This window comes from Canis lupus, chromosome 1 (assembly GCF_048164855.1).
Source record: "Canis lupus baileyi chromosome 1, mCanLup2.hap1, whole genome shotgun sequence".
NCBI lineage: Eukaryota > Metazoa > Chordata > Mammalia > Carnivora > Canidae > Canis > Canis lupus.
The window spans coordinates 78,251,023-78,827,738 of record NC_132838.1 but is presented as its reverse complement, the minus strand read 5'-3'; the positions used below and the strand labels follow the sequence as shown (position 1 = coordinate 78,827,738).

General features: G+C 39.8%; 3 protein-coding genes and 6 long non-coding RNA genes across 26 annotated transcripts; 5 read left to right on the top strand and 4 right to left on the bottom strand.

Moving 5' to 3' along the window:
• The first annotated feature begins 59,803 nt into the window (after positions 1 to 59,803).
• LOC140638987 (uncharacterized) lies at positions 59,804 to 61,936 on the top strand. The gene is made up of 2 exons (XR_012035894.1): positions 59,804 to 59,920; positions 61,717 to 61,936. It is a non-coding gene; the product is annotated as an uncharacterized lncRNA (long non-coding RNA).
• A 128,498-nt stretch (positions 61,937 to 190,434) lies between these two features.
• Positions 190,435 to 194,801, top strand: LOC140620341 (uncharacterized). The gene is made up of 3 exons (XR_012020161.1): positions 190,435 to 190,629; positions 191,075 to 191,188; positions 194,554 to 194,801. It is a non-coding gene; the product is annotated as an uncharacterized lncRNA (long non-coding RNA).
• A 36,754-nt stretch (positions 194,802 to 231,555) lies between these two features.
• Positions 231,556 to 317,435, bottom strand: TLE1 (TLE family member 1, transcriptional corepressor). 5 transcript variants are annotated; one of them, XM_072837219.1, is made up of 20 exons: positions 317,268 to 317,435; positions 316,369 to 316,469; positions 314,853 to 314,916; positions 314,693 to 314,737; positions 290,813 to 290,875; positions 289,131 to 289,235; positions 276,104 to 276,308; positions 275,352 to 275,368; positions 262,258 to 262,374; positions 258,668 to 258,721; positions 257,982 to 258,134; positions 256,732 to 256,876; positions 255,535 to 255,725; positions 253,814 to 253,890; positions 240,270 to 240,519; positions 238,096 to 238,343; positions 234,850 to 234,997; positions 233,280 to 233,430; positions 232,272 to 232,348; positions 231,556 to 232,130 (listed from the first exon to the last, which is right to left on the bottom strand). In XM_072837219.1, the coding sequence occupies exons 1-20, from the start codon at positions 317,289 to 317,291 to the stop codon at positions 232,023 to 232,025; spliced, it is 2,343 nt and encodes a 780-aa protein (XP_072693320.1). In that variant the 5' UTR covers positions 317,292 to 317,435; the 3' UTR covers positions 231,556 to 232,022. The 5 variants fall into 5 exon arrangements, with proteins under 5 accessions (XP_072693320.1, XP_072693328.1, XP_072693336.1 ...); XM_072837227.1 differs by having other exon boundaries at positions 276,104 to 276,305; XM_072837235.1 differs by having other exon boundaries at positions 289,161 to 289,235.
• A 1,394-nt stretch (positions 317,436 to 318,829) lies between these two features.
• On the top strand, positions 318,830 to 508,729 carry LOC140638926 (spermatogenesis-associated protein 31D3-like). Of its 9 annotated transcripts, none has more exons than XM_072837059.1 (10): positions 318,842 to 318,954; positions 420,079 to 420,217; positions 420,746 to 421,383; positions 477,019 to 477,193; positions 485,865 to 485,969; positions 488,596 to 488,641; positions 489,193 to 489,253; positions 503,437 to 503,482; positions 504,068 to 504,128; positions 504,352 to 508,729. In XM_072837059.1, exons 7-10 carry the CDS (start codon positions 489,200 to 489,202, stop codon positions 508,601 to 508,603), a joined length of 4,413 nt encoding a protein of 1,470 aa, XP_072693160.1. In that variant the 5' UTR covers positions 318,842 to 318,954; positions 420,079 to 420,217; positions 420,746 to 421,383; positions 477,019 to 477,193; positions 485,865 to 485,969; positions 488,596 to 488,641; positions 489,193 to 489,199; the 3' UTR covers positions 508,604 to 508,729. The 9 variants fall into 9 exon arrangements, with proteins under 9 accessions (XP_072693193.1, XP_072693182.1, XP_072693160.1 ...); XM_072837071.1 differs by having other exon boundaries at positions 420,299 to 421,383; XM_072837081.1 differs by lacking the exons at positions 420,079 to 420,217; positions 420,746 to 421,383 and adding an exon at positions 474,337 to 474,515 and having other exon boundaries at positions 318,834 to 318,954.
• Positions 352,550 to 374,136, top strand: LOC140620323 (uncharacterized). The gene is made up of 3 exons (XR_012020109.1): positions 352,550 to 352,733; positions 354,629 to 354,740; positions 373,984 to 374,136. It is a non-coding gene; the product is annotated as an uncharacterized lncRNA (long non-coding RNA).
• Positions 480,874 to 509,484, bottom strand: LOC140638965 (uncharacterized). Its single transcript, XR_012035884.1, has 3 exons — positions 509,331 to 509,484; positions 496,649 to 496,721; positions 480,874 to 481,195 (listed from the first exon to the last, which is right to left on the bottom strand). It is a non-coding gene; the product is annotated as an uncharacterized lncRNA (long non-coding RNA).
• LOC140638969 (uncharacterized) lies at positions 486,794 to 488,952 on the bottom strand. Its single transcript, XR_012035885.1, has 3 exons — positions 488,069 to 488,952; positions 487,133 to 487,224; positions 486,794 to 487,065 (listed from the first exon to the last, which is right to left on the bottom strand). It is a non-coding gene; the product is annotated as an uncharacterized lncRNA (long non-coding RNA).
• Positions 509,485 to 509,690: 206 nt separating the features above from the next.
• On the bottom strand, positions 509,691 to 515,025 carry LOC140638962 (uncharacterized). Its single transcript, XR_012035883.1, has 4 exons — positions 514,513 to 515,025; positions 513,458 to 513,661; positions 512,447 to 512,999; positions 509,691 to 509,793 (listed from the first exon to the last, which is right to left on the bottom strand). It is a non-coding gene; the product is annotated as an uncharacterized lncRNA (long non-coding RNA).
• LOC140638943 (spermatogenesis-associated protein 31D4-like) lies at positions 514,563 to 540,097 on the top strand. Of its 6 annotated transcripts, none has more exons than XM_072837136.1 (4): positions 514,563 to 514,782; positions 534,956 to 535,001; positions 535,553 to 535,610; positions 535,888 to 540,097. In XM_072837136.1, the coding sequence occupies exons 1-4, from the start codon at positions 514,585 to 514,587 to the stop codon at positions 540,068 to 540,070; spliced, it is 4,485 nt and encodes a 1,494-aa protein (XP_072693237.1). In that variant the 5' UTR covers positions 514,563 to 514,584; the 3' UTR covers positions 540,071 to 540,097. The 6 variants fall into 6 exon arrangements, with proteins under 6 accessions (XP_072693237.1, XP_072693257.1, XP_072693247.1 ...); XM_072837156.1 differs by lacking the exon at positions 514,563 to 514,782 and adding an exon at positions 515,213 to 515,380 and having other exon boundaries at positions 535,912 to 540,097; XM_072837146.1 differs by lacking the exon at positions 514,563 to 514,782 and adding an exon at positions 515,213 to 515,380.
• The last annotated feature ends 36,619 nt before the right edge of the window (positions 540,098 to 576,716 follow it).

The following is a 576,716-nucleotide window of genomic DNA, read 5'->3' as shown; positions in this document are numbered from 1 at the left end:
ATGGAATTTAACACGCTTCCTTGGTTTCCTCATTTGGTAAAAGTGGATAAACATACTCAAGAGAGTAACTTCCTCAGAGGAGAATTCATTCTAAATCCCTATCTAAAGTTAAAGAAATTAGAGTGGACATTTGCTTAGTGTATTCCTGACAGTCATATTTTCTGTTTTAGATCCATCTCTCCCTCATTTTCCATCCATAGTCCTCAGGTGAAGCTCCTAGCCAAGCTCAGGAATGTTTCATGTGACCAAGACCAATTTGCACCTCACATTCTTTCACCAAAGTGATTGGCTCACAGGACTGTCGTGTGATCCAATGACAAATGTGAAAAATACTGTCACATAACGAGACATGTGTTACTAGGGACTTGAACCAAAGAGAATATAAGATCTAGAGCTACTGGCATCTCTACCTTGCCACCACATGGAACCTGTGAATAATGCAAATCCTACAGAAAACTAAATGATAAAAATGTTTGAGCTTTGAGGTCAGAAATGCAAAATCTGCAAAGTTTCAGCCTTAGACCTTATATTTAGGTAAGCCAATAACTTTCCTTTTTCCTTAAACTAACCTGTGTTGGATTTTCTCTGACATACAACAAAAAAATTCCAAACTTATACAGAAACATACCCTAATTAAATAAGCTTTCTATGTTTTTTTTTAACACATTGGGAAATATTAGCAAAAATTCATAGCATGATAATACTTTTTTATAAAGCATCATTTTGGCAGTTTCTTACAAATTTTATGGTACATTTATCAGATGTTCTGATTGTGGCAGGCAGAATAATGTCCAAAATCTGTGAGTATGTTACCTCTTCTGGCCAAAAGGGCTTTGAAGAGGACTTAAAGCCGTGATTAAGTTAAAAATCTTGAATTATCCAGATGGACTCAATATAATCATAAGGGTCCTTAAGAGAGAGGGAAGGAAGAGTCACAGAAGGAGATGTGACCATAAAAGTAGAGGTCAGAATGACACAAAGCCACTAGCCAAGTAATATGGGTAGCCTCTAGAAGCTGGAACAGGTAAGAAGTGAATTCTTCCCTGAGTCTCCTTCCCTAGAGCCTTGCCAATACTGTTTAGACTTTTGACATCCTCTTCTTTGAGAGAATAAGCTTATGTTCTGTTTTTATTTAAATAACTAAATGTGTAGTGATTCATTACAGCAGCAATAGAAATCAAATAACCTAACAATCCCACTTCTGGTCGTTTTATCCAAGAGAAATGAAAACTGATTCTTACCCCCCACCCCAAAAAAGTGCAAATGTTTATGGCAGGTTTAGTCATAATTGCAAACACTGAAAACAACCTAAATGTTCTTCAACTGATGAATGAATAAATAAACTGGGTAGCATTCGACTCAATGGAATACTACTCATCAAAAAAATAAGAATGAACTATTAGTGTGTGTGTGACAAATGGGTGAACTACAAATGTATTGTGTCAGGTGAAAGAAGCTAAATTCAAAATGTTACATACTTTACAACTGCATTTATACAACATTCTGGAAAAGACAAAACTATAGGAACAGAGAATAGATCAATGACTGCCAGTGGTATAAAGTGAGGGAAATGGCTGATTACCAAAGGACAGCACAAAGGACTATTAGGAGTGAAGGAACAGTTCTGTATCTAGAATATGGTGGTACTTTCACAACTCTGTGCCTATATCAAAACTCATAGATCTGTACATCAAAAAAAGTAAACTTTCTTGAATCTAAGTTAAAAACTACAACTGGTTACAAGTTGAAGAAGAAAGAGGAGGAAGATGAGAAGGAGGAGGAGGAAGAAGAAAGGAGAAAGAAGAAAGAGAAAGAAAGAAAGAGAAAGAAAGAAAGAAAGAAAGAAAGAAAGAAAGAAAGAAAGAAAGAAAGAAAGAAAGAAAAAAGAAGAAATAAGAAAGAAAGAAAGAAAGAAAGCATCTAGATATTTGAGAACAAGTTAGAGATGCTGGCATGAAATTATCTATAGGAGTTGTTTTCCTATGTTTATCTCACTCATTGTCAGGCTTTCACATCGAATCCCCTTTCTTGCCCTTCAACCACTATTTCTCAAATAACTAAATAATGGTATAAAAAATGTGCTAAACTAAAAATCCAGAGTGTCAAGAGGCAAGTCCCTGAAGGACCCACCATCTCTAGAAGCTCAGCCAGCAGCTCACTAGCCCTTTAAAAATGCAGTGCTTAACCAAACTCTGACCCTAAGATGTTGCTTGGGTTTTTGTCCCTATTATTCCCTTATTAATTTTTAAAAGGCAAGCAGCTCCACAGTTACACTGGGTTTAAAGCCCAAAAAATAATGACTTTTCTGGTTTTAAGATTTCACAACTTTGACCTTAAGTGCATCACCAGAGAAAAACACTGGCACTATCTTTTGGAAAGAGAAACAGAAAAGAAGAGCAGTCTGATAAAAATGAATACAGTGAGGGGTGGGGCACAGAGGGTGGCATATTTCCAGGAAAAGTAGATAGATGCATGGAGGGTTAGTGGGTGACCTCAGGCAGGACAAGGGCAGAGTCATCCTTCTTCACGACCCAACTGCATCTCCTATTATTCTGTAACAGCACAGTGTCTCATTTTCTTCATACTGCAGGGGCACAACTAGACAACAGCAGAGGAAGAAAAAAAAAACAAGGGGAAAAGGGTCATTTTTCCAGGATCTCAGAAGTGGAGCTCAGTATTTCTATAACATCTTAGTGGGAATAGACACAGAAGCCTAATGTTTTTTTCATGAGTTCCCAGTTTCTACTGCATGGAAATGTTTCCATAGTACTCATGCCACAAGCCTAAATAAATAAATAAATAAATAAATAAATAAATAAAGGTGCTGTCTTTATCCTAATACCACATGACAAAGTCTCAAGTTCATCAGAGCCTTAGGGAATTCCACGGTGCTCTATGAGCGATGCAAATTTGGGCCATCTCAAGGTAAAGGATAGTTAAAGTTAAACCTCTCCCATTTCACTAATTCTTGGCTCAAAAATCCAAAACGGATTTATAGCAATCCCTGCTATAAACAAATATCTTAAAATTTCCAAATAGAACTTATTTCCCACTAATTTTACAAACAAGATATTACTTCTTCCTCCTCCCTAGACTATCAGTCTCTGTTTTCTTCCCCTCTAGGAAAACAAACTAATGAATAAATAAAAATTCATTCCCCAAGATTTCTTTTTTTTTTTTTTAATTTCTTTGCTAGTTACCACCTACCATGTAGGTACTCTTCTCAACATCTACACAGTTTTACAAACAACACCAACTCATTTGTAAGAGGACTATCTGGGAGACTGTAGGTTATGTCACTAACATTTCTAAATTATTTCATTAAACAATTAGTAAAATAGTTTCTATTAGCAAGAAAATTAACAAGAGAAAAGGCACAGGATTTTTAATAATGTCTTGAGTGCACAGAAGTTCACAGAAAAGAAATGAAACTCAAAGTAGTGAGACTTGGGAGCTTATATACCATTCTAACAAAGGAAAAGGGTTTTGGGCTTCCAAGATAATAAATTGTAAGGAGGTATCTATGGGGGAAACCAATGAAGATAGGATTATTTTGGTAAGGTTGTTTATACAGACTCATCTTAGTGCAACTGTCTATTTCTGGTAATGAGTCTCTCTCCTCTTCCTGTTACAGGAAAGGAACACCTTCACAAAGGAAATTTATGCCTTGCTTTTAGGCAGAAAAGGGGAAAGTGGAGAACCTACATCTGTGGATGCTCAATTGCCTGCAGCTCAAGATAATACTTATTTGAAAGTGGCAGGTTTTGGGGTAGTATATCCAGATGTCCCTTAAAAATTTCTCCAAAACATACTATACCCAGACAAACCATATTTTAATCTTTTCCAAAAAAAAAATCATCAATAGGAACTCCACTTAATGTATTATATGATAATATAGATTAGTTCTGATTACTTCCTTCTTCCTTTCCATAGAAATCATGTTAGAAAACAGAATGTAGGGGCACCTGGGTGGCTCAATCTGTTAAGCATCTGCCTTCAGCTCAGGTCATGATCCCTGGGGTCCTGGGATCAGGGCACCATGTTGGCCTCTCTGAGCAGTGGGGAATCTGCTTTTCTCTCTCCCTCTGCCCACCCCCTTGCTAATGCTAACATACAAATGTACTCTCTCTCTCTCTTGCTCTCAAATAAATAAAATCTTAAAAATAAAAAAAAATATAAAACAATTCAGAGTCTTACACACATAAGTGGCATTCTGGAACTTCATGTAGCTCTGTGACCCTAATCATGTCTCTTACCTCCGCTGAGGTTAGTGTTTTAATCTGAAAAGCACAGCATTATGTTTTCCTCCCAAAAATGCTAATTAAGAGTATACGGATGATGCCTGTATCATAAAAAGTGGTAACTTGAGAACATGATGTATTGACTGATTAGGTCTTAATCACATGATCCACTCCTGTGCTGACCCTATTAAAAATATTTAATAGCTATCAAGAAGAACAGAAAGTATTATCGTAAGGTTTCAGATACCTCTGAGGTGTTAGAACTGTTTTTGTTTATAGCAAATGGTCCTAGAATTTTCTCTCAGTTTGCGTTGGCATCCATTTTGTAATGATTTTGTATTTTCTCTTTCATTGTCCATGTATTAGCTGCTTGTTTGTGTGTGGCTTTGAAGGTGCTTGTGGCAGATTATTTTGACTGAGGTCTTCATTACAGCATATACATACATGTCCTTGCCATGGCCTCATGTTGGAGAAAGTACTTCCCCATACCTTGATTTTTAGTGTGATCACTGCTTTACATTAGCCAATAGGATATTAGCAGATATTTTGCAAGAAGTGATTTGAAATGTACTTGTGCAGTTGACTTGCTCACTTGCAGTCCAGCCTTTATCATCAAAACAAAGACTCGGGTAGCCATTTAGTGCAATGAGATAAGAGAAACAGGAGTAAACTTAATTCAACCTACAGCTGAGAGACAAAGCCACCTGAGGTCAGATGAACCCAAACTAACAAATGCATGAATAACAAATAAATGGTTTTTAGAAGTCACTGATTTGGGGTTGTCAGGCATTTTTGTTGTGGCAGTAGCTAACTACATGGAGCCCTCCATCTTTAGGTTTTATCTCACTGGATGATCACACATTTCCCAACAACAATAAATTTTCATCATTGCTAACATGGTAGCCTCTCCCACACTCCCCACACCATACTAATCCCAATTCTACCTTCTTTTATGATGATTCTAATTGCTGGAGGACTTTCAAATACATACAATCATGTTAGAATTGTATGATTAAGGATTAAATGGGTCATAAGAGAGAGTATGAAGTAACACTGTCCATTAGCAATAAGATGTGAGCCAAATACAGAATTTTAAATTTTCTATTAGCCACTTTAAAAAAGTAAAAGGAAAGAGCTGAAATTCATTTTAATAATATATTTTATTTAACCCAATATATCCAAGATGTTTTCATTTCAATATGCAATAAAGTTTCTAATGAGGTATTTTACATTCATCTTTCCATACTCAGTCTTCAGAATGGGATGAATGTTACTCTATTGCTCATTCAGAGTAGCCACATTTCAAGTATTCAATAGCTACATGTGGCAAGTTGCTATCATATTCTACAGCACATGACTGGAGGTTTTCATAAGAAAAGAAATGGAGAGACTTCTGTGCAAAGCTTTACTGACAACCACTAGAATCACTCAAAGCCTCTTTCTTCCCCCTCCCCTTCCCTCTCCTTTTCTTTCTTTCCTTCCTTTCTTAGTTATTTCTGGACAGTTGGCTGATTTTCCTATGAATAGAGGGAGGCTTGAACTTGGTAGCATTCTGTATTCTGACCTCAAACTTGCATTCATCTATTATTTTATTTACATTTTAATTTTCACTAATTTCTTAGTTTTTCCAAAAAACAATTACCATATTATGGTTTATTCTATGAGTTTTGTTCAACATTATGTGAAGTGAAATGGGATATAAATAATGCACAATTACTTCCTCTGCTTTGCTAATATTATTCCTAAAATATTTTCCCTCCTCTTCCCTACCTACCCCACTAAGCTACTTCCTCTAATCCTTCAGGCTAGCTGCCTCATTTTTAGGGTTTTTGGCTTTTCCTTATCTTACCAACCTCCCTAGACTTTTTCATTTGTTTCTAAGTCCTCGGGGAGATTATGAACCCTCAAGAAAGTAACTGCTTCAATTCCTTTTGGACTCAAACAGCCTGAAGTAGCCCATCAAGCACGAGATTCTTCAGGCAAATGGGGGTGCTCAATAATATTCATGAACTGACTGATGATGAATGGCCATTGCTATAAGATTCCTAGTAAGGAAGTCCACTAGCATCATCTGTTTTTATTTCCAGCCCTGGTAAACAGAATTCAGCTGAAAACATCATCAGTAAAAGATCACATGCCCCCACTTTCCAGGGCCCCAAATCCTTCTGTGACACCTGAGTTTTCTTACTGCTATCCATGCACACTGCTTGCTGTCCAGGAAGAACAAATGGAAGTCAGGCTCAAAAAGTTACATAATAGAAGGGATTTTTAATATTCCATTTTAGTTTAATTTCAGAAGGTTCAGAACCTCATTTATTTCCTATTATTTTTAATATTTTGGCTTAGAGATTAATATTATGTTTTTATCCCCCTTTCTCTTCTTGATATTGCTTTCTGTAACCAGCCTGAACTGGTTAAAACTCTAATTAGAGAATAAAAGCATGGGCAAATTATTTTTAATATGACTAAGACCAGACTATCTTCATAATAAAATTTCTTTTGTTAATGAATTTAAAATAATCTCAATAATGATTTTCTATTGAAACTGATAACACCATTGGAATTCTAATGATTTCATATTTTCTCATACAAAGGAGAAAATTAATTTTTGATAATGATTTACACTCCTCTCAGATTTAGCATAGATCTACAAATAATTTTTAATAACCAGGTTGTCCACTGAACATAATCTTATAGTAGAAAATATCTGTGCCATGGTAAGGATGAAATGAGATATTCACTGAGATGAATATCTACAGTGTAAGAAAGCTATTCCAAAAGCTCATGAAATATAAAATATTTGAGTTTGACAAAAAAAAAAAAAAAGATGAGTCTATCAGAAATCATCCTACAGAACCACAAAGAATCAGAGTAGAAAAGATAGTAAGTAAATGAGGATGTTAGGATTTCTTTCTTTCTTTCTTTCTTTCTTTCTTTCTTTCTTTCTTTCTTTTTTTTTAACCTTTTACTCTTTGGCCTAATTTTCACTAATATATTTAAAATGTTTCTTACTCTATTCCTTGCAAGGTGATTTTCAGATCCTATTTGGAATTATAGTACTAGGAAAGGAGAAGTTTTGTGTAAACAGGAAAAAAAAATGTTATTAAAAGGCCCACAAATTTGTAGCCAATTTTCAAGATTCTGTTTTGCATTTAGTAATTTATGTCTTCATTTATTCCAGTTTTAACACACACACCCCACACAGAAAGACCATTAAATGTAAGGTGGTATGTTGATTTTGTAAAAATTAAAGATATTCAGATAAAACTTTTAACTTTCATGTCATTATTATAGTAAGAGAAATAAGAGTTGTCCGTACATAATTTTAATAAAGACTTTTTAAGATGGGATATAAATGAAATTTTTCCATGATTTCAGAGAAGAAAAATATTATTTATTAGTGGCAGAGGGGTAAGAAGGAAAGGATTATTGGAATTAAGAACTAAGGTAGACTTCAAGGAAGAGGTGGCATTTACTCTAGTGATAAGCATTTAGATGTCCAGAAACAGAGGTAATGGGAAGACAAGGGAAAATACTCCCAGCTTCTTGAAGTGTCTGCAATTAAGAAGAGATATTTAATAGATGAAAGTTGTCTATTTATTTATTATTCATATGTCAACTCATTCTCTAAACTACTAGAGGCAATTTGAATAAATACATATGAAATTAATAAAACGCGAATTACAAGAGTCATTTTTAAAAAAAAGAAAAAGTTTATTGAACACCTCACATGAACCAGGCTAGCAGAAAAAAATTTCTGCCTTCATGTTTACAATTTAGTATGAAAAACTCATAACAGATAGAAAAATAAATACATAAACAAATCTATAATGCTACAAAAAAGATATAAAGCAGGAAAAAAGAGATAAAGGATAAGCAACGAAGGGGATCAGAATAAGCCACCCCCCAAAAATGCTACTTTTGCTTATGGATTATTTTGAGCTGAAGGCAACAATGATCAAAGATGCAGAAAGAAGCCTTTCTGAAGATTTCCTTATTGAACTAAAAGCAGAAACTTCTGAGAAATAAAGATTGCCATAAATTCCCTCTCCTGAGAAAGCTTCGTTTTTTTTTTTTTTAAGATATTTATTTGTTTATTTATTTATTTTTTTTACTTATATTTGAGAGGGAGAGAGAGAAAAGCGTGGGGGCATTGTGCAGAGGGGCAAGAAAACTCCTGACTAAGCAAGGAGCCTGAGGTGCGTCTTGATGAGGTGCTCCATCCCAGGACCCTGTGATCATGATCTGAGCTAAGGTCAGATGCTTATTAAACTAAAGCACCCAGGTGCCGCAATCCCCTCTCCTGGAAGAGTTTTATAGCCAAGAAGAACATGAAATTTTTCACCAAGATGGACATGCACAAACCTTACTAAAATGGCTCTTACCTTCTATTAATTTGTCCCATATATTTACCTTCCTATAGTCTGTCACACTTGGAAGCCTAAAATTTGTCCCATATATTTACCTTCCTATAGTCTGTCACACTTGGAAGCTTAAAATCCTTTTCCTTTGTCATTTCACATCTCCACAATCTACTACTCTTTGTTAGACATGGTATATAACCTCTCAGGCCCAGCTGCTCCTTTGGGTCTTCATTTCTTTTCTAGGAAGACCCTCTTCCCAAGTAAAAAAAAAAAAAAAAAAAAAACATCAAATAAAGTTTGCATACCTTTCTCCTATTAATCTATTAATCTACCTTTTCTCAGTCTAATTTGCATGGCTTCAGCTGGAGAACTGAGGAGAGTAGACAGTTTTTTTCTTCCCCTCCCCTACACTAGAGTAGAGAAAGACATGCTATTTTAGATATAAATTGGTCAAAGATGTCTTTCTTCAGAGGCCATTTTTGAGCAGAGACTTGAACAAAATGAGGAAATGACCTTTGAATATATCATGAAGTTACCATGGTTAGGCTTATTACATGGTGGCTTGGGGCTCAGAGATTGTTCCCAGAAGACCAGGGAGAAGCTGCAAAGCTTCTTAAGCACTAGCTTCAGAAGAGACAAAATTTTGCTTCCAATTCATTGTAGTGCACAAGTAAGACATCAAAGCTAGTCTAGATTCAAGTATAAAAGAGAAGTGCCTATCTCTCAAGGGCAGAAGAAGTAAGAATTTGTAGCTATCCTTAATCCTCCAGGATTGTGGAAATGTTTCAAATCAGATTGATGTATCTTTCCCTAAAGAAATTGTCTACCTCAAGGATCAGCAAACTATGCCTAAGCAAAATAGAACCAACCCCAACCAGTGGACCCACCCCACTGGCTGTTTTTGTAAATAAAGTTACATTAGAACACAGAAATATCCATTTATTTACTTATTATCTGCCTATGGCTATCTCTCCTTTAAGGGCAAACTTAAATAGGTGCAACTGACTTAAGAGCCTGCAAAAATTAAAGTATTTACTATGTGACCCATGACAGAAAAAGTTTGCTGACCCTTCAAGTGCAAAATAGCAATCATGACATTTCTCAATCATTCCATATAGATCTCCAGCGATTTCATTTTCAATCTTGGCTATAGATCCCTAGAAATAATTAACTTTGCTTTGAGTAAATTGAAGTTAAAGAAGATTTTGAAAATGTAAACTGATATCCAAGCTGAAAGTAGGTGCCTCAATAAGAAAGATAAATATGTTGAAGCAAATCACACCAAACCTGACGCTAATAGAAGCAGAACTGAGAGAAATAGATCCTCTTCACACCACCCAAAAAACCTGGCAGTCAATCCACTACAACCTCCTCAAGGTTCTTTGTCTGTTGCTTAAAATTAAGGAGTAGAATAACATCTCAAATCTTAAATAAAATGCATTTTTCTTCTACAGAATAGATATTAAACCTATGAGAAAAGCTTGGGCTTTTAATACTCCTAACAACATTTCAAGAGAGGAAACTTAGGCCCATTTCAAGATATTTGCCAGCTGTAAAACAATTTAACCATTGGCTAAACTAAAACCTTAATCATTGGACATGTTTGGCATCATGCCTCTTTGACTCACCTCCCTGAGACCTGACAAATCACCCCCACCCAGAGTCAAGAGTATAGCATATATTAAACCAATCCTGAATAGTAAAGTCATCTACTACAATAGGACTCATGATTTAATCAACCAAATGAGCAGTCTCAAGACTATCTCAAAGTAAAGTGAAATGACTAGTACAACCCCAACTGTTAGCACAGATTTTACAACGGACATATTAAGACTGAATGGTGCACAATGTCAAAAGAAAGCAATAATATTCTCATGGAACAATTATGCCATTTCTCCAGATAAAATCATTATTTATATTGGAAGGCTTCTCACATATATCTTCTCATAATGTGAAATTAAATGTGTGTATGGGGCTGGGGGTGTGCCTTAAGAATGTCTCAACATGGTGGATGAATCCCAAAGTGACAATCACAGAGCATCTGTTCTCACCTGTTGTGATGAGCTTCCCTCTACTTTCCATTCTTTCCAGCCATTATACAAAAATCAAGGACTAAATCCAAAAACAATAACAAAAATCTAATACAAGTTGTTATTAGAAGTATGCAATAGGTAAAAATATTTTGTAACAGATGAAGACATAAGTTTAAAAGCAATCAACATTAACAAAAAAACACATAATAAAGCCTTTAAAACAATGAATATTTTAAAATGTAAAAGAAATGTAAATAAAGCAAGGAAGCCTCTAGAAACAATAAATATTTTTAAATGTAAAGCATGAATAATAAAAATGACCTTAATAAAAATTATGCATGTTTTAACATCGATAATAAAATTCAAAGTAACTTCAAAGTTAGGACAATATAAATTCATAAAAATAAACCTAGCAGAGGGGGTATAGCTCAGTGGTAAAGCATTTGACTGCAGCATAAAAATAAACCTACATTTCAAAGTTTGAAGTTAGGAATAAAAGAAGTTTTGAATTATAAATAATAAAATGAGCTACTAATTCAAGTTATAAAAGGTAAAACTGGCAAAATAAAAAAGAAAAAGGACCTAATACAAGTTAACAGGATAAAGTCTTAGGGACAAAAATAAGAAGAGAGCATAAACACAATTTTCAGAAAATACAGGGAAAGATAGTGCATATAGAAAACTTTAAAAGTTAGCAAAATTCTGAAATGGGCTAAGAATAGTAGATAAAGAACAATTAAAATGGCATGCATCAATTTGTTAATCGTACTCAAATCTAGGACTATAAAATAAAATTCTTCATTAAAAATAAAAATAAACACCCTATAAACAACACCCACCTGGAAACACACAGGCAGTGGGATTCCTATTAAAGTAGAAATTTCAGCTTGCCCTGTGAAGAACTCTGTGGAGCCTGAGAGGCTGAGAGGAAGACCAAATGAGATGCCCTTCCCTCTTACCTGTCATGTATCCCAAGCCCCAGCTCAGGCTCCAAAGGATCTGTGTGGGGAGCAGCTTGGCTTGCTAGCCACAATAATGCACAAAGGTGGGAAATCAGGGCAGAAATATGGGATCAGAAAGACTATTCAAGGCTTTAAATGCCACAACATGAACATTCAGTAAACATAGAGGTTCAACTTGGAGATTTTGATTCAGTAAATCTGGGGAAGGGAAGGGCGAGGAGGAGAGGGAAAGGGAAGGAAGAGGAGGGAAGGGGAAGTGGGGCAAGGAGATGCTCTGTGATTGTCACTTATGATCTTCAAACAGGTTCTAATCCTTTTAAAAAGTCTTTCCCCACTCCCAAGTAATTTTGGTATTTACCCAAATTTGCTTTGAATGGTAGCAGGTCAGAGTTACACAAACTCAGTAAAAGGTGCAGCCAAGTAAGAGTGACACTGGGAACCTGTCGCTTTCATATGAAATTCAACTGTTTTTAATGCTTTTTGCTACTGCCAAGAACTACCAAAATTAAGAGGAAGTCATGAATATACGTGTCACTAGTGGCTTTTAAGTATCAGAACATTGCCAAAATAAACAGCAAGGGTCCTTTGATATTCTTATTTCTCAGCGATCAAATGTATGCACTCCAAGCCATATCTACCTCCTTCGAGACACTGAAAGGATAAAAATTAAGATGATTCAAGGCCTTTTCTTCTCAACTTCAGAAGAGCACAGTGATCACTGGCACACCTAGGAGATGATTATGTTTGAACAACACACTGAATAAACTGTAGGGGATTTGGGAGCCTCTGCATGGATACAGTGAAAAAAAAAATCATTACATTTTCTTTAAATCAAATAATTTGAAAATAAAAATAAAATACAGATTTTTGACTGCAGTATTTGTGGCTGGCAGGGAATGCACCATTGCAACCCCTCTTCATGGAAAGGTTTGGCTCAGGGATTGTTCCACCTTGTCCAAGGACACATCTGTTTGGGGGCAGCTCATATCTAATGGGCAATCAAGGCAGGAGTATAAGGACCCAACCATATGGGCCCAGCAGGGAACAAGTCTGAGGGTGGTTCAAGGAAGTCTCCAGAGCTGTCTGGGGATAGGAGTAAGGCAGGGAGGGGGTTGGCCCAGTCTTTGAATGCATCACTATGCAGTGTCCTCTGCCAAATCCTCCTCCTGTACTCTTCTCTTCAGAGGTGTGGATCCCTAATAAACCATTTAAGCCCTACAAACTCCATTTCAGCCTCTGTTCCTGAGGAACTATAAAATGACAAGGACAAAAACTAATACAATTTAGTTACAAGTTTGATGTCCTTTATTCAAGGGAAAACAATCCATGGATTGGAGGACTACAGTCCCTCACAAGCAGTGAAACGGTCTTCCCAAGGGATTTGGGGCAAGAGCAAGATTTACAGCACTTTCCTTCAGATAAACACCTAGAAGTAGAATTGCTGAATCATATGGCAGTGCTATCTTAAATTTTTTGAGGAACCTCAACAGTTATCAACAGTGGCTGCGCCAACTTACATTCCCACCAGCAGTGCACAAAGGGGTCCCTTTTTTCCACATCCTCACCAGCATTTGTTGTATTTTCTTTTTCATACTAGCCATTCTAACAGGTGTGAGTTGATATCTCATTGTGGTTTTTTTTTTTTTTTTTTTTTTTTTGGTTTACTGCAGCACTTTTTTTTCCTCACATAAGACACATTGCTGGGGCCTAATGTTCTCACTGACAGTAGAAAACCAAAATTTGAGAATTGAGAACTGAGCACAAAACAAACAAACAAAAAAACCCTACCTTCTATAAATTAAAAGGATGAATAAATTTACATATATAAATGCAAACTACTGCCAAGAAGGGGATTATCACTGAGCTGCTAATAAATTGCTAGATCCAGAGTTACTGAAGGCAAGCACTATCCCAAGGTGTTCAGGTGGGAAAACACTCAGCTAAGAAAGAAAAGTGGAATTAAAGGCTTGGACCTTCCCAACCCTACCAGACCAGCAGGGCAGAAATAAGAACTAGTTAAGGACTCTTGCCAGCCTCTAGAGAAACCCTGGAAAAGGCAGCTTTTACACATGAATACCCTGTACGGATCAAGAAACTCATGTTCTAGTAGACTCTCATCAAGCCAATGGATTTGTCTTCCATAAACATGTTCTTACCTCTGCCATGATGTGACTGAGCAACATGTCCTAAGATATTAAGACAAAGATATATACAGCATATTTAAACATGTAAGTGGGACAGTTCATTTGAACACAAGTTAAGCAACAAGCCTACAATTCAGTGATAGTATCAAATATGCATTTCAAGGACATATTTCCTTTCAAAGGTTTATTCCAGTTTCTTGTGGCTACCATGAGGTTTTGCAGGGCAAATTCACACTCCTAAATTAATCTATACAGCAAATGCTATACACCTGCTCAAAGTCCATTTAGAAGCATTTGTGGAGGATGATGGAGTGGCCCACCTCCTTGTATTCCTGCTACTGATCCACATATGCTGGAGGGTGGACAGCGAGGCCAGGATGGAGCCCCCATCCATACTGAGTACTTATGCTCTTGATCTTCATTGTGCTGGGGTCACGGCCGTGACCTCCTTCTGTTTTCAACTTTTTTTGCTATTGAATTATAGAAGTTATTTACGTACTTTAAAAATCAACCCTTTCTCTGGTTGGGATATAAAATTTGCAAATATTTTTCTCCCATTTACTAAGTCAGCTTTTCATTTTGTTGATGGTTCCCCTTACAGAAGCTTTCCAGTGTGATGTGGTCTCACTCATTTATTTTTGCAAAGAATTCTTACTAAATAATTGAAAATAAAGATGAAGCTCTTATTTGTAGACTGTACACATATTGCTAGAGCTGTCATCATGTGGCTCAATTCAATATTACTATGGCAGGGACAAAGCTATTAGATATGAAATCAAAGATTTAAGGCTGCCCCTCCTGTTGCTAGTCAGAAGACCCTACCCCTGACCTACTGTGCCCTCTTCAGGCTCATGAAACACAAATGACTTCAGTAACTCTGGATCTAGCAATTTATTAGCAGCTCAGTGATAATCCCCTTCTTGGCAGTAGTCAGAGTATCCCAGTGGAATAGCAAATGTCCAATTCTGCCCATCACTCTTGCTATCTGTATATACTACTAGATTTATCATCAGATCTCCTGAGGCAGTCCCTTGCAAGCCCTGGACAAGGCTGCTTATGGCTGAATTTTCCAGAAGAGGTACAGAACACTTAGGTAAATTTGGATTTCATAAAAAGAAATATTTTTTTTTTAGAAAAGCCATGTCTCAAGCATTACATGGAACTTACTTGTATTATTTCTTTTAATCTGAAATTCAAATTTGACTGGGTGTCATGTATTATTATTTGCTAAATCTGGCAACCCTACTTGAGGTCCTGAAGGTTCTGGTCATGCCAGGCCCACCCCAGTCTGGGATGGACTAAGGAGATCAATATCTCTCGGATTACTCATATTCTCTGCGTATCTTTTGGGAAATGCTATTGCTGGATTTTATATTATTGATTCCTTCAGTGTTTTTCGAATTCTTCTTTGCCTTCCTTGACTCATCTTTCTTTTCTTTCTTAAATCTGACCAGTCTTTCTCTGGATTCTAATTCTTCCCCCACTGTCTAAATCAAAGGCTTAGTCAGTATTTGTTTAGACAGTAAATATTTTATGTTTTGAGGACCACATAGTACCTGTCATAATTACTGGACTCTTTGTAGTGCAAAAACAGCCACTGGCAATATGCAAATGAATGAACATGGTTGTGTTCCAATAAAACTTTATTTACACAAATAGGCAATAGGTCAGATATAGCCCATGTTATAGGCCATAATTTGTCAATCTGTGCTCTCAATGCAGGTGTAGCTGGATCATTTCTTGTCTTTCTTCTGTTTGTTCTTTTGTCAATCTCATCTAATTACTTGATAGACCTACCACTTGTGTTTATTTCAGTGACATGCAAATGTGCACCTCAAAACCTGACTTTCCTCACAGTCTAGAGTCTTGTATTCCAAAAGCCTGTAAGATGACACTTCCTGAATGTCTTATAGACACTTTAAGTTCAACAGTCCCAACTTCCCTCTGAAAGTATCGCATCACCTGTTCCTCCTCTACAACTCTATTTCTGCCAATGTAACTACTATCTCTATGGCTAAACCCAGCTCAAAATTTCCACAGGTGTTTGGTTTCCTCCTTTCCCCAGCTGCTTATATTCACCTAGTGAATAATTTCTTTTTTTTTTTTTTTTTTTTTTTTTTTTAAATTTTTATTTATTTATGGTAGTCACACAGAGAGAGAGAGAGAGAGGCAGAGACATAGGCAGAGGGAGAAGCAGGCTCCATGCACCGGGAGCCCGATGTGGGATTCGATCCCGGGTCTCCAGGATCGCGCCCTGGGCCAAAGGCAGGCGCTAAACCGCTGCGCCACCCAGGGATCCCTTATGTCATATCTCTGTCTCCTGTCCCTTCCTACCACCAAGGGAGAAGCTTTCTGTACCTCTTGCCCTGCTCATTGCAGTACCATCGAAATAGCTCTAGATACCAGAAAACAACCAAATTTCTCCAGTGCTGTTAGACTGCCTTTCCTTAGAATAGTTCTAATTTTTCTCTTTCTTCCTAAAAACCTTTTGAAGTCCTCCTAATGCTTCTGTACTAAAGTCTAGTTTCTTTAGCCTGACATCAAAGACCCTCTCTGAGCCAGCCCCACACTAATGATCCAACTCCTTAACTGTGTGCACCATTAGCAGTAGTCAAAAGGAACTATGTGCAGTTGCCTGGCCACTCAAACACTTTCTTAGCTACTTCATTCTCCCATGCTTTGGTTCTCCCCTGCCTTCCCAACCTTGGTTACCTAATTCCTATCTATATTGAAGGACCAGCTGAAATGGTCTCTCCTCCACAAAGCCATCCCTAACCTTCTATCTAGAAGAAATGTTTCCATATTCAAATTCTTAATTACAGTTAGATTATACCTCTCTCACAGCCATTATAGTTTTCTACTTTGTATCATATTTGGCTTCTGCCCTGTCTCACCTGATACAGCTTGAAATCTGGAAACAGATTTTCTGAATCTCCTTTTTCCCCCAAAGGATTCAGTAAAAAAATCTTCCAACCTTCCTCATTTTAGATGTTCAATACATACTTGATGAATGAGTAAAAATAGATTAGTAGTCTGTTTATAAAAAAACAAACACAAAACAAAACAAAAAAAACACAAAACCTGTGTGTGTGTGTATGTGTATGTGTGTGTGAAGAGAGAGGAATTGTGGATATGTGGTTAATTTTAACTCATTCTTCATTTTTCCACCTTCCCTTTTTTTCTACTGTGGAGGAGGAAAAAGGGGCATTTAACACAGATCTACCTAGTTCAACAGCCTCCATTCTTATCTACAAAGATATACTGTCTCTCATATTAAACATAATAACCTGAAATCAAGAACTGTAGACTATTAATAAACATGTGGTTTTTATTTCATGTGTATTAAGAAATGGATAGCAGAGGCAGAATAGCAGTCAGGTGCAGATCTAATATGGAATTAGAAGCCATGCCAGATATTTTAACAGAGAGAATGTAATATAAAGAATTTGACTAAGTAGCAGGTTGCAACCAGAGAACTAAAAAACTAAGAAGAGAATTCGAAGGTATTGAAGATGTGATTGAAGGAGGTAGCTACCGTCCCTGTGGCCCAGGAGAAACAAAGGGAAGAGATTAAAAGTATAAAAACTTACAAATTCAAAGAAGAACTTATCAGGCTGAAACTCAGAATCGGAAAACAGGGCCCCTGTTTAGTTGGTATTAAAAACACTAGAAACGAATTCAGCTGCATCTACAGGAAGGAATCGATAACTGCCAGGGAGAAGCAGCACTGCTGGGGAGATGCTGTTAAGAACAGGAAGTAGAGAGGGAGGAGCAAATTCCTTCTTCCTCATCCAGACCTTCTAATGTCCCTACTGACGGAGCCTAATATAGAAGCAGCTGGCAAAGCAGAAATAGGGTTTGTAGAGTCCCAGCCCCTGCAACACAGAAATACAGAGTTATAAAAGGATGGGTTTGGAACTGAGAGGCAATAACTTAAGAAGTGGCCCAGGAAGGACATCTATGAAAACTATCTTTCGAAATGTGGCACTTGTGAGCTTGAGAATGAACTCAAATAGGCCAGCATAAGTAATATGAGATAGATATCTCACCTATAAAAATAAAATTGTAAAGACCTCTAAGTGAGGACCCGAAACAAGTAAAAGGAAAAAAAAAAGATACAGATAGATTACTTGACTTCAAAAATCAAAAAGCTACTCAAGAAAACACCACCAAGACAAATTACCTGTGATCTTGAAAACAGTAGGGGGAAGGGGGTGTAGCAAACTTATCATAATTGGCAAAGCATTGTTAATTCAAACCCTAAGGAATGCTAAAATGCCATAGTTTCACACTAGAGGTCACCCCCGGTAAGAAAATATAATTGTACTATCCTTTATCATCCCCCTGTAGCTGTTACAATATTGGAGAGCTGCTCCTTATTGCAAAGAGATTGGATTTTTATGAGACTGACATGCTAAGCAGCTTTCTAGTCAAGTAAAATACTGCATTAAACAGAATTCACTTTCGTACTTTGGTTGAGAAGCAGATATATTGACTATATAGTACAGAAGACAGTATTCATTACATGCAATCACTGACCTATTTCTAAGGTATCAACTTTAATCAGAGGTAGGTCAACACTGTTATCAAGAAACAATATATTGTATATTATGAGACTGATATTGAAGAAATACTGTCTTGTGTCAGTATTTAAATTGGGGAAAAATACTGCCTCATATCAACAGAAAGCAGGTGTAACTACATGAAATAATTACACTACATATTTTAACAAACTCATTAATTTTGGAGTTTACTGCATTAAAGTCATTTACAGCTTAGGAAATTAGGGTGTCTTTATCATTTCATGGCAAATTATGATGATTCAAGGACATCTTCCAGAAATGACATTTGTTAAAATTCTTAATGGCAAGAGTACAGAATTCCAATTTTCAATATTATCTGAATGCACTAAAAACAAGCTAATCATTCTTTAACAAGATTATGCATTGATATGATGTGGATTGCTTTTACTGTATCTCCATGTCAACACTCTTGATATTTGTGCTCCCATCTTTTACTACCCACTAACTCTCATTGCTGTTGTGGTTTTGTTGCTGTTCCTGTCTGTTCTTATTTGTTGCTGTTCTCTACCAAGATTCTTGGTCTTTCTAGATTGTTCATGGAAAATACCAACTGAGTTTTTTCTTTATACTTTACTCCAGTCGCCATTCTTGGAGCCACCAATGACCATGCTGTTTAAAGTGTCCAAGAGCCTGACCCCTCAAATCTGTGATCCCCTCACTCACTGTGGTCTTTTCTTATACCCCACTTCAGTCAGCAGCTTACCTGGTCACATCTTTTCCCTTTTCATCAAATAAATACACCACCTTCAAAATTTCTATTAGCGAGAAAGATCATATTGTATTGTATTATTATATATCCTTTCATTCTACTATGCATCCCTAAGTACAACAAATCCACGGACACTTCACTCTTGTCCAATCTACCATTTCTCGAGTAGGTATTGCCCTCTGTATACTGATTATCATTACAAGCACTCACTAGTTGCCCACACAACTTTCTTGCCCCACTTTCCCTCTTTCATGCTCCTTTGGATAAAGCCCCACCTTGGTTAGACCCAACTATCTCACCATTCTATACTTTTCTCCAAAAAGCTGAATGTTACTAAGGAAAGACACAGAAGCATGCTGCCAGGTCTAAATTTGAAAATCAAAACAAGAATTATTTGAAAATAATGGCCAGAGAGTCAAAGGGTCTCTCAATAATTCACATATACTTCCAGAATACATGTGCTCCCCTAGTTACCAAAATGGACTTTTAATATCTCCTCTCACTTCAAACCTCCAGGACAACTATTCCCCAGGAACTCACATACACACACATAATATGAGCTAATGATATTGCCCTATATTTGAAAAAAAGTAAGCACCTAAAGAAAAACTGCCTTATCTTACCACCACCAAGTCCACCACTTTCCCTGGATCTGTCACCACAGTTTCTGGCTGCCCCTCCCTTATAATGGATGCAGTATGCCTTCCCTATATACCTCTAAACAAGTGCTCTAGACCTCATTCTTTTTCTACTTTTCAGGGTATCCATTTAGTTCCTGGTAATCAATTTCTCCCTCTACTGAATCTTTCCCATCAACACATACACATTCTTCATGATGTCATATTATCATCATTTCTATTGACCCCATATAACCTCCACTGACCCCATGGTCCACCCCCAGTTTCTGGAGTACTTTTCTGCTCCTTTTCATAGCAAAAGTTCTTGAATGGCTTATTTATGGTCCGGTCTTTACTTTCTGCCATGCCATCTCTCCATAGCCCATTATTTTTCCCACAAAATTGATTCTTCTTGTCAGGGTTATTAGAAATTATTACCAAAGTCCACCATGTTTTCAAATTTATTTGACAGCTATAATTCTTCATCTTACTCAAATTCTTGGCAAGATTAGACACTGTTAGCCCCTCAACTCTCTTTAAAACACATCCTTAATTTCTATGACTCCACACTTTTACTGTTTTTCTTCCTTAGACCTGAATCATTTCTGCTCAGCCTCTTTTTTTCTGGCCCTCTCCTTTAATTTAAAACTGAAAATCTGGAGTGCCCCACGGCTCCTCCAAGGCCCCACTCTTCTCCATCTCCAGTGGTTTCCTTGGTGAGCTTTTATAGATCCCCACTATTTTAATACCATATGTGGAGAGACTATTGAATTTGTATCTCCATAACTGACCTCTCCACTGAGCTCTAAACTCTAGGCTGTAATTAACTGTAATTCCATGATTGACATTTCCACTTGAATATCTAATCATCTTATTAATCCCAATATGGCCAAACATAACCTTGATTCCCTTGATTTTATCCCCAACTGCACTTTTGAACTCCTTCCCTGCCAATATCTCTACCAACCACCTGGTGCTCAGGTACAACATTTAGTATCATTTCAATTCCTCTCTTCCCCTCATTCTCCTCCTTCACATGAAATTCCTAAACAAGTTACTTCAGATTCAAGTCCAAAATAGATTTTAAATCTACCCACTCCTTTTTATCTCTCCTGCACCAGCCACTTCCAGTTGCAATCATTATCACCTGCATGATTGTTTTAATCTACAAGAGAGGTAATTTCCATTGCTATGGAACCTTTGCTTCCACAAAAAAATCTGAACTTTCTTTTCAAAACACAATTCTTTTCATATAACACAACAAAGCCCAACACACACACACACACACACACACACACACACACACATAAAAGAATACATAATTTATTTCCCTTTGTACTTAGAATAAAATCTAAAGTCCTTCCTGTTGCCTATAAGAGACAATATGACATGACCCAGTTCCACCTTTCTAGCCTCAAGACCTCCTGCTCTCTCCCTATCTTACTATACTTCAGCTCTAATAGATTTGCTTTTAGTCCTCAAACTCCCCAAATTCTCTCTGCCTCAAGGCCTTTGCACTTGTTCTTGACTCTGCAGATCTCTATGTGGCTGGCTCTTATTACAGCTCAAAGTCCATCTTCACAGAGGCACCACCAGTCTGCAACATATCACTCTGCTTTAGTTTCTTCATAGCATTGATCACTTTGTGAAATTCTCTTGCCCATTTTTTTTATTGTTTACTTTCATTTTTCATGTCAGCTCTAAGTTGAGAACCTGTGTGTGTTTTTTACCACTATATCTAGAGCTTAGACTATCTAGAGCATAGTAGACACTAAATAAATATGTATGGAAGGAGGAAAAATGTGAAGGAAATAAATGGGATTTCATGATTTTCTCACAAAGTAATGATGCAACTACTTGTACAGCTTCTCTAACATCTTTCCAACTTCCTCAACTAAACTTCATCTCTGTAAGTTTATGCATAACAAAGTACAGAGCACAGCTTAGCTCAGAGGCACAGCTCTGTTAAATAAAACTAATCTGACAGGATCAGACCACTGGGGTTTAGCCATTCACATTCTGGATGGCTGGAAATGACAGTGTGCCAAACCTCCTTGGGTACTCAGTGAACCACACTCTCTACCATCTCCCTACACACTCCAGGCAATTACCCATCTGGTTTGCCTGGCTTGCATAGTCTTATTTGAATGAGGTTTTCAGCTGAAAGTGAATGGTGTGTGTCGGACCTGAAAGGCAGCCTCCGGCAATCGTATCCCAAGCCTACTCTCAACTATAGTCACTCTCTCCAGATGGGGGTCAGGATCCTCCCCAAAAGCAGCAGGACAGGTACAGAGGAGGGAAAGGGGACCCTAGGCAAAAGTCAAAAGACCTGGGTTCAAATCCTTGTCTATCTCAAGTTCACTATGACCTGATGAAATCCCTGCACTCCTCTAGATTTGTTCCCCAGCTGCAAACTATGGGGTTCATACTAGGTAACTCTAGGAATTTCTTCCAGCTCTAACATTCCAAATTTGCAAACCACCAAGTGGCAAGCATTTGCTGTGTTGCAAATTCTCCAACCCAAAAACCAATCTCTGACCTGGGATGAGTGGTGACATTACCACCATGTGGGTTTTTTATATTTGCCCAGAACCTCATAATTATGAGGTTACCCTCACCACACCCCTTTGATATACATGGGTGACAAACACTAATTATCCTGCTTTTCTGGAGGAGGAAAGATGGCACAGAATGATTAAATGACTCATCCTCTGTTTACCAAAAGTAGTGGTCTGGCAGAGACGAGAAATCCATGAGCTTCTGAGTTGTAGACCTGAGCTCAGGACATTAGCCCACAGGGCTCTGCTAGAGCATACCAGTGCTTGGCTTCGTTTGTTTTTTATCCTGGAATAAATGAAAAACACTCATGACTGCATTCTCTTTTCTGAACAATTCACTGCTGTTAGTGCTATTGCAATAGGGCAAAAGAGAGAAAGTTCTATTCACTTCAACCAAAAAACCTAAAAAAATTCTATGTGGGCAGGCAATGGGGTACACAGGGAGAGTGTGGACTTTGAAGTAAGTGACACTCATATTTAGTTTGTGAGCAAACATTTTTCCAGGTATTAAGAAAGCACAAAAAGCATAAAGATGTGTAAGACTCGATTCCACTCAGAGTTCCACAAGACACCTAATTCTCTGAGTTTTGCTTTTCTTATCTGTAAAATATAACTGATGGAACTTGCCCATAATATCCTTGCAAGGAAGAAAAGTGATGAGAAAAGGCAGTGACTCCCATTGTGGTTCCTCAACTAATTAGCACTTTTTCCTTTTTCTCCTCTTCCTTATCTAGAGAATGCAAAATTGGGTGTTCCCTACTCAAACATCCAAAGTCCTCTGCCACTTACCATCATCCAATGAAGAAGGACCAAACTACAGGCCACTGAAGGAGGTGGCCAATCATCCATGGGGTGAAGGAATCCCTTGGGATCTCCTATTCCAGACTTGCTAATGACATAGGGTATCTTAAGAAATGAATAACTGCCCCTGTGTCTCCACCTGTAACAGTGGAACTAACCAAATTGTCCTAGGGAATATTGTGGAAGAAAGAGTCTCTGAAAGGTTTATAGACTCTTGGGACATAAAATGTAGACTAAGTGCTATGATATTTTTACAATCTTTAATGTTATACTCAAATATCTCTATTCCTCTGAATAGCTACTTCAGCCTCCTTGTCCATCAGCTGGTCCCTATCACGCCACCAGCAGAGACATCTGCAGAAGCCAGAGGATAAGAACAAAGAGACACAAAGTAGAGAAGAAAGGCAGTTTGCCAACAGGGCAAATGTCTCAGCTTGTTTCCTTTTCTTAATCTCAGAGATTTGGACAATCACATTTTTCACCAACAGGCTTCTGTTTTTAACCTACATTGTTAAAAACAGGGAACTCAGAATGGCAAACAAGAGACAAATTTACACTGAGGTGGTCTGTGTCCTTCTGGTGATGAGCTCTGGACACTGAGCTGGGAGACATGCTTTCAGGCCTGCACCCACCACCAGTGGGTTGTGTGGTGATTTGTAGGACTATGAACTCCTATAATGAACTGAGACTCAGTTCCTCCACCTCTGTATAAGTAGGATAAGAATAAACTGTTTCCAAAATGCTTACTAGCACTAAAGTCCTATGAATCCTGGAATAGCATACATAGAAGCTGACACACAGTATCCACACATACCTTACATTCACAGTGTTGGGGGTCTGTAGGTCCTATATCTTCATGCACTCTATTACAGCATTGTTCATTTTTTCTTTGAAGTAGGAACAAATTTTATATCGCTGAGAGAAATATAAATGTATATAAGAACTATGTATTCCAATACATCTGTATAATTAACAAGTTTCCTAGGCATTTTAGGCTAAAACGAAACAAAACAAAACAAAAAAATCCATGGATTTGAGAAACTCTAGTCTAGACACACATATCCCAAACTATTAACCAGATAAGAAAGCAAAACATAGGAAAGGACACTTTTAATATTTGAAAGAAATTAATAATGAACATGCTATCAAAAATGATTATTCACAAACTGTGTAAGAAAATGTTTAAAAAATTAGATTCCTGAGCCCTACTCCTTACCTACTAGGTCAGAACTGTGGGAAGGGAGTATAAATGGCTCAGGTGCAGGTATATTTGCAAAGCTCCTAAGGCCATGCTGCTGACGGCCCAGGTCTGGAAATCACTGTTAGAAAGCAAAACCTCAGCAGCCAAGTCTGGCAAGTATGTCGGTCCCTCTCCTCAGTGCCCAGCAGAAGCAATTTCTCCTCTCACTTGTGAACATCTGTGATAATCATCACGGAGAGCCAGCTTGTTTGTTAATGGGGGGAAGAAAAGCTATTTACCTAGTTTGCAAGCCAAGGGAGAGCTTAATTAATGTCAGAGCAGATACGATTTCCTCCTCTCTCCTTGCCCTAGGAACTCACAGGGATAACAAGAGGATTTTTAATTAATGTTTGAAAAGCATTCTGAGATCCCTGGATGAGAGGTGCTGGGGAAAGGCACAACATGGTTATTATTGTTATTAATAGTAGTTGTATTAATAGAAATAATGAAGTTCTCTAAAGATTTTTTAAGAAAATTCATGACACCAATCACCAGTATGTTTTGTGGCAAGAATTTTTGGAGAAAATGAAGCAGAAAGGGGGGTAAAAAAAGAAGGAAAATAAAAATGTTTTTTTTACCCCGTAGAACTGAATAATATTTTGAGGTTCTAGCATTAGGACTCCATGAAACATTCTTCTTATACTTTCCGAAAGTAAACTAAAATACAACTATTAATTTCTATGTTACCAGTGAAAGATTATGAAGGAACATAGTTATGAAGGAAGGAACTCAAGTTTGGGAAATAGAAGTTCTAAATTTTGGGCTTATAATTATCTGGTTTAACATTTACTAATTATTTAACCTTGGGCAAGTCACATTCTCTGTTATTTTTTTAATGATAAAATGGGGAGATATTGAAATATGTTCTACTCAACTCAGGTTAATGAAGATGAATGAAAATGATAAATGTGGACATTTTTTATATGTCTCTAAGTTGTTAAACAGATGTTTGATGATGATGATGATGATTACATAAAAAATTCACATTGTAAGATGGTAGAAATAAATGTACATTATTTATAATAGATTTTTAAAAATATATATTTTCTTAATTTGTGAAGTAAAATTGTTCTACAAAGCTTATAATAAAAAGGAATGTCAGGAAGTCTAGAAAGTTAAAGAGTTGTTCAAGTCTTATAGGGAAAAGTACCTGGCCTCTGCCCATCCCTTCCACCATAGTCCTTATTCCCAGGGATGCTCCTTTTTAATTCTTCAGCTGTTTCTTTTTATGTTTATTTCTGTATTTCCAATTAATATGATTGAACTGCTATAGCTCTGTGCAAACATTACATTTATTTGTTTCCTATAATAGATGTATTAATTCTCTTATACTACTACCCCCAATTACCCCCCCTCCTTTCTACAGATATAGTTACATTTACTTTTGCTAAAATTAATATTTACTATTTATATCATTATTACTGCATAAATATTGTTAATTATTAACCAATTAGAATACTACTCTTCTATTTCCTCTCTTGTAACAATTCTGTTTTTCCTGGAGTAAATGCCTAACATTTAAAAAATTTGCTTACATTTCTATCTACTTCACACTGGGTTCATTCCATGTATTCTTGCAGAGCTATTAACCTTCTCTTAATACTACTGTATTTTCCACATTGTCAAATGCATTAGATAATATAATATTTCTTTATTTTTCCCTAGACACTCACTTCCCCTGTATTCTTACTGTAATTGAACAAAACTATGTCAGAGGCCATGAAAATAGTAGTGAATCCTTGAATCTATAGGCTTCCACACTCTGACTATAAGGCATGTTAGAAATCTGTGCATCAGCCTCGATATATGTTGTTCTAGGATTCATAAGACTTTAGATCTAGTAAGCATCTTGTGGACAATTTACTCCTAACATTCTTACTATACAGAGGTAGGGAAACTGAGACTCAGAGAGTTCACTCTTTAGTAGTAGAGGCAGATCTGAAAGTACATCTCTCTGCTTCAATTTTGCCAAAAATGAATGATCACTGATATTTCTGTTATTTATATTGTGACAAGTATATAAACAACTGCCACCAAGAATACTATTCCCAGCAAAAATGTCCTTCATAAATGAGAGATAAAGACATTCCCAGACAAAAGTAAAAAAGAAAGAAAGAAAAAAAAAAGAAATAAGAAAAAAAAGAAAAAAGCTATGAGAGTTTATCACCACTAAACCTGCCTTACAAGAAATACTAAAGGGGGTTCTTCAAGTTGAAGTGAAAGAACACTAAGAACAATATGAAAATATATGAAAGTATAAAGCTCACTAGTAACAGGAAATATACAGTGAAATTCAGTATACTCTAATACTGTAATAGTATATGTAAAGCACTTTCATCTCTAGTATAAAAGTTTAAAAAGCAGTTATTAAAAATAACTATAGCTACAATAATTTATTAATGGATGTATAACATAAAAAGATGTAAAGTGTGACATCAATAACACAGTATATGGAAGGAAATTAAAAGGGTAGAGTTTTTGTATGAGATTGAAGGTAAGGTATTAAGCTTAACATATGCTGTTGTAGCTATAAGATGTTTAGGTAAGCCTCATGGAAACCACAAAGAATAAACCTATAGTAGATACACAAAAGATAAAATGAAAGGAATTAAAGCATACCACTACAGAAGAATAAGTCACAGAGGAAGACAGCAAGAAAAGAAGAACAAAGAAATTAAATAGTCAGAAAACAATTAACAAAATAACAATAGTAATTTTCTACCTATAAAAAGTTAGTAATATACCTATCAAAAATTAAATGTAAATGCATTAAATTCTACAATCAGAAGACACAGAGTGACTGGATGGACAAAACAAAACAAAAAACAAAAATAACAATAAAAGTCAAGATACAACAACACATTGCTTACAAGAGATTCACTTTAGTTTTAAGGACACATGTATGCTGAAACTAAAGGACTGAGAAAAGATAACCCAGGCAAATGGTAATCAACAGAGAGTGAATATGCATAACAATGGCTATACACGTTTCAGATAAAGAAACCTTCAGTCAAAATTAATCACAAGAAACTAAAAATGTGGCCATATTATGATAAAAGAGTCAATTCATCAAAAGGGTATAACAATTGTAAATATATATGCAACCAACATTGGAACATGTAAATATTTAAGGCAAATATTAACAAAACAGAAGGCAACAAAAATTAACAAATTTAAGATTGAAATCACATCAAATATCTTTTTCAGCTACAATGGGTATGAAACTAGAAATAAATAGCAGGAAGAAAACTAGAAAATTTGCAAATACACAGAAATTAAACATCATATTCCTGAACAACCAGTGGGTCAAAGAAGAAATCAAAAAGGAAATCAGAGAGAATCTTGAAACAAATGAAAATGAAAACATAAATACCAAAACTTACAAGACATAGCAAAAGCAGTTCTAAGGGAAAGCTGATAGTAAAAAATGCCTAAATTAAGAAAAACAAAAAATCTCAAATAAACAACCAAACTTAACAGCTCAAGGAACAAACTAAGTCCAAAGTTAGCATAAGGAAGAAAATAATAAACATTAGAGTAGAAATAAATAAAATGGAGACTAGAAAGACCATAGAAAAAAATCAACAAAACTGGTAAGTTAGTTTATTTAAAAGGCAAGCCAAGTTCACACATTGTTAGCTAGACTAATCCAGAATAAAAAGAAAGGATTCAAATAAAACTATAAGTGAAACAGGCAACATTAGAAACTGACATCACAGAAATTTAAAGAATTATAAAAAGCTACTATGATTGCTAACAAATAGGGCAATCTAGAAGAAAATTAATAAATTCCGTGAAACATGTAACCTACCAAGACTAAATTTGGAAGAAACAAAATCTGTACAAAATAACAATTAATGAGATTTAGTCAATAATCAAAAGCCTCCCAACAAAGAAAAGCCCAAAACCAGATGACTAACTTAAAGAAGAATTAATGCCAATCTTTATCAAATTCTTTCAGAAACTAAAGAGAAGGGAATACTTTTCAAACTCATTTTACAAAAGAGAAGATAACTAGAGTCAACAGGCCCAATGAACATAGATGCAAAAATTCTCAACAAAATACTAGAAAATTAAATTTGGCAGCACATGAAAAGTATCAAACACCATGAACAAGTTGAGATTTATTCCTGGGATGTAAGGACAATTCAACATACATGGATCAATATGATATGCCACATTATTAGAATAAAAGATGAAATTCATATGATTCTCTCACAATACATGCATCAGAAACATTTGTGAAAATTCAGATTCTTTCGCAATAAAAGTTCTCAACAGAATGGGTATAAAAGGAACATATCTCAACATAATAAAGCTATATATGACAAATCACAGCTAAGATAATATTTAGCAATGAAAGGCTGAAAGCTTGTCCTCTAAAACCAGTAAAAGACAAGAGTGCCCAGTCTCACAATTCCTATTCCATATAGTCATAAAAGTCCTAGCCAGAGTAATTAGGCAACAAAAAAAGGGGAGTGAGGAGCATCCAAATCGCAAAGGAAAAAGTAAAAATTGTCTCTTTTTGATGATGGAATGATTGTATAGACAGAAAACCCTAAATTATTCAACCAAAAAAAATTTTAGAACTAACAAATTAATTCTGTAAAGATGCAGAATTCAAAGTAAGAATACAAAATTCAGTTGCATTTCATACACTAGGAGCAAACTATCTGAAAGAAAAATAAAGAAAACAATCCCATTTACAATAGGATCAAAATCAATAAAATACTTAGAAATAAATTTAACCAAAGAGATGAAAGATATGTACACTGAAAAATGTAAGACACTAATGAAAGAAATTGAAGAAGAGAGAAACAAATGGAATGATATCCTGTGTTCATGGACTAGAAAAATTGATACTGTTAAAATGTTGATGTTACCCATAGACATCTATAGATTCAAAGCAATCCCTAACAAATTCCCAATTTTTCACATAAATAGAAAAAACAATCCTGAAGTTTGTACAGAAAAATAAAAGATTCCAAATAGGGAAACCTTGAGAAAGAACGAAGTTAGAGGCATCACCTTCCTGATTTCAAACTATAATCCAAACTACAGTAATAAAACAGTATGGTACACATATACACATAGACCGATGGAACAAAATTGAGATCCCAAGAATAAAACCATGCATATAAAGTCAACAAGTATTCAACAAAGGAGCCAAGAATACTCAATGGGGAGAGGGGAGTCTTTTCAATGAGTCATTCTGGGAAAACTGGGTATCAACATGCAAAAGAATAGAACTGGACCCTTGTCTTACAGCACTTACAAAGATTAACATAAAATGGAGTCAAAGCTTAAGACCTGAATGTAAAACTCCTGGAAGAAAACACAGGGAAAAAACTCCTTGACATTGGTCTTGGTAATGATTTTTTGTACATGACACCAAAAAGCACAAGCAACAAAAGCAAAATAAACAAGTGGGATGGTATCAAATGAAATAATGTTTTCAGAGCAAAGCAAAAATAAACAAAATAAAAATGTAACCTAAAGAATGGCATAATTTGTAAGCCATATATAAGAGGTTAATATCCAAAATATATAAGGAATTCATAACACTCGATAGCACAAAAAAAATATAATCCAACTTTAAAATGGGCAAAGATCTGAAGACACGCAAGTATCTGACAAGTATCTGGAAAGATATTCAACATTACTAATCATCAGGGCAGTGAAAGTCAAAACCTTAAGTTATCACCTTGCACCTGTTAGAATGGCTATTATCAAAAAGACAAGTGATAACAAACGCTGGCCAGAAGGTGGAGAAAAGGAAACCCTGGTGTATTGCTAAAGGGAATGTGAATTGGTGCAGCCACTATGGAAATCAGTAAGGAGGTTTCTCAAAAAATTAAAAATAAAACTACCAGTGATCCAGTAATCCCACTTTTGGGTATTTTCTGATAGAAATGAAATCACCATTTGAAAGAGATATCTGGACTCCACATTATTTGCAATAGCCGAGACACAGAAACAACTTAAGTGTCCACCAACAGATGAATGAATAAAGAAAATGTAGTATATGTTTTTACAGTAGCATATTATTCGGCTACAAAAAAGAAACCCTGCCATTCACAACAACACAGATGGAATTTGAGGGCATTACACTACATGATCAGAGAAAGACAAATACTACACAAATCTTAAAAAAGCCAAACTCATAGATACAGAGAGTAGAAGAGTAGTTGCCAGGGCCTAGGGGTTAGGGAAAATGAAGAGATATTGGTCAAAGGGTATAAACTTTCAGTTATAGACAAATAAGATCTGGCGGATCTAATGTAATGCATGGTGACTGTAATTAGCAATACTGTATTACATACCAGAATGTTGCTAAGACAGCACATCTTAGATGTTCTCACAACAAAAGAAAAATGGTAATTATGTGAAGTGATGGTGTGTTAACTAACCTTATTGTGTTAATTATTTCACAATATATACAGTATCAAATTACCACATTGTATACTTTAAACTTACATAATGTTATATGCTATTGTATCTCAATAAAGTTGGGGAAATTTTTATTATGCAGCTACAGTAATCAAGGCAATATGGTACTCACACAAGGATAGACATATATATTAATGAAATAGAATAGAGAATCCAGAAATTATTCCTTACATTTATGATCAATTGATTTTTAGCAAGGGTGCTAGGTCAGTAAAGAAGTGGAGAAGGGAGGAAATGATGCTGAAATAACTAAATATCCACATGCAAAAGAATGAAGTTACACTACTTCACAAAATATGCAAATACTAACTTAACATTGTTCATAGTCTTAAATGGAATTGCTAAAACTATAAAACTCTAGGCTGATATCTTCAGAATAAATCCTTTTAACTTGGATTTGGCAATTTTTTTTTCTTTTTGGAAATGACACCAAAAGCACAAACAGCGAAAGAAAAAATACACAAATCATACTTTATTAAATGTCTTGTGCATCAAAATACCCTATCAATAGACTAATTGTAATGGTCTTTTTCACCATATATATAAATATTGAATCATTATGTTATGTGACTGAGACTAATATATGGCTATATGTCAATTATACTTCAAGTTCTAAAAACCCTACTGTCAAAGGAGTGAAGAGACAATCCTCAGAAAGACAGAAAATATTTACAAATCTATACCTAATAAATGTCTTGTATGCAGAATATATAAAGCACTCACAAATCAACCGTTAAAAGACAACCCAAGCAAAGGATCTGAATAAGCATTTCCCCAAAGAAAATATTCCCCCAAGGAACATGCTCAATATCATTTGCTATCATGAAAATGCAAATCAAAAACCAGGATACCACTTCACATCCACTAGGATTGCTAAAATAAAAAAGACAAACAAGAACAAGTGCAGGCAAGGATGTAGAAAAATTGGAACCCTTATATATTGTTCCTGGAATTGTAAAATTATGTAGCCACTCTGGAAAACAGTTTGGCAGTCCCTTAAAAAGTTAAATAGTGTTTCCATATGACTCAGACATCCTACCCCTAGATACTTACCCAAGAGAATTGAAGACATATGTCCACACAAAAACCTGTACACAAATGTTCATAACACCACTACTGATAATAAATCATATCCACACAATGGAATATTATTCACCCATAAAAAGGACTGCAATATTAATAAATGCTATCAGTATTTCAATAAAGAACACTGAACACATAGTGCTAAGTGAAAGAAGCCAATTGCAAAAGGCTATATATTGTATGATTTCAATTTTTATTAAATGGTGATAATAGGCAAATTCACCAGGAAAGAAAGCATATTAGTAGTTGTCTGAAGCTGGGGAAAATAGGGAGTTATTATTAATGAGGTTTCTTATCAAGGGGATAAAAATATTCTGTAATTAGATGGCAGTGACAGTCGCACAATCTACAAACACAATAATAAACCACTGAATTGTACGTTAAAAAAGAACACTTCCATATAGTTTATCATATGTCATGACATATGTTAAAATTTATTTGGAGATTATGGGAAGATAGCAATATGTTGTGTCAGTAAAGACAAAATAATTACTATGTGTAATAAGTTTCTTAATAACATAAATTTCCGGGCAGCCCCCGTGGCGCAGCGGTTTAGCGCCGCCTGCAGCCCGGGGCGTGATCCTGGAGACCCTGGATCGAGTCCCACGTCGGGCTCTCTGCATGGAGCCCGCTTCTCCCTCTGCCTGTGTCTCTGCCTCTCTCTCTCTCTCTCTGTGTGTCTCTATGAATAAATAAATAAAATCTTAAAAAAAAAATAACATAAATTTCCTTTATCAAAATTATCATAAAATCGTTTTAACCTAAAACACTACTGATGCTGAATTTGCCTTATTGAATGATTTGTTTCATTTTTACCATCTAGACCTCTTCAGAGAACATTTTGGAAAGAATAATTTTCATCTTGAGTTTATCCTTGTTAATTATCTAAGTGCATGTTTGTGTCTATAAGTGTGTATGCTGGCACAGAACTAAAAGAGAGAGAGAGAGAGAAATTCACTCTATTAATATCATCTTTCTATCTTAAAACTTGTCATGTTCACCATTTTTCAGGTATTTATTGAAGTAACTAGCTTGACTTTTTAAAGAAATGCAATCCTTAGACACAGGGTTCCAGGGTTTCCTTTTTCTCAAATAGTTCTACATCACAGAAGAACAATGCTGAGGGTACAGTCTACATCTGGATAGTTTCCTACGTTTAATGCATTCTAACATTTTCATTGATACCCCCTTTTAATCTTGATTATTGTCTGAATTTGAAAACCAAATCTAAGCATATCAGCGCTTTCCCAAAACTCTTGGCAATGAGTTTAGATTCAATATACACTGCCTGAAAGAAGAAAAGAATAGAAAGGAAATGCAGCAATCAGCATTCTTACAGTTAAATGATAAAGAGGAGACAAAATTTATGATTGAGAGGAATAAAGAGAAAGGTACTACTGATGGTCATCAAGTGGTTGTCATTCTCAAATGCTGGCCCACTGAATGACGTTCAATCTACATTGAAAATCTTGAGGGTTTGGGTTCCTCTTCAAAACAATGACATCATCCCACAAGAAGCAAAACGGAAATATCTCCCATGGAATTACAGCCTTTATTGAATAGCCTTAAACAACTCAATATTACTGTGATTATTTTGTTGTAGTTACTAGTATTGCATTTTGACCATGGTGTGTCCAAAACACTTATACATTTATTTAATTTTATGATCACAGTCATCATCTAAAGTCAGAAGAGATTAGGTATTATTAGTATCACTGTCCACATAAATAAATTGAAATACAGACCTAACTTCTTCGTTTTGCAACCTTTCATAGGTTCCCATACCTTTCTTTTCTACAGCCATTTCTTTGTAAAACACCACAGAAACATAAACCAGTGACATGATCTAACCTAGTCCTTAATAAACATTTACCTAATTTCAGACTAACTCCTAAGAACATTTTATACCTATTTGAAATAACAAGAAGAATGCAACAAAACTTTAAGTCCAAATATATTCTGTCACATGCAGTGCCTTGAACATTCAATACCTAATGCTTAAGAAAGTTCAAAAGAAAAGAGTCAGTATTCAGCTCCAGATATGAAAAGTATTTTCTTCAGTTTGTGTGTACACCCACCTCAGAGAATACTGACTGTGTCAGCCATTCTGTACCAGAGATTCCTTGTGCATTTCCTCATGAAAGGGGTCTAAGAAGTGACTAAATGTTGTTGATGCATTTAATAAATTTATAAAGAAATTATTCTAAGGGATCCCTGGGTGGCTCAGTGGTTTGGCGCCTACCTTCAGCCCAGGGTGTGATCCTGGAGTCCCAGGATCGAGTCCCACGTCAGGCTCCCTGCATGGAGCCTGCTTGTCCCTCTGCCTGTGTCTCTGACTCTCTCTCTCTCTCTCTCTCTCTCTCTCTGTCTCTCATGAATAAATAAATAAAATCTTTTTTTTAAAAAAAGAAATTATTCTAAAAATTTTGGAGGATGAGAATAAGAGGGTAATGTTTCAAGTCTCCTTTTAGGATGAATTTTATTAAGGGAACAAATAAACTGTGAATGCATATCATTTTTTTGCAGTTATTATTGTTCACTAAATATTTAATATTGATCTCTATGTATGTATCAAGTTTATCCTTGGCACTGAAGATACAGCTTTAAACAAGAACTTGAAGGTCTTTTCCCTAAAGGAGCTTACATTACAGTAGATGGAAATGGATAATAAGCAAATACAAAAAGTAAAAGACTAATGGAGAATGGACACTTATAGAGAAAGAGAACTATTACAGGACAATGCAAGGAAATATTTAAGTAGATATTTTTGATTGGATAGTCAGGGAAGGCTTCTGCTGAAGGTGTTATTTAAGCTAATATTTAAATGTTCAGAAGAAACAAACTGAACAAAGATGTGGAAAGAAAACCAAAGTGTCCTAAAATGAAATGAGCTTGTAGCTTTTCTAGAATTAGTCTTTGAGTTACTTTTTTAAGTTAATCTCCTCCCTATCATCTTTTTATGTTTCAACTTTTGTTGAAAGCAATCTATGGCAAAGTTGTACAATTTAAAGATAAATAGGTAAGTTTTTTTTTAAATGGAATAAGCCTGACTTGGTGAAAAACAAAAAGAAGTCCATTGTGGCTAGATAATAGGGGTTACCAGATGGTGTTGGAGAGTAGGTAGGAGCCAGATTACATGGATATTTAAGGATTTATTCATGTACTGAAAGGAAAGGTCTAGCATAGAGGCAGAAATTGATGATGGGCAGAGGAGCATCATAACCTAAAAATATAATACTACTTTTTACTTGCTCCTCTTTTGCTTTATGTGCTGTTTGGGGGTGACTTAAGGGGAGTACGAGTATAATAACCCTATAAAAAAAAAGTGGTGAAGTCTCCCAGTAAAGATAGCTCCATTAGTTTTGACTTTGATGCAACCTCTCTGCTCTGGACAAAGAGAAATTATACATAAAGATGAAAATAGAAAACAGAAATACACAAACATTTTATCTCAAAATCAAGATGAATATCTCTTGGATGACAAGGGAGAAAAATATAAAGTGGTCAGCTCAGCTGAAGCCATGAGATGTAGACCTCTAGGTTTGAAAAAGACAGTTATAGTCAGCTAGAAAAAAAGAGCCCAGAACTAAGTTATTACTTGGAGCAAGAGGCTTTGATGAAGCTCTCTCCCTTTTTGGACAAAGGACTGAAATAGATTTCCATCAATTGTCTAGAGTAGTGGTTCTACACTGGCGGTACTTTTGTCCCCCAGGGGACATTTAGTAATGTCAGGAAACATTTTGATTGTCAGAATTGGAGATTTAAAGATGCTACTAATGGAGGACTTGAGTGGCTCAGCCAGTTGAGCAGCTGACTCTTGGTTTTGGTGCAGGCCATGATCTTGTGGTCACGAAATCAAGGCCCACATAGGGCTCTGTACTTAGTATGGAGTCTGCTTCAGATTCTCTCTCCCTCTCCCTCCAGCTCATGGTCTCTCTCAAATAAATAGTTAAATTTTTAAAAGAGAAAAAAAAAAAGATGTTACTCATATGTAATATACAGAGACCAGGGATTTTGTAAAACACTTTACAATTAATACACACACACACACACACACACACACAAAGCCCCCCCCCCAAAAAAAAAACAAAGAATTGTTTGGTGCAAAATTTCAATAGTTCCAGTATATAAATGTACTACTGAGTACAGTGAGAAACGTTGGTCTAAAGACCCACTTTTAGTCACTTAAAGTGTGGAGGCAGCAGAAAACACAGGCAAAGTCTTTCAAACAAAAACTAAGCCAAGCTGTCTACTGGCTCAGGGATTGGATCTGTCAGTTGCCCAATATCACTTAGAAGCAGGAGCCACACAATAAATAATGAGGCCTGATTACAAACTGCAGTCCTGAAAAGCAAGCACTAAGCCCACAGTAACAGAAGAGTGGGAACAGAGGAGTGAAGAAACACCAAATCAAAATGACCTTTCCCATGAAAACACCAAAACATGTGAAGAAATACTAAGAAAGACAGAAAACAAAACAACTAGAACATAAATACACTTAGGGTGCCCAGGTGGCTCAGTGGTTGAACATTTGCTTTTGGCTCAGGTCGTGGTCCTGGGGTCTTGGGACTGAGTCCTGCATTGAGCTCCCCACAGGGAGCCTGCTTCTCCCTCTGCTTATGTCCCTGTCTCTCTGTGTCTTCCATGAATAAATAAATAAAATCTTAAAAAAAAGAATATAAATACACTTAAGATATAATTAGTTTTTAGGAAAACTGATAAAGATTTTTAAAGAGTACTTACAATCATTAACAGGAAATACAAGTATAAATATCAAAAAAGAAACAAAGACAAAATAAAACAAGAAGTTGAAATACAACAAAAATTCCTGAAGTAGATTTTATATGAAACTAGACATAGTCAAAGAGAATTGGGCTAAAAAGGTTGTGGAATTCATTTAGAGCACAGAGAAAGGGAGATAAAAAGAATAAAAAAAATATGAGAAATCACTAAGGAACATAAAGAATAATCTTCAACTTCCAATGTGCATTGTAAAGAATTTCAGAAAAAGATAAAAAGGAAATAGCTGAAAACCAGTATTTATAAAAAAGAGCTAAGAATTTTCCAAGATTGGAGAAAGACACAAATCCTCTAATCAAAACATATTTAAAAATTTCAAGTGAGATAGATAAATATAAACCTATCCATAGCTATACAATAGCATATCAAACCTAGAAGGGACATAAAATCTTAAAACCAACAAGATAGTGTACAAAGTAGGTAAATTCATCTATAGCCAATAAAGATAAAATGATGTCTTTCAAATATTTGAGGAAAATGCCTGATAATTTAGAATTTTATACCCACCTGCACTATCTTTTAAGAGCAGAAGTGAAATAAGAGTTTTTTATACATACAAAGACTCTAAGAGTTTATCTCCTGTAGATCCTCCCTAAAATAAATACTAAAGGATAGTTTTCTGGAAGAAGAACAAGGAGGAAGATCCTTGAGATCCAGAATGAATGTGGAGTAAAAGTAGAAAGTGCATAATTTTTAAAATAAAAAATGTGGCATTTGTACACATTCATCCCTGCATGATAAATAGGATAGCAGTAAATTGGTACAAGACTGTAGTCTTGTAAACAAATCTAATAACGTAATCAGGGTGAATAATAAGTAGAAAAGTACCATCACAATATCTACCAAAGAATATTATAAGGCAATAAACAAACAAATTCAGGGAAAACATTGAGGGAGGGGAAGAGATGGAAAATGCTCACCGAAGTCTTAAGATCATGTATTTTATGAGTTTTAAATTTATCAATGAGTTCTTCAAATCTACAGCACAAAAGAGATCTATGAGAGTATGAAGAAACTATGACAAGACAACAAAAAGTGAAAATTTGAATTTGCAAAGATCCAAAAATAAGTGGAAGAATAATCATCATACAGTGGCAGTCACATAAAACCACTTGGAAGTAGCTCAAGAATAATATCCATTGCTTAAAACATAGAGAGAGAGAGACATAGAAACATAGAAAACATAGAGTACAGAGAGAACATGACTGAGAGCCAAGTAGAGAGAATGAAAATAAAACAGAGATAGGCAAATAATATCCAGGATATGGTTAATTGACACTGGGAAGAGGAAGACAAGGAAGATAAGGACACCCAAGATAGAGGAACAAAATACTAGAAGAAAAAATTTTAAAGAAAAAGTTTCACAAATAAAAGACTTCAGTCATAAATTAATGCCTTAGGAAATATTAATCTATAGCAATCAACAGAAAGATATAATCTAGTAAACTGTTGGATTTCAAAAATGAATAATTTTTTCCTTGACCAACAAAAAGTCAAGTCATAAAAAGAGAGATGACAATTTAGATAGGCCTCAGACTTTTTTCCCATAGCAAGTCTTAATATGAGGAGACTACAAAGCAATACCTAAAAGTCTGAAGAAAGTGTGACATAAGACATAACCACACCCACTGTGGCCCAAATATAAAGGCAAGAAACAATTTTTAAAATGAAAAATTAAAATATAGTTCCCAAGAGTAATTTCTATAGAAATTATCAGAGAATGAACAGGAAACCTATGGCACAAGAATGAATGCTGAGTATTGGATCCATTTTATCATAAAAGTAAGACTAACATAATGTGAAGACTATAGTTACAAAAGAGAGTATAATTGTATAACCTTCACTAATAAAGCTCATAGGAGAAGAGGAGAGGCAGTGAATGTGGGTGGATTTCTTCAACTGTTATCACCAAGTATCAAAAGACATTTAGATAAAATAATTCAGCTAACAATGGTATAAATATATTTAAAGATATCAGATAACATTAATAAAAATGAAATATTCAACAAAAATGAGTGGCAAAATAGAGATAAAAATGGAAAATTTAAAATTGTACTAATTCCATCATTGCTTATAGGAAGGAATCAATAAATATAGTTGTTGGTTCACTAACTGGACACAGAGGGTCAGGAGAGATGGAACATAGAGGCAGGCCACTGCAGATTGGCAGGTGGAGGTTTCAGCAAGCAAGGGAACTTATGAGGCTTGTCTACCTTGGGCATCAAGCAATGAGTAGATATGCACATCCACTGCCAGAATCTTCAGAGTTTATACTGAGAGGCCTTAACAGGGTTCAGATGTTCTCAAGGACACATGATTTCCCAAGGCTGTGACCTTGAAAGCGGCTCCCTGCTATAGGAATGGTGGGCAGAGCATGCATCCAAGGAATGGGAGGATTGAAGAGCCTCCAACTGCCAGATTGCCCAGATCTAGTTTGAGGGTCAACCATTGGTCAGGATTTCCTCTATAGCTCATAAATATAAAAAAGAATTATTAAAACAAAAATATAATCCCTGGAAATATATAGACACAGAAACACAAATCTTATCATGAAAGAAAGACTATGGGAACAATAAAATATAACCAAATTAAGGACAAATATATTTCATATCAATAAATATACCACATGTTTTTACACATAGTAAAACATAAGAGTATGTTAAAAGATGGGTACAAAGCAAGATTTAATTCACTGCAAATTGAAAAGACACACTGTCTTAATCTAGGTTTCCCCAAAAACGGAGCTGATATAGGTAGCTAATTTGGGGAAATAATCCCAAGGATCAGGATGGAGGGTTGGGAGAGGTGAATCAGGGAAAGGGTGTGTCATGGAATCCATTACCACGAGGACCTTCATACATCCCTGTGAATATACCAACCGTCCCTCCAAAACACAGAAAAGGTGAATATTTATTCGTAGTCTCCTGTCTTCCATTAGTCATGCATTTTTGCTGGTATGCAGATGCTTAGCTTCAAGTCACAGAGGAGGCCAGAGGCTTTCAGAACACCCACACACAGAGCCAGCTGCAGCAACAGCTGGGGTAAAAAGTGGGCTCAGGGAATATGACACAGGGCACAACCCATACATGACACACACCTAGAGGCAGTGGCTCAGATAGGTTGAAAATAAAACAACTCAGCAAAGGCTTATGGAGTATTTACATGGAGGGAAAATTCAGGTAAGATTGAATTTAAGGTAAATATTATTAAAAGGGTACAATTTACAGGGAACACCTAAAAATTACAAATATCTTTGAATCAAACGACACACAGCCATTATCATAAAGCAAAAACTACAGAAAACACAGAAGAAAGAGACTAAAAACAAAATCAAAATAAAATTTCAGGAACAATAGGGAGTCCAAGAAATCAAAGTAAAATAGGAAGAAATTATAGAACATAAAAATTAAATTGAACAAAAGGGAAAAAAAGTGAAGAGTTACTTCAAAAAAATAAGTGGCCCAGGTGCTTTCATCAAGATATTCTACCAAACTTTTTCTTGAGATATAATTGATATATAACATTTTATTACTTTCAGCTGTATAACATAATGATTTGATATGTGTAATTATTGCAAAATGATCACCACAGTAAGTTTATTTAACATCCACAAAACACACATAGTTACAAATTTTTTCTTGTGATAAGAACTTTAAAGATCTACTCCTGGGCAGCCCAGGTGGCTCAGCAGTTTAGCGCTTCCTTCAGCCCAGGGCCTGATCCTGGAGACCCAGGATTGAGTCTCACATCGGGCTCCCTGCAGGGAGCCTGCTTCTCCCTCTGCCTGTGTCTGCCTCTCTCTCTCTCTCTCTCTCCCTCTCTCTCTCTCTCCTCTCTGTGTCTCTCATGAATAAATAAAATCTTTAAAAAAAATTTACTCCCTTAGCAACTTTCAAATACAGAATTACTATAACTAAAACTAGTACAATACAGTATTATTAACTATAATCACCATGATATACCTTACATTCCCATGACTTATTTATTAAGAAACAGATAGTCCTAGTACTATTTCAACTCTTCCAAGAAAAAAAGATTTCAAATAATTTTTATGAAAAAAATATAACCACCCTACCAAACCCTAATAAAAACTGAACCCACAAAAAAGGAAACTATAAGCCAATTACCATTACAATTATTGATGTAAATGTCACAAAAATATTGACAAACAGGATACAGGAGAATTTTCTAAAATAATTTATTCAAAGACTATAAAAATAGTTTAAAATTAGGAATCTCTTCATATAATTCACCATATTTATCTTCTACTTCATGAATAGAAAAATCATACAAAACTACACAATTGTTGAAAAGGCATTCCAAATTTTAACAACTATTCTTCAGAAAAAAATTAAAATAAAATACATGGATACTTCTGTGTATGTGGGTCTATATGCATATGTATATTTGACAGGGAAATACAACTAGAAAATCTCTCATTAAAGTCTTAGAGCAGGGCAGCCCCGGTGGCCCAGCGGTTTAGCACTGCCTTCAGCTCAGGGAGTGATCCTGGAGACCCGGGATCAAGTCCCACGTCGGGCTCCCTGCATGGAGCCTGCTTGTCTGTCTGTCTGTCTGTCTCTCTCTCTCTCTCTCTCTCTCTCTCTCTCTTTCTCTCTGTCATGAATAAATAAATAAATAAATAAATAAATAAATAAATAAATAAATAATCTAAAAAAAAGAGTCTTAGAGCAAAACAAGATGCCTTCTTGCATTTATGTTTAATATTGTTCTATAAGAAATAGCAAAAAAAAAGAAAAGAAAAGAGGTATAAAAACAGAAAAAATGAAGGTAAGATTTATCCGTATTTGAATGAATTGTTTATTCATGACTGTTATTATTAACTGGAAACTCCAAAAAGAATCAAGTGAAGAGATTTTCAAATAGCAATATAAATTACTAATTTCACTACATAAAAAATAATATATAGAAATCAAGTTTTCATATATAAAAATAAGTTAGCAGACATAATGAAAGAAAAATCAATAGCATCAAAAAAGATAAAATACATAGGAAATGAATTTAACAAGAATTATAGGAAATCCATAGGAAGAAATCTTTAAACTAGTACTAAGGAATCACAAAAAGACAAATATATAAAATTATGTTCTTGAATACATATCAAGATGTCAGTTTTCCCTGTGTTGATCTATATTTAATGGAACTCCCCCTGAAGAATACCAACCATTTATTTTTCACAAGACAAGCTGAATCTGATATTCATATGAAAACATTAACAAACAAGAAAATCCAGAAAAAGTCTGAAAGAGTGATAAAAGGAAAATTGCTCTAGCCTACACTAAACCTCATTATAAAATTACAGTCCTTAGCAATACTGACACTGAGTAGACAGAAAGTTCAAATAGAATTGAAAGTCCAGAAATGAACCCAAAAATAGCCTAATATAAGATAAATGTGATATTTTATTTCAATGAAAAAAAAAGATTATTCAATAAATTATTTTGAGATACATGGTTTGATTCCTGGATTCCTACCTCAACCTTACATTAAAAAAAATAAATTTCAGATAGATCAAAGACTCAAATATCAACCTTGTAAGAAAGTACTATCTGAAATTATGGGAGAACTATTTTTCTATATAATTTTGGAAGAATATCTTTCTAGGTAAGACACAAAGCTCAGAAACCCTAGATGTAGAAATCAATAAATTCGACTAATCAAAAGTTTTTTTTTAAATTATCTGCTTGGCAAAAATATCATGAATTATTATCAAAAAGATAACTACAGGTTCAGAGAAATATTTGAGTCTCATCTCATTTTACAAAGGCCTAATTTCTAATTTCTTTAATATAACTTGCATGCCTACAATTCCAAAAGAAAATAATTAATAGGGGCACCTGGATGGTTCAGTCAATTAAGCATCTGCCTTGGACTCAAGTCATGATACCAGGGTCTTGGGATCCAACCCTATATCAGGCTCCCTGCTCAGTAGAGTCTGCTTCTCCCTCTCCCTCAGCCCCTCCCCCTGCTCCTGCTATTTCTTTCTTTCTCTCAAATAAATAAATAGAATCTTTTTTTTTTTTAAAGAAAATCGGTAATGAAAAGGGGAATATATAAAAAATTAAATAGACAAAACATAAAAACAGCTCTTAAATATAAGAAAAATTTCTCAACTCCACTGAAGGGGATCAGAATATGCCATCCTCAAACATGCCACTTTGGCATACTGATTATTTTGGGCTGAAGACAAGTTAGAAATAGCAGGCACAGGAAGAACTTTATGCCCTCTACCTAAAAAGCAGGGTATGAATTTCCTGTATGAAAGGTACCCTCCTTGTTACCAGGAAGAGGACAGTTCTTTTATCACCAGAGACGAGGAGTGGATGATGCTGAGATGAGTTCGCGCAAACAGTCCTCACCAGAATAATCCTGATCTGTGTATTTTCTCCTCATATTTTCCTCATTTATTTCCTGGTCTCCCTCATAGATTTCCCAGTCTTTCCTACAATTCATAGGCCGTAGAAGTACAAACCCTCTTTCTTTCTTTTTTATTTTTAAAAAGATTTTATTTATTTATTCATGAGAGATATAGATCTGTCTCTCATGACACAGGCAGAAGGAGAAGCAGGCTCCACGCAGAGAGCCCGACATGGGACTCAATCCCAGGACCCCAGGATCATGCCCTGGGCCAAAAGCAGGCGCTAAACCGCTGAGCCACCCAGGGATCGCCAACAAAGCTTCTTTCTTTTGTCTACTCACTTCTCCACAGTTTATTGTCCTTTGTTAAAATGGTACATCAGCTCCCAAATCTAACTGTTTTTTGGGGGTTTTCATCTCTTTCCTGTAAACCCTCAAACATGTAAAAATATTAACATCAATAAAAAGTGTATGATTTTTCTTCTGTTAATCTGTTGTCAGTTTAGTTTGCAGCACCTAGCAACTTAACCTAAGAAAGTAGATGAAAAGGTTTTTTTCCCCTATACCACTCATAAGAAAAAAAATTAATTACAAGGTGCCATTTTTACTTATCATATTGACCAAGATTAAAAATAAAATAAGTTGATAACACAGTGAATTAGTGAAAAAGTAGTAAGTGGGCAGGTCCACATATTGTTGTTGGTAGGGGTGAATAACTTCAACAAAAATAATTTGGCCATCTCTCTTGAAATTAAAAATGAGAATACCAATTTTCCCAGAAACAATACTCCTAGAAACTGCCCCTATATATGAACATGTACATAATGTAATTAATCATTTGCAAGAAGATTTGCTGAAGTATTTTTTTGCAACAGAATGTTCACTAAGACAGCAAACTAAGTAATTGGAAATCTTCTCATACAATGGAATAAGATAGTCATTTAAAGTTAGCTCAAAATGGACTGATAAGGAGAGATTCTTAGGATAGATTTTAAATGAAAAAAAAAACATCAAAGTTCTGAGTAAGCAAAGAAAGGGATGTAGATATGCGTGCTCGTATATGCACAGGCACAGAGTATCACTGGAAGAGTCCACCAGAACTAGTACAAGTGGTTGCTGCCAATGAGGAAATTGAGATCCTGGGGATATAGGTGAGATATTTTAAAATTTGAATCATATTTATGCATTTCCTATTTAGAATATATCACATATGCTAATGTGTATTATAAATCTTTATGTGGTGGTTTTGAAATATACTCAGCCATGGAGCCATTTTTTAGTGAATATATAGTGGAAACAGTCACTTTTTCTCCATGTCTTCCCCAGTAAGAAATGATGTCTCTTTTTCTTTGCATTCATCATATAGTATGTGCTCTGGCAGCATTAGAAAGTAGGACTTGTAATTATACTCACCTGTATTCATGTCTGCTTGACCCCCTTTAAATCATAAGTTCCTTGAGTCCATTCCTAGTGCCTTACTCATCTCTGTATTACCAGCATTTATCACAGTGACAACATAGAGGAATTTGTTGAAGCGACACATCCCTCGCCCTTACACTTTGCATTAGAAGAAACACTTCTGTGAGGGAGGGGAAGGGTGCCACAGACAGGGACATATGGTGCAGCCCAGTTAGGCATGAGCTGCCCATCCATCCAGAAGGGATCTAACTGCCCTGTCCCCTTGGTTACCCTGACTGGTCACTTGACTATTCAGCTGCCCTTGTTATTGTAATCCCTCAGATGGCCATCTGCTCTGCTCACGTGGGAGAGCTGGCCCCAGGGAGAAGTGCTCAGCTGCCCTGCATCCTCAAATCAGGTCAATTACACCAGTGCTCCTTAATTGCTCATGACGGCTTGGCTATTGTGTATGAACCATCAGTAATTTCCAGTTCATTGTGGCTAACAATTCTGGACTAATGAAGGTTCCAACCTGTCCCCCAGGGTCCCTGGCACCAGTCCGCTTGTACATGTTGCACAGCATGCTGGATTCCATTTCACACCCTATCAGCCACTGAATTTCAAGCCCAAGTGTCAGTTAAAATAAAACCATACCACAAAGGACAAGGCAAGAAGTGTCATTTAAAGACAATGATTCCTTCCCAGTGGAAAAAAACAGGGAGAGCATAATCCTGACCAGAGCCCTGATCAGTCCTTTGAGCAGCAGCTGCAGCCCTGAGGACAGGCTGTTAAGTGAGTGTGCTGCTGTTTCATCTGAGGAGTGACCAGTCCCACAGGTGAGTGATGCGAATGACTTCCTGGTCCAAATTTAGGTGCTTTTGAAAAATTTCAGAAAAGTTAAATTATCTTCCCTAGACTTCTCATTTGAGAAACTCTGCTGTTCATTTTTCATCTTGTCCTGCTATAAATGAATAATCTTCCTGAAAACTCACTACACTTTGAACAGTTGAGTTCCTTTTGTCTGATGGTGAACAAAGAAAAAGTTGATGGAAATGTCCCAGGTGGCATATTTGAAAAGGCCGGATCTGTAACAAAAAACCAACCTCTTCCAGCTGTGTGATACTAAGAAATTCAAACCTTAAAGCTCCTCAATTTTTCTCTCTGGCCCCCTCCTCTCTATATGATTATACATGTGAACATATAAATATTACTCATAATTATTCAGAATTAGTTGCTCATTAGAAATATATTCTCAAGGTCAATGATTTCATTGATACTATATTTGATAAAGTTGGTAACATAGAGTGGATGTCCTGTCAACTTCACTTCCTCCATTTTCAGAAAACTATACTTGGAGTTCATGTTCAAATAGATGCTGCTTCCAACATGGTATCACACTAAGCTAAAAGCCAGCCTTTTGTGTCAACTCACAATATAACAGCTGATTGTTTTAGATCCAACATTCTTTCCTAGAGTCAAGGAATTATCCAACTAAAAGGGAACTTCAAGACTACCTTACCAAAAACCATCTCTTTTAGAAACTAAAGAATCCAAATAAGTTAGATGTGTTTCCAAGTCACATGGCTGAATAGTGGTGAACACAGATCTACAACCCAGGTCTCCTAAATCTTAGGGAAGCAATGTAAGCCTCATGGACCTTCCGCTTACCTAAGAGACCCTCCTCCCTCCCTCCTACCCTACTTCCCTTTCTCTGTTTTTTTTTTTTCTATCTTTCCCCCACCCACCCACCCCAGGATTTTCTAGCATTTCTATTACCAAATGAAGTTGTACCAATTGAATTAAAATAATCATAATTAGTTCCTTCATTTCTTCATTCAAAAGAATTGTGAAAATCCTATTCCCAGGTCTTAACATGCTAAATGCAGTCAAGAGTTAAAACATGCTTTGCAGAAAATTCAGATGAGTATATTCAAATTCAGTTAGAATCACTGGCTTAGAAAAACTAAATGTCCTTTACAGGTGAGATTACATTTAAATTATCCTCTACAGAAAGGAAGTAAGTATATCCTGATGGATATTCAGAAAGAACTGCCCGCAACCTTCCAGATGACCCATCTCTATAATATTAAGGTGGAGAGAACTCGGAACAAGAAGTTCAGGAGATAGTTTTAGTCCTAGCAATGGTTGCTCCTCACTCAAGGAAAGACTCTGAACAAAGAACTTCCTCACCTGTAAATGAGGGCAGGTCCTTCTAACCCTGCCTTGCTGATTGCTATGGCTGCATGCACTTTACACCTTTATCTTATTTTTTGATGATGCTTTTAGCACTCTCATACATATAGTAGATACATGTCTAAAAAAGTAGATTAATAAAGGCTATAGGTTGTGATACTAAAGTAATGAATTCAAAGTCATGTGTTGTTTTATAAAAAAAAATCATTCTAGCAGTTGTCTTTAGGTAAGCATTGAGTTTTACACAATTATCTTAAGAAGCAGTATGGCCTCAAATCAGTCGATACAGCACATGCAAAACTTCACTACATTATCTTAGAGCATCCTTCATTTTTTAACATTAACTGTTTTGCCTACATCATTCAGTTTATTTGTCAGATAGGCCATAATTTGTTATTGTTCCTCCAAAGCAGAATATCACTGAAAAATGAAGGTGTGTCATCACTGGGAATACATCAAATTAGTGGCCTCAGGCTTCAAATATACAATTGACCCTGAACAACATGGCTTTGAACTCCATGGGTCCACTTATACATGGATTTTTTTTGATGCAGGGATTTCACATTTGGATATTGGGTGTTCAGAAATTCCAGTTAGAACAAAGATTCAGACTTTCTCACCTAATAATTGTGTTACTGGTTCACCTAGTGGTAAGTGTCAATATTTTTTTCTTAATATTACTCCTCTATGGAACAGGAAAAAAATGTCCCTAGTGGGCAATCCAAGAAATCAGATTGTGCTTCCATTTAAAAATGGCACCTAGCAGATCCTCCAATAACTTCCTCTAAGTCAAATGCTAAAAATATTGATGTAAAAAAGGGGGAACTACTTAAAAGAAAATGTTAAGGTAGATAAACTGCTGCCAGAATTTGGAAGAAAATTCAAAGAACATTATCACCAGGCTTCAGCTCAGAAAACCAACTAACTTGACAAAAAAAAAAAAGAAAAAAGAAAAAGAAAAGAAAAAAATACAGACTTTTTAAATATCCCATATCCTATGACTCTTTGATTTAAAGACTAAGGAAGGGGCACCTGGGTGGCTCAGAGGTTGAGCATCTGCCTTGGCTCATGTCATGATCCCAGGGTTCTGGGATTGAGTCCTGCATTGGGCTCCCTAGAAGGAGCCTGCTTCTCCCTCTGCCTATGTCTGTGCCTCTCTCTGTGTCTCTCAAGAATAAATAAATAAAATCTTAAAAAAAAAAAAGACAAAGGGAACAAAATGATAAACTGAGCAGCCACCCATATACTCAGTAGATGCTGCTTTCATTATAAATATATTTTTTAAATATTTTATTTATTCATTCATGATAGACAGAGAGAGGGTGGGGAGGGAGAGGCAGAGACACAGGCAGAGGGAGAAGCAGGCTCCATGCTGGGAGCCCGATGCGGGACTCCAGGATGGCGCCTTGGACCAAAGGCAGGTGCCAAACCCCTGAGCCACCCAGGGATCCCCTATAAATATTTTTCTTAAGGAAACTTTCACATTCCTTTTTGAGGTGATTAAGAAATTCTGAAATTAGAGAGTAGTAATGGTGAATGACATCATGAATGAACTTAATGCAACTGAACTGTGCACCTTAAAATGGTTAAAATGGTAAGTGCTGTGCTATTGTGTCACAAAAATAAATTAATAATTTCACACACAAAAAAAGAAAAGTAAAATAAAGCTCCATAGACCCAACACTGATCTTCAACAATGATTAACCTATAGCCAGTGTTTCATTTAAATTCATATCCCTTCCATTCCACACTGAATTATTTTGAAATGAATCTCAGGCAGCATGTCATTTCATCCATAATTATTTCCATGTGGTTCTCAAAAAGACAATAATACTTTCTTAAAACATAACTGTTATCATGCCTGAAACTAAAAATAATTCATCATCAAATATTCAATCAGAGTTAAAATTTCCCTCACTGGTTCACAATGTTTCTTGATTTGAAACAAGAGTCAAGCAAGATCACATTATATTTAGTCGCTATGTCTCTTTTGTCACTCTCAATGTGTAGATTCCCCATTCCTTTGCAAATTTCTTCACAATTTAATCATTGAATGAACAGGCTTGTTTGTCCCGAAAAGCTCCTTACATTCTCAGTTTTGCCAAATACATCCTCATAGTGTTGTTTTATATGTTCCTACATCCCTCGAGTGCCTTGAGAGCTAATAATTAGATCTAGGGACTTGAGCAGATTCCAGTTGGATATTTTTTGTTCAAACTCTTCAAAGCTGTGTTATAGAATCCCATCAGGAGGCATGTGTGTTTGGCTGTCTCTTTTTTCCATTAAGATGGATCCATGGGTTTAGATGTTATCAGTCATAGCCACTTTAAAAGTTTTCCACGAGCTTTTTTACCTAATAGTCTTAGAAGCCAATGAGAACACTGACTATAACCATTACTTCCTTACAGGTAGCAAAATGACATACTTTAATTCTATCATTCTTTCTTCTTTGATTAGCTGTAATGCATATATAAAGAATTACTTCATCAACTACTAGGATCCATTTAGATGGAGTAATTGGAAAGGGAGGATTACATACTTCATTTCAAGGCAAAAGCAATGTCTCGAAAATCTCCAATCAGACTTGTCAGAGAGTATAAATGAGCCAGCCCCTAAGAATTCCCAGAAATACTCAAGAGGGGATGGGTCTTGGGGTGAAGGGTGGAGGTGGAGGGTGTCACATGAGCAACTGGAATTCCTGCTCAAACAGGAACACATCCCACTGAAATTTAAGTAAGTACTGTTAAAATGACCCAGTTAATATCCATAGGCTCATGAGGCACAGGAATATTCAAGTTACATTAGATTTTAGTACAACAAATTAATGGGAAGAGAAAACTTAACGTATTAGACTGGGACAATTAAAATTATTATTAAAATTATGCATTAAATTAGACTGGGGCAATTACAAAAAATATTTGCAGTTTAAAAAATATACCATCCTTAATTAATGTGTTATACCAAATAGCACCAGGTGAATGAATTAAAAGGCTAAATATAAGAAATTAAACCAAAGAAACATGAACTTCTTGGTTTGACTTTGTACTAAAACTTCTAAGCCTAAGAACAAAGGAAAAAACTAGTGTAAAAGAAAAAAAGAAAGATTATATTTTATTTCCCATAAATTTTAATATGTTTGTCAACTCTAACATAAAAGGTAAATGACAGTGTGAAAAAAACTACAATATTAATATATAAGAAGCTCTTATTGGTGACTCAATAAGAAAATGGTAAACATTATAGTAAAATAGAAGATACTCATACATCATTCAAGATGAAGAAACACATGCAAATTAAAGCGCAATAAAATTCTATTTTTTTCCTTTAAAATTGAAACCAAATTTTTCTCTAATGTTAAAAACTTGCATTGGAATCAGTACAGGAAAAAGAAAAACCATGCTTTGTGGAGGAAATCGTGTATCAGTAAAATTTTTATGAAGTACAACTTGGTAACATGGATAAAGGGTCTTAAAAATATTCTCACCCTTTGAGCCAAAACAAATTTAGAATTTCTTTTAACAATATAAATACATTCAATATTTGTCACAAAGGAGCTCCTGGTAAATTTGGAAGACAGACACAATTTAGGTAAATAATGCCAAGTTACGAGATGGAAAACTATATAGCTAATAAAAATGTTTTCAAAAATATTTTAAACATGTGAAAATTCTTCAATAGATAAAGTGGAAAAAATAAGGTTCAAAATTATTTACATAATGTAAATCCAATTTCATGCACACACATATATACATACTTAAATATATATACATTATATTTATAAACACAAGTATGTATAAATGTATTTTAAGTCTAAGTATACATATCTATATATAAATACATATTTATGTACTGTGTGTATGTGTGTGTATGTATGAAAGCGAGTGAATAAAGTGCTCACAGTGTTGACTTTATGGGTTTGTTTTGCTTCCGTATAAATTTGGTTATGGTTACATATTTCCTAATGAAGCATTATTTTATAACCAAAATTAATATTATTTTAAAAGAAATATTTTGTTTGACTCAGGTATTCCATCTATGTATATTCATTTCATCACCATCAATTTTGCAAACATTTTCTATTATGTGCCAGGCATTGTCACTCCTGGGATCCATGGCAAAAAGGGCCTGGCAGTTATGAAATGTTGAATAAGCTAGTGACCATTCCCCTATGGGAGTTGTACTCTAGTGAAAAAGACAGATCTTTACAAAACTGAGCATGGTTTTGTCTGAGTCGGTGCTCTAACAGAAGTATAAACTAAGAGCAGACAGCTATTACATAACCCAAACTCTTTTTTTGCCTCAGTAGAAGAAAGGTTGGATTCGAGCAAATATATGATTTCCAAGAACAACTATCTGTGTAACTTAGGCTGCCTAGCAGAATGAAAGTGAAGACTCGGTGTTGTTATTTAACCTGAATAGTGTCATTCACTACTAAGAGACAGAACTATCAATCCCTTCCTTGATACTATATGGTCCTGGTTTTCTCTTGAGTCATCCCTACCTTCTTAGTGCAAAGGGTTGCCACAGTTCAAGATTTTCCCATTAAACATGAGAAACAGTCACCAGCCAGCCATGCTTGTCTTTCTCAGCCTCTCTGCCCTGTTCCACATCAGCTAGCATCAGGTCCTAATCCAAACCAACCTTGGAGGTTTTGCTCCACGGGTTACGCAGGCAGAGTTAATGGAGCTATCACCTGCTCTTGTCTGCAAACAAAGAATGATGGATGGCTGTCTGCTAAATGTATTAAACGTCAGTCCAAGAGAGCTGCTCCTTAGTATGCAAGAGCAGGAGAAAAATAAGAATTCTCATTTCTTCATTCACCTCCTACATTCCAGGAAGACTTTGTCCTCTCTTCCCTTCTCATGCTAGTCACCTGTATGACTAACAAGTTCCTCAGCATCAACTCACATACACAGTTTATTTAACACAGCACACTCATTCTTTCATTCTACAAACATTTATTGAGAGCCCATTAAGTGGCAAAGCTCTGTGCTAAAAGCTGGAGATACAAAATGAATAAAACATAGGGCTGGTACTTGGGTCCTTGTGATATAGTGAGAGAGAAAGAGACATTAAAACAAATCATTGAAATAAAGTACTATAGGTGTTCTAATATGCAAAATATGTAGAGTAGTAATTATAAACTCTTTTTATTGAGAACCTGCTATATAGGTTTTATGGTAAATACTTCATATGCATTAAAAGCACTCAATCCTTGAACTATCCCTATGAGATAGCAAGAAGTTAAACTACCAGTTCTTCCCTGACCCTGGCTAGACAATCCCAGGACAGTATTTTCCTGCTTCTGTGCTAAAAATACTGAACCAGGAAAAAAAAAAAAAAAGTACTCTTATTCCATGAAATCTTTGCTCCAGTAAGACTGAACTAGTTAAAAACAACTTACTTAATTATTAAGACCAAAGGTGTTCATCAAGGGTTACTTTAAGATCTTTGCCTCACCATGTCCACCAGTTCCAAGTTATTTTATCATATAACCTGCCCAATCCCATCCAATTTTCTGCCTTGAAAGCCCCACCTTAAAATCACACAGCCCAGGCCCTAAAACATCCTCCCCTCGCCCACCCATTGTTCAGAAGCTACTAAAAGTCATACTGGCCTTCCCCCTTACTCAGAAGGCCAATAAGCTTAGCTTTGCTCAACCAGCAGGTTTTCTCTGGGGAGATTCTGAAATATCAATAATCAGCAATTGATATGATGGTCATCATTTCACATTTGTATAAGGATTTATGTGACTCTAAACCTTATAATTCTGTCCATTCTGCCATTTATGTTGGTTTAAAAGAAGTGATATTTTAGTGGGAACTGTATGAAGGAAGGGCACAGTAGACATGCCATTTAAGTTTTAAAAGCCAGATAGGGGCACCTGGGTGGCTCAGTGGGTTAAGCATCTGCCTTCAGCTCAGGTCACTATCCCAGGGTATTGGGCTCAAACCCTGCATCAGGCTCCCTGCTCAGGGGAGAGCCTGCTTCTTTCTCTCCCTCTACCCCTCCCAACTGCTCATGTTCTCTCTCTCTTGCTTGCTCTCACTCTCTATCTCAAATAAACAAAATTAAAAAAAAAAAAAAAGCCAGATAAAGTTAGGCGACTGGGTGGCTCAGTAGGTTAAGTGTCCAATGCTTGACTTCAACTCAGGTCATGATCTCAGGATTGTGAGATCAGCCCCTCAATGAACCCCGCAACAAGCCCTGGGTGTGAAGGCTATTTGGGATTCTCTCTCTCCCTCTCCCTCTGCCCCTCCTGCCTCCACCCCACAAGTACATGTGCATGCTCTCACTCTCTCTCTTCCAATTTCTTAAAAAGAAATTTAAAAATAAGAGCCAGATAAAGTATTCATCTGACTTTCAAGAGAGGAAATGATATTTGTGTGCAAAGAAACAGAGGCATGAATTTGTAAGGTACTTATGAGAATTTAACTACAGAAAGACTACATGGTAGAGTGGAGTGCTAGGAGATGAGGCTGGAAGCATAGGTAGGGCCTGATCACAAAAAGTCCTATTTCCATCCTACAGGTTTTGATTTTACCTTGTAGACAATGGGAAAACATAGAATGATTTTTTATTTTCTAACCACAGTGACATAATCAGTTTTGTGTTTTTATAAAGATTATTCTGGTACTGATTTCAAGGCATAAGTCAGGAAATAGTGAGACTCATTAGGAAGCTATTTCAGTAATCTAGAAGGGATTCTGGTGACTTAGATGATGTTAGAGGTAGAAGAACAAAGAGGATGGGACACATGAAAGAAACCACTGCCATAAGATTTGATCCATTAATGAGATGTCCTTAGGGAAAAAGAGCTTGGGGATTACTCCAGGTTTCTAATTTAGGCTAATGAGCATACTTTTAAAAACAGAAAAATCTAAGGGGCATCTGGGTGCTCAGTCAGTCAAGTGTCCAATGGGTTATGATCTCAGGGTCCTGGAATGGAGCCCCAAGTCAAGCTCTGCACTCAGCCAGAAGTCTGCTTGATGATTCTTTCTCTCTCTCCCTCTTCTTCTGCCTATCCCCTGCCTCAGCTCTCATGCTCACTCTCTCTCAAATAAATATATTCTTTTAAAAAAAAGAATATTATCTCTAGTGCCTCTACCTTGAGGGTAGGTCAGTCTGATACTTCTCAAAGCACTGAACATGGTGCCTTGAACACTGCAGGATGTGATGAGCATGTCCTGAAGGACTCAGAGGCAGGAAAACAGGTAAATAAAGCATGAATTGGTCAGTAAGTGGCAAGAATTTGTTAGTAGCTCTCAGCATTCCAAATTTGGGATGCTTGGCCAAAGTAAACACAGATTCTAAAATCTTTGTAGAGCCCTCACAGCATTAGCTTTTTATAGGACTTCTGCGATGGAAGCACAGTCTGCTTTTTATTTTGCTCCCTGGGATTTGAAACGGCTGAGCAGGAATCATGTGACAGAGGAATAAGAATGAACATTTCGGAGCTTGAGACTCACAAGTGAGCGGAAGAGTCCAGGGAGATATGAAATATGCCAGATTCTCATGGGTCATGAATTTAAAAACCAAACCACATTACCTTTGGTTTAGAGTACACAATGCCTAAAAATAAAAATGAAGACCTGAGGTTTTTATAAATTTTTATTTTCTAATTATAAAGTACACAGAGGTTAACATTTACTTTTTAAAGCATTTGTAAGTGTGCAATTCAGTGGCGTTAAATACATTAACATTGTTGTGCCGTCATCACCACCATCCATCTCTAGAACTTTTTCATTTTCCCAAACTGAAAAACTTAAGTTCAACACTAGATCAAGACATCTGGAGTCTGGATTTTCTCAGATATTATCACAGGGATAGTCTGTGGCCTTATCAGTTCATTAACTCAAGTCACTTGCTGACTCTTCCCAAGTATAACTCAAACATAGCTGACTGCTTAGAAATCATCCAAAAAATGAAATTTTAGAAGACATAATTATTCAATGTGCTAGAACATAAAGGAGACTCAAAGAGTTAAAAGCATTTATCCTGATGGGTAGGTTTTGGGTTGTTTGTTTTCGTGAGTATTGAACAGAATTATCAAGAAATATATTTTATGCAAGCATCTGTTCCTTTTCCATACAAAAAGAAAGAAAAAAAAGCTACTCCTCAAATCATTCCCAGTGCCCAGCTATACTCATTTCCTGTTAACAGATGCTCCCATGTGTCCAAAACACAGTCCCAAGAGGGGATTCTGTATCTTCCATCTGAGCATTTCCAGTAACACAATCTTCTTGGCTAACATGGCAATCGCTACAGGGTGTTCCACAAGGGAGCCACTCCTCACCTTGTAATGTCTAACCGCTGGAGTGTCTGTATGGCAAAGATTGATTTACAACCCAAGGTGTCTGGTCCCTGAGGGCCACTCACTTCACTCCAGCCTTCAAGAATCATATTTCACAGTCCCGGATAACCCGCTTGGGTAAACAATCAAACTGAGCACCAGAATTGCTGAGGGAACAGCGGATTTGGCAGCCAGAGAGCCAGGATGGCCGGCTTGAGGCTGAATGGATGTCTCCAGAGGTGGCACCGACACTGAGCCAGGCTTCTTGATTGGCAAGCTCTTGGTTTCTGGCTCCTTGTTTTCCTCAGACAAATCCAGGGGCTGACCACACTCCAGGCTCTGGTCCTCAATCCAGAAAGCCATGTCTATGACACAGAGGGCCAAATTCTGGAAGGAGCGATTTGGAGAACTGTTCAATGGTTTCCAAGTGCAAGGGGTCTGGGGGCAGGTCATGGGCAATTTGCACAGACCCACGGAAGAGAAGAGGTTTCCACGTAGCCCTTGCCCCACGTGCCAACACCTGTAGAAGCTGCACAGACCAGAGTGCCACACCTTTTAAAAATTCACCCCAACCTCAGGGCTGATGGAAGCCAAGCCAAGAAGTGCCTCAGAGCACTCTATAGGCTGCCAAACGAAAGACAGAACTGGTACTAGTCTGCCAGTCAGCCAGTCAGGGTCATAAGCCCTCTTCAATCGAAACAGCTTTATATGTGTGTCACAATGATTAAAGAAGACAATTCAGCTGACACAAATGATCTGTATTTAACACCTCATAAAGTGGGCAGTCTCCATTCCTAAGGGTCCAGAAAACTGCAACATGTAGCAGAAGGCAGGACACTTTTTTAGGGTAAAGAATAAGGGGCAAGGAAGTAAGTATAAAGCCCAGAGTTGGCTTGGCATTTGGGAATTGGATGACTGGAGATACTGCATTTCTGGACAGTCAGAGCTTTTAGAGGAACAGGAAAGTTATCTAAGTTTTGATCTGCTGGTATATATATGTATACACACATACACATATATATACCATATTTTTTTATATTGGAAGAAATCTATATAAGATTTCTTCCTTTTAAAAGGATTCCACTGTTTTAAGAAAAAACAGCAACAACAAAAAAAGCAAACAAAAGCCTCTGAGGACAAAAATAGAGATTTCTAGAGCAAAAAGACTGGGTCAGTATATCCAGACTGAGTGTGGGCCAGTGTTTGGAACAGTGTCCTCACTCCTGGATCACTGCCTTCTCTCCACCCCGCTGCCCGCCTCACTGTGTGCCTTTAACCTCAAAACGCAGAGTGGGTAAGCCATTTACAATATTCTGGTCTCAATTCTCATTCAGTGTGAACAGCAGGAGAAAATGAAACCTTTGAAAGAAGCGAAAAGGATCTGCCTGTGGGCATCCTAAAAATCAATGGCAGACCCAGAACAACTGCAAACATGCTTGTCCCAGGATCCGGTGCTCTGCACCAAACTCATTTTCACCCGCCCATGAGCCCCTCACCTTCTTTCATATTTCTGACTCCTGCTTGCTCAAGAGATACAAGGTGACTGGGGAAATCCTAACACCAGAATCTCTCCCAAATTATCCCTACACCTGGATCTCAAAGAGCTCTGAGATTTCAGTGCCTTCCCAGCTGCTGTTATCTTCAAATGCAGGCTTGTTTTCTCCATATAACTGAGAGGCTAGGCCCCTGAGACAGAGAATGCCTCCCCTCTTAGGTGCTCCCCCGAAAGCCCCAAGTAAACACTCTGCATGATTAGTACTCAATACCATGGTCAATAACTTGGAACAAGGAGACGCTTCATAAGAGTATTGCCCTGTTCTTTCAGAAAAGGAAAAATCCTCACATATTCCCAGGTTTTTGCACCACATTATTCTCACACGTCCCAGTATCTTTTCCCCCCAGATATCTGAGCAGATGCATTGATTAAACCAACCCAGAGGAAACAAAATATGTCACCCAAAATATTTTTTCTCCCATTTACATGTAAACAATAGAAGGATTCAAAGCACCAGCACACAAAAGCACTCTGAAGATAGTCCAATTCTTTTATTTTTACAGTTGGGTAAGCTCAGAGTCACCCAGAGATTCTAAGTAGCTTGTAATAGAACCCACTTCCCAGTCCTAGATCTTGCCACCAAACTCCCATGACAAGAGAAGGGAGTCCCAGTTTGCCTGGGACCATCTTGGATGATGATACATGTTGACTCAGTATAGTTATTAGCAGTGTCTCTCACTCTTAAAGGTGTTCCAATGAAGACAATAAATTACATGGTCACATCTCCTAACTATATGTATCCATTGGGTTTATAACTAAAATAGATCAAGCCAGTGAAAGGAAGTCAGAGTGTATGGAGCAGTAGCCTGTAGACTGAGTACTCAGAAAAGCCAAACTGTGAACCCAAACCTGGTGTTATGTGTGCTCCTCAAATTCTCAGAGACATCCATGATCTAAAGTAGGTGAACAATCACTGACCCAGTCATGGCCCCACTCCCTGGGCAACCATCCCAGTAGACAACCAACTGGGCAGCTTCCCTGCTTCTCTCCTTCTCACTGCACCAAACCATTCCCATGAAACCCAAACCTTTCCAAATGAGTTTGGCTCTTGTTTTAGTTTTTGTACTAACTCCCTAGGGCCACTAGCTTTGGCAGGATTCTGTTAGGTTTGTCGTGTTTCAGAAGGATAATGATGAAGAATTATAGAGGGCGAGGAGTGGGTGGGGTAGAGAAAGCAGAGGAGGAGGAGGAGGGAAGGGGGGGAGGAGGAGGAGGAAGTATTGTTAACAACAAGACCACTGGGACAATCAGCCATGGGAATGATTTCAGTTTAAGCAACAAAGACTGTTTTGTTTCCTGAGCTCTCAACTGAGCAGCATTTGGCTGCAACAGAAGAAAGGGATCCCTGGGGAAAGGCAGGGGCTGGGCATTCAACTGCCTCTCTTGTCACCACAGGCTGTCATCTTGTCAGGAGAGTAAGCCAGGCAAAACTGGGTTCAGTCCACACGAGGGGGAGGGCCACTGAAGAAGACCTGAGATCCTGCAGGTGTTTGGGGTGATGTTGCTGGGGTCTCTTTCTTCCCTCTGAACCTCCCCTTGGGAGATCTACCCTCTTAGAAATCCCCCTCTTGTCTCCTGCAGACATGAAATGAGGTTTTATACTACTTGGGATACTAAATATCCCCAGGCAACTCACAGAGGGTGAGAAAGTAGTAAGAAGAGATGAGCTTTTAACTATGAACCCAGGATTTCCCATCTTCTTTCCAAGGCAAAGACCATCCACATTCTTCTTCACCCAGCTTCCTTCAAAATGAAAAACAGTGCCCACTTGAGAAATGGGGGCACAGTTTCCCACTGGAAGGGTTGCTCTGAACGTCAGGGACAAGATAACAGAGCTCTCTCATCAAGTGTGACACCGTGCCACTAAATGGCAGCTCTCCTCAGTATTATTAAAGGACCCTGCATTTGGTTCATAAAGAGGTCTGATTTTTTATTTTATTTTTTTTTTCAGAAAGAAGTAAATGGCTTCCTAGAAGGAAGCATTACCACTCAGTCACAGGAAGCCTGTTTTTTAAATTATGTGCATTCAGGCAGGTGTCTAAAGGAAGGGTAAGCCTTGGTCTTGCTGAGAGTCCTTCCCAGCATACCCCATTCTGAAAATTTAGCATGTCTGAACTCACAGAATAACCTCTATAATGGAAGTTGGGAAATGGTTGCATGGTGTTGGCCTTGTGTCCACAAACCAGTGTTGTCAGGATGGGCCCATGTACGAACCCCCAGGTGAAAGGGGGATTCTACCTAAAGAAACTCTGACCATGGAGGTGACAGGAGAAATCTAGGGCTGATGAGGCAAACAGCTCCTCTTTGAAATCAGGGTAAGCATGGAACAACTTTTTCTTCCCCTCCCTCTGGCCCATCATTCCTCTCTCTTGTTTTTGAGACCAAGTGCATTCAAACCCCAAAACCAAGAGCTGACATCACACACTGCGTTTCTGGAACACCCTGCTCTCCTTTGCTCTTGGCTAGCAGAACAGATTCGGAGCCACCCTCTCTGGAGCACAATTCATTACTGCTCTGAACAGGCTGGGACTTGCTTTCAAAAGGCAGCTGGGCTTGGGGACCATGTTTCACTTCTTGACACCATTAATTGGGTTATGAGTCAGAGCCATAATGAAGACAAGTTTTGGTGTCTCCTGCAACTGTCCTGGGAAATGCAAACGCACAGGCCCAAAAGCCACAGAGGGAGGGAGAACCGGACAGATTTGCTTTGTTTATCGGGCCCACATGGTCACCAGATAAATGGTCAGTGTCATGGGACTCCTCTGTGGACAGGCCTACACTTTTTTCTGCTACTCCCAAGGCCCTGAGATGTCACAGTCCCTCACCCAGAGCGCCTCATTAGTAACAGGAGGAAGTGGGAGGAGGCACAAGTAGATTCAAAACAAGATACAGAAGGAGACTTAGGGGAGGGCACATTCTGAGAGCCCTACATGGTAAATGAGAGGCAAGATCCAGTGTCCCAGGCAAACCCAGGCCACTGCACTTTAGGAACCAGACCTGCTTCCTCCCTCCATGAGGGCAGCAAAAGGAGAGCAAGAAGTGAGGAACAAACCTCAGAAGGTCTGAATCAAAATCAAGGGCCTGGGCTGACCAATCTGACACTCACAGAGGGCCAACAGGCATGAAATCCTGAATGTAGCCAGCTAGGCTGCATAAAACATGCAGGCTGACAAGTCCATTGCCACAACTAATTCAAAAGTCCAATTGCATTTATAGGATTGTTGGCCTCTTTCATATATCCATGCATCTCTATCAGACTTCATTTTGTCTCTCTGCCTTTCATGTTATACTTTTGCAGCTCCAGCTGCAATCTCACTAGGATTTTAAAATCCCCTGGTCTGTTGTACTGTTTACAACTAGCAGGAGGCTCATGCACAGTTCTTTAGAGAGGATGCATTATGACATCATCCACGGAAGTTACAACAGACACCATCAACATATTCTCCCCGAAGTCCTGTGCTTCAGAGCAATTTCATAAATCCCAGCATTGTACAAACCAAACAACACAAAGGCACAAGGTCAGATAAAGACTAACTTTCTGAAACACAGACTTGGGAGCCTCCTGCAGGGGCCAGTGTGGGGAAACTGGTGCACTGCTGTTTGTACATGTGCTGGGTCCTGGGGACCCTTGGGGACTGAGAAAGCTGGGGAGGAAGTAGGCAGGTGGGTGAACCAGGCCTAAATGCTGTCCCAGGGGGTGTGAGCAGCAGAGAGAGAGGGGAGGTTTTGTGTCTCTGAAGCTGTATATTTAGCAGTCCCTTCTGAGTATTCTGGGGTCCGATCACCTGGTCCCAATTCAGCTCCATTATCTGTGTTGTTGGGCAAGTTCACCAACCACTCCTGCCTCCTCCTCTTCATTAAAATGGAGAGAATGAAAGCACTTGCCTCACAGGATACTTGTCAAGGCTAGAGGAAGTAAGACATGTGAGGTATGTAGAATGATGCCTGGCACAAAGTAATTGCTCAATACATGTTAGCTCTTATCACTAATATGACTTCTTCAAGCATGTAATCATGTTGACTTTGTTATCTCCAAGGAAATGGAAAGTCGCAGGCTCTGCCCCTTAACAGAACAGAACATTAACCCAAATAGACCAGGCAATCTAACAATCTGGCAGCACCAAAATTGCCTTTTGCCTCCATTTTCTCACTCAACACACTAAATAGAGGCTTTCTTGTTGGAACTTTCAAAGACAACAATGACAGATGAGGCACACTGAGCAGCCTCCCCTTCTGCTGCCAACCTTAGGATCAGATTGGGTGCTTAGGCCTGGACCGTGGGCTCTGACCGGTATTGCCTCTGCTAAGTCCCAGTTAAGCCCTTGCTCAACTTTCCCAAGCAGCAAGCTGCAAAATCTTAACGCATCTTCAGGCAACAAAAAGCTAAGGATTTCCTGTTAACCTTAGTTGCTTATTAACCCTCCCATCTTGAGCACTGCAATCTAGCCTAATAACAGGCTTATTTATCTTCAGCCTGTGGGCCCCTCCTTATTCAGTAACTGGCATCTTTCCACATGAAGTCACCATCCTGGGAACTTCCAGTGCTGAGGCTGAGCCCATGAGATTGCTCAGTCAAGTAACACTCGTGTGAAATCAGCAGATGAAACTCTGAACCCGCCCCACCTTACCCCAGGTGGAGCTGTGACTTAGAAGCTCTTGTCACCAAGTGTCATGTTCGAGTGTTGCTTGTGTTTTCATCTAAGTTGGTCTGAGCTGAGAATATTTCTGGGCTCACTTACTCTTAAAGACAACCCCAGCATTTCACACTGAGATTAACACTCTTTGACACAGCACACAGCGCCAGAGTGTAACATTTACAAGGAGAAAATAACTTGAAAGTGAAGGAGACCAAAAAGGCATAATTACTCAAGGCAAACTGTTTTGTTCATTCAGTGATTACAGTGGTTTTAAAGCCTTATAATTTATCATAGCTCAGAACAATTTAAATCTCAGTTGTGCTCCTTTGAGAAACCGAGACACTTCCCTTTCTTTATTCCTTCTGACAGGCTATTCTTTTAATATCATCTTAGTTCTAAGATGGCATAGACTGTACCTTCCCTACATCACACACAGAAAAAAAAAAAAAAAAGAAAAAAGCCTGATAGCGACAGACTGCACCTTTGCATTGCATTAGGCTGCAGTGCACAAATAACCAAAGAGTATAACAATTCCAAATGGGTGTAATTTCTTTCAGGTTCAAGTATCAGTTTGCTTGTTTTGCTGCTGCTAATCACCTCTTAAACAAACAATTGCTTTATCTATGTACTGTGCCTCATTTCACTTTCAAATTATGTGTGTGTTTTGCTCCTAACAGCTTATTATGATCTATAATTAACAATTTTGCTGAAAGCAGAGCCGTGTATTGAGGAGAGCCCACATGCTATCTGAGAAGTACTTGAAACAGGAGGCCTTTGTTTTCTTCACAAATTTGGCAAACAGAAGGTACCTCCCTTCTCTGCTGTGCATTGTCTTCTCCAGAAATCCAGAAGTATGCAGGCAGAAAATTAAAAGAAATATTTTGAACTCTGGCAAAATCTCAGTTTGCTGTCTTTGAATCTAAATAGACCAGGGGTTCTTGAAGTTGTCCATAACTGAGAATCACCTGGGGAGCTTTCACCAGAGTGCTCAGACCTAACCTCAGACCTATTATGTCTGAATCTCTGGGGGCCGACCCAAGCCTGAGTACTAGTTCAAGTTCCCAGAGGATTATAGAGTACAGTCAAGAATGAGAAAGACTGTGGCAAATTATATAGTCTACCTACGTAAGCTACCAGGAGCCCAGAGAAAAAGGTAACGCTGGTAAGAATTAAATGGTTAAAAGTTGAATTTACTAGACTGCACTGAAACTTAGATTATTTTCCAAGTACATGAACATCTCCAATCTAAATGACTTGCAGAAGATTCTTTTGACTCACCTCTCAGCTTATTCAAACTCACCAAGCAAGCAGCAAAGTTGCTTAAAAATTCACCCCTGAAAGCAGGTCTTTGAGATAATGGAATGGAAAATCATTTGGGAACAGATTTCCTGGATGTATTCTTGAATAGGCAACCTGCATTTCCCTTGTGGGTCAACCACTTTAGAACTTTCTCTGTGAGGCTTGACGAAGTTATTAAAGACACAGCTCCTAAATTCTTGTGTTGAAAGGTCTGGGTATATGGTTCTCCACTTTCACACAATCTGTTAGATGGGAGGGAAACTAGTTTCTTTTATGCACATCAGAGAAGCTGGGTGCAGGCTTTAGCATGACTGAGCCGTCAGAACTTTTAGACAGAGGTATCTTTTCTCCTTTGTGACGTAGGCATGAAACCCTGCCCGGAGAGTTTCTTCTGGACGCAACACTGAAGTGTGCCAGATCTCTTCCCTGTACTCTTCTCTACCCCCAGTACAACTCTCTCTGGAAACGGCTCCAACCTTTATGTCTTATTCTCTTGGGCTTAGTGTCAGCTAACTTCCTCTATCAACCAGTTCTTGTACAAGCACACTCAAATTCAAAGTGCTAATAAGGAATTCTAAAGGGATGAATTATATATTGCACTGTTTTTTTTTGGCAACTTTCTCCTCTCATGCTTCTAAAAACTCTCTCTTTACCAAACATATGCACATACACACATGCACACATACACCCCTCTGTTATCTAATCCAGTGGTTCCCAAACATGGCTGGTCAAAGGACTCAACTAGGGGAGCTTTTTAGTTATAAATTCCTAGACTCCACTCTCTGATTCTGCTTCAACAGGTCTGGAATCAGGTTCAAGAATCTGGATATTTCGAAGCTCCCAAAGGATGCCAATGATCAACCAAATCTGGAAACTAGTAATCTATTCCCTGAGAGCACGCCAGGTCAGATTGAGGGAGAAGGCACAGAGTCACCCAGTAGAGATGCATGGGGAGAGGTATTTAGAAGTAGGTAAGGATTTCTGGCACATCTTCAAGTCCATGGTGCAGTTCTGGCTGACACAGCAACTGTCCAAGCATGTGCTGCAGATGTGACACTGTTCAGAGAGTGAATGGCTCCAGGGTTTGCAATCCATCATCATCACTGTCCAAATAGTTTTGGATATGTCAAGGGACAGAGCTACTTTGGGCCATAATAAAGATTCTCATTTTCCAAAACCTACTCTCCATCCAATAAATGAGGAAGCATATGCTGTATCTGGGGGCCTGCTCCTCCAACAAAAACCTCCATTTAGAAGGTGAAGGGGAGCTGAGGGCCTGGGAGGAAGGGAAAATTGGTTAAGACGGTTTAAGAGAGGGTAAAAAGCATCAAGCACAAAGGAGACCTTACATTCAAAAACAAGTTTAACACGGAAACAGTTTCCCTTTCTTGATGGAGCAAGCAAGGGGTGGGAAGCTTTGCAACTCTGCTCAGTGTCTCTCATTGGCTGGCTTACCTCACAGTTTCTTCATGAAGAAAACACTCTGCAAGGCAAGAAATATGGTGACTTAAATTGCATTCATGAGATTCTCTGATAAAAAAAAAATCAATGTGTCAGATCAATTTTTCTTAAACAAGTTCATCATACTCTAGAGTGATCAATAGGGAATGTTTTTCAGCCGCTTCCCAGCCTTCCCCCTTCAGTAATTGCTAGAATTTCATATCGACAGGCCATAGGATGCTTTGAAGGCTGAATTGATCCATTAGCCTGTGGTGCTACAAAGCTGGGCCACAACAATAACGCGGTGTCCCCCCAGGGACCAGGGCTGAAATCAAACAGGAGGTAAGCCATTACATTATGTGTTTGACCCTGGAGGAGCCAGGCCCCAGCTTCTATTTGCAAGCTGGGAAGAAGCAAGAGGAAAAAGAATGGAGGACACAAAAAGAGAAGGGGACCAAGAAGATAAAGCAGCAGAGGTTGGGAAGGAAGTAAATGTGGAGAGATCCACAGTTTGATTATAAATGGTCCCCATCGAAGAGGAAATGCTGTGTGGCCGGGTGAACCACATATGCTGGGCAGCTGTAGTCAAGAGAAAAATAAACTTGAAAGGACTCCAAATGGGAAGCTAAATGATGTTCATCGGTATCATTTTGGTCTTGAACTTTAGCTCATAGCTCTTCTTTAATGGTGATGTGAATAATTACCCTTGCCTGGGGCAAAGGAGAAAAGAAGCCTCTGAGTGCACAGCAAAGGAGAGAGGGGGGCAAGGAGGACAGGGAAAAATGGAGAAAACTCTTCTCTTTTGCCAAGAGGTAAAATTATTCATCTTGTAATCATTCCTGGACAGCTGTATGGAGCATTCATACAACCCACTGGCTCAGCAGGTTATCATAATAGGGATTATAATATAAAAAGCATCTCCGAGAAATCAAGGCTTGATTCACCAAAAAGAAGCCTTACCATAGGGGGCCAGGTCACAGTGCCTTTGCAGTACAAAGTCTAACTCTGGCAACAGAAAAATAAAACCCGACAGTCAGAAGGTATGCTAGTAAGAGGTGCTGATTTATCTGTTACAAAGCCGCAGTTAATCTATTAATCACGGAATTGTTCATTAGCTATCCTACACACTACAGTTACGTGGGCTTCCCAGAAACCTGTTGGAAAGCAAGGTCTGTGGAAAGCAAATTTGCACATGAGATGGAAATCACCCACCACATGCTAGCATGGTTAACCTGTAATTTTTATGTGGAAATTAGGTATGCCTTATTAAAACTCAAAGCCAGGGTTTTGCTGCTCTCAAATACAAGCATATGTAGATACCAGTAGCACGAGCATAGTTCTGAGTGACAGGCTGGCATATATTAGTTGCTGGGTCAGACCTCACTAGAGGATAAACTGACGTGTTCCATGCTGTCACACATTGCTTTCTGCATGCACCAGACATCCCAAAGGACGGTGACCTCCTTGGCAACTCACTCATTTTTCAGTTTCCATGCAAACCTTACCTAGTGAGCTCATGTGGGTATTTGCTCAGTATATATCATAATCGGAGTCCAGCCTGTATCTCATGCAAATATAATTAATCTGTCCACTCTGAAGAGACAGCTGTAGCATCACCTATGAGATTTTTTTTCTTATCTAAGAAGTTAAATGTGGGGGAGATGAAATTACAAAAATGATGATTCTGTTTCAAGAATAGGTTTGTTGAATATGTTAGTAGATAAACTCATTGACAGAGTTAGATAATATTATGCAATTGGCAATATATTTATTTGAGCAAATCTACAGTGAATTATGGAAAATTAATATCTTGCTTCTAGAAACAATCACGGTGGCCCACAGTGGGCAGAGATAGGGTGACGATACTAACCTGGCTTCTCACTTAGAGTGCTATGAACAAGCCTGCCACCCAAATGTCTGCTATCAAGGCATGGGGCTAATTTCTACACAGGACCAGAGAGTCAGGCCATACTCCAGGCAGGCTTCTGTGCTGTTCCTATCAAAATTTCCACTGGACTGAGTGACAGATAAGACTGTCTCAGGAAATGAACCTCATACACACACTGTCTAGGATCCAACTTTATCCAAATAACTGAGGAGGCTTTATAAAATACGTATCTCCAAGGTCCACTTCCAAAACTTGCAATTTGCTAGCTCTGAGGTGGGTTCTGGAATCTGTACTTTTTAAAGTTCTGTAAGTGACTCTGATGAACAGCCTGGAGCAGAAATCAGTAAGTTCCATGGCCAGCCCTAGTGGCTCAGTGGTTTAGCGCCACCTTTGGCCCAGGGTGAGATCCTGGAGACCCGTGATAGAGTCCCACGTCGGGTTCCCTGCATGGAGCCTGCTTCTCCCTCTGCCTGTGTCTCTACCTCTCTCTCTCTGTCTCTCATGAATAAATAAATAAATTAAAAAAAAAAAAAGAAATCAGTAAGTTCCATCTGATTCCTTAGGTGCTCTAGGCCTTACCCTGCAAAGCATATATGGACCATTAGCATGTTAAAAATGCCAAATCTCAGGCCCCACTACAGACCTACTGAATCAGAATCTGCATTTAAGCAGGATCTCCAGGTATTTTGTGTGGGCAGTAAGGTTCAAGGAGCACTTCTCTTTAATTTGCATATCTATTAAGTCACTTTGAAATTATCTACCTAGTGCTCACGGATTGCTACCACCTTGCTTCATGATACAAAGAAATGCCTTCACCAAATTATGCCATCAGATGTCAATAAGTCTCATGAAGAATGTTCTGGTTTTTTGGTAAAACCATTGTTTAAGGCATCATATATTGCTTAAGGCTGTCAAGTGCCTCTTGCTTGAAAGACTTATGGAGGAAAACAATTTTTTTAATGAAAAAGAGAAAGCCCTAAAGTAAGAAATGTTTGCATGAGAAAGTATAAATAAACAAACAAACAAAGGCAAGCAAATAAAGATGATCTATTATTCCACTATCCAAATAAAGATATTGTTGATATTTTGTTATAGTGTATACATATTCCAGGTGTATCATCATAAACATTTTCACAGAATGAAAGATAATCATTTTCAACATGGTTTCTTTTGCCGTCATAAGATTATATGAATGCATACTACTTTATGAAACAGTGGCATGGAATATTATTATATCTCTATTCCCTCAGTGCTTACTTCTAGTTACTTTTTTGCTGCTATAAACAATATTACAGCATTTGGATTTGTATATCCCTGAAAATATCTTTAAAAGGTAAATTGCACACCAATAAAAAATAAATTTATTAAAAAAAAGACTGCAAAAAAAAAATAGTATCTAAAATATTTACTAGCTCTCCTAAGGAACTGCTAAGCTAACATTTTTCCAGATGACTATTACAGTAAATCGAGTTGCCCTTTTTGCTTTCATTGTCAGAAAAGTCAGAACTAAATGTAATGCTCAATTACACTAATTATACTAACCTGGATTCATAGATATACATATTATATAATTACATATAATATATACATATTATATATGTATCACATATTTTTATAGATTTGAAAATACGTATCTTCAGTAAAACACATTAAATCTTTTAGGGCAGTAAGGTACTTATCAATTTAAATCAAGGTAATTAGTGGTTTCAAAAGAAAAGATTCCAAAATTGGCAGGGTTCCTTTTAATGCGTGTTAACAAAATTGCAGTTAAGTTAGCAAACACACTGTTACTTAAATACCAACAGAAATTTTCCTCCTGATTCTGTTTTTAGGGACTTACTTTTTTAGACCTTCAAGCACTCCCCAATAAAATGCCTAAATCCATGTTAAATGAAGGACACATTAAATTCAGAGCAAATTGCAGCAAAGGGGAAAGAAGTGAGTATAGGAAGATGAAAAGGAGCTAAAAGAAGAAACAAAAATGGCCCCAGGGAGGTTTTGCCCAGACTGAGCATCTACTTTGGCAGTCTCATAGAGTGGGTTATAATACCATGACTTCAGACTGAAATCAAGCTTTAATTCACTATAAATATAGATTACCACACAGCTGGGTGGATTTCTACTGCAAAGGGAAGTTTAGGTTCACTCATATTTAAATGCAAATAAGAGATGAGGTGAAGGGAGGGAAAGGAAGAAAGTAAGAATTACTTTATTCATTGCAAGAATCTAAGATATGCATGTGAGACACCATCGGACAGATACTTGTCTGCCCAGATTCAAAATGATGAAGAGGAAGGAAGCAGGAAAACAGTAGACAAGCAAGCAGTTCCCATATCAACTCTGGACAGTTCCTAAGAGATTTGACCAAAAACCTTGTCTCACCAATAACTGACTTAAGACCAGAGTATAGAAACTGAAGCCTTCTGTAGCATTCTCTGCATTCTCAGGCTCTTCTCGCAGTTTATTAATGCTAGAAAAATTTCTAACTCAAGAATGGAAACCATAAAACCGTAAAATAAACATGAGACAGACTATTTGATGTAAATGAGAATATGGACCTTCTAAGCCTCAAAGCTCATGTTACTTCACTACTGAGCTAGATCTGGCCTCATGGACAGAAAATAGCTTTAGATGCAGGCTTTCATTGAGTCCATCCAGTTTAGAAGAGAGAAAATGGCTTTTATTTGGGGAACAACTTAACTCCCGAGCAAATTATTTTTGTAGTAGAGTTCAACCAATGGAAGGAATTAATGTAAAAATGTGTAAGCCTTAGTCCATTTTCAAAGAAGTAAGAACAATGCTGCTGCATAGCTATCTCAGAACTGCAATTTCATAGCTGAGTAAAATGGAATAATAGCTGGTTCTCAGTGAGGGAACCCTGATGTGGTAGGCAGACTAATGCTCCCCCAAAAGATGTCAATGTCCTAATTCCCAGAACCTGTGAATAAGCTATTTCATGGCAAGGGGATATTAGAATTGCAGATGAAACTAAGGTTGCTAATCAGATGACCTTAAAACAGAGAGATTACCCTTCATTATCTGGGTAGGACCAATGTAATTACAAGTGTCCTTTACCCTAGAAGAGGGAAGCAGTAGAGAGGTCAGTCAGAGAGAGATTTAAAGGAGCTACATTGTTGACTTTGAAGATGAAGGGGCCACATGCCAAGGAATTCAAGGAGCTTCTAGAAGCTAGAAAAGGCAAAGAAATACATTCTTCTCTAGAACTTCCAGAAAGAACAAAGTTCTGCCAACACCTTAATTTTGGCTCACTGAAACCCACTTCAAACTTCAGGTCTCCAGAACTATAAAACAATAAACTTGTGTGGGTTTAAGCCACTAGGTTTATTACAGTAGCAATTGGAAACTAACTGATCTGGGAACTTATTAGATATGCAAATTCTCTCGCTCCATCCCAAACTTCCTGAATCAGAAATTCTTGAGGGTGGAGTTCAACAATGACCATTTCATAAACAATGTTAACGATCACATTAAAGTTTGAGAACTACTGAACTTGTTCAATTCCACTTGAGGCCCAAAATAGTGAAGCGATTTGATAATATTGAGAGCCTCATTAGTGGCAGAACTAGAACTAGACCTAGATCCCCTAGGTTCTTAAAAATACTTCAGTTATTATTATGCCCTTTTATGCATGTACTATTTAGTCTAGACTCAGGTTTTTCATCAGGAAAGAGAGACTAAGTCTGTTTAACCCCTCATAGCACCATTGTCAGCAAAAATTTAGGTAATATTCAAGTCAAAATGCTTTGAACAGAATAAATTGTTGTTCAGAAAAAGGTATTCTTACTGCATGTAATATTATAATGGAATTTACAGTCCTCTGTAAATTTTGTGTACCCAGCAAGGTATTCTATGCCTTCTTGTGCTGATATAACCACTCATACAAATATGGGCACATGACCCATGCCTAGCCAAATAATACCCTATTCCCCTGCGCTGTGTTATGGGAGGATCAGATGACCTAACAGGGCCAGACAGTGTCCCTCCACTGAACCGTATATGCATGATTGGCCGAAGAAGCCTTTCTCACTGTGTTTGCTAAACCATGCCACTTAGAAAAATACTATCTGCAGAACAAAGTCAAGTATAGAGATGAGAGATGGATGGATGGATGGATGGATGGATAAACAGATGCATATGTGGACAGATGAGTAGACAGATGAAGATGATGGAAAGAGGTAGAGAAAGAAACCTGAAGTCAACTGCTTGGTGCTAGTTCTTGAGGCCCTGGATCCTATGCTACAACTTCAGTTTTATAAGCTGTACTCCATTTCCTTCCAAGTTTTGTGAGCCTTTTTGCATAAACTATCAAATTTGAGTTTCTGTCACTTGTGGCCCAAAGAGCTGTGAATAAATGTAGCATTCTTCTTAAATACAATAATATTCTTCAACAACACAATATTGTCTTTCACACTGACAATTCTCTTCATCAGCACTTAGCAGAAGTTTCAAATATGAACTTCCACCACCCTTGGAAGGCAATTCTCTGAGGAACAATTTCCAAGCTTCTGGGCATCTTGTAGGAGACTTGTACTTACCACTCCCACTCCCCATGTTCTCACTAATCTTCCCTTTACTAAAACTGCATCATGAATTTCCCTATCCAGCAGCCCAATGGTATGGGACCAAGCCTTGCAAAACATTTTTCCCTATCTCTTTATGACTTTCACATATGAACAATTCTATAATCCCCAGCAATATCTATAAGTGTATCTATAAATACTCCTTGAAAACTCACTTAGCATCCTATCCTCATAAAGTTACCTCGGGCCTCCTAGATTAAGAGAAGTATTAGTAAGAATCACAGCTTTCCTCTATCATTCATTAGTTGACTCAAGCCAGAGGATACCCAAAACAAGCCATGATAATGCTTGGATGAGCTTCTCTAGTGTGTATGAAATGAAATTACAGTTTAGGGGATGATGCCCAGTTGGGCAAGTGCTCATGCCATAAAGGTCAATAGGAAGCTTCTTGACTGATAGGGAGCAAGCTGAGTTTAGAAATAATTTTCCTATTGACTCAAAGGATGTATCTAGTGGAAAGAAAAAAGGAATGTAGGGAGCAAAGGAGGGAGGGAGGGAGGCAAGGAGGAAGGAAGAAGGGATGGAAGGAAGGGAGGAAGGCAGGAAGGAAGGAAGCCAAACAAAGGGAATGAAGAAGGTTGATTTTTTATTGTAGATCCTGAATAAAAGAAAACAGCCTTATAGACATGAACATTTTCGAGGATAATAAGGAGTTTCACATTTTAAGGTAGATACTAGTGAAGGTTAAATCCACCAAGAATTTAAAAATATGCCATATATAATGGTGTAGGATGATGATACACTTACCTTCCAAACTGAAACAAGCATTTGTCTTAATTAGCCAAGATCATGCCATAGAGAAAGAAATTCCTATTGATCTATCTCCCTTTATAACCCATGTTCTAGAAGGCAATAATAGCTTTCCCAAATCTAAGGAAAACACAGGGCTTTTTTTATACAATATACATTTCCCCAACATGCTCCTTGGACCTAATGAAAAACTGTGCCTGCCACATGTCTGGGTTCACCTCAGCAGGCTGCATCATCAAGAAGGCTTCTTCCATTACAAGCCTGTCTTTAAAATATGGTTTCTAAGGCCTGTGGGCTAATTAAGCACAGCTGGGTCTACATCAGCCCCACTCAAGTGTGACGATTAAGCTGGCAAGAAAAAATCAATCATCATTAATCACTAAATCCATGTAGTGACTTTTAAAGGTGCTAAATGGGTTGAGCAGGGCGATGGTGATGCTTTTCACTGAGCGACCAAATGGTTAAAGTGAGAAAGAGCATGCATTCCTCCCAGAATGGGTGGGAATGTCAGAGACTCATGTGTTTACAGAACAGGAAAATCTAGTTAAATGGGAATAAAGTGCTTATAATTTCCTGTACATTGCACTCCCTCCAATTTTGGCTCTCTGTTAGGGCCAGGGGAAATGCATATAGCTATTGCCACCACTTGTTATCACCTGAATGGTACCTCTGTTAGAGTTTAAGATATCTCTTTTAGTGTGAATATATATATTCACTTGTAAAGTGTTTTCATTGAGCAGACTTTTTTCCTTTTATTGGACTATTCCCTACAGCCCTTTGCCTTATGATGCATTGAGAGTTTATGTCTTCTCTGAATATACTCTTTACTGAAGCATTCAGTGTATAAGGAGTCTGGTTTATGCCAAGCCCATTTAATTTAGCAAAACCATCCTCCTCTTTAAGGAAGGTGGCATGGAGGTTTCAGATCTCCACATGGAGAACAATTAGCGTTAACATTATTATTGCTTCGTATAATATTTTGTTTTAGGTTTGTTTTCCTGTGTTTAATTCCCTTCTATTTCACTGGCCAAGTAGGCTGACTTTGGAAGCTGTGGAAATATTTTATTGCACTCACAACAAGAATCACTTATCAAAGAAAGGAGCCTAGTCTTTTGTTTCATCACTAGACATTAGTTTAGAAACCATCTGTCCTGTGTCCTGTGAAAAAGAACACAAGTCAGGGTATGCCTATTTCCCAATAGCAAAGCAAGTCCTCAATTATTTCTGGTGCAAAATGAGTACAGGGATTACTTTAGGCAACAACAAATTGCACACTGCCTCTCCCATATGCCAGCTAATGACAAGTATCTGTGTTGGGAACTCATTTGCAGGCCAGTTTGAAAAGCAAGAGGTACTATAACAGAAAACAGCCATAAGCAGATGAGGCAATTTTCACATCTGCCTCCTAAAACTCAAGGGTCTGTGTCTACTGTAAACTCACCATGTGCTTTGTTCTGACCTTGGGTTGCTCTTTGAGGATTGTTGGAGAACTAGCCTGGGAGGAGGTAGGCTATAAATTCCACTTCCTGTCACAAACCCTCTGTACCTACCTTCTTTTCTTTCTCTTAAAGATTTATTTATTCTAGAGAGAGAGCACACATAAGCGGGGGGGGGGGGGGGGACAAAGGGAGAGAGAATCTCAAGCAGACCCTGCACTGAGTATGGAGCTCCATGTGGGGCTCAATCTCAGGGCCCTGAGATCATGACCAAGCCAAAACCAAGAATCAGATGCTTTACCAACTAAGCTACCCAGGTGCCCCTGCACCCTCTTTATTTCAATCCTAGTGCATAATCACTCTCCTCAATGGAGAGTAAAAATTGGAATTTGGAACTGCTTGCAGGGTGAAAAAAAGCCTAACATCTAAAATCAAATTTCCTTCTCTTCTTTTGAAGTTGGAATAGCATATGGAGAAAATGAATGGTGTGATTCTTTTAGGTCTCCATTCCCCTTTACCCTTCTGGAAGTTTAGAGACACGAAGCATAATGGGAAAGGGGGTGGTGAAGAACCAGACTGAGAAGGAAGAAGAGCAGTGCCAAGAAGAGATGGAGACGAGGAGGGGAGGAAAGGAGCCAGGAGGCTGGAGGCTGGAAAACAGACATAAGGGGGAAAGGCCTGGACTAAATCATGAAGGAAGCCAAGGTGGTCTACAGTTCCTCCATTCTCTATATGTACCTCTCATTGCTCTCAGCAATGCTTAGGTGCCCAGCAATCTCCTCCTACCCATCCATTCCTACTGTGTGGGACACCACGGCCCCTTGCTCTCAGAGACCCCATGCACATCACCAGACTGAATTCTTATGGTCTATCTGACCTCTCTGTGAGCTCCAGAGCCTCTAGCACAGTGAAGACATAGCAAGTATTTAAAAATACTTACTGGAAAAAAAAAAACAAACACAACTAGACAATGAGAACTGGTATGGATTATTACTATGTCCCTTTAGAAGATATAATATGAGAATTTTTATACCCTCCTGACCCAAATTGACTGATTTCCTGTTAGAAATTCATAGGTATTTGACAAGCCCTACAATAGACATGATAGTTGTCAGTCTTTAGGAAAACCTGCCATTTCTACCAAGGCAATGATCTACTCACCAGCTCTAGAGGAGAGAAGGCAAGGGAATAAAAGTTCAACTTACATAATAGGTGGCTAATTCTGGGCTGGGACGAACAGACACACACACACCATCCAGTTCTCACCTATCACACTGTATTAATGTCATAAATTTGAAAGCCCTTGTTACTAAATGTTTTGAACACCCTGGGACTACTAACATCTAAACTGTCAGTCATATAGTGTGAATGGTTTTGATAAAGAGGAGGGAAAAGGAAGGCAGGTACTGCCAATCTAATTGGGAGTTAAAGAGTAAGAGGTTAGGACTCGGATAGGAAAAGAATAATGTTCAGATGCCCTTTCAGACAAGCTACGCAGGCATGATCTTCTAGGCCAGGAAACCACTGGCTGGTTAAAGCAGATACTCACCCAAAACCTGTGAGGCTGACACTCAGTCAATCACTTGGAACGGCTGTTTTAAGTCTCGTGAACAAGATGCCTCTGTGTTTCTGGCAATGCAGGTGACTCACATGAAGAGGGCCAGCTGTGTCAAAAAGCCACTTCACCATCTGAACCCATGTTCTCCAAGAGCAGGTTTTGCCAACAAGCTCATCTCCCAGGGCCTAAGCCTGGCACAACGTAAGCAGACACTGAGAAGAAAGAAGTGTAGGCAATGGGTAAGCAAAAACAAGAAAGAAGGATCATGGATATTGGCCAGACTGGGTTTCTTGAATGAAATACCACCACACCAAGCTCCCAACATCCAAAAGAGGGAAACAGATGAAAAAAAGATACACACACAGAATAAGAAATGCTCAGGAATAAAAATGAGCACAGGTGGCCAAAAGGAAAGTCGACTGAGGAGCCCTCCAGAGATGTGCAATAAGCCACCAGATCTGACCACTAAAAACTCCAGCTCTGGGCAGCCCGGGTGGCTCAGTGATTTAGCGCCACCTTCAGCCCAGGGTGTGATCCTGGAGACCTGGGATCCAGTCCCATGTCAGGCTCCCTGCATGGAGCCTGCTTCTCCACAGCCTGGTTCTACCATACCACCTGTCCCTTAGGGGAAGAGGTGATGAATGCTGCCTCTTCTCCACATTCTAAGGAGAGAATTTGCAAGGCCTTGCTTCAGAGAGCTTTGAAATGGATTGCTTGTCACTGAAACTCATAAAGAATTGATGTCTGATTCATTCACCAGAAAGACAAAGCAGACTGGACTGTGGCCTGACCCCAGCCCACAATACCAATACCAAATAAAACGGTAAGGGAAGAGGGAACTGTTTTGATGGCAAGGCCAGAAATAGACAGCAACACATATCCATATACAACTTGTGCTCATTGTCATGGGTGCAGGGGGAGGGAGTGGTGAGCAACACATGTTTCTTGTGAGCCATTCAGGAGAGCAAGCTCACACAGGAACTCAGAATAAGAAAGCATCCGTCTAGGCCAAAAGGGCTATGGAAGAAAAGGACAGCAAAAAACCTCCAAAGTCCCTGCAAAATGCCCCTAACAGAGCCCACTTGGACCCTCTGCAGGCCCAGAAGGCAGAAGACACCAGCCAAGTAAGAACCATCCTACTTTTTACATCTTCTTCCTTCTACCCTCCTACCTTCTATCCCTCAGCAAACCTTCTATCCCTTCTCCCCCTCACCCCCAGCAAAACCACAGCTAGCTAGCACGAAAAGGTGAACCTGGAGAGAAGAAAAGGATAAGCTAAGAGGCTCCCCTTCATCCTTGAAGGCCTGGCAGGGGAAAGAGAGATTTAAAACTGTATTTGTTTGCTACTGCTGTGTAACAAATTACTACAATCTTAGCAGCTTAAAACAATATCCACTTATTACCTCACGGTTCTATAGGTCAAAAGTCTAGCATGGCTCAGCTAGTTTCTCTACTTAGGGTCTGACAAGGCTGAAATCAAGTGTTGGCTGGCTACGTTCTTATCTTGAGGCTCTGAAAAGGAATCCACTTCTAAACTCATTAGGTGACTGGCAGAAATTAGTTCTATGTGGCTATAAGTCAGAGGTCTTTATTTCTAGGGTGCCTGGGTGGCTCAGTCAGCTAAGCACCTGCCTTGGGTTCGGGTCATGATCCCAGGGTCCTGGGACTGAGCCTTACAATGGGGCTCTTGCTTGGCAGGGAGCCAGCTTCTCCCTCTCCTCCTGCCTCTCCCCCTGCTCCTGCTCTCTCTCTCTCTCTCTGTCAAAAAAAAAAAAACAAAAAAACCCTAAGGTCTCCATTTCCTAGCTACTGGCTGGTAAGTACTCTCAGCTCCTTATGGCTCTGTGAGAGTCCTAGTATGTGGCCCCAAAAGTCAACAGAAGCACATGTTATCCCTCTCAAGTTTAGAATCTCTCTGGCTTCCCCTTCTACTACCAGCAAGAGAAAACTTTGCTTTTAAAGGTAGCATGTGATTAGATTTGACCCACCAGGATAATCTCCCTTTTGACCCACAAAATAACACAATCATAAGAGTGATATTTCATCAATTCCCAGACCTCACCTGCCCTCAAAAGGAAAAGTATTCTATAATACTCAAGGTCACTGGAGGTCATTCTGAGAATCTGTCTACCACAAACAAGTCAGATTGGAAGTTATGATTGCTCCTTAGGTCTGAACACTCAAATTACTAAGTCAAGGGTCTGTTTGCAACACCAAGGAACTGTCAATTAATGAAGAATAAACAGAAAGGTCAATGGTTTGTGTAGTTTTCATCAGGGGGAAAGAGATAAGACAGACACATCATCACCAATGAATAAATGTTAAGGACAGTCGGATAAAGTATTGTTTTGTTTTCATCCTAAGTTGTAAGTGCTGGACATACAGTTTACCCAAGGATCATAATCCCAATCCTGGAGAAACGCTGGGATGAATCAAACCAAAAATAACATGTACCAATGATGTTAAGACCAGAGAGGTACAGAAAAAGTAGAAGTAAAGTGAAGTTCTCTGCTACAAAGAGAAGATCCCAATTACTAGAAAAAGAATTTTGGGTGAATCTTTGTATACCACAGGGGAAACCATAGTTATGTCAAAGGAGCCCTGGAGCACATGCCACCAGACTGAATCTCGATCCCAGTTCTACCCTATCATTTAGATTATAAGCTTGGACAAGACTCTATCTCCCCAGACCTCAGGGTCCTACCAGGAGAATATCGTAAGAATGTATGGAATAGGGTGGCATAAACTTGAAAACAGTGTGCAAACCAGAGGCCCATATGTTCTGACAGCCCCACAGATGTGTTTTGTTTGGCCCATGCAGTGTTTTAAAAAAATATAATATTATTTAATGCCAACATTTTTTTAAAAAACAACAGTAGACTTCCCATTAAAAAAAAAGAAAATTCCAGGTTTCAGCTTCTCTTGAAAAACCAAAAGATCTGGAAACACTGGGCCTACATTCTGTGTGATGGTAATTGTGAATTCTCTGTAGCTCTGTATCAGCTCCCTCCTCAGACTCAGGGATGGGTGCTGTAGTTCCCCACAGTCCCCACCAGGCAAGCTTCACTTCAGTCCTCTGAGAGGCCTCCCTGGGCCCTGTTGGCATTACACAAGTGTTAGCTGTTATTACCTATAAAATGAGGTCACTGGAATGGATGATCTACTTCCGCTCTGAGAAGCTGTAATTCTAATCCATAAGATGGGTTCATCCGTCACTTTTTCCGAAAAGGGGTAAAATGATTACCCCAAACCAAGGGTGGTCCATGTCCCCTGTGTGTGGTAAAGGCCATAAAATGCTCTGAAAATCAGGCATTTGTAGTGGGAGTTGCAGAAAGACTTCAATAAACTGCATATGTAGCTTTCCACTGGGCAATATCTAGGCACTGACTTCTTTAAAAGCAAATAGAAAGTGGAGATGAGGCAAGGACAAAGTTACCACGGACTCTGAGAGACAGAGGCAGGCCTCTAGGAGAGGAGGGGATTTAGGAAAAATAAACATTCACCATAAGAGAGTTAATACCAAATGGTTTGTCCAGAGAAACGAGCCAAGAATTTATAGTACTTTGGGGTTTGTTTTATTTATCCCCCACCCCCCATCCAACAAGATATAAATCAATCTATTTAGATAGGGACGGTTGAGAGAACACATTTTATTGCAATGGATAATTTCCCAAGAGAGAGGATCATTGTGTTTCATTTCTTTTTTTTTTTTTTTTTTTCTCTTTGGGTTGTGTGAAAGCCCACAAGTTTACAAAAAGTTGTCCAGATGAGGACACAGAACTTAGCAAACCATTCCCATTTTTAATTCTCATAAAAGTGGAAACACATACCCATGCTCAGGCACACACACAGCACTAGAAACCCGGAAAACTAATTGAGTGCCAAGCACTTCTGGTACCCTAAGGATATATATATATTTTGGTAGCCTGAGGCTGCCAGAAACTTTGCCTGCTGAATGAATTATAGAACAGGAAGCAGATGGGCTGTGTATATGAAACAACCACTATCTGGCATGATGTGCTGTGCAATTTGGCTGCAAAGATTAAATTGAGCTATTGAATGTTTAATACACTATGCATAACAAATACAGCCAGAGCCACAAAACAGCATAAATTACAGAATTGGTATTCACACGGCCTTTCCCAGGAATCAATACACTGCCACCGCTCATAAGAGTCTGTTGTTTAATACACATAAAGAAGAGAAGAATTCTTCTATTAAAATGAGTTATCTGGGCTATTTACCAAAGGCAGTGATTTAGCAGTGGTAAAGTCTATGTAGTGCTGTTGAATGCAGATGATAATACTTCTTGTCCTTGTCTGCCTGTTTCATTGCGCCTATCAGTTGCTGGGGCTTGGAGTCCCTTGGGTACATTAGCAGTCAGCCCAGGAAGTGTGTTTAAGTAATGGACATAATGTTCACATTTGCTAGACCAGCCTTCTCCCTAATCATGAATTATTCTTCCCCAAGGCTCAATTGGAACATTACTTTAGAAGCAGAAGATTTAATCCTTTTCAGCTGATTGGAGGGAATGATTACAGTATTATTTTCTTGTACAGGCTGTCTCCAGTGAAGGTGCCTTTTTCTGTCCCCATCTTTAATAGGCAGCAATCTTTATTTCCCTGGAGGGAAATGGCAATGAATTCGAAATGGGATAAATCTTCAGGAATGCAAGGTGCTGAAGCTGTAGATCACTGCTGGTTAGTTAATTAGCTTAGCCCTCACTTGCTTCATCTCCAAGATAGAACACCTTGTAACAAGGGGAAACAGTAGGTGGGTGGGTGGGTGGGTAGGTGGGTGGAGTGGGAGAGTGGAGGAACCAGCTGTAGGTGGATAAATAATCAGATGCCTTAAAGCAACAACGCCCCTGTAGATTTCCTTCTGTGTAAATGTTCAGTTCTGGATCTTTGATTCTCACTTGCTACAATCACTAAAATAAGCAATACTTGCCCATTCTGACTTTTAAGGGCAATTTAAGTCACTGAAAGGGATTGCATCTTTATCTAGTAGAGACATTTAAAGCAGAGTAAGGCAGAACAGTGCAGAAGATGGGGCTGAAGAAAATTGGAGTTGTCGCCCTATATTGTTATTTATATACAGGGCTGGCCCCAGACTAAGTCCTGGGAGGAAAAAAAAAAAATGTGTTTGAGCATTCCTGGTGAGTGCTCTTTAAACACCGCTGCACAGAGAAGCGATAAATAACAATTGACTCAGGGTGTTTTTTGTTTTTTGTTTTTAATTTTCATGATCAATGTTTCCAGAGAAAGGAAAAAATGTGGCTTAGAAATTAATTACCTTGGGTTGAAAGATCTAAGCCTTGGACATGATGTTGTCTTCCTGCCCCAGCCCCTTCTAATGGAAAGGCCACACTGATCAACTTTCCATTCCCTTGAAGTTTGGTGTCATGGGGAGCCCCTACCACATTTCCTTCACCCACCACCAATTTTCTGTTTTCTTCTTATACAAATAACAAAGAAAGAAACAGATCAAACCTAAAGAGATCAACTGAATCATAACGAAGTCCTTGACGGCTAACATGTCTTGCATCTGATTTAAAGCAGGAAGCCCCCATGTCTAGCTGCCTCTGATCCATTTAGAATAAAACAAGGTCATGCTGCCTTGGCCCTGATTATAAATATATTACGTTTACGTGATGAATGCCACATTCACGAGGAGCAGGAGATCAAAAGTGCCTGAGGCTGGCGCATTTCAATCTCTCCTCAGTGCCGAGTCAGAGACTTAAAATAAACATGCTGTTAAATGAATGTTACAAGACCCATGTACAGAGGCACAGGGATGACTTTGTTTCTAAGGCAGAACATAATGGGAGAGGAGAGGCCATGCTAGAGCTTCTCAGAGAATAGGAAGAAAATCTCCCTCTTTTGGCTTTACCCAGGCCCCCTCTGTCCCCCTCAGTTTATTATTCTAAGCCATCAAGAGAGGCAGGAAAGGTCACATTTCTTCATATCAAAGGGAAAGATGGCATGATGTGCCTGTTTTCTATAGACGTGCTCAATCCTTGAATTCTTCCATTTTCCATGAACAGTGACACTAGCTCCCCACCGCTCCACAGATCCTAGAATAACAGGGCTGGTGCAGGAACTCCAGAAACAGTCACTGCGATCAGCCCTCTTGTTTAAAGAGGACAAGAAGCTATTTTAAGGGCACACAGCTGGGAAACAGCCTATCTGGGAGTGTGACCCACCAATGCCAGTGCCACATCTATCTATAGGAGACAAGTTGCCCGCCTACCCTCATAATCACCTTATTTGAGGCACCCTTAAGATCTACTCTTAGGACCCCTAACTCTTCTGAATTCAAAAAGCCCCAAGCCTTGATAAAGGACCACTAGCGATTCCTCTCCTTCCTATATTATCACTTTCAATTTATTGATCAAGTCAATGTTGATTGAGTACCCATTTACCTTTTTCAATAGCTGAGTTCCACGTGGAATTGTACTTCTTGTCCCAGATTCCTTCCATTGTCTGACCCACTTTTTTTTCCCACTTTTCTTCCATCAGTTTCTGGCTCAGGAAATTAGTATTTTCCCCAAACCAACATTTACATATAATATCATATGTTTCTATTCTGCTATGGCAGGGATAGGAGCAATTATACGCTATATAACAATGGAAGTAGCTAATGCTGACAGCTTTCGGCTTTTCTTCCTCTCCCTCTCCTTCCAGAAGACAACACGGTTCAGAGAAATGGCCAGTCGCAGAAAGCAAGGGGTGCCAGGAAAACACGGGCAGCTGCGTTAAGAGGAATGACCTCAAAGTAAAGGAGTCAGTAGAAATGGATCCTAATTCAGTTGTAGCCAAGATCAGTTGCTTGACCTTGGGTGAGCTTCTCAAACCGCTCTAGGCCTTGAGTTCTTTTAATGTGAAATACTAGGGGTTGAACTTAGGTTCCTGACTGCTCTATATCTCTATGGTCCTTGTTGCTCCCAAAACATTAATTGGATTTTACATCATTTGATTTCATTTCTGGACATTTACAATTCTCTGAGTAATGGGTAACATTCACAGCCCAATTACTTTCCCAAGCTCATCGAAATTTAATTTGCAGCGTGCAGTGACACACAGCCTGAGTTTGACTAGGAAATCAGCAAAGCCACACCAGTGATTTATGCAAGGATCCTTGCCTACAAAATTTACCATCAGGGATGTCTAATGAAATTTTTTTCTCATGTAAACATACAGCTTTCACATCTACTGGAGTTGGAGTAGATGAGCTTCCCAAGACAGAATGTACTAGACAATACGCTCCTTTTCACATAATGAGCTCAGGAAATTCTGCTGTGAAATGAAGGGTCTTGGAGTTATTGTAATGCTTCATAAATGAAAACTCTATCTCTTTCAGGACTTCACAATGCTATTTGCATGTTAAAAACACCTGACCCTGGGAGGCTGCATTTATTCCACTACACCTTTAAGAATACTGTGACCTCTACATTTACATTTAAATGCTGATACCTATGCATTTTTCACCTCAATCTACTGTGCAGTTTTGGGGAGGAGGGCATTTTGACATAAAATTAATGTGATTTTTAGAAGGCAGGAAATATTATTGGAACTTAGAAGTCACCAATGCGACCATCATTAAATCGCTGGATCAAAACCATTGTCTCTTTCCTGGCATCGTTTTTAAAATTATACTCTATATCTACACTGTCCAATGTGGTAGCCACTAGTCACATGTGATTATGGAGCACCTGAAATGGTGCTAGTCCAAAATGAGATGTGCCATCAATGCAAAATGCACAAAGACTTCTAGAAAATTTTAAATTACATAGGCTGCTCACATATCTCCATTGAACAACCCTACTCTAAATGTCTAGAAGTTCTATATCATGCTTCATAGACCAAGCAAGTGCAATGTTCATTTCATCTCCAAACCATTATTCTGGGTTTACTAAGTGCCATGCTCTGGGCTTGATGGAAAGAACTGCAAGATGAACAAGCTCTTGTTTTTAAGGATCTAGCATTTTAGAAATAGACTTTATACAATATTCACTACTTCCCAGTCAGAGGCTTGACTTTACCATCAGGGATACATTGTGGATGCACATGCAGTCTCTTGTGCAGCTCTGTTACCCTTATGATGAAATCTCAGGCCTGATTTATATGTCCTGGAGTAGATCCAGATTTTTGTGGAGCTTAAAGAGTATGGAAGCAGATTCGGTATAAAAGGATGTGAATGACAATGACAAAATTAGGTAAACACTCTGCATACTACTATAGACACTATAACTGAAGTGTGAATACTGAAGTCAAATGAAGGTGAGAATGATTAATTCTCTGAGTGGTTCAGAGGTGTCTCCAGAAGATACTGACTTAGGTCTTGCCAGGTGAGTAAGAATTTGGTTAGGAGGTTGGGACATCAGGAAAGAGCCTCAGTAAGGGTACAGAGTGCTTTTGGCAGGAATGTAGAAGGAGCCAGTAAGGACAATGAGGATGGACAAAAGGTGGGTACAGGACAGATTATGCCAGAGCTTACATGCCAGGCAAGAGTATGACAATTCTCTTCTAGAATACCAGAACTGGGAACCATTGAAAGATCTGGCGCAACCACTCCACTGTGGTTATATTTTTGAAAGACCACTGAAAGAAGTGGGGAAACTGGGCCAGACACTTCTGACTCAATGTGTGGATCTATCTCTCTCCACGGAAGGTGGCATTTTGGATTTGAGTAATCATATCAGAGTGTCCCAGCACAATCCCATGTGCCTAAATTACAGAATGCCCTTTCCCTGAAAACACCCAAGTAGTTCCCTTAGTTGACGAGTATTCATTGAGTCCGTCTTACCTCCTACCTTTTCCACTGACTCCAGAACTCAGGCACTGCCCTCTACCATCCATCAGAAGCTGCTGCTTCTGAATAAGTTCCACATTGCCAACTTAGAGACCTGGTGTGACAGCCAACTCTGGGAAAAGGCCTTTACACACAGCAAAAGCTTGCATCTGAATAAATATAGCTGCCACACGGGCCTGCAAAATGAAGGGATAATGGCACTCCTCTCCATCTACATCATCCAGTGGTGCCCCAGACCAACCCAGGCCTGCCACCTAGAGACACAACTCCTCAGTTCCTCACACAGCCAGTCTCTACATCCCAACCTGCCATCTGAGGGACTTGCTCAAATGAGTCCTGGCCCCACTGCCTCACAGACTCAAAATCATCATTTTTTCTTGATGATGCTACTTGGAATAGGGTCCAGGCCATCATTCTCTCCTCTTTATATTCTCTGGTGACCTCATCTCAGGGACTAATGGGCCTTGGTCAGGATCATCTTAGTTTACACTTAACTGGCAAACCATAACTATGCATTTTGGGAACTCATGGGCTACTTATGCCAATCAGCTTACCCATTTCCATGCAAACTTCTAGCTCTACCTATCCATAGCTTCTCTGGCAAAAGTAAATAAATTGAACTTCCAGCTTGCTAAACATGCAGCCACTAGTTGTAGTCATAGAAAGGACCCAGAACTTAATGAATGTCCACTCAAATTGCTTACTTTATCTTATTCCTAAAGTGAATCCCTATCATAGACCTATATATCACAGGACAGTAAATACCTATGATTCCTTCAGATGGGGTCTGATTATCAGTCTAGCACCCGAACAGCAATATCTACCTTTCACCTCATAACAAAAAAAAAAAAAAAAAAAGAAGAAGAAAAAAAAAGAAAAAAAGAAAGAAAAGAAAAAGGATAGAAACTCCTTTCAACACAGAAGTATTCAGAACCAGACATAATAGGGTTGACTGCACAGAGCTAAATCCCAACTTTTAGAATATTGTGTCTACCATCATTGAGGCTAAAAGCTAACCTGCAAACATCTTCAAGAATGTTCAAGTCCATGCTTGGTACTGTAGCCAAAGTCCTCACCTAAATGCAAGCCTTAAAAATATCTTAAAGGGTATTAAGGACTGAATTGTGTCCCCTAAAAATTATATGTTAAACCCTAGTCCCCAGTGTATTTGAAATACGGCCCTTAAAGAGGTAATTAAGATTAAATGAGGTCATATGCATGGGGCCCTATTCCAATAGGACCAGTATCCTTATAAGAGAAAAACGACATGCCAGAGATGAGTGCACAAAGAGAAAAGGCCATGTGAGGACATAGCAATAAGGTGACCACCTGCATGCCAAGGAGAGAGGCTTTAGGAGAACTCAAACCTGCCAACACCTTGATCTTGGACTTCCAGCTACCAGAACTGTTAGAAAATTAATTTCCATTGTTTAAACTACCTAGTCTGTGGTACTTTGCTATGGCATCTTCTCACAAACTAATATGACAGGTATGTGAACAGAAGAAGTCAACTCATGCTGTTTCCCAGACATTAGGAAGAAACCAGGTTTCCTTTTTTCCCAAAGGAACTGTGATTTGATGACAAGGTGATGTGATGGGGTTGTAGAGAAATTTTTTTTTAATTTTTATTTATTTATGATAGTCACACAGAGAGAGAGAGAGAGGCAGAGACACAGGCAGAGGGAGAAGCAGGCTCCATGCACCGGGAGCCCGACATGGGACTCGATCCTGGGTCTCCAGGATCACGCCCTGGGCCAAAGGCAGGCGCCAAACCTCTGCGCCACCCAGGGATCCCATAGAGGAATTTTTTAATGCTTTCTATATACCAGGAGCTACTCTAAATGTCTTGGATATATTGACCCACTTGAACGTCAAGAGCTTGGAAGTAAATGTTATTACCCTCATGTTGCTGAGGAGGAAAGGAAAGCTAAGATAGCCAACACCACTGTGAGGTATAGAAACATGAAATCACTCATCTGTGTGATCAGGCAGGAAGTACAAGATGGAAGGCCAAAAATAGGCATTAGAATTCATATCTTATAACTTACTTCTTCTTGATCTTTGGCTCTTCATGGTAGAGATCTCTGTCACTGTGGTGGTATAATTGTTTTTCATTATTGGTATCATGTGAGTTTACCCTCCAATGCAATGGGGGTGAAAAGTTTCCCTCTAGAAATTACCACACCCCAGGGGAAAAAGAGAAAGAGTTCCTGAGCAAACCCAATGTAACCCATTTCCTTATGAACTCAAATCATTACCACGTTGTCTGATTTCTATGTTCCCTGATCCCTAGATCTGTCTACTTTGTGTGATAATGTAGACTTGAAGACAAATATTTTTCAGTCATAATCATCACCTCAAAGTACACCTCACAGGAAAGTCAATATTTCATTTTTCATATTCTGTGTTTCTCGATTATTTTTACATCATGCTCTTTTAAAAATAAATGCTAAACGATTCTGCTACATTATTTTTCTAATCCATTAATTAGTCAGTTCCAAATGACTGGTGGTTGAGCAACAGAAAGCTTACAGTTTCACATACTTTAACCCAAAGATTAGATCACAATTTTTTTATAACTGAGGATTCTAAAAGAGATACCTTCAAAAATCAAACTTTAAAGTAAGCACACAACTTCTAGCACTCTGAAAGCAAAAGCAACACATATATGCCACATGAGGATTAAAAATCTGTAATGTCACACACATTTCAACTGTAGAGTTTAGGTCCATGCTATATAGGTTAAATGACTTTTGTTTTGTTTTAGGTTTGCCACGTAAGTTTTTCTTTGTTTCTGGTGTACATCACACTCTTTAATTTACCCACAAGGCTTGCTTCCAGAAATCTCCCAACAATTGGAGAAAGTAAGGATAAAAATAACAATGTCAATACTGGAGAAATGTGAACACACAGAGAGAACAAATGGAATAACAACAATAAAACACAGATGAGCCAGAGGAACTGTGTACATTAAAGGGGTGTGGGCAAAGAATGGTCATCACTAGGGAGAGCCAAAATGGCTGGCTGCCAAGAGATCTCAGAAGGGGGTATCTCAACCCAGAAATGGGGCTTCAGTTTTAAAGGCTCATAGAAATTGGAATCTGTGATTATCCCAAACAGAAATTCATTTCTCAAAAGCAGAACATAATTCAAATTCATAAGAGACTAATATAACAGCCGGAATGTTGCTCAGTATATTCTTCCCTGTGGTGAAATCTACATGGGAAGCCAAATTCTGAGGAAGAGATTGTACAATTCACATGTGTTCTGGCATCAGAATATAGCTGATGCTTCTAGGAAGCCCAAAGGCCTCTCTTAGGTAGCAACAGATTCACATGGACAAAGTTTTCTCCCAGTTTTGTATGGTTTTCTCAAGAGCAGCTTGAGGAACATGAAGATAGCCAAACAATTTCATCCATCTCTATGTTGGTTAGAGCTCAGAGGCAAAACACACAAGCAAAAAGCATCTCCAAACCTTCAGCACTCATAGATAGGCAGATGCCACTTAACATTACCCTCTTATACAGAGGGAAATTTCCTTTAGACTTTAATGAGCCTATTTAAAATTTGGTTTGCCATATCATGATTTTTGTATGTTTTTAAAGTGTGTTTTAAAGTGATTTAAAATCACTTTAGTTCTATCTGCCCTCCTCGAGAAATCACTAATCAGCACCACCATCCGCCAACAACAAAAAAATAAAATAAAATAAAATAATGCATACATTTATCAAGCAGCAATATAGAATGCTTTTTCTTTTTAAATCCACTAATATTCCTAACAGAATTAAGATTTAGCCCATGCTGGACAAGCCTTATTTTACATTCTTTTCATTCTACATGTCACACAATAGGTGCATCAGAGACTGAAAATGAAACACACACAAAAGAAAAACAAAACACTATCCAAGAATATAAAACTGTGTCCTACTATATAACACTGATTTCTCCCTCAGTGTCCAAAGATCAAGATACAGCCAGCATTAGGACAAGATACTTACATGTGAGAAAATTATAGAAGATACAGCATAATGAATAGAGAGAATGAAGAAGTAGAATCATTGAAGAGGTACCTGGGCTCAAATTCAGGGTTGCCATTTATAAGCTATTACATCATCCCATCTTCAAAATGGGGTTGATAATAACTAAAGTGCATGGTCGTTTTTTGAGTTAAATAAGCTAATGTAATGTGTTTGGCATGTAGATAATAAATAGTAACTATCCTCATTGCTGTCATTTTAGAGACACTTCATTTTTTTGAGCACTTCCTTTCTCTTCTCCAAAGCAACCACACATCCCTTCAGTCAAATGGAGTTTAAAAAAATATCTTCCTAACCCTCAGCATGTGTCTACAGAAAATTGACAAGAGTGTCTACATTCTTAACTTTTCCTGAAGCTCCTTTTGCATGGAAGTAAAGAACCAATCAGGTGAGCTTGTTTTAATGAGGGAACTAGAGTCACACCAGCCTCTATATGGAGGTCACAATGAAAAAGTATATCCTAAAACTAGAGATTATCACATAGTTCAGAGGTTGGTTTGGCTCCACTTCCTAGTTCTATTTTCTTTCTGTGATTGCCCTTACATTTTTAACTTGTGTTTTTATTTATTTCTTATTTTTTTTAAGATTTTATTTATTTATTCATGAGAGGCAGAGACACAAGCAGAGGGAGAAGCAGGCTCCATGCAGGGAGCCCGACGTGGGACTCCATCCTGGGTGTCCAGGGTCTAGTCCTGGACTGAAGGCGGCGCTAAACCGCTGAGCCACTGGGACTGCCCTTAACTTGTGTTTTTAGCAAATCCTGTTTTTAATCAAAATCTTGATTTGTCCAAACAGAAAAGAACCTTTGCATGGCTCTGACTCAAACAGCCCCCTCCTTCATTTTGTTGTTGAAGGGTTCCAGGAGCAGAGTCAGTCCTCCTTTGCATTTACCAGCATGTTTTCTCCTTTTATTTGCCTCCCACTTTTTCCTTTGATTCAATCTGCTTCTTAGTGAAGTAAAATATATCAGCAGTTCTTTCAGCAGAGAGAATAATAAATGAATAATACACTCAATAAATAAACTCTCAGTCATTGTATATCTATGTTTGCCTATATTTTACACTCTTTCTTGACCAACATTTTGGCCGAGAATAGAATCCCAGCTCGTGCTTCCACAGGACCTTGAAAAAATTATTTAATTAATCTCTGGCAGTCTACTTTTTGCCGTGAGAAGTCTGTCATCAGTAAAATTATCTGGAAAAGAATAACAATCTGGGTTCTTTTTTTAGGTCATTTTAAGATTTTCTAGGTATGGACTTGTTTGTCAAATCCTGCTTGCAACTTAATGTTGCTTGCTATATTTGAAAAACCTTGTCTTTCAATTCTCAAAAAATGTTCAGTGATAATCTCTTCAAATATTAACCCTTTCCTATTCTCTTTCTCTTCTAGAACTCATTAGATCAATGTGGGAGCTTATCATTCTTTCCTCTATGCCTCTTAATTTCTCTTCCACTTCTCCCACCTCTTTGTCTCTCTGAACAATTTTTGCAATTCAGGAAAATCTTGTCTTGTGAGGTCTAATTACTAATTAACCTATTTATTGAATTTCACTGAATTCTGAATCTAAGCATTATACACAAAAACTAATTCCTTGAATATACCAAGGAGAGGAAGATGCATATTCTTATGCAAATGTTCTTTTTGTGTGAGATGTTTCTGGAGATGCTCCTGATTCATATTCTGTATAAATAGAATCTCACCATTTGAGTCTTATCATAGTGACATATTGGACACTCGTGGTAAAATGAAGCCAGGAAACATTTCTAATATATAATGCAGACATATATTTTTCCAGTTAATTATCTATCCTATTTTAAAGCATGCTTATTTTTAAAGTGTCAAAATGTACTAATCCATACTGCAATTGTTTAGAAAACTTCATGAACAAGTGTATTTCAGCTAGGAAAGACATTTGATGCCAGCCAAATTCTCTTTTTTTCTGTCACTATAAATGGCTTTCCTATTTTCAACAGTTTTCAAAATCAAAGTCATATCTAAGCTGACAACTTCTCTGGCAAGTTTCAGCTAGATGTAATTTGAAACAGTCAAGGAAGCAAAGCCTAAACAATAAGGTTTTTAATGGGAACGGTGACAGATCCTTAACTACTGTCATGCTGTGTCTGACACAAGAAGACTTGAGAGGAAATTCGTTAAATAAATACTTGCAGTTAAAAGAATACACCTGCATTCAGAGTATGTGTCCTGTGTCATGAAAATATGTAAGATCTGAGAACTCAGTGATGTTGAACACTTCACAGAAACATACCCAAAAAATTCCCCCAAGGAATTTCTCACTTTAACCTCCAGAATATTCTTTAGCTGTAATTGGCATCCAAAGGTCATTAAAAGGTCACAAGGGATAAAAAAAATCAGAGCTCTTCTCCTTTTGTCCTCAGATTAGTTCTATACAAAGCAAGGTTGTTTACTTTCTAAGGGAGAAGGAAGTTCTAATGCGACCTTTTAGTCACTAGTACTTATACACATACACACATATGGCTGGCTTTTACTAGAATGAGATATTTTTACTATTAATACTACATTAATATTCATGCATCCAGAATACATGTATATTCTGTTTTAGGAACTTTACAAATAAGCTAAATCACAAGGAAAACCAAATGAGTCCATAATTGGTAGTTGGTTTAATTATAACAATTTTCTCAACTAAAATCTCCTAAATTTGGTTTCAGATAACAATTAGTATCTTTGTTCAGGCTTTTTAATATCTTAACAGGTCAAATATCATTTCTGATGTTTAAAACTGTTTAAATGAAAATAATAGGCAACATGAATGAAAATCATGTTTTTGTCTATTTTTTAGTACACAATTAAACCCCCAAACCCCACAGATGTTTACACAGCTATCATAGACAAAAGGAACCCAGAAGGTGACTCCAGGAAGATGAGGCTTGATTCTAACTCTCTCCTCCCCCGCACCAACTTCAATCTATATTTCTGCATCAAATAGCTGTTCAGCCGTAGGAGCCACCAGGAGCAAATAAACACTTGGGTTTTGTGGACTTCCTAACAGAGGACTAGATGCAGGATGTCTCCCTCTTATACTAGTTAAGCACCTGACACTAGACCCAAGGGTGAATGTCATAAAGTGGTGGACTCTAAAGAGACAGTTGGACTGCAGAGATATGTGTATTCCTAGGAAAGGTCAAGATCAACCCTCAGGAAAGAGCTTGACTTCTTCAGTCCTAAGAGGCCAAGAAGGAGCACATGGATGGACCCAGTCTTTCCTTTCCTCCACCCTGGCAAAACATAAAGAATCTTAGTACTCAGAGGCTTCTTCCCTTCAGGTGCCTCAACAGTGAACTCATATCTGCTTGCCTCAATGCCAATAATGCTCAAGAGAGACTGCTTCTTCCTAAACATATATGAGGCCTGTCACAACACCCAGCATACCTCAATCATACCTCTGTCCCAGGAATCCAAAAAACAGAGGCCAGCTGGAAGACAGGCAAAGACCAGTTTAAACAGAAAGTATTCAGGCACAGAAAACAGAGCTGCTGGGAGAGACAAATGATAAATTCAACATAAATAAAAAAGACAATTCAAGTACAGCATTAAAAAAGATGATTGGGGGAGAAAATAGATATTCCTACTAAACAACCCAGACATCACTGAGACTAAAGTTAGGCCATGAGAGATCAAATGAAAGAAACATCTTAAAATATAAAGGGGTAAAAATAATGAAATCATGAAAATTCTGAGGAAAACGATAAGGAGACATAAGGTGCTAACAGTAGATTCAGAAAGTGAAGACACAAATTGAAACAAGGACATAATTTAACAGATGACAGACCTCTTCCCTAAGGTAAAAAAAGGATCAATCTAGAGTTCATGAATTCCAAGTCAGCTTGTCAAGAAAAAACACACTTGGGATAGGCTAGATTAATTCTGGACCTCTGAGGAATGTCTCATACTCCCTTACTAAGCAAATAAACAAAGAGTATTTTTTCTATATGTTAGTAATGGACAATTGGAAACTTAACATTTTAAAAATATCATTTATAATAGCTACAAAAGATGAAATACATAGGCATAAATCTTTAAAAAATGCACAGGATTTGTATGATGAAACTACATAATTCTGATGAAAGAAATAAAAGAAGACCTAAACATAGAGGCATAGTATACGCATAAATTGGAAGGTTCAAAACACTAAAGATGTCAATTCTCCCCAAACTGATATATAGATTTAACACAATTCCATTCAAACTCTTAGTCAGTTTTTTTTTGTAGCTACAGATAAGCTAATTTTAAGTTTTACATAAAGGCAAGAAGGGGCTCCCCGGGTGGCTCAGTGGTTTGAGTGTCTGCCTTTCACTCAGGTCGTGATCCTGGGGTCCTGGGATTGAGTCCTGCCTCCCCACTGGGAGCCTGCTTCTCCTTCTGCTTAGGTCTCTGCCTTTCTCTCTGTCTTTCTCATGAATAAATAAATAAAATATTTTTTTAAAAAGAGGCAAAGGAATCAGAAAAGCCAAACATTTTTAAAAAAAGGACTAACCCACCCCAATTTTAAGGCATGCTATAAAACAACATTAACCAAAACACTGTGTTCTCACAATGGGACAGACACATAGATCAATGGACTAGAACAGAGTATCAATAGACCCATATGAGTATGGTCAATTGATTTTTGACCGCAGTGCAAAACCAATGTAGTTGAGAAAGGAAAGTCTTTTTATCAAACGGTATTGAAACAACTGGACATATATATGCAAAAAAGTAAACCTCAGCCCAATTCAAAATTTAATTATATTTTATATAACATATACTCATAGATCTTTTAAATCATGGACCTGAATGTCAAGAAGAAATAAAAAAAAAAAAAACTGTGCAGAAAAGGCATTTGACAAAGTACAACATCCATTCATGATAAAAAACCCACTGTAAAGTAGGTCTAGAGGTAACACATCTCAACATAATATAGTACTTATATGAAAAAGCCAGAGCCAGCATCATCCTCAATGGTGAAAAACCGAGAGCTTTTCCTCAAAGGTCAGAATAAAGACAAGGATGTCCAGTGTCACCACTTTTATTCAACATAGTTTTAAAAAAAGGCACCCGGGGATCCCTGGGTGGCGCAGCGGTTTGGCGCCTGCCTTTGGCCCAGGGCACGATCCTGGAGACCCGGGATCGAATCCCATGTCGGGCTTCTGGTACATGGAGCCTGCTTCTCCCTCTGCCTGTGTCTCTGCCTCTCTCTCTCTCTCTCTCTGTGACTATCATAAATAAATAAAAAAATAAATTAAAAAAAATTTTAAAAAGGCACCCAAATTGATAAGGAAGAAGTAAAACTCTCACTATATCTACTAATATAGAAAACCCTGAAGACTCCACCAAAAACTACTACATGAATTCAGTAGAGTTGAATCATTCAGATACATAAATTCAGAAAAGTTGCAGGAACACAAAATCAAGGTACAGAAATCTGTTGCATTGCTATACACTAATAATGAAGCAGCAGAAAGTGAAATTAAGAATCCCATTTACAATTACACCAAAAATAATAAGATATCTAGGATAAACTTAAAGAGGTAAAAGACCTATACTCTGAAAACTATAAAACACTGATGAAATAAATTCAGGATGACACAAAGAAATGGAAATACATTCCATGCTCATGAGTTAGAAAAACAAATATTGTTAAAATGTCTATACTACCCAAAGCAGTCAACAGATTTAATGCAATCCCTATCAAAATACTAATAGCATTTTTCACAGAACTAGAACAAACAATCCTAAAATATGTATGGAACCACCAAAGACCTCGACTAGCCAAAGCAAATCTTGAAAATGAAAACCAAAACTGGAGGTATCACAGTTCCAGATTTCAGGTTATATTACAAAGTGGTAGTATTTAAAACTGTATGGTATTGATACACAGATCAATGGAATAGAACAGAAAACCCAGAAACAAATCCACAACTATATGGTCAATTGAACTTCTACAAAGGAGGAATGAATATACAACGGGAAAAAGTCTCTTCAACAAAAGGTGTTGGGAAAACTAGATAATCACATGCAAAAAAAAAAAAAAAGAAAAGAAAAGAAAAAGAAACCGGACTCCTTTTAGCATACACAAAAATAAACTCAAAATGGATTAAAGATCTAAATATGAGACCTGAAATTAAAAAAAAAAAAATCTTTCAAGAGAGTACAGGCAATAACGTCTCTGACATTGTCCATAGCAACATTTTCTAGATATATCTCAGAAGGCAAGGAAAATAAAAGCAAAAATAAACTATTGGGACTACATTGAAATAAAAAGTTTCTGCACAGCAGACAAAACAGTCAACAAAGCTAAAAGGCAAATTACTGAATGGGAGGACATATTTGCAAATGACAGATCCAATGAAGGGTTATTATCCCAAATATATAAGGAACTGATACAATTCAACACCCCAAAACCAAATAATCCAATGAAAAATGGGCAGAAGACATGAACAGACATTTAAAAAAAAAAAAACATACAGATCAAAAGATACTCAATATCATTGATTATCCGGGAAATGCAAATGAAAGCTACAATGAGGTATTTACCTCACACCTGTCAGGGAAGAAAGAAAGGAGGGGGAGAAAGAGGAACCCTTTTACACTGTTAGTGGGAGTGCAAATTGGTGCAGCCACTGTGGAAAACAGTACGGAAGTTCCTCAAAAAGTTAAAAATAAAACTATCCTATGATCTAGGAATCTCACTACTGGCTATTTACCCCCAAAATATAAAAATGCTAATTTAGAGGGGTATAAGCACTCCTATTAACTGCAGCATTATTTACAACAGCCAAACTATGGAAGCAGCCAAGTGTCTGTTGATTGATGAAAGGATAATGAATGGATAAAGAAGATGTGACAGGGTACCTGGCTGCTCATTCAGTAAGACATGTGACTTTGGATCTCAGGGCCATGAGTTCAAGCCCCATGTTGGGCATGGAGCCTACTTTTTTAAAAATGTGGTGTATGTATATACAATGGGGTATTATTTATTGGTATAAAAGAATGAAATCTTGCCATTTGCAATGACATCGATAGAACTAGAGAGTATTATGCTAATCAAAACAAGTCACTCAGATACTACATGATATCACTCACATGTGGAATTTAAGAAACAAAGCCAATGAGCAAAGGGGAAAAAAAAAAAGAGAGAGAGACAAATCAAGAAACAGACTCAACAGACTCAACTATAGAGAGCAAATGATAGTTACCAGAGGGGAGGCAGGTTGGGGGACAGGGGAACTGAGGATGTGAGTAAGTGAGGATACACTTACCATGACAAAAGAAAAGAGTAACATCTTCCTATACACAGCTTCATATACTGTGGGAGACAGGGTACAATAGCAGTAAGGGAAATACTTGAGACTAAAATTAGGACAGAATCACTAAGAAAATCTTCAGAGATGTTCTTAAAAAAGAGGGAGAACTCAGGAAGGCCACATGGATTTAGGAGTAGGGAGAATGTGGGACACCTGGCTGGCTCAGCAGTTGAGTGTCTGCTTTTGGCTCAGGTCCTGATCCCATCAGGCTCCCTGCAGGGAGCCAGCTTCTCCCTCTGCTGGTGTCTCTGCCTCTCTCTCTGTCTCTCATGAATAAATAAATGAAATCCTAAAAAAAAAAAAAAAAAAAAAAAAAGGGAATAGGGAGAATGTAACAGCACAGGCTTTTCAAAAGTTTTATGTGCAGGGAAATCACATGAAAGTCCTGAATAAAAAGCAAATTCTTATCTAGTAGTTTGGGGTGGAGTCTGAGAGTCAAATTATGAAAAAAAAACTATAAAACTTTTAGGATAGAACAAAACAGAAAATAAATATGATGTGGAGTTAAGAGTTCATGAATACGACACCAAAAGTACATCCAAAAAATTAAAAGCTGATAAATCAGACTTTGTCAAAATCAAAACTTTTGCTTTTAGAACAATATTATGTTAGGAGACTAAAAAGACAAGTCATAGGGATAAAATGTTGGCAAATTACTCATCCAAAAAGTACTTTTAACCAAAATGTATAAAGAACTCTAAAAACTCAACAGAAGAAAACAACCCAATTCTAAAATGGGCAAAAGACTTAAACAGACACAACTAAAGAGGATATATGGATGACAAGTCCATGAAAAGATATTAAAGTCATTAGCCATTAGGGAAATACAAATTAAAATTATGATGAGATTCTACTGCATACTGTGAGAATAACTAAAATTAAAAATACCAAGAATATCAAGTCCTGGCAAGGATGCTGAAAAACAGGAGCGCTCATACATAGCTATGGGAATGCAAACTGACATAGCCCATCTAGAAGACAGTTTCTCAGTGTTTAACTTTATAGTTACACATACACTTCCCTTACAACCCTGCTGTCTCAGACTTAGGTATTTCTCCAAGAGAAATTAAAACTTAAATTCACACAAAAAACCTGTATAGGAATGTTTACAGCAGCTCTATTCATAATCACCAACAACTGGAAACAACCCAAAAGTCCTTCAATAGCTGAATGAATAAACAAGCAAACTATTGATTCACACAACAACATGGATGAATTTCAAAGGCATTATGCTGAGTTAAAGAAGCCAGTCTCAGAGAAGCCAGTCTCAAAAGATTATATATTCTGATTCCATTTATATGACATCCTTGAAAACACTCCACTTATAGTGACAGAGAACAATCATTGTTTACCAGGGGCTAGCAGTTGGGCTAGCAGATGGAGAACAATCAGTGTTTACTAAGGGCTAGCAGGGGTTAGCAGAAGGATTTGCAAGAGAGTTTTTCGAGTGATGAAATTGTTCCATGTCCTAATTGTAGTTGTGGTTACATGAATTACATGTGCTACAATTCATAGAACTCTACACCAAAACTTAAGTTCACTACATGTTAAGTTTTTTAAACAAAATAATGTTAATTCAACTAATCCAGGTCACAGAAAAATAAAGTTCTTCCAGTTTGTTTTACAAATCCTGTGTAACTTTTACTTCAAAATAAGGTAAAGATAGCACAAAAAAAGAAAACATTCTTCTCAATATAAATGCATAATTTCCAAATGAAATATTATCAAAAAGAATCCAGATTTTTAGAAAATGAATAATCCACTATGTCCAAAAAAGGTTTATTTCAAAAATGCATGGGCAGATCATTGTCAGGGAATGCAGATCAACATAATTAATTGCACTAATTATTAAAGGAGGAAAAGCAAAGAGTCATATCAAGTATGCTGAAAATTGATTTCCTAAAATTCGAATGCCATTCCTATTAAGAATTTCAAGCAAAATGGGAATTAAAGGACACCACTTAAAAGTAACAAAGACTACTATCAAAAATCAACAGAGAGCATTATCATAGATTAAATATATAAAATATACAACATACATAATATTATAGATTATATATACAAATACATGCATGCACACAAACCACACATATATACACATGTACACACATATATAAACACATAATTTAAGGGGTTTTTTGGAATTGGATTAAAATTATCTTAAAATTTCCATAGAAGAAATAAATCCCAGAAAATAAGCAAGTTTTTAAAATGGAAGAATGGCTAGGGAAGACCTGCTTTACATGATATTACATGATTCTACAATTGGATTCTATGAAGCCAATTGTAATTGAGTCTATATGATATTGGCCTAGGAATAGACAAAAGATCATTGGTATGGAGTAAAGAACCAAAATTGGTGCCAACATATTTGATACTTTAATGGCACAGATATATATTTTAATTCAATGAAAAAGGAGACTGTTTTTAAAATATTAGTTTTATTGGAGCACCTGGGTGGCTCAGTGGTTGAGCATCTACCCCAGGGTGCTGGGATCAAGTCTCACACCAGGCTCCCTGTGGGGAGCCTGCTCTCCATCTGCTTGTGTCTCTGCCTCTTTCTGTGTCTCTCATGAATAAATAAAATCTTAAAGAATAACACTAGTTTTATTAAGAATTTAAGGGCAAAAAAATAAAACAAGTAGAGATTTATAAGAAAATATAGCTACTGGGGTGCCAGGGTGGCTCAGTAGTTTAAGTAAGCATCTGCTTTTGGCTCAGGTCATGATCTCAGGGTCCTGGGATCGAGTCCTGAGTGCCCATTTTGATTTCCTGGCTCAGTGAGGAGTCTTCTTCTCCCTATCCCTCTTCCCCAGCTTGGGTGTGCATTCTCTCTAAATAAATAAATAAATAAATAAAATCTTTAAAAAAGGAAAAAATATAGCTATTTACAGGCTATACAATCTAGGTGGAGGAAACCCTTTTAGTTGAGATTAGACATTAAGAAACTATAAAAAACAGAGAACCCTATTTGGCTCCATGTTTTTCAAGTGTGTAAGAAAACAGCAAAACATCTATTAAATAAAAAACCAATGTGAAAAAACCACAAACAATGGAGGAAACAGAGCATTTATATCTATAATATACTTATTGCCTTCCAAATTTACAACATAAGAAAAATAACCCAATAGAAATATAGGCAAGATGGGAAGCACAGGCAATTCAGAGAAAAAGCAAAACCAAGAAATATATTACAATAAACTAGCAGTCTGGAAAATTAAAATTAAAATAACAAGAAGATACTAGACAGGCAAAAATGAAAAAGTCTGATAAAACATATTGCTGCTAGGGATATGGGGGGAAAGTACTTCCCCCATATGGCTGCTGAGAATATGAATGAAATATTAAAGAATTTGAGGAAAACAACCTGGCAATATCTATATTTAAATTAAGAATCATCAGCGCATCTGGGTGACTGTCAGTTAAGCATTAGCCTTCAGCTTAGGTTATGATCTTAGAGGCCTGGGATCGAGTTCTGCATTGGGCTCCCTGTTCAGCAGAGTCTGCTTCTCCTTCTCCCTCTGCCCCTCCCCCTGCTTGTGTGCATGTGCGCTCTCTCTCTCTCTCAAATAAATTAAATCTTCTATAAAAAGAAAGAATCCTTACTTATTTTTTTTAAGATTTTATTTATTCATGACAGACACAGAGAGAGAGGCAGAGACATAGGCAGAGGAAGAAGCAGGCTCCTTGCAGGGAGCCTGATGTGGGACCCCGGGGATCATGACCTGAGCCAAAGGCAGATGCTCAACATTAAGCCACCCAGGCATCCCTCCTTACATATTTCAACAGAGCCAAGTTACTCCTAGGGATCCACCCTATGTGAATGAAAGTATCAATACCTGAGTATCAGGAAATATGAGGAAAAGAGGAGCAAGATTGTTGCAACACTGTCAAAACAGGAAACAAAGTGAATGTCCATCCACAGGGTAGCTTTCATTTATCCATACAACAAAACTATTATATAGCCATTAAGAAGAAATACATGGTAACTTACAAAGCAAAATGCATAAAAGTGTATATAATACAATATTTTTAAAAGAAAGTGAAATATTAACCAAAAACTCTATTATATTTATATATGGTTATATGAGCATATGTAATGAGTATGTGTGCAGCATATATTTCTCTGTAATCATACAGCATAAAGACACACAAGACATACAAGGCTGTTGGCCTGGGCTCTCAAGGGATATAGGGAGTGATATGAGTAAATTACTTAGGGTAGGGGCAGAATAGAGGGAGACAGAAGCCAAGTCAAAGGAGAGAGAAAGGAAGGAAGGTGGGGAGGGAGAGACAGAGAGAGAGAGAGAGAGAGGGAAGGAGGAAGAGGGAGGAAGAGAGGGAGGGAGGAAGGTGGGGGGGAGACAGAGAGAGAGAGAGGGAAGGAGGAAGAGGGAGGAAGAGAGGGAGGGAGGAAGGGAGGGAGAGAAGGAAGGAGAAAAGTGAAAGAAAGAAAATGTTCCCCAAAACCATAACACAGCAGTATATATGATAATGTCACATTTACGCATTTCTATAAAATATTATACATAAGAGTAGTAATAAAAATTCAATTAAAGGGAAAAAAGAAAGTGCACAGAAGAGGAACCAGATGCATTTAACACAGGAAACAACCACATTACCAGGGAGGGATTTTCCAAAATTTCCATCCTAAATTTGTTGCTTGAAACTTGGATCCCATCTGCCCAAACACAAATACATACAGATTCTCACATAATTTCTTTTTTACTCCAGGATATCCCCAGACCATAGAGTACAATGAATTCTGTAGAACCTCTTCAACAGGATATCTAAGTTCCATCTAGGAATGCCAGGCCACGTCCTCAAGTTGTAGCAGGGACACTGGTCACAGATAGGCCCTTTCAATACCTCCCTGCCACCAAGGAAACCAGAAGTGAGAACAGGGCCAGGTGTTTTGTACACTCTAGGAAAATTGTATTTTCACACTGTATTCTATATGAGGGCTGCCTCCTGCAATTGTGCAATTGTGCAGTGCAGTGGTCCTGGTCAGGACTTCTAGTTCCAACCTACTGACAGGAAGGAATTCCTGTAACTAGAAGCAGGGATTCCCACACCTGATGGGGGAGGGGGCTGAAGAATGAGAGGTTAGAACTGGGACAGAGGACTTGGACAGCAGAGTGAGAGGAGATGGAGCTGCGTAGGGAAGAAGGTTGGACAAGCATGTAATAGTCATGACCAACAGGTTTCATAAATGCACAGTATCCCTTTACATAGCACCTGATGAGAACATGAAATTTAAATATCATCATATGGCAATAATACAAGCCTATATCTTCCCCCAACATTTAGTTCTCGTATTCCAAATAGTGACCTTTAATTGAGCAGGTAAATAATGAGGATGCAAGAACATGCAAAAAAAATTTTTTTTTATTTTTTAATAATAAATTTATTTTTTATTGGTGTTCAATTTGCCAACATACAGAATAACACCCAGTGCTCATCCCGTCAAGTGCCCCCCTCAGTGCCCATCACCCATTCACCCCCACCCCTCGCCCTCCTCCCCTTCCACCACCCCTAGTTCATTTCCCAGAGTTAGGAGTCTTTATGTTCTGTCTCCCTTTCTGATATTTCCTACCTATTTCTTCTCCTTTCCCTTCTATTCCCTTTCACTATTATTTATATTCCCCAAATGAATGAGAACATAGAATGTTTGTCCTTCTCCGATTGACTTATTTCACTCAGCATAATACCCTCCAGTTCCATCCACATTGAAGCAAATGGTGACTATTTGTCATTCTAATGGCTGAGTAATATTCCATTGTATACATAAACCACATCATCTTTATCCATTCATCTTTCGATGGACACTGAGGCTCCTTCCACAGTTTGGCTATTGTGGACATTGCTGCTAGAAATATCGGGGTGCAGGTGTCCCGGCGTTTCATTGCATCTGTATCTTTGTGGTAAATCCCCAGTAGTGTAATTGCTGGGTCGTAGGGCAGGTCTATTTTTAACTCTTTGAGGAACCTCCACACAGTTTTCCAGAGTGGCTGCACCAGTTCACATTCCCACCAACAGTGCAAGAGGGTTCCCTTTTCTCCGCATCCTCTCCAACATTTGTGGTTTCCTGCCTTGTTAATTTGCCCCATTCTCACTGGTGTGAGGTGGTATCTCATTGTGGTTTTGATTTGTATTTCCCTGATGGCAAGTGATGCGGAGCATTTTCTCATGTGCTTGTTGGCCATGTCTATGTCTTCCTCTGTGAGATTTCTGTTCATGTCTTTTGCCCATTTCATGATTGGATTGTTTGTTTCTTTGGTGTTGAGTTTAATAAGTTCTTTATAGATCCTGGAAACTAGCCCTTTATCTGATATGTCATTTGCAAATACCTTCTCCCATTCTGTAGGTTGTCTTTGAGTTTTGTTGACTGTATCCTTTGCTGTGCAAAAGCTTCTTATCTTGATGAAGTCCCAATAGTTCATTTTTGCTTTTGTTTCTTTTGCCTTCGTGGATGTATCTTGCAAGAAGTTACTGTGGCCGAGTTCAAAAAGGGTGTTGCCTGTGTTCTCCTCTAGGATTTTGATGGAATCTTGTCTCTCATTTAGATCTTTCATCCATTTTGAGTTTATCTTTGTGTATGGTGAAAGAGAGTGGTCTAGTTTCATTCTTCTGCATGTGGATGTCCAATTTTCCCAGCACCATTTATTGAAGAGACTGTCTTTCTTCCAAAGGATAGTCTTTCCTCCTTTATCGAATATTAGTTGACCATAAAGTTCAGGGTCCACTTCTGGATTCTCTGTTCTGTTCCATTGATCTATGTGTCTGTTTTTGTGCCAGTACCACACTGTCTTGATGACCACAGCTTTGTAGTACAACCTGAAATCTGGCATTGTGATGCCCCCAGCTATGTTTTTCTTTTTTAAAATTCCCCTGGCTATTTGGGGTCTTTTCTGATTCCACACAAATTTTAAAATAATTTGTTCTAACTCTCTGAAGAAAGCCTATGGTATTTTGATAGGGATTGCATTAAACGTGTAAATACATGCAAAAAATTTTAAAAGTTAGCTGTTGATTTTTATTCTCTATTGTGACCTGGATTAAAGTCTTAATAGTCATTTTTTGAAGTCACGTCTATATTTTAGCAACATATTGGATGCTTCAGGCATCTAATCAGGTCCAAATATTTTCCTCTTGCAAATGGAACCATAGTCTATAATTACAGCTTACCACAAGCCACCCAATTATTCAGTGCTTATTCAATTGTGTTGTAAAAAAGAAAGATACAATGTCTGCGGTCTGATATCTACCCTCATCCACAAAGCCTGAAAGCCTCCAAAAATAGTTGGGAATCAGGACTACACCAGAACTTTTTTTTTTCTTTTAAAAACACATACATACCACATTTCACTGTACATCTCTTCTTGCTCTTCCTTCTCTAACATGAACTCCTTTACACAGACGGAGTGTCATATAATAAAACCCTGACTTAAGGGGCTTTCGAGAGTATTCATACTCAACATAGTTTCCACAGTGAATCCTCTCCTGGAATTTAATTGCTAAGCTCTATCTAAGCCCACAGCTGACACACATAACAAGCCTAGACTCTCATCAGTGCAGAACATCCTGTGGCCTAAACAGGCGGTCATGTCACCTTCAGTGAAACTTGAGACCATCAAGCAGAACTCCTCTTGTATCAAGGGGTTTAGAGGTAGGCTCATGATTCTATGTTGACAGCAAGGCTTGCACATCAGCCAAGAGTCTGACCTAAAAGAAGGACTCAAGTATGAGCCAAGGGTTATTTACAGCCTTCTAGCACTCTTCAGGCAGCCTGGCAAAGACCACTAGTAGAGTAATAGACATTTTCACTTGTTTCTGATTCTGTCCAACCAGCAGATGAGTCACAGAGCTACAGCCAAGATTACCTGATCATATTTCCCCCTTGACATAAGTTAATCAGGACAGTGACAGCAGAAAGGGCCAGGAGAAGGAACAACCCAAATATCCAATTGCCAAACATGGTAAGGAGCATAATTAGTGGACAGAGTTGAAAGTAGAATCAGCCCCCCTCCTGCAGGAGTAGAGAAAAACAAGTAGTTTATAGTTACAACTTCCTTTTAAAGCTAGTTAGGATTGTCTGCTTCAACAGTTAACAAGAAGAATTGGCTAACTTCCATCTAAAAAGAAACTCTATCAGCACAGCCAATTGATTTGGCTGTCAAAATGGACATGTCTTAGCCAGTATATTGGTTGAAAGTTTATTATTGTGGATCTTAAGGAGGCAGAAATAAACAAAGTTCAAAATGTTAGCCTGGTATATCCACCCTGTCAAAGATCATCAGCTTCAATCCCTCTAAGAAGCTTCGTCCACCCTATATCCTGCTTCTTCCTAACCAATTGCTATAAAGCCTTCTTGAAAAACTGCTTTTCTTGAAAATTGACATTTCTCTAACTTAAGTTGATATTATTTAGACTTTAAATTCTAAAAGGTAGCACCAGCAATTAGCCCTAACCAAGAAAACAATTCAAAATTTAAGATGCCCTGATCCCTAGAGAAGAGTAAGTTACACATTTCAAGCAACTGTAATACTGTCTTATTTGGGAAATTATCAACTGTTGCTTCATAAACGTATTTAGGAACCACAGGGGTTTTTCAGTTGGTCAGGACATTTTCCTATTTAAACATTGACTTAGAAACTTTGCCAAGTGTACCAGGAAATCAAGAGAGCAAAATTATGCAGTACATAAAGAAAGCAGCTGCATTTCTCCAATCCTAGTAATTTAACCAGTCATTTCTTTAAACAAAAATGAAGGGGCGGGGGGAAGAAAATCTGGCAGCACTAATCTCATTTCATTATCCTGGCAAACCAAAATATCAGTCATCAAACATATTTGATGGAAAACACTTGTCCATTGTGTTGGTGTTCTTAAAAAGTGAAACGTACAATATAGTATAGGAATTTAATATCAAATTACATTTGAAGGGCCATTTCAGTAATTAAGTGAGAAAATGATTTCTAGCAAATACCATTCAGCTTAAAAGCATACCCCAGGCAAAATTCCCCAGCATCAAGAAAGATCAAGACTGCCAAGAGATTCAGAAACCTCATCTATATACACACACAAAGGCCAGGATAGAAAATGTGCTCCTTGAACAATGAAATACAATATATATGAAGATGCACATTATAAGATACAGATAAGCAAGCAGGTTAAGTCTTCCTCTAGCTTGTCATACAATAAGAAAAAATGAGAGAGAGAGAGATCCTTGCCCAAAAATTTATTATATGACTTTCATGATGCTACAGGGTAGGTACTGGCCCCATGCTTAAGATTTCAAATTACACAGATGAAATTTTGTGGATATTTACTTAGTCTCCTATTTAAGCCCAAATGGTAACTAGCCAAAACCTGGGGAGAAAATGTGCTTAGAATCATTATACTCCTTCCAATTAATATTATTCCTTCACCCAAATTTTTGCAGATGACAGAGAAATGCACACAAATAATGGTCAAACAGGTTTGGCTCTTTAATAAACTGAACATCAGTGAACAGGAAAGAGAAGAAATTATGATATTATTGCTGTGGAAAGAGTTACCCATTCCATCCACAATCTGACCAGGTTACATAGAAGGGATACTCAAATCTTGAGAAAGAAAGAGAAGATAAATACAATACTTATGGCCCTATAATTTAACTTAAATGATCTTTCAAAATGTTACAAGAAATAGAATATTCTGGATTCTTTTGGTTCCAGGGATGTGCCGCAATGGTAAAATTTCATTTTAGAAACTATTTTAAAGAAAGGCAAAAAAAAAGACAATCATTTCAGATACATGGAGCAATCCTGGTCTTAGTTTTCTATGGCTACTACAACAAAGTACGACTTGGGTGGCTTGATGAACAAAAAATTGTTTAAGCCTCTTCACGGCTCTGGAGGCAAAAAGTCTAAAATCAAGGTGTCAATAAAATTAGTTTCTTCTGAAGGCCCCTCTTGGCTTATGGATGGTCACTTTCTTCTGATCATGGTGTCTTCACATGATATTCCCTCTGTGTGTCTGTGTCCTGACCTCCTCCTCTCATAAAGACAGCAGTCATACTGGATTAGGGGCCACATATAGGACTTCACTAATTACCTCTTTAAAGGCCTTATCACCAGGTAACTGTCACATACTAGGGCACTGAGGGTTAGGATTTACAAATTTAAAGAGAGATATAAATTTCAAGAGACACAATTTATCCAGTAACAATCTTCTTACTGAAAACAGCTGAAAAAATGAAAGAAGAAATTTTTTGTAAAATGTTTTAATCTACTAATGATCTGGAAAGAAAGAAATACTCAGAGTCAAAAACTAAGTGAAGAAGAATCCACAAATATAAGCCTATCACTGAAGCTAGCTTCTACCCTGAGAGTAAACTGGTAATTTTGTCCTTGGTTTTCAAGGCCTTCAGTTACTGCAAATAGAAGACATATCTAAGGGTATATCCAAGGTGAGTGATTTGATGGGAGACATTAACTTCTAGCCCCTTCTTAAACTGAAACTCCAAAGGGAATGAGATCACTTGCCAAAGGACTACAAAAAAAGTGCCTGTACAAGCCAAATGGTATAAGAGTTTATTGTAAACATGTTCAATATATCTAAATACATTTAAAAAGGTAATTAAAATAAGAATAAGAAACTTTTAAATTACCATTTAAAAAAAACAAAAAGAATTTCTCAAAGTGAAAACTTTAACAATAGAAATTAAAACACTGGATAAATTTAATAGAAGATAAGATGCAACTGGAGAGAGAATTACAGAATTGGAAAATATTTCTGAAAAGATTATCCAGAATAAAATAAGAGAAACAAAGAAATAGGAAATGTGAAAAATATTTAAGAGAGTAATAAAAATTATAATTTCTAACATAATTGGCACTTTTGCATTTCTAGATGGAGAGGGAAGTAAAAGCAGGGTTGAGGCAATAGTTAAATGCTGAGAATACTCTGGAACTGACTATAGAATATCAATCTACAGATTTTGAAAATCCAATAAAACTCAACCAAGGTAAATAAAAATAAATCCACACCTTAACCTGTCTTACTGAATGTGAAGACTACTACTATCAACAAAAGCAAAACCAAAAAAAAGAATTTTTAAGTTATCAGGAATAAGAAAGATTATCTTCAAAGAAATGACAATTAGATTGATTTCTCAACAGCAACATTGAAGCCAGAGGAGAAATGGGAAAATATATTCAAGGCATTGAGAGAAAATGGCTGTCACCTAGAATTTTATAGCACCAAGAGTGGAAACAGTGGCTTATTTTGACACAAGAACTCTTACTCAATCTGGACATAAATAGGACTGAGAAATTGAATGTCTTCTAAGTATGAGATTAAAATAAAGACTTTTTCAGAAAAACAAAAACATTAAAAAAAAAATTAAGAGTACACCGAGTATACTTATCTTGATGAGTACTGAGGAATGTATGGAACTGTTGAATCATTACACTGTATACCTGAAATTAATATGACACTGTAAAAACATTCTGAATGATATTTGTAGACAGAATTAAAGATATTAGAGACTGAAAGTCTGAGATGAAAGAAAGAATGAAGAGCATAGAAAACATGGAAATAATATACAAAAAAACAAATACATGGATAAATTCTAATCAAGTGTTAACTACTTGACACAATAATAACAGTATTTTGGTATAAGTTAAGAAGTAACAATTTTTTTTCTATTCCCCTTTGAAGAAACTGAGCATGGACATGCCTACTACCCCTGTTTTGTCCCTACAGATAGATAACACCATAGGAGTAATGGACAAACAAATGAAAAGAAACCTAGGTCTTGATTTAGTGACTATTTAGTTTCTATTTAATAACTATTTAGTGGCCATACTATTTAGTGACTTTTCCAACTGGCCCACTAACCACAGGACTAAAATGTAAGACAAACTGATTTCCAGTATTTTCAAATCATTTTATTTATTTATCATTTTAGACTGTATCCATATCCAAATTTAATATATATGTCCTAATCATTTAATTTTGCTCACTCACTTCTGACACACTTGTTTAGCATTTCCTTATCTCTTTCTCTCTCCTTCCTTCCTTCCTTCCTTTCTTCCTTCCTTCCTTTCTTTCTTTCTTTCTTTCTTTTTTCTTTCTTTCTTTTCTTTCTTTCTTTGTGTTAAGGACTATTCACAGGAGATCTAACTACTTTAAGTGCACAATATGGTATTGTTAACTATAGTCCCAATGTTGTAAAGCAGATCTCTAGAACTTACTCATCTTGCACAACTACAATTTTATTCCCATTGAATAACAACTCTTCATTTCCCTTCCCTCTAGCCCCTGGTAACCACTATCCCACTTTCTACTTGGATGAATTAAATTATTTTAGATATCTCACATTAAGTGGAGTCAGTTAGTATTGTCCTTCGGTGACTGGTATTTCACATAGCATAATGATCTCCTGGTTCATCTTGAATGGCAGAGAAATTAAAAAACAGCAGAGCCAGGCAGTAGGTTCGAGAGTGCTTTAATGGGGAGTGCTCCTGGGCAAGGTTCCGTGACTTGGAGGAGCTTGAGTCAGGGAATTCGGGCCCTGGCAAACTGCAGGGGGCGGTCTATAAAGAGTTTTTTGGTGGGAAGATGGGGGCAGGGTGGCATTACGATTAGGGCAGGAGTTACAGGTCTTTGTGTGCTAAGTTAGGGTAGGGAGGCAAGGCAGCCTTATTGGGAGGTTGCTGGCCTGGGGTCAGCCATTTTGAGGTCCCCAGTCTCGCCAGCCCAACACATCTCTGCTAGTATACATGGCAGGATTTCTTTCTGTTTTAAGGCTGAACAATATTCCATTATACATACACACTATAATGTAATACAATTGTGAAATATTTCACAGGATGTCAGGAAAATATATATAAAAAGATAGCAGAACTACAAAGAGAAACAAATATTCTACTATGGTAGGAGATTTTCATCTAATTCTCTTAAACATGCAAATAAATAAATAAGAATTCAGATAATTTTATCAACAATTAGTAAGATTAAACTAATGGACATACTTAGAACACCAGTGCCCCAAATGGTGAAATATACCTACTGTCGAAGCATAAGTGGAATATTCATGAGAAATGAATATACGATTATAAAGTAGTACTGATAAATTTCAAAGGATTGTTACTTTTACAGATTACATTCTATTCATACAATCCAATTACATTAGAATTAGTAACACAAATATGATTAAAAAACAATCATACATTTCGAAGTTTAAAAATATACTTCTAAGTTACACACCATGTGGCAGAAACTGATCAGACATTCACCATATCTTTTCTAGGTGGGGCCATATGCTTAGTTCTTATCAACAGACTGAATAAAAGCAACATGACATTTCTAGGACAAAGCCGTTAAGACCACTCACTTTTCTCCTTTCTCTAGTGACTTTGGACAAAATGGGCTGAAAATGGTAAAAGTACAAGATGAAAGAATCCTGGATTCTTGAGTCACCTATTGCAAGATAGCTACCTTAGACAGTCACAACTATGACTAAATATCTGCTTTGGGCCCACGGAGTGAAAAAAAGAAAAGAAAAGAAAAAAAAAGAAAAGAAAAGAAAAAAGAAAAGAAAAGAAAAGAAAAAAAGAAAAGAAAAGAAAAGAAAAGAAAAGAAAAGAAAAGAAAAGAAAGAAAAAGAGAAAGAAAGAAAGAAAAAGAGAAAGGGAGAAAGGGAGAAAGGGAGAAAGAGAGAAAGAGAGAAAGAAAGAGCCTCTAAGGTTCTAGAGTTGTCTGTTATAGCAGCTAATACAACTTATCCTGTTATCCTGATTATTCCAACACTGTCAGGTCAGATTCCAAAAGACTAATTGGAGACTCCTATATTACTCTTCCTTCCTCTCTTTGGGTAAATAGGAAAAATTCCCTCTTTAAAATTTAAACAATACATTTTAATTAAGATGAGTTCACTATATTGCATAGGGGTGATAGGGGTTAGGAAATTTAGTTTTTAGAGTCAAAGACACATGAATTTGAATCCTGGATCCACCATTTATTGTAATGTGACTTTGGGTCAATCACTGGCCTTTTCTGAGTTCCAATTTCTTCATCTTTAAAACAGGTATAGACCTTTCAACTTTAAATACAGTGTTTCAGGATTAAGTTAAATAAGAGAAAAATGGGTAGAATTTTAAGCATTATGCCTCATAGGTAGATGTCAGCATTATTATAAAACTCTTTTACTCAAAAGCAATATGCCTCAGAACCAATCTCAAGCTCTTTCCTGGACTCTCTGTATTTAATCCTCCCCAGTCACTGGCCACAGCTTTTTTCTCCCGCATACTTTCAACCTTATATGTGATTTCACTAGGCCTGAGAAACAAAAAGGACACAAATAGAGAGGGGATGCAAAGTCATATTAAGAACCAAACACCAGGATGAAATCTCATGACCTGCAGCAACTGGACTCTATAGTCTCCATGAATACAATGCAGCTCCAGGCTAGTGAGTCCCAACCAGATATGGGTCCCAATCTTTGATGTAAGAGTTTCCTTTACCCTTCTAAATAAACTGCTATTTCACTTGGGGGAATTTAGGTAGCAAATTTCTGTTCCTTGGAACCAAAAATTTTGTCTATGATATTCCCATGTGTGAAGCTGGGTTCATTCCACCACTTATTTTTCTCAGAGACTTTCAATTCCTTTGGAATCATATGAATATAAACCAAAACAGTAGCCTCTTGGCAGCAACATTTAGTCCACGTTCCAAAATAATCCAAGTATCTTCATAGGGCAAAACTCCAGAGATATCCCTTTAAATAAAAATTAGAAATTATAAGCCTAAATAAATACTGAGCTCTAAGAAACTAAGAGACTTTAAAATAAAATCTCCGAATACATTGAAAATGAATTTTTCTGGTTCCAGCCTTACTTAACCATTTGCTAACATTTTCATGAGAGCAAATATATTTAAAATTCCCCCAAGGCTTCTTACAAAATCAGATGTCTGGGCCAAAGGCAGCCACTGGATTAATGTGGGTCTCTGGGACCTAGAACTGATGGCTACTGCTGACAGATTAGGCTTTCCTTTTCTCCTCTTAGGATACTTACACTGGGAACACACAAACCTGTATATTGCATTCCAATGTCTCCTGTTTGAGGCAATTTGGAGTTGCTGCATTTAATTACCTCAGATGAAATATTTCGATACCTTGGAAAGCTCCTTAGGAAAGTCAATTTGACTGTCAAAGACATTGGGGGAATCCATCTCCTCAGCATTGCCATCTATGCTTAAGGAGAGAAGCAGTGAGACAGCTCAGAAACAGTCCTTTATTATGATGGATATATGAGAAAAAAGGTGTCACTGCCTTTCTACAGTTTGGTCATAGGAGTAGGGTAGATATCAACTGCTGGGTGGAGTTTCCACACAACTGGATAAGATCCAGCTAAAAAGTACAAAAGCTCCCAACTTATTGAGAACACTAGACATGAAGAAAGGAAGGGAAGGATAGAAGAAAACAAATTATTAGAGACTTCTCTTTCAGTTCCCATCTCCAGTTAACACCCAAGTCTTATAGAATCTCCCTATAAAATCTCTCAAATGTGGTCCCTCCTCTCATTCCTATAATCAATGTCTTTACTTGGGCCACCATCATTTCGCTACTCATATCCTGCTAACTTGTCCCTTTATCCAAATATCAGCTCCCTCCAAAACTGCTATGTGATCTTTCTAGTACATAAACATGATTTGTTTAAACTCTCTGAAGATCAGAAAGCAAGACAAAAAGAAAAAGGACTGATGCTTCAAACAAAAAAACAAAGAGTAAGATGGAAAATGGAAAATGAACCACACTACTAACTTAAATGTAAATAGACCAAATACTCCAATTAAAAGACAGTGATTATTCGACTAGATTTTTAAAAACAAACTTAACTATATTCTACTTACTTTATAAAAAAGGACCAAGATGGGTGAAAGTAAAAGGAAAGAAAAGGTTGTGCTTTGTAAACACTGCATAAGAAAGCTGGTATGCCTATATTAGCATTAGGTTAAGTAGACTTTAAGGTAAATAGTATCACCAAAAATGAAAAAAATAATAATGATTTAAGGTTAATTCAACAGTGAAGTATAGAAATACTAAACATGTGTACTTAATAACATAATTTCAGGGGAGCCTGGGTGGCTCAGTCAGTTAAGCATCTGCCTTCCACTCAGATCATGAACCCAAGGTCTTGGGATAAGCCCTAAGTCGGGCTTCCTGCTTAGCAGGGAGGGAGCCAGCTTCTCCCACTCTCTCTGTAGCTCCTCCTGCTTGTGCTTTCTCTCTCAAATAAATAAATAAAATCTTTAAAAACAATTTTCAAAACATATGAAGTTAACATTGACAGAATAAAGAAAAAATTAAAATAAATTTAAAAATCAACAATTACTATGGAAAATTTTAAGATATTTAGTTTCCTTCATAGGTCTATTTATCCAAAATACAATGAAACAGAAAAATGGGGGGATCCCTGGATGGCTCAGCAGTTTAGTGCCTGCCTTTGGCCCAGGGTGTGGTCCTGGAGTCCCGGGATCAAGTCCCACATCAGGCTCCCTGCATGGAGCCTGCTTCTCTCTCTGCCTCCTCTCTCTCTCTGTGTCTCTCATGAATAAGTAAATAAAATCTTAAAAAAAGAAAAAGAAAAGAAAAAGAAATGGGGAAATGGCAGGCAGGAATGGGAATCTTTGCCTCTTTTTTTAATCTGACTCTTAGCAAGGAAAAGAAAGGGAACATGAGCAGTTCTCTAGAAATCAAGTTGGGACGATCCACACAGAAACTCTAAGGGGGTTTGGAAGTGGTTTGTGAAACTTCTGTATTTGGGGGAGAGACTATTTGTTTGAGGTTGTGTAGACCTCCAATTTAATCCAAAGCTTAAAGCAAAATGCAGGAGCTAAGCTATTGGCCCTTTATTTAGAAATAGCACCAAATCATATTCAAATGTATTTATCATTTTGGCAAATGCCAAACACTTTTGTTTTTAAACATTTTCATATGTGAATTTAATACTAGGTTGGTAATATGAAATTGCTGTAGGTCAAAACTGGTTGAATATGAGAAATTTCATACCGTCAATCACATATATTCATATACGTGCATACTTTAAATTACAAAACTAAATTCCTCCTTTAGAGATGTCACATGTCAGGATATGCTTAAATAATGTTTCCACAGGACTTCTGAGGAATGCAAAGCATTAGGAGAAGAACGAGATCTCTAGTGAATAAAACTTTCCCCCTAATACCTTCTTTCCCACTAGACAGACATACTGACAGAGATAGGTAATAGATATAAAACTGTAAAAGTGGGGGCACCTGGGTGGCTCAGTCAGTTAAGCAACCAATTCTTGATTTCAGCTCAGGTCATGAGTTCAAGCCATGCATTGGGTTCCATGCCCAACATGGAACCTAATTAAAAAAACAAAAACAAAAACTGCAAAAGTGGTAATATATAATGTTATCATATTATAAACATTAGTTTCACAAGTGATATCCAACAGAGTATTCTCCAGATGTTCACCCTGTGAAATACATTGTCTCAATAGTCATTTCAGGTCAGCTGAGGCTTGAAGTGAATTAAATTAGATTGAAGTGGGTTTCTGTCATTCCTCTTGGTTCTTAACTCTTCATGACCATTCCATGATCTGTTCTCTACCTATACTGTATCCTGTTTTCCCCACTTCTTTCAATGTTCCTCCCCTGCAGCAATAATATAGCAGCTATAAGATTTATAACCTCACATTGGTGTCCAATCTCAGACTTCAGTATCTTTATTGAACTGTTAGTCTCCAATTCATTGATCCATTTCATCTGCAGCATCCCTTTCATAGGAGGGATCATCCTTTTCAGTTGGCTAAGACATAGGCCTTAAACTGACAAGCCTCCATCAATCAACAAAATAGAAATTTGTTTTTTATTATGTATCTCATCATTTTTTTCTCCTTCAAAATGCCATGGAGAAAATAAATCAGGATGGCTGAAACAATGACCAAACATTTTTTATCTAGAGAACATGTTAATTTATGCTTAAAACACTTCATTAAAACAATGAATGTTATGTTAAAAGGTCTTTTAAGATACATTAAAGGTCACAGTATTACTACAGAATTATGCTTCTAACTACTAATGATATAAAAAGGTATATGAGAAGATATTCTGGAAATTTTTGACAAATTGGCAAGAGAAGTACATGCTACACTTGCCAAAGTTCTCACACTTGCTTCCAGGGTCAAAATTGAACTATGAAAGCAAACTAAGAAAGACATAAAACTCCAAAAATAATTCATCCATTATGATAACCAGAATCGATCTGAAAGTTAAAGGTGAGTCACTCAGGAAAATACAGATTTGCTGATGAGATTTTAAAGAGAGTCACTGATAAAAAGAAATCACTAAAACATCTACATTCACCAGAGACTCAAGAACTGTTATGAAACACCCAGAAACCCAGCTAGTTTTACAAGAATAGTTCCTTCTACAATCATAGAAAGAATTTTTTTCGCTTGATAAATCATTCAAGCTGAGGAACAGTTTGAATTAATAGTGAATGTATTCCTCCTCCAGATCATGAATAAATATGAAAAGGAAAATGAGGAACAAATTGTACATGTAAAATTTCTTATTGACTTGGTTAAAAGGTTTATAATTTTTTTAATTTATAATTTAAATTTTATATTAATATTTTAACTAAATAAACACTTAAAAATACATGGTCCTCTTTTAAACTAAATTGTTATTTAAGATATTTTAAGCCATTTAAATATGAGTTATTTTACTTTAATTTCTGCCCACGAAGTATTAACTTATGAGAACTGATACCCCACTATAAACATTTAGAAACACATACAAAACTTTTGAAATAACTGTTTTCAGACATTACCAACACATTAGCAGTACAGGAAATTGATTCCTCAGTGAAGGGAAACAAACAAACTCCATGAATGCTCCCAGCTTTCTGTCTGGAGGCATTTCTCAGTCTGCAATGCAGAGATGGGGCAACTTAGAGCCCAGCAGGTAGGTCTTCCGAAGTTATGGAAACAGAGATCAGAGTAGAAAAACTGAAGCAGATAGAATTTGAGGACACAGTGCTGGAGGGGAAGACACTACTCAAAAAGCTCTGGAGACCTAAAGAGAGTTCCTTTCTAATATCTGCCTGAGTAGAGATCCATGCATATGCTGATGAAAAATTCAAAAGGCCTCAGGAAAAATCACTGGAAATTTGTAGGCCAAACAATTCCCAGAACCAAAACAGAGTAAAGAATAGTTGGCCTCTCACCAGCCAGAGTGGAGAGAATTCATAATACGTAGGGCCTAAGGTAGAGTTCTCAGAAGCATCTTACCTTACTAGTGGGGCTAAACTGGCCCTTGAACAGACTACCTGAACTGACATTATAAAGCTTAAGAGTAAGCATCAAAAAGATAGAATTAACTCCAAGTTAAATGCCAAGACAAAGCCCAACACTCTTTAAAGGAATCTAACAAAATCAAGCATTAAAAACAGTAAGTCACAATGGTCAAAACCAAATGAAAAATTACTAGGCTTACAAAAAAGCAGGAAAATACAACCCATGGTGAAAAAATCAACAAATATAAAGAGACTCACAAATGATGGAGATGATAGAATTATCAAAGTGCTCAAAATGATTTTCAAAATCTTATACACATGGGGCACCTGGCTGCCTCAGTTGCTAGAATATGCAATTCTTGATCTCAGGTTTGAGCTGCACATTGGATGTTAGAGATTACTTAAAAGTAAAATATTTATAAAAAATCTTACACATACGCTCAAGGATATCAAGATATGAAAAAAGCAATGTCTGAAATATCAGTTTTTTGGAGTCTTGATTATTGTGTTCTAGTAAAATATACCAAAACTTTCCATGATAGCACCTTGTGGAATAGATGTAATTATTCAACCATTCACAATTTCCTATAAAAACATTTCTTTGGTTCCCCATTACCTTCAAAAGAAAACTCATGTTACAGGACTTTGTTTCCTTTCCCCCTAGACCAGGAGATAGAAAACCCTTTTCTGTAAAGAACCAGATAAATAGTAAATATTTTTGGCCTTGCAAGCCATATGGTATCTGTTACAACTACTCAATTCGGCTCTTATACAGTGAAAGTAACCATAAATGATATGTAAATAAATGGACATTATTTACTGACCCCTACTGTAAAGCTGTCCAATACAATAGCTACTAGCCACATGTGGTTATTACAATTGAAATTCAAATTACTTAAAATTAAATTTAGTAAAATTAAAACTTTGGTTCCTCAATTGAACATGTGTTAAATGTAGAAGGCACAGATATAGAACATTTCATTTCCATCACCACAGAGAGTTTTCTTGGACAGTGCTGCTCCAGAAACTACATGCATCAGAATTGCCTGATGTGATTTGTGAATACATATTTCTTCACCTATCTCGACGTGTTGAACTAGACTCTCTCTAAAAGTGAAATCCAGATTTCTACTGGGTGATCATATGTGTACTAAAAAATAGAGAACTATAGGGTTAAAGAATGAGGTCCCTAACATAGTCTCATCATCAGTTTAAAGTTTTAATCCTAACCGCTTTATACCTTTTCATTATTCTTCTCGTATTCCTATTATTCCTATCCAATCTGCTCTATCACACATTACAAATGAAGTATATAAAGTATCATATCTAACTACAGCAATGAGAAAAACAGAAAAGAAGTATTACCCTGAAGAAACCTGATCAGTGACCTCTTAACCAAATGCATGTAAAATGGTCTCATTTTCTAAGTTAAATTACTTAGAAGAAGAAAAAAAGCCAGCCCTATATTGAGCAAATATAATAGATACTACTTTCCTTCACTTGTGCTCTCTCCTCACTTGGGTATTCCTTTTAGTAAACGAAAAGATACCCTTGCCTAATATAAATTTGAAAGGCAATATGTTCAAGTGTGGGATCTACATCCAGACTACTTGGATTCAAGTCCCAGTTTTACCAATTATTATCCTATGTGAATTTGAGAAGTCATTTAACCACTCTGTGCCTCAGTTTTCTCATCTATCAATGGCAAAAGTCACTGTAGCTACTACAGTGGATTCCTATGAGGATGACGTGTATTAATATATGTAAAAAAATTAAACTAGTACCTGCAAATAGTTAATGCCACATGTGTTAATTATTGTGTTCACTGTATCAGCATTAAGGTAAAATTTTATAACATCAATAACAATAATTACCAAACAATCTTACTACAGATTGAACACACTGAACTTATTATAAGCTGGACTCCTGTAGTATACACGTATGTCACATATGATAGGCATAGCTCTATTGGGAGAGTTCCCCATATAGGAAGTGTGTATCAACACAAATGTAAGCAAATGTGGAAGCCTAAAATACATTGAAAATAGGTACCTCTTTTATGTATGCATTTAAGACACTTTCCTACTTCCATCATGCTTTCTATTATTCTTTATTTTTACACATTAAAAAAAAAAGATCTAATGGAATTATACTCAGTCTGAATCCATGTGCCTGCACTTATGTGTGTGTGTCTGTGTATGATTTTTGAACACAAAATAAAGCAAGAGTATAATATCTTGCAAGTAAACTGTAGGATACTAATCCTTTCTTTGTATCAGCTGTCTGTCGCCATGACAGTACTGCATAACAAACAACCACAAAATGTCAGGAGCATATAAAAATAAATATTTACTTTTGCTCATAATTCTTTTAATTGGTTAGATATTCTGCTCATCTGAGCTGTGCATGGCAGAGCTCACCTATGGTCAGTGGCCAGCTTTGGGTTAAGTAGGCAGCAATGATAAATTTGGCCGAGATCTCTTACATGTCTGGGCCTCAGGTGGGACAACTGGGCTGACTCAACTTTAGTCCATGTTATCATCCATCAGGCTATCCCAGACACTTTGTCATGGTGAATACAGAAGATTGAGAGAAAGTAAGCCTAATCATGCACAGGTCTATGTGTTGTGTGGCATAGCATCCCACTGACCAAAGCAAGTCATTTAGTCAAGCCTAGAGTCAGAGTAGGAGGGACCACAAAAATGCAGGACAAATAGAATGACAGGAGGAAGCTATTAATTGGGGCCATTGATGCAATCTATCATATTCTGTTTCATAAATTTTAGCACTTCCTTTTCTTGGATTAAACTTACTATCTTTCATTGTCTCCTAATCACTAGGATTTTTAATTTGACAAATGTTTCTTTTTTGAAAAGGAGGAGCACACTTGTGTCATTGAGTCACATGTATTGATTTTTAAATAATTTAAATTCTAATACCTGTAAGTAACTGAGAGATTTCCATTTTTCTACACTCTTACTCAATTTTATATCAAATGGATTAGCCTCTGATTAAATTTGCCACCTTCCAAGTCTTAAATCATCTTGCTGTTAGAAAACCTGAGAGTATCATTCATAATCCAAAATAATCAAAGATTATATGATTTTCAGTAATTGTCCAAGTAATTAAAAGTCAATCTGGCATTTTCCTAAGGTCTAAAAGTATTTCCTAATACAGTAGTGGGTTTGTCTGTTATCTTCATCTTAAGATCTTCACTGTAATACCTCATCAGTAATTCCTTACAAAGAAATCAGAATTATTTCATTTTTATTATCAGATTATATATAAAGATTTTAAGGTATGTTTTTGGCACAGATAGAAAAGCTTTACACAATTTCTTTTTTTCTGTTCTTATAAGCAAATATCCATCAAGTATCCATAATGGATACTTGATAAATACTGTATTAGATACCCTAAAAACAGAAGCTAATCTAAGGCAAATCCTTATTCTGTTCTCTGCACTCAGACTCTTCCTAAAATAAGTCTAAATGATGAATTAAGTAGAGAGGAAAAGCAACATAATATTTATCATAATATTTTCAAGCCTTTAATTATTGTCACAGCTACGTATAAGCAGTTTTCTTTATCTTGGACATTCCTGTTCAATCCCAGCACACTCATTCAAATCACAAAGCAAGTGAGCAGTGTTATACCTGGGAGAGATGTCCATACAAATGACAACTATCTATGAATCAATGGTTTCCTTGGAGTGGAAACCTATGTTCAAGTCAACTCACTGTAATGGGCTTCTATTATGCCTTTGTTTGTGCCGCACATATTGACTTCATGCACACAAAGATTTACTTGCAAGTTTCTTAAGAGTGAACATGTATTCCCATATTCTCCCTAAAATTTCATCCTCTAAAATTCTAATTCTTAGTAGGTCATTCATCTTAGTTGAAAGAGCTAATTGTCCTCTAAAACAGTGCCTCCCAAACTTTTATGTGCATATCCATCACTGGGGGGATACATTTTACGAATGCAGCTTCTGGTTCAATCAGTCTGAGAAAAGATATAAAATTCTATATTTCTAATACTCTCCTAGGTGACACTGACTTCGCAGTTCCATGAACCCCACTTTGAGTAGCAAGTACAGGTTATAAGGGCTTTTATTCCCATAGGCATAAACTATCCAATATGATCCAATCATCCTTCCCTCCCTCTCAAGCCCTTTCACTGAGTCTTAATGTGAGATCTACAAATCCCTTCCAATCTAAACCCTCACTGAGCATGCCTTTAATCTTCTTATAAAACACTGAGAACAAAGCTTAGCACATCTTAACTACTCAATAAATTTGAATTATTGTTGTTTTGTTAACTGAAACCTGGCAGTTCCCTAAGAATATTGCTCTTGAGTAGAAATACTTTGCTTTCATAACTGATACACCGTGGCCACAAGAAATTTAGTAGTTCTTCTTGCTCCCCATTGCTACTTCCAAACTATTTCTCTTTTTTCCTTCATCAGAAACAAATAAGCAAAAATAAAAACAAAACAAAACAAAAAACATATCTTTAAAGCCTGTACCATCTGGTTCTACCGCTCTTTTCCTCATCTTGCAGCTGTCATCAACCAACATCTTGTTGTTCCCAAGGCTCTCAACCACACCTGCTATCACTTCTCAGTCACTTCAATAACCATATGGATGAACAAAGTGACACCCTGACCTCAGTTTCTTGATTTTCTCACCTAAAACAATATTATCCTCCATTCCTCTTCAGCTACCCATCCCATGACGAAACCCTAGATATTTTCACCACCACCAAAATATCCATGTCAAACAACTCCATTATGTCCACCATAATCTATACTTCCACTTCACCTGCTCAAGGACCTCTCCCCATAATTCAGTGAGCTCACTGAAATCTCCAGTGCACTAAAATTATAATAAGAGTTTATATATAGTGAAATTTTATGTATAATTAAATTACACACATGTATATCATAAAATTGAAGTTTTTTGTACTTTTGTTGAAATAATTCCATTTAGAACCACTTGTGCCTTCTAAGTAATACAAATAATGATACAGTATCTGCAAGGATCAAGAACAAATGTGATCTACCTGAAGTTGAAATTTGAGATCTACAAATGTTAACCACATTATCATTTATAAACAATCATATCTTTAATTACATATGCTTTGGTTAGGGAAAGTGACCACAGATTTCAGCTGCTTCTCAAGATAGAAATGCTTACATCAAGACTCGGTGACCCACTCTCCTTTTTCAGGCATGAAGGAAGAGTAATGTCCCTAGGGAAAAAAACAGGGTGAACATGCCAGCCAGAAAAAGCCATAAGTTTAGGACAGTGAAGGGATGAGATTCTCTTGAAAGCAGATGCCTTCTTAAATTCATTTCCAATCCTAAATTTCACAGTACACAGGCCTATTGAATTCAATTCTTGCTGCTATACAAAGCCCTTTACCTGGGTAACTACACGGGGCCTGAAGGAAATAAGAAATCTGTAGCTTTATCTGTTTTTTTTTTTCATTTGTTATCACCTTCTTTATTACAAACATAAATGGATGCATATGAACTCTCTACCAAGATAGGGTATCCATGGCTTCTTTTTGAAACTTTGACTTCTTTTGAAAATGAAATGTAGGTTATGGACACTGAGAATACATTAAGTACATAGAGGGTGCAACATAATTTTGTAACAATGCAGATACATGTATAATTTATGATTCATCAATTTTGTGTCATGATTCAAAATTTTAATCATCTTATGAACTTATGTCTTAAAAAGATTTCCAATGATACAAACTAGAGGAATTATAGCCCTATTTTTGGTTGGTCTTGATATAAAAACTCTATGAAATGAAATGCTATGAAAATTTAAGATCCATGTCCATAAAATGTTTGACAGCCACTGACAGCCATCCCTTGAAATTGCTTTCAAATGCATATACTTCTCTGTAACAGGTAAAACAATGTCCAGTATTGGTTTGTCTTCATGGACCTTTGTTTCCTCTTGTTAAAAGTATATGCTATTGATTTAAAAGCAAAAAATTATTTCATTATCATAAAATTACTGAATTAAAAGCAAAAATTATTGTATTAAATAATTCTAGCCAAACCATTTAGGACTTCATTTCATATCTAAGGGGTCTTGAACCTTAGATATTAGCAAGAAAATGTTTCTTTAAACAGAGTTTTGTGCTTTGTTTTGTTTGTTTTTCAAAAGCCAGATGTGATTGTAGAATCTGATAGGGGTGGTTCCTCTTTATATGTGATTGGTCAATCATTTGTATTTAGCGCCTCAGAAATTACTTTTTCCCTTCAGAAGAAATAAGATAAACATGCTTTGCTCAATTTCTTAATCTTAAGATTAAGAAAGAAAATACACACGCTGTCATATATGGCATCACTACCAAACCAAAACTTACCACAAAACAAAGCTAACTGTTGGCTAGCTGGTATTGTGATATTATTATTTTAGTTAAAGTAAGTATGCATTTAGATTAATTATAGAATAATATAAATGATATTTTTATTACATCTAAGATTTAGGAAAATTTTTCTTAGTTTTTTCAAACAGTTATAAAGGTGGTTAAGAGTCTAGGCTTTTGAACTTAAAGGATTTATATTCAAATTATAAAGATTAGTGATGTTAATAATATGATTAATGATGCCAATATGAGTTCTTCATAGGACATTCTGCTAATTAACAGGATATATTAGCACCACACCCAAAAGCGTGTTTAAGATAATACCGTACTAAAGTTAAAACTTAACTAAGCCGTAAAAAGCTACAGTTACCATAAAATATACTATGAAAGTGACTTTAAAACTTCTGACTACACGATAGCTAAGATCCAAACTGGGATTAGATACCCCACTATGCTTAGCCCTAAACATAAGCTATTCCATAACAAAATAATTCGCCAGAGAACTACTAGCAACAGATTAAACCTCAAAGGACTTGGCAGTGCTTTATACCCCTCTAGAGGAGCCTGTTCTATAATCGATAAAACCCGATAAACCTCACCATCCCTTGCTAATGCAGTCTATTTACCACCATCTTCAGCAAATCCTTAAGAGTAGTAAGCACAATCATGTCACGTAAAAAAGTTAGGTCAACGTGTAACTCATGAGATGGGAAGAAATGGGCTACATTTTCTACTTTAAGAACATCTTATGAAAGTTTTTATTAAATTAAAAACCGAAGGAGGATTTAGTAGTAAATTAAGAATAGAGAGCTTAATTGAATAGGGCCATGAAGCACGCACACACCACCTGTCACCCTCCTCAAGTAAAAACTTCACACATAATCATATTAACTATACCAAAACACGAGAAGAGATAAGTCGTAACAAAGTAAGCATACCGGAAGGTATGCTTGGATTAACCAAAGTGTAGCTTAACCAAAGCATCTGGCTTACACCCGGAAGATTTCATACACTATGACCACTTTGAACAAAAGCTAGCCCAACTAAACCTCAAACTAAAGTACTATAATATTATAAAACAAAACATTTAGTTAAACCATAAGAGTATAGGAGATAGAAATTTTAACTGGAGCTATAGAGATAGTACCGAAAGGGAATGATGAAAGACATTTTAAAAGTATAAAACAGCAAAGATTACCCCTTTTACCTTTTGCATAATGAATTAGCCAGAAATAACTTAACAAAGAGAACTTAAGCTAAGCCCCCCAAAACCAGACAAGCTACCTATGGACAATCTACAAGGATCAACTCATCTATGTTGCAAAATAGTGAGAAGATTTATAGGTAGTGGTGAAAAGCCTAACGAGCCTGGTGATAGCTGGTTACCCAAAAACAGAATTTTGGTTCAATTTTAAATTTACCTTAAAAAATTAGAATTTTAATGTAAATTTAAAGTATAATCTAAAAAGGTATAGCTTTTTAGAATAAGGATACATCCCTTCTTAGAGAGTATATATTAATACTACCATAGTTGGCCTAAAAGCAGTCATCAATTGAGTAAGCAAGTGTTCAAGCTCAACAATTAATATAACTTAATTCCAACAATATTAAATTAACTCCTAATGTTACACTGGGTTAATCTATTTAAATATAGAAGCAACAATGCTAGTATGAGTAACAAGAATTATTTCTCCCTGCATAAGCTTATATCAGAAATGGATAAACTGCTGATAGTTAACAATATGATAAAATTAATCCAAAAATAAAATACTTATCAATCTCATTGTTAACCCAACACAGGTAACCCAACACAGAATTTACCAATTCTGATTACCTCCACCTTTACCAATGCTGGTCCCTAGGATCATCATCTTATGCCCAGGTTACTGCAATCAGCTCTGAACTTCTCTCTCTCTGCTTCCACCCTTAAGCTCCTTCTGTCATTCTCCATGTAACATAGCAGCCAGAATGATCCTGTTTACGCACATAAGTTAAAATCACCCAGGGCTGCTAATCACAATTACTCTTTATAATGGCCTTCAAAGATCCTACTCTCTACCTTTGTATGGCAAAGAAAACAAGGATTACCAAAAAGTCTCACTGCTCCACCACATCTCAGACTCCTTGAAATTAGGTGGAGCCAAGATATAGAAGAGGTTATGGTCTAGTATTTATCTACTTCTCTTCTGCAACCATCAAGGAGTCCACATGTTCCAAACAGTTCCACTACAACATGTCAATGGTCTATCAGCTTAGGTCCTTAAGAAACTATGTAGAACAGATTCACTGCAAACCTAAAATGGCAACAAGCATGAAATAAACTGTTGTTTTGTTAATCTACTAGGCTATGAAGTTAAAGATGTTATAGAAACTTTACCTCACCTATACTTTACCTCATTATCTTTCTGGCTGTGTCCCCCAGTATGATTCCATTCATTCACTCTGTGTAGCTAAGGCAGCCTCCCTGTCATTCTCTGAACACACCTAGTATTCTCCCTATTTAGGGATTTACTGGTCCCTCTAATTGCAATGCTCTCTCCCTGAGTCTCAGTCTCTTTACTTGCTATACTCTTCTTCACATTTTCTAATCTTCTTGAGTCAGTTTCAGTAGTTCATGTCTTTTATTATTCTATCCATTTCATCCAGGTTATCAAATTTGTTAACATAAAATTGTTCATTGTAATTCCTTATAATCCTTAGTATACTGCTGAATTATACACTTTAAAATAGCTAAATGTAAATATTATTTTATGTAAATTTTATCACAATAAAAAAAATCTGGATGGAGCTATTCTTAGTCTCATGAGTAAGGAGTAGTTTTAAGTTCTTGAGGAGGAAGAGCACAGAGCTAAGAGCTAAGGATTTAGGCCATAGGAGTTCAAGGGTATCTGATAGTTTAGGTAACTTCAGGTTTAATATTCTATTTGTTCTTTCTACGTTTTAAAAATTTTAAGATAATTAGAACTAATACAAGTAATAATTAGTCCTTTCTCTATTAAGCTACTCACAAATGGCCTACATCCTTCCTTGGCTTCAGTTCTAAGGGGATACTGAAAAGTTTTAGGTACTGGGTCATAAGAATTGATCTGAAACCCTATGAGTTGTGCTCCAATTACTTTGCTTATGTCCACAGAGTCATGTTTCCATAGATATTCTAGAACCAACCATAGTTAATTCTGCTGCTCTCTTTTGAATCACATATAATATGTGTATTATTTGTAAACTCAGATCAGCTATAGTTTAATTGTGTGGGGAGGAACTGTCTGGAACTTTTACAAAAATCCTTTTGGAGTACAATCTATATGGCAGTTCTATTTGCAAAGTAAATCTGTACTACATGTGCATAGGGAGGGTCACAAAGAAGAAAAGAGTGTTCCTCTAATAATGGTCCCAAAACAATACTTGAAAGTTTAGTCAGGGGAAAGGCTGAGGATTGCTCTAAGTCCCCATTACTTGAGTTGTTTCAGTACTCCAAGGGGACTGATAATCTATGGTAGTGAGAATAACGATAACTAGAGTGAACCAAATCAATAAGAAACTATAATGCTGATCATCTATATTTCTAGTTCATACTTCTTGTGAGGTCAGAAGAAGGACAAGAAATTGCTAGACACTAATGATTCTCCCTTGAAGTAGCATCACTGGACATATTTTAGAGAGCTGACCTTTTGTTTCTTGAATAATATGGGACATTGGCTCCTCCAAAGACTACTCTCCTTGCAAGATCTCATAGGTGTCCTTATTTATGAGCTCTTCAGTTTTATTTATTTTTTATTTTTTTAAAGATCCTATTTATTTATTCATGAGAAACACAGAGAGAGACACACAGAGAGAGGCAGAGACACAGGCAGAAGGAGAAGCAGGCTCCGTGCAGGGAGCCCGACATGGGACTCCATCCCAGGTCTCCAGGATCACGCACCAGGCTGAAGGAGGTGCTAAACCGCTGAGCCACCTGGGCTGCCCAGCTCTTCAGTTTTAGACAATAGAAGACTTCCTGTTTTTGTTTTTGTGGTTTTAACTAAAAAACTCAAACTTTGTTTTTATTTCTAGCTTGCTTTTTTGATATTCTTTGAAAATGTTTCCCACATAATAAAGATCTTCTAAACTGGCAATTTCCAATTCTAATTTACTTTTTCTGACTAGTACAGCCTGAGACCATTTATGAAAAGAAAGGACAAGGCTTCGTTTACGTCACTTGTATGACCCAACACAGAATCCCATTTGAAAATTTCCTTATGTCTAATTTTAAACTCACTTATTGATTTGTCCTATTTTATTTACCTATAATTTTACATTTTTTACTAATCATTGCTTAAGGAAAAGTCTTCTAACATGGACTTATATAATGTGTTTTCTATTTTTCTTACTTCAGTTATGTACAATTTGGTTACTTAAATCCTCGCCTGGCCTTTCCCTTCTTGCTTCTTTTATCCATTTTCTCCTTGATTGAGAGGATAACGATGAATTAACCAATTGAAACAAATCTGTTATTCAAAATATGATATTTAGAAGTATATTTAAAAATGCCAAATTCTGGGGATCCCTGGGTGGCTCAGCAGTTTGGCGCCTGCCTTCGGCCCAGGGCGTGATCCTGGAATCCTGGGATCGAGTCCCACATCAGGCTCCCTGCATGGAGCCTGCTTCTCCCTCTGCCTGTGTGTCTGCCTCTCTCTCTGTGTGTCTCTCATGAATAAATAAATAAAATCATTTAAAAAAAAGCCAAATTCTGCAAGAAACACTTACTTGTCTGTATTGTTGATGTTTAGAAAAAAATCTTTCTTTTTTTTTTAGAAAAAAATCTTTCATTATAGCTTTAATGCAACTCTAAACCAGTATTTTAAGTTCAATTTCTATATATTTGCCTTCATGTTCAACAACGCAATTATTCCTTTCCTGAAAACAAGACAGCCATACTGCCGTGCCCAATCTCCCCCAGCCCAATCTCCCCAAAAATCAGATTTTTGAGACGTGTGGAGTTCAGGGATTGGCACTTTATCAGATGTTTTAAAAAGTTGACATCAGGGCACCTGGGTGGCTCAGTCAGTTAAGCAGTCTGCCTTTGGCTCAAGTCATGATCTCAGGGTCCTGGGACTGAGCCTCACATCATCATTGTCAGGAGTCTCTTTCTCCCTCTCCCTCTGCTCCTACCCCTGCTCGCTCTCTCTCTCTCTCTCTCTTTCAAATAAATAAATAAAATATTTTAAAAAATAAAGCTGACATAATCTATAAAAGCATGGAGCTCAAGTGATTAGTGCTTAATTGGCACTCAGAGTGTGTTTAATAGAGTGAGTCTGTTTATAACTGGCTAATTTTCAAAACCAAGAAGCTGTAACAGGTTGGCTTGCAAATTAAACTGGTTTAAAACTGGTCTGATGTTAGGAAAAATCAATCACAGTTTCCAAGTGCTATGAAAACTCTTTTTTATCTCACCCACCAGAATATAAGCTCCATGATGGTATACATTTTGCTTGCTGTTGTAACCCAAAGCCAGAAAAGTACCTGTCATGTAATATTACAAACTATTTGCTGAATGAATAAATAAATGAATGAATCAAACCTAAGCTTGTTATTTATCTGTTCCATGAACTTCAGCCAATTACTTAATCACTTAATCTTTAGTTTCTTCTGAAGGAAGTTAATTTTATTTATTTTACATAGTTGTTGTAAAGATTAAATTAGGTTGTGCACATAATACACAAGGTATTATAAGGTGCCTGGCAAAGATTTCAATAAGCGGCAGTTTCTATTTTTCTTGTTATTATTAGATGGCAGGGTAAAAATATACAAAATAATGTACTTCTCTCATTGTGTTTCCCAAGTGACCTTCCTTGGTACTGACATCCACTTCCAGAAACATGCTCCAGTCATTGCAATACCCTTTTATCCTTATTTATCCAAAATGTATCTTCTCTATTTCCTATTCTCTTGGGGTCATAACTTAGCTCTTTGAAGTGCTAATAATAGTTGATATTGCCATAAATGGGTTTCCTTTAGAGAGCATATATCCTTGCCAGAACCCAAATTAATGACTAATGAGGAACTTAAGACACTAGGCAGCCTAGAGAAGATTTTTAGTGTTGTCTATCATTCTTGAACTCATCTTAGGATGTAGAAGCCCAGATTCCACTCCACACTGTCTACTCCATTTCTCTGCAGTGCCTCATGCTGATGCATACATTAGACTCTCAGATATACCAGTCTGAAGTGAGGTAAGAAGTTGTCTATTCAGAAATATACATTTGGAAATCAAATAAAAGAAGTACTAAAAAGTATCCCCTGACCACCAAATTAGCTCTCACCATCCTGAGAGCAGCTTAAATGATGCAGTGATATCTAAGGAAGCTAAACTAAGGTGTTTAAGGAATCACTGAGAATTGAGAGAAAAAAAAAGCAGTGAAGGTAAATTATTCTTTCAAAGGGTCTTTTCATCATGAGGTATGATACCTTGAAAAATAGGATGAAGCAATGGTGGGGGTGGTGATTGTCACCTTTGTTTAAAAAGGGGGGGTAGTTCAAGGTGAATTCCATTGCACATGGCTGATGACTGATTAATAATAATATTGTTAACATAATTTGAATGCTTGTCTTGTCTCACTCAGTCACTAGTCTAGTATAATAATACTATTATTATTCCCATTTTAGAGGTGAGGTTTAGAGGAGCTTCATGAGTTGTGCATGGCTGCTCTAATGGTTAAGTAGAAGAGCCAAGATTCCAATCTAGGCCACCCATTTGGCTTAAAAGACATTTCTCTAAACCACAATAGTACACTGAACTCAGGTTATCTGTGTTAGTGCTGGATGGTGCTGAATTGTAGGACTTTAATATTTGTAGCCTGTGGAGAACTTCTCTTCTATGACATCATCTAGCCACTGTTGATGCAAATGAGACACTTGAAAAATGCCCTGAATCCATGAAGTTTGTTCTCCATTTGGTCAAAACAGATTCCTTTCACCATAGATGTTTTGAGAGAATTCTGTGATGTGTTTCTTCTCATGTTATTTTTTTGGTTACTGAAGCCATGAGAAGGAAAACTTTGATGCATTACATTTTTAAAGATTTATTTATTTGAGAGAGAGAGTGTGCAAGAGTGAGCAGGGGCAAGTGGCAGAGGGAAAGGGAGAGTGAATCTTAAGCAAGCCCATGCCCTCCTTGCACAGGGCCCAATACGGGGCTCAATCTCATGACCCTGAGATTATGACTTGAGGCAAAATCAAGAGTCTGACGCCTAACTGACTAAACCACCCAGGCGCCCTTGCTGCATTACATTTTTATGGTCTATGTGGAATTCCTGGCTTAATATATTATGTCTTTTTAATAATGGTATTGACCACGCCACATAATTTATTGTTAATCACACTGTTATAATAAAAATGATCAAAATGGTCAGTAACCTAAGGAGTTTAGAATACAATTAGATCAGCCATTCGAATATGGATTCACACACTTGATCCTCTGACAAGGTCGTGATATAGTAGGTGTAATCCAGTCACTTCAGTGGGGAAGCTTTGCAAGTGCTATTCAGATATGGTCACCAAAAACTGAAAGTGGAAAGACCATCCTAAACTATGGAAAGACCAAAGCAAGGAACCAAAAATTTAATATCCAAAGGCCCTGTCTTGTCCTCAAGGGCTTCCCTCTCTACTTTTCCCTTTTATTTCACTTTTTAATGCTTTTTTCCTCCCATCAAGTTATTCTTCCTTTCCCATTGTAGAGTGCCTTATAAAAAAAAAAAAAAAGCATCATAAGGCTAGATTGCCAATGCACTGAATTTTTAAACCCTCTAAATAGGACATTAGTTCATAGCTTGAATGTTTTGAAATCTGATCAACATGCCGTTTCTCAATACATTAAGCAAAGCAAGCAAAATTAGTCTGCTTTATGTCAGGTGCTTAGCACAAATCCCTTAATAATGTGCTTGAGTGCAGAAACCATTAATAAATGCATAATTCCCTAAGACAGGCTTGATTAATTAAGTCATTTGTGTATCCTTCTAATTAAAAAAAAGAACATTAAGCAGATGAGTGGAAATTCTGAGTACAAAATCCAAAGGCTTCCTTTGAATGCCTTTTGCCTTTCTTTTCAAGATGAAAGGAACGCTGCTGGTTATTGTAGCTGCCAGCAAACAGTTATAGCATGGGCACAAAGCACCCAGAACTCTGTGTCTTATTAAAAACAATTTGGTATTCATCTGCCAATTTGTAACTCAGTTCTCAATCAGGGGCCTGTCTGATTAAGTCAGGCAATTCAAATTTGAGGGGGCAGCTGGTGCTGCTATGCAAATAAACAGATGAGGAAGAAATGGGACCAATGAATCAACAAGCAGATGGTAAAAAGCCAAAGCCTGCAAAGAGTACTTGAATTTCTTTTCCTCTCCACTTCCCACCACCCTATGTCTCACAGAATTTATATTTCAAGGGATTAGAAAGATTATCACTCAGTTTAGTGATCAACATAGAACAATTTCTAATGTTGATCCCTTTAGCATTAAAGATTTACAGAAAGGAAACATTGTTCACATGATGCTATATTAAATGGGTCATCTTGTTTCAGTAATTCATTTATTTTTCCTTAATCAATTAACTATAAGACAGAATTAAGACACTCATATGAGACCATCTTTATTCTTGCCAAGTGTTTCCATGAAAAGCTGCATGCTCTTCAAAAGGTAGGAAAGTCTTCATTTCATGTTTTGGGAAGCAAAGCCCAAAGAAAGGCAGCGGGCCCTGAATCTCTTCATTACCTAATTTATACATTTCCTCACAACTGGGTCATTGTCACATGGTTATGATCTTTTTTCTGCAACTGGTTCAGGCATTACTCATTTGTCCTTGTCTGAACTATTTGGAAAATGCTCACAGAGTCTATCTTTATTTCAGGGCATCTCAAATTTCAAATACAACTTTTGGCAGCCTGTTGCCTTAAGTCTCAACATAAATACCTTCATTAATTATGGCCTTTCATCTGCCAAATCTTTTCCATACCTTGCTTTCTTTATCTTAATATCAAACAGACAGGGCCAGATCAAGTAAATTGTATAGGCAATATGATAAGATTATATGTAGTTGAGAGGTTTTGGGGGTATTTTAAAGATTTTATTTATTTATTCATGAGAGACAGAGAGAGAGGCAGAGACACAGGCAGAGGGAGAAGCAGGCTCCCTCCTGGGGGCACGATGTGGGACTCGATCATAGGACCCTGAGATCATGACCTGAGCCAAAGGCAGCCACTCAACTACTGAGCTAGCCAGGCGCCCCGAGAATTGTTGAAAGATTTGAAGCAAGCGTTATATTGAAATACATTTTAAAATATAACACACTTATGCTTACAAGGATTGTTGTAAATAGTGAGAAACTGCCTTTAGTACCTTGACATCTGAGAAAACTTTTTTAGAATACAGTTACAAGTCATTGGTTTGATTAAGAGGAGAGGGGAACATTTCCATTTTTAGAGCAAAATATTGACACAGGACCAATTCTTGACTTGAAGAATTATTGAACTCAGATTATGTTTCTCAGTAGTAATACAAATCACAGTATTTTAAAAATATTTGTTCGTGCTGAATATTTTTGACTCTGGTCTTTGGAATGAGTTTCCTTTCTGCTTTCTCAAATAAAGAGTACTTATTCACAGTCATATAGTATAGTGTTAGCACACACTTTTTAGACTGCTTTGGACCACCTTGTATCAGACAGTGCTGAGCCATGTTCTTTTCTCTTTTTTTTTAATTTTCTTTTTCTTTTCTTTTTTTTTTTTTTTAGTAAACTCTGTGCCCACAATGGGGCTTGAACTCATGACCCCAAGACCAAGAGCAAGAGCTGCATGCTCTACAGACTGATCTGGCTAAGTGACCCCCAGTCATGTTCTTTTGCATCAAGTAAACCAAGGCCTGGATTTATACTACTTTCTCCATTATTAAATATTAGAAGAGGCATGTAAGCCAATATAACCTGTGAAAGGGTCAGGAATAATGCTGTATCACATCTCTTCCAATCTTGAATATCAAAAAGCAATGAAGGCCAGGATAAAAAGCCAATTTCCAGAAACTGTTGAAGACGCTAGGAAGAGTCTACACAGTCACTTACACATATGTAATCCCACCATTTGTACCACTGTTATTTCACTTTGAGGTGTCTATCATTTTCCATGTCCTTATTCTGTTCTCATCTATTACTTTAGCTATCCCTACTGTTTTCAGATCCATGAACATTAAATCTAATCTTATATCCTGATTTGATTCCTTATTTATTTTCCAATTTCAAATCTGATTTGGCTGAGAAGTCAGCTATCAGCTTAATTATTGCATCTTTGACCTTACTCTCTTATTCTCTGTTTCTAAGATTTTTTCTCTTTGTGCCTAGAGATGGATTATTTTTATTTAGGCTGCTAAATTGGCACTTCTTGAATATGCAACTCAAAGTCTTTAGTTAGACTGGGAAATTTGTCAATGATTATCTTCTCAAATATTGCTTTTTCCAGTTTTCCTTGTCCTTTCAAGATTTCAATTATGAATATATTACATCTTCACTATATCATCTATGCCATTTATCTGCTTTCTGCATTTTTCAGGTTTTTTTCACTCGGTACTTTGGTCTGAATATTTCCTTCTAATCTACTTTCCAATTTATGAATTCTCTCTTCATCTAGATCTAATATTTCAGTGCCCCATCAATTGGATCCATAAATTTGGCTTTATAATTTTAAGTTCTAGAATTTCCACTTAGTTATTTTTTTAGTAGTTTCCTGCTTTCTGCAAAAAATCTCCATCTCAAATATAACAAGAATTTTTATCTCTCTTATTTTAATAAGATTATTTTTAAATCTCTATCTGATAACTCCAAAATATGAAGCCACAGTGGGTATGTTCTTATTGTCTGTTTCTTCCTGCTGTTTTTGCTAATGTTTCCTTTAGTTGTGTGGTTACTTTTTATTGTTTTCCATGCACTGTATTTACAAAACTGTTTTAGAAATAATTTGAAGTATACAATGATGATACTTTTTAACTAGAGATGACTTAAATTCAACTTTAACAAGCAGCTAGAGGAACTACCAATATGGGTTCATTGCGTTCCAATTTCAGAAACTGAAATGATTTACAGCAGAGCAGCAGTCCCCAAAAGGCATCCCTTCTCCAAGTTTCCCCCACTCAGGGCTTAGCACTTTGGTTGGATTCCTGAACCCAAGTGTTGAGAGCTCACCAGTGCCCTAACTCACCCTTTGGTGACACTAGACTCCAGTTCCTCTCTCCATGTGACACTGTCAAAACACCATCAAGTCTCTCAGCCACACCCTTCAGAATAAAATGGTCCCAGAAGTAAAGCAGCCAAAAGCTTCCCTGCGTCTTTGAACTCTCTCATATTCCACTGCAATTGTTCTTTACTGTTTTGTTTTTTTCCTTCGCCAACAAACAGATTTTTAAAAATATTCAGTTCCATTTTTCCAGTAATCCTAATTAGAAGAATTGGTCTAGTAATTTAGCTCTGCCCTAACTCTTGAATTTGTGAATGCCTTCCAAATCACTCTTAGTGTTGCTGATCCTGCCACAAACTTGTGACACCACCTAACAAATTCAGCCAAGATCTAATGAATATTATAGGTTCTTTTTTCCACAAGCTCAGAAAGTGTGCATGCACACACACACACCCCCCCATAGGACACATTACAAGCATAGCACCTCACCATCTAAAGAAAGTGTTAGTATCAATAAAAACTAGAAATTTTAAGTTTTGGATAAAATAAAGAGAGCCTAGCTCATATTAAGGGCTGAAATGAATCTCACTCACTTGTGTGCAAATACACACTGACACATTAAAAAAAAAAAGCAATAAGCTTTGGCCCATATCTCCAAAATTCACCCAATCAATATTTACCTATTCCCAATGTTCCTTTTTTGCATGCTGCCCCTCCCTCAGCTTCACCCATTTGTGTACACCTCTTCACTCCAGTTTCTAACCAACCCCCTTAATTCACATCTCCCCCTGGATCCACTTTATCATCAGCACCTTTCCCACTACACCCCTGGCACATTCCCTCTGATTCAACTCCATAATCTTGGGTAAGAATCACCTTACAAGTACAATTCTACTTGGCTCCATTCATCAGATAGGCTTACTAAATCCATGACCCCTATACAATGCCTCCCAAGGGATAGGAGATAAAACATTTATATAAAATTTCCACATTATTTAGGGTTCACATGATTCAATGTTCATCTCAAAATTACTATTTGCCACTAATTATCTAAATTGTATTAAATAGAAACATTATTCTATTCCCATGATATTAAAGAATTAAAAAAAGGATCTAAAAATACAAATAACAGAGGGAATTGGAGGATTTAAGTCAAATAGAATTAACAAAGACTTCAGATCTTGTCAGAGAGAGGCAGAAACTTGGTTGATCCTAAGGATAAGGGTTCAGAAAATATTCCCATGTCCAGCACAGACTGGATAATAGTATTTAATTTTTATCCTTCAATTATGTAATTAAAGCTCAAGCTACTGGTTAAAAACAAAAAACAAAAAACTGCTGCCCTAAACTTATTTCAGGCTTTTGTTTGCTTTCCCATAGTTTGGTTTGGAGATAAAGCATTGAAGAAGAAGAGGAAGAGGAAGGAGAAGGAGGAGAAGGAAAATAATAATAAATTATTAAGGAGTAATGCCCAACTGTCATATTCTAATTTGAATGCCACAGTTCCTCCCTCAAGGAAATGTGAGTTACAAATTTCTAAAAATAGTTTCTAATGGAGAAAGAGACAGGACAAAAGGCACCACTATAATTTGATAAAGACTTACTTAGTCAAGTCTATCATTTAAAGTAGGGTAAAAGGTTTTAAACATATTTGTTTAAAAATGATTTATTTAGACCACAATTGATGCCAGGAGGATTAAAGACAGCATTTGCTAGTTATTTAGATAAAGTATCTCTTGAAAAAGGAGGTGATAAATTTCTGATATATGTCTTACAATTGCTGCTGAAAGAAGAATTAGACCCATGTTATAACTCAATTGCTTTATCAGCCCACCACTAACTTCCCACTTGCCCTCATAGTGACTTCATACTTGCCAAAGATTCAACAATTCTACAGATACATTCTAGGACCATCCCACTGAGAATTTCCCCCTTTCCCTGCTTTTTTGAAAGTTCTGGTAATTTATAACTTCATGCTAATCTCCAAGGCTTTCTGAAGAACAATTACATAAATATTTTTAATTGCATTGTCCTCTTAAGCACACAAAGTACAATTCATCTTAAGGATGTCAAGGTCATTGGTTATCTCCATTAAAGTTTTAACATGAGACAGCAATCTTAAAGTTCTTCAGTTAACGCATCTCAGCAATTTTACAATTTCACAAGGTCTCCTGCTGTTCCTGTGAACTATATAGAGTGTACTAATCTTCCACAGGAATTTTACTTCTCCATGTTGCCTATGTTGGCTAACTCCATAGACCAATTTGCAAATAATATCAAAACTATGGATTTAATTATATAAAAGAAACTACAGCCCAAATGCTAACCCTCAGCTTTCTGTATTTATACTTTCCCATACAAGGAAATCCAGGGATGATAGTATAAAATAAGTTCAATAATCCTTTACCACTATGCAAATAAGTAACTTCTTTCCCTTCCTCCAAAAAAAGAAAATCTGTATCAATGCATAGCCCATGTAAAGGAAGGCATGAAATAGACAAAGGGCAAACTAAAAGATGCCACACCTAGGACAACATTATGTTTAAGTTTATAATGAGTGTAAAAAAGAATATCGGGAGATGTATACAAGGAAGTACAGAGTCAAGTGCTTCAGCAAAGAAATTTTTTCATGTAGTACTTTGCTTAGGATAATTTTAATACCTTTCCTTCCAAAAGTGCTAGGATGCATATAATATCTCTTCTGTTGCCACTACAGAAAATAGAGGTCATGGGAAGGAATAACTTCAGCTAACTAAAAATTTCAAGCCTTATGTTGAAGAGCAAATTTCATTGAATATAAGCACTGCACTGATCAGTACAGTAACACATTAAAAACAAAGATAGCCAGGGCTATAAAAATATTTATGAAAACTTTGTGTTTGATCTATGAATTTTGAGAAATCACAGAAATAGGGACTGTGAATTTTTCTTAATTAATATAAAAATTCTGATATAAGGTCAAATTCACTCGAACACAGGCTATTATGGAATATGTCCCACCACATCACATCAGATGAGCAGATAATACAGAATTCAGCCTAAGGAAATGAGAATCTGAATGCATTTATGACAGAAATATTCCCTTACCACCATCTGGCTATAATCTTATAAATTCTCTAAGGTAACAGGAGTGATATTTCACTGTATATGCAATTCTATATATACACATACACATACACATACATTCACAATAATAATGTAAATTCATACAGCACATGTCATTATTTAAATTCTGTTATTCTCTGAGAATAATGGCAAAATAGGTGAAGAGAATTAAGAGGTGCAAACTTCGCATTATAAAATGAGTAAGTTATAGAGATGTAAAGTAAAACAGGGAATGTAGTCAATAAAACTGTAATAACTTTGTATAGTGACAGATGGTAACTACACATATTGTGGTGATCATTTTGTAATGTGTGTGTGTATGTATATGCATATGTATACACACACACACATATGTTGGGTCATTACATTGTACGCCTGAAACTAATATAATATTGCATGTCAAGTGTACTTCAATTAAAATTAATTTATTAGATTCTATCATTCTCACAAATGCTTTCATTGTCTACATAAAGCCTCATATAAGAAGAATTCTGCCAAATCTTTATAAACATGACTATGCTGAATATTCCCATTTGTCACTCTGATCCATTCTCCACCCTGCTTTGTGGCCTGGGAACCTGACATCCATGGAAAGCAACAACAGGCTCTCCTGTCCTCTGGCTTCCAATTAGGTTCAGTCAATGGGAAGTAACAGCATGGAAGGCAATAGGAAAGAGGTTTGGGGGTATTTATTCCACTAGCTACTTCCCTGCCAAGCTTTGGGTTGGCAGCAGCTAAGGTCCACTGTTGACAGTGATAATTCATGTTAATTCTTGTTGGGCACTGCTCTTCTACAGCTGGAGGAGACAGATAACCACTTCCTCCCCTCTCGCCTACAGGCCTGCATGTGGAAGGACTCTCCACTCTTGCTACCTTGGGATGAGTCACTGTTGCTTGTGGCTCCCTTAACTCTCTCTGCCTATGTGTCTACAAACAGTCCCTTCATCTTCTCCTCAACTTACCCATCTGAGTATACTGTAACCTGACATTTTATCTTAAGTAAATGGAACGTAATTCAGAAAGCAGTACCTTTACTGAATGAGAAGCGCTCTACTTTAGAAACCCGTCATGTCAGCAGCACATCCCACAGCAACCAAACAGACTCTATCTACTCTCTATTAAACTATGGTTACCATGTTTTTTGTACCAACCACTCAGACACATGGCCTCACAACAGTATTTTAGGTTTCTGATCTATGAATTTTGTTTACCAGAGAGGTCTTACAAAAATATAAAACTTGAAATAATAGGCTTATATTTCCAGGCTGGTCTTTTTTTCTAATAGCTAAATAACATGTAAATGAGAGGAACAGAACACACAAAGCTGAAAAACCTTGGCTTTCAAATATTTTAGGGACAGAGTAATGAGATGGTCTTCCCATAGAATTCTAGCATCTGCCATATACTAAGATACTACTTGATTCATTGTTGCTTGCACCCCTGGTATGAATTTCCTTTTTATATGAAAAAGACAAATCTTCTATAAAAATATTTTGAATGTTTCTCATGCAAAATCCAAAGAATACTTCCAGAGGAACTGAAACAATATACAGATGAAAAGGTGGGGGGAATACACAATAATAAAGGCATCAAAGCATCTCCAACAATGAAAGAGACTTCCCGAAAGGGAAAAGAAGGGCTGAGGCAGTTGAACTCCCTTTATCTATATCCTAACAAATAATACCTCCTGTGCCTTAAATATTTAATGTGAAATCTGTGGATTTATATAGCTTACAAAATGCCAGGGGCTTATTATCTTTACACTTTGCATGACAGGAATATTCATATCGTTCGATTCCACAAAGTCTAAGACAACAGGAATTCCTCCAGGTGCTAATGGCAGATAGCTTTCATGTGGCTTCAATAATCCACTAATTATGGAACCCCTCAGGTAGAACAATGTCATTAATCTGATTAAATTATTTATATTGCTGGAAAGCTAAATCTTATTAGGTCTTCACTATTTTATTTGGTTCTCCACATGGATATGCAAAAGGACAAGACCATCTTTTCTCCAGCTGCATTTTCCAGCTGATACAAGATTACCGACAAGGGCACACAGAAGTCCAGATTTTTCCAGGTGCTTTTGAAACTCCATTCTTGGGGTTGAGGGCTTCCCACCATGTTTCAGTAGTAGGGCTGTAAGCCAGTATAAGATTAAAGTTCTATCAGAGTCACTGGCTATTAAAGGTACTAAGTTAAAAAGAAGAGGCTTTGTTTCTCCCAAACAGATTACTGAGAAGACTGTGAACACCCTAATGCTAAATGTGCTATCCAATTACACTGAACACACACCCCTTTCAAGTTTTTGGCAACATACTGACCCTTTTTCATATTTGTGCTCATCTATAAGGCATTTAGATAGAGGATTTAAAAAGCCTGGAGATTAGATTAAATCCCACTGAATTTGATGGGCAACTCAAAATGTGACCATTTATCCAAGCACTGTATGCAAGAGTACTAATCTATAAAATGCTTTACAACCCCTAATTTTAAAATGTCCTAACTGATTCATCTATCATTTCTATTTTACAGAAAGAGGTACCAACTCTAGACATACTTTCATCAGAAAAAATACAAGGCCTAGAAGGAAAAATGCATGTTTTTAAAAATGAAAATAAAAACACAAAGTATTTTGAGTCTTACATTTGATCATATCAGTTGATATTTTTAACCTTACTCAAACTTTCCTGAATCTAGTTGTCCCATGTCTACTCAAATTTCTATCAAGTTTCTCACTTCCCAAATATTCTTCCTTCTTTCAAGGTCTCCAAAACATTGGGAGAAGCTGTGATAAGCCTTTCTCTTGTAGCCCAAGGCTTTCTTTTAATAGATATGTGGTCAAGACATACAGCCAATCCAGTTCCCAGCTAAATTTAAATCATATGATCCTAGGAACAGAATTTATGATCTTATGTTACAAAAACACCATCCTCTAATAGATCTTGCAGGACTTTAAACAACTCTATTTTCTTCTTGGACCAGCTGCTAGAAGGCACCAGAGAAACAAGCCTATGCTCAAATCTGGCCCCAACTAACCACAATAATTTAGGAGCAGTAAGAGCCAGCATCTATCCCACCTGCATGTACATTCCAATTACATTCTTGGAGATAGGCTTTGGGGCAAGGGTGTCCTGAGAGGCTACAGGCCACCCACACAATAAAGCCTAGAGTAGTAGACCATGTGTCTATCTTCCTAGGATTCCCCCCATGCAAAAGTGAATGTACGTGTACCTTTACCATGTAGATTCTTCTCTAGAAATGAGGCAGTCTTCCAATACTGGTAATGTTGAAGGCAGACAGCCCTTAACTGTCAGCCCTATACAAGGACTGCCTTTGCTGAAGAGCACCTCCATGCTCAAGATCACCTCCCCTTTTTAGGTGGCCCATATTGATGAACAATTACTGTGGTGGTTGTGAAGGCTCTGCTTCTTGCCCAAGCCAGAATGATTCTGAAGGATCACTCCAGCTTCAGAGCTCCCCAGGGGCTGGCCAAGGCTTCCACTGAGAATGACGGCTGTTCAACTTCTCTGCCGGATCCTGCTTCCTCTTCTTCCCTTTCTCAGCTTCTGATGCCCAAAGCACTCTCAAATCAACCTTATGCATGTTCATTTCCACTGAGTCTGCTTCCTGGACAGTTCAACTTGGGACAAGGCTTCATCACTATACCTCCTCAGAAGTCTCTGGGTCAAAGAGCATCCTCTGCCTCTTTGAGTTCTTCTGGGTTAAATCAGGATTTCTAGGACTAAGTTTTCTCAGACTCATATGATAAAAGATGAAAAGAAATGAGTCTGATCCCAGAAGAAGGTAGGAAGAGAAAAAGAACTGAAGAGACAGCATGCAAATAGGCACTGAAGTATTATGTTCTTATAAGATGGACATCTTTAGGGGAAAATAAAATAGGAATGTTGAGATTAACAGGCACCAGGGATGACTTAGTCCTCAAAAGACTACTCTGCTTCCACTTCAGCCATGGGGATTGGCATGTTGTCAAACATATAGTATCAATCCCTTTGACAGCTGGGATGAGCCAGGCTAAAACCTAAAACAAGAATTTTGTGGCGCATCCCATTCCTGAGGACTGTCATTAGTACCCACAGCATGGTAATGGAGAGGTTTGTATTCTAAGCCTCCGAGAGAATTCCTCAATCATCTCATTCATGACTGCTCCCAAATACTACCTGCTCTAGGCCAGGTTCCCGAGAAGCAGTCTGAGACAGGATATACTGGGCAAGTGATTATATATCAATATGGAAGGCATGCTCAAAGGTAAAATCTTTAAGGGAGGGATGAAGAATGGCACAGGATAAGCTAAGATATGGGTTTTGTTGAAGTCTACCCTTTGTCAGCTCCCACAGGGAACTATGGAACTTGAACAGCACCACAGAGTTGTCCCACCTTAAGCAAGGACCTATCCTTTTTCACCTCATATCTGTCAGTTACTGGCTATGAGCTGCCCTCAGTTGGGATGGGGGTGACACAGGAAGCATAGCTCCCAAGCATTCTTAAATGAGATAGCTTCCTAGGCCAAGAACAGGTATAGCTGTGAGTTGTTTGTAGTCCACCCTCACAGCAGTGGCAGACAGACATGCTAGCCCCATAAAGGAAATTTTCAGTAGGGCCAACAGCATTGACTACATGGAGCAAATACCATGGGCAAGGTACCATGCAGGCAATAAATATAAGTATAAAGATTTTTTTAAAGATTGTATTTATTTATGAGAGACACAGAGAGAGAGATACAGAGAGAGAGAGGCAGAGACGCAGGCAGAGGGAGAAGCAGGCTCCGTGCAGGGAGCCCGACGTAGGACTCGATCCTGGGTCTCCAGAATCAGGCCCTGGGCTGAAGGCAGCGCTAAACTGCTGAGCCACCCAGGCTTCCCAAGAAATATAAGTACAAAACTGGATTACAACAAACATTGCTTCAGTGCCCTCCATTAACCCCATATCTATTCTAGGCTAGCTATTATGGGTTTGGCCCTGTCATGGGATATCCCCTTGAGAATAAGCTCTGTTCCTGTCAGAAGGACCCTGCAGGGATTCCTACAGGCTCTACAGAAGGATTCAGATGGGAAAATATGAAAGAAAGGGCAGTGTCTACTCAGCCATTTTTCAAGAATCATGCCTTTACAAATTGATCATATAGAGTGATCCTTTAAAAAAACTGACTTCTATTTATAAACTTCCCTCATAGTTTGTATTTTTCTCATTAGTCAAGTCATCAGGAATGTGTAATGGTAGGTAAATAAGTCCTAATATTCAGAAATAAACTAAAAGATCTTGATTAAATTCCAGCTGCAGAGTCATAATATTTTACTAATCTAAATCAAATGTTTGGCTTAAAATGGAGCTAGCCTCACCCAATACCTGAATGAAACGCCCAAGAAACTATTTCCAACACCTTTATATCACTGTTCAATTGATTCCAATGCCAGGTATAGGTAGGTATGGATCCAATCATTAAATCCTAATGTTGTGTTGGGCTCAAAACTCACCTCAAAGCACCTTAATTTCCCATTGTTAACATGAGAGATTTGAACAAAACGGCTCATTAATTCAAGGACTTGCATGCTTGAGTACCTGAGTACCTACTATGTGTCAGACAGTGTGCTGAGAGTTTGGGATAGAATGATAAAGACAGAATATGCCTTGATGGAGCTCAGGATCCAGGAAACTTATTTTTCATTTTTTTTCCTTATCTTCAAAGAAGATAACACAAATAAGTTCAAAAATGTAAAATGTATTAAATATTATGAAGGAAACAAAAGTTGAGGAAATATAAAATATTGGAAAGGAGCTATTTTAGATTAAATTTTTATGGAAAACATCTACAAAAAGGTAATACTCATGCTGAGCCCTAAAGATAGAGGAGTCAACCATGTAAAAAACATTCCAGGCAGAAGCAGTAGACTGTGCAAAGGTTCTGGAGTAAACTTAGAATATTTAAGAAACTTTAAGATCACAGAGGACAAAATATATTGAGCAAGCTGTACAGAGGCACAAAATGAAGTTGGAAAGATAGAGATCATGTAAATCAGAATAAAAAATACAAACTTTAAAACCCAAGAACAATGGGAAGCCATGCAAGTTTTTAAACAGGAGTTCATCCACTTTACATATGGGCTCACACTAGTTATTGCATGGAGAACTATAAAAGGTAAGAGCTGAAGGCAGATGCTCAACCACTGAGCCACGCAGGTCCCCCTCAGTATTTTAATTAAAAACCAATTCTTTATACTTCAGTCCCTATCAGCAATATTCATACATGGCTCTCCTAGATCATAGTGATTAAACTAGTCCCTAAAAGTTAAACCACTGAGAAATTCCTCCTTTGAAAGTCTACAATGTGAACTAGCTCTAGATTATGATTTCTACATATCTGTTCCCAATAGATACCTGGCATTTCCAAGGAGATTTAAAAGTTGTATATAAAAAGTAGTGTTGAGCATTGAGGGTGGGGGGTTAATCAAATTAATTGCCAAATAAAGGTCACCACCAGTTCACATCAAATACCAGTAAATATTAAGTATTCAAGGGAAAGGACTCACTTCAATAGATAAGAAAAATCTATAGAAAGATACTCTTCCTAATTTTTCACTTTCCTTATCATATTAACCCAAGGAATAGTTTTCTCCAAGTAGAAACTAAAAGTATTTTCCTGTTAGAAGTTCCTGTAGACATAAAGAACACTCTGCTGGCCTCTGAAGAACAGACTTCCAGTAAGATGCAAAGTGAATGTTGAAGTTCCAGTAACTTCTGAGGGGTTACCAGTATTTATACAAGGCTCTGTCTCTTTGAACAGACCTTCTGGAGTCATAACCAGGCTAATTAATCCTCTCCATGGAATCACTCTGGCAGACAGAGTCTGGTGCCAATACTAAAAAAAATACAGACATAGACAAGAAAGGTACTGTAGTTTTATCACCAAATACCCTAAAGTGACAACCAGATAAAATGATCAATGATAATAAAGCAAAACTTCTGGAAATCTGTCATGGCAGCAGGAAATGTCTATTTCAATGACCAATTTCTATAACAGACTTGGTTAATTGGGCTCCTTTTAAGAACAAGCTTAAAGATAAAATGTATTATTGAGCTACTGTTGGTAATTATAGTGACATTTTCAGAAACTTGCTCTTCTTTGTCTTTGCCATTAACTTTAAGGATATCTTCCAGAAACATAAACTCAAAATATTATACAGAAAATTCTTATATTTATTAAGCTTTTAAAATTCTTTTCATATATAATTAATTTAATTGCTTACTTAAAGATGGTTAAGATTAAGATCTCACCTAAATACCAAATGCTAGAATTCATTATTGCAAAGAATTTCTAGAGTATCTTTGCAAATGTTAAGTTTATGTTTGAGATAGACAAGTAAAAGGCTTTGTGAACTCAGGGTGATGCGGTAGTATAGGGAGTAGGAAAGATGAATCTCTTGGGGGAGGGGAGCATTTCCCCACAATTTTTTTTAGATGTATTAAGTGGTTTTAGGGCAAGGAAGAGCCCACGTTGATCATCTTTCTTACATTAGTGATCTCCAAAGTTAAGTTCAAAAAAATCTTGTATTTATTTTCATGTCTTTCATTTTGTTACATTTAATAATTAACATAGAATATTGGAACATCTAATTTAGATAAATAAAATGTATTTTATGTATTATAAATATATGTGTATGATACATTTACATATTTATGGTATTTTCCTGACAATACTTATAATTTTTCCTGGTAGTGATAAATGATCCACATATTTGGAGACTCCTGCTCAGAATCATAGGGTATGACCTGTGATGTTTTAAAAACATATATAAACTGAGTTGCCCTAAAATACTTTTCATAAGTATTATAACCTCTGATTCAGAACCAAACTGTTACTTTCTGCAAATTCAAAAAATAAGACCTTTTTCCAGGTGGACCTGCTCAGGGAGTAAAACTTTGAGAACTGAGCAGGGGCCAGATTGCCACTCACTCCTCAACAGATACCCTCAAGCAGTGAACAAAGTGCACAAACATCCAAATGCGTGGGCTCTGCTTGTTCCACTTTCAAAGAACAAGCTCAGAGCAATCACGCCCCCTGCCTCCATCTGGCTAAACTTCTGGGCAGTGCCCCCCAACAGCCTCAAGTTCCTTGGTGAATTTGTTTGCACAGTGCAGAGTCTGATTCTCAGCCTTACAGCCTCAGAAAGTAGATCTCATCAGCACCAAGGACAGATTGATTTACTTTAACCCAAGTTCACAAAGTTATCAAATATACTATTTTGACTCAAGAAAGTGTCACAGAGGGACACCCGAGTGGCTCAGAGATTGAGTGTCTGCCTTTGGCTCAGGGTGTGATCCCAGATTCCTGGGATCGAGTCCCACATCAGGCTCATTGCATGGAGCCTGCTACTCCTCCCTCTGCCTGTGTCTCTGCCTCTCTTTCTATCTCTCATGAATAAATAAACAAAATTTTTTAAAGAAAAAAGTGTCACAGAAACCAGAATTCTCTGTACAAGCAACAATGAGCACATCTCCTTGTCATAAACAAAATTATATGGAAAGGCAAGTTATAATCAGAAAGAAAACACCCATCACATGAATCAAAAGCAGATGGCATCAGGTTAAGATGGCCAGATGTCTACAGCTGACGGAAGTGGTTTTACCAATGAGGACCTGAAGTACTCTAGCTACAACTATTTGGATCCATCTCTGCATTAGATAAATTCTCACCAAGAGCTGTACCAATGTAACCAGCAAACTGAACTAAGAGGCTCTCTTCCTATACAGTGCTTGCTTGGAAAGGTACAGCCTACGTGTATGTCTCACTGATTCTCCTTGATACATCCCTGGATGATAAAGCATCTCCTATTTCTCTTTTTTTTGTTTTCTCTTTACATATGATATGATGCTGGATTAGGTCTCAATATCAGTCCTAGAGGGAAGGCTTTCTCTCTCAGGATCCTGTGGCCTAACATTTAACTCTCCAAAGGAAGTCTAATTTTTTTTTTTTACAACTTCTTCAGGGTACAACACTGTACTTCCTCCCTGCCAAGTGCCAGAAACAATGCATTGCTCGTACTGCCTCCAGAACTATAATAATCTTTGACTGACAATGGTCAGATTCTCAGGAGTCAGGCAGCCATCTACTATGTATAGAGTCCTTGGTCAACTACTGCTAGTCATGTGACCTTCTTTATTACAAAGGCATCTCAAGAGGTGGCTCTCCTCATTACTAAGACACTTCTACCATGCAGTCCTCCTTATAACCAAGAACATCAGCATGGTAGACACCTCTTTCTGATAAATGTATTATTATAACTTTTGCAACCAACAGTGATGTAATAAGGAGAAAGCAATGTGTCTGGACTTGACCAAAAATAAACTCAACCGGGGAAAAATGTGCCCATTCATAAAACTGTTTATACTAGTAGGGCTCAACAGAAGAAAATTATTTATTTAAAATCCAAAACATTTCTCTGAATGATAAGTTTGACCTCAGTTTCATGTCAGAGTTTAGTAGAAGAATGTATCTCTATGTATTTTCATTTTCCCATTAACATATGCTACACTTAGAGAAAATAAATAAGTAAAAACTAAGTCAAGTCAGTGAAGTCAATGAATTGATGTGAATTAGTTATTCATGTTTCAAAGTTGGCAGCAAAAAATGATTGCCAGAAAGTCAGGGGTTCATAGATACCCAAAGTCAGCTGTTTTCTGTAAACATAGCTTCTAGATGGTTTATAATATGTCCTTGGACCAGAGTTTTGGCCATTGCTGTTTTCCCATTAGATCTCCTGCATGTGCATAAAATGTCTCTTCTCATTTTAGTGAGTGTAAATTGGCTGCCTAATTCTTCATAGTGATCATTTTTTATCTTTGAACAAATTGTTAAATTTGTTATTGATCATGCATGAAAATAAGTATCTGGTCTGAAACCTGGAAAAATGTATCAGACTTCAATAGTTGGTGCTATTTTTGAAGGTGAAATAACATCTATTACTTAGAGCTGTATTAAACTATTCAGACCTCTTCAAGAATTGTGATTTTCAGATTCCTCTTTATACAGAAAATAGCATTTAGTTTCTTTCATGCCAAAAGCACTGGGCTAGCCAGTGGGGAAAATAGGAAAGTGAATTAGGCCTGGTTCCTTCCTCCAGGAATCTGACACTCTACAAGGAGCAACTGGTGTGACATGCATATACATGGCTCTACTATGAGGCAGCATGAAATTGGGGTCATGGAAAGAAGGACCAAGTACCCTGTGAATTCAGAGGAAGCCTCGCTTCCAGCAGCTATGGTCAGGGAATGCTCTCACCACAGAGGAGGAGGCATCCGAGTTGGGCATTAAGCCACGAGTCAGATTTCAGAAGGCACAGATGGGGGGGATGAGGCATTGCAAGCAGACAGAATGGCATGAGCAAGGACAGAAGTAGAAAAGTACAGGGAACAAACAGTGATCCAATTTGGCTGGACTGTGGTGTACTACAGGGGGTGGTGGTGCTCAGGAGTAAAGGTAAGTTGAGGTTAAACCGTGAAGGGTTTTGAATGCATGGTAAAAGAGAATAAACTCTTTGGAGAGCACCCTAGGAAAAAGTGAACATCCTTATTTTAGAATATATTTTAGAGCAATTGATTCAGCAGTGCAATGTGGAACAGAGGGGGAAAGAGCAAGGCAGGGAGGAGAGGTTGATATACTCCATTGATGAGATGGCTAGTGGGCTTCCCAACAGACTGCAAAGAACAGAGAAGTCTCGAAAGCAGCAGGGCTTTCTCGGTGTGCCATCTTCACTCAGCCTGTTTTCCCCCGCTTCTGGCTCCAGGAGTCAGAAAAGCCAAAATCTATGGAATGGCTCATCAGTCCAAAATAGCAGATGTGAATTCTAGGGAACTATAGTATCTGCAAGTCAGAGGTGAATACTAAAGTCAAACTGCGGAGCTAAACTTCTAGAACCAGAGAAATAAGGACAAGCACAAACCAAGGCAGTCTGGAGCAATTTGAGGGTAGGAAGAGTTCTGCCGGATTGCCTAGAAAGGAATTTTCTGATTTTGTGTTTTCTTTTTGATGATTAAAGAATTTGTTAAAGCATATTTTGAGCCACATGAGTAACCACCTTATTAATGAGTGCTTCTACTCTATTTTAGTGCCTGTGGTTGCATTTTCCTATTGCATTGACAGCAAGTAACTGACACTATTGTAATTTGCATGGGCTAATGCAGAGAAAGCAGAGGAGGAACACAGGAATGATATATGTGCCAGTTGAAGGCCAAATAAAATCCTGGTTAGCTAAGTGAACAATGAGTTCTAAATTGTTAAACTAAAGAAATGGGAAAATGTAGTTCATGATACCAAAACTAGACAAAACTAAGCAAAGGCTCAAAGTCGACTGTAAACAGCAACTGAGTTTTCCTTTTCTTTTTCAGCATCTAAGTTTTCTTAAATCGGTGTCAAATTTGATTTCATTGGTTTGGTAATTTTCTTTTTTCTTTTTTTTTTTTGGTTTGGTAATTTTCTTGATACTTAATCTGTAAATGCATTTTGATTTTATGATTGTTTATCATCTGTGACCATAACGATCTTATACCTAATTACATTTGCATGGATGTGAGTACCATTTTCCTAAAACAATATCAGTTAATTTGGTGTGGGCAGAATAAGTGAATTCTTTTTCATTAAAGTGGGCCTTTATATTACTATTGTAGGGAAAACACATTTGGACTTGTGGTTTGTTTTTATGGTTGAGGTGTGGTTTCTATTTGCTTATACTGTCCCAGCAAAAAGGACACTCATATTAATATTCTAAGAGTGAAGCCTGCCCATTTCTCATGCTGTAAACTTCCAAATTACTGTACACAATTTAAAAAGTAGTCCTTAGTACCTATTTGTGGCATTGAACTAGTTTATTTACTATGTGATTTAACCAGATAACCCCTCCTCTCCAGACAATTAAGTAAAGCAACTGAACTTAGATTTTTAAAATGTTTATTATAGAAGAAATTCTCCAATATTTTTTTATTTTGTTTTCATTCCATCTTGATTCTAGCAGCAGACAGAAAATATAAAATAACATATATCATTATGGTAGCGGAACAGGCAAATAAAATCAGCATACCAGTCAGCACTAGGATTATGTTATTTTTAGCATGGCCTCTATGAAGTTGGGGTTAGTGGGATTCTCTGTTACGCGAATTGGCTACCAGTTCTGCTAAGTGTAATTAGCACCACTATTCATATCTCAGCCCATGTGTGAGACTGGCAGCACTGTCAGCATAACACACCTGTTGTCCTAGCCCAGGGTATCAACTAAGCAACAACTGACTGATATCATGAGTTATGTTAAATATATTTAGTCGTATTTCTGACATATTTTCAAAACATTGAGATTTTTTTTTCTCATTGCTAGTATCATATAAAGAAATACTTAATTTCCCATGAGCTTCACAAAAATGTTAGCTAGGTCGACCTTAAAATACCTCCATGAGCCAGTAATCCCATTATCTCTTTTGTATAGATTTGGGAACAAGGGTCAGGATGTCCAAAGCTTTAAGACTCTTTGGTTCATCACCTTCTTACAGTCTCCTCCACAAATAAAACCCTCATAGGAAATGCTTCCAGCAAATGGCAGAATATGCATGACAATTTAAGACTGAACAATTTTAGGGTTGGAAAAACTAATGGGAAGTATTAGATTAGTGTTTATATGAAGATAAGTATCTTAAATAAAACATGTTATTAAATGTACTTATCTAGCATAAATACAGAATTCAAGTCATAACAAATAATCATAGATTGCTGAATTAAAAAAAGTAGGTTTCTTTTGACTGCTAACAGTGCCCTCTCAATCTCTCAGCCAATTCCCATGTCCAGATGCCTCGTCAACTGGTCTATAAGTAAAAGAGGCATCACACATTCAAGCCTTGATACCACATTTCCTCGTTTCTTGGAGCACTCCATTTCCACTCAGTTCTGTTCTCCCTTCTAGAGCACACTCAAATAACTATTCTTTTCAAATCTCTAATTTGTTTTATACTTAACAAATCCCAGCAGTTCCCCCATCAATTCATGCATTCCTTTTATGCCAACTCTGACAGATTCAGGAATCTGCTTTTCTAATGAGGGCAGCTTATTTTCAGCCACAAGCAATAATATGCACGTAGAATCATGATGAATTGTCCTATAATCCACTAGCTCCCCATTCAATGTAAATTAAGGCACCTAAAGCCTCCCTACTGCTCCAAAATCTCCAAATATCTTTTCCATCTACCTGCTTTAGTGCCAGAAACATCATTAGTCCTAACTTTGGGATGAAGTATTATACCCTGAACACTCCTATTAAATTTAAAATTATGAAGGCAACACATTAATCTATTGATTACTAAGTAAACATGTGCAACAGAATCCTCTGGTAGGATTTTTCAAAATGCACATGCTGAGCCTCACCTTCCAGAATAATGGCTCAGTAGTGAGGCCAGGGGTAATGGCATGTTGTATCCTAGGCCACTCTGATACTCATCTCAGCCTTAGGTACACTGAAATAATCCCTCAGTAATAATTCAAACACAACGGAATAAATTTGTCTTTTTTAAGGGCCATGAAAGAAGAAGAAAAAGAACAGGTAAGTTTGAGGATGAGATGGCAGTTAGGAAGGAAAAAGGTAGGCCAGAACAGTTTGCTTCAGAAGGAAAAAAAAGCCCTAGGAATCCAGGGACAGCAAAAAGAAACTGTACCCTGGAAGTGAAAGGGATTGGGATGAGTAAATGGAACAGAAACTATTTCCTAATTTAGCACAGTTTAAAGGACTCCAGTACTGAAATTTCCAGATTAATGTCTTTATAACTGTGATAAACAGTTGGTGGTTCCTCAAAAAGTTAATCATAAAATTATCAAATGACACAGAAATTCCAGTCTTAGACACCCAAAAGAACTGAGAATGGGTATTTAAATATTTGTACACAAATGCTGCACACAAATGCAGCACAATCCATAGTAACCAAAGGGTAGAAACAACCAAAACATCCATACCAACTAATGAATAAATTATACCCATACAACAGAATATCATTCAGTCCTAAAAAAGCATGATGACACAAGCAAAACATGGATGAACATTTTAAACATTTTGCTGAGTGAAATAAGCCAGATGCAAAAGGCCATATATTATATGATTCCATTTATGTGAAATATATATTTTAGCTAAATAAAGACAGAAATCAGGTATAGCAAATGCAAAGGGCTGGAGAGGGAGGTAGGGATACATGGGAATGGAAACTGATGCTATTGTGTATGGGGTTTCCTTCTGGTGTGATAAAACAGTTCTAGAACTAGACAGTGGTCATGGCTGCGCAACAGTGTAAATGCCCGAATGCCACTGAAATTATACTATGTATTTTATCACAATGTTTATTGAAGAATAACAGACATACAATGTTGTATTAGTTTGAGGTGTATAACATAGTGATTGGATATTTGTATGCATTACAAAATGGTCTCCACGATCCATCTAGTTACTGTCTGTCACCAATTTTGTACTTCTTAATTCCTTTTATCTATTTTCACTCCTCCTCCTACCCCTGACCCTTCTGGCAACCATCAATTTGTTTTCTGTATTTATGAATCTGTTTCTGTTTTGTTTTGTTCGTTTGTTTTCTAGATACCACATATAAGTGAAATCATATGGTTATTTGTCTTTCTCCGACTTATTTCACTTAGCATAACAACACCCCACAGGTCCATTCACCACAATTCTTTTTAAGTGCTTTATAATTATGTTATCTTTTATTCAAACTCTGCTCCCTCTTATAAAAACTCTGAAAAAATGCACTCACCAGTGAGCTTCCCATGGGCCCATGGTGCTTCTTCTGTAGCCCATGTCCTTCATTCTATGTGGAATTCACAGATAGTGCTGAACAGGTGTGAACAGGAAACACTGGTCAAATGCAGCATCTCAAGTTACCCTGTGCCCTGGAAAAGGAGATGAATAAAGGAAAGTGGTAAGAACATTTGAACAGGGTGGGTCCCTAAATGCCACTGGGGTTTACACGACTAAACCTTGCTTACTGTCTGGAAACATCATGGATTGGTAGGTAATGACTGCAATATACCCCCTACAATTCAAACCCAACCCAACAGAAAGGAGGATTCTCAAGCAGATGAAATGCCACAGAAAATTTCCCTCTAAGCAGGTACCACCTCTACGCTTACCACCATGTCCCAGCAAAGACACATAAGTGCCTGTTACTCCATTATGCCACCTGTCTTATTCCACATCTACAATGCAGAAAGGTGAAGAAGAAGAAGAAGAAGAAGAAGAAGAAGAAGAAGAAGAAGAAGAAGAAGAAGAAGAAGAAGAAGCAGCAGCTATATTCTGGGGAATTCAGAAAATTCCCTAACTACCTAATTACTGGCCTCCAAAGTATTCGCTATGAGACTTGAAGAGTAGAGAAAAAATATGTTTCTCTAAGGGGAATTCATTTTCTGAATATAGAAACAGTCCTTCAATTAATTTCTCTGTGGCTGCTCTCTATGGGTTTAATAGTAGCCAGGTCTTCTTCCATTCATAGTTCAGCATAGCTGATTATCTTTGTTCTCTGTCTAGACAACTTAGATAAGCAGAATGCCTCACCTAAGTACATATGTGAGTGGACTTAAAAGGAAACGAGAATATCCGCAGGTAGAACTCAAGTTCTGTAAATATATTTTAAGACAGTGCTGAATGGAAGATCATTCAACAACATGTTTACAAAGGATTGTTTTAAGCAAGATTATTGGTGATATGTAGCTATTTTTCCTTTCCTTTTTTAATGTATTCCAGTATTTCTGAATTTACTGCAGTACTTGCATATTTGTTATTTTTTGTTATAAGAGAAAAAATATATTTCTGGTCTTATGTTAAACAAAATACATAAAGAAAAAGTACATGTATATGGACGCTCAAGAAAACTGCTATCATGACTGTTCTATTTTTCCATCTCTTTACCTGTCTCCAGCTGGTTTACATCTTTCTGGCTACTGCTTTCTCAACAGTAGCTTCTTAACTCGAAGATGTTAAGTCAAGAAAGTAGCATGTAAGTCTAAAAGATAATAATTAGGAAATGAAACAGAGTCCGATGAAAGAAATCAACAAAAGATTCTTTTACATAACTTTGTGTTGAAGTATAATATACATAGAAAAGAATGCATAAATCAAAAGTGTACATATTATTCACAAAATGAACATAAGTGTAACTGCCACCCAAGTAATCAAAGAGACCATGACTAGCACCCAGAAGACCCCCACATACTTTCTCTAAGTCTTCTCTCCACCCTCCTCTCCAACGATAACCACCATCTTGATCTCTAGTACCACAGACCAGCTCTGCCTATTTTTAGACATTATATAAATGAATCACACAGTATATACACTTGTATCTCTGGCTTCTTCCACATAACTTGATGTTTGTCAAGTCTACTTGGTTGTATGTGATAGTGGTTTCATTTTTGTTATTTTATAAAATCCTATTGTATAAATATACCACAATTTATTTATTTATTCTACTGTTGGTGGATATCTGGGTCGTTTACAGCTTGGGGATATTACAAAAAAAATGCCACTATGAAAATATTTATTTATGTTTTTTAGAAGACGATATTATGCACTTCTGTTAGATGTATACTTGGGAGTGAATTATTGGGTCATAAGGTAATTGTATGTTCAGCCATAGGAGATATTGCCAAACAGTAAGTCGTTTGGCAATATCTAAGTCGTTATACCAATTTTCATTACCACCAACTCTGTAAGAAAAAGTTGTACTTGCTCCACATGCCTGCCAACTCTTTGTATTTTCTAACTTTATAATTTTAGCCATTTTATCAGGTATCAGCACTACAAGTTATATCATTATGATTTTAAATTGTATTTCTGTGATGAAATAAAATGAAGTTATGGATCTTTTATATGCGTCCAAGCCATTTAACTATCATCTTTTGTGAAATGCCTGTTCAAGTATTTTGCCCACTCTTCTATTGGTTGTCTGTATCTTTTCCTTATTGATTTGTAGTGGTGGTTTTGTTTTTTTGTTTGTTTTTCATGTATTTCAGATACAAGCTTTTTAACAGGGATATTTACTACAAATGTATTCTCTCTTCCAAGTGTGTGCTTCTGTCAGGTGGAGAGCAGATCATCTTAATGTATCACAGAAAGAGGGCATTAGAGCTGAAATACAGTCCTTGTAGTAGATGGTCTATTTACAGGTATTTATTTTTACAATTTGGACCTTCAAGATCTCAAATGAAAGCCTGAAGTAACTACTAAGATCCTTTTTCTTTGACAGACCCTTACTCCTAATTATTTCATCCCAGCCTCAGAAAAGTGCTAAAATCTCTGTTTATCTTCTCAGCCTCTCCATTGTTCCTTACAAATTAGCAAATACTTCTAGCGGAAAAGTCATGTGGGACCATGTCCTCTCTGTAAGCCAAGTGGATACAGGGAAAGATATCAGAAAACAGAACAGCAGTAAGAGCAATTTCTTGGAGCTTCCATATACATGTACTTTTATTTAACACTAGGTCAAAAATAGTATGCTGTTTAAAATTTTATAATACTATAATTTTATAAATTATAATCCATTAAAAAGGCTTAGAAATAATCACCATTCCAGTAACAAGGAGCACTGTGTTGCTCAATTATGATTTCCAAATACCTATTCCCACCAAAAGGAACCAGGGTCATTCTAAGCCTCTGGTATGAAATATGTCGGATAAGCCTGGAGCATTCTGTGAATCTAGAAAGCAAGGAACCCACTGAAGACTATCACAATTGTCAAAAGGGCCCAGATGCCAATGTGAAAAGGATTATACAGCCAAAGCTGAAATCATCTGAATATCAATATTCATAACAACTGCAATGGATTAAAACATATATATTTAAATGCATTAAATTGTTATGATGCTAAAATACTCATTGGCTACCTTTGGAGAATGCTGGGGAATGAATTCAACATTTTGAAAACTGGCAAATAACAAATAATCAAGAATATATTTCATATGCTAACTGTACAAAAATATTTCAACTTATAAATTAGGGAGGAATTATAGTGTTAAATTTTCCTCAATATGCAAGCCCTGATAAACTAACAAATGGAGAAAATGATCACTAATGGCTCCTTGTATCACCAAGAGAATGATCAACAGATATGTGCCTGCTACTGGAAGTAGATATCACTACCTATAAAGAGAAGACTCCAGATCTAACTTTAAGTTGCTAATAGATATGGGAGAAAACTATCTCATTATATTATAGTTTGAGGATACAATCTATAAAATCAAGAATATGGGCAACTATACAGAAAAAATGACCCAGCTTCTCCAATGAATGGGAGGAAGAAGAAAGCCTATAAATTACAAGAAAATCAAAAGACATAGCAACCAATTACAATATATAAATCTTACTTGGATTCTATTTTGAATAATTGTTTAAAAAAAAGAAATTTTTAGACAATCTGTGAAATGTGACCACTGACAGGTATTTAATGATAGCAAAGGTATTATTATTATTCTTTCAGGTATGATAATGGTTATATGATTATGTTATCTTAAAAGAGTCCTTACCTTTTAGAGATACATACTAAAATATTATGAATAGAATGATTCAAGGTCTTGGATTTACTTCAAAATGATCCATCTGTGAATAGAGGTAGATGAAATAGAATTTGCCATAAGTTAAAAACTGATCAAGACAGGCAATAGGAATATGAGTCTTCTTTGTACTATTTCTTCATCCATTTACATAAAGATAATAAAAAGTTTAAAATTCTAGAAAATTTACTATTACCCCTTAAGTAACCACTTAACATTTGAAAGTATCTTCTTTCTCCCGGTTAATATTAAGGTGTGGCAAAAAAAAAAAAAAAAAACTATTGGGACTACATCAAAATAAAAAGGTTCTGTACAGCAAGGGAAATAACCAACAAAACTAAAAGGCAGCCTATGGAATGGGAAATGATATTTGCAAATGACATATCTGATAAAGGGTTAGCATCCAAAATATAGAGAGAACTTCTAAAACTCAACACCCAAAAACCAAAAATCCAATTTAAAAATGGGCAGAAGACATGAACCAACATTTTTCCAAAGAAGACATACAGAAAGCCAACAGACACATGAAAGTGCTCATCATTGCTTATCATCAGGGAAATACAAATCAAAACTACAATGAGATATCACCTCACATGTGTCAGAATGGCTAAAGTCAACAACACAAGAAACAGCAGGTGTTGGCAACAATGTGGGAAAAAAGTCTCTTGCACTGTTGGTGGGAATGCAAACTGATGCAGCCACTCTGGAAAACAGAATGGAGGTTCATCATAATGTTAAAAACAGAAATAACCATATTATCCAGGAATTGCACCACTGGGTATTTACCCAAAGAGTGCAAGAACACTAATTCAAAGAGATACATGCACCCCCATATCTATAGCAGCATTATTTATAACAGAGTAGATATGGAAACAGCCCAACTGTCCATCAATTGATGAATGGGTAAAGAAAATGTGGTAGAAATATACAATGAAATATTATTCAGCCAAAAGAAAAAAAAGAATGAAGTATTGTCATTTGCAATGATATATAGATGGAGGGAGCTTCGGAGTATTATGCTAAGCAAAATAAGTCAATCAGAGAAAGACAAATACCATCTGATTTTACTGTTATGTGAAATTTAGAAACAAAACAAACAAGCAAAGGGAAAAAAAATAAAAGAGGCAAATCAAGAAACAGACTCCAAATTATAGAGAACAAACTGATGGTTACCAGAGAGGAGCAGGTGGGGGATGGGTTAAATAGGTGATGGGGACTAAGTACACTCCGTACTTGTCGGGATGAGAACAGCGTGATGTACAGAAGTGTTGAATCACTATATTGTACACCTGAAACTAATATAACATTGTATGTTATCTAACAGGAATTAAAATAAAAACTTAAAAAATATATATTGGAAAAAACCACCTATTTCAGAGCTAAATAGAAACCACAGGGCTGGAAGAAAGGCTGGCCAAGCTGAGTTTGGCAACGCTGGGCAGCCCATCAGAACTTACTTTTCAGTTCATGGCTTTAAAAGGCTGGTTTTTCAGAGTGAGTCCAATATTAATTTTCTGACCAACCCAGGGATAGTTATGTAAAACTTCTGCCTGTTTCATCTTTCTATCTCTTAATACAAGTACTTCGTGGAATTTCAAGGCAAGAGTTGGAAAGCAGAGGAATGTTATTTTAAAGGACCTTGGCAGAATTTCTCCTAGGAACAGAACTGTCCTTTGTTAAGGAAAATATCCTGATGAGCCATTTAGGTAGAACAATGGTGGTAGTCTAGAAGAGAATAAAAGAAAGAAAGAAATGCCTTTTTACGTTTTTCATAAATGAGAAGACTCGGATGTGCACAGAGAGGTGAGTGGCCTCAAAAGAAAGTGGAGATTGGAGCTGGAGAACATATGGACAGTGAAGGAACCCAGCATCCTGGAGAGTAAAGTCTTTCCAAGGCAAAAAGATCATCCATAAAATTTTCAGTGCTAACATGCCCTTGGAGCTATTTAGAGCAGGTATGGCTAAATTTCTATTTTGAAGTATCTGTTGTGCTATAAGGTGATATGACCCCCACAACCCTCCATTGTTGTCAAACCATAAGTAAAAGTAATTGCCCACACAGCCATATGTGAGTAATTTTTGGAGGAGAACCAAATGGAAGGCAGCTGTTCTTCATGTTGAGTGAATGTGGGCAGAAGAAGAGAATCACAAAAGAGATGTGTGTTCATCAGAACTGGAGCAACATTAAAATTGGGGGATGTGGATCTTCAGATATGAGGTAGAGGAAAAGCAAGGGAAGAGGCTTGAGCCAGTTCATTTGACTATTAAAAGAATATCTAAGAAGCCAACATGGGAGGACAGTAGCATGTTCTGTAATTCTATATTATGGATTCTGGGGGAAAAAACCTAGAGATCTCCCAGAACAGCAGTTTTGAACTTGATCCACAAAATGCTTGGTTTCTCAAAGGTGGCTCCAGGGGCTTTTTCAGAAAGAACAGGGATTTGGGTCCCTAATATCCTTGCTTCGTTCAAAAAAGCTGAATCTATATTATATATTATGATTCCATATATTATATACATATGATTCCATATAATGTTACTCTTAAAAAATATTTTTGCTGCTAAAGAGAAGGCGGCATTGATATCATCTAACCCCTTCATGTTACAGAAAGGCAGAGGCATTGAAAAAGGGTAAGAAACTTGCCCACAATCACATACCAGAGCAGATGTTAGAACCCAGTTCTTATAATCCCATCTATTAAAGATGCCAGTGGAAAACAGATGTACACTCAAGGCTAGAAGGTTTCTACAGTTTTACGGATTCTCAGCAATTACACAAAAGTCACTGTAGGCCAGATATCAGGAGTCCTTTGGCAGCATAAACCAGGTGGCAGAGAGAAGCTTACATGCTAAGGAAACTTTGCCTTCTCTCTGCCTGCTGCAAATATCCATCCTAATTCAGTTTCTTTCTTCCCTGCAGAAAGTCTGAGGTTTAGAAAGAAGTCCCAAATTCATCTATCCATCTCTCTTGTTCCCACTCCATGAGACAGTCTGAACTGCCTTCTCTTTTTTTCTTCCGATTTTGTTGAGATCTAATTGACAAACAACACTGTATAAGTTTAAGGTGTGTAGCATAATTACTTGACCTAATGTGCTTCTTTTTTTAAGATTTACTTATTTACTTGAGAAAGGGGAAGGGGCCAAGGGAGAGGGAAAGAAGCAGGCTCCTCACTAAGCATGAAGCCCTATGTGGGACAGGATCCTAGGACCTTGAGATCATGACCTGGGCCAAAAATCAAGAGTCAGATCCCTAACTGACTGAGCCATCCAGGTGCCCCAAAGCTAATGCAGTTTTAACAGAGTCAGCCACCATCTCTCCACTAAATTCTATCTTCAAAGCCAAAACTTAACTTTTGGAAAGTCTCAGGCTTAATGGAAAAAAGACTAGGTTAAAAACCAAACTAGAGCATCAGGGTGGTTCAGTGGTTGAATGTCTGCCTTCAGCTCAAGTCATGATCCTGGGGTCCTGGGATCGAGTCCCTCATCAGGCTCCCCAGAGGGAGCCTGCTTCTCCCTCTGCCTATATCCTGTCTATCTCTGTGTGTCTTTCATGAATAAATAAATAAAATCTTAAAAAAAAAAAACCTCTAGGCCAACAAGACAATTCTATGTGACTAGAAGTAACTTAATTAACTCTTCATCTGTAAAATGGTTCTAATAATATTTACCTCATAGGGATATTGCATAAGGAATAAATGAAGTAAGGCACTTAAAACATCCATCCTAGGACATGTTAGTCATTTAAAAAATATTAGTTGTTGTTGTTTCTTCACATTGTAATTCAATCTCACAAAGAACCCCTACATATTTGCTTGGCATTCTACTATTGGTACTCAGCAAAGGCAAGGAAGCCAGCAGCAACCAGAAAGGCCATGAATATTCAGTTTTCTTTTTTTTTTAGAGGGGAAGGGGCAGAGAGAATCTTAACAGGGCCCCCTGCTGAGCATGGAGCTCCACTCAGGGCTGCATCTCACTACCTTAACATCATAACTTGAGCCAAAATCAAGAGTCAGATGCTCAACCCCCTGAGGCACCCATGTGAAGATGTATTTCTTATCTGTGACTGAATTCTGAATATTTTTCCTGAGATGCTATTATGTCCAGAGTAAAAGGCAAAGTTGTTCCCCTCCAAAACATGTGATCTGAAAAACACAGCAGAGTTGTTTTGTGGTTATAGTTGACTACCGCCCAGGCCAGCCTTCCTCTGATGGCCAGGGAAAATATTAGCATCTCAGAAAATATGTCATTCTGTTGGTTGAAGCTTGTAAAGAGGGCCTACCACATGCCCTGTCCTCAAGCAGGTGAATACAGCCTACAGAATACAACTCTATGAAAACTCAGCTCTCTCTCTTCACCCAAGATACGTTGGAATAGTAGGTTTTTAGCTTCTTGTAGCAGCAGCAACTCCATCTTCTCATCCTTCCCCTTCACCAGTCCCTCTATTATAGCATTCTTCCTCAATTGCACACACTCAACTAGTTTACTTACATAATTCAAATAGCAGCTATAAATCTGTCACAGTGGAAAAACTGTCCCATCTTCTTTGTGATGAATTTCCAGTTGCCCAACTGCTACTCTATAGCTATTCTGTAACCTTACACATAGTCCCCTGACCTGTCCTCAGATGACAACCATCCTTTCTAATCACAAACTCGCTCCTCTAAAAAAAACTAAAGGTATGATTTTAATAGTTCCTCTAGAGTTTCACCTAATTTGCAACCTCAAAGAAGCCTCAATTCATAAGCACAAGCCCAGGGGGAAAAAAGTGCACAAAAGTTGATAGACACTTGTATCAATCAGCAATTGCCACAATAATGCTAAGTAACAAATTAACCTAGACCTTAAAACCATACCATAATGCTCTGCTTCAGGCTGTAAGTCAAATAGGACAATTCTATTTCACAAGAGTCCATCCTGACTAAAGAGGAAGCAGCTGTTACCATGGGAAGAGGTCAGAGGCTCCCAGAGATACATGTGGACACACACAAAGAATCTAAAGGCCTAGGATTAGAGCCCACACACTGTGATTTCCTACTACATTCCATTAACCAAACTCACAATGCCAAGTCCACATCAGTATACTCTTCTTACAGAGGTAGTGAAAGAAAGTGAACATTTGCTTAAAAATTATCTAATCTACAATATCAGTGTACCTGCCAGCTATTTGTTCCCTATGCACTAAACATTCCCCTGCATCTCAATATTGATATCTTCTTTGCCCAGTATGGGAATTTAGATAATACGATATTTCCGTGAATAGAGAAGTTGTCTATCACAACTTTAACACCATTGTCTATTTAGCAGTAGTTAAGAGATATGGACTAGGCCTTTCTGCTAGTTGTGTAAAGCAGGCACTAGAAATAGATGCATGATTAAATGATGTGTCATTTAAACACACACACATACTCACTCACAAACCACAGACATTTTTGCAAATTCGCCAGTGCCATGAGGAAACCTCTAGCTTGTGGTCTGGGCTTTTATGTGGAGTTTCGCTTGAGTATTTGCTTTGGAATTTGATAAACACAGCTATTCACAGGGCTATCACCACATGGTACATTTGCTACCACAGAAACACAGAACCTCTTCTACAGGAACATCCCATACTCACCCTGTAAGCTGATTTCCTGCCATTTCCTAAAGTTCCCACAAAATAGCTATATGCACTCTTACTTCATGGCAATTTGGAAATAGGGTAATGTATTTATCTTGTATGCTCTTCTTTTGCCTCCTTCCTCTGGCAGAATTACCTGTTTTATTTTTAAACTTAAAAAAAATCAAGAGGTAGAGAAAACATCAGGAATGAGCAGGGATGAGGGTATGGATAGGGTTGGTCTTCTAGAACTTCTACTTTTTCTATCTACTAAGTTACATCTTAAAGTGTAGGAAGAAGAATTAGCACCAGGCTGAGAATTAACCTTAGAACTTATTTGGCTATTATGTAATTTTTGTTGTAATACTATAGAAAAACAAACCTTTCCCTTCCCTACATGCTCAGGATTTAAGCTAAAAGAAATTTAGCAAAAGACCCATTAGGAAGTTAAACACCACTCTGGAAGCCCCAAAGACAAGAACACATAAAATAAGCCCAAGCAGAAAGTGTCCTAGCTCTATAGTAGATACATGAGGGTTTCTATCTAGACTCTGTTCCTTCCTCTGTCATCAGGCAAAATTGCTTAATGCAGTGCTGTCTTAGTTCTTTGTTGCTGTATAGCAAACCACGTTCTTAGTGGTTTAAAACAACAACCACCTTACCACAGTCATGATTTTGTGGGTCTACAAAGTATATAGTAGGGACAGATTGTCTCTGTTCCACAATGTCTGTGGCCTCACACTAGGTGGCACGGGTGACTGGGAATGACTGGGAATGACCCAACTCGGGACATATGTTGGGGCCTAGATTCTGGTCAGTTAATCTTTTTGGCTCTTTTCCAAAAAGCATTTAATAGAGCTGGAATGTCCAACATAATTCCTGGGTTAAGATGGCCTAAGGAGCTGGGTGTTGCTGACCAAACCTCCCTCCCTCTCTCTCTCTCTCTCTCTCTCTCTCTAAATCTCTCTTTCTCTATCTCTGTGTGTCTCTCTCTCCCTCACTTACCCCTCCCTCTCTCTCTTCCCACATGGCTACCTTGGGCTTATTCAAAGCAAGACAGTCTCAGGATTCTTGAATTTCTTACATGGCAGCCAGAGCAAAAGCATAAGCTATCAAGTGTCTTCAAGATCAGACCCAGAGCATGCGATGCCACTTCTGCTACATGCTATTGATCAAGTCAGTCTCAAGGACCAACTTAGACTGAAATAAAGGGAGAAAAGTACCCAGCCTCTCACCGGAAGGGTGGCAAAGAATTTGTAGCCATTTTTAATTCACCACAGAATCAGTTTCCTCATCTGTAAATTAGGGCAACAAATCCTATTTCATATGACTGTTCTGAAGATTAGATAAAATGCTTGCAAAATATTTGACACTTACATAGCATTTTAAATGGTAGCCTTCACTACTGAGACAGTTTGAAAGAGAGGACATGTAAAATTCCCATGATCATATCTTGGTCTTATTGATATGAAAGTAATAACAGAATAAAATTTTCCAGAGATGTCAATATATAATTGACAAGATACGATATAATTCAAAATAGAATATAATGTAAATAAATGTCCCTATTCTATGGTTCCCTGTTGATTTGTTCCTATTATTATTAGCCTTGCTTTGTTTTCACGGCATGGATAAAACTAGTATCTATTCCTTATGGTAGAATAGGCCACCATTATGGTGGAACTGTTCTATAATCTGTGGGGAGATGAAGAATACCCTAGCGGTAGGAGAAGATGCTTAGAAAGAAAGTCCTATTATTGGTAATGGCCTGTATATGTCACACTTTCTTCTATAGATGTACAAAGGACAAAGAGGAGAAGTGACTTTCTGCAGAGACAGACTCTTCCCTGGATGGTAGACAAGGCACTGTAGACCACGGAACAGTCTTAGGGAAGAGAACTTGGGTTGAAATCCCAGCTCTGAAACTTGCTACATAAGACAAGTTCCTTACCTCTCTGCAATTCTGTTTAACATAGGGGTTTATGGTACATAGTATGGCACACGGAGATCCTCAAAGGCCCCACTTTCAGGACCTAGCTGGGTCACAAGTACTTAGTGTCCCAGATTTTGCATCCATTCTTCACTTTAAACTTCCTGTTCCCTTAAGTACATTCATAACAATAGCACACATGACCTTAATTTTGGATTAGAGAATTAACTAACCTATCCTGGAAAAAACTTAAGAAATCTGAGCCTCCAAAGTGAAGGAACATCCAGGGACCCAAGGACTCTGTGAGGAAGCAAGGAGCTTTCTTGTTGTTACAAAAAGTAGGAAGCTCTTCTGTCCAGAACTGCCTCTCCTGGACTGTACATTTGGTTTCCTACCTCTCCCAGGTGACAGGATGATCTCATAAGTTGGTCTACTTCTCCCTCTACGTTGTTCTAAATTATTTCCACCTGGCCTTTATCCCCAATAATCCATCAGAACAGCACTCTCTAATGCCACCAATGACACATATGTCCCTAAAAACAACAGATATTTTGATCCTCATCCCACTTCACCCTGTGAGCAGCATTTGACACTGTTGATTTCTCCTTCCTTTTTGAAACATTCTTTCCTTGGCTTTAAGTGACACAAAATACATATTTTTTCTTCAGACCAACTGCTCCATCTAAATCTCTTCATAGGTTTATCCTCCTCTACCTGAAAATTAAATTCTAGAGTTCCTCAAATCTTGGTCCTGGATCTTCTCCTGTTTCACTCCATTCTCAATGCCTGCTGGTAGTCTCACACCCATGGCTCTCCCGCAATAGCCTATTAATTACACAAAAACATATATCTCTAATCCAGACCCCTCCAACGGACATTTCATGTAAGGTGTCTCAAAGGCACTATAAACCCAAAATGTCCAAGTCAAATCTATGATCTTCTACCACAAGGTATGTTCTCTAAGGTCATTTCATAAATGTTATCATTTCCCCATTTATGAAACCACCATCTGTACAGTTTCTCAAACCAGAAAACAAAGTCACCTTTGACAGACCTCGTTTCCTCTTTAGTCTTATCAATTTTATCTATTTTTTTAGTCTGTCAACTTCTTTTTGAAAAAGATTTTGTTTGTTCATGAGAGACACAGAGAGAGAGGCAGAGACATAGGCAGAGGGAGAAGCAGGCTCCCTCTGTGAAGCCTGATGCAGGACTCCATCCCAGGACCCTGGGATCATGACCTGAGCCAAAGGCAGACACTCAACCACAGAGCCACCCAGGCATCCCTAGTCTGTCAACTTCTATCTCTATCAACCTCTTACTGAGCCTAATGTAATAAACTGGTACCTATTATACCTCAAACAGTATTTCTTAAACTGATCATAACAAATAAATAAATAATAAATGTAGTAGATGGCAACCAGTACTCTTTTTAATGAAATACACTATTCTAGCTAAAATAGAAAAGAAAATATGAGAGTATACCACTCATAAAGAGGGTAAGTCTTCTCCTGACACTAACGGTGTGTGTGTGTGTGTGTGTGTGTGTGTGTGTGTGTGTGTGGTGTATACTAGGTCATGAAATAACTTGTATTAAGAAATGCATTAAGAAATTAACAAAAAATTACCTGCAAAAAATGTCTGACAGCCCTGACACAATCCATGCTGGTCTTCGTATAAAATATTCTCTAAAAGGCAACCAACCCAAGTGATTCAATACATGATCTAATGTCATTTCCCACAGTGTCTCCTATCAGCGACCACCAAGGAAGGTCACCTCTCTAGCCACAACCCAATCTGGAACACAGTCACCCTCTTTTTTTGTGTTCCTTCTGATTTCCAAATTCCCTCCTATCATAGGAAAATTTCATAGGCTATTCCCTTTGCCTAGTTAGCACGTACTGTGCATCTTGCTTTATACACTAAAACACATTTGTGCTTTTACTTGCTTTATGAAATTTGATTAACGTCTGTCTTCTCTACTAAACTTAAAGGTCAGTGAGGTCAAGGACTATATTTTTATTCGTCATTATATCACCAGCACCTATCTCATTCCTTGGCACTAGCAGTGGTTTTGTTAATATTAGTTAGATAAATCTGAATGTGAATCCCTGGTCTGACACTTACTAGTTATGGAAGCTCAAGGTATTATCCTCACTGAGCTTCAGTTTCCCAATCTGTAAAATAAGAATGATAACACTTCTCTGGGTTACTGGGACCAATATGCCTAAAGTACCCTGCATGTAATAATAACACTTAAATTATTTTTTGATGAATGAATATATGATGTAATTTCCCAAAGGATCCAGTTTCCCTGGTACTAAGATAACAGTCTCAATGTTCTTCAGCTTCTACCTCTGTTTTTAACCTAATTCCTCAACTTTTACTGGTTAGGGTGAGTTTTTTCAGTATTTCTTTTAAATAGAGTAGCCAAATCCAAGAAGACCAATTTGCTTGGCTAGCCTAATGGCCTAAACTTTTACTGACTTCATAACCAACACCACAGAGTTTAACATGATTTGGTCTCTACTTATATATCATTTTTCTTCCTCGAACCATGTGTCCTGGAGAGCAAAGTCCATATTTTGTACATATTTTACAATTTTCCCAGCAGGAGGATGAAAGACAGCCTGGTATTTTAGAAAAAGCACAAGACATGGACTGAAACAACTCCTTCTTTTTACTACTTGTTAGCTGGTGACCCTCAGCCAATCTCTTAAATCTCTCTAAGCCAGTGATTCACAAACATGACTGAACAATGGAATCTTCTGTCATTTTTATGAATATTTTTTTAAAATACTAATGCCAGCTTCTGCCCCCAGGCATTCTGTAATATGTATGGGTTGCTGCCTTAGCACTGGGATCTTTGAAAGCCCTCCAAGGAATTTAACAGCTAAGTTTGGAAGCCATTGCCCCAAACAGCAAATTTCCTCATCTATAAAGCAGCGGTGAAAATAGTTCTACTTATAAAGAGTTAATGAAATACTTGAAAAAAAAAAGGAATACTTGAACAAGATCACAAATGGTACAGGGTTTGGCACACTGTACATGATCAGGCAATAGCAGTTAGCACTGTTGGTGGTGGGGGAAATAGTGATACACAGTTGTGAGGGATGAAATGATGAAGATGCATGAGGACTCTCACCAGCCTAGCTAGCTAGCTATGTAGCAAGTTGAGATTCCTTTAAATGTCAGCCCGATTTCTATTTCTATACATCTGGAACTTTTCTGGACTTGTAGAAAGCACCTTAGTGCAGAATCATCTTTAATTTGGATTTAGCTGCAAGTGATTTGGACATTTACCTTTTTCACATCATGTAGCAAAGGTATAACACATCCTATGAGACTAATAAGTAACCAAGAAAACTTTTGCAGAGGCTTCAAATTTTACAGGGCTAACTTAAACACGTGAGGATAAAATTTTGATATCAAGTTGCATCTGAGCCTTGGAAACTATTTTGGGTCAGCTAAACAGCAGAAGTTTGGGCCTGGCAGAAAGCCGTAAAACTGAACCAAAAATAAACCAAGGACCATTATAAAAATGTTGTGAGTGCCAAATGCATGAGATGTTAAAATTACAACATAATGGAGTAAAAATTTATAAAAGAGGCTTTCCAATGGTGGCACTAAGTGTTCCAACCCAGAGGAAGAAAGTTCAGGAGGAGAAGTCTGGACACTGAACCTATCCCTAGAAATCAGCCTTTCAGACAGCTATGAATGCCCCATCCAAGGCTATTTACAATGTATTACCCACCAGGAATCAAGAGCATTGATTTTTTCCCCCTGTTGGAGAGCACAGGCTAGATAGTCAGAATACAGGGAAGAGTTTTAATAAAAATTAACTGGGCCACTCCGCTTTTCACTGTATTCAGCAAATGCTACTCCATTTGCCCTTCCCCCCGGCCTGGACATGCTCTTCCTGCTCTTCTCTTAATATCCAGCCATTCCACAATGCACTCGGGTGCATCTATTCATTATTTATGGTCTTATTTTCCTGAGCTCCAGAAAAGGTGGTGATTTGTTCTCAGTGCAGTCCCATGGTAGAGGCTTTCAGAAGGAAGGGTGGCAGCAAGCTCTGGGCTTCTCCCTCCTGGCTCTGCCCCGCCTGCCAGTCTCTGCCCAGTCCATTCCCACCCTCCTTTTCCTCAATTAGGAACTGCTACCAATTGCACATGGACAGATTTATGCATGGCTGGGGACCAGCTAGTCTCCCACTGATTGTCTAAAAGAAGAGTATGTTCTGTGTCAAAAATCCTTTGCACGGAGTCCAACTGTTTTCTTGGAAATAGATTCTTTGACCCAGGCCCATAATTTTTTTAGGTTTGAATTTTATGGGCCTGATGCACAGTCTTTCAACATTTTCTTTGTTGAGACTTATTCAGGGTACAGCATATTTCTGAAGTGTGCAAAGGTTTTGGGATATTTCTATCATCCAGTGCCAAGAGAATGTCCTGGAAAAGAAGAGAGTAGGAAAGGCAGAAAAGTAGGCTTAATGACCACTTACTAAGGGATTTTTGAACATCAAGGCAGAAAGGATATTCTATCAACATTTTTGAAGTAGCTTGATATTAAAACAGCAGATTCAATTATGCTAACCTCCACAGTGAGGCCACTAGGACTACTAAGATCCAGAGAATGGCATAGTTGGCCCAGACTTGTTCCATTTCTTACCATATGACCCCTGACTGAGAAGATCAAATGGAGAAAGGGTCCGCAATACCTCTGTGCATCAGGCCACTACCTCGACTTTTCCTAAAGATTTGTCCTTCTCATATATGTTATGATGTACCTTTGGGTAAGCTAACAATAGGACAGAGAGTAGGCTTCAGACAGATACGGGCTATTTTAATCTAGTCATACAAGTGAGAATGCAGAGTCTTGATGCTCATGTGATACCCCCTTATGCAAAAATTCACATAAAGTGATTTGCTCTCTGAAAATGGCAAGTTGATGATCATGGATAGGAAACAAAAGATGAAAAATATAAGATATGCTCAAATTTTCCTCCCACAAACCACACACTGGGTGTTTCATAAATGCCCAATATTTAAGAAAAGCTCAAGTATATCACCCACGTCCCAAACTCCTTGATGTTACTAACAGAGACCCAAGAAATGATGAGGGAGAGGAGTTTTGTCTTCCATGTTCTACTCCCTCCCCACTTTCCTTTTTCCCACTGTCCCCACTTCCTGGTGTCGCTGTAAAATTTAAATGGAGATATGGAGATGAAGTGCTCAGGAAAGGATAATATCCTCTGCAAATGGTAGGAATTATATATTTTATTATTACTTTTGGTGTTCCATTCTTGTTCTTCTTTTCACATCACCTACCCCACTATGCCCTAACTGGGTATTGAGATTGGTTCCTGGCTTTCTGTGACTTTCCTGAGATGCCTGAATACTCCCCACTCCCGGTCCTTCCTGACCTCTTGCCACTTCATCCAAGCATACCACTCCTAACTGCTGGTTTTACACTGTTGCAATCAGAGTAACTTCATTAAGATCAGAGGTGTATGTGTGTGCGTTGTGTATACGTGTGTGTTTATGCATGTAGGAGAATATAATATTCTCTTGTTTGAATATTAAATAGTACTTAAGTTTCAAGTCCCACATGTAAGGTGTTGGGCTTGCCACTTCACTCTAACAGAAAATAAAAATCTGAAAAGGAAGAAAATTCAGTAACTCTTCTTGGATCCATAAGAGAGGGGAGGACACAGGGCAAACCACTGCCTCCAAGACCAGAGAAAGAGGTGAAAACAGAGCCAGAACCTAAACTACATGCTTTTTATTTGGCAACTCGCTTACTCTCTCAGATCTAATGAAGCAAGTGTTATTAACCCCAACTTGGAGATGGGGAAACTGAGACATAGAGGGATCCCAGTAATTTGCCTATAGTAGCACAGCTAGTTAAGTCAGGTTTGCAAATCATGCAGTCCAGCCCCAGAGCCTATATCTTAACTATTATATATCTGACTACCTTTCTGGAGTCTATGACAATTTCTAAATCGTTGCATAGAGTGATGAGGATATACTATAGACATTTTGAACCACACCATTTAACAGATGCACATTATGCAATACTGACTTTGGTATGCTTCAAGTTGAGTAAACAGGTAGTTCTTTTTGGTCACTTTTGGTACTTTTAACTAGAGAACCCATTGTCAAATAGAGAGCATAAACCTCTTAAAATGGTATTTCAAACTAAGGGATTGCTTACGTCATGTGGTTAAATGATTCACATTAATTCTGAGAGTAGTAGTACCACCATAAATACAAATACTACCACTAATAATAATAATAGTAATGAGTCATAATAGCACCATGTTGACTAATTATTATTTACCAAGCATCATGCTTAGCACTTTCATATTCATTATATTCTTCAATCTTCACCAACTCCTCTACAGCAAGTATTATTATCCTCATTTAACAGGTCAACTAAGAGGCTTAATAAATTATTGAAGGTCACAGACTAGTAAGAAGATGAAATCTGAACCCAGGTCTTAGTCCAAGGCTGCAAGACACTCTGTTGCCAAGTCAACTTTCTGACAAGTTTGCCTATAAGTAAAATGAAGGGAATTGAATTCCAACATGTCTTCTAGCTCCACAGAGAAAGGACTGAATGCCATTGAAGAGAGAAAAGTATCTCAATAGAAAAGTAGAAAAGGGATGATTTATTAGACAAAGAAAAAAATTAAAGATAATCCAGTTTCACAGAGAGGCTTTAAAGCATTTTTGCCCACAAAAACCTCATCTCTGGATACAAAAGAACTAAGAAGTCAAGGTGACCAAAGGCTAGAATAGTCAGACTCTAAATCAGAGAATAAAATCTCAGAGAGCTGGATACAAAGGAAACAGCATGGGGTTGGAAGTTAATAGTTACCAAATACTTGGAATCTGTACCAATATTTACATAAAATGTCTTCTTTAAGTGAGCTTATTTTGATAAAACAGATTGACTAAAATTAAAGAAAGATATTGTGTAAAAATATTTAAAATAACATGCAGTATAGCAAAAACATAAAGCCATTACATGCAACTGAATTTAGGAACACTGCTCATCTAAAACTCTGATTGCTAATATGAATGAGATGTGAAGCTCTCCAAGCTTCAATTCCTTCATCTATAAAATATGAGATCTAAGTTGGACATTCTTTTTTTTTTTTTTTTTTTTTTAAGCTGGACATTCTTAAATACGTCTCACAACTCTAGTGTAGCTTCTCTTTAAAAAGCTGTTCTGGAACAAATTTTAAAAGTACCAGCACCATAACCAGCAGTCTCTTAGGTATCATAGTATGATACAGTTTTTAAAAATTAAAATCTCTTGGAAAACTTTTAAATTTAACTTGATTATAAATGTAACTAATCTACATGACTTACCCACCAAATGAGCTAATTCTGAAAGGAAAAAAAAAAACTAATATTTCCTTACACCCTTCATTAATTCAAGTGTGCTAGGCTAGGCTATCCAAGAATTTGCCAACAGGTCATATTTAGGTTAAAAATTATATGACCTACCTTATTGAGTATCTCTAATTCTGAATGGTTACCTCTGTCTGAAGTAGTTTAGGAGAATGATTCTGAATTTCCTTTCACTTCCATTTTAAATTCACATAACAAATTTCAAAAATGAATGATGCAGGGACTAACAATTTTAAAATGGCAAAATTAAGATGTCTCCACCCTATATCCCTCTTTGAAATTACCTAAAAACAACAAGGCATTTGACAGGCAGAAAGGCAAACCTCAACTTGGATGAAATCTGGATATATCTATAATTGAGAACCAAAATATACAAGAAAGAGTTCCCAAATTTTGTGAATATCAGACAAGATTGCACAGAACAATGCTAACAACTGCATCTAGATGTCACAGATCCAAAGCACGTGGTGCCCTTAAGGGTAGAAACTACAAGATAAAGCACACAGTGATGGTAGGAGTTTCCTTGGACCCCTTCTAGCCTCCAGGAATAACAAGAGAGGCCAGGATAGAAAAAGAAACACATAGACTTGCCATAATTCCTCAATTAGTATGTTGCTGATTAAGGAGAGAAGAGATTCTGAAGTTTGAGGAGATGTTAAACTGTCATTCTCAGAGATAGAAGAGTCGACTAGCTAACACTCAAAATCTTAAATCATAAGGAACCTCAGTGTACACCAGCAAGGCCTCTGTTACTCCAGAACACTCAGCATAAAATACATTTAAATATCTGGTTCTTCATTTAAACACTGGGATAATATAAAGTAGCAGCAAAAAGATTAGTCAGAGATATTACAGTAAAAGCCAAAAGAAAAGAAGCAGAAAAAAAGCAATGTCCAAAAAAAGTACATCATAAAAAAAATACTACAGTGATGCAGATGGAAATAGCAAACACATAACTAGGATCTAAGAGAATTAAATAAATGTCATTTTAAAACAAGAGCACAATGAAAAGATACAAATATTCAAGAGAGGAAAAAAAGGTGAAATTTAAACAAAATTAAATTGGAAGCATCCAGTGCTTAGGGAATAACTGAAAGAGGAAAATGAAACAATCACAGAAATTAAGGCTAGTATGGAAACACCAAAAAGGAAAACAGAAACTGCAGAAAACATAAGACTGAGAAAAGAGGAATAAAATAAAATTAGTATGAACAAAGAAGTTTGCAGGATTAAAAAGGAAATAGAAGATTCAGGTATAAAACAAACAAAAAGATCCTAAGTTCAAATCATTCTTGATCCTGAAAAAAGAGAATCAGTTTAAGAAAAGAAAAAAAAAATCAAAATATGATTCAAGATAGCTATCCTAAATAAAAGCAGATTTAAAACTACAGACTAAAAGTTTATACCACATCCTATGAAGTAATGAATCAGAGATAAACATCAAGACATATTTCAGGTAAGGAATTAAATTTAAAGCTAAAGAAATAGTTTTGTTTTTTTGTTTTTTTTTTAAATAACACTTGTTGGTAAGGATGTGGAGAAAAGAACCCCCTTGCAGTGTTGGTGGGAATACAAATTGGTGCAGCCACTGTGGAAAACAGTATGGGGTTTCCTCAAAAACTTGAAAATAGCATAACCCTATGATCCGGCAATCACATTCCTGATATTTACAGTACAGAGTAAAACAAAAATACTTATTTGAAAATATATATGCACCCCTGTTTATTGCAGAATTATTTACAACAGCCAAGATATGGAAGCAACTCAAGTATCCATCAATAGATGAATGAATATAAAAAATATGGTGTGTGTGAAATTACCTAAAAACAACAAGGCACACACATATATACATACACACATACATACATATACACACACACATATATACGTATACATACATATACATATATACACACATACATACATATACACAATGGTATAATATAATGAAATCTTGTCATTTGTAAAAACATGGATGGACCTAGTGTGCATTATGTTAAATGAAATAAGTCAGACAAAGACAAACACTCTATGATTTCACTCATATATAGAATCTAAATAAACAGACTCTTAAATACAGAAAATAACATCATTGTTACCAGAGGGGAGGTGGGCAGGGAAATGAATGAAATAGATAAAGGAGTACAAACTTCCAGTCATAAAATAAATAAATCACAGAGGTTAAAACTATAGCACAGGGAGTAGTCAATAATATTATGATTATATTGTATGGTGACAGATGGTAACTACACTTACTGTGGCAAGTACTGAATCATATATGGAATTCTCAGATCACTATGCTGTACATCCGAAACCAATATAACATTGTATGTCAACTATATTTCAATAATAAATAAAAATAAATAATATTTAAAAAATAAAATCTGTCTTTTTGGTCAAACAAAAAAAGAGAAATAGTTCTTTGAGTAGTCATTCAATAATATCAACCATGAAACAGCCAATATTCAGTCATTTTAACCTATAAAATATATCAATTTCTTCTGATTCCATTTACTAACTAAAGTTTAGAGATAATGGTTAGAAAAAGTGAGAATGGAGTGCAATTACATTGGCAGAAATTAAAATACATCATTTAATTCTGATGAATCCAGTAACAGAATTATAAGCATATTAAAAAGTTTAAATACTTCCTGAGAAAAGATAATACAATCAGCAAAAACCAGAGGAGGCAAGAAGAAGAAAGGTCTAGACAAAAATCTCAGGAAAAGTTATTTGTCACTGCTCACACTAGTGAGAACCAAAAATATTACATAAGACTATAAACTCTAAGGGTAATCATGATATACAGAAATATATAAAACTTCATACACCAAGCAAAGAGCAAACAGACCAGAATGTAAATGAGAAGCAAAGCAATAAAGAAAACTATAATATTTCATAACATATAATATGATGCCAGAGTAAGTCCAAAAGAATTATCATTAATAATTATACACAGAATAATCACATAAACTCAAAATATACTCAGTTACTCATAACAAGACAAAACCCAATTGCAAGCATTATTCAAGACCTACCTCTAAAACACGGTGATTCTAAGCTGACAAAAACAAAGCTGGAAAATAAAAAAGATAGAGACAGGTGGCAGAAGGAAGAAAAGAAAAAGAAAAGGAGGGAGAGGAAGGGAGGGAGCAAGGTAGGAAAAGGAAGAGGTTATGATCTCAATATTTTAAAAAAATGGATTCACAACATTAAAATGTTTCTCATGTAAAGGTTAATAATCCATAAAGATAGGCTATCTACACAAAGTAACACAGCATCATCCAAAACCCTAAGTAAAGGACCTCAGAAGACTGAAGCACAGGGAAGCAGCAGCATGGGGCCTGGATCTCTCAGAAGCTTCACATGAAAACACACCAAGTATTTGAGGACAACAATTACAACAAATCATGAATACCAAAATATAAATGACACATGACCAACAGCCACAAAATCTCTCTAAGCAAAACAGCATCTAAAGACCTGAGAACAGGAGAACTCCAAAACAGCCAACAAGTATACACTGGAAAGTGAGCTGCCCCAATCTGAGAAGAGCAGCTAAAACTGCGAGGAGTTTTGCTTAAGCACTTGAAGGGCTGTGTGAGGTCTCAAAATGCTGGGAAATAGATCTTACTTCCCACTACTATCCTCCCTTATGGGCCCGTGGACCTAGACTGAGTGACTCATTTCCAGAGCACAGAATAGGGAGACACCCGGTAGATACCTTAACCAACCCATGACTGTTCACATTCCAAGTAGATGTTATGGGAGAATAGTCAATGTCCCTATAAAATATGACAAGAAAAGCTTTTCTCCTCTGCTCTTCTCTCCAAAATCTCTAATCATGGGGAAAACGTCAGACAAAACCAGATGGGGGAAGTTTCTACAGGATATCTGGCTAGTACTCTCTCATGACTGAGAAGATCATGAGAAATAAGACAAGACTGAGAAGCTGTCATAGACCAGAGGAGACTAGGGAAACTAGGGAGACACTGTAGCATCTGGATTGGGTCCTGGAACAGAAAAGGATATTAATGAAAAAACTGGTAAAATCCAAATAAAGTCTGCCATTCAATTAGTAATAATGTGCCAGCATGGGTTTCTTCGTTTTGACCAATATACCACAGGATCGTAAGATTATATAACAGGGACGCCTGGGTGGCTCAGGGGTTGATTGTCTGCCTTTGGCTCAGGTCCTGATCCCAGGGTCCTGGGATCAAGTCCTACATTAGGCTCCCTCCCACATCTTCCTTCCCTTCCAGGGAACCTGCTTCTCCCTCTACCTTTGTCTCTGCCTCTCTCTATGTGTCTCATGAATAAACAATTAAAAACTATTTTTAAAGATGTAAGATTATAACAACAGGAGCTAGTAAGTAAAGGGTATACAAGGTCTCTTACCATCTTTGCAACTTCTCTATAAATGTAAATTTTTAAATTAAAAGCTTATTTTTTAAACACAGAAACTTAAAAAAAAGACAGTAAGAAGAAAGCAACAGTTTTTTGTTAATTTATATTTTTTTCAAGAAAACCATTTACTTTGTTAGGTTTTTAAATTAATTTCCACAGAACTTAATCTACGTATTCATTTATTTTACAATGTTTTTAACAAACACAAGTGTATAAAAATGTGTTTTTATATGTATATTCCTCCACCATAACCAGCTCTTTCCATCATTTTTACCAGTCTTGCTTCATTTAATATTTTTTAAAAATCAACATGAAACAAATAATGCAGCTAAAAATAGCAATCAATTTCTTGGAAATCAGAAAAAGAATGGTACTACTAATAACTACATTCAAGATCTGGTTCTTTGAACAAACAAATAAAATAGATAAACCATTAACTGATCTATTTCTTAAAAGATAAAACACAAATTGACAAAAGACATAAAAAGATAGTTCGAGAAAAAGGAAATTTAAAAAAGACTTAAATGTTTGAAAAAGATACTAAATATCACCACTAATAAGAGAAATACAAACTATAACAAGATGCCATGGTTTAGCTATCCTACTGGTAAAGATCAAAGCACTCAGGCATCCTTGTGTACAGTAGACAAAGTGTAAACTGGCACATTCTTAATAAAAGATGATTTAGCAATATTTTTTCAAATTAAAATATTCACATACCCTTGACCAAGCAATTCCACTTCCAAGAAATTATGCTACAAATACACTTACAAATGTATACAAAGAAGCATGCACAAAAAAATTATTTACAGCATTCCTCCTAAAAGGCCATACTTGCATATTAGAAGTAATTCAAATGTTCAATAATAGACGATTATGTTTTAAATTATTATAGTACATCAAAATAACAAAGTATTATAGCACCACTGAAAAGACCAAAGCAGCTCTATATAGAAAATTTTGAAACAGCCTCCAAAATATACTAATAAGTTTAAAAGCAAGGTTTGGAAGAATTTGTTTAGCATGGTAAATCTTGTGTGTAAAATAAGAAAGGAAGGAATCCCATGTCCTATCATGGAACTTGTAGAGTTGGACATGTCTGCTCTTGTTAGCAGCTGGGTAGATTTTACTGTCCACAGACATCACTTTGTTCCTGAGCACGAATTTCTTCATGCTTTACTAAATCCCTCCTCTCTTCTGCCTTCCTTTTTGAAGGAATCTAGTACCTAATGTAATAATCCTCTTCATTCAACATGACTGGATATGTTCCTCACCCTATAAGCACTAACTGCCTGGTTGGTCGTAGGCATGTTGTAAGTGTATGATAAGAGAAGAGGTTTTCTGTAGTGTCACTAGGAAGGCGCTAGACACTATAATTATAACAAAGTTCAGGAGATATCCTAGTGGTACATAAATCTTCAGAGTGCAGGATGTTAAACTGCTCTTATCAGGTGTTCACTGCCAAGTCAGACCCCATAAAGGCCTTTTCCACACCTCTACTCTCTACTTTGCTGACTCTCACAGCAAAACCAGAGAAATGGTGGGGGGGTGGGGGTGGTTTGCAGGCAGGGAGGAAAAAACAAAACAAAACAGTAACAACACTGGAGACAATGACCAGAGAAAAACAAATTTCAAAGTGGGTGGGCCGGGGTGGAGAAAGAAGCTTCTCTGGATATGCTCCAAAGTAGATTGTTTAACAATTTTTAAGTTACTGTGTGAACAGGAGAGTTGCTGGACTTACGAAAATTTATGAAAGCAAGACTCTTCCTGTTCCACACATAATCAAAAGATCAATTGTCAGACCATAATGCATTTTTTCATGGGTTCTCCTACCAATCAAAAGCACCAGCCCTTGGGCCCGTGGGTGGCTCAGTTGGTTAAGCATCCAACTCTTGGTTTCAGCTGTAATAATCTCAGGGTTGTGGAATCGAGCCCTACATCAGACTCTGCAACTCAGCGCAGAGTTGGCTGGAGATTGTCTCCCTCTTTCTCTCTCTGCTCCTCTCTCCGCTCATGTACTCACACACACTCTCTCTCTTTCAAATAAATAAATAAAATCTTAAAAAAATAAAAAGGCACCAGCCCTCCACCTCCATTGCCAGGCCCTACCCACAGGCTCCAACCTTAGTAAGTAGAGGCCTAGACTCTGGAGGCCAGTTCAGAAGACAAATATGGCACTATTTGGATATGCAAGCTCTTCCGATGTCACCCTGGCTGATCTTGTTGGGAGAAGGCTGAAGACACTGCAGTGTTGTTGAGAAGAAAGAGGCTCCAGGGAAAACATCCACGGGAGATAACCTCAGCCAGAATCAGAGGTATCCCAAAGCTACTTACCCATCCCCACCAGCGGTCATGCAAAGAAACTACTGTCCTAGTCTCCTGGAGCACTCTTGCAATATGTACCATCAGAGTGCATCTGATTTGATACACGACTAATATTTTTCTTGCATAATTGTGGTATTTAACATTTTACCATTCTTCCTTTGCCCCTAGGGAGTAATTTAGGTAAGCCAGGGGATCTCAATCAGAAAGGGATGTCTTTTTCAACTTCAAAGTAGCCCAACCATCTCTCCCACAGGTTCTAGAGCCAATGAGGATAAGCAAGGAAATGGGTTACTCTGGAATTCCCTTTAGTACCAAATGTAAGTAATCTTTCGAATTTAGAAAATTACACTGGCTTCTGTGGCTTCTTTGAGGAAACTAAAATCCTTTCAAGGGTCAAGATGAAGTCACCTAAAGAGTTTCTCACATCTGAACCAAGAAAATCAGAGTCTTCGTTCCTCCTTTTAACTGTTCAAATTACAAGAACTCCTTCTCAATTTGGAAAATTTTAATTCAACATCCATAACGATTTAAATACACAAGACTAATGTTTGCCCCCTTTATTACATACCAAGTAGAAGAAAAATAAAGTATCACTTATAAAAGAAATTCATCTGTTTTCAATGATTTTTAAAATCATTTTTATGCTAATCTGCATAGAGATAATATTCTAATTATAAATGTTACATATATAATCACTAAAACAGATCCAAGAGAACCCTTACTTGGTAAACTTTAGTATGTACAAAGGTGGGAAAAAGAGCCAGGAATGGCCCTTTAAGGTTTGTGGAGTGAGCAATTAGGTAAGCAGAAGTACCACTTACTGAAATGGGAATACTGGAGTCAAAAAAGATTGGGGTATGGAACGCAAGATTTAAGTTTTACACTTTTGAAGGAACCGTTGCAATTCACTGTCCAAGAGAAGTTGCCACAGAAACAGACATTCATGAGTTGGAAAGTCAAGGAGGAAATCTGGACTACAGATATAAATTTGAGAATGGTTACCTTATAAATGGTACTTGCAGGAATGGACTTGATGTAATCATAGCAAATTGTATAGAGAGAAGAGGAATGGAAACACTGAACCCTTGGACACACTGACATGTAGAAGGTCTGGAAGGTGAAGGTATCTCACATGAGATACTGGAAAATAGGGAATCATCAAGAGAAAGGAAAGTGCTGTCCCTGAAAATCAAATGAACAAATTGCTTCAGGGAGGAAGGGAACTGTATCAAATACTCTAAGAGGAGAGTGAGATGAAGATTGAGAATTAACTACTGAACTTGGCAAAACAGTTTGCAGGTGACTTAACCTGAAGGGTGACAGTAAAACAATGGGGAGGAAAACCTGATCTGAACCCACAGGCACACACACACTGACACACACTCCTGTCCTGCCTACATCCCTCTGATGTTAGAACCTAATCCAACACCTAGGGTCATTAACTGCTTTGTACTATATCTCACTTCAGTGGACAACTTTATACAGCTACATTTTTTATTTGACAATTTTGAATATATTCTTAATAAAGGGTGTCAGAAGAAAAAGAGACCTGAGGCAACTAGGAAGTAATAGTTTATATGGAAGATAATGTTCCCATTAAAATAACTGCTCCATTCAGGGTGGCACGAAGATGCCCTCAAAGACCTTAGTGTCATTACTCTGTTGACTTTGCTAATAAGAATAAACAAAAATTTTTTGGACAAGCAGAAGCCACAGAAACTCCCTTCTCTAGCCCCCAAAGAGAGAAACGAGCTGTGAAGGCTGGAGTCAGCTTGGACCCGCCTCACACAGAAGTTATCTATTCATTGGTCTGTGTCTAACAAGAGCCAGCAACATCGAAGAGGATGCAGAGTGAGACTCTCCTGTTCTTACCAAATGGCCTATTTAATGTGCTGTCCTTTATTTAGGGTTTCTGAGCTCCCCAAAGGGTGCATACATTGCCTTTCAGCCTTGAGGAAAAAGAATAAAACATACAATTCATCACTTTACCAAAAGGGATAAGTACTCTTTCAATTAATGTGCTAATCTCTAATGAAGACAGCAGCCATTAGTTAAACAAGCAAACCATTAGGGTTGGAACAGAAATGCCAGTACACTCACAGATCTACAGATGGCTGCTAGATATTAGCCACGACCTACAAATCCTGAAAAGAGATTAGCAAAATGTAGTCTATTTCTAAGACTGAAAGCTCGACTACTGTTAAGTGAAACTGAGGAGTGGACTAGGCCCATGAGCACGGCTGGATCTCAGAAGCATAAATGCCAAAGAGAGAGGAGCAATGCTCTGAAACACTGACATAATTTGATGCCATTTATGTCCATTTTAAAAAAACACTCACAAAATAATATTCCATATTGGAGATACACAGAGAGAGAAAGAGAGAGAGAGAGAGAGAGTTTTCATAGAGTCATATAATGCTCCATGTTACACTACTGACGGTGTTTGCCTCTGGAGGGGCTGGAAAGGGAAATGGGACAGGAAACGATGGTTAAATGGGATATTAACAGTTAATTCTAGGTGATTCTAGGAATATGGGTATTTGTTATGCTCTTTTATATTTTACTATATTTGTTTTAATTTTATTTATCTTTTAGAAGATTTTATTTATTTGAGAGAGAGAGAGAGACCATGGGTGCACAAGCAGTGAGGAGGGGTAGAAGGAAAGGGAGAGGCAGACCCCCAATGAGCAGGGAGCCCAACTTGGGACTCAATCCCAGAACCCTGAGATCATAACCTGAGCCAAAGATAGATGCTTAACCTCCTGAGCCACCCAGGTGCCCCATTTGGTTTAATTTTTAAAAACATTTTTAAATAAAATGATAACATACTGAAGAAGCTACATCATGAAGTTCTCTGGGTAGGAAGGAATTGTGGAGACCTGCAGCCCATATAAGGAGTGTCCATGAGTGGCCACCGCCACATCATCTGTCACATGGATTTGCCTGTGCATTGACCCTAAGTCTCTCTGCACCTTGACTACTGCCATGCAGTCTGGCAATCATTTCACAATTCACTTATCCTGGGATGATGTGGTCAGGGAGTTCACAACAGAGTAAGAGTTTAACTGTAAAGAACTACTGGTGGTCCAAGGATTTTACAGCTCTTGGGCCAAGCTGCCTCAGGAGCAGCTTCTCAGCCTCAACAATTCATCAGAACCCATCCAGCCACACTTCTGAACACCAGGGAATGGACCACTCTGACTCTTCATTAGACAAGCATTTCAGGGAAGACAAGGAAACTTAGCAAGATGAAAACTTGTTAGCAGACCCCAGAAGCAGTCACTAAGTAAAAGCTAAGTAGCAGAAAAACAGCAAAGCTTGTTGATAAATCAGACTCAGGAAGAAGAGTAAAGTATCAATTATGTTAAAATCCAAATTATCATTTTGGCAAGTGCAATTTGGCATCCAGATGGGCCACACTAAACAGTTCAATTCCATTTAATTATTTAAATATCATTTTGCAAATCACTTACTCTGCAAGTAGAACTGTTTAAAATCTAATGTTTTATAGGAACCACATTACAGTTTTGCTACACAGAGGAAGACTCAGTAGTCTTTCCATCATTTACAATAGATAACTCTAAGGTTTCACTGGACTGCGTGTTCCAGCAAGGAAGAAGGGAACTAATACTCAGTAAGTTCCTTACCTCTACTGGGCCTAGGGCTACAGTGTTTTAGCCACCTTAACTCAGTTCACCCTCACAATAGTATAAGATCACTAGCATCTAGAGATGCTGTCTTTCTTGAAGATTTATTCTAGAATCTCAAGTTTCTAGAGATGAAAAATTTAGGATTCGACTGTTGAAGTAATCTGCTTAAGTTCAGATGTTTGGGAAGCAGCAGATCCAAACTTCAAAGACTTTCTTCTAGAGACAGCTCATTTGAAATAATAATGAGGGGATCCCTGGGTGGCACAGCGGTTTGGCGCCTGCCTTTGGCCCAGGGCGCGATCCTGGAGACCCGGGATCGAATCCCACGTCGGGCTCCCGGTGCATGGAGCCTGCTTCTCCCTCTGCCTATGTCTCTGCCTCTCTCTCTCTCTCTGTGTGACTATCATAAATAAATAAATAATAAAATAAAATAAAATAATAAGATAAAGTAATATGGATTTTAGTAGGAAACATTATATGTAGCCACCACTGTAAATGAAAATGAAAATTCTGTGATATACCTGAAGAGATTTCACAAGAGAATCTGGTAAGAAACATGAATTCTTTGGCTGATGAGCCCCTGCCCCCCGTATTCTGTGGACTTCGGAAATCTCCCTGAGATTGAGTAATCAACAATCAAAATTTAATGAACCCGTGAATCCCTGGGGACCTTGTTAAAAGGCAGATTCAGATTCACCAGGTCAAGGATGGAGATGAGATTGTGTAGCTCTAATAAGCTCCCCATGATAATGATCTTGGTGGTCCATGGACCAGAGTTTGAGTAACAAGGTATTATAGAATATTTAACTATTTTCAGGTAAAGATGGCCTCCAGGGACAATCTTCTGCTAAGAGAAATCATTAAATTATATTTTGAATCATAGGATCTCCTATTACAAAATTATCTTTTTACGTCCTTAGATTTATATCTTTTAGAACAAACATTAAAGGATGATTTATCTACAAAAAGGCTTCTCTTAACTTTCTAAAACTACAGACCTATTGTTTTACAAAATATCTACCAAAATTCTGTGGTCTCTTTTTCAACACATTGATTACTCAATTAAATATAAAGTAAGCATATGGAATAAGCTATTTTCAAGACGAACTTTCTGCCAGTGACCATTAATATATTTTGCCTCACATAACAAAGAAACTGGTTAAAAACAGCAGAAAATACTGGACAATTCTAAGCATTTTTAATAAGATACGTCTCTACGATCTCAATAAAATGATCCAAGACATGTTAAGTATCCTTTGAGAGATTTTTTTTGTAATATCATCTTAAAAATTACACTAAAGTTTAAGTATTACAAATAACTATTTAAGCAGCACCAAAAAAGGAGGATAGCCACTTGCTTTTTAATTTACACCTGAGCAATTTGTTGCAATTTTTAATACATGCCATCCTGCGATTAAAAAAAAAAAAATTGGTTGTCATTCTTATCCAGAGAGTATAAGCCTCCTCTAATATTTTAAAGAATGTAAACATATTGGTCAGTTATAATCAGGTAGAAGTGTTAACCTTGATTATAATTAAACCAAAATCATGGTTTATGGCCAACATATATCTGCTGTAAGATGGGTAATGATAAACAATTTCTGCTCCTCGGGTTCACTTGTTTGGTTAATTGGAGTGTATTCTGTTGGTAAGGTAATCCTGACAGTGCTACCAGAATGCCTGTCTAATCAAAATTTAAACTTTTACTTTCAGAATTCAATATTCTTACCTTCAAAATCTTTCAAGAATAGTGAATATTATGTTTGCCTACACAATAATCCACTCTCTCATTTTTTGTTGACTACTCAGCTCTCTAAATACAGAGATATAGATAGATATAGATATAGATATAGATGATATAGACATAGGTATATATACAGATATAGACATAAATATAGATACATAACCAATTCCCTTCCTGCCCCATGAAGCCATTGTGCTTGAAGGAAGCCAACTCCACCCCTAAGCCAATCAGCCCTAAGCCAAGTAGAGTATCTTTTTCCGTGGAGAGAATAATTGGTTCAGGGATGGACTCCTGATTCAACTGGAGTCAATAAAACATGAGAAAGGTCTGTTGTCACAATCCAGTAAAGAAGCTTCCTGACTCAGAGGAAGGATTCTGAAGGAACGCTCTCCCTGTTCTGGCAAGTATTAATGAAGTCATCTTTTAACCACAAGGGGGAGCCAACCCTTATGATGAAGCTGGCACCAAGGTGGGGAGCAAAAATAGAAACAACTTGCAGGTTATCCCATAGGAACTACCCTCATACACTCTTTCCATCTTCTATGCAACCAATATTCCTCTAATTGATCTATGAAGACATTCTGAAAGCCCCTTCAAATGCCTTGCTTTAGTTCAAAAGTACACTTTGCCACATTTCCCCTGGCACCATAGTCCAATATATCTGTCAAAGAAGGAAATGAGGTTACTATAATGATGACCCAACCACTTCCTCTTCTTGGAACTTCAGGAAATAAAACAAAGCTCATGATTCAATAGTTTGTAGATCTCTCTTCCTCATTTTGAAAACTAGAATGGCAAAATGGCATTCTCCCATATCTGATTTTCCAGCATACCTCATGGTTGCCAGGATTACTCAATGATCTCATTTACAGGTTTTTCTTAAATGTCTTGAAATAGAATTTAAAGAAAAACATGCATTTATAGCAAGGGGGTGCTCCACTCTCTTTACAATCTTTTTTTCCCATTTTGGCTCTCTCTTCCCCTTTGGCCACAATTTTAATTAAGGAAGGATTTTATCATTTTCTCTTCTGTGTTAAATTTGATACAAGTCTCTTTATTCCAAAAAGGAAGTCCAGAGGTAGTCAGCCCATGGTAGGTGTAGCAGCTTAAAAGTCATCAAGGACTTGGGTTTCTTTTTCTTACAGCCCAGCAATCTTTAGCATATACCTCACAGTCCAAACTAACTAAGAGTGTCAACTCTCTTATCCATATTCCAAGTAGCACAGAAGAGAAAGGGAAACAGAAGAATGTGCCCTTTTCTTTAAAGGACTGCATTGATTAATTTATGCTAGATTGTGCTATGCCTACAAACTCCAAAATATCAGGGGCTCACAATATTTTTTTCACACTCTCTCTATTCCCAATTCATCTCTTACCACTCAGATTCAGTCCCCATGTACACTTGAACCTCCTCTATTCTGACTCAATCTCTGACCCCTCCATGACTCCTTAGCACCTTGCACCGTGCCCTCTGGAACGCAAAGTACCCTATGCTGGTAACCTCCTTTCTGGAAGCTGCCTTCATCTTCTTGCTGCAGTTGAAGTTTTCAGGCACCACTTAAAGAGTAGCCTTTTCAAGCAGTGGCTGTTCTTATTCTGATACCCAATATTCAAAGAGGCTTAAAGATAGGCCAGGTTCCACCCCTCTCCTGCCTTTACTTCTTATCTCGATTTCCAAACAATTGCTTTCCTCCAATCTCTAAAATTCCCCTAGTGACATGGAAACATGTGTTAACAGATTAGATTACCAAGTTAACCTGCCTTTGTGGCAGTTATCTATCTTTCACTACCTCCCATATTGATGTCCTAGACCTTGTCATTACCAACCATACTGCCTCCAAAAATCTCAATTTCAAGAATCTCTTTTATATCACCATCTCCTATTGTTCTTGCTCATTCCTCCAATGATCCTGATCCAATAATTCTTCAACCATATTGGGCCCCCCCCCTCATTGAGTGCCCCTACACTTCAGTGTCTGCTACACACTCTTATTTGCCTCCTCACTCCGGTTTCCACAATCTGTTATTTATAATGTTTCCCTCGCATATGCCTGCTATGTCTCTGTATCTCTCTCCTCTGTCTTACACACTCAGCAAGATCCCAATCTGACCAGATGCCGGTATCTAAGCAAACTGAACATGGCAGGAGAAAGCCCCACAACAACTCTAATGGCTCACCACTCAATGTGTGTACAAATCTGTACAAGTGGGGCTTCGACACTGCCAGTTGAGCCTTATTCAACATTTTCTGACACAATTAATGCACCCACTCTTCAGGAGGTCCATCTCATAATTTCTCCTTTCTCTGCAAACCTTCAACAATTTGTTGTTGTTGTTGTTTTTACTAAGAAAATAGAAACAAAGCAAAAGGTTAACTGCTATGACAGACCACCATAAAATTTCACTGAAAAGACCATGAGAGCCCTGGAGTCTTAGCAAAAAAGTAGAGAAACAGGTGGGAAAATTATAGAAAATAAGAGAGCATCAGCAACAGAATTTTTCTTCTTTATATCTGCCAGCTCTGGTTTGCTGTGTAGGATACTCTCACTGCCATTTGTTCTCCACCAGAACCAGAAACCCTGGTATACAGTGATTAATACTCTCCCAAAGTCATGGAGTCTAGACTGCAGTCTTGGTGCCACTTACCTTCCAAATATGGAGAATTTCCAACTAAATCAAAGACATGAAACTGCAGAGACGTAATTTTCCTTATAAAATGGTACAATTAGCTTCTATGCTTTCTTTTAATATATGCAAATGAATGGAGAAGTGGGAGTGGTTTAACTTCTGTAAATCTACTTGAACTCCTCTGGGAAAAGATGTAAATAAGTAGAACTACACATTCATTGTAAAGACACAAACATGCTATTATCATCATTAGTAATAATTTAATTTTATAGCTAATTGTTATTACATTTTGATGCATTCACATGAAGGCAAATTTTGTCATCCTGCTATCTCTGCCATTAAAACAAAAGAATAATGCTATCCTAGATGATAAGAATAATGACTACACCTGTCAAAATAGATTTATATCTTGAGTCTAACGCAGCCTCTGCAGCATGTTTTGCCAGGAATATTCATTTGTTCTTTTTCCTTTTCTGTTCTTTTCTTAGGGAAGAAGACAGAAAGCAAATTTCTACCTCTACTCTTGAGCCTCCCTCTTAAATGATGCTCGGGGCAACAACCCTTCAAAATTAGGTACCAATCAGTACCAATTCCTTTGGTAACCACTATAATAACATTAACATGATGAACTAATGAGATATTAATGTGGTTGTAATAGACATTTCCATAGGAGTTCCATTGTAATTGAGTAGGTTAATAATCTGCCTTAATCTGTGTTTGGCAAATGTAATGTGTGATGAATAGGGAAAGGCAGAATTTTGATGACTTTCAGCTTGCAAGGTGTTTACTCTTTCAAAACAGAAAAAAAAAAAAACTGTTTTTAAAAGCAGGTGTGTTAGTGAACACTGGAGAGAACAGCCCAGAGTGTCATAACCCTTATTCCTCGAGGCATCTAAATGCATTTTATACACTTTACTTTCCAAACAGCAATAGATGTGGGGAATTGATATTTAAGATCTTTATTTGTACTCGATATGCATCTAGTAGTTCATTCATTCATTTGACTTTTAGTCTATCAATACTTAGCAATTATAATTACGGATGGCAGAGCCTTGGGAATTTAACAATGGTACAATCGGTGTCACTTTTAAAGAAAAGAAACACCACATACCCACTCCCCACACGCATGCACACAGACACAGATACACACATCTACATACATACACATAAATACTGTGGAAAAATATTTAAAAGTAAAGTAAGAAATGCTAAGGGAGTCAATCAAAACAGGCTCTGAAGGATATTGAGGAAGAAAGTCCTGTGCACATATTCTGTTTCAATTTCTGGAGTATCACAGACTTTGACTTTTGTCCATTGCACCCAGCCACACCTTCTGGAAGATATCATTCTATTCTGTGCTGAAATAGAGATAATGTAACACCTGTTAGCTAAATAGACAATCTTATATTAGTCAATTTAACTTTGTCAGCACCAATCATAATTCCTTCAGAACAAGTTATGTAACCCTGTGGTTTTTGCCTTTATAAATCTGAACTTCCTGCTTGTAATCTGGGGCACAATTTCAATTTCTAATTTCAGTCCACACTATGTCTTCTGGATTGCAATCCCTAAGACCCCAAATAAAGGTTGTAGTTGCTTTACAGCCTCTTCTTCTTGGTTGACAACACACACACACACACACACACACACACACACAATAGAGCTCCTATTATTTGAAAGAAATAAAGAAATAAGGTCAAGAACCTAGAAAGAAATAAAAAGGAATGTGGTGATGGAAAAGAAAAAGAAGAAAGCAAGATTGAAAAGCCAAGATATTCAGAGTCTTTCAACTGGATTCAAGAAGATACCTGCAAATAACCCTGGTTTGAACTCTGCTGAAAGAGAAAAGAGCGAAAAGAGCAAGGCCTTTATATGATTATTTATTCCAGCAAACAACAGCACATGGCAACTCAGAGCCTTTCTATTCCCTGAGCTAATATTTGGAAGACATTGTATCTCCAGGGCAAATTCTAAATGTTCCTCTTTTCTCTAAAGAGGAAAAGGGAAAAAATCAGAGGTTTCCATCATTCAAGGATAAAAAGAAAATACAATGAAATTCAACATTGAACATTGTACAAGGAAGATAAAAAATTAAGAGGAAATGTCCTGATAAGCTTTGCTTAGCAAATACAAATGAAGGCTAAGTAAACCCATGTGATTATTTTTTAAGGCAGACTGTTGTTAAATTAACTGGCAGCATTTCAAAATCTCCTTAACGGTGAATGTTGAAACCACTTCTACTCAAATATTAACCCCCTCTACATGACATCTACTTTCTTGGACTGCTCCAAGTGGTATGGTTATGCCCAGCCTGAATACAAAGAGAAGATAGCCTGTGGATTTGCTAGCTTCCCATTATCTTCCCCAATTCCATTTTCAGCTGATAATTACAATGGCCCCATTTCTCTACTTCCTTTGGAAGTACCTTAATATGACAACACCATGACTCCACCTCATGGACTGCAGCACGGACTTCAAGGTGTTGCCTTAGCTCCCTCATCACAGCCAGGCAATGGTCAGGGTCTGCCTCTACCTTCACTCAGCATTTCATTATGTCCAAACTTTCTGACCCACCTGTAAATTTGACACCAGTAAGAGTTTTCAACTCTAAGTCTTCGAGGGACTTAAATAGGCAGAACAAGTAGGAGAAAGACCATTATTACACATTCAGGAGTGGCTGCTTTCAAATTCTATTTTCAAATTAAAAATTCAGTTTAAAATTTTGTTTTCAGATTCAAATTTTCTCCACTTAATACTTTATGTTACTTCATCTCTCCACATTTCAGCTTCCTCATATATAAAAATATCTGTATTAGACTGCTCAGACTGCCATTAGCAGAATAACACAGACTGGGCGGCCTAAACAACAAAAATTTATCTCCTCACAATTCTTTAGACTGGAATTGCCAGAGCAAGGTGCTGGCAGGGTGGATTTCTATTGAAAGCTCTCTTCCTGGCTTGTAGATGGCCTTTCCTCTGTGTGTACACAGAGTCCCCTAGTGACTCTTCTCTTTTTTTAAGGATATCAGTCCTGGGGTACCTGAGTAGTTCAGTCAGTTAAGTGTCCAACTCTTGATTTTGGCTCATGTTATGATCTCAGAGTCATGGGATTGAGCCCTGAGTCAGGCTCCATGTACAGCAAGGAGTCTGCTTCTCTCCCTCTTCTCCTTCCTCTGTATTCCTCCCACTCAGGCACATTCATTCTCTCTCTCTTTCTCTCTCTCTCAAAATAAATAAATGAATAAATCTTTAATAAGGACATTAGTCCTATTAGGTTAAGGCCCTATGTTTATGATATCACATAACCTTAATTACCTCTGTAGAGGTCCCATCTCCAAAAATACTTACCTTGAGAGTTAGTGATTCCACATATGGATTTGGGGGAAATACAATTCTGTCCCCCATAACACCTGACCTCAAAAGATCTCAAGGATTCCCAAAGTTTTCATCCTAAGTGATAGAAACTCCTGTCCTGAAATGTACACAGAGGGTGAGAGAGGATAGAGAAGGCCAAATCAAAGCAGCATTCTTTCAGCAACATGTCCATGAGGAAGAAGGATGAAACTTAGCTCACATATTTTCTCTGGCCCTTATTAGCAAAGAGTCTATATTTATCAGCTATACCTAAATAATTAATTATTTTTTCCCTCCTCTCTATTAGGAAACATTGGCATAACCAAAACCCCGGTGGCCAGAATATACAGAATTCTAATTTCTGTTCCTGTCATTGACTGATACAGTCATTTTGAATATTACAATTTCCCTCTGTTTTTAGAGGAAATCAAATATTGCATAATAAACTGCAGTGCAAACAAAATGTTGTTATGCTTCTCAACAATTATAAATAACCAGATCAACCCTAATCGAATTGGGGGAAACATTTAGAGTCTACTAAGTCCATTAGCTGTGGGGCAAGATAAACAGAATAAATACAATACTCTTAACGAAAGACATAGACCCTTGCTAGCTCTGCCCATAGCCTCAGACATAATGACATGCAACATCCTGAGTCTCTCAGGTGACTGGACCCAGAACAGTTCCCTAACCCAAAGTTTGCCTAACCCTACATGGTTTCCATGTCTTCCAAGCAACAGGGCTTGTAAGGCTCCTCACCTAGCTCTATTTCCTGACAGACCCCATGAAATCTCATAAGAACCTGTTTTCCTTCTTGGACTGCCTTCAGTGAGTTTCTCTTTCTGCAATCAAGGAAACCATCACTATCAATTTTGAGTCTAGGACTACAGCTTCTCCGTGACTTTCAATGCCATCAAACCTGGGAAAACACTCCAAAGCCTGAATGTCTCCTGATCCAGGTTTCCTAAAGGACTTTTTATTGGCATTTTGTTTATTGGATATTATGTATCTGATTCTATTACTGCTACTCAACATTCAATGTGTGTAGTGACAGTCAGTACTGAATCACCATAACAGGTCATTTCCATTGGCAAAGAATTTGTCTTGGTATCTGCAGATGAATTCACCTACAAATACTAAAATATATCTTGAGCTAAAGAAAAGCACTGGTTAATGTTTCCCAGCAGAAAAAGAGAATCAACAGATGAGTTTTCAAATAGAGGTTGTTACCCTTCATTGTGAAACTTAAGGGATGCTGAATGTAAAGAGAATAAAGCCCAGAGCTAGGAATCAAGAAGCCTAGACAACTGGTATCAAATCTTCCTCTAGGGACGCCTGGGTGGCTTAGCGGTTGAGCATCTGCCTTTGACTCAGGGTGTGATCCTGGAGTCCCGGGATCGAGTCCCACATAGGGCTCCTGCGGAGAGCCTGCTTCTCTCTCTGCCTGTGTCTCTGCCTCTTTCTCTCTCTGTTTCTCATGAATAAATAAATAAGATCTTTAAAAAAGAAAAAAATCTTCCTCTAACTAGGCTCCATGACCTTGGGTACTTGCCCACCAGAACTTGAAGGTTCCTTCCCTTTCTGATGACAATAACACTTTTACAAGCTGACAGAATTGTTATAGGAAGTCAGTAAGGCAATAGAAGCACAGGGGTAACTGAATAGTTAAAATGTAACATCAATAGTAGATTTTAAAAAAAATAATATATCATTTACTCATATAAGTAAAATCCTGCCTTGATTATTTCAAAGTATGATTTATGCTTCCATTTTGAAATATAAGAATACAAGATTTAAAATATATGGAAATGTCCCCTTATCTATCTAACAAGTTTCCACTATGACATTCAAAATCTACTTATGAGAACCAGCAGATATTCTTGTAGCTCCCCAACGCAGGCCTGACTTGGACATGAATTGGACATGACATGGGTGTGATGGGCTGACATCAATTTTCCTTCCTCATCCACACCTCTACTTTCATTCTTCCTATTTTAATCTTAAGCACATAATGAAGACAGCAAGTAAATCTTACTTTGCATTATGCACTCAGTGCCCAAAAAATACTGCGTTTAGTAAATACTGCTGAACAGTTTACAAATAAATAAAATGTCCCTGCAAACTATTCCTTCTTATAAAGAAACTAAATTACTACAACACAGATTTTCTCATCTCTTCATTTTTATTTAGGAATCCTCATAATACATTTTATTTTTTTAAAGATTTTATTTATTTATTCATGAGAGACACAGAGAGACAGAGAGGCAGAGATACAGGCAGAGGGAGAAGCAGGCTCCACGCAGGGAGCCCAATGTGGGACTCAATCCTGGGACTCCAGGATCATGCCCTGGGCCAAAGGCAGGCGCTAAACCACTGAGTCACCCAGGGATACCCCTCATAATACATTTTTAAAAACACATATTATTACTCCTCCAACTTGATTTAAATTGTTGAGGTCAGAAATCTGTCTTTGTCTTTTTCTATTTTTTTCCACTGCCTTTAATACAGTAGGAACACAGTAAGTACTTGTTGATTGGTTGAATAATAACTTGAAAATTTAATGAAACTGACAATTCATTTTTTTTAAAAAAGGTCAAATCAGTTGTGTGATGAGTTCACTGATCAATGCCTCAATCTTTTAACACACAAACTCTTTTTGTTTTTAAGGAGTGATTCAAACCAATATGTCCAGAGTCACAGGTTTTTAATTCTTAACTTTCTTATTAATATGTTACACTATTTTACTAATTACTCTGTGCCTTCAAAGCCTACTTAATTTTAATGGGGCAAGGACAGCAGAATAATATATAAGAGACACCTTTGGGAAAAGAGGAAAAAAGTTAAAATTGAGGTTTTCTAGTTTGAAAATATTAAAAAGCATTCCAAAATAAAACAAGTCAGCATTCTCAATACTGGAAAATGACAGTGACTAAAAGTCTTTCCGCCTGTATGAGCACTGTCCTCTGTCCCCATTCCTAGTGCTGGGTAACTCGGAGATATAATTTATGATGGATTCACAAACAAAATGGTCAATGGTTCAGTACAAACCAAACATGAGCAGACACATTTCTAAACCCAACCGTCATGCTGCTTACACAATCTGTTGATCCATTGAACAAATATATGTTGAAAGATTAAGCGGGAGTTGACTGCCATTCAGGAAGATAAATGTAGAGTAGACTCATTTTCCGCCTGACTTAATGCTTAAGGATTTGTATTAGAAGGTTGTTGGGGAGGGGGATGTCTGCGGGGGATGGGAGGAAAGGAAATTCCAGTCACCCAGATCTTTAGAATGAGATTATCTCACCAAGGACCTCACACAGAGGCCTTTACCAGCCATCTTTCACATCCGGGACCTTCCTTTCCCCTTATTCTTTTATTATGGGGGTAAAAAATCCAAAGAAATAAACAAGTGCTTCAGGAGCACTTGCCTTGGCTATTCAGGCCTTGTTGATGGAATGATAGGAGACAGAATGTCTTATACAGTACAGTTTGAGATTTAAAAGGGGAAAAAGAATCAGGCTGTCATAAAAGCACATTGTTATACAGCTGTCTCATAAAAGGGCTGTGAGCATTAAGATATAGAGAGAACTGAAAGCCTGAAGCTAGAAACTCAGCGTTCCCGCTGTTGGAACCAATGCCATCCCCAAGCAGAGATCTCGGCCAGCCTTGATTCAGCTCATACTTGTTGACACCATCCTCAATTGAGGTATGAGGCCAGGCTTCTAGAGTTGTATTTGTCCAGCTGTGCCAGGCTGAAAAATGCAGTCCTTCATGGCTGTTGATCCTGTTATAAATGTCTCAGTTTCGTAAGAGAGCTTTGTTTAAAAAGAAAGTAAAAGATAGAGAGAGGAAGGGGAAGGGAGAGAGGAAGAAGGAAGGAAAGAAAGAGGAGGGAAGGAGGGCACGCTGGTGGCGCAGCGGTTTAGCACCGCCTGCAGCCCAGGGCGTGATCCTGGAGACCCTGGATGGAGTCCCATGTCAGGCTTTCTGCATGGAGCCCGCTTCTCCCTCTGGCTGTGTCTCTGCCTCTCTCTCTCTCTCCGTGTCTCTATGAATAAATAAAATCTTTAAAAGAATTTTAAAAAAGAAAGAAAGAGGGAAGGAATAGAAGGAGGGCAGAAGAAGAAACAAGAACAAAAGAGAAAGGACACCATTTGAAAGGACACCATTTGTAAAAAACATAAGTAGAATATCCTTGATGTTAAAACCTGGGACATGTCTACAGTACAGTAATATAATCATACTGCTTCCTTGTTTAGCAAGCCATGAACAACTTTCAGAGACATCTAACAACTCCGACCTGGTCAGAAAATCATTCAAAAAGAAAACCACTAGGGATGCCTGGGTGGCTCAGTGGTTGAGCATCTGTCTTCCGCCCAAGGCGTGATCCCGAATTCCGGGGATCGGGTCCCACATCAGGCTTCCTGCATGGAGCCTGCTTTTCCCTCTGCCTATGTTTCTGCCTCTGACCCTAATCGAATATGTGTGTGTCTTTCATGAATAAATAAATAAAATCTTAAAAAAAAAAAAAGAAAAAGAAAATCACTAAGTGTTGCAAAAAAACAGATGTATCCTGACCTACTGAAGTACATGTGCCAATAAATGCACTGGAAAGCAATTCACTTCATTTCAATGTTTACTGAGTACCCATATGGGTTGTGGCATTGGAGGAGGAACCATACAAGCTTACAAAACACCTGACTCCTGTCCTTACAAAGTACATATACCAACAAAGACCATGAGGACGTGTGGAGAATGGTACCTAGATGTCCAGAGAGAGAGGTATGTTTCCTTTTGTATTGAAGAATAAGTTGAATCTTCTAAATTGGGAAAATCAGGCAGGTGCTAGATTTAAGAAGTGCTGTGAAGAAGTAAAGGGAGATGACCATGGACAATTTCAAATATACAGGGCAAACATAAAGGCCAAAGAAGAAATAGTATTCAAAGTAGGCTAAGAACAGCTTTATCTGCCAAGCAAAGTGATAAGTTTGGAAAGCAAAAGGGTATTGGGTAAAAATGACTGGTGAGAGGTCTTGAAGTTATTTTTAGCCAGTCATGAGCCCTTATTTTTCACTTTCAAATGCATTTAGTAAGGGATGAAGAATTGCTAAAATATAAATGTATGCACATAATTCTCTAAGTCAGACTTTTTTGGGTTCTTGTTCTAACTTTTAATTTTGTTCCTTCCCGTATGATTTCCTACCCTGAATCATCACAACCCGCCAAGCTGAAGATGTTAATGACCAACATATTCTTACCCACTGTTTTAGTTTCTCATTGTTCCAGTTGTTTTATTTCATTTTGAAATTTTGCTGGGATTTAAAATGATGCCACACAACAGGTAAGTTTGGACCATTCCTTCAACATAACAGTCCCATTTTATCTTTGGTGCCATTATTACTGGCTTTATTGTTCATGAACTCTTCACTTCTGAGTAATAGCACTAAGTCTCAGTCAACGAGTTTTAACTTTTGGACCTATGAGTCTGCAGTCCATTTTATTCCATTTGTTTATTTTAACTAAATGTCACTGACTTTGAACTGTTTAATCTGAAGCATCTGATCTCTCCTGTTCTTGGATGCCTAGAATTTGGCAAGCCAAATGTTAACTATAAGAATTGAAAAGAAGAAACACTGAAACTAATGAATTCACTGGAAATGGTTAGCAGTCTAAAGAAAATATGACCATCTGGGTTAAGTTATTGTAGGTTATGGATTGGGCTTTCTGTTTAGTTTGGCTTGGAGAGGAGGGAAGTTTTCCCTCCTATCACCCGTCTACACTTATGTCTAGAGGCACAGTGTCAGTATTATTCTGTGAGGAGCTTTAGGTCTTCTGCAAGGCTATCCCATTAGACAAGCAAATCTATGTGATCTTGCACATGATGGGAATTGGAAAGCTTTCCCACATATACTCACACAGCTTCCTAAACTTTGCCCTGGAGTGCACAGGGAACATAGTGTATGGTCTACTTTCACTAGATCCAGGCACCTCAGGTTCAGGTGTGCAACTCTGTCTTAAATTACCTCCCCAGGGTAGTATGAGCTAGCTGAAGGCAAAGTGCAATCTGAGAATCTTTTCATCTAACATGGACAAGGACTAGTGCAGGCTCTCCTGATTGATTTGTGGCTATCCTCGGGAAGGGAGCAGGATGACTGTGAGCCCAACTCTGCTCTAGCAAGAGGTAACACTGGCCTGGATGCCTCTCAATAAAGGAGTACAGAAAAGAAAAAAAAAATGTCATTGGGAGATTTCAAGGAGAGTAAAAGTTAATGATTCTGCCACAAAATTCTATCTGGATTGAAAAAAAAATTCTGCTTTTATCCTCTAAACCTAGAAGAAATTCTTATAGAATAGTAAAGCTAATGGTAGCAGCCAAAGCTAAAGGAGTATTGTAAAAAGTATTTTATTCTTCCCCAATGAAGCTCCCTGTGTATGATTACATTTTCAGAAGGGGCTGAAAGTTATTTTGCGAAAATTAAAAGCATAGTTAGAAAATTCTGCTCCAAATACAATGGTCTGCTGGATTTGAAATATTGCTCCAGAAACAAGCCACATGGTGCTAGAGAATACCTGAGTCAGCAGAAGGTGGGGAGTACCGTGAAGACGGTATTTATTATGTCTTGAGAAGACTCCATAGGTCACTGCTGATTTCTGTTTACACTGTGCTGACCTTTCACACTCTGGAGCAGTTTGTTCAGCTGTGATCTACAACCAGGAGCACATGCAGTTTGTCATCTGTGGGGCCCTGGACGAGCCAACCAAGAAAGAGGCATTATGGATCCAGAAATGTCTATCAGCCTGCAGTTCTTGGAGTTCTCTGCTTTCTCATTTTGTACTTTTGTACTAACAAAAATTTACGGGTCTTGGGATACTAGCATAAAGCATGATCCAAACAGATTGGATTTTAAGAAAGTGATTATTTCCACTATACATTAGGTTAACTGCAAAATAAGCCTCCAAAAACAATCCTATCTCTAGGTCATTATTTCACCCATCTCAATTAGGATACGTTCAGTACTGGAGTGCAACATAATACTTTTTGTAATGGCCTACGCCAACTCTTTTGCAAAGGATTATGTGAGGTCACCAAGCTGTGATTATAAAGAACCTATGGGCAGTTCTTTTATCCTTTGATAGATGTCTGTGTGCTGACTCGCTGGGGGTCTGTTTCTTGAATTCAGAGCTCCCTGACCATTTTATCCAGCCATTCTGAAGCAGAAGATTCCTCCTGTTCTTCCTGGATGTGATTGCTTAACTCTGCTGCTACAGGAAAAATGTTCTGTGATTATTTCCAGACTAAAAAAAGGCCCATACATATGTTAACACAGCGATAATAATATAGTGCTTGTTTTCCACATAGAACTCCAATTTCAGGGACTGGACTACTTTGGTCACTCACTCCTGACCTACTATATTAGCTCGTGGGGCAGGTGGGTCGTCTCTCAAAGAGGAACTCTCATATACAGATTACCCTTAATGATGGCCTCCTCTTGAAAACCTTCCACATACTCTGTGATCACTTAGCATGGTGTACTTCCCCCACAATAGCCCCCACACTGTACCATCACCCCACATAACTGCCTATTTGAGGGAAGAACTTTATTCATTCATATGTATCAGTTCCAAGCACAGTACCTGACACACAGGAGGCACTCAATAAATGTGTAAGTAAACAGTGATTCTTTTACTTCTTCCTTAAAAGCATTGCTACCTTGGGCTTTAGATTCATGGATTCTTTTTAAAAAGGAGAAGGATTAAGAAAGAAAAAAAGAGAAAGAGGGAGAGGGAAGGAGGAAAGAATGAGAGAGGAGGAAAGAAAACAAAATAAAAGAGTAAAAGGAAGGAATAAAAGAAAGAAGGAAATGAAGGGAAATCCCACCTTGGTGTCTAACTTAAGGAATGAGGGGATAATAAAAGAAGTAATGTAGATGAATATAAAGAAATTAAGTAAGCATTATTTTTTGAAAATGAAACAAATAGAATTTAGAATTCTTTTTCAGCAACATGGCAGACTCATCCCTCCCAGCAGAGCTAAAATGTTAAGTAAAATATTTAAAATGTCATTTGAATGCATGGCTTGGCTAGCAGGAAAATATAAGGGTGGATTAGAGGCCAGAGATGAAAAGTGTGAATCTAGAAAAGTAGGCAAGCAGTAAAGAAAGAACTTATCTTAGGACTATCTAAAAATCCTCATGAGGCCTACAACTCAGGGGCACCTTGGTAGTGCAGTCAATTAAGCATCCAGCTCTTGATTGTGGCTCAGGTTATCATTTCAGGGCCATGAAATCAAGCCCTACATCAGGCTCCATGCTCAGCACGGAGTCTGCTTAGGATTCTCTCCCTCTCCCTCTGCCCTTCCCCACCACTCATGTGTTCTCTCTCTCCAAAATAAGTAAATCCTAAAAAAAAAAAAAAAAAAAAAAAAAAAAAGGAAGCCAGGCTTATAATTCATATTTCCCTGGGCTGTATCCAGCTCTCGCATGAGAACAGTTATATTGAAAAGCTTTGTCATAAAGTACCCCTCCACACACACCCTCCCTTGCCTGCCCAAATACACACTCTGACGGCAGAGGAAAAAAACATCCATATACATTATAGAGGGATATGCTGGGCATACATGTTTCACTGAGCTTTGGCTTTGGATTTAAATGACGTAGAAAAAAATTATACCATGAGAATTTCTAACCACAAACCCCATTTATTTAGGTATGAGAGAAGTATTCCTTCTGACTCCTAAGACAATACACATGGAAAAAAAATTCCTTTAAGTGGTCCAGTCATCACATTCACAAACCATGAATGAAAGAGAAGAAAAGGAGAAAGACTTCCACTTCCCAGAAGTTGTACACACCAATTCTGGCCACAATTTACTCATGTGACTTCACCTAGCTACATATGGCATCCTTATTCTGGATTCCAGAATTCTACTGATAAAGAGAAATGGAAGAATGAATACTGTGTGGGGGGGGGGGGGGGCGCGGTTGGGGGGGTAGTAAGCTCTGTCTTTATTTCCAAATACTGAGAAGACCTCCAAGACAGAATTAAGGTAATACTTGTTCCTCAGACCGTTTCAGTTAATGACAGAATGTTTGAGTTTTATTGTGGAATAAATCAATTTTGTCTTCACATTTTCATTAAAAACAAATGTAAGGAGATAAAAAATATATTTGAAATTAGGAATCAGTTTCTTAAATAATAAAAGGGGAAGAAAAATCCAAAAACAACAAGTCATATAAACTACAATTAGAATTCTTTCTCGGGGCGGGGGATCTTGGAATTTTCTAGGATAGATAAAACTGATCAGAATTGGAGCAGCCTTATTCTTTACCTCTTTCATTTTTCTCCTCATAATACAAATTTCCTCAAAAGAACATAGTGGCAAAGCACTCCTGCAGAGGTTTAAAAAAAAAGAACTGGGAAGTAACTGATTTTTTTTTTTTTTTTTTTTTTTATGAATGAATGAAGCATAGGAAACTGCCACCTTAAATTTTAAAAAGGTTTGGGATGCCTGGGTGGCTTAGCGGTTGGGCTGAGCGTCTGCTCAGGGAGTTATCTCCAAGTCCTGGGATCATCAGGCTCCCTGCATGGAGCCTACTTCTCCCTCTGCCTGTGTCTCTGCCTCTTTCTCTGTGTCTCTCATGAATAAATAATAGAATCTTTAAAAAAAATTTTTTTGAAAAGGTTTTAAAAAGAGAGGTTTTTTATATTAAGATAGGATCTTTTTTTAAAAAGCCACAAATCTACAGCTAATATAACTAAATGTTTTTTGCAGAATGGAAGTATAAGTTTCTCTCTATAGGATTGCCTTTATATCCAAAATAAACCAACAAAAACCACAGCACCAAATCTGGAAACCTACAATAGAGGCACACACAATTTCCCAGATATAAGGGGAATATTTTACTTTTTGTGTGGTGCCTCCAACTAATCAACCAAAATTAAATAAATAAATAAATAAATAAATAAATAAATAACACTTAACTGTTGTGCAAATATCAAAATAGCAGTGACTACTGGGAATGATTATTCTGGCTAAGTTAAAGAGAAAACTTACAGGCTAGTTTCAGGATACAAAGAGGACAGTCTCACACACTCTTACACATTCAAACATATACCTATATCATATACTTCTGTTGAGTTGAAACAACCACTTGTATCAGCACAAAAGATCTTCAAATGATTCAGTTCTACAATCTGATTTTTTAGTACCTCTACATAGTCCCTGCACATGGATAGCAATAAATCTACGGACAGGAGGAAAACAAACAAAATGCCTCTGCAAAAAAGTGACTACTGCTAAGAGCAGATATTTTGTCATCTAGCTTTTTAATGAATTTAGATCTATTAAGTGTTTTTCTTATAACAGGGCTTACAACAATCCTTTTCACTTGTCTTCTTCCTTCTTCCTCTATTTCTGGAACCCCCGGGGTCCAGGATAGGAAGACACCAAAACGTAGAATTTACCCAATGGCCTTAACTCTCTGGAAGACTGGGATCATGAATAATATTAAAGATATTTAGTTAAGTTGCAATTTGATATGAGTGCATTTTGTAGGATTGTTCTGGGGTTCAACATAAGGTAGATCCACATAAAAAAAGCTTAACCAAATCGGGCTTTATTTTTCTCTTGTGGCAAGTGGAAGAGTAGACAATCCTGCTCTATTTCTATCTTTTCACTTGGCCATCTTTAGCACTTTGCTTTCATCTTCATGGTCCCAATATGGCAGCTATACCTGCAGTCACAATTCAGACACACAGAAGAAATCAGTGACAAAGGAAAATGAAATGTCTATCTCAAGACAGCAAAACTTTCCTACATATCCCTTATAGAATTCAACTCAGGTCTTGCTGGCCAGAATTGAAGGAAAAGCTGCAAGAAAGGCTAGACTAATGGGCTGGCTATTTTCACCAAACATATTGCCACCTCAAACAAATCAAGGTTCTAAATAGGAAAGATATGAAAAAATAGTATAAATATTAAATGCCAAAATTCTGGAATTTCAATCCGTGGAAAAAGTAATAAAGCTTCTCAGAGGAAAGTGCAATATTATATTTACTTTTTTGCTCTCCAAGTGCTGAAACATGGTACATAGTCATTCAGTAACTATTTCTTGAGTTCCTATTATATGCCAGGTGCTACCTTAGGTGCTTGGGATACCCTCAGATAAAAATTCTTGTCCCCTTAGATCTTACATTCTAGCAGGCAGAGACAAATAATAAACCATAGTCTCAATAAATAAATACATTCTATAGTTTATTCATAGGTGATAAATTCTATGGAAAAAAGGTATAGCTGAGTAAGGAGAATTTGGAGTGGAAGGTTGAATGGATGGGTTATAACAAAAATAAACAATAATCGTGTATTAATTTGCTCTTCTTTTTACCTCAGACCCTTCTAATTTCTGAACATATAGTGTGTTTTATCTCAGAAAAAAAAATTCATTATTTTTTCAACTCATTCTTCAAAGTGCTGAATCTAGCTGCTGTTATTTACACAAGAAATGTCAATGACTGTGTCAGGTAGTGTGTTAGGCTAGACATTGCTTCACACAGGGGGAACTGTTTGCAATTTACTTAAAGGGTCTAATTCCATAAGGAAAAAGGAAAATTCTGAGGAAAAAAAGAGCAATCAACAAAGAGAAAATGCTCTCCTGACCTGGTGCCTTTTCAGTATCAGAAGCATGGTCTTTCTGGGGAATGTGGCTTTTCAGTGGGCATAGTACAAATGAACTAACTCTCTTTTGCTCTAAATCATAAAAATAAGAACTGCGCGCGCACGCACGCACACACAACACACACACACACACACACACACACACACACCACGAAGTTACATTTCAGAGTCAAAAAAAATTCCAAAATCAACATCTCCCAAGGGACTGGGGTTTGATTGATTTTATTTAAAGTCTGGGTGGGTTTCTGACCACTAAATATTTGCTTAATTATCCCAGCAATGAAGAGTGATGCTCTCATTAGCAGGGGTTAGAAGCCCATCTGTGTTCTCTGTCAGTTTTTTGTACAGGATTATAAACCTGCAAATTGCACGTACAGTTGGGGAGTTGGAAAATTGTAATTGCAGCTCTGATACTCATTATGCTGTGAACTTGGGCAAAGCAATTTTTTCCCTGGGCCTTGGCCTATTTGTGCATAAATTGTAGCTAGTAGTACTCCACTACAATACACAATTTCAATATTTTAATGTTAAGCCAAAAAGTCTTGTCTTGTGTACTACTCATTGGCAAAACAAACAAACAAACAAAACAAACACAAAAACAAAAAAAACTTTCCCAGATTCCGAGGCTGTTATTACACAGAATCCAAAGAAATTACTGCATAGTTAGAAAGCAAGAGGAATCTTATCACCTTGGAATTTGTAAGCACAGAAATCACAAACATGTCATGTCCCTGTCCTGAAGAAAATTGGAAGGTAATACTTCTCCAGAAGGATGTGATATACTGTGAGATGAATTTCACAAGTGTTTAGGGAAATGACCAAACCAAAGTCATTTGATAGTTACTCTCAGCAGGGGCAAATCCAGACTTTGCAGGCTTGGAGCATTTATATTTTTGTCAGAGAGAGGGAGGAGCTCTTTAGGAAAAGGAATACTTACTGAATATTTCTTTAGAATGAAAAAAAAATCACAACACATAATAATTTTAATGGAAAATATCACAAAAATCACAAGATGTCTGAAAAAACTGACATTTGTAACTTCCTGATGCACTGCCCTAATATTTTTCCCTAGAATTTTTTGTCTGCATCCTTGACCATCTCTTCACACAACAACAATTTTGAAAAGCATTTTCAGAGGCAGATTTACCATGAAGCAGTTGAAGCTTCAGGGCCCCTCACTCCCATGGGTACCTTGCAAGGCCCTATACCAATTTTGTATTTTCTTCAATTCCCATCACAAAGGAAAAAAATTATGGTGTTTTTATAACTGTGTATGTTACATTATCAGACTATATTCCTGAGAGGAAAGAACTTTCATTTACTAGGCTTCGATGAAAACCAAATTTTCTACTAAGAACCAAGGATTGGACAAATTTTCCCTATTAGTTCCTGACTCTAGTTTCAAATTTTGTTTTTCCTCCACTACTCACACTCTTCTACTGCTAAGCTATGAGACACATTCATAGTGCAAGACCACTCATTCCTCACACCCTCCATGCCATAACACCAGGTCAGCTAGCACAATGGGCACTAGGAACCTTCCAGGAGCCATTCCCATAGCAGGACACCTAGCATAATTCTCATTCTAAGTAAATATTCTCTATGTACTTCTGAAAATGACTATGAAGCATGTAAATACATCTCACCAAACCCAAACTACCTGTATCCCTAACCCAATTTCCTCTTAGCTAGATTCTCATCACACATGGCCATTCCAATACCACCCTATGCAAGAGATAGCATAGTGGAAGGAAATTTGGAATGGAAAGAGATCATGGTCTTAAACTAGATGTTTCAAATGTTTTACTTTTTTACTTTTACAAATTTTATACATATGACCTTGCAAGTGAGTTGCGCTGAAGGGAAAACATCATTCATTTAATGGTAAGTCTTTACTGATTCTGAATCCTGAGGGCTCCACACACACATGCTCCCATGACAGGGGTGATGCCTCAGAGGAAGTAAATGACTATACAGGTGTATAATACTCTGAGTTTCAGAAATAGCATTTTGGCATCTCTAGCTCATTTGAACCTGGAGATGTGAATTCTTGTTTGGATTCCAAGGACACAAATGATTCCCTCAACTGTGGTTCACTCACCTATCAAGTCACACACACACACACACAAACAAAAACAAAAACAAAAAAAACCTTATTAAATTCTATCATCAAGAGACTATGCTAAAGGTTGTTGTTGATGGAAAAATAAATAAGCCATAGTTCCTGCCCTTAAGGGATCTAGAATCTAGTGGAGAAGACAAAAAATACATAACGCAAGGCAGACTGCAGTGGAAGAACAAAGTAAGTAGATGTTCAAATTAGAGTCCAAATGGTCAAACTGTGAGATCATTCATCTGAATAATTTTATAACCTCTGATCCTCTCTGATCCTCAGTTTCCCCATATGTAAAATGCAGGTAGTAATAGTCATCTCACAAGACTAATGTAAGGATTAAAGGAGATAAATAAAATTATACAAAATTGCCTAAATGTAAGGTTTTCTGTAAATATCACTCCCTCGAAACAAAGGCAGTCTCATTCTTTTATATATCTGCTTTTGTTCTAATGCTCAATAAATCTCTGTTGAAAGTAGAATAGTAAATAACAGAGCGAATGAAATAAAAATATAAGAAGAGATGTGAGGACTTCCCAGGGAATATCTGATCTTACCCAAGCCTGGAAGGATGTTTTGAACAAAGAGAAGAGATAACAAGAATGCATCACAGGAATCTTTCAATGACAAATGTCAAACTCAAACTGGCCTCATCAAAAAAGAAGTAATAGTTGGCTCATGAAACTGAGACCAGGGGCAAATCTGGCCCCAGACTGGAACAACATTGGTATCCAAACAATATGCTCCGAACCAGACTCTCTCCTCTGCTCAGCTTTGCTTTTCGTCATGTTGACTTTACTCCCAGGCAAGCTCTTCCCATGCCATGGCCAGTGGTCATCTTCAGCTCCAGGTTTGTTTACATAGGCCCAAATCTGGAATCTCTGTGGCAAGAGTCTAAAATGTGGAACAGGCTGAAGATGGTTGGAGGGTTGGCATACCTGCAGGGAGGCATTCCACCCAACCTGAATTTTGGACACTGAGAATAGGGAATGGGTAGATCCCTAAAGAAATCCAGCATCTTCAATAGAAAGAGGAAAAGAACTGCTGTGGAATTCTCCTAGAAAGGACATTTCAGGTAGAGAAGAAAATAAGAGCAAAAGCTCCAATGTTTACTGAGTACACACTTCCCTAGTGTCTGTGAGAACAGAGGGGTGAGAAGGATGTGATTCTGGCCTCAAGTACAGGAGGTAAGGCATGTCTGAAAAATAAACAACCATAATCCAAGATAGGAAGTGAGTAAAGCCCTAAAAAGGTAGATAAATATCATTCAGAGAAGGAAGAGATCTCTTTCTTCTGGAAAGACTAGAAACCTTTCAGAAAAGACTTGGCACCTGAATTTGATTTTGCAGGAGCCAGTAGGAAAAATGGTATTCATAAATCATCTCAGAATCAGCACTAGCATTAGCTTTTGGAACTGTGGACATCAGAACTTCCAGTCATTTCTCAAATCAACATCATGGTCAAAGATTAGAATGGAAACAAAGGCACATAAGAAAGGTACAGGGTGGTTTGTATTGTGGCCAGAGTTATACTGCCTGGGCTAAAATCTCCATTTTAAATTTTAAGTAATTATATGTTCTTGCATTTGTCCTTTTATTCATCAATTTAACTAGATGTCTTTCTTTTATTGAGGTAAAGTTCACACAACATAAAATTAAGCATTTTAAAGTGAACACTTCAGTGGCATTTAGTATATTCACAAGGTTATCCAATCATTACCTATATCTAGTTCCAAAATATTCTCATCTCTTTAAAAGGAAAACCCATTGAACAGTCACTCCCCATCACCCCATCCCCCACATCCCCTAGCTTCTGGCAACCACTCATCTGTTCTCCGTCTCTATGGAGTTCCCTGTTTCTGAATACTTCATGTAAATGGAATCATATAATATGTGACTTTTCATGTCTGGCTTTTTTACGTAATATAATATTTTCAAATTTAGGGACGACTGCGTGGCTCAGTGGTTGAGCATCTGCCTTTGGCTCAAGGCATGATCCTAGGGTCCTGGGATCAAGTCCTACATTGGGCTCCCCTCAGGGAGCCTACTTCTCTCTCTGCCTGTGTCTCTGGCTCTCTCTGCATGTCTCTCATGAATAAATAAATAAAATTGGACCTCTTTTGATACTCCTTCCCTTAGTCTATAATATGGGGCTATATATATCAACCAAATTCTACTGCCTAGCAGCACTCCTGAAAGGAACTTTCTACCACATAATGTCCCTCACTGCAGTAATCAGTATGTCCCCAGGGGTCATGTCTTAAGAAGTTCTTTGGGCTCTTCTGTAGACATAAGCAAGTCTTGATGAATAATGATTGGTAAATTGCTGGTTGCATATTGGGTACTGGCAGACTCCAAAACGGATTCTTTGGCCAAACAGAACTTCTTCTCCAATGACAGTCAGTCAAGGAAAGCCCAAGAAGTAGGCAGAAAGCAGGGTGGCAGCTCAGTCTTGAATCCTATCCCCCCCCAACCTTTTTACCCTTTATCACAAAATTTAACACCTCAGAGCATTCTTAGAGAACATCCTTTTTTTTTTTTTTTACATAATGAAACTGAGATACTACAAGCTTAAAAAATATCACATAGGCAAATTAACAGAGCTTATATAAAAAGCTCAGAAATTCATGGGCTAAACTCAGTGTTCTCAGATATGACATGGTGTCCAGTACTTTTCTCTCTAGAAAGAAGCACCAAATATAAGAAAGCAGCAAATCTAAAGAAAATCTTTCATCTCTGGGAAAGCTGAAAGGAGTCTCATCTAGCTATTTTTTAATTTGTGCAATAATAAATGAGGTAACACTGTCCTTCACAAAGAAGCTCGTCTATCTGCATCCCACTACCTCATTTTAGATTTGCTTCCCAGGGCACTGAAAGTGAATGACCCAGTACTGTGGGAAGGAAGGGAGGATTAGGGGACAGTGTTTAGGAATCGAAGGCAATGAAGGCATCTTATTCAGGAGCAGCTAAAATGCTATTCTCTCTCTCCAAAAAAATCACTTGTAAATGGGAGCTGAGATCCTTCTAGGTAGAAATGCAAGCCTGTAAATACCATGTCAGGATCTTGATTTTTTTTGTAACATAAAGTTAATGATGCTTAAAATATGCACAATATGTACCCCTGTGGAACACTGAATTATCTTGATGTCTGAACTTCGGGGATGGTCTATAAAGAAAATAATTCAGAAGTGAGTAGACACAGGCGGTATTGTAAAATGCAATTAGGGAGGGGGCGGGGAAGCCCCAGATGTACATGTAGCAGAACTGACGGGGAAACAAAACAATGCTCTGATGTGCTCATCTTTGTTTTTTAATCTCCTCTTTGAAAGATTTACTTCCGGAATTTTTGCCTGAGAAATTTGTGAACATTTCCTTGGGACAATTTACTTTTTTCTTTTTACCTTCGGGAAAGACTGCTTTCAAAAACAAGTCAACTGGACCGTTTTCTCCCTGCAGAGCCACAACACTCAACCCTCTGCACCTAAAACAAACAAATAAACCAAAAAAAAAAAAAATCTAACTAATATTTAGGCTTTCAAAAGCAGGTTGGCTTTGAGCCTCGCTAGGATAATCATTTGCACCTTCCTTCAGCCACATATAATACAGTCTTTATTCAGCAAATAGCAAAGTCGTTTCCCAGCAAGTCAAAGGTCACTTTTTGCTGTATTAATAGCTGCTCTGGGAGGGTCAGTGTTGTGCTATCCTACATTTTTTCCAGGGCCTGGAGATGCAATTTCCTACAATCTGCAGGCAATTTCCTACCAATTTTCTTGGGGAGCTAATAGGCTGTGACAGGAGATGGAGCTAGCAAGCAGCAGGCGGCTTCAGAAAAGACAAATTGCATCTCTGCCACCTAACTGGGCAATCTAGATCGACAGAGTTTATAGCTTTGTAGTGTTATTGGGCCCCATGCTAACAGCAAATCATTCACGCTGCTCGCTGAATTTCATATTCCCTTCCTTCCGACTTTGTTATTGCCACATATCACTTTGTAGCACTTTCCCTGGAAATTGCAGTAAAAAGGGGGATCACATATATATTAGTGACTTAAATGTCTTCTAAATTGCTTACCAGAAATGATTAGCATTCAATAATTTCTGTTTATGGAGTTAGGGCTAAGCTGCTGATTTTTTAAGTGATGGGATAGGAAGGTTGGAAAGATGACTCAAAAAGGAATGAAGACAATGATATGCAACAGGTTGTAGCCCTTTGGCCAACACAGGAGAAATTATTTCTTCTACACAGGTCCATGTGCTTGTGAACGGTCAAATGCATTTCAAAAAATAGTATAAACATTTGCAAAACATGCTCACGCACTGATTTATGCTTTGCCTAGATTTTTTTTTTTTTAAAGTTAACAGTTTAGGGCACCTGGGTGGCTCAGTGGTTGAGCACCTGCTTTTGGCTCAGGTCGTGATCCCAAGGTCCTGGGATAGAGTTCCCACATCAGATTCCCCACAGGGAGCCTGCCTATGTCTCTGCCTCTCTCTGCCTATGTGTCTGCTTAAGTCTCTGCCTCTCTCTCTCTCTCTCTCTCTCATGAATGAATAAAATATTTTTTAAAAGTTAATAGTTTAATACAACAGTGGAAATGCTTGCACAGGATTAAAAAGAAACACCCTTATTTTACTGAAATATTTTGCCTTATTATATAATACACATTCAACATGAAAGGTTTAGAAAAGAGAAGGAAAAATCTGATTAAGTAAACACCTAGCCAGGGATACCTGGGTGGCTCAGCGGTTGAGCATCTGCTTTTGGCTCAGGGCATGATCCCACTGTCCAGGGGTCGAGTCCCACTTCGGGCTCCCTGCATGGAGCCTGCTTCTCCCTCTGCCTCTGTCTCTGCATCTCTCTCTGTGTGTCTCTCATGAATAAATAAATAAAATCTTTTAAAAAAGAAAAAGGGGAGCACCTAGCCATTGTATCAACTCAAGCATTATTTAAAATTAATTTATAAGAACACTACTCTGTGCCAGGTACTGCACAAAATTGAATATGACAGGCTCCTGCTGCTAGGGACTGCAGTCTAGTGGAGGAGACAGGCATGCAAACAAATAAGTCATAAGACATTGTGCCTCAGTATCTGAATGCCAATTGTGAAGAAAGGAGAAACAGACTGTCTGCAAAAGTAAATTGAGGGAAGAAGCAGAACAGCTCAGATGGAGTTAAACAGTGCAGGTAAATAAACAGCAGAGATTCAGAGTCTGCTCTGCTTTCCTTAAAGTGGTTCTATTTGAGAGGATCGATGTGGAAATAGTAACCAAACACTCTCATTATTTGCTTCTAGAGACCATGACTTGAAAAGCATATAAACAGTACTGTTTCGGACAACATAATCTATGCTGTAATGACTGCACTAATATTAGGGTAATATTACAGTAATTCTACCCTCACCCTGCCATAAGAAGGCTGGAAGGAGCCTCAGGATTACAAGGGTCTGCGCAGGAAAGAGTGCTTCGCAGAGTATGTGTCAGAGAGAAATGCAGAATTCCTACCTAATCTTATGAACTTCATTTCTAAATAATATCTAACTCCAGAACTCAGAGAAGCCTTGAATGTTTAAAAGAGACCAAAAAAGACTCCAGGAAGGTGAATCGTTTCCTAAGGATTAAGAAGTACCTGATCTTTACAGATGAGTAAAACAGCAGCAGAAACACCTCTCATTTCTCTGGGTTACATTAGGCTGCCACTGGCAGAACCATTTAGTCTCTGCTATATTTGTTGATACCTCCATAAAAAGTAGTGTTATGATGCTGTCTTTTTCAGCTATCACACCAGGTACGTGTAGAGGTAAACATAAAGGATCACCTCAAAGGGGGAAAAAGAAAAGTTTTGGTGTGGAAATTTTTAAACCTTAGGATTTGCGGCATTGATTTCAGCAGATCATCCCAGCTCACTGGTTTTGAAGGCAGGCAGGACAGGTCTACCCAAGTGGTAGAAATGTGAAGAATTCCAGCAAGATTTTTTGTTCTATATGATCTGTTCCACTTGCTACTTCTGAAATCTGAAACTCCATCATCCATATTTGTTCCTAACCTGAAGGCTTTTTTTAGATGAGTCAGCCTTAAAGACAGAATGTGTTTTAATCTCAAGGTGTCCAGAGCCAGGCCCATAATAATCCTTAGTATACAATGGCTGGCTGAACTGAATAGAATCAAGAGTCCCTCAATTAAAATGCAAATACCCTCTGATATAAACCACTTATTATCCAAGTATCCCTACAGGAAGAGACTCTAGTTGACCAGACCTGGGCAAAGGCCTGGCACCTGCCTGTCTGACCCTCCTGTCTTGCTGATTTAGAAAACCACTGAGACAGGTATGGGTTACCAGGGGTGGAACAGACACCAAAGTATACCCAGAAAGAATATCTAAGGACATAATAACACACCATGGAAAAAGTATGTGAATGGGTCCTCCATTCAAAGTCGTACTTTAAATCCTACAAACTATGGGAACGCAGCCAAATGACCTAGTCAGAATATTTTATTTCCTTATCTATTATAGTATGGGTGGTCATAAGGGTCACAGGAGGTGATGCTTGTGAAGCTCATCCCATTATGGCCAGGACTGGTAAAGCACACCTTGCACAGGGGAGGCTTAGAAAAAATGGCAGCTCTTCTCTCTTCCTATCCTTTCTTCATCATCCTCCCCCTCTTCTTCCTTCTCCTCCTCATCATCCTTCTCCTTCCCCCAGGTTGACAGTGGATGTTCTAGCCTCTCCTGCCCAAGCCATCCCTGACAAATGAAGTACAGAGCCCCTCCACAGTTTCTCAAGGATCCACATGGATCCAATCCAAACACGGGTACAGTGTTCTCTCTCCACCCTCCCTCTTTCACCTTCTCTGTCACTGCATTCTCTTGGGCATAACTTCCAAATGGGTGAGCCACTATAGAATATTATTACACCCGAATGGATGTAATAATTCAGTTCCTTCTTGCCATTTCCAGACATAATGGTTTTTAATCAGATTCTGTACCACTTCTTGTATGCTACGTTCCTTTCTCTCTTTCTATAAGTATCAGAAAAGTGAACCCTAAACTTAATACTACTGAAACCATATGACACAAAATGGCACCCTGTGGCTTGAAAGAGGCAAAGGGCTTCATTAAGCGTTTTACTTGCTACTTGAAAAATTAGGTAGAGGGAGAGAATTTAGCTCATTATATTTCCTCCATAGATAAAGATAAGTTAAGGACCTATCCCAAATCACACAGTATCTCATATAATCCTCAATGTCAAAATTAAAAGAAAAACTGACAGGCATATTTTCATGACCTTCGTGGACTTAGATATAAAGGTTCAGACTCTATGACTTTCATGGGGGCATCTAGGAATTAGGAATGAACTAGGAAAGGTCACGGCTGAGACAAAAAAAAAAAATCACATCTTTCATATATGCTTAACCTTTAAGACTAAATGCCCACCAGTTACTGAATCTAAGAACACTTATAATGTTGAATGAAATTAGTAAAGCTTGCAATTTTTCATAATATGAATAAATGAGACAGAATTAAAAATATTTCCTACTTAAATTAACACTGTCCAGTGGGAAAGAAAATTAGTTTATGCTTAGTAGAAAGATACATAAAATTTTTGCTATAATTCAGCCCTAAGGAATTCTTTAATTACCTCAGTAATGAAAAATGTAAAATTACTATTAGTGCATGTCCTGGGATCTTTCAACACCCATTCCTCAGCTTTAAATCACTTGTCATTTGAATATCTAATTTCATAAATATTATATTTTCAAAATGTTTGGCCCTTCAAAAGACAGGAGTGAATATAACATCTAGCAATAACGTGTACTCAACAAGGGGAAAAAATGGTAATATCCAGAGATTGTATGGATCCAACTGAGTTAAATTCCAGCCACTCATTTCTTAATCAAGCACAGTGACAAAAATCACAAATTCCACTGCTGCTCTGTCTTCAGAATTAGGTCCAACGAATCAAAAATGACAACCTTTACTCGTTTGTGTGATCTGGCAAAGGATAAGCCAAGAAAATAAAATATTTTCCCAATCAGCAAATGTTCCTATGAATGGACTGGCCAACAACCCCACATGCATTTCTCTGAATTATATCTCGTATGCAATTCCATTTTTCCAATGATCCATTAGTTAACCAGAAATACTGTACATATTTTAATGGGTTAGAGACCTTAAGGGAATTGATGCATCTCAAATGAATGCCTCAGGGGACTCTGGTTCACTGCATAGAAGATAATTCTTTCCTGAAAAGGAGGCAAGCTTCATTTGAAATTAAGATTTGGAGATCATAAACAGAATCAATTGAGCCAAGCCGTCTTTTGTAATGTATGGTGCATGGGAGGGAAATGAGCATTTGCAGGTTGTGCAGGGAGTCAAAGGAAGGCCTAGTGGGATGAGAGAAACCTTTTCCCCTACCTGTGTCACTTCAGAGCCTGCAAACAGTATGTTTTGTGAAGGAGACTGAAAGGATTTTCCCTGTCAATGTGCTGCACCAAAAAATTCATTCTTGAGAGAGAGGGAAAGAGAGGGAGAGAGGAGGGAGAATAAATGTTGGTCATGTTCCAGAATATCTTGACACCGTTAACCACAAAATAAGTTATTAGCTTATTGTAAGTGCAGCCAGTTTCTAAAGTAATGGAGTAATCCACTGTGGATTGCAGCAAGGAAGTGGAACAAAGGGTGTGAAATGAGCAGGAGGATTTGATTTTAAACAAATTAGACCCATGACAAGGGATGTAACAAGTCATTTTTCAGTTTTCCATGCTATGGGTTAACTTCCCTTCCTGACCTTTCCAGCCTGCTAGCTCGTACTTCCCCTCCCCAGATCTCAGTCCTTTCTGGGAGAGCAGTTTTGTGCTCTGTGATTGTAAACTACTGTCTCTAGCTTCTACTAAACTGATCAAACAAGGCACCATGGGGATTGCCACAGCTGAATGCTTGATTACTTAATCTCCAAACTATTTGTCCTCTTAATGTTGGACTCATTCCTGAACATATTGATAAATATGACAACAAATGTTCAGGAGCTGTCACACCTTTGCAACGCCAGATTCTCAGAGCACTCAACAATCCCATACTTGTATACCCATCAACGCGGCTTATAACAACCGCAGGCCGACTCCTGATACGGTTCATCTTTGTCCCTTCCACTCCCTTTAATTCCATGCTTGCCTCCATGTTCCAACTTCATGTGTTCAACGGCCAAAAGCTACCGGAGGCCAACCCGGTGCAGTTGAGGTGTACCCCTCCACCAAGCCTGAACTCCCTAGCGGTATCCGCGGCCTCAAAAGGTCATCTTACTGCCTCAGTAAACCGGCCATGTCGTTACTGCTAATGTCAGCGAGGGTTCTGGAGGAAAACAATGGCTAAATGTAAATTCATAAAAGAGGTGAATGACTGAGCACGCTGGCCTAAATTGCAAGTCTCCTAACTGACCCTTCCCTCTAGTCCCACCTTTACAGAGCTGAGTGATGTGTCCAAAGTGAAAAACTGACCAGGTTCTGAGGTGGGCTCCCTGTGACCCACGGAAAATATTTAAGGCCCCACATCGCTCCCTCTGCGTCCCTGCCCTACCCAAACACGCACCATTCTGCCCCGGACTCCAACCTTGCTCCTCCCTCTCCCCATCCCAGAACCATACTGAAATACCCACCTTTCCTCCCAACTTTCACATCTCGATTCAGAACACACGTCCTCAGGCACGACCGTGAGCAAAACCGAGTCCAAAACCTCAGGGCCGGTCTCCCCCTCTCTGGAGGCTTCCCTGCCCCGCATCCACCCGGCGAAGGTCGCGCGCCTCACTCACCCGCGGGTCAAAAGTCCTGGCTCCCCGTGACCGCCACTCCCGCAACATCCCCTCAACTCCTGCAAGCTCCAGGGGTACCCAGGGCGGGAAAGCCACTGGCCTGGGGTCTAGGGGAGTCTTCGAGCGAGCACGCGGCCCTGAGAGGCTTTCAGAGCCCCGGGGGGCGCAGTCCTTGCGACGAGGGCCGCTGCTGCAGGTCTGCGAGAGCTGGAGACCCCTCGGCCCCGCGCGAGGTCCGCCCTGCGGTTCCTGACCCACCGGGCGCAGAGGCGCTTCCCGTGCTTCCAGAACCTTCTCTGTAGGGTCATCTGGGTGGCCTAGGCTTGCCGAATACAGTCAAGGACACTTTTTTTTTTTATTACGGTTTATCTGAAATCCAAATTTAACTGGGTTTCTTGTATTTGCTAAATCTGGCAAACGGAGGATGCTTCTCAATTCGGGGTGATTTTGCCCCAGTGGACGTTCGCCAACATCTGGAGGCATCTTTGGTTGTCATAACTGGCGGGAACCTGCTACTGACACCTAGAGAGGAGAGGCTGAGGATGCTGCTGAATATCCTATGTTGCACAGAGCAGCTGCCACAACAAAATTTTCAACCCAAATGTCGGTAGTGTTCATCTACGTACAAGTTCAGCAGCTGACATTCGATAGGTCCTTTTTACTGTTTGTATAAGACAAAGAGTGATCGATGACCAAAAAAAATTTTGAGCCAACAAAATTAATTAGTCTGCAATATTAGAGGCTTTAAAATGTGTAAACATTTGAATTATTTGGAATAAAGCATCTCAAGAACACATTCGGGAAAAAAAATGAACTCTTATTTTTAATTATATTTGTTAACTGGAATGTGCTTCCTTAAATTAGAGTGCATGACGAGAGTGGGCAATATGAAGCTCCAGGATTTTGTGAGCTGCAGATTTCTTCAACATTTCAGTAAGACTTCATAGCCATGGCCCCCTGGGGCACCCCAACAAACTCACAGGGACATCATGAGATACCTCAGGGCTTGAACTCATGACGCTGAGATCAAGATCTGAGCAGAAATCAAGAGTCCAACACTTAGCCAATTGGGCCACCCAAGTGCCCTAATATTTTACGTTTCCAAGGGAAACACAGATGTACTTAACAATTGCCAGACGAACAAATTGTATGAATGATTAGCTTGACTAGTTTATGGTTTTAACATTATATCACAAAAAATTAATATGGGTCAGGAAATGAGGGGTAGTGGTTCAATCTGCCTCTAAAGTTGTTTAGTTCCCAACCAGTGTACATATCCAGAGTTAAGTGTGGTCATCTAAAAAAAAAAACAAAAACAGAGTTTTCTCATCCAATTTATGTGTATTTAAACAGCTACTAAGTTTATAGGACACAAGTATTATTAAGTTGTTTGGACATAACTACTTAATGAGCAGAACAGTTAGATATTTCTTATGGCCTGGAGTGCCATGAAAACATTACAGGATGTCACGAACAAAGAAAGTTTGGGAACATCTGCCTAAGACAACTGAGTAATTATATAAATTCAACAGTATTTATATAACATACCACACTATTTTGCAGTTTTTGAAAATAAATGTCTTTTTCCTTAAGGAAAGGGATTGTCTTATCTTGGCCCAAAGACAAGGAATGTTTGCTAAATGACTTTTGAAAGAAGGGTGGGGGGCAGAATGCCTTTTCATTTACTTATTTTTAAAACCACTTTTATCAAGGTATGATTGACATATCAAAAAATATAGGTATTTAATGTGCACAACTTGATGAGTTTAGAGATAAGTATATATCTGTGAAACCATCACCACCAATAACATGTTTTTTGGAAAAGGGAGCTTATTACCCCCAGAAGAAATTAGCTAAGGCATGATTTCAGTCAATGGGATAAAATATGAAAACCCACAAAAAAGAGAAGACAGGAAATAAGGAAAATTTGAGACCAGCAGATCTGAGTGGCAGGCTTTTGTTTCCCTGTGTCTTGACATGACAACACAGACACAACAGCCCCTTCTGTTCATGGGAGTGGTTTGGCCTCCATGTGAGCACAAAAGGCTCAAGATAAGATTTCCTGGGCTGAACATTAGAGAAGCTGATGTCACCACATCCATCTCATAATCACCAGTGGAAAATAGCCCATTCCTCCTCGAGTTAGCATAGAATTTTTCCATTGTCTTCAAAGCTCTGCCACAGAAATGTTCATTTTGTCGCCTACTTCTCACTTAGCAAACAGCATGAACATCACTGGGCCCCCAAAGCCTGGCCCTGGTTCAAATTCTCTGGCTTTCTAGAAGCCCTCCAGGCCTCTCTGCTTTTGCACAGGGCAGTATCCCCTTGACCTTTTGCAGTTTTCCACGATTGTGTCATATTTAGACACTCACAGGAAAGCACAATTAGTTGCATCATCTAGTGCCAGGGCAGAAATGCCAAGCTGGTGAGGAAATGAATCAAAATGAATTGAAATAACCTGCAGAAAGCTGATGAGGGAGCAAGCTGTAGCAAACATCAATGAGTAAAAAAAAATGATCTGCCTGAGAAAATCAATGAAACCAAAATGAGCTGACCATAGAGAAGAATTCTCTCATATACACAGGCCATGCCTGACCTCAGACATGCTCAGCAAATCCAGCACTTGCCCAGCTTACTAAAGAGAGCATGACCTCTCTCCTCTGTAGCAGTTCTTCTCGAACTTTATCGTGCCCACAAGTTACCTGGGGATCTTGTTAACATGTGGATTCTGAATCAGTAGGTTTGGAGTGGGGCCTAAGAATCTACACTTTTAACATACTTCCAGGACGTACTGACTCTGCAGGTATATAGATCACACTTGAGTTGCTGTTTAGTGGTGTGTTCTCCTTGGAGAGCATCATCTGGGAACTTGTTAGAAATGCAAATTCTTGGACCACACTCCAGACAGACTGAATCAGAAACTCTGGATATAGGGTACAGAAATCTGAGTTTTAACAAGCTCTCCAGGTGATTCCAATGCACTCTAAAGTTTGATAACCACGAATATTCTAGATCTGGACCACTTTTTCATGTACATTCATACCCATCTCTACCATGAAAACTTCTATTGGTACGCAAACTCTAAGATCTCTTCCTGTCCTCTGAAATCATCATCCCTTACACTTCTATTTTATGTCATTAACTTTTTACATGCCCTTATTTGTCTCCTAAATTATATCAATAGCTATTGTCTTGTCTTCCAAGCTATATCAGGAGCCACGTGAGAACAGGGACCATACCTTGTTCAGCTCTGTATCTCCAGCTCAGCAGTGTTTCCCACACACCATCTGATCAATAAATACTTGCTGACAGGCTGATGATATAATGTGGGATTCACATTGAAGTCAAATATGACTCAGGGGCAGGAAGTCAGTTGTTAGTTTGAGCATTCTCTTCAAATGGATAAAGTAAGGTATTTGTATTAATTACCTAACATTACATAGTAAACAAAAAAGAACCATATGGTTTAACATAATAATACTGATTTACTATCTCTTACGGTTTCTGTGAATCAGGAATTTAGGGTAGGCTTGGCTGGGCAGTTCTAGCTTGCTTGGGGTCTCTAATGAGGTTGCAGTCAGATATAGGTGGGCTGAAGTCAACCAAAGTCTTAACTGGGCCTTAAGAATTTCCTCCAAAAAGCTCACTCACATTCCAATGGTTCGCAAATTGTGCTGGTTGTTAGCAGAGCCTTCAGTTCCTCTCCACGGGGATGCTTGATGACGTCACAACATGGCAGCTGGTTTCCTTAAAGGTAGTCACCCAAAAGACCAAGTATTCTCTCAGTCATACATTTCCAATTCAATGTAGGAAGGGATTACACAAAGCCTGAATAGGATAACTGGGGGCCATCTTGGAGGCTAGCTATTATAGTGTATATCTTCTGGTTGCTACAGATAATAAGTTTGCTCTCAAGAGTTCACAGTCTTAGGGAGGAAGAAAAACAGTAAGTTCGCAAATAAGGATTTAAAGCAAATATGTGCATTAAAAAAAATAACAGAAAGAGGTGAGAGAGTGACTGTAGGTAATGAAGTCAGGGGACACCCTGAGGTAATGATAGTTGGGCTGAATGACGAGAAGGAACCTCCGTGTGGCAACAAGACAGAAGGAACAGTTTGTACGAAGACACTGGACAAACCTGAACAAGCTTGGCATGTTTCAGAAACAGAAAGAAAGGCAAATGCATCTAGAGGGTAGTAAAGAAACAGGGAGTGCCAATGAAAAGAGGCTAGTATCCAGAAGGCAGGAGGGAACCTGGAAGACTTTGGTGTCTCCAAAGCCAAGAAAAGTTTCTAAAAGGACTGTGTCATCAATTGTTTTAAAAGCTTGGTGAGAATTTAAACAAGAAAAACATAAAACATTGGTCAATGGGTTTGGCAGTAAGAGCATTGGAGACCTTGTCAAAAGCAGTTTCCATGGTGTGATTGGGATTAGAAACCTGAGTGTGTTAAACCAGGGTTGGACGTGAAGAAAGGGAGGGAACTGGTATGGGATTACTCCGAGAAGAAGTGATGTGACACAGAGAGGACAAGTATGGCAGTCCCTCAAGGGCATGGAGTTCAGCGAGCTTTTTTGATTTCAGGCTTTGAGTTTGGTTTTTGGTTTCAAGATGGGAGATAGAACCCCTATATGAGCTGAAGGTAAGATATAGAAGCCTCTGGAACATAGCAGTCACTCAGTATATGCACTTTCCATCCTTACCCTTGTGACTGGATTTTATTTAGACACAACTAATTTGAGACAGCTAATTTGGCAACTCGGGACATTTTTGTTCCTAATTTAATTGAGAATGGTTGTTCTTCTGGTAGCTCTTCTCATTTAACCCATGAGTAGCTATTGAGATTTCAGTGTCTAATTTGCTGAGTTTAGGGAAATAATAAAAGAATCTTTTTTCTACAGTATGCAGTTTTAAATTTAGACTAGTCTCTTTTCTTACACTCTTTGGCTTATTCTTACTGAGTTCTCGTGACTAAATGTGACTGGGTGCAGACTCACCGCCCCAGGCGTGCTCAGCCTAGGGAATCTTCAGTGATCTCAAGGGGTAGTGAGATATTTTCCTACTGATTGTTGAAATAGTCAACTTTTGTTACTTTATTTACATACACATGCCATAAAGGAGGGGTGTTTTTTGGTTTTTAACAAATAGCCAGATCTTCCTATTGGTTGCTCTGAGGCACACTGGGGGAACCACAGTCCCCAGTGTTGTGATACTCAGCACAAGCAGATTCTATGTTCCTCCACTGTATCTTATTAATATTTTCTTGTTCTGTATGTGCCATAACCTGAAGAAGGTTAGGAAATACTTAAAACACTGAGTGGGAGTCCAAAGTCAGACCAGGCCTTCTTGCTTTTTTCCTAACTCCTCTTGGATGGGTTGCTGGGTGTCCCCTTGCCCCTGGAAACTTTCATTGTCTACCTTGCCCTTCTCCCTTGGAGAGTTCTATCCTCTTTCAGTCAGCAGCCTTGTATAGGACAGTATACTCAAGTTTGGGGTTGCTACCTGGAGAAAGAGGTGAGGGAAGAGACTGATAAAATCAGTGATCCATACATGCAAGCAGGTTAATGACAATCTCCCTGGTTGCTGTGAGTTAGCATGAACCCTACTTAGGAATCCCTACTCCAGGGGCAGTTAACCCAGAAATGAAGAACCCTAATCAAGAGTCCATACTCCAGGGCATCTGGGTGGCTTAATCAGTGAAGCATCTCCCTTTAGCTCAGGTCATGATCCCAGGGTCCTGGTATCAAGTCCTGCATTGGGCTCCCTGCTCCCTTCTCTGCTTCTCCCGCGACCCCTTCTCCCTGCTCATGTTCTCTCCCTCTCTCTCTGTCTCTCTCTAATAAGAAAAAAATCTTTAAAAAGAAAAAAAAAAAAGAGTCCATATTCCAGATTCTGCAAATGCTTCAGATACTATCTAAAATAGCACCAAGTTTCCTTAATTAGTATGGGGATGTTAGGTTTAAGTTTTTCATTGGGAAAATAAATGTGTTCAACCCTATAATTACTCACATGTACCACCATCCTGCAGGAACAAGGCAATAAACCCTCAGAACAGCAATTTAGAACCTTCCTCACTTCCAGAATGCCCTGTGGTCCTGAAAGGCCTCATTGTCTGATCCAACTAGAAGAATTGCTGACCCTTTCACGCAAGGTGCTGTTCAGAACACCTATAAGGACAGAGAACAGGGACTGCACAAGCCTAAAAGAAAGGTTGTGTGATGTTTTTGAACCTGTTTTCCTACAAAAGTTGGAACATTCTATTAGAGACCAGCTTCCATTTTTAACAGACCACCAGCTTCAGTTACTTGTTGCTGTTCAGTTACCACCCCAAGCTTATTGATTGGCAGCTATGATTTATTAACTTTCCAGATTCTATTGGTTGGCAGTCTGGGTCATTGTTCTGCTGGTCCCATGCAGGTATAGTCATCCGGTGGTTTGCCTGAGGCTATAGGTGCTGGCTGTCAGCAGGGCCCCTCGTCCACTGCTTGAACAGTCAGGTCCCAGGAGCCTAGACTAGAATTCTTCATAGATGATGCTTTCAGCCTTCTCAGAGTGTGAGTGGAAGCTCAAAGGCCTTTAGAGAAACTCAATATCACTTCCCGTCATGTGCTATTGGTCAAAGAGTCTCAAGATGACCTCAAATTCAAGGAGGCAGAAAAATAGACCCTGACACTTGATGGGACTAGCAGCGACATTACAGTGCAAAGAGGTGTGGCCACAGGGAGGAATAATGTGTGGGGCCATTATCACCATGATCTACTTCCCCATCAGTAGTGAGGTCAGGGAGAGATTGAGGGGGCTGCAGATTACAAAGAACTCCCATGTACTCCCTGCCTCCCATCATTTAACACAAGAACTCAGCACATGAGGTTAAAGTGCATTCTCAACCAGGGTAGATGTAAGCTTCGTTTTTCAAATAGTCTTCTTGATCATTTTGAATTTTTCTTCTCAACAGACTACTTGTTAGATCTAATGAAGCCCTCTTCATCCCTCTTTTTTATCTCATCATTTATCTGATGAAGAGTTCCAAATATTCTAAGTAGAAAAAGGGTCAGCCCCAGCACTTTGGGCTGTGTATGTTTGTATCCTTCGCATTAATTTCAACCTCCAGTTCCACTGCTGGAAGGCTTTTAAGTCACCTTTCCAAGTGTCAAGTTAGTTAGTTAAAATTAGATAGATACAGAAATCTACTTCCTCTGCACATGGAATCTGCAATGTATCACAACTTGGTATGAGGACAGCACTGTCAACCTCCACTCCACTGTCCCTGCCATTCCTTGAGGCACCTCATGAACTGAATGGGACATGGGGCCTGCTGACATATGGACTCAGTAGGGATTATAACGTTAAACCTGCTTTTAAATATTACTAAGCCTTATTTTATTATCTTATAAATACTGTATCAATTTATATCTATATATAAATCTATAAAGATTATCTATGGAAGTCATAATATTTATATATACACACATGTAAGCATATAAATAGTAAATCTATGTTAATCAATTAAAGTTATATTTTCTTCCCATGCCTCTAGTGGAACATCTTTCACACCTCTCTTTGGCAGCTCTCACAATTACCTTAATGGAACGTATCATTTGATACCTTATTTTATAATTAGCTGTGTGTACAACATCTGTCATACTCAAGGCTGAAACTAGGGTGAGAGGCGCTCACTGTGGGCACAAAATTTAATTTAAAGGGGTGCCAGAAAACACTGTAATCAAATACTTTTAAAAACCAAAACTGAAGCAAAAAATTCATGATGAACACAGCGTCAAAATTTTACATAAAGCTAGGATCAAAGAGGATCAAAATTAGGGTAAAGTGAGTGAGTCAACAATGGGCAAAGGCACAAAGATTAAAGGTTAGGCCTTTATTTAGAATATTCATATTGTGTTCATTATAGATTTAAGTAGACTTTATTTTGGGAAGTGTGGGTGGCTCAGTGGTTGAGCATCTGCCCTCAACTCGGGGCATGATCATGGGGTCCTGGGATCAAGTCCCACATCAGACTTCTTCTCCCTCTTCTTATGTCTCTTACTCTCTCTCTGTGTCTCCCATGGATAAATAAATAAAATATTTAAAAAATAAATAGTTTTTATTTTTTTAGAGTTCACAGTGAGATTCAACTGAAGTACATGGTTCCCATATACTCATTGCCCCCATGCAAACATAGCCTCCCCACTATCACTATCCCACCCCAATTAGTACATTTCTTACAACTGATATGCTGGCACATCATTATCACTCAAAGTTTACATTAGGGTTCACTCTTAGTGGCATACATTCTACGAGTTTTGAGAAACCTATAATGATGTGTATCTACCATATTAGTTCCTGGCAGAATTTTCACTGCCTTAAAAATCCCTCCCTCCCCACTACCACTCCAGGCTGTCTTCATAGTTTTGTCTTTTCCAAAATGTCATAGAATTGGAATCATACAGTAGGCAGCCTTTTCAGATTGGCTTCTTTTACTTAGTGATATGCATTCAAGCTTCTTCCATGACTTTTCATGGCTTGACAGTTCATCTCTTTTGAGTGCTGAGTAATATTCCTTTGCCTAGATATGCCACAGTTTATGTATCCACTATATTGGCCTAGGTTTTTCAAGTAAACAAAAGCAGACAATATATATATCTATGTATATATGTACAGAGAGAGAAAGAAATTTATTTTATAGAATTGGTTCACGTGATTATGGAGACTGAGAAGTCCCAGGATCTGCAGTCAGTAAGCTGGAGAACCCAGGGAGCCAAGGGTATAGTGCCAATCCAGGTCAGAGGCTGAAAGCAGACAAAGACTATCTCAGTTTGAAGACAGACAAAAAGTAAATTTCTTCTTATTCAATCTTTTTGTTCATTCGACTATTGAATGAGGCCTACACATATAGGCGAGGACAATCTGCTTTATTCAGTCTACTGATTCACATCCAAAAAGACCCTCACACACACCAGAATAATGTTCTAGCAAATATCTGGTCACACTGGGGACCTGTCAAGTTGACACATAAAATTAACCACCATATCCACTCACCTACTGAAGGACATCACCATTGCTTCCAAGTTTTGATAATTCTGAAGGAAGCTGCTATAAACTTCTATGTGGGAGTTTTTGTGTGGACATACGTTTTTAACTTCTTTGAATAAATACCGAGGAGATTGACTGCTGGATTGCATGGAGAGAGTATATTTAGTTTTCTAAGAAACTGCCAAACTGTCTTCTGAAGTGACTGTACTATTTTGTATTCCCACCAGCAATGAATGAGACTTCTTGCTGCTTCATATCATCACAGATATTTGCACTAATTTTGATACTTTAAGAATTTCAGGGGCAGCCCAGGTGGCTCAGCGATTTAGTGCCACCTTCGGCCCAGGGTGTGGTCCTGGAGACCTGGGATCGAGTCTTATGTCAGGCTCCCTGCATGAAGCTTGCTTATCCCTCTGCCTGTGCCTGTGCCTCTCTCTGTGTGTCTCTCATGAGTAAATAAATAAAATCGTAAAAAGTAAAAAATTATTTATCTTGATCACTGAGTTTTTTTGGTGGCATCTTAAACATGGAGCCCAAGAATGGTCCCTCCTTTTCCACCCTAGTCCTCGTCCTGGACTTGGCTCCTTTAGGGCAGAAACCTTTAGGGCAGAAACCATGTTTTACTATTATTATTTTTATTTTCTTTTAATTTTTTATTTATTCATGAGAGACACAGAGAGAGAAAGAGGCAGAGACATAGGCAGAGAGAGAAGCAGGCTCCCTAGGAGCCCGATGCGGGACTCAATCCCATGACCCCAGGATCAGGACGTGAGCCAAAGGCAGAGGCTCAACCACTCAGCCACCAGGCGTCCCTTATTATTATTATTATTATTATTATTATTATTATTATTATTATTATATTTAAGTGAAATTTGGCAAATAGAGTAGTTAGTAAAGTACCTGACATACTCAATAAATATTAATCATAGTATTATTATGTCCCTCAAATAGCACCTTCCAGAGTTATCTGAACATAGTGAATGTTTGTTGAATGAAGTATAGCCTTTTATACAATTGAAGTATCCTCTAAACTTTAGTGTATTCTAAAAGCATGCTATTATCTGTTTTGTTAGGCTGAGCAGACTTGGTGTTGGGGCCTGTCCATATTTTTACATTTACCTCTAACATTTCAAAAGTTGGAAATCAAATCTACTGCTTGTATGGAGTAAATGCTTCCATTGAATCCTGGATGAAAAAAAGAAAATATTTTCTATTCAGGCTGGAAAAAACCTGGTTTCCTTTACCTTCATTGTTATGGAGTGCAGTACGGATATGCATTTGCTCTGGGATTCTGTTGGTGATTAAAATAACATTATGATTCAATAAAGAGTGCACCAGGCAGTGTCACTTACACATGGCTACATGTCCCTGTAGTTATTTTCTATTTGAAGTTCAAAAACTAAAGTATAATTCAGTATTGACTAAAGGGTTTGCTCTAATATTTTTATCAACTCTAGTTTTACTTAATCAGCATTTATTTCTTCTATAATTTTCCTCACATTCTAGAATCATTGAAATGCTGATCTGAATGACTTGGAAGATTTCAATTACTGGCAAATTACAGGATTACAATTCCTAACATCAAAATACCCATAAACCAAAGTAGCTCAGAGTATAAATAATGATGACGAGAGAACCTTGTGAAATAGTCTATGGAAATGCCAGAAAAAAACACTGTCCATTTGAACAGGATAGTCACTGATATTTTTGTGACTATGACAAGAAGTAACTTCAAAAGTTCTCACAATTGCACAAGACACGCTATTTAACAACTTGCTTTAAACAGCTGTCAATTGCCAACCTAAGGAATCACACATTACATACAATGAAATTTCTGTTCAAATCAAACACACATTTTCGTTTGTTTATACATTTATATATCTCTCAAGCTAACTCAAAGAAATCATGTGTGCATCAAGGGCTTTTAGCCCAGTTGGGATGCCAGCCTCCCCAACTGTACCGTCAATGTGAAGAAAGAGAAGGAGGAACAGAGGAAAGTGGCAAGTTTAATGTCTTTTAGCTTGTGGAAAAATCAGCTTACTGGTGTCTTATCTTAACGTTTTTCTGCCCCCAGGAGAGGGAAAAGGCCAGTACCAAAATCCATGTCAGCACTTTTTCAGTATGACTCATTGAACCAACTCAACTAACTCTCCATCACCTCGCCCCCAGAATACATGTTGAGTTGTGACTAATGGGAAAGTTTCCCTCAGCTATGAATGCTAAGAGGAATGTAGCTAACAAGGGCAGCATGGACTGGGGGCTGAGCTTGTCATACTTGAGTACTGCTCTATAGATGTGTTTCATCAGACAGGCAGGTATGTGCTAAAAAATCAGAGTTTATATATATAATACCACCATTAACAGGTAGCAATTGATATTTACTAAGTACAAATAATCCATTGATTTAAAACTTGGTGAACATCTAGTCGATTTAATCTGAATAAGTCTAATATTAGTAGAGGAGTCCAGAGAAATATCCATTGTATTTTTATTTTAACAAAAGCCAGCTGAAAAGGCTAAAATTCATAATGTAAGTGATCCAGCATCTCTACACAATGGTAAGGGTTGAAACTCTTTTGAAGCCCTCTGTTCCTTTTGAAGAGTCCCTTCTGCTACTAATTTGCCCACATTAGTAAGAAATAGCCATTCTGTGTTGAAGTGTTCAGTTGGATTATGGCCACAACAATGCAGTCTTTAACAGCATATAGCTTACCTGTGAGGGATTCAGCTCCTCACATGCCAGGGACTTCCTAGAGCTTTTTAACTACTAAGACATATACATTGAGATTTCCAAGTATTTCATCCTGGGAGTCTACATCTTCTAGAAGGCCAAACATCTAAAATGGATACAAATTAGTAAGACGATGCGACCAAATGTTTAGGCACTACTGCAGAGATTAAAATCAACACTAACATTTACATTCTGTATACTGAAAGTTCAGAAAATCCAACTATTTCAGTGTCAAAATATATGATATATTAAATTACAGCCCAGAGGAGATGGTTGTCATGCTGTGAAGTATCAGTCCAGAAATCAGAAAGACAAACATGGTAGACAAGGAGGTTTGCACATTGACAAAGTGGCTATTATGGGAAGCAATAGTAATCAACTGAACCATATTTCTGAATTATTTGTTTGATAGAAGTTAGAAGGACAGATGTTGTGCCTTGGTAGATTCCATTTTATTCACTCTTCAAATAAGAGTCTTTCCAGCCCAATGATATGTCTTGGGATTGAACAAATTGGCATTTGCGGTTATCAAAAAGATGCCTGCCACCTAGAGAGACATGTGAGTTTACTGTCAGTTGCTGGCTGTCAGCGGCCTTTCTGATCTTGTTGCCATGGAAATTGACATTAGACAGGTGGGAAGAAGGGGAGTTATAGGTTGCATTCTTATTTCATTATTTCAAATAAGATGTTTGAACCTTTTGCCTTCTTTGCACCCATCTGAAATTGGTTTCCCTGGTAACAGAATCAGGGATGCCACCCCTTAAGAGCTGAGAGCAGGAACTCTTTCTTTGCTGATCTCTGAAGGCAGCACTGAAGGCGAGAGCCAGTAAGGCTGTGATTCCCAGGATCAGCCGAGGGGATGTAAGGAAGAAAAGGAATTGGAAGTCACCTGAAACTTCTAAGGTTAAAAAAAAAAAAAAAATACAAGGTTTTCTTTAATTCAGGCTCTAGTCATTCAAGTAAACAAATATACAAGTGGGAGTCTGCCACCAACTTTAAAATCTGCCACCACTCGAGGTAACTACTTAAACCCCACTGGTCTACACAACTCCTCTCTCCATAGCTCAGAGAGCCTGCTCATGCATTTTCATATAGATTATGCTCAGTTTTCCTAAAGGGGAAAAAAATGGAAAATTTCAGACAAGGGCTCATTGGGTCATCTTTCCCCATAGATCAATGTTTTCTCATCCTAAATGGTTTGCTTTCCAAGGGACTATAAGTTGTTTTTAAAAGGATTTTCACTGCAGAGGGGTATGTTCAGTGGAGAATGTGGTAGCACTAAAATGGTTGGTCTGCTTTAAAAAAATAATAATACACAAGAAACCATAGGGGAAAGGAAAGAGTGGCCATTAAACTGAACTATTAAGAATGGTTGCACTTTACATTCCAAATGTGAAGTTATGTATCGGGGCTATTACAACTGCAGAGTGCTGTGCAGTGGATTCAGTAGAATGGCCATGTAAATTGAAAAGCAAACTAATGTCTCTTCAAGCTCTGGAAACCACAGAAGGAATTTGCTCCCAAGTGGAAAACTCTAGGCAATCAACCAATGAATCACTCACCCAAAGAACAAGAGCTTTGTCTTTCTCATTAACTGTCTTTGATGCATAAGTAGGATATGGGTCACTTCATACAATATCAGAAAGAAAACCAGAAGGGCATAGGTTTCAGCACATACACCTTATTCGTGTGCTGATGGTTTGCATAATGGAAAGGGAAACTGTGTTTCTTTCTTTAATTCTGCCATATAAAACATGCCCATGAAATAATAAACCCAAAATGTTTGGTAAAAATAAAACTCTTGATTGAGATGCTTGTGTTGGGTGGAAGTGACAGATTTTACTTTTGTGCAAACAAGAAAGCCAACTACAGAAATGAAAAATAAGCTCATAAGACATTCACAACCTATGATCTAGCAATATTCCTGAGATTATTCCAAGAAAATAATTCAAAGGAAGAAGAAAGCAGTACTATATGTGAAGATGCTTAATACTGCAGTAGTTATTAGAATTAAGACGTGGTTAAAATAGTCATGCAATATTGTAGAAGTAGTCTGGTACAGGGTGGTGTATCATTTGATGGAGCCAATAAAAAGAACTGAAGATTATCCAGATATATGGGGAAGGAAAGGACTTGTGATAGCTTAATGAGAAGAGCAGAATGCAAAATGGAGTGCTGTGCATTCGCATATGAATGGTATGGGAAATACATCAAAAACAGAAATATTATGATGGAGAGGTTTTGAGGTCTTTTAAAAAATGCTTTGTAGACCCTTTCTTCAATTATATATATATATATATATATAAATAACTATATATATAAATATATAGAAGTAATGATTTGATTTTTGGAATCTTCCCACCTCACTTTTACAAGTGGCTTTTGCACGTTGGCTGTTGCTTATTGCAGAGTATACAGTAAAGCTGGGTTGTTACACTGGTTACTTCACTAACTAGACAGAGTGACAGAAACAGAGAAATAACAGCATGCCCTGCTCACAGCAAGGGCAATGGCCACATGCATCAAAAATTGCTGACACCCTAGGGCCCCTGGGTGGCACAGATGTTAAGTGTCTGACTCTTGGTTTTGGCTCAGTCATGATCCCAGGGTCCTGAGATCAAGCCCTGTGTTGAGCTCTGTGCTTAGCATGGAATCTGCTTAAGGTTCTCTGTACTTCTCCCTGCCCCTCCCACTTGTGCTCTCTCTCAAATAAATAAATCTTTTAAAAATATTGCTGACACCCTGACAATTAGTGGACTAGGTAGAAATTGTACAAGCCTTATTTAGCTCACTCCTCTTGGGTGAAATGCATCATTATAGCCTTTTAAATGGCAAGAGTATGCACACCACCCAAACCCTAAAGGATACTGAAACACGTATTTTCCTCTTGGAGAGAATGGTCTGAATGATTAGTGTTGTACAAAATGAAGGGGAACCCTCCCAAACTAACCTATTAAGTTCAAGTCCATTCACTGGCACCATGTGCATTTTTCCAGAGCACAGAGTGAACAGACACCAGTTTTCAGCAGAGGGTGCCAGGAATGCAGCACCCCTCCCATCCGAACATGCTGCAAAACAATTCCGTGTTTCTTTACTAACTGCCTTTTCAGAAGGTGATGCTTGAGTTTGGTTATTTCTAGGAAAGGATGCCAGTTCAGAGGGTCCTGGACACAGAAGCTTGACACTTTACAAGATAACGGATGTGCCTGAGCAGACTGAACTGGAGTCACCAGGTCAGGTACCAGTTATTAATGCACCAGCTTTTGTTTAAGTCTGCTCTGAGACCATTAACTCATTGCGCAAGGCACTCACAATATTATAAAAGCTAGCTGATGAGTTCAATGGTTACCTAAACTGGACCTAAAATAGGAAATAAAGGCATGACAAGTGCCATGTTAAATTCTTAAAGTCTCAAAAAAAAAATTCTTTAAGACTGTAGAAACTCTCATATGTGTTAAAATTGTTATATTCTCAGAAAATAGCATCTTGTTTTTTTTTTAAGATTTTTATTATTTATTCATGAGAGACACAGAGAGAGAGGCAGTGACATAGGCAGAGGGAGAAGCAGGTTCCATGCTGGGAGCCTGATGCGGACTTGATCCTGGGACTCCAGGATCATGCCCTGGGCAGAAGGCAGGCGCTAAACCGCTGAGCCACCCAGAGATTCCCCATGGCGTCTTGTTTAATTCCTTCAATAGCCCTGTAAGGTAGACATTTTTATTTCAATTTGTAGTTGGAGAAAAATCCTGAGAGGCACTAAGGAAGTTGCCCAAGGCCATACCCAAATGATAATAAACCCATATCACACCTGGGATCTGTGCCTAATTCCAAACTTGGTGTCCTTCCAACACATCACAGTGCCCAGTGGGCTATTTCCGGCTCACATTCTCATTACAAGTAGGATATCACACCTGCAGCTACAGAAGAACCTTTTGTTTTAAACAACAAAAACAATACAGAAGTAGGTTATCATTCCTTGCTTTTAACTCATTACTAGGGTTTACCATCATTGGGGTTTGTAAATTACCTCTTTGAAGCAAGCGGCAGATAACTGTAGAAAATAATGAACATATTGAAAAGAGATCATACAAGTTTATATAGCAGAAACCCATCTTGAGAAAATTAGACACTCACTTTAGGTGTTTAAAAGAAGCTATCAAGGCTCTATGAAAGATTTCCTAGGACTGCTAATGGGACAGAGATCTTAAGTATAGGGATCACATGGTCAACGAGCTGACCTCGTCTGGATCCTTTCAAAGGATAAATTTAAGCTTGAGCAAAACTAAATGGGAAAATGGGATATCACTTATTGCCTACCATTAGCAAATATGTCTTAGGGTAAGAACCATGTGGTTGACCTGAGGCAAGCTAGCATTACCATGCTCTGCTGGGAGTAGTATAAATAGTCCCAAGACTATTTGAAAGTCTTCTAGAAAGCAATTTGGCAGTGTATATCAAAGATCTGCAGTAACATTTTATCTTTTGATACAGTAATTCCATTTCTTGGGATTAATTCTAAGGAAAGGAAGAGAAATAAGGAGAGAAAATTATATATGAACATTTTCTTTACAAGGATATAACAATATCTCAATATTTGAAATAGCCCACTTACCTAACAAATGAGAAATGAGCAAATTATAGTAAATCCAACATTGTGAGTTGTGTGCAAATTTTAATAAAGAAAAATAAAGTCGACTAGCAAAAAATCCTCCAAATAACCCAATTAAAAAATGGGCAAGGATGTGAATACATGTTTTTCCAGAGAAGACATACAAATGGCCAACAGATACATGAAAAGGTGCTTAGCATCACTAATCACTAAGAGAAATAGAAATCAAATACAAGGTGATATCACCTCATACCTGTTCGGATACCTATCATCAAAAAGACAAGCGATAACAAATGCTAGCAAGTGAGTGGAGAAAAGAGAACCCTTGGTGCATTGTTGGTAGGAATGTTCACTGCTGCAGCCACAATGGAAAACAGCATGGAGGTTCCTCAAAAAATTAAAAATAGAATTATCATGTGATCTATCCAGCCATCCCAATTCTGGATTTATATCCAAAGGAAATGAAATGATTATCTCAAAGAGATATCTGCACTCCCATGATCAATGCAGCATTGTTCACAATAGCCAAGGTATAGAAACAACCTATGAGTCCATCAGTGGATGACTGGATAAAGGAAATGTGACACACACACACACACACACACACACACACACACACACACACACACAATTATTGAGCCTTTAAAAAGAAGGAAATGTTGCCATTTGCAACAACATGGATGAACCTAGAATGAAACAAATCAGAGAAAGACAAACACTGTATGGTATCACCTACATGTGCAGTTAAAAAAAAAAAAAAAAAAGAAGAATGAACTCATAGAAACAGAATGATGATTGCCAGGGGCTGGAAAGTAAGGAAAATAAGGAGAGGTTGGTAAAAGGGTACAAACTTTCCATTTTAAGATGAACAAGGTCCAAGGATAAAAACACTGTAGTGTATTAACTGAAATTTGCTGGGAGAGTAGAACTGAAGTGTTCTCACTATTCCCCCAAAATAAATATTCAAGGCGATAGATATGTTAATTAGCTTGATGGGGGAATCATTTCATAATATATGCTTCTATCAAATTATTGCGTTGCACACTTTAAATATCTAATAATTATTTTTGTCAATTATACTTCAAGCTGAAAACAAGAAAAGCAAAAGAAGGCAAGAAACACATTATAAAACCGTATGGACAAGGAGGTAGAACAGAATTAAGGTGTTAGGTTTTGGAGTCTGACCACTTGGGTTAAAAACTGACTCCACCAATAATTAGCTGTGTGATCTCCAGCTAGTTAGTTACTGCCTCTCTGTGCTTATTTCTTTATCTGTTAAATGAGCATGAACCCAATAAACCACCTCATTGGGCTTCTTGGAACATTAAGTGAGATAATACAGTGTACAAATGTCCTTGAGTATTTGGTATTTGGTACTCAACAAAAGTTCATTATTATTAATTATATATATTATATTGAACATATTTGATATGAGAATACAACATTGTTTCTTAGAGGCATCATTATGGAGTTTATTTTCTTCATACCTTGTTATATTTTCCAAGTTAAAATCAGAGGTATATGATAGTTTTATGAGTAAAAAAATACTATCATGTGGGAACATCTGGAAGCCCTTGGCCCAGTGCCTGGCACACAACAGTTCTTCCAAACTGTTGCTAAAATGGCAACAGACAGCTAATGACCTAGATAGCTAATGTCAAATGAATAATTTACATCCAAGACTGTTGACAGCTGCCTGTCCAGTCCTTTACTGTTGGGTTTCCTTAGGGCTGTGGCTCACCCATATTGCCCTCTGTTATTATCAGCAGATCTTCCCCAGACCTCTCTCAGTGGAATAATTTCACCAAGGGCCGAGGTCACATCCTCGATAAATACTGGTGGATTGACTGAATCTAATATGATAATCTGAAGAATAAAAACATTCTATAAAGACAGCAGCTTGTTATTTTACACACAGTAAATATTCCAATTTTCTTTTTTTTTTTTTTTAAAGATTTTATTTACTTATTCATGAAACACACACACAGAGAAGCAGGGACATAGGCAGAGGGAGAAACAGGCTCCTTGTAGTGAGCCCAATATGGGACTCGATCTCGGGACCAGGATCATGCCCTGAGCTGAAGGCAGATGTTCAACCACTAAGCCACCCAGGCATCCCGTAAGTATTCCAATTTTCAAAGAACAAGTTCTAACTTTTAATTATACATCACTACTCCAATTAAGCATTCACAAGTCTTCCACTACTTTAGGTCCTTGTGGCAGGTTTTCTAATCCTGATAGAAGACTCCTATAACTCAGATTAAATTAGGACTAAGTGAGGCACCTGGGTGGCTCAGTGGTTGAGCGTCTGATGCCTTTGGTTCTGGTCGTGATCCTGGAGTCCTAGGATCTAGTCCCACATTGGGCTCCCCACAGGGAGCCTGCTTCTCCCTCTGCCTATGTCTCTCATGAATAAATAAAATCTTAAAAAAAAAAAAAGATTAAGTGCAAAAGCAACTGTTTAAAGTACTCAATTTGCATTTGTATTATAATATTCAGCTTCAAAAGTTAGTTTGGGGACCAAAAACTAATGCAACAGCCACCTCCAAAGAGTAGGTCTTATGTTTTATTGTCATTTTAGTTCTACTCCTTACCCCTGAAGATTAAAAGATGGGAGAGATCCAGGCAAGAGACTACGAATCCACTCTAAAAGGTTTTTAAAACACCGATAGCTCCATTATAAAGACTATTGCTCTAGATGAACAATGAACAAAGTGTAGTCTCCAGACCAGAAGCCTCAAGACCAACTGGAAACGTGGACAGTTACAAATTCTCAGGTCCTACCCCGATCTACTGACTCAAAAACTCAAGAGTTGGGGACCCCAAAATCTGAATCTGTTCCTCCTGGTGATTCTGATGCCCATTAAAGTTTGAGAACAACTTTTCTAGAAATATGAACCCAACTCATAAGCATTTAACTGTTTAAGTGCCAGGACAAAATATGAAGCCAAACAAAGCTTTGGGTGTCTGGAGAGTAAATTCCCCAGAGCAGAAAATAACCCTCACTCAAACTACAGTTTGCTCAGGGAAGCCCGAAACTGTGGTAATCTGACACTTTCATTGCTGAGCGAGGAGTGAAGAGATGTCCGAGAAGAAAAAAATCCATGGATCTACAGCAGAATGGAGTTTGAAATGTCATCACTCAATTTCAAGCTGATGACAGAGGCAGCAGTCTCCTGATGGCATGAAACAGCATGCTGAAGTTAAGAATTTGATCTCTCTCTGATTTGTTGGAAAACTCATTGGGGAAAGTCACAACCTCTGTGTGCCAACAGCAAAAGTGCCATTTTAAAAAAATCTCTGTATGAATGCTCGATGGCTTTAAAGCCAGAAGCTACTTACCAGTCATGAAATCTTAAAAAAAAAAAAAAAATTAGGCCATCAAAAAATCCCATCTCTCAAATGCTGTGAAGATTATAATTTATGTCAAACACTTCCCTATCACCTGGCAAATAGCACAACCTTAAAAAAATGCTAATTATCATATTGATGAAATATTTTATCCTTATTAGGAGTGCTAGAAGCATCTAGTTTTACAAAAAGACATTCCAAATCTAATCTCACTAGGATTTCAATTTTTACCCAGTAAACTTCAATTCCATGGAAGAGCCAGATGGCAGAAACCTACATTCAAGGTGCAAAGACTGCAAGTGCTTAAAAAAAAAAACAGAATTAAATACATTTAGGGATAATGACAATCATCTCCGAATGTGTTTATGGGTGAAACTGCCTAGTACCATTTTTGGCACATAGAGGTGACCAATATCTAGTTGAATTTGAATTTATTAAACCTGAATTTGTAATCCATATTCAAAGCATGGAGTATACTAACTTTTGGCTTACCAGGGTTTCAACAATCCCATGATTCCAGACTCCTTGGGGACAGCAGCATGACTCCTAATTTCAGTTTAGGAAAAAATTGCTTTCCCACTCACATCCTCCAATTGTGAGAGAGCTGCCACTCAGTCCTGCTTTTGATCCCCTAGACTCAGAGGGGCAGGCACAACTATTGTATCATTCCCATTTTACAAGGAGGGAAACAATTGTCTTGGCAATTCCCCAAGATTCCAAACACCCTGAGCAGAGGAGCAGGACTTGCGCTAAGATGCCTCTTTCAGCACCACACTAGCAAATGGAGACGGTTTCATTAGATTCACGGTAATTGAGGAGTTGTAAGGTCTACACCCTCAGAAAATATAACTAGAGAAAGAATATCCGAAGCTTGAGAAACAAGAAAGCATGGAAGGAAAAAAATGCACCAAGAGAAAACAGGGCTATTTCTTTAACCTAGAGTCCTTTCAAAACCCCATCTTCTTAATGGGCACACAGCTAGCTGCACAGCAAGCAAGACATCCCTTTTCCCAGTCTCCCACGTGACTGAGTTCTAGCCAATTAGGAATAATGAACAGACTCTTAAGTCATCTGCTTGAAAGGTTATCTGTCCCCTGGACTTTAACTTTCCCCACTGCTGGCTGGGAGTGGGGGCAACAGAAGCCAGCATGAAAGCACAGCGCTGCACCACTGGCTCAGGTCTCTAGGGGAAGTCACAAACTCCCGTGGTCTCTAAGCCACTGCATTGGGGGTCTCTGTTCTAGCAACTTAAGTGCTTCCTTCCTATTATAGAAAATAGGGAAGTCAGGTAAGAAGAGACAACAGAAAAGATAAATACTACATTAATAAGCCATCAGCATATGTAGTACAGAAACATGCTTCATTATACAGGGGAGGGATGAGAGAAATCAGCTTCCGTAATTAGGGCTTTGCCATTCTCTTAATGAGAAGAGAAAATATTTAACAAACTCTCAGCATACACAAATATTATTTTGGCAAAAGGCAAACAAAATAACGTTGTTAAATGTATAAAAACAAGAAGGTCTGGATAACAAATGAAAAATATTAAGACAAACTGCCAACAACTTGCTGGATCCTAAGAAAACAAGAACATTAAAAATTCCTTAGGTGCTATTTTTAAATAGCCAGGAAACTTGGCTTAAAAATATTAACCGTTCTTTTCTAAAATATAACAGCAAATAATAGGTATACGAAGAAGTGAGCCACGTAGCCTTTTCAGGAGGAAACATGCATGGCCAACGTTAAGGTTTCATCTAATCAAATTAATAAAAGCTTGTCCACCAAGAGCAAGACCAGACTAATGAGAGATCACAATGGCTAGAAGCTGAGGGGAAAGCCTTAATGAGAAGAATGGGGCTGAGTGCTGGGTGTGACTGGCTTAAGTCAATCCATATAATAGATTAAATAAATATTAAAGAGACAAAACCAGTTGGCATCCCATCTTTCTTTTACAGGTTAACGAATTCCACAGCTTTGTGAACATCATTGATCATAACACTAGACACAAGTCACCCCACAAGCCTCGAGATGTGCCAAGAAAGATTTGAAGATGGCCTTTCCTAGAGAATATTCTGTCTCCCTATGAATCACCAGGAAAAAGCAGAGTTTTAATTTGTGACCTCCAATCACAAGCGTATCTTAAAAAAGGAAACATGAATCCTGATGAAGTTATTTTAGCTTCCCAAATAAAAGTGTCACTAGCAAACCTTCAAGGACTGACTATTCCTAGTCTTGAGTTCCCAGGAACTCAGAAGTGTTGATCAGGTGCCATGGCAAATATATTGGCAAATTCAAAAGTGCATTTTTAAACATCCTCTGCAAATGTGTGGACTTTGCTGATAAAATCTACATTAATGATCCCAAAGCTTTGATAGAAACAGAAAAGAAGGAAAGGGAAAACCACTTATTGGTACTAAAGCCTTTACTGTAATAAACCAAATATATTTACAATTTATACAAATGTTTAACCTTCAACAAAAATACAAAAAAACATTTCACAAGATGCAAAACCAGGAAACAAGTTCATTGGAGACACCACTGCTCTACCAAGCACAGAACGTGAGGGGAACTGCAAGGAACAGAAAGGTAATCTAGGCAGATCACACAGAAAGGAAAGTACAGGCTCTGCCTACAGCCCTTGGCCCCTCTGTCCACTCTGCCTCGGTGTCCGTTTGGTCTAGGTAGATCGGTGACCTTCAGTTGATGGGACTCGTTGCCTCCTCTTTGTAGACTCAAAATAGTTTTGTGTCAAGGTTTGGAAACAGGTTTTCATGGTGGTTTTTTTTTTTCCTTTTAAAGTTACAACTTTTCTATTTCTACAAATTCAAAACATTTTGGCCCGATTCAACTATAAACGTTAAACCCATGTTTTCAGTAGATGACTTCGTAGACTGTAGCCTTCTTGTCTCCTGAGCCAGTGACTATGTACTTATCATCCACTGAGATGTCACAGCTAAGCACAGATGAGGACTCTTTGGACTGGAAGAGAAAACAAGGGGCAAAGATTTTCTGTGAATGGCGATGCTCAGAGACCCTGCTCCTCCCCCAGGCACCTTCACTTCTGGAGTCATGGAGAATGCCCTCATCAAACTGCCATTCCTGGAAGGGGCACTGACCCACCTGGAATATACTAGCTCCGTAGGGGGTCCGCCAAGCATTGAGAAGGTTGTCCTTGCCAGTACTCACAAACCATTTACCTAGAGTCAGCAAAGGAATATGGGGTTTAGCAAGATTAAAATACCTACTATACTATTAGCAACCCAGACTAAAACAAACTCAGAGCATTTCTAATCATGAACTATCATGTGCAATGGCTTTGGCTGGGACGTGAGGGGAGAGATCAGGTTTTAAATCTGGGCTCCACCGTGAACCACCTGTGGTCTTGGGTTTTATCAAAGCGGCAGGGACTGTGTCAGCCCCATGAGCCACCAGATACACTTCGGAACACTCAGCACACAGTGGGTCCTCAAATAGTGAGATGATGAAGCTACTGTCCTTTTCATCACTTCCCTCATGATGAAATGGGTCTAGGAAGGATTAAATGATGAACTTGAGTAAAATGCCAGACACGAATATATGGCACATGGAATGTGCTCAGTGATAATGGCCACTCATCCCTCAGTCCGCTCCAAGAACAAATAATCCGACTCCACATGAACTTCTTCCCTCTTCTTCATTGCAGCATATAACCGTGTGGGGGAAGCTAAATAATCCCTTCTCTGATCCTCATTCCCTATCCTGCTCAATCCAAAGTGACTTCCAGTGTGCCTGCCCCAGGCTTCTGTAAGTTCCTCCCCGCGTTAGAGTGGTAACTAACTGCCCTCCACCTCGGCCCCAGACTCCCCCGCTAAATAATAATGATAATGATGATAATAATAATAATGATAACAATAATAATAAAAAAATCTGTCAAAACCTTGCAAGCATTACCTACTGACTTTTCTCATATTAGGAAAATGGGTTGAAACGGACATCACTATGCTCTGAGGGACATATTAAGACAATAGAATTATTGCATCCAGCTGCTCAGAGAACATTTTTTCCAGACATGATCTCCACTGTATTTTTTTAGAAGTATTTTCTATTGAGGCCACTGGCATCCTCCAGTTTCCTTTCAGCTCCACTCACCACAATAAGCAAATTTTAGGGACAGCACGCAGCTCTCATGGAGATGCAGCTGGTACTTGTCAGGCTTATTTACATGAAGAACTTCCACATTGCTACTCTCCATGCCCACGGCCAGCCACTCCCCAGTTGGGCAGTATCCAAGGGAGAAGATCTGTAGGAAGCAGAACAGGCTCACTAGTGATTTTGCCCAATAAACTGAGAAGTAAAATGGCAACAAGAAATGGGGGTAAATTAGCAAAGAAGAGGAGATGCAATTCAGCAAACTCCAGTCTGTAGTACAGTCCATGGGACAAGAGACCCAACACAGACACACTATGTGTTAAAAACCTTTATGAAAACAATCAGAAAACTTGGAATACATACATCACACGGAATGAAATTATTTTTTAAAAAGTATTTTTTTAAGTTTACATATTTAAATAATCTCTACCCCCAATGTGGGGCTCAAACTCACGACCCCGAGATCAAGAGCCACATGCTCTTCTGGCCAGGTGCCCCAAGAAATGAGTCTTACTAATAATGACATCTGTGTGTATGTTTTCACGTGGTGCTTATCCTTTGCAGATACTCCCTGAAATGCTTATGGATGAAATGACACGAGGTCTGGGATTTACATTAAAACAATCCAGTGTTTGGGGGGCAGGGATGATACATGAGACCAGTTATGGGTTTGCAGCTGTAAAGCTGAGTAATGAGCAAATGGGGTTTATCGGATACTTCTCTTACTTCCATATGCTAGGACATTCTCTCCACTTGTATATATCTGAAATTTTCCATAAGAAGTTATTTTTTTTAAAAAGGCAGACCAAAAACAGTAGCCTAACTCATGCCGAGAAAAGGGCTGGAATGAGAAGACTCTAAGAGACTCCCCACAAGATTAACAGGGACACAAAATTTAGAATTATGCACAGCTATACACGAGTAATGATCAAAAGATCAATCCCACCGTCAGAAGACACCTAGAATGGCACCGTTGTTCCCAGAACAAGTCTAGATTCAGATACTCGATATCTAACTCATCTCCATGACCCACAAAGTTGCCATTTCCTGTAATTTCAAACCTCCATAAATCTAGCCAGCCACGAGTCCAGTTTCCGAGGGATGAATAAGAAAATGGGCAACCACTGAGATGCTGCTGCATTTTTTAAGCTCCCCTATGCAAGGGAAATGAATTAACTTTCAGAGTGTTGTGATTTTTCTTGACTCCTCATGATAACCCGGCACATTTTTCAAGCTCTGTTTATATGTGGATCCAATAATGACCTCTCACCCCCCACACTAGATGATGGGAATATGTACAGCAGGTCAAACTGTATGTCCTTTGCTGAACAAGTTCCTGCGGTGAACTCACATATAAGTAAAACTCACAGGTCTTACTGACAAAGTTTTAGAAACCACGCTAAGCATTTCAGAGGCTTTGTTTGTGGGGTTTTTTTATTGTTTGTTTTAAATGGGTATCTCAAATTTAAGGCTAGTCTGTCTGCCTCATAATTACTGCCACGGGGTATGAAGGGAGGAAGACATCACACACAGGCCACTTCAGAGATTCCTGTGGGGAAAAGCACATCACCTGTGAGGTGAAGTCGTGCTGCTGCAGCTGGCGCCCCTCGCGTAGGTCCCAGGACCTGACCGTGTTGTCCAGGCCACCCGTCCAGAGCTTGGTGCCATCGTTAGAAATGTCAATACAGCTGGCCCCATCTGTGTGGCCCTGGAATTGCCTGATAAAACAAACGAGATTGAATAATGATTTCCTGCCAGAGCTCAAGGTAAACACTGTTGTGTTGTTAGTTTTGGACGCGGGGTGTGTGTGTCATCTCTTCAGTGTCTGCTGATGTGCAAGATCAAACTAACCTTCCCCCGAGGAGGAAACAGCACCTGCAGATTTTTTTCCCTTTTCTTTTTTCACGATCCAAGTGCTAAAGAAATGGAATGCCATTTTAGGTCATCACACAGGAGAAGTTAAATGCGCTCTTGTAGCTCTTCTTACAAATCCGTCTGGAAGGTAAAATTCCTCCCGGGTCTGGAAAAGTGTTTGAGTGTTAAAAGAAAAAAAAAAGAAGGACAAACACACAGAATCCCAAGCGTATTCTGTAAAGAAAGACGTCGGCCTGCATCAGTACATTACCAGCTCAGGGTCCCAGAAACACTCCCTTTTCCATGAGGGAGTCCACAAGGCAATGCCCTCCATGCCAACACAGCATGAGCTCACATATTTACTCAACCTCGCTTTCTGTGTTAGAAAGAGCCCTGCGTTAGGAAATCTGGACTCCCAGAGATGAAGGATCATACCATCCTCCTGATTCGGGGGCACTGAGCAGAGACCACTAACTTCTGAGGCTGACCCATGGGCACTCCGCAGGACCCTGCCTTGAAGGTCAGCTCAAGGTTCTCTCTTAGAGAGAACTCCTGTGGTTCAGTCAAAAAAACAAGACCAGAAACAATCAAGTGACAGGGGTTTGTGGCACAAAGAGGCTCTGCTAGGCCCGAGGTGGGGTCTGCTGAGGGAGAGGCCACACTGAGCCACCGCAGGGTTGGTGGTTTGTGGATTCTGGACCTGGTTCTGCAGGGCAGGAGGGAGCCAGCAAGGAAGTGACCAGAACAGACCCCATTGCTACGGGGAACCAGGCGGGATACGTTAGAGGGGCTGGGGAGTTTCAACACCCAGAGAGGAGTCTCTATGTCTGTCCTTCCTCTAGGTCCCCTCACCTTATTATTCTCACAGAGCTCCAAACTTTGAAACTGAGCTTAGAATTTAATGAGTGGAGTGTGGGGATGCCTGGGTAGCTCAGTTGAGCGTCTGCCCTTGGCTCAGGGCATGAGCCTGGGGTCCTGGGATTGAGTCCCACATTGGGCTCCCCGCAGGGAGCCTGCTTCTCCCTCTGTCTGTGTCTCTGCCTCTCTCTCGACTAAATAAATAAAATCATTTAAAAAAAAAAGAGTTTAAGGAGTGTGGAAGACAAGACAAAGCACCACTTGATGTGAATTCTAAGATGAGAGCTTCAAAAATCGTTCCTCTAAAAGCTATTCTGAATATCCATCTTCGTCCTCTTCCCCGCATGCACGCAACCCTCCCCACCATGTCCCATGCACACGTACCCCAGCCAGCTGCCCTTTCCTCCAAGACTTCCCCACAGGTCACCCAGGACGACTGCAGTCTCAGACTCATCTTGTGAAAGTTCTGCTATTCCATCCTGGTTTCTACTCGAGAAACCCAGTGACCTCTCTGCATTCTCTAGGAGTCATGAATGCCTTTCTCTGCTGACGTCAGGTGCCTGGTGGGTGTTCCTCCACCCCTCCCACCCACAAATCTCGGTACTAATCTCAGGCTCCTGGAAGACAGGCTCAGACCGTGCTGGGTCTCGGGAGATACTGAGATGCTCAGCAGATTCCATGTCACCTTCTCATACAGAGAAGCCACCAGCCACCTGCAGCCAACCCAAACTGAGCAAGACATTTGTAAAACATTACCCTGTTATATTCAGCAGGGCGCCAGCACAGAGCAGGAGTTCAGAGCACAGACATAAGAACAGCATGCCTGTGCCCCATCACATCTCCCCCACACCCAATTGTGTGAGCCAGGCAAACAGACTTAACCTCTCTGTGTACCTCAGGTTCCTTACCTATAAAATCAAAATAATAGCAGTGCAGATGTTCTGAGGATTAAACGGATTAGTATTTGAAAAGGCCTTAGAATTAAAATGTTGAAAGTGCTATTTATTGAGATTAAAAAAAAAAAAAAGAAAAGAAAAAAAACAACAAACACCTGTTGGGCTAAAAGTTTGAAGGGGGTGTCAGCTCCAGCTGCATGTGTCCATTCTGCACATTCTGAGCTGCTCAGCAGGTGACAAGAGAAAAATAATGGCCATGGTGTCACCCACACACAGGGACAGAGCCTGGCTCTGTGACACTGACTGGATTTCTACAGAGGACATCTGGACAGAGACTAAGCTGCTATAATGACATCTAAAGTCCATCCCTTTGCTCTGGCACATGGACCCAAAGCATTAGGGGACCTGTTAAGTAATTCATGAGCCTAAAACACACCATAAATGAAGAGCACTTCTGAGCAAAGTTGAAATAGGGAATAAACCAGAACACACACCAGTTTTACCTGGGATGTTTAACTGGTGCTTCCCTTTGGAAACTTTTCTGTAACATCTCTGGTGTGGACTCTGACTCCAGCAGAGGGAAGGAGCTGGCCAGGGCTGAGAAGAGACACTGGGCTGGCAGGACTGCAGCTGTCACCACAGTTAAGAGGACAGATTCCAGGAAGTTGGGCTCATTCCTGGGGAGAATGACCCTTGGACAGTGCTGATTTAGTTTTTGAGAAACAAGGATACTTTAAAACTGTTTTGTGTGTGTCTTCCTCTAATGTCCTTCTGTTGATTTTCTGTTATCCTCTGTCACTTGGCTTCTACTTGCACAAACAAGGTTCTAGTCAAAGCCAAAAACATCTAGTATTAACAACCCTCCGTACTGCCATGTAATCCCATGGTATGTATGCCTCCACTTGGCGGAAGTCAGGAATATTTTTTGAATAAGCCTGGCATCTCTAAGTGGCTGAAGAATGGGGATGTTGGGAAGGTAAAGTGTGGGGGACAGCAAGCACAGCAGCAAGGCTGTAAGCCCCCCAGACGACAGTGTCCAAGTTTTGTCTTCACACTCCCAATACCTAGAGGTCTACGCCTGGCAAAAAGGAGGCTCCTAACATGGGCTGAGAGCCTGGGTGCAGCCAGAGAGGCAGAGGGGACAGGAGGCTTGAAGGCCCAGGGACCCAAAGAGGGAACCCCCACCCTAGAAAACCACATCTGCTCACCTCACCAGTGTCTGGTTGTGCAGGTCCCAGACCGCGATGTTACCGTCACTGCAGCATGAGAAGCAGACCTTGGAGTCGGGGCTGATGGCCAGGGCGTAGCAGGCAGGGGCTGAGGACGTCAGCTCTGCCTTGATGCGCGGGGTGGGAGCTGCCAGGTCCCAGATGGACAGAGTACTGGCTTCCCCTCCCACTATGAGGGTACAACCATCAGGGAGCAATTTGCAGGAACGGATGTAGTTATCCCTGTTCTGTGAAATAAACATAATTCAATTGCTATGATGCATGACCAAGCAGTAACAATACCATGCTCTCCAACCGCTATCTTGGTTTTTGACTTGAAAAGTGGTATTTTGTGGACACTAATAAAGCAAGAGTTCAGTAGCAAAGATCAGGATCCAGGTGTAACTGTCCCCTTTGAAACAGTAAATAAAAAAACTCCGAGGCTTGCTCAGGCACGTGCAAACTCTTAGATGGAACTATTCCTGACACCCAGTTTCCTGCTGAGTAAAAAGAACTGAAATGATCAGTGGTTGCAAGGTAGGTGTGTACGTACTTCTCTGTGAAGAAACCACTTTTCAAAGCTGGGTTATAAATCTCTGACCTCATCACCTTCCCTTATTTACTACTTGGAAACTACAGACCTACTGCCTATGTTCTGGTTTTCATTACTCTTAAATCTTTACTTAAGACGTCTTCATTAGCACTGTGCCTTCATTAGCCATGTGGATCCTTATTAAGACTTTAACAGACCTGCTTTCTCAAGAGGTAACACAGCTGCTGCCATATTCAAGCCTCTCAGCTCAAAGAAATTGATAAAAGAGGGCATCTCTCTATCAAAACCAACACATATTAAGGAAGGTGAGAGGGGTGCTGAGTGGCTCGGTTGGTTAAGCGTCGGACCCTTGATTTCAGCTGAGGTCATGATCTCAGGGTCATAGGATCCATGATGGGTGTGGAGCCTGCAGAAAGTTCTCCCTCTGCCTCAGTCCCTACCTCTTGAAAAAAAAAAAAAAAAAAAAAAGGAAGGTGGAACCTAAAAATGTCCCTCCCTTCCCTGAAAGAAATAACTGCTAACCTTCAAACCAAACAGAACTGAAGTTTTCCCTGTGCTTTGACCATGGCCTATTATTCAAAGATGAGAAAGGCTCTAAGCACGTAAATTTAAAAAAAAAAAAAAAAAAAAAAAAAAAAAAAAAAAAAAAATGGTGATGAGTATCACAAAACATCCCTACTTTATAGAATGTGGGCCTATGTGTAAGCATGTTGAAATCTCATTAATTGAGATCTTTTAAAGCTGTTTGATTAAAAAGTAAATCAATCACAACTCCAAAAAAAGGCTTTTGCATCTCTAAAACACTGCTGTTCTTCTTCTGGAAACCTCTGTCTCCAGAATCCTCAGCAGTCGCTGGGCAGGCGGTGTGGGTAAACCGCACCACCGACCATGGGAAAGCGCAGGCAGGCACCCTATCGGGGCCAGGGGGGCCGTGATATGTGGTCTGTAAAGTCTGGGGTCACGGTTTAGAGATCGAGACCTGTCCCGACAGGTTCTTCGATCCCGAGAAATGCAAAAACGGTATTCCCTCACTCAGGGGAGAAGGCGGATTCAGGTGCTCTGGGAAAGCATTCTCCCCATTCCCCTTTTGCCTGCGGCCACCCCATTTTCTCGGCAGTGTGATCCATTAACCTTTCCTGAAGTTAAAGTAATAAAACCCGGCCAGCCCTTCCAGGTCTCCCTGAAAACACAGACCCCGTTCAGAATACTTTTTTATGCCACGTTATCAAATGTTTACTATTCAATATTTATCCGAAGGCTGCAGGGAAATTAAAAGTTGAGTGGATTGCAGGGCTCAGAGTCCAGGCCTTGCTGTGCTTTCATCCATTAAATGGGAAACCCCCTTTTGAATACACATTGAAACAAGGACAGCTTCTGTAAACTCCTGGAAAATATCTTTTAAAAGAAATCCATCAGTGCGGAGACTGAACCACTGAAACAGCAGCAAATGAAACCTTCAAGGTTTCATTGCAGGGTGAGGGGTGGGGGAGCTAAACAAACGGCAGGAAACAGAAAGGGTTTCCATTTCCTCATAATGGGAATAAAACCCAGGCCCAAACAGCCATTTCCTTATTGAGTCTCCAGGGAGACATTACCCGGAGGCCAGTTCCTGTTCACTCACCAGACAGTCGAGCTGAGAGACGGGGCTCTTGTTGCCGGGGTGGCTGATGTCCCAGACCTTGACGCAGCCCTTCCCGCCCGTGTACACGTGCCTCGTGGGGTTGCTGATGGTCACGGCGCACACCACCTCCCCGTGGTTCAGGGTGTTGATCTGGCGTGCGTGGCGGGGGATGCCGGGTCCGATGAGGGCGTCGGGGGGGAAGGGAACAGGCTGCATCTGACCGTCTGCGGTCACGTGGAAGGAGTACGCGCTTTTGGAGAGGGGGAGGCCAGGGAGAGAGGGGAGAGGAGACAGAACGTTTAGCACAGAGCAGCTAGTCGTTACCTCAGCAGGTCTACAGGGACGACAGGGAAGGACCGGTGCTCCTCAGGAGTCTCTTGAAATCAGTAGGAGCTGAAGTATTTACTGAAGGAACAAACTGAAAGCACAGGCCAACGGAAGTCTAGGGTGCACCAAAGGACAGGTGTGTTGAACTATGTATTTTTTTCAGTATTTACCGGTCTTTCGATTGTTGCCTAGCCATTCCATAGAGCGTTCCTTCCGATCCCATATCAAATGCTAACTATGCTTCCAAATTAACATAAAATACCTCCTTCCATGTACTTTGTATAATTGTAGGATTTCTTAGCGTAATTTTAAATGACTATTTCTTATGCTTCAGATGAAGTCCGTAAGAACTCATAATAATTTTGCACAACAAACGGTGTATTTCAACATTAACACCACAAAAAGTTTTCTAAAGGCACCGGTTTCAGGCTTGAATTTACTCTCTTTTGCATAATCCAGAGAAAACAGTAAAAGACTTTTGCATCAAGTAGCTTTATGACGATTTCAAGTGTTCTCAACATCTCCCCATCTACCTTGGCCATGACCCCCAGTTTTATCTAAGGCAGCAAAGCTGCTCTCTACTATTTTCCAAGCTTCCCCGTGGCCAGGTTTGCCCCATTCTCACCATGGAGATGTACACGGCTCAACATACATGCAGGGGAGGGTGGCAGTCAGCTCATCACTTCAAAGAAGGGAACCCTGGGGTTTACAGAAGCTCTCTGTACCTTTGGCTCAATTTTGCTATGAACCTAAAACTGCTCTAAAAAATAAAGTTTGTTAATTAAAAGAAAAATAATTTTAAAGGTGGGGGTAAGATCGGGGTTCCTGCTCTTTTCTTACTCCTTCCTACTGTCTAGACTATGAGTCAAGGAGACCAGACCTCCACCAGCCCCTCAGAGCCACAAGGGGACTCTGAAGATGGAAATCAATTGTGGAAGGGCGTAGAACACATGGATAGGATGCAGAGGCCTTGGTGACACTAAGAGGATGTGACCTGCCCTGGGCTGCTGACAGCCAGTATCTCTTATGAGAGAGAGAAATAAACTTTTATGTTACTTTAAGCTGTTTCCCATCCCCCTTGTTACAAACAAACAAACTTAATTCTAGTACATTCTTGTTTCCACCCCAAAATCTTAAAGCATATTTTATGCATTATGATCTAATGATTTAAGCACTAGTATATTACAGACATTATAACATGCACACAAAAAAGATAGAGGGCGGAGGATACACCCCCAACATCCAAACTGATGGAATGATGCACATGGCACTTTGAAGACCACTGCTCTCACTTCTTTTTTTTTTTTTTTTTTTTTAAGATTTTATTTATTTATTCATGAGAGACACAGAAAGAGGGGCATAGGCAGAGGGAGAAGGACTTGATCCCAGGACCCAAGGATCTTGAGCTAAAGGCAATCACTTGACCACTGAGCCACCCAGGCGTCCCTGCTTTCATTTACTTCTTATCTGAAGCATCACTAGGCGTTTTAGAGGTTCAACATTAAGCCTTTTCTATAGGTCTGCATACATAACAAATGAGGTACGTAGAGTTTTCTCCTTTCCGTGACCCTCTGGGATAAGTCTGGGCCCTTTCTGGAACTTGTCATTGGCACCTTGCAGTCTCTTTACAGATCTAACAGACCATGGGTATTAACAGAGAACTCAAATTTTCATTTTAATGCTAACTCAAATTTTGTGAAATAAGCTAGCATGCACAAAATTGAAAACTGATATAGGATATTAGGTTTCCAACCTGCTTACACATAAAACCGACATACTTCCTAAGCTTGAGAAGAAAATATACGTATTGTTTTCTCTCTATGAGAGCAAAATATCAAATACATGAAGGTTAGAAAAAGAACTTACCCTTCCCCCAAGCAAACGATACGATCTTAGATATATGTGATTTCCTGACAGACTGGTTCCATAACTAATATTACATGGCTAGCTGGACCAAATCCTTAACATTACTCTTAATTTGAATAATCAAGCATTCAGAATGGGAACCCCACAGAATGTCCTAGAAAATAAATATGCATACAAAACTACTATAGCTTCAAGCCTTTACATCAAAACAAGCCATTAAATCCCCTCTGTTTTATGCAACAGTATCCTTTGGTGTCCGTGGTAACACATCAAGCCCACACGATGATACTCTAATACATGAGCCAATGCCAATGTTAACGGACTCTACGCCATTTATTATGGGATATTTGGAGTTGGAATCAAATAGCATTGGATTGCCTTTGAAGATGGAACCACAAGAACTGGAGTTTAACTCCATCATGTTCTAGAAGAATTCTTTAAGGTCCAGTAGCAAGTTATGTGACCCAGCTATCGGGCACTATGAATTGGGACTCTCTTTTGCATAATCCAGAGAAATGAATTGGGACTGAAAATGACAAACAAATGACGAGGTAGAGAGAGGACCGGGGTGTTTCCATGAAACGATCAAACGCAATGTATCTGGTTAGAACAGTGGTTGACATGGGGAGAGAACTTGCCCTTGACAGCTTTCTGTGCTGGTGATGGCACAAGTGAAGGTTCATTTCACTGATGTAAATCACGGTGGGCGCCTCCAGGTTGGCAAACTTTCCATTAGGCACCCTTTTAGCAATTCTGGAGTTTTAGGGGAAGAAAATTCTATTTTGCTTCAATTGGAACCCCACTTGTTAAGGGAGTTGAATGTTCCAGACTAAAACAGATGCACAAAGTGTAGACAGAGAGCTGTACACTGAGTTTTGGAAGACACCCACCTCTCTCCCAGGTGTCTTCTTCTTTAAACCACACATGAGGTCTGTGATCATCATACTGAGGCAATTTAAAATTGATTCACAATGCAGTGAACTGTTGCCAGAAGCTGTGAATATTTCTGGGTCCCAAGGGAAACCCACATGGATGTTAATACATCAGTCACAGGGGGCCTGGCAGGAAGCTGGTGCTGCCCGCTGTGCTGGAGAGCCTAATCAAATGAACAAACCAGAATGACACAAAGGGCTGACGGGTCTCAAAGAGGGATCAACTGGAAGGAAAAACCAGGGGAGCATACGAGAGTCTGGAATTAGTTACTCACCCACAGGAAGAACAAGCATATCATTGAGCAAAGGCCACATAGATGGCCTATCATGTCAACATTAAGACGTCCCAGAAGGAAACTGAGATCTCTACTTATTGAAGGGGAAACTAGGGAAAGGAAAGTAAAAATCAACCAGGAAGGGGAATTTATAAACAGATAGTGAGGATTTATAAATATCTCCCAAGCCTGAATTCAGAAAGAGGCCAGCCACCAAAGAATGCATATGGAATGATTGGATTTATGCAATTTCAAACACAGGCAGAATTTATCTGTGATGTTGAGCCAGAGTGGTGGCTCCCCTCGGCTACTGGAGAAGACACAAGAGGGGCTTCTTCAGTGTTCTTGGTGAGAAGTCACTTAGTTATATGCACTTTTCTGTATGTGTATCTCAGTGTTAAATACTGAAATTTATTTGTTGGTTCAAGAAAAAGTCAAGAGGGCTTCTGACTGATGATGAAGTAGACTAGGTCTACAGCCAAGTCAAGAGCCCAACTGTTGGTGTTGGGCTGGAGTTAAATGTATAGGAGATGCCCAACTCGCTGGCCTAACTGTGGCCATCCTTACTGGCCTAACTACCTGTAGCCTATAACATGTCCATTCCGGATACACAAGGCAGAAATATAACAAGGTATAGAGCTTGCAGGGGTTGCTGTAGGCTGAAAAGAGCGGCAAAACCATAAAACACTGAACGCCGTCCCACACCTGCATCAGTATTAAAACACCCATGAGGAAAAGTGAAGGCATGCTCAATCAAGGGCTCTTTCATCAACCAGCGGACAAGTGTGAGGGCCAGAATTGCAGAAACGGAGGAAGGTGTGGGATGGGGGGTCAGAAAAACACATGGCAATGACTAGGCAAAGAAAATCAGGAAATCCAAAGATCCTGAAGGACAAAAGTGGAGAGACAGCCCTTGGCAAAGAGGAGAGGAGGACGTTTAGGTAGGAATGTGGGGCAGAAAGAATGAGTTCTCAGCGCCACCCACCTACACCCAAGAAAGCCTCAGGGAACTGAGACCCTGCCCCAACCCAGCGTTCTGAACAAGCACTTGGTGATTAGGATCTAATTCCGAAATCTGGTTGGAGAACTGAAAAGAATAAAGCCCTCTGGACAGCACAGATGTAAAAACTGGATGAAATCAAACTCCTTCCATGCTGAAGACACATCCTGTATTAGGCACAGAACAGAGGTAAAGGGACTTGAAGGAAAGAGTCCCCACTGAGAAGCCTCCTGGGGACACAGCGGGAAGCTGGAAAACAAGAATGCGTTTTGGAGATGCAGGTTGTTTTGTCCTAGCACACTGACGGCTGCTAATAAAACGATGCTGTTTTCTGTGGCCAAAGGAAAACAGGTGTTGACATAGTCACTGGTTTGCTGTTAACAGGCAGGACCAGCAGTGGTGGATCTGGTAAACGGGGATGAAGAACCTGGGCCTCTGGAGACTGGGTGCAGCCACCTTGGCCTTGGCACCCTCCATGGGTAATCTCTTGCTGCCTTAACAGGTATCAAAAAATCCAATCACGTCAGAAGCCCTCAAGTGCTCTTCGGGGCTCAACAAGCCCCTCACGATTTACAGCGGCTGGGCCTCAGTTCATGTGAGCATCCTGGAGCTGAAACTCCTTGCCACGCAGAACAACGGGCCAGTCCCCTAAAATATCGCATGCTGTCACGTCTCCAAGTTGTGCACAAACTGTTCCCTCTGGCCTAGAATAGCACCGCCTCCCTCCTCAGTGCACGTCACTTGCTCTGCTCTTCAGTCTGCCACAACCCCCCCCAGGCAGGAGGATTCTTTTCTGGGGTCCTGGCTCTGCTTGTAAATCTTGACCATAGCACATCTCACACTGTGTACCATTGCATGTGTTTACATTTCTCATTTGTTGTTTCCCCACTCCAGAGTTCTTCGGGGACAGGTGGGCTGACCACATAGCTGGCACTCAGTATGTGAATCTCAATACCCCAGGTCACTCACTCATCGCTACCGTAATTACTTATAGATTGAGGCAGGAACGGTCTCTTTGGCAAGGAGGAGAGGCTAAAGAGAGTGGAGGGTCCTCTAACCACCTGGCTTAAGCCAGCCAACTTTCCCCAAGGGATTTCCAGCAGTCCTACCACATGTCGCTAAGAGAGAGTATCAACATTCTTGAGGGGGAAAAGCGGTCCCTAGAGAGCCAATGTGGACTGAAGCAAAAGGCAGTGAAAGCAACCACAGTAACAGAAGTGAAATTCACAGCCCTCTCCCAAGTCAGCAGAGCCCAGGGACGCAGGACCTGTTCGAAGCAAGCTGCAGCAGAAGCCACCACAGGCCACACACAAAAAGCGCGATCCTGTGTCTGGCGGCTGAAAAGCATACCATAAAGTAAAAAAAAAAAAACAAAAAACAAAAAAACAACAACAACAACAAAAAAAACAGGAAGGAGTCAGGATGCCTGGGTGGCTCAGTGGTTGAGCACCTGCCTTCGGTTCAGGGTGTGGCCCCTGGGTCCTGGGATCGAGTCCCACATTGGGATCCTTGTAGGGAGCCTGCTTCTCTCTCTGCCTGTGGCTCTGCCTCTCTTTCTCTGTCTCAGGAATAAATTTTAAAAATCTTAAAAAAAAAAAATTTGAAGAGACACGATTAGAATTTCAGCTAGTCACTTATAAAAGATGCGGGGGCCATATGTAACTTATTTGTGCCTCATTTCCCTATATTTACAATATGCCCTGACAAAACATCCAATAAACATGACTGATGAGGTGTGGTAGAAATGGAAGTTGCATGAGAAGATACTTCCAGAAAAGCATGAAGCATAATATAGATTCAACCTCTGTTTCTAGTGTCACAGGATGTAGCTCACTGTCCCTTATTATTTGGAGAGAAGCAGCAGTACAGGAGAGGGTCACTGGCCCATTCGGCTAGTAAGTGGACGGGCCATGACTCACGTTCAGGGCAGCTAGGGCAGGCCCACCCCAAAGGTAGAGCTCTAACTCTTCAGCTTAGCTTCACACTGGCACTACCTTGGACATTATCCCCTAAAGAGGGATAACATGTGCCCATTAGGATGGAGACATGTAATATACACAAAAGAAACCTTCTTGTCAATGTCATCGGAGCACTTCATTACCGAGTCCTGGCCCAGGAGGCTATGAAGGCAGGGGCACCTGGGTCACTCTAAGGTAGATGAGAATAATGTAATTTATGACTGTGGAGGACACTCTTAGCCTCAAGAACTAGTATAATGAAGGTGGTGGCTGCAGGATTGTGATGTGAGGTCATAAGAAAATCAGAGCCATATTATTCTAAGATTTCAGGAAAAGAAAATAGGTCCTTGGGAATACAATTCATCTATTTATGGTAAAATCTCCTTCACTGCCAATATAACAAGCTTTACCTTTCACAATTCTTAAGGTCTACATATCTAACCCGTAACGGTTATAAAACACAGGATTTTTCCAGTTTGGCATCCCAGCACCCTCCCAAACAGCAAATATACAGATCAGGGTACAATTCCTACCTTATTTTGAAGATAGCATATCTACATGAATGTAGTAACTTATACTACAAGGTAAGAAATTAAAGCATTAAGATGGGAGACTCCATGTTTGCTTCCTTATTTATTTTAACATACGACTACTCTCATGTTGTGTAAAGGCAAATGTAGAACTTCTTAAAATGGACATGAAGAAAGAAAATTACTCCAGAAAAAAACAGGTGATGGTCTAGCTGACAATCTCAGAGGTTCTCTAGCGAAGTTAGCATTTATGATTCTGGATTCCAGGTCCTACCTCCTCCACCAACTAAAAGTTTCAAAACTTATAAATGTGCTGGGCAGTGGCAGGACTCCCATGCAGGACAAAGATTCAAACCGAGAGATTCCTGGATGAAAAGTAAGGCAAGGGACACCTGGGTGGCTCAGTGGTTGAGCGTCTGCTTTCAGTCCTGGGATCGAACTCCATGTCGGGCTCCCAGCATGGAGCCTGCTTCTCTCTCAGCCTATGTCTCTGCCTCTCTGTGTGTGTCTCTCATGAATAAATAAATATTTTTTTTTTAAAGAAAAGTAATATGAAGAAATGTTTAAGATACAGCCCTTTCAAAGCTCACTTACAAAATTCTAGCGAAGGAACCAATACAAGCATTATATGAACAAGAAACAAACAGACTATACTTATATCTGATAAACTGAAAGGAATTTCTGAGGAGGTGCAGAGAGGACAGGTACCTGGTAGCTAAACATAACTCACATCAAAAGAAAGGGCCTCACATTTCAATATAATCTCAAGAAATTAGCTACACATTCTCAAAAGATCAAAGAGTAGAAAAACAGAAATTAAACCAACCCCAAATGTGATAATGAGGCACAGAACAAGCATGTTACTTTGAGCATTTCATAGATCAAAAAACACCCAAATATCATAACATGTGAAAAGAGGGCTGAATTAATTTTCAAATCTACTACATACACCAGCTATGGATTCTAGACATGGTCAACAGATAAACCAGAAGCAAGATCAGGACTGGGACATAAGGTGGGAGGCGGGAGGGGGACTGGCCACAGAAACGTGTCCTTGGCTGAGGCTGGGATGGCCTCTGGTCACTGCTGCAAAGCATGGTTTCCTGAGAGGCAATTTTACCCCATATGTGGTTAAGATTTTCTTTTCTCTTTAGGCTCCAACTCCTAAAAGGTACTTTCAAGATTTATTTAAACATGAAATGAGTGGGTGTAAGATTTCTCAATGACATGTCTAGCATTAAAACACAGGGTGAAGGAACCTGGAACTAAGCTGGAATCTTCAGCCAAACCATTATTATTCTGAGCTGTTACTGACCTCTAGGTGCTACTACACGAGGCAGGGAGAACAAGTTGTGTATGGGGAGGAAAGCAGTATTTCTGGGCCAAAATGATGTCCTGGATGGGGAGGGCAGATCAACAAAGAGATGTTGATCTAACTCAACTTCAGAATTTCTCTTATCAGGGATTTCCACAAAGCTCAGGGGAACACATTTCCTCAACCTAAAAGCGAGTTCAAGTTAAGCTGATCAAACAATACCAATTAAATCTTGCTTTGAGGGTTTGAAAACACAGTCGGGTTACCTCTGGTAACTTAGCAATGCTTAAGTCTACAATGCAAAATGTGAATCTCCTCTGGAAGGGATGAATCACAGGGTCTTACACAATCCTGGCCTCATCTCCCACCTACTCAATGCACCAAATATTTGCTTACTGGGTAGTGGTGCTCAAGGGGACAGAGGGACTTTGGAAGCTTCCATTTTAGTAGGGAAGAAGCAGGCAGAAATAGGACATGTGCTCATCATGGTACTTAAGCTCCAAGTGTGCACGGTGTCACAGACATTACAAGGTACTCCTGGAGAGGGATCACATTTGGCAAGCCATCAGTGAAGGCTTCGTGCTATGAAGGCAGCAGCAGAAGCAGTCTTTGAAGGACAGGGAGTATTCCCACAGAAAGAAGACTGGTGAGAATGGACATTGTTCCAGAGAGGAGGAAAGGCTGTCAGGGAGTGGAAGGTTACTTCTTTCAGCCCAGGTGCAAGAGACAAAGAACAAACGACACGAGGCTAGAAAAGCAGGTGGGGGTCATAGCACCAGAGGGGCCTGGAATGCCCTGTCACCAGTTTATGTGCAACTTCTGAAGATCTCTGGGTAAGAAAAGAGCCTAATCAGGTAAGCACTTTATAAGGGAGAAAACAGACCTAGGATCTTAATGACAAAAGCAAGTAGGAATCAAGTGAGGATCTTAACAATTAAGATTGGTGGGGCACCTGGATGGTTCGGTCAGTTAAGTGTCTGTTTTTGGCTCAGGTCATGATCTCAGGTCCTGGAATTGAGCCCCACATGGGACTCTGGGCTCAGCAGGGAGTCTGCTTCTCCCTCTTCCTCTGCCCCTCCTCCTGTTCATGCTTACACACACACTCTCTCTCTCAAATAAATAAGTAAAATCTGAAGAAGAAGAAGAAGAAGAAGATGACGACGAGGAGGAGAAGGAGGAGGAGGAGGAGGAGGAAGAAGAGGAGGGGGAGGAGGAAGAGGAAGAAGAGGAAGAGGAAGAAGAGCAAAATGTGATTTACACAAGGAAGAATCACAGGCTAATGTTTGTGCCCAGATGCCAGAGAATGAGGACTGTGCTGTTAACAAAGATAGAGAAGTTAGAAGAGGCTGGTATAGGGGTGAAGGGAGACAGGGAAACTGACCAGGTTGGTTAGAAAACCCTACTGAGATCTTATATCACTTTAACACCAACACTAAGTACAAAATAGTGGCAATAGGAGTCATCTTGCTCTATTCCACTTTGATTAAAAAAAAAAAAAAAAAAAAAGGTAAGGCCATGGGGCCTTTGCATATGCTCTTTTATACCTCCCCTATGAGGTTAAAGCAGCTCAGAAAACACTTCTTCCTTGACCCTCTCAGACAGAATCAGCCTGCCACAAACTTTAATAGAATAATGTCCTTCTGAGTCATAGCTCTTCTCTCAATTATAATCATGGATTCATTTCTGTGATTATTTGATTAATATTATCTCTCCATCCCTGGGCTGTGAGCTTCTAATAGGGTCCCTTATACCTATGCAGCAGGTTTCCATGAAATCTGTGGGAAAGGACAAGAGGGAAGTGACTGTTAGATTTTAGTGAGCAGATGGTGTAGGAACCTGAAATCACATCCCACAAGATAGGGCTGAAGCAATGGACACATTCTGCCAGGAGAGAAGCCTTTGGCCAGACGGTGGTCTCCAAATATCTGAAGAGCTGTCACAGGGATGACAGATTAATGGTGCACCATGTGGTCTCAAGGCGTAGGAAAGAACCAGGTTCGATGGATAAAGGTTCCAGAGAGACAGATCTCAGCTCGAGGGCTGCAATGGTTTTCACACAGCCAGGGAAAATGGCTTGCTCCAGGTACCAGAAGTCACCACACTAGACCTGCTAGGTCAGAGGCACACAGCCACGTGGTGAGGCAGTCATAGGAGATGTGAGCCAAATGAGCATTTACCCTAGAAGCACTTTCAAAGTCCCACTGGGAAGTCCCCCAGCTGTGCTAACCCAGAGGAACTCACCCATTTGCAGAGGAATCCCTCAAGCTCTGTCTGCACTGGGAGCATGTTGCGGGCTGCCCCTTGTCCCTGCAAGGGTCCACATTTTCTGCCCCCTTTGCTCTGCGGGCTTGTTTTTCCTGCTCACGCTCAGTTTTTAGTATCTCCTCCTTACCCCAAGAAGTCCTTCCCATCCTCACCACGGTCACTCTTGACTTGTTTGCCTAGCACCCACTGCTCTGCCTTCGCAGGGCCACACAAACATACTGCAGCCTTTGTCTCTTTAGTGTTTCCCCATCAGAGGGGCCCCAAGGGCGGGGAAGATGAACATTCTCCTTCCTGGAGCCTGCCCAGCACGGAGCACAAAGCCTGGCACACAGTTCTCTCTCAAATGTCCATGAGTAACCATCTGTCGCCCTACCCAAATATTATTTCTTGGTATTTGTCAGAGGATGACATTCACAAACTGATGACAGTCACAGAGAGAGAGAGAGAGAAAGATAGAGAGAGAGAGAGAGGCAGAGACATAGGCAGAGGGAGAAGCAGGCTCCATGCACCGGGAGTCCGACGTGGGATTCGATCCCGGGTCTCCAGGATCTTGTCCTGGGCCAAAGGCAGGCGCTAAACTGCTGCGCCACCCAGGGATCCCCCCTTTCTTACCCTAACCCTGGCCATGCTGGTTTGTCACCGTTTCTCTTAAGTGCCTCAGACCAAAGCTGTTCAGAGTGTGGTCTGCAAATGTTTGCTACTGTCCGCACATAGACCTGCTCACTCGGGGACAGGAAGTGTTGAAAATGGTTATACAGCAACTTGACAGAATCGGTTCACGACAGCTGACTCTTGTAACTAAAAAACCAGGACTTGTGTATTTTTCTTCCTTTATTCATCCCTATTTGTCTGTTCCTCATGTTGGGAAAAGACTGGTCATCATAGATGTTTTGAGAAGCACTGCCTGGGGGAGTGCACCTTTACTCAACAATGAGGACAGGAACCCTCTCATAGTAGCTAATGGATTAAAACAAAGAGAGTAAGATGTAATATAGCCCAGATCCCAGAGATAATGGTGAGCTCCATATTCCCCTCTGATATTCACTTGATCTTCCTCACAGAATACAGCTTCCCTCAAACTTTAAAGAAAAGCCAAAAAAATATATTTTCACTGTTTTGGAGAGCAAAAACCACTCTGATGCAGTCACTCTCACCTGTGACTCTCAGGACTTTGCTGTCACATCCACTGTCACTGTCCCTGAGCATGTCATATCCTAGCTTAATACAGCTGGGAACACAAAGAAGCCCAAGGTGCTTACAAGCCAAGGACATGAATATTTTGGCTCTAAGAAGCATGACACCAGTATTATCATAGAAGGTTTAAAGTTTGTGTCTAATTGCATTATTAACACACACACACCCCAACTATAAGGAGCTAGGTCTGAATTAATGGTCCTCTACATGCTAACCTCCAAGACCATCACCATAGCCTAGAGCTCTTCCCAGCCCACCCCATGTGCCTCATACCTCACACCCCACTCAGGGTGGGGTCTTGGCAGCCAGATACACCCTCACACCTCTGACTCTTGAAACTGGCTTTCCCTAATTGTCAGCTGAACTTGCCATTATTTTCCCCTGAAGATTCATCAGTTACTATTAATTATTGCTTCTTATCACATTACTCATGTGCCCTTTATTCACTCGCCAGTCTGCAGGACACACCACAGCTACACTGCCACCAACAACAGACAAGAAATACCCATTACATGCCCAGGGGCATCCCAGGCTGGAAGCAGAGGGGCATACCCAAGATAATACACTACCTAGCAGTTCATGAATTTTCAAGAATGATTTGCAACACTGTCCCTAATCCTGCTCTTCCCTGGGTCTAGCGTGTCACCATAAATTCTTAACATCTCTTCCGGTTCTTAGTGTAGACAAAGTCTCATTTCATCATGAATCAAATTACCATGAAATAGATATTATAATACATGTAAAATCGAGCCATGGGAATCTGTTTTCCAAAATGCAGGTGATGGAGGTAAGGAATTCCGTTTTTCCTCATGCCGCTGGTTTATTTGAAGAAAAGGCTCCAGTCAAAATCACACAAAGATGACCAGGTAGTTGAATGGACCACTCAAATTAATGTAATACACAACATGCATCAAACGCATAAATAAAAGCAGAAAGCAACCACACAAAGGTAGAACAGTATAAGAAAAATAAACCGAAGGTCTGTAACATGTACCCCAATTTGGAAAAAATCCAAATTGTAAGGGCCCTACAGAAAAGCAGAGTATGTGCTGGGAGGTAAGACAGATATTCCACCCCCCTCAATATTTCAATTTTGCTTTGTTATGAAAACTAAGAACTTTAGGAATTCTTCAAAATCACATTTCTAATGACTAACATATGGAAAGCCAAGTGATTTGAAAGGACACCGAAAAAATAGCCAATGGGGTTTTTCAAATTCTGAATGCTGTTTTGCCCCTTCAATTTATTTATCTTGCTTTCCCACAAAGCCACTCTGCATTTTATAGTCTAGGACCTCTCAGAGTGAAGCACGCACCAAACTTTATGGGGTGCAGGGCGGGGGCGCAGGTGGGCAGGGAGGTTCCAACTTCAAATGCTGGCATCCAATAGATGTCACAACTACCCTTCATACACCCCTAGTTTCCACTCAAATAAGAAAAAGTATAGCACTGAGCCAGGGACAGGGACAACATGTTTCAAATTTCTGAGATTTCAGGAGTTCATGACAGCTTATTACTGCCCACAACACAGTCCTGTTGAAAATCTCCAGCAGCTGACCAAAGTTAAAGCAGAGCAGCTTTCCGAAGAAGGGTCAAGCAAGGAGGGCCAACCACCCCCAGTTCTTGCCTCCCTCTAGGTCCCAGCGACAACAGCTTCTCTCCAGAAATAACTAAATGCATGAGATCACCCATAGTGAGAAAACAGAGGCATGACACCTACAAGATGCCTATTTATAGAAAGTGTTAACACTCCTCAGGAAAAGACACTAGAAATCTCCTTGGAAACGTCCAAGCCTGTGCTCCCTTTGGAATTCTAGTCTGCTAATAGCCATGACTAAGTAATTGCCTTTAAAACAAAACTGAGGAGAGTTGGAGGTACTTACGGTTTCCCCCCAGGGATTCCTGCCAGGTTGGGAGGGATTGTAGGTACTCGCATGTGAGGGGGAGGATCAAACCCAACCTGGAAACAAGAAAGAAGACATTAAAGACTCAGTTCATACAGAGTAGGCACTTTGTGAACATCTATAGACTTCTCACTAGAAACTCATAGACCTCCAAAGCCACATAAACAGGAACGGTAACATGTGCTAATGCTTTTCAAAAGAAAAATTAGTAATAGAACCACCTGTAAATACAACAGGCCATACTTCTTTTTGGGTTGGTTGGAGTGTGGTCTATCTGTACATCGAGAACCAGCTTCCCATAGTAAAGACTTCCTGTGGACCTGGGATATCCTGCCTTCCCCAAAAGGTACAGAGAACAGTATGTTTGTCTGAGTCAGGATTTCTTGGCCTTGGCACTATCAATGTTTTGAGCCAGATGGTTGTTTGGGGCTGTCCTGGGCATGGCAGATGTTTTAGCACCACCCTTGGCTTCTAGACTCTGCGTACCAATAGCATTCCCCACTTCTGATCCATGGTGGTGGTTGGGGGGAGGGGCAAAATCACCCCCAGTTTCATACCACTGGTCTAATTTACTGCATAAACATTCATGGATTCTCTAGTTTTTTTTTTGTTTTTTTTTTTTTTTTTAAGATTTTATTTGACAGAGAGAGCACAAGCAGGGGGAGTGGCAGACAGAGGAAGAGGGAGCAGCAGACTCCTCCAGGAGCAGGGAGCCTGGGATCATGGCCTGAGGGGAAGGCAGACGCTTCACCAATTGAGCCACCCATGTGCCCCTGAACATGACATATCCTAAACAGCCAAAAGAAAATATATAGGGACTTCTATTTGCTACAGGTTATAATCTATTCACTTTCCCTGATCCAATTGAGGATTATAATCACTTTGGCCCTTTGCGGTAAAAAATGAGGCTATTCACATAGTGGTTAAAGACTGGACAAGAAGATGGGCAAGCTGGCCCAGAGTTCAGCCACTTCTGCTTTCTCTCTGCTGCCCTGAGATCACTGCTTACACCTGAGTCACACTGTTGGGTTTAAAGAATAATATAGGCACGGAAAGAAAAAGTTACACCTTCTCAAATATTTTTTCCTAAGAATTAAAGAAGGTAAAAAAAACTTCAAGAAAATGAATGAAAAGGCTTCTTTCTGTGAGCTACTTGAGTCATTTCATTGCCTTCCAAAAAAAAAAAAAAATCTACTTGGGGGGAGAAAACCAGATGTCCCCTGAATCGCAAAAGTAGCTCCTAAACACTGCCTTGTTTCATCCACAAAAACAGTAAACCAAGAAGCGCCGAGCCCTAACTTAATGAAGCAGCATAGTGATGGTGGCAGGCGGGGCGCAGTGGGGACACTGGGGCTCTGTTTGGTGGGCAGGCGCAGGTGAAGGTCCAGATCCTGGATCACCTGCCTGCCAGTGCACCCACCTGCCCTCCCACCTGCCCGCCCACCCGTGGCATCTACGATTGAGGAGTGCCCGTAGGCCACCACAGCAACGGCGGCAGGGGTCCTGGCCCTGGCTCACCTGCCCACTATGCACCCACCTGCCTACCCACCTGAGTGCCCATCTGTGGCACCTACCATCAGGGAGCGCCCGTAGGCCACCACGGTGGTGGCGGCGGGGGCCCTGGCCCTAGCTCACCTGCCCTCCTGCCCACCTGTGCACCCACCTGCCTGCCCACCTGCATGCCTGTCCGTGGCACCTACCATTGGGGAGCGCCCGTAGGCTACTACGGCGGCGGCAGCGGCGGCAGCGCTCATCTGCGGGGACATGTTATGCAGGCTGGCGTAGGCGGCGCCGGGGCTGGTCAGCTCGCCGTTCATGCCGGCGTGGGGTACCATCCCGAACGGGGCGGGGTATGGGCCAGGCACCGCCAGCGGCGTCCTCAGGCCGGCCGCTGCAAGGAAGCACAAGATGTGCAGGATGTCACTCAGCCAGCGCTGTGGTCCAGCCTGACCGTCAACTCCAGAGTCACCTCTAGTGCCATTCACAAGGGGTGAGGACAAGGATGGCCTGGGTGACATAGGGGGCGGTCATCACCACCCACTCAGCTGAATTCATCTCCAGGGAAGAATGAACCCCAGGGGAAGCACTGTCCATGCACTTTGTCCTTGGCTCCCCAGCACTGGGAAACCAGGCAATTAAAATTAATAAACTGCACTATTGTGCCCGATTCACAGAAGGTAAACCAAGGCACAGGGCACTACCTGTTTATCTGACTTAATCTCAAAATAAGGTTTTGGTAAAATCCAAGATTCCTCCTAGAGTCTAAATTTTCATTCCCTGTTACCTATTCCAAATGAAGACCTGACTCTGGATTCATGACTGAAACCAAAGCATGGGTTTAGAAGGAATCTTCTAGGGCCTATTTTCGTCTGGGGCCAAGGTGTTAAAGAAGATTAAGTTAAAAGTTACTAATTTATTCATGGGCTGGAGACTCCGTGAAACCCCCCCAATTTCTAATGACAGACCACTGATTCCTGAGGGATATACCAGGAAAAAAAAATGGCCAACTAAAAAGTAAGCAAGAAGCACACTTGGGAGGGCAGTTTTGGTTAGTATTAGTGAACTCATTAATGCAAGTGATAGTTTGGTCAGGAGCTTATGTGCAAATAATTATCGGAAACTTTATTGAAGTCCCTGGAATTTGGATTATTTGTGGGGAGGGGGTGGTGGTAGTGGTGGAGCCAAATATAAACAGTCGGAGACCGAACAGGGTGCAGCTGCTGAAACCTAAGGACAAACATCTGTTTCTTATCATGGCTTTTCAGGGATGGGAAGGAGGCGGGCATTGAGTGTGTTTCATATTCATGGGGAAATGGCGTCAGGAGTGCACACACAACGACCCAAGCCAGGAAGGGGAAACGCAAAACAAAGCACAACAAGAGGCAATGTTGCTCTACCCGCTTGGTTAACGAGGGGGTCCATGGCTGGAGGCTTGCCGAGGCCTGGACGGAGTCCTGGAGTGGCACTGGTGCCCGGCGTTGGCATATCGCTCCGAGGCGTCGGTGTGCTGGATTTCAGAACAGGCGTGCTGGCTTTTTCATGCTGGTATCATTAAACAAATTAAATGAGTATTATTTTTAATCCAAGCCATATTACACAATTTATCACAACAGCAGCTGGGACACTTGGGCACCTTCTAGCTACTCCCTCAGCCAATTTTCATAAATCCACACAATGTTGACAGCATTAACTTGTGAGCGAGAAATGTTGACCTTTCCTCTTCCTGCCAGAATTAAAACTCTAGCTAGAGACACAGAACATGATCACACTTCTTCCTCCGCAGATTTTATTTTAAAAAGTATTTTTCCATCAGGCATGTGGACTTTGGATGTGGGCCAAGTCAGAACGATGACCACCCAGAGAAAAATCCCCAGGCACTTCAGAAACAAATGGCTGGGTCACTGAGAATGTCAGAGGGAGGATCCCTCTTCTAATCTTGCCTGTCAGTGGCAGTAGGATTGAGACTATTAGTGAGAGGCAGCAGGGCCATGGATTTGATGAGAAACAAACCAGCATCTCAAAGGCAAAAGCCCGAGGAGTCCTGTCCCTTTGAGAGCTGTGTGAGGTGTTAAGCACCACTGCCCATTTGCCTACATGACAGATGTTGACCTCTAGCGCAGAGGCCATCAGGGGTGTGGCAGTAACAGGGTCATGGGGCATCATCCTCTGCATCTCATCCATTCCTTTAAATCCCAGTCTGAGGAACACTGTGGAGAAGCCAAGAGCATGCATGGGATAGGGAGAGAGACCCTAGCTCCCTCTGGCCTTGGATCTGATGGGCTGTATAAACTTGGCAGGCTCCTCAGACTTTCTTCCCCATAGGTGACAGGGATAATGTCCAGGAAGACTGTATAAGCATCACACGTAGAGCTGTTATGTCTCAGCTTTTGTGGGTTAAGAGATGACATGCTCCACGTTATTTGTTGAATGGTTGAAAGTAGGAACAGACAAGGAGGCTCTGCCCTCCCTGAATCAGTTTCAGGCCTCTTGGGGCGTGACCACTTGAGTACATTCCCATTCTGACCCCCAACCCAATGCCAACATGCCCCAACACAATGGGTCAGTTGAAAATAAGGTACTAAGGGTCCTCTGAACCACAAAGGAAAATAAACTGCTAAACAGGCAGAGGACAGCTCATGGGACCTACCAAGCTCATTTCTTTGGATTTCAAAGAAGTGGAGCTTCCTGAAGAGGCTGTGGACGCCGGGCTGCTGGAAGCATCTTTCTTCAGCAGGCGGTTTTTGTCGATCCCGTTTTCCCTGGGTGAATGGGCAGGGCTTGCTCGTGGAGAAGAAGGGTCCTCAACAAGCATAAGCAAAGCTTGTGTGATTTCACTTATAATGGATGGACCTTGCGCTTCACAGATTCTATTTCCACACTAATTCTCTATATTAAAGGAGGACCCTTTAAGTCCTTTAGATCTGGAGCACTTGGGAGTGTGCACCCTGACTAGCAATGTTGTTATAATTAACGGAATTAACAGGATGGCATTTGCAAACACATCCATGAAGACAGCACAGAGGGAGAAAACATCCAAGAACAATTCTACCCTTCCTCATGTTCAGATACTTTTCTCAGGAATGAAAAAGGCACCAAGCCTTTTTCCCAGGGCACAGGAATGAAAGGGGCACTAAGCACCCAACTTACGAATCCTAAATGACTGGGAAAACAGATTTTTTTAACAAAAGTTCGTGTCAGATCACTATTGCTCCATCTGTGAACCACCATGAAGTTTCTAAGGTGTAAAGTTGTGAGAAACTAAAATACCATGGCTCTACTTTCTGTTTCTCATAAGTCACTCTGAAAATAAAGTTTGAGAAAATGAGTGGCTACCTCATTAGACACATCCACAACTAAGTTGTCATCGCTTTTGTCACCATCGCTGTCCTGGAAAAAGAAATTGTAATGCCATTTATTAAAGGGTTAGAGGCCCAGTTAAATTTCTATAGTTCTTGGTAGCAGACAGACTGAAAAATGGCCCAGGACATGCCTATAGGTTCCCTTCCAGACTGCGAGGCAGAGTCACTAATATTTCCTTCCCCTGTCATCTGATGTGGTCTACCCAAAGCCCCAAGCAGAAATTATTGCAGTGGCATGCCTGCTATAGATCATACTGGTGAGGGCAAGTTGCAAACATGGGGTGCATAGTAAGAGCTCAATAAATGTTTGCAACAGCTGAATCTCTCTTATAATCTGAAATCCATGCATGTCCTTCCATCAGGGCTCTTTTCCCATGGGATGTCAAATTAAGAACATAATTTCATGTCATTGCTTTAGGTATATTATCCTGAAGATAGCCAACAAATCTTGTGTTCACAGACAATTTGTAATTATAAGGACAAACTTCAACCATGTTCCCATGAGGTTGCTAACTACTTAAGAAAAAAAAGCAAAAAACCTATAAACAATGAAGCTATCTACTTGGCTGGGATAACATACCAAGATCTAACCTCATGTTAAGAATAAACCTCTTTAGCAATCAGCATGGAATATTTTTGGAGAGATGGAAGGAAGAGAGGATGGCAAAGTCTGGAGGGCACTAATACCTTGCAGTAGGGCTTTGATTCTCCATAAAACTGTAAAATTTGCTAATCAAGGAAACTCCAAGGTTGTACTAAGTTTGAGAAAGCTTCAGAAAAGCTATTAAATTGATTATTTTTTAAAGATTTTATTTATTTATTTGAGAGAGAGATAGAGAGCACAAGCAGGGGGGTGGGAGAAGCAGGCTCTCCCGTTGAGCAAGGAGCCTAACATGGGACTTAATCCCAGGACCTTGGGATCATCACTTGAGCTAAAGGCAGACGCTTAACCCACTGAGCCACCCAGGTGCCCCAAAGCTATTCAATTTAATTATGTGATCACTAAATCAATCAACCTAAGGGCAAGACTGAAAAAGTCTTTCTTAGCCAAAAGACCTCCTGTCCTTTAGTACAGAATAATACAATGAGTTTATGAAAGAAGTAGGATCTCATAATGGGACATAACTCTCAAAAAGGAGTAGGTCATTAATTTTTAACCCAAACAATCCTTTTACTGATGTCACTATCAATTACAAATACATGAATGTTTGAAAATTTGTAATAATAAGTACAAGTGCAACTAGCCATGTTGGCTTTTGGTGGGGCCTTCAACTCTAGTGAGAAAGTTACACTCAACTTTAAATTCATATCTTTTACATGTTTTTTTTTTCTAACTGTATCTAGGGTTTTACATGTGGAAGACCCAATTTACTTTCTTCAACAGTATGTTACTAGATTTATTTTGATCATTGTTGTTAAGGAACCATGCAATTCACTAGAACACATAAAATTATAACCGATGAGGAAGACTGAGTAACTCAGTTTCTTGAAAGAACTATTTTCATCTAAGAAAAAAAATAAAACTAAAGAAAATTTGCTTTTTCTGTTAGTAAAGACCACAGAAAAGTACAAATATTTTCAGGTGTTAAGAACACAAAAATGGGGATGCCTCGGTGGCTCAGCTGGTTAAGCATCTGCCTTCTGCTCAGGTCATGATCCCAGGGTCCTGGGATCCAGCTCTGTGTTGGGCTCCCTGCCCAGTGCAGAGCCTGCTTCTCCCTCTTCTCCCCACTTGTGTTGTCTTGCTATCTCTGTCTCTCTCTCAAGAAATAAATAAAATCTTAAAAAAAAAAAAAAAGAACCCAAAGATGGTGGTAAAAAAAAATAAACAAAATGTTTTCCCTTTTAGAAAAAAACTTACAAAAATATTTCACATACTGTACAAATTGGCAAAAAGTAGCAAAGAACTCATTTATTATAATGGGACTATGAAATTGAGTCCTTAAGTAGCCTATAATTTCAATCTTAGCTGTGTTTCAAATCCTGCAAATGTGAACCTTCACAATACAGTGTACACTGGTCAATACATCACCCTCAACTACCTATACATTTGGACATACTTTATATGAGCAGGTTATAAAACAATAATGTAGAGCTATGGATTCTAGATCACTTACTACTAAATATCTACCTGGGCCTCATGCACAACAACTCAAAATTATATTACTGGCAACTTCCAAATTTCTACATGTCATGGACCTTCTGAATAGCTTATTAACAGTTGATGCCATATATAAAAGTACCTGCTAGGACACTGGCTGTAGGCAAAGGTGAGGGGCAAACGTGTGCCACAAAAAAAGTTTGGACTGGGATGGGGATAACCTACACTCAAAGTTCTTGTAATGTTATCATAGTGCAAAGGATGGACCAATATAAGGGCCTCTGGCAAAATATCCACTCCTAGGCCCTCAGTATGGGGATCCTAGCCACAGTGATGAAGAGCATGGATTCTGAGTTAGACTGCCCCCAGGCTCCACCACTAACTCTGACCTTGGGCAAATCACTTCTAAGTTCTGTGCTTCAATTCCTTTATCTAAAATAGAGGTGATGGTACTGAACTCCCTGAGTCATTTTAAGAGTCAGATGAAACAATCCATGTAAAAACCACAGAGTACCCAACATTAACAAGCTGTTGCTCAGAAACTACTTCCCACTGTTAGCTATTGGCCTGAACCAGCCAGCAGGAGGCAGAGAGGCCCAATATGTAAACCCCCATCTAGCCCCATCTCCACCAGAGATGGACACATCTTCTATAAGCAATGGGAAGTGGACTAGTCCAGCATTCTACTCTCATAGCATTCCTGAGAATGTGTCCATCTTGGAATAGACACACTCAGAGATACACAAGAAAACCCCCAAGTCATCTACCAGCTGCAATGTTTATGACCCTCAGACTTGAGCCAATTGCCATTTGGCTTGGTTTGCTCTCCTCAAGAAATGTGGTTCCAGCTAGATATGAGTCAAGAGCCCTTCCTCCACAGTCACGCGTTCTCAATCTGCCGGGTCTGACTCTCCAAGGTTTTTTCCATTGTTATCATGGACTTAACATGACCAAAGTGCTAGCTGTTCAAGAGGACGAACTCTACTTCAAGATTGAATATGAGTCTGAAGAAGTCAACAGAATAGCATCCAAAGAAGTATTTTTGTGACACTAATTGTTTTTACCCTGATTATTTTAGCAGGACAGGCTACCAAAATTGCAGGGCCCAGGACAGATGAAAATGCAGGATTTGAAGATGGTGAAAGCAGAGCATTAAACCAAGGGCAAAGACTCTTTAAGAGCAGACCCTGTGCAAATGCATTGGCTGTATGTCCACGAAACAGGCCCCGAACACTAGTATCCCCTCTTGTGAGGAACTTAGACAGAAAGCCTAAAATGTACCAGTGAGTCTGGCGGAACATAGTTTATAGCTCTAGAGGAAAACAGTACCCTTTTAAGAATCTATCCTCTTTACAGTCTTACTTTAAAGGGTGTGGGATTATCACTAAGATCTTAGAGCTTGTAGGCTCCCTTAGAAGGTGAGTAAGCAAACAAATACTGTTTCAAGTTCTTTATTTACTTACATAGTGGCTGGAGTCCTTATCATCCACCTTTCTTTTTTTGATGTCATTGGGAAATTCAGGCCCATTTCTGCGTTTATCTGTGCCCCTTAGACTGTCTGGGACCAAGAGAGAATTACTCTGCAAGAAAAAAAAAATTAATCAAAGATTCCTTGCCAGGTCTCTTTGTACACATAAAAACCCAAACTGGATGTGACCGCGGTTTTAGAAAGGTGATACCTACACAGCCTTTCATTCCATGTAATTCATCTCGGCTGAGGACTTTGATGGCAAACATTTATAGAGGTTCAAGCACTTAAAAGGGAGACCCTGTCTATGCAATTAAACCATCCAGAGCCTGGTGGATCCTTCAGGCCCTACTCACTTTAAATGCTCTTGCATCCTTTTTTCTGTTAGAGAATCGGGAGCTTGCTGTTTACATGTGGATGTGTTTTTATTCTCTCCTATTGTGATTTCCTGGTCAGGAATATACATGGCCCGTGAGCAGAACCTGAGATTATTCTATCAGATGCACTCTGTGACTAACAGTCAATGTGTGCCCCTCGAAAAAGACACACAGAGAGCAGGTGGGATTAACAGCAGGGCTTCCTAAAAGGCAAATCACATTTTCCACAGCAACAATGAAGGAACTCCTTTGAATTCTTTTAATTTACTGTTGAAAATAAGATTTGGTGTTCCTCACCAACAGCACTGAAATTTAAGACCCAAAGCGAGTATTTCAGCCAGTGAATCTTCAACAGCAAGGCCAGCTCCGCTGCACAAAAGCAGAAACAAGCACTAATCTTTTCTACCAGCCACACATGATACTTTCATTCCCATGTGCTAAGTAAGAACTGTTGACCCAAAGAAAACAGGCATTTTTAGATATTTGGGGGGGGGGGTCACATGATCTGACATCCCTTCAATTCCCATCTCCCCTCAGGCTAAGGCATCAGAACATGTTACAATGAGTCCTTTTAAGTACAAGATTAGCATATGCAAGGGGGCAATTTGTTCAGTGATGTGTTAGTGCCTTGAAGGATGCTGAAGGAGCCATGCAAAAATCTCCCACACAAAGCAGATAACTTCAATTTCTTGAAGATGTTGGAAAACTACCAGGGTGATGTCCAGGGTCAACAGACAATTGTTACCTTTCTCTGCCACAATTTAAAAGAGAAGGGGCTGGGGGAAACTTTTAAGTTAGACCACCTCTAATGCAATGGCATATACAGGAAGCAAAAATTTAAAAGCCAGTGGGGGAAAAGGGTAGGGGGAAGGAGTATCTTTGCTCTTAACCAGCCCAAGGTAATCAGCCAGGTGGCTAGGTGTCAGAGCTCCCTCATGGAAACTGTGGACCCCACCATGGGAGCATTCCCAGCTCAACTACACACAGGAAGAAACCAAAACTGGGAGCCAGGAGGCAATCTGAATCAGCCTCTTTGCCCACTGCAGGGGCTGACACTGAAGTGAGCTGAGCTTTGATTCATGACCATTCAAGCTACACAAATGCAGGAGGTTTACATAAAAGCAGAGGGAGGGACTCATGCAATTCAATACGGGGTGGCTTAGAGTAATGTCTTTAGCACAGTGTGTGGGGCTGAAAGGTGAGCTGGCTGGATCCCTCTACTAATTACCGTGGTAAATGTCTGCTAAAAACTAACCCCTCCGACCCAGACCCACTGGCTGATAGGACACAGGAGACTTCACAAAACTCCTCAAAGTGCTAATGTGCACTCCAAAAAGGTCAGTCACAGAGTGGAATAGCAGCTTGTGCTCGTCTGTAAACAGTGTCCAAATACACCTGCCTGGGTCCTAGATTTTATCAGCATTCAAAATCTCCTTGTCCAGACTGATCAGATGCGCTGAGGGCAGCACCAGAGAACACTCAACTTTACATTTAAACCAGTGCCCAGAAGAATGTGGCACAGCCTTGGTGTCCATTGGCAACTCTAAAGTTAAGGATCTCTCTGCAGGGTCACCTTCAGAGCCTTCCTGCTGTAACCAGCACCCGGCATCCAAACCACTCAGTTATTCAAAGACAGCTTTTTAACGATTTTATTTATTTATTTATTTATTTATTTATTTATTTATTTATTTATTTATTTATTTATTTATTATGTCAAGTGGTACTGTAAACATAAAGGTAAACTAAGCTTCTGTTAGCAACAATGCAATTTCTGTTAGAAACAGTAACATTTCTATAGTTGGACCTGTAAGTCTGACAAGCTTTGAGGCCTCTGCTTCTGCATGTTAGAAGTTACGGCTGTAATTCTCGCTTGAACGGCTTAAATGAGGCCTATCATCTGAATAGGTTTTGAAAAGCTCTGGAAGTTCCTATAAATTCGGATAGGGCTAGTAATTAGCACTGCTACTTATGTGAAAATTGGCTTCATTCAAAATGGCAGACTCAGACAAGTTACAAAACACAAGTCTCATCATACCTTTGATGCAGTAAAATGGATTCAAAACAAGGCAGCAAAGACTGCAGGCAGGGAAGGCACAGAGGAGCGACAGTCAGGAGCCAGGGGTAGCTGGTGCATGGGATAGCACTGCCAAAAGTGGACCACTTCCTTTTACCCTTGTTCCCATGAACCCAGTCTTCGTGGAATGTCCCCAACATCTTCCAGCCCTGACGCTGCTTTCATTGTTGTTCCTGATTTAAGCAAATAGTTCCAGCCTAATGAACTTCACTGTTGGCAATAACAGCTGCTTTGGTTAACTACTGCCTAGGTGACCCTAATCTTTATGATTCTCTCATGCACTCCCCAGAAACCCAAAAGTGACTTCACAGGTATTATTACTGGATATCTCATGATACCAGAAGTTTGTTTTTCCCTCATGTTCTGTGTTTTCCCTCACACACCAGTTTGTGTTCCCCATGACCCATCAGTCATACTGATGGCCATTATGAGCCATTTTATATGCATTTTAAGAATAAAGAGATTATACCTGGGTACTGATTATCATTTGGATCTTTCAGAATTTATCTGGATTCTATCTTGATTTGTTAGATCTGGACTAGAATAAGATAGCTTCACATTGAATGTTACATTTAATCAACATCTTCCTAAATGGAGGAAGCCATTTGCACAAGAATGAAACTGGGGTTGCTTCAAGTATTTTTTTTTTTTTTAACTTGTACATCAGAAACACAGAAGGTAATTAGGGTCACACGTCTGAAGAGGCCAAAGCAGCCCTAAAAGACTTCCCTGTTCATCCTCTTCACTCCCCTCCTTTTATCTGGAGGCTGCCCAGAGAGGGGAGGCGATTTACCTAAAGTCACCAAGCTCTTCACATTAAGTCAAGGCATCTCTACTCCCAGAGGAGCGATTCTTAAACTCAATTTATAAACATAAAATACTGGCCCCCCACATATTTATCACTTAAAAGTCACACTGGCTCTTTAACCATTTAACATTCTCATTGGACATAATAATGCCTAATGCATGCTGCAGGCTTTTTCTCTGACTGCCTTCCAAGCTCCCCAAAAACCACAGTCTCTCTCTCTCTCTCTCTCTCTCTCTCTCACACACACACACACACACACACACACACACACACACACACACTTGGTTTTATGACACCAAACGAAGACACACATACCCTTGGTTTTATGACACCAAACAAAGACCATAAACCTAGAACAAAGAAATTACATTCTACATTAAAATGACCTGAAAAGTCCCAAATGCCTGCCTTTCCATTCCTGAAGCCTGCCATTTATAATCCAAGATGCACAGCAGAACAGGCCTCAGTAGTGAGGAACAAGTCATCCAGAGACCCACGGCACCAGTCCACGTGATGGCAGTCATGGCCGATGGCTGTTCTGCAGACATAGCTGCCACCAGACTTCTCCCAGAGTCCGTATTTTGAAAGATTTTAATCTACCAAACAGCATTCATCAAATAAAGTTCATTTTCAAACATTTAATCTGCCAAATAAATATTTAATTGTGAATCAGAGGGGTTTTTTTTTGATCAGCATGAGATCTCATGTTACCACACTGACTGATACACTCTAATTCTAGCCAAGAAACTCAATGTTTTATTCACCTTGCAGCTGGTGAAATTTTAGTGTCTGCCAGAATTTTTCAAAAACGATAATTACTGGGCAGATTTCTATTACAAATGTCCCGAGGTCTGGGATTTTTGAGACTGTGTATGTAAGTCTCCCTTTGTTTTAAAATTGTTTTAACTAAACAAAATCATTTTATTTACTTTGTGTCTTCCACAAGAGCTCAAAATTGGACATTTATACCGCCCTCAGGGGAGATTACAACTCTGAGCAAATCAAGGTCTGAAAACACATTGACTTCAAAACAAACGAAAATTCTACAACCATAATGGTTTTCCATACCTTATGTGTTGCACACTTAGGGGAACAGAGCCAAGTAAAATGATAAAGGGAGAGGTATATCTGACAAGTCTCTGGAGAAAAAGGATCCCTGTGGAACGCTGAATACCAGAGTCAGAAAGAGGGTCCATAAGACCTGTTAGCCTCACTGGTATGACTGTCTCTCCATTTGTAGGTTAACTACACATGAAATGAATAGATGAGGCACAAGGACAGAAAACATGTACCCCAAGGGAACACTCTCTCTTCAAAAAAACCTGGAGAACTTACTTTTAAAAAAGATTTTATTTATATGAGAGAGAAAAAGAACAGAGGAAGAGGGAGAAGCAGACTCCCCACAGAGTAGGGAGCCCAATGTGGGGCTTGATCTCAGGACCCCAGGATCATGATCCGAGCCAAAGGCAAATGCTTAACAGACTGAGCCACCCAGGTGCCCCAAATCTGGAGAACATAAAATCTCAGTGTGCACCCTCACTGACAAGAAGCAAACTGTTGGCTACGATTAACATATACTTCCTGAGGGTCATATTTTCTCCCACTCACAGTGGCGTGATGGTTAAGGCAAGTTCCAAGACTGAAAGAGTTATTCAAAGAAAAGAGAGTAGCAGATCTTCTCCTATTACGACTGGTGTCCACTACCTCGAGCTGCCAAATCCAGATCACAGTATTCTAAATGGGTGAACCATGTTTTATAAAAACACATACCAGCACTATCCTCTGCTGCAGTTTTCTGGGTACAAGGTAACTAGAGACCTGGCAGAGGGTTTGAACCTCGTGGGTAGAGACGCACGGTCATTCTCTTAATGCCAAAATAAACATCCAAACGCAATAATTAAACCATACCTTCATATAAGAATGTCCGATCGTAAGCGTTAAGAGCCTGTTGAACTTCAGAGAAGATTCGTTGAATCAAATGAAATCATGACGATCTGGACTTCATATTACCTTTATTCTCACCATCTGGATAATGATGTTTCTAGTTCATGCTCTGAACACCCACTCAAGACTGAGGCAGTGAGACTCAGATACTTCAATATGGATAAAACCCCGTCTTAATGCCCTTGCTCCAAGACTTTCACTTTTTTTTAGCAATTTAACAGTAATGGCTGTTCATGTAAACGGAGGTATTCTGGAAGGTAAACTCCAGAAAATATGAAAGAGAGCAAGTTTAATGGAATGTTACACTGTCAGTGTTACCACAACACTCATTACAGAGCCTTCATGTAGCTTTCATTGATTCTGAGACCTCAAAGCAACTCTTCTGCCAACTGTGTCTAAACCCTGAAGCCACCAGCAGCAAATCTGAAAGGAAACCCCACTCATGGAGACAGCAAAAGCTAGACAGGTTTCCCTAATGTGAAAATAATGCACATTATTCAAATGGATTTCTTTAGCTGCCATGCTGATTCCCCTTGGGAACTTTCTCCTCCCGCAGGAAAAGTGTTTGTGTCAGAGGTACAGATTGGAAACTCATGACACCTCATTTATCCTCAGTTACACTAAGGCAGTGGGAACCTAATTTGCTAGCACACTCTACACTGACAATTAACTTCTCGGTGAACATTAAAACAATTAGGTAGTGACGCACCCCCATAACATCTGTGTGCCTTCTCCATCTACACCTGGTACCAATTAAGCCATCACCCTGCGCTGTACTCTTTGCTGCAGTCCGATGGGTCATTCACAGATTCTGCCTGACATTTCAACAAATGCATTTTTAACCCCTAAAACCAAAGGGATCCCCATGCATCGACTGTGAGAAGTGTACGAAAGTAAAGATGGGTGGAAATGCGTCCACTTGGCAACTGCATCACATCTCAGGAGCCCTGGCTGTGAAGCAGGTCTGAAGGGTACACAATGATTTTTCATACAGTTTGAATGCAAAATATGGGAAAGAACCCGTGAGTTCTCGTACCTCAATCTAGGAACTCAGCACTGTCAGATTGCAGCTGAGTGGTTTAGTCCAGACACCGCTCAGGAAGGAAGGTGGCCATGCAGAAGGTACAGACCCAGTAAATACATGGGCTGGAAGAGGCACTCGAGCACGAGATAGATAACCCTGGTGTCACCTGTTAAGCTCCCAGTTGACAAACAAAAATGTTCCTAGGACATTCCACCTACTCTAGGTTAAGGAAAATAGCACACACACACACACACACACACACACACACACACACACTTTAGAGCTGACAATAAATATTATTTCAATATAACTTTTAAATGCCCTCATGACAACTTCATTCCCCTAATCAGGACCTTGGTGACAGCAAAAATCAAATCTGTATTTCACAGTTTTCAAGAGCCATTTTCATAGAGCTATTTAGCTGTCATGGTCCCTCTTCGTTCTCCAATCCCTGATGAGATACTTTCTAATACAAGAAACCGGAAAGCTCCAGGTCAGGACTTGCCTGCAAGGTAACCTGGATGTCTCATGGTACTCACATCTACCTCTCCTCATCTGAAAGACAGACCTCATTTCTTGTTTACTGCGTTTCAGAGGGAATGATAAAAATGATCATGGGGCCAAAAGGAAAATAAAATTTTTAAAAACCTGCTTTCGGGACGCTGGGGTGGCTCAGTTGATAAAATGTCCGACTCTTGGTTTTAGCTCAGATCATGATCTCAGGGCCCTGAGATCAAGCCCCACATTGAGCTCCACATTCACTGAGGAATATGCTTCTCCCTCTCCCTTGGCTCCTCCCCCTGCTCTCTCTCTTACTCTCTGTAGAATAAATAAAATCTTAAAAAAACAAAACAAAAACAAAACAAAAAAACAACCCTGCTCTAAATGGTGGACGTTGTTTTCTAGTTACGGAGCACAAACAAATCTGAAAAATGTTTAGGAAGGAGGAAATATTGTCTATCTGACTTTCTGGTTTTTTAGAGTAAAGATGCCCAATGTCTCTTCTTCGGAGTGAGCAGGAGATACAACCTGGAGCCTTTCTCCAGTTACACGCAGGTCCACGCAGGTCCCGATAGCCACCGGGTGAGTTAGGGCATCCACAGTAAACCACACCCCCGCTGGTACAAGGACAGACCACGCCCAACCATCTAGAAACCACTGTCACTTTCCTGTCTTCCCTTCTCACAGCAGGGATGCAGTGAGCAGTTCTCCCAGAGATCTCTTTTTTTTTAAGCACAGAGTTTTAAATTTTGCCAAAAATGAAATCTGCTGCGACAACTGCTTAAGAAAACTTAGTGTTTTCCACTGTACCTAAATATTGAAATTTTAGGTGACTCATCTCAGTTTTATCCTTCACTTCCACGCAATTCCTTGAAATGTCAGGAGATCAATTCACAAACATTTAGGCAGAAATATTTCGTCCCTTCATGAACTTGAGTATCATGAGCCTAATCAAGTTCGTAATGGGCTAGGGTCAGTATCATGCCCCCTCCACACTGAGAAACATCAGTAATTGCCCACATCTCCATAACTGCCTCACACATTTAAAAACAGGCAAAGAAACCATCAGTAACTACATTGAGCATGACTAATAATGCATTTATTGCTGTCTTGCTACTTTGTAGGTTGAGAGAATGGGGAGGACAATCCCTAAAGGCTTGATGTGCTATGTCTGAGAACTTTCTGCTTGTGGTCCCTAAAACCCCTCACCCGGTAAGGCAGCCTCCATCACCAATTTATAGATGACGCTAGGGGAAAGTTCAAAAGGCTGACACACCTGGTCACACACATTTCGTCTGTGCCCAAATGCCACAGAAGTCTCTGTCCAAAACCAGTGTTCTTTTTATCACCCATGGCTCCATGGTGCCATGGTCCTAACGAGCTACTACTGGGAGCTGATGTGATATTTTAAAAAAAATTTTTTTCAGAAAAAGGCCAAAATTTCAGTAAAGTATTTTCTGAAGAAAAACTCACGTCTCACATTTTCCTTGCATTCTATGGTGCTGAGTGAGATTTGAGAAAAAAATCATGGGTGGTCCTTACTAGGATCTGGTCCTACCAATTAACTAGTTAAGCAGAACAGCCACAGAAGAAACACAAAGACACCACCTCACATTAAATAAAGTGATGGCTGTCATCACTATTTTAAAATAAGCTCTAAAGATGAAGTTGAGAAGTCTACAAAGTCAGTTACAGAAGTGATAACATGGTCCCTCAGAAAGACATAATCTAAATCTCTACCTCCATTAATTAATTGTAGGATTAGAGGTATCTAGCTTCCTTGAGCACGGTGTCTTATTGGTTAAGATGATGGTTTTGCATCATTATGACCTCTGAATACATTAACAGTGCTTACACTTTTCTGGGCCAGGAACCCCTTTTGAGAATTTGATGAAAGTTATAATCTCTCCTCACAATTATAGAAAAGAGCACCAACCCAGAACACTATGCACACAATTTTAGAGGGGGTTCAAGGACCTTCTGATGCCCACCCATGTATCCTGCCTAAGTCCACAGACCCTCTGCTCTGGAATCTCTCCCTGACACCTATCCCCATTATCTCCCTCTTCCAAATGTCCTGACATGGATAGTGCTGACATGTGTTAGGCATTCCAGTGGTTTTCATTTAACAAATATGTGGCTGTGATATTAAAAGATAATTATTGTAAAATGGTGGCAAGTACAACTGACCCTTGAACAGCTCGGGGGTTAGGGGTGCACCCCCGTCTCATTCAAAAGTCTATGGCTAATTTTTGACTCCTCAAAACTTAAGTACTAATAGCCTACTATTGACCAGAAGCCTTACCAATAACACAGTTGATAACATATAACATGTATTTGGTACATATATTATATGCTATATTTTCAAAGGTAAGCTAGAGAAAAGAGAATGTTAAGATCATAAGGAAGAGAAAATATAATACTGTACTTTGTTTATCACAAAAATCCATACATAAGTGCACCGGCACAGTTTAAACCCATGTTGTGTTGTTCAAGGGTCATCTCTACATGTAGTGCCTTACAGTGCTTGGCACATAGTGAGTGCTCATGAAATATGTGTTAAATGAATGAGTATCAAAACACACGTTCTAGCATATTCTTTAAAAGCCATACAATGCCTTGTCAATTCTCTGATTCAAGGTCTTTCAAGCAGACTTATTAAAGACCGACTTCAGCCAAAATTGAATACAATTCATCTCTAAATTAATTGAGATAGCCAAACTTTTTATTACTACGTAAGAAATAAAGTCCTTTTTGCTAGGTCATGTCATAATTCTTCACTCAACTATAGCACTCACAAAAGTAGCTTTATGTTAAAAAAAGAAAAGCAAACACGTTTTGCAAATTAGTAAAAAACAGTAGTCAAATCTTAATTTAAAACCAACAGCCAAATAGCAAAATAAACCCTCCTAAAAGTTATTACTTTTATCATTCATCTTTCTCAAAATGAAGAAAGTTAAAAAATAGTGTCCATTAGTACCTTCATTTTTTCCTTGGGTTTTATAGTAAAATAGGCTACAGTAAGGCTCATTTGTCTTTCTACCTTAAACTAGCAAATGTAATTTTGTCACTAAAAATAAACAAACACAAACTATCTACAAACCAGTTTTAGACTCATAGATGAAAATCCATACACACTCACATTCCCCCTGGGTTGACAAAAGTCCCTGACTGCTGAGCTTGATATATTTAATCATCATGTTTGTTCAATACAAAGAGAACAGGAAAAAAAATAACACTATGTACCAACGTAGAATGCTTCAAAACTCCTTGGTCTTATTTATGACAGAGGTTCTCCATTTGGTCCAAGGACCCGTGAGGTTCCCAGAGACCATTAAAAATCTCTTTGGGGACACATCTTCTTCCTATATCTCAATCAAAACAACATATTGCAACAGACAGGACGCAGAAGCTGATGAGACTACGTCTATCCTCTACTCAGTCATGCACTGAAGAGATCTGGAAACATGCCACACAAAGCCACTCATTCCACCATTTTTTGTTTCGGAAAATAGTTCATTTTCATTAATAATGTTATTGATGGTAGCACAAATTAAGAAGCTCTTTACCTGTTCTAGTTATTGCCACTTTTTTTAAAAATTTCTTAATCCAGAGAAATTTCAAAATATATAATCCACATAGAGAAAAACTGTCTGGGGTCATCAATAATTTTAAGATGTAGAGATCCTGAGACCAAGGTTTGGAAACCACTGCCCTGTAGCAACTCATTAGTTTGAAAAAACAAACAAAACAAACCCAAACACGAAGAGTATAATCAACTTTCTCTGCCAAGTAAAATTCGACTTCATAATTCAAACCACTTTATGAAATACAGAAGTATTACAATATTTTATGTACTACGAACATACATCATTTCATTACCCACTGCATCTCATATTCAATTTTACACAAAGTTTGAAGAGCTATTTCATTTTATATAACTGTAGCGAAATCCCACTTATGTGGACAGTGAACAGCTTTGTTTCTCTCTACAGACCGAATTAAATGTTTAGGTTACAAATCAGTATAGTTTTCCCATTTTATACCAACACCACCAAGAGAGGTCTATAAAAGTTAGGCAGGAAACACAGTATATATACTTATTCTGAAAATACCCATTAAAATTATCATTAAAACTTGTGGAAAATTTGATGCAAAAGAGACATGCAAATAACGCATTAAGTAACCATTTATTTTGTTTTTGTACCGATTGGGTTTCTGCAATGTAGCTGCCATATTTTGACTTGAAAGTTCAGATTGTGAAAACATGAGGACCTAAGAACAATGGAAAGTGAAGGATGGTTTTGCACTTGGAGGGTACAACTCCTCACCTTCCTCCACTCTACCTCCTCACTTCCCCAGTGAATTAAGTTCTTGCTAAATTTGTCAGCCAAAAATACAAATTAGTATTTGATACACTGAGACACACACAGAGGTGTGGAGAACGCCTCTACTGGGTTCTGGTTCATCACTCCTGCCACAGAGCCTCAGCGAAATCCATACTACAGAACCCCTCCCACAACTATCTAGAACTCTTGCTGGAACTTTCTATAATCTTAGATCTAATATTTCTGTCACCTTCCCTCAGTGCTTTGAGAAAGGGCTTGTAATAGGTGTACCTACCTATCCCTGACCAGAGCTACATTTCCTGTGTTGCTTTACACACAGTAAGCACTCAATAAATACAGTGATTTTGGATGAAACAGTACCGAGAACAGGAAGCTAAAGTTAGAAATACAGTTCCAAACCTAGAATAAGTTCAATAAATTAAAACTTGCAGCCGACTATAGGTCTGAGGGACAGGAGCTTTCTCAATATCTCCCACCATCTCTGTTCTTCGGGATTAGGGTTTTATAATTAACACTCTATTGAATGAACATGGCATAAAAGAAGACAATCTACAGTGACACTGAGTCAGCAAAAAACATAAAGGTCACCTCCATCAGTCAGTTTATTTAGGTTTGTACTTTGGGAGTAGGATATTTTATTCCATAGCTGGCATTCTTTTTCTCCCTTCTTTCTTCTGCTCCCAACATTGTCCAGAGAAAACTTACAGTATGAGAATTGCAGAACAGCTAGCCCATCCTTTCACCCTTATCCACTGCCCCCAAGGCATCCTGAAATATAAAGTACACCAACCGACTTTTGATTTTGGCTCGGGTCACGATCTCAGGGTTGTGAGATCGAGCCCATGTCAGCCTCTGTATTGAGTGTTGAGCCTGCTATAGATTCTCTCCCTCCCTCTCCCTTTGGCCCTCTGGCCCCACCACCATCTCACTCCCTCAAAAGAAACAAAACAAAGAAAACGCAAAACAAAATAAAGTATACCAAGTTCAGGCTCAAAGAGAATTTTAAAAGCAGCCACTGTTCTACACAGAAGAGGGAAAAAGAACTTTCCACACTCAAATGATTTAACTATCTTCCCCCAAACTCAAAAAAAAAAAAAAAAAAAAATCAGAATGATTTAAGAGTTCAGTATCTCAGTTTTGTTACCATATTCATATTTAACCTGCCATGTTCAGAAAGAAAGGAAAGGAGGAAAGGAGGCAAAAATTGAAGGTTATCCTCGCTGACAATGGGCCATTTTCTTACTCCATTTGTTTGCTCCACAACATTTCAGAGATGCATTTTAGATCCAATCTCCCCACAGCTTACTGACAGATACATGTACAGACTGAACGTGCAGTATGTAAAATGGGTGAGATTTAGGCTGGTAAGAAAAATGAACCCCATAAACCTAGAGCCTCTGTTCACTGAATTTCCCTGTTTTTAAGAGCTTACTCAGACGCTCAGTTCTTTGGTCAAAAATAAATCTGAAGTTCAAGTTCACCCTCCAAGGGCAATTATGAAAAGAAAAGTAGATATGGAAACCTAGCAACTAAGATGCATTTGTAGAGGATAATGAATGGTTTAGTAGAAATAACACATTACTAACCAATTTCACATATGGATTGTGACCTCTTGCCTGTAAAACTGATTTAAGATAAACATGAATATTCTTTTAAACTACAAGCAACCTATAGTTGGAATGCAACGATAAACATATTTTTAAAGTAGGCCTGGGGCATGTACAGATCAAAGTGTATTTCCAAGTGAGTAATCATAGCAGACAGCGTGGCCTCCAAATCATGTCCCTCTTATCTAACAAAAGTTTTATAAAAAAAAAAAAAAAAAAAAAAGGCCGGGGGAGGGGGAGTGGATAGTCATATTAAAAAAAAAAAAAAAGAAAAGAAAGAAAGAAACCAGGTCACTGAGAGAGACAGCATATGCATGTCTGTGGCTGTGTTTAAAGAAAGGCAGCTTGGGGTACGTTGCAGGAAGGGGAATGTGTTTTATGTGCAGCAGGCGTTTGAGTACTTACTGTGCCCGGTTCTCTCTCTGCTCCCGAGGTTACCAAGAAACGCACAGACATGCCCGTTCAGACACAGAGGCAAGAACAGAAATAAAAAAAAGGGGGGAATAATTAGAACACAAGCCCCAAACAGGTTTAAAAATGGCTTTTATTTATATAAGTCATTGCACATTCCTAATACAGTGATTTCCTGAAAATTACAGTATTTTTTGTAAACATAAGATTTACAGTTTAACCATACACAAAGCCTATTTTTTTATTTCTTGACAGAATAAATTACTTTTCTTCAAAAAATTAGTCAAGTGCAATTTTGCCCAATATTTAATGCATACTAGAATTAAAGCCTATGAAACTAAGTAGTAACAGATGCAATTATCAAACCTTTCATTTGAACACATTCACTTTCAAATTTAACTTCTTATTTCGCCCCATTTAACAACATTACTTTCTTTGAAAATTACCCAATTAAGCAGTTAACAGTTTTCCATAATATGGTACAGGCCACTGGCATTAACTAGGCAGTTGCCAAGATGTCAAGATGCCTGCAATCTAAAGAGATCGAGAAATCTACAGATGCCCACGTTAAACCCTGGAAACTTCCAGGGAGAACTGTGTTTCAGTGGCCAAGCTTTGCGACAGTTCCTCTTAGCTCATTGTTTGCTCTCTGTATGGGGTGGGGCTTGCTTTAGCGGTGCACACAACTTTGCAGCACTGTATGAGTATTAGGACCAAGTCCTAATCTGGCTTGCCCGGCCTCTCACCTCTGTGGTGCTCTGCATCGTGGTGCTTCTTGTCATCTTTTATTGCCAAGTGAGACTGCCCACTCAGAGCACTGGACAGCGCCAGGAGGCCAGCGCTGCCCCCAAGGGGTGGGATTCCAGGAGGCTGAAGTCCCGAAGGGTGAGGTGTTAGGGGCACTGGGGGGCCATGGCCATGAGAAAGATGCTGAGCTTGCAACTGCTGCTGCTGTTGATGGTGGTGGGAGGGGAAGGGGAAGAGGAGGGCAGGAAGAGGAGGAAGTGAAGAGAGGATGTTGGTAAGAGGGAGAGAGGGAGAGAATAAAGTGAGAGAGAAAGTGAGAGTGAGGGAAGACATGAGAGAAAGGGGGAGAGGAAGAGGTAAGGGAGGAGGAGGGATGAGAGTGAGAGGAAGAGGAAGAGGAAGAGGTGAGGGAGAAGGAAGAGATGAGAGAGGAAGAGGAGGAGGAAAAAGGAGGGATAAGGGGGAGGAAGAGATGAGAGGAAGGGGTGGAGGAGGAAAGGGAAGAGGAGGAGATGAAAGAGGAAGGGGGAGGAGGAACAGATGAGAGGATGAGAGGAAGACGAGGAGGGAAAAGAGGAAGGAGCAGAGGAAAGTGGAAGTAGCAGTAGCATCCAGGGGGAAGTATCCCCAAGGTGCCCAAGAGGACAGAGGAAACACAATAAGAAGTTCCACAAGCACACGAAGGGGACACAGAGACAAAGGGAGGAAAGGGGGGAAAATGTGATTAGCATTTTCAGTTCATCAAAAGCTTCCATCTGCACAGCTGTCTCTCCCCATCTTTCCACAGTCTAGCCCGAGACCTAGGGCCACTGCCTCCTCCTGGCATGGCTGCCCACACTGTGGCGGCTGGGGGCAGGGAGCCAGGCCAGTCTGTGAACCTCCCATGTTAGATCCACCTCTAAGCACCTCCAGGGATGTAATCCAGTCTGTCCCCGAATGTGAGACTCCTCCTGATGTCAGGAAGGTTAAAGTAGGGGGGAGGGCGTAGACATGTAACCTATAAACCAGTAACTCTACTCTCTGCTGGTCACCAGTTATGAGGTGACTCTGTCTCCCCAATATTCTTGTGCTAACGTACCAGCATGGTACAATGAGGCGCAACCAAAATACTACCTTAAATTAACAGAAGTCTGAAAAAAGACCCAGCATCTCTTAGGCACCCCTGCTCCACCCCCTCAAGGACCCCTGTGTCCTTACTTCACTGAGCCCTCACAGAACCAGGAGGAGGCCCTGACATCCACCTTTCACAGAAGGAACCATGGCACAGGATGTTAACGAAACTGCCGAGGTTCTCCTGCCAGGAGGGAGGGGTGTGGGATCCCAATATGATGACTCTCATGGCTGCACTCTGGTCACCCCGGGGGTGAACTCTGGTGGCCACGCTGTGGCAGCTAGAAGAAACCACAGCTGGAAGAAACTACAGCCTAAGATTGTTTATGGCTTCCTTTCTCTTGTGCACCCCGCCCCCCAAATCTACCCTTTCAGTGTCAGAGGAAAATACTGAGACCCAGGAGGCCTTGACTGGGAACCCCGCTGTATGGGTCTCTCCCCACAGTGACCCAAGTCCCCACTCCCAAATGCCTTGTCCCCTCTCTCTTATATGCCAGAAGTCAGAAATCTGTTCACACTAAAAAGTACCGTTGTTCTCATATATTATATTTAAGAGCATGTTGTAGTAAATGAAAAAGTATCCAAGAAATGGCCCCTGAGCCATAAATCTGGCCACATTTCAGCTGTCCAACATAAAACTCGTTTTTGATGAGACAGTAAAAACGATTAAAGCTCAATTTCTAAGGTGTAATGTTAGAAAATTCTTAAGATTCTGATTTGTGCTCACTTCCCTGGGACTCAATTACTCGTTTATTTATTACCCCCTCGCGTGTACTGCATATATTAAATCTTCATGCCAGATCTTCAGTAATTTCTACCCAGACCACTGATCTTTAATTGAATCCTAAACATGCTTCCCGCCCTGAGAGTAAGAGAAAACTGCACCTGAAAGCCAGAGATCGGTGTCTATAGTCAGTTTACAGTTTGCAACCACTCCTAGCATCTTCTAAAAAAAATCTTTAGGAGTCCACCTGGTCTTGAAACTCCTCTACTTCCCAGAGGGAAGCACAGTGCTCATCAGGGGACAGGTGGAAAGGGGGAGAGAAAAAGGTCAGAGCAGCCAGCATTAATAGTATTCTTGGAAAGTATTTATAAACTCCTCATTCACCATTTGAGATCATAATAACAATTTCTCTACACATAAAATCACCTTCCTGTCATCCCAAAGACACTAATTCTTGCTCTGTCACCTTTTAAGAGCTTGGCAATAGCAAGACATAAAACTGGAGAAGCTGGCAGCAGCGCCATGGTCCACTAGGCATGCTCATTAGCACTTAATTAGGAACTAGACACCTGCCATAAGAAATGTGCTCGGAGAAGGATGAGGAACAGGTCTGCCCTCCCAGCAATTGCTATCATTACTTAGAGAAATAAGAGCTATGTCCGGCTTCTGGAGGGGAGTGCAATGATGCATACACAAGCAAGTGCAACGGGGTAATTAAGCATGGCATGGATTACAAGATGAGAGAAGCCAAGAAGAGGGGAAGAGATTTAACTACCGGGTGGGGGGCACCATCCTCTCATCCCTCCCTGCACACCCTGTTCCCCCGAGAATCCAGAACAGAGCCACCAAAAATCTTTTGCAGAGGTGTGATGATTTTATGTCACCACAAACGCATACTCAGGCAAATGTATGGATGCACAAGAAGGAAGTAGAGCTTTGCTGCCAAACCCAAGTTGGTTTTTAGAAAGATAAACTAGAAAGCGTTCTATGATATATGATTAAAAAGAAAAACCAGCTCGCGTAATAACGGGACTTCACCACAGCTGTGAAGTAGACCCACGTGATTAAACCCCACATTTAGGCTAATAACTATCAACAGGGATGTCCAACAGCCTTAACTGCCCCAGGGAATTCCCAACTCTACCCAGCTCTAGTTCTCCAGGATCCTTGAAGAAGGCTCACTGTTCCTTATTAGAGGCAACCAAGTTCCTCCTTCCCTTTATTGGCCATTTCGAAAGCTTCTTCCTCTTTTTATTTTTATATTTTATTTTATTTAGTTTTTTAGAGAGAGAGCATAGGGTGGGAGAGGGAGAATCGTAAGCAGGATCCATGCCCAGCAGGGATCCCTACACGGGGCTCAATCTCACAACCCTGAGATCATGACCTGAGCCAAAATCAAGGGTCAGATGCTTAATTAACTGAGCCACCCAGGTGCCCCACGGTGCTGCTCTTTTTTTTTAAAAAAAAAAAAAAAAGCAAAACACCTACCAAATTGGAAAGAGTACTAAGTAGAGACAGGATGGATCACAACTACTGAAAATACTGTAGGTCTAGGAACATGGACATTGCAGCCTCACGTTCTACTTCTGCTGCCATGCTGGGCTCCTAGATCTCCCCCTGCCCACAGCTCAGAACATACCCAAGGCAGGAAGGGTGGGTATCGTAGATCCTATTTCACAGAGGAGACAGTGGCTTGCCATGGGGCTCACAGCCAGAATGAGGATTGCAAACTTTTCAGGATTTCTCCTGAGATCCCACAGCAGCCCAGTCACATTCACAAGGAATTAGACGGAGTGGTCCCAAGAATGGGGAAGGGAGAGGGCAATCTCCTTCTCCAATGAAGACCTCAAGTCTTTCCCTTCCCAGGTAAGGAGAGGCTCTTGAGGGCATATAATGCCACACATCTTGAGACAATCCACCCTCACCAGAAATGAATCCACCTTCCCATGCAGCCTTAACAGCAGTGACAGATGAAAATTTGTTCCTAGATCTGTGCCTCATGAGTCCTACTTCTGCAGTCCCCACTTCCCAATACCCCATGCCCCTACATCCAAAAAAGGATCTCTTTAGCTCCAAGGAAGCTTGTGAAGAACCACCAAGCCAAAACAGTTACAGCCATGGCTTCTCTCAGAAGATGATTAAATAAAAAGTGTCGTGTCTCAGACAACATACACAGGAACAGATAGAGGGCCCACATCCAGGAGAGTAAACTACTCTAAAAAGACAGCCCACCTGTCCCATATGTGTTTGGAAGGATATTTTTCTGTCGGCAAGGCTTACCTGAGACAATCCAGTGCCTGGCACCTTCCCCAAAGGGGGAAAAAAACATGAATGCTATCTTAAAAATGTATTTTAGAACAAGCGAGATACTGACATCACTACACAGCCAGTGAGACCTCAAACAAACCCAAAGGCTCTACTAACTGGGGAATCTACACGCATTGGTCCCCCATAGACCCAAACTTGCACAGACCAATGAGGAAATGGAAATGTTTTTCAACAGGACAGCAGGTGTGAGAAAATCCAACCTTCTATCTCATTACCTTACACTCATTAGTAAATTTTTTTTAAGTTAATGCTTGCAGACTTATATAGCAAAGGACATGCAAGCAAACTGTAAAGCTATCAGAAAAGGCATTCTGGATGAGCAATGGTGGCTTTAAGCAATGCAGGTGGTTTCTCAGATGACCAGTGGTTATCACCCTCCTTTCCCCACCCTGGGGATATCTGGCAATGTCTAGAGACATTTATGGTTATCACACCCTGGGGGGGGGGGGGGGTGAGGGGGGATGGGATAGGGATGAAGTGCTCTTAAACATCCTACAATGCCTAGGACAGCACCCCCACCCCCATTCACAGAGACTTAACAAGCTCGAAATGTCAACAGTGCTAAGGCTGAACATTTTTAGTCTAGATCTAAGCTGGAATTCTGTCCCATTACATTAGAATTCCTGTTCTTATACAGCAAGTGACCTGACAAATTGCTGACTTAAAAAAATAAAAATGCTTGTCAACAATTGTTCACTGTCCTTTCATCACCATCAAATACCTTGTCACAACTCAAAAAGTAAGCATCTGCTTCCCAGAGCCGACTCCACTGACAATTTTAAAATAAAACAAACAATAAAAAAGTTCATATTTCATCAAACAGCTTTAAAATACACTGGAAACTTCCATGTATTGGGGGTTTTGTGCCTCAAAGGTGGCTGCATAAAGGTTTCTCACTGTTGACAGAAGGAGAGACATGCACTTGCTCTTACCCAAACAATGTGGACAGGCTGGGAGTCAGACAAGGAAAACAAACACCAAACCCTGAGTTAATGATAATGAAAACCCACAACGAATAAAGTCACCTCATCCATGTCAAACAACAGCCGCACATTCAGAATTTTAATTTGCATTTTACCTACTGCGTCCAGGGTCAATTATGTTACTATAATGAAATTGACTTTGCTGTTTACATTTGAAGCTTTAATGTAATGGTGTAGTGGTTTCTCCAGTTGTGTTTCTAAAACAGCTGTAGCACGTGCTTTATCACCATAGAACTGCCTATACAACTGGAAAGGACACTGGAATGAAAACGAAGGCCGACACCCACCTTCACCTCACTAGACGCTAAGCTATTTATCACCAACCACAGAATCAACTTGAATTTTTGAAATTTACCCTGCTTTATAAACCTGAGGGAAAACCATGCCACAGAGATCACAAACTGAACCCAACCAGAGCTAAAACCATGCCCCAAAATAGCATCTCTAATGCTAAAAGCATGACAGTAAGTGGCATTTATAGCATTTGGTATTTAAACACTTTGAAAAGAAAAAAAAATGTGAAAAAGCAGCATTTGTTGACAGTTTTCTCCAAATCACTCTTCCTCGATTTCTGCTATTTCCCTGTTCTTTAAAAACACGCAGTTATCTTGGGAGACTGCAGAAGAAGAAAATTGGCATGCCGCAGGAAACAAGCAGGAAAGGGGGAAAGAGCGTGTAGGAAAAGAAACATCATGGATACTACTCTAGGAGTTATCTGAAAACCTTCCATTATGTGAATGGCCTATCTTATGAAGAGGGGCAGGAGTGATAAACCGGCAGAAACTGCCTCCTGGGGGTCAAGAATTCTCAAGCCACTTGAAAACAGTTTTAAAAAACAAAACAAAACCAACAACCACCACCCCGAGACGCCATGTCCACGTAGGAGCCCACAGAAAATGACACACACAGGCAAAACTGATGGTGTGTATGTAGGCAGGCACCAGGATGGAGGCCTACAATTCTGAAAAGGATCTGAACTCATCTTTATTCTTTCTGCTTTTTAGCAAATCCACAAAGGCCAACTCATCCTGCAACATCGCCGACTTACCTGCCCCTTCCACCTGCCCTGGATGATGGTAACACTTGTGACAATGATCAGAGCAGTGGAGTGAATGGCTTAAATTAGATTAAGTTTTTAAAAGCCATGTTTATTTAGGTAGATCCACTTCTAAAACCACGTAAGGATTTGATGAAAAGATGCTCAACATCATTAGCCATCAAGGAAATATGAAAATCTAAACCACGGATGAGATTCCAACATCACACCCACTGGAATGGCTAGAATCAGAAAGATGGGCAAAAACAAATGTTGGAGAAGATGCTGAGAAACTGAACTCTCATCCATTACTTTGGAAAATGGTCTGGCAGCTGCTCAAAGAGTTAAACAGTTATCACATGACCCAGTGATAACACTCATAGGTTCAGTCCAGAGAAAAGAAAGGAGATCCACATGACATGTACACAATGTTCATTGCAACGTTATTCATAAACAGCCAAAAGGTGGAAACAACCTAAATGTCCATCAGCCAGTGACTGGATTAATAAAGGTGGTATACTGATATATTATTCATCAATAAGGCTGAAGTACACACGACATGAATAAACCTTGAGAATTATATGCAAAGTGAAAGAACCCAGACACAAAAGGCCACGTTATCAGATTCCTTTTATACAAAACGTTTGGAATAGGCAAACCACAGAGACAGAAAGATCAGTGGTTGCAGGGACTGGGGGATGGGGAGTGGAGGGGGTAACTACTAATGGATACAAGGCTTCTTTCTAGAGTGATAAAAATATTCTAGAATTAGTGGTGATGATTGTACACGTTTGTACACGTTTGTGAATATACTAAAACCCACTGATTCGTATGCCTTGAACATTTTATGGTATGTAAATGTTATATCAATTTTTTAAAAATGCATAGGTCTAACTCTTAAAATGGGGTGCTCTACTTTCTACTCTGGAAAAGAGAAAATGTGATAATGCCTTCTTCCAAGGAATCAAGTACAAATCATATGAATATACGCAGGAGAATTAAAAAATGAACAACGCCTCAACAAGTTTTCTAGTAACTAAAATCACACTGACTATTCAGAAGAACCCAGACACTGAAGACAAGCCTTGCATTTGTACTCTCAGTAAAAAACTTAACTTGAACCCAAGAAGTAGGATACATAACGGACTTTGCAATACTGCTCCTTCTCCTTGGAAAATTAACAAAAGGGCTGGACTACCGGAATTTAGGTAGAGGGCAGATCACTAAATATGTTAGTAGAGCCAGAATATCTAGGCTAGTTGTAGCCCTGTCATTTTCTGCTCTTGGTAGCAGCTAGGCATTATTCTCCTAGGGCGAATTTGTTTTATAAAGAAACTTACAGCTGGGTTATTGTTGGGCTTTCCAGGGATTAACTGCATACTCATAAGAATAAGAGGCTAACCTCATCCTCTTAAACTCCACACACTGCAATCCTATAGATAGCTGACAGCTACAGCCGGAGGAGAAAAATAATCCAACATTTTGCTAATCCTTAAACCAATCATCTCATGCAACAATGGGGAGCCTTTAGGTCTACAACTCAATCTCTTAAGGACAGGAAGCCTCCTTAGAGGACACAACAGGAGTTTGTATTCATAGCCATCCCCTAACACAAACATAGACATCACAAAGCCCCTAGACTTCTTTTGTTTCATACTAAGTTGTTTTAAAGTGTAGAGAATTCTAAGTTCGCCTATGAAGCAGGAATATATACATGTGACCAATAACTGGAGCCCCAAAGGCCTTGACAGAAGTTCTGTTCATGGAAAATTAAGTCAGAATAGGTCCAAATAAATGAGAAAGGACAAACAAGATGGCCTACACTAAGCCAAATGTTTTGAGCTCCTGAAGTTCACACACACTGCTATGAGAAACTGCTCAAATTGTCTTAACATCCATCAGTGGGGCAGCTGTCAAAAATCAGGCATTTTGTAGTATAGGAAGAACAACTCCTACTCATCATCTGGCCATCTCCTCACTCTCTCCTTTCAATTCTATCACAATGACCTGTGCAACCCCTCAGGGCCAGCACAAACCTTGTTTCCCTTTCTCTTAGGTAAGGAAGCCAATGATGTCTTATCCTTATTTCTGCTTCTTGATTTTCTCTCCAGGAGCTCCCAAAATTTAACTTTTCCCCATCTGTTTTGTTTTTTTAAGATTTTATTTTTATTTATTCATGAGACAGAGAGGCAGAGACACAGGCAGAGGGAGAAGCACGCTCCTTGCAGGGAGCCCTATGTGGGACTCAATCCCAGGACCCCGGGATCACAACCTGAGCCAAAGGCGCGGACACTCAACCACAGAGCCACCCAGGTGCTCCTTCTCCCTTCTGTTTTGAATCCTAAGTTTGTTCATCAAAAATTAAATAGTCAATGCTTCTTCCCTGCTGCAACCTTACTAAAAACCATTCACGTACGGCACCTGAATGGCAGGAACAGAGCATCTGGATGGGTCTAAACTCAAACACAGACATCCATAGAACCAGGGGAAAAGATTAAAGGGGAAGTAACCAGCCACTAGGAGCCACCACCCCTCACAGAGACTTGGTCAAGTGGACCCACAGATAGGCTACAGATACAGAAACAACGTAGACAGAACTGCAGTTAGAGGAGTCAGGATCGTGCTGGGTAAAGGCTGCCAACCATGGTCTTATCCCTACAAAAGCTAGGCAGGGTAGATGGTATTATCCATTACAGATGAGGATACTCAAGGAGGTTAACTGATTGGACGAGGTCACAAAGCTAAAAATGTGGCAGCACCAAGCATCCCACTCAAGTTCATCTGATCCGGGACCCATGCTTTGTCCAAGGTAACACAGGGCAAATGCTCTTAGAAAGATGAGGACAAAACACCATCAGGTTGGACAGCTGGTCCTTGGATGCCAGTGGACATACAATGACACAATTTTTTTTCAAATTACACTCAGCTAATCATTTTGTCCTCTTTAACCAAAAAGCAATCATCTTCCTTTGAGGATGGAGAAATACTGGCTGCGAAAATGTACAACGGAACTTCCTGGGGTGGAGAGAATCTGCACCCCAAAAGTAGTATGAGTTACAGGGTGTGCACACATGCCCAAGTGATCATACTGTATATTTAAGATTGGTGTGATTCACAATTACACCTCAATTAAAAAAAAAGCCTGTGTATACAAATTTATACATATGTATAACCATAAGATCTGTTAAATTTAAAAATATTTTATTTATTTATTCATGAGAGACACAGAGAGAGAGGCAGAGACATAGGCAGAGGGAGAAGCAGGCTTCCTGTGGGAAGCCCAATGTGGGACTCGATCCCAGGACCCCGGGATCATGACCTGAGCCAAAGGCAGACATTCAACCACTGAGCCACCCAGGTGCTCCCATACAATCTATATTAATTACATGTGATATATACCCACTAAAAGATAACACTACTTATCTGGAATCCCAACCTCAACTAAAATCATTATCATAGCAAGTAGAAGAAAGTTTTTAGTTCCAAACTCCCCACAAATAATACCAGGGAAAGTGGCCTTGAAGAGTCCTTCAATCCTTTTCCCTGCCTTTAGGAAGGCATTAACTATTCCACAAAGTTTGTCATCTAAAGAGTTATTTTGTTTTGACCATTTTTAATAGAATTCCAAATTGGAAAAGAAATCTTTGAGGATTTCACGGAGACTGTCCTGACATAAAGAATTAAAAAAAAAAAAAAGATCAAGGTCTATAGTAAGTTCCCTTCCTACAACACACCTGTTTTCTAAAGCACAAGTGAGCCATGTGTCAAACCAAACCAACCCCACATCTTTTAAGATCGCTGCATTATTAAATACTCTTTCTATTGCTATAAGAACATAACACGTTTAATAGTAAAAGAGCTAATAAAAAGCAAAATTCAAAAAGTAGGGTTGCAGTGATTATTCTGCCAATTATCAAATTTGCTACCCGTCACAACTGTTTAAAAAAGTATCACATTAAAAGTAACTATTTTAATAGTTTCTCCAAATATCAAGTATCTAAGAAGCTTATCTTTCTTAAATACCAGTAATCTATGAGATTAAAGCAGGTGTCATCTGTAGTGAAAAGGCTTTAAAATCCAGTATTTTCTGTCAGGTAGGAGAACTAAGTTCTCCATGCTGGTGAGAAATGGGCATCGCTAATTCACTCAACGTGAACGGAAAAAATAGAACCAATCTCTTCCTCCTCCAAGACCATCTGCAGTCCCAGGACACAAGCTGAGCCTACCTTAGAAGCTCTGGTGTCCTTGAGAAGATTTCACTTTTTCCAGGTTTGCTAAAGAGAAATGTCTTTAGCCCTGCCAAGCAAGCAGTAAACTCCTTGATTGTACCTTAAAGGGAATGAGAATGTTTCGGCTCATTTGCATTTTAAAGGCTACTCTTTCATGATCTTTCACACTTGTAATAGATGTCTAAACCGTTAAATTACTATTTCTTTTCTTAGCCTGAAAGTCGATGCAGACGAAGAGCGTGGCCTCTCCCATTGTTCTTCATCCTGAGCCGGTCCCTGAACAATACTGACAGCTGCTATCAAACCGGGCTGCATTTACTCTGTGCGCAGCTGCTGCTTGTAGGAGCAGACAGCCTCCCGGAGCCTCCTCCCCTCTGGGGAGACAGGTTGACATACTGCATGTTCAATGAAGGGGTGCAAAGGTCCACTGAATTGTCAACCCAATTTTATGCTACTTCAATTTTCCAGGACGCGCACAATTCCTTTCAAGCAAAAATCAAGCATATGCCAGAGCATGAAACTTACGGTGCAGGATAATTATTGATCACTACAAACTTTAAAAGAGCCTTCTGACATAAATTAATAGACTGAGCCAAAAATTACAATTAGAAAAACCGCACATGCTAGTCGCTGAAGACATGCACTTGGCGTTAAGTCTTGTGCGAGGCCCAATTCACTGATTTGGGTTATTGTTGCTAGCTATCAGAGCTAATCTGCCTTTATAATCTCAACAACATGTTTCCTGGATGAAAGCCATTCATAAAATTAGCGATTCATCTGCCCTTCTAAAGCGACCTGCCATTTTCAGTTTCTGATTCAATTCAAAAGGAGTATTACCTATAAACATCTGGTTAATACAATTTCCTCCTTCCTAATGTGTGGGACTGGGCAGGGCCTTTGAGAATTTACAGGTAGGAGGTTCGCCGCCATCAAGAAATGGTATGTAAAAATTTAGAGACTCTCAGAAAACAAACATGTTCCACAAAGTGTAACTGGGTACTTGAGCATTGCTTTGCATATGTTTCTCTTTAATCAAAACAGGCTTTTCCATCCTCATTCATTTGGGTTAAAAAATTTCTGTGCTCAAGCTACAAGTACAATTTGCTATTAGTCTTTGCTAATCAAACACGGTACATGCAAAAGTACCAGTGAATATTTGATTTGATCTCTGAAATAAAGCAATTCATTACACAAGAAAAGGGTACAGAAGGCAGCCGACAAATGCAGATGTAATTGTGTTTTTTGTTGAATGTGATTAGAGAGCCCACTAAGTAACAGTCAAAAATGTGATCTAAAGAGCGGGGGGAGAAAGGCAGAGCCTGGGTCTGGGGGGGAAAGAGGAGGAGGGGAGAATTGTTTATGCAGAGCTAAGCTGTCAAGTGTAATAAAGCAGCTTGAATAAAATTTAAGCTGAAAATCCACTGAAGCTCCCCATTTCAGGGAGGAAAAAGCTATTAAAAGGAAATGAAGGTCACCCTCCCACTTTATTTCACCTAATTGACTGCCAATAGCTTACCACAGGCAACCCGACTGCAGATCGGCAATTGAGAAACTGATGAAAGGAGAGTTTTCAAGCTGAGGCTCATTCTTTAATCCTCCTTGGCTCTTATGTTTTTTCTCCATCTCCAGTTGGGATGTAATTTTAAACCCTGATGGATTAACTGGTTCCATTGTCTGTGGCCGTCATTGGACTATGGCACTCTTAATCCGTACAGCAGCATGTCTAATTATCATTACAAAGTGTCTGAGGGAACTATAAAGACCAGCAGGGCATCTTCTCACAAGCAATTAACATAAATTGATAAATGAGTGATTTGAATCCGCTCAAGGCACTAACATATGAATAAAATCAGAAAGGATGGTCCCTTGTTTCAGCTACTTCTTTGGCTTAGTCTGGAAGGGCAGAAAACATGAAAACCGTCTCTGGGTCTCAGGGCCTGCAGTGGTGAGGACGAGCTCAGGGGGGGCGGGGAAGGGAGGGATGGACCCCACGGTTCACTGGGCTCATTAATGCAGAGCAAATGACCTGTGATTGACAACCAGTTGCCAGCGTGGAGCGCTAACTGAACTCAACACAGGAGAGCAGAAACCTGGTGAAAGGCTAGAGAGCACTGGGGCAGACAATTATCACTTCTTCAACGGCAAGAGAGAGCTTTTTTCATTGGGGTGCCACTTAAAAATTCATGCAAGAGGCACAAGAAAGAGAAGGAGCAAACAGTTATACCAGGGTCTAACACCCCAGAAAGCAAAAGGCAAAAAAGCAAAAATGGCTAAATAAAAGGATCATCCTGAGACCTGTCCTGACCTCACTGTGATCCAAAGTTAGATGCCAGAAGTCAGGAAAGTATTTAAAACTCTAACTAGAAGCTTTTACAAGGATGGTTTAAGTGTCAGGGTATAAACTGCATCTATATCCCCATTTCTTCCCCTCCTAACAATGCTTCTATCACCTTATGCTCACCTGTCTTCCTCAACACACCTTGGCATACCTGAGCCCTCCTCCCCCACCCTGACCGACAGGCCAACGATAAGCCTACACGACATTATATACACGTAGATATATACAGACAGATTAAGCCATCAAATTAATAAGAAATGAAAGCTGGTTATACACACTGTAGGAGGTAGACCTGGTAGGCCACGTACCCCGATGATGGCATTCAACTCTGCCATGGTCACCTGTTTGGCACGCTCGACAGCCTGGGCCACCTGTTGCTGATGCTTTGAAAACAAGAAGAAGAAAAAGTGTTAGCAAGGCAGCCAAAGAACTTCACTGTACCTTCCAACAACAACAACAAAAATATAAAAGCATATGCAATGCAGATCCAAGTAGAATATGGATTTAAATGCGAAGTTTCTCAAGTACTGATTATTTCACAGAACACATGTACAGCAGGAAAAGGAAAACAGAGAACGGGTGCTTTCCTTATTTCTAACCAACACTAGTCTCCACTTAACTTCTGATGGGAATTTTGGGGTTGAAATGATAAAAAAAAAAGTCAACGAAGACATCAAAACTGATAACCTGAAGCCTTAGAAAATCGATGGTATGAGGATTTGGAGGATTACCCAGGTTTGTGAAAGGTGTTCACCGTAAGTTTGAGTGGGTAAAGTTTACAGCCGGTTTAAAACCCCCATTTCTATACTTAAAATTTAAACATTAAATCTTCCATTATTTCTCAAGTCAACAAATCTCAACCCGCCAGTAGTTTGTGGAAACTCTGGGGATTCTTCTCCTTTATTTAGCCTTTAGATTTTTCATCCTCCTGAGGGGGAAAAAAAAGGATACCCTCCCCCCCTCTTAGTTCACAGGTTGGAAACACCCTGCATACCTCCCAACTCCACTCACAAATAAGAACAAAGCCACATCTTTGCTTAGAGAGGCATGAGGCTGTGGCAGAATCTGGGATTACTAAAGTCTAAGGACACCATCCCAAAGGCCAACAAATCTGAATTTTATCATCAAATAGATGTTACACCAGGAAAGGCAGAGATGAAGCCTATGCTATCCACTATGGAGCAGCAGATGCCAACAAGAACAGACACAGTATTCTAGCTGTGAGTTCAGGAAGCTTTTCACTGTCTCAAGATACATGCATCCTGTCCAGGCTGAAAACACAGTTATCATTTATTAGCTTGTATCTGAAAGTAAAGTAAAGTAAACTTGCAGGCAAAACTATAATATATTGGTTTTGAATCAGTTTCATAGATTACTCATATGAAGAGCTTTTCCCTCTCAAAGTACAAAAGTTCAACCTCTGTGACTTTGTAACTTCATAAAATGGCTTACATATGTAAGTGACTCTGTACATCACGGTAACGCAAACTCTTATTTTATCCTTAGGAGTATTAGCATTCTCGTCCTCCGTGGACATCATTACATCAACCTGACTTGATGTACAAGTACAAATGGAATACCTGCTTCCATGGTCAAGTCAATTGTGATGGAACCATTTTCAAAATGCAGGAAAGGAAAAGCTCTCTAGAAGGACACTTGAATCACCAGGGGCTTACCAAGCTTAGTCTACTCCTCAAAGCAAAGGAAAGCTTTACATTTGATTGTCATTTTGCAGCCTTTCACAGAAAAAAAAAATTAATTTGAGGTTGAGCTATCGTCACCACTTTTACAGTGTGCCCTCAGATCTGTTAGATGGAATAGCAGGGGGTTTACACACTTCAGCTGTAACAGATGTTCTTCACACTTGTTCCTTGTGATAAAATTAACATCTTAAAACTAGCTAATTTGCAAACAGAGAAGCAACATAATTGCACTTTAACAGCTGAACAGTTTTACTTACTTCCTGAGACAGAAATGGGATGACTTGTGCACAAATTGTATTCAATCTCTTGGCGATTTCAGTCTATAAAGACAAAGCCATATAAATGTTTAGTATACTTGATAATCAGTTCAGAAAGATAAAACTTCATACCCAACACTTTAGCCTTCCACTACCTCACTCTGGAGGGCATAAAATTGCTTTCCCAAGCTATGTTGCTAATATTTATCTTGAGATAAACAGTAGATATTAATCCCACTTGCAAAGTAAGACATAATCGCACACTTTATTGGTCACTTAAAGAAAAGATAATGGGCAGCTTAATTGAGTCGGAAAATCTACGTGGTTTAAGGCTATACGGTCCTTTAACCTGGTGAGTGCAAACCCCCTCATATGCTTATTCAATTATGGTGTACTATTGAACTGTTTTTTTTGTTGTTGTTGTTTTTTTGAAGATTTCATCCGTGGGCAGCCCCAGTGGCGCAGCGGTTTAGCGCTGCCTGCAGCCCCGGGTGTGATCCTGGAGACCCGGGATCAAGTACCACGTCGGGCTCCTTGCATGGAGCCTGCTTCTCCCTCTGCCTGTGTCTCTGCCTCTCTCTCTCTCTCTCTGTCTCTCATGAATAAATAAATAAAATCTTTAAAACAAAAAATAAAGATTTCATCCATTCATTCATGAGATGTACACAGAGAGAGGCAGAGACATAGGCAGAGGGAGAATCAGGCTCCCTATGGGGAGCCTGATGCGGGACTCTATCCCAGGACCCCAGGATCACGCCCTGAGCCAAAGGCAGATGCTCAACTACTGAGCCACCCAGGTGCTCCATACTACATGTTTTTATGTCATTATAGCAAGTTCATTCCAACTGGTGTAGTAAGCCAGTGGGGCAGGGGCACCATCAAACTGGGTCTAGCCTTCAAGATAAGGTCAAGAGTGAGAGCAAGAGGAGCCCACAGACCTTCCTGCTTGTCCCAACTCTTATACAACCTAACTTTTATACAACTCAAACAGGACTTCAACATTAGTAGCCCTCAATGAGTCTATTGCAAACAGGCCAAAGAAACATAGCTGAAACAGCACCCAAGGCCAGTATGAGGGTCAGGTCGAGGTGCTCTGGGTATTTATCTGTCAAGTATCACCACAGTGAGGTATCAAATGTACACCTTGCTGGGAGAGCCCCATGGGTCAGCTGGATGTCACAAAATGTGTCCTGAGGGTCTGTGGCACAGGCTTTTATAAAGAAAGTAAGAGAAGTCCCCGCTCAGTTCCAAATCCACAGCAGTCCCTCTGCTGCAAGGGATAAACTGGCCAAGGGAGGCAATAAATAGTACTCTGCCCACCCAGCCTCTAACATCCTCCAGCAATGCAAAGCAGCTCTGCTTTCCTCTAATTCTGAAGAACCAGTTCTGCCTTAAAAACAAAACAAACAAAACAAAACAAAAAAAGGTCATCTACAAAGGCCCAGCCTTGACCTTATTTATTTCATCATTTTCTGTCAATGCTTACTAATGCCACCTCTATTACCGAATTAGGTGATGAAAAGGAGCATGAGAAGAAAATTATGAAGCATATAGACTATGCCCAGAGAATGGAGTAAGCAAGATAAAGTAGAAAGCCCAGAAGCTGTATAATCAAGCATATTAAAAAGAGCTGCCTTTCTCCTCCAGGATAATTCCAGTTAACTAAGCAACAAGGACTTTGGTTTTATGGGATGGGACTTAGGCCAAACCAACTCAATTCTCCCTGACCACCAATGAGATAGGGTTACAGACCTCTCCTTGGAAGAGAGGGGGAAATAAATGCTCAGGGTAGAGAGCAAACCCATGACCTTGCTTTAACCAGCGGGGCAAACAGATCTATGCAAAAAAGATGCAGCTGTACCAGGTGCAAAAACAGAACTGGGTCAGCCCCACCCAGCTCATTTGATCAGAGCCACGGACTCTAACTCAAGGTCATGGCTCTCCTTGAAAGTATGGGTAGACTTCCCTTCCTTTACAACAGGGTTCTGCACCATATATTAGGGTACCCATGTAGGAGTAGAGCTGCCCTTTGCGGACTTGTAGGTCCTTATTCCCTATTCCATACCTACCGTACAGTCCAACAGCAGTCCGTACTTTCCCGTTCTCCAAAATGCACACTTAAGGTCCACTTTTAAAGAGGACATAGGCTCATTTTGAGCATACACAGGCACACATTGAGATATATATACAGAAATATAAAATAAAGTTAAAATAACCTTAAGTCTATCATCCCGGAATATCCATGACTAACAACATTTTGGTGATTCTGGAAAGGATCATTCCAGGCTCTCATTACATACATGTGCACAAGCCCAGGGTGGAAAGATACACTTCCTATACCACGGGGTCCCATTATATTATTCACTGCTTTTCAATAATACATTATTTCCACCCAAAAATGTATAAATGGGTGCCCTCCCACTCAATAAATACAAACATGAATAAAGACATCATTCCACCATACAAGCATACTGGTGCACTCCCGGTATCAGTGGGTATTTATATTTCATCTAATTTTCCAAAATTACAAACTCTGTGTCGAATAACCCTCTACATAGATCTCTAAAAGGAAGAAGTGAAACTGCTAGGTCAAAGTGTATACATATTTTACATTGTAATGCATGCTGATAAACTGCCCTGCAGAAAAGGTTACCAATTTACAGTATCACTAGTCTATGAGGGGGCTTGCTCTCCTACCCAATGTCAATATTGGGTTTTGTTGACCTTTTTAAAATCTCTATCCATCTAATAGATTAAAACAATGACTTCGTTTTTATTTGCATTACTTAGATTCTTCCTGTACCTAAACATCTTCTCACATATTTTTTGGTCCACTTTCTATTTTCTTTCCATTATTTTTCCTTGGGTATTTACTACTCATCACTGTCTTTTTGTAATAGTTCTTGCCATATAATAAATATTGACCCTTTTTCCATAGTTTTTCCAGCTTGCCACTAGTCTTTCAACCTTGCTTACCACGGATTTTTTTGGCCATGAGTAACTTTAAATTTTTATGTGATCACTTACTAAGGGATATTTTTCCTGTGTTCTTGACTTTAGGGTCAGGGTTAGAACACCCAAAAATCATAGAGGCCATTCTTAATTTTCTTCTAGCACTGCTAATGGAATTTATTTTGGTTTAAGAAAAGATGGATCTCTTTAATTAGTAATGATAATTATATGTGTTATTACATAGAATGGCTTCAAGGTAGAACTGAACTTAACTGTCAGGGGACAGTTTAGACCCTAAATGGAATGAACTCATAAACCTTCAATAATTATCAAAGTCACTAAAAACACAAGAAGTACAGGTTAAGGCATAAACAATATAAATTAGGTAAGAGTACATAAGATTGAAACAGAAGAAGAAGGTGAAAGATCAAAACTCAAACCGATGAAGAGACGTCAAAAGCCATGCCATCTGTCCTGGGAATTCTCAATCAATGGTCCGGAGAAAGAATGGAAATCAGAGCAACAGAGGAGGCTATTAGCCCAGCTGTCTTCCCCCCTCTGCCAGGTCTCTAAACCCTCATCTTAACGGAGCCTCTGACAAATGAGCTTGATTTGGGCCTACAAAGCTAAATTCAGATCTCACCTCTGGTTTACCCTGAAATTCTTCAAGCTGCCCTGGTTCTCCCTAACAAGAGTACCTACCCTTCTGGCAGAGTGAGGATGCAACCTGTTTCCCAGACAGGGCTTTGTGAGCTCCGAAATATCACTGCCACCCGAGGATGGTTTCACAAACGTTTTCCCCAACTCTTAAAAGAGCGTGGACAGCAGCATAAAAGCAGACAGTAATTCCTTAGTATTATCTCTTGCTTCAATGCAAGGATATTCTGATAAGACCTTTAATTTAGCACAATATAACAAGTACCAGTTTGCCACCTGTGCTTCTACTCCTGACTACAGAGTTTGTAAGCAGGTTAAACTGGACATTTCACCCGGCTTCAGCAGGTATTAAGAAAGTTCTATGACTCTTTTAAGACTGCCTTCTATGTGCTCTGAAGGCTGGACAGCTCCAGGGGGAAAAAATGCAAAGGAGAACCGTATTTTCCCTCTAGAAATCATTCTTCTGCCCAAAGCTGAAGATATATTCGGTAAGTCATAATGCTTATATATAAATTTTCCTGTTCCTGTATTTATGACACCACGTAAGGCAACAACATTTAGGCTGTCAAGAGCTTTCCCCAAACCAGATCTGCAAGGAAACTTCATGCCCAGAAACTTAACGAGCAGGTCAAAGGCCCCAGCACCAAGCCTTCCTTCATGGATAGCTGCCACATACTGAGGTAGCAGGAAGCAGGAATCCAAATTACCTGTCCAGAACTATCTGTTATTCTCCTTGTCAGTGCCAACTTCCCTCACTGATTTGCTTATGGTAATAGCGTGGGCCCTGATAATCCAAAAACTTGGGTTTCCATCTCAGCAAATGAGTGAGTACTCGGTGTCCTCAGGGAAGTCACTCCCACTGCTGGGCCCCAGATCTCTGCCAAATGACCCCAGTGTTTCGTCAGAATCAAGTGACCAACTATGTCAGCTATAGCTACACTAGTGCCAAGTGCTCTACTACTACTACCCTGACCCTTGGAGGCCTTCCTTAAATCCACTTCGAAGCTGCCCCGTAACACCAATAAGTACTTGTCCAGGCCATGCATAATCCTCCACAGCATTTACTGTCATTTAGCAACCTAGGCCTCTGTGTTTGTTTATTAGTTTTAAAACATTTTATTTAAATTTAATTTGCCAACATATAACACTCAGTGCTCGTCTCATCAAGTGCCCTCCTTAGTAAGCTTCTATGTTTAAAATCTTGTTTACCTAAAGGTTCCATAGAGTTTCATAACAGCTTCTGGCATTAAAGTCTTCTCCATGCAAGACGGGAAGCATGAGAGCAAGACTCCTAGTGAACCCTGACACAGCTCCTTGCCAGACCTGCCCCACAAAAAGAATGCTTCATAGAATCCCCGCACACCTTCAACTCAATGGCCAAGATGCAACCAGATAAACTGTTTATAAATGGTGTTTGAATAAGGCTTTGTTTACAGGACAAAATCCTGTCTTGAAGTATGAGATTGGTGTACATGCGTATTTTAACTTCAATATGGACAAACCCCTCCAGGGCCTGCAATGAACCAAAACCTAGTGTATTCTGCAAGGCTCTTAATGGAACATGGAATGTTCTTCCTAAACTTAAAGTTTTAGGATTTTATGATTCCTGAGAGCTCAGCTCTCCACCTTTTCATATTCCTTACACCTTGTCTACTAGACTGAAGACCCCACTACCCAACGTCTGTCCCCTTCTCTGCTATGCAGAGAGTAATATATATTGAGTGTTGTCTGAAGCTCAAAACAGGGCGAAGACTGCTCAAGAGTAATTGCCCGTGGGTCTCAAAGCAATCCAATGGCACCTTGCCCAAAGTCAGCTTAGGGAGGGGAAACTCCACCACCATTAAATTGCAAATTGATGGATCATAAAAAATGCTGCTTGTGCTGAGGGCTGGCAAACCGATCTTCTGGTTTCCTTGAACCAAGCGGGAAGCCAAGAGAAAAACACAGTGGAGTGTTGGTAAGAAGTGTCTGGCAACAGATAAATGGGCAAGAACATGAAAACAAAGCATACAAAAAAAGGAAATAAATAATCTCTAAATCCCTTCTGACTGGATTTCTGAGTCTGTGAAATGACAGCCTGAAACACAGGGGGGTGGGGGTGGGGGTGGGGGGAGTCCAACCTCACCAGTAACCAAATAAAATGCAGATTTTGTTGTGTGTAAGGAGGGTCATTCCACACCAGTTAAGTTATTTTATTTAAAAAAATTAAAAAAATCCCACAATGATGAGTCCTCTGGGAAGCTGGAACAATCGTATATTACTGATGACAGAGTAAATTGGTACAGTCATCTTGGAAAGAGGTGGGCAATGTGTTTCAAGAGCATGAAATTATTCAAACCCTTTGGTAAGGCTTCCCACAGCTAAGAATGTATCCTAAGGAAATAGTTCAGATGAAAAGCATTCCATGCATGAAGCTGTTCACTGCAGCACTCGTTTCAAAGCAAAAGAGAAAAAGCCAGGTAAAGATAGAACAGCAGTTCCACACATCACAACCATCTGCAGAGTTTTTGAAAAAGTTAACATTTGCCCTCCTGATAAGTCAGTTGTCTAATACTAGGAGAATGGTTAACTACACTACATCAACCCAAAGGCATGGCCAGTAACCATTAAAGTGATTTTGATGGATAATGATGCTTAAATGGCCAACACGTTCACTAGATGAAGCAGGAAGAGAACAAAGATGTGGTGTTAATGTGTCTATTTTTTTTTTAACTTATGCATGTGGCCAAGTGCTATAACTTGATACCCAAAATAAAAACAGTGATTATGCTGGGGTGGCAGGGTTATCTGTAACTTTTCCCCCCTCCAGTGACCTTGAAAACACCACCCATGATTGACTGTTTTAACGTGTGATTACCCAGGGAAGGGAGAGAAGGGCAGTCAGGCCCACTACTCCTGTGATTGACGGTGGCGCTGACTCACAACAATGCTGGCAAACCCTAAAACCCTTTGGGTGCCCAGCTCTCTTACAATCCTCTTATCACAGTGCAGAAACCAATGCCTACAGTAAATGATTTGCCTGGGATCATAAAGCAATATTAGAAGTCACTTCCTCTGCCTACTCCTTTCTCTAGGAAGTGGAAGTGGGAAACTGGGACACACTCAAAACCAGAAACAAAGCTGATGAACTCAGCCTTGTCTGCAAAGCAAGACGCCCAAGTAGGACCACAGCAGCGCAAAGTCAAGAGCATGTCATCCCTCAGCCAACAACAGCACCACAAGAAGCAGCCCCCGTCTGCCGGTGGTGGCATGGCAGAAATGCTCAGCAAGGCAGGGGAGGAATCTTATAAGGGACCTGGGTTATAAATGGCAAACAAAGAGCAGCCAGCCAAATAACCTCACTTTCATCCTTTCATTAGTGCGTCAGCCCTAACATCAGGCAATCTAGCACCCCAGTAAAGCAAAATCCACAAAAACCCATCCAAAAATACATCTCTAGATCCTAAAGATGACATCAGGATATACCTAAGAAAAATTTAAGATGTTTGAACAAAAATTGCATACCTAAAATGATATATGAGGAACACTGTAAATAATCTCCCGATAGTCTCCCAGCTGCCCTTCACAGGAGGAGAAAGGTTCCCTGCCTACAGACTGTCTTCAGAAGGTTGGCATTTCACCAGCCTGTCTCCCATAATGGCACCTTGCTTCACCAGCACATGCATGCAAAGGTAATTTTATCTTAGATTCTAATGCATCAGTGTAGCCTTCTGTTTAAAATAGAATTATGTTCATAAAGGACTAACCACATTTTGGGGAAATCCAAATGAAAAGGGCTTGGCCTCTCTCTGTGGTTTTAATGGTTTAACGAGGTTGTCAGTGGTTTTCAGACTTAAGGGGGCAGTGAGATCACATGAAAGGCTTGTTAAAACACAGATGGCTGGGCCCCACTCCCAGAGTTTGAGTCAGGAGGTCTGCAGCACAAGCATCTGCATTTCTAACAAGTTCCCAGGTGATCTGCAGTTCTTGAACCGGGAACCCCACTTTGAGAACCACAGACAACGGTCCGCCAAGACAGTGATGGCATCTACTACTTAGTACACATACCAGGTCCTCTTACACCCCGTCAATCAGCACAAGTGCCCAGTGAGAAAGGGCTGAAAGGTGAGCAAATCCTGCCTGGGGTCAGAAACAAGCAGGCAAGGAGATCCGACCCGCCTCTCCTCCAAGGCCTAGCCATGAGCAATGGTGCCCTTCTCTGCCCATTTTTTATAAACCAAGCCCATGGCAGGAACACAACCCAGGGGTGAAGGAGCACATTTGCCTACTGTGGGAAACCTCAAACAATATTCATTTAAATGATACCATCCCTGGCAACATAGTCTCGCCCCTTCTTAAACCCTATGATTAAAACAAAACAAAGAGTACCAGATGACAGAAACCCTTTAGTGGCTCAATTAATCAGAACAGAAGTCACCAATTACTGGCAGATAATAACTTTTATGTCCTAACTCCCCCTCATTTGGCAGCTCCTACCGTGTTCTAAACCTGAGCCCTTTCCAACTGGGCGCATACTCCATCCTTTCCCTGCTCATCTTTCACACTCGCAGCTTCTCCGAAAACAGGGAGGGGTTAAAAGGAAGAAGTAGGGGAGGAAAAAAAAAAACAGCCCTGCTAAAGGCTGCCGGGGCGGAGATAGCAACACTAATTGCTCCCATTCTCTGGCTCCTCACGAGGCAGATTGCAGGGGCCTGCATCTCCGGAGAAAGCTCTCCTATCTTCGCGGCAGCTCTCAGCAGAGCAACTCAAGTGCCCTTAATTGTTTATGTTCTTAATGCAGAGCCTCTTGAATGCATTCATTTTTAATAGCAGGCTTGAGTGTGGGGCCCATCAAAGAATGACAAAGCAACTCTATTCATTGGTTCTCTGTCCTGCAATGATGGTCTTTTGATTTATTTGCAAATGACAAGCTTGGCAGGCCCCACTTGAGGGGAGCCCTCATTTTTTTTTTTTTTTTTAAGAATTCAGTTGCATTTTCCAAGATGAAGTTGAGTCTGCAACGCTGTGTTATTTGTGTAAAATTTTCCCCCTTCAGTTCCTTCTAATTAATGACTTAAATGTTTTGACCCAACTGTTGCCAAGCAGAGCATTTGGGCTTTAATTTGTCATTTTGGTAAAGATGCATCCTTGACAAAAGCATCGCAGCTGTTTCAGGGCCCAAACAGCACATTTCCATTATTCAGAAACCCTTGTTATGGAGTTCAGCAAGTGCTGTTCACATGAAATCGTACCAACTTGTCCCATGATGGAAAAAGACAGCTTTTGGTAGCCTTAAAGGAAAATGCACTGCGACGCCACAGAAGGTTTTCAAGACACACTCTGTGGGGTGAATCACAGAACAGAACCATGAAGTCACCACCTATTGTTCTCAGAATGGAAAGAGAACAAGTCTCCTGGAACACACCCAGAGCAAGCCTACACCTTTCACCCTCTTCACAGGTCTTAGTCATTAGGGAGCTCATGAGAAATTAGATAATATCATACAATAGCAGGATTAGTGGGAGGAAAAGCAGACTACATCATCCTGGCACGAAGGCTAAAATTACAATCACGAAAATAAAATATGCCTATGTAAAGACAAAGACTGCATGGGGATATGCAAAACTCCAGTTACCTCTGAAAACCAGGTTTTGTGAGACTCTTGCTTTTCAGAATTTGTTTTTTTTTTTTTTTAAGATTTTATTTATTTATTCATAGAGGCACAGAGAGAGAGAGAGAGAGAGAGAGAGAGAGAGAGAGGCAGAGACACAGGCAGAGGGAGAAGCGGGCTCCACACAGGGAGCCCAACATGGGACTCGATGGCGGGACTCCAGGATCACACCCCGGGCTGCAGGCGGCGCTAAACTACTGCGACACCAGGGCTGCCCGCTTTTCAGAATTTGTAATGTTATTTTCCTCTCAATAAAATTTATAACATTTCTTTTTCAATGCAGCTACCTTTTGGGCCTGTATAACCTGTCTTTGGTTGGCACTGACTTCCAACCATCTACAATCAGTATCTCCACATCTTCCATCATGACAAAGCAAATAAGCAGTGCATACTATCTATAAAGCACTAGTTCTCATTAGCTTTAACATTAATCATTGCATAGCTCCCCACATTTTGTTTGGAGATCACTGGACAGTGGGGTGTATTTCCCTAAAAGATTGGAGCCTTTAGCCAATCCATACAGTGGGAGAGGAAATTCCTGCCTGGAGCGACTATGAGCCAGCAGTTCCCTAATTTTTAAATTTAATTTAATTTTACTTTATTTTTGAGAGAGAGCAAGCACATGTGCGCACATGCACACACACACAGACACACACAGACATGGGGGTTGGGGGAGAGAGAATCTTAAGCAGGTTCCATGCTGACAGGTATGAAGCCTGTCATGGGGGCTTGATCTCCCCGAGATTATGACCTGAGCTGAAATCAAGAGTTGGGACACTTAACCAACCGAGCCACCAGGCACCCCAAGGATTCCCTAATTTTGAAAGCATTCTGCAGTGTAATCACCCACACACATACATGACATCTGCTACTCTTCTTCTAAAGCAACTTCTTAGGCAAAGCAGCTGCTCTATCAGGAGGCCTATGCCATTAGTGCCACATGGCATGGTGGCCACAAGTTAGATATGTGGTTGTGATGGTGAGGGCCCAAGGCAAAGCCTTCAGAGCCCTAAACTCAGTCTCAACTGGGAAGTCTCACTTCTGGGCTTTACTGCTCCCAGGCTGAGCTACTGGAGAGATGATCCTTTGGAAAGGAAGACAAAGTTTCTGGCCTTCCCCATTGGAACCTGGGATTCTCTTTTCTTTCTTTCTTTTTTAAAGATTTTATTTATTTATTCATGAGAGACCCAGAGAGAGAGGCAGAGACATAGGCAGAGGGAGAAGCAGGCTCCATGCAGGGAGCCTGATGTGGGACTTGATCCCGGGACTCCAGGATCATGCCCTGAACCGACGGCAGTTGCCCAACCGCTGAGCCACCTAGACGTTCCAAGTATTCTCTTTTCAATTCACATTGTGTGCCAACAAGCCTGCAAAACTCTAGAATGCAGCAAGCATGGGGCATCACAGGTTGGGAGCCACTGAGGTAGAAAAAGAGCTTGTGCACACTGAAATCAACAGTCAAGAAAAAAAATTATTTTCTTGAAAGCATCTTAGATCATGATTAAAATGAAATGTGGGATGCTGGCGAAAATTTTCAACGCATCCTCCTTTTGCAAAAGCTTTTAAATATTTAGAAGACGGTAAGTACAAGGATTCTAGATGACAGACTTCACTGGTGTATTAAAGATTCACAGACTATTTACTCAGCTATGCAGGTGGAGGCAAACAGGAATATCATTTTAAATACAAATTAAATTACTAAAAAACTCAAAAAAAAAAAAATCCCTGATCATTGCATCACAATACAATCCACAGAGAAATTGAAGTGACAGAAAAATAATTACCTATTTTCAAGATAACAACTAAGCTCCTTTCAGGGGATAAAGAAAAAAAAAAGTGTCTTGCATAAGAGATCATTTATTCAGGGTTCCATGGATTGACCTAAGATATATATAATTAAAAGCATGTCAAAGAAAAGCCCGAAGTCTCCTTCTACCCAGACATGCCAACTTAGAACTTGAAAGTGATCCAATGTTACAAGGTCACTGTGCTAAGCTACACTGGGGGAAACATTATATAAAGGGGGAACAAATAGGGCCATGAATGTGAGGGCAAGTCATAAGCCATGGGTCCCCAGAAGTTACTGCTCCTGTAACTCGCCAGTTCTTTTACAAGTGGGCAAATCAATTCATGTGCTCCTGTGTGTTTTCAGAAAGCATCCCAGATACCCTTTCATTAATTATGTGGGTTTGGGACATGTCAATTCTCATTTCCCAGAGCAGCAGAAACCAAACTGAACCCCATATTCTGTTATACTGGTTCCCACAGGGCTGGGCTGGCTCGATAATGCTGAGCTCCTTCTGGAAGAAGAGAATAGACTTCCTGCCATTTGGACTGTGAAACACAGTAATCCACCAGGGAATAAAGGTCAATGTTGCACTTTTGGTCATTACTGAATCATTTGAGATGATCTGTGGTGAGGATGAGAGGAAAATCGAAGGCTTCGAGAACGCTGCAAATGGCCTGACCTCAGACCAATTTTCATCTCCATCTGTCTAATAGGCATGTGGATAAAAGGCCCTCCCCTCCCTCCTTCTGGGCCACTCGGCTGTTTCCAAATCCGCGGCACAAGCCAGGAACCAGTTAAACAATACATTAATAAGGGGAAATAACCTTCTAAGCCCCAGACCGACACTTACTCGGGTTTTAGGCCATGGGCTCAAGTTTGGAACGCAATTTTCCAGTCTGCAAGCAGTACTGCAAAGCAGAAATTTTAACGAATACAGAGAATTATCTGCAGTGCAGGGGCATGTGCCAAAATCTCCGTGTTTGTACATGCAAATATATGCATACTTACACCTCCACCCCCCACCAAAAGACAGCCACACGATTTCTATTACATCTGCTAGCGCGCGTGCACACACACACACACACACACACACACACACAGGGGAACAGCGGCGGTTCCAGAAACTGCATGCTGCTACGAAATAATTTTTTTTCCAAGTGTCCAATTAATGCTGCTTAATCATTATTAAGGCATTTCAATCCTTAGATACAAAATATTCCTGGGAACCCAGAGCCTAATTATCAATTAAGCCATGGAATAAATGTTAATATCCTGACTTTATACTAATACTCCCCTTCACTGGTTTGGCCGAGCTACCTTTTTAAGGTAATGCTGCACCATATATAAGTTTAGGCCCCCACAGTATATCAATGTCAAACAACATCGTGTCAAGCTAAGATTCAATTCAGGTAAGTGCCACTGCCAAATTTTCTTGTTCCCAGACGGGCTTTAAGATTATTTTATTGCTTAAAATTTAATTTGTTCCAACTCGTGTCTCCATGACAACGTTGGCTAACCCTGCAAATCATTTGGGTAATTGGATATCTTATCTTTCTATTGCTCTCAAATCGAATGATTCTGCTAGAATTGTAACAGCCAATCAAATTTACAGTCCTCCTGAGTAATAGACTTGGAAAAGTAGCCACATTCATCTCCTCTTTACAGCCATATTAACCAGTATGCGACAAACAGTAGAATCTGGTCTTCAAACTGTACTCCAAATTATAAATGGTGTCAATACCAATATTCTCACAGTGCAAAGTCTACTCAAAAGCTCCTTCCCTTTTATACTGTTTTAATTTGAGAAGGAACAATTGGTAATCATTCCATACAAACCCTGAGCAATTTAAATACTTTGAGGAAAATCAACAAGAGTGATGCTACAAACTAATCAGGAAAAGAAAATTAAAAATCACAGCTTTTGAGGGTATTCAAACATATGATAAAATAACGACCAAAGCAGTGGCTACACAAGATGATACTAGAGCACTGACATTGATCTGTCTGGGCTCTTTAGGTGGGGAAGCCATACCTGACGCATTAGTCAAGAAATAAGAATGGATGCAGATTCAACAACTAGTTTAAAAATCTCTGTACCCTTAGAGAAAGCCACATAGCCAAAATGTGTGACACCTCTTTGTACTTTATTTAATGCACGAATAGCACATCTAGGGTAAGTCAGTTATGGAATACAGATTTCTCATGAGATCCAAAAGTCAGCAATTTCCCTCTAGAGTTAGTGGTATGCTTCTGGCCTTTGGTCAGCTAAAAAGTACAGAAGTTGGATACATTTCAGTGGTCCAATTCCAGTTGTCTTGGTAGCTGTGCAAGGAGACTGGCTTTGCAAGTGGGAGCTCACAGCCCAGGCACTGTAGAAGAGCCAGCGGCTCACAAATGTAAAAGGCTCCAGAACCTGGGCCAACTGGCAGGCTAAGTGGGTTGTCGAGAACCTCGTGCTTCCCCTGCAGATAGATACTCAGGACTTCAGGACCCCTTCTCAAGCTCAACACAGAGAGATAGCAACGTAGGGCTTCTCAGCACACAGATGTCAGCAGGCTGCCGAGCCTTTAAAGCAAGTGTGAGGGCAGGTACTGGCACAATCTGAACTGTGCTCTCTTCTACCCCAAACACTTACAATGACATCCAAGAAGTTTCTACGGCATCTATGCCATCGTGCATGGCAGTAAGAGCCGAAAACCTAGACTTCCACTGTATCTAATCCCAATGCCCCTGCCTTTCTCCCCTTGCATTTTTTTTCCTGCTTCCCCATGTACTAGCACATAAGTGGCAGCTGTGGACTGTGCCAGTCTACAATGATCTCAAGCCCGTGGAGAACGTAACACAAGTATCTACTCAAACTTCTGCCTAACATCTTACAAGTTTCCACAGCTAAAAGAAAACGGTCTGTACGTCTACCTTACCAAGGCTGGGGACTTTTTCCTTCTCTAACCAAACAACAACTTCACTTGATAATTCTCACCTCCTTTTTTTCAGGATGACAAAGCCTGTCTTCCAACTAAGAGTTGGATTTTCTACATTGCATAAATAAATAAATAAGCAAGCACGCACCTATCATCCTTTATTCTCCCAAACTCACTTCCACAAAACGAATCAAATCCTCTTTGTTGCTTCTCCATCCCCTTAAATGAAAGAACTCAACGGAACTCTGTTCCCACTGGTAGTCGTATTAACTACTTAAGGCTGTTGCCTTCCAAGGGCACATTGTGCTGTTTGGCCTAAATAAAGCATTTTTAATTCTTCTAGATTCCTTGGACAACAGAGGCTGCCAATAGGTGATTTAAAAAAAAAAAAAAGTTTCCTCTGAAGCCTAAAGACAAATGCTTCAGAGCTTAGAAGGAAACAAATACAAACCTTTGTAATTGAAGGGAAATAACGAGAAGTGAATAATGCAAGGAGGAAGGAAGCTGCTGGGCTTGGAAAAACAAGATGGCAGCATGGCCTAGAATTCCAAGAGCAGGGGACAGTTTTAAAGGGACCGATAATATATCTAGGTAATCAATTTCAAGAACAAAGTATCCTTCCCTCAGGGTGCCCAAGTGCCAGGCACCAATGTAAACACTCCTGCGTAAGAAACTCACTTACTCTAGATAACTACCCTCTATTGCCATCCTAACCTACCAGGCTGTTTTCGCTTTAGCAAGGAGAAATAATTAGTATCTACACAAAAGGAGGCTGGAAGGATTTATAGACAGGTTCTATAGGGCACAGGGGCACTCAATGGATGGGAGCCATGACTGCTCACTCAGATGCCCCATATCAGCTTACGCTACAATAATCAGCCCAAGAAGCTGACTTTTGAAAAAGACAACAGGGACACTGGGGAACCAGTGGAGACTTGTAGCTGCAGGCTGCTCGGAGACAGGGTACCCTTCCTCCATCCCAGTGGTCCATCCTTTATTCTCTCCATTCCAGACCAAGATGCAGATCAATGTTAAGACCTCCTTTCCTAAACCGAATGCGACCTTTTTATTTTCACTCACTAATCCATAGAAGCCTTTCAAATGGCACAAATAAAGGCGGCTGCATTTTGTTCTCTAAATCAATTTTCTCCCCAGCCATCAACTAGATGTTCCCGCACAGAGAAAGAACAGCCCTTCCCTTCTAATTCAAAAATCCATACTGCCATTGCCCTTGCAAACTGCTAAACAAGCAGTATCGGCAAGTCACTTGTGTTCTGTAATATATTTACTGCAAATCCCAACGGCTCACCTCCTAATGCAGTTTTCTATTGTGTCTCTGTGTGTCAATACACTGGCTGGTCACCTTACTTGTAAGAGGCTCTGACCGGCTGTTTGCTCAAGGCATCAAGAGGGCGCCCAGGAGAGACAAAGGCTGTTGCTTCTGGAGGGCCTGGCCTCGAGAGCCTCCTCCTCACACTGGGGTCCTCAAAGAGGTTTTGTTTTCTGGCACTTCACATCCTTGCACCATCCATGGGCTCTGAGGCCAATGCAAACTCCCTAAAAGGACAGTTTCCATCCATCCAAAGTTCAAAATCGGAGTCCTTTAGCACCATTTCTTCCCAGTTTCCTACCTAACAACATGGAAACTATTCCCTCCCCAGAGAATATGCTGATGGCATCTTAAAGGTCCTTTCTGAAGGACCAAAAAATAGGAAAGGCTGGGGGGTGAGGGGAGGATAGTCTGGCTTTTTTGTTTAAGTACAAATCTCTGCTTCCAGGTGACAGCTGAAAAAGAAAGCGCCCTAACACCACATAATACAACCATGTCGCAACACAAAGGGCAAGTCTAAGAGGAAAGTGCGCTAAAATGTTGTAAACACCTGTTGAGATGGAATTCTTAAAATGTACTTGGAGAAAAGCCCTCCTTCACCTCTCAGTCTAAAATGGGGTTGGTAGCTAAGAAAAGGTCCGGCCCTCCAACAAACCCAAGTTTTCCAGAATTACTCTTTCACTTATTTACTGGGGGGAGGTCAGCAAAAGCTCTTTGTAAGGTATGTGACAGGCAAATCCTGGGATCACACAGGTGAGAACAGTGTGGGCGTTCACTGTTTATTTCCTTCTCCTTTTCCGTGTATTTGAAATTCTTCACGATAAAATGTTTGGTGGGGCAAAGAGGTATGTAAAGACCAAAAGTAAATAATCAAGAGGGATGATATTAGTCATTAAGAAATCTGGCAACTAAGTCAAGTTAAATGTCTTTATACTTAACACATTATGAGCTACTTATCCATAATTCTGTTTAGGGGCTGCAGTGGTCCTAAGGAGACCAACAGGGACCCTAGGGCCAATGATGCATGCACACACGCTGCTTGCACAGAAATCCAGGCCTTGGCAACACACCACTTCTGTTTTCGCTCTCTCTTCAGTACAAACCCAAATATACCACTGTAATTAAACTCCCCATGAAGAAGCCTCCATGGATATTGTCTATAAATCACTGGTCCCAAAGAAAAACCAAGCAGAAGTGGTTATATGAGACCTGAAGTCCTGTAAAACATCTAGCAAAATCAAACATTTCATTCTTCACGTCAGCCTCAGAATCCAGCCTGGTACTCTGAGCTCAAGTTTTTAATCTGGATTCCATGGATTTACTGAAGGATCTTATGATAAATGGCCAAAACTGTTGGGTAAGGCTATCTTGCGTGTAAAGACGTGTGGAATTTATTTGCCAAGCAACTTCCACCTGATTTTCAGATGGGTCCAGGATCCAAAATGATTAACAAATACCACCCTCTCTCTCTTTTATTTTTTTTTAAGATTTTATTTATTTATTCATGAGAGACACACGGAGGGAAGCAGAGACATGAGGAGAGGGAGAAGCAGGCTCCCCACAGGGTGCCCCATGAGGGACTCGATCCCGGACCCCAGAATCACGCCCTGAGCCAAAGGCAGACACTCAACCGCTGAGCCACCCAGGCATCCCCAACCACCACTCTCTTAAGCAGCACATGAAATGCTATCTAACAAGTGCCCACTTTGGCTAACTCATTGGGAAGCAGTTGGAGTAAGTCTCAAATGCAAGCTTTGAGCAGACCATAGCCTAGTGAGAGTAACAAGACACATGCGAAAAAACATGATTACAGAAATCGGAACAAAACTCAGTGACGTGACAGGCTCCTGGTGCAGAGGACACAGAAGACCTAAGGTAAACAGGGAGTGTTGTTATTTGAACTTGACCTTGAAGTATACTGAGGAAGGCCTGTGAAGCTTGACAAGACGACCTGGACTTTTTCTAAACAAAACAGAAAAATACATAACATATTTTAGGCAGGAAGAGGAGACCCACTGGCTGGATTAAAGGGCCTGGTGGAAGGAGGACAGAAGTGACCAAGACTAGTAGGGACAGTAATTGGGGGCAGACACACGAGGCTGTGAGTGATGGACACAGACGCCCTGACAAAAGCGGGAAGTCAAAATTAGAAAGAACAGACACACCAACATACCTGAAGACCCAGCCCTGAAAGTTTGCATTCACCACTTTAAAGATGCTCCCATTCTGGGGCTGGAGTTTGGAGCGTCTGGATGGAGGCTGCTGGTCTCTACAGTAGAGCACATGGACCCAAGTGACCGCAGAGGACACACCAATTTTTATTTTGATCCCTCTGCTTATGATTTCCATTTATGACAAACATATACAATGTGTTAATACTTTTATACGCTTTTATAACTCATAAATTTGTAAGCGAACGCGTCTGGTGGTATATTTTCAAGTTTTTCAAGGACAGGATGCACAAAATACCAGGGGCTAACTAACAATCTAGTTAGACCAGGAATGGCACCCGCAGTATCAAACCCAGTACAGTACTGCAGTTAACTGAGCAGTTCCACAAACAGCATGATTTGGACGTGCAAGTTCAAATACAGATTCATTCTCAAAAACTGGTTCTACTTAGTCAAGTGAAAATCCAGTACGTATCTACCAATACACTGGAAATAATATATGTGACTATACCTCTTCAACGTACATAGGGCTATAAACACACCACACCCTACAGCTTTTCTCCATCTGGCAGATAGAAAAATAAGTTCAATGGATGGAATTCTCGGAGTTTGGTTTTTCCTCTTAGTTTTCATCTTATACCCAAAATGACCTTCACCTTGCCCTCTATCTGCCACACCTTAGTGCCCATGCCTTCTCTCTCTCTCTCTCATACATACATACACACACACACACACACACACACACACGTGCTCTAATTTAAAACACCAAATCACAGTCAAAGACACATTTCTATGGCACATTTCATAATACAAAACTCACCAATCCCATTGGTGAGGACTGTTCTCAATCTATAAATGCCTACTCTTGTCAAATAAGCCTACTTATGAAAACAGCTGCCTAAAATTTAATTTAAAACTATCAGACCAAATATTCGACATTGAAAGTACTAGTTCTGAAAATCTGTTTTTCAAATTCTGAACTAACAGTAAGTCAACAGGGATGGGGGGGCAGGGAGCTGACAATTGAGCCAATCAAAGCCTTTGAGAAGCCCAGTTTCTTAGTTTCCTCCAATGTAATCCACTCCTGAAGACCACAAATATTTAATAATAGAAGAGCAAACACTCACATCTATGGAAACCTAAAATGGTTCCATGAGCCAGTAACTGAATATATCGTTAGTTTAACTACCACACAAGATGATTTACTTAAATATTTGCTAAAGGAACAGATTCTTTCTGCATTTCTTAATAAACACTATTTGAAGGAGTATCTTAAGCTCTCTGGCCAAAGACTCTCCTCAACTGACACAGGGCACCAGGTTTTCAACTCTGGCAGGGGTGCGGTCTGGAGGGACAACTCTCCTCTCCTAAGAGGAGTCATTCTGAGAACTTGCCTAGTCTAATCACTTATTTTGCAGAGAAGGAAACTGAGGCCCAGACAACTAGTCAATGACTCATCCAGTCCCCAAAGTCCCCTAAATCGGGACCCATCCCGATGGAACTGTATTTTATACCAAGGCCCATCCTTAAGATCACATATTTCATTCCTCAGAGTTTTTTGGCATGAATTTTGAATTTAAAAATATTTTTAAAAATCTTAATGACTATGTTTTTTGACCCCTTCCTTAAATTCTGTGCCCCAGGGCAAGTGCATCCCTTACCTCATCCTAGTCTAGGCTCTGGATAGAAACCATGAACTAGCCAACTGTTGAAGGGGTCAGGCAGAGTGACACAAAGTTGGGAGGATTCGCCCTGCTGGCTGATAAAAACCAAAGGCTAATCTTGTGCCTCAGAATCTGTGTTCCAAATACACAGGGAGCTTTCTCTCTCTTCACTGAAGCTTGTGAAGGGCAGGCCTCACTAAGGACATGAAGTTGGGGACCACTCCACTCTTGATGACAGTGACTCCCTTTGTATTACAAGGTAATTAACACCTGGTAGAGCTTAGCTGTAACTGCAAGTACTACAGCGAGTCTTTTCCCATTCTGAGACGTAGACTCAGGAAAAAAAAAATCTCAAAGTGAGAAATGGTAGACAGAAAACACACATGGTTATAAAGCAGGAAGAAAGGTAACACTTGCAGACAAATAGCAAGAGTCACATCTAAGGGATTAACCTGCAGGTGAACTCCTAACAGTTCCACCTAAGCACTTTTAAAACACTACCAGAGGACAATTTATTTTTTAAGAGAAACTTTAAAGCACACATCAAAAGCGTGAAAGCGGTTTCACTCCGAAATTTACGTGGTCTGAGACACGGCGCTGGCAGAAACATCACATGGTGCTTGGTTATGTTAAGCTCTCATCTGTTTCTCTTTCTCCTCTCCTTCCCCGCCCCACAACCACACTGCAGAATCCCTCTTTCCTTCCAGAGCCAGTCCTTTCATTTATTTTTAAATTCTTGGCCGCCCTGGAGAGCCCCGAGTGCTCACTCTGCCTGCTCTTCAGAAGAATAGAGGCACAGAGAGACAAAGTGATCACACTCACTGTGCACTGGGCCTCAACCAGGAGTCCTGACAACAGTTTCGAATTTTCTTTTGTTCTTAGACATATTTTAACCTGCAGACAGTAGTGCTCGGTTGGCTACAACTTTCTACCTTACCCATGGCTGTGACCTCTGCAGACCAGTCACTACTGCTGATTTTCAGGAACTCTTAGAATGCACCAGGTCCTGATGTGACTGTGTATCATGACATGAAGTTTTCAGCACAAAGAGCAAGAACAGGAGAGACATGCAGCCAGGGGCACTGGGTCACCACACGCAGGCCACAGGTGTGGCCTCATCCTCCAATGCAACGGGGGGAAGGGGTCGATCAAGGAAAGCAGGACTGAATTCTAGGGAACCAGGTGACCAGCTTCAACAGAAACTTGACCCTGACAAATACCAGACTCCGAACACATGCCCACAGCTGCAGGCAGGGCAAAACACCTACCCAATCAACCACACAGGATGAGGCAAATCACTTCTGAAAACTGTTAAGTGCTGTACAAATTCACGCCACTAAGACAACTTATGGCATGGCCTCATCAGCATCCTGTAAAAAGATCCACAAGTGGAATAAATAAGGCTTATGTATGTATTTACAGTGCATCTTGTTCCAAAAACACCAAATGAGGTCATACCACACCACAGGACAGAAAACAAAACCTGAAAGATCGCACTGCCAAACACACCAGGCACAGCCCTCAAAACAACTAGACTCACGTTCACCCGCTGTTTTGTAATGTACCCTAATGCTTTGGGGGCATAGAACTGCCTTAACGTTTTATGAGATGTCTCCACCTCTTCTGGATAAATACCCAGAGTTTACAATCTACCTGGAGAGAGATGGGTAGGCAGAGATCTATAAAAGACTCAAAAAACAAAACCTGTATTTTTTTTTCTTTTTAAGATGTTATTTATTTTGAGAGAGAGAGAGACAGAGTGTGTGTACACAGAGAGGGAGAGAGGATCTCAAGTCGACTCCCCACTGAGCAAGGAGCCAGACAGGAGCTAAGATCCCAGGATCCTGAGATCACCGCACGAGCCAAAATCAAAGAGTCGGACTCCTAACAGACTGAGCTACCCAGGCACTCCTCAAAATAACGACAACAAAAAACAACTGTCTAAATGCCACAGCAAAAAAATTAAGTGCCCATTACCATCCCTCGTGCACTGACTTTTCAGTAACCAGCCACATACGGGAGCAGAGAAAGTGAGGGAAAGGCTTATCAGGAAGTGTTGACACAACATAAACATGGACTGTGGGCACCAACCCAAGTAAGGAAACCACAATTATACCATTCTCCATTTGGACACGCTTCCACTTTAAAACTTCCAGACGGGAAAGTTGGTGGTGAGATTTGACACTGAAATCTCTAAAACTCACTTCTTAGACAAACCCGCTGAAAGGTGGAGAGAGCGGTCGTCACACTGCAGACAAATCTTAACAACATTAAAGCTCTCTCCGTGGAAAGTTTCCCCATCGCTGCATTTTTTTCAGTAACAAAGATGTTGTCAGAAATGACAATTTTTTGTGTCCCCTGATGATGCCTTGCTAGCATTTGGTTATAAGCCATAAAGCAGGACTAATTTCAGCCTGTCAGGAGTCTCACTAATGCCCAGTTTCCCCCCAGAGAGAATTCCTGTCAAATCTAATGAGAGCTCCAAAGGCCCTCTCTACAATATAATGAGCACTTAGGCCATGCTGGTGATCAGGCGGCAAAAAGCATCAATTTGAGCCTGGCTACACCCTGGGGGCCAGACGTCACCAGTTTTAATAAGAATTATGATTACTAGCTGCACCAAATGCCTCCTCAGAACTTATTATTAATGTGTGACATTCAGAAGGATGTTTTTCAAATGTAAGGCCACTTTAAACTGAATTACAGCACTGCTTTGCACACCACTCTAGTTACGGGTCTGTCAGCATTTACAATATAAACTAAATTTCAAGAGGCTTAATACCCTACTATGAAGAACATGGCATCTCTCAGCTTTTCACATTTTTCAAATTACTGAGCCAATTATACGCAGCATATTATTAATGCATAGTGGCTCACGGATGGACAATATTACCCACAGATGCCCAATAGTGTATAGAAACTCATTAGAAACCTATTTTCACACCATGGGGCTCCTGACCCTCTTCGCCCCTTCTTCCTTTTTCCTACTCGATAAAAAAGAGGTCATGTAACCATGTAACCTTCAGGAACCGGCAGAATTACACACTTCCTCTACCTCCCCAATAAATCCTGCATCAGCATACAGCATCATCCAGAGGTAGTGTTTCCTTGTAAAAGAGTTGGTGAAGTTATTAAATCCTTTGAGTTTATGAGTTTAAGAAAAAGCTTGGTCTCCTGTTTACCCTTTCTAGAATTGTGATTAGAAAAAGTATGCCTTTGGGGTAACTTAAAAAAAAAAAAAAAAAAGTGGCAGGTTACAACTCCTTCACCCAGCTTATTTGCATAATTCATTTAAATGACCATAGATCTTCTTGCCCAATTACTATCAACAAGTTACAACCGCCTCAATCAGGCACTTGCCATTCAAACACACAAAAAACAAAGGCACAAGCCCAACATAATCTAGGCTACCAATTTTGCAAATCAGAATAAAATCAGCATTTTTAAAGGCCCAATTATATTATTAAAGAAAGGCCCTGAACCTAACTATCCCTTTCCAAACACATATCTGAGAATAGATCTAATGTACACGACTTAACATTATGAAATCTATGATGAATTAAAAATCAAAGAGTGTGGAGTTACAAAAGCAGAATTCAACTCTGAAACACACTTGCTTAATGAAAGTCTTTGAATATAAGGAAGATCTGAAGGCTGAACTAATCAATTTCTCCACTGTGCCCCAGCCGGTCAGCCATGCTCTTTAATTTAATGAAACAAGGGTTTGAGATGAAATAGCACATATACATCAAGTAAGAATTGTATTGTTGCACTTTGAAATGTGTCCAACTGTGCAACTTCATCTGATGATAATTTTTTAAGAGGCAATCGATTTCTAAAAGACTTATTGTACCAGCGTCTTGATGAAAAAGTGAATGTCAGCATATCTCCAGAATACTTACACCCTGCCATTAATGCTTTCTTTGGCAGACAATGACTACTCAATCGAGGGTCCTTTGGGCTGAGCAATCATTTAGCTTTTCTTCTCTTATGAGGTCCTTAGTGCCTTGTTCCAGCTCAATACTCTTTTTATACACCATTATAGTAGCCATAAGTGTGAATTTTATGGGAACTTGCAAACTCATAGTCATAGCTAGAGCTTTCCAGTCACTAATCTTTTCATGCTTTTAAAACCACTAGGACTGAAGCGACTCCCAACATATGCTGTGGCCATAAAAGAATGCTTTTTCACCTCCAAATCTGCATCAATTGAGAAAGTTTTCAAAAAGATGTTTGCTAATAAGCCACTAATCTTGAATGTCACTTTATGCAACCCCGAAGCAAGACGAGAACCCCACAGTTAGTCATATACAATGTTTAACCTGCTTAAGAAACTCCTGAATATCCTTCTTTCCCCTCCACCCGCAGGACCACACTGCTGTTCCAACCGGCAAAAAAACGTTAAGTTACTCTGAATTTCAGAACTCTATGGGATATCCAGATCTTTCAAGCAGAGAATAAATCTATCCAGGTAGAAAAGCCAACTCAGAGACTCAATTTCTATCAGCCTATAGACAGGTTGGGTCACATTTCCAAAGCACCTCTCACCTAGTCACTTACAGATTCTGTAATTGTCAAGAAGCAACTCTTGCTGCAAAACACTACCACCAATTCACAGGAAGGGAAAGAAACTAAGGGCATACAAATTCCCCCCCCCCCCCCCTCCGACCACTGAGGACACAGCCAGTTTTATAGAATCATAATGACTGATTTCTCATTTCAACTCGAGATTTCAATAGAGCTTACCTGTTTATGCATTTCTATGTTTAATCCATATGACATTTCATAATACTGCAAAAAGAAAAAAAAAAATCAAGCATTTCATTAATTCATGTTTTGCAATGCTAGGAACACGTATTTGCTAATCTTACATGCAAAAGAAAGAAGTCTAATCTCTGATACCTACCATCACATAGTGCCTCTGCATTTCTGTCTTTTCACTTGCCAGTTTCTCACATTCCAATTTAAGGCTACAAAAACAAAACAGGCAACTTAATGTAAACATTATGTCACTTGTTTTAACATCTGCCTCACATATTTGCACTTCAAGTAAAAACACAGACCAATTTGGAAAAGCCATAAACTATCTAGGTAAACATGCAAAAGCTTTGTCCTTGCATTTAATAGGGAAAGGGAATAAGGTGAACAGTACAGCGTCTCCACTCAGCTACTATTATTTTTCTTCTTGATGCATACCTGGTCAGATGCCAAGAATGAAAAATCTGTCAAAAGCCCTGATCTACTCAGAAGACCAAATCCTCCTCCTGTTCATCTGTTCACTCCTACTTCCCTGGACCAGTTTGCTCCTCTGGATTCCACCAAAATCTGGCCTTTGCACAATTTTCAGCATCAGACACAGGCTGTCCCATCTATGCCAACTCAAACAGTCTCCAAATTTAAAAACTATACTCTAGAGTTACTTCTACAATTGTTGGTCCCTTTTGAAATCTTGTTTTTAAATCCCTGCCAAAATATGTTAAGTAGCTACTCCCGGCTTGGTAAACACAGTGTGAGCAGGTATGCCTCAAGTTCCAGAGATTATTATCTTCAAGCAGACAAAAGGTCAACAATCAGAAAAGCCTCTGACAAAATAAGAAAATTCACACCCAAGCATCTGTGCACTTTTTCTCAAGCATGACCAAAATAAGGGCTGTCATTACAGAGTTATTTCTTAGCTCTAATCAGCTAAGACTTCACTGGAACATGGGAAAGAAACTAACAGTTCTGGAAAATCCACTATGGACAGGGCGCTTTACAATCACTTTTCACTTATAAACCTTTTGAAGTAGGTCTCAGTTAGGTGAAGAGACTAAGCCAGGATTTATATAAATGAGACTGCGGTCCCCTGTCCTTCCCAAACCACTCCAAAATGACGACGCCAGGCAGGGGAGCTTCCTCCTGCACCTAACGCCCCCCCCACCCCCATCACCAGTGATGGGCACAGCTAACAGCACCTGGTCTCCCATGATGGACTTTGTCTCAGACAACACAATCCCCTGGTATGGCAAAGAGCGATTTCAACACTGGCTCTGCCTCCCTAAACCTGCACTCCAGGGTTGGAGCATCGATTGAACCAAGGTTTCAGCTCAGCCTGTTGCAAAATAAATAAACGAAGTGCAAATATTGACGGTTCTCATGCAACTCCTAAATACTCAAAAAAAAAAAAAAAAAGGCTCCCTGTAACAGCAGCAAACCGGCAAAAGGGAAACAATGGTAGTAGGAGGAGATTAGAGGAGAGACGGCCCAGGAATAACCTGGAAACAGGGTAACATGAATGACAGGTCTTAACTGCGACTCCACACGCCACCGCCTGGACGCGAGGACTAAGTACAGCCGCCGCCGCCCCCGGCTGGGCGAGGAGGTGCCGGGGCTGCCCCCGGGGCTACCGCTCGCCCGCCCGCCTGTCCTGGCCGGACACGCACCTGTGGTACTGCGCCTGCAGGAACTGGAATTCCTCTTTAATCCGGTCCAGGGACTCCGGGATAGTGAACTTGAAGGGCTGGCCTGCAGCCTGGTGCGGCGTCTGGGGGCGGCCGCCGAGGGGAATCGAGGCACAGGGATGCGGGGAGACAGACAAACAATGAAGGCAGAGGAAGCACAAGTGGGCGGGACGTAAACAAAAAATAAAGTTAGAAGTGGCGGAAAACCGAGCCCTGAACTCGAGTTTGCTCTGCGCTTGATGGAAGGAGAAAGCGGACCCTCGCCCGGCCTGGAGCCTCCTCGGTGCTCGGTGCGTGCGCCCGGGTCACAGGCTGTAGGGACGGGGCTCCCGGCGGCCGGGGAAAACCAGGCCAAATCGTCGTCGTTGCCCCCGCCCCCTCCCCACGGGGGCGATAATGACCCCGGGGACCAGAGAAGAAAAACAACAGCCTAACGCTCCGCGTTCCCAGAGACGCGGGGCCACCTCCGGGCGCGCCGGAGCGGGGGCCGCATTGACATGTAAATAGGCGAGACGAGAAACAAAGGGGGGGGCGTCCTACCCGTCTCGGCAAGGGGGTGGGGTGGACGGAGAAATCGCTCCGGGAAAGAACCCCAGCGCCCCCGGGAGCCCCCGCCCGCCCCGTCTAGACATCAACTCGGGGGGGGGGGGCAAGAGCAGAGGAGAAAATGGAGTTTCAGCTCCCTCCCCAGCGCAGGAGGGAGGCTCCGAGACCCCCCCAGCCTTGCACCCCCAGAGGCTTGCGCGGGGCGGGGGGGAGGGTGGTCCTCCCGAATTTAACAGAGACCCGTCCCCTGCCGCGCGGGGCGAGCGTCTATCCCCTCCCCGCCCCGCCCCCACCCCGCGCCCCCTCCCCCCCCCCGGTACCCCGCCGCGCCTCACCGGGTGCCGGCTCTGCGGGAACATCGCTCTGGCGGCGGCCGCAGCTCTGTTTCCGGGCAACTCAATTCTCCGCTCAATTTCCAACTTTAATCCCGCCGAGGAAAATTAAGCCGAGAAGCCGGGCGAAACCCGGGGCGCGGGGAGCGCGCGGGCCACGCACGCAGGCGCGCTCGGCGGGGCGCCCCGGCCGCTCCTGCTCCCGCCGCTGCGGGCTCCCTCGCTCAGGGCCACATCGCGGGGCACCCGGGCCGGTGACGCCGGCGCCCGAGAAGAGGGCGCGGGGGCTGCGATCCGGCCCGTGGGCCTCCGCTGCCTCGGCGGGGACGCGGGGGGCGGCGACTCCGGCCGCGCTCCCCTCGGCGATCCCGGTGCGCGGCACCCGTCCCGGGCAAACAGATCCAGGCGGGCTGCCTTCCTTCGCTCTTCTCCCGCTCCGCCTCCTCTCCGGGTTTTCCCCGCGGCCACGGCCGCGGGCGAGGCGCAGGTGGCCCGGCGCCCCCGGCTAACCCCACACCCACAAACCTGGCGACGTTCGGGTCACCGGGCGCTCGTGGGCTGCGGGAGGCGGCGAGGCGCACGGCCCGGGCCGCGGCGGGCGGCGGGCGGCGGGCGGCGGAGGGTCCGCGCCTGGCGCCCCGCGGCCTCAGCCCCGGCGGAGGAGCAGGAGCGCGGGAGGACGCCGAGGCGGGGAAAGTGCGGAGGGCGCGCCGGGAGGCGGCTCGGCACGCCCCGAGCCAGCGGCACTCGGCGGACTCCGCGGTCGCACGAACCCTCCGGGCCCGGCGGGGCTACTCCGCGGCGGGCAGAGCGGCAGCCGCCCGCTGCTCCTCGAGCCCCGGGCGCATCCGGGCGCCGCGCCCCGCGCGCGCTCGCCCCACCCGGCCGGCCCGGGCGCTCCGGACTCTCGCTCCGAGCCCCGGCCTGGGCCCTCTTTCTTTCCTTCCCTTCGTCCGCCTCTTGGCACAGGGCGCTCCAGCCCGCCGCAAAGTTCTCTCACGACCCGGGGGGCGACATCCGCGAGGCGGTGGAGAAAAGAGCAGGAGCGCGTTCCGCCGCGCGGCCTCCCTCCCCGGCGGGCAAACTCCGCGGGCGGGTCCGGAGTAGTCGCGGCGGGGGTTTGGTCGCCGCGGGCCGGCCGTGAGCGGGTGGGGGTGGCGCCGGCGGTCGCCCCGGGGACGCGGGGCGCAGGGTGCTCGCCGCTGCCGCTGCTCCTGCAGCCGCCGCTCCCGCCGCCGCCGCCCGCGCCTCTCGCGCCGGTTACATTAACACGCGGTTTCACACTCCGGAGCTAACCAGCGCCGGCCCCGCCCAGCCCCGCGCGGGCGGGGGCGGGAGCGCAGAGCCGGCGGGGGACGTGGGTCCGGGAGGCCGCGGGGGGCGGGGCAGCGCGCGCCAGCCAATCGCGCGCGGGCGCCCAACGTGGGGCGCTGACGCGACGCCTCCCCGCAGCCTATGGTAGCGCAGCGCTGCGCGGGCCGCCCCCCCCCCCCCGCTCCCACCCGACTCGCTCGCGTCTCCGCCGTCTCCCCGGTGTCCCCTCCCACCCCGCTCCGCCCCCCCCCCCCGCCCCCCAGCCAGCCGCGTCCTCCCGGGCTCGGTGAGGAACTGTTCCCGGAGGAGCCGCGGGACGCCGAAAGCAGCCAATGGGAAGAGGCGAGACGCCGAGATTGGCACCGTGGATGGGAAGGTCGGTGGGAAGGAGAGCGGCGGGGCCGGGCTGTCAATCAAAGTAACGTGGGGCCGGGCGGGGGCGCGCGGGCGCGGGCGCGGGCGCGCGCGAGCGGGAGGGACCGGCGAGCGTGCCGCCGCGGAAGCCGGGGGCTCGAGTTTGCAAAAATCCTGCCACTTGTTCACTTTTCCCTTTAATGGAAATCCTCAGATCCCAGTGAAAGTGACTCGGAGTCTAACCGCGCAGTTTCTTAGGGGGGGCGGGGGAGGGTTGGGGAGGTGGGTAGTTCGAGCCAAACGAGTCTTTCCGTGCTTGCCCTTGTGTGATGCTCCTCTTTTGAAAGTGAGGTCACATTCAGAAATCTCTCTGAGGATTGTTTTTCCGTGAGCTGCCTGTCCGTGAGAAGGAGTAGTGGACTGTGCACCCGGTGGAAACCGCGGCAGCGCGTGGGCTGGCGCACGGCCCCGGCCGTCTAAGACTAGGCTTTTAATACTCAGGCCACCCCCCACCCCCCTTTGCACCCAACGTGGGAGCGGTTGGCTTTTATTGAAGCATTTCAGACGACTTTGCAGAAAGGTCGGCCTGCCTTCGTTTGGCGGGAAGGATGCCCTGAGGTGCTGCCAGGGTAAGGCACGCGCGTCCCAGTCGCGGAAGCGCGAAATCTCGGGCCCTTGTCTTGGGCCGAATTCGCCGTCTTGGGAGTTGGGGGCCGCCGAGAGTTTTAGGGGCCTCTCAGCAACACGCCCACGAGTCTGTGCCCACTTACTAGACACAAGGGAGACAATGGGATAAACCCGCATTGAGACCTGGGAACCTGTCCTGCCCGCCCCTTACCCCCATCCTTTGGGTGGTACCCAGGGCAGGGCGGAGCTGCGTAAGGACCTAAATGGGAAGCGTTGGGTCCATCAGCCCCTCGTGGCTAAAATTCTTACGAGTGGAACTTGACCTAAAAGGTATTTTGAGGTTTTAAGTAAATGTGGCATACTGTGTCAATCTCCAGTTTTTGTCTATTTCTCCAAATACACGGCACAGCAGAGAACCTTCAGTATTGCCGCATTTATACTTTTATTTAAAAAGAACAGTTAGGTTGAGCTATTTTCACACGGTTGGTGAGTGAATAATACCGTGGTAGCCAAATGGTAGTGAATGCTTCGGTAAGAAAGACACGTCTTTGACAAGCATTCATCCTACCTTGGAATATACTTCAGTTTTTGGTATTAATAACGCCCACGTTCTCATTATTTTACTTTCCAGGGACTTATGGAAAAGCATTTATTTAAACAGAAACACATTTGATTCGGAGATTTTCTTTCTCAGAGATCTTTTTCTTGAAATATTAAAAGAATCATTTTAGATAATACATTTCACCGTTGGAGTTGTTTTTAAATATGTATGATATTGATTTGTCTATAATTGCATCAATCCCAAATATCAATTATAAATGAAAAATTAAGGGAGCGATTTTAGCCAGCCTGTACAAGGCCACAGTAAATTCTTAAACAAGTTGGGTATGCGGTTTTGCAGTGTTCTCATTAAGTGGGGTTGGGGAGAGGGTTATATTATTCATTTTGCTAACATGGAGAATGAAAAGGAAGGAAGCACTGTCCCTCTTTCCTGAGTTAAACGGAGTGATGACTGGAGCAGGCCTGCTCCACGTATAGGACTTTTTGAAATAATGTGATTCATGGGCAGCTAAGTTTTGTCCTTTGGCAACCTGCGTTCCTTGTAATCTTCATCTAGCGATTGGGCCCCATATGCCAGTCTATGGTCAGTTCATCCCATAATCAGCTTCAGGACTGTGTAGAAAGAACTTGGATGCCACAGATATGCCTGTGCGTGCTGAGCCAACTGGGGCAACTGACACTTCTCCCTGGCTTACCCAAGCTTTATTTTGATTTACTAGCACACACTGGTAATTAGGTTTAAACAGAGAGATTAAAACGGTGTACTTCGAGTCAAGAACCTTCTGAATTCCGTATAATGTAGTATCTGGAGAAAAGAAAGAGTGATGATTTCAAAATTGGAAGAGCTTTAATTGTGTACATAAAGATGGTTGGTTTTCGAGTGTATCCCATCCTCCTTGACAGAGGGAGAAGGCTGGGCCCCTTTTCAAGGTCATATTTTCTTTGTGATTGTCATGCTGTAATAATTATACTACAAAACTCTCATCAAACTGCATTACAAATGATGGTGTTTAACAATCAAGTAGCTTTAATCTTATGTTTTAAATAAATAATATATGTGCAGATTGGCTACAGCCTGTTTAAAAGAAAATAATCCTACCCATGAAATCTATCATTTTAGTCTTCTATTTAAAGTCTGTTAACCATAATCTTTTTTACCTTTAACATATTCATGCGTTGATGATGTTTTTACATGAAATGATATTAAGTACGCCGCTTCCATAGAAAATTATCTCTGAAAAAAACAATCCCCTTTTTATCCTCTGCAAAGCAACAAGAAGATTACCAGATTGCTTATTTTATCCTTGATGCATATAGGGGTATATTTCCATTTGTTTGCTGCTGACTATCAAATTTTCAAGTCAACCAATGGCGTAAGTCATTACAAAAAGTAGATGGTATATCGTACAGGTTCTAAACATGTCATAGAAAAAGCTATGGCTGCTGATCAATGATATTATGCATCTTTTAAATCTATTACTTTTTTTATTTGAAATGAGTATGTCAATTTCTGAAGATCACATTATTTTCTCTTCCTTTTAGCTGTGAGTTATTGCTCATGCATTTTCTCATTTGACTTTTTTTTTTTTTAACTGAGTTTTCTTAAACCCTGAGAATGTAGGGTCCAGAAGAATTTTCCCAGCATTGCTTTATAACCTTTTCCCCCACCCCTTTACCAAAGAAAAGGGCAGGATGGGTGTGGGGCATGGAGAGAGAAAGCAAAGAAAGGAAAAAAAAAAAAAAAATCAGTAGCCGATCCATGCAGCAGTAAAACCTCAAATAAAATCACATCCAAAGAATCTCTTGCGGTTTCACACAATATGGTAAAATTAGAGATTGCAGGAAACCAACTAAATTAAACTGGGAGCATTTGAAGAGAAACGAGTAGTTTATGAAAATGACACATTGACTGACCAGTGTGCTTTTTTATCAACAATTTCTTTGTTAAGATGCAGATCAAAGGAACCTGCATATGTTTTCATTTTGTTCTAACTAGAAAATTACATCCAGATGTTTAATAGGCATTTGGTTGGTTTTTCAGCATTGATTAGATATGTTGGTTCTGTTTGCTTACAAGTGTAGCCGGATCATTAGCTAATGCAAAGAAATGTTTGCTGTGAGTTGCTAATTAGGGCTTTTGGAAACCCTCCATGCTCAAGAACAATTTGTACAGTGGCCAGATGAACTTGAGGGACTTGAGGAAGTTGTTTTCCTTTCTCTGTCAGAATGGGGAGAAGCAGACATCCCCATTCCCTAATCTCCCTTTGCCTATGGGGGATTGGGATGCTATCCCTGAGGATTAGAGTGCAAATAAATTAGGAAGAGACCACACAGGCACTCCCAAACACAGAGATAAATGTGCCTTTTCTCAAACTACAACTGTGTTGTCTTCAGGGGTTGGGGGAAGCGAAGAACATCTAAAATGCTGAACATTAATATGTGGAAGATGCTCAGTGCTAATGTTATCAAATACACAGCCTTTTTAAGTATACTTTAGAGACAGATGGGAAAGCCCTTTATGATAAACGAGTGTACTTGAATTCATTACTGTAGTACTTATAATTAAAAATGTCTCCTTTGCAATTTCAGTACTTCTGCAGGGTACAAGAGACCAAGCTTGGGAAGGGGAAGGCTGGGGCCAGTGAAAGGGATGGAGGGAGTAGAATTTTGGAGCCTGGGAGGAAATGCAGTGTTTACTTTCACAGCCACTCATCTGTTTACCTTGTTAAAGCCCCAAAACTTGTAGGAGATTAGACATTCACGTGGTATTCAAATAAACTGTTTGAGAATTTGAGGCACCAGGCGGATAAACTTCTTAGCTGGCCAATCACGTTTTTAAAAACACTTGCAGAAGGACACCACCTCGGTGGAGGTTGAACTTTTGTTTATTTAAGTCTGTATTTCTAGAGAGGTACCAGGCCAAAATAGCCTCTGTCTATAAGCCACTGCAGAAGCACAGCCTCAAATACCACTGGAGCATTTTCTCTCATAGATTAAATAAATGCCCCTTCTCTGCCTGTTTACATCTTACGCACATGGATGGTACACTCCTCCGTGTTCCCGTAGATGCAGGATTAGTTTTCCTTGAAATAGTTCAAGCAGAGGGCCTGTCTATCAGAGCTCTCCAAGTCCTTGGGGAGCTGCCCTTGAAAAGCAAAGACAGTATTTTGGGGCAAGAGCAGATATTTCCTGGAGCTCAGAGCATAACGTACCAATACGTCTCAGTGTAAATTAGCAAGTTTTTTTTTATTCCATTCTGAAGTCTGATAAAAGTTGAGGTAATACACTTTTTTTTATTCTTTCAGTTTAGTATTTAGCTCAACAGGAGCCAGAGTCATTTGGTAAGGCAAAAGGACGTTAAAGGAAGCATGTATGCTGATCCTTCCTTTATGTGTTCACGTAAACCACGAGCTGACCTTGACCCCCTGAGTGCTGTCTGTGAGGGCCTACCACGCTGCAGACCCTGGACTTGCAAGGAGATCAGTATTAAACCAGGACGCCTCTCTTTTGACCTTAGAAAAGCTTTTGCTTTGGTGGTATCCTTTAAATACTTATTTTTTTTTTTAAAGATTGTATTCATTTATTCACACAAGACACACACACACACACAGAGAAAGAGAGAGAGAGAGGCAGAAGCAGAGACAGAGACACAGGCAGAGGGAGAAGCAGGCCCCATGCAGGGAGCCCAATGGGGGACTCATCCCGGGACTCCAGGATCACTCCCTGGGCTGCAGGCAGTGCTAAAGGTAGGCACCAAACTGCTGAGCCACCCAGGGATCTCCAATACTTTTTTTCTTGAAACTGGCAATTGGGGCAGCCCGGTGGCTCAGCGGTTTAGCGCCGCCTTCAGCCCAGGGCATGATCCTGGAGACCTGGGATGGAGTCCTACGTTGGGCTCCCTGCATGGAGCCTGCTTCTCCCTCTGCCTGTGTCTCTGCCTCTCTTTCTGTGTGTGTGTGTGTGTGTGTGTGTGTCTCATGAATAAATAAAATCTTTAAAAAAAAAAAAAAAGAAACTGGCAATTGCTTTGAAGAGTTGAAGCTGGAGTTCAGCTCATCTGTGATCTCGTGGTGTTCCTCATGGTTGAAGGCAGAGGAGCTCTGGGAAATGATAAAGAGCTAGAAGGCTAGGCGGTAGGTATTCCAGATGTCTTCAGCCTCTAGAATGGAAATTCTAGGCCTACATGAACAAGTCAAATGACATAAATACAGAATGTTGGCACATGTCACAAGACAACTGGCCTGGGCTCTTTAAAAAGTCAATGTTAGGGTGCCTGGGGGCTCGGTCAGTTAAGCATTTGCCTTTGACTCAGGTCATGATCCCAGGGTCCTAGGATTGAGCCCCCCATCAGGCTCCCTGCTCAGGAGAGAGCCTACTTCTCCCTCTCCCTCTGTTCCTTCCCCAGCTCCTCCCACCTCAAATAACAAAAATTTTTAAAATGTTTCTGAAAGTCAATATTAGGGGTACCTGGCTGGCTCTGTCATTATGGCATGAACTCTAAATCTCAGGGTCCTGAGTTCAAGCCCCAAGTTGGGTGTAAAGCCTACTTTAAAATAAACAAACAAATAAAAATAAGCCAGTGTTACAGGTGTAGGGAAGAGAATAGGGAGGACTGTCCCTCCAAACAAAGGCATATGAGAGAAATGTAATATGTGAATCTTAATCGGTTCCTTGTTATTAAACAAAATGACAACAACAAAAAACAAAAACAAAAAAACCCCAGCAACTCTGAAAGACTTTCTTGGGCAATATGAATGTGGGACTGGATATTAGGTAATATGGAATCATGGTTAATTTTCTTGACGTGAGAAATTTGTGGTTACGTAGGAGGATGTTGTTCTGAGAAGATTCTTGGTAAAGCCTACAACTTCAAATGATGTCTGCAACCGCAAATAAAAAGTGTGTGTGCAAAAAGAGAAAGCAAATTTCCTGAAACAAGTAGTCTCAGAATTTAAGGATAGAATCTTAAATTAGTATTAGTAATCTTAGTATTTCAATTATGTTTGGAATCTTTCATGATAAAAAAAATGGGAAAATCATTTCAGGGTCAATGTTACATCTTTTTCTTTATGTGTCAATCTGAAAATTTCCTTTGTCGATAAAAGATTGATTCACAATGTTTCTAGTTTTAAAAAGTATGAAAAAAATGGCGTTTTGTTTGTTTTTTTTTCTCTGATCACGGAAAAACTGTACTTAGTAACCAAAAGATTACCCACTTGGCTCTGGATCTTCTAGTTTTTTTATTATTTATTTTTGTTTGTTTTCTCTGCAGTCTCAAATGATCCTTAGTTATCAATTAATATAAAATGAATACCTTTAAGAAAATTACATTAGCAATCCTCTGATGCATCGTTTTTTGTGCCATCAAGCTCAAATCACCAGAAACTTCACTATAAAACAAAAAAGAAAACTATATATTAAAAATAAGATAGCAAATAAATTTTATTTTAATTTCTTAATTTCCAAGATAAAAATAGTTGTTCTACTGGCCTTTTCATCGCTTGAGCTTTGCAGTGAAATTTACAAATCATTGGTTTGATTTTGGAATTTCCTTAATATTTTGAAATATAATGCTGAAACAGATTATTGCTGTATGTACTAAGCTTTAAATATTAATTTGAAAGAAACGAAAATGGCACTAAATCTCGGACATTGATGTTATGCTCATCTAGAATCGCAGAGGCACATATTTATGATGTGCCGATAAATAAATAGTTCCCCCCAAAAATCATGAAAAGTGACAAAGAATAATCAAAGAGTTGTCAGCTGGAATGTCCCATCTATCTTTTCTTTTTCTTTTTAATTGTAGCTGTTTAGCATGTTTTTGTTTTTCCTGTCCCCATTATGTTTATGGAAAGGGAAAAATTCTGTGACAATGGTAAGCAGATTCTGGTTGTTGTGTGAAACAGATTAAATCCACAACTTTCAATGAAAAACTTGAATACTTTACAAGGAGGTGAATATAGGAAGGTACAGGGAAACGGGGATTTTTCACACCCCGACTAATCAGTCCATCCACTATCTCTAGCCAACGTGCACCTAAGCCACGTTTGTGTAAAATGAAAATGATCAAAATTACTGCTTCACCATGGCAGAAAATGCCCCCAGGGAACAGAGTTACCATTCCGGTTTTCCCCCATTCACAGGCGCCACACTTCAGAAGAACTGGCAAGCTACAATTGGCACTTGAAAAAGTGTTACAAAACACTGACAAGTATTAGAGGAATGTTGATTAATGTAAACAGCCTGCCTCAAGGAATAATACTTTTCTAACGAAAACTGGTTTTCCAATTAGCATTTCTATGGAGACAGGTATCTCCAGGTAACTCCAGGGAGTGTTTCCAGACGTTATTTGCCTTTGTTGGAGAGAGGAGGTGTCCTATTTACATCTTTAGTTTCTGAAAACTCGAAAAAAGCAATTGGTAGGTTAAAAAGTCAACGAGCCTTAAAAAGGAAGCAAATTCTGACACACGCTGCAATGTGGACAGACCTGTAGGACATTTTGTTCAGTGGAATAAGCCTGACAAGAAGACAGATATTGTGTGATTCTACTTATATGAGGCACCAAGATAAGCAAATTTGTGGACAAAAAGTCAAATGGCCAAGGGCTGGGGAGAAGGAATGGGGCATTATTGTAGAGTCTCAGTCTTCCAAGAGTCCTCTGGATGAATGGTGGTGATGGCACCACAACCATGTAAATGTACTTACTGCCACTGAATTGTGCTTAAAAATGGTTAAGGGGCACCTGGGTGGCTCAGTCAGCTAAGCCACTAAATCCTGATCTCCACCCAGGTCTTGATCTCCAGGTTGTGAATTTGAGCCCCACGCTAGGCTCCATGCTGGGCATGAAGCCTATTTAAAAATGTTTTTTAATTTAATTTTAAAAATGGTTAAGATGATACATTTTATCTTCTGTGTATGTTACCAATCTCTTTAAGTCAATAGGATTCCTTTCTTTGGTGATTTCACAGTGGGTGGATTGTCATTCTATTTATTTCCTGAATTTGTGCATATGATTGAGCACTTACTACGTCAGGCATTCTTTTAAGTGCTTTTACTTGTTTGTATAACCTCATTTGACCCCCACATCATTTCTATTAGGCAAGTATATTATCATCCATGTTTTGTTGATAAAGAAACCCGAAGCCCAGTACTTTCCCAGAGTTGCAGGTGGGAGGACTGGTTTTGAACCCTGGCACTTGGCAGAGATCCGTAGGAGGCTCTACCCACTGCTGAGTACTTAGGTATCATTTCTCCCTCTCCTCTCACTAGATTCCATTGCTCATTGACCTACTGACAGAAAAATGTTTCTATGTATTTTGCCCACAAGCTTTGTAGGGATTTCTCTTGGCACTTTGGAGCTAAGGTTGATACTTTAAGAATTTATATTTCTGCAAACAGAGTTAACAGCTGCCTCGGGCTCTGGAATTGTGCCCACCAGCAGAGAAACACAGCCACTTTGAGTTGTGTGCTTTCTGGCAGCACCCAATCCATACCCCACATTGCAATTCAGCAAATAAAGACAGCTCAGTAGCAGAGGAATGAGGGAGACCATGAGTCTTAACTCCATTAGGCCAACAGGGCAACTAGTTCTTATTTACAACTTCACAAATAACATTTTTAAAAATAAATACACAAAATTATGGAGGCCATAGAGGGTTCTGTGATTAATAGTGGTTTGAGATGTCCTGGTAACAGCAGACATGTAGCCAGGGCCCTGATAACACGTCTGGAAATATTTGGCCTATTGAATGTGATTGGATTTATTTCTATCCTCCCAAGCCCTTTTAAAACCAATGGGTTTCAAGTGTCTTTGACCATGGACCATAGTAAGAAATATATTTTTAAAATCTCAGTACAGTTCTCTGTCTTTCACACATACACACACATGCACATGCAAGTCACAAGCACACATTGCAACACCTGGTTTAAAAACACTGCTTTAAATTATACAATCATACTCGTGAGGGTTCTCCAGAGAGACAGAACCAATAGGATACCGAAGTCAGGACTTAGCCCATGCAATTATGGAAGCCAAGAAGTCCCACCATCCGCTATCGGTAAGTTAGAAAACCAAGAGAGCCAGTGGTATGATCCAGTTCATGTATGAAGTCCTGAGAACAGAGGGACCACTGGCATAAGTTTTAGAGTCTGGAGGCAAGAGGACTGGGAGCTTCACATCCGAGCTCAAGAAAAGAGGAGAGTTTGCCAATCCTCCTCCTTTCTGTTTTACTTGGGGGACCCTTTATGGATTAGATGACACCCACTTGCAGTGGTGAGGACAGTCTTCCTTACTCAGGTTGCTGAATCAAATGCTAATCTCCAGAAACACACCTACAGACACACTCAGAAATGTTTTACCAGCTATCCGAGCATCCCTTAGCCTAGTCAAATTGACATAAAGTGAACTATCACAGCTATAGAATTTTTAAATTTGATTAACATCTCTGACTTATGGAAAGTCATTAACCCCAAAACTATAATCAATAACATTAGGACAGGCTTTCTTTCCTTTACACTTTTTACAACAATGAATCATAATCCCTGCCCTAAAGTCAGTCATAATTCCAAACTGGTAGGATGCAAAGCCCTTCAGGAAATTTCCTGCTTATCCTTTTGGTGCTGCCTGCAATGCTGGCCCTGCATCCCCATCCCATTCCCCTCATCTCAGGGTGCCCCTCATCCACCTCCCTGTCCACCCTACCCCCCAAGCATAGAAACAAAACCAAATACCTAACAAACATAATTATACCAAGAAGAGTACCAGGTTCAGAGACAGAGGGCCCTGCAATGGAATTCCTATTTGCTTCTTACTATATGAGCTTGGGCAAACCACTTCCCCTCTCTGGGCCAGTTTCCTCGCCTATAAAATCAGGATGACAGCACAGATTTCTCTGGGTGGTTGCTAGACTGAATGGGATGAGCTGAGATAACATAGTATAGTTCTTAATGCAGTGGTTGGCCCTAACAGCCTTGTGTTCTTTCCTTTTTTACTTGGGGCTTGATAAAGGCTCTACCCTCACAGCTGGGGAAGTACCACCCCTGCCTTGGAGCAGCCTAGAAAATCAGATGGCAGCAGGGATTCCCAAGGGGCTTTCTGTGGAACTCTAGTCCAGTCGTGGGCCAGTCCTCTGGGGCTCAGGAAGTATATCATGGTGTTTCTTGGGGACAGGATAAGTGGATCTCAGGGAAAAAGGCAGGAGCCACTGACCTTGAATGCTCTCTCCTTATCCCACTGCTACATTCATAGGCTGTTTCATACTCAAGAAGAAATAACACTAATACACCTATCTTTTTGGAATAAAAATGAGATTTTGGGGGTGGGCTATGAAAAATAATGAACAACTTCATCACAGCATACGACAGTTCCTTTGGTGGCTATAAATGCCCTGGGTTGCCCCTTTAGAGAATATAATAGTAAAAACTTGTGACTAACCAGTGAGCACTTAATGGAATTAGATCTCTAATATGTTTTCCTTGAATGTCATGCCATCTTACCCAACAAATATGAAGTCATGCTTGGAAAGATCTTGAGAAACACATATAGAAGTTAGGAAGTCATTTAGATATTAATGGAACTTTTTTAAGGAGTGTGATCTGGTTTAGGATTATTTTTGAACTGGGAACTTCCACTTTCCTCCCAGAGACTTTCCTTCCACATCATCTGTTTTATTAGCAATGGCCGAGGTCTTTCAAATCTGTGAATAAGGTTTAGTGAGAATTGATGAGCCCTGTCTAAGTAAGAATCCTAATGGCTGTGCGTTGCTGTTATATGGTAGAAGTCAAACTCAATTATCTTTAAATTCAACAATTCTGTGTCTACCAAGAGACTCTTTAGGACCTCTTCTATGTGTCTTTCTTCATTTGAAATCTTTCATTTGAATTCAGGCCTACTTTAGAAAGAAGGGGAAAAAAATTGAAATATAAAACCTGTGTTTATGACAAGAGTGAGAGAAAAAAAAAAGGGATTTTTCTCTCTAGGTTTGGCTCTTTCCATTATGGAAAAATTAGACCATCAGTAAATAATCTTGGCTACTCAAATTAGGCTTAAAAAAAGAGAGAGAAAAAAGAACCTTATGACCTAAAAAACATAGTATGTTTAGCGTTGCTATATATGTTCCCTCCCCCATGACAGCCATTTCAGGAAAAGTTCTGTTTGGGAAGATAGAACAAAGCCTATCTTTATGTTGTGAACAGTACTGAGCTCCCAGGATTGGAGGAGGGGAGATGGAGAAGGAATAATGGACAAGCAGAAGGTGGTACTTCGTTCTTCAATTTCCCTCAGTAAGAATTCTTTCAGTGTCAAATGGGGACGCATATCAAGAGTTTGTAGTCTCTCAAGTGTCCTCCAACGTTTTCAAGCAGGTCCTTCGAAATACACCCCTCTTTTTTAGTAGGTGTATTCACATAATAATGTATTTACGGGCATCAGAACGAGCATGGACTAGAAGAGAGTCTTTTCTAGGCATGAAGTATTCTCATTTCCATCATCCCTTTGAGTTAAGTATGGCAGACAGGTGGTAGGGAAAGGCATGGGTGGGGAGGGGGGTGTTCCTTGTGAGTGGAAGAGGTTAAGGCTGAGAATGTTTATTTCCAGTGCAAAAAAAGCCTAAGATGTTCCTTCTGTGAACTCCATCATTCACATTTCTTGAAAAACGTTCTGACAGGGTACTGTATAGTTCCACAGTCTCAACAGATATCCAATAAGAGTTTCAGGCTGAATTTAGTTTCACCGAGTTTAGCTCAGTGGTCTGTGTAGAAAGCAAAAATCACAGTTCTTCCATATATAAAAGGAATCAATAGGGAGACAGCCTCTTCAAATGTTAGGACCCAGAAAAGTACAAATCATTTGCAGTTTGGTAGTGAGGGCCACCAATAAGCCTTTAGAGCAAGTGGAATTACTTTGGTGGAGCCGAGTTTTTTTCCCAGCCACAACTACTTTTAGGGGCTCATCCTCTAATTATGAAACTCCAGCTCTAGACCTCATACATGGGCTGTTGGTCCTTAGTTGGCAGACATTTTCTAGTTCCTTAATGATTAAGATTTAGCTACCACACATCTCATTTTGGGGGGTGATTATTGGAAGTTAAAATTTTTGAAGCATAATCCATGCGAGGCAACAAGTTATTAACCAATGTGTTTTTTTCAGATATACACCAAAAATACAGTTTTCTTCCAGACATGTCTTAAGACATAAGGAACTATATAAAAGTCATTCTTTCATAGATGTAAGTGTAACTGGAAAATAAAAACTAATGCTTTAAATGATGAGTAATAATAATAAAATCCTATAAGACAGTACATGCTAACAGTCAGATGAGTGTTATGTTTAGTGAGCCCTGTATACAAAAGAGGAGCCATGTGCCTGGAGATGGCATCATGAAGGCCTTCAGTATCTCATCTTGGGGAACCAAATTTTCTCACCTAGCACTGAACCTTGACCCTACTATCCTCTTGGTAGGACAAAACCAAATACTGACATACTTCATTCTCTCATACAATTGAAGACTAATTTTACTAGCAGAAAATAACTCTTATATTTATGCAATCTAGAATAGAAACAATTGAGTACATCCTCATGAAAAATAATCTGGCTGTTGAGCTATGCCTGGGTGACTATTTCTGAGCATTTCTAGTAATAATTATTTTCTACTCATTAATTCTTTCCAAATGCTCATTTAGCATTGAAAGTATAAAAACTAATGGGATGAAAATATAAGTTTAAAAACTTAAACTTAAGTTTTTAAGTTATCCATTAACTTAACTTGATCTGCGGTTAGTGGAGAGAGGGGTAGGGAAGGCTGTCATTATATGATTGTAGCAATAAATTACTTTGGCCCAGCTCCTAAAGCAGTAGCATCCTCTGATGCTACTTTGGGGACCAAGTAGTTTGGGGAACACTTTAAAATGATAACAGTGGTCAGAGGGAATTTTATGCCAGCAGGTTGAAGGAAAATGCCATTTCCTTCACCTTCTTTAGTTGCCATTATCATTATCATCACCTTCTAACCATTGTTCTGAGGTCAGTGTTCTACATACTTTACATATAAATTCTTCTATTCCTCACAATGACTCTGAAATCAGTACTGTTTTCACCTGTGATGGTTAATCTCATGGGTCATTTTGACTGGGCTAAGGGGGATGCCCAGAGAGCTGGTAAAATGTTATTTCTATGTGTAACTGTGGCAGTATTTCAGGAAGCAGAGTGAATAAATAAGGAAGATTGCCCTCACCAGTGTGAATGGGTATTATCTGGTCAAGTCAGGCCTTCAATAGAACAAAAAAAGGTGGAAGAAAGGCAAATTTGCTCTTTGCTTGAGCTGAGACATCCATCTTCTCCTGCCCTCTGACAGCACTGCTGGTCCTCAGACTTGAACTGGGATTTATGCCATCACCACTCCTACTACCCCTCCCCTCCCACGGTGGTTTCAATCCTTGTTCTCTCTTTGGCCTCCGACTGAGAGTTACACCATCAACTCATTTGGTTCCCAGGCCTTTAGAATCAGACAGTAGTACCCACTGGCTTTCCCAGTGCTTCAGCTTGCAGGCAGACTTCTCAGCCTCCATAATCATATGAGCATTTCCTGTAATAATTCTCTCTTCTGCCTCCCACCGTATATCTCCTATTGGTTCTGTTTCCGTAGAGAACCCTGGCTAATACATCTCCATTTAATAAATGGGAAACTGAGCCCCAGATCTCACCTCTAGTGAATGGCAGAGCCACATTACAGTCCGTGTTCTTAGCCAGGATGTGAGCCACTGACTACTCTTTAGCTAGGACCTAATGTCTGGATTTAACTGAACGAGCTGGACTTAGAGCAGTCCAATTTGGAGATGGTAGGAGTTCCAGTCATCAGGAGCATCAGAAGAACTCAAAAGGAAGTGATCTCTCTTGAACTCACCACCAGCAGCAATACAGTAGTGGCACGTTTTTGGACAAGTACAGGATTTGTTAGGATGATCAATATCTGCTCTGATTCTTCCCTGGCATCTTTTTCATTTCTTTCTTTCTTTTCTTAATTTCACTAAGTTTTTAAAATTTAATTTCAGTATAATTAACATACCATGTTATATTCCTGACATCTTTTTCTTCACTTCTGGCCCTTAAGGAAATTGAGACAGCTTGTAGCAAGTCTTTTTCTTTCCAAGGGCTTTGCAGTGTCTTTTGGAGTTAGTTTGGGTGAGCAAATGTGGGCTTTACCTCAGAGAAGGAAGCGTAAACATGGTTGAAGAGTATGCCTGGTAGTACTTGTGGGAGAAGGAATCCCATTTCCCTCTTGTCACAAATGATAACTCTAGGTCTAGGAGAAATAACATTTTTCCCCCTTTCTACTCCTTTTCTTGACTACCTTTCTCTCCATCCTCCGTCTCCTCCAATATGCCAATCTGGGCCACACATTTTGGGGGTATGTTAGTGTTGATTAAAGCTCAGAAATCAGAAAGATTAAAGCCCATCTTTCTCTTTTTCGCTGCCATCATGAAAAGCCAGGCTAGTCTTCATGGTGCATTCTGAAGGTGCTTAGACTAAGAAGGTAAATGCAAGTGGGAAGCCTTGCCTATAAGTTCTGGCCTTTGCCCCATCTTCCTCCGCAAATGTGCCAAATACTCACTGATTTAGAGAAGGGGCATGAGTGAGATCTGGTTAGGGCACTTGCCCACCTAGTTCTTTCTTCCGTATTTGGCTCCTGTTCAGAGTAAATTTGTTGTTCTCTCCATTAGCAAAGATCCCTAGAGGACTAGAGAAGACAGTGATAGGAACTGTATGTCAGAACTCTCCCCTGAACTTCTAATACCAGGAGGACAATGTTAGATAATGCTACTGCTTTAATATTAGTGACTGACACCAGCTGAGGGAGGAAAGGCAAAGATATATGGTCCCAACCGGGCCCATGAATGGGCTGGTTGTACCTTTGTCAATATTGAATCAAGAGCCATAAAATATTTCATCTTCTGTAATCCAATAATCTCACTGCTGGAACTGTGTCCTAAGGAAACAGTTCAAAGCCAAGATAATGGTGAGTGTACAGTGCCCACATCTTAGTTTCTAAATACCATTATCTAATAAAAGATATTAGAGATCCTTGGAGAAATGGCTGATTCAGATCCGGGGCAGGGAGACCTCTTGTTGTTAGCAGAGAGTAGAGAGGTAATTAATTGTGCTTTGTATTGGGTTTGAATTACAGATGTTCAGTAGGTCCTACACAGATGTGAATGTGGTTCTGTGTAGACATGGAGATAGAGATATAAACAGAGTTTACACTGGCAAAAGGGCCCAGGAGTTCCTTCATCAGTTCACAGAAAAATTCTCTCAGATGCTTGGTGAAAATGCATTTTTCTGAGTCCTACCTCAGGAAGCAGAACAACTGCATTTTTATGGTATTCCCCCAAATCATTTTTGAAGCACATGTTAGTCTAAGAAATATTTAAAGGATTGTGAATATGCAAGGAGTTATTATGGGAAATTGAGAAGAATTAGAGAAGCATGAGAACTGAAAAGGAACCCTGGGTGGATATAGTGTCACATGGCCCAAGAGGCAGAGTTTCATTTATGGAGCCCTGGCTGATGTTATTGAGAGGGCAAAAGGGATACTGAAAACATAAATGTAAAATGGAAAACCATAAAAGAACAGGAGGAAAGATATATAAAATTTTACACAGTCACAACGTAGAGGACTTTATAAGTATACAAACAAAGAAAGGAAACACAGTATGGCTAGGTTTGACTTCATGAATGTTAAAAATTTAAACATGTCAAAAAGAAATCACACACAAAATTAAAATGAGAACTGGGGGAACCCTATAGCATATATGACCAAGTAAAATTATATCATTACTTATGAAATTTTTATAGTCCATTTAGAAAATTATGAATACCCTAGTAGAAAATGAGCAAACACATGAATAGGCAATTCCCAAAGAAAATATAATTGCCTCATATGAAAAAATGAGTATGAAATACATATTCAAAATGCTTTTTTTAAAAGTACAGTCCACATTCAACATGGGGCTCAAACTCACAACCCCAAGATCAAGAGTCACATGCTCTACCAACTGAGCCAATCAGGGTCCCCTAAAAATGCCCATTTTATGTTTGCTATTTTTTAAATGCCATTTTTAAAAATTCCACATCAAAGTGAGATCATACAGTTCTTCTCTTTCTCTGACTTACTTCACTTAGCATAATGCTTGAACTGCCACTTTTAACTCCTCAAACTGGCAAATACTTTTACCAAAATGGATAGTAATACTCTGGCATAGAGAGAGAATAAGGAATAAGCAAAATCACCTGTTGTTAGTAGAATGCATTTGGTACAACTTTCCTGAAAGGCATTTGGAAGCAGCTATCAAAAAGAAAATATTCTTGCCCTTCAAAATCAATTCTGCTTCTAGGAACTTCATTTTACATTTATGTTCCTTCTAGTATTATTCGTAATATCAACGAACTGGAAACAACTTGGATATGCAATAGCAGTGATTTGGTCTAGTAAATTATGGAAGTCACATAATGCTGTATTTTCTTTCTCTTTTTAAAGATTTTATTTATTTATTTGAGAGAAAAAGAGAGCATGCACACATGCGAGGAGAAGGGGAGAGAGAGAAGGAAAGAGAGGATCTCAAGCAGACTCTCCACTGAACACAGAGCCTGAAATGGGGCTCAGTCTCTCATGACTCTGAGATCATGACCTGAGCCAAAACCAAGATTCGGACACTTAACCAACTGAGCCACCCAGGCGCCCCAATGCTGTATTTTCTAAAGCTTTTACAAAACATGCTTTAGTAAAAGGATTCCAAACCTAGGTGCCAAGCAGTAACAGAAGTGAGTGAAAAAGTCTGGATGTAAAACAGAGACATGGAGAACAGGAGGACTATTTCACTTTCCTCTTAACTACTGTTTTTTTTTTTTTTTTAAAGTAGAAGTGAAATTAGAAATGGCAGCTGCCAGTCTCAGATGGAGAACAGTAGAGTAGCAGAGACTTCAGCAAAATAGAGAACACAGGCTCTGTCTCAAAGGATTAGCTCTCCTCAGCCCCACTTGGTTGGCCACTGTTTGAGCCAATCAAACCTTTTCATTGGCTATCAATTTACAACCTTTGCTTTAAAATTTTTATTGGAAATAAATTATATATAATTACTAAGTGAAGGGCAGCCCGGGTGGCTCAGCAGTTTAGCACCGCCTTCAGCCCAGGGCATGATCCTGGAGACCTAGGATCCAGTCCCACGTCAGGCTCCCTGCATGGAGCCTGCTTCTCCCTCTGCCTGTGTCTCTGCGTCTCTCTCTCTCTCTCTCTGTCTTTCATGAATAAATAAAATCTTTAAAAAAATAATTACTAAGTGAAAAAAGTGCATAATGTAGTAGTATATATTAGTATATCATAGTATGGTATTGGATTGGTTAATACCAATCCTTGTGTGTATTTGTATGTGTGTGCCTATCTTGATATAGGCACACACACACACACAAAAACCTGGAAGGACATAAACCAAAATATGGCTTTATGTAGGTCTTATGATCAAGGCTGGGTTTATTTTTTATTTTTTTGCATTTTTAATATTTTTAATACTTTCCATAGCAAATGCATACATACCTTTTAAAAACAACCAATTGGGGTTGCCTGACTGGCTCAGTTGGTAAAGCATATAAGTCTTGATCTTAGGATCATGAGTTTAAGCCACTATGTTGGGTATGAAGCCTACTTAAAAATAAATAAATAAACATAATAAAAGCAACCAATCAAATCATCAAAAGTTTATTGTGAAAATATCTAGGCTCAAGTGTTTCATTTTGCTTTGTTTTTTTTTTTTTTTTTTCTCTTAGCCTTGAGTTTTGACACCCAGGAAGAATATTCCTGAAAAGCTCAGCTGGTGTCCTATCTCTAGCAGTAGTATCGTCAGCTCTTGACCTGAATCCAGGTCTGATAGCCTGGTTATTTATTATTATTATTATTACTATTACCACTATTTATTCTATTGTTTTTTAAAATGCTCACTGGCTTTTGGCAACCTCATCACCATTGCTAAGAAGTTTTGGGTAGTGTAAACCAGTGAGAATTTACCCATTCCAAGTTTTGGGGAAAGTTCTATTTCTTCATAGTTATAGATAGATGTATACTTAATAAAGATAGATATAAAAATATATAATAGCTGCTCCAGACCTGGCAGCACTATTAGCTTAAGTAGCACAAATCCGTGCACTATACTTCAATTGTTCAACCGTCCCTATAAAATCAGTCATAAAAAGTTGCTGTTCACACAGGTACATGGGCAATCTTAAACAGTGATAAGTTGGCTCTTTTTCCCTTGAGCTTGAGAACAGCAGCTGATTCACACTTTAGAAGTCAGGCCAACAAATCTAGCGAATGCAAATACAGAGTTGGAAACCTGTGAACGCTTTTATTCCCTTCACAGACTTATATAGCAAAATGGATTGCTTTGCAATTGTGAAGGGGGAAAAAAAAGAGAAGCAAAGAAGAAAAGAATGTGTTGGCTTTGTCTGCCAGTGGTTTGAGTAGAGGGTGGTTTTTTTTTTTGTTGTTTTTTTTTTTGGAAGAAAAGTAGGATCTTAATAGGCGCTCAGTCAGCTCAGATAGTCTCTGAAAGCTCCTCTTGTCAGCTCCCTGGATAGAAGGACCCATTGTTTTCCAAGTCTGAAGTTATCACTCTTCCCTTTATCCTTTCTTTTGGACCTTTTAGTGTTTGCTTTATCAGAATATTTTAATCCCTAATGTGGTGACTTGGTGTAATTTATCTCATTAGGCCTCTCCTATTTTCTTCTGTTTACATGACTAATATTATTGTGTTTTATAGAGCTTATACCAACAAGCCACTCCTTTGTCCCATTGTTTCAGCTCTCTGGCCAAAAATCAACAAATGAAGTTTTTATCTTCCCAATCTTGGACCTCACCTACTTGTCATTCAATTTGTATAGATTGCATGAAGAGCATGTTCCTTTGAAAACAATGCAAGGATTCATTTTTATGACCTGAAAACAAACAATTACCGTTCTCAAAAGGTCCTGGTCATCTCTCTTTTATGAGTATAGACTGGCACAGATTCAACTTATGAAGGGAAAAAAGGATGTACTTCCTTGTGGGTGGAAGACCCAAAGTCCCCTGTTCCCTAACTTGTATTTCTTTTGTGGTATATAGCCTATCCTAGAAGCAGAGAACCTGAAGACTGGAAGGCAGCTAGTTGGATTATTTTGTCAAAATCCCTCCATTCTCCAAGTCCACACCCAAGCCAGACTGAGCCAGATAAAGGAGAATCAGCCTTATTTTTAAGGCATATGAAGGAGAGTGAACAAGTTATGTATTTGAAATGATGCCAGAAATTCCTTTCCTAAAACTCCAGTCTAATGAAGCTTCCATTGCCATTTCCTCAATGACTTTTTCTTTTCCAGATTGAAAATAAGTGGGTACTACCTTCAGGGAATCAACAACAATTTAATGAGCGATAACTTCCTACAAGGTAGCGGGTCTCAAACTTTAGAGACCATCCAAATCACCTAGAGGCTTATTAAAAACAGGGATTGCTGGATACCACCCCCTGGAGTGTCTGATTACTGAGGTGGAGGAAGGCTTGAGAATTTGCAGTTCTAGCAGGTTCCCAGGTTATGCTAATACTGTTGAATCAGGGACCCCACTTTGAGACTGTTGATTCTAGGACCTCTAAAGGAGAAATACGAGAAAAATTAGGAGGCAGAGACAAGTAGATTAACAAGAAGTTAAGCAAGTTAACCTCCACATGGAAAGTGATGTTAAACAAATTAACTTCTACATAGAAAATGCTAAATGCCTATCAGAGAAATTGTTTGCTGTCACAGAGCTCACAAGCTCAGAGTCCAGTGAGCGAGGCTGGCCATGAACAGGACTTTAAGGTGTTAGCCATTATTAACACAGGAGACTGTGTGAGTACAGAGAAGGAACACAGCATTCAGGGTAGGTGGAGAATAGGCCTGAAAAATTCCCTGCAGAAGTGGAAGCCTGAGTAGTAATTCCTGAGTTGATTCTTCAAGACGGGAAGCTATCCAGACAAAAAGGCAGGGGTGGCCTGGCTCTTCCAGCACAAAGAAAGAGGGAACAGGGAGTTTTCATGGAACAGCAAGCAAGTCATTCAATTTTCCAAAATGAGAGGGTAACAAATGAAGTGGTGATGACAGAGCTGGAGGGGTAGGCAGGGGCTAGCTAGATCAGAAAGGAACATCAGAGGGGCACCTGGCTGGCACAACACTTCATCTCGGGGTTGTATGTTCAAGCCCCACGTTGAGTGTAGAGATGACTTAAAAATGAAATCTTAAAAAAAAAAAAAAAAAAAAAAAAAAAAGGAAGGAGTGTCAGAGCAGGTTGTAGGGATTTGGTGATATTCTGAAGACAACTATTTGATGTTGAGTGTAGTTTTGTTTTTTTTGTTTTTTTTTTTTTTGATAGTCACAAAAAAAGAGAAAGAGAGAGAGAGAGGCAGAGACACAGGCAGAGGGAGAAGCAGGCTCCACGCACCGGGAGCCCGATGTGAGATTCGATCCCGGGTCTCCAGGATTGCGCCCTGGGCCAAAGGCAGGCGCTAAACCGCTGCGCCACCCAGGGATCCCAGCCTCCTCTTTTTTTAAATTTATTTTTATTTTATTGAAATTCAATTTGCCAGCATGTAGTATAACACCCAGTGCTCATCTCATCACATGCCTTCCTTAATGCCCATCACTCAGCTACCCCATCCCCCCACCCACCTCCTCTTCTGCAACCCTTTGTTTGTTTCCCAGAGTTATGAGTCTCTCATGGTTTGTCTTCCTCTGTAATAATTTTTCCCCCACTCAGTTTCCCCCCTTCCCTTATGGTCCCTTTCACTATTTCTTACAGTCTACATATGAGTGAAACCATATAATTGTCTTTCTCCAATTGACTTATTTCACTCAGCATAATACCCTCCAGTTCCATCCACATCAATGTAAATAGTAGGTATTCATTCTTTCTGATACCTGAGTAATAGTCCATTGTGTGTGTATGTATATATATATATATATATATATACATGTGTGTGTACACAACACATCTTTATCCATTCATCTATAGACAAACATCTCAGCTTTTTCCCCAGTTTGGCTATTGTGGACATTTTCAGCCTCATCTTCTCTTCACCCACTCTTTTTGCTCCAACCACATAAACAATCCTTCGATCTTGAGTTTGTTATGGTCCCTTCTACCAAGGACCTTTGCACATACTGATTCCGCTGGGATAGTTGTTGCTTCCCTCTTCAGTAATTACTGCATTTAGATCTAAGCCCAGTCCTTCTAGGATATCTCTGATCTCCCTGAATAGGAAAACTCCCTCTTATTATAGGCTTTTCTGTTATCAGGAACTTTGATGTGATAGCACTTTGTGGTTATTATTTGTGAAATTATTTGCTTAATGAATGTCTCCTGCTAGACCAGGGTTCAGCAAACTATAGCTAGCTTTGGCCTGCACCCTGTTTTTATAAATAAAGTTTTATTGGAACATGAGGAAGCCCACTCATTTACGTATTCCCTATGGCCATTTTTGTACTACAGTGGCAGAGTGGATTATTGCAGTAGAGACTATGACCTAGTAAGATATTTACTAGCCCAGTGTCTCTGCTACATAGAAGATGCACAATTAATATGTGTTCTGTTTTTCTTAAATAAATGCAAGAAGTTTTTTCTTTTTCTTCTTTTTGTTTTGTTTTGTTTTGTTTTGTTTTGTTTTTTAATGCCTATTTGACCAGAGTGTTAAAAGAGTTAAATAAAATAATATGTGTAAAGAGCCCTGCAATGTAGTGCATGGAACATAGCAGATGGTTAATAAATGTTCACAGTTCTCACTTGCTCCTTAGTGCATTTTGATCATTTTTCTGGATCTTGACCTAAGCTGTCCCCTGGCAGTGAGCTGAATTGCATTCCTGTCCTTCACCTGTCCTACCATTCCTTGTCCTCTTGGCCTCCTGAATGAGAAAGACATTTCCATTTTGGGCTCCAGGACTCCTTGCTCGGAGTCTGATTCTTAGCAATGTCTTCTCCACCCTCTTTTCTAGGAGATTTCCTTCTAGGACATTCAGTCTATCTGAAAGCATATTATTCTCAAAGCTTGTCATAGCCTTAGGGTGACACTCCTTTCACCTGCCCTGGAGCTTAGCTTCATGGGGTCACCTAAGTGACTGGCAGTTAGTTCTGTCTTATCTTATGGCCACGTCCTTCAGAAACAGCAGACAGACTTTCTTCTGGTTCAGCAGGAGAAGCTGAAGCATTTAGAAGAGGGCTCCTCATGAGAGAGGCACGTGCAGAAGCTCAGGAACTGAACATGTGTGGTTTTATAGGTGAGAGGAAAGAAGGATCAAAGCCCAGCCCAGAGGCTATTCAGCCTGGATGCAGGCCCAGCTGGATGCAGAACCCTAAAGAAAGGAGTGTGTACTAAAACCAGAGGTCAGCAACTGTGACCTGGATTGTGAGCCCAATCCAGCACAGTTTTCGCGTGCCTCTCTCACTGAGAATGGTTTTCACCTTTTTAAATAGTTGGAGGGGAAAATCAAAAGAAGAATAATACTTTGTGGCATGTGAAGATTATATGAAATTCAATTTCAGTGTCCATAAATGAAGTCTTATTAGAACATAGCGATACTCATTCCTTGATGTCTCCAGCTGCTTTCATGTTACAAAGGCAGAGTTAAGTAGCTGGCCTTAGGGAATCCTTGGGTGGCTTGGTGATTTAGTGCTTGCCTTTGGCCCAGAGTGTGATCCTGGAGTCCTGGGATCAAGTCCCACATCAGGCTCTCTGCATGGAGCCTGCTTCTTCCTCTGCCTATGTCTCTGCCTGTCTCTCTCCTCTGTATCTTTCATGAATAAATAAATAAAATCTTAAAAAAAAAAAAAAGAGTAGTTGGCCTCAGAGATCATTTTTGGCCCATTTGTCTGGCCCTTTAGAGAAAAGGTCTTCTAAACCCTGAGTTACACTGCTTAGCCTGAGCAAAACAGAGTGGAGTTGTGTGACCTGTGCACATCCAACCAGGTCCCATCTTGGGGTGCAGCCCAGGGTGTGGCAGGGAAGGAACGGGTTAATTCCATGGATTAATTAGAGGAATCATTCCAGATGGAAGTGGGAAGGGAAGTGATGAGGGAACCAAACAGTCTGGCTTCACCACTTCCAGCCATGGGACCCTGAACTAGCATCTTCATCTTCCCTTTCTCTAAGTAGTAATTTTCACGTTCTGTAATCTGAATAATTATGCTCAAACATAAAAGTGATGTCGTGAGGACTGAATGAGTAAATGTAGGCCACAATGCCTGGCAGATATTAGGCACTCAAAAAATATTCACCGCTTTGACTAGGATTGGATGGAGTGCACCAGTGGAAGAGCCAGCCTTGGAGAGGAGAGAGCCAGTGCGGCCTGTAGATTAGATTGAAAGCAAAGGAGGTTGGCAATAAACAGACCTGAGGTCGGTTTGGTCCCGCCTGGTGATGCATGTATTCATCACTGCTGTTTGAGCTCAGTAACATTGGTTGACTCCTCTGAACCTCAGACCCCTTCTGCTGATGCCTTAATCTAGCTCCATGTCAAGTGGGGCCTTCTTCCTCTTTCACTGAGGAAACATATCCTTCTGGTACCACCTCTCACCATTTCAGGTGACACACATGGGGCTTCCATTTCACCCTGTTCCAACAAGCCCAGGCTGAGAATTCTCTCTCTCAGCAAGCATTTCATAGTTCAGCACTATTTATTGGAGATTAGATGAGTCTCACTTTTGAGAGTGGAGCATATTGTGCCTCTCCCCTCTCCCCACAGTCTTTTTCTAAACCTCCTACTTCTGTCTCTTCTTTCTGAATCAGGAGCCCCCAGTTCCCCCCCCCCGCCCCGCCCGCCGCCACCCCCAGTTCTCTACACAGTGCCCCATATCCTTGCTTTACGGCCCAAAGAGGCTGATGAAGGCATTTTTCCACAAAGTTGGTTCTGTCCCCAAGAGGAATTCTTCTACCAGCTGCTAAAAGAATAAATTTCCTCTATCCCCTAACAAGCAAAATAGGTATAATTATGCCTACCTCACAAGGTGTTTGTGGGAATTAAATGAAGTAATGTATCTGCCAGCTCCTGGCATGGAGCAGGCGTTCAGCAAATGTTACTTCCCTTCCCCTCTTGATTCTTCCTTTGAGATTTGAAGGAACAAAAAGAAGCTGAGAGACATGCTGAGGTGGGACAGAGGTAGATAAAGCAGCCAGGAATGTCATCTCCTTGACCATCCACCCTTCAGTGAAGTAGAAAAGATTCTTTGCCAAGAGAAACTGGAAGAGGTGGGGGGCTCTGGGCGGAAGCCAGACAAGACGAGTTTATCTTGGAGTCCCTCCAAAAGGGTTTGGTTACTAAAACTGCAGTTCCTCTACATAAATCCTTCAGGTTCTTGAAAAATATTATTAAATAACTCCAGTATCATAAATAATCCTAATTTTATTAATCTTGCCTCTCAGGCCAAAGCGCAGTGCCTGCAAAGCTCCCTCTCCTGAGCACACAGTGGGAGGGGAGAGGCTCCCAGGCGGGGAGGGCAGTACCTGCACCCCGAGTTGAGGGGCAGTAGGTGGCCTGCAGGTGAGCCTGACCTCCCTGATGCTTCCAAGCCCTTTCAGAGGGCGGCTCACCTGCTTTCAGAGAGGGAGCTTTATTAGCGAGGCTCAGGGAGCCAGGGCATGGGAATTCATGGAGTTCTGGTACTTGTCTATTTGGACTTGAACAAATGTCTTGTTTGCATTAATATTCTTTTGCTTTCTTCTTTCTTTTCTTTTTTCTTTTTTCTTTTTTTTCTTTTCTTTTCTTTTCTTTTTCCTTTCCTTTCCTTTCCTTCTTTCTTTTCTTTTCTTTTCCACAGACTTGTTTTTCTAAAACTTCTTCCCAAAGAACTGGTAAAGGGCCCTCTACCATTTTGCTATGGGCCAAGGATGTTTCTACCTGATGTGAAAACAAATGATTGTAATTCAGTAATGCCAAACTGTGCCCTAATGCCTTAGGAAGCCCTTCTTGTCCTCCCCAACTGCCCTCACCCATCTCTTTCTCTCTCTCTCTCTCTCTCTCTCTCTGTTTCTTAGCCATGACTTTTCTCAGTTTTTGTTTCCAAAGCAAAGATAAGTCGAGGAATAGCAACACCTACCTCCATTATTTGGCATTGTTTGGAGCTGCACACACACACAGAAAATAAAATGCCTAGGGATTTAGGAACCATGATTTCGGTTCCTGTTAATCCGTTGTGTGTCTTCTGAAAGAGTCTTTATTAAATGTTTTGGCTTTATGACTTAATGTTTTCCTCAAATATAAAATAATTTGTGACACCAAAAAAATCAAGAAATATAAACAAAAATCATGAATAAAGTCTTTCCATCCTCAGAAACCCCCACTGTAAACATTTTGATGCATTTCCCTAGAGTTTGGTTTTCTCTGTAGATACGCATCCATAGTTACCAAATGTGGTCTGTTGAAGCTGGCTTTTCCACTTAATTTTATTTCATGAGCATTCACTAGTCATTAAGAATTCTTCAAAAGCACCCTTCTTGGGGCATCCGGGTGGCTCAGTGGTTGAGCATCTGCCTTTGGCTCAGGTTGTGACCCCAGGGTCCTGAGATCAAGTCCTGCATTGGGCTGCCCACAGGGAGCCTGCTTCTCCTTCTGCCTGTGTCTCTGCCTCTCTCTGTGTGTCTCGCATGAGTAAATAAGTAAAATCTTAAGAAAAAAAAAGCACCCTTCTTAGTGACTGCATAATATTTGTAGTGTTAATTTGATCATTCTGAGACTGTTCCACAGGTAGGCTGGGTCTCATTCTTCACTATAAATAATGCTGCAGTGAGTTGCTTCATACCTTGTGCTGGCATATTTGAAAATGTCCATAGATGGCATTCTTAGATGTGGGATTACTGGCAAAAAGAATCTTGGAACCTCATGGTAGTCTTCCCTGACTTTAGTCAGTCCCAGATGTTGCAATTTGGATCTTATACAGAGTGTCTAGGAACCGAAATAGCGAAGGTTCTGGCTAATTTTTGTTTATATGGTGATTTCATGGTATGCAGCTAGTGGACAACATAATATAATGTTATGTTGTGAATATGATTTTGCGATATTCCTAGTCATAGTAATAATAGCTAACATGTATCAGGTAGTTAATATGTGCTGGACCCTGGTTTAGCGGGTTAGTGTTTTACAGATAGTAACTTATTTAATCTTGCCACAGCTCTAGGATGTAGATACTATTATCATCCCCATTTTACAGATGGGAAAGCTAAGGACAAAGGGGTTAAACCACACGATAGGGGTTCAAACGGTAGGGTTTCAACCCAAGCATTTAGGCAATAAGTCCTTAACCCCTACATGACCCTTTCTGGAAATAAACCAAGTAGGTGAGACACCTCATCATTCATATGTTGAGGCTGTGGTGCAGGATGGGTGGGGTGCTAATAGTCTGATCCTGCAGTCAAAGAATGATTGATCTCTGAGCTGTAATATTTCAAGTATTAAATATTAGAAATAATATTTTAAACTGATATTAAAAAGTAAATAGGTTAATAATAATAACTAATAATTTCATACAACCTTAAAGCTTAACAAAGTAAGCTGGAAGTGGGGTGGTGACTCCATTGCTCACTAGTGAGTTACAAACCTCCTTCCTTCCCCCTTCATTGGCTTGCACAGGCCTAGGCAAGGACAGGAGAGAAACCAGGCTGCAAAGCACTTGATTCTGCATTTGAAAGGAAAGAGGAATATATATCAGCATGGTCTCTGGAAGCTGATTATTCAGGAAGGGAGGAAGGAGAAAAAAAATGAAAAACACTGCTTTAGGGTTTTGATATTTTTATTGTTTTCACTTTGTTTTTGATAGTCACTCAAGCATTAGACTTGCCAAATTAGAAGAGATATTTTCCTAATGTTTTTCATCAATCCCATTTCAGTGGGTTCTTGGCTCAGAAGTGAGCTACAGAACTGAAGTCTCTGGAGATGACCATAACCGTGAATTCTGAAGGAGAGAACTAATCATTTTTGATCTTTCCACTGCAGATTGCCTTGGATACAAGTGACCTCCAAACAAGTGTTCAACTTGGATGGTTCTAAAGGCACCTGGTTGTAGGGAGTGCTGCTCAGAACTGGAGCTCTGATTAATATCCATTTTCTTTTGTACCACCTCCTTGTGTTTACTTAAAATAATACTGGTGTGACAAAGATTACACAGTGTGTTTCTATTTAGGTAACGAAGACTGATGGTGTAGTGAAGTAAAACACAACACAACCACCACACCAGAAAACAAACACAGTGGCAAGTACGTCCTGCTTCACCTTCCTATCTTGCCAGGTTCCTCTTAGGGAAACCCAGCCCAGTCTGTTCCCCCTGGCTCAGGACCAAAATGGGTACAGCTTGAAAGAACACCAGCAGTGAACTAAGAAGAATGAACCAGACAACCTTTGGGAATGCTGCCACCATAGAAATCCTCCCATGGGGCCGCTGTAGTGGTCCCAACAAGGGGCCAGGTGGAAGCCATCCCGCTTTTTATGATCTAGTCTCGAAGTCACGCAGTGTTATTTCTGCCTCATCCTTTTTGTGGAGACAGTAGATTCCCTCCCACCCTCCTGCCCCAGGTTCAAAGAGTTGAACTAGTTGCCTGCTGCGTTCAAGGAATGCTCCCTACTTCTCAATGAAGGAATATTTGTATCACATTTGGGGAAGAGCATGTAGCCAGAATGTATATTAGTGTGGACATCTTTAGAAAATAGAATCAGTCATACGTGTACACAAAAGAATCTTGATTCATACATGGAAAAATCCCTGAAACTCAAAAAGTTATCAGAGTTTCCAGAAAGTTATCCATCTGGTGATGGAAAATATACTGGTTGGTGGGTGTAGTGAGAATTCTTCCTTTTTCTTCCTTCTTTGAATTAATGGACATCAAATTTATCCATAGGTAGAGGTGCCTGGGTGGCTCAGTCAGCTTAGTGTCTGACTTCAACTCAGCTCCTGGTCTCAGGGTCCTGAGATCCAGCCCTGCAATGGGCTCCCTGCTCAGGGAAGAGCCTGTTTCTCCCTCTCCCTCTGTCTGCTCCCTCCCGCCACTCATGCTCTTCCTCTCTCTGTCTCTCTTAGATAGATAGATAGATAGATAGATAGATAGATAGATAGATAGATAGAATCTTAAAAAATATTACGCATAGGTGGTCTCACTGGGTTTACCTAGGAAGCAGCATTTTAAAGATGACTTGTGGGACACCTGGGTTGCTCAGTGGTTGAGCGAGCGTCTGCCTTCAGCTCAGGTTGTGATCCCAGGGTTGTGGGATTGAGTCTTGCCTTGGGCTCCCTGCAGGAAGCCAGCTTCTTCTTCTCCCTATGTCTCTGCCTCTCTTTCTGTGTCTCTCACAAATAAATATAGTCTTTAAAAAAAAAAAAAAAAAAGGTGACTTGTGCCCTTGATTCCAGAATCATCTTATATTTTATTTTACCATATAATTAGGCAGGGATCAAGTTCAAATCTCTTGTTATTTCCAGCAAAAGGTTTGTAGTCATCTTGTTTTCAAATGTCATTTGTAAGCATATCCTTTCTTCTTGCTTGGTGAATGAGGTTTTCCCTCCAACTGGATTCTTCTCATGCTTTTAATAAATAATGATCCAGGTTTTCAGGATCCAGAATACTCCAGAGCTGTAAAGTAGGCACTGCCGAAAGATGTATTAACTCCTTCAGGCCTCCAAGGTGCTATTTAAATTTGCTTTATATTGCTTTATACCCTATAACAGAGACTTGAACCTTATTGATGGCATTTCTCTTGATTGTGTGTGTGGAGGATGAAGGCTAGGAGAGGAGGAGTTGGAAGTGGAACAGGAGGCTGAATTAACTCAACAAGGTTTAAAAGAAAAGATATGTTCTTATAAACCCTAGAGCCTAAATGGTACTGAAGCTTTCAGAATAGATCAGTGGCTAAGATAGTGTTATTCAATGTGATAAATACTAGAAGGATTAAATCCTTGTTAAAAAAAAAAAAAAAATCCTTGTTGATGCTGACCGAAAATAGGTATGTTTTGTACTTACATTAAGGCAATGTTTCCTATACTGTACTAAAGCGAAGTTAACTATAGAAATACGTACAGCCTGATTACATATAGAAAGCTGCAAGTTGTCATCTTTTTTATTATTATTAAAGGTTGCTCAGACTTGTACAAACATCTTCAATTCATAGATTCAGCTGTTATTTGTAATATGGAACAGAAAGATCAAACCATTGATGGCGAGTTTTGAAAATTCTACCTATAAAAATAAATATGTGTGAATATAGAGGCAACTAAATAATAGGTATACTTTGGATCTTGTTTAGCTGGTGCATGGTCTGATAAATATGCAACAAACAGCTCTCAGACAAGGGATTCCTGGCTTAACAGCGTTTGCCAGTTCCTGTGGTGTAAATATTTCCACCATGGCTGATTTCACACTACCAACATGGCATCATAGAATGCAGAACTAAGAGGAAATATGTTCAGTGGGCTCTTGTGAGCTATATGAGCCAGCCCTGCACACCACTGTTTACAATTTTGGGAAAGGTAGTTGGATGATTCCTTGATAAACCTTGTTACAATACTAACAGGAAAAAAGACAAATTTTAGGTGGCATATTCTGTAACAGGGACACTTAATGCTCATTGAATTTCCACATACTCCCTGACATTTCTCATGGGCCAAGGGATTGGGAGCAGAGATTGAAGCATTCAAAAATTGGTATGTAATACCCAGCCCCCTCTTACCTTGCCACTGCAATAAAGGAAGTCACGTGTTCCCAATGGTACAGATACAACATGTAAGATACGAGCTGTATCAACATGGTACCATAAATGTCTGTGTGGAGCCCAGCCCCCATACACCCAACACTGTCTGTCTACCATGCTTCCGTCAGCAATTGCTGCCTAACAAACCATCTCATACAGAATGGCTTAAAACAATTTATTGTTAGGTTTCACAATTCTGTAAATTGGCTTGTCTCTGCTGGGCAGTTCTGCTCTTCTCATTTTGGGTTTCATGTGATTGTAGTCAAATGTTGGTTGGGGCTGGAGTCCTTGGAAGGCCTGAATGGAATTGAACTGAAGATAGATTCTTCAGTCACATCTGGCACCTCAGTGCTTCTCCACATGGAGTCTCATTCTCTGGGCATCTGTCTGTGGCCTCTCTGCAGTGGGATGGTCAGACTTTTATATCATGAGTGACTTCAGATACAGAGGCTGTCAGGATTTCCTAAGGTTGAGACTGAGAACTATCACAGGATCACTTCTGGTACATTTTCTTGTGAGTCACGGGATCAATGCAGAGACAGAGAGAGAGGTGACGACTCAAGGGTGTGTATTCCAGGAGGGAAGAGTTCCTGGGAGCCCTTTTTGGAGACTATCTACTATGTACCACAAATAGGAATAAACCTTTGTTATGTTAAGCCACTTAGATTTCAGGGTTAATTTGTTCCCTTAGGAAAACCTAGCATAATCTGACTAATCCAGAAATCAGTACTGTATTAGTGAAGATAGGGTAGGTGCTGCTGCAGAAGCTAACCTCAAGGGCAGCCTGGGTGGCTCAGCGGTTTGGCGCCTGCTTTCAGCCCAGGGCGTGATCCTGGAGACCTGGGATCAAGTCCCACATCAGGCTCCCTGTGTGGAGCCTGCTTTTCCCTCTGCCTGTGTCTCTGCCTCTCTCTCACTCTCTCTCTCTCTCTCTCTCATGAATAAATAAATAAAATCTTAAAAAAAAAAAAGAAGCAAACCTCAAAACCTCAGCAGCTTAACACATGGTTCTCTGGGGGACTGATGGCTCCCCAGTCCTGCCTCCATTCAGTGGTGACTCAGTGGTTCAGGCCACTTGCAGCTTGTTGGTACATCATCTAGAACACGTGGCTTCAAATTTAGTGGGACAGGAGGAAAGAGGACAATAGGGAACTAAGTCATGACCAGAACTTGTCACATGCTCCTTATCTCAACTGTAAGCAGGCCAGGAAGTTTGATGGAGGCTGTGGATATTTTGTGATTAGTAAATGTCTCTCCTATAAAATGTGGAGCTCTTTGCCTCTTTTGTTTTTTCTCCTTTCCCCTTACTTCACTCTATATAAGAAATTTAAGGAGGGAGAGAGCGAAGAACAGAGGGAAAAAGGAAGAAAGGGAGGAAAGAGAGAAGTTAGAATACAGGTAGGAATTTATAGGATGCAAAATACGATCCTTAAAACTATCAATGAAAAAAACCCATTAACAAGTACTGCTAAACAAAAATTATCAACAACTGTAATAGTGGAGGTTTTCACCAAGCTTTTAATGTGTTTTTTTTTTCTTTTTAATCAGCAATGATAAGGAAACTAAATCAGATTAAGTGCTATCTTATTGGAGGTACGGAAAGAAGTGATTGAAGAGCACTTCAGAGAGCTTGGGACATTTAAATCAGCAGGGCCTGATTACTTGCATCCCAAGGTACTTAAGGAATTGGCAAATGTAATTGCAAGACCACTAGCCTTTATTTTAGAAAAGGAAGATTGGACAGGAGAAGATGCTGACAAGTGGAATCAGCAGATGGAGTACCTGTTTTTTGGGTTAGTTTTTTTTTTTTTTCCCCCAAACAGGGAAAAGCACAACCATAATAATTATAGACTATTCAGCTTGTCTTAGATACCTGGGAAGATACAAGAACAAATCATCAAACAATCAATTTGCGACCACCTAGAAGAGCACAAGGTACTGGGTAATAATCAACATGATTTTGTGAAGTACAAATTATGCCAGACCAATTTAATTTTATCTCTGTAAGAGTGATGAGTCTGGCAGAAGAGAAAGCAATACTGCAATTGGACTTAAGTAAGGTTTTTTTTGTTTTTAAATTCCATCCCCTGGCAGTTTCAGCATCAACTCTTCAAGAAGTTGCTACCTACAATAGCACTTGGAGGATCATGTCTATGGATCAGGCACTCAAAGCAGTAAAATCAAAGATTCTGCTCCAGTCTGACACATTTGTTAACAATAGTACTATTATTTTAATCAACTGATGAAAATAAACAAAGATGACAGTGAAGTAAATGTTGAGGTACAAATAATAGCATTCTCTGCCACTGATGGAAAATATGAAAGAAAAGAGGAGATATAAAAACCTGTTTAAGAAATCCAACAGCTAGGTAATATAAAATCCAGAAAGGGAGAGAATGGCGAAAGAGAAATCATATAAGAAAATTTCCTGGAAAAGGATGTACATCTTTACATTAAAAGAGTCTCCTAAGGGCCAACTATAATAAATGGGGAAAATAACCCACTTGGATGCAACTTTGTAAAATTTTAGAACTCTAAGAATAAATAAAACTTTCTAAAAGCTTCCAGAGGGAAAAATTAGGCCACCTACAGAGGAATGAAAATTGAGCAGCCAAATTCTCATTAACATCTCTGGCTGCTAGAAGATAATAGAGTAGTCCTTTCAATTCTAGGGGAAATTGAATTTGAAACTAATTTCCATATTCAGCCAACCTATCAATCAACTGTGAGCATAGAACATAGGTGTTTCATATAAACCAGCACTAGGAAACTTTACTTCCCAGGATCTCTTTCTTAAGAAGTTACTTAAATATGTATTCTAGCAGAATGAGGAGGTTATCCAAGAAAGAAGAAGTCAAGGGATCTAACACAGGAAAAGGAAGTCAAATATGGTATAAAATATTCCATTTTTTTTAAGTAGGCTCCACACCCAGCATGGAGCCCAATGAGGGACTTGAACTCACAATCCTGAGATCAAGACGTAAGCTGAAATCAAGTCAGATGCTTAACTGACTGAGCCACCCAGGTGCCCCTAAAATCTTCCATTTTGAAGCAGAAGAATGAACAGCTCAAAGGGAAGGATTCCAGGGCAAAAGAGAACTCCATGCAGTTCATAATGTGATTGAGAGAATGAAAATCAACCAACCAACAAACCAACGAGAAAACCTTGAGAATAAGATAAAGTATAGGGGATCCCTGGGTGGCTCAGCAGTTTAGCGCCTGCCCTCGGCCCAGGGCGTGATCCTGGAGTCCCGGGATTGAATCCCACATCAGGCTCCCTGCATGGAGCCTGCTTCTCCCTCTGCCTGTGTCTCTGCCTTTCTCTCTATATCTCTCATGAATAAATAAATAAATAAAATCTTAAAAAATAAAAGATAAAGTATACATTTATATATAAGAATATATATTTAAAATATATATCATAAATATATATTTATGATATATAGTCAATAAAAAAGATAGGCAGTTAAGACATCCAGAAAAATAAGAGGCTAATTAAGACTATTAGGATCCAATTTTGATGAATTATAATGTATAGAGTGTCAGAGAAAGACATGTAGTACATGGTGCTAAAACATTTTCCTTTGAAGTAGATGAGAGGTTATGACCATTGCCCTCATAGAAAAGGAAATAATCCTAACATGCTACTTAGCTTGGCAGTGCACAATATTGATATAGTCTTAATGTAAGTATTCTGATTGATTTTCAACTCTATAGTCACCCTAAGGACAAAGAAAGGAAGATCTTGGTTATGTTGCAAAGGAAAAAGGCAAACGCTAATCTTCATAATGTAAAAGTATACCTGACAGAAGATGGGAAGTGGAAAATGAAGGAAATAGAAGGTTAGTATCACTGATAACCCACAACTTCTATAATGGGAAGTCAAGATATGACTCAAGTTTTTAGAATGAGAAATTGAAGCATAGCATGGCATGTTATTTAAAGTTCACAGGGGTAACCAAAACAAAACTTAAAAATGATAATATAAATACCCCAAACTCAGCAGAGTTGGGAGGAAGAAGAAGATAATATAAATGAGCTAAATTCTTATTTCATAACTGGAGGCCATTTACAACCAAGAAATTGAAAAGAGGAATGATTTTTCCAAACATCCCATATATTCAAAGAATGCATAATTCATGAGTGGTTTCTCATAGTCATACATGTAAGATCCCAGGGCACAATCTCTGAGCACAGGTATCAGCAATCTCTTTAGCTTAAGGACACATTATAGTGCCGATGGTTTTGCAGCCATGGCATTTTTTCCCATTCCAATATTCATGCCCAATTATAAGATGATGTTTGCAAGCTTCAAGTTGTATCTGCTTTAATAGTCTTTTAAATATTCTCAGAATTACCTCTAATATTTCACAGAGTACTGTCTCCAAAATCGATTGGTAACTGGCCATGTGGCCTCCTTATAGTATTTTATTTCATTTAACTTTTGTTCCAAAAAGAAAATTTTCAGGATTGGTTTTTTGCTCCCAGTGAATGAAAGCTTAGATGGCTTTGTTACTGGATAAAAAAACCATTTTAAAATTATAACTCTAAAGATTAAAATAACATAAAAATCACTAGAATCACATGTAGTCATTCCTGTGCATTTAAATGACAGCATGGTTCACAAGCTACTGTTAAATGATGGCAGGTGCAAGTAAAAACTCTGCCATAACTTCCTAAGCAAGATCTGAAAACTTCGGTCACTTGACATGTGGAGTCAACTCAGTGCAGAGTTAATGAAATGAGCAAGGTAAGCCAGCTGCAAGAAGACAGGAGCCAATCACCAAGCTTGTCATATCCAAATCCCATTATCAAGGAGGGTGTAATTACAAGTGCCACTGTACCTCTGATTACTGGCTAAAGGGGCATGTCACATAGCCACACAGATAAAAACATACACACTGCCTGCTAGCTTTAAATTATGCAATTCTTGATTACTCTTGACAGGAGTTAAGCTATTTCAAATTTTGCACGAAACAAGTACTTACCCAATAGGCCAATTACACTATTTCAAATATTCATCATTCTAATTTATCTAAACTATAACCATATTGTAAAAGAGCAGTCAGTATTTAGTTCTTAAAATTGGGGGATGGGTTGGGGCTATTTACAACCAGAAGAACTAAAAGCAGACATGTTTAAAAACAGTGTTTACAGGAGGTGACTGGGTTAGGGAGGAATCATCAAACTCAGATTCCCTGGTTCCAAACATAGTCCTACTGAATCTGATCCCCTTTGCTGGGGCCAGAGGAATTGGCATTGGAGCTATTGGTTTAGGTACAGATCTTACTAAAAGGTTTGTTTGTTCATCCTCTTCAACTGTATTTCAGAATTGAGCTTCTTGTGAGACCATTACATGCTGTATTGCCTTCTGTGATGTTTACCATATCCTAGCATCCTTCCTTTTTATTTCTTTACCACCCAGATGGAAAAAAAAAAAGGACTTCACTATCTCTCTTTCTCTCTCTCTCTCTCTCTATATATATATATATATATACATATATATATATATATATGTATATATATATATATATGGTCTTATCTAGGGGAATAACAGTTCTTTTCAAGATCCTTTAAGCTGTGTCACCTCTTGAACATAGAACAGCTAAAAGAATCTGTTAAGTTTTAAAATTCATGACAGTGACTGGTTTCTTAATTATATAGGGACAAATATTTTGAGACTGTCTTTGTATCTTATTTTGGTGCTGATCATTTTTTCTCATTCCTGTGACTACAGTAATATTGATCTCAGCTTTACTTTGACCATTAATGAATTATGATGGCAATAAGCAGAGACACACACCTCCAGCCTCCTGGGAGCTTAATCTTCTGCTACAACGTTTGCATTTGTAAGTCAGCACCTGTGTAATCTATATTCTAACTATTTGTTATTTTCCTTTAATTACATATTGGTGGTGGTCCATTTCCAGCCTGAGAGCAACCAACTGGAGAATCTAAAAGATTATTAAAATATTGACTTTAAATTAGAAGGCTAAAAGGAAACACAGCTGGGTTTTTTCCTACCCATTCCAATATGATGACTCAGGGATAGTTATTCCCTTTCATGTCAAGGAAAGTTGGGTCTAAAAAATTAGTACAGAATTTTTATCTTTAAAAAATTTGAGGTATGATTAGTTTGGGGTATACAACATATTGATTCAACAATTCTACACGTTACTGTGCTCACCACAGTAAGTGTAGTCACCATCTATATACCATACAATGTTCTGGTAATGCTAGTATTTCTATTAGCATCAGCTTTACCTCATCTGGTAAACAACATTTTGTTCAGCCACTGATACATCTTAACATCCAATACTTCCTACTTGGTACAGATCGTTCACTCAGGTTGGAGTTTTGCATATTGTGGATGGCCAAGTCACTCCCAGAAATCTTTTCCTTTTAGCATTTTGGTAAACAATATTTTTATTTTGACATAATTTCAATTTTACATGAAAGTGTTAAGAATTGTGCAAGAAACCCCCTATGCCTTTTACTGAGATTCATATTTATTTATATCTTGCACCATTTACTATCTTTATGTGAATCTATTTTTACTGCAAACTCTTTTTCTTTCCTGAATCCTTTGAGAGTAAATTGGAGACATTATGCCCTTTTACCCTGAAATATTTGGGTATTTTCCTAAGGACAGCAGTCTTTTTAATAACCATGGTTGTTATCAAAATCAAGTGTCTTAACATTGATATAATATACACCACATTCCAAATTTAAATTCACATTTTCTCAATTGTCCCAGTAAATAATTTTAAGCTAATTTTTCCCCTAGACCAGGATCATGCATTTAACTGAGTTGTCATGTCTCCTTTGTTTCCTTTATTCTGAAAAGGTTTCTCAGCTTTTGTCTTAACTTGACATTAAAAAAATATATTTATTTTAGGAGAGAGAGGAAGTGTGTGCACATGTGAGCAGAGAGGGACAGAGGGGGAGGGAGAAGGAGAAAGAATCTGAAGAGGACTCCACACTGAGCATTGAGCCCCACATGGGGCTGGACCCTGCCACAAGATCATGTCCTGAGCTGAAATCAAGAGTCAGACACTTAACCAACTGAGCCACCCAGGAGTCCCTTAACTTGACATTTTTTAATTTAATTTAATTTTTTATTAAGTAAACTCTCCCCTCAATGTGGGGCTCCAGCTCATGACCCGGAGATCAAGAGTTGCATAGTCTACCAACTGAGCCAGCCAGGCACTCATTAAATTGACATTATTTATTTATTTTTTATTATTACTTTTAAGATTTTATTTATTTGAGAGAGAGAGAGAGCAAGCAGAGCTAGCAGAATGAGAGGGAGAAGCAGATGCCTCACGGAGCGCGTAGCCTGATGCGGGACTTGATCCCAGGACTCTGGGATCATGACCTGAGCCAAAGGCAGGCACTTAATTGAGCATCCCTAACTTGACAGTGTTTTAAAGAGGGCAGATCAATATTCTTGTTTGTTTGTTTGTTTGTTTGTTTGTTAATTTTGTGGAAGGGCGCCTCAATTCTGAGTTTAGCTGGAGTTTCCTTGTATTTAAACTTGGGATATATATTTGTTTGGCAGAGATACCATTAAGGTGATATGTCTTTGTTGATGTACAGTTGTTAGTGGCAGAGTTAAGGCAAAAACGTGGCCTTCCAATATGTGGTCCAATCTCTTTTCCCTACACAAAGCTCTTTCATCTAGAGGAGGAAAATCACATGCCAGTGGAGTGGGTTTTCCTAATGTCATATGCTGTATACAATCAGTTACCTCTGAGTGAAGATGTCCCTGGTTGACAGGAAGTAGACAACCCTCCCTACTCTGAAGATAAATATCCATCTTGATTCGATAGCTTTATAATTTGAACATCTATGTGAGTGAATATTTGGGTGAAAGGACCAGGTGATTAGACACTTAGTTGCTGATTTGCATGTTAAAATGATACTTTCATCCATAAGGAAATATTATTTATTTTTAAAAAAATATTTTATTTTTAAGTAATCTCTACACCCAACATGGGACCTGAACTCACAACCCTGAGATCAAGAGTCACACTTTTCACTGACTGACTCAGCCAACCACCCCAGGAAATATTATCTCTAACAAATGTATTAGTAAGTTTTCAACTATGATTCTTAAAACTGCCAGAAGTGTTTTTCTTGATTGACAGAATATAAAGGAACTTTTCCATTCTTATGAAATCATCCTTTTACTATCATAAAGTTTTTCTTTTTTTTATTTTTATTTTTATTTTTTATTTATTTATGATAGTCACAGAGAGAGAGAGAGAGGCAGAGACACAGGCAGAGGGAGAAGCAGGCTCCCTGCAGGGAGCCCTATGGGGGGGAGGGGGGGGACGACTTGATAACAGGTTCCATAATGACCTGAGCCAAAGGCAGATGCTCAACCACCGAGTCAGCCAGGCATCCCTATCATAAAGTTTTTCATTTCTCCAGTTAAAATTCATGTATTTTAAAGAAAAATAAGCTGTATTATAAATCATTATGTAGACATTATAAGTCATTTGAATACTACTATTTTCATCATGTTGTGATCTATTTAAACCCCTAGTTTTATTACAGTATAAGAATTAACAGCTGGCCAACTTGTCAAAGTACTTCAGGTTTTAAACTTTTAGCTTTTGTTTACATAAAATGTAAAACTGGAATAATTCTCTGAGTATTCTTGCAAGGCCAGTGCAAAATTCCTGTGTCTCTTTTGTCTTTCAAACAAAAATGAACTTTGTCTTCAATTAACCACTTCACTTTCTCCTGTGTAGTAAAGGTAGAAATAATATTTTTGAGAGGAAGATAGATTCAAAATGTATGTTAAATGTTAACACTTCCCCTTCTCACATCCTGAGATGACTTAAGAGGGGCGGGGACCCAGGCAGCATTCCCCGTAAAGTCCTTCTGAACTAGGTTTAAAATATTACCCATTTAAAATTTGGTCCAAATGTGGTTCTGTCCAGATTCCATTCACTTTTGGTAAGTGAGGGCTTGTTCTTGAAAGGGGCATTACTTTAGCCTTTTGTGGATTATTTTCTGAGATTTTTAGACTGTCCCGTTCCTTCCAGTTTTTTTTCTGTCATTATTCCCCTTTCTCTCATTTCGGGAGAGGGAAGGTTTTTTTTCCGTGTGTGTGTGTGTGTGTGTGTGTGTGTGTGTGTGTGTGTGTGTTTTCATGTAAAGGAAATACTAGACAGAATGAGTAAAAATTCAAACAATCACATATTATTACTGAGCCTGAAGTGAATTATATTAGCATCAGTATCTACTTTTTAAATAAATTATGGTCCATATATATGCCTTCCTATTATAATTTCTTTTTTTTAATAAATTTATTTTTTATTGGTGTTCAATCTACCAACATACAGAATAACACCGAGTGCTCATCCCGTCAAGTGCCCCCCTCGGTGCCCGTCACCCATTCACCCTCACCCCCCGCCCTCCTTCCCTTCCACCACCCCTAGTTCGCTTCCCAGAGTTAGGAGTCTTTATGTTCTGTCTCCCTTTCTGATATTTCCCACACATTTCTTCTCCCTTCCCTTATATTCCCTTTCACTATTATTTATATTCCCCAAATGAATGAGACCATATAATGTTTGTCCTTCTCCAAAGGACTTACTTCACTCAGTATAATACCCTCCAGTTCCATCCACATTGAAGCAAATGGTGGGTATTTGTCATTTCTAATGGCTGAGTAATATTCCATTGTATACATAGACCACATCTTCTTTATCCATTCATCTTTCGATGGACACCGAGGCTCGTGGATACTTAGATTCTAATCTAATTTGGATTTTTTTCCCCATCCAATAATTTATCATTGAATTTGTCAGGTTACTAAGTTAGTTTGTTATTTAATATGTTAGATATCCCCTCTTATTATTAATTTTCATCATCATAGGGCTATATGCATAATTATTCTGTTTCATGGAGAAATAGTTATTAAATGTTCAAAGGGTTCATGGATGTGTTTCAATTGTTTGTTTCTTTTTCTTTCCCTTTCCTTTCCTTTCTTTTTTTTTTTTTTAAGATTTTGTTTATTTATTCATGAGAGAGAGAGGCAGAGGGAGAAGCAGGCTCCATGCAGGGAGCCCGATGTGGGACTCCATCCCAGAACCCCAGGACCACGCCCTGAGCTGAAGTCAGGCACTAAACCACTGAGCCACCCAGGGATCCCTTCCCTTTCCTTTTCTATCTTGAAATTGTCTTTACCTTTTAAGCTAAGAGGCAGGTTTAGGAGGTAGACTTTATAAAATATTATGCCTGTCTCATAGGGCCTTTGGGAGAAGTAAATAGAATCATAGCTATAGGGGCTCTTAGCACAATGCATGACATCCAGTGTTTACTTTTACTTTTCTGTCCTTTCAGTAATCTTACTTCGGCAAGCTTGATAGATCATCAAAGTGCTATGCTGAGCAAAATTTTACTTTCATTAAGACGAAGGCATAGGAGTAACTAAGCCTGACTCTTAGGATTTCCACTTAATTACAATAGATGGTTAACAGTTTTCCCAAAGGTGGAAGAAAGTGTAGTGTAAAGGCCTTGGTCATAGGATGGAGGACTGAGGTTCTGTCACCAACTTGCCAGGTGACCTCAGTCATCTTGTTTTGGGCTGCAGTTTCTTCAACTGCTTGAGGATGTCAAACATACTGATTCATTCCCAGGGTACTTTTGGTTCTAAAACCTGACGGTTCTACTAATGCAGCATTTTTTATTCCCTCCTCTATCTCTGTCTACGTATGTGTGTATATTATCATTTAAGAGTTGCAGACACCATGCTTCACCCCTATGCAGTTTAACATGCATCTCCAAGAATTAGTATACTCTCATAAATAACCATAATACCATCATCACACCTAACTTAACTAAGCCCGCCAAATCATCACCAATCTTACAGAATTATATAATGTACATTCCATATTCAGATTTCCTTAATTATCCCACGAATGTCTTTCATTCCTTCCATCTCAAATCCCAGTTCAACAAAGTTCAAATTTTACATTTGGTCTTTAAGTCTGTGTTGTTCCTTTTAATATAGAACTGTTTCCCCACTTTTTTTTCTTCTTAAATAACGTTAACTTTTGGAAGAATCCAAGCTATTTATCTTGGATTATAATTTGTATATGATCATAATATATAAAATTCTGGATTTATCTGTTTCTCTGCCGTGTCATTTAACTTGTTTTCATATTCCAAGTATTTACTGTAATCTGGAAGTGAATCTAGAGGTTTTATTAGATTTATGTTACAAATTCTTGGGAAAGATATTTTCTGGATGAAGGTGTGCTATCTAGTTTAAATTTTCTGTGAGGGTAACTTACTACTTGTGATTCAGAAGTAGAAATAAATTTAAATGTATATTGCATGATATATCATTGAAATAAAGTGGAAAAAGCATGAGTTTTGCTAGGGGAAGCCTGGACTTGAATGTAGGTTCTGAACTCTCTTAACAGCTTGACCACAATGACTAACCTAGTGATTTGGTTCTCCACAAAAGGCCAGAGAAGACAAAATTACTCTGGGAACTCTCTTGAAATGTGCATGCTTGTCCTTCCATTCCACTCCTTAGCATTTTTTTTTTTAAAAGGGCTCGTTTTGACCACGCATCATTCTTGTCACCCTTCTCACCCCCACCCAGGGTTAAATGCCACCAGTTTTCTGTGCCAGGTGTCCTCATCGGAGAAATTTGAAAAATCTCTACCTTGGAGGATTGTTGTGAAAATTGAATATTAATGCACATGTAAAGTGCATAGTGCAGAGTCTGCTTAGTACATCACCACTGTTATTCCTACTGTTATGGTATTTGCCAAAATGAGAGAGAGAGAGAGAGAGAGAGAGAGAACTTGAAAGGAGAGAGGGCAGAAGAAAGAAGAGAGAAATATTCAGTTTCTAAATGGTTACTTCAAACAACTCTCCAGTGATGTTTTGTGCTTATGTTGTGACCTCAATAAATGTTCACCTGGGACAGTGCTATGACACAATAATCACTAACATTTTTGCAACCCTTTACAGTTTACAAAGCACATTCGCATTCATTATCATGTTTGATACACACCCTCTTTCAGGGAGATCTGATGTGTTTAATGCTCAGCCCAAGGACACAGTGTAATCAGTGGGGGAGCTCAAATTAGGAGTTCTGATTGCAGAACAGACTTCTTTTACTGAAAATGTGCAGCCTGGCACAGACACCAAATGTCTCCTTTCTAAATTCCTGACCGAGGGACTCTTTCCTTATGGTGTAGGTTACTGAAACACTTAGTTAAAGCTCTATTTCAGACTTGCAGCTCCTCAAGCTGCATTGGGTGACATTTCTTGTACTGTCATGTGTTGTCAGCCAGCCAGAAGGCTTCTGTTATTTCTTGCTCTCTGCTCTAACAGAGGGAAGTACTGGTTAATGGTAATGAACCTGAATTAACAGCGTCACATGCATATTAAAAATGCATTCAAATCCTCTAGTTGGACTAATTTCCTTGCTCAAACTGTATAGCGTGGGACAGAGTAAAGACACCCAAAGATTGGCCCTTGTTCTTTGAAGGAGTCAGATTTGGTATTTCTCAATGCTGACACTGAATTTTTTTGTTTGGTCATGTTTAGCTCTTTTTTGAGCAAAAACAGTATTGCTATTTTATTTTATTTTTTTAAAGATTTATTTATTTATTTATTTATTTATTTATTTATTTATTTATTTATGATAGACACAGAGATTGAGAGAGAGGCAGAGACACAGGAGGAGGGAGAAGCGGGCTCCATGCCGGGAGCCCAACATGGGACTCGATCCCGGGACTATAGGATCGCGCCCTGGGCCAAAGGCAAGCGCCAAACCACTGAGCCACCCAGGGATCCCCCAGTATTGCTATTTTAAACAAAAACAGACTATCTTTGGTTTAGTAACCTAGTAGTGTGGCGTAAATCATTTTAGAGGAAATAAGTAATTTTTTTATCATTTACTTCAAGGTCTTCTCTAGTTTCTTTTGTGATTTCTTCTTTGTACACGAGATACTTAGATCTGTATTTCTTAGTTTGCAAAATTTGTGACCAAAAAGTCATCTTTTTGGTAATGGTATCTGTCTGTATTTCTACTAACACTGATGTTTTAGTATAATTCTGGGATGTCTAGGGAGCAGATTTTCTTTTTTTCTTTTTTTTTTTTTTTAACGTAGGCTCTACACTAAGTATGGAACCCAATATGGGGCTTGGACTCATGATGCTGAGATCAAGATCTGAGCTAAGATCTAGAATCAGATGCTCAACCAACTGAGCCACCCAGGTACCCCCAGGGATTAGATTCTGTGTGATTTCAGTCAGGTGAAAGTTGCTAAAATGTGCTTTGCTATCCAGGTTATGTCAATTTTATAAATACTTCAGGTACATTTGAAAAAAAACATGTTTTCTAAAGTTGTTGCTGGGAATGTTACTTGTATGTCATTACATCAAGTTTTTTAATCTTGTTCAAGCCATCTGTATTTTTTACCCAACTTACTTATTTTGACTGTCCACTCTATTATTTACTGAGAGAGATTTAAGACATCTCTCTGAGTAAATAATAGATTTAAACATCTCTCACTAAATGTATGTATGGGTTCATTTCTTTCTTCAGTCTTTGCTGTATATATTTTGAGGCAAAGTTAAATTGGCTGAATACAAATTTAGAATCGATCTATCTTCTTTTCTCACAAGGAAGTGTTTCAATTCCTCTCTACCAGTGCTTTCTGTATAAAGTCTACTTTGATATTAATACAGCTCTACCATCTTTCTTTTGGTTGATATTTGCATTCTTTTGGTCTTCCTTTCTCTATCTAATTACTCTGAATCTTTTAAAATATTTTATGTGTCTCTAATATTCTGCTGTATTTCCCTTATGTATTTTTGCTGACCATTTAAATTATAGACATTGTGACTGTTCAAAGTAATATTCAGCACACATCCCTCCAGGTAACCCCCTAATATCATCTAGTACTCAACCAATACTCAAATACCACCAGTTACCCATAAGGTGATTTATTTGTCTATTTCTATCTACCTCCTATTTGTCAATATTATTTTATTTGGTTGAGGCCATTCTGTATAGAATTTTGCCTTTAGTGCAGGCAATTTTATATCATACTTTGTACCTTTTTATTTTTTAAAATTAATACGGTTATGATTTTTAATGGCTGCATAATGTGCTGTTAAGTGAATATACCGTGACTTTGTAGGCAGTCATCTTGTGGAATGTTTAGGGGTTTTTTTCCAGTTGTTTTTAATGGTTAATAACAATATTATAAATATTTTTGAAGAAATTTTAGTCTGTTTCATATTACCTCCTCATGATAGAGGCTGAAATTATTCTGAGATATTCTCATTATAGAGAAGTAAAATTTCTTTTTTTTTTTTTTTTTTTTTAAAGGTTTTATTTATTTATTAATGAGAGACACACAGAGAGAGAGAGAGAGGGGCAGAGAAACAGGCAGAGGGAGAAGCAGGCCCCATGCAGGGAGCCTGACGTGGGACTCGATCCCAGGTCTCCAGGATCACGCCCGGGGCTGAAGGTGGCGCTAAGCCGCTGAGCCACCTGGGCTGCCCGAGAAGTAAAATTTCTGAGTCTAAAAGCATAACCTCTTCTAAGGCTTTCCAGAAAAGTGTTCTAAATGTTAAAAATCCCAGTATGCCAAAGCTTGCTGCATTGGAGTGGATGTCCTCTTCAAAGGGGACACAGGATGAGAGATCTTATGGATATTTAGTTACCACTTATAGTGGATGCTTGGTTTTTATCCACCTGTTATAGAAGCTGACAGTGCCAGATACTTGCCTAGGCTCCTTTGAAGGGAGGACATTGGCATGTGACCTGGGATAGACCAATCAAATTGGCCCCTTCCACACTTTGAGGAAGAAGCTCTTTATGCAAAGAAGCAGGCACAATGGAGAATCCATCTGGAGGATGTGTGTAGTAGCAGTAGCTGTGAGCAAGGCAGCATCTGATGTACAGTTCTGAGATAGTAGTTTGAACGAGGAGGTCCAGCATGCTATGGCGTTGGCAGCAGTGTCTTTAGCAGAAGGACTCAGACATGATTTGAGCTCTGGTGCTGGACAATGTCTAGTGCCTCTCATTCTATACTATTTACTGAGTCTGGTTGACCAGTCTTCCCTGATCTATGTCAATTCCAATATCCTTTAATAAATTACTTTTCTATTAAAACCAACCAGATTTGGGTTCTACTGCATACAAAAAAAGGCACTTAACCATATTTCCATGCAAGGATTCTCCCCCTGTGTAGCAGGACCTATTTTAAATAGCAGGAGAATTGGCATGCCAAGGGTGAACTGGGACAGTAAAGAGGGCTCAACAAGGTAACCTGTCAGGACTAGGAGTTGGGAACATCTGGTTGAATGAACTGGGGGCAGTATTGGAAGCTGAAGTTGAGAGCAGCTTCTTAAGAAGGTGATTTTGATCATTCTTGGACTATGGATCTGGTTGTCAGCAGAGTGATTCAGGAGTCCAGCCCTTGGAAATGTGACTCTAGAAACCAGGTGTGAGAAGGTGACTGAAGGTTCAGCCTCTGATGTCTGGTGAGCCAAGCAACCTTGGTTGGGACCGACTGTGGATCTGAGGCTATAGGTGGGATAGAAGGGCAGTAGCTGATGATGTTGTGTAGACTTGAAGTAGAAGACTACAATCATCACAGAAGGTCATGCAGCCACTTTTGGAAATTCTCTTTGGCAATTTCTTCAGAACCAGTTTTCAAGTAATATTACCAAAGCAGCCTCATTACATATGAGGCTGGCTTTGTGTCTGATCAAAACTTGTGTTGCCCCAGCTGGATCACCTTTGCCATGGGGTTGTAGATGTAGGCCATTTAAAAAATGTAGAGAACATAGGTTGTAACCACTGGGGATATTTAAAAGGCAATCTTTAGAATAACTATTTATTTAGCCTTAATATGTTTCCAAAGTTATCCCAGTGCTTCGCATCAACTGTCTTCTTTAAATCTCTCAACTATCCTGAAAGGTAGGAATTAGTAACCCTGTTTTACAGATGAAAGCACAGGCAGAGAAGTTGATTACCAGATTAGACAGCAAATGAGTGGTAAAGAGAGAATTCAAACCCAGATCTGGTTCACTATAAGGAACATGTTCTTTCTTTAGGCAGCATGTAAGGAGGGTCCAGAAAGACTTCAAGCAATTTTAGCCTTACTGTTGTCTCCTCAGGAAACTCCTTTAAAAGGAATAGCATACATCTGACTCTATAAATTTGGGATTTTAAAAATCACCATTAACATAGATGGAAGGCCAATTGCAAAACAACTAATAGGACCTTGCCCAAATATCGTGAAATCTTTGATTCAGAGTTTAAAAACAGTAAAAAAGTAATAAACAGTAGATATGAATACAACTTAAGTAATAAAACATTTTCACTCATTTTCATACTCAGCAAAAGTTGTTTTCTTTTAAAGATTTTGTTTTTAAGCAATCTCTACACTTAATGTAGGGCTCAAACCCACAACTCCCAAGATCAAGAGTCACACACTCTACTAACTGAGCCAGTCAGGCACCCCCCTTCTAATACAATGACACATTGTAAAATTTGTCTAACTTGTGTGACTCTGAATGAAGATTGTCTCTGCATGGGCATGCGTTTTTCTGCCAAGGTACAGAAGAACAAGTACACTTGTGAAGGAGTTCTTTTCTGGGCTTTTCTTTCCACAGTTCTTAATATAAATTTGTTACCACACACACACATAGTAGCTAGAACTTTAACACTATAGACTTCATTTGGCTAACAGCAGGTATGCCTGCAGATGGATACTAATAATGCCTATGTGAAAGCAGAAAGAAGGAGGACAGTCACTTAATTGCCATGCTTTTACATTTCCTTCTCTGTTGTGTAGGAGATTTGGGTGGTGAAGATTTCAGAATTAAAAAAAATAATAATAGTTTGCCACATGGGCAGCAACAGGTGGTAGAGCAGTGCCTTTCCTTCTTGGCAGGATTAGTCCCATAGACTCATTCACTATGGGATTGTCTCTATGTCCTTAGGAGCCACTTGGGGGCCTGGGATTGCTAGGCTGATCAAGTCTTTATTTCTCAATGCTTACCTGGGGTGGTACTGTCTCCTTTTTACCTCTTAATCATGGACATGGGGCAGATGTTTGATAGTGGTGCTCTATTGTCTTAAGATTTCCTTCAAAAAAACCAACCCAAACAAAAAACTTTTGTGCTTCCCAAATCCATCCCCTGAGGGGAGAATCAAAAGCTGTTGTGAACCAGAGGGGCATTGATGTCTCTGCTCTCCTGTGAATGTGGGTTTGGTGATGTCAGACAGGAAGGAGCTAAGCATCTTCCATGCTGTTCCTTTCCTGCCACACTAATTTCAGACATCCCAGCTTACAGCCAGACCGTCCTAGGCTGCCCCTGCACAGCAAGCAAAATAAACCTGTTCTGTAAAAATCTCTCCTTTGATTTGTCCCAGCCTTGGACTCTGCTTAGTTAGGGGCACTGATCATGAGGCGTGTCATCTTGGGCTATCCTGGTGGGGTGAGGAGTAGACCACCCATGGCTTCCCAGCTGCACTACCTGTGGAGCAAAAGACTTTTAAAAATACAATAATAATAATAATAATAATAATAATAATAATAATAATAAAAAGAACAAAAGGGAGAAGACCTCTTTGAAAATCCTTATTGTTTCCTACTGTCTCCTACAGTGATTGCCTTTTCGTTAGTCTTGGCCTGACAATGTGGAAATTTTCCTTTCACCTTGATATATCTGCCTAACCCTTGAGGTTAAACTTGTGGTAGGCTGTCTATCAAGGTTGGCTAAAACAAAGTTGTAACTGGGAATCACCACCTAGTCCTTTAGTGGTTACACAGTTTCATATTCATCCTTCCCAAAGTAAGACAATATATTGTTATATTATTCAAGATCCCCTTGGTTACCGACAACCAAAATCCAAATTGAATTTATTTAGGAAAAGGGAGGAATTTATTAGGAGAGTATTAGGATATTTTAAGTAACCAAAGATGGGGTTAGAGGTCAGTCTATGGGAAAGACAAGGAAACAGCCAGAAATTTAACACAAAGTAAAATAAAACTGGACACAGGAAGCAAACTATTAGTATTCATTTTCTCTGCCTTCATCTGGGCTCTTCCTGGTTGTTCAGGTCATTCTCTCATTGTAGTTACTGACTTTCACATACTGTGATTAAAATGCCAAAGAAGGACTGACTTTATTTCTGAATTCCAGACAGAAAAGCCTTGTGGAAGGCCCTGATTATCTTGGCCTTAGGCAGGGGCCCAAGCCTGGCTTAATCAATTGTGCCAATGGCCTGGGGCCAGCTGAATCCCTTTGAAACACATACGTGATGTGGAATGGAGCCGTTCTAAGAAGGGAGTTTTCTTGGAAAGAAGAAGGGGTTCTAGTCAAACAAAATAGCAGATACGCACTATAAATATAGGTAACGTACTTTCACATAGACCTGAGTAATGGTTCTTTCTGGTTTTGGCCATTTGGCAGCCAGACTTTTGATAAAAGTCAGAAATCAATATAAAATGTATATATGGCAAGAACTATGTGATTCATTCATTCATTCATTTTAACTTAGGACTACAAAGGAGACAAAATATATTAAGAATAGCTGAATCCACATTCTAGAAAAAATGAAATACATAGAAGTCTATACTCCTATTTACACATATCATTGTGGAAGAACACTGTAGTGAGTTCTTATATATTCACCTCCTTCTGAGAGCAGTGACCACTGCAAAATTGTGTAGCTAAGGGAATTTTCTATGCTTGTTTGGACTGGATTCTCTTCTGCATGCTTTCCATTGTTTTTGTCTTATCTGGTTTGGTCTAAGCTAAGGTGTCCACTTTTTATCTTGGAGTTCTTACCTCTGCTTATTGCCTCTGCTAATCTACTGGAATGGCTGTGTTCACTGTGGCCTCCTGACCTGAGTGAATTCTGTAGGCACTCTCTTGGGTGGCTCTCTCTCCAGTTGTTCATGGTGGGTGGAATGTTCGAAGCTGTACACCGCCCCCTCACCACTAACCCGGCAGGATGAACCTCCTTCTGACTTGTCTGAAGAGCACATAGGGAGATCGTTCCCTTACTAAACACCATCGTGTTATCTTATGTAAGATCATGAAACACTCCTTCTCTCCACCATCCATCTTACCTGACTCCCTGACACAAATCTAGATATTACTGTTCATTAATTCATGCCTAACATGCACTGGCTTATACTGTTATTGAATGTCTAAAAATAGGCACAGAGCCTGGAAGTGAGAAGTGAAAATTGCAAAATGGTTGGCTGGAAAAAAATTATGAGACACATAGGCCTTTTGATATTTTTCCCTGTGGTTATCTTTTACAGGTTAAATAAGATTAATATTCTCAGTGAGCCAAGGGCAATTAGCCGCTTTAGATGTTTTATTTCTTCTTAGCCTGTTCCCAGATCTGTTTTATTTATTTAATTCAACAGGGCATTGCCTTGATTAGGGTCATTCAGATAAAATGCTTTGCTTTACATGTTTGCAATCATGTTTGCATGTTTGTGTTTCTAAAGTTTTGCATTTCAAATCAGGCAGCTAGGTTCAGCAAATCTACTTCCATGTTCATATGGCAAACCATATTAAAACAAACCCCAAAAATGGTCTTTAGAAGTGAAGGCATTTTCTCTTTATAGGAAGAATTTGAGGGGAGAGATAGAGGTTTGGTTTTATTTTAAAAACAGTGTAATTGAGGAGTCCAAGAGTCTGAGACAGTAGAGCATGCAATTCTCGATCTTGGGGTTGTGAGTTCAAACCCCATATTGGATTTAAAGATTACTTAAAAATAAAAAATCTTTAAAAAAAACATCATAATTGAGTATACAATTTAAATGCAAAATTTTGGGATAGTGAAATTATGGAAACAGCCCAAATGTCTATTGACTGGTGAATGGATATGGAAGATACGGTATAGATACGCAATGGAATATTACTTAGCCATAAAAAAGAATGAACTCTTGCCATTTGCAGCAAGCTAGAGAGTATCTTGCTAAATGCAATAAGCCAGAGAAAGACAAATACCATATGATTTCATTCGTATGTGGAATTTAGGAAACAAAACAAATGAGCAAAGGGGGTATAAAACCGAGAAGGAGAGAGAGGCAAACCAAATAGCAGACTCTTAAGTATAGAGAATAAACTAACTGGTGGTTACCAGAGGGGAGTTGGGTGCGGGGATGGGTAAAATAGGTGATGAGGATGAAGGAGTATACTTGTCATGATGAGTACCAGGTTTTGTATAGAAGTGTTGAATCACTGTATTGTACACCTGAAACTAATATTACATTGTATGTTAACTAACTGTAATTTGAGTAAAACCCTTAAAAATTGTAGGCTAGTGTTTTTCTAATTGTATTAATAAACTGAACATTGACGGGGCAAAGAAAAATTGCAATATTCCCATCCCTGATGGTTACTGAACAATAGACCTTTCTGTTTTTTTTTTTAATTCTAGCTTTCCTAGGATGGGACACCCCCTTAAGGATTAGCATATTGCTTACTTTCACCCTCCATTTTCTGAGAAACCTGGCTAAGGCATCTTCTCACAGACGACAAAGATGATTCCACAAATAATTTGATTACTATGGTTTTATTTAATCTTTCTAACAAGTCTATAAGGTAAATACCCTAGGCCCACTTGCTACCAATGTCAGGGCTGGGTTGTGTATCAACAGGTTTTGATTTCAAGTTAATGACCTTTCTCACTTTATTCATATTTCTCAAATTAAGGTCTTAAGATCCTTGAAAGTCTGCAGTTGTATTCTTCAGCGGTGTCTATTTCTCTGTGAGAATTTAATTTTGTGTTTCCATTTTGATGATAATCAACATATTTTGGTTCCTTTGGATGAGCAGCTGAACAGAGAGCTGCTGCATGCTTTCAGGGCCTGCATTTTTGTCTGTGTTTAGGATTTTGTGGTGCCAAGGAGTGCTACTTTAATTGTCAGAGACACATGATTTGTGAAAAAAAAAAAAAAAAAAAGAACACACAGGTAGTTAAAATGTGAATGTTCTCACTAAGTGAAGGCCAAATGACTTTATCACAAGATGTATGAAGGAAGGTTTTATGTAACTTAAATAGAGACAAGAAGTAGAAGTATTGAGTCATTGTACGGTATGTAGTCAGCACACTGGACTCAGAAGAGCCTGCATACTGGCCATATTCAGGTTGTAGGGTGGAGTGGACATCTGTCCCTGTCCCATTAAATTAAAATCATTCATATGGGGGTGCCTGGATGGCTCAGTCAGTTAAGATTCTGCCTTCAGCTGAAGTCATAATCCTGGGGTCCTGGGATTGAGCCCAGTGTCGGGTACTCTGCTCAGTGGGGAGCCTACTTCTCCCTCTTGCCCTGCTAGTTGCTCTCCCTGCTTATGCTCTCTCTTTCTGTTAAATAAATAAATAAAATCTTTAAAAAAATAATGAAATCATTCATATGAATTTTATGAGTTATGCATTTGTTGATCTGCAACTTTGTTTTAATTTTATTGTTGTATGTTATCTGCATGCAAAAATCCTTTATCACTATGTAAGATTATCTTGTGATTTATTTGTTTCTTTGCCTCTTGTCTGTTTTTTTGTTTTTTTGTTTTTGTTTTTTTTACATTAGGATATAAACTGGAGAGCAAAGGCCTTACTTGTCTAAATCACTCTTTCACAGGACAGGTGAAGCTTTGGGAATGGAAAGAATCTAAGGAGATCTTGTAGACCAAATTCATAAGAGGGTCCAGGATGTAAGGCTAAGAAAGTTAAGTATTTAAGAGGTGAATAATAGAGGGTGCATTGGCAACGGAGACTAAAGGAGCATCTAGGCAGAATGAAGAAGCAGAGTATCATGGAAAGCAATGGAAGACAATGTTCCAAAAAGGAGGTCAGAGTTAGGTGTATAAGCTGCTGTCTAGGAGATAAATATAGTAACTGTCCATCAACTGTAGTGACTTGGAGGATGTTGGTCACCTATGGGGAAGTACATTTCATTGGATTGATGGGATGGAAACCAGACTGGAGTGGACAGAAGCATGAGAGATGGAGAAGTTGAGGCAGTAAGGGTAAATAGCTCAACTCTTTTATGAAATTTGGCAGTGGGAGATCCAAGGATATGGCTAGTGTTGGACATGGGACCAAGAGAGGAATTTTCTTTAAATGGGAGGTTGTTGAGCTTATGAGCTGAGGCTGGAAAATTAACTGGAGTTGAAGTAGATGATGTTGCCAAGTCTGTGAGAGGCGGGGGATGTAGAATCAGAAGACAGGATGTGGTGGCTGATACTGAGTAGGGTACCACTTCCACTAATAGGAGGAAAGGCAGGATATTTACTCAGTACCTGCTGTTGGCAAACAACAAGGAACACAGTCCTCATCCTTGAAAAGCTGCAATCCAGTTGGAGGGGCAAGATTTTGCAACAGAATAGAATAGAATAACTCCATCTGTGATCAGGCTACAGGCAATGAGTGCTGTAGCGTTTCAGAGGAGATCAAGGAAGTTTTCATGAGAAGTGGCATTTGATTTGGAACTTGAAAGCAGGGTAGGATTTTCCTACCTGGAGATATAAGTGGTAAGAGAAAATAAAGGAGAAGAAGAGCCCATTTCATGTAGAGGGACTGGCATGAACAAAGTATTGAAGTGCTATACTTCAATGAGTTGTTCCTTCAGCAAAGAAACAGGGACTTCTTTTTTATTTTTATTTTTATTTTTTTGGAACTGTACTCTGATGGAACACAGCAATTTAGAGGAAAAAAAGAGACCTTAGAGATTATCCTGTCTAGTGTCCTTATTTTTCTAGGTATTGAAAATTGAGGTCCAGAGAAATGGAAATGACTATTGAAAGTCACGAAACTCAGAGGCTTTGTTTGGACTCTGGTTCACAATTGTAGCATCCACAATAACATCACATGTGTTATAAGAATAAAATACGTTCAATAAAACTGATTTTAATTGAATCATATCAGAGGTGCAAAGGAGTAAAGATCAAAAGACATTTAAGATGTTTGTTTTTAAAGAAACATAATTACATGGCCAACATGATTATATTCTAACCAAGTTTTGCTATGGAGACATTTCACTGCAAACTGCAATGAAGAGATAAGGGTAAATTTTTTTTTTTTAAGATTTTATTTATTCATGAGAGACACAGAGAGAGAGGCAGAGACACAGGCAGAGGGAGAAGCAGGCTCCATGCAGGGAGCCTGACGTGGGACTCGATCCTGGGTCTCCAGATCACACCCTGGGCTGAAGGTGGCACTAAACCGCTGAGCCACCTGGGCTGCCCAGGGTAAATTATTAAGAGATTAACTGATGATTTCCTGCAATTCGCTGGACTTGTCTTATACTTGTTTCCTGTGCCTTGGCCATTTTGAACCCCAACTGGCCTAAAGTGAATTTTTTTAAAGAGATTTTATTTATTCGTGACAGTGAGAGAGAGAGAGAGAAGCAGGCTCCATGAAGGGAGCCCAAAGTGGGACTCAGTCCCGGGTCTCCAGGATCACACCCTGGGCTGAAGGCGGTGCTAAACCACTGGGCCACTGGGGCTGCCCGCCTAAATGAATTTGAAGAAAAATGCATGTCAACTGAAAGTATATATTTAAAATAGAAGAGGAGAAGGAAATAGTAGTTTCCTATAGCAGCTATGACAAATTACCACACACTTAGTGGCTAAAAACAACCCAAGTATATTATCTTACAGTTCTCAAGGTCAGAAGTCCAACACAAGTCTCACTTGGCTAAAATCAAGGTATTGGCAGAACTATATTCCTTTCTGGAGACTCTAAAGGAGTATGTATTTCCTGCCTTTTTTTTTTTTTTTTTTAGCATCTAGAGGCCACTCGTGTTCTCTGGTGTGTGGCCTCCTTCCTCTGTATTCAAAGCCAGCAACATTAAGCCTCTCTGAACTCTTTCTGTTGTCACTAGAGAACTTGACTTCCCTCTGGGCACAGCCAGAAAAGAGGGTCTTTGCTTTTAAGGACCCATGTAATTGAATTGGTCTCACCTAGTTAATTTAGGATTATAGCTTTATCTCAAGATCCTGAACCTTTTATTGTTTGTTGGTTTGTTTTTGTGTTTATTTTTTAAATATTTTATTTAAATTCAGTTTGCCAACATATAACACCAGGTGCTCATCCCATCAAGTACCCTCCTCATTGCCCATCACCCAGTTATCCCATCCCCCTACCTTTCTCCCCTTCTGCAACCCTTTGTTTCCCAGATTGAGGAGTCTTTCCTGGTTTGTCTAAGATCCTGAACCTTCCTCACATCTGGAATGTCCCTTTGCCATATAAAGTACCAAAGTCATAGGTCCAGGATTAGGACATGGGCATATTTGGGGAAAGGGGCATTATTTTGCTTACCATGAAGAAGGAGGAGGCAAAGAAATACTACGGATTATTAGGGAGATGATGTACAGGCAATTAAGGAAGAAAATGAGCATCAAGAGCTAGTATAAATTCACTGAATCAGAGCAAATATTTTCTTATTTGGTAGAGTTACTGGGCAGATAGATGTGGAAAATGTCAGGAACAAATTTGTCAGCCTGATTTTTCCCTTAAGACGTTTTTGTGGAAAGATGAAGGAATGTGTGTAAGATGTCAATGCAGTAAGCTCTCTCCACAATTCATTAAACAACTGATGAAAAGTGGAAATAGATATAAACCTGAATGAAGGCCTCCTGATGTGTCACAGGGCTTTTTGTCCTTGGTCCTTCTTAGTCATAGCATTATCAGTGACTTGGATGAGGACTTAAAGCTCAGGCTTGTCAAATCTGCAGGTGATACAACAGGATTAAAAAGTTAGAGAATATCTTAATAAACTGGGAAGATAGTAGGAAAACGCATGAACTGTGAATAATGTGAAATCTTAAATTTCAGGGAGAAAAACAGTTAAATATAGGATGGATGGTACTAGATTTGGTCAGTAAAAAAAAAAAAAAGAGATAACAGTATATGTGTGTGAAAGTAGAGGTACTATTAATGGCATCAATTAACGATTTTTAAGCCTCTGCTATGTATTGGATACTGTGCTAAGGGCTTTACATATGTCATCTATTTTCACCCTCCAAATTCATATGAAAATAATGATTATATCTGTCTTACAGATGAATTTACAGTTTAGAGATGTGAATAACTTTCCCAAGATTACAAAATTATCTGTCAATACAAATTCAGTTCCGACGCCAAAACCCATTCACACATAACAGAATCACAGAAGTATTTTCAAAAAGTTGAGGCATTGTAAAAGAAAGAAAGAAAGAAAGAAAGAAAGAAAGAAAGAAAGAAAGAAAGAAAGAAAGAAAGAAAGAAAGAAAGAAAGAAGAAAGAAAGAAAAAAGAAAGAAAGAAGAAAGAAAGAAAGAAAGAAAGAAAGAAAGAAAGAAAGAAAGAAAGAAAGAAAGAAAGAAAAAGGAAAGGAAGAAGAAAGGAAAGAAAGAGAGAAAGAGAGAAAGAAAGAAAGGAGAAAAGAAAGGAAAAGAAGAAAAGAAAAGAAAAGAGAAAAGAAAGAAAAGAAAAGAAAAGAAAGAAAAGAAAAGAAAAGAAAAGAAAAGAAAAGAAAAGAAAAGAAAAGTTGAGGCATTGTATTAGTAAAAACATGGTGCCCAGGTCAATATAGAACACATGTTGGGTGTATCTTCCAGTCTGGGATCTTCACAGTAAGAGGAGATTTGACAGACTTGAATTTGCAAAGAGGAGTATGGCCAGGGTCATGAATGGTTTGGACACCAAGTCATATAAGGAGTGATGGAATAAACATGGCATATTTTGCCTCAAAAAGACTTGGGTTGGAATGGATGGCAGAGAAGTATAATCACTTCTGAAAAATATTTGAAAACAAAAGAGTTTTCTCTTCTGGAACCCCATGAGGGCAGGTTTTGGTTCAAGACAAATCAATGGTAAGGATTTATGTCATGAAGCCAGCATTCAAGGACAGGCTTAGTATGGAAGTTGAAACCAAAGTACTTTTCATCTTTGGGGTTAAATAATGCTTAGCAGGGATAGGTGCTTAATTTGTGTCTGTTGAATGAGTGACTTTGCCAGGGATATCATATAAGAAATTAGTGAAGTGAGAAGCAAGTCAGAAGAGTTGGACTCTAGAGTCACTTGGAAGTCTGGAATTTTTTTTTATTTGATTTAGATGTTGACTTGAGATAAAGCAGGGCAAATGACCTGCAGCCCTGGGCCTGCTTTCTTAACCTAAATGTAAGTCAGTGCAAAGTTCTGATGGCCTGATTAACTCTAAGTTCTAATGACCTCAATATCAACATCAGAAGTATTTCATATTTGTATCACTAATAGGTCTCTTTCTAAACATGTTGACATTTTAATTGTTCTTGAGTGGCCTCCATTATTTTTTCCTTGCATTTTGGCAGCATTAGATAAATCATAGAAAAAAAAATTAAATTTGCAATCTAGCCACTTTCAGTAAACAAGCTGGCAATATAAGAGTCCTTAGGGGTTGTAGCCATGATAGTAGCTGCCTTGAGTCAAGTGGAATTTGTTTACAGGGTTCGTTTAGAAAGTGAGTCATAAACTGTGGAGCAGTAAAGACGAAGAGGATTCAGATGTGGAAAAAGATATCACAGAACTGGGGCAGAGTTTGCAGAGGCCTATCATTCTACATTTGAAGAGTCTAAAGAAAGGCCATTGTCTAGCTTTAGTGTGTTATTATTTATTAATAATAATAAATAAAAATAATGTTGAGGTCATACATGTATCAAAATCCTGTCTTTAATACCACAAACGCATAAATGTTTCTAACTTGTGGTCCAGTACAGTAAGATGCTCAGTTTTCCCTAACATCTCAGCATTTCTTTTGCTCTATTTTGATGCCTGGCTAGTGGACCCAAGTGGGATGGATATCATTGAGTTGGCAAGAGTAATCCTTTTAGATCCACCACTATTTTATACTTGGTTATTAGTACCCCTTGCCATTATTATGTCTTATGAAGTTCATTATGAGACGATGTCACCATAGATACCTACAAGTAACTCATCTGTACAGTTATTTAGCCCTTTGGAAGGTGCCACATTAAAATTTAGTCTTAGGGATTCCCAAGTTAATTTCCCATTACAGTCATTTTAGTTAACGACCACTTACTCATTTGTCCTAGGTGCTTGAAATTTCTTTTTTTTTTTTTTTAAGATTTTATTTGTTTATTCATGAGAGACACAGAGAGAGAGAAAGAGAGAGAAGCAGAGACACAGGCAAAGTGATAAGCAGGCTCCATGCAGGGAGCCAACCTGGGACTCGATCCCAGGTCTCCAGGATCATGCCCTGGCCCAAAGGTAGGAGCTAAACCGCTGAGCTACCCAGGGATTCCCTTGAAATTTCTACTATAGAAGTAATTCCTTTAGTTATCAGAGACTATTTAGGAAAGGTAAATGCTAAACCACTTGAATAGAGTTAGTTTATCCAATTAGTTTGCCTATCTTTCCTTTTCTAGAATCCTCTCTATATCACTCAGGCTCTCTTCAGGATACAGATAACCTAGTCAAGCTGGGTAATTGAGGAGAGTTTAATGAGGGGGCTATTTACAAAGTGTGTGTGGCTCTTCATTTTAACATACCGAGACCTAAGGTGTAAGGGTCACTTCCTGGAACCTGGAGAGGTAAGCTGTATGAAGAAGGTTGAAAGTTGCTATGGCAGGTGGTGGATAGATGAAGAAGGAAGAAAGCTGGAGAATAAATATCCACACTTCACTCTCCTCTCTCCTTTTGTCTCTTGCTGCTCCCCCACATTAACTAAACCCAAACAAAACCAGAGGACAAGGAAAATATTGATGTCCACATAGGTCAGTGTCTTGGGGCAAGATGGAGAGTCGAGCACAATCTATAGCAAAGTTGATGCTCCCAGATCACTGTTCCTGACTTACTTCTCATTGTCACTATTCCCATGGGCCATCCCATTTATGGTATCTACTTCTTTACTCTATATGCTGATGTCCAGATAACTCCACATGAATATCCCAGAGGCACCTCACCCTTAACATGCCCTGAATGAATAAACCATCATACTTTACATCTTTATGCCCTTTATTCCACCTGCTTCTTTTCTTATATTCTGTCAGAGTTAGGTATCATTATCTTGGTGTTCAAGTCAGAAATCCAGGGACCATGTTATACCATAGTCCTTCCCTCACTCCCATCATCCCATCACTAATTCTGCTGATTTTACCTTTAAGATATTTTTCTATTTAGCTTTCTATCTAGCTCCTGTTTCTTCTATTTCTACTCCTACTTCTCTGGCTTAGATCATTACTACATCTTATAATCTGTGTTTGGCCTCCAGTAAATTCTCTATCTTCTTTTTTTTTTTTTTTTTGTTAAAGATTTATTTGTTTTAGAGAGAAAGAGTGAGGAGGGGCAGAGGGAGAGACAGAATCTTCAAGAAGACTCTCCACTGAGCACAGAGCCTGACAGGGGCTCAATACCATGATCCCAAGATCATGACCTGAGCCAAAACCTACAATTGGATGCTCAATTGACTGAGTTCAGTCAGGCTCCCCTCTCCCATTTTTAAAAAATTGAAGTATAGTTAACACACAGTGTTGCATTAGGTTCAGGTGTACTACATTGTGATTCAACAAATTTATACATTATGCTGTGCCCACCACAAGGAAGGCTATCTGTCACCATACAACACTATTATAATGCCAATGACTCTATTCCCTATAACTGTGCCTTTTATCTCTGTGATTTATTCATTCCAAGGCTAGAAGCCTGTATTTCTCACTCTCCTTCACCCAATTTGTCCACTCTCCTCTAACAACCATTAGTTGGTTCTCTATATTTATTGCTCTGTTTCTGTTTTTTGTTTGCTTATTCATTTGCCTTATTTTTTAGATTCTACATATAAGTGAAATCATATGGTATTTGTCTTTGTCTGACTTCTTTCACTTAGCATAATACTTCAGTTTATGTGTTTTGCAAATGGTGAGATCTCATTCTTTTTTATGGCTGAGTGATATTCTTGTATGTGAATACCGCATCTTCTTTATCCTTTATGACTGAGTAATATTCATGTGTCTGAAGTCTTTATCCATTCCCTATTGATGGACACTTGAGTTGCTTCCGTATCTTGGCTATTGTGAATAATGTTGTAGTACATATAGGAGTATATATATCTTTTTGAGTTAGTGTTTTTGTTTTCTCTGAGTAAATGCCCAGTAGAGAAATCTCCAGATGATAGGGTTGTTCTGCTTTCAATTTCTTAAGGAACCTCCAATTTGGCTGCACCAAATTACATTCCCACCAGCAATGTGTAAGGGTTCCTTTATATCCTCCTGCTTGCCAGCACTTTTTATTTCTTTTTTTTTTTAAGATTTTATTTATTTATTTATTTGACAGAGAGAGAGAGAAAGCACAAACAGGGGGAGTCGGAGAAGGAAAAGCAGGTTCCGCCCTGGAGGTTCCCCACATAATCCTGGGATCATGACCTGCCTAGAAGGCAGACGTTTAATTGACTGAACCACCCAGGCACTCTGAATTTCTTGTCTTTTTCAATAGGTTCTCTTTTAATTAAAACTATGACTTGCATTACCATCAGAAATCAAATTCTGTTTCATTTATTCATTTATTTAGAAAATATTTATTGAAATTATTATGTGCCAAATATTATGCTAAGTGTTGGAAATTCAGAAAGAACTAAAACATGTTTTCTGCTTTTTTTTTTAATTTTTATTTATTTATGATAGTCACAGAGAGAGAGAGAGAGAGAGAGGGGCAGAGACACAGGCAGAGGGAGAAGCAGGCTCCATGCACCGGGAGCCCGATGTGAGATTCGATCCCGGGTCTTCAGGATCGCGCCCTGGGCCAAAGGCAGGCGCCAAACTGCTGCGCCACCCAGGGATCCCCTGTTTTCTGCTTTTAATTGTAATCTCATGGTAGAGAGAAGTAAGGATAGATTAATAGAATTATAAACAAGTCGCTTATAACAAGGGTGAGGGTGGCACAGAAAGCTCCCTGGAGAAATTAACATTTAAGTTTAGCCCTGCAGCACTAATAGGTATTAATCAGGTAAAGGAAGGAGAGGAAAAAAGACAGGCAGAGAAAGATATTTTGGGCTGTGTGTGCAACCTGGTACATGTTCTGAAAGCAAGGGAGAGCATAGAGAACTGGCAAAATTTAAAGTAATATAGTGTGCATAAAGCAGAAAGCATGAAATCCATGGTCAGATGATGAAGAGTTTTTTTTAAGGATTTTAAACTTCATCTCAAAGATTATGGGGACCCCTGGAGGACTTTAAGCTGAGGCTTGGCATTATCAGATTTGTGTTTTGGAAGGATTACTCTTGTAGTTGTTTGACAAATGGATTTGATAGGAGCAAGACTGGAGGCAGATTAATCAGTTGTCAAAAGCTTTCACTGAAGTCAGGAAGTAGCAGTAAATATATAATGGTCCAAAATATATTAAAATAGGATTATTTATAGGATACATTGAAGGATTAAACTTGAAGAGTGAAAAAGAAAAAGGAATCAAGACTGTTACATGGGATTGTGGCTTGGGCAACTGGATGGGCAGTACTAATACTCACCAAGGTAGAGAATTCAGAAAGATGAGGTATAAGAAGGTCAAGTAATGAACTCAGTTTTGGATACACTGAATTTGTGGTTCTTGTAGACCATTTAAGTGGAGATATTGAGTTAGATATTCATATCTAGATTTTAAATCATAATAAGAGAAGAGGCTTCTCAAATCATCCCTATTGAATGAAAATAGGCTCCATGAAGGACCAACTTTAAAGCCTATTGGAGGAAAGAGAGGACAAGTGTTCAGTTAGGAGGGAAAAATGCATCTCCATATTCACTGGATTAAGGCCAAGCTCTTAAATTGTAACTTTTCTCTCCCACTATCTCATGTCAATCCCCAATTTATATTTTAAATTTTACTAGTTCTCTTAAGTTCTATTAGGTCTTTTAAGTTTTATTATTACCAAGCTGCTAGTGGTTTTCTATGCATATGTAGGGTCTCTATTCCTTGGATATCTGTTTATTGTTTTAGTGTTTCTTTTTCTACTTAGAATACCTGGTTCCCCTTCTTTATCTGGCCATAGATAAGTCTCATTAGCTTTCAAAAGAGACTTGAATTGAAGATTGCCTGCTCTGAGAGGGAGACAGAACATGAGAGACTCCTAACTCTGGGAAATGAACAAGGGGTGGTGGAAAGGGAGGTGGGTGGGAAAGGGAGGTGGGTGGGGGGTGGGGGTGACTGGGTGACGGGCACTGAGGGGGGCACTTGATGGGATGAGCACTGGGTGTTATGCTATATGTTGACAAATTGAACTTCAATAAAAAAGTATATATATTTATATATACATATAAATGAGAAGACTTGAGTCCCCTTGGTTGATCTAGATACTCCCTCCTTTCTTCCCATAGCTTTTGTTTGTGTATATATTCTAGCTCTTATCACATAGTATTGAAATAATCTGTCTACCTAGGTTAGCACACAGATTGTTCCATGAGTTCAAGAATGGTGTTGCAGGTTGGATTCCCCAGGAAGCAGATTCTGAGATGGCGTTTAGTGTACAAGATGTTTATTCATCAGGAGCACCCTTGTGGAAAGGAGAAGGAAACAGGAGTGGGCCAAGGGAGAAGTCAAGCCTTGCTGCAAACCCAGTGTCTCATTTGACACCATAAAGATCTCTGGAGCTAAAATGGCCTTTCAGAGTTGCTCCAGATTGAACTGGGGTGGTTAGGCATCCCCTACCTGGTAAGTCATTGGGAGGAGCTAAGCAGTGGTTATCTTCCTCAGACAGGCTTGTGATCTCCAATTCTTTAGACACATACCCTTCTGCTCCCTAATGTTTGGAATCCTGCCTGCTGCATGTGTTTATATTACTTATAGTCCTTTTGAGTTTGCTAGTCCTGTAAGTTACTAACAGATGCTTATTAAACTGAAGAAAAATCGTTATCACTGCATTACACTTCTCAGGAATATTCATATACATTTATTTAATCCTTAAAACAGCCCTCAAAGTTAGATATAATGATTACCCCCATTTTACAGATGAAGAGACTCAGTCCCGAAGTTTCTCAGTGATTTACCCAAGGTCTTTAGCAAGGAAGTGTTAGGATTATGACTTATATCAAGTGTTCTGATTTAAAACCTCATACTCTTCCACAGTGCCATCTGAAGGTGTTGAGATGTTACTGATGGAAGAACACTGGGTGAAGATAGGTCTTAACTTGCCTAGGCTAGATGGAAAGGAAAAATATGTTTTAACTAAACCAAAAATATTCAGGGAGAAAGAAACTGGAAAATTTTGAAGCTGGTAGCCTTGGAAAGGGAGAGTATTCTTTTAGGACCTCCTTTCCTCAGAAGGTTTCAAAGGAGTAAAAACAATTAGAGTTGCAGAGGAGAGTAGGAGACAAGACAAGGTTGATGATCAAAGGGGAGAGCTGCATAGGAAAATAACAACATTTCGTACACAGCCATGCATACACTGAAAATGTGTCAGCAGTGCGAGGTCATTGTTAACTGCCAAGGATAAGACTGAAATAGATTGTTAAACGAGAGACAATATTGCCAAGGCTGAATTGTTTGCCTGCTTCAAAAGGACAAAATTCTGAGAGGCAGAATGAAAGAAAATTTATCCAATTGACTATAAAATGGAATTATGATGACTCCAGTGCTGGATATGGTTTAGAACTTTTTTTCATTACACTAAACTTGACTAGTCAAAAGACTTTGAAAATAACGTTTTTCTTCTCTACATAACTTTAAACAAAGGATTTTGTTTTTTAAAAAGAAATTTGCTTTTTATTAAAATGCCGGAAGGTAAAATTTTTGTCTTCATTAAGGAAGCATTTTAAAGTGAGTTGTTAGAGTTACAGAATACTTGTTTCAGACAGAAGAGATTTAAGGACACATACCAGATATATTTTGCAGGTAGAGCTAGCTTACTGATGACCTGCATATGGAATATGAGGGCGAGGAAAAAATAAAAGTTGATACCAAAGTTTTGGGCTTGAACCCAAATAAATGGTCACTGAGATGCAGAAAACTATGACAGAAAGAGCAATACACATGATAAATATCTGGATAAACAGAATATTTTTCCCTCTTAAAATCTTTAAGATACTGATGACTATCAAGGGCAAAGACTATTGTCTAATGAGATTTTCTAGTGTAAGTAGACATAGTAGATATGAAAATTCCAACATAAAGGGGAAGGATAAATGGACCTATATGATTGTAAGATTTCTGCATTTCACTTTAAGTGGTAAAATGTGAATTTTAAATAAATTGAAAAGTTAAGTATGCAATTGTAATCCCAAGAACAAACTCTAAAATATTCATGTAAATAAATAAAATACTAAAAATATAGTTTTAAAATCCAATAAAAGGCAGAAAAGGGGAGAAAAGGAAAACAACACAGAGGGGACAAACATAAAACAAATAAATGAGGGGATCCCTGGGTGGCTCAGCGGTTTAGCGCCTGCCTTCGGCCCAGAGCGTGATCCTGGGTTCCAGGATCGAGTCCCGTGTCGGGCTCCCTGCATGGCGCCTGCTTCTCCCTCTGCCTGTGTCTCTGCCTCTCTCTCTCTCTCTCTCTCTCTTTCTCGGTGTGTCTCCCATGAATAAATAAATAAAATCTTAAAAAACAAATAAATGATAAAACTGAATCTAAATAAATCGATGATTTCATTAAATGTAAATCCTCCAAATACGTTAATTAAAGACAGGGTTAAAAGAGTACAAAACCCAACCAACAACAGGATGTCTGCAAGAAGCTCTCTTTAAATATAATGATATAGACAGGTTAAAAGCAAAGTGATGCAAACAGATATACAAGTACTAATAAAAAGAAAGTGGTAGTGGCTTTATTAATATCCAACATAGATTTCAGAACAAGGAAAAATACCAGGGACAGTACATACTGTAAAAAGCATCAATTCACCAAGAAGATATGACAGTCCTAAGTGTATGTGCATCTAAAAACAGCTTCAAAATAACAGGATAAAAACCGATAAAATTAAGTGGAGAATTATTCAAATCCATTATACTTAGAGACCTTGAAACCCCTCTCTAAGGAATTAACAGAACTAGGAGACAGAAAACCAGCAAGTATATAGAAGATTTGAACAATACTAACCACTATTTGACACGTATAGAACTCTCCACACAATGACAGCAGAATACACATTCTTTTCATCATCACATGGAACATTCACCAAAATATACCATATTTTGAGCCACAAAACAAATCATAACAAACCTAAAAGAATTAAACTAGTACAAAGTATGTTTTTTGATAACAGAATTAAACTGTAGTAACCAAAAGATACTGAAAAAATTCCAAATATTTAAAACTTAAAAATATACTTCTAAATAATTCATAAGCCAAAGAAATTTCTTAAGAAATTATAAAATACTTTGAATGAAAATAAAACATATTAAAGTCTGTGGAATTCAGTTAAAATAGTGGTTAGAGGAAAATTTATAGCATTAAAATGTTTACACTAGAATAAAAGAAAGTTCTCACATATGTAATCTTTCATTTACTAAAATGAAAGAAACTAAAATAAGGTCAACTAAACTCAAAGCTGTCAGAAAAAAAGAAAATTGTAATAATAAGAACAGAAATCAATGAAATTGAAAACAGAAAATTAATGAAATTAAAATCTAGTTATTTTTTATTTTTTTATTTTAAAAATATTTTATTTATTCATGAGAGACACACAGAGAGAGGCTCCCTCCCCACAGGGAGCCCGATGCGGAACTTGATCCCAGAACCCTGGGATCATGACCTGAGCCAAAGGCAGACACTCAACCACTGAGCCATTCAGGTGCCCCTAGTTATTATTTTTTAAAAAGTAGTAAATATCTGGCCAGATTGACCAAGAAAAGGAAGGAGAAAGAGAGATGACCATACTGCTAATATCAGGAATGAAGGAGAGAATATCACTACAAACCTTATAGACACTGAAAGTACAATAAAGGAGTGCTATGAACAACTCTGTGCATAAATATGACAACTTACACAAAATGTGCCAGTTCCTTAAAAGCTACATGCTACAAAGCTTAAGAAGAAAAAAATTACCTGAATAGTTCTACTTCTATGAAAGAAATTTAATTTGTAGTTACAAACCTTCTCAAAACGAAAACTCTAGGCCTAAGTTATTTAACTGGTGAATTCTACCAAACATTTTTGGAAGAAGTTGTGCTAATTTTACGTAATCTCTTCCAAAAGTTGCAGAGGACAGAACAATTCTCAATTCACTTTATGAAGTCAGTATTACCAGAGGCCAGAACAAATATAGTGTAAGAAACCTATAAGACCCTCATGAACATAGATATCAAAAATTCTCTATAAAATATTAGCAAACTGAATCCAGTAATATATAAAAATGTATCACATCACAACCAAATAGGGTTTATCTTGGTAATGCAAAGTTGTTTTAAGATTCAATGTATCACCATAATTTACTACATTAACAGACAAAAGAAGAAAAACCAGTTAATCATTTTAATGATTGTAGAAAATTTATTTATAAAATTCAGCATTTATTCATGATAAAATTCTCAGCACTCTAGGAACAAAAGGGAACTTGTTCCCTTTCCATGATTAAGGACATCTATAAACACCTATAATTAACATCATACTTAACATTGTAACTAAAGCCCACACAAGGTCAAATAATGTTGCTTATGGTCTCTAGAGTTTAGGCAGTTTTAATTGCACACTGGAAAACAAATATGTTTATACTTTGCAGTGTGAGATGAAAGATCGTATTTTTCCCTAAGTCTAGGAACAAAGTGAGGATGTCTGCTCTGCCACTCCTATTCAGTGTTCATAATGGAAGTCCTAGCCAGTGCAGTAAGGCAAGAAAAAGAAATAAAAGGTATTCAGATTGGAAAATAAACCTTCTAGATGACATTATTGCCTAAGTAGAAGACCTTAAAGAATCCACAGAAATGCTCCTAGAACTTAAAAGTGAATTTGGTAAGGTCCCTAGCTATAAGATTAAAATACAAAAAGCAGTTGTATTCCTATATAAAACAATAACAATAAACAATTAGAAACCAAAATTGAAAATTAGTACCATTTATGATAACTCAGTAAATGAATTCATACTTAGGTAAAAATTTACCAGGATCTATATGCTTAAATGAAATAAATACAAAGAAGGCCATGCTCATGGATTGAATGATTCAATCTAGTTAAGATGTCAGTTCTTCCCAATTTGATCTATATATCTGATGCAATTCCAATAAAAATCCCAGCAGGTGTGTCTGTCTGTATTGGCTAACTGAATTTAAGATTTATATGGAAAGGTAAATATTCCATAAAATTTTGAAGATGAAAGAAGTAGGAGGACTCATTCTATGACATCAAGACTTACTAGAAAGCTGTAGTCATCAAGGAAATGAAATATTGATGAAAATATAGGGGGATCCCTGGGTGGCTCAGCAGTTTGGCGCCTACCTTTGGCCCAGGGCGTGATCCTCAAGTCCCGGGATCGAGTCCCGCGTCGGGCTCCCGGCATGGAGCCTGCTTCTCCCTCTGCCTGTGTCTCTGCCTCTCTCTCTCTCTCTCTCTCTCTCTCTCTCTGTCTATCATGAATAAATAAATAAATAAATCTTAAAAAAAAAAAGAAAATATAGACACAGTTCAAAGGAATAGAGACTTTAGAAACAGACTCACAAAATTATGATTAGTTGATTTTTGAAAAAGATACAAAAGGAGAAAAGATAGTCTCAAAAAAATTGTGCTTGAACAATTGGGCATCCATATACAAAACCCAAAAAGGAACCTTGACTTCACATTTTAAATAAAACTAACTGAAAATGGGTAATAGAAGTAAATGCAAAACATAAATCTGCAAAACTTTGGGAGAAAGTGTAGGAAAAAATCTTTATGGGCTTATCTTAGGTGGAAAAGTCTTAAATATGACACTAAAAACAAGATTTATAGGAGAAAAATTGACAAATTAGACTATCAGAATTAAAGACTTTTTGCATTGTCAAAGTTGCTATTATGACAATGAAAAAACTAGTCACAGGTTGAGGGAAAAAATTTGCAAATCATATATTTGGCAAAGACCCTGCACTTAGAATATATAAAGAATTTTCCAAAATCAACAATAAGAATACAACCCAAGCTTTTAGAAAGCAAAAAAATTCAATAGACACTTCATCAAAGGAGACATATAGATGCCAAATAAGTGCACAGATTCTCAAGCTTATTAGGCATTAGTCATTAGATAAGGACATGAAAATCACACGATAAACTACACACTTAGTATAATTACTAAAATTAAAAATGAACAAACAACTGGCAATACAAAGTCTTGATGAAGTTGCAGAACAACTGGGATTTTCCCCATACATTGCTGTGAGAATGCAAAATGATACAGCCACTCTGAAAAATAGTTTGGAAGTTGTATCAAATTAATCTTACACTTATCATATGATCCAGCTATCCCACTCCTGAGTATTTACTCTGGAGAACTGAAGACTTACATTCACACAAAAATTTGTACAAAAGTGCTTATATCAGTATTATTCAAAAATTGTCAAAATGTGAAAACAACCCAAATGTCCTTTAATGAGTGAATAGATAGATAATCACTGTGGTATACCCATGCAATGGAATACAACTTAGCAATAAAAAGAATAAACTATTTGATAAAATCCAACAACTTGGATGAGTGTCACAGACATTCTGCTGAGTAAAAGAAGCCAACTTTTAAAAGTTACATATTCTGTGATTCTATTTACATGTCATTCTGGATAAGCTGAATCTACAGGGAGAACAAATTCATGGTTTTCCGTGGTTAGTGGTTGAATGTTTAACTAAAAACAGGGGGCAGAGGAATAATGGAAACTGTTCTGTGTCTTGATAGGGTGGTGGTCATATGACTATATGCATTTGCCAAAACTCTTAGAATGGTACATCAAAAGATTGAATTTTGGGACCCTTAAGTGGCTCAGCGGTTGAGCATTTGCCTTTGGCTCAGGGCGTGGTCCCAAGGTCCTGGGATCGAGTCTCACATCGGGCTCCCTGCATAGAGCCTGTGTCTCCCTCTGCCTGTGTCTCTTGTGAATAAATAAATGAAATCTTTAAAAAAAAATGATTGAGTTTTACTTTTTTAAAAAGATTTTATTGAGAGAGAGTGAGCAAGAGAGCACAAGTGGGGGTCGGGGGTTGGCAGCGGCAAAGGGAGAGGGAGAAGCAGATTCCCCACTAAGCAGAGAGCCTGGTGTGATGCTTGATCCCGGAAGTCTGGGATCACGACCTGAGCCGAAGGCAGACACTTAACCACCTGAGCCATCTAGGCGCCCCAAAAGATCGAATTTTATTGTATGTAAACTAAAAATAAAAATTTAAAAAGTAACAATATGGTTTCAGGTTAGAAATGACACAAACGCACTAAGTTGGGAGGAGGAGAATCTAACTTCTATGCTCCTACTCGATAAGGGCTTCAATTATTTTAGAAAAGTCTGTAGATGGGGAATGGAGTGTGTGCGGTCAGAAGGTTTAAATCATTAAGCATGTGGGCTGGAAAACACACTGAATGATTAGAGTGGGCAGTTGGGACTTACATGTATGAAAGGGGTAAAGTGGCTTGCGTGATGGATGTTTTAATCTGTTGTCGGCTGCTATAACTGGATACCACAGACTGGATGACTTAAACAACAGAAATTTATTTCCCACAATCCTAGAGGCTGGAAAGTGGAGGTCAGGGTGCCAGCAGATTCAGTATCTTCACATGGCAAGAGGAGAGTGAGAAAGCAAGTTCTCTTGTGTCTCTCAGGGCACTAATCCCATTTTAAGAGTTCTACCCTCCTGACTTAATTATCTCCTAAAGGCCCCATCTCCAAACACTATCACACTGAGGATTAGGGTTTCAACATATGAATGGGGATAGGGGGAGAAGGTAGACTCAAACATTTAGTGCATAGCAGTGGACTTCCTTGAATTGCCCAAATTGAGTTTGCTTGTGTTGGTGATACAGGGCTAGTTCCCTTGGCCAGGTCCATACTAAATGGAATAACAGTTTTTTCTAAAGTCCTAACATTGCCTAATGACATCCCCTTACGCTCCTCCTTGTTCACTAGTAAGAGAGGCTGGGTTTATCAGGCAAATCAGGCAATCAGTGTCTAATTGTGTTTCCACACAAGATCTCTCAAAAAACATTGAGCTACTTTGACAACAATGCACCCAATGGGGACATTTTCCAAATTAATGCTCTTATTTGTTATGGACCCACTAAACTAGAGCAAACAAAGAAACTAAAAACCCCAAAACCCAACTATCCAATTTTGAGGTGAAGATTAGTTAGAACCAAAAATATATGTTAAATTAAAAAAAAAAAAAAGAGTTAAAACGTAAATATTAGAAGATCACTGAGAAAAAAATCAGCCACTGTCAACTGAAATCTTGCAGAGGCTGTCTTTCCTAAACACATGGTCTCAATTCTTTAGGGAAGAAATGATGGTTTTCCAAAGTCCTTTGGAGGAAGAAATGAAGCTAAAAATGGATATTTTCAAAAAATAAATTAGAAAATCATTGAATGAGATTCACTTATTCATAAAGAACTAGTTATAGACTTCCTACTAATATTGAACATCAGTTAAGTTTCAGGCTTTTCCTTCTGAGCAGAAAAGCATCTGATCTGTTCTGGGTTGTTGATTCTGTTCAGTGCAGTGCCATGGTTCCTAATTAGCAACATTGGGAGTAAGATGGACGTTCTTTTGTGGAAGCTAAGGAAACTGGCAAAGACACATACAGTCCATCTATTTCTTTCTTTTTTTTTTTTAAAGATCCAATTTTTTAAAAGATTTATTTATTTATTTATTTATTTATTTATTTATTTATTTATTTATTTATTTATTTATTTATGATAGACAGACGGAGAGAGAGAGAGGCAGAGACACAGGCAGAGGGAGAAGCAGGCTCCATGCACCGGGAGCCTGATGTGGGACTCGATCCCGGGACTCCAGGATTGCGCCCTGGGCCAAAGGCAGGCACTAAACAGCTGAGCCACCCAGGGATCCCCCAGTCCATCTATTTCTAACTGTAGGTGGGATGTATAAATACCTTTGAATAAGACCAAAATTCTTCTACTTTGGGGTCTGTTCTTGTATGCAGGTGGTATATAGGTATTCAAATCTTCTCCATTCCACCCTATGGAGTAAGGATGGCTTAATATCTGGCATGTATTCCATTGCAGTCCCTCCCGTGTCCATGTTTGCCCCACCAGAATCCTATTTTTGCATAGTGCTTTGGGCAGCCAGTAGCAATTGCTCAGTGTGTATTGGTTGGCTAGAGCTGCCATAACAAAATAGCCCTGATTGAGTGGCTTAGGCAACAGAAATTTAGTTCTCATAGTTCTGGAGCCTGGCAGTTCAAGATCAAGGTGTGAGCAGGTTTAGCTTCTTTCAAGACCTGTCTCAAAAGGCCACCTTCTTTCTGTGTCCTCACATTGTCTTTCTGTCTCACATGCACTTCTTTAGCATCTGTTCTGTGTGTTTTCGTCTTTTTTTCTATGTTTTGTTTTGTTTTGTTTATAATAAATTTATTTTTTATTGGTGTTCAATTTACCAACATACAGAATAACACCCAGTGCTCATCCCGTCAAGTGCCCCCCTCAGTGCCCATCACCCATTCATCCCCACCCCCCGCCCTCCTCCCCTTCCACCACCCCTAGTTCATTTCCCAGAGTTAGGAGTCTTTATGTTCTGTCTCCTTTTCTGATATTTCCCACACATTTCTTCTCCCTTCCCTTATATTCCCTTTCACTGTTTTCGTCTTCTTATAAGGCCTCCAGTCAGATTGGATTAAGGCCCACTCTGAAGGCCTCATTTTAGCTAAGCACCTCTTTAAAGACTCTTTCTCCAGAAATAGTCACATTTTTGAGGCACTGGGGGTTTCAACATATGAATGGGGGGGGCACAATTTAGCCTATTATACTCACATATAATCTATTTGCTGTCTCTGCCACAGAGTATAAAAGCAGTGTTTTACTTAAGAATAATTGAAAAGTGATGGGCAGCCCAGGTGGCTCAGCGGTTTAGCGCGGCCTTCAACCCAGGGCCTGATCCTGTAGACCCAGGATTGATTACCATGTCGGGCTCCCTGCATGGAGCCTGCTTCTCCCTCGGCCTCTCTCTCTCTCTCTCTCTCTCTCTCTCTTTCTGTTGCTCATGAATAAATAAATAAAATCTTTTTTAAAAAAAAGAATAATTGAAAAGTGAGTATAACCTATTTTTTTTAAAACTGCAAGCGTTTGCCAACCCCTGGACCAGAGTATGCTGCTTTAAAAAGATTTATTGCATGATCCCATCTTTAGGCAGCCTCCTGAGCTCTCAGGGCAGAGTGGTAGGAGGTGCCCACTGTGAGCAATCCTCCCCTCAGGGGTACAGCAGGATCATCTGGAAATGGTTTCTCAATGGAATCTGTGTCAAGGCTTCATTGCCACCCCAGAGTCAATCAAAGCCAAGAGCTGTAGGGGACTGCCCTAAAACACTGAGTCAGTGTCACTGCCTTTGGGACTGTTCCTCTACCTCCTTAGCCTGGAGGGGAGCCAAGATTGTAAAACCTAAAAAATTTGAGCCACAATGATTCTATCTCCCTGGAAAATATTGTAAACACATTTGCACACACACGCCCATAGATTAGAATGTTTCTTAACAAATTTCGGTTAACAGCTATTGTCACTAAAGAGCAACAAAAACCACTTATCGTTTAAGAAATGACCCATACTTCTAGATTGAGAGCTAGAAATTATTCCAAATGTAACATCCCATTATTCCAGATGTAACATCCAAGGAATTTACATTGAGAAATGAGACAAAGGGATGGTTAAGGGTTGTGGATGGGCATTTAGCAAAGAACATGTGAATGTATTTCTCAAAGATTGGTGAATTCTCCAGAATTATGCAACAGATATTGGCTCAGAACAATCTACTTGAAACAAAACAGTGGCTATATTTTAGCTACCTACTCTGTTACCTTTTTTCCCCCTAGATAATACATAGCATTCTTTAATTTGAGGTGCACATTTTAGCATTTCTAGGATTGGACATCAGTCTTGCAATAAATATAACATTTAACAGTCTTTCTCCTTCTCATCTTCCTCTTTTTGCTCCTCATCTCCCTTTCCCTTCCTGGAAAACCCTTATTAAAGAGCTGGTGCATTTTACAGAAAACGATGTCATAGCATCGAGGTAAAGTGTTTCCAATGTGTTTGAGGTCTAGGTTGAAGACTAGCATTTTAGTTTAGTTCTCCCTATTTGGTTCACAGTGTAGATGCTGATTATTTGCCCTCCAGGGTTGGAAGGATCCTCAGTGGGTCTGTGCTCTCACATCCGCTCAGATCTCTGTTCTTAGCAGGGCTTTTATCAGGGGTGTGTCCTAATAAGGCCCTGAGAGGACTAAGCCTGCCAAAGGCCATGTGATGTGCTGACAGATGCCAAGTTCTAGAAACAAACACAGTGACCTTGATGGCAATACAATGTAACATCTCTTTGCTTCAAGTCTATACAAATATATATTTGTATAATTATAAATGTCAGAGAAAATCTTTGTTTTCAAGGTAGAATACACTGTGTATATATATCTATACACACATAATTTATAATACATAATTATAATTCTATGTAATTATAATATAATATATAATTTATATAATAAAAATATATGTAATTTCTAAACACAAAAAGTAAAAGCTACCATCTTACTGTAAGTTAGAATAAAATAACATTAGCTCTTAAGTCACTGGAATATACTAAATAATTATATCAAGAATAGTCTAGAAATTAGTCTTCTAGAACAATATGCCTCATAAATTAACATGAGAGCTTATTTGCATATATGCTATGGGAGCATCTGAAGGTGTGTATGTATGTATAGCATATATAACATTTTAAAGGGAGTAAACACCATGTAGTTAATTCTTGTGGCAAAAGATAATTTCAATGTTTTTGCAACATTTGACAATCACTTCATCCTTGTAATACCATCTAAATTAGCATTTTTAAGAATCCCATATATTACTTAACAGAAAAGGCCTAAGTAGTATCAAAAGAGACTAGAGGCAAATTAAGTTTCCTTTTGTCCAACTTTGTGTCACTTCCTGCCTCCATAAATAGGAAAAGCAAAATATCTATGCTTCTTATTCATGTACATCTGCCAAACCAATTAACACCTCCTGAATGTTATCTTAATTGCATTTATTAACATAACATTAACATAGCAGGGAGATAACATTCAAGAGGTATTAATTGGTTTGGCAGGCACTCTTGAATGGGGAGCACAGGGAAGGGCCCTTCTCAGTATCTTGCTTTTTTTTGGTTATGGTGGAGAGGAAATGAGATTATGTTGAAAGAGAGAAAATATATCTTAACCAAAATGGCAGCCTCATTGCAGAGTCACTTGGTTCTCCTTTCTAAATGTTGCAAAGATGCTCATTGGCATCTAAAGCCTTGCTCTTTGACAGTTTACCCAGATGCCTTCTATACAGTGTGTCTTTACCGTTCCAGCTAAAGTGGCCTCTGAGGTTTGGAGGCACAGAAATGCCTCCCAGTGATGCACTGAGCTACAGTCATAATTTTTTACAGTGCCTTAACTGCTTTAAAAATGATCAGAATAAGTTCCTTTGGTGAGAATTTAATACAGCTCCTACCTTCATAGAACCATAGAACTATAAGAATGTTATAACTAGATGCACCCATCCATGAATTCATTCAGTAGGCATTGTTGAGCACCTACTATAGTCCAGGAACTGGATAATGCTGGGATAAAGAAATAAACAAGACTCAATACCTGGTTAATGATGTCCAGCTGGCACAGGAATTAGTCACATAGATAATGACTGCAGGTGTGTGGCTTACAGTAGATACCCAGTACATATTTATTAAGTGAATGAATTCGTGAAACGTTATCATTGGGGATCCACTCTGGTGCTGGTATGAAGGGTGGGGAGTATGGGGTTTAGGGACATGTACATAAAAAGGCAAAACTGAAGACAATGGGTAATATGGAAAGAGTTGAATGATTAGGGACTGAACCAAGGCAGAAACATGCGAGATGAAGAGGAGGGCATAGGTAAAGAGGTCCATATGGGAAAAATAAGCAACAAGTTGTTGAGGGTTTTCTTTGTGCCAGGCAGAGCTCTTAGCACGTGGATGAACTTAATTTTCTGAACAACCTTATAAGGTGGTCTTATTATCATATCCATTTTAAAAGAGGAAATTGAGTGGAGTAGGTTGAATAATGCCCCCCCCCCCCGACTCCCCCGCTGGCTTTCCCCACTCTAATCCCCAGAACCTGTGAACATGTTACATTACATAGCAAAAGGGACTTTGCAGACTTAATTAGGTTAAGGATTTTTGTAATAGGGAGATTATCCTGGGTTATCCAAGGGGCCTGATGTGATTCCAAGGTCTTTCTTTATATGAAAGAGTCAGGGAGGAGCAGAGTCCAAGTCAGAAGATATAAGGATGGTAGCAGAGGTCAGAGAAGAGAGAAAATATTCTGGAGACTTTGAAGTTGAAGGAGCCATGAGCCAAGGAATGTGGGTGGCATCTGGAGGGGTTTCCCCTGGGCACTGAGGAACAAGACTCCTCTCACCTTATTCTCTTTCTTTCATTTTCAGTATCTCTATGGGAAAATACTTTGTTAAATTGTACAGTATCTTTCCTTTTAAAAAATGTTTCCCCCATTTTTGGCCCATGAAGGCCATATTTGTATTGTCTACCTTTGACCCAATGCCTGACACTGTGCCTGATACACACAAAAATGTGCTCATTAAATGTGTGTTAAAGAAATGTGGGAGGGGAAGAGCTCTTAAATTTTCTTAGGGTGACATATTTCTTGCCTGTCAGGGTGTCCTTCCAGGGTCAATAGACTTACAACCATTTTGTGACAAGGAGGTGCACCTGCTCAGATCCCTCTATAGTGAAAAATCTATTGACCCAGCTATAGGGAATGCAGCCTATAAATAGACATTAGTTATTACAGCCTTTAGGAATTACCTTACTTGCAGGAAACTACCTTGGTTACATCCTGCCCAAGGTTGCATCCTTCTCAAGGTGGCCCTTTCCCAACAACTGATTGAGATGTGTATAAGGGCCAGGCCATTTCTGTCCAGCATGGGGCAGCTCTGGCATGCCATTTAGCTCTTGCCTGACCAGTCCAAGGTTGTCATGAGGCTCATATTATGCTTTATTTCTCCTTCCATTTCCCTTCCACAAGGTGTTGATCACAAGGATACTCCTTGATAAACATCCTGAATACTAACCTCAGTCTTAGAATTGGCTTCCTGGAGACCCCAATATCAAACAATCACTAAGCATAAAATTCTCTCTTAAGCCACATAGCTATGAATAAGTAAAACAGAATCCAAAATTTGAGAAAAAAATCACAGAAGAGCTTAATATTAAAGAAATCCTATCCATTAATTATTACCTTTTCAATGAGTTGTGAAAAGATTGCTATTATTAAAGGTTTATCAGTGGCATCCCTCAATATCCAAACATGGTTTGAGAGTCACATCAGATCTTTCTCTTAAGTATCTCTGGAACTTGTCTATTTGCATCACCATCATCCTTTTAATTTAGGCCACTCATAACTTCCCCCCTGATGTAATGAACAAATCTGAGTTTTTTATTTTTGTCTCCCTCCAGTTTTTCTCCATGTTGGAATGGTGTCACTACTCAGCCTAAAACTCCATGGTAACTCCCCATCACCCCAAGCATAGAGTCCAACTCCTTAACATGGCATCCAAAGCCCTCTCTTATTGGCCTTCTTCCTGTTTCTAGACTCATCTGTGGCGTGCCCTAAACAGCCTCCCCTTTCACCACTGCCTCCTTTGGTTCCTGCCAAATTCTCCAAACTGTCCACACTGGTGCATAGGCCCGTCCTGACCTGATTCTTTTTAAAGCTCTACTTATGAATTTGCCATCACTCTCCCTTCCTAGTCTCAGCCGAACTGAATGACATGCAGTTCATCAATATGCCTTGTCCTTGTTTGCCTTTGGGCCTTTGTACATGTTGTTCCCTCCTTCTGGACTATTTTCTCTTTGTCTTCCTACCCACTTCCCCAGCCTTCTCCTTGACAGATTGATTGCTTGTTTGTTTGTTTTGTTTTGTTTTGAAGATTTCATTTTTATCTCCATACCAACCTGGGGCTAGAACTCACAATGCCTAGATCAGGAGTCACACACTGTACTGATTGAGCCTGGTAGGTGCCCCTACCAGATTGATTTCTACTTCTCTCACCTTTCTCTGATTCCCTAAGAATGGATTTGGTACCTCTCTTATGTATTGTTATGGCACACTGTACTTGGTCTTTTCAATAGCTTTACTATTTATAGCTGCCTCTAAACTTGGCTGTCTCAACCACCAGACTCAACTCCTTATTAATAACTGTGAGCATAGCAACTAACATAGTACTTAACATATAGAGGGTACTTGGGTAACATTTTTTTAAAAAAAGATTTTATTTATTTATTTGAGGGGGGGTACATAAGCAGAGGGAGTGGCAGGCAGAAGGAGAGGGACAAGTGGGCTCCCCATAGAACAGGGAGCCACCATGGGGCTTGATCCCAGGATCCTGAGATCATGACATGAGCCAAAGGCAGATGCCTAACCGACTGAGCGATCCCAGGCACCCCAGCATTTGTTGATTAATTAATAAATAACTGAAGTCTCATGAAAACCTGAAATGCAGTAGGCATGGTAAACATTTTTGGCCACATTTTAGATATATGGAAATTAAGGGTGACTTAGCCAAGGTTATATTGCATTTAGTTCTTCTGATTGCAAGTCTAGTGCTACTTACTATAAATGCTTTGATCATTCATTCCATATTATATGATTCCACAAATAATTGAAAGCCTAGTGTCTTGGACTCTATTATAGGTGCTATATTGAGATAATCTCTCTTATAGAGTTTACATGAAGGAAGGATTGACAATAAACAAACTAATGTTGAGTAGAGGTAAGTTCTGTCAAGGATATGTGATGTGGTGGTGCGATAGAGTAGCAGAATATAGAAGAGAGTGTTTTTTTTTAGAAATGGAGATTAGGGAATGCCCCTTGAAGGGGGTTACATTTGAACTAGATCTGAAAAATAAGGAGGAGCCAGCCAGTCATGAGACAAGCCAGGGAAGAACCTTCTTGGCAAAGACAAGAGTATGTGCTAAACTCTGCAATAGGAAAGAACTCCGTGTGTTCAAGGATCAGAACCAGGGCCAAGATAACAAGATCACAGTGAGTAATGCGGAAAGTGGGAAATGCAATCAGAGAGAATATCAGTCCAGATCACGTAGGGATGGTAGATCCTGGCCAAGAGTTTTGATTTTGTTCTAACTGAAATGAAAAACCACTGGAAGATTTTTTTTTAAATATTTTTTTATTCTTGAGAGACATAGAGAGAGGCAGAAACAGGCAGAGGGAGAAACAGGCTCCCTGCAGGGAGCCAGATGTGAGACTGGAGCTGGACGAGGGACTGGAGCCCGATGCTGTACTTGATCCCGGGACCCTGGGATCATGCTCTGAGCCAAAGGAAGATGCTCAACCACTGAGCCACCCAGGCATCCCCCACTGGAAGATATAAAGGAGGATCTGGTAGTTACTTAATCCCAGACTATGATAGACAAGGAGATTTGGATGATTAGGATTTTAGGAAATGAAATCTCATGTAATTTGGAAAATGTAGTCTAGTGAGATAAGAGCTCTAGAAGCTATGTGGGCCCAGGGGTCATTTTACCCGGAGAATTACCATGATTTTATGGTAATAAGCCATGGTTATGGTTTTTACCAATACCTTCAATCTAATAAACTCTGTATCCCAATTTCCAGCCCCTTATTTCTAGTTGCCTGCTGGACAGCTCCTCCACCATATCCTGAGGTTTATGTTTAAAGGCAGACCACTTTGGCTTACCCATGTACCCTATGATACAGTGGCATCCTCCTTTTAAATTAATGACTTATTTATTTACTTTTTAAACGTATAGGTATCCTAAATAGCAACCCAGTAACAAAACCCAGCTGATCACCAGGTCCTACTGCTTCTACCCCTCAAATATTTCTGACTCAGCTTTTTTGTCCTTAATGTCTCTCAGGTTCTCATCTGCTATCACCTTGACTTTTATAGCCACTCCCTAATTTAGGATTAGTCTTTACTTTAGCCCCATTTCAAACTGTTGCCAGACCAAATCTTTTTTTCCCCTAAAAATGCAAGCTCTTTTCTGTTTTATTTCCACCCCCAAAATACTTTCTTATTGTTAAATAGCCAAATTCTACCACTAAATAAAATCCTGGAGTGTATCCCTTCAGATTTCTTCTATGGTTATACACACAGAGATTATGAGATTATAACCTAATTCTGCTTGGTGATCTGCCTTTTTTTAAACAATATATTTTTAGTATTTTTCTAAATAAATTATACATCTACATGATTTTTGGTGGCTTTGTATTATTTCATTGTATGGATGTTCTATAATTTACTTAACCTCCTTTTGAGAGCCAACTCGGGTTATTTTGCTTTTATAAATGATATTATATTGAATATCTTTCTACATTTATCTACTTATATCTTTCTGTCTCACTTTGTTAAGAAAAATTTACTTGAAGTGGCCCTTTTGATCACATATAATCTTTTAAACGTTTTTGTGGTTTCACGACTTATAATGTTTTTAATTGGAAATTTTTGGTATGAGGTATAATACAATGGCCTGAACTTTGTTTCTCCTAAAATGGTTGGCCAGCTTTCCAATTATTATTTATAGTTCAATCCAATCTTTCTTTAATGATTTGATGTGTCAATACTAATTTCTTTAATTTCTTACATAACTTCAAGTCTATTTCTGGGCTTTCTATTTATTCTATTCCATCAGTCTGGCTACAAATTCTAGCAAAGATGCCCTGTTGCTTTAAATCTAGTAGTTTTCTAATAGGTTTTAGTATTTGATAGGCCAAATCCTTCTCCTCTTTGCTCATTACTTATTTGCTTTTTTTTTTTTTTTTTTGGTATGGGAGAGATTTATTCCACCCTCCATTTTATTTTCCAAATAGAATTTACCATCATTTAATTAAGTTAAAAAAAATGTTGAAATTTTTATGTTGATTGTATTAAATTTACAAATTGTTTTGAAAGAAGTTGGCATCATCAGAACTATCTTTTTAAAATAAATCTGGCCTGAGCTTGATTCTGTTTAAAATCTATCATACATAGTTCCCCCTGAAGGGAAAGTCATATTTCAATGGCATCTAACACCTTACATATTTTCATTCCTACATACCGTTCCTTGTCCTTCAGAGATTTAGAGCATCTTAGATTGCAGTACCTCAAAGAACATGGAATAATCACTGGAATCTCAAAGTCAGAGCAATGGAGGAGACGTATTACAGAGAGTGTATTGGCAGGATGAAGATGTGATTTGCAAATCTGTCTTTACCTCATTTGCAAAGTTGTAACTGGAGCTAGGAGCTCTCGAGCTTGATTGCATTTTGGCCTGCAAGTCCATCCAGTGGAAGAACATAGTTTGAACCTATGAGCATTCCAAGAATATGTGCATAATCAAGGATATCTTCCTTTTAAGTCTTGGGAAAACTGTGACTTTCTAAAGTTTGGCTCTTGCCTCTTGACATTGAAGAAGAAAATTCCACTAACTACAAAATAAATAATTTGGGGCTGCTTTGTGTTTAGCTTACAGCATTATCTCCAAACCCTGGGCCTCGTAAAAGTTTCTGTTGGCTCTTTTCATCCCTCCTCGCCCTTGGTTGTTCTCAATGTGTTTCCCCATTCTCTTCCATGTACAATCTGGTGGTAGAGATCTGGGTCAGTGATAGTGGGTGAGCGAGAAGGAAATGAAAGGGAACAGGGAGAAATGTTAAATAAACTAACAGTGCAATATTAAGACTTGCCAAGAAGACTTAACTGACTTTTTAAATTTATTTTTAAAATTATTTTTAATTATTTTTATTTTTAAATTAATTTTCAGCTGCCCTTTGAGGCATATTATAACATGTAAGAATTCAAATGTAAACACTCTCATGGGACGTAGACTATGATTTTTTTTCAGACATCCAGCTCGGTCCTGGATACTCAGTGTATTTGTTTATATAAACCATGTTAACTGGAAAATCTTATAAAAATTCAGTCACAGTATTCAAGAATTGGATTCCATGGTTATCTTGCTAAAGTTGGGATATAAAAACAACTCCCTCGTTGCTTTTAGCGCTGGGAGGAGTATAATTGCATGAGTCTTCAATCTCCAGAGATTTCATTTTGGTCAGTGGTTTTAGGTTTCCCTCCAAACCATCATATTGGAGAGATGCTAAAATGGGTACAATAGATTAGCTTGTGTGTGTGTGTGTTTTTTAACCTTTATTTCTTTGCCCTTTCTTTGTAAAGTTGATATTGAGTAATAATGTAATTAAAAGATGAACCAAATAAAACAGGAATAGGAGATGGATGCAGTTTATAAACTGAATCATCAGCATTAAATAATCAAAAGCTTGATAATCATAGTCCGTGCAAATTGAAATGAAATTGCTATAAGACAAAATAATGCCAAAAAGTTCATTGAACTTTATTTCCAATGTATGTTTTCTGGATGTCCTACATGTGTTTCTACAAAGAAGATATCCCTGTTTCATATTCACTTTTAAGATGAACTTGTGAAGCTGTAAAACTATTAACCATTAGAGGTAAAACTATTAACCATTGAGATGTTTTTGAGATGATTTTTCAAAAGTTTAGAATACCTGTTTCAAACTAGTGAAAACATGTTATAATTTTATCAATTATTAAACATTAAAAGTAAGGTAGGAAATACAGAGAACCTGAATATGGTTTTTATTCTTAAGAAATGTTATAAGTGTACCACAAGCCTAGTTTCTCCTTTTGAGTGCAGAAGCTTAGTCATATAAGCAGGAATTAAAAAAAAAAAAAAAATCAGCCAAGCCATTTGCCTCTCCCAAGATCATGAATTATAGAGCTGGGGGTTCAAGGACACTGGCTGCCCATACAACTCTGCAGGGAGTTGAACTGAGCTCTGTTTGAGGTCACAGCAGAGCAGCAGAGGACAGAAGATAATGAGATGTCTGGGCAGTGGGGTAGCTCTTCAGCTGCTCATCTGAGAAATCGTTGTGCATGTATGAGGCGGATGTGACTCATTGATTCAACGCGAAGCAGGAAGAATGGTGAACGACAAGGAAGGGGAACAAAGAAAAAATCAGGATGGTGGGAAATAGCCAAGATTAAAAGCAATCTTTACAGGAGGCCTTACCTAACCAGGACTAAGATTTGGAAATGTACATTTATCTGCTATTGGTCCACTTACCAGAAGGGAATTTTTAGTAGAAATTTTAAGAGAATTTCATTACAGTAGAACCGTGCATGCACAGACACATTAATAGGTTATGTGCTTTGCATTGGGAAGCAGTAAAATTACCAAACATTATAGAATATATATGCAAAATGTAGAGAGAATTTATTTTATTTTAAATAAAAGACCATGTCAAATATACACAGAAGTAAAAAGGGAAAAAACACTAAACCTCATGTACCCATTGCTTCCCCAACATTTTACCTATCTTGGAGAATATTCTTTTTGATGAAGAAAGTTGACATCAGAAGAGGCCTGGAAACATACTCTGAAGAAGGTGAAGCAAAGGCCCAAATTGGCAGCAGGGATCCCTGAATCCCTCCAGTGTGACATTATTACTGCATTATGGCATTACTTGTTAAATGAAAGGTATTAACTCTGTGAATAATCAGGTAATCAAAAAGTACTTACTGCTTTGGCTTTTTATTACAGGTTCTTCAGCCACTTACATTTAAAATTTTTTTAATATATCATTATTTTAAACACACATCATTATTTTAATTATATCCAATTAAATATACCTGTATCTCCTCAGCATGCATCATTATGTACTTTACTAAAAAGCACTTTGAATCAAATTGCATACCAGCATTCTTTATTATAATTTATGTGCACATATCTGCAGCAGATTTATACATTTTGGAGATTAATTATCAAGAAGTTTGTTTAGACTTCCAGTAAATGTGAAACTTGACTTGTACTTCAGTATACTTTGGTATTTATAATTTTGTGATATTTTTTAATATCATCCTGGAAGATACCGCTTTGTTTTTTCTTCTGAGGAAAGTATGGGTACATGAAGAGAAATCATTACAGTTACCAGATCCATTTGTGCCCAAGTCTTTAGATTTTTTTCACCTCTTTTGGGTTCCCCGGAAAGTCACTCTCATTTTGGATTTCTCCAAGTAATAGACTGAAAGATTATCTATGACTCAGTCCCAATCACATGACAATAATATTTCTAGGTTATAGGAATATAAGAAAATATAGCTCTTAGAGGTTCCTTTTTGCTCCTGTTGAAGGATTTTCACTCCTTCTACCCAGGGGTTTATCATCTTTTATATCTGCTTTTGCATCACTACTTAGGTAAGCATGACAAATTCTTATTACTGACTGGTGTTTGGCATATGATAGAGTAGTGCAAGGATTCTTAAACTAAAATTCAACATGCTGTTCTTATATCCTAGCCAGAAATCTACTGTTAGCTACCACTCTACTCCTATGAGATATATATATCTGTGATATGTGTATAATATACATGATATATAGATAGATAGACAGATATATTATAACAAATTGAGCCACTAAATAAACTCAAAAAAGAAAGACCCAGTGTTGGAGGCAACCCATTGGTCCAGTTTGATGCTATGTCCTGACTGGTTTCCATAGCCTAGATTCCAAATCTTTGTATTGACTCTATGACTTGAATACCCACCTTTCCTCAACCCATATTCATTGGTTTTGGCATATTTCTTTACTTTCTCCAGTATATGAACCAGTTTTCCTGTGTAGTTTCTGGGTTAACTCATCTCTCAAGCCCTAGCATCTCTTGTTTTCTCAAGGGAGGATGTCTATTGTTAGAGCAGGCAGCTCTTTGGTGTTCTCCACTCCCTCCTTTCAAAGGAGGTTAGGAAGATGTGGTCTGTGTATACATTGGAATATTACTCAGCCATTAGAAATGACGAATACCCACCATTTGCTTCAATGTGGATAGAACTGGAGGGTATTATGCTGAGTGAAGTAAGTAAATCGGAGAAAGACAAACATTAAATGGTTTCATTCATTCAGGGAATATAAGAAATAGTGAAAGGGATTATAGGGGAAAGAAGAGAAAATGAGTGGGAAAAAAATCAGAGAGGGTGACAAAACATGAGACTCCTAACTCTGGGAAACAAGCAGTAGAGGAAGAGGAGGTGGGCGGGGGGATGGAGTGACTGGGTAATGGACACTGAGGAGGGCATTTGGTGGGATGAGCACTGGGTGTTATGCTATATGTCGGCAAATCGAACTCCAATAAAATAATATACAAAAAATAAATAAAACAAACAAAAAAAAACAAAGGAGGTTAGGAGTTAGAAACTGGGTTACTCTGTGACCCGAGGTATGCCAGTTATATTCTCTAATCCCAGTTTTATCCCAACTGAGGGATTTGTGACTAGCTTATCTCTAATGGTTTACATTTTCTTTTGTTTTTTGGAGATATTTGCCTTATTATTATTTTTTACATTATGTGATTCTGTATGATTATATTGTCATTGTAAAAGTTTTAAATAGTACCCAGATATACAGAAAATGATTGTAGAGACCTATTAACTTCACTGCCCCTCCTACCCTTCCTTTTATAGCCAAAGATAACTAGTGACATTAACATTCCTTGATTAATTTTTCAAATACAATTTTGTCAAAGTTGATTCTTTGTGACCTTTTAGCAGCTATAATCTGTGCATTCTATTTTGGACACGTTAGTCATTCAAGAGGCTGTGTTGGTGAGGAATGGTGTGGGTGATCAAAAAGGCGCAAGCTTTCAGCAGAAGATTTGAAATATGAACAATGAATTCTTCTTCTTGGTTTGAATAAGATTCTGTGAAGTTAGTTTTCTCCCTTTCCAATGACGAGAAGACTTCAGGGAAAGGAGATGGTAAGAAGAGTAGAGAGAGGAAAAAAATGTTTTCTGTCATTTTAAAGAGTTCAGTGTGTAAAGGTAGTCATCAGAGTTTACTTCCTGGTTCACTTGGATGGCTCAGTGGTTGAGAGTCTGCCTTTGGCTCAGAGCATAATCCTGGGGTCCTGGGATCAAGTCCTACATCAGGCTCCCTGCAGGGAGCCTGCTTCTCCCTCTGCCTATCTCTTTGCCTCTGTGTGTGTCTCATGAATGAATAAATAATACCTTTAAAAAAAAAAAGGGGAGAGAGAGAGAGAGAAAGCTTATTTCCTTCTTCACAACAGCCCATGAAACTTATGTTAATGACATATTTTGGATGAACTTTTGTGACTTCAACGACTAAGTTTTCCATTGGGTAGAATGAGAGCAACAATGGTGGTAAAATTCTTTGTTCATAAATAAACGTTTATTAAAAAAAAAAAAGCTTTCTGTTAAAATGATAAAACATGACAATTTCCAGTGGCAAATTATTGTATTAATAAGATAGTACATGAGTGAAAAATGTAAAGAAATACAAATACATTGGTATTCTCTGGTTCCCTTGTAACTAATATTACCTAATATCAATAGCTAATTATTTCAGCAACAGTACTATTGTAGAAAACTGTTTTTACCTATGCTTATCAGACCCCTTCTAGAGTGAATATAGTTCTAAAGCTTCTAGAAAGAGATTAGAGTAGCACATGAAGCTCTTTTGGTTCCCTTTCCACTGTTAATCTCTTCATTTTAGCAGATGGCTTCATTTTAGAACTCATTTTACATAAGAGTTTATAAGAACAAATCCTATATTGTTTGTTTCTTTGCTTCTTTAGCCCATGTGAAATTAGATAAAAAGAAGACAATTCTTATGTGTATTAAACATCAACCTCAGTAGCATTTTTCCCCCCACACAGGAAAATTTGACACATTTTTTTTTTGTCATTAAACAGCAACAAAGACAAAAACAAAACAAAACCCAATCTCACAAAAAAACAGTAACTAGTACTTACAGACAAACCACTAAAGATTATGTGTACTGAAAGCAAATAATTTTACACCTCAAATTTTATACTCAACCAAATTTGTGTTCCAGTGAAAGAACAGAATAAAGATATTTTAGACATGGCCAACAGATTACTTTGAATGTGATCTTCAAAATATATTGCTGTAAAACAATAGGATAAAGAAAAACAAAATGAATACAGCAACAAGAAGGATGTGGACCCCAAACCATTAAAGTTACAGCTGAATCTAAAGAACTATTGACACATAATAAAGAAACAGTTGTTAAGAATATGGAACTGAAATTCCAACCTGTAAGTAGTAGATGTGAGAATAGAGGGGTGAGAGAATAGGAATTCTGGTTGGGCCAGAATTAAAGATGTATTAAGATTCTTGTTTAAAAAAAAAAAAAAAAAAAAAAAGATTCTTGTTTTGATCAGGAAAATAATAGAGATCTTGATTATTTCTAGATATTGTTAAGATACATATGTTTACATGTGAATATCCAGGATGTCAGGGCAATCCTTAGGAAAAATAGGAAAAAAATAGAACTCGTATCTTTTTTAAACAATTAAAAAAGAAAAAAATGGAAAAACTGCACAATTTAGCAAAAAGCAGAGGACAAGAGAGACTTATACAAAAGAATGACAAAAGAAAATCATGAAAATAGGTGGTCAGAAATAAGTCAGACATAGAAGTAGTCACATTAAATGTGAATGGCTTAAATTCTCCCTTTTTAACACATTTTTAGACTAGATATAAAAAAATTTCCAATTTTATGCTGTTAAAACCTATGACATCCCCAAAGAAAAAACAATAAAAAATGTTTGACAATAATATGCAATAGCTATGAAATTGTAGGGATACCTGTGTGGCTCAGTTGGTTAAGCGTCTGCTTTTGGCTTAGGTCATGATCTCTGAGTTCTGGGATCAAGCCCCACTTTGGGCTCCCTGCTCAGCAAGGTGTCTACTTCTCCCTCTTCCCCTAACCCTTCCCTATCCTCATTTTCTCTTTCTCAAATAAATAAATACAATCTTCAAAAAAATCATGAAATTATTTGCAGGACAAAGTTATGAAATATAAAGCAAAGCAAAGAAAAAGAATGATGAAATACAGAGAAGTGGATAATAGTGGGAGAATTTACTACAACTTTCTCAAAAATGAGTAAATTCTGGAGGCAGATTTTTTAAAAGATTTTATTTATTTATTCATGAGAGGCACAGAGAGAGGCAGAGACATAGGCAGAGAGAGAAGCAGGTTCCATGCAGGGAGCCTCATGTGGGACTCGATCCCGGGACTCCAGGATCATGCCCTGAGCTAAAGACAGATGCTTAACTGCTGAGCCACCCAAGCATCCCAGGGAAACAGAATTTTAAAATACTTTTTATAGCCTTGCTATAACATATATAACTTATGCATTTTAAGTATTTATAAATTTTCATGATCATCAACTACAGAATTGACACAATTTTCAAGTGTCTGTGGGGCATTTACAAAATTTAATCATGTATGAGTCTTGGGAAAACCTTCATAAATTCAGAAGAGCAGAATTCATAGTTTATATTCTTTGAACAAAATAAAATACAGTAAAATTAAATAGTAACAACAAAAGGAGAATCTGCTAGTCCTAATCTACCTATTTCAAAAAAAGATACACTCTTCTAAATCACTTTTGATTTAAAGAGGAAATAAAGACAAGAACTACTAATCACTTATAAATAAACAAAGCTCTACCAATCATCACATCTCTAAAGCAGAACTTAGAGGAAATTTTATGGCCTCAATTCAGTTATTAGAAAATAAAAAAGGATTGAAAAGTTTTATAATTGAGAAAAGAAGCAGTAAAATAAATAAGCATGTACAAGAATGGAGATAATAAATTAAATTAATGGCATAGAAAAAAACAAAACAATTGACTTCCTCTATAAAACCCAAAGCTCTTCTTTGAAGTAGTGTATAGTAGACAAAACTTTTGGTGTCATCAAGAAAAAAAGAGATAAGATACATACTTTAGAAACAAAGGAGAGGACTTAACTACAGAATCGGAGGAAATTTTTAAAAATCATAAAAGTATAATGTCTTTTTTTTAAAGATTTTTTTTATTTATTCATGAGAGACACAGAAAGGGAGAGAGAGAGAGAGAGAGAGAGAGAGACAGAGACACAGGCAGAGGGAGACACAGGCTCCACGCAGGGAGCCTGATATGGGACTTGATCCTGGGTCTCCAGGATTGCGCCCTGGACTGAAGGCAGGCGCTAAACCGCTGAGCCACCCAGGCTGCCCAAGTATAATGTCTTTTACCTTGAAATAACACGTCCAAAGTCTATTTGAAACGAAACACTTTTCTAGTAAAATACAAATTACTAATATTATTTTAAAAGATGATAGAAGACCTAATGAGAACAATAGAAGAAATGAAAAATTTAAAAAAAAAATCAACCCCCAAAAAGATACACGGTCTTGACTATTTTATGAGTTTTAAATCATCAAATGCTTAAGAACCAGTTAATCCCTACCATAGATAAATAGAAGAAAATCATCTGAATTTAACTGTCTTTCTGTATATAGTTGAGGTACCAAAACTGACAGTGACTGCACACATGCTCAAAATGACCACTTTTGGCCAAGCTGCCTCATATACATAAATCTAAAACTCCAAGTACAATAGTATCAAGTTGAATTCATTATTACCAATTAGTATTAATCTCAGGAATGCAATAATAGTTGAACACTAGGAAATCTTATTAATGTATTTTACTACATGAAAAAGTTAGAGGAAAACCATTGGTTCACCCCAGTAGTGCTAAAAAACACATAGTATTAAGTCCACATCTATTTGTGATTTGAAATAAAATGAAACAACTTCTAAGTTAGTCAGAGAAGGAAATTTCATTAACTTGGTAGAGGGTATCTACCAGAAATCTAAAGCAAATACCAAAGTATATGGTAAAATAGAGTATACCATTGAAAATAGGAACAAGACAGGAAGGCTTATTATCATTACCCTTACTCAAAATAATAATGGATGTCCTAGCTGAAGCTTTTAGGTAAGAATAAAAAATAAGAAGAAATGAGTATAATACTGGGAAGGAAAGGACAAAATGTTTCAGTATATACATATATATATTCTGTCTACAAAATCCAAAGTAATCCATTGAAAAACATTAGCACTCTTAAGAGTATTTAGTGAGAATTATAGTATCGACTTGTCAAAAACAGTCACTTACCTGGATCTCCAGAGTAAGTAATCAGAAAGTATCATAAAAATGCCTTGTGCACAGAAGCAACAAAAACTATTAGGAAATATGCATGCCTATATGAAGAAAATGTAAGAATTAACTGACAGTCATAAAAACTCTCAAAAATTAAGAGAAACTACCATGTTTCAGTTTGGGAATACTTAATGTTTAAAAGGTTCATTTCTCTCCAGTCAATCTATAAATTTAATGCAGACCCAATTATAATTCCGGCATGATTTTTTTATGGAATTAGGTACACTGATTTTAAATTTTTTCTGGAGGACAAAATGTAGAATGGGGGCTTTGTTATTTTTTATATCTCACACATATTTTAAAATTCCTATTTATCTCTTTGATGTATAGTAAGAGCTTTAAAAGAGAGAGAAAATATACAGTATCAGCTATAAAGATTTTGAAAAAAGAACAATGAAGGAGGACTTGTTCTACCAGATATCAAAACATGACATGCAGCTGTAGCAATTGAAATGCTGTTGAAATGATTGGAGAGAAGAGAGATGGATAATTGCAATAGGCATTGGAAAGTCTAAGCAAGTGCGGGTATTATATGGAAAGGTTTGCATTTTGGATTACATAACAAAGTGTGGATGACTTCATAAATGGTGCTGGGAACATTAGTTTTTGATTTGGAATGAAAATAAAGTGAGAGCCCCATCTCTTATAAAAATGAGTTTTCAGATGCATCAAGGAGCTAAGTGTAAAAACTTAGGGGAAAGTCCTTTTTAGGGCGAGGCACAAAACTCGGGGCCAGTCAGGAAAAAAAGATTGGCAGATTTTTATAACATAAAATTAGGATTATGGCAATAAATAGGCAATAATATAGAATTATAGGCAATAAAAAAATCTATGACCAGAAGTTTATATCAGATAGTGTATTTACAGTTTATGTAACTCAAAATAGATAATGATCAATAATATATAGAGGTCTAAAAACTTCTTAAAAATGCTCCTTAAAAACCATAGAAAATGGGCAAGGTGCAGAAAAAGGACTAACACAAAATAGTTTTTGCCCTTCATATTGACACAAATTTAGAAATTTGATAATAGCCAGTGTTGGTGAGGGGGTAAGAAGACAGGTGCTAAGAGCTACCTTAGGTGGAAAAGTATAAATTAATAGTTATTTTGTCAGTACCTATTAAAATCAAAACCTGACATTTCTTTTGCTTTGTTTTGTTTTGTTTTTGAGAGTGTGTGGGCATGTATCATGGAGGTAGGGGTGGTGGTAGCAGAAGAAGGGTAGAGGGAGAAGGAGAGAGAAAATCTTAAGCAGAATCCACACCCACCTCAAAGCCTGATGCGGGGCTTGATCTCACAACCCTGAGATCATGACCTGAGCCAAAATCAAGAATCAGATACTTAACCTACTAAGCCTCCCAGGTGCTCGAAAACCCAACATTTCTTTTAACTCAGTGTTTCTACCATGTGCACAAAATAATACACACATGAATATTTATGGCATTATCAATTATAATAGCCTCAAACTGGAAATGATCTAAATAGGAGAATCCATAGTAATCTATGGAACATCCATACTCTTGAAAGTTAAGTGGCAGTTAAAAAGAAAATGAGGCACTATTAATCTGGGAAGATCACTGACACAACATTTTTTTTTAAGTGACAAAACTGTATATGAAGTATAACCTCATCTATATAATGTATTAAAAGAGGCCAAAGCAGATATTGGTAGACATACAAAATTGTGTGTCTGTGCAGGCGCATATGCACATGTGTGTAAAATATATACAACAGGAAAAATATGTATAAAATAGAAAAAGAACTGGAAGGACACACACCAAACTGCAAAGAGACAATTCTTATGGACTTGGGGAAAAATATGTGGGAGAGGAAAGATGTGCATTTGTTGCTGATATTTCTATAAAGTTGTAGATAATTTGAAATGTATTGGTTGATATTATATTTCTTATATTTTTAAAAAAGATCTCCTTTTCAAACTTCTAATTATTAGAAGGGAATGTCATGGTTTCACTAGATCTGTTTTGTAGATGACATACCATTACAGAAGGGAAGTATAGTATTATGTCTTTTTTTTTTTTTTTTGTCCTTCAGCCCAGTCTCTTTATTAGATCCTGACCCTCCCCATCCCACCCCCCTATGTCTTTATTATCTATTAATACTCATAATTTTTTCATTCAGTACTGTTCATTGGGTGACCAGAATATGTGTGGAACACTGGATCCTCAGGTACAATGCTTGAGGGGCAGCATGTTCCCCCTCTAGGATTACTCTGGTTGATTTGGCTGAAAGGCCATATGCCCCCTGACAAAGTAGAGGCAGAAGCATAGAGCATCTTGCCCTCTTGCTTTTGTGAACCTCCCTAGACCACTGAACAGAAAGTCCTTTGCAGCGAAGGTCAGCTGCTGTTTTGTATGGAGCAGATGAAAAAGTCACGAGAACCCAGAGGTTCTGTGGATTTCACATGCAGAGACTCACGCCTCTTTGCCCTTCTATGTTTGCAAGATCTGTCATTCAGGGAAGGAAGTTAGGTCATCTGAAATAACTTGCTGTGCAACTAGCCGCGGTGCTTGTTATGAGTGCTTTGTACTCTGCCCTGGGATGGTAACAAATTTCGACTGTCCGGTAGAGTCCAATTCCCAAACCAATTTGTTTCTCTCTCTCTCTCTCTTTCAAAAGACAGGCATTTTTTTAAAAAAATTATTTATTCATGAGACACACAGAGACACAGGCAGAGGGAGAAGCAGGCTCTCTGCAAGGAGCCTGATGTGGGACTCCATCCCAGGACCCCAGGACCGCACCCTGAGGAGAAGGCAGGTGCTCAACCACTGAGCCCTCCAGGGGTCCCAAAAGATGGGCATTTTTATTTTTTATTTTATTTTTTAAAAAGATTTTATTTATTCATTCATGATAGACACGGGGGGTGGGGGCAGAGACACAGGCATAGGGAGAAGCAGGCTCCATGCCGGGAGCCTGATGTGGGACTCGATCCCGGGTCTCCAGGATCATGCTTTGGGCTGAAGGCAGGCACTAAACCACTGAGCCACCGGGGCTGAAAAAGCCCATTTTTAAATGTCTGTTTCCTATTTTGAGTTACATCCATTTCTGTCCACAAGCCTTAAACCAAATAGTAATTCAACTTCAGATTTGTCACTATGAATACAAGAAGCTTAAAATAAAGAGCAAACCCTCCACCTTTCCTTTCCCTTAGGAGAGTTTCCCCGTGTTAGAAAGGTGCAACAGAAAGGGGGTTGCACTAGGAATCCAAAAAATCTGTTTGAGGTCTGCCTACTGGGATCTTTGGCAAGTCACTTCACTTCCAGGCTTCACTTTATGTCAGCTGCAAAATGGAGAGATTGGGGGAATTGAGGAAGAGAGGGGATGGAGAGGAGATATAGATAATGAAGGAGAAAGGACTTTGACAGATATAAAGGACAGACCAGCATGAGACTTTGTATAAGCCCACTGCTCCCCTTCTTACACACACACACACACACACACACACACACAAGGCTGTATGCACACTTCATATTTCTATTCTTTTTCATTTATATTCCTTTTAAAGTAGGCATTTGAATCCCTCCAAACACATTCAGCTTTGTCTTTTGTCACATGTACCCACTGATCTCACCAGCACCTGAGGCCTTGGATTTACTTAGTTCTACCTTTTAGGCAGTCCCTGTTTTCTCCCAGAGGTGCATTTAGCTTAGTGTCAAAAGCACAGTGTGTTCCCTTTTTTGTTAACTTAACCTCTGTGTTGTTTTTTAAAAATCAGATTTGCAAGAACAGGGACTCTAGAAAGCCTGTGATATGTAAATATTTAGCCAGGCAGATAGGGACAGCAAGCATTTTCTCTCTTAACACAAAACATGATTTTATTTGCTAAAGCTGTAATCTTGTTTGATAATCCATCAGTTTATTATCAGCTATGTGGTGAGACATAATGCCACAGGGAGATAATGAAGAACCTTCACCTGATACTACGGGGTTGATTACAGTGACCGCAGGAGAGAGAGTCTTCTGGAGGGGATTATGTTAAACATAGCCTTCCTATTTACAGTTGATTTCCTCTGAGAGCTTTAACTGTTCAGCTCCTAGCCTAGGTAAGTAGGTCATCTGAAAACCTTCAAAGAAGAGCAGTCTGCAGGTGTAGAACAACTCGATGTGTCTCTTTATCAGGCCTCATTAAGTCATTGTTTGATGCTCAGTGCATTTATGAATCAAAGAGAAAAGAGATTCTAAGGTGCTCCATTGAAGACAGTATTTAAAACAAACAGAACCCAGAAAAGTCCAGTTTGGAAACAGCAGAGACCCTTCCACCCCACGGGTAACAGCAGGATCCCAGCTGTACGTACTAAGTCCAGTAGACTGGATTAATAAACTGAAATATTCACATAACCTTGATTTGTAGGACCCTCAAGGGTGCTATGTGTGGTTTCTGAACCAGGGACAACACCCAACTAGTGGGACAGTTGGAAGGCACAGATCCTGGAGGGAGAGGTGTCCCCGGGGCACTGCAGGGAGCGCCTGGCAGGATAAGAGGAGCATTGCTTTCCAGCTCTCATCTGGGAATTCTTTTCTTCCTTGAAATGTCTCTTCTTGGGATTATCCACTATGGGAGATGTCTCCCCCCTGAAATCCCGCCTTCAAGTGGTGGCTGGCCTCCTGAGAATAGAGGCTGCGTCTTCTCTAGTTCTATGTTCTCTCACATGAGCCTCTTCTGAGAGAAGCGGATGAGTTTCCAGGAATTTAAGGCTCTTGCCATGTTAAGTATCTTCTTTTGCTCCATTCTCATTTTCCTTTCCTCCCTTTTCTTCTCCTCAGAAGACATTTTCTCAGGAAGATTCCAAAGCCAGATACCTGGTTTTAGATCCCTGGCTCTGCATGACCTTGGGCAAGTTACTTATCTTGGAATACCTTGGTCCTCGGCAGGAGAATGAGGATCACAGTCTTGGTTACTGGGAGGCTGGAGTTGGTTTGTACCAGTGCCGCCTTTAGAACGGTGTCTGGCACACAGCAAACATTCAATGAGTTGTAGTTCTTGCTAGTAGTGTTGCTTTTCCTTCCTTCTTGCTCTGCTTTGTGCCCTCATCAAACACTAAGTGACTGTCATCTCTCTGATGGGCATTGTGGCAGGCTGGGGAAATGAGTAACAGAGGCTCCCATTTCCAGAACATTCACTGTCTCTGAGGAGATGGGTCATCAGATAAAATGGAGGAGATGACCACACAACAGAGGTGTGTCATGGCTGCCAGGTTACCACAGGTGAACTGTGTGGTGTCTGGTTAGCTGGGAAGACCTCCTGAGGAGGAGACCTGGCATTTGAGTTGAACACTGGAGATGAAGTGACCACTGGGCCAACGGTCAAGGGACAGGTGTTCCAGGCACAGGGGCCAGGGTGCATGAAACTACGGCTGTGTGCAAGACAGGGAATAAGGGCATTGGGATCGGGAATAAGAAGTTTTATGTTAGTAGAGCTGCCATAACAAAATACCACAGATAGGGGAGGCTCAAAACTAACTTTCGCACAGTTCTGGAGTTCTGGAGGCTGTAAGAGAAGATCAAGGTATCAGCAGGTTTGGTTTCCTCTGAGGCCTGTTTCCTTAGCTCGCAGACAGCTCCCTGTGTCCTCACTTGGCCTCTTCTCTATATCCTAATCTCTTCTAATAAAGACACTAGTCACATTGGATAAGTTCCCACCCAGATGACCTCTTTTCACCTAAATTGCCTCTTGAAAGACCACCTCTCTAAATGTAGTCACATTCTCAGGTACAAGGGGTTAAGCCTTGCATGTGTGAATTTGGGCAAGGGACACAGTTCAGCACCTCCCAGAAGCCACCTGGATGGAGTCAGGTGCGTGTGGATGTGGATCAGGGGACAGAACGGTGGATCAGGGGACAGAACGGGGGTACCCAGCAATGCCCAGCTCTTCAAAGACCTGGGCTTCTCACCAGGGTGAGGAGGATGTCAGGGGGGTGGGAATGGACACCCCTGCTGCCTTGAGGCCCCGCTGGCCCCCTCAGGCTGAGGAGTGAGGGGCAGACTGGAAGGAACCACACTGGAATGTGCCCGATGAGACGTTGGCTGGCATTCCAGTCCGGTCCCATCACACTGCAGGGCTTATGTGGCAGTAGAAGGGAGGCAGCGATGCCCCAGAGTGAAGAGGGCCCAAGAGAACAAGGATGTGTGTGGGCATGGGGGCAGGTGGGTGGGGAGGAGGAAGGCAGCCAGGGCCCAGAGCTTGCCTGTGGGGCAGCCCCCCGCTTGCCGTGGCAGCATCAGGGCCCAGCTTGCCAGGCTGGCACAAGCGAGGAAGCATCTGAATAACAGATGGAGCAGGCTCTGCTTTTTTTCCCTTCTCACCCCAAAGGCCCCTCAAGCGTTACTAACATCATCACGTATCTTACTACTGTATTTTGTAAATGAGAGAACAACCTCCCTTTCGTGCTCCTGCCAGGTAGAAGCATGCAGCCGCTGGGTGCTGTTGACAGTCAGAGAATGAGATAATTACCCCTCTCTGTTTTTAGAATCCAGCTCAAACTTGAGCACTTCACAAAAAAAAAAAAAAAAAACGGTGCCGCATTGTGGGAGCAGCATCATTTTGCGTGGGGCCTGTTTAGTTCAGAGACTGGGGACACATGTCCAGCCCTGGTTCCCCTTGTGTGTGGTGGTAGCTGCTTGGGCACACATCCCTTCATCTCTTGGAGGCTTAGGGCTTCTCTTTTGTACAAAGGGGATAATAATACACGACTAGGACAGTGGTGAGGATTCATGAGAGAACGTCAAACCCTTTGTAGTCATTAAAGCGTGATGCAAATGTCAGCTCCTAAGATTAAAAATAAAAAAGAGTCACGGTGTTTGTGTTTTGCAATTTTGGTGACTAGGTAGAAAAAAAAGGAAGCATTCTGATTCCAATCCCAATACTTTCCTCGTGTCTGGACCTTGGGCTGGGCAATCACCAAGCCTGCTCTCACTGCCCTGCTCTGTATAGTGGGAAGTGGTGTCTCCCTCTCTCCCTCCTTCGCTTCCTCCCACTTTCCCTTCTTTAGCTCTTTCTTCTCTCAGATGATGTAAAGATTAATTGGATGGTGTCCATGCTGTCTGCCAGGGAGATAGGAAGCATGAAGTATCATCTGGATGGGTATAGTTTTGACAAACAGAATGACAGCCCATCTCTGTGTTTAAACAAGTTAATATGTATGTTCCTTGACATAAGGAAGCGCTCTAATCATGAAATACAGCTTGCATGTCATTTGGTTTTGAGATTTTATTGAGTACTACTAATCTTGACATATTTTGGTTGGCACCACATTCTTGGTATAGTGGGTTAGCGGTTGAATAGTTTGCAGACTTTGTGAAACAAAATCCTCATTTAATGGTTTAGTTTGGCTACATTTTGAAAATATACAAAAACATAATGCACTTTTATTTTATAGGGATTTTTTTTCAACTTGTGGCTTTGATTTGGCTTGCCCCCGCCTTTTCCTCCATGCCCTTTCTCTTCTCTCTCTCTCTCTCTCTGCTTCTCTGTATCCCTGTCTTTCTCTGTCTGTCTTTCTGTGCGGTGTTCCAGTTGCACAGCCTACAAAGAAGGCTCCAAAGAAAGACAAGCTTGCAAAGTGACTGAACTGCAAGCAGAAGAATCCTCTTTGTACTACTCTATGTCAGGAATGTGTTTACACCCTGGCCTAATGCTCTGGGACTTTTGTGTATAAGTGCAGGGGTTGAGAACCTCTGAAGGCCACCGTGCAGTGGAGCGACAGGCCTGAAGCTCCCTGGTAGAAGTACCTGGACTTAATGTGCAACAAGACTTCAGTCAACACCAGCCCCCAAAGTCACTGAGCTCCATGACATCATATGCCCAGGCGGGAAAAGTCAATAGGCCGTTGGCACGGGTTCCCCTCCCTTATTTTCCTTTCCCGGGCTCTCAGTTCTGACCCAGGGGCAATGTTTAGAAAGCCCAGTTGAGTTCAGGCGGTCCTCTCAATTACTTTGGCTGGAACCTTCCTGAGTACATTTTGCTATCTCTTTGTGATATAAACAGGGGCACTCACAGTTGGCAGGGGACGCTCTTTCTGTTTTAATTTCGCAAGGCATAATTATAGTTCCAGGGTCTGGAAGCAGCATAGAGTTCTTTGGAGAACTTCACAGGGATTCTTCTGTTATGACATAGTTTATCTGGAAAAAAAAAAAAAAAAGTAAGGCAAAAGGCACTTCCAAAGAGGAAATAATAACACTATTCATGTTAGCATGCCATTCCATATTGAGTAGATCACAAAATCAGAGTAGACTTTTTTTGTGGTGGGATGCGGTGAGGGAGAAGGAGGTATCTCAAAATGTTGAACTCTTGTAGTGTGGGAAAATCTGGATAAATCCTGATGAATGGATGTGGGTAGAGAAGGATAGAAGGATATAAAATTAAATGTTTTTACTTAGGAAAGCAATAACGAAGCATCCAGCTGTATCTGAGTGAATTTGTAAGTACCCCGGGCCCTGGGGATATGGAAAAGGATCTCCACCATAGTAATAATAATCTGGCCTAAACTTGTCATAAAATTCCCTCTGCCCCCAGATGTTCAGTTAGAGGGCACTTGGTTACTCTGCTGATGTAGCGAGAAATCACAGAACTGTCAGGGTAATGGAGAGAGCAGTGACAGAGGTGGGGAGAGGGGGCTGTTTCTCTGTGATGAAACCTGTTTTTATAGGTGATTCTGATGTACAGTAGGTATTAAATAGAGCAACTAAAAGATGTTTTATCTGAGATTAGTGCTGGAGCAATATTCTCCGCATGGCACTGATAATCTAGCAGGTTTCCCCACCTAGCTTCTCCCAGGCACCCTGCTCTGTGAGTCCTGACATAAGGGTGAGCCACTGCGTCCACATTTCTGTCTCAGAGAAGGAGAGAATCACCTTTCCTAACTATGCTTGTGATATTTAGAAAAGAGGGGTCTTGTGTAATTTTGTGTGTGTGTGTGTGTGTGTGTGTGTGTGTGGTGGTGGTGGTGGTGGTGGTGAGGAAGGTATTAAATGAATTCTGCCTTTGCAGTTTAGAGCTAGGGATGTGGAAAGAGGGAGAGCTCCAGGTAAAAAAAGAGCATTTCAAGAATGCTTATTTCAGACGTCCCTTGATGCACGTATGCCAGTTTGAAGTCCAAGGGCCATACCACCTCAGCCTAACATCTTGGTCTTCCGCACCACACAGGATGCACAATTCTTGCTTAGTTGTGTGCTTCTCACATATTTCAAGGGCTGTCACAGGAACAATAAGAGGCCTGTTGAAACCACACTGTGTCCATCACAGTGGGAAAAAAATAAATAAGGTCATTGAGCTTGGAGTATTGTTAGGGTTGAGCCTGCCCAAATTATTTCATTCATGTTAAAATGTAAGGAGATGAGAAACATATTGCCTGAGAAGACAGAAGTTATTTTACATCTGCCCTGTCCCCCTTCTAGGATATGGGGAGTGCGCCTCTTAGGATAGCCGTTAGCTGGATTGTGTGTGTGTGTGTGTGTGTGTGTGTGTGTGTGTTTCAATTTGTTAAGATGCTAAAATCTGCTTTGTGTGATTTATGAAGGAACTTGAAGCGATTAGTTTCACAGTGCATGAAAATTCCTCAGGTTCAGGGGGGTGGTGGCCAATCTGTTACACTGTTTGCCGTGGACTGGATGGGAACATGAGCAGCTCGGAGCCATAAGGAGATTGTGTTGAGTTATTAAACACTTGTGGTAAAGCTGCTTATTGTTAATTCCCCAATGTCCTGCTGAAGCGATAGGATAAAATCAGATCGGATTAGATCAAAGAGCCTGGGAGCCAGCCTTTGGAGCAGATTCATTTAATCAATAAAGAGACCTCCTGAGAGAGGGGCAGAGTAGAGGCTGTCCTGGTGGCTCAGGAGATTAAGATGGGAGTGGGAGGTGGTGGTGGGAAAGAAACAACATGTACACGTATTTATTTCCCCCCTTCTTTTGGAGATGTAATTCTCCTCTGAAACATTTCAGCCACACTCACCAAAGGGTGTAGACATTTCTGTAAGATCTCATTACTCCAATACTCCATACCAATAATGCCCTATAAAGCAGGAGTTTATTTAAAAAACAAAACAAACAAAAACCCCAAACAACTTCTGTTCCATAAAAAGTATTTCAGTAAAAGCAATTTAGGCTTAAATGATTCCCCAAGAAACATTAATCCCTTATGAGTTAATCTGCAAAGTTTCCTATTGTCCCTTTGTGAGGAGAAATAATGGAGAAACACCAAAAGGCCAAAGTCTGGCCCCATCCCCTTCTTTGTATTCTCCCTGAGGTGCACCTCCCCACCCCCACCCCCGAATAATTAGAAGGTATTGTGTATTAAGAGGTATGATGCACGTCCTTCATCCATGATTAACACTTAAACCAGTGATATTCATTCATCTCTTAGCCCTACCAAACCCCACTAAAATGAGGACTCGTGAAAAAGGAAGTGACACCCATTAGAAAGTTAACCACAGAAAATGAGAGAAAAAATGAAGGATGGAGCAAATTAAGGATGCGAGTCCCTCAATGGTTATTGGCTTTAATGGTGTTATAAAAATGATGTCGGCTTTTACCAGGAATAATTTATATTCCGAATTAAATAAGGATATGTATCTATAAATCCATTCTATAAAACTTAATTTTCCATCTAGATATGCTGATTACTTCAGGCCCCAGCATACCTTTACCGGTTGTTAATTACCACGGGATGGTTTAACACTATTTTCCAAATCAGCATGCATGCATAAAATGACTGCAATCCAATTTGACACATTATTAGTGATGATTATTGTCATAGATAAATTAGATTGAACAGAAAATAACCTTCATCCTTAGCATGTTTTAGCTCTCAGAATTAATGTGATTTGGTGAACACATATAAATAAAAATCTGATGAGTCCCTGCTGACTACAGGGCCTGCTGGTGCTGAAGTGTATCAATTTCATGCAGATGATGAATTCCTTAAGCATTCAATGATAATCATGCTTGATTTGACAAGACTTTCTCATGCTATTTTAGGGCTTTAATTTTCTGTGAAGTTCTGTCAAGTGCTCATCAAGCACCCACTTATCTCCGTATCTTAACCTGGCAGCCAATCACAAGGTTGCCTAACAGTACAGCTACTGAGTGCCAGCCCATTAATATTCGTGTCACGTGACTGTCCAAGGAGAAAAACCAATCAATGGCTGATTAACATTCAGGTCACATGACTCCCGAGGAGAGTAAATGAGTTACACAGTAAGACATCAAACAAATTTTCATCTTGAAAGAGTGATTGCTTTTTCTGCTGCTGTGATGTTTGTCAAATTCGCTCTAGCCTTGTCCAATTAAGCTCCATGAGCTGAATTAATAATGAAGAGATGTAAGTACCGTGCCAGCATGAGAGCTGTGAGTGGTGCCACGGAATATGAACTGCTAAAAAAAAAAAAAGAAAAAGAAAAGGAAAAAATTCTTAGAATGATTGAAAAACCACATCTGGATAACTGGAAAAATTGCTTTTGCAATCTTGATGCTGTTTTGTGCTCTCCAGTGCGAAGTGTGAGCTGGAGTGTGCTAGGACACGGTACTTTGTGTCATACTTCAAAGATGGATGTGATGTGATGTTGAGTTTAGAATGACTTTAAAGGCATCATACAGATACACGTTAATTGGATTATTGTTTGTGACCCTAATAATGAATTTCATTTGCACACTCAATTATGTTCTGGGGCCTTCTAGAGATATGATCTCTCAAGATTTTTAAACTGTCCACAGAAGGGAAGGAAATTACTCTGTATTCTTGTATCCTGAGTGAAAGAAATGACTAAACCAAGTACATTAGGATTTGTGAACATGCGTGTGCATGTATGCAGGTGCCGATGTGTGCTGTTCATTTCATTAACATTCACAGGTCAGTAAATTAAGTTCATTGGATTATTTGAAAATGCACAGGGGAATCTAAAGAGAATTTTCTGAAAAAGGCACATGCTCTCTTACTGGTGATAGCCAATGACAGCTCTCTTGTAGTTACAGGGAAAGTTCTATTTATTCACAAAGTCAATTGGATTTCAACACAGATGCGCTACTAAATTCCAGTGACATGTTTAGAATAGAGACCCTATGACTAATAAAGCTTTCATTTCTTCCCTGAAGGGAGTGAGACTTGACTAATGGTTTATTGGAATTATCAAAGAGTGTCAAATCCCACTTAATAAGTTCCAGCACGAAATTAGCTAAATTCCCAAAGGCCTTTCTAAAACAATATAGTCAAATAAAAGGTGTTGCGTGTGCTGGAAAGAGTGTTAAAACCAGTTACTTGGAAGTGACGAGAAATAAATCTAACTGTAGGCAGGAGGCAATGTTTATGTATACAGTTAATAACCTTCTTAATGGGACTGCTTGGCTTGGTGATTCCCGTACGGGGAAGAAAGTGAGGTGTGGAACACGGGGTAGGCGAAAGGCCATAAGTCAGTTCCCAGCACTGTTAGTCAAGAATGGAAATTGCAAGGAGTGAGGCAATGAATTTAAAAGCCCCAGCAAGCAGAGAAAGAGGAAGGAGAGCTGAGAGCTTCGAGGGGAGGAGGTGGAAAAGAAATGGTTGAGTCCAAGCTGGACCATCCTGATGCAGTGAAAACCTTTTAAGTCCAAAGACAGGGTCACCCCTGCAGTTCTCAGAGAAGGATTCCTTTCTGACAGTTCCTTACTAATGACTCAGAAAATAATGTTGTCATGAATAACTACTCAGGGTCAGTGAGGCCCAAAAGGGGGCATGTTATAGAAATGTTTTTGTGTGTGTGTGTGTGTGTGTGTGTGTGTGTTTAAAGCAAAAGCAGAGATCACAACCACAAGGCTTACATTGAATTTCAGAGTCTTGTGAAAGCACAGCTCTGAGTTAGTCTGAAAAATCTGAGGCACCCAAGGTAATGTAAGTTTAACTGATCATCTTTTCCTGAATATTTTACCCCTCACTTACTTTGCAGCAAACTGGTAGCCTGGAGCTCTGCTCACATGCATCCCACCCGCGCCGGAGCAGCTTCCTACAAGCACCCCACTTCCTGACACTTGAGAGCCACGGAATGGAAGGAGGCTCAGTTGCTTTAGAAGGCCCAGAATAAAAGGGTATTCCACTTTCTGCATAACTTTACATAATTAATAGTTTTCCATGCAAACTATTGTTTGACTTAATTGTTGTTTCAACAGCTGTTTTCATTAAATTGTAAAGCCCGCTGTATCTAATCCTTTGAGCACCACTATTGATAACAAGAACTGCTCTGAAGCTTGCTCTGGAGGAAGAGTTAGTTCCCTGCCAAGCTGGAAAACCGTCATGAAGTTACTTGAAAAATAAGGCCTACAGTGGGACTGGTTGTGTAGCTAATCCATTAGGCTTTTCAAAAGAGCCATGCTCTGTACCCTTATGGCTAAATTGACCCAACAACCAATCAATGCCTTTATTTGCTGCGTGGCTGCCCCTGAAGGGTCTTATAGCCAGGTCCAAGTCCTAATCAAAGCCTCCATCAGTACTGGGTCCCTGATGACATAAATGGCCAAACTTTCAACGCGGCTGGCTTGGGTCCAGTCACACCATTTTGAAGATACAAAGAGGCTGTGTTGCACGGTGGAATTCATTTTCTTGTTTACTTCCTCCAGAAACAAGAGCATCATCAGCACGCTCAGTGCATCGGATCAGACCGCGGAGTTGTTGACAGAAGCTTGGCGAGGCTTGCCAGCTTTCCACAAGAAACGCTGGCTTTCTTCTCATACACCCCCTACCGTTTGTGTCTCTGCCAATTGTAGCACATCAGAGCGGCCATTGAGATAATGACCGTGAAGTCTCATGATACACTTTGATGAAGTGTAACATTTTTTAAAGGATTTTTGTCTGTGCCAAAATGATCGAGGCAGCTGACTAAAACTCGCCCCATCAAAATCAAGGCTGATGAACAGCAGGCGGAGGCATGAGCCTCCCCAGAGAAGATGGGGGGATTTTGCAGCCAAAGTGTCTTTCTTTCCACGTCTATGTGCACCACAGTTTCCTTTTTTGAAAAGTCATCTTTGTTTCCGATGAATATATGTCAGTGGCTGATGCTTCAGCCTCCAACATTTCTTAATTCTTTTTTTTTTCCATCAACCCCCAGAAGATACAAGGAATGATTCCTCTCTGACAGTTCCCTATGAACGGCTTAGAAAATAACATTACTCAAAACGTGATCTTGGTTGGAAAAAGCATACTGGTTATTTCAGCCAGGAGGTTTTCAGGCAGAGGCTGACCCTGGATTAATGTTCAGGTAAGTTTGGTCTCTCTAGTCCAGCTGGAATTAAGAGTATGTACACAAAAGTGGTTCTGAGCCGATGAAGGACAGAATCAAGCCAGGAGCAAGATTGAGAGCTTCTTTGGGGAGAAACATCATGTGATTAATTTATTGCCTGGCCCGTCATGAGTACCATTTATTGAACACCTGCTGTATTCACACAGCGTCTCTGATCTTCACAACAGCTCCAATTTACTACCTCCATTTTAGGTGAGGAAGCCAAGACCCAGTGAGGAACCACGAGGCCTGGAGATGTTAAGTAACTCAGCCAAGGCCAGAGAGCTGGGAAGTGGGGAAGGCAGGGTGTGACCTGTGCGCTTGCTCACACGATGTGTTCTCTTCCCATCTGTGGTTCATTCCTTCCATTGTACGGCTGATACAGCTCTTTAAATGGTGCTCAGTGGGAGAAGAGGAAACAATTTGTGGTTGAATTGGTAAAGGCAATGAATAAAAGGGATTTACCGTTGGCCATTCTCACCTCTCAGTTTTTCAAGGAGACATTAGCTATGTGGCATCCTTTTGCACCAGTGAGCAAATGTATGCTTAGAAACAAGGTTTGGGCATGAGAGTAGCTGGAGTGAGGCTTTGGTGAAGCTCGGTCCGTCTGTAGTTTACCTTCTGATTCATGGTTAAAGCTTGCCCTCGGGAGGAAGTGTGGGCGGTAAGCCCCAGGACTTCTCAGAATGTCACAATTGAAGAGACACCTGTGTTTCTGCAAGTCGATGCAGAAACCACAATGGAAAGGGGGTTACAGTTCAGTTGCCTTTCAAGTTTTTGTTTCTGCTTTTGGAGCAAGAATCTGTGTCAGAGTGGGATGGAGGGGATAAACTGGAGGAAGAGTGACAGTGAGGAAGTCAGGGAGAAGAGAATTATGATACAAATGCTTGTGTTTGAATGTGCCAGTGACATTCCCTTGGGTTTCTTTTAAATGTCTTCATAGTGTATCCCTAAGTACAGTCAAATAAAAGGTGACAAAAGCTCAGACAACAGAACAAAGGCGCCAGGCTAATTTTGTGCACACATTGCAAGGAATAAACTACAGGGTTTCACTCCCCTGTTTCCAAAGAGAGCGTATTTCAGGAGTCAAGATGGATGCATCCTGGTTTGCACTTAGATCTTACTAATTATTTAGACTTTGAAAAGAAACAGCAACCCAAATCCAAGTGCTGCAGTGAAGCTTAGCACCAGACTTTGTACACCTGAGGCCTTGTGAAAGAGGAAGGCTAGCTGACCTCAGAGGTGTGGAGAAGGCTTCTCATGACCGGGAAGCCAGGCAGGAGTCACATGCAGCCTTCTGCACAAAGGAGGTGGACGCCGAAGCGTTGTGAGAGGTCTTTCAGCTTGCCTTCCCTACCAAAGTATGAGTATATGCATTTTACGGAGGGTGAGTATTGTATTGGGAGAGTCGATCACAAACTCCTTAGCCCATTTCAAATAGAAAGCACTCAGACTTGAAAGGAAAAGGACTCTAGTTATATTACTTTCAGGAGCCCTTGAGTGAGGGAACCACAAAAATCCATCTGATTTTAAAGAAAACGCTCACTATCTCAGCCCCTACCCTCGCCTTCCTCATTTGTAAAATGATGATTTTTTTCGATTCTCTGAACCCCTCCCAGCATTAAAAGTGGATAGTTTTAGTGTTCAGTAAGTACAGGCTAATGCCTTTCATTTCCACTAGTTCTAAGAGGATCTGATTGAATCAGTCCAAATTGACAAATAAAAAGATCTATCTGTCACTTTCCAAATATGTGCTACTCCTGAGCCTTTGCTCAGCATTTCTCAAAGTGTGGTCCCTGCACCGAGGATCTTGTCATGGCCTAAAGTGAAGATGATCAGCCTTCCCCTGTCCTAACCACTTACTGAATAGAAGGAAATTCTGGAAGTGGGCCCCAGTCATCTGCATTGAAACAAGCCCTCCTGGTGACTTTTGTGCTTGTTCAAATCCTGGGACCATTTGCTGAAGCTGTCCTGGCTGCCTGGAATGCCTTTTTTTTTTCTTTTTTTTTTTTTAGGTCTTTTTGAGACTTAGGTCAAATTTTACTCTCTGCAAGAAGCCTTGCCAGCATCCCCCAAATAAAATTAAGTTCTCTTTTCCTCCCATTTCAGAACATTTGCCTTCTACCCTGTCAAAGAACTTATTAGAACTGCCTTGCAATGCTGTATCTATATCTTTGTCCAAGACGTCTGTGGAGCCTGACAGGGTGTGGTAGGCAGCCTCTAAAATGGCTCCCAATGATCCCCATCTGTTGATAGTCATGAGGTGTGTATTCCCCTCCTTTTGAATGTCGGTTGACTTATTTCTGTGGCAGAACTGATGGGATGCCAGTTCCAAGATAATGTACAAAGAAACTGACATCCATGTTGGTAATGTTGTCTTACTTGTCCTTCCTCTCTCCCTTTCTTCTTCTCTTCTTCCTCCTTGTCCTTCTCTCTCTCCCCCTGTCACTCCTTCCCTCTCTCCCCATTCCTCACCCACCAGCCCAGCTACCATATAAACAAGCTCAGGCTATCTTGGTAGGGAGGCCCTGGCAGATGAGAGGCCACATGGAGAAGCATGGAGATGGCCCTGAGGAAAGGCACCTGTGAGTGAGCGTATAAATGGGTCCTTCCTTGAGTTGAATCTTGAAGTGACCACAGCCCCTGCCCACACTTTGACTTGTGGCCTTTGGCAGTGGGTGAGCTAGACACTGAGTTAAGCTGCTTCTCCATTCCTGAGCCCCAGAAACTGTAAGATAATAAAAGTTTATTGTTTAAGTTGCTAAGTTTTGGAGTGATTTGTTATACAGCAGTAGAGAACAAAATACATTGGACTGGCATGTTCTTATAGTCTCCAAAGCACATAATGGGATGCTTTGCTCATAATTGTTTATTATATGATTGTTGGAATCTGAGGAATGTTGCCTTGAGAAATTTTCAAGAGTGGCTAGTTTCTAGGTTTAGAAGGGATGTATTCACTGTCAGTCCCAGGCAACATATGTTGAATAAGTTATAGGAAAGGAACAAAAATAGTGACGGTTAGGGGAACCTAGAATGAAAAGAAGAAGGGGAAAACGTGGGATAAGTTTGAGAGAAATTCAAGTAAGCTTCTGGACTGAGTTTTCCTGCAGTTGTTCTCAAACTTGAGGAAACAAGATGTTTTAAAAACCATTTGAAGAATATTGAGGCCCAACGACCCAAATAAATATCCATAATATGATAGAGAAATCCCAAAAGTGCCAAAACGTCAGCCAGAGGCCACCATTTGAAAACCAAGTGCAACAATGAAGAGTCTGAGTTTGGATCTAGCCAAGACAAGTATCCAGATGGCTCTGCCTCACATCTCTTCTTTTTTTCCCATGATGTACCTTTGTCTCAACGCCCTGACATTCCTATGTTCTCATCATCAGCTCCCAACTTTGCCTTGACTAATCTTCTGAAAGGAAGAACACCAAATCACATGGGACTTGGGAGTAGCTGGAACTCAGTCTTCCTTCTAGTGTACACAGTCTATCTCCTGCTGGCTCATGCACCTCTGGTTTTTCCCCTTATCTGCAGGAGGGTGTTAGTTCCTAAGACAAAAGAGAGGTTGTTGAAGACTGGCCAGCAGCCCCCACATGCTCACAGGACCAGAAGCTTGTCCACAGCATGATGACATGCTGTTCATTCTACCCTTCAAGTAGAAATGCTCCTTGGGTGCTTCTGAATGCTACTGTTGGCTCCTTCCACCCCTGCATGCATGCGCACATGCACACACATGCACGTGTGCACACATACATACATACCCAAGCTCACAGGAGTGTAAAGCATTCCTCTGAAAACTTGAATCACAGAAAGAGTGCAGCCAGCTGGAACCAGCGGTGGAACATCCTTCTCCTGGTACTTCAGGACATAATGGAGACTGACCTCAGAGATTGCTGACTGGGTGAAGCATGAAGACTTTAATTTCAAATGAGCTTGTCTGCACTTTGCTTGAGAAAACTCTTGGCTTGGATGACACCTAATATAATATGGTTTATTTGGTGTAAGTGCAAGTATTTTTCTTTTCATTTTAATTTTCTCATTTCCTGAACACAGGGCTTTCTTTCTGAGGATTGTTTCATCCCACTCTTGTTGTCATGTTTGGCTGCATTTTGAAGAGTAAAAAATTGTTTAAGAGAAAGGCTCAATTAAGTTTTATATATTAGCTTGGCGACTGCCTGTGTTACTTAACCAAAGAAAAAGCCAAGTAAAACTATATAATTCTGTGATTCAAGGCACAGCACTTTGGAATAAGTGTCGGACAAAATTGTTTCTCTTACCATCTGAGAGGTGGCCTCAGCCAGCTTTTTGGAGTTTGGAGAGATTTTGAAGTTGTTGCTTTACAGAAACTGTGATCTTATTGGGGAGATCCTCTGGGCTCTCTGGGCTGCAGTTTCTCACTTGTTCCTTTCTCCACATGCCTGCTTCACCCTTCCCAGCAAACTCTCCTTCTGAGGGCATTGGGAAGAAATGGCCATCTCCCCTCACTCCTTGGGCTCTCCCCACTGAGAAGGAAAATGTGAGATGAGAGCCCCACATGGCTCAGTGTGGTGAGTTGGTGGGTAACATTGCTCACCTGAGACCAGTTTCTCCCGAATTCTCACTGGAATCCGAGTCATGCTATGTCCCAATGGAAGTTAGATTAGATAACTAATTCTCTACAAATATCTCTTTCCCCTGTGGATTTACCTGAATCTACATTTTGAAGGAAGACATAAAACCATATTGGCCTCTGGTCCAAGAAGTTATTTCTAATACATTTATTAGGTATTAATAGTTCTAGTAGTAAAAATAATACCTTGATCCCTCTTCCACTCTTTCATCGGTGTCTCAACTGGTTCAGTGACCAAAGGACTACAACTAACACTGTCTTTGGCCACTCCAGCTCTGAGGGTTCATTCTAGCTCCTCAGCCTGCTTGTCCTAACCCTGTCCAAGTTTGGTTCATTTGGTCTCCGAAATACTGAGGTGGGTTCTGTTCTTCCTCATCTGAAACTTATTCTTGCTGAGGAAGATGCTGGGCGTAGTAGGCAGGGCCAAATAATGCTGGTGCATGGCAATGACATTTGAAGAGCCAGTGCTGCCCAGCCCCTGGCTCCTCCCTCTGTTTATCCTTTTGTCAACTTGGAAGACATTTTCCAGGGTAGAAAAGCCACACATTGCTGGTATAATTTATAGACTACTGTTAAGCAGATGGTATAAGTGGTTTATTTTTAAGGAGGTTATTACTGGTCACAAAACTTCAAGTCAGCTATTTGCAAGGAACCCTTATGAAGGAAGCCCCTGTTTGTGGCATCCACCCTCAAGAGCATCTGACAGAGGGCTTACTGTACTTTTGTGCCCAACCACACTTAATCCATTTATAAGACCCCTTTGTATGAGATGCCTTACCAGAGGAAATTAATGTAGGATATTGCAAACAGCTCTTAAGAATGTCTTTTCTATAGAAGAACTGTGTAGTTCTGAGAGCAAAGTGGGCTCCCTCCCTACATTGTTATGACTTGACATCTCCAGCATCGAATGTTTCTAGCCAGTTATAATAAGAAAAGCCTAGATTTTTCACTGTTGTGGAAACCACAGTAGAAGAAAGCTATTCTAATATCTATTCACTTACTCTCCTCCTGGAAATATAAATGTATTTATGAAATGGGTCCAAGTTTGGGGAAGAGAAGTGGCAGTGCTTAAAAATCATGCAATGAAAAATTGCAAGTTCAAGATGACAATGGCCAGTCATGTGGACAACAGAAGATAAACGTGCCTTACAGGGATGAAGACATTTTCTCACCCAGTAGTAAATTTTAGATTTTGGATTTCTGGGAATGAAAACAAATTTTTAAAGTTAAAAACTGACAGCAGATGCCAACTTTGAGGGGTTTTGTTTCATAAGTAGGGCATCATAAAGAAAGCAACTACCATCTTCAATTTCATCATCCTATAAAATAAAAGACTGATGGTGTGATATAAAAAAGAACTAAGACGGGCAGCCCTGGTGGCACAGTGGTTTGGCACCACCTTCGGCCCGGGATGTGATCCTGGAGATCCAGGATCGAGTCCCGCATCGGGCTCCCTGCATGGAGCCTGCTTCTCCCTCTGCCTGTGTCTCTGCCTCTCTCTCTCTCTTTCTCTGAATAAATAAATAAATAATCTTAAAAAAAAAAAAAGAAGTGAGACATAATCTCATAAAGAACTATTCTTTAATAAGCCTGTCTGTATGTAAAATGTCATTACAGGGGGCTTTGTTTTTTCATTCCACAACAGACCATGAACTTGTCTTTACTGGCTGGCCCCACTTCAAAACCTGGTGCAGGGAGCCACTGCTCCAGGCGTTACCGTGTGTCATTGTGGAGTCAGATGACCTGTGGTCATGTCTGTGCCTTGTCACGACTGGGTGTGTGGTCTTGGGCAGGGTATTTCTCAAGTTTCGTCTCTGCTTGTATATAATATGGATAGGAGTGATCACACTCTTAATAAGACAGGAGGATTTCATGAGACAAGGAATAGGGACCAGTGCATTATGAGTGTACAGAACTTGGTGGGACTGACATACCCCTCTGGACCATTCCAAGGACAGACTTGAGGCAGAAGCGTCCACAGGAGTTGACATTAGAGGAGCACTTTTTTTGTTTTGTTTCTTTGCTAAAATCACCTGGATTTCATCATTTACATTTATAAGCAAAACATGTAGCAGATAACATAAATTTGGAAGAAAAGAAACAGTATCTAATGCAAATGCCAGTATAGAAAATGGAGTTCATAGTGTCAAAGCTTATTACTTTTCAAGAAGAGACACATAAGATCTGGGTAATAGACACAAACTGGTCTCGGAGAGCTGTTTCTGTGGTCAGCTAGAGCGAGCCCAGTGCCCCTTAATCCTTAGGTACAAGAGTGCTCCTTCCACCATTTATTTTCTTGTTCTGATTTTGTCATCCTTAGTCAACTTCTGACTAATAATTTGCCTTACCAGATACTTCTGCTTGGAGCCTCATTCCCCCTGGCCTCCATCCTTTCTACCTACCTGACAAACTTCCTAATCATCCTTCAAGATGGCCTCTTTTAAAAAAGATTTCTTTGTCTGCCATTTTCCCAATTCCTTTTCATTGATTTTTTTTTCCTTAATCTTTTTCCATGAAATTGTGAGATCTTGAAAAGCTGATTTGGCATTATATTACTGGGAGGAGTTAACTTCTTTCCTAGGTGCAAAGTAAGGACTTAACAGATGCCTGTGGGCTGGATATTGTCATAATTACATTGAATGAATGAAGAGCAGTTTGTAGGTGAACAAGTGTTAGTCTGCATTTTGTAGCCAAGTAATGTGGAAGAGCCATTTCTGGGGGGAAATGTTCATGTATTTTTAAACTGTTGTGAAAAGAGTACTTTCTTACAGGGAGGAAGTTACTGAACACCAATCAGGCAATCATACCAACAGCAAATGCCATTTATTGAGTGTGCACTATGTGTTGATGCTCTTTCAAAGTAGCTTACCTGCATTATCTTCTTAAATGCTGTAGTCATCCCATTAGGTTGTTATCATCCCTGCTTTACAGGTGATAAACTGAGGTTTAGAAGGGTTATAAAATCCCGTAGGTCACGTGGGTGCTGGGTAGTGGAGCTGGGACTCGGACCCAGGTCTGATTCCAAAGCTTAGGTGCACGTTCATGCCACCACAATGCCAAGTTAACATCCACCACCCTGTATGGTGCTCTCAGAGCAGCAGAGAGCAACACCACAGAGTTTGAAGTCTCTGAGACATGTTTTTGCACAAGCATACGCTTCACAGGAATGTGTCTTTAGAAATACATGGAACTGTTATAGCTGGAGAGATTCTGAAAGTTTGCTGATGGATGAGATTATGTATTTGGGTACTTGGGAAGACTTTTATGGGGATGAAATTAATTTTTCAGCAGGCAAAAAGAAAAAAAACCTTACAGGTATAAATGTGTGGCATAGAAGGAGAAATTGTAGACTCAGCCTAAAACAACTCCAATTAATTTGTATGTGAAGAGCTCAAACCCTCTATGAATCTTACCTTGTGGCAAAGAACTATGCCCAATTGCAAAAATGCTAAGTTGCCAGCATTCTCCCCTAAAAGAAATGCAGAAAATGGGCTCAGTTCCAGTCTGTTCATTAAAGATCTAGTTTTTTTTTTCTTTTTTCCCCCACAAACTTAATAAACAAACAAGAAGATTAATGTATTTTTCTCAGCAAGAATTTCTTCACTGAAGGACTATTGACTAGCTTTGAAAAATCTGTATTTATTAATGAAAACACATTGTTAATTACACCACTGATTGTAATCTTCTATTAATTCCGAAGTCTAAGAGGTGCCTGTTAACTGGAAACAACACAATTTAGGAAATAAACCACAACAAAATCCTGGAAGAATAAAAGTACTTTGCCACAAATGCTTTTTGACCTCTTATCATCCCTTTAATGTTCTCTAACTTTCTTGAAGACTGAGTTTGTGTTGACTATTACTTTCATATTATCCACAGTTTCCTGCGGTGGTTGAACTGGATTGAATTCTCATCTTCTTGGAATTGATCCGAATATCAGTTTCCTTTGAAGTCAGTTTTAACTTTGCTTCTGAAGTAGCAGAGGAAGATCAGGATTATTTCCCCAATTTTCTTGACCATAGCTGTTCCTGGCATATTTTAACATGCAACACCTGCCTTTTTGGTTTTAAAGCCATTCCAATGAGCTGAGAGTCTGACTGTCTTGAACAGAGAAAGATAAATACTGAGTATATGATCTTACTTATATGTGGAATCTAAAAAAGATGAGCTTGTGAAAATAGGGTAGAATAGTGGTTACTGGGGACTTGGAGGATGTGGGTATTGTGGGTATTGTGGAGATGTTATCTAAAGTTACAAAAAATAAATAAAGTTACAAACCTGCAACTAGTAGGGAAATGTGTTCTGGAGGTCTAATGCACAGCATGGTGATTATACAAGACTGCGTTATAAACTTCAAAGTTGCTAAGAGACTGGATCTTAATTGTTCCTTGTACAAAAAAGGAATAATTATGTGATATGATAGAAGTGTTAGCTAATGCTACAATGGTAATTATATTGCAATATATAAATGTATCATATCAACACATCATACATCATAAACATACATGATGTTATATGTCAATTATATCTCAATTAAAAAAATTAAAAAATTCTGAGAAAGAGTGGCTTGAGGGGTGTCTAGGTAGCTTAGTCGGTTAAGTGTCTGCCTCTTGATCTCAGTTCAGGTCTTGATCTCAGGGTTGTGAGTTCAGGCCCCACGTTGGGCTCCACACTGGGCATGGAGTCTACTTAAAAAAAAAAAAAAGCGTCTGGCTTGATATCTGTATGTGGCATGGCAAAATGTAATTTTAACCTTTAAAGACAAAAGAATACCCTTTATCCTCTACTGTCCTGATTTCTTTAGGGGATAAAGATTAATTAATTGCAAGGGGAAGAAGTGTGCTGCCTGTAATTATGTGGTATGTGTAAGAAAAGACTAGGTCAAGTACATGAACACAGATTCTTTTATAAAACAAGACCTGACTTGGGTGAATAAAAGCAACACTGGGAATCAGACCACAGAAAGAAACCAACCTAGATGTCTCTACGTTTTGTTATGAAAGTAACAATAGCATGAAATCACTTTTTTAAAAATTCAGAGACAACCTACACTTATTCTCAGTTAGAACTCATTATTGGTCCCTGGTTGAACTTTAGAAAGATTTAAGCTGAAGGAAACCAAGTGTTCAGAATGCGCCAGCAAAATTCTCCTTAATTTAATGATTGGGAAAGAATGGGATCAGAAGGTTAGATGTAGCATCGAGTCCTTTAAAAAAAAAAAATCTTAAAAGGCCACACACCATCACATCGACCGGGAGTAGGTATAACACTGACTTCTTTCAACAGAATTGGGTAAATATTTGACCTCCAATGTCATTACAGTTAATGTATATTCTGGACCTCAGAGGACATTGAGACGGAAGCTGTGCTATCCGATTGGCTCCCTCCTAGCCTTTGCTTGCTTGGAAAGACTGATAATATACTTTGTCCTTAACTTGGTGCAGTTCAATTCCTTGCCGTTCACTAGCTAAAATAATAATGATCTCATCCATTGACGATTTAAGTTCATGTGATTTGCAAATAATAATAATAATAATAATAATAATAATAATAACTTCTGGGTTAATTATTAACTCTCAGAAAATATTCAGGGCTAGTGCCATCCCTTTAGCTATTCCTGAGAAGAGGAGATTGAGATGTGGCTGGTGCATACACGAGAATGTCCCATAAAATAAAAGTTGATTACAATTACATTAATATTCCTAGGACTTGTCTCTCTTGTAATTCCCTATAAGGATGCAACAGACTCCCCTGTGTTAAATTACTCATTCTGATAACTATGTGAGAAGAAGATGCACAGATGGTATGTCTGAGAATGGCATCAAAGCATTTAAAATGCTCATTGGCAACATATCGCATATTTACATGTGAGTGGAAAGTCATCTTTTGGCTACATTAATGCTGCAAAAATAAACACACTTTGGTCTCTGATGCAAAGTTTAAAGTTCTCATGGCAATATTTGTTTCTTCACTTTGCTTCCCAGGTACAATAAAAAAGTCAACATTTATCAGTCCACTGCATGTATTAAACACTCACTGTGTGTTCAGCTTCAGGTGCTATGGAGCCTTAGAGAGAAAGACATTCAAGGACTTTATAGTTTAATGGGGGAGAAGGAGAAAACACAAATGTGTACATGTAAGCAAGCAGGGCTGGAGGTGTATAAACATACACACAGTCCTGACCATCTGTGCAGAGATAGAGGCAGAAATTGACTGCAAGCATAAAGGTGGGTGGAAGGAGGCAAGCGCCTGGAATGAGGTGAGCACCTTGTTTTGTTGAGGCTGTGTTGGGCTTTGAACAGAATTTGCTTTCCATCTCTCAAAAAATCGAGGAGTAATATACATGAATAGAATATTTCATTCCATTTGTGGGGTAACTGGTCGGGTCTGTGGGATTTGAGGGGAGTGTATTTGGAGTGCAGGCAAATGCCCGTGGCAGTGGTTCTCAAAGTGGGCTCCAGACCATCGGCATCAGCATCCCTGGGGTGCTTGTGAGAAACCCAAATTATAAGGCTCCACCCCAGACCTACTGAGTGGCAACTGGCAGTGGGGCCCGGTACCCCGTGTTTTCATAAGGCCTCCAGGGCACTCGGATGCTCACTGGAGCCCAAGAGCCACTGCTCTGTGCGGTGGCTGAGTCTGAGTTCTGAGCAAGGGTAGTATGCTGTTGACATGGCAGGTACAGAAGCCAGCCAATGTCCACACGAGGCATTCTAGACGACAGAGCAGCTGGTGAGGAGGGGGTGGTTAGTGAAGGCCTCAAGGCTCCCCCCAGAAACTTTAGGAGGCAACTTTGAGCCCTCTGACATATATCTCAGAGCTCCATTCTGAGTTAATGTCTTCAGAGAATTCTAACTTTTGCATTTCCTGACTTTTATGAGCATGTTGAGTGTTGTAATTCCATGAGGCTTTTAGATGTAATTTCCTTTGCTTTTAAGGAAAAGATGAGATGGTGGGGAGGGGGATTTTTAGGAGAGGAGTGGTGGCTGGTAGTGAGATGGTAAAAACAGGGAAACCATTTTCAAAAGAAATAAAAAAGTTATTCTTTCAAGACATTGCTACAAAGCCTGTATATATATATATACTGAAACAATAGAATAACAATAAGAAAAGCTAACATTTATATAGCTTTGAGGATGTGCCAGGCATGTTCTAAAGTGCTTACATATATTAATTCATTAATCTTCACAGCAGCTTCTGAGGTAGGGTCTATTTTTATTCCCTGGTGATAAATGGGGTAACTATCGCACAGAGAGGGTAAGAAACTTGCTCAGGGTCACACAGCTAGAGCTGGAACTAGGACTCAGGCTTTCATGCTGTATTTTGAACCCTTACACTATTTTATACTGTAAGAACTTAAACACTGGATGACAAGTGTTCTCTATTTTAAAAGAGTGACTCGTTCTGAATTGTTTGGCATTTGAGAATTAGGCTTCAGGGCCTGATGATTTTCTTATTTAATTTTCTGGTTGGCCAGCCAAGTATTTCCCAAGTCTACCCGGTTCTCACAGAAGGTAGCCGAAGCTAACTTCTGGGTAGAGTAAATCAGTTACAAAATAAAGGTTAGGCTCAGTGCCCAGAGCAAAGCTTGAAAAGACACTGGAATCATCTCCCTTCAGCCCAGAACCATTTAGCTTGGCTTCAGCAACCCCTGAGGGCTTAGGGAGCTCCTAGAAGCCTGGGTCTGCTCCTGAGTGCAGGAAGAGGGGCTTCCATGGGGTGGAGGGAATTAGAGGAAGGTGAAAGGAAGGCCTTGGCCAGTTTGTTGATAGGATCTTGTCCTCTATGGGTCATTCTTTGAACAGCAGTGGTCACCATTTTTTGGTGAAGAGCATGGGCTTTGGAGTCAGATGACCACCTGGGTTTGAGGCCTGACTCCTTCACTTACAAAATGCAGATCATATTTGTGATTATCTTCATGTTGTTGAAATGATTAAATAAAGGCTACACTTAAAGCTCTTTACACAATACCTGGCACAGAGCAAGCACTCAAGTGCTAATTCTTCTTTCTTCTTGTTTACTCATCTCCTGCTACATGCCTGGCACTGTTCTATAAGCTTTTGAGAGCACTAATGACCAGGTAACACTACTGCTTGCGACAACACTATGACCTAGATATCTACCATTTTGCAGGTGAGGAAACTGAGTGTGAATGGGGTCATTTTCCCAAAGTGATATAAGCAGGGAGGGGTGCAGTGAGGCTTTCTCCATGTAGAGACTGCGTCCCCATTGGGTGGCTCTGCCGTTGCCTGTTCCACAGATAGACATGGCCCTACAGGCACTTGCACTAGATTGAAATAGTTGGCTGCAGGGTCCTGGAGAAACCACCACTGAATTATAGCCTTGTTCACACTTTTAAAAAGGCTGGATTTGAAGCAGCTTTTAATCACTTTACTCATAAACTTCTACCGCTCTGGGGGAGTCTTCCCCATAGATTGTCTTATGGATACATCAGCAATCGTATGACACAGTGCCTTAAAGACACAAACAAGAAATGTTTGCTGGGACCTGTGAGTTGCTTGTCATTTTCTGTCCATGCGAGTGATTGATAAATGGTCTGAGTCACATATGAGTTGCTTTCTGAGGGTATGAAAGTAGACAGTCACGTTCCCTGACACTTGTCATACCTTCTGTCACACTGTCACTATCACACTGACATCATAAACTTGGAGCTCTCTGCTCGGTGTTTACATATGAAGGACCAGCTAGTCCAAAGTGGGAGAAAGGGACTGTATGTCAGGGTCCCCTCTGACCTCTGACCTCTGCTCAGGCCTGGGTTCCTATCCGTGTCATTGCCAGGCACACCACTAAACCTCATGTTGCTACAAATCTAATTTGCTATTCTATGTTCCTCAAGCAGGAGGTTTGGATTTCTTTAGTAGATTGATTTCTTCTCCTGGTGCCTTACTGCATCCACGTCAGACAAGGCAGGCCAGGGACCCCAAAGTAGGTATCTTTGATGTGTTGTGAGAGACTGAAATTCAGGAGTGTATTAATGGGCCATTAGCTCATATATGTGCATGTCTTAATGCTATTTACACAGTAAATCTTTTGACCTTATAAGATTTACTTTAAAGTATACTGTATGCCAAGAAAATAAAGAAGCAAGAAACAAAGTTTACAGTATCAATAACTACATAAACCTAAAAATAGAGACTGTACTTGACTTTTAGGTAACAGGTTGAAACATCTATGGTGGCCAATATTTGATATTTTTGACCTATAGAAAACAGAATTATCTTGGGGGACAATGGAGTTAAAATGAGGCAAGAAAGGAAAAGATTCTAAACTAGCAAAATGGAAGCCCTGTCCCACTTCCCATGTGTTATCAAGACAAGTGATAAACTGAGGGATTTTAGCTAGAAAATTTAGCAATATCTTTATTGGGGAGGGGTGGGAGATCTTTATAATTCAGGAAAGATAAGTTTGATAAGACAAAATATTAGAGGAAAAATATTATCAGGGGCACTGACTTAATCCATTTGAATGATTCTTGGTTTTCTTATCTGTAGAATGGGAGCACAGTGCTGGATAATTCAATGTGAAGAGTCTGAAACCTAATAGACACTTGAAATAGGCATGGGATTTGGAAACCAACCCTGTGAGTCAGGAACCTCCACAGTCAATAGAAAATCCTTTTTGAAGATGTATGGATTAGGCCAATCGATTTGGAATTGGTATCTTTATATATGTTTCCAGGGCCTGTTTATTTTTTTTTTATTTTTTTTTTCCAGGGCCTGTTTAAAAGCTTGACATTAAACAGAAGCATTCCTGAGTTGCTGTATTCCAGAGGATTTTAGATACACAGATTTCATGGCCATCATCCAAAAAAAAAAAAAAAAAAAAATCCATTTGTAGCTTTGACCACAAATAGAAGGTGATTCTTGTTATCATCAGAACATCCAAAAACATTTTCCCACATCTCAGAGTGACAAAGGGCATAGAACACACTCTTACCCCCTTCAGAGAATTCCAAGGAGCTATGGGGCTGTGGGCAGAGAGGGAGCCTTTTCTGGGCAGTTAACAAGCCAGTCAGGTGAGAGCATTTCACAGATGCATAGGAGAAGAGCAAAGTCTCCTTGGCAATATCATGATAACGTCTATATTTTTGAGGATGTCCATTGACAAGGACTAAAGTGAATTCTTCCAATGAGAGTGTGATCCCTATTCAAGGAAGAGGCACAATGCTAGTAGATAACATTTTCCAAATACCAAGAACATGCCAGGTACTCTTTCAGATATTTAAAAGCATTCATTCTCTTAATCCTGATAACTCTGTGAGTTCAATATGGCTTATACAGTTGATAACAGTGAGGCCCAGCTGGGGAAGTTGGTGGTCCACACAGAAATGGATTAGGAAAGCTAGATAACCCTGGGTTCAGTTAAGAGAAACTGAACAAAGAACAGAATCTTTAAGTTAGGAATAGTGAGAGGAAATTCAAGTTTCTATCCTAGTCTCACTGTGAATCTTTTTTGGAGGGGGCAGAGGGAGAGGGGGACAGAGTCTCAGACAGGCTCCCAGCTACACTTGGAGCCCCACATGGGGCTCAATCTCATGATCCTGAGATCATAACAAGAGCCGAAATTAAGAGTCAATTGCTTAATGGACTGAGCCAGGTGCCCTGCACTATGATTTGTTTAGCAGAACAATGACACTAGGGGACCCCTGGGTGGCTCAGCAGTTTAGTGCCTGCCTTTGGCTCAGGGCTTGATCCCAGAGTCCTGGGATTGAGTCCCACATCGGACTCCCTGGGTGGAGCCTGCTTTTCCCTCTGCCTGTGTCTCTGCCTCTCTGTGTCTCTCATGAATAAATAAATAAAATCTTAAAAAAGAAAAAAAAGAACAATGATACTATATGTCATTTAATTATATTACACACACATTCACACACGTTCTCACTCTCAGCTACTCTGTTTGTTGTCTTCATAAACCCTAAGCATCTTTCCCGGGGCTGTTAGCTGCCAGGTAGCTGGATGAGTGGGGCAGCTACCTGGCAAGTGAAGAGTGAAAGTGCAGTGTAAGGGCAGGGTTTGGTGTTGTCTAGACCTGGGTTCAAATCCCAACTCCGCCACTCATCGGCTGTGTGACTCCTAATCAGCTGTGTGGCCCAAGTCAACTGCCTGACTTCACCTGTAAGGAAAATAGGTTTAATAATACCTGCTTCAAACAGCTTCAGGGAGGTTTAAATGAGATCATAGGTATTAAGTAGTTAGCGTAGTCCCTAGCACATAGCATATGCTTAGGAAACAGTGACAATAGTAGCTCTTTCAAATCTCCTAATGAGGGAGGCCTTTTACAATTCTCACATTTCTAGGTTTGACTGGGGTGTGACACTCCATAAACTTGCGCCTCAAGGTATTGCACTGGACCCAATAGATGAAATATATTTAAAGTAGTGAACTTGTTCATTATCTTGCCAATTTTATGGGCCAATGAATCAGGAGCTACACTGATTGTGGAAATACAGTGATAAAGGCAGTGCTACCAAGCTCAGAGTTTTGGTAGGGCCAGTCTTCCCAGAGATGCCTCCACTGGGTTTCTTTTTCCCCATTTGCTTTTCTACTTCTGTGCATGAAGCCAGAGCTATGTGTATTTTTGTTCCCAGTGTTCTCATATGTTGATTTTTTTCACCTACTAAAATGTAGTGAGCTTAAGAAAAGTTCAATTAAAATGAAACATAAATATTTTCTTTCTTACTGTGTCATTAAAAACTCTCTCCCCCACTCCCTGTAGTTACTTGGCACCTGCCCAAAGGAAACATTTTTCCCTCTTGGCCCCCAGTGTTTAAAGCTTAGAGGAAACAGATCTGCTTAGTCTGTCTCGACAGGATCCTTACATGGGGAGAGGAACAGAGGTTTCCAAGGACTGGAAAACAGAGTACAAAGTAGGAAAGCAAGCGAAGAGGAAAAAGATGGCAAACACAAGCAAAAAGAGGGAGCATAGGAAACATCCATTCTAGGCTTTTCTATGAAATTGGTTTCCAGAAGATGGCATCTTATCTCAGGTTTTCTGCATCAGAGGGATAAAGCTCACTGTTAGGTGATGACCTTCCTTCTTCCAGAAGACAGTCCAAGACAGCATTATTCCTGGTTATTTCTGATGAGTTCTACTGTTATCCAACGTAGCTAGTATTTCAGGTTCATGCTATCAGGTGATAAATCCTCTTCACCAGCCATGGTGGCGCTAATGTTTATTGAGCAGTTACTATGTGCTATGAAGTTAACAAGGATTAGTTTCTTTAATCCTCAAAGAAAATCTTATGAGCTAGATATGATTATAACCCCAATGTTAAAGATGAGAAGTCTGAGGTTTCGGGAGGGCGGTGGAGGCTGGATTCACATCCCTGTTATTGGACCCCTGAACCCTGTGCCCTGTTTCATATTCTGTAGCACACTCTATGTTCTCAGACACAGCTCCAAAGCTCTTCCCACTAGCATTCTTCTCTTTTCTCTTCCTCCCTAATCTTCTGCCTTTCCCTCTTTCCATGAAACCTCCCTGCCCACCCCCCACCCCCCCACGTTAGGTTCTCTTTTGTAGGTGGTGGATCATCCAGTTCTATTTCCTCTCACAGGGCTAAGGTATTCCTACTAGGCATCTTTTCAATAGTTACTAATCCAGTGAAATCACTATCAGTCTCCACAGAAAAATCAAAGAGCAAACTGCTCCATCTAGAGTTTCATTTTGCAAGTAAGTTGTTTTGTTCCACATAATGCCTTCCTCCCGTCCTCCCCAGAAGCCTTTGCCTTGTTTAAACATTAGGCTTTCTATTCCAGGTTGGGCCCAAAATAAACTGATCTATGGTGGCGTGCACAGCCGGTGGCTTCCTGTAGATGTTTGGAGGGCAGCACATTTCTTTTCATCCTCTTTTCTAAACAAATATATCTCTATTTCAATCTTTCTTCCTAGGGAACAGCTCTTCCCTTCTTCTTTTCATACTCTGAACTCTTCCCCCGCCCCCCTTTCTTTTATCCATTAGCTGCTTCAATGTCTGTTCTGCTCACTTTAAAACAATACAATGACTACTGAAGTTAGAGTGAGTTCTCGCTTTACACTGTGCTCGCTTGCAGTGGTGTAACCTCACATTCATGTAGACAAATTTCACCCAGAAAAGTGACAGAGGGGCAGCTGAATTCCAGGTAAGGGTTTTTTTCTGATCTTCATTTATTGAGGAGGTCAATACATTTGTAGAGGACATAGAATTTTTTGCTTTCAATATCCAGTTCCAAATAAGAGAAGTCCTTGACTCTCAAAAGCAGTGGTTGCTAAGACCCTCAAAAGTGATTGAGTTAAAAAAAAAAAAAAAAAAAGCTCCCTGAGCAGACTGTCTTCCTGTGGTTACATATGATCATACTGTCTTTCCTTATGAGGTACATTGCTTAGCTGTGTGATTATGAGTAATCTCTGTATGCCTTGGTTCCCTCATCTATGAAATGAGGGTAATCAAAATCACTACTTCATAAGGTTGTTATGAGGAAGGAATTACAAATCTATCTTAGAACTTTACTTAACATTGGAAGTTTAAATTGTTATCTATTATTATCATTCACTTAAAATGCTAGACCTCTTCTTTCTTATCTTACTGATATTACTTTACCCACCTGCCTGCCTGCCATCCTACCATCCTTCATAATGAATATATTTATTTGGTACCTAATACGTGCCAGAAACTGTGCTGGGCTCTGGAACACATTGGTAAGCAAAAAAGACATCAAGTCTCTACCTTCCTGGATCTTATAGTCTAGTGGGAAGGCAGGCAGAAATTCAACAGTCATACAAGATCATATAAATGGCCTGTGATACATTCCATGAAAGGTTCATGAGCTGGTTGATGGTGCCAAAGGAACTTAGAACATGGGGATCTGGCCCCACCAGGGAGGAGAGGGTTTTCCTCAAGCATCCCTCAGGAGCTGATACGGGTTAAGAGCTAAGAGGTGTGTAGGAAACAGTGTTGCCAACCAGGGAGGCAGGAGTGTTCCAGACAGGGAAATCTGGGTGATGAGAGCAAAGCCAGCCGAGGAGGGAGGAATGTGATGCAACAAGAAGAAGGAACAGAGTGGGAGACACAGATTATGCACACAGAGCTCTCTGGGCCAAACCTGGGATATAGCACACATTGAGTAAGTCTTTGGAGCAATAGGGAGCCAGAGGAAAAAAAAAAATTATTTATTTCTTAAATTCCAGTATAATTAACATACAACATATTACTTTCAGGTGTCTAATATAGTGAATGAATAATTTCCCTACATTACTCCGTGCTCATCATAAGTGCATTCTTAATCCGGTTCCCCTATTTGACCCATCACCCATCTTCCCTTCCCCCTCCCCTCTGGCAACCACCAGTTTGTAGCCAGATAAAGGTTTTTTTTTTTTTTTTTTTTAATATTTTATTGGTTTATTTGACAGAGAAAGAGCAAGAGCACAGGTAGGAGAAGCTGCAGGCAGGGGAAGAGGGAGAAGCAGGCTCCCTGCTGAGCAGGCAGCCCAACATGGGCCTGGATCCCAGGACCCTGGGATCATGACCTGAGCCTCAGGAAGATGCTTAACCTACTGAGCCACCCAGCTGCCCCAGAGAAACGTTTTAAGATAGATTTTCTGTGTACGTGTGAGGTACTCTGATTTTAGTAGTAGCATTTGAATTTCTAAAAGATTAGTGTGAATGAATGAATTAGAGTAAATGAATTCTGTGAATTAATGTGAAGAGTGGCCTGGGTGGGGGGGGTTTGCTAAGCAATGGAAGGCTATTGCAGTCATTTACGACAGGGATGATGTCAACATGGAGGCCAGTGTGGGGGATGTGCATGGATGTGAGGTCATTTAACAATTAAAATCCTTGGAGACCGATGAGGTTGGGGTTGGGAGAGCCGGGTGCCTTGGATGACTTCGACATTTTCCCTGTTGTTTCTCTCCAGTGACCAAGAGGTTTAGGTCAGTATAGCATGTGGGGTCTTTTCCGGAATAAAAATAGTCAGCAGACCCGAGACATTTGGGAAAGGCTGCTTAGGCGTGCTGATTAGCCAAAATAGAAGAGGAAGTTGACCTTCAACCCTTGTCTTTGTTTTGTTCCAGCTGCAGAAATCATTTTCAGTTGCTCTCTGCCTCAAGTAAACAACAGTCCCTGTCACCTTATCCCTTTGATGGTCAGTTCCACTTCTCTATTTTCACTGGGACATGATTCTGACAGTAGAAAGTTCAGCACCCAGACTGGCAGCTGTGAAACTACTTGTTCCTTTCCAGAACTATTAGTACTTGTGGGAAACACGTCACAGTGCCAACCACTCACTGGTCCTGAAGTGACCCTGTTATTTTAGGAGGTAGTAAGGGAAATGATATTTTAAAAACCCAAGTGGCACTCTGCGGGTATTGAAAGGTGTAAGTGATAAAAATGGTCACCATACTTAAAGAGCAGGGGGGTGAACGGGTGCTGGATGCTCCCCACACTCTCTCTACGTGTCAGCAGAATATATTGGAGCTCGGTGAAGCAACCCAGGACCGAAGTACTCTCTTCAGTTGAATAATTAGACAACAGCGGTGGTCAATTTATAAAAGCTAAGTATCATCTGTCCCTGCTTTAAAATTTTTATTTGAAGCCAAACACAATCCTTAGGCGGATTTAACAGCATGGGAAAGGGACTGCTAGATTTTGAACTGCGGTGAGGATAGCCCATGTTTTATTCATTTTTGTGTCTCACCCATCCGCAGTGCTTGTCATGTAGTAGGTACTCAGTGAACGTTGGTTGGATAAAGGATTCATCCATGTTTTCATGGGGTGTTTATATGGTATGATGAGTTCATAATTTTGTGCCCCACTAGGTAGAGATGGTTGCTTCCTGTACTGCATATTTATTCTGAACACTATTTAGCGACAAGGGTGTTCTAACATGAAATAATAAGGAAATCAACTTTAGCATGATTTTATACACACAGATAGATACACTTGCTGGCTAGGTGCAGATAGATAGATATTTATGTTCTCCCTGAGAGATGCTTTAGCAACCTAAGCTGCACTAGAATGAGGTTATTGATGTGGGAGGGAGGGAAAGTAAGATAAAACTCAGAGCTTAATTTCTAGGCAGGACTGCTCCTTCCTTTTTTTTAAAAAAATAGATTTTATTTATTTACTCATGAGAGACATAGAGAAAGAGGCAGAGACATCAGCAGAGGGAGAAGCTGGCTCCCTGCAGTGAGCCCGATGTGGGACTCGATCCCAGGACCCCAGGATCATGACCTGAGCTGAAGGCAGATGCTCAACTGCTGAGCCACCCAGATGCCCCAGAACTGCTGTTTTCAAAATAAATTTCAAATCCTTCTTGTGTACCTGGCACAGGCGCTGGAGATTTACCAATAATATGTGGTTTGAAATGACCTGGAACGAGGTCCTGTGGCCCCCTGTCCTTTGAAACCCTTGGCTGTTCTGGTTTCTGTTCCCTACTTTCCCACCATCAGCTCCCTGGCCAGGGCCCCATTCCTTCCGATCTGTGCTGTTGGGTCAGTCCTTTTACTTCTGTCCTTTTGAAACTCTGATTTTTGACTTCTCCTTGTTGCTATTGTTACCGGTTCTCTGATTGTTCCCAGACCGGCAGCATTAGCAATCACCTGGGAACTTTTTAGAAATGAAAGTGCTGGGCCTCACCCTAAACTTGCTTAAGAGGAAACTTTGGGGTGGGGCCCTGCAGTTAGGTGTTTTGTTTTGTTTTAATTTTAAAGATTTTATTTATTTTTTCATGAGAGACAGAGATATAAGGAGAGGGAGGAGCAGGCTCCCTGCGGGGAACCCAATGTGGGAATCAATCCTAGGACCCCAGGATCACGACCTGAGCCAAAGGCAGACGCTCAACCACTGAGCTACCCAGGTGCCCAGCAGTTAGATTTTAACAAGGAGGTCATTTCAAATGTGAACATCATTCACATTTGAAATGTGATTGACATTTGAAAGAACCACTGCTGCTGCCGTCTGTGAAGCTCAATTCCCAGCGTGCCACCTTTTGGTTGCTTTTCCTGGCATCCTTGCCAACAGCCATGTAAGCATACAGATCTATTCAAGGCCTTCTACAGCAGCACCAGCTTGTGCCCTGTCCATGCAGGTGCATTCCACACCGAATTCAAATGAACTACTGGCTCTTCCCACTGCCTTTTAATGTTGGTTCCTCTGCTAGAAATGCCCCATCTCCTCCCAATTTATAGAAACATTACTCATTCTTTATTTTTTTTTTCAAGTTTTTATTTAAATTCCAGTTAGTTAACAGTATAATACTAGTTTCAGGTGTATGATATAGTGATTCAACACTTCCGTATAATACCCAGTGCTCATCACTGTAAGTGCCCTCCTTAACTCAGCCCCCATCGAACTCACTCCCTCCTGCCCACTTCTCATAAAAAAATTCTTGCCATGGTAGATAAGATTTTAGGTAGATAAAATTTACTAGACGTCCCATTTTTCCTTTTCCCTCTTTTCAATTTTCCTTTTCCCTCTTTTCAACATATCCTCAATTAAATCTTGATTTCATGCCAAGGCGATCCCTCTCATGGAATGTTTTCAGATACTGCTTCTCCTCTGCTCCCACAGAGAGAACTCCTTTGTGGCTCTTCTAGTCTGTACCCCCACCTCCTGTGTGACAGGGTCTATATGTGTGTGTCTCCCATCCCAGAGAGAGTGTAAGAGCCAGGGAAGTCTAACTTGTCTTTTATTTTACTGTGTCCTCCCTCGGCAAAACACAGGACCTGGGATTGAGTAAGTGTGGCCAGTTTAACAACAAAGAACAGTATTTGCCTGAACATTGAAGTTTGTACTGTGACAGCAGTACTAGGAATGAGTTTTTCCTTTCCAATGTGGTTTTCTCACATTATTGTGGAGGGTATTAAATTGGAGTCAGGAGACTTAGGCCAGACCAGTCTTCTTCTTTTTCTTTCTTTCTTTCTTTTCTTTTTTTTTTTTTTAAGATTTTATTTATTTATTCATGAAAGACACACACACACAGAGGCAGAGACATAGGCAGAGGGAGAAGCAGGCTCCTGTGGGGAACCCAATGCAAGACTCGATCCCAGGACCCCAGGACTATGACCTGAGCCAAAGGCAGATGCTCAACCAATGAGCCAGCCAGATGCCTCCAGACCAGTCTTCTTGGTGATTTCTTCTAAGGCCTTGGGTAATGCCACTTAATGGCTTTGCTTCCGTTCTTTCATCTTTATAAAGTGGCACCAATAATATCTATGGGCAGAGTTGCTTTGAGGGCCAAACGCAACAGCACATGTTATCAAGATAAGATATCACGTTGATTCCTTACATTTAAGACATTTACATTTAAGGCAACCCATTTTTTTTGGTTGCACATAGGGTTATAAAGAGCACTAAAAACAACCTTTAAATAGAGAATTTCATGTTTAGATTGTCCAAGGGGTCTTCCAAGATCAGCCTAAGATTTTTTTTTAGGGAAATTGAATATTTTTTTTAAAGATTTTATTTATTTATTCATGAGAGACACAGAGAGAGGGAGAGGCAGAGACACAGGCAGAGGGAGAAGCACATGCAGGGAGCCTGACGTGGGACTTAATCCCGGGTCTCCAGGATCACTCCCTGGGCTGCAGGCAGTGCTAAACTGCTGAGCCACCTGGGCTGTCCGGGAAATTGAAATCTTATTGTCTGAAATTTGAAGCAGGAAAAATTCAAACTTTAGTACCATTTCCCTATTCTTATTTGTTGATGACAAATCAGCATTACTGCCTACCTTTCAGGCTTTGAAGGGATTTTTCAGGCTTTATCTTGAGTTGAGGGTTGAAAAAAAAGAAAAAAGTCGACCAAAAGCACATTTTCTAAGCCCTTGTCTGGCCCTACCCATTAGAAAAGTGTGAGTGACTGTTCTATCAAAACTAATTAAACCTTAAATGTATAACCAACTCTCAATTACCAAAGTTAATGGGGCTACATGCATACATAATTATATGCTACGTTTATATAGTGCTTTTAACTTCTTCAAAGCACATTTCACTGTATTGCATATATAAAACAGATGGATTTTTTAAAAAATCTACAAATAAGGTAAAAAAGAAATCTTGGAATCAGTAATTTCAACTTTCTACCTTTCCGAAGGCATTAGAACTAGTGAAATTAAAAAAAAAAAAAAAAAAGAACTAGTGAAATTGTCTAACAGGGCTTTTATTTCATTGCCCTAGTCTCTCCTTGACCCATCTCAACTAAAGGTGAGAAATGACTGAAAGATTTGGAGGAATCTCTGGAGGAGAGGAAGCCAAGGAGGAAGGGAAGCCAAGGACTCGGGCCATCTAACCTAGATCATTAGCTCCAGAGTAATTAAGAATAACTGACTGTTATGTGTGATTATATCCAGAAGGTCCAGAAAGAGATGAAAGGCATAGGAAATGATGTGTGAGTAAGAGTATTTAGGGGACTCTTGTTATTGTCATTCACTCAACAAGCATTATTAAGCACCTACTGTATGCCAGGTGCTTTCAACAAAGAGGATGGATACAGCAATGAACAACCCAGGCAAGACAGCTGTTGTCATGGAGATGACCTCCTTGAATGGTGAAGACAGCCAATAAACAGGAATGTAAATACACAAACAAGCTAACTTCAGGTAGCTCTAAGCACTGTAAAGTCTATAAAGGCAGGAATGTGATATTGAGTGCCACAGGGAGGGGATGCTCTCTTACATAGTGTAGCCAGGGAAGGCCTCTCAGTATATATTTGAGCTGCAACCTGCTATGAGGATCCCACCCTGTGTGGGTCTGCTAACCAGAATGATGGAATGAATGAACCCACTACGTATGCTAGAGGGAGGGAGACCAGGCCTGCCACAGTTCTGTGGTTATTCATTTTGTGTCCTTTTGTGGATATTACTGAAACCTCTCCAGGACCCCTGATTTATTGCCTCTACAATGGGGGTTGCTAATACTGATCACCTTGACAGGGGTGCTCTGAGGAATAATGGGTAAACAATTGTGAGGAGCTATATAAATGCTAAATAATGATCACAGTAATAACCTTTTATTAAAGTTAGTACCGTGATAGGCAGCTCACACTCGGATGCCTTGGCAAATGTGGAAATCGATACGGCTGCTCCCTGCACACACCAACACTATCCTTTAAAATAGAAAAAATAAATGAGCCAATGATCAGGATATTCAAAGTGTTAGTGATCAAATAAGTGTCTTGAGAGAAAGCTGATGTGTGAAGTATAAAATGGGAGTAGCAAGATAATGGCACATTACAGCCCGGAGCAGGTACAGGACAACCAGTGAATGCAACTGGATGCTTGCTGGTACACGCGCCACCTGCTACAGGGTGGTAATTCTAACCTCATCAGGACTAGGCGCTGCCACCACCAAAAGCATTGGCAGACAGAAAGTGGGATGAGAAAGAGCCGGATCAGCAGCATCTCTGCCAGCAGCCCCATCTGGCCCTCTTGGCCTTGGTAAGCCTTCCCTGGGGTAGGGTGGGGGAGAGTGATGGTGGGGAGGGGAAGGACTGAGAAGCCAGCACCAAGGGGCCCTACCTTGGAAGGGCACCAAGGAAGTAAGGCGGGAGCGAGGAGGGGAATGAGCATGGCATTTTTTCCCTTCAAGAATGAAATAACCCAATTCCAGGAAAGACTTTGGTTGGCTTCATACCAGATCCTCCCTACACAATTAGATATGTGAACCTATCCCTAGCTACTCTTCATCCTTTCTCCAAACCTCTCCCTGAAATTTAACATTAACACCACAAAAACCAAATTATTTTTCTGGGGTGGGGGGAGGGCGCTGTTTGGAAGGTCCTACCATCTCTTTGATATAAATATGCATGTGCCTGAACATTCTTTCCTGTCTCGAACCTCATGCGGGACAATCACATTGTGTGACACACAAGCACACAAGCCCAAGCACATGCACACATACATACACCCCTCCCCTCCCCAATCCTTTGTTAAGCCCTGGTTCAGCTATTATGCAGTGCCTGTGGGGTATAGGCCACATAGAAAAGTTTACATTATTGTTTTTTTCTCTGAAAAGCAGGAAGAGAAGACCATTCAAAAAGACTTATTTTATGGCTGGTACTAAACACTTTATTCTGTATTGACTGAGCAAGTCACTTTCCCACCATGAAATAAGTAGAATCCAGATGACCTCTGAGGTGCTAAGAGCCCCTGATACATACGTCACTAGAAATGAGAGAGGTTAAAAAGAATATGGCAAGGTAATCCTAGTTTTCAGGAAATTGTGGTTTAAATTGGGGTTCAAATCAAGAGCCTCAAAAACACCTAATTGATTTTGACCAAATAGAGAAATTTTAAAATATTAAGTACACTGGGCCATGACTTTATTATATTATGTAAAGTATTGTGGGTGAGCATGCAACATGGGCCATAGTAAGTGCTCAGTAAATTTTCTGCTTGTAAGTAAAACATTTCTACCTATCAGTTTCTCAGGCTGGTTCAAACCTGAATTTATTTATTTAAGTCTACCATTTCTTCAAAGTTCTCTGTTTCTGAAAATAGTCAATGAAGAAATGTAGGGACAACTGTCCTCAGGAGATGTGGTCATCCTTATGGTCAAATCAGTCTAAGTAAAGTTGGTTCATTAGCAGGACTGCCTAAATGGCTTTCAAATTTTGTTTGGTGCTTTTTTTTTTAATTAATTTATTTATTTGAGAGAGAGAAAGAGAGAGTTGAGGGAGGGGCAGAAGGAGAGAGAGAGAATTTCAAGCAGACTCCCCACTGAGCACACACCTCCTCAAGGAATTGACAGGGGGCTCGACATGGGACTCAATAGAGGCCTCCATCTTACAACCCTGAGATCATGACCCAAGCTGAAATCAAGTGTCCAGACCCTTAACTTCCTAAGTCATCCAGGTGCCCCTTTTAGTAAGTGTTTGTAATGCTTTGTTATAACAGACTGTCAACAAGTGACAGATAAAGTCATAAGGAAGGAAGGTACCTCTCAGATCCTGTGCTTTCTAAATTTATTTTAGAAAAAGAGAAAGAGAAAGCTGGGGGAGAGCCATAGGGAGAGATTAGCAGACTCCTCCCTGAGCACAGAGCCCCAAGCAGGGCTCAATCCCAGGACCCTGAGATCATGACCTGAGCTGAAATCAAGAGTCAGACACTTAACCAACTGAGCCACCCAAGCATCCCTGGATCCTGTGCTCTTAAATTAAGCTAACCCATATTCAACAAAATCCAGGATCAATTTCCAATGAATGGTTCTCAATTATTGTCTTGGATTCTTTATTTCACTTTTCTTTTTTTCTTTTTCCAAGTTTCTATTTCTCTTTTTACCTGCTGCTTGGCTTTCTTAACTCCCCTTCTCCTAGCTTCTGCCTCTGTGCTTACCCATTTTCGACTTGATGAATAATTTTGGCTTTCCCACTCTTCACCTTTGGCACTCCTTCGAAAATGGGTTATGTTTACCTTCTGGCTCTTTCTACTTCTGGCTGCTCAGAAGTTTTGCCCTTACACAGCCAAGTTTTGATCCCAGGACATTTTCCTGGCTTTGGCCTATCTCAGTGGCATCCGTGCTCATTTTGACTTCTCCAGATGGGGGCATGCACAAAAGGAAGGATAAAAAAAAAAAAAAAAAAATCAAGGAAACAGGAAGAATATCTGGTTCAACTTAAACTGTGTAGGACACTGAGGGCTTTCTGTTGTACAATCTCTGCCTCCTTATTCCTCTCCTTTTACTTTATTTATACATTTTTATTTACTTATTTTTTGAAATAAATCTTATGCCCAACATGGGGCTTGAACTCACGACCTTGAGATCAAAGAGTCCCATGTTCTACCAACTAAGCCAACCTGAGCACCCCTTCATTTTCTTTTTTTATTCTCTCTTATCTCTGACTCTTTATATTTCAATTTTTATTAAATCCCCACCTTCTAACTGGTCATTATTCTAGTATCCCTTTGTAAGACTTCAGTGGGAATGAGAGTGACATCCATTATGCAAAATAAATTTGATAGCCAGGAGAAATTGCTTAATCTCTAGTGTCTTTATAGCACTTATCAAATGCCATTTAACCATATTTTTGGCAAATTGCTCTGGCTTTCAAGGGAGTCAGTTGATGGGTAAGTCAATAAATATCTGTCAAATGAATGAGTGAATACATACTAGTTGTGGCAGCATTACATCAGGTACTTTAAATAATACAAAATTTGAAACTTCAGTGGCTCAATCAATTAAGTGTCTGTTTCTGGCTCAGGTCATGATCTCAGGGACCTGGGATCTAGCCCCACATCAGGCTCCCTGTTCAGTGGGAAGCCAGCTTCTCCCTCTCCCTCTGTTCCTCGTGTTCTCTCTCTTGCTCTGTGTGCTGTCAAATCAATCAAACAATCTTTAAAAAAAAAAAAAAAAGAAAGAAAAAAGAAACTTCATCCTTGGCTTAAGAAAGACATCTTCTCATGCCCATGCAACAAAAAGGCTGCTTTGAAATATCAACAAGGGCCAGACCTGGTTTACTATGTCTTCTGGAAAATAAGAAGTCATCTCTCAATGCACAACCAGCTTCATTTGGGCAAAAGTGAATGTGAGCAAAGCACTGGTTATAGCAGTAACAGACATCTATGAGCTAATGAGTTATAGAAGCTGAACATTATTACTATCTACGGTTTTCTACATAGCATCTTCATAAACAGCAAAATGTATAAAACATAAATGAGTAGAATGAAGTGAGCACCTGTAGAACTGCAGGTAATACAACTTTGCTATCACCCTAGAAGCCTCTGCTCTCCTGTCTGAGATAATATTCTTTTACTGACTTTTTAAAATAATTTTACCACCTTTATAAATGCCCCTAAAAAGTTTCATTTTACCCAGTTTTGAAATGAAAAGAGATTAGGAAAGAAAAATAACAACTACATGCATGTTCAACATCCGACATGAAAAAGAAAACTAGTTTTTTTAAAATAAGAGATTTTGAAGCATAGGGCACCTGGTGACTCAGTCAATTAAATGTCTGACTGGGTTTCAGCTGAGGTCATGATCTCAGCGTAGTGAGATCTAGCCCGTGTCTAGCTCCACATTCTCTCCCTCTCCCCCTGCCCTTCCCTGCCAGCTCACAGGCTCTTTTTCCCTCTCCCCCTCAAAAAAACCCTTACAATAAAAAGATATTTTGAAGTATACAATTTCTACTGGTGATCAAGGCGTTTACTCTTTAGTGCGCTTTTATGTTTGCTGACTGCCATTCACTCCCCTTTTTCATATCTCAAAGGTATTCTTCCCAAAGCTGCCTTTGGTCTTATATAACTGCTTTCCTGGACTCAGTGGGACTTCAAAGGATACTGAGCTCATCATAGAATAAATTTTGCTATCCCATGGTCATCACTATAATTATTCCTAATTTTTACTTTGCTTCAAAAGTCTCTTCCCTTGTCCCTTAAACTCTGTACTTTCAAAATGGTATCTACAGCTTTAATTACACCTGACAATAAACTCTCACCACAAAATCTGTTTGATCATGTACTACACCATTATTATATTTAAATATCCTATTTTTTAAAAATCCCATTTATATCAGATTCCCAAAGAGTTATAATATTAGCAATGGTGTTTTTAAAATTGTTTCTGTAGTTGCTATTTATAATTCTTGCATATCAAAGTTGTACAAATGATTGATGCCAGTTGAATTATCTACCAAAATGGGATGAAATGGTCCTTTAAACTACTGTGTACCAAACAAATCCACAGAATAAAAGCTGAAATGGGACTTGGGCAACTCGGTCTCCACAGAGAATCAAATCAGATGCTGTAGTGTTGACAAAGTACTTCAGATTCAGAATAATCCTGCTAATCGCACTTCTTCCAAATTCATCAGCTAATGTCATTTTCCATGAAGAAGAGGTCTTCATGAGTTGCAGTGAGATAGGATTTGGAAAGGTAGAGAGCAGCAGGAAAAGCTTCTGGGGATGGGATCAATTGGAGCAAAGGACAGAAGGCAAAAATGCGAAGGTCTTGTGTCTGAGAAGCAATCTGGACCTCGAGTGCAATAAATATAAGCTTATGACGTTGCCACTGCTTTGTGAAACATAATATTTTTGTTATTTATCAGTTATTTCTCCTGATCCAGATTTCACTTTTTTATGATATAATAAATAGTGATATCTGGTCTCATTTTTCTGTGTATTTGGATACAGCAACTACAGTGCTCTGGCCGAATGAAAGAAACAAGGTTGATGATAGAGGCTGAGTCAGATTATGAAAATCCTTAAAATGCTTATACTAGACTTTATCCATAGAAGTTATTTAGTATTTTGTTTGTTTGTTTGTCAACTGGGTGCACCATGAGGACAACAGTGTTTTTTATGGCTTCTCAGGGATAAAGACCCTAGGCAGCAAGATTAGGTAAGATGATACAGAAATAATTCAGGCATTAAAAATAAGATTGGACAAGGTTGGTGATGGTGGTCACGGATCGGAAAAGAAGGAGTGGAAGCAGCATATAAGGGAAGAATTTGGCTTCTTTCTCTTTGTCTTTTCAGCCACTTGGGCTTAATACTATTCAGTCTTCCTGATTTATTTTCCTTACCATTTATATTTTCCTTCTGCCCTTGATAATCTACTTTTTCTTTCCCACCTTTCCCCTCTCTTTTCTTTCCCTTGTCTGCGTTAAATTTTTTTTTCTTTTACTTTTCTATACTCAATCAGACAGATATCAGATGGGAGATATGGGTAGACTTTATCTATAAGACTTACTAATTAGAATATGTTGCTTAAAAAAAATTTTATACCTTTTATCTTTAGTTAGAAAGAAGGAAAGAGAAGAAAAGACACAAAGGAAAAAAGAGTAGAATGAAAAAAGGAAAGAAAAAAACTTTCATTTATTTATTCATTCAAGAATGCTGTTTCCAGAGAGAGCCAAAAAGAGAAAATACAAAAAAAATGACATATTATTGTAATTTTATTATACATTTCCCCTTCTAAGTCAGTTGGTAAAGTAGAGATCCCAGGAGGCAGAAGATGAAGGTGTGATGGGTAGTCTTCTTCTGTTCCTTTAGGTCATGTGTTCTTCATATTAAAAGGTGGAGTTAAAACCCTATGCTCAGTCCTTAGTGACTGGCTCAGGCGATAGATTCTCTAGAAGGGACTTTTTGGGACTTTTGAGACTAGGTTGTAAGAAGCCTGGGTCTTTTGGAACACTTACTTGTGGTTTGCTCCCTTTTGGAACCCAGCCACTACTTTGAGAGGAACCCAAGTCACCTGGAGACCCTCTGATTGCCAGCTCTAAATAAGATAATAGCATCCCTTGTCAGTTGTATGAATGAACCATCTTGACTTCGGGCTCAATCGAGCTACGGATGATTGCAGCCCTAGCTGACATCTTACTGCAATTCCTAGGAGGCCCTAAGCAAAAACTTCCCAGTCAATCCCAGTCAATCTACATAATAATAAGACATAGGAATAAAATACTGTTTTAAGCTACTACACCTTGGTGTGATTTGTTATACAGCAATAGATAATTCTTTCATTTTTATATGAGACCTAAAGAATGTTTTATCAAGTGTTTGAAAGATTCATCATACCACCCAGAAAGCATATATATTATTTTTTGTATTTTTTCTCCTAAAAATTACTTTATTACTCATTACCTTTGAAACTGGAATCTGAATTGACTTTGATTAGAAAGCTTAGGAAATATTTAAGCAAATATTTTATTTTTTATTATTTTATTTTAAAGTAGGCTCCACACCCAGCATGGAGCCCAACGTGGAACTTAAACTTACAACCATGAGATCAAGACCTGACCTGAGATCAAAAGTTGGACACTTACCTGACTGAGACACCAAGTCCTCCAGCAAATATTTGAAACACCATCATATTTCAAGTACTGGCACAGGATAAAATGATACAGATGTAATAGAAATGGTTCTCATATGCAATCAGAAGATGGAGTTTAAGTCCTAGCTCTGTCATTTATCACTATGTGATCTAGGGCAAGTTATTTAATGTCTCTGATTCCTAGTTTCCAATGCCATACTGTATTTGAAAGTACTTAGTAATGCCTACCATAATATATTCAATAAATGTCCATTTCTTTCTATTTCTATGAAAGTCTCATGCTCATAAGTGCAACCATGTTGAAACTTAATGTGTTATACTGCATCCTAACACTGAATATTTTTATTAGTTATCAAATATTTCTCTTGATAAATATTTCATAAGCTTCAACAGTGTTACCTTTACTGATGTGATCCTCTTTGCTTTCCTGTGGAATAACTTGTTTAGTAGATTTGGGGGACTCATTCTGTTGCTAGATTCTCACAAAAGTACTTTTGTGACTACCGTTTTTGTTTTCCAAGGACATGACCCTGTTTTACATCTTGAATGTGGTTCTCTACCTTAGTACAAATGTTAATAAGTTAAGTGCATATCAAATAAGAATTTTAATTCAGTTCATCATATGTTTATGTATTTAAATTTAAGAATCAAATTGATATAATTGGTAACATTACCCATTTGCTTTGATTTGAGATGCCAAGTGATTGAAAAATTTTTTAATTTGGAAGTGAATTACCTTGCTTATTTGAATTTATCATTTTTGCATAATTAGGATGAACTAATTTAATTTGCAGTTATCCTTTTAAATGACTTAAATGATGTCTGCTGAGATATTCAAGGCCACATGATAGTGGAGTCATCTGAGTAATACTCTGTCTCATGGGTTGGAAAGGACAATAGAACTGTGAAGCCTGGAGTGAAGTTGCAAGCTTGATCTTTTCTCCATTATATATATATATTATATACACATACACATACACACACACACATATATAATACACATATATACATGTATATATGTATACATATATATATGTATGGTTTTTTTTCTGCTTGGTTCCCCTCACCTCACTCTAGGCTGCTTTATGTTTTCCAGGGGGACCATACATTGCAATTTTATGATGGTCCTCCTTTTTCAACTCTGTTCTGATTCCATGTCATTTTCACTTATGTTCAGCTCGCATCTTAGTTCTGCAAAGGGGTGGCTGGTTACTCACTTTGGTGGGTTATGGTAAGAATCCCTGACAGTGCTTTTGATGAGGACTGAGGTTCTTCCAGCAAATACTACTTTTTGATGATACATTTTAATGAGGCTTTTAAAAATCAGGACACCAGACTACTGGCTAGCATAGTTGGAACCTATAATTTTAGAATGGTGTTTGCAGTCTAATTTCACGCCCATTAAAATGGCTACCCATTAAATTCATTAGTGGAATCCAACATATTGTGTTGCTTAACCTTTTCCGTCTTCTTATGGTTTTTAATTTTTTTTTTTTTCACAGAAAGCACTGGCCTAAATAAATCCTTTACTCTTTTGTAATGCTTTCATTTTGGCCCTACTACTGCAGAAAATTAACCAAACTTCTTCATCTTTGCAATCTCCACCCCGCCAATCTCCATCAACCTTGTTAACCAGGTTTTAAAACATACACTCAAGAGGTAGTCAACAAAGTGAATGCCAACTTTACTCTGGGACTTCCCTCCACCACCCCCATATACGACACTTTCAAGAAATAGGAGCTTTGTCTTATTCTTTTCAAGGAGCTTTCAGAACAATCAGTAAAATAAAGGAGTTAACCTGTTAACTAACATTAGAATCTCATTTGAAACTATTTTCTACAGCTCAAAAACGTGGCATGAGGCAGATCCCTACTTAAGAAGAAGGACTTTATTATTTAAGTTGTCCCGAAGACCCTCAGATTGTCTGTAAGAGTAGTGCTGTGGGATGATGAGAAGCACAATCTTGGTCATTCTGGTATTTAACTTCAATGGAGAGAGTGAGATGATCTCCCAAAGCATGGGAATTGATTTGCCCTAAGCCCCTCCTTGGTATTAAACTCTTATAATCACAGGATACAGAAAAGGAAAAAACTTGGTGTTCATCTGTCTCATTTTGCAGACCAGGAAATTGAGACTCAGAGGTGCAAGCTCATTAAGCTCATATAATTATTTAGTTGGTTTCTTGGAGGAGGATAGTTTCAGAAAGGATGCATAAAAGTAGGAGTATTTGAGAACTATTTAGGAACTGTAATATTGGCACTGACTGACTAATTGGTGGGTGGGAGGTCACTGAGAGATTGAGTACCCACAGAGAAGGAAAATTCAAAGATGGTGCAGTCTTTAGTTTTAGCACCCAGGCAAATGGGAGGCATTCATTCTGAAGGAGGACATAGGGAAAAATGTAGCTGCAGAGAAAGATTATGAATTCAACCTGGAGTTTTGGGTGTCTTTGTAAGACCCAAGACAATATATTATAATTGAATATACACAGGAGGCAAACCATGAGACTCTTGAATTAGGAAAGTTTAGTAAAGCATATTTCTGGGAGGATATTAGCATCATCCATAGCCAGTGTGAGGCCATAGAAGACAAAGATGGAAAGGTGTCATTAGGTTAGGCTATAAGGCAATTGTTGGTAACCTTGACAAGTGATGGTCAGTGGAGTGGTGTGGCCAGAAGCCAGTTTGCAATGGGCTGGGAAGTGAGTGGCAAGTGGGAAGTAGAAAAACAAATATGAGCAACTATAAAGATGTTCAGGACAGTTGAGAGGAAGGAAGTAGGGCAGCCCCCACTCCCATGTCCACACCTCACAGAGGAAGATGTAGAGGGAGAGTTTGTCCGATATGGGAGAGAGCATGTTTCAGTGCTGGTGGTAAGAAGCCATTATTTCTACTGAGGTAATTTTTCTATTCCCTGGCTCCTGCCTTCTGTCTAAAGGTCTGTGTAGTTCCTGGAAATCTCAGAGCAGATCTTTTAGGAGCATCAGAATGATCTCTTGATAATCCATTATCAACTCACTCTTAACAACCAGCTTTTGTTATCAACTCATAAGCCCTATTCCCCTCTGACTACTTTCCAGATGCTTACACTCACATTAGATAAAAACATCTCTCAAATTTGCTAATGGGGGTAATGAGAGCAGAACTAATTTTTCCACATCTCAAATTGGCCTATATAGGAGTGCAAACCAAGAAATCCCCATTTCAGGGCAATTTTTAAAGATCTGAAGAAATCCTATTTTATGATTAATACTAATCACACAATTACTGACTCTTTATATTTATGTCACTATTTTTTATTGATTGCCTACTATATAATAGGTCTTCGGGACAAAACATCTAAACATGACCTGAATATCTTGATTTCTAAATATTTTACATTTTGAAGAGAAATTTCTGGGGTTTATGACGATTTTCTACATTTTTGGTACAATGTTCTCTGCTGTGTCAAAACAGTGTTCTTTAAGATACAGCTGAAACTTTTTTGACACCCTACATTCAGATTCCCTTTCTTTTGCTGGAATAGATCCCCGCTATGTGATTCTCAGTGGGAAAAGGGCCCAGCTTTTCACTGTGGAAGTTGAGGAGTCCAGATAGTGTCTCTGGATGAAACCAGCAGCTGAGGTACAGACAACAGATCTAATTAATCAGTGGGCTACCTCACCAGGGATATTACATTGAGGGAATGGAGTGAAATCTCAGAAACATTAAGAATCACTTTTGCTGGCAGCAGCAGTGCTGAGTGTCTGTCTGGCAGTGGTGGGTGCCTGGTGTAAGCCTAACCAGGCTGCTCCTGGGAGCGGAGCTTGGCTATGTCTTCAGCTGTCTGGCCTCCCTTGGTTCCCACCTCTGCTCTGAGCCTACTTCCTGTTGATTCATTGAGCTCCCTGAGAACTGCCTAAGAAATTTCTCTTTTGCTTAGGTTAGCTGGAGGCAGATTCTGTTGTTTGCCATCAAGAACCCTGTTTGATTCAGAGGGTCACAATGGAATAATAAAGCAACGAACCAAAACATTTACATTAAGCTTACAATTGTGGGCTGTAAGCATTGTGCTAAATGCTTTAAATAAATGATGTCACCAAATCCTCAAAACAACAGGGTGAGGCAGGCATGTGGGTCAGTTCTTTCAAGGATCATCTTAAGGACCTCCTCTTTTATGAGGCTTTTCTGAGCTCTTTCCCCTCTTGCAGGTAGACTTGATTCCTCCTTTCTGTCCACTGTGTGTCCCATAAAGAGGAGAGAATGTGTAGGTATATGTAGATGTGTATTTGGTACAATGTATTCATATACCTACACATTCTCTCCTCTTTATGCATATATTACATACATAAAGTATACTGATCATATTTCAGTTTATAATATATATTTTTTTATTTCCTGATCACTTATTAAGCTCTTATTATGTGTAGATACTGTGCCTAGTAGTTCACTCGCATTATCCCATGGCATTCCCACCAGAACTCTACAGGTTAGATTTATTTATCCATTTTACAAAAGAAGAAATAGGAACAAGAAAGGCTAAATGATTTTCAAGACGTTACCCTTCACAAGAGTTGCAGAGTTGAGATGTGAACATACTCCGTTTGGTTTGTTTTGACTTCCAACACCTCTGCTCTTAATACTCTGCAAATTACCTTCACATTCTCATTGTGCTCATAAGTGATGCTTCCCTCCTGTCTTGGCTAAGATAGTCTGCATTTTACTTTTTTTTTTTCTACTCTCCTAGTATTGAAGGCAAATCTCTGTTCCTTATGACACTTCACCCATTCCTCTGTCTGTGACAGACATCGGGAGTTAATTATTATGTTCTATGCCATGAGCCACTTCAAAGATCTCTCTCCCCATTCCATAGGAAGTCACTCCTACTTGGTTAGAGATGAATCTTATTTGCTGTTCCTGGCCTGGAACAATATCTCTTCCAAAAATATACTTAGCAAATTATTGTTAGAGTATTGCTATTTTCTTTATTTTGCAGATGGGGAAATAATAATTTGAGAATTCAGTAATAAACCATTCACCTGGTACTATTTGTGTCCACCTCATTGGGTTTTTGTGAGGATTCATTGGATTAATACACATAAAACTCTTCAAATCACATCTTGGCACAAGGTAAATTAGGAATTAGTACTACTATTCGAAAGCACACAAGTTGTATCCAGGAGAGTTAAATCCATAGAGATAGAACTGTTGGTGGTTACCAGGGTTGGGGGAAGGGAGAATGAGATGTGACTGCTTTAATGGGGTTTCCTTTTGGGATGATGAAAATGTTGGGAACTAGATAGAGGTGGTGAGTGTATTGCATTTTGACATAATAAATGTCACTGAAAGGTACACTTTTGAAATGGTTGATTTTATGGTACATGAACTTACTCTCAAAAAAAAAAAAAAAAAAAAGTAACAGAGGTTATACCGGATGGCAGGACCAGGGAGACTCAGAGTGAATGCTCACCTCACCCTAGTCCCTGCCCTGGTAATATAGCCAGAATGTGGACATTAGTTCTCTAAATAAAGCGTTCTTTCCACTTCAGTATGTTGCTTTAGAAATCAGGACAAGTTTATCCTCACTGCTGGGTAGCTGTGATAATTGCAGATGAAGGAGGAATGTTCTTACCTTGGGTAGGAAAACAAAATTTTAAAGTCCTTTATAGTTTACCAAGCAGTTTTGGAGAACAATGGATTGCAAATAATGGGAACTTACTGTACCTGAGTGACCCGTGTAATGTGCATAGTAAACATGACAAAAGGAGGGGCAGGCCAGAAGGGAAGTCTTGAAAGTTCATAGTCAGAAACTTCTCTTCTTGCACTTTGGGGGTGGTGGTGGTGGTGGTGGTGGTGGTCTGTCTTTACTGACTGCAAAGGCAACTCAAAGACTTCAGAACTTTATCTATTAAAAGCAAAGTGACATCATTCTCCTCCCCGGTCTATAAGCAGCTCCAGTGAGCTTGCTGAGGCATTAATGGGGCTGGGGACCTCCGCTTAGTCTAGTGTAAATAGACCTTAGGGTACAGTCATGACTTTGCCATTAAGCATGAAGCGACTGGGAGAGTTCTCGTGAAAACAAATAAAATCTCAGATCTTCCATTGCTAATCTCTTTGCAGCTTGCTTTATTTATAACTGTGTAAATGTGTTGTAGCAACAACCCATTTCGTAAACACAGCCACCTCATTGCTCCTTAATAAACAGGAAGCTACTAATAAACAGCCACCTCTCATTTTAAGGCAACTTGACATAGAGAACTTGGCTAAAAATTTAGAAGCAAATTGATTAATTTATTACATGTTGTTCTTGTATTTATTTTAAAGGGATTTTGAGGGGGCTTTGATCTGATTTCGGGGTCAAGTGGGAAGCCACTGTCCAAGTGAGGAGTCCAGATGTCTGTCATCTATCTCCTTATAGCCCTGGCCCCTGATACACCTGTGGAGCAGAGGGTTACTTCTATTGCTTCTAAAACCTTAGAGATATCTCAAAAAACTTTTTAGATATTTTTCTCTTTCTTTCAGCATAAATTATGAACTTTCTCCCTCTGCCACTCGAGACAGAGAACATTCTTTTTTTAAATTTATAAATTTATTTTTTATTGGTGTTCAATTTGCCAACATATAGAATAACACCCAGTGCTCATCCCATCAAGTACCCCCCTCAATGCCCATCACCCAGTCACCCCCACCCCCCGCCCACCTCCCCTTCCACCACCCCTAGTTCGTTTCCCAGAGTTAGGAGTCGAGAGAGAACATTCTAATGGGAAGATGGTCACCAAAAGAGCTACCCATGGCATAGGTGAATAAGGACCATTCTAAAGTTTGGGGACAGAGTACTAGGTGAGCAGAGGAGAAAGGATATTTAATTCTTTTGGCCAGGGATCTTTGGGTGGCTCAGTGGTTTAGCCTGCTTTCTGCCGAGAGAATGATCCTGGAGTCCCAGAATCGAGTCCCACATCAGGCTCCCTGCATGGAGCCTGCTTCTCCCTCTGCCTGTGTCTCTGCCTCTCTCTTTCTCTCTGTCTTTCATGAATAAATAAATAAATAAAAATCTAAAAAAAAATTCTCTTGGCCAGAATGGGGGTGGGAGTGTGATAGGGGGGTGAGATTAGTGAGAAGTTGAGAAAAGAGATAGCATTTAAGCTGGATCTTGAAGGATTTCCTTGGATGGGAAGGTGTGTGTGTTTGTGTGTGTGTGTTGAGGACAGGGAAGAAAGTTTTCCAGAGACATGGAAGAACACAGAACTCTTTGTATTTATATTTAGAAAGAGAAAGAGATCTGCGCTGTTGGAATGTGGAACCAACTGGAAGGATAGGTCCAGGAAAGAGTTAGTTGAATACATCTTGCTTCCCTAGTCCATCAGTGAGAAAGAACAAAGATGTGGAAACTTTAGTTGGTCCACGTTAAGTTTAGCAAGATAAGAAGTCAGAGAGTCATGGCAAAGGGACACAGAGGGGGAAAAAAGGCCAAGAAGGACAAAGCTTTCTGTTTTGCTAAGAGTACAGATGGTTATCATGATTTCAGATGGCAGGTGTCAGAAAATATACCACTAAGGGCCAGTCTTAGCAGAAGTGCTAGCAGAGAAGGTGCTTTAATCATCTGGGCAGACATGTCAGTGTGGGTGAGGTGGCTCAGAGCCTCGTCACCACCATTCCTGATCCCACAGAGCATCACTGTTTCTTCAGCTTTCATTTTCAGCATTTTTATTTCCAGATTTTTTTTTTGGTGGTTAATTTTTATCATAGGGTGATCTAGATTCATTTTAGGTAACATTTGTGTTTAAATACATTTGCTTGTACTTTTAATTAAGGCTGATTTCATTGGCCTGAGATTAATTTTTTCTCCTTGAGAAATATAATTCCATTTTTGCCAAGAGACTCACTGGGAAAATTCTACTTTATCACTAGTTTTAAGTCATGTGAGTATTTCCACATATCAATTACAATGATATTTGCCAGAGTTTCACACTTGAAACATATTACATGTGCTGAGGAGTTGTCATTTGCCAATCCCAGTGAGCTTTTCACCTGACCCATTCTGCTCCATGCCACCACTGACTGGGCTTCCTTGCCAGCTGATGTCCAAGGCACCAGCTTCTCCATCTCTCTCTGAGCTTGGGCGATCACCCCCTTCCTTCCTCCCTGTAGGCCTCAGGGTGCTCCCTTTGGTTGGAAGCTCCCCTCTGCCATCTTCAGTTCCTCAGCCCCACCTACATGTTTGTGAATGTCCCAATTGCTCTCTGAACAGTCCCAATTTCCTGCAGGAGCCGACTGATGCATTATCTAGATATGTTCACAGAAAGCGCACTGTAGATACATCTCTCATGCTTTAGCGGGTTTATTAAGTACATTGCATTCAGTGGGGTACAATTAGGAAGCAGCTATTTTTCTTTATGTTGGAATGTAAAACATTTTAAAGATGTACCCACAACTACCAATGTTCCTTAGGGCTCTTTCTTCCTTACCTCTTGAAAACAGCTCAGGCAGATTTGTATTTGGTTATTATTCAAGAGTTGTATTTTGGGGTATTAGAAAACCTAGTTCAACCTAAAACAAACAAACACCCAGACTTTGCATCTCGCATGCAAAGTAAAAGCTTCCCTCAAGCTCTCTACTCTCTCCTTAGCTCAGTTCTAACCGGAAGCTTGGGGTTTGACAGTCGCAAAGATGGGCAGTATCTGTTCTTCCACTCTCTCTTTTCTTCCCCTGTCCCACCAGCCTCCCAAATTGTGAATTTGGGTGACTATCCAGCGTGGGAGTAAGATACCAGCCTCCCCTCTGGCAAGCGCTGGCCTCAGTGATTCACTTGAAAAGCCTTCCTCGGTTGGCTCCAGGCTGGTGACGTCATCCCTCGCACCTGTGCGTATAAATTTACCTTTGAGGAACTTTCTTTCTGATGAGTCTCTAGATTTCCCTTTCATAGCCTGCCAGAGAGGCAAGCAGTGGATGAGTGTGGCCTCCTTTTAATAATTCCTGAGAGGCTGTTGTCTAGTGCCTCCCTAGGAGGACCCTGTCATCTGTTTCAACAGCTTTGAGGCTGTAGCTAAAATCGTGAGACGTCAGGAACTATCTAATCTCACATCCCGTTATATGTGCATATATTAAAAGGCACATTAATAAGAAAAGGAAAACAGATGGAAGGGAAAAAGTGAGAAAAAGATTTGTGAGAAAATAGAGGGAAAGAAAAATAAGGAAAAGTAGAGAGAAAAAAAGAAATGAGACCCCTAACCTAGATGTCCTGAAATTGTCGCTAATAGCTGTCTTCTGTTAGTAGACTCTGACATTGCCTTGAATCCTAAAGTATGATATTTTATTTGGAAATAGTTCAGCATAGTGAAATTAGTGATAACTTCCCCCTCAAAAAATTGGCACTTAGGAACACTGCACTAAATTGTTAGAGATTATTTTTAACTGTAGTAAACATTGATTTTGCTGCTCTGTTATCTATTTCGTCTTCCTTGAGTGACAGCCATGAAGTTTAGCATAGATGAATCTTATCTTCAGATCCAGGGGAGGGTCCTGCTTGGTCTAAACCACTCAGAATATCCCATTTCCTTGCCATAGTGATTTTTCTTTAAGATTTATTTATTTATTTATGAGAGAGAGAGAGAGAGAGAGAGAGAGAGGCAGAGACACTGGAGGAGGGAGAAGCAGGCTCCATGCAGGGAGCCCGAGGTGGGACTCGATTCAGGGACTCCAGGATCACGCCCTGGGCCAAAGGCAGGTGCTAAACTGCTGAGCCACCCAGGGATCCCCTGCCATAGTGATTGATAGGAGTTTAAGCCAATCAATGCAGAGCATTTCCCTAGCACAGAGATTGGTATCAGGGTAGTCCAATCAGAGTGCAGCTTGGGATTTTTGTATGATGGTTTTAAAATCTGAGCTTGAATGCAGAATCACCACCATCAGTGCTGCTGGCAGTCATTTTAGGAGGCCAGCCCAAGAACAAAGCCAACATTTGAAGGCAGACAGAACTGAAAAAAAAAAAAAAAAAACAAAAAACAAAGCAAAAACTGCAGAAAAACTGAGCCAGAGCCTGGACCAAAACATGCCTGGCCCAAGCCATGAAAAGTCCTACAGACTTTTCAATTATAGGGACCAGTAAATTCCCTTAATTGTTTAAACCAGTTAAATAGTTTTTCTGTTATTTGCCATAGAAATGATTTCCACCAAAAACACTTCTGTTGTTTTTGAGTAAATTAAACTGAATTAAAACAATCCTTATTAAAAGATAATATATTTATAGCTTCTGAATATCGAATACATTTATAGTTTTCTGTTATGTGCCCGTCATAAGGGATCAAAACTGAAACACTGCAAGCAGACCTTACTGCCTCATTCACACAGAAGAAGGGCTATGGAATTTCAAGGAAAACAAATATTTTTATTAAGTATTTTTATATTAAAGTTGCTTGAAGATAAAGAAAAAAATATAGATGAGCCAGAACTGAAATAATTTGAAAGCATGGCAGTTATTATTTTGACATAAACTTCTGCCAAGATAGGCAAGATAGAAATAAGACAGACAGAAAAACAACCAAACACACAAAAAACACAACTGATACCACTTTAAGGTCTACTATCCGCCAGGGACTTTCATATACATCTTCACACTGAATTCTTACAATAATCCTTTGAGATTGCTCTTGCCCCCTCCACCACCTCCACCCCCATTTTACATTTGTGGAAAATAGTCTCCAAAAGAAAAAGTAATTTGTTCAAGATCATACAGTTATTTAGTATCAGGGACAGGCTTTGAGTCCAGATTATGCTTTTTCTACAACTTTGAAGTTTCTTTATAAGATAGAGCTAGAAGCTGCAGGTGTCTGTAATGCCAGGTAGGGTTGGAGCAGCTCATCTGAAACTATCGTACACTGGTTTCAGAATGCATTAGCAGTGGCTTCGTGAGCTGCAGGTTTGTTATACTGCAGATCCTAAGCTTTAGCCTTTTGGTATTATTTTATTTACAAACAAGTCTGGCCCCTTTCCTTGGGAATAGCAAACGCAAGGGAGGAATTGGATTTGGTCGTGTCGTGTTTGCTTCCACATAACCTAAGCAAACATAGGATGCCTTATTCTGACGCACTGCTTCCTTCTCATTTTCCTAAAAAGATTCACGAACCCTCTGCCAATATGATAAGTGTTGGGGGAAATGAGTTTCTGAATTGTCATTCTAGGAATTGCCTTTTGCAGCTGAAACTTCACCACTTAGTCAAGCCCTCCCCTGCCATCTGCTCAGCTCCAAAGCTGCTGCAAAGGTTGAGAGGAGCTACTTAACTTAAAAGAACCACATCTATGATCAAAATTCCATGCCATTAAACCATCTCTCATTTTTCCAGCTTGTTGAACCTCCAGAGGATCACACGTTTAGGCTCACCAGGGCACTATGATGAGGTATCAGGTCTTCAAAGGCAACCTATCACCAACTCACTGTACACAAAAATTTATTCAAGCCAACCTCATAGTCCATGCTTGCAAATTCATCTCATTCCCAGCTCTGGGGCCGATCAAGTCTTAGAGAACTTAGGGAACTCTGGTTTAGTTTTGATGTCTTGCTATTATTGGTCTGTTGGTGTCTGTGAGTGATTTGCTGGCACACAGTAGGCACTGTTCCTCAGGTCTGTCAGACCCTTCTCCAGTTCTTGTCAGGAAACTGTCTTGTGCTGCTGTTCTGGAATCTACACACTGTCTTTTCTTCCTGGGCTCAAGTTTTTAGTTTATCGAGGACTGAAGTTCTTTTATTGTCAGTTCAGCCCTTGTAGAGGCCTGGGTAAGTCTTTGATACTTGCTTCCATGTCTCTCTAACACTTACTACCTCATTCCTTTCTTTCTTCATTTGTTCGTTCAATGTGTTTGTTTATTAGAGAATTTTTGCCAAGTATTCATGCCAGTTGGAGAGATACAAAGTGTCTTAGGTCATGCTCCGTAGAAGAGATTGAGGTAGGAATTCTTATACAAGTGATACAGCAATCCAAGAGATTGCTGGACAAGTAGAAGGGAAAGAAACAGGGCTGTCAGGCATTGATGGGCTGTGGACCTCCCTGGGGGTGAGTGTGAATGGAGGCTAATGTAAACTCCTGAATGCCCCAGGACACTTCTGTCAGACGAGGACATTTCCTTTGCATGACTTGAGGTGTGAGCATTAGTAGCCGATACCCATGACATCTGGGCAATGAGTACACTCTGATGACAAAGGTGATCTGGGTGGAGGAGCAGTAGTATCTGCTGCACAGTGACAGGTGATGTTTAGTCTCTGAGTGACTCTATGGAATGGGTAATCCATATAATGTGGATGTGGAATGATAGAGCTATGCACATGAAGAGCACATAACCAAGCTAGGTGTGGGTATATGGTGGGGGATGGGATGGAGGGGAGATGGGGTGGTTGTCAAGGAATGTTCCCTGAGGCACTGACTCATAAATTGAGTCCTGAGGGTAAGACAGGATGATGGTGAAGAGGAAGGAAATTTCAGGTGGAGAATGTGAGCATGGACTTAATTAGTGAACAGGGCTGCATGGTGATTTTTGTGTGCCCTAAGCATTTTTGCCTAAAATATTAAAAACTGTTTTTTGACTGCATCAATACAAAGATACATGTAATCCAGGTTGGATTATATTTGCTTATTTTTGTAGATTTTAAGAGTTCAAAACATTTTCATGGACCCCTAAAGTATCGTGGGCCTGTGCCCCTTGTCTCTGTGGATGTGGGTCCTGCTGCTGGAGGCAGGAATATGTGAGAAGGCAACCCTGACTACTTCAGTGCTGCCGGATGCTAAGTGTGTCGCCACTTCTGTCAACTTTGCTTCCTAAAACTATGCTCTACTGAGACTGGGCTGTGTTGAATAATGCTTTCTCTAAATTTGTATCTACCTTAGAATGTGATTATTGAGAAATAGGGTCTTTGGAGATGTGTAATTGCTTAAATTTAGAGGAACATCCTGGATTTGGGTGAGCCTTTAATCCAAGGACTGGTGTTCTTATAAGAGATGACACAGGGAATCAGGCTGTGTGAAGATGGAGGCAGATTGGACTAATGTGGCTACAAGTCAAGGAACACTATGAATTGCTGGCAACCTCCAGAAGCTAAGACAGAGATATGGAACAGGTCACTTAGAAGGAACGTGGCCCTGCTGACACTTTGCTGTTAAATTTCTTAGCCTCCAGAACTGTAAAAGAATACATTTCTGTGGTTTAAGCCACCCAGTGTATGGGGTTTTGTTATGGCAGCCCGGGCAAACTAGTTTATGCTGTCTTTGCAAAGTGTCTCCTCTGAATCTCAGGTGTACCTGGTTAGGACTATCTGGGCACGGTGGAGCCCAGACTCATAAATTCTTTTCCTTTTATTTTCTGAAGCATCTTTTTCTTCTCCTCACTGACTGTTAGTCCCTTGGTACTGAAGAGCAGGCATGAAAATATCCCGGCCCAGGAGGTTGCTAAGGTAGCTTTTACTTCCCCAGGGTAGTTCCCTGCGTTCATTCACCGTGGCAAACTTCTCATCAGGACTGCTGGATACTAGAAGAAAATCTAGCCATGTTTTCATAGCTCCAAAGAAAAGTGTTTGCTTTGGGGGACAGGAGGAGGAGGGGGAGCTAGATACATTTATTGTTTAATATCTTTCTTTAATCCCTGATCAGCTGTAAATGCCCTGCCCATAAAACTAGGCTTTTCCAGTCTTCTAGATTTTTGACAACAACAACAACAAAAAAAATGGTTGAGAAATCTGTTTAATACATGCAAGTGTGAAGATGCCATGCTGGAATATTCACAGACTAGGTGCTACTGGAGGGCGAGGACCATATCTTTTTCTTCTTAATGCTCAGCATCTGCTACAGAGCCCAGGACACCGTATTCTTCCAGTAAACATTTGTTGAATAAATTAATCTGTGATTGCATTGATGACCACGGTGATTTAGCTCATCAGGGTCACTGGGTAGATGTTTGTCACTGCATCACATACACAAATTCTAAAGTTGCATCTTTGGATGGGACCATGACTTCTTAGGTGGGGGTATATGAACGAATAGCTGTGTTCTCCAAGAAGTACCTCCAAATAAGTTCTCAGGACCAAATACTCATCACTTACTATTAATACACATGATAAAGGTAAGTCCTTTACATATAGTATTACCAGTCCCAAAGTATAATTTTATAATTTGAAAATTTTTGTGACTGAAAATACTTCTAGTAGGTTTACTGGGTGTGGGAAATAGTTTTAACATTAATGAGTGTTTATGATGAACTAAGACTGTGCTAAGCCCTGTATATACAGTATCTCATTTAATCATTGCAACCTATCTATGAGGTTGATATTATCACCACTTTACTGATAGGAAAACTGCTTTTAGACAGATTAATTTGCCCATAAATGGCAGAGCCTGGATTCAGATGGTTGTTTTCCTAACTGCCAAACACTCTGCTGGTGTCAAGCTTTAGTGGGCTAAAACTCATTTAGGGGAGTTTGATAAAATACAGATGCTTAGGTCTCATTCTTAGAAAACCAGCAAGTCTAAGGTAATCTAGCAAATCTATATATTTAATTATCATGCAGATGACCTGAATGCCAGTGGTGCATAGACCACACTTTGAGAAGCACTGCTCTGTATATGAGATGTCAAATATGCAGTGTGATTTATTTTTTACTCTAATGTCATAGATGCAATATCATTTTCTCCCTTATGGATGCCCAGTTGTTTTAGCACCATTTATTATGATGACTATTCTTTCTCCACTTCCTGGTTTCATTTTTGTCATGAACCAAGTGTACATATACATGGGCTCTGAACATGAACCTCCTATTTTGTTTTTTCCGTACAATTCTTATCATCCATTGAAAACATACTTTGAGAAATCCCACTGTGAATAAAGGGCAAAGAAATCTTGGAAAACTCCATGGATCATTTTGTGACTGGGTATTGTATCCATAAAATTTGGAGATGACCATTTACAAATCAATGCTCAGTTTTTCCTGGGATCCTCACGGGCCTACCAAGTGCAATTTTTGGTATTTGTAGAAATTGGTTTACAGCTCAGTAACATCCAGGAATTACTCTTTTTCCCTCTCAACTGTCATTATTTTCCTTCTCCAAATCCTCTTTTACCAAATCAGCAGTAAAACATGTTAGAAAGCAAGTCATCTTTTATTAAGAGCATCCTATCTTACATTCAAATGTCATTAAGGAAGAAAGATGACATATAGACATAGCAGTATTCACCTCTAAGTTTCTGCTTTTGAACAAACCTTCCCCCTTCCTGCGATTTGCTGTTGTCTCAAATGGGGTCCCTACTGTCAATTCAGCATCATTGAATCCAATTTAAAAATGAGAAAAACAGAGTATATATATTTGCCCACTGGTACAAAAGGCTACCTTTTAAATATAGCTTGATGCCAACAAATAATTTTGATATACTGTCCAGCAAACTCTTAAAAATATCTTTCATTTTTATAGTATTATATGATACAGGTTAAAAAGCATTTGCATTGAAGGGTAGGGAAACTGAGGCATAGAGTTGTGAAAATTATTTAACTAAAACCATCAAGGAAATTATACAAACAACCAGAGATCCCACTGCCTTGTTTTTCAATGAGTTCTGGGCTTGGAGGCAGTTACCCAGCTGGATTTCCAAGAAGGGCAAAAGCTGTTCATTAGAAATGGTTAATGCATATAAAAAGGGGGGAAAGAAGAAAAAAGAAGGAAACAAACCATAAGAGACTCTTTTTTTTTTTTTTTTTTAAGAGACTCTTAATGAGAGAGAACAAACTGAGGGTTGATGGAAGGAAATGGGTGGGGGATGGGCTAGGTGGGTGATGGAGATTAAAGACAGCACTTGTTGTGATGGGCAATGGGTGTTGTATGTAAGTGATGAATCACTGAATTCTATTCCAGAAACCAATATTGCACTGTATGTTCACTAACTAAAATTTAAACAATAATAATAATAAAAAAAAAAAGAAATGGTTCATGCAACACCCAAGTGTCCATTTACATCTGCAGTCATAGATAGTTAAACACTGACCCAGCTGGCCACAGGAAGTGTGTGGGCTAAGTGAAGGGATGGCATCCAAATGATTATAGTATGGCCACCTCAAATTCTCAACACTGATAGCTTTGAAAGTGTTTTGTTATTGTTTTTGTATTGTTTTCCAGTATAGGGGTGTGGTAAACTCAGATGAGGCTGTGTTATGTAGTAAGTATCCTTTCTCCATTCTCTGTCAGTGAAAAGCTTAACAACTAAGTGTTGAAAGAACTTCCATTGTTCTACAATTGGGCACACAACTCATGGAGACCAACTGGTGACTTGATAGTCACTTGGGGAGAAGCAAATGGATTTGAAGACCCAAGAAATCACCCATGCCCACTGCACTAATGGAAGAAGTTCATGGGCTTTCTTCCTTCTGCACAGAGTCTAGTTTCTCTTTCTTTCGTGCACAATTAGCTGACTTTTTTTTTCTCCAGTAGCTTATGCAATTGTTGGCTACTGTGTGTGTTGACTATATTTGTATTTTCCCTGCACTAGCAGTCATATTTTATTGTTAAATTGGAAATAAGGATCATTATGTTGTAAGCTAAAGTTGAGAAAGGAAAGCAAGTCATCTTTGAAAAGTCCTTTTCTTGGACAGCCACACCCCTGATAGGCCAATGGACAGTGCTGGGAAGAAGGGTGGTGAGCCTTGCATTAAGGTGGAATAGAAGTTTCTCAAGCCTCCTCAATATCAATAATTCAGGGACAACTGGGTGGCTCAGTGGTTGAGCTTCTGCTTTTGGCTCAGGGCATGATCCTGGAGTCCCGGGATCGAGTCCCACATCAAGCTCCCTGCATGGAGCCTGTCTCTCCCTCTGCCTGTGTCTCTGCCTTTCTATCCGTGTTTCTCATGAATAAAGAAATAAAGTCTTAAAAAATAATATTCAGATTTCCGATCTGTTCCATTGGGGATGCTGATTCAGAGGGGTTGGGATATGTTCCTAGAATGTGTATTTTAACAGCCACGTGATTATTATCATTAGGAAGTGTAATTTTGAAGATGTGAGTCCAGTCAAGGAGGTCCCTGATTCCCAGATATCCCCCATTGTTCCCACGGAGGCAATTTTTTCTTTTTTAGTCCTTTGCCAGCCTCTGTTCTGTACCTGCCACCAACTGCCATTTTGTCCCACTTGGGCAGGTTATTCTTACCTCAGATTCTCATGCCCTCATCACTGTACCTCAGCCTAGAGTCTCCACCCCATCTCAAGTCATTCCCATTCTACATGTCTCAGTCACAGTGGTACCAAACGATTTGTTTTTCCATGCCTATCCCAACCTCTTCAAATCTTTCAACTCTTTTCATGTTCCATTTCTTTTTCTTTTTCTTCTTCTTCTTCTTCTTCTTCTTCTTTTTTTTTTTTTTTTTTTTTTTTTTACAGAGGGAGAGAGTGGGGGCTAAAGGGGCAAAGGGAAAGGGAGAGAGAGAATCTCAAGCAGGCTCCACAACCAGTGTGGAGCCTGACACAGGGCTTGATCTTAACAATCCTGAGATCATGACCTGAGCCAAAATCCAGAGTTGGATGCTTAATCAACTAAGCCACCCAGGTGCCTCTCACATTTTATTTTCTTCATGGAATAGAATACCTTCTCTCACTAGTTTACCCATTATGCTTCCGTTTCTTCTTTAAGAACTCAAATATCACAACCTTAGGAGTCTTCTTCAGCTGCCCCAGACACAGTTAATTCTTGTCTGGTGTTCTCATGGCACTTTGAACCTCTCTTCCCTATAACATATGTTAGGTGGTAATGATCTGTTTACTTGTTTGTATCTCTCAGCGGGCAGCTTGGAGAGGGACAGTGTCTTTATGTTTATATTCCAGTATCTAGCAGAGTGCCATGTACATAATAGGAATTTTTAAACATTTGCTGAATGAACTTTAGACTTTAATGACTATATATTAAATTATTATTATCAAATAAAAATATATAGATTTATTTATATAAATTCAGATATTTATTTATTTGTTCATCCATTTATTCAGACAAATATCTTTTGGGTCCTGATTATATGCTAAACATAAGTGATTCAGTGATAAGCTAAAAATACACACTGTCCTTGCTTTCATGGAGCTTTGAGGTAAGAGAAATATATTAATACAATAATTATGAAATTATATGAAATACAAAATTATATGAAATTATATGAAATACTAAATTATGATGATTTGCTGCAGCGAAGAATACCAAGGATAAGCCTATGGAGGCAATGAAAGCACATAATGTGGTGGGGGTGGGAGGTTAAAAGCTGATATAAGTGCTGATAATGAAAAGAAACCATCTAGGGAGGGAACAGAGTGAAGAACCTTCACTCTGGAAAAGGGAAAAAGCCTGTTCAAAGGCCCTGAGGTGGGAGGAAATATGGCAAGAACAAGGAACTGAAAGATGGATCGTATGTACAGAGTAGAGAAAGCAAGTAGATCTATGGCTCAAGAAAAGACTGTCACTTAGGGCCAAGAATTTTCATCAATCTTATTAAGAAGTTGTGTCTTTATTCTAAGTGCAATGGGAAACCAGTAAAAACAAAACAAAGGAAAACAAAAAAACCTGAGTAGTTTGGTGACTGTGTTATTGCAGTTTTGTAGGGACTTATACCTATCAAAGAATGATTTGCTTTACTATTTATTTTTGTTTTGACCACACAAACTACTTCAGGACAGGAATCATGCCTCACATTTCTTAGTGTTCCCAGCATCTAGCACTATATAATAAATAGAGTGGGCAACCAGGAGATGCATGTTTCTTGTTTTATTTCACATTCTTGAGAGTGAGGCTTTTTGTAAACACAGAAAGAAACTTAGTTAACTAGACCCACTGGATAGCCTAAAATGACATAACAATTTGTGTTTAAATTTGTGAGAAACATGTTTGATACGGTGAGTGGACAGCTGGTTACCCACAACAGTCAATCTATGAAGACTGTTTCATAAGTGCTTGTGAAACTAGTCACAGTTTGAAAAGAACCTGTTTCCCTTGCTTAATAAAGTCATTTTATCACTCATGACACTTGGAGTTTTGCCATTAGGAAACAATACTAGAGCTGTAATGATGCTTTGGACTTTAGGAGTCCTGTTTTGAAAATGTAGATAAATACCTAATTGGGAGTAAAAGATATATTATATTTATCAACTGACATCTGTGGAATATTTTGATGGGGTTTTAAATATAAAGGTAATTGTGTATCAGGGAAAGATCAGGGGCATCAGTGATATGGAAGTGAAATCTGCCAGGTGGCCTCTTCCTTGTTTTTGTTTTTGTTTTTTAATTTTATTTATTTATTCATGAGAGACACAGAGAGAGAGAGGCAGAGACACAGGCAGTGGGAGAAGCAGGCTCCCTATGGGGAGCCAGATGTGGGACTGGATCCTGGACCCTGGAATCACGACCTGAGCCGAAGACAGACGCTCAACCGCTGAGCCACCCAGGCGTCCCTCACTTCCTCAGTTTTGCTTCTATTGTTGCCTCTAGAAATGAAAGTCATTTTGTGAATGATGGTGGTGATTGTGCTACTGACCAAAGCTGAATCTGACTGGATGTTGGTTTCACAGTGAAACAAAGAGTACTTTTCTTCATAATCTTTAAGACACTATGAAGTGTAATGATATCAATGAGGAAAAGTGCGATAGACTTTGTGAGATAAGTTGCTTTGTCATACAAGCTGAGCTGGTGGCTCCATAGCCCCAAAGCCTTCATGATTCAATGGACTTGTCAAATCAACTTCTTGGAAACAGTTCTTTCTGTAAGGCCAGGATTTCATTAGAACTAACATTAGTACTAATATTAGGTGTACTTTCTGATCTTCCACCACATTTTCCCCAGACTTCTTTATTTGCCCTATTGCTCAGTTAATTTCTAGTTGCTGGAGGGAACAAAAATGAGAAAGGAAACCTTGGTTGATGTTTTGGGGCAAGGGTGATTTTTCCAGAATATTCCATGAGGATTTGAAAAATTAAGAACTCTGTATATGACAGGGACACATTTCCACCATGCACATTCAATGAGACTTTTCTTATTTCCCTCTAGGGCTTTCTCCACTCTGCCCTGTGGATGTCTATAGCATCATTTTTATATTTAGCAATTGTTCCTCATTAAATGTATTATGACCATGGCAAATCTTGAATTAAAAATATTTTTAAGTGAATAAAGCCATTCTAACATTAAATATAATTGCTTTATTTCCTCACAGGAGATGGCCATAGATCTTGTTTGGAGTTTTAATAAATTTTTTAAAATCACCATAAGGAATAAGGTTCTGATTATGCAAACAGCCACACTAACCAAAAATGGATCCATTTTTTTTTTAACCTTTTCTTCTGAGAGATACTCATCTCAGGTCCTAATTTTCCAATAAGTCTGAGTCAGTGATTAGCAAACTAAAGGCCAAATCTGGCCAGCAGCCTTTTTCTGTAGACAGATTTTTATTGGAACACAGCCATGACAATCTATTTAAGTACTATCCAAGGCTTTTTTTTATTATTATTATTACAACAGCACAGTTGAGCAGTTGCAACAGAAAGCACATGACCTGCAATGCTGACAACATTTATTATTTTACAAAAAAAGTTTGTTGACCTTGGTCTAAGATATGTTTCTCTATATTCTTTGACTATTGACTATGCTAGAAGCTCCTTGAAAGCAGAGACCAAACACAATTTCTCTTTGTATCTTTAGTGCCTCTCACACTGTCCTGTTGGAAAGAAGTGCTCAAGTCCAGAATGAAAGAAAGTAACTTAATTCAGCTGTATAAATAATCCTGCTACCCTCACCCCCAACCTGAAAGACTATGGGAAAGAACCACTGAAAACCAGACATAGGGTGATTTTCTCCTAGGATGGTTTTTTATTGATTTTCAGGAAGATCTGTATCAATTACTCTGATCCTGGTGTTCTGAAGAGGGTTGCTGCTGCTCTCATTTAAGCAATTCAGGGATGGAAAGACAGGGATGTGGGGGAGGGACCAATGCAACTTTTGCTGTCCCATGAGAATTGGGGCAAAGGGATTTATGAGGAGGGCCCAATGTCTGGGTACTGGGCAGCATGGTCAAGGAATAGCTAAGCTGGCATCTTGGGTTGTTTGTATTCCCAAAATTACTTGCCCCAGCAGGCAAATTCTGTCTCAACATTTGGTATTATGTGAAGAATATTTTTAGGAGGCAAATGTACTCCTCCATTTATCTCAATGCTCTTGTTGACTTTCCCTACATATGTAAATGTAGATTAGTTTTTGCAAAAAAAAAAAATTATAGATCTAATACCTTGCTTGAATAGGCATTGGAAAGGGCTCAGGAAAATACTCTTGGCCAGTTTCCTTAATAACCAAGCCAGAGGTGGCAATTACATATAAGGTTTATTATCACTCTGGCCCTTCTTCCCCTTCTACCGTCAGATATCACTAGTAGATCCCTACATTCTTTCTGACATAGGTAGCTTCTGAATCCTTCTTAAAATCTTCCAAGTAACTGCCACCAATTAGAATTGACACGTGAGATGAAACCCTACTTGCCAGAGCTGGTTTTATATATTTCTAGGCGTGAGGATCTTATTCTATCTCTTATTTCTTCCTTAGCTCCTTCTGTGGAAATCTATCCAGGCCCTAAAGGAATGGGGGAGGCTAGGCAAGTCTAGGCATTGTCCACAGAATGCTGAGCAAAACATAGATGTGAGGTGATCAGCTGGAAAAAAGCAGAGACACATTGGAAAGTCACACGAAGTGGACATGGAAAAGGAAGGAAGAGCTAGATTAAGGTAAACATTGGCATCCAGGCCAAGACATTTGAATGTAATTTGGAAAGTCAGTGTTGCCGAAGGCTGGTAAGGGTGTTAGTCAGAGATCTCTGGAGAAACAGAACCGATAGGATATGAATACACACACACATACACACACACACACACATACACAGAAAAAGAGACAGACAGACAGAGGAGTAATGGTGGGCATTTGTTTTAAGGAGTCAGCTCTTGTGAATATAGAAGTTGGCAAGTTCAAAATTTGCAGTGCAGGCCATCAGGCTGGAAATTCCAGCAGGAGCTGATATTGCAGTCTTAAATCTTAAGGCAGTCCGGAGGCAGTCCTTCTTCAGAGGACCTCAGTCTTTTTCTTAAGTCCTTTACCAGATTGGAGGAGGCTCACGCACATTGTGAAGGGTCAGATCATCTGCTTTGCTCAAAGTTTGTGGAATTAAATTTAACATCTAACAATTTCATAGAAATTATTGGTTAGGACAAAGTGGGTTTATTTAGGTGAAACAGAGTTGATTTAAAGAAAATTATTAAATAAATACTGGGTGCAGATGGTATAGGGATATGTCAAGGGCATATGTACGAAAATGGCTGAGATCAGAGAATGGTAAGCAATCGAATCACTATACTCTTGTAATAAGGAAATGTCATAAGGAATTGGAGTTTTAAGGAGATTAATTCTGTTGCCTTGAACAAAGGCCATTGGCAAAAAATATTCACCAACAAACAATAAATATGAAAATGTCCTCTCTTGTTACAGTAGTGAAATTCTGCCTTTTTTAAAGATGCTAATTTTTTGCTAAATTTCCTGAAAGTAAGTTTCCCAGTCTGCTTTTTTAAAAGTAGCGGTTTATTTAAAACAAGTAGTTTTAAATTTTATGTAATCTTACCAGTTGGGTCTTTTGCTTTATGATTTCTTAAAATGATTTTAAGCTTAGAAGGTCATCTTGGTTTTTTGAAAAATTATTTATTTATTTGGCAGAGAGAGAGAGAGAATACAAGAAGGGGGATCAGCAGAGGGAGAGGGAGAAGCAGACTCTCCACTGAGCAGGGAGCCCAATGCAAGGCTCCATCCCAGGATCCCAGGATCATGACTTCAGCCAAAGACAAAGGCTTAACCAAGTGTCCCGCCCAGGCACTACTCATCCTGGGTTTTAAATTCACAGATCTATCACCTTGTTTGAATGGGCATTTGGAAAAAGGGCATTTTTAAATATTTTACTTTTTGATGTACCTGGACTTATTTTGTTATACACTATGATGGCTGCATCTAAACTAATTTTATTTTCCCTAAATTCCTACCTAGTTACTCCTGTACAAGTTCCTTTCTGGTAATGTCATTTTTATTTTCTAGCAAATTCATACACAGATCTAATTCTATTTCTGCACTAGCTCTAGTCTATGTTTGGTATCTGTACATTGTTTCTTATTTCAGTAGTAAATTATTTCAATGATACGACCTTATATTTAAATTTAAATATATAGTGTGGCTAGTCCCATCTCATATTCTTTCTTCAAAATTTTCTGTGATAAACATATTTTTCATCCTGAAAACCTCAGAATCTAGTCAGATTCTCCAGAAGTTTCATAGAATGTTAATTGGATTTGTGTAAATCATGAAGGTTATAATAAATTCATGTATAATTCATTTATGTATGAATTTATGCACATTTTCAATCAACTTTTGATGTTTGTGACTATAGAGCACAGATAAGATTAGAGTCAATGAATTAATCTAAAATAATAATGAAGACATTTTATCTCTGTTGCCTCCTTCACTTGAGCAATTTAGATGTATAAATAGCCAAATTGAACTTAATTCCCGTCATTTTTGCACCTAAATATCTGGCCTATATATAATCCAACAATCAAGAATTAAAAGACTGGCCTCAGGAGAAGAATAAAAGAAACAATGATAAAATTGTCAGTGAATGAATTTAGATACTCTTGAAGGATAATTCACATTTAAACTTTTATTTTCACTTTCATTTTAATTCCCTAGGACTTCAAATGGAAACCCATGATCCCATCTGCAAGGATCTTCACCTGCGTGTTTTCAAAATTCTTTTTCTCATTAGCTTTGCCCTTCTTATGCTGTGGTAACTGCACAGCCTGTTTTGGCTCAGGCTAATTCTTGGTACTTTTGAATCTCTCTTGATAGCAGAAAGCAGTGATCAGACAGGTTGAACAATTCAATGGAAATGTAATCTGATCTCATTTTAGCCACATGTAAGAAGCAACCTGCTGTGAACCAGAATTGTAATCAGAATTATCTGATTCCTGTGACCCTTCCTTCTTTCTCTGCCCTGGTGAATGATGGCTAAGGAAATTTAAGGCATGTAAAACATGTACCGTTGATTTGTTGACTTGGCCATTGAACCCAACATCTTGCCTTCTTGCAGGTAAAACTACAGATCACAAGTTCTAGGTTGTATTTATAAGGGCAAAGCATTGACATATATTCACTTAAGTTGCTTCTTGACTCAGGAATGTCTTCTTTCCCTTTAAGCTATACTTCCAGCATTGGAGCCAGGTGGGAAAGCAAAGCAAAAGCAAAGCAAAACAGCAACCAAAACCCACAAAGTGGTTGGTTAACTGTTGGTAAAACAGCTGAGCTGCAAAGAAGGAGGACCTGCAGACCAGAGCTGACATGATGTGAGTTTGGTCAGTTCATGGATGTGAAGGTAAGAATCCTCTGCAGCTGGCTAAGGAAGGCCAGTTTCAATGCAGGAAAACCAAGAATGAGTAGGGACAGTGGAGAAACAGGAGAAGAGAGGAAAACTAGACATAAAATGACAAGGAACAGAAAACATAGCAAACTTTAGTGTGGGGGGTGACCCCTGTGACATTGCTGAGTCCCTGTGATCACATCTCCCTCTATTTGCCCTTATGTAGTCCTCCGTCTTTGAACTGGAACAGGGACTGTGACTTATTCAGTCTAGAAGTGGCAGAGTGATGCTGTACTACTTCCTGTATCTATACGGGAAGCCTGAGAAGTTCTGCTTCTGGGCTCTGAGCCCTGATGTGCTCTATAGAGGACTCTGTGACCCTCCTGGAGCTATGTGGAGAGGCCATGGGAGGAAAGCCCAGCCAAGCCCAGGCCCCACCAATGGACTGCATCCATATAAGTGACCACTGATAAGATCAGCAGAAGAGTTACCTGATTAAGCCTGGCCCAGATTGCAGAACTGTGAGCAAACAAAATGTCTTTTGTTTTAACCCAGGAAGTTTTGGGGCTTTTGCTCTATCACAAAACAGGACTGTTAGTATGATAATGAAAGAGAAGCAGGAAGGCCCGAGGCCCAGAGGCTCTGCTCTCTGGGACAGTGTGGTGTGGAGTGAAGATGCAGGCCTGCGACCATGGCAAGCTCAGTCATAGCTTCACTTTTTACCTTTTGCTCTGTGGTCTGGGGCAAGTTATTTAGTCTCTTGGGCCTGAGTTCCATTATCTGTAAAATGAGAAAAATATTTCTTCCCTCACCAGAGAGTTAAGAAATGAAATGAGTGAGACTTTGGGGCACATATTTAGTACCCATCAAACATGAGTTTGTTCTGTTCCATTTTTCCTTAGAGTTCCCTCCCTCACCCCTGCAGGGGTGACCTAAACCACATTAACTCTTAAGGAGAGTCTTGTACCCTGCTAAAGGTCATTCTGTCATAGGTCAGTTTTATACTCTGTATGGATTTGATAAACAACCACTGTGTATATATGAAAAAGAAGGAATCCACTAAATTCTAAGTGATGGATATTTATTTTTTTTATGATGGTAGGTTTTGGGGCCAGTGTGCATTTGTGTCTATATGTTGAAATTTATACTCCAGCTCCTCTGGAATATCACAGCTGTTTATTAGACCAAGCTTGAGTCATGAAGGAACATTATATTCAGTTTATTTGTTGGTGGAACATGTGAAGGCATACATTAGATTTCCATTAGATTTTCACATACAAAAAGTTACTCCCTCTATTATTTGTAAAGCTCACTTAGGCAAAAACTTCACATTTTGAGGCAGCACTGGGTAAAATTTGGTGCTTACTGAACAACTGCCTTCATATAGAAAGTGTTAGGACTCCAGAAAGAAAGGAGTCCTACATAGTGTGTCTGAATTATGTTAAAACTGTGCAGAATCCAAGTTTCCAAGGCTTCTGAGAGAAAATACACGTATACACACATACACACATACGTACAGGCCCACACACACATGAAAGAGAGAACTATGGAGGGAAGAAGTAAGCCTGCTGTGGCCTCAGTTTCCCACTTATAAAAAGAGAAAGCCAGACTAGAAGGTTCTCCAAGGTCATTTCCAGCTCTGAGTGCAGCACACATTTCAAATCTGTGCCTGTATTCACCCTTTGTGGACAGTGAGATTCAACAAAGGTTGTTCTCCAGCATAACTTTAATTGCAGAGCTTTAATTAGAAAAATAATCAAAATTCTCTTTCAGATTATGGTTTTTAAATTTTATTTTTAATTGTTTTTATTGTTTCCATTTTATTTTAAAAGAGAAACTAACAGAAGCTGCCATTTGCCAAATTGTTGCACACATTTCCTTGCCATAGAACTGCCCTAGTAAGTTAACCTGAAACAATTTTCTAAATGTATTTTTAATGAGAAAATGAGATCCCTGAAATTTGTCTTCAGCATATTTTTTTTTCCTTTAGACCCCTTATAGGGCTCTGGGGTTTCCAGAACTCAGTGCCAAAAGCATGGCCAAGGAATTCAGCTCAGTTTAGTAATTACCTTGTGTTAGTCTCACTCAACATCGTTTTTCTCCTAATGGTTTAGGAAAGCCATTCAAATGCCTTGATTCTAGTCATAAAAGTTCCAAAGGGAAGGGTAGGTGAATGTGGATGGAATGTTTAGCTTCTTAAAATGGCCATACCCAGAGCTTATGCAGAGTTAATTCTTATCAGGGACTCTAAAGAAGAGCAGGTCAACGTAGAATGCATGAGAAAATGAAAGAGGTGAAGTAAACCTGGGAGTATCATTCCCTCTCCAATTAGGACTCATGATTATAGCAGACATTTATTTTTGCCCCCTCTCATGGCACAAGGGAAAGAAGGAGCTTCCCAAAGTCTCCCTGTGTGCTTTCAAAATGCTGACTCACTCCCAGATTTCACAATGGAGCATTTACATCAGACCATAGTTTCTCAGACATTTGGTGAGGGACCAGTTTGCTTCCTTCCCTACTCCCCCAGACACAATGGACTGATAACTTGCATAAAAGAAAATGATGCAAAGAAATTACTGAAAAAATGACACACAAAATAAGACAAACAAAATAAATATAAGCCACAATTTTTCATTATTAGACTCAATTACTGTCAAATTGCAATAGAAGTTTCTTTCTAACCCTCCTCAGTTTCTATACTTGTTGCAGATGGTAACAAGGATGTGAGAACCAGTATCGATGCATGAACCACAGTTTGAGTAGCACTGGCTAGGACCAGCCCAATAGTATTATCCGGTTCCCAGTAATGATCTCAGGAGTGTTCCTATGACCTGAGCTGGTGCCATTCACCTGAATGGTGGGACTCAAGTCGAGAACACTGGGACAAGTCTGTTTCTCCTGGCTGGATGCCATCTCAGCACTATAAGTAAGAAGTGTCTTGAGAATGAATCAACACTGGGAGACAGAACCTAGGGGTAGGGAGTCAGAAGCTCGATCTACTCCTATATTGCAGAGAAATATAAGTCAATAAATTGAAATGAAGCAAGACAGGATTCATCCGGTTTTCTATCATCTGCAAGGGAATCTTATGTGATACAGTGATGAACTTGCATATTTCCTCATGAACTCTCAACCAGCTTCTCTTTTGACAGTCATCCTCCAAACAGAGTGTGTAATTCTTCCAGCTATGAGCTTCCCACTGCCCTCCATACAAAGTTCAAGTGTCTTAAACTGTCATGTAAAAGCTGTCACAGTTGATTCCCTTTCTACCTTTTCTGCCTAATTTTTTGCTATTCTCATTCTCTGGAACATATCATGCTTTAGTGTGACCAGACGTGTATTTTATATATGTTCTAGGTTTCTCGTGTTTCCTCTGGCTGGAGTGCATTTACTCTTCCCATACCCTTTTCTGAGTTTCTAAGAATAGATCCTTGAGAACATAAGGTGTTCATTACTTTTAAAAATTATGCATCCCCATCATCCCTCCTGATTCAAGGGCTAATTTTGGGAATGTTGCCAGGAGGGCAAATCAATGCCCCCAGATACTTGATAAAAGTTGCATTTAGACCCCAGAAATCTCATTTTATAGGGAATCTAATATGGTTTTAATATTCAAATCTCAGAAAGCAACAAGCTTACAGGAAGTATGACTTTAAGTTACCATAAAAATGAATAAGCGAGCAATGATGAAGACCTACATCCACACCAAAACATGTACAGAAGTAGCAGATTTATTCATAAAAGTCAAAGTAGAAACAGCTCAAATATTCAACTGCTCAATCTCTAAATACAACATGGTATGTCTATACAATGGTATATGATTTGCCATAAAAAGAGAGAAGTACTGATACATGTTACAACATAGATGAACCGGGCAGCCCCGTTGGCGCAGCGGTTTAGCGCCGCCTGCAGCCTGGGGTGTGATCCTGGAGACCCAGGATCGAGTCCCACATCGGGCTTCCTGCATGGAGCCTGCTTCTCCCTCTGTCTGTGTCTCTGCCTCTCTCTTCACTCTCTCTGAATGAATAAATAAATAAATCTTTAAAAAAAAAAACAACAACATAGATGAACCATGAAACATTATGCTAAGTGAAAGAAGGCAGATACAAAAGGCCACATATTGTATGATTCCACTCATATGAGATGTCCAGAACTGACAAATCAATGGACAAAGTGGATTAATGGGTAATGTAGGGTGGAGGCAGGAGGAATGAGAAGATTGAAAGGTGAAAGAAACCCATGGGGAATGAATTTCTTTTTAGAAAAATGAAAATGTTCTAAAGTTGATTGTGGTGGTGAATGCACAACACTCTTGAGTACACTAAAAACCACTCAATTGCACACTTTTAATGGGTGAATTATATGGTACGTACATTAAGACTCAATAGTAAAAAAAAAAAAAAAAAGACTCAATAGTGGTCTAAAAAAAAAAAAGAAAGAAAGTTTGTAGGAGCTTTATTCATAGTTGCCAAAACTGGGAACTATATAAAGATGTCCTTCAAAGGGTGAAAGGATAAATCAACATCCAGACAATGGACATTATCCAGCGCTAAAAAGGAATGAGGCATTAAGTCTTGAAAAGACATGAAAGGAAGCCTAAATTGATATCATGATGTGAAAGAGGTAAATCTGAAAAGGCTACACACTGTAGGATTCCAACTAGATGACACTCTGGAAGGAACTCTGGGAACACTTGGGTGGCTTAGTGGTTGAGTGTCTGCCTTTGGCTCAGGTGGTGATCCCAGGGTCCTTGGATTGATTTGTACATCATGCTCCCCATGAGGAGCTTACTTCTCCCTCTGCCTATATCTTTGCCTCTCAGTCTTTGTCTCTCATGGAGAAATAAAAACTATAAAAAAAAAAAAAAAAAAAAAAAAGCTCAAAACACTTCTGAAGACAGTAAAAGACAGTAAAATCTCTGGTTTCCAGAGATTAGAGGGGCAGGGTGGGATAATGAGGCAGAACACTGATGATTTTCAAAGCATTGAAACTGCTCTGCATAATACTATAATGGAGCATACAGTGCATTATATATTTGTTCAAACCCATAGAATGTAAAACACCAAGAGTGAACTGTAATGTAAACTATGACTGAGCGAGAATGATGTGAGGTGTCCTGGTAGGCCCACTGATTGCAATAAATGCCATAAATGCCCCATGCTGGTTCATGATATTGAGAGGGGGAAGGTTCTGTGTATGGTAGGGAGGCAGAAGGGCATATGGGAACTCTGCACTTTCTGACCAATTTTGCTGTGAACCTAAAACTGCTCTAAAAAATAGTCTAGGGATCCCTGGGTGGCGCAGTGGTTTAGCGCCTGCCTTTGGCCCAGGGCGCGATCCTGGAGACCCGGGATCGAATCCCACATCGGTATCCCGGTGCATGGAGCCTGCTTCTCCCTCTCCCTATGTCTCTCTCTCTCTCTCTCTCTCTCTCTCTCTCTGTGACTATCATAAATAAATAAAAAATTAAAAAAATAATCTAAATAATTAAAAAAATAATTAAAAAATAAAAAATAAAAAATAAAGTCTACAGGGAAAAGAAGAGGAGGAGGAAGGAGAAGAGGGAGAGGAAGAGGAAGAAATCCTGTGAGGCTCATCTTACTTGGCACCAGCTATAAAATTTTCCCTGACCCTTCTCTCTTCTCCTTCCTGGTAACAGAATTAATTACTACTTTATTTGTGTTTCCATTGTGTTCTTATTCCTACTTGCTTTAAGATTCATATCACTTAAAAAAAAAAAAGATTCATATCACTTTATTATAGTTGTTTGCAGGTCTCACTAAACTATTACCTGCTCAAGGGCTGAGGCAATGCCTTGTTTTGTTGGTATTTCTACTGGAAATATCCAATGCAACATAGTAGAGTTCAATAAGTTTAGTGTGTGAATGGATGAGAGACATCTTACAGCTAGCTACTGTTTTAAACACAGTTTTAAAGGATTTTGCCCCAGAATCTGTTCTTCAAGCCTGAAAGCAGCTGTCCCCATGTGGCTGATCCCAGGGACAGTGATAGAGATGGCAATGAGGGAGCACTGAGGACTGTCCCTAAAAATGGAGAGCATATGGAAATCCTAAGGCAATGGCTTATCTAGACTTATCTATATGGAGTCTCTTGAAATAGAAGCAAATTATTCTACTAGAGCTTTTGGAAAATAATCCTCCTTGGAGACCATATAACCAAGTGCAATATGAAATCCAGGACCAGACTTATGTGGTGACACAGGTCAGCTGGAAAGTTGTCATGGAGTTGGTGTGAAGATCTCACTGTATCAGAGGCCATCCCTGCCATCTCTGGATGGCTGCTTAAGATGCTCCTGTGAAAGCTTTCTTATAAGGCTTAGGGGTAAGATGTATGTAAAGTGTGTGAGATGCCTTCCTGAGAAGGCATTTAAAAATTTAAAAATCTGTTATTCATTTACACCTTACTGAGAGTTATACCAAAAAAAGCAGGTTTTCAGAGGGTAGTAGAGAAAACCAATGTAGACATTGGTGCCAAGAGTGAAAAGGAAAAAGTACCTAATGTGGTGATAGAGTAATAAAGAGAACTTCTCTTCACAAATTTGCCAGGATTTATTGGACAAAGTGAATATTCTTAGTCACAGAGCTGCTTTAATTTAGGAGTAAATAGGGTGACTGTTTTGGAAATCGTTTTTGAATATTGTTTAAAATAGAGGTGTTGAGAGCATTGGGGATTTCTTTGTCAGCGTTCTGCTGCTTAGTAGCTGAGTGATCTAGAGAAGTCACCCTCTCTGAGTTTAGTTTTGTTCTTTTATAATAGGGACATAATGATACCTGTCCTGCTTACATCATGGGGCAAATGTGAGGTTGCTCCAGTAAAATGCTTTATAAATTAGCAAATCATTTACATTTGATACGAGCATAGAGAAGTTAAGTGCTGTGAAACTCCCTTAGTGAATTTAAGAGGAGGTAGCTTTGGTGGCTATCTATCTACCTACCTATCTATCTATCTATCTATCTATCTATCTATCTATCTAATGTACCTTTAATGTCTTGTTCCTTTCAATTTTGAAGGAACTTCTACTGGGTTCTGAAAAATGTTTTAACTCAATGCACATAAATGTTCATAAGGATATCTAGCCAAAATAGGCACTTTTAAAGGAGAAAAGCCTTTCTTTGAAGATCTTCTCAAAGAATCAGTCATTTTTTTAAAGATTATTTCTTCATTCATTCATTCATTCATTCATTTATTCATGAGAGGCACAGAGAGAGAGAGGCAAAGACACAGGCAGAGGGAGAAGCAGGCTCCATGCAGGAAGCCCAATATGGCACTCGATCCCGGGACTCCAGGATCATGCCCTGAGCCGAAGGCAGACACTCAACCTCTGAGCCAACCAGGCGTCCCAAGAATCATTAATTTGTATTAGAAGATTAGGAGAGGTTCAACATGCAGAGTTGCCATTCTAAGGAGCATAATGTTTGAGCATACGACCCTCAGTACTTGTCACTTTGCTCATCTGTCCCAGGGATCAGCTGACAATTCACAAATGCACCAGGATGCCTGTCCTGTGTACTTGTGTAATCCTTGGCTTGTGTATGCTCTCCCTAGAATAGCATGATATCCTTAAGGACAGAGACCAGGACTTACGGGTACTTGTGTCTTTTTGGTTTCCAAAAGTAAATATTTATGAAATGAAAACATGGCCGGGACTGCATGTCAAGGTGAGGAGGGAGCAACACCTCTTGGCAGATTTTACCTTCCAGGCAGGTTACCTGTTCCTGCATAATTGAAAGGAGACTCTGCTGGGTCAGGGTGAAGGCTGTCCTACCCTTTCATAGATCAAGTTAATAGTGCTAGGTCAGAGGTGTCAAATAAAGGGCTTCACAGTTTAAGAAAGACATGAGAAGTTAGGAGGCAGTTCAGAGGACAGCAGTCATGAAGATAAAGAGTTTTGAAATATGTAGGCGGAGTAAAGGGAATTATTGGGATTATTTGAACCTTACAAAAGAAGCCTGGAAAAAGTGTCACAGGTCGTTGAAATTTGAACATACCTGGGGATGGGATGGTGACATAGGGTGGAGCTTCTCAACCCTTTCTCATGGCAAGGCACTCTTAGAAAAAGATTATGTTTAGAGGGTTCACAAGGGCATCCGGTGAGACTCTCCAAGACGAGATTCTGCACCGAGGCTGGGACACTCCTGGGCCCCACTCTGCCACCAGAAGACTGAGGGGATCAATAGCTTAGCACACTGCAACCTATCCCGGCCTTTGAGGACTGATATGAACTGTACATTTGTGCTCCTCCCTAAATTCCTATGTTGAAACCCTAATTTCCTATGTTGAAATCACATCCCAATGTGATGGTATTAGGATATGGGGGCTTTAGGAAATGTCATGAGAAAGGGGCCCTCATAAATGGGATTTGTACCCTTAGAAAAGAGACCCCAGAAATCCCTTCTGACGTATTTTCTGCCCCATGAGGATTGTAAGGAGAAGAGGTACCTGTCTCTGAAACAAGAAGTGGGGCACAACAGACACTGAATCTGCCTGTGCCCACAACCTGCACTTCCCAGCCAGCAAAACTATGAAAAAAGTGTGTTGTTTAAATGACCCAGTCTACAGGATTTCTATTACATTGCCCCAAGTCACTGACAAGGGATTTGTATAACTATTAGGGAACTAATGTAGAGAAGACAGATGTCTAAGCTTTGGCTCCACATTCTTACAGATTGATCATTTCACGTTCGTCTGTGTGCGAGAAGTGCTCCTTCTGCTCCTGAAGTATCTGGTTGGGATTCCATTTCTTTGTTGGAGAACCAAACCCATCCACAAGGTAAGGAATCCTGGGGAGCCTTCAACCCAGACTCTTAGGGTTTCCATTGCTAATCTCAATTTCCCAGAGGGTTTGGTACGGCCAATGACACAACTCGATTGGGAAGTGTAAAGAAAGAATGGACGATCACTCCTGTAGGAAAGAGATGTGGCACACCTAAGGGTTAAGGAGGGACGAAGGTTTCTATTTTAAACTCACAGATTCTCTGAAGCATTGGCAAGTCTTGGGTAATATACCACTCATGTTGCTGTGGAACATGTACAAGACTTTAGGGACTTTTTCTGGTTCACTGAAAGCAAAATCATTCAAGAGGACAGGGGAATTTGAATACATAGGTGATCCTGAGTGTAATTGTCAGGGTCCAGGTAAAAATTCCTGGTAGACAATGCACTTTGAAGGCAGTCAAACTGGTAAGACACAAACAGAGGCCTCCAAAAGGTCAAGGAGGAACCCAAGTATTAATGGATGGAAGAAGCAGAAAAGTACATATAGGGACATGTATGATATGATGAAAGTAGAAAAGTAGGATGATATGTAGGAAAGTAGAATGGCAGGGTCGAGTGGTGACCTGAAGGACCGCGGAAGGGTGGAGAGGTTTTTGGACTTGTGGCTGGGAGAGGGGCTGTGGACAACCTCTTGATTGTCCCCTCCCACACCCTCAGAAACCATTTGTGACTCTTCAGTGCTCTGTGATGTAAGCCTCGGGAGTATATATATTCAGAGTCTGCACACTCAGAGCTCAGTTGCCTACTGGCAGCCTTGGGATTCAGAAATGGAGATTGAAAACTGGAATGTTTTCACATTTCTGAATAGCGGAAGAAAAGAATCTCTGAGCTTTGGCTCCACATTCTTGGATATTGATGGTCTTTTCCTCTTCCTCTGTGTGTGGGGAGTACTGCTTTTGCTCCTGAGGTGTCTGGTTGGGATTCCATTTCCTTGTTGGAGAACCAAACCCATCCACAAGTTAAGGAATCCCAGGGAGCCTTCAACCAAGATTCTTAGGGTTTCCATTGCTAATCTCAATTTCCCAGAGGGTTTGGTACGGCCAATGACACAACTCGATTGGGAAGTGTAAAGAAAGAATGGACGGTCACTCCTGTAGGAAAGAGATGTGGCAGGCCTAAAGGTTAAGGAGGGACGAAGGTTTCTTATTTGAAACTCACAAGCTAACTGAAGCATTGGCAGGTCTTGGGTAAAATACCACTCATGTTGCTGTGGAACATGTACAAGACTTCAGGGTCTATTTCTTGGTTCCCTGTAGGCAAAAACATTCAAGAGGACTGGGGAATTTGAGTACATAGGTGATCCTGAGAGTAACTGTCAGGGTCCAAGTAAAAATTCCTGGTAGACATGCACTTCTCAGGCGGTCTAACTGGTAAGACACCAACCAAGTTCTCTACAAGGTCAAGGGGGACTCATAATGGAACAAGTGGAAAAGTACATATAGGGATGTGTATGATATGATGAAAGGAGGATATTAGGATTGCAGGATAGGAAGGAGACCTGAAGTACTGAGGTAGGATGTAAAGAGTTCTTTGGGGTGGCAGGTGAGGGAGAGGCTGCCAACACCCTCCTGATTGTTCCCTCCCACACCCTCAGAAACCATTTGTGACTCCTCAGTGCTCTGTGCTGTAAGCCTGTGGACTATATATATATTGCATCTGCACACTCAGAGCTCAGTTGCCTACAGGCAGCATTGTGATTCAGAAAAAGGATTTTCAAAACTGGAATGTTCTCCTTTTCTGAATCGCGATACTGAACCATGTCTGAGCTCTGTCTCTACATGCTTAGAGACTGACCCTAACTTTACCTGTCTGTTTATGTGTATGGAGTGCTCCTTCTGCTCCTGTTCTATCTGCTGGGGATTCCTTTTCTACATTGGAGAACCAAATCCATCCACAAATTAAGGAATTCTGGGGGAGCCCATCAACCCAGATTATTATGGTTTCTGTTTCTTATCCCAACTTCCAAGAGTGTGGTAAGGTCAGAGAGACACTTAAGATGGGAAGTCTAAGGTAAGAATGGACTGTCACTCTAGGAAAAGAGATCTAGCAGGGCTAAGGGTTAAGGAAGGACTAAGGTTTCTATTTGTAACTCACAGGCTATCTGATGTGGTGGCGAGTCTTCAATAAAATCCCACACTCAGGGATTCTCTCGTCCTACATTGTGTTATTTAGAGAGTATGGGAATCCATATGACAGAAGAAAGCTCTGTAGCTCCTGACCATGAGTCACATTCTCACATCAGGCATTAGTAGACCAAGTCTTCCTTTGTGTTGGGCGATCTGGAGCACAGTGTTGAGTGTCTGCGAACAGACTGAAGTCAGAGCTATGTCAGGGGACACAGGGTCCTGCCCTGAGGGAACACAGATGTGAGTTCAGGCTTCAGGTTCTATGTCCTCCTTGATCGAAGGACTTCTGACTGAGCATATCAGCTGTGGGCCTCACAAAGTCGTCCTTTCAATTATCCAGGGTAAATAGAAAACTTTTTATCACCTTTGCAAGGAACACACAGTTCTATTAATTAAAATTATCCCTACTATTCTTGGATGATAGTGTCTCCATTTCTGATGGAAGAGTGAGAGCGAGAGGAGTCCCAACCCTTCATTCTTTTATTTTTGTTCTAGGGTCAGGGCAGAGCCAAGAGGAGGAGGAAAGGCGGGCCACTGAAAGGTAAGGTTCTGCCTATCCCACCTGAGCTCTCCAAGGGTGACCCTTGCTGTCCTTTTGGTAAGGGCCAGGTCCATGATCTGAGGATGTTGGCTGATAGTCCCCTCAGAAACAGAGGGCTGAGAGCACTCAGAGCCCGAGACCCTTAGATTCCCTATTCTGCCCATCCCAGAGCATGAAGCAGTGATGGACCTGGGCGAGGAGGGTTGTCCACGAGGTGGCCGTGTGAGATGTCAAGAGTCAGAACTTCTGGCCCTTATTTGTGAAAGACTTGTGACCTCATGGATACTGTAGATTCCTCCCCGAGGAATGTGTGTATGTTGTGTGCTTCACAGAGGTCATCTCAGCATCACATGAGATAATGTGCATGAAAATACTTCCTACATGACGCAGGCTAATACTAACCTGGTTCACATATTGATCATTTGACCTCATCTACTGATTATTGGGGCTTTCAGACCTTAATATCCCAAGGGTGTGACATTAAGGGATTCCTGTATTAATGCATAGGCTTCTCCCTTCACTGCATTTAACCCATTCTCCTGGTTTCCCAGACTACAGATGCTACCAGGGAGAAGTGGAGAAGACACGGAAACTTCTCGCTGTTTTAAGAAGGTGACCAGTTTTTCCCCTTCTATCCTGATCCCTCTTGGAGCATGTTTTAAGCAATTGCAGGGATTCGATATACAGCCTCCATAGTCATGGGCGGGAGGGGGCGCGTTAGCCATAGTAACGGTGGGGGGGGGGTGCGGTATGTGAATGAAGGCCTGGGGGTGACGGCTACTGAGTGCATGGTGAATTCATAAATGTGGGGCATTGTGAAAGGGCAGCAGGCATCAGGTGGCCCCTCCCTTGCCAGGCCAGCATGTCCTCCCCATGTTGTGCTCCTGGTTGCAGCTTTGTACCTCCTGCCTCCTGCAGTCCCCTAGGCCGGCATCATGATACCATCTACTTTCGTCAACTGTTATGTCCAGACCCCTCCGTGAGGTGTGTAATGGCAAAACTGCTGAGATCAATCGACTGCTGTTCCCGGGGGCCCTGGAAGATGCTACTTTCTTGGCTTCCACAGCTCCTGTGACTGACTCATCATTCACTCTGTCCCCTGCCTTCTCAACAGTCCCTCCAGGAGACCTAATATCAGCTTCCCTGTCTGAGCCTTCTCCACCACCTGCCTCCATCTTCTCACCTAACCCAGTGACCCCCTTGACTGACTTATTTCCACCCTCACCACCGGGTGATTCTTTGCCACCAGAGCATCTTCCTCCCTTGCATTCCAAATTCCCTATGGACCATTTCTCACCCCAGCCCCTTGCCTTTCCCCCAGTCCCACCACATGACGCTCAGACAGTGGATTCTCTTGTCCAACCAGAGGCCAACTTGTCTCTGAATACCATCTTCAACCCCTTACCGGAGCACTCCCAAACAACAAATCCCACTGATTCATCTGCTTGTCCCCAAGCATCACCAACCCTGTCTGTATCACCACCAGACCACAGTATAACTGCAACTCAGTCTAAGTCATTTTCCATCACAGTGAAGTCTGTTCCAGAGAGCTTATCTGCAGATAGCCCTGGTGGGTTATCTACTTATGTCACAATGAACACAGGTATTGACCACTCCAGCTTGTCAATTTCAGACTCCCCTCGGTGGCAAACTCATGCCAGAGACTTTTTCCCTTCAACCTTGGCTCCATGTCACTTCCCTCAAGAGTTTCTGGCCCTCCATTCTTCAGAGGCTTCTTCCAGGGGTGACCCTGCAGCCAACTTTACAGAGCCTGGTAACCTCTCACTTCTCAGCCCCGATGTCCTGGCCCTGCTGGAGAAACAAGTCCAAAAGAAGAGTGACCTCCTGATGTGGAAGGACATGAAAGGGGGTTCTTCTTTTCCAAAAAACCTTAAGCCAGACTACCCACCAAATTCATTGGGGAAAATGCTGGGGTCAATAGCTTATAAGCCTGACCTGTCAGACTTGCTTCCTATCTGGAGCAGCAAAGACCAATCAAAGGAGATGCCTGTGCATCGGCAGCCCCCATATCCTACAACCTTAGAGGAGGGCCATTTACAGCAAACTCCTATCCAGCTCTTCTGGGGTCTCCCAACTTTGCATAGTGAGTCCTTGTCCTCTGCTGCCTGTGATTCGGATGATTGTTCCTCAATCCTTATTTTCAGTAGGATCTCGAATACCTCCACAGGCCAGGAATCTCCAGTAGTTCCCCATCCATTTCCTCTACCATTGCCTGAGAACCAGTCCCAACCTATCCCTCAGATCCAGCCCCAAACACATCTTAAATCCCCACTCCCACTCCTGCCATCTGGTCCTCTACCCCAGATTAAGATCTGTGGAGTGTGTTTTCACAGACCCTAGCACAATCAGAGCCTCTCCTATCCTCTGAAATGCAAAGGTTGGAATGGAATGTGTTGCAGAAGCAACAGGAAAGTGTGTGGGGTTTACCCCCTGTGGTCCAAAGATCCAACAAGGACTTTTGTCCTTCAGCTCCTAACCATTCTATTAAATGCCCAGCCTCCCAGGCCCGTGTTGCAATCTCTATCCTTCCTGGGCAGTTTCCTCTCAGTGAAGAGCTTCGAAAGGAGCTAGAGCATTACCTTAGAATGAGGCTCATCCAACACCAGTGGGGCCTGCCACGCAGGATCTGAGTCTGTGTCACTGATGATGCCTCCGAGTGATTCTTCAGAGACACTTAAGTGCCAGCGCTTTCGTGGACGCACATGGATCTCTAAGAGTCACAGTAACCTGAGTGAATCTGAAAGCTATGAGCGGGATTCAGAATTGCTTCATCTACGGAACATTGACAAGTGGAAAGATGAGGGACACAACCCAGGGAGTGGCCCCAAAGATCATCTGTTCAGTCAGAATTCTTCAGATAACGATCTGGGGTAAGATTCTGAGAAGGAATTTAGGAGCGCATCAGAGATATATCCAATGTCTTTGGACACTGCAGGTCAGAGACAACATGAAAATGTCCTGAAAATACTCTTGAGCAAAAAGTTTGAGGATATCAATGAGGGTCGGCTCCCTGGGACTGTGCATAATTCATGGCATACTATGAAGCAGATGTTGCTTCTTTCGAAGAAATCCCACACTGAAATAAAACAGAGAAGTTTGCCACCATCAGTGGGTGAAGACTACACCCTGAATACCTTCCAGGAGCTTAGCTTTGTTGAATCTAGTGCACAAGAAATGCTGGAAGCCCATATTAGAAGGTTTTGTATGAGGATGATATGGGGTCTACCCCCCAGGGTCCTTGAATCCATACAGCTCTTTAAATTGAGAGAAGCCTCAACTCATTCTAGCTTTTGTTCCTCAACAAACCTGATTTCTGAGGTAAATTCTAAATCTCTCCTTGGAGACAAGGCAGCAATAGCAAACTCAGGCCCCATCCTGGATCGTCCTCTCCCTGCCACCTCAACTATGGGTGAGGGAGAACAGAGAATCCCAAGGGGATCACCCTCTCATATCAACCATGAGCTTGTAGAGGATGTTCAGAGAATTAAGGAAGGAAGACAGACTTTTCTACCTATCAGACATGACACCACAGGCAGAGAAGTCAGAGACAGACTCTCCCAGCCAACAGATGGCCCCCAACACAGACTGCAAGGGAAGCTGGGGCCGGGCATGAGCCCAAGGATAAGAAAATCATGACAGTTGGTGGGAAGGTTCTAGAGGAGGAAATGGGGTGCAGGCATGCAATAGATATCACCTGCCCTCAACAGCCCCTACCCTCCCCAACCAAGTTAGGGAAAACTCAGCCAAAAGCACAAGTACAGGCCCAGGCACAGTCTGTCCAGGGGCATCCTTTCAACCACAGGACTCCCTCCTGTAAAGAGACAGATACCAAGTCCTGCCACCAAGAAGTTGTCTATGGTGGCCAAGGTCATTCTAGAAGTATTGGACAGATCAGAGAGAAGGAGAGATGTCCCCAGAAACTGTGGCGTTTAAGGACCAGCTGTTGTGTCAGAAGTATCCCCTATCCATGCCCCACAGGGAGCCTGTGTCCACCCAACCCCCACCAGCAGGCATCCAGGTGGCCAGGGTCCTCCGGCCAATCTCTTGGCTGCTAAAAGCTCTGTGTTCAGAGGTCTGTCTCTGCTCTTTAGACATAAAACTTTTCTCCAGAATCTCCAGGGCGGGAAGACTTCCCACCCCCAAACAATCCCCTATGAATATTGATACTCTCCAATAAATAATTCTCTAATAGTGGTGTCTTTTCTGTGTACTGCACTGGGGGCATGGGTTTTGGGTAACTCAGGGCTTGTGCTCATGGAAAGGAAGGAGTTAGTTCAGCTGTTTTTGATTGCTCCCTTTGGCTTCTGAAAGGTAACCAATGTCCTTTAGCTCTTGAGAACTATCATGTGCCCCCAAAAGCCAATTTCCTCTCTGATGAGGTGTGAGGAGATGGGCTCTGTCTCCTGTGCCTTAGCTTAGCCTGACTGAAAACGTTTAGCATCCCACACCTTTCTCCTCATTGAGTGTTTTATACCCTTTAGAGCAACTGTTCTATACCTGAGGAGGTTCAAAGACAGGTATAGTTTCAGAAAATAACGATTAGGCCACTGTTTCTCTTTCACAGTTATTGTGGTACAGTGGCATAATCATTACTTAGAATTCAGTGACCAGACGATCCCACAGCTGGGTAAAGTCTGAATGGGAGCGTTTGGTGGGGGGATGTTATCCCAGTTGATCTTGGGATGGTTGGGATAGAGTCTACGAACAGAGATGCTGCTTAAGCATCTGTCATGTGGATCATGTTAAACTTGACATGGAGGTTTCCACTGGAAGTGCTTCCCTTCCCTAGGCGTTTCCTCATTTTCCGCAGAGAAAAAGCATCAATTAGCTCTCAGGCAGACACCACCTCCCAGGGTAAGATGCCTTAAACGAAATGAAGAGGTGGAGGAGTGACCTTGCTGGTGGAACGAAGGTTTATGCCTCATCACCCCCCTATCATGACCACGTCCTGCTCCACTTTTTCTTCAATCTGTTCCACGCACCACATCTTTGAGGCAGTTTGGAGCACAGCACAGCCTACTGATGCTTTATACCGAAACGGCATGGGGCTGTCCCTCCAGTACTCAATACCTGCAGAAGGTCATGCATGGCATCCCTTTTTGGGGAAGTTGAGCTTGGTGCCTTTCTTCTTCCACGCTTGGGGGCAGTGTATAAGATCTTGCCTTCAGTATGGATAGTTCACCTATCAGGAGGGAGGTACCACCTTTGATATTCATGGCCTTAGTGGATCCATGTTAGGTCTCCCCCAGAGGACCTGCAACTTATGAACTTGAGTTGAGTTCCAGACTGTGTACCGAGTAGAGATATTGTGGGGCTTACCATGGACCTCCATGGAATGCATTTTCTAGGCCAAGCCTGCACACATAAGCACACTTACAGTAGGGTTCTGGAGAGAAGGCAACTCCACTTGAGACTGGGACTCAAAACTGGGGCGGGTGTCCTAGAGAGCACCTGAGGTAGTCTAGAGAGACACATGACTGTTCAGGGCTAATACAAAACACCAGAAGTCGGCTACCTCTTTCACTACCACAAGTATATCTTCTTGTGCAGGGTTATCATTGACCCGATAGTGTCTGAACCTTAGGGCCACAGAAAGAAAGAGTGTGCCCGCGGCCCTGAGAGGGACTGTAAGTGGAATGGGGCCTCAGGCAGGGAACCTGAGGAGGTGATGGCATAATGGAGGCTCTAACATCTGTGGATAACGTGATATCACGTCAACTCTTTTATGATTTTATTTATTCATGAGAGACCTAAGCAGAGGGAGATGCAGGCTTCCTATGGGGATGTGTCCCACCAACAATTAAAAAAAAAAAAAAAAGCCTCCAGTACAAGTGCACCCTGTCAATCCCCTTCAGTTCTTCCTATCTGGCAAAATCTTGTCTCTCTGCCTTTTCTAGAAATGCCTTTCAGTAAGTAACTGATTACTATTGGACTATGTCTCACATCTCAAAATTGGGTCTATTGATGCCACAGGAAAGTCAGCCCCAGCAGTCCCTGGAATTCATTCATTCACTCCAGAAATGGTTATGCCAGTCTTCCTGACACATGAGCAAATAAAGGGAGTTAAGTCACTATTTCCTTAGTACATTCTCTCCCCAGTGTTACTCGGATGTATTTGTTTAACACTTCTTTGAGAGAGAGCAGGGGCACAATCACAGGGAGTGGCAGATGGAGAGAAAGAAGCAGGCTCTGCTGATCAGAGCTCAGTCCTAGGACTCCAGGATCATGACCTGAGCTGAAGGCAGACACTTAACAGACTAAGCCATGTAGGCATCCCTCTGATCTATTTTAAATTTCCTTCACATTCCTCAAACTTAGGCCAGATTCACTTGCCTAGTAGGTGTGCTGGACCACCATTCACAGAGGAGCAGTCAAGCCGTGACATGGCAGCATTTCATAAAACATAACAAAACAAAACAAAAACCTTCCAAAAAACATTTTCCCATTTCTCATTTTCCTTTTCCTTCCTGTTATGTGGAAAGATGTCTCCTTCCCAATTTCAATGGAAATCTACTTCCTAAAATGTCCTTATTGAAAGATAGCTAAATTCTAGTCTTGGTGGACCCATGCACCCTTGCCAGATATCCTCCTTCACCCTTCCTTGTCTATATGAGACATTCAATATCTTATATTTCTTTAACAATTTTGCTACAGAAATGTTTAAACATGTAAAAGAGCAGATAGAGCAGTATAACTTCACACATATCCTTCACCCAACTTGCTCTATTATCATTTAGCAGATGTGATCCATCCCATCTTTTACACTAAAGTGAAGAAGCCCATTTAAACATCTTGCCATTCATCTCTTGGACATATGCTATATGCCCATGTCAAAGCTCTCACATTTCTTTGATATTTATCACCTGTGGAACATCTTCACCACAGACGTATTTGCAACATTGGCACTGAGCTTCAGAGACTTTGACAATCAGTTCTCCTGTGCCTTATTGTCAACCCTGAGGAGCCACTGAGTGACTTCCTCAATTCCACACAAGAAGTAATCTTACAGAGCAATTTCAGGGCAGCATTTCACCGTCCCTTAATCACACAGTAACTGTAACATGCAAAAATGTATGGAAAGAGATCACTGTACATGTTCATAAAGACTTGACACTGTTCTATGTGTTTTCAAATATTTAGAAGAAAAATTTTCCTGTCACTGTTCAAATGAACTACGTGTTCCAAGTTGAACACAGTCCATCAAACATTCCTCTCTTTCCCAAAATGCCTTTAAAAGTAAACGATAATATGAAAAAATGCTCCACATCATTAGCCATTGGGGAAATGCCAATCAAAACCAGTATTTGCTAGCACTTCACACCTACAAGGATGGCTAGAATAGAAAAGATAATACAAGTGTTGGTGGGAATGTGGAGATATCAGAAACCCCATAGTATGTTGGTGGGAATGGAAAATAGTGCAGCTGTTTTGGAAAACAGTCTTGCAGTGGCTCCAAATGTGAAACAGAGAGTTATCATGTAACCCAGCAGTTCCACTTCTAGGTGTATACTCAAGATAAATGAAAACATAACTCTACATGTAAACAAAGGTTCATAGCTATCTTATTCATAAGATTCAAACTCATGTCACACCACGGATGGACCTTGAAAACATCATGTTAAGTGAAAGAAGCCATCCACATCAAATGTCCGGAATAGAGACAGAAAGTCGATTGATCTTAGAGCCGAGGGATGAGGGGAGAGGGAATGATAGAAAAAAACTGCAGATATTTTTCTCTGGAGTCATTTAACATTTTAAAATGGACTGTAGTGATGCTCATGTCTGTGCCTATACTGAAAATCATGGAACTATACACTTAAATGTGTGAATTGTATGGTATGTGAACCACATTTCAATAAGGCTGTTAAAAACAAGGAAAGGATTCAAAAACAAATACTTAAGGATAGGAAGAAGGGGAGCATATAAAACAAAAGATGTCAACACATTTTTGCAAGGTGGAAATCCAGGGGAGGAGTGGTAACTTACTAGCAGAGCAAAAGCAATGTGCTGGCAAACCACTTCACAACTGTAAAATCCAGAAGACGAGCAACCTGGGCACCTAGATAAAAAAGAAATGAGAGGTTCTGTGTAGTAAACATGTTGAATCATTGGTCTTTTTTGTTTGTTTTATGTTTATGTAAGTACTATCATGCATACAATTTAAAAATCACCCCTTTTGTGGAACGTTGATGCTCTTTGCCAATATTCTGTAAAACTTTGTAGAAAAGTTAGCATACTTCAAATGTGCAGAGGATCCCGGGTTTCTTGCCTGGGGCAGAACCTGGGACAACTGTTTTAAAGTTGGCATTGCACACGTCTGGGGTCTGGGTATGGTGGAGGCAGCAGCTGCCGGAATCAAAGCCAGAAATCCCAAGGGTTGGGCTAACTTCATTTTTAAAAAGTATATATTTGAAAAAAAAAAAAAAAAAAAAACTTGTGGCAAAGTTGCGTCGACGGTAAAGCCAGGTAGTCTTTATCCAGATACCTATTAAGAATTTGACCTATTTACAATCTCTGTCTCCTTTCCTCCTCTCTCTGTGTAGGAACCCAGGTATATGCATGTGAAAAATATGCATCCATTCGTGAATATTTGAGAATACATTTCATGCATCAAGCACTTTCTCCCTGTATATTTCAGTGTGCATTTCTTAAGAAAAAGAATACTCTTACAGCACCATTATCTCCTTTTGTAAATTTAAAATGGACGCAAAACTGTTAACCTATCTCCAACTCATATTCCATTCTTGTCAATGTATCCAGTGGTATCTTCTATCTATGTGTGTTTGTTTAAACGTTCTTTACATGATTTGGCCTAGGATCACATACTACATTTAGTTGTTGTGTATCTTTAGTTTCTTTTAATCTGGATCAGTTTCTCTGCCTTTTTTTTTTTTTTTTTTTTTTGGAAGAGACCTTTTTTTTTTTTTTTTAAGATTTTATTTATTTATACATGAGAGACAGAGAGAGAGAGAGGCAGAGACACAGGCAGAGGGAGAAACAGCCTGACCTGGGACTGGATCCCAGGTCTCCAGGTTCATGCCCTGGGCTGAAGGTGGCTCTAAACCGCTGAGCCACCAGGGTCGCCCCAGAGGAAGACCATTTTTGAAAGATAAATTTGATGTGCCATGTTTATAACCCCTTCTGACTTGGAAATGTTTTTGGGTGGAGCTAATCTTGCTTAGACTTTAAAGGATGTTTGTACAGTTGCGGGTCCTAGGGTCCTTCCGGACAGTCAAGACCACACTTTCTATTCGAAACTAATTCCAGAGCTACAGATATGTGGAGGGAGTTTTCTTAACAGAGATACCTCCTGCAGTCAAGGAAGGGTGTGTGGGGTGGGGTGGGCTTGAAGTGTACCTTCCTTTCAGCTAGTGGCAATGGTGAAGCTGAGGATGCAGGAGAAGAGAGGTGGAGAAAGGAGCTCTCTCCACTGGTAAGCCCTCCTCAACGGGAGGGATAGGACTGGGTGTCTAGGGCCAAGACTGATTCATGACAGAGGGAATGTAGGTGAGTCAAGGTAAGGAAATGATACAGGGTTAATTTCAATAGTACATAATCTAAATGATGAAGCTGTAAGGGTGACAACTATTAAATGACTACTAGTGTGGGGAGATGACACAAATACATATAAAGCATCAACAGGAGCGACATTATTGTTTAAAATGGATAGAGATGCCAAAACGTATTTGGCGAAACGCCAGAAGGTACGTGGGAAAAAATACGTTTCATGGAAGAAGCAAGGACATGTGTGATTGGAAAACCCCTGAAAGGTACTGCTAAAGATAATTACAATTGTGCTCATCAGACATTATGCTCGAGGAGCCCACTTTGTAAATTGAGATGAGTTCGGTCTTGTGGGCTATGGTCCAACACATTTGCTCTGTGAAATAAAGGAAACATTAAAAATGTTTGTGGGAGGAAGGGGCTTTGATAGCGAGAAGAAAGAGGGAGCAGGCCTTTGAGACACTCTGTGTGTGGAAGAGAACCTGTAGGGCACGAATAGCCTTAGAGGGATTTGGGGAAGTAGAAGCATTACAACTAAAGTTTTTTAAGTTGTTTGCCACGAGTCGCATGGGTGTGCCATCCACTTTCTGTTCCTTGGTTCAGGGTATTCTGCTCTCATGCTCTGTGGTGGACTTGGATTCTTTTGGGGAGATGGGGAGGGTGGGGATGCCACTGAGTCTATTTCTTGTGCCCTATCACCAAGTAATAAAAAGGGTCTCAGGTAACATCAATGTAACAGGTGGAGCAAGAACATTTCACTAAGGTAAATATATGATACAGTGAATAAGTGGAGTAGGAAGGTAGGTTGGAGACATCTGAGGGGCCATGGGAGGATGGACACATCTGCCTGGCTGGATGGTGGGAGAAGGGTTGCATGTGAGTTTCTCTCTCAAGTGTTGTCCCCTCCCCCACACTCAAGAACCTCTAGAGTCTGTACTAAAGCTCTGTGATGTGCGCCTGGAACCCTAGTCTAGAACACGTAGTCTCAATGCCCAGGGGCCTGAGGCAGCAGTGCATTTCCAATAAGGTCAATCATCTTTGTCTGAGAAGCCTTAGTGCACCATGGCTGACCTCCAAATAAGCTTGCTAGGTAGTCCTGTCCTTGCCTTCCTGTGTGGGATGGGGCTCCTTCTTCTGATGCTGTGCTACCTAAAGAGGAAACTATGTTTGCCAATATGTTGGAAACAGAGAAATGTCAATCAGGTAAATAAAGTAGAGTCCCTCAGAGATAGTAAATCTTTCTTTTCAACCAGATGAATTCAAGCTATCAACTGTCAAATCATACTTTTGCTGAACCTTACAAATTTTATTTCATTTTCGTTTTATTTTATTAAATTATTTATTTTATTTTATTTTATTTCATTTTATTTTACTTTAATTATTTTAAGTAGGCTCTAAGCCCCATGTGGGCCACAAGCCCAACACAGGACTGGAAATCATGACCCTGAAATCAAGACCCGAGCGGAGACTGAGAATCAAGTATAACCAATGGAGCCACCTAGACACCCCTTAAGTTATATTTCAATTTCCATTTAGTTTAAAATGTTTTTTTTTTTTCCTCAAAACGTCTTCCTTGGCCTGTATAATAGTAGTGTGTTATTTAATCTAATCCAAACATTTTGGGATTTCTAGCTATCTTGCTGTAGTTGATATCTAGCTTAATTCTACTATGCTCTGCAAACCTACTCTGTGTGATTTCTATTTTATGTTTGTTAAGGTGTGTTTTGTGGCACTGAATGTGATCTAATTTGCTGGATGTTCCATGTGCACTTGAGAAGAATGTGTATTCTTGTCTTAGATGAAGTATTCCATAAATGTCAATTAGATCAAGTTGATGGACGGTGCTCTTCAGGACAACTCTATCTATTCTGGTTTTCTGCCTGCTGACTCCGTCCCCACTCTGTATGATAGGGGACTGTTGAAATCTCCAACAATAACCGTGCATTCATCCATTTTTTCTAGCAGTTCTACCAGTTTTTGCCTCACATACTTTGACACTATGTTACAAATGCACATACATGTTAAGCAGTGCAGTGTCTTAGTGGAGAATTGATCTCTTGGATGTTATGTGATGCTCCTCTTTATCCCTGATAATTTTCCTTGTTGTGAAGTCTGCTGTGTCCAACATGAATATAGTTACTTCTGTTTTCTTTTGGTTAGTGTCAGCATGGTGTTAGCATTTCTTTATCCCTTTGCTGTTAATCAGTCTATATCTTTATACTGAAGGTGGGTATTCTGTAGACAACATGTACTTGGGTCTTGTTTGCCTATCCCGACAGTCTTCTCCGTGTTTTAACTGGTGCATTTAGACCACTTCCATATAGTGATTTTAAACACAGTCCATTAATGCCTCTAACTGGTCTGTAACCCTTTACTATTCATCATACATATACTTTCTGGCTTTTTATGCTTTTTCTGGTTTCAAACAAGCACTGATAGGATTCCATTTTCTCACTTTTGTTAGCATATCAATTATTCTTTGCTTAACAATATTTTATTGTTTGTCCTAGAGCTTGTAATATAGATTTACAAGTACTTGAAGTGCACTTTTGTATAATGCAAGACCACCTCATATGTCGCGCAGGAATTTCCAATTCCCCCCGTCCCTTGTAATACTGATGCCATTCACGACGCTTGTCTATATACTATAATCACCCAACACATTATCATTATTATTATTAGGTCAATTGAGAAGACGAAAAAATTTTCATTTTATCTGCATTCCTTCCTTTTCTCCTTTTCTTCTTTGTAGATCTGTGTTATTTTCCTTCTACCCGAAGAACTTCTTTTAACATGTATTGCACACAGGTCTCTGGCTAATGAATTCCCTGGTTTTATTTCTCTTTCACTTTTGCACGATAATTTCACTAGATATAAAATTTTTGATTGCTGTTTTTTTTTTCTATCAACACTATTTCACTCCAATCTCTTACTTGCATGATTTATGATAATAGGTCATAATTCTTATATTCTTTCCTCCACAAGTGGGGTTTTCTTTCCCTCTGCCTTCTTCCAAAATTTTCTCCCTCCCCCTTACATTTGAATATGATATGTCCAGGAATAGATTTTTTTTAGCATTTTCCTGATTGCTGTACTCTGAACTTCCAAAAGTATGGTTAATCTGTCATTAATTTTGGAAAGTCCTTGGCCATTATTACTTCAAACATTTTTTCTGTTCTTTCTTCTCCTTCTGGTATTCCAATTACATATATGTTATACATTTTGTTTTGTTGGTGGTGGTGGTGGTGGTTATACATTTTGAAACAGAGTCCTCTGATATCTTAGACTTTAGCATTCCAAAACTTATTCTTCTCTTTGAATTTCAGTGTGGTAATTTCTAGTGACATCTATGTAAACTCACCCATTCTTTCCTTGACCATATGCAACCTACAGATGAGTCGATCAAAGGCATTCCTCATTTATCATAGTGCTTTTGGTTTTAATATTTCCATTTGATTTTTTCCTCAGGGTTCCCCTCCCTCTGCTTACATCCTTCAGTTGTTTTTGTGTGTTGTCTAGTTTTTACATTAGAGACCTTCAGATAATAATCATGGTTATTTTAGATGCCATGCATGAGAATTCTGAAATCCGTGTCATATCTGAATGTACAACTGATGCTTGGTTTTTCTATTGAGATTGCTTTATCTTGCCTTTTAGCATGGCCTGTAATTGCTCTTTGAAAACCAAAGATGACGTATTGGGCAATAGGAATGGAAGAAAACAGACCTTTACTGTGAAGTCGTATGTTAATCTGGCTAGGTGTTGGGCTGTGTTTAATATTATTGAAAGTATACATGTCAGAAGCTTCGATTTCCAGTAGTGTCCTTGTTTTTGTCTCTCCTAGTGTCTTTACGTTCCCCTTAATCTCCAGAAATAGAGCCTATACTTTGTAGCTCTTTTGAGCTGCGATCCTGTTACTACCCTGGAGCCCAGTGAATACTGTGGTGAGGTGCTGGGGAGGGAATATGATTAAACATCAGTCTTTTAATGGGCTTATGTCCCTGAATTTCGGTGGTCACAATTGTTTTGAAGGTTTTTGGTTTTGTTTTGTCCCACTTCATAGATGAGACAGGAGTCCTAGAAGGGGCTGCTGTAGAGGGGTAATTTATGTTCTCCCACGTGGCATTTGGCTCCTGTAGTCTTTTCCACCGCTGTGTAGGCATTCCGTTATGGAGGACACTGTGGGATTATTTCACAATGTTCAAAATGGTTACTTTTCTCTCAAACCCTATACTCTCCTGGCAGAGAACTGAACATATTGGTAAGTCTTTCCTGTGAGAACCAGGTGGGCTTCCTTGTAATACCCTCCATAAAAAGTGTCTATGTAAGGGTTCCTACTATGAGAGCAGTGCTGAGCCACTAGCTTCTGTTCCAGGTAAGTTAATCTTAAATACAATTTTCTGCAGTGGGCAGAAAAGGGGCAGTGGTATGCCACAAATGGCTCCAAGAAAAATCACTGATTTCAGTTTGTAAGCTTTTGGCTCCTTTCAAAGACTGAAGTGATGGCTTTCAGGTTTTTAAATGTTAGAGCTGGAACCACAAGTTGTCCTCCAGGAAACGAGTCTTTGTTTTCCTATTCCTCTTGCCACTTTTCTAAATGAGTTTGGTAGAATCAGAGATATACCAAGAGTGGGAAGTCTAAGGAAAGAAAGGACATTCACTCCTCTAGGAAAAGAGATCTGGCAGCACTAAGTTTTAAGGAAGGACCTAGGTTTCTACTTGGAAGTCACAGGCTTTCTGATACGTTGGCTGGTCTTGGGTAAAATCCCACACTCTGGGAATCTCTGGAGCGGGATTGGGTTATTTAGAGAGTATAGAATCCGTATGAGAGAACAAATTCCCTAGCACCTGATCATGAGTCACATTCCCATGTAAGGTATCACTCGGCCAAGTCTTCCTTTGTGTTGGGCAATCAGTAGCACAGCACTGAGCCTCTGAGAAGAGACTGTGGTCAGAGCTATGTCCTAAGATACAGGGTCCTGGCTGAGGGAGCACAGACGTGCCTTCCGGCTTCAGGTTCTAGGTCCGCATTGAACAAAGGACTTCGGACTGAGAATATCAGCTGTGGGCCCCACAGTATCCTCCTTTGTGTTTTTGAAAGATGTAAATATTGAAAAAATTTTTATCGCCTTTAAAAATCAATCAAAAAGCATACAAAGTTCTATTAATTAAAATAGAGTCCTACTGTTTTTGGATAATAATGTCTCCACTTCTGAGAGAACAGTCAGAGAGAGGAGCCCCAACCCTTCATTCTTTTATTTTTGTTCTAGCGTCAGGGAAGAACCAAGAGGAGGAGGAAAGGCCGGCCACTGAAAGGTAAGGTTCTGCCTATCCCACCTGAGCTCTCCAAGGGTGACCCTTCCTGTCCTTTCCGTGAGGGGCCAGGTCCATGATCTCTGAGCATGTTGGCTGATAGATACAGTCCCGTCTCAGAAAACAGAGGCCTCAGGAGAGAGGCTCATGGAGAGGCAGGCAGAGCCCAAGACCCTTCCCAGGTTCCTTGCTCTGACCATCCCTGGGCATGAAGTAATGGTGGTCCTGGGCAATGTGTGTGGCCCAACAGGTGGCCGTGTGAGATGTCAAGAGTCAGAAGTTCTGGCTCCTGACTTTGTGAAAGACCTCTGACATCATGGATACTCAGATTCCTCTTACAGGTAACCACTGACCTATGTTCCTCATAGGATGGTTTTCAGTATCACATGGGATAATACATGCAAAAGCCCACTCTGAGTGATAAAACAATAGGAGTCTTGTTATTATTATTATCATGACCATGTGATCTTATATCCTCATCCTTGGAGCTCTCCAAGTCCACTCTACCAAGGATAAGCCTTAAAGGACACTATTCCATCTTTTAAAAGATCTCTTGCTTCTATTTTTATCATTCTCCTGGTTTCCCAGGGTGGAGAACTTGTCAGAGTGAAGTAGAGGCGGCAAGAAAGGTGCTTTCTCTTCTGCAGAGGTGACTAAACATTAATTTCTTTCCAGTACCCCTGTTTTTCTCAGAGTCTATGAAATTCTGGGGCCTCAGGGAAGCCTGGGATTGACAAGGGATGGAGAATCCTGGGAGTTAGAATGTGAAAAACTTGGGGAAGAGGGGGGGACCCTATCTTTGCCAGACGTACCATGGTCACACATGTTCGTCCTGGTCTTGGCTGTAGCTTTGTACCTCCTGTCTCTTGCAGCCCCCTAGGCCGGCATCATGATACCACCCACTTTCGTCATCTGTTATGTCCAGACCCCTCCTGTGAGGTGTGTAATAGCACAACTGCTGAGGTCAATCGTCTGCTGTTCCCAGATGCCCTGGAAGATGCTACTCCCTCTGTGATCCCCTTGGATTCCACAGCTCCTGTGATTGACTCGTCATTCACTCCTGTCCCTCCAGGAGACCTAGTGTCTGCCCCTTTGCCTGAACTTTCCCCAAAAACCCCTGCTGTCTTCTCACCTAGCCCAATGATCCCGTTAGCTCACTTTTTCTTACCCTCACCACCCAATCATTCTCTGCCCCTAGAGCCAAAAGCCTTGGAATCTGAATTCCTAGCAGACCATTCCACTTCACCCCAACCTTTTGCCTTTCCCTCTCTCCTACCACATGACACTCAGAATGGAGATCTTATTGTCCAACCAGAGGCCACTTTACCTCTGAATACCATCTCCCCTTTTGACTCCACCATTTCGCAAGATATTAACCTCTTACCAAATCTGTCCCAGAAAATGAATCCCATTGATTCATTCTCTTGTCTTCATGCACCACAAACCCTGTCTGTTTCACCACCGCCAGACTGCACTTTAGCTGTGACTCAATCTAAATCAATTCCTGTCTCACTGAAGCCTGTTCCTGAGAATGTGTTTCCAGATAGCCCTGGCGGGTTGTCCACCTGTGTCCCAACAATCAGAAGTAGTGACCGTTCAAAACCGTCCATTTCAGAATTCTCCTGTTGGCAGGCTCATGCCAACAACATGTTCTTCCCCAACATCTCACACTCTGATTTTCAGCAAGAGCAAAACCATCTAACAGAAACCTATCTCTGGAGAGACTCTGCCGTCAAGCCAAAGCAGGCCAGTGGACTTTCTTTCCCTGGCCCTAACTTCCAGGAATTCTTAGAGACACAAATGAAAAGGAGAATGGCCTTCCAGATTTCAGAGAAGAAAAAAAGAGAGGAGGGACCATTTTCCAAACACATGTGTTCAGAATACCAATGGACATCTTTAGGGAATTCTTTGCAGCCACATGATGTGCAGGTCACTACAGCCCCCAAAACTGGCTGGAATTCTGAAGGCAGACCAGAGCAGCTGCCTTTTTGTCAGCAGCTCCTCTATGTCAAGTCTCTGGGAGGAAACTTGCATCAGAAATACAGCCAGCTCTTCTGGGGTCTTCCCTCTTTGCACAGTGAGTCCTTAGTAGCCACTCTCCTGGTTTCTAGTAGTACTTCCCCACTAGAGTCTCACTTTGTCTTATTCAATGGAATTCATAATACCTCTACAGTCGAAATGCGGGAACAAGATTCTCCACCACTTCCTCATTCCCATCCCATTCTTCTGCCCAGTGTACATCCCCCAGCCTTGCTTCAATCCCTGTCCCAATCCCAACCCTTCCCTTACACTCAGGTGAATCCCCAGGCCCACTTTCAATCCCACCTCCCAATCCTACCATCTTCTTCTTCAGCCCAGATAAGGGACTGTGGGGGATCTTTCCATCGATCCAATAATGAGTCAGACTCTCATATCTTGACTGAAAATCAACACCTGGAATGGTACGTGTTGCAGAAGCAACAGGAAAGCCTGTGGGGTTTAGTCCCTGTGTTCCAAAACCCCCCAGAAATCATTTTTCCTCAAGCTCCCAACTTTCCATTGGTTAGCTGGTCACCCCATGCCTATGTCCCAGTCTCAATCCCTACTGGCCATTTTCATATCGCCTGTGAGCCCCAGAAGACCCTGGAGTTACAAAGGCCAAGGAAGGTAATCCCACGCTGGTGCCTCCACGCCTGTAGAAATCTAGAGTCTCTAGCACTGATGGGGCCTCAGTGTAAACTAACAGTAATGTCTCAGCAAAAGGGCAGACATGTTCACTCACAATTCTCTGAGCTTCAGGCCTATAGTAGCAAGGATCTAGCAAAGACTGAATGTAGTCTCCCAAGAAGTTTCCATGAGAGGCTCCCAACAAAGTTCCCGCTAAGGAAGGACCTGAGGAGGAATCTTGGGTATATCCTAGAGAAGAGCCCAGAAGACAGCCCACATAGGGTCTCAGAATGCTATCTAGGGAAGGGTCCGAGGGCTGCCCTGGAGACAAAAAGTAACTGTAGGTGTCATTCAAGGAATCACTCAGGGAATGAATTATTAAATGTCTCAACAATAGACACAGACCAGAATCACACGAAAAACATCCTTAGATTACATATGAGCAGGAAATTTTGGCAGATCACTGCAGGGAGGATTCCTATAGGTGTGTGCCATTCATGGCTGGCTGATGACAATACATTGCCTTTTTCTGGGAGTTTTCAGACTGAGACAGAAAACACAAATTCAAAAAAGACAATGATGAATACGGCTTATTGCCAGATTACCCCTCTAGAGCTTCCTTTTCTTGATCCCAGAATGCGACAGATGCTAGAGACCCATATTATAAGATTTCGCATGAGTCAGAGGTGGGGTCTACCTCTCAGGGTTCTTAAATCCATAAAATCCATAGATATGTTGAGGAAAGCCAAAACATGGCCTGTTCCCCAAAGTGCCTTTTCCTCCTCAGCCATGCTTATTTCTGGGGTGGATTCCAAAGCTGAGGTTTCTAAAGCCCTTGAGGGAATCTCTAAACCTATTTTTGGAGACAGGGTGAGAACAACAAATTCAGCCCTCACCCTTGATCGTCCTCTCCCTGCTATGCCATCTGTAGGCAGTGAAGGACAGGGGGTCCTGAAGGGATCACACTCGGACACTGATCATAAGTTTGCAGAGGATATCCAGACAGCCGAGGGTGGCAGCCATAATTTTCAATCCCTTACACACAACATCAAAGTTCAAGTGAGACCCAATGAGACTACATCAGACAACACATGTGGCCCAGAGGTGTCCATGAGGCAAGCTGGGGCTGGACATGAGCCAAAGGATGAAGACCTGAGTTCCAGCGACAGAGTAGAAACAGTTGAGGGCAAAGTGATGTTGGAGAAGAATTTAGAACATTTTGCTATGTCCAACTTGTCCAGGGGTATATCTGACACCAAGGAGCTCGGTACTCTTCAATCCCAATCTCGTGACACCCTGACAACCAGTGAAGAGTTGGGAATCTCCAAAATGATAAATGTCAATATGAGTAAGGTAGAAACTGCCCTGACCAATGAATATCCCTCACCAAATGTACTGGTTCCCCAACATTATGAACTATCAGACGTTAAAAGCCTGCTCCTTAGTGAGTTAAAGTGCAAACTGGACACCGGGGAGCATAACCAGGCTCAAGGTCATCCCACGAACATGGCCATTACTTCAAATAGCTTGACTTCCAAGGGCTCACTGACTCAGTCCCAGAGTGTCTGCAGCAGGGACGTGGAAGCTTCCCAGAGGCTGCATGTCCATCTGGAGGATGAGAGGATGAGCACAGAGCAGCAGCATGAGTCCTGGGATTCCAGGCAAACCTCATGTCAGTGCCAGCCTAACAATTTCCCACAGACAAATAGTGCAGAGAAAGTGAGACCTCAGGGTTCCAAAGCACGAAAACGTAAAGGTGTGGTTTCAGGAGTAGGGACACCTGTAGCCAGAAAGGAGAACCACTGTGTTGAGGACGCAAAATTAGACAGTGCTTCCCCATCTCCGTCACAGAAGAAACAGCTTCCTCGTGAACGTTACCTCGGAGAAATGATGAGGCAATGTTTTCAGTGGTTCAGTTCCAAGAAAAAAATGATAGGGCAGGAAAGTCCCCAGCCAAAAGCCAAGTTCATGTCAGCCTTCGTGCAGCACCAAGGCCTAGTTGAAAGTGTGGCTACTTCTGTGAGTGATGTGCCTCCTGAAGCTCACAAGCCCATGACTACCACTGGGAAGATTCTAGAAGAGAAGATGGAATGGAGGTATGAATCTGAGGCCTTAGAGGTAAGCCAGCAGCAAGAGGAACTAGAGGCCCAGGTAGTGCCTGACCCACAGCATGAGAAACAGGCAAGTATCAAGACCTGCAGTGAAGATGCTGTCGCTGCTGACCAGGGATGTCTTACAAGTATCCAACGCAACAGAGACAGGGCCGGACATCCCCAGAAAGCTGTGATCTTCAAGGACCAGCTATCGGGCCAGAGTAAACCCCCTTCTTCTCTCTCCCTCGGGGAGCCTGTGCGTCAAGCATGCCAGGTCCTTCCGGCCACCCTCAGCCCTGGTGAAAGTACTGTGTTTAGTGATTTGACTCTTCTACTCAAGCAGAAAATGCTTCACCAGCACTTCCAGGAAGAAGACCTTCTTTAAAGAAATCATTCCATCCTTGTTGAGAAAGCCTCACAGTTTTCATGTCAATATGTCCTCTGATGAGAACCACTTCAGCCCAACGAATAATATTAATCCTCCTCAATAAAGGTTTCTTTAAATAGTGGTGTTCTCTGTGTGCTGCTGTGGGCCTGGGGCTGGGGCTCGGGCTTGTGTTCAGGGAAAGGAAGATGCGAGTTAAACTCCTACCGAGTTCCTCTTTGGGCTTCAACAAGCTCACCAGTCCCTGGTAAGGAACCAGACAGTGGCCCTCTCAGTGTTATCCTGAGGTCCTTTATTTGACTCTGCTCAGATGTCCTGTATTTAAAACATGTAGTTTTCTTCATAAAAAGAACTGAAAGCTTACTCTGAAAACCTTCAGGCCTTTACAAAGTGAGAAAAATCCCTGAAAGTCTAGACCTTGCTTCAAACTGTCTTTTCACCTGCTCCCAAACTATCTGTAGGGTGGGATGAGTTACTATGTCATCTAGGCCTCACCTCCTGGAGACTACTCAGAGCAATGATACCATTTCACACGAGTCCATGGGATAGATTTGAGCATGAAGATCGTACCTCCACGAATGTTGTCAGAGAGGTTGTCCTCCTACATGGTGCCTGCCTTCCCAGGCATGCAACATTTTAGACCAAGGTTACAATAATTGAGGGGTGCATTAGTTATCTATTGCTGCGTAATGGGTACTCCAAAATTTAGTGGCTTAAAAATACATACTTGGCCTGCCTGGGTGGCTCAGTGGTCTGCCTTTAGCTCAGGTTGTGATCCCAGGGTCCTGGACTTGCATCCTACTTCTGGCTCCCTGCAGACAGCCTGCTTCTGCCTCAGCCTATGTCTCGGCCTCTTTCCTCTGGGTCTCTCATGAATAAACAAGTATCTAAGAATAAGCAAGCAAAAACATTCTTATTATCTCAGTTTTTGTTGGTCAGAATTTTGGGGGATTTTCTGTTTCAAGGCTGCAGTTAAGGCATCAGCTGGAGCTACATTCTCATCTGAAGGCTTGACTGGGCAAGGACTTAGGTCTGTACTCACTCACACAGTTGTTGGCAGGATGCAGTTCCTCAAAACCTGTTGGCCTGAGATCCTCTGTACCTTGCTGGCCCATGGATGGAGTTGGCTGGTTCCTTGTCACGTGGGCTTCTCCAACATGGCAGCTTACTTCATCAAACAAGGAGAGAGTCTGCAAACAAGGCAGAAGTGACAATCTTTTGTAACAGGAATAACAGGAAGGACACCCCCTGTCCTTTCCTCTATTCACCAGAGGCAAATCACTCAGTCCAGCCTCTGTTCAGGGGACGGGTGATCACACAAGGCCGAGAACACCAGGAAGTGGGGATTATCACAATCTTCTAAGAAGTCTTCCTAATGCAAGGGTTTCTTCTTGGACACTGTACTCGGTTTGCTGACGCGAAAGTGGCCAAAGATGCCAAGTGGATCCTTGTCCTCATTCATATCCAAGTCCACAAGGTCAGAACCGTTTAATGGCTAGGTGGACTGGCAGCTGGTAAGAAAACATCAAAGAGATGGGAGCATCCAAAGAAGAAGGAGAGGTGGTATAGAAAGGTAAAGGTAGTACGGGTCCATCCTGATTGGTCAAGTAAATGAAGCCCTCAGGACCACCTGACTTACCGGTATTCAGACTACAGGGGAGGAAAAATTTGCGTTTATGGTTCATCTCAGTTCTACCACAGTCTCACCACTTTGCCCTAGTTCCCAGATCCTAGGTCTAAAGAGGTCACCTTCAGCTTCTGGGGACCTAAACAAGCTTATAAAGAAAGCAAACCTTACAGGTTTCAAGGATTAATTTCTGTTCTTATTAATATATTTATTATATAGTACAGCTGTCCTTCAAATTTAATACTCATAGCTTGAACTTGAACATCAGAGAGAATGGGTCACCCCATTGATGGAGAAGGCAGTACTAAGGATCTTAGATCACATACCTCCCATCTTGGGATATTTTCCATGTGCCTATGGTTACAGGACATCTAACCAGGGAGAGGTGAAGGCTTAAAGGGGCTGAGTTAATGGCCTGGGGTCATATTAAGAGTGACACCTAATGTCCATATCTTCCATTTAGAGAAATACTAGACGAAGCAATGAGATAGGATTTGCACACTCAGAACATAAGGGAGGTGATCTGTCCACATGATATGGTAGCACCATGTACGAGTGATCTCAGACTTTTGTTCTGCTTCTAGGATGGTATTCCTTTTTTTCTGTATTCCTATTCCTATAGGAAAGCATCACTATCATAAAAAGCAGGATGGTGTTATTAGCTGAAAAATGTTTGGAGAGATGAGGACCAATTTATCTCGAAACGGGCGTGCTTTGTGCCCACACTCCCGGATCAGCGTGTTATGAGTTTTCAGGGGGGTGTCATTTAAGTGATATTGTGTGGTGCCTGAAGAATCGTCACTGGCATATAATCACATTCCTTGAGACATCCTTGCAGAGGGAATCACACAGAACTCTGCTCCAACTGACAGTTGCAGTGGAGGAACCCAGGCTTTTATGAGAAGGGGCTCTTCTATTGAGGCTTTGGCCTTAGAACTTCCATTGGCCCTGGGTCAGAGCCTAACCTAGGCTCTTTTCCCGGGGTCACAATGGCACATTTGGTCTTCATTGCACAGGCCAAGTGGCAGGTTCAGAGACTTGTGGAAGCTGCCTCCTTGCTTCTGCTAGGAGACTCAAGGTCTGTTCCTTCCTTCACTGGTGGGGGTGGGGAGACCAGGAAAGAACTGATTATCATGTAAGTGTAGCAGTGCTTCCCTGTGGGGAGGAGCCTGGGCTGGCAATGACAAGAAGGGCTGATTTTCCTCTTTAGGGGTTCTTTCCTAGCTTTAGGCAGCCGTCATTGGAGGCAGGATACTTTGCCAAGCTATTGATCACTGTTTCTCTTCCTGCCAGAGAGGACCCCAGCAGGAATAAAAGCTAAGTTCCCCTTTGGTCTTACAGGAAGTTCCCAGCTCTGGTCTCAGGGGTAATTAATGGTTTTCATGTTTCCTCACCCCAAAGGGATGTTGTGAGGCACCTGTTGTACAGTCCTGTCCAGACTCTTATGTGAGAGACAAATTTTTGCCAGGTGCCCCCAGGACAGAGGAGATAGAAGTTGCCATAGGTGCTGGATGGAAAGGACAGTTTACTGAAGGTACCAGTGGCTCCAGTGACTTGATACTAAGGGTATAAAGATGGGTTCCTAAGTGGATGGGTTGTGTGTGGAAGTCCTCTAGGAGACAGCACAATTTTTCTAAGGACAGAAACGATGTTTGCTGAAATGACCAATCATCAAGCCACATTACCTTGGGGGCTACAACAAGACACTGCCTTGCCCCCACATGGCATAGTGACTAGACAACCACTGGCCTTTTGATGGCCAAAGGAGTGCGGCCTTGAACATCCCAGGGGCAACCATGATGGATTCAAGAACAGAGAGTCTTACCTATTTGCCTGATAGTGAATATATATTGCCTAATAGCAAATGCCTCCCCACCGTCCCCATTGCCAGCAAGGACTAATATTGGACACCTTCTTTTAACATGGGGGCTCTGAGGTAGTTTCAATTTAATAGTGAAATTAAGGACTGCTTGCCGTACTTCAATTTTGTGAAACGTGCTTTTATATGTATTATCCCATTTAATATTTACAGTCCTTCCCCTCTTATGGAAGGGTAAGCTGAAGTACAGAGAAGCTAATATATACTTAGTGTGCTAGCACGGAAGATGGAGCCAGGGATGGAGAGCCCCCTTATACTGTGAGCAACTATTAGGATGTAAATGAGAGCAAATACAATTTAACTGACTTGAAAAAAGAGAATCTGTTGACTTAGGTACCTGAAAATGTCTGGAAGTAAGGCTGTCCTCAGGCAGGAGGGTTCATGGTGAGCTCGGTTGATGCCACATAGATTCCCTTTCTATTCATTTCTTGGCTCCATATTCTGGACCGACGTTCTGTCTGACAATTTTGTAGCTTTAAGTGTATCTTTCAAGCTTTAAGTGTAGCTAAAAATGGGTTGTCTCCCTCAGTAGTCCCTGCCATAATCCCATTGTGCCTTACTGGCTCCATAGTGGCACCTGACCATCCGTGAGCAATCACTGTCGTCAAAAGGGTAAAAACCCCCTTCTGGCCAGGCCCGAGTTCTAGACGCATTCTTAACATAGGTGTGTTGGGGAAAGACAACTCCACCTGCACATAGACTGAGAATGGTGTTAGTTCCCTGGAGGTCAATAAAGTGACCGTTTCTAGAAGGTGAGTGAATGCTGGGGTCAAACCAAAACCAGATGTCGACTCCAGCCCTCCTGCTCACTGCCCAATTTCTGTCTCCTTGTCCAGAGTAACGCCATGACTAAAGATTGGAGTTGCAGAGAATGCTGATTCTGTGGAGACCTAGGGATAGGAAAGAGGTGGGCCGAGGCCCAGGTAGGAATCAGTCAGAGACCCCAGCATCCATATGTCTAGACCATCCTATAATCTGTCCTTTTATTGTCTACCCTGTCTCGTCCTGGAGTCCTTTATGTCCCTTCCAGTTTAGTCATGGCCATATCCTAGAACTTCTCACCAGGAACACTTCTGCCACCGGAAAAGACAATCTGACATTCCACCCGATTTTATCCTTTCAGCTTATGCCCTCACTAGGCCCATTCTACAACCTACTCAGGAACTACCAGACTTTCTACATATCCCTGTCCATCTGACAATGTTTTGTCTTCATTTCCTGACTCTCCAAGGAAAACTCCGGTTCTCACTTAATTGCACACCTATATAGCTCTATGCTCAACAGCCTACCCCAGTTCCCTTTCATCTGTTATGCCTAGCAAAAGTCAGTTCTACTTTTTGAGACCCACCTTCTGGTAAAGGGTTGATTCCTCCGGATTAAATCAACACAAGCAGGATGCCTGGGAGGCTCAGTGGTTGAGCGGCTTCACCCCAGGGCGTGCATCCAGGGTCCTGGGATGGGTTCCACATCAGGTGCCCTGCAGGGAGTCTGCTTCTGCTTCTCTGCCTCTGTCTCTGCCTCTTTCTCTGTGTGTCTTATGAATAAATAAAATCTGTAAAGAGAAAACCAACAGAAGCAAGTATTTTGATGGCACCATAAATGTTCTATAATAACGGTCACCTTCAACACTGCCTGAACACAATCCATGAATGAATTTTTGGCATTAGGGGCACATCGGCGAAGGAAACAAAGCTCCCACCTTGGCGGAGCTCGTAAGATTGGTCCTTCGTCAATTCTCTTGCCTAAGTGCTCAAGGCGAATTCACTTTCCTACATTTCTCCACACTCCTTACTCGTTGATCATGTGTGCTGGACCATGACAGCAGAAGAAGTCATCAGAAATTTTCATCAATAAAACATTTTAAACGAATAATAAAACCAAAATGTGAACACCCATCCCTTCTTCTTTCATTCCTGTTATACTACAAGTTTTTCCTCCTTATACTAGATGCTTTTCCTCAGGGAGCTGTCCTTGCCTTCTACTTTACAACACTTTTTTGCACTGTTGGATTATGTGGCTCAATCATCTGTTGTTTTAGACGGCAGAGACCAGCACACCTCATCAGAGTCTGGCCCACCCAGCAGAGCTCTGGAACCTCCGGCCAGAAGTAAGACCAAGCCGAGGGATCTCCGCGGGGGTGTTCAGCCCAGGGTCTCTGGGGGCGGGGCCACGCCTCGGAGAGCGGCTCCTAAGGGCAGGGCCATGTACAGGGTGGGGCACACCCGGGGACGGTGCTGGGTCTAGGGAAAGCCGCTCTGGGCCCGGCCGCATCCAGGCTCGGGGCCGTTTTCCAGGGCGGGCCACGTCCAAGAAAAGCGCATGCAGGGCCTCGGCTGACAGACCTCGGTGTTTGGCTTCTTGATGGCGGTGCAGGGCAGTCGGCCCGTTCGTCAGACATCTCACCTGAGGCTTCTGGAGCCTGCCTCCATCTCTTCGAGAAGTGAGAGGTCTGGTTTGCCGCAAAGTCAGATTTTGATGAGGGCTTCCGGCTCCCAGATTGACCTTCCCTCCTGCTCTGCCCGAGGATCCTCCCCACCATCCGTTTCCATCCTGGCTGCTGGGTCAGGAGGCCTCTCAACGCCTAAGTCCCTCCCACGCGACGTGGGGGCCTCAGAGACCCTGCTGAGGCCTGGGGGTCGGGGTACGTTGGCCGCCGGAGCCCCTTTGGCAGAGGTACTGGGCGGAACCGGGAAAGTGAGCGTCGTAGTAGATGCGGTGGCGATTTTGACCGCCCTTAGGGCTTCACCTTGCCCTTGGCATCTGGCCTGGAGCTGGAAACCTGTCTCAGACGTCATCCACTCTGTGCAGAGATGATAATATCTCACGGGGTGGCCCGAGACTGGATGAAAAGGGACGAGGTTTGAGTAGGTAGCGACAGGGGCCGGGGTTGCTGCAGGGCCTTCCAGACCCCGGAGGCCCCCGTGCCGCGGGAGTGCCTGCACTGGTCCGCATGGTGAGGCGTCAAGCTGAGAGTTCAGACACTGGATTAGGGCTGCTCGTTTCTGATTCTCCGCAGAGCCAGTAAGTGGAGACGGACGCCCACGGTTTGCTAGTTGTCTTCAAAGGCCCACAAGAGCTTCCCAGGCTGCGGCGGGCCCTAGCGGGGGGTCCAGCAGGAATGCCTCTTGGGAACCTCAGGTACAGGCAAACGGAGGCCTTCTGGCCAGGGTGGAGGCGCAGCCCTTTGCCACGCCTTGCGGATCCAGAGCGGCAGCACGTGAGCCTCTCCAGCAGGCAGCACCACCTGGTTTTGAGAGGCAGAATCTCTAAGGTAATTGCCTCAAGTTGCAGCTATTGATGTATTCATGCCGACCGTGTGGCCGGGGTCTGTGTTAGGAAGCGTCCCCATGTTTACCATAGTAGAGGTGCAAGGGAATCGTTTCTTTGTGACTGTTTCCACCGTTTGCACATATTAAACGTGAATTTCAAAACTATGGGAAAGTACAGTAAACCTCGTAGATCCCCACCTTCCAAACAATGACCGTTAACTCTTGGAGCACCTGTTCAGAGGTTTTACGATGCCTGCTTTTAACATCGCTCAAAAAAATGCTCGCTTTAACTGTAAAACGCTATCAGCAGCATTTTCATGTTGCTCCAACCGTTGATAACATTCTATTAGGTGGTAGAATATTAAACTCTACTTTTGTGGACATTTGGTTCTTTTCTGTCCTTTGAAATTTTAATGTGCAGCCTGCCATGTTTGATCATGAGTGGACTTGTTTATAAACCATCCTGTTCCAACCAGCATCGCGTGGTTTTCCTGAATGTGATTAACTCAGGACTCTGCACCTGGCCAAATGCTTTTTTCTTTCTCCGGCTTCCTCAGATGAGATACCTGCACTGTGGTTAGCTGATTCAGCACGAAACTCTCCTCTGATTTTCAAGCCAACCAAACCCAACTGCTTGCTAAAGGTCCTCAATGTAGGATCTTGCAAACTGAACCTGCTGTCTTCCTGTAACTCTAACTTCCCCTTCCCCATCCAGTCTCAGTTTCAGTAGCACCTGGATATCCAAAGAAGGCACACGAGACCCATTTTACATTCTTCCCTCTTTATTTTTCCCATAGCTACTCAGCTACTACATGGAGGAGCTGGAAAAATATTCTGTGCAGAGAGAGCTCTCACAGTAGACTGTCTTCCCTCTGATAGATCATAAGATCCTTTGGGTCATGAGCCATATTTTTGTAATGAATTTTAAATATATGAGTAATATAGGTTCCCATTTCATCTAGTCAAAATGAAAAATTCTCATTACAGTTAAATACCCCATTCCAAAACAAAAACAAGTGTCTCAGGCCACATCAATGAATGAATGGATGGATGGATGGATGGATGGATGGATGGATGAATTTGCTATTTTCATCAATATACACCATTGGTTTCTTACTTGATTCAATTCAGCCTGCCCCTCTCAGTATTTAGTTTGGTGCCCAAACTGTCCTATTTAGCTAATTACTTCACTCTAGCTTCTGTCTTCTTTTGATGTATCTCAGTCACTTTTTATGATGTTTCAAGCTCATTCTGTACTTTTCCCTGCATAATCCCTGGGTTCCTGATTTCTTTTAGTGGAAACTGTATTTAAAAGCCAAGGTCAGTTTGCCAGATGTGTTCATTCTTATTAGGTTTTTACTGCTTGTGGCCCATCTCAATAAATAGAGAGTTTATACGCACACATACTCCCACATTCACACATTTATATATTAATTTTTTTGTATCTATGTTGAAAGTTGTGAGTTCACACCAATACCTCTAGTTACAATCTGACACCACAGGGTTCATTCTTGTTTTCTCCCTTTCCTTCTTCCTCCAACAATGAGAAATCTGGTTCCATTATTTTTTTTTTAAATATGTACTTACTCAATCAGTTCTCCTGTAGGGAGGCAATTTCTCATCACCACCACTGTCTCCTCCACGTATGGATACCCTCCTCTACCACCAGTGCTCAGATAACCACGTGTATGGCAGCCGTGTTATGTAGACACCAGTAGTGCACCAGGCAATCAATAGTTCTCCTTCAATCCCCTCTTCACCCTGCTGGGCTCTGACTCTCAGCTCTGGAGCCCTGCTGAGCCTTCTCTAACTGTTCACCCTCCATCCCCTCTTGCTGTGGATGCCCATTTTGCATGGTTCACCTATTGGCTCTAAGACTGAAGTATTCAGAGAGAGAAAAAGAAAATTATCTTTTTCCTACCACCTTTCTTGAGGCAAAATTAATATGCAACAAACTGTGTGTATTTAAAAGAGTAGAACTTACTGAGTTTTGATGATGAAATCATCATAATGAGGATAACAAACACATCCATTATGTTCCCATCCATTCTGAGGTTTTCAAAATTAAAAGTTTTAATTTTGAGATAAATGCAGATCCACATACATTTTAAGAAAGAGATCTCATATATGCTTTCTCCAGTTTCTTCCAATCATACTGTCCTACAAAACTATATAGTAATATCACAACCAAGGTATTGGCACTGATATAGTCAAGATATACAGCACTTCTATTGCTGCAAGCATTCCTCCTGTTGCCAGGTTATAGACAGTAATTTCCTGCCTCTACTGTTGCATCATCTGTTTTCCATTGTATAATTTTGCCATTTTAGTAATATTTAATATGCATGGAATCATATACCGTGTTACTTGATGGAATTTGTGTTTTTTACTTAACTTGGTTCCTTGGAGACTCATTTAAGCTATTGTGTGTATCGGTAGTTCAGTCCTTTTTTATTGCTGAATAATATTCCATGGCATGGATGTACTATACTTTTTGTTGTTGTTGTTATTGTTGTTGTTGCTGTTGTGTGTGTGTGTTTAATCTTTGGTTGAACAGCAGCTTGGTTATTTCCATTTTGAGCTGTTATGAATAAAAATACTGTGAACATTTTTCGGACAGGTTCTTGTGTAACATAAGCCTTCATTTCTTCTGTGATATATGCCCAGTATATAATTGCTGAGTTGCATGTTTAGTTTTTTAAGAAAGAGAAACTTGGCTGTATTGTTTTATATTTTCATCAGCAACATGAGTGATCCAGGTTCTCTTCATCCTTGCCAGTCTTTGGTATTGTCACTATTTAAAGAAAAATTCTTTAGCCATTCTGATGAGTGTGTAGTGATAATGTTTTTGTGTTTTTAATTTGCACTTCCTGAATGACAAATGATATTAAACATTTTTTCTTGAGCTTATTTGCCATCTGTCTTTTTGGTGAAATGTTTCCTCATGTCTTTTGTCCATAATCCAATTGGATTGGATTTGTTGTTGTTATTGTTTTTTACCATTATGTGTCCAGAATTCTTTGTATATTGTTGATACTAGCCTTGTGTTGCCTATGTGGATTACAAATGTTTTCTCCCAGTTTGTAGCTTGTCTTCTCACCCTCTCAACAGTCTTTGCATAGCAATCGTTTTAAAATTTGAAGATCAATTTATAAACTTTTCCTTTTATGGGTCATGTTTTTGGTATCACATTTAAGAACTGTGCCAAGATTTAAATCCTGAAGACTTTCTCCTACTTTATTCCAAAAGGTTTATAGTTTTATGTTTTACATTAAAGTCTGTGATCCAGTTTGAGTTAATTTTTGTATAAGGTGTGAGAATTAGGCAAAGTTCAATTTTTTGGTGTGTGAATGTCCACTTGTTGCAGCACTGTTTATTGAAAAGTTAGCTTTGCTCTGTTGAATTGCTTTTGTGCTTTGTCAAAAGTTCATTGAACATTTTTTGTGTAGTTCTATTTCTGGATTCTCCATTCAGTTTCATGGATGTATGTATCTGCCTGTTAATTACCCACATGTTCTTCATTATTGAAACTGTAATAAACTAAGTCTTAAAATAAGCTATGTTTAAGACCGACTCTTCCTGTTTATTTTTCTTTTTACAAAATTATGTTAGCTATTCCAGTTTTTGTTTTTTTTTTTTTGTATAAATTGTAAAGAATCTTGTCTACAAAAAAATCTGCTAGGACTTTGACAGCAATTGTGTTAAATATGTATGTAAATTTAGAGAGAATTGACATCTTTAGTATGTTGAATCTTCCAACCTATGAACATAGTATTGCTCCCGAATTTCTTTCAAAAATATTGTATAGGTCTCAAAATGTGAGTTCTGAACATGTTTTGTACACGTAAGTATTTTATGTTTTTATTTTTAAAAAGGATTTTATTTATTTGACATATATGGAGAGAGAGAGCAAGACAGGGAGCAACAGAGAACAGAGAGAAAATGAGAGGGAAAAGCAGACTCCCTGCTGAGGAAAGCGCCTGACACAGGGCTCTATCCCAGGATCCTGAGATCATGACCTTAGCCAAAGGCAGACACTTAATGGATTTATTTTTTACTGATTGTAAATACTAGTGCATTTATTTATTTACTAGAGAGGGGAGGGAGAGAGAGAGAGAGAGAGAGAGAGAGAGAGGGAGAGAGAGAGAAACAGAGCGCTCGCACCAGTGGGAGTAGGGGCAAGGACAGAGGTAGAGGGAGAATCTTAAGCAGGCTCCAGACTCAGTGCAGAGCCCAACTCAGTACTCAGTCTTAGTAGCCTGAGATCATGTCTGAGCTGAAATCAAGAGTTGGACCCTTAACCGACTAAGCCACCCAGGAGCCCCCTACTGGTGCATTTAAACTTTTATGTCTATGTTCTCATTGATAATCTATAGAAATAGAATAGATTTTATATGTTTATTTTATATTCTTTGATGTTGCTGACCTCACATATAAATTCTTGGAAATGTTTTTGTAGATTCCTTTAGATTTTCCATGTAGGCAATCACGTCATCTACAAATAGGGGCAGTTTTGTTTCCTCCTTTCTGATCTCTATACTTTACGGTACTGGCCAGAACGGTGAATACTGTTTAATAAGAATGGTGATAGCAGGCTTACTTGCCTTATTCCAGATCCTAGGGTGGAAGCATTTAGTCTTTCATCATAAACATCATGTTACTTGTGGGGTTTTTGTAGACGCTCTTTATCAAGCTGAAGAACTTCCCTGTTTTGCTATTTGAGTTTTTAATCATGAATGAGTGTTGAATTTCATCAAGTGGTTTTCTGTATTAATAGATACAATCCTGTGATTAGTCTTCTTTAGCCTTTTAAGAAAGCAGATTATACTGATTGATTTTCTAATATTGCACGAGTCTTGCATCCCTGGAATAAATATTACTTAGTTATGCATATAATTGTCTATATATATTGTCGAATTCTGGTTGCTAATGTTTTGTGAAGGATATTTACACGTATGTTTAGGAAGAATATTAGTCTTAGGTTTCTTATTTTTATACTGACTTTTTCTCAATTTGGTACTGGGGTCATACTTCATAAAATGAATTGAAAAATGTTCCCTCCTCCTTTATTTTCTGGAAGAATTTTCTAGAAGACATTTTGTAGAATTGGTGTTAATTCTGCAAACATCTGGTGAATTCCCCAGTGCAACCATCTGACACTGGAGATTTTCTTTTGGGGCGTTTTTAAATTAAAAATTCATTTCCTTTATAATTATATAACTACTCAAATTATCTGTTTCATATTAGTGAGTTGTGGTAGTCCGTTTCTCTTAAGAAATTTATCTATTTCACCTAAGTTCTCAGACTTATGGGTAAAAAATTGTTGAGACTATTCCCTTATTATTGTTTAAATGTATTTAGGATCTGTAGTGATGTTCCCCTTCTCATTGCTGATATTAGGAGTTTGTGACTTCTTCAGTTTTTATTGATAAGTCTGGCTAGACGTTCATGAACTTTTTTTTTTTTTTTTTTAGTTGCTTAGGTACAAGCGAAGGTCACTGATGTGATGTGAGACTTTCTAATATAAGCATTTAGTGCTATAAATTTTTCTCTTAACACTGCTTTAACTACATCTTGGAAATTTCAGTATGTTGTGTTTTGTTTTCATTTGGTTCAAAATACTTTTAATTTCCCTTTTGATTTCTTCTTTGACCCATAGGTTAATTAGAAGTTTGTAATTCAGGGACATCTGGGTGGCTCAGTGGTTGATTGTCTACCTTCATCTCAGGGCATGCTCCCGGGGTCCGAGTATCAAATCCCACATCAAGCTCCCTGCGAGGTGTCTGCTTCTCCCTCTGTCTATGTATCTGCCTCTCTCTGTGTCTTTCATGAATAAATAAATATTAAAAAAATAAGTTTTAAATTTAATTTTTAAATATTTTGGGAATTTTCACAGTTTTTTTCTCATATTGATTTTAAAAAATACCCTGTCATAGAAGTACATACTTTGTCCCATTTGAATAGTTTAAATTTATTGATGTGTGTGTGTGTGTGTGTGTGTGTGTGCGCGCATGATTTATGTTTCAATACAGAATGTGTTTTATCTTGGTAAACCTTGTATATTTTTCTCTTTTTGTGTGGAGTATTGTATAAATGTTAATTACGTCAAATTGATTAACAGTGTGTTCAAGTACTCTATGTCAATACTGATTTTTTTATTTATCTGGTTGGTCACTTACTGAGAGAGAGCTATTAAAATCTTTTATTATAATTGTGGATTTATCTATTCCTCCTTGAAGTGCTGTTTTTTCTTCATGTGTTTTGAAATTCTGTTATAGGGCATATCAACATTTAGGATTCTTTTGTGCTATTTATTGATTACCTAACTACTCTTTCTTTATAAAATGACCCTCATTCTCTCATGTAATCTTTTATCTGTAACTTATTTTGTCTGATATACATGTCTGTACATCAGCTTTATTTTTCCTTTCAACTTCATTTTATGTATTTTCAAGTTTGGTGATTCTTTCTTCATCTTGCCCAAATCTGCTGTTAAACTCCTTTAGTGAATTTTTCATTTTGGTTATTGTGCAATCCAGGTTCAAGATTTCTATTTGGTTCCTATTTATAAGTTCTATCACTTTTTTGAGATTCTCTATTGTTGAGATATCAATATCCAGATTTCCTTGAGTTCTTTGAATGCATTTTTTAAAAATATTTTTATTAATGATAAAGACAGAGAGTGTGAGAGACACACACACACACACACACACACACACAGAGCGCAAGCAGTGGGGGATACAGAATAATTAATTCAAATTTTAACTTTTTTTAAAAAGATTTTATTTATTTATTCATGAGAGAGAGAGAGAGAGAGAGAGAGAGAGGCAGAGACAGAGGCAGAGGGAGAAGCTGGCTCCATGCAGGGAACCCGGCGTGGGACTTGATCCCGGGACTCCAGGATCATGCCCTGGGCTGAAGGCAGGCGCCAAACTGCTGAGCTATTCAGGGATCCCCTCAAATTTTAACTTTTATTTTAACTTTCGTTTTAATTCCTTAGGACGTCAAATGGAAACCTGTGATCCTGTCTGCAAGGATCCTCACCTGGGGTGTTTTCAAAATTCTTTTTCTCATTTCCTTTGCCCTTCTCATGCTGGTAGTATCTGCACAGCCTGTTCTGGCTCTGGCTAATTCTTTTTTTTTCCTTAAGTTATAAATATATATATATATATATATATATATATATATATATATTATTATTATTATTTTTATTGGAGTTCAATTTGCCAACATATAGCATAACACCCAGTGCTCATCTCGTCAAGTGCTCCCCTCAGTGCCTGTCACCCAGTCAATTCTTGGTACTTTAGAATAAATCCTGATAGCAGAAAGCAGTGATCAGACAGGTTGAATGATTGAATGGAAATGTAATCTGATCTCTTCTTAGCCACATGTAAGAAGCAACCTGCTGTGAACCAGAATTGTAATGTTGGGACTTATCTGATTTCTGTGACCCTCTCTTCTTTCTCTGCCCTGGTGAATCATGGCTAAAGAATATTAAGGCATGTAAAAAACATGGTAACCTTCGATTTGTTGATTTGTCATTGAACACATCTTGCCTTCTTGCAGGTAAAACTACAGATCACAAGTTCTAGGTTGTATTTATAAGGGCAAAGCATTGACATGTATTCACTTAAGTTGCTTCTTGACTCAGGAATCTCTTCTTTCCCTTTAAGCTATACTTCCAGCATTGGAGCCAGGTGGGAAAGCAAAGCAAAAGCAAAGCAAAACAGCAACCAAAACCCACAAAGGAATCTCTGTTGGTAGAACAGCTGAGCTGCAAAGAAGGAGGACCTCCAGACCAGAGTTGACATGATGTGAGTTTGGTCAGTTCACGGATGTGAATGTGAAAGTAAGAATCCTCTGCAGCTGGCTAAGGAAGGCCAGTTTCAATGCAGGAAAACCAAGAATGAGTAGTGGACAGTGGAGAAACAGGAGAAGAGAGGAAAACTAGACATAAAATGACAAGGAACAGAAAACACAGCAAACTTTAGTGTGGGGGGTGACCCCTGTGACACTGCTGAGTCCCCGTGATCACATCTCCCTGTATTTGCCTTTATGTAGTCCTCTGTCTTTGAACTGGAACAGGGACTGTGACTTATTCAGTCTAGAAGTGGCAGAGTGATGCTGTACTACTTCCTGTATCTATACGGGAAGCCTGAGAAGTTCTGCTTCTGGGCTCTGAGCCCTGATCTGCTCTATAGAGGACTCTGTGACCCTGCTGGAGCTATGTGGAGAGGCCATGGGAGGAAAGCCTAGCCAATCCCAGACCCCACCAGCCGAGTACATCCATATGAGTAACCATTGAGTAGAAAATCAGAAGAGCCACCCAGCTAAGCCCAGCCCAGATTGCAGAATTGTGAGCAAACAAAATGTCCTTTGTTTTAACCCAGGAATTTTGGGGGACTTTTGCTCTATCACAAAACATGACTGTTCGTATGATAACGAAGGAGAAGCAACAAGTCTCGAGGCCCAGGGGCTCTGCCCTCTGAGACCATTGGTGTGGAGTGAAGATGCAGGCCTGGGACCATGGCAAGCTCAGTCATAGCCTCACTTTTTACCTTTTGCTCTGTGGCCTGGGGCAAGTTATTTAGTCTCTTGGGCCTGAGTTCCGTTATCTGTAAAATGAGAAAAATATTTCTTCCCTAACCAAAGAGTTAAGAAATGAAATGAGTGAGAGTTTGGGACACATATTTAGTACCCATCAAACATGAGTTTGTTCTGTTCCATTTTTCCTTAGAGTTCCCTCCCTTACCCCTGCAGGGGTGATCTAAGCTACATTAACTTTTAAGAAGAGTCCTGTGCCCTGCTAAAGGTCATTCGGTCATAAGTCAGTTTTGTACTCTGTATGGATTTGATAAAAAAAAAGAATTAATCCATTAAATTCCAGGTGATGGCTATATATTTTTTCACAACTGTAGGTTTTGAGGCTGTTATGCATTTGTGTGCATATGCTGGAACCTATACCCTCACTCCTCTAGAGTACCATAGCTGTTTATTAGATGAATTGGGTCATAAAGGAATATTATATTCAGGAAATTTGATTGGGGAAAGTATGAATGCACGCATTAGGTTTCCATTAGATTTTCGCTCACAAAAGGTTACTATCTCTAGTGTTTGTGAAGTTCACTTAGGCAAAAAGTTCACATTTTGAGGCAGCACAGTGTAAATTTTGATGCTTACTGAACACCTGCCTTCATACTAGAAGCTGAGTTAGGACCCCAGAAAGAAAGGAGTCTCATATTGTGCATGTGAATTATGTTAAAGCTGTGTAGACTCCAAGATTATAAGCCTTCTGAGAGAAAATACACATATACACACATACACACATATGTACGTGCCCACACACGTGAAAGAGAAGACTATGGACAGAAGAAGTAAACCTGCTGTGTAAAAAGAGAAAGCCAGACTAGAAGGTTTTCCAAGGTCATTTCCAGCTCTGAGTGCAGCAGACATCTCAAATCTGTGCCTGTATTCCCCTTTGTGGAGCAAAACCTTAATTGCAGAGCTTTAACTAAAAAAGAATCAAAATTCTCTTTTAGATTATGGTTTTTAAATTTTATTTTAATTTTGTTATTATTGTTTCCATTTTATTTTGAAAGAGAAAGAAATGAAAGCCAAATTTGCCAAATTGTTGCAAATATTTCCTTGCCATTCAACAGCCCTCCCGAGTTAACCTATAATAATGTTCTAAAGTGTATTTTTAATGAGAAAATGAGATCCCTGAAATTCGTCTTCAGCATTTGTTTTTTCTTTTAGACCTCGTATAGGGCTCTGGGGTTTCCAGACCTCAGTGCCAAAAGCATGGCTAAAGAATTTGGCTCAGTTTAGAAATTACCTTGTGTTAGTCTCACTCAACATCGTTTTTCTCATAATGGTTTAGGAAAGCCACTCAAATACTTTGATTCTAGTCTTAAAAGTTCCAAAGGGGAGGGTAGGTGAATGTGGATGGAATGTTTAGCTTATTAAAATGGCCATACCCAGAGCTTACGCAGAGTAAATTCTTATCAGGGACTCTGAAGAAGGGTAGGTTAATGTGGAAGAAGACATGAGAAAATGAAAGAGCTGAAGTAAGCCTGGGAGTATCCTACCCTCTCCAATTAGGTCTCACGATTATAGCGGACATTTATTTTTGCCCCCTCTCATGGCACAAGGGAAGGAAAGAGCTTCCCAAAGTCTCCCTGTGTGGTTCCAGAATGCTGACTCACTCCCAGACTTCACAGTGAGGCATTTACATCAGACCATAGTTTCTCAGACATTTGGTGAGGGACCAGTGTACTTCCTCCCCTACTCCCCCCAGCCACCATGGGCTGATACTTGCATAAAAGAAGATGATGCAAAGAAATCGCTGAAAAAATGACACACAAAATAAGACAAACAAAATACAAGCCACAGCTTTTCATTATCGGACTCAATTACTGTCACATTGCTATAGAAGTTTCTAACCCTCCTCAGTTTCTATACTTGTTGCAGATGGTAACAAGGATGTGAGAATCAGTACCTATGCATGAACCACAGTTTGAGTAGCACTGGCTAGGACCAGCCCAATAGTATTATCCGGTTCCCAGTAATGATTTCAGGAGTGTTCCTATGACCTGAGCTGGTGCCATTCACCTGAATGGTGGGACTGAAGTCAAGAACACTGGGACAATGAGTCTCTGTTTCTCCTGGCTGGATGCCATCTCGGGACTATAAGTAAGAAGCGTCTTGAGAATGAGTCAACACTAGGAGGCATAACCTAGGGGTAGGGAGTCAGAAGCTCGATCTACTCCTATATTGCCGAGAAATAGAAGTCAATAAATTGAAATGTAGCAAGCCAGAATTCATCGGTTTTCTATCATCTGCAAGGGAATCTTATGTGATACAGTGATGAACTTGCATATTTCCTCATGAACTCTCAACCAGCTTCTCTTTTGACAGTCATCCTTCAAAACAGAGTGTGCCATTCTTCTGGTTATGAAGCTTCCCACTGCCCTCCGTACAAAGTTCAGGTTTCTAAAACTGTCATTCAAAAGCTTTCACAGTTAATTCCCTTTCTACCTCTTCAGCCTATTGTTTTGCTATTCTCATCCTCTGGAATGTATCATGCCTTAGTGTGACCACATGTATTTTTATATATGTTCTAGGTTTGCTCGTGTTTCCTCTGGCTGGAGTGCATTTACTCTTCCCACACCCTGTTCTGACTTTCTAAGAATAGATCCTTGAGAATATAAGGTGTTCATTACTCTTAAAAATCACACGTCCCCATCATCCCTGCTGATTCAAGGGCTAATTCTGTGAGTGTTGCCAGGAGGGCAAATCGATGCACCCAGATACTTGATAAAAGTTGCATTTAGACTCCAGAAATCTCATTTTATAGGGGACCTAATATGGTTTTACTATTCAAATCACAGGATGCAACAGGCTTAGAGGAAGTATGACTTTAAATTACTATAAAAATGAATAAGCAAGCAATTAAGACCTACATCCACACCAAAACATGTACAGAAGTAGCAGATTTATTCATAAAAGTCAACGTAGAAACAGCTCAAATATTCAACTGGTCAATCTCTAAATACAACATGGTATGTCTATACAATGGTATATGCTTTTCCATAAAAAGAGAGAAGTACTGATACATGTTACAACAAAAATGAACCTTGAAACATTATGCTAAGTGAAAGAAGGCAGATGCTAAAGGCCACATATTGTATGATTCCCCTCATATGAGATGTCCAGAACTGACAAATCAATAGATAAAGTGGATTAGTGGGTAACGTAGGGTAGAGGCAGGAGGAATGAGAAGACTGAAAGGTGAAAGAAGCCCATGGGGAAAGAATTTCTTTTTAGAATAATGAAAATGTTCTAAAGTTGATTGTGGTGATGAATGCACAACGCTGTGAATACACTAAAAGCCACCAAATTGCACAGTTTTAATGGGTGAATTATATGGTATGTGTATTACGTCTCACTAAAATGATCTAAAAAAAGAAGGTGTGTAGGAGCTTTATTCATAGTTACCAAAACTAGGAATCAAGTAAAGATGTCCTTCAATGGGCGAATGGATAAATCAACATCCAGACAAAGGATATTATCCCAGGGCTAAAAAGGAATGAGGCATTAAATCATGAAAAGACATGAAGGAACCTTAAATGCATATCATGAAGTGAAAGAAGTAAATCTAAAAAGGCTGCACACTGTAGGATTCCAACTAAATGACAGTCTGGAAGAAAAACTCTGGGGGCACCTGGATGGCTTAGTGGTTGAGCCTCTGCCTTCAGCTCAGGTCGTGATCCAAGGGTCCTTGAATCGAGTCCTGCATCATGCTCCCTGTGAGGAGCTGCTTCTCCCTCTGCCTATGTCTTTGCCTCTCATTCTTTCTCTCTCATGGAGAAATAAATAAAATCATTTAAAAAAACCTATCTGAAGAGAGTAAAAAGATCAGTGGTTTATAGGGATTAGGGGGGCAAGATGGGATAAAGAGGCAGAACATCGATGATTTTTAAAGCAGTGAAACTACTCTGCATAATAGGACAATGGAGGATACACTGTATTATACATTTGCGCAAACCCATAGAATGTAAAACACCAAGAGTGAACTGTAATGTAAACTATGACTTTGAGCGAGAATTATGTGATATGTCATGGTAGGCCCACTGATTGCAATAAATGCCATAAATGCCCCATGCTGGTTCCTGATATTGAGAGGGGGAAGGTTCTGTGTGTGGCAGGGAGGCAGAAGGGTGTATGGGAACTCTGCACTTTCTGCCCAATTTTGCTGTGAACCTAAAACTCCTGTAAAAAATAAAGTCTACAGAGAAAAGAAGAGGAGGAGGAGGAAGGAGAAGAGGGAGAAGAAGAAATCCTGTGAGTAGCTCACAAGGCTCATCTCACTTGGCACCAGCTATAAAATTTTCCCTGACCCTTCTCTCTTCTCCTTCCTGGCAACAAAATTAATTACTGCTTTATTTGTGTTTCCATTGTGTTCTTATTCCTACTTGCTTTAAGATTCATATCACTTTATTATAGTTGTTTGCAGGTCTCACTAAACTATTACCTGCTCAAGGGCTGAGGCAATGCCTTGTTTTGTTGGTATTTCTACTGGAAATATCCAATGCAACATAGTAGAGTTCAATAAGTTTAGTGTGTGAATGGATGAGAGACATCTTACAGCTAGCTACTGTTTTAAACACAGTTTTAATGGATTTTGCCCCAGAATCTGTTCTTCAAGCCTGAAAGCAGCTGTCCCCATGTGGCTGATCCCAGGGACAGTGATAGGGATGGCAATGAGGGAGCACTGAGGATTGTCCCTAAAAATGGAGAGCATATGGAAATCCTAAGGCAATGGCTTATCTAGACTTATCTATATGGAGTCTCTTGAAATAGAAGCAAATTATTCTACTAGAGCTTTTGGAAAATAATCCTCCTTGGAGACCATATAACCAAGTGCAGTATGAAATCCAGGACCAGACTTATGTGGTGACACAGGTCAGCTGGAAAGTTGTCATGGAGTTGGTGTGAAGATCTCACTGTATCAGAGGCCATCCCTGCCATCTCTGGATGGCTGCTTAAGATGCTCCTGTGAAAGCTTTCTTATAAGGCTTAGGGGTAAGATGTATGTAAAGTGTGTAAGATGCTTCCTGAGAAGGATGACATTTAAAAATTTGTTATTTACACCTTACTGAGAGTTATACCAAAAAAAGCAGGTTTTCAGAGGGTAGTAGAGAAAACCAATGTAGACATTGGTGCCAAGAGTGAAAAGGAAAAAGTACCTAAAGGGGTGATAGAGTAATAAAGAGAACTTTTCTTCACAAATTTGCCAGGAGTTAATGGACAAAGTGAATATTCTTAGTCACAGAGCTGCTTTAATTTAGGAGTAAATAGGGTGACTGTTTTGGAAATCGCTTTTGAATATTGTTTAAAATAGAGGTGTTGAGAGCATTGGGGATTTCTTTGTCAGCGTTCTGCTGCTTAGTAGCTGAGTGATCTAGAGAAGTCACCCTCTCTGAGTTTAGTTTTGTTCTTTTATAATAGGGACATAATGATACCTGTCCTGCTTATATCATGGGGCAAATGTGAGGTTGCTCCAGTAAAATGCTTTATAAATTAGCAAATCATTCACACTTGATATGAGCATAGAGAAGTTAAGTGCTGTGAAACTCCCTTAGTGAATTTAAGGGGAGGTTGCTTTGGTGGCTATCTATCTATCATCTATCTATCTACCTATCTATCTATCTATCTATCTATCTAATGTACCTTTAATGTCTTGTTCCTTTCAATTTTGAAGGAACTTCTACTGGGTTCTAAAAATGTTTTAACTCAATGCACATAAATGTTCATAAGGATATCTAGCCAAAATAGGCACTTTTAAAGGAGAAAAGCCTTTCTTTAAAGATCTTCTCAAAGAATCAGTCATTTTTTAAAAAGATTATTTATTTGTTTGTTTGTTTATTTATTTATTTATTGTTTATTCATTCATGAGAGGCACAGAGAGAGAGAGAAAGAGGCAAAAACCCAGGCAGAGGGAGAAGCAGGCTCCATGCAGGAAGCCCAATATGGCACTCGATCCCGGGACTCCAGGATCATGCCCTGAGCCGAAGGCAGACACTCAACCTCTGAGCCACCCAGGCGTCCCAAGAATCATTAATTTGTATCAGAAGATTAGGAGAAGTTCAATATGCAGAGTTGCCATTCTAAGAAGCATAACATTTGAGCATTTACGACCTACAGTACTTGTCACTTTGCTCATCTGTCCCAGAGATCAGCTGACAATTCACAAATGCACCAGGATGCCTGTCCTGTGTACTTGTGTAATCCTTGGCTTGTGTATGCTCTCCCTAGAATAGCATGATATCCTTAAGGACAGAGACCAGGACTTACGGGTACTTGTGTCTTTGAGTTTCCAAAAGTAAATATTTATGAAATGAAAACGTGGCCGAGACTGCATGCCAAGGTGAAGAGGGAGTGACACCTCTTGGCAGATTTTACCCTCCAGGCAGGTTACCTGTTCCTGCATAATTGAAAGGAGACTCTGCTGGGTCAGGGTGAAGGCTGTCCTACCCTTTCATAAACGATCAAGTTAATAGTGCTAGGTCAGAGGTGTCAAATAAAAGGCTTCACAGTTTAAGAAAGACATGAGAAGTTAGGAGGCAGTTCAGAGGACAGCAGTCATGAAGATAAAGAGTTTCAAAATATGTAGGCAGAGTAGAGGGAATTATTGGGATTATTTGAACCTTACAAAAGAAGCCTGGAAAAAGTGTCACAGGTCGTTGAAATTTGAACATACGTGGGGATGGGATGATGACATAGGGTGGAGCCTCTCAACCCTTTCTCATGGCAAGGCACTCTTAGGAAAAGATTATGTTTAGAGGGTTCACAAGGGCATCCGGTGAGACTCTCCAAGACCAGATTCTGCACCGAGGCTGGGACACTCCTGGGCCCCACTCTGCCACCAGAAGACTAAGGGGATCAATAGCTTAGAACACTGCAACCTATCCTGGCCTTTGGGGACTGGTATGAACTGTACATTTGTGCTCCTCCCCAAAGTCCTATGTTGAAACCCTAATCCCAGTGTGATGGTATTAGGATATGGGGGCTTTGGGAAACGATTATGTCATGAGAATGGGGCCCTCATAATGGGATTCGTACCCTTAGAAAAGAGACCCCAGAAACCCCTTCTGACGTATTTTCTGCCCCATGAGGATTGTAAGGAGAAGATGTACCTGTCCCTGAAAGAAGAAGTGGGGCTCAACATACACTGAATCTCCCTCTGCCTGCAACTTGCACTTCCCAGCCTCCAAAACTATGAAAAAAGTGTGTTGTTAAAATGACCCAGCCTACACTATTTTTATTACAGTGCCCCAAGTCACTGACAAGGGATATGTATAACTATTAGGGAACTGACGTAGAGAAGATAGATGTCTGAGCTTTGGCTCCACATTCTTGTTTATTGACCGTCATTTCCTCTTTGTCTGTGTGCGGGAGTACTCCTGTTCCTGAGGTATTTGGTTGGATTCCATTCCTCTGTTTGGAGAACCAAACCCAAACACAATGTAAGGATTCCGGGGAGCCTTCAACCCAGATTCTTATAGATTCCATTGCTAATCTCAATTTCCCAGAGAGTTTGGTACGTCCAATGATACAACTCAATTGGGAAGTGTAAAGAAAGAATGGACTAGGAAAGTGATCTGGCAGGGCTAAGGGTTAAGGAGGGACGAAGGTTTCTATTTGAAACTCACAGGCTATCTGAAGCATTGGCAGGTCTTGGGGAAAATACCACTCATGTTGCTATGGAACAGGTACAAGACTTTAGGGTCTTTTTCTGTGTTCACTGAAGGCAGAAACATTCAAGAGAACAGGGGAATTTGAGTACATAGGTGATCCTGAGTGTAATTGTCAGGGTCCAAGTAAAAATTCCTGGTAGACATACACTTTGAAGGCAGTCAAACTGGTAAGACACAAACAGAGGCCTCCAAAAGGTCAAGGGGGAACCCAGGTAATGATGGATGGAAGAAGCAGAAAAGTACATACAGGGACATGTATGATATGATGAAAGTAGAAAAGTAGCATGGTATGTAGGAAAGTAGAATGCAGGGTCAAGTAGTAACCTGAGGGACCGAGGAAGGGTGGAGAGGTCTTTTGGACTTGTGGCTGGCGGGGGGGGGGGGGGGGGGGGGGAGCTGTGGACAACCTCTTGATTGTCCCCTCCCACACCCTCAGAAAGCCTTTGTGACTCTTCAATGCACTGTGATGTAAACCTCGGGAGTATATATATTCAGTGTCTGCACACTCAGAGCTCAGTTGCCTACTGGCAGCCTTGGGATTCAGAAATGGAATGAATGGAATTAAATTTCCTCTTCCTCTCTGTGTGGGGAGTACTGCTTTTGCTCCTGAGGTATCTGGCTGGGATTTCATTTCTCTTTTGGAGAACCAAACCCATCCATAAGGTAAGGAATCCCAGGGAGCCTTCAACCCAACCCAGACTCTTATGGTTTCCATTGCTAATCTCTATTTCCCAGAGAGTCTGGTAGGCCAATGACACAAATAGATTGAGAAGTGTAAAGAAAGAATGGACGGTCACTCCTGCTGGAAAGTGATCTGGCAGGGTTAAGGAGGGACGAAGGTTTCTATTTGAAACTCACAGGCTATCTGAAGCATTGGCAGGTCTTGGGGAAAATACCACTCATGTTGCTATGGAACAGGTACAAGACTTTAGGGTCTTTTTCTGTGTTCACTGAAGGCAGAAACATTCAAGAGAACAGGGGAATTTGAGTACAAAGGTGATCCTGAGGGTAATTGTCAGGGTCCAAGTAAAAATTCCTGGTAGACATGCACTTTGAAGGCAGTCAAACTGGTAAGACACAAACAGAATTCTCCAAAAGGTCAAGGAGGAACCCAGGTAATGATGGATGGAAGAAGCAGAAAAGTACATACAGGAACGTGTATGATATGATGAAAGTAGAAAAGGAGGATGGTATGAAGGAAAGTAGAATGGCAGGTTCAAGTGGTGACCTGAAGGACCGAGGAAGGGTGGAGAGGTCTTTTGGACTTGTGGCTGGGGGAGGGGCTGTGGACAACCTCTTGATTGTCCCCTCCCACACCCTCAGAAACCATTTGTGACTCTTCAGTGCTCTGTGATGTAAACCTGTGGAGTATATATATATTCAGCATCTTCACACTCCAAGCTCAGTTGCCTACAGGCAGCCTTGGGATTCAGAATCAGAGATTGAAAACTGGAATGTTTTCACATTTCTGCAGAGCGCAAGATAAACTTGTCTGAGCTTTGGCTCCACATTCTTGGATATTGACTGTCATTTCACCTTCGTCTTTGTGTGGGGATTGCTCCTTTTGCTCCTAGGGATCTGGTTGGGATTCCATTTCTCTGTTGGAGAACCAATCCCAAACACAAGGTAAGGAAACCCAGGAGCCTTCAACCCAGATTCTTATGGTTTCCATTGCTAATCTCAATTTCCCAGAGAGTTTGGTATGTCCAGTGACACAACTCGAATGGGAAGTCTAAATGGACTGTCACTCCCGTATGAAAGTGATCTGGCAGGGCTAAGGGTTAAGGAGGGATGAAGGTTTCTATTTGAAACTCACGGGCTATCTGAAGCATTGGCAGGTCTTGGGTAAAGTACCACTCATGTTGCTATGGAACATGTACAAGACTGCAGGGTCTATGTCTTGGTTCTCTGTAGGCAAAACATTCAAGAGGACTGGGGAATTTGAGTACATAGGTGATCCTGAGGGTAATTGTCAGGGTCCAAGTAAAAATTCCTGGTAGACATGCACTTTGAAGGTGGTCTAACTCATAAGACAGAAACCACGTTCTCTAAAAGGTCAAGGGGCCTTAAGGTAATAAAAGGTCAAGGGGCCTCGAGGTAATAATGGATAGAACAAGCAGAAAAGTAGATATTGGTACGGGTATGATATGATGAAAGTAGGATCTTAGGATGGCAGGATAGGGATCAGACCTGAAGGATCGAGGTAGGATGTAGAGAGTTCTTTGGGGTGGCAGGTGAGGGAGAGGCTGCCAACACCCTCCTGATTGTTCCCTCCCACACCCTCAGAAACCATTTGTGACTCCTCAGTGCTCTGTGCTGTAAGCCTGTGGACTATATATATATATTGCATCTGCACACTCAGAGCTCAGTTGCCTACAGGCAGCATTGTGATTCAGAAAAAGGATTTTCAAAACTGGAATGTTCTCCTTTTCTGAATCGCGATACTGAACCATGTCTGAGCTCTGTCTCTACATGCTTAGAGACTGACCCTAACTTTACCTGTCTGTTTATGTGTATGGAGTGCTCCTTCTGCTCCTGTTCTATCTGCTGGGGATTCCTTTTCTACGTTGGAGAACCAAATCCATCCACAAGTTAAGGAATTCTGGAGGAGCCCATCAACCCAGATTATTATGGTTTCTGTTTCTTATCCCAACTTCCAAGAGTGTGGTAAGGTCAGAGAGACACTTAAGATGGGAAGTCTAAGGTAAGAATGGACTGTCACTCTAGGAAAAGAGATCTAGCAGGGCTAAGGGTTAAGGAAGGACTAAGGTTTCTATTTGTAACTCACAGGCTATCTGATGTGGTGGCGAGTCTTCAATAAAATCCCACACTCAGGGATTCTCTCGTCCTACATTGTGTTATTTAGAGAGTATGGGAATCCATATGACAGAAGAAAGCTCTGTAGCTCCTGACCATGAGTCACATTCTCACATCAGGCATTAGTAGACCAAGTCTTCCTTTGTGTTGGGCGATCTGGAGCACAGTGTTGAGTGTCTGCGAACAGACTGAAGTCAGAGCTATGTCAGGGGACACAGGGTCCTGCCCTGAGGGAACACAGATGTGAGTTCAGGCTTCAGGTTCTATGTCCTCCTTGATCGAAGGACTTCTGACTGAGCATATCAGCTGTGGGCCTCACAAAGTCGTCCTTTCAATTATCCAGGGTAAATAGAAAACTTTTTATCACCTTTGCAAGGAACACACAGTTCTATTAATTAAAATTATCCCTACTATTCTTGGATGATAGTGTCTCCATTTCTGATGGAAGAGTGAGAGCGAGAGGAGTCCCAACCCTTCATTCTTTTATTTTTGTTCTAGGGTCAGGGCAGAGCCAAGAGGAGGAGGAAAGGCGGGCCACTGAAAGGTAAGGTTCTGCCTATCCCACCTGAGCTCTCCAAGGGTGACCCTTGCTGTCCTTTTGGTAAGGGCCAGGTCCATGATCTGAGGATGTTGGCTGATAGTCCCCTCAGAAACAGAGGGCTGAGAGCACTCAGAGCCCGAGACCCTTAGATTCCCTATTCTGCCCATCCCAGAGCATGAAGCAGTGATGGACCTGGGCGAGGAGGGTTGTCCACGAGGTGGCCGTGTGAGATGTCAAGAGTCAGAACTTCTGGCCCTTATTTGTGAAAGACTTGTGACCTCATGGATACTGTAGATTCCTCCCCGAGGAATGTGTGTATGTTGTGTGCTTCACAGAGGTCATCTCAGCATCACATGAGATAATGTGCATGAAAATACTTCCTACATGACGCAGGCTAATACTAACCTGGTTCACATATTGATCATTTGACCTCATCTACTGATTATTGGGGCTTTCAGACCTTAATATCCCAAGGGTGTGACATTAAGGGATTCCTGTATTAATGCATAGGCTTCTCCCTTCACTACATTTAACCCATTCTCCTGGTTTCCCAGACTACAGATGCTACCAGGGAGAAGTGGAGAAGACACGGAAGCTTCTCTCTGTTTTAAGGTGACCAGTTTTTCCCCTTCTATCCTGATCCCTCTTGGAGCATGTTTCAAGCAATTGCAGGGATTCGATATGCAGCCTCCATAGTCATGGGCGGGAGGGGGCGCGTTAGCCATAGTAACGGTGGGGGGGTATGTGAATGAAGGCCTGGGAGTGAAGGCTACTGAGTGCATGGTGAATTCATAAATGTGGGGCATTGTGAAAGGGCAGCAGGCATCAGGTGGCCCCTCCCTTGCCAGGCCAGCATGTCCTCCTTCCCTTCTTGTGCTCCTGGTTGCAGCTTTGTACCTCCTGTCTCCTGCAGCCCCCAAGGCCGGCATCATGATACCATCTACTTTCGACAACTGTTATGTCCAGACCCCTCCTGTGAGGTGTGTAATGGCACAACAGCTGAGATCAATCGGCTGTTGTTCCCAGAGGCCCTGGAAGATGCTACTCCCTTGGCTTCCATAGCTCCTGTGACTGACTCATCATTCACTCTGTCCCCTGCCTTCTCAGCAGTCCCTCCAGGAGACCTAATATCAGCTTCCCTGTCTGAGCCTTCCCCACCACCTGCCTCCAACTTCTCACCTAACCCAGTGGCCCCCTTGACTGACTTATTTCCACCCTCACCACCGGGTGATTCTTTGCCACCAGAGCATTTTCCTCCCTTGCATTCCAAATTCCCTATGGACCATTTCTCACCCCAGCCCCTTGCCTTTCCCCCAGTCCCACCACATGACGCTCAGACAGTGGATTCTCTTGTCCAACCAGAGGCCAACTTGTCTCTGAATACCATCTTCAACCCCTTACCAGAGCACTCCCAAACAACAAATCCCACTGATTCATCTGCTTGTCCCCAAGCATCACCAACCCTGTCTGTATCACCACCAGACCGCAGTATAACTGCAACTCAGTCTAAGTCATTTTCCATCACAGTGAAGCCTGTTCCAGAGAGCTCATCTGCAGATAGCCCTGGTGGGTTATCTACTTATGTCACAACGAACACAGGTATTGACCACTCTAGCTTGTCAATTTCAGACTCCCCTCGGTGGCAAACTCATGCCAGAGACTTTTTCCCTTCAACCTTGGCTCCATGTCACTTCCCTCAAGAGTTTCTGGCCCTCCATTCTTCAGAGGCTTCTTCCAGGGGTGACCCTGCAGCCAACTTTACAGAGCCTGGTAACCTCTCACTTCTCAGCCCCGATATCCTGGCCCTGCTGGAGAAACAAGTCCAAAAGAAGAGTGACCTCCTGATGTGGAAGGACATGAAAGGGGGTTCTTCTCTTCCAAAAAACCTTAAGCCAGACTACCCACCAAATTCATTGGGGAAAATGCTGGGGTCAATAGCTTATAAGCCTGACCTGTCAGACTTGCTTCCTATCTGGAGCAGCAAAGACCAATCAAAGGAGATGCCTGTGCATCAGCAGCCCCCATATTCTACAAACTTAGAGGAAGGCCATTTACAGCAAACCTCTATCCAGCTCTTCTGGGGTCTCCCAACTCTGCATAGTGAGTCCTTGTCCTCTGCTGCCCGTGATTCGGATGATTGTTCCTCAATCTTTATTTTCAGTAGGATCTCGAATACCTCCACAGGCCAGGAATCTCCAGTAGTTCCCCATCCATCTCCTCTACCGTTACCTGAGAACCAGTCCCAACCTATCCCTCAGATCCAGCCCCAAATCCATCTTAAATCTCCACTCCCAATCCTGCCATCTGGTCCTCTACCCCAGATTAAGATCTGTGGAGTGTGTTTTCACAGACCCCAGCACAAATCAGAGCCTCTCCTATCCTCTGAAATGCAAAGGTTGGAATGGAATGTGTTGCAGAAGCAACAGGAAAGTGTGTGGGGTTTACCCCCTGTGGTCCAAAGATCCAACAAGGACTTTTGTCCTTCAGCTCCTGACCGTTCTATTAAACGTCCGGCCTTCCAGGCCCGTGTTGCAATCTCTATCCTTCCTGGGCAGTTTCCTCTCAGTGAAGAGCTTCGAAAGGAGCTAGAGCATCACCTTAGAAAAAGGCTCATCCAACATCGGTGGGGTCTGCCCCGCAGGATCTATGAATCTGTGTCACTGATGATGCCTCCGAGTGATTCTTCAGAGACACCTAAGTGCCAGCGCTTTCGTGGACGCACATGGATCTCTAAGAGTCACAGTAACCTGAGTGAATCTGAAAGCTATGAGCAGGATTCAGAATTGCTTCAGCTACGGAACATTGACATGGGGAAAGATCAGGGACACAACCCAGGGAGTGGCCCCAAAGATCATCTGTTGAGTCAGAACTCTTCAGATAACGATCTAGGGTATGATTCTGAGAAGGAATTTAGGAGCCCATCAGAGAAAAATCCAATGTCTTTGGACACTGCAGGTCAGAGACAACTTGAAAATGTCCTGAAAATACACTTGAGCAAAAAGTTTGAGGAAATCAATGAGGGTCGGCTCCCTGGGACTGTGCATAATTCATGGCATACTATGAAGCAGATGTTGCTTCTTTCGAAGAAATCCCACACTGAAATAAAACAGAGAAGTTTGCCACCATCAGTGGGTGAAGACTACACCCTGAATACCTTCCAGGAGCTTAGCTTTGTTGAATCTAGTGCACAAGAAATGCTGGAAGCCCATATTAGAAGGTTTTGTATGAGGATGATATGGGGTCTACCCCCCAGGGTCCTTGAATCCATACAGCTCTTTAAATTGAGAGAAGCCTCAACTCATTCTAGCTTTTGTTCCTCAACAAACCTGATTTCTGAGGTAAATTCTAAATCTCTCCTTGGAGACAAGGCAGCAATAGCAAACTCAGGCCCCATCCTGGATCGTCCTCTCCCTGCCACCTCAACTATGGGTGAGGGAGAACAGAGAATCCCAAGGGGATCACCCTCTCATATCAACCATGAGCTTGCAGAGGATGTTCAGAGAATTAAGGAAGGAAGACAGACTTTTCTACCTATCAGACATGACACCACAGGCAGAGCAAGTCAGAGACAGACTCTCCCAGCCAACAGATGGCCCCCAACACAGACTGCAAGGGAAGCTGGGGCCGGGCATGAGCCCAAGGATAAGCGTGCATATTCCAGTGGGAGAGTAGAAATGCAACAAGGCAGAAAGATACCTGTCATTATGCCCACAGTGTCCAGAGAGATATTCAGGGCCAAGGAACTTGATGCTCGTCAATCGCGATCTAATGATACCTTGACAACCAGCAAGCTACATGTGAATCAGAACAAAATCAGAAGTACTGTTCCCATTCAAAGCCCCTCCCAAAACATATCAATTCTGCAAGATCCTAAATCATCAAAACTTAAAGAACAACTCTTGTCTGAGTTAAAGCTTAAACTGGAGAACAGGGAGTATAGCCGGGTCCACGGCCAATGCACTGGCCTGCCCGCTGCCTCAAATAGTTTGACTTACAAGGTCTCACTGACTCATGCCCACAGTATCATCAGTGGAGGCATAGGAGCTTCCCAGGTGCTGCGTGTCCATCCGGAGGACACCAAAGTCAGTATGGAACAGCAGCAGGACCCTTGGGTCTCTAAGCATGTCTTAAGGGAGCACCAGAATAAGAATCCCCCACCAGCTGCAGTGACTGTGAGCCCTCTAGGCTCCAAAGCAGAAGAGCTTGGTGGATGGGATGCAGAATTCGGAACATCCCAACTTAGAAAGAAGAGTTTCCCTAGGGAGGATGTGGCATTGAAGAAGAGTTTCCCTACTCAGGATGTGGGATGGAAGAAGCATGAAAGCAAGCCTTCCCAAACCCTATCACAGAAGGGTCAGCCTCGTCCTGAAAGCCTTTTCAGAGAAAAAATGAATCCCTTTTTGCAATGGCTTAATCCTGGGATAAAATGCAAAAGGCAAAACTCCCAGGTAAAGGGCACCCCCCAATCATCTGTGGAAAGCCGAGGCCTAGTTAAAGGTAGAACTGCCTTTACTGGGATGACCAAAGATCAGAAAATCATGACAGATGGTGGGAAGGTTCTAGAGGAGGAAATGGGGTGCAGGCATGCAATAGATATCACCTGCCCTCAACAGCCCCTACCCTCCCCAACCAAGTTAGGGAAAACTCAGCCAAAAGCACAAGTACAGGCCCAGGCACAGTCTGTCCAGGGGCATCCTTTCAACCACAGGACTCCCTCCTGTAAAGAGACAGATACCAAGTCCTGCCACCAAGAAGCTGTCTTTGGTGGCCAAGGTCATTTTAGAAGTATTGGACAGATCAGAGAGAAGGAGAGATGCCCCCATAAAGCTGTGGCATTTAAGGACCAGCTGTTGTGTCAGAAGTATCCCCTATCCATGCCCCACAGGGAGCCTGTGTCCCACCCAACCCCCACCAGCAGGCATCCAGGTGGCCAGGGTCCTCCGGCCAATCTCTTGGCTGCTAAAAGCTCTGTGTTCAGAGGTCTGTCTCTGCTCTTTAGACATAAAACTTTTCTCCAGAATCTCCAGGGCGGGAAGACTTCCCACCCCCAAACAATCCCCTATGAATATTGATACTCTCCAATAAATAATTCTCTAACAGTGGTGTCTTTTTTGTGTACTGCACTGGGGGCATGGGTTTTGGGTAACTCAGGGCTTGTGCTCATGGAAAGGAAGGAGTTAGTTCAGCTGTTTTTAATTGCTCCCTTTGGCTTCTGAAAGGTGACCAATGTCCTTTAGCTCTTGAGAACTATCAAGTGCCCCCAAAAGCCAATTTCCTCTCTGATGAGGTGTGAGGAGATGGGCTCTGTCTCCTGTGCCTTAGCTTAGCCTGACTGAAAACGTTTAGCATCCCACACCTTTCTCCTCATTGAGTGTTTTATACCCTTTAGAGCAACTGTTCTATACCTGAGGAGGTTCAAAGACAGGTATAGTTTCAGAAAATAACGATTAGGCCACTGTTTCTCTTTCACAGTTATTGTGGTACAGTGGCATAATCATTACTTAGAATTCAGTGACCAGACGATCCCACAGCTGGGTAAAGTCTGAATGGGAGCGTTTGGTGGGGGGATGTTATCCCAGTTGATCTTGGGATGGTTGGGATAGAGTCTATGAACAGAGATGCTGCTTAAGCATTTGTCATGTGGATCATGTTAAACTTGACATGGAGGTTTCCACTGGAAGTGCTTCCCTTCCCTGGGCGTTTCCTCATTTTCCGCAGAGAAAAAGCATCAATTAGCTCTCAGGCAGACACCACCTCCCAGGGTAAGATGCCTTAAACGAAATGAAGAGGTGGAGGAGTGACCTTGCTGGTGGAACGAAGGTTTATGCCTCATCACCCCCCTATCATGACCACGTCCTGCTCCACTTTTTCTTCAATCTGTTCCAGGCACCACATCTTTGAGGCAGTTTGGAGCACAGCACAGCCTACTGATGCTTTATACCGAAACGGCATGGGGCTGTCCCTCCAGTACTCAATACCTGCAGAAGGTCAGGCATGGCATCCCTTTTTGGGGAAGTTGAGCTTGGTGCCTTTCTTCTTCCACGCTTGGGGGCAGTGTATAAGATCTTGCCTTCAGTACGGATAGTTCACCTATCAGGAGGGAGGTACCACCTTTGATATTCATGGCCTTAGTGGATCCATGTTAGGTCTCCCCCAGAAGACCTGCAACTTATGAACTTGAGTTGAGTTCCAGACTGTGTACTGAGTAGAGATATTGTGGGGCTTACCATGGACCTCCATGGAATGCATTTTCTAGGCCAAGCCTGCACACATAAGTACACTTACAGTAGGGTTCTGGAGAGAAGGCAACTCCACTTGAGACTGGGACTCAAAACTGCGGTGGGTGTCCTAGAGAGCACCTGAGGTAGTCTAGAGAGACACATGACTGTTCAGGGCTAAAACAAAACACCAGAAGTCGGCTACCTCTTTCACTACCACAAGTATATCTTCTTGTGCAGGGTTATCATTGACCCGATAGTGTCTGAACCTTAGGGCCACAGAAAGAAAGAGTGTGCCCGCGGCCCTGAGAGGGACTGTAAGTGGAATGGGGCCTCAGGCAGGGAACCTGAGGAGGTGATGACATAATGGAGGCTCTAACATCTGTGGATAACGTGATATCACGTCAACTCTTTTATGATTTTATTTATTCATGAGAGACCTAAGCAGAAGGAGACGCAGGCTTCCTATGGGGATGTGTCCCGCCAACAATTAAAAAAAAAAAAAAAAAAAGCCTCCAGTACAAGTGCACCCTGTCAATCCCCTTCAGTTCTTCCTATCTGGCAAAATCTTGTCTCTCTGCCTTTTCTAGAAATGCCTTTCAGTAAGTAACTGATTACTATTGGACTATGTCTCACATCTCAAAATTGGGTCTATTGATGCCACTGGAAAGTCAGCCCCAGCAGTCCCTGGAATTCATTCATTCACTCCAGAAATGGTTATGCCAGTCTTCCTGACACATGAGCAAATAAAGGGAGTTAAGTCACTATTTCCTTAGTACATTCTCTCCCCAGTGTTACTCGGATGTATTTGTTTAACACTTCTTTGAGAGAGAGCAGGGGCACAATCACAGGGAGTGGCAGATGGAGAGAAAGAAGCAGGCTCTGCTGATCAGAGCTCAGTCCTAGGACTCCAGGATCATGACCTGAGCTGAAGGCAGACACTTAACAGATTAAGCCATATAGGCATCCCTCTGATCTATTTTAAATTTCCTTCACATTCCTCAAACTTAGGCCAGATTCACTTGCCTAGTAGGTGTGCTGGACCACCATTCACAGAGGAGCAGTCAAGCCGTGACATGGCAGCATTTCATAAAACATAACAAAACAAAAACCTTCCAAAAAACATTTTCCCACTTCTCATTTTCCTTTTCCTTCCTGTTATGTGGAAAGAGGTCTCCTTCCCAATTTCAATGGAAATCTACTTCCTAAAATGTCCTTATTGAAAGATCGCTAAATTCTAGTCTTGGTGGACTCATGCACCCTTGCCAGATATCCTCCTTCACCCTTCCTTGTCTATATGAGACACTCAGTATCTTATATTTCTTTAACAATTTTGCTACAGAAATGTTTAAATATGTAAAAGAGCAAATAAAGCAGTATAACTTCACACATATCCCTCACCCAACTTGCTCTATTATCATTTAGCAGATGTGATCCATCCCATCTTTTACACTAAAGTGAAGAAACCCATTTAAACATCTTGCCATTCATCTCTTGGACATATGCTATACGCCCATGTCAAAGCTCTCACATTTCTTTGATATTTATCACCTGTTGAACATATTCACCACAGACGTATTTGCAACATTGGCACTGAGCTTCAGAGACTTTGACAATCAGTTCTCCTGTGCCTTATCGTCAACCCTGAGGAGCCACTGAGTGACTTCCTCAGCTCCACACAAGAAGTAATCTTGCAGAGCAATTTCAGGGCAGCATTTCACCGTCCCTTAATCACACAGTAACTGTAACATTCAAAAATGTATGGAAAGAGATCACTGTACATGTTCATAAAGACTTGACATTCTACTATGTGTTTTCAAATATTTAGAAGAAAAATTTTCCTGTCACTGTTCAAATGAACTATGTGTTCCAAGTTGAACACAGTCCATCAAACATTCCTCTCTTTCCCAAAATGCCTTTAAAAGTAAACGATAATATGAAAAAATGCTCCACATCATTAGCCATTGGGGAAATGCCAATCAAAACCAGTATTTGCTAGCACTTCACACCTACAAGGATGGCTAGAATAGAAAAGATAATACAAGTGTTGGTGGGAATGTGGAGATATCAGAAACCCCATAGTATGTTGGTGGGAATGGAAAATAGTGCAGCTGTTTTGGAAAACAGTCTTGCAGTGGCTCCAAATGTGAAACAGAGAGTTATCATGTAACCCAGCAGTTCCACTTCTAGGTGTATACTCAAGATAAATGAAAACATAACTCTACATGTAAACAAAGGTTCATAGCTATCTTATTCATAAGATTCAAACTCATGTCACACCACGGATGGACCTTGGAAACATCATGTTAAGTGAAAGAAGCCATCCACATCAAATGTCCGGAATAGAGACAGAAAGTCGATTGATCTTAGAGCCGAGGGATGAGGGGAGAGGGAATGATAGAAAAAAACTGCAGATATTTTTCTCTGGAGTCATGAACATTTTAAAATGGACTGTAGTGATGCTCATGTCTGTGCCTATACTGAAAATCATGGAACTATACACTTAAATGTGTGAATTGTATGGTATGTGAACCACATTTCAATAAGGCTGTTAAAAACAAGGAAAGGATTCAAAAACAAATACTTAAGGATAGGAAGAAGGGGAGCATATAAAACAAAAGATGTCAACACATTTTTGCAAGGTGGAAATCCAGGGGAGGAGTGGTAACTTACTAGCAGAGCAAAAGCAATGTGCTGGCAAACCACTTCACAACTGTAAAATCCAGAAGACGAGCAACCTGGGACCTAGATAAAAAAGAAATGAGAGGTTCTGTGTAGTAAACATGTTGAATCATTGGTCTTTTTTGTTTGTTTTATGTTTATGTAAGTACTAATTCATGCATACAATTTAAAAATCACCCCTTTTGTGGAACGTTGATGCTCTTTGCCAATATTCTGTAAAACTTTGTAGAAAAGTTAGCATACTTCAAATGTGCAGAGGATCCCGGGTTTCTTGCCTGGGGCAGAACCTGGGACAACTGTTTTAAAGTTGGCATTGCACACGTCTGGGGTCTGGGTATGGTGGAGGCAGCAGCTGCCGGAATCAAAGCCAGAAATCCCAAGGGTTGGGCTAACTTCATTTTTAAAAAATATATATTTGAAAAAAAAAAAAAAACTTGTGGCAAAGTTGCATCGACAGTAAAGCCAGGTAGTCTTTATCCAGATACCTATTAAGAATTTGACCTATTTACAATCTCTGTCTCCTTTCCTCCTCTCTCTGTGTAGGAACCCAGGTATATGCATGTGAAAAGTATGCATCCATTCGTGAATATTTGAGAATACATTTCATGCATCAAGCACTTTCTCCCTGTATATTTCAGTGTGCATTTCTTAAGAAAAAGAATACTCTTACAGCACCATTATCTCCTTTCGTAAATTTAAAATGGACACAAAACTGTTAACCTATCTCCAACTCATATTCCATTCTTGTCAATGTATCCAGTGGTATCTTCTATCTATGTGTGTTTGTTTAAACGTTCTTTACATGATTTGGCCTAGGATCACATACTACATTCAGTTGTTGTGTATCTTTAGATTCTTTTAATCTGGATCAGTTTCTCTGCCTTTTTTTTTTTTTTTTTTTGGAAGAAGACTTTTTTTTTTTCTTTAAGATTTTATTTATTTATACATGAGAGACAGAGAGAGAGGTAGAGACACAGGCAGAGGGAGAAACAGGCTCCATGCAGGGAGCCTGACTTGGGACTGGATCCCAGGTCTCCAGGTTCACGCCCTGGGCTGTAGGTGGCTCTAAACCGCTGAGCCACCGGGGTTGCCCCAGAGGAAGACCATTTTTGAAAAATAAATTTGATGTGCCATTTTTATAACCCCTTCTGACTTGGAAATGTTTTTGGGTGGATCTAATCTTGCTTAGACTTTAAAGGATGTTTGTACAGTTGCGAGTCCTAGGGTCCTTCCGGACAGTCAAGACCACACTTTCTATTTGAAACTAATTCCAGAGCTACAGATATGTGGAGGGAGTTTTCTTAACAGAGATACCTCCTGCACTCAAGGAAGGGTGTGTGGGTGGGGTGGGCTTGAAGTGTACCTTCCTTTCAGCTAGTGGCAATGGTGAAGCTGAGGATGCAGGAGAAGAGAGGTGGAGAAAGGAGCTCTCTCCACTGGTAAGCCCTCCTCAACGGGAGGGATAGGACTGGGTGTCTAGGGCCAAGACGGATTCATGACAGAGGGAATGTAGGCGAGTCAAGGTAAGGAAATGATACAGGCTTAATTTCAATAGTACATAATCTAAATGATGAAGCTGTAAGGGTGACAACTATTAAATGACTACTAGTGTGGGGAGATGACACAAATACATATAAAGCATCAACAGGAGCGACATTATTGTTTAAAATGGATAGAGATGCCAAAATGTATTTGGCGAAACGCCAGAAGGTACGTGGGAAAAAATACTTTTCATGGAAGAAGCAAGGACATGTGTGATTGGAAAACCCCTGAAAGGTACTGCTAAAGATAATTACAATTGTGCTCCTCAGACATTATGCTCGAGGAGCCCACTTTGTAAATTGAGAATTGTTCGGTCTTGTGGGCTATGGTCCAACACATTTGCTCTGTGAAATAAAGGAAACATTAAAAATGTTTGTGGGAGGAAGGGGCTTTGATAGCGAGAAGAAAGAGGGAGCAGGCCTTTGAGACATTCTGTGTGTGGAAGAGAACCTGTAGGGCACGAATAGCCTTAGAGGGATTTGGGGAAGTAGAAGCATTACAACTAAAGTTTTTTAAGTTGTTTGCCACGAGTCGCATGGGTGTGCCATCCACTTTCTGTTCCTTGGTTCAGGGTATTCTGCTCTCATGCTCTGTGGTGGACTTGGATTCTTTTGGGGAGATGGGGAGGGTGGGGATGCCACTGAGTCTATTTCTTGTGCCCTATCACCAAGTAATAAAAAGGGTCTCAGGTAACATCAATGTAACAGGTGGAGCAAGAACATTTCACTAAGGTAAATATATGATACAGTGAATAAGTGGAGTAGGAAGGTAGGTTGGAGACATCTGAGGGGCCATGGGAGGATGGACACATCTGCCTGGCTGGATGGTGGGAGAAGGGTTGCATGTGAGTTTCTCTCTCAAGTGTTGTCCCCTCCCCCACACTCAAGAACCTCTAGAGTCTGTACTAAAGCTCTGTGATGTGCGCCTGGAACCCTAGTCTAGAACACGTAGTCTCAATGCCCAGGGGCCTGAGGCAGCAGTGCATTTCCAATAAGGTCAATCATCTTTGTCTGAGAAGCCTTAGTGCACCATGGCTGACCTCCAAATAAGCTTGCTAGGTAGTCCTGTCCTTGCCTTCCTGTGTGGGATGGGGCTCCTTCTTCTGATGCTGTGCTACCTAAAGAGGAAACTATGTTTGCCAATATGTTGGAAACAGAGAAATGTCAATCATGTAAATAAAGTAGAGTCCCTCAGAGATAGTAAATCTTTCTTTTCAACCAGATGAATTCAAGCTATCAACTATCAAATCATACTTTTGCTGAGACTACAAATTTTATTTCATTTTCATATTTTTAATTTTTATTTTATTTTATTTTATTTTATTTTATTTTATTTTATTTATTTTATTTTAAATAGGCTCTAAGCCCCGTGTGGGCCACAAGCCCAACAAGAACTGGAAATCATGACCCTGAAATCAAACCCGAGCAGAGACTGAGAATCAAGTACAACCAATGGAGCCACCTAGACACCCCTTAAGTTGTATTTCAATTTCCATTTAGTTCAAAAAATTTTTTTTTCTCAAAACGTCTTCCTTGGCCTGTATAATAGTAGTGTGTTATTTAATCTAATCCAAACATTTTGGGATTTCTAGCTATCTTGCTGTAGTTGATATCTAGCTTAATTCTACTATGCTCTGCAAACCTACTCTGTGTGATTTCTATTTTATGTTTGTTAAGGTCTGTTTTGTGGCACTGAATGTGATCCATCTTGCTGGATGTTCCATGTGCACTTGAGAAGAATGTGTATTCTTGTCTTAGATGAAGTATTCCATAAATGTCAATTAGATCAAGTTGATGGATGGTGCTCTTCAGGACAACTCTATCTATTCTGGTTTTCAGCCTGCTGACTCCGTCCCCACTCTGTATGATAGGGGGCTGTTGAAATCTCCAACAATAACCGTGCATTCAACCATTTTTTCTAGCAGTTCTACCAGTTTTTGCCTCACATACTTTGACACTATGTTGTTACAAGTGCACATACATGTTAAGCAGTGCAGTGTCTTAGTGGAGAATTGATCTCTTGGATGTTATGTGATGCTCCTCTTTATCCCTGATAATTTTCCTTGTTGTGAAGTCTGCTGTGTCCAACATGAATATAGTTACTTCTGTTTTCTTTTGGTTAGTGTCAGCATGGTGTTAGCATTTCTTTATCCCTTTGCTGTTAATCAGTCTATATCTTTATACTGAAGGTGGGTATTCTGTAGACAACATGTACTTGGGTCTTGTTTGCCTATCCCGACAGTCTTCTCTGTGTTTTAACTGGTGCATTTAGACCACTTCCATATAGTGATTTTAAACACAGTCCATTAATGCCTCTAACTGGTCTGTAACCCTTTACTATTCATCATACATATACTTTCTGGCTTTTTATGCTTTTTCTGGTTTCAAACAAGCACTGATAGGATTCCATTTTCTCACTTTTGTTAGCATATCAATTATTCTTTGCTTAACAATATTTTATTGTTTGTCCTAGAGCTTGTAATACAGACTTACAAGTACTCAAAGTGCACTTTTCTATAACGCAAGACCACCTCATATGTCGCGCAGGAGTTTCCAATTCCCCCCATCCCTTGTAATACTGATGCCATTCACGACGCTTATCTATATACTATAATCACCCAACACATTATCATTATTATTATTAGGTCAATTGAGAAGAAGACGAAAAAATTTTCATTTTATCTGCATTCCTTCCTTTTCTCCTTTTCTTCTTTGTAGATCTGTGTTATTTTCCTTCTCCCCGAAGAACTTCTTTTAACATGTATTGCACACAGGTCTCTGGCTAATGAATTCCCTGGTTTTATTTCTCTTTCACTTTTGCACGATAATTTCACTAGATATAAAATTTTTGATTGCTGTTTTTTTTCTATCAACACTAACTATTTCACTCCAATCTCTTACTTGTATGATATGATAATAGGTCATAATTCTTATATTCTTTCCTCTACAAGTGGGGTTTTCTTTCCCTCTGCCTTCTTCCAAAATTTTCTTCCCCCCCCCCTTACATTTGAATATGATATACCCAGGAATAGATTTTTTTTTAGTATTTTCCTGCTTGTTGTACTCTGAACTTCCAAAAGTATGGCTAACCTGTCATTAATTGTTGAAAGTCCTTTGCCATTATTACTTCAAACATTTTTTCTGTTCTTTCTTCTCCTTCTGGTATTCCAATTACATATATGTTATACATTTTGTTTTGTTGTTGGTGGTGGTGGTTATACATTTTGAAACACAGTCCTCTGATATCTTAGACTTTAGCATTCCAAAACTTATTCTTCTCTTTGAATTTCAGTGTGGTAATTTCTAGTGACATCTATGTAAACTCACCCATTCTTTCCTTGACCATATGCAACCTACAGATGAGTCGATCAAAGGCATTCCTCATTTATCGTAGTGCTTTTGGTTTTAATATTTCCATTTGATTTTTTCCTCAGGGTTCCCCTCCCTCTGCTTACATCCTTCAGTTGTTTTTGTGTGTTGTCTAGTTTTTACATTAGAGACCTTCAGATAATAATCATGGTTATTTTAGATGCCATGCATGAGAATTCTGAAATCCATGTCATATCTGAATGTACACTTGATGCTTGGTTTTTCTATTGAGATTGCTTTATCTTGCCTTTTAGCATGGCCTGTAATTGCTCTTTGAAAACCAAAGATGACGTATTGGGCAATAGGAATGGAAGAAAACAGACCTTTACTGTGAAGTCGTATGTTAATCTGGCTAGGTGTTGGGCTGTGTTTAATATTATTGAAAGTATACATGTCAGAAGCTTCGATTTCCAGTAGTGTCCTTGTTTTTGTCTCTCCTAGTGTCTTTACGTTCCCCTTAATCTCCAGAAATAGAGCCTATACTTTGTAGCTCTTTTGAGCTGCGATCCTGTTACTACCCTGGAGCCCAGTGAATACTGTGGTGAGGTGCTGGGGAGGGAATATGATTAAATATCAGTCTTTTTTTTTAATTTATTTTTTATTGGTGTTAAATTTACTAACATACAAAATAACCCCCAGTGCCCGTCACCCGTTCACTCCCACCCCCCGCCCTCCTCCCCTTCTACCACCCCTAGTTCGTTTCCCACAGTTAGCAGTCTTTACGTTCTGTCTCCCTTTCTGATATTTCCCACACATTTCTTCTCCCTTCCCTTATATTCCATTTCACTATTATTTATATTCCCAAAATGATGAGAACATATAATGTTTGTCCTTCTCCCATTGACTTACTTCACTAAGCATAATACCCTCCAGTTCCATCCACGTTGATGCAAATGGCGGGTATTTGTCATTTCTAATAGCTGAGTAATATTCCATTGTATACATAAACCTCATCTTCTTTATCCATTCATCTTTCGTTGGACACCGAGGCTCCTTCCACAGTTTGGCTATCATGGCCATTGCTGCTGGAAACATCGGGGTGCAGGTGTCCCGGCGTTTCATTGCATTTGTATCTTTGGGGTAAATCCCCAACAGTGCAATTGCTGGGTCGTAGGGCAGGTCTATTTTTAACTCTTTGAGGAACCTTCACATAGTTTTCCACAGTGGCTGCACCATTTCACATTCCCACCAACAGTGTAAGAGGGTTCCCTTTTCTCCGCATCCTCTCCAACATTTGTTGTTTCCTGCCTTGTTAATTTGCCCCATTCTCACCGGTGTGAGGTGGTATCTCATTGTGGTTTTGATTTGTATTTTCCCTGATGGCAAGTGATGCAGAGCGTTTTCTCATGTGCATGTTGGCCATGTCTATGTCTTCCTCTGTGAGATTTCTCTTCATGTCTTTTGCCCATTTCATGATTGGATTGTTTGTTTCTTTGGTGTTGAGTTTAATAAGTTCTTTATAGATCTTGGAAACTAGCCCTTTATCTGATAGGTCATTTGCAAATATCTTCTCCCATTCTGTAGGTTGTCTTTTAGTTTTGTTGACGGTATCCTTTGTTGTGCAAAAGCTTCTTATCTTGATGAAGTCCCAATAGTTAATTTTTGCTTTTGTTTCTTTTGCCTTCGTGGATGTATCTTGCAAGAAGTTACTGTGGCCGAGTTCAAAAAGGGTGTTGCCTGTGTTCTTCTCTAGTCAGATTTTGATGAGGGCTTCCGGCTCCCAGATTGACCTTCCCTCCTGCTCTGCCCGAGGATCCTCCCCACCATCCGTTTCCATCCTGGCTGCTGGGTCAGGAGGCCTCTCAACGCCTAAGTCCCACGCGACGTGGGGGCCTCAGAGACCCTGCTGAGGCCTGGGGGTCGGGGTACGTTGGCCGCCGGAGCCCCTTTGGCAGAGGTACTGGGCGGAACCGGGAAAGTGAGCGTCGTAGTAGATGCGGTGGCGATTTTGACCGCCCTTAGGGCTTCACCTTGCCCTTGGCATCTGGCCTGGAGCTGGAAACCTGTCTCAGACGTCATCCACTCTGTGCAGAGATGATAATATCTCACGGGGTGGCCCGAGACTGGATGAAAAGGGACGAGGTTTGAGTAGGTAGCGACAGGGGCCGGGGTTGCTGCAGGGCCTTCCAGACCCCGGAGGCCCCCGTGCCTCGGGAGTGCCTGCACTGGTCCGCATGGTGAGGCGTCAAGCTGAGAGTTCAGACACTGGATTAGGGCTGCTCGTTTCTGATTCTCCGCAGAGCCAGTAAGTGGAGACGGACGCCCACGGTTTGCTAGTTGTCTTCAAAGGCCCACAAGAGCTTCCCAGGCTGCGGCGGGCCCTAGCGGGGGGTCCAGCAGGAATGCCTCTTGGGAACCTCAGGTACAGGCAAACGGAGGCCTTCTGGCCAGGGTGGAGGCGCAGCCCTTTGCCGCGCCTTGCGGATCCAGAGCGGCAGCACGTGAGCCTCTCCAGCAGGCAGCACCACCTGGTTTTGAGAGGCAGAATCTCTAAGGTAATTGCCTCAAGTTGCAGCTATTGATGTATTCATGCCGACCGTGTGGCCGGGGTCTGTGTTAGGAAGCGTCCCCATGTTTACCATAGTAGAGGTGCAAGGGAATCGTTTCTTTGTGACTGTTTCCACCGTTTGCACATATTAAACGTGAATTTCAAAACTATGGGAAAGTACAGTAAACCTCGTAGATCCCCACCTTCCAAACAACGACCGTTAACTCTTGGAGCACCTGTTCAGAGGTTTTACGATGCCTGCTTTTAACATCGCTCAAAAAAATGCTCGCTTTAACTGTAAAACGCTATCAGCAGCATTTTCATGTTGCTCCAACCGTTGATAACATTCTATTAGGTGGTAGAATATTAAACTCTACTTTTGTGGACATTTGGTTCTTTTCTGTCCTTTGAAATTTTAATGTGCAGCCTGCCATGTTTGATCATGAGTGGACTTGTTTATAAACCATCCTGTTCCAACCAGCATCGCGTGGTTTTCCTGAATGTGATTAACTCAGGACTCTGCACCTGGCCAAATGCTTTTTTCTTTCTCCGGCTTCCTCAGATGAGATACCTGCACTGTGGTTAGCTGATTCAGCACGAAACTCTCCTCTGATTTTCAAGCCAACCAAACCCAACTGCTTGCTAAAGGTCCTCAATGTAGGATCTTGCAAACTGAACCTGCTGTCTTCCTGTAACTCTAACTTCCCCTTCCCCATCCAGTCTCAGTTTCAGTAGCACCTGGATATCCAAAGAAGGCACACGAGACCCATTTTACATTCTTCCCTCTTTATTTTTCCCATAGCTACTCAGCTACTACATGGAGGAGCTGGAAAAATATTCTGTGCAGAGAGAGCTCTCACAGTAGACTGTCTTCCCCCTGATAGATCGTAAGATCCTTTGGGTCATGGTATGGGGGAAGAAAGGGTGCAAGAGGGAGAGAGAGAAGCTCTCAAGCTGACTCCATGTTGAGTGCAGAGCCTCATGTGGGCTTGAGCTCACAACTCTAGGATCATGACCTGAGCCAAATTCAAGTGTGGGACACCCAACAGACTGGGCCACCCAGGTGCCCCAACTCTTTGGGCATTTTTAAGACAGCTTTTGTCTAGTAAGTCTGAAGTCTGTACTTTTTAGGAAGAGCTTATGTGAGTTTCTTTTTTCTCTTGTGAATGGTGTATACTTTTTTCATTTCTCTGCATGTCTCACAGTTTATTGTTGAAAACTCGGCATTTGGACTTAGGATGACTCTGGAATTCCGATTCTTACCCAGCCCCAGGATTAGTTGTTGCAAGTTGTATGTTGTAGTCTGTTTAGTGACTTTTTGAACATTTTTAGCAGTTTTATTTAGGGATGCCTGGTTGGCTCACAGCTGAACATTTGCCTTTGGCTCACAGCATGATCCCAGGGTCCAAGGGTTGAGTCCCATATTGGGGTCCCTGCGAGGAGCCTGCTTCTCCCTCTGCCTGTGTCTCTACCTCCTTTTCTGTGTCTCTCATGAATAAATAAATAAAATATTTTTTAAAGTTTTATTTAGATATAATTCCCATAACACACAGAACACCAATTTAACGTATTTTTTAAATTTCATTTATTTATTCATGAGAGACACAGAGAGAGAGAGGTAGAGACACAGGCAGAGGGAGAAGCAGGCTCCATACAGGGTGCCTGACCTGGGACTTGATCCTGGGTCTCCACGACCACGACCTGGGCTCAAGGTGGCGCTAAACTGCTGAGCCACCCAGGCTGCCCCACAGTACAGGAATTTAAAGTTTGCAATTCAATGGTTTTTAGTATATTCACAGATAATGTGTGATCATTACAAGGTCAGTTTTGGTCTATTGTATATTTTATTTATTTTTGTTTTTTTAAGTTTTTATTTAAATTCTAGTTAGTTAACATACAATGTGATATTAGTTTCAGGTGTATAATATAATGATTTCACACTTCCATTTTGGTCTAAGTCATTTTTGTAAAGACTATTCTTTGTTGTGTGTGGTCTTTGAAGTCTGTTTTTTTAGCTTAGAGATCAGCTAGTGGTTTGTTAGAGATTTTCTCAAATGACTGGAGAGAAAAGAAAAAAAGAAAAGAAAGGAAAGAAAGGACTCCAGGTCTTTGCAAATTGGCTCTGTGCTGGAGCACTCACTTCCTGTTTTTGTTGAGCATAAAGATTAGCTACAGATGAAACGGCATTATCTTCTCAGGTCTTTTCAGTATATATGTCCTGCTGTGTCCATATCTGTGGCTTCTAGATTCTCTGGTGTATGGGAGAACTTTTCAATGCTTCATGGAATCCCTTAGTCTACCATTTTGCATCTTTCCTTTGTCCAGTTTTGTTTTGATTAAGATGGCTTATATTTTTCTATTTTTAAAAAAATTTAGTTTGTTTCTTTATATTTGAAGTGAGTTTCTTAAAGGCAATGTGTAGTGCCTATAGGTCTTGCTTTTTAATCCAATCTAACAGTTTTCGTCTTTTTTTTTTTTTTTTAGTTTTTGTCTTTTTTTTTTTTCATAGAAAGGGCGGGGAGGAGCAGAGGAAAAGGGAGAGAGAGAATCTTAAGCAGGTTCCATGACTAGCATGGAGTCCAGTGCAGGGCCTCAGGATCCCACAATCCCGAGATCAAGACTTGAGCAGAATTAAGAGTTGGATGCCCAAACAACTTAGCCACCCAGGTGCTCCAAGATTCTGTCTTTTAGGGAATGTTTAGACCAGGTGGTAGGTTGAATAATGGCCTCTAATACATGTTCATGTCCTAATCCCTGGAACCTATGAATAAGTTACTTTCTATGTTACAAGATAATTAAGTTTTCAGATGTAATTTAGGTTATCAGCTGTCCTTAAAATTGGGAGATTCTGGAATACTCTGTAGGTCCAGTGTAATCACATGAGCCCTTAATATCTGAGAACTTTTACAGCAGAAATCAGATACATTTGAAGACAGAAGGAGAGGCAGGAGAAATTCAAAATGTGAGAGAGCCTTTGATCTTCTGTTGCTGGCTATGGAAATAGGGGAAGGCAACTGTGAGCTAAGGCATTCAGACAATTACAAGAAGCTGTAAAAGCTCTCAGTTAATAGAAGGAAATAGACTTCAGCTCTACAATTGGAAGAGTCTTAATTCTGCCAGCAGCTTGAATGAGCAAGGAAGCAGATTCAGGGAGTCTCTAGGAAGGAATACATTTGCAGACATCTTGGTTTTAGCCTGATGAGATTTGTACCAGACTTCTGTTGTCCAGAACTATAAGATAATTAATTTGTGTTGTTTCAAGACACCAAGTTTGTGGTAATTTGTTATAACAGCAATAAAAAACTAACGTAGACTATTTATATATAATGTGATTATTGATTTCGTTGGGTTCAAATCTATTTTCTTGCTATTCATTTGCTCTTTGTCCTTTGCGTTATTTGTAATTCTTTAACATATTTCACTCCTCATTTGAATTGAATGTTTTATAAATAATTTTCCTTCTATTTTGGGGTTTATTAGCTCTGTGTCTTTTTTAGTGGTTACCTTATGCTTCATCATACATATCTTTAATATATAACAGCCTATCTTAACTAATATGCCACTTCATATAATGTTTCTCTCTCTCTTTTTACTTTTCTCTTTCACTTTTTTTATTCCATTGAAAATATATGTTTAAACATATGTCTCCCTGTATTAGAACTATTTTGGATACAAGTGAATAGAAATCTAACTCAGGGTAGCTTAATAAAAAATAACTTTGATTGGCCTCATATGGAATATTAGCTAATTCCTGAACCAAAAGTATGGTCATACGGACAGAGGTATTGATGGTCCAGACTAGGTTATGGGCCCATCTTTGTGATCAGAATGGCACTGGGTTGATTGCTCCATGAAATAACATGAAATAGAAGTGTAGTTCCTGAAAGGTCAGGTGAATGGAAATGTACGCTTGACGAAAGAGAAACACTTGAGTTCTCATTTTCCACTACATTCCCAAAATAGACTGCAAGTTCCTTTAGGTCAGGTTACTTTTAAAATGTAAGTAATGTATACTTAAATTATCTAAATTAAAATAATATCCATAAGTTTAAAGACCCCTACTGATCACCCTTCCTAGGAGGTTAACACTCTACCACTGTCATCAGTCTGGTATACATTCTATGCATTGACCTAGAATTTACATAGTTTATTTGTTTTACATAAAAAGGTATCATATTGTGCATATTGCTCAACAGCATGTTTTTTAAAAATGATTTTTTATTAGAGAGAGAGAATGAGCAGGGGGGATGGGTAGCAGGAGAGGGAGGAGCAGAGTCCTCACTGACCAAGGAGGAGCTCAATGTGGGACTTGATCCCAGGACCCTGGAATCATGACCTGAGCTGAAGGCAAAGGCTGGACCGACTGAGCCACCACGTGTTTTTTTTTTTTTTTTTTTTTAATTCAATAGATATCTTGTCAAGCTATCCATAATAATGCATGTAGATGTACCTCATTCCTTTTAACTGCTACACAGTATTTCTTTAAATGGATATTTAGCAGTTTTTTTTATATTACTGCTATATTTATATTTAGTATTATTATATTACTGCTCATTTGTTTCCTATTTCTCATTATTATAAAAATGCTGCTGTGAACCTGTTTCTGTATGCATTACTGTGCTTGTTTTCAAGTGGTTCTCTGGTATGTGATTTCTGACTAGAAATTAATTTCTAAAATGTAATTTCTGACCCTTTGCAATTTTAAAATTATGTTTATATGCTTAAATTTTTAAAAAATATTTTATTTATTTATTTATTTATTTATTTATTTATTCATGAGAGACACAGGGAGAGAGGTAGAGACACGGGCAGAGGGAGAAGCAGGCTCCCCATGGGGACCCTGATGTGGGACTCCATCCCAGAACTCCAGGATCATGACTTGAGCCAAAGGCAGACTCTGAACCACTGAGCCACCCAGGTGCCCTATTTGTTTAAAAAAATTTTTTTTATAATAAATTTATTTTTTATTGGTGTTCAATTTACCAACATACAGAATAACTCCCAGTGCTCATCCCGTCAAGTGCCCCCCTCAGTGCCTGTCACCCATTACCCCTACCCCCTGTCCTCCTCCCCTTCCACCACCCCTAGTTCGTTTCCCAGAGTTAGGAGTCTTTATGTTCTGTCTCCCTTTCTGATATTTCCCACACATTTCTTCTCCCTTCCCTTATATTCCATTTCACTATTATTTATATTCCCCAAATGAATGAGAACATATATTGTTTGTCCTTCTCCGATTGACTTACTTCACTCAGCATAATACCCTCCAGTTCCAGCCACGCTGAAGCAAATGGTGGGTATTTGTCATTTCTAATGGCTGAGGAATATTTCATTGTATACATAGACCACAACTTCTTTATCCACTCATCTTTCGATGGACACCGAGGCTCCTTCCACAGTTTGGCTATTGTGGCCATTGCTGCTAGAAACATCGGGGTGCAGGTGTCCCGGTGTTTCATTGCATCTGAATCTTTGGGGTAAATCCCCAACAGTGCAATTGCTGGGTCGTAGGGCAGGTCTATTTTTAACTCTTTGAGGAACCTCCACACAGTTTTCCAGAGTGGCTGCGCTCTGGAATTCCACGAATTTGGAAGTCCTCCATCTCTTTCTATCTTTCCAAACAGCTTTAGTAGAATAGGTATGATTTCTTCTTTAAATGTTTGATAGAATTCCCCTGGGAAGCCATCTGGCCCTGGACTCTTGTGTCTTGGGAGGTTTTTGATGACTGCTTCAATTCCCTCCCTGGTTATTGGCCTGTTCAGGTTTTCTATTTCTTCCTGTTCCAGTTTTGGTAGTTTGTGGCTTTCCAGGAATGCGTCCATTTCTTCTAGATTGCCTAATTTATTGGCGTATAGCTGTTCATAATATGTTTTTAAAATCGTTTGTATTGCCTTGGTGTTGGTAGTGATCTCTCCTTTCTCATTCATGATTTTATTAATTTGAGTCTTCTCTCTTCTTTTTAATAAGGTTGGCTAATGGTTTATCTATCTTATTAATTCTTTCAAAGAACCAACTCCTGGTTCTGTTGATATGTTCCACAGTTCTTCTGGTCTCGATTTCGTTGAGTTCTGCTCGAATTTTAACTCTCTTCTTCTGAGCGTAGGGTCCATCTGCTGTTTTTTCTCTAGCTCCTTTATGTGTAAGGTTAGCTTTTGTATTTGAGTTCTTTCCAGTTTTTGAATGGATGCTTGTATTATGATGTATTTCCCCCTCAGGACTGCTTTTGCTGCATCCCAAAGATTTTGAACGGTTGTATCTTCTCATTAGTTTCCATGAAACTTTTTAATTCTTCCTTAATTTCCTGGTTGACCCTTTCATCTTTTAGCAGGATGGTCCTTAACCTCCACGTGTTTGAGGTCCTTCCAAACTTCTTGTTGTGATTTAGTTCTAATTTCAAGGCATTATGGTCTGAGAATATGCAGGGGACAATCCCAATCTTTTGGTATCGGTTCAGACCCGATTTGTGACCCAGTATGTGGTCTATCTATTCTGGAGAAAGTTCCATGTGCACTTGAGAAGAATGTGTATTCAGTTGAGTTTGGATGTAAAGTTCTGTAGATATCTGTGAAATCCATCTGGTCCAGTGTATCATTGAAAGCTCTCATTTCTTTGGAGATGTTGTGCTTAGAAGACCTATCGAGGGTAGAAAGAGCTAGATTGAGGTCACCAAGTATAAGTGTATTATTATCCAAGTATGTCTTCACTTTGGTTATTAATTGATATATTTGACAGCTCCCACATTCGGGGCATATATATTGAGGATTGTTAAGTCCTCTTGTTGGATAGATCCTTTAAGTATGAGATAGTGTCCCTCTTCATCTCTCACTACAGTCTTTGGGGTAAATTTTAGTTTATCTGATATAAGGATGGCTACCCCTGCTTTCTTTTGAGGACCATTCGAATGGTAAATGGTTCTCCAACCTTTTATTTTCAGGCTGCAGGTGTCCTTCTGTCTAAAATGAGTCTCTTGTAGACAGCAAATAGATGGGTCCTGCTTTTTTATCCAGTCTGAAACCCTGCGCCTTTTGATGGGGTCATTAAGCCCGTTCACGTTCAGAGTTACTATTGACAGATATGAGTTTAGTGTCATCATGATATCTATTCAGTCCTTGTTTTTGTGGATTGTTCCACTGACCTTCTTCTTAAAGGGGAATTTTAAGAGCCCCCCTTAAAATTTCTTGCAGAGCTGGTTTGGAGGTCACATATTCTTTCAGCTCCTGCCTGTCTTGGAAGCTCTTTATCTCTCCTTCCATTTTGAATGAGAGCCTTGCTGGATAAAGTATTCTTGGTTGCATGTTCTTCTCATTTAGGACCCTGAATATATCCTGCCAGCCCTTTCTGGCCTGCCAGGTCTCTGTGGAGAGGTCTGCTGTTACCCTAATATTCCTCCCCATAAAAGTCAGGGATTTCTTGTCTCTTGCTGCTTTAAGGATCTTCTCTTTATCTTTGGAATTTGCAAGCTTCACTATTAAATGTCGAGGTGTTGAACGGTTTTTATTGATTTTAGGGGGGGGGTCTCCCTATTTTCTGGGTCTGAATGCCTGTTTCCCTTCTCAGATTAGGAAAGTTTTCAGCTAGGATTTGTTCAAATACATATTCTGGCTGTCTGTCCCTTTCAGCGCCCTCGGGAACCCCAATTAAAGGTAGGTTTTTCTTCCTCAGGCTGTCGTTTATTTCCCTTAATCTGTCTTCATGGTCTTTTAATTGTCTGTCTCTTTTTTCCTCAGTTTCCCTCTTTGCCATCAACTTGTCTTCTATGTCACTCACTCGTTCTTCCACCTCGTTAACCCTCGTCGTCAGGACTTCTATTTTGGATTGCATCTCATTCAATTGAATTTTAATTTCTGCCTGATTGGATCTAAATTCTGCAGTCATGAAGTCTCTTGAGTCCTTTATGCTTTTTTCTAGAGCCACCAGTAGCTGTATAATAGTGCTTCTGAATTGGCTTTCTGACATTGAATTGTAATCCAGATTTTGTAACTCTGTGGGAGAGAGGACTGTTTCTGATTCTTTTGAGGTGAGGTTTTCCTTCTAGTCATTTTGCTCAGTGCAGAGTGGCCAAAAACAAGTTGTATTGGGAAAAGGAGAAAAAGGGAGAGAGAAGGAAAGAAAAGAGAAAAAGAAAAAAGAAAAAAGGAAGAAGAAAAGAAAAAAAGAGAAGAAAAAGAGAAAGAAAAAGAATGAAATGGAAAAAAGGGTGGGGGAAGCAAACAGAAATCAAAAAGCAAAAAACAAAAACAAAAAACAAAACAAAAAAACCACGGGGGAGTATCTTCTGATTCTGTGTACTTTAAGTCCCTTGACTTCCCCTGGAACTTGTCCGTCTAGCTGGTCTTCTGGGGGAGGGGCCTGTTGTGCTGATTTTCAGGTGTTAGCACTTGGGGGAGCTGCTCTGCCCCCTGCCTGGTGCAGGGCTCAGTGGGGGTTGTTACTCCATGAGGCTCCCGGAGGAACAACAGCAGTGGCAGCGGCCAGCTCTGCAGCCCTAGAGTCAGCCCCCGCAGTAGCTCTGGACCTCTCCGTCTGCAGGGCCTGGAGGCTCTGGGGCGGGGCCGCTGATCTGCTCAGCTCGGGGCAGGAGCGTCCTCGCTGTCCTGGGCCCTCCTGGCCTCTGCCTATCCCGGGGGGAGGCCGGATCCTGGGCTGTGTCCCGGCGCCCTGTGCTCCAGGGCCGTTGGATTCGCGCTCCCGGCCGTGTAGCCCCCTCCGCGGAGCCACCGCCCGAGCCCCCTGAGCTGCTCCGGTCCCGCCGAGCGCACTGCAGCCCTTAGGGAGCTCGGCGCACTCTCCTGGGGGCGCAGGTGCCTGTTAGTGTCCCAGGGAGCCCGAGGGCATCCCCGCCCTCCTGGGTCCTGCTCCAACTCCGTGCGAGCCCCTTTCCGCCCGGGAAGGTTGGTGCAGCTCCTGCTTCTCTGGGACGGGGCTCTCCTGTCCTGGGGACACTCGCCCCAGCCTTAGCCCGGCTCCTCGCGGGGCCCCTCCCCCTTGGAGGCCTTTTGTTCCTTTATTTCTTTTTCCCCGTCTTCCTACCTTGATAGAAGGGTGAACTCTTCTCACTGTAGCGTTCCACCTGGTCTCTCTTTAAATCTCAGGCCGAATTCATAGATTTTCAGGATAATTTGAAGGTTATCTAGGTAATTTGGTGGGGACAGGGGATTTGGGGACCCTACTCTTCCTCCATATTGCCCCTCCTCCGAGTTCTAGCAATCTTGGGGTGGAGGCTTTTGGGTTTTCTATGTAGAGTACCATGTCATCGGCAAAGAGGGAGAGTTTGACTTCTTCTTTGCCAATTCGAATGCTTTTAATGTCTTTTTGTTGTCTGATTGCTGAGGCTAGGACTTCCAGTACTATGTTGAACAGCAGTGGTGAGAGTGGACATCCCTGTCTTGTTCCTGATCTTAGGGGAAAGGCTCCCAGTGCTTCCCCATTGAGAATGATATTTGCTGTGGGCTTTTCATAGATGGCTTTTAAGATGTTGATGAATGTTCCCTCTATCCCTACACTCTGAAGAGTTTTGATCAGGAATGGATGCTGTATTTTGTCAAATGCTTTGTCTGCATCTAATGAGAGGATCATATGGTTCTTGGTATTTCTCTTGCTGATATGATGAATCACATTGATTGTTTTACGAGTGTTTGTTTAAAATTTTTAATGAATAAATTTTTGAATAGGAAGTAAATGCACATGGTAAAAAAAATATTGAAAAATTCTTGAATGAGGGATCCCTGGGTGGCGCAGTGGTTTAGCGCCTGCCTTTGGCCCAGGGCGCGATCCTGGGGACCCGGGATCGAATCCCACGGCGAGCTCCTGGTGCATGGAGCCTGCTTCTCCCTCTGCCTGTGTCTCTGTCTCTGTCTCTCTCTCTCTCTCTCACTGTGTGCCTATCATAAATAAATAAATTAATTAATTAAAAAAAAAAGGAAAGTTCTTGAATGAAAAGTAGTTTCTTTTAGTCTGGAACTGTACCTCAGTTGATGCTTGATGGTCATAAATGTTAAATAACACAAACCTTTTATTTTCTGGTATGTCTTTCAATTTGGATTTGTCTGACATTTAGTTATTTAGATATTTAGATATTTAGATATTAGATATTAGATATATTAGATATTTAGATATTTCCCTCATATTTAGTTTTAGGTTATACGTCTTTGGTAGGAATAGCACACATGAGGCTGATTCTTATTTTGTTTCATCAATTTATTAATATTTATCGATATTAATCCTGTTACTGATGATGTGCAATTTAATCACCTGATTAAGGTGTTCTGTGCCACACCTTTATACTTTTTTTCTTTGTAATTGCTCTTTTGTGGGGAGGTACTTTGGGACTATGTATATATATTTTTATTCATCAAACTTTTCATTCTTCATTTATTCATTTCTATACTGATTGGCTTATGGTTTTCTATCTTATTTAGATAATTATAGTCTGTTATTATCAGTATTTCTTTTGATGTTCATATTGTCCCAGGTTTGGACTGTGGGAGCCCCTTCAAATTAACTTCTGGGTACTTTTGACATACCTCCATCATTCCTTGAACATTTTCTTACTTCCTTATATAGTACCATAAATCAGAACCATCTGGTATTTTCCCTGCACCAGTCCTAGAATAAACCATTTCTCTAGGATATCCTAGTTCTCTTTGCTGGAATATGGTATTTAGAAGCCAATGTATGGGTGCTAAGAGTATTAAGTGTGCTCAATGTTGCTGAAGTATTATTGCTCCTATGGCTTTTCAGTGTATACACACACACACATAATATGCATCTATATTTATCATATTTATCATATATATATATGATTGAGTTTTTTTTGATAGTTTAATTTGCATGTATCCTCTTAGAAAATGTCAAATGGAGTAGAAGCTCTAATTTCATATTTGTAGGTATTTATACTGTGTTATCACTGTCAAGAGAAGCAATATCTTAATTTGACATCTTAAGAGATAATCATAGTTATACTTCAAATAAGGGAAATGAATTATTTGATATGAAACTGTATTTATAAAAAATCTTACTGCTTTATATCTTTAATGGTAATAAAAGCAACTGATTCCAAGTTGCAACATGAGCAACCCTCTAGGAATTTATTTTAAACGTTTATTTAAAATTTCTTTCTCTTTAGTTGGAAAATCTTTTTGATAATTTTCTAAGCTGCAAGCTACCCTTTTACTTTCCAAGATTTATAGTTAACATTAGAATCAGATATAGTTAGACTTTTTCATACTTTAAACACTTATTTAAAATTTTTTTCTCTTTAGTTGGAAAATCTTTTTGATAATTTTTTGAGCTGCCATCTACCATTTTACTTTCCAAGATTTATGGTTAACATTGGAATTAGACATAAAATGTTATAGTTTTTCACACTTACATGTTTTAAAATTAAAGAATCTTTAGTTAAAGGTGATATTTGATTTATTAATAACATATTTCTTTATAATAATTTAAGGTATCTTAAATGTACTATCAACTATTCTTTTTCAAGTGCGTGGCCTGACATCTCTTTTCCACCCATACATTTCCCTGTTTATGTCTTTAAATATGATGTATGTGCTGACCAGGATGGACTTCTCTGAACTCCAGGTTGCCTCTATATTTATTCTATATATCAAATAGGAAGCTTAAACTTAACATATACAAAATAAAACCCTTGTTTTTGTTTGTTTTTCTTGTTTCTTTATAATCAAACCTTTTTTTTTCATGTTTTCCCCTAGCTCAGTGAAGTGTAACATCTTTCTTCAAGTTTCTAGGGCAACAGTTTGGAGTCAGCTTTGATTTCTTTCTCACTTTTATACCCCATATTTGGCCCATCATTAAATCCTTTATAGTATACCAAGAATCTGTCCAATTCTATTTCCTTCTTCTCTGTCATAGTGGCTCAAGCCACCATCATCTTTGGTTTGAATTCTAATAGTAGTCTCCAAAGTGTCTTCCTGCTTCCATGCTTACTTTAAAGTCTATTTTCTACCTTGAAACCAGAGTGATTTTTTAAAAACATGTATCATTTTACTTCTCTGCTCAAAACTTCCAGAAATTTCTCTTTTTAACTTAGAAAAAAAGCCCAGTGGCCCCTGAGTTCCTTCCATATGGTCTAAGTTCCCTCTACTTCTGTGGCCTCATCTCCAACATTCTTTCCTTTTCTCATTCTACTGTAGCCATGCTACTGACCATCTTGTTGTTCTTATAACATACCAAGCATTTGCCTACCCCAGGGCCTTTGCAATTATTATTCATTCAAGCTAGAATCCTCTTTACTCTGACATTTGCTTAGCTTAAATCCTTCAGCCTTTTTTTTCTTTCATGTGTTCAAATATCATGTCAGAAAGAGCTTTCCTGACTGACCTAAGTAAAATAGCATCTACCTCTTCATGTTCCCTATTTCCTTTATTCTGTTTAATTTTTTTTCTGTAGCATTTTTCAACTTATAGCATGTCTATTTATAGCCCCCTCTAGGTTATAAAGTCCATAGACTCAAAGACTTTGTTTTTCTTATTAGGTGTCCCAGTGTTTGGAATATTGCCTAGAATAATGGTGTTCAGTTAATATTTGTGGAATAAACAAACAAATAAATAAAAGCACTTTCTGTGAGAAAGAATCTATTTTGTTCAGATTCTAATAGTACTAGTCAAGTCAAGACATTTCCAGATGCTTCCTTCTCTTCTCTTTGCCTGACTACATTCCTGATGAAAGCAGAGGCAAATTTGTACGTGCAGCTGGGAATGGGGTGTGTAAGGAAATGGAAGGTGGGGAAATAGAGAAAAAGAAGATCATATCGTTCTCTACTCTTCCAGCCTGAAAGTACTACCAATTTGGCAGAGGGAAGTTGGTGTTTTGATTAATAAACTGTACTGGACCTTTTAATTGCTATGTTAGATTATTCTTAGCACTACAGCTGACTTAAAAATAAAGAAGAGTGTTTAAGGAAATTATGAGACTTCTCTTCACACAATTTTTCCTTCAAAGGGCAAGATAAAAATGAGTCTGTAGATGGGTTACAAAGAGCTTGTGAAGGGAACAGATGAAATTCACCCCTCCCCCTGAATTCTATGGAGTTATGCTTTTTTTTTTTTTTTTTTTTTTGGAGTTATGCTTATTCAACCCAATGGTTACCCTTCTATTGTGATTTTTATCATAATAGTCTATTGTTTACATGTTTGTGTCCTTTACTAGTCTATGAGTTTAAGAAGAGAGGGCCATTGTTTTATTAATCCTGTTTATCTAAGACCTGCCATAGTGCCTGATACTATTTAGTATTTGTTGAATAATCTCCCTGCCCTGAACTCAATTCAAGGATTACTTGAATACCAAAAATACCTTGAGTATCAAAAATGGAGTATTTGATGAAACAAATGGAGTATTTGCTTAGTTAGAGAGATTACATTGAATTCTAAGATTTAGACCCATTTACCATGATGAAAATTCCCATGCTAAGGGAAAACACTTTACTTTTGAAATACATCACAGAGTTGGCTTTATTTTTTCCTTCTTGCCCAAGCTCTTAGCTACTAATCTGTTTCCCCTATTGCAGTAGGGCACGAAGGTGGCTTTTATGGAACCCAGTGTTTGGAATAAATGCTAAAATAATCCCCTTCTCTCCACATCTGGTATGGCTGTGATTCCTCTTTAAAGCCAGAGCCTGAATCCTTATTATTTAAAAGTTTGAAAGTCAATATCTTGTGTATTCTTGTGGCAAATGCAAAAACTTTAACAATGTTCTGAAAGACTGTGGAGAGGGTCTGTCTTTCAGTATAACAACTACAGAATTATTATCATTGAGATCCAGAGATGAAAAGTTATAAAACATTTTGACTCAAAGAGATGCCACATGAATTTAATAATATTCATGTGGATAATCATTTTCCAAACAGACTGTAGCCATGACTTAATCCCTCCTAGAAAGACAGGAATGGATCTTCAAACAAACTGCCTAAGCTGTTTGTTCACAGTTTGCTTTTTGATTCAGCAAGATGGATTATGAGGGGTAACAACCAGAGCTGTGACAGCTTTGGCTACATCCCACCTGGCGTTCAATCCCTTTCTCCTTTAAAAAGCTCTCCAAGTTCATAATTCTACAAAAGGATTAATCAAAGTCATTGGAGGGGTGCCTTGACTTGAAAGTGGGGGGAGGGAGAGATTTAATATGCCAATTAAAAAATCCATTGTTATAGAAAAATTCTTGAGTTGCTTTATTTGTAGAGTGAAAGTAACCCAAGTATGAATCTTATTTGAACAATGGTGTACTTGGGCTGACAATGAGGTGAAGTAAAAACATTTAGGGCCTACCCCACTGCTTTTAGTGAGTCTTTCCTGGTCATTGACAGCCCACAAACCCTCTTTGGGCACAGTGAAGCTGCCAATTTTTTAGCCTCTAGACATCGTTTCATCCATAGCGCTCATCCATGAGCACATTATATACACAACACACGTGTGAATGTGAAACCTCCTCCATCATATTCATCATCTTATCTCCTTTCTACTATGGTTACCATCACCTTTGTTCCCCTCACCCTGGCTAGAACTGTCAGTAGGGAAGGAAAGAAAAATTAAAATGGTCTTTCAGTTTATGTGAGAATTTCAGACAGAGGAGTTACAAAATATAGGACTAAGTGGCTACTAAGTATTTCTTTCAGTTCTGTGATGTCATGCAAAATACCTCATGGTTAGAATAGGCAAGTTAGTGTTAACTGAGGTCAGCAACTGTTTACTTTGAGCTATCAATATATTGGTTCGTCTTCATCACTCATGAAATGTATAGCAGATAATTTGCCATTAAGAATTAAAATGCTGATGTTTAAGAATAAATTACTTAAAAAATGAGAGTTAAACCAAAGCTGCCCTTATTTAGAACAAAATCATTTTTCCTTTGCTTGCATTGAAGCAGCAGAAGAGAAGATAGAATTAACATGGAGAATTGCTATGTCCATGAGAGTGTGATATTCCTGGGAGGACCCATTAAGAAAGAGATCGAGGCTCAAAGGCTCTAAAAGATAGAGGCAATAGGTGGCAAAATTAGATGGCCTTACTCTATCATCATTCCCTGTATGGAAAGTAATTGGTACCTGCTGCTTCCTTCTTAAAGGAGAGACTGGGTTTCTAATATCTAACTACTTAGCATGCATTTAACCATATATGTTAACAAGAAAGGAAAACCATCAGTAAGAAACCATAAATTAGATCTTGCTTTCAGAGTGAACTGTGGATTTCAACTACTTGATCAGACTTTATATCTGAGTTGTTATAAAGAGCCAACATTGATTGCATTTGACATTCTTCTCCCTTTATCGGCAGCATATAGGATGGAAGGATTGAGCAGGAGTCCAGGGGCACAGAGGTTGCCAACTGATGGGAGGAGGAAATAAATTTTTAAAATTTGGTGTTTGGTCCCTGGACCATTCAAGAATGGCAGTCTGTTAAAATATTGATGTGTGCATATGGTGTCATCTGTTCAGGATTTTCTAGTAGCAGCCAATCTTTGAGCTCTGAGCTTCAAGTTTAAGAGAAGCATGAAATGAGAATTTGGAATTATACAAGTCTTTTTCCCTCTTAAGATCTTTGATGGGTGTGCGAAATAAACATGGTACTTTTCTGCCTTTTGATTATTCAGTTTAATTATTGCTTTAATATTTTTCTGTGTTTTTTGTATTTTGCACATTTCCCACCATTATTTCAGGTTTGCCGGACCTGGGATTCAAGTACAAGTTGTTGAAATTGTTACATTTTTAACTCTACCTCAGAAATGTATTGGAATTTGGTATAATCTTATTTATTTCCTTGTTTTATGTTCACGTGTTTATTGACGTCAGTTAGGCATTGTGGTTCATATTCACATTTTTCTCTCTGTAACATGTATATGCATTTATAAGTATACAAAATAAAAATATTTATTTCTAGTACATAAATGCATTTTTATTTTTTTAGTGTGTACATATAACATTTATTTTCAGTGTATATAGTCACAGATATTTTTCAGTGACATTTGAAATTTAATTTTTTATTCTATTTTTCTTTGAAATTAATCAGTATACTTGATTAAGAAATCAGCTTTAATCTTTTTGCATATGATATGAGTGTTTTTTTCCTTTTAGGTAACAAACATACTTTTAGGCTAAGTAAGGTTTGGGGATGGGGAAAGCGGCAGGGAGTTTCCAGGATGAAATTATTAGATCCCTGAGGAAGCAGAATGTTAAAGCCTATCTAGTGACAATTGTTTGGCACTAGCCTAGTAGGAGCAGGTTTTAACATGCAAATCCTGTTTTGTTGCTCTTGTTTTCCTGGTAGCCAAACAAAACCAAGATAATAATTTTCACCCCACCCACAACTGCTCAAAATGGGCTCTTCTTATTCAAGAAAGAAAATAAAGACACTTTCCTTATTTGTTTTTGAGAGTCTGAACTCTGTGGAAATACTGAGGCTAAAACCAGGAGGAGGAAAATAAATATTTGATAAGTAATGAGTACATGTCTAATATTATACTAAATGATATCAAATACAAAAGAAAATATTTACACTTCTATGAACAGGGACCTACAGACAGGGCACACAAAGGAGGCAATTAATAAACATGACATGTTTTCTATAAGAGTGGCATTGTGCAACATTTGTGGTTATGGACCTCTTGATAAGCTATTAAAAGAATAATACATAATCACACAAAATCTGTGTGCAACTTTGGGTGATAAGACCAAGAACCCCTAAAACAGAGAAAAGGACAATAATTTTAGGTCATCACTTCTTCATTATTTATTCAGAGAAGTCCTAACTAAGGACATTAATTACTTTTTTATGTTCTTTCAGAGCAACATCTATCTCAGATGTTCATGGTTATAAATCAATATTTATGGTGTGATTATTTGCTTAATATCTATATCTTTACCTTGACTGTAAGTTCTATGAAGGCAGAAATACCCATACTCACTGTTTCATTTCCCATGATGAACATAGCTCCTGGGGGCATAGTAATCACGTAAATATCTGTTGAATAAGTCAAAAAATGATGGATATGACACTAAATATAGAGGTTGGAGAATATAGCTAGGCTTATGTGTGCTAGAATTGTCAAAGCAAGCTTCATGAGGAGGCAGTACCAGTTCAAACTATATTTATTGAGCATGTATTATGAGTTGGGACTTAGACTATACATGGGATGGGAGTGATATCTAGTTTGTTTTTGAAAGTTAGGAAGTTTTGGTAGTCACAGAAGTCACTTGGGAAATAGCAGGTTTGAAGATGAGAACCGATGAGAAAACTAGCACTCCTGGTACATTATGAATACTTGCAGAAAACATGATGGGACCAAGTTATGAATGGTTTTGACCAAGATGTCAAACAGGTTGGATTGTTCATAAGCAGACCTTGTGATGAGGTTTTGTGTGCAAGTGATTTCTTAAGGATGTGCTCCCAGATAAAACAAGTAAGGGATTAAGGGTAAGAAGCCAAGCAAGGGTATGTCTGTTTTTAGGTAAAGTCCTTCTTTTCGTTTGGTCCCACCAGGGAGTTCTGAAGTGTAAATTATACCTCAGAATGTGCCCAGATCCAGGCAAGGGAGCTAGGCATTCATACTTTCATGTTACTTAGGCATTGACTAAGAGCTACCCTCAGGGGGTATAAATCCCCAGGCCCTTTCTGTTTTCTCTGCAGGACCAAAGATGCAGTAACACTAGCCACACAAGAGCAGTCATCAGAAAAGTAGCATGTATTGATGGCCTTTAGAAACAAATCACACTGAAGCCAGGGGATGGGTACATAGAAAAGTCAAAGAGACAGGAAGGAATCTGGGCAGAGCACTTGCAGTGGCTGCTAACCGGAGTCCTAGTGTAACTTAATAGGCACTAGAGATTCATTGCAGTGGTTCCCAAACTTGGCTGTATATTAGAAACACGCTAGAAATACCTGAGGAGCCTTTAAAGAAAAAAATTAGTCTGGGATCCATCCAAGATGAGTTAAATCAGAACATCTTTAGGTAGAACTTGGGCATCAGTGCTTTTTAAAAGCTCCTCCTGTGGGATCGAAGGACTGACTTGAGCATAGGCTCCTGGGCAAGGATGTGGCAGGATGTGAGCAATATTTTAGGGAGATAAATGGGCAGGGATTTATAGGCTGGATTAAAGGGAGAAAAAACGGATACTAGAATATTGGCAAAAAGTGATATTGTGAACTGTGATGGTGGGGGAAAATGGAAATAAAGGGACAAATTTGAGATATTTATTAAAGAAAAATCCAGAAAATTTAATAACTGATTGGATTTGAGGGCTTGAAGAGACAGAGAAGTCAAAGGTGGTGTGAAGATTTCCCAGCTGGGAGTCAGGCTTCAAAGCAATGTTCCTTGAAGTACTGTGATGCTCAGACTGTATGGAAAACTGTATCAGTACAGCCCTTTGACATTTTCAGTCTTTGGTTACAACTTAGAAATTCTGCTAGTTCTTTCAAGCTAGAAATGATTGTTTAAATCATACAATCCTTAAGATAATGAAACTAAATATATCTTATGTGGCTTGGGAATTTTTTCCCACGGAACTTGGACCATAGGCATTTGGAAGATGGTGTTCATCATCCTCTATCATACTGTGCTAGTGTCAGTATTCTGGTCAACAGGATTGACATTGGTTATTCTGCTATTATTTTTTTTTAAGATTTTATTTATTTATTCATAAGAGATACATACACAGAGGCAGAGACATAGGCAGAGGGAGAAATAGGTTCCCTGCTGGGGAGTCCAATGCAGGACTCGATCCCAGGACCCCAGGATGACACCTGGAGCCAAAGTCAGACTCTCAACCACTGAGCCACCAAAGTGTCCCTAATTCTGCTATTATTATTGCTAATTATATAAGTTTTTTTTTCTTTGTTTTTTTTTTAAATTTTTTATTTATTTATGATAGTCACAGAGAGAGAGAGAGAGAGAGAGAGAGAAGCAGAGACATAGGCAGAGGGAGAAGCAGGCTCCATGCACCGGGAGCCTGATGTGGGATTCGATCCCGGGTCTCCAGGATCGTGCCCTGGGCCAAAGGCAGGCGCCAAACCGCTGCGCCACCCAGGGATCCCGCTAATTATATAAGTTTATAGTCATCTGTCTTATCTTCTTAGTCATAAGTTCTAACCCTTGACATGACATGTCTTACGAGATATATCATTAACATTTTATGCTTTTTAAAAATGTGGTGAAGTATCTCTTATGTTTGTGGAGTAATGTGAACAACTTTTCTCTCTTGATGCAATAATTATGCAAGCAATTGAAGTTTACATATTTTGCTTTATGTAATATTTCTTTATATGTACAAGGCAAAAAATAGTCATAACTGCTAGTGCCATTCTTTTTGTATACTTTCTCAACCTATCACATGAAGAATCCAGCAAGATAAGGAAATAAGTACTATTATCCCCACTTTACATCTGTAATAGTTGAAGCCAGTTTAGTGACTTGCCCATGGTTGCTTAGTACGTAAAGTGGTGGGAAGAAAGCATGAAATCATAGCTTTTGTTTCCCAACTCAAATCTCTTTTCTTTATGCATTTCACTCTCATTTTAAAGCACTGGGAAGTGATTCTTCTGAGTTCCGCTTTTCTTAGGTAGTAATCATAAATTTGGTTATCTTACTTGTAAAATGTGAGCTGTGACTTTTAATTTGGAGCCACAACAATGGCAACAACAACAGATCTTAATTTTGATACTATCTATCAGATGCTAGAGACTGTGCTTGGCATTTTATAAACATTTTCTCTGATCTTAAAAATCCTATATAGTAGGTAAGTAATAGCCTAATTTTATAAATAAGAAACCTGATATTTTCTTTACAGAATGATGTTTTCTTCCCATAAATAATAACAGTTGTGTTTATTAGACATTACACTTCAAAGGAAAGAAGAAATGGAAAAATGTATTCCTAATTTTAAAGTACTACAGACAGATATTTACTGAAACCATACTCTTTAAATAGCTCTCTTATGTTATGCTTAATGTTTTACTAAGATTTTAGTTTGATTAGTTTCTAATGATAGTTCTTCAAGAATCATTTCTTCCTATCTCCTTTAAGACATCTACTAGTTTTTAAACTCTGAATATTTTTGGATAATGAAGAATTTAATTCCCCCTTATTTACAGTGAATATGTTCTAAGACTTCCGGTGGATGCCTGAAACATTGGAAAGTACGGAACCCTATATATACTATGCTTTTTTCCTATATATAAAGTTTAATTTTTAAAAGTTTTTATTTTAATTCTAGTTAGTTAACATACAGTGTTATATTAACATACAGTGTTATATTAATTTCAGGTGTACAACATAGTGATTCTACAATTCCATAAAACATCTAGGGCTCATCATAACCAGTATACTCCTTAATCCCCACGACCCATCCATCTCCCCTCTGGTAAGTCAGTTTGTTTTCTATAGTTAAGAGTCTGTTTCTTGGTTTCTCTCTCTTTCTCTTATTTTTCTCCCTTTGCTTGTTTGTTTTGTTTCTGAAATTTCACATATGAGTGACATTATATAGTATTAGTTTCTCTGACTGACTTACTTAACCTAGGATTGTACTGTCTAGCTCCATCCATATTATTACAAATGGCAAGATTTCATTTTTTATGGCTGAATAATATTCCATTTGTGTGTGTGTGTGTGTGTGTGTGTGTGTGTGTGTATCATGTCTTTCAGACTTTTCCCCTATACAATTTTTCCTTTGGCTGGCTCTAACATGTATCCTTTTGCTATTAAAAAACTATAATGATACTATAATGATAAGTCTAATATTTTCCTGAGTCCTGTGAGTTGTTCTAGTGAATAATCGAACCTAAATGTGGATATGGGAACTGTTGAATTTGTAACTAACTGATCTAAAGTGAGTGTAGCCCTTTGGGACCCCTGAACTATGGCTGGTGACTAAAAAGAAGTCTTGTGGGGGACTGTCCCCTCTGATTTTGCATTTTGGCTTAATCCTTGCAGTTGGTGAAAGAAGTTTTGGGCAAATTTGGCCTCAGACCTTGAGTTTGACCAACTTTGAGTAAGGATAAGGCAGAGAATTTTATAGGATTGATATGTAGATGGAGAATGAAATTCTATTTCTGGAACTGTTAAGCTGGGGATGTTAAGCTGAAAAGATATGGTTGACCATATAGACTACCATGTGATGATAGCCACATGCAGAATGTAGATAAGTAGAGTAATAGAATCATGAAATAGAGAAAGAGAGCCTTGATAATGTTGTTTGAACCCATTGATTTTACTGTGCCAGACATCATATGTATCCCTGGCTTCCTGATTCAGTAAATCATTAAATTTCCTTTTTGCAGAAACTAGTTTGAACTGGTGCTCACCACTGCAGTCAAAAAGCTTGTCAAACATCTGTTCTTTGGATCCAGTGTTTCTCTTGGAGAAGCACTAAGCTCCACATGTATTACTGAATGAAATTTTGATCAGGAGTCTCCTTATTATTGTGTAATTCTGATAATCAATTAGAACTTCATTTCACATATACTTTCAATTTGTATTTATTAAAGAAGAAGGCTTATCTCTATGACAACATTTAATTAATGAGGCTCAAGTTTATACCCCTGAATTTTATTGTTTATCTTACTGTATATATGGGTATATCTTATTGTATATATCTATATAAATATTGATATAGATGTTTTGTGTGTGTGTGCAAATAGAGAATAGAGGGAAAATATAAAGTCAAAAAGATTCTGGAAATAGGTATACTTCCTAAATATTCTTTTCTGAGCAAAGGAAATAACCAAATAAAAATTAGATGTTGTGAGTACACAGACTTGAGATTGGAAGCAAGAGTTTTGGATTAGAATTTTATGGTGCATAAATTCCTATATAAAGAAATTTGCCCATTTACAAATTAGTGAATAGAATTTATTCAAGTACAGATTATAAATACATGCACACATTTAAAAATGATTGAATTTTCCATAATAAAAAGTAATAAATATTTATTTTAGAAAATGGAGAAAATATTTGTTTAAGATGTATTTCATTAGCACTTAGTATCACATGAGACAGTCTAAAAATATAGCAGTGAACAAGACAGACACAGCTTTGCTCTCATGGGGATTAAGGTTTAGTGGGGTATAAAGAAAACAAAAATTATCCATAATCTTAGTCTCTGAAAGAAAATGGTTGATATTTTAGTGTGTTTTCAACATAGGTGCTTGAGAGGTATGTATTTAACACAACTGAAATTATGTTTTGCATATTGTCTTGGATTCTACTCCTTTCCTTTAGCTATCTTTAATCTTGCCTTGACAACATTTTTACCAGTTTTTTTTTTAAGAAAGATTTATTTATTTATTTGAGAGAGAGAGAAACCACATGTGCACAAGCTGGAGGGGCAGAGGGAAAGGGAGAGGAAATTTCAAGCGGACTCCATGCTGAGTGTGAGCCTGACTCTGGCCTTGATCTCGCAAACCTGAGATCATGACCTGAGCTGAAATAAGAGTCAGATGCTTAACCATCTAAGCCACCCAAGTGCCTTGCTATTTAGCATACCACAAAAACAATATATTTTAGTGATCACTAAAAGTGAGGCATATTTATTTACCGTTCTAGAAATCTTTTTTAAAATTATAATACCGTATAGGATGAGTAGTTTTGTTCATGTATATTTGTTTAGGCCCTGATTATTTCATTAAGATACATTCTTAAAAATGAAACGAATGGTTAAAAAGACAGGAGTACTTTATTTTTATTTATTTATTTTTTTAAGCAGTCCTCACATCCTGTGTGGAGCCCAGTACGAGGCTTGAACTCACGACCCTGAGATCAAGACCTGAAATCAAGAGTTAGTCACTTAATTGACTTAGCCACTCAACTACCCTCCAAAAAATATTTTAAAGGTTCATTTTAATATATATATAATTTTTTTCCCTAAAAATGAGTATGTTATGTTAGATTCCTAACCCATAAGAAGAGTAAGAAAATGCTTATTTCATTTCACCTTTGACATTTTGATGTACATTTTTTTCTGGCATTATTTTATAGTTTTGTTTTGTTTAAGGATACTATTCTGCAGTATACCTTTTAACTGGTTATTTCAGGCATATAAGAAATCAATTGAAATTTTCTCATGCAATGCTCATTTTGCAGCAGTGGTCTGATTCTGGAATAGCAACCAAACTCACAAGGCATAATAGACTTCATGCAGCTGTAGGTCAATTTAACATTAGGAAAAATATAGATAGACATTAGTTCTAGGGTCCCTTCCACTTTTATACAGCTTATTAGGTAGTCTCCTGAGGGCTATAGTAATGGGGCCCACTCCCCAGTGCCCTATATCTTATCAGTATAGATTGTTTACTACTTGATAAATAATTTCAAAAATGAGTTGCAAGAGCTTGGCCTAGTACAAATCCTTAGCTAGAGATTATTATTTATCTTGGAATACTATAAATATACTCCTAACAATTTTTTGAATTAGTCGTAGCCATCCTTGAGGCTAGAGGAAAGAAATCGGTTGTTAACTCTTTTAACCTTTGATTTAGAATATTCTTTGTAATTCTGACTTTTAGAGTTTATTATCTTGTGTTTCTGAGTGTTATAGGTAGATAGTTCTTTCTTTGTTTTTTTAAAGCTTTTATTTATTTATTCATGAGAAACACACAGAGAGAGGCAGAGACATTCGCAGAGGGAGAAGCAAGCTCCTCACAGGGACCCCGATGTGGGACTCCATCCCCCACCCAGGATCACGTCCTGAGCCAAAAGCAGATGCTCAGTCACTGAGCCACCCAGGTGCCCCTCAAGTTTAATTCTATCATGGTCAGATAACACAACCTATGATTTCAATTATTTTAAATTTGTTACAGTTTATTTTATTGTCTTGGATATAGTTTATTTTGGTATATATTCTATGGGCATTTGTAAAGAATGTATATTCTGCTTTGGCTGGGTGGAATGTTCTGTAAATGTTGATCAGGTACTCTTGGTTGATGGCGCAGTTGAGTTTTTTTTATTTCCTTGCTGCTCTTCAGTCTAGTTGTTCTATTTGTTGAGAGAGAAGCGTTGATGTCTTCAACTATAATTCTACATTTCTTTTCAGTTCTAATATTTTTTGCTTTACATATTTTGCAGCTGTGTTGTTTGGTACATACATATTCGAGATTTTTAATCTGCTTGGTGGATTGATGCTTCCATCATTATATGGTGTCCCTCTTTGTTTCTGGTAATTTTCTTTGCTCTGTAGCTTGTTTTATCTGCTTTGGATGTAGCCACTTTTCTTTTTTTTTAAATTAATTTTTACTTTATATCTTTTTTCATCCTTTTATTTTAAACTTATATATTGTTATATATATATAACAATTTTTTAAAGATTTTTAAAATTTTTTATTTATTTACGATAGACAGAGAGAGAGAGAGAGAGAGGCAGAGACACAAGCAGAGGGAGAAGCAGGCTCCATGCAGAGAGCCCAACGTGGGACTCAATCCCCAGATTCTAGGATCACACCCTAGGGCAAAGGCAGGGGCTAAACCGCTGAGCCACCCAGGGATCCCCAAAACTTATATATTGTTATATATGAACTGAATTTCTTATAGGTAGCATATTCTTGAGTCATGCTTCTTAATCTACTGTCCTAATTTTTGTCTTTAGTTAGTGTATTAGACTATGTATATTAATGTAATTTTGATATGTTAGAGCTTAAGTCTGCTATTTTTTTCTGTTGTTCTGTTTTTTTTTTTCCTTTCTTGTCTTTTTCTTGCCTTCCATGTGAATTACTTAAAACTTTTTGAGTATCTCATTTTCATTTATTATAGTGGTTTTGAGTATATGTCTCTGTGGCTTTTCAATGATTACTGTAACTATTACCTTATCCATACATAAGTATCAGTCTATTAGTGTTACTTTACTAGTTTGCCTCAAAATGCAGAAAACTTACCTCTTTTTACCTTCTTTTGCTTTCAACCATTAATAATAAAATTGTCCTAAATACTTCCTGTATGCACATTAAGGACCACATCAGATACTGTATACTTCTGTTTGAATGATCAAACAAACTTTAGGAGACTCCAGAGGAGAAGGAAACTGCATCCTAATTATCAGTATTTTTACTTACTGTGTTCTTTCCTCATTCCTGATGTTGCGTTATTCCTAACTTAATTATTTGATTTCATTTAGAAAATATCCTTTTAACCATTTTTAAGGGTATGTCTGCTGGCAACATATTATCATAGTTTTCCTTCATTTGAGAATATATTGATTTTGCCTTCACTTTTGAAGGAGAATTTCATTGAATATAGATTTCTGATTTCAGCACTATTTCATTTTGATACTTGAAAGAAAAATATCATGCCACTTTCTTCTGGTTTCCATGGTTTCTGGTGAAACATCCAATGTCATTTGAATTGTTTTCCCCTGTAGTTAAGGTCAATTCTGTAGCTGCTTTGAAATTTTTGTTTTGTCTTTAGTTTTCAGAAGTGTAACTATTTTCTGTC

What these genes read in the sequence shown, in the direction of transcription:
- LOC140638926 (XM_072837037.1), top strand. Translation starts at nt 488,363, where the DNA reads ATGTCCTCCTTGATCGAAGGACTTCTGACTGAGCATATCAGCTGTGGG. An exon ending in CGTCCTTTCAATTATCCAGG is followed by an intron (nt 488,442 to 488,595) that starts GTAAATAGAAAA and finishes TTTTTGTTCTAG; the next exon opens with GGTCAGGGCAGAGCCAAGAG. An exon ending in CTTCTCGCTGTTTTAAGAAG is followed by an intron (nt 489,254 to 503,436) that starts GTGACCAGTTTT and finishes TTTTTGTTCTAG; the next exon opens with CGTCAGGGAAGAACCAAGAG.
- TLE1 (XM_072837219.1), bottom strand. Translation starts at nt 317,291, where the DNA reads ATGTTCCCGCAGAGCCGGCACCCG. An exon ending in ACATAGAAATGCATAAACAG is followed by an intron (nt 290,876 to 314,692) that starts GTAAGCTCTATT and finishes TTGTCTTTATAG; the next exon opens with ACTGAAATCGCCAAGAGATT. An exon ending in TTGTGGATGTGTCTAATGAG is followed by an intron (nt 258,135 to 258,667) that starts GTAGCCACTCAT and finishes ATGCTTGTTGAG; the next exon opens with GACCCTTCTTCTCCACGAGC.
- LOC140638943 (XM_072837136.1), top strand. Translation starts at nt 514,585, where the DNA reads ATGAGGGCTTCCGGCTCCCAGATTGACCTTCCCTCCTGCTCTGCCCGA. An exon ending in CCGGAGCCCCTTTGGCAGAG is followed by an intron (nt 514,783 to 534,955) that starts GTACTGGGCGGA and finishes TTTTTGTTCTAG; the next exon opens with GGTCAGGGCAGAGCCAAGAG. An exon ending in AAGCTTCTCTCTGTTTTAAG is followed by an intron (nt 535,611 to 535,887) that starts GTGACCAGTTTT and finishes TCCTGGTTGCAG; the next exon opens with CTTTGTACCTCCTGTCTCCT.